General features: G+C 44.5%; 8 protein-coding genes, 1 long non-coding RNA gene, 1 other non-coding gene and 1 pseudogene across 21 annotated transcripts; 5 read left to right on the top strand and 6 right to left on the bottom strand.

The window, feature by feature from the left end:
- Nucleotides 1–3,582: 3,582 nt before the first annotated feature.
- Nucleotides 3,583–23,149, bottom strand: Arhgap1 (Rho GTPase activating protein 1). 4 transcript variants are annotated; one of them, XM_052182970.1, is made up of 14 exons: nt 23,017–23,100; nt 21,677–21,751; nt 19,104–19,261; nt 18,797–18,892; nt 13,217–13,304; nt 7,751–7,882; nt 7,505–7,591; nt 7,250–7,348; nt 6,618–6,725; nt 6,458–6,534; nt 6,227–6,304; nt 5,633–5,761; nt 5,346–5,449; nt 3,583–5,208 (listed from the first exon to the last, which is right to left on the bottom strand). In XM_052182970.1, the coding sequence occupies exons 3-14, from the start codon at nt 19,234–19,236 to the stop codon at nt 5,020–5,022; spliced, it is 1,320 nt and encodes a 439-aa protein (XP_052038930.1). In that variant the 5' UTR covers nt 19,237–19,261; nt 21,677–21,751; nt 23,017–23,100; the 3' UTR covers nt 3,583–5,019. The 4 variants fall into 4 exon arrangements, with proteins under 4 accessions (XP_052038930.1, XP_052038932.1, XP_052038929.1 ...); XM_052182972.1 differs by lacking the exon at nt 21,677–21,751 and having other exon boundaries at nt 19,104–19,238; nt 23,017–23,149; XM_052182969.1 differs by lacking the exon at nt 21,677–21,751 and having other exon boundaries at nt 23,017–23,120.
- Nucleotides 23,150–23,222: 73 nt separating this feature from the next.
- Znf408 (zinc finger protein 408) lies at nt 23,223–30,696 on the top strand. Of its 3 annotated transcripts, none has more exons than XM_052182962.1 (6): nt 23,223–23,331; nt 23,853–24,127; nt 24,530–24,597; nt 24,973–25,034; nt 25,199–25,452; nt 26,806–30,696. In XM_052182962.1, exons 2-6 carry the CDS (start codon nt 23,884–23,886, stop codon nt 28,245–28,247), a joined length of 2,070 nt encoding a protein of 689 aa, XP_052038922.1. In that variant the 5' UTR covers nt 23,223–23,331; nt 23,853–23,883; the 3' UTR covers nt 28,248–30,696. The 3 variants fall into 3 exon arrangements, with proteins under 3 accessions (XP_052038922.1, XP_052038921.1, XP_052038920.1); XM_052182961.1 differs by having other exon boundaries at nt 23,223–23,580; XM_052182960.1 differs by having other exon boundaries at nt 23,223–24,127.
- Nucleotides 30,697–34,650: 3,954 nt separating this feature from the next.
- F2 (coagulation factor II, thrombin) lies at nt 34,651–45,703 on the top strand. The gene is made up of 13 exons (XM_052181375.1): nt 34,651–34,896; nt 35,491–35,515; nt 35,710–35,760; nt 37,760–37,865; nt 37,941–38,077; nt 40,337–40,654; nt 40,901–41,014; nt 41,091–41,217; nt 41,761–41,928; nt 42,253–42,426; nt 42,581–42,762; nt 45,267–45,337; nt 45,450–45,703. Exons 1-13 carry the CDS (start codon nt 34,711–34,713, stop codon nt 45,588–45,590), a joined length of 1,800 nt encoding a protein of 599 aa, XP_052037335.1. The 5' UTR covers nt 34,651–34,710; the 3' UTR covers nt 45,591–45,703.
- Nucleotides 45,704–50,921: 5,218 nt separating this feature from the next.
- On the bottom strand, nt 50,922–140,841 carry Ckap5 (cytoskeleton associated protein 5). 2 transcript variants are annotated; one of them, XM_052182957.1, is made up of 44 exons: nt 140,750–140,841; nt 120,811–120,904; nt 118,676–118,869; nt 116,281–116,487; nt 111,431–111,602; nt 110,337–110,469; nt 109,313–109,413; nt 107,669–107,782; nt 103,299–103,403; nt 101,815–101,904; nt 101,545–101,709; nt 100,397–100,525; nt 99,069–99,251; nt 96,314–96,427; nt 95,976–96,086; nt 94,630–94,722; nt 92,010–92,195; nt 91,525–91,619; nt 89,108–89,165; nt 88,893–89,018; nt 87,494–87,633; nt 86,964–87,138; nt 85,477–85,590; nt 84,407–84,535; nt 79,280–79,474; nt 78,789–78,924; nt 77,409–77,497; nt 75,347–75,472; nt 72,660–72,809; nt 72,172–72,375; nt 71,850–71,985; nt 71,133–71,326; nt 68,528–68,700; nt 67,096–67,269; nt 66,752–66,872; nt 61,059–61,238; nt 59,595–59,782; nt 58,446–58,521; nt 55,989–56,177; nt 55,771–55,908; nt 55,256–55,339; nt 54,690–54,849; nt 51,757–51,908; nt 50,922–51,607 (listed from the first exon to the last, which is right to left on the bottom strand). In XM_052182957.1, exons 2-44 carry the CDS (start codon nt 120,865–120,867, stop codon nt 51,362–51,364), a joined length of 6,102 nt encoding a protein of 2,033 aa, XP_052038917.1. In that variant the 5' UTR covers nt 120,868–120,904; nt 140,750–140,841; the 3' UTR covers nt 50,922–51,361. The 2 variants fall into 2 exon arrangements, with proteins under 2 accessions (XP_052038917.1, XP_052038919.1); XM_052182959.1 differs by lacking the exon at nt 140,750–140,841 and adding an exon at nt 140,521–140,583.
- On the bottom strand, nt 71,505–71,616 carry LOC127686592 (small nucleolar RNA SNORD67). The gene has a single exon (XR_007978192.1). It is a non-coding gene; the product is annotated as a small nucleolar RNA SNORD67 (small nucleolar RNA).
- An 8,532-nt stretch (nt 140,842–149,373) lies between the features above and the next one.
- On the bottom strand, nt 149,374–202,167 carry Lrp4 (LDL receptor related protein 4). The gene is made up of 38 exons (XM_052182956.1): nt 201,910–202,167; nt 189,068–189,214; nt 187,152–187,268; nt 186,741–186,854; nt 186,395–186,511; nt 185,760–185,888; nt 185,399–185,518; nt 184,940–185,065; nt 183,838–183,963; nt 183,511–183,645; nt 182,918–183,043; nt 182,384–182,614; nt 181,489–181,645; nt 179,667–179,884; nt 179,332–179,508; nt 178,379–178,501; nt 174,377–174,585; nt 174,169–174,250; nt 173,183–173,288; nt 171,019–171,220; nt 169,625–169,814; nt 169,407–169,538; nt 167,941–168,081; nt 167,612–167,698; nt 167,335–167,506; nt 166,686–166,848; nt 166,344–166,569; nt 165,677–165,980; nt 164,060–164,278; nt 163,732–163,866; nt 162,883–162,991; nt 160,439–160,583; nt 160,052–160,165; nt 159,501–159,636; nt 156,361–156,428; nt 155,915–156,002; nt 153,775–153,916; nt 149,374–150,937 (listed from the first exon to the last, which is right to left on the bottom strand). The coding sequence occupies exons 1-38, from the start codon at nt 201,959–201,961 to the stop codon at nt 150,605–150,607; spliced, it is 5,718 nt and encodes a 1,905-aa protein (XP_052038916.1). The 5' UTR covers nt 201,962–202,167; the 3' UTR covers nt 149,374–150,604.
- Nucleotides 184,283–187,406, top strand: LOC127685618 (uncharacterized). Its single transcript, XR_007977896.1, has 3 exons — nt 184,283–184,412; nt 184,981–185,187; nt 187,115–187,406. It is a non-coding gene; the product is annotated as an uncharacterized LOC127685618 (long non-coding RNA).
- Nucleotides 202,168–215,732: 13,565 nt separating the features above from the next.
- On the top strand, nt 215,733–389,345 carry Cstpp1 (centriolar satellite-associated tubulin polyglutamylase complex regulator 1). The gene is made up of 9 exons (XM_052182955.1): nt 215,733–215,883; nt 241,254–241,356; nt 277,177–277,307; nt 352,314–352,398; nt 383,437–383,522; nt 385,248–385,443; nt 385,975–386,084; nt 388,347–388,410; nt 388,654–389,345. Exons 1-9 carry the CDS (start codon nt 215,838–215,840, stop codon nt 388,826–388,828), a joined length of 996 nt encoding a protein of 331 aa, XP_052038915.1. The 5' UTR covers nt 215,733–215,837; the 3' UTR covers nt 388,829–389,345.
- LOC127686545 (uncharacterized) lies at nt 329,036–329,189 on the top strand (annotated as a pseudogene).
- Nucleotides 389,346–390,721: 1,376 nt separating the features above from the next.
- Nucleotides 390,722–402,891, bottom strand: Arfgap2 (ADP ribosylation factor GTPase activating protein 2). 3 transcript variants are annotated; one of them, XM_052182952.1, is made up of 17 exons: nt 402,695–402,891; nt 402,407–402,525; nt 401,794–401,866; nt 400,960–401,091; nt 400,800–400,880; nt 399,798–399,879; nt 399,525–399,581; nt 398,966–399,007; nt 398,572–398,624; nt 398,043–398,179; nt 397,823–397,954; nt 394,136–394,264; nt 393,918–394,052; nt 392,762–392,888; nt 392,530–392,623; nt 392,303–392,421; nt 390,722–391,875 (listed from the first exon to the last, which is right to left on the bottom strand). In XM_052182952.1, exons 1-17 carry the CDS (start codon nt 402,764–402,766, stop codon nt 391,855–391,857), a joined length of 1,605 nt encoding a protein of 534 aa, XP_052038912.1. In that variant the 5' UTR covers nt 402,767–402,891; the 3' UTR covers nt 390,722–391,854. The 3 variants fall into 3 exon arrangements, with proteins under 3 accessions (XP_052038912.1, XP_052038914.1, XP_052038913.1); XM_052182954.1 differs by lacking the exon at nt 393,918–394,052; XM_052182953.1 differs by lacking the exon at nt 398,966–399,007.
- A 540-nt stretch (nt 402,892–403,431) lies between these two features.
- Pacsin3 (protein kinase C and casein kinase substrate in neurons 3) lies at nt 403,432–411,887 on the bottom strand. 4 transcript variants are annotated; one of them, XM_052182950.1, is made up of 11 exons: nt 411,740–411,887; nt 408,137–408,200; nt 407,803–407,893; nt 407,504–407,660; nt 406,662–406,897; nt 406,405–406,560; nt 405,179–405,354; nt 404,941–405,061; nt 404,697–404,833; nt 404,215–404,336; nt 403,432–403,922 (listed from the first exon to the last, which is right to left on the bottom strand). In XM_052182950.1, exons 3-11 carry the CDS (start codon nt 407,854–407,856, stop codon nt 403,807–403,809), a joined length of 1,275 nt encoding a protein of 424 aa, XP_052038910.1. In that variant the 5' UTR covers nt 407,857–407,893; nt 408,137–408,200; nt 411,740–411,887; the 3' UTR covers nt 403,432–403,806. The 4 variants fall into 4 exon arrangements, with proteins under 4 accessions (XP_052038910.1, XP_052038908.1, XP_052038911.1 ...); XM_052182948.1 differs by lacking the exon at nt 411,740–411,887 and adding an exon at nt 411,153–411,252; XM_052182951.1 differs by lacking the exon at nt 411,740–411,887 and adding an exon at nt 411,153–411,252 and having other exon boundaries at nt 404,215–404,333.
- Between the last annotated feature and the right edge of the window lie 13,334 nt (nt 411,888–425,221).

Here is a 425,221-nt window from a genome sequence, read left to right as displayed (position 1 = left end):
AACGGTGGCTGGGCAAATGAGGGAAGTGTAGAGAGGCATGGCCTGGGTAAATTTGTTCTGCTGAGAGTCCAGCAAGGGCAGTGGACTCAGAGGAGTGCCGAAGACCAGGAGAGCCCGACAATGATTAGGTCTGACGTACACATATGTACCCCAGTTATGGCTACACATCTACCTCCTAGTGCACACTGCAGAGCCAGTGTATAGATAGTTCTGGGTGCAAAAGTCAACTAGATACTTGTGTAGGCTCATTCCTCTGCACCAGAGTCAAGTCCAGCCCAAGGACAACAGTGGGACCATCAGAGAATTCTAAGTCAGCCTAAGAATAGAGCTGAAGAGATTGGAGTCAGCCTACTTTGCCAGTAAAAGCCTGGGTGCCTCTGATTCAGACCATAACACTTGAGCACACAGTCAAATAACACAGCTGTCCAATCTGGGTCATCCTTGGTGAGCCACCTTTGGCTGGAGTCTCCAGCTGCTCCACGACCAGCAATGTGTCTGATTCTTAAAACACCCTTTGCCCCAGAGACCTTGTTGCTAAGGGTGCGTTTACTAGCACCTGAGTAACTGCAGAGGCTCTGCCAGGATCTCAACACCAGTAAACAGCTCTCCCTGGCTCGGGCTCTGCTGTTTTCCTGGGTCACTGCCTCAAACAGTTCCCCAGTCTACAGCTGAGTATTGCTAACAAACCACCAAAGCCTTCTGTCTCAAGGCACCTGAATCAGGGTCAGTTGTGCAATGAAACTACTTCCTTGAACCCCTGCTTCCTTGAGCCAGTGTTTACAACCACTCTCAACACTGCTGGAAACAGTGGCTCTGGCTAGGCGGCCTCTAACCAAAGCAGGAAAAGCAAGCCCTGGGCCACCATAACCTGATGGCACCAGACAAGTATCTGGAACCTGCCCCTGACAACTGACATCTGGACCTCCCAGCTGCAAAACACATAAAAGTCAAATGGGATGGTTCACGCTTACAATCGCTATGTTCAAAAGAATCCCAAAAGAGATCATGGGGGCAGAGTGAGACTGTGGCTCAAAAAAACAGCCCACATAAGAGCTATCTTGGGTGTGGTGGTGCACACCTTTAATCCCAGCACTTGGGGGTGGGGGGTAAGAGTCAGGCAGATCTCTAAATTCCAGGCTCAAAACAAACCTTTTTCCAGTTTTGGGGATGAGATCTATCTTGCACTTAAACAGGTGTTCTGCCAGTCTGAAATTAACCCTTTTAAACCAAGCAAGGGAGCCTGGAGAAATGGCTCAGTGGTTAAGAGCACTGACTGCTCTTCTGAAGGCCCTGAGTTCAAATCTCAGCAACAACATGGTGGCTCACAAGCATCCGTAACAAGATCTGACACCTCTTCTGGGGTGTCTGAAGACAGCCACAATGTACTTACATATAATAATAATAATAATAAAGTTAAACCAAGCAAGGGCATGGTATCACAGAAGCAGGCAGATCTGAGTTCAAGACCAGCCTGGTCTACAGAGTTGCAGGACAGCCAAATGTCCCACCTTCACAAACACACAAAAGAAAAAAAAAAAAGCAAAATCTACAGAGAATAGGGAAGGAGAAGCAGATTTTTTTCACATCCTGTGACTTATCCTGGCAATAGTCTAGCCTCCTGAGCACGGAATTGGGGCTGGGGAGGAGACAGGAAGCAGATGAAAACTGAGCCCCAGCCGGCTGCCACACAAAGCTGGTCTTTTACCACAGACATTAAGACATTATGATCATCAGAAGAGTCTTTAAAAAAAAAAAAAAGACAAGGTTTTCTCTGTGTAGCTCTGTCTGTCCTGGAACTAGCTCTGTAGACCAGCTGGCCTCAAGCTCATAGAGACCCCTGGGTACAAGCCAGCACCATCCAGCATAGAGGAACATGCGTGTGTGTGTGTGTGTGTGTGTGTGTGTGTGTGTGTGTGTGTGTGTGATAAGTAGACATAGTCTTTTTTTTTTTTAAAGATTTATTATTATATGTAAGTACAATGTAGCTGACTTCAGACACTCCAGAAGAGGGAGTCTGATCTCATTACAGATGGTTGTGAGCCACCATGTTGGTCTTAAGAGATTCACAAGGCTCATTTGAACTCAGGACCTTCAGAAGAGCAGTCAGTGCTCTTAACCACTAAGCCATCTCTCCAGCCCCAGACATAGTCTTAATTGGGAACCAATCTGAATATTACTTGTTAGAGAGTCAAGATTACCTGTATGAGAGCCTAGGGATGAGCGCAGTGGCCAAGGCCTTTAATCCCAGCATTCAGGTGGGCAAATCTGTTGAGTTTTAGGCCAGCCTGATCTGCATAGTTTTAGGATGGATAGCTTGGGCAACATAACCAGACCCCATCTCAAAAACGCCAAGTTATAAAAACAAGCCCAACAGCTGGGCGGTGGTGGTGCAAGTCTGTAATCCCAGCACTCTGGGAGGCAGAGGCAGGGGGATTTTTCTGAGTTCGAGGCCAGCCTGTTCTACAGAGTTCCAGGACAGCCAGGGCTACACAGAGAAGCCCTGTCTCAAAAAAAAACCAAATCCAAAAAACAACAAAACAAAAATACTCAAACCCTAATATGACAAGACCCATCCCAGTGCCCTCTAGTCTCTTTAAAGTTCCCCATCACAGTCTGCTGGGAGAGGAGGCCCTGGTCTGGAAGCGCACAGGCAGGCATCTGGAAATGCTGCAGGTACGACTATGGTGACTTGGTATCTCCCTGACTTGAGGATGGTCAGCGAGCAGGACCCACTCAGGATAAGGAAAGGGAACAAACTGTATCATGCTATCTTCCAGGCAAAACATGGCTCTTATTTTTTTAATTTTACATTTATGGATGTATGTCTGTGTAGAATGTGTGTGCACTGCCTACAGAGGCCAGAAAAAAGTACTGGATTCCGGGAACCTGGAATTAAAAAAGCTGCCCTGTGGATGCTAGAAACTGAGCCCAGGTCCTCTGGAAGAGCACCAAGAAGTCTTAACTCCCAGCCCTTACTATTTGATTAGAGCAGCTGTTACCACAAGCGTGAGGTGTTCAACAAAGGAGAACTTTAGGAGTAGGTAGACAGGCTACAAAATAGTTCAATTTAAAGAGTTAGTGGTGCAGATCTGACAACCTGAGCTTGTTCCACTGGATCTACATAAATGGAAGGGAAAAACAATTCACACACACACACACACTTTTGAAGTAGGGGTACAGGGAATATGGGTAGGGTCATTAGACCTTCAACAGAGCCTACACCTGCACTATATATATATATTCTACCCCAGTTGCATGTGATTCTGGAAGGCAGTAGACAAGTGTATAGGAGATGAAGACTGACTCAAGGAGGGACCCCATCTCTGCAGTTCTGAGTCCTCTGTAATACAGCTTCTTGAGGTCACCATCCACCAGGAGGACTTGGGATTTTTTGTTTTGGTTTTTTTTTTTGACATTCATTGGTGCCTTATCTAGAGTACAGGTTTGTTCACATTTCTCCAAGAAAATTAAGCAGACAGCAGATGGACTGAGGAGGGGACTTCCTAAAGCTCTCTTTCTCAACTACACACTTCCCGTCTGGTTCTGAACTTCAGGGACTTACTTCCTAAACAGCCAGATGGGTATTTTTCATTTACATTTTTATTGAAATACAAAAAGTGCAAACAGTAAAATACATGATTGGTGCCAAGGAAATTGTGGTGTATGTGAACATTGGATTCCCAGTAAGAGCAGTCCCAGCCACAGACTGACAGGGCCATGGAAGGAGAAAAACAAGAGGTCCAAAAGGCTCCTCAGTTAATGGAGTGTAGCAACACTTGATAAAAAAAAAAAATGTGGGCAAAAGCAGAGTGGCTTAAGCTGGGTCAGGTGAGAGACCAGGGACTGACAGCAGCGCTTGAGGCACCAGAGACCTGAGACAACAGTGGTGCAGGAAAGAGCCAGTGAGGTCACACCCAGCCTCATCTACAAGAGCTCAGTACAGATCCCACAGTAGCCACCAGGACCATCTCTGGAGCTCTCATGCCTGGCCACACTAGTAGGACAGGGTCACTGCAGGTACCTCCCTGCCATTAGGGAGTGGACTTTGGGAAGAGGGTCACAAGGCTTCATTAGGAACAGAATGAAAGCTACCAATCCTCTCTGGGGCTCAGGATTTCTGAAAGACAGGAGGGCTGGGGCCACTATACTCCCCTAAGGGAGCTGCTAGAACCGACCCAGCTGGGCTGATCTATTAGTAAAACCTCTGTTGGTCTTAAGAGATTCTGCGCTCTAGCTCTCCAAGAGTTCCCAGGCAGAAGGTGAGATCTACCATGGGTCCTGAGGCATTAGTATCTCTGGCTAGAAAAGGGATCAAAGTAACTCCACACCAGAAAGACCTACTATGGCCTTTGGCTGAACATCTGTGCACATGAGAATGCAGGGAAGGCATGGAGGGCCAGGACTGCTGACACATCCTACTAGACACTACGGCTCTCCCTGGGACTGGACAGGGCCATTTCAATTGATGCTCAGATTCTGAGTCTTGTATCCAAGGTAACAAGTGTGGCAGAAATAAGGGACTAGGACACACTGGGGGCAGTACCACTTGGGGAAGGACAGACCCAGGAGGCAGAAATGACTGGCCAACTCTGGTCTTGTCATCCCTATGAGTAAGGAGGCACACAAGCCAACGCTCACTTCCTAGCAATCAGGAATGAGAGGACCAGCCCCAGCTACCAGCACAGCCGGCAGTGATGTAGCCTTCTACAGTTGCCAGGGAAACAGGACAAAGGAAAAGGTTTACTGTGGCTGAATCCTAGAAGAGCCAAGCCCAGCAACCAGAGAGGCAGTGAGAGGTATAAGGCAAAGAAAATGTCTTACGGTAACAGAGGCCTCCAGGGCCGGTAAGGTTGGATGGAGAGGGATAGGAGGGGCTTCCCAGTTAGTGGGTTCCGACTTCCATCTCCTGGGGTTCAGGGCCCCTTCCTAGGCAAGAGCCCGGGACTCCAGTAAGGTTAATGCCAGGAGGACATGTCCAACTCGGGCTGCCAGAGAAGGGGCTGGAGGTGGGGGCTGAGCTCAGACCCCCTGGGCATCTGTGCTGGGGAATAATTCCCCTTGGTGATCCAGGAGGAACTTAGTGAAGGTGTTGATGGGATTAATGGCCTTGAGGGTGATGGCAGCATCCTTAGCCCAGAGCAGGTTAGGGCCGAAGACTACAGCCAAGTTAGTGTTGGTCATCTTGTTCTGGTCACAGTGGGCAGAAATCTGTGGAAGGAAAGGGGCTACAGATAGACTCTATGGTCCCCGCCTCCTCCTCCCAGTCCCCACATCCAGGGCATCCGAGCAGTGACAGCATCTCCTCCCCCTCACCAGGTGGGCAGAGGAGGCCGAGGGCATCTCACCTGCACCAGGAAGGCAGTCAGGAAACGAAGCACCTGGTAGTTCTCCTCCGGCAGAGTTTGAAGAACCTGCTGTGTTAGCTCCACTCTCCGGCTTTCATCAATAGCTGTGAGGAATGGAGGACTAGGTTCCCATGCACAGCACCAGCCTTGGAAACCCTGTCTGAGCTTAGCGGGAGCCCCAAATGAAATTCCTGGGAGCTTCTTATGCCCACAAGCCTGTAGGGCAGGGTAAGAGGAAGCTCAGTTCCAAAGGATTTGCATAGCTGAGGAGGAAAGAGAGAACTCACTGAGGAAGCCCACAACGTGGGGGTAGAGGTCAAAAGTTAGCAAGGGTTCCGGAAGCTCCCGAAGGAATGTCTTGAGGATGACGGCCGGCAGGTGCAGCTCATTGTACTGGTCGAAGTCCACAGGCAGCCCTTCAGGGAGGAGAGCAAGATGGAGAGAGCACTGGACAAGCCAGAGGCCAGCAGGCCCCGGGCCTCAGCCTTGTCCACGGCACGAGCTGCCTTTTCCCAGGACCCCAGTACATCTGCCTCTCATCTTCTGTCACAAGGGACAACTCAGACCACCTAGAGCACGAGGTCACTGCCACACAGGACAATTACTCCTTTCCTCTAAATGAGCTTGAACCCAAGGCTACAGCCACCAAGCGGGAGGCAGCAAGCCTACAACATCCAGAGAGAAGCCAGGACCTATGTGGTCACACCAAAGGACGCAGAAACTTCTGACAAGAAGAAAATCTGGGACATGCTTACAGCCCTCACATTCACAACATGCCTCATCTTCACACACACACACACACACACACACACACACACACACACACACACAATCAATGTGCGCAGACAGTCTGGACTAGCTCTAGGGTCTGGTCCGCTCACCCATATTGTATTTCTGCTGCACTTCCCGTACAACCTGGGTGTTAGCAGACCTCCGGAAGATGCCCTCGGTGGTGAGAGCTGGAAAACAAGGGGCTGGTGAGTTTCAGCGCTCTGGGGAATGGATCCCTTCCCTACCACATCAATCTTGGAGTTCCAAGGGTCACTGGGAGTGCACTTTTCTATGCCCTGGCCAGTTTCTCAAGGGCAGCTGGGTGACAAGGTGGCACTCACCATGAGCCTGCAGGTAGGCGACTGTCTCCCTGAGCACAATGGGAATGGGCTCCTGGCCTGGGTTCTTCTCCTGGAGGCTGTGGGAGCAGAGGAGTGAGCCAGGATTCTGCATGCTGGTCCAGCCCCCCAGCCCAGGCCTGCCTGGCCTTAGCATACTCACTGCTGTAAGGAGACCCCAAACTGCTGATTTGGCAGGGGGGGCCGCGGTGGCATGGGCTTGGGAGCTGTTGCAGGGCTCTTTTGTGTGGATTTGAGGAAATCATCATACCTAGGGGAGCAGTGGAACAAGGGTCAGGCCTAGGCTCTGTCTTTTTTTTTTTTTTTTTTTTTTTTTTGGTTTTTTGGAACAGGATTTCTCTGTGTAGCTCTGGCTGTCCTGGAACTCACTCTGTAGACCAGGCTGGCCTCGAACTCAGAAATTCGCCTGCCTCTGCCTCCCAAGTGCTGGGATTAAAGGCGTGGGACACCCAGCTTAGGCTCTGTCTTGTAGCCAACTTTATCAAGCCTTTACTGCGGGACTTTACATGGGTTATTTCATATGTCCTCAAAATAGTTCCGCTTGATGAAACACAGTGAAAGACATTCTAAAGAGATTCAGTCAACACCTTGTGACAGAAATGGGGTTTGATCTGTCTGTAGATCATGACACTGCCTTTTTCCAGTTTCCCTGGGTTCTCCAGACTCCTGACTCCCACCCAGGTTACTCTGCCTCCCAAACAACAAACCACACAGCTGAGCCAGTGCACCCACAGGCACCCCCATGCCGGCCTCTGGGCCCGCCCGGCGTCTCACTTCAGCACTTGGCGAGGGATCCCCAACTGCTCCAGCTTCACGTGCTCACTCAGCTCACTCAGGTAATTCACGTAGAAGATCTTCCGTCCAAACTTGAAACTGGAGGTGGAAGGAAGGATCTGGGTCAGGCTGGGTCTCAGGGTAGGCCTTGGCCCTCCCTGTGGACAGGTTTCACCCCAAGCTGACCACCCTGGGAATTTGCTTGCTGTGTGAGGGGTGCATGAGAGACTCCATGGCCCATTGTGGCCTGCTCACCTGATGAGGGGCTTAAAGAGGATGAGCAAAGTTTTGATGAACATGGTCGGGTGCACGATGTACAGAGCCTTGATGTTCTTCTTGTACCTGCAGGCCAAGTGGGAATCTTGTAAACGGTGGAGCGAGGGGCGGGGCTGTTGGGGTCCTGCATCCATTGACATGGATGGAGCTCCCAACTAGGAGAGCCACCCAGAGCCCAGAGCTGGCCACCCTGGCTCAGGAGCCCATCCCTATGTCCCGACCCACTTGCGGTCAAACTCTCGGTAGGCATCCCGTAGCCAGCTGAGGGAGGGCTTGTTGTCACTGGTCAGGCCATGGTGCAGGTACAGGAGTGTGTAGTCACTCTCCACATACTGGTCCAGTGTGTGTTTCAAGTACCTTTAAGAGAAATGCCCAGGACTGGGGTTGTGGCTCCGTGGTAGAGCAGTTACCTAGCATATGTGAGCCACAGGTTTAATATCTAACATCATAAACACATAAAAGACCTGCTCAGACCTGTCCTCTGCACAACAGGTGTGGCCTGTTACCGTAGAAACCAGTGCTTGCATCATGGCTTCCTTCTCCACAGACCCTCCCTGCTACCGTCTGGCTATGTAACCCACAGCCACTGTCCTGGAAGGAGGTAGAGGGTGGGCCTGATGGAGGAGGACCTAGGCAAGCAGCCCTCACTTTGAGCCCTGAGCGGCAGGCTGGGCTGTATATCCACAGTAAAAAGGGGTTGACATAGTTTTCTCAGGATCTCCATGAGTCAGTGACAAGGACAGTCTGTTATTGGTAAAAGCTTTTAGTGTTTGCCAAGTACCTCCAATACCTCATTCTTTCCTCATAACAACTGAAGCGAACGCTAACACATTGTACCACTGAAGGCAATCAGAGGTCAAGTGCACACACACACCAAGCCACCCCCCCCACACACACACACACTCACACACGCTCTCACATTGAACATACTGGAAAGTTTGGAAGTAATGAACAATAGGGAGAAGGGGAAAAGCCTAGGGTAAGATGTTAGGAGACGGACAATCAGCTCCTTGGCTCTAGTAGAGAAGCCAGTCTATGCTGCACAGGCAGAATGCTAAGTACATCCAAGAGGAGGGAATGTCTGAGAGAGTGCCCAGTGGCTGGACTGAGTGCCCAGATGGACGACCTGACAGAGTCCAGGCCTGAGGATTAGTCCCAGGGTGCAGAGCTGGACCAACACAGGTACCTAGTACCAATGCTAGGTAACCACAGATTCTGATCACTATTAAACCAGGAATACTTGAGCCCTTATCCACACTTCCATAGTGAGCACTCTGTTGTTTACAAAGGGCTGTCCCATAAAAAGATGGCATTTGAAATTCGGAAAACAGCAAAGATGACACTAAAGTAGACACCCTCATCCATGGATCCCTGCCATGACCTTTGTGTGCAATAAAGAGATGCCTGTCAGAAGCTGGGCCGCGCTCGCCATCTCTGGTCACATGTTCAGGACTCTTTCCTGAGGAAACCGAGAGGAGCAGAAGCACTCTTGTAGGAGACTGTTCATTCCAGAGTTTTATTATGGAAAAAACAACAAATGAGCAGCCAGCAAATCCTCCAGTATCAGGAGACTGGCTCAAGAAATCATGGGACATCTATAAATAGACATCTCACAGGATGCGTCTACAGGCATCAGAACCATGGTCATCCCTGGGGCAGACTCTGCAAGAGCAAACTGGAAGCAGGGTGGGGTGGGGGACGCTGACAGGCATGGAGTTTCTGTTTTGTTTTATGTTTAGGTTTCTCTGAAACACGGTCCCGCTCTGTAGCCCAGGACATGCCTGGAACTCAGAATCCTCCTTCATAAGCTTCCCAAGCGCTGGCTCTGAAGCCATGCATCAGCAAATTCACAGGAAACTGGTGCCATGGCACTCGAGGCTGAAGCAGAGAGTCACTTAAGACCTGGTGTTTAAGGTCAGCTTGCAAAACAAAATGGGAGCTGCCTTTAAAAGAAAAAAAGTAGTACACAGTTTGTTTACTTTTCTATGTGCATATTAGTACAGAAGGTGAAAAAAAATAACATGTTCTGTGTGGGGTTTCTGTGTGGTAAGAAGAAAGACAGGGTTTCACTGTATGAAGAGTCTGGCCTGGAACTTCTTATGTAGACCAGGCTGGCCTAGAACTCATAGACATCTACTTGCTTCTGTTTCCCAAGTGCTGGGATTAAAGGTGTGCACCCACTATGCCCAGCTAAATAATGGGGGTTTTGTTCATGTTCTTGTTTTTTGAGACATGGTCTCTTTGTGCACCCTTGACTGTCCTAGAACTCTCTGTAGACCACGCTGGCCCTGAGCTTACAGAGATCCACCTGCCTCCGCCTCCCGAGTGTTGGGATTAGATTAAAAGCATGCACCATCACCACCCCGCTAAATAACATGTTTTTAAGGATGTCTTTGAGAATGCTGTAGACATAGAAGATGAAAAAATTATATAATAAAACTGAATACCCTGGTTTTCTTTCCAGGTAACAGGTCTGTGAGACTTCATAAATTTATATTTGTTGTTTTTCCTGAGTAACTACTTCTATATTTTTAACTTCCCAAAATTATAATACTCTAAAAGTATATAGGATGGATTTCACTATTACCCACAACAACTCTATGCGGAAAGCATCATGTATACAGTACTCGGAGAACTGCCTCTGAGCACACAGCTAGCTAAAATACAGAGCTCAAGTTCAACTGCTCTTTTGATTCCAAGTTTCATGAATTTTTCCATTTCAACCTCCTAGATCTGGGTGGGGAGTGGAGAAAGCCAAGTCTGATGTAATAGGACTGAAACCAGGGCAGACAGAGCCAGTGGAAGCACAGTCTGCTCTCAGCAGGGATGGTGACCAGGCAGGGTGTGTGTGTGTGTGTGTGTGTGTAGTACATGGTGTGTCTGTGTGGTGTGTGGTATGTGTGTGCTATATATGGTTTGTGAAAGTGTATGTGTGGAGGTGGTGGGGAAGTAGGAAATGGGATGGTGTGTGTGTGAGAGAAGTGTGTCTATATGTGTGTGTGGTGTGTATGTGGTATGTATGTGTAGTGTGTGTGGTATTTATGTGTGATGTGTGTATGTGTGTGGTGGGGAGGTAGGGAATAAGATGGTGTGTCTGTCTCTGTGTGTGTGTGGTATGTGTCTGTGTGGTATATGTCTGTATGTGCGTGGTATATGCCTGTGTGTCTTTGTGGGTGTGTGTGTGTGGGTGTATGTGTATATATATATATGTGTGTGTGTGTGTATATGGTATGTGTCTGTGAGATATGTGTCTGTGTGGTGTATATTTCTATGTGTCTATGTGTGTGATATGTGTCTGTGTATGGTGTGTTTGTGCCTGTGATATGTGTATGTCTATGTGGTATTGTGTGTCTCTATGTCTGTGTGGTGTGTGTGTGTGTGTGTGTATCCATGTGGTGTGTATGGTATATGTATGGTATATGTCTGTATGGTGTGTGTATGGTGTACGTCTGTGTAGTGTGTGTGTCTCTCAGTGGTGTGTGTGTGTGTGGTATGTATGATGTATGTCTGTGTCTGTGAATGGAAGGAGGACAGGCAGCAGCAAATTGCCCAGGGATTCTTGAAACTAAAGGAAAACCCCAGACAGGCGCAGCTTCCTCAGCAACTACCCCGAAAACTAGGTGCTTTCCAATTGCCTATGATTTCCCCTCATTGGACCTTTTTTTTTTATTATTTATTTTATTATATGTAAGTACACTGTAGCTGTCTCCAGACACACCAGAAGAGGGTATCAGATCTCATTACAGATGGTTGTGAACCACCATGTAGTTGCTGGGATTTGAACTCAGGACCTTGGAAGAGCAGTCAGTGCTCTTAACCACTGAGCCATCTCTCCAGCCCCTCCTCACTGGACCTTATACCTGGCCACAGAAACCAGGCAGGAGGGGGTTTGAAACTCATCCTTCTTAGGCTGAACTCTAGGGTGAATATTCCTGGCTGGACATGTGGTGGGCCTCCAAGACTCTGCCTGCTCCATCTAAGGAGCCAAGAAAAGAGAAGTCACAAGTGGGGAGAGAGAGAGAGAGGAAGGGAGGGAGGGAGGGAGAGAGGGAGGAACAGATGGATAGACAGCACCTGAGGCCTTATAGACACAGCACAAGGAATGAGCTTCTGCCTCACCAGCCCCCAGCTGAGCCTTTTTTCTGTGGTCCTCCAGCCTGTCCGAGGCCACTACAGCCACATGTGCACAACAGCCAGGAAGTCAAGGAGCTGTTGTAGGCGGTGTGTACACTTGACATTTTAGAGAACACTTTAATCTGGTCAGGGTAAAGTACACACCGGTCACGGTCACTCTGAGGCAGTTTCTGCTCCACTTGTTTGGATGACGCCACGTGCCTTGATGGGTCCCTGCTGCGGACCCAGTGCTGGCTCAGTAGCGACAGGCCAGATGAGGGCCTGCCACCGGCTGCATTTAAACACTGCCGGTTTGAAGGAGAATGCCCTACAGGTTCATGTATTTGAATCCTTAGTCACCCGAGAGTAAAAGTGTTTGAGGGTGATTAGAAGGATCAGAGGTGTGGCCTTGCTGGAGGAAGTATCTTTTTTTTAAGCTATTATTTTTATTTTATGTGTATGGGTGTTTTGCCTGCTGGAGTGTGTGTATCATATGCATGCAGGACTTGTGGAAGCCAGTAAAACCCATCAGATCCCCTGGAACTGGAGTCACAGGCTCTTGTTAGCAGCCACATGGTTGCCAGGATTGAAGCGGGGTCCTGTGGAAGAGCTGACTGTGCATGTCTGCATGTGTGTCTGTTTGCCTGCATGTCTGCATGTGTGTCTGCTTGCCTGCATGTCTGCATGTGTGTCTGCTTGCCTGCATGTCTGCATGTATGTCTGCTTGCCTGCATTCTGCATGTGTGTCTGCTTGCCTGCATGTCTGCATGTCTACATGTGTGCCTGCATGTCTGCATGTGTGTCTGCTTGCCTGCATGTCTGCATGTGTGTCTGCTTGCCTGCATGTCTGAGCATGTCTGCATGTGTGTCTGTTTGCCTGCATGTCTGCATGTCTGAGCATGTCTGCATGTGTGTCTGCTTGCCTGTCGCCAACAGATCAGAAGGTAACACTCAGCTACTTCTCCAGCCTGCCCTGTACGTGCTCATGCTCCCCACCATGATGACAACAGTCTAACCCTCTGAAACTCTAAGCAAGCCCCCAATTAAATGCTTTCTTTTCTAGGAGCTGCCTTGGTCATGGTGTCTGCGGACAGCAACAGAACGGTGAGTAACCCAAGCAGCCTTCGGCCTTGTGCTAGGAGAGATCCTAACATACACATATGGTAAGAAGACGCCCCACAGGTAAAAAACCATTGACAGCAAACTTGGCACAAAGTAAGATAATGCTACTTATGATGATAAATAGAAATGATTAAGAACCATGATTACATCAGAAATACCATAGCTTACATATTTGAATATATTTACTTTTCAAGATTATTTTCTGGTGCATTATCTCACTTCTGTCAGGACAGAGGCCACACAATTCATTATCTTCTTTGAATGATGAGAGATAATGCTCTGAGACACCTGCCAAGGTCAGGCTTGAGGACTCTGACGCCTTGTCAAGTGCTCGTGGGATGCGGGTGGCATTAAGGACGGAGACCTGGTGCCCAGGGTGAAGAAGAGATTCAGGAAAATGGCTCCAGGCTACTCAGGCTCTAGAGAGGTCCCAGTCCACTTCCCACAGGTACTCACCCCAGGAGCTTGCTGTGGTCCAACTGGTGGCTGGGGGGCATCCGGCAAGCACTAAATACAATGATCTTCCGCCCATACTTATCATCACCTGAGTGTGAAGAAAGATGGAGTGTCATGGGTGACAGGTGAACCAGAGTGGTGGGTGGAGCTTAGAAACCAACCAGGGGCCGTGCCAGCGAGGGTCGGGGCTTGAGAATCCATGTCCCTTCCTCAAGAGCATGCTGGGTACGGTTGCTTTCAGGGGCACTGAACTGGGACAACCTCCCAAAAACTTTATTTATTTTGTTTTTGATTTTTTTTTTTTATTTTTGTTTTCGAGACAGGGTTTCTCTGTGTAGCCCTGGCTGTCCTAGAACTCACTCTGTAGACCAGGCTGGCCTCGAACTCAGAAATCCACCTGTCTCTGCCTCCCAAGTGATGGGATTAAAGGCATGTGCCACCACCGCCTGGCTCCTCCCAAAACCTTTTAACCTTGCTTTTTTTCTCATTCTGATTTGTACTGATTTTTGAGAATTTTCTATCATGAAACCTGAACACACTCAATCCCCAGTCCTCCCAGGTCTTCCCCGCTGACCCTTCAGCCCTCCCCAACTCTCTTTCTCAACTGTGAGTCTGCCGTCATCAATACCATGGTAAAAGTAGCTTCCTTGTTCTTCACAGTCATCATCAGGAATACAGATCACAGACTTACACAGGGGCGGGTCCTTTTCTTACTCTTCTCTAGGCTGAGACAGGGCTGAGTGGGAGAGCAGGCGGTGGCTTCTCAAGTGTGGCTACAGTAGCCTGGCCCCTAATGGGTGAACGCCCTGATCCTAGCAGCCTCTCAGCCTTCAATGCTACTGGATAAGCCCTCAACCTCATGGCTCCACCAGAAGCAACATCAAGCTTTGTTGGCTCCGAAAGAGCCTGGTCAGGGGTCTCCAAAGAACTTCTCGTGTCAGCACCTCAGGTCCATCCCACTGAGCCCAGAAAGCTGTCCTCCTCCTCAATCTGCCCTACCATCCAACCCTGGAGGACTGTATGTGTTGCCCCCAATGCTACCTCCACACTTGAGGAACACTTGTCTGGGTGTTCCCCCTCACCCCCACCTCAAATAGAATCTGTGGACCTGGTCCTGTAAACATCCCTTAAACTGGAAGCCAGACATGGCAGCACACATGCGTAATCCCAGTGAGAGACTAGGAGTTAGACTCCTGGCAGCAATGAGATAGGGGGTCATGGGTAGATAATAAAGATGGCGAATTTCCAGGTCAGCCAGCTTCTTCCTCACCCTCCTTACTTGAGGTAAAAGCCTGGCAGCTTTAACTGAAGGCCTGGTAGGCTTTCCCCTTTAGTGGGAGGCTGATGGCCTGGTTCAGCAAGGTCAAGGTCTGATCAGGACATGTTATGTAACAGCTGTGGGCCAATCAACCCTCCTGTCTGCTTCAAACTGACCAACCCCAAATGAGGGGAAGAAAGCTCTTCAGAGCGTTACAAAGCCCAGCCTGGAGAAGAGCCTGGCGCTTTCAGCTTTCTGAGCACCCCCTCTGCTTCAGAGGGTCTTTTTCTCAGCGTGTCTTCTGCGGGTGTTTCCTCACCTCCAATAAACAAGCTTTTCCATCTGCGGATTCTGACTGCTGCTGCCTGCGGCGTGCAGTGGACATTTCTCCACGCCTACTTGTGAGATTTTTTTTCTACCTTTTAATTCTTTAGTTGGCAGAGAAAACAAATCCGATCAAGAGCCCTAGACTATATTCCTAGCACTGGAAGGTAGAAGCAGGGGAATCAGGAATTCAAAGCAAGGACCAGCTACATCATAAGTTCAAGGCCAGGGTGGGTTTCATGACATCCTATCTCAAAAAATGAAATTCCTTCAAATGGCGCACAGGCCTGAGTGCTGGCCTCATCTCTCGGGCTGCACCAAGCACACCTCTCACAGAAGCTCTGGAAACCCGGCACCCCAGACGTGTGTTGCTTCTGTCAGGCCTTTCTCCACACAGTTCTATTCCGAACTGGCCACTCTGGACCTGGGAGACTCAACACACACATCTGCCTTCACCTTCCCAACAGGAGAGCTGGCTTTTCCCATGGCTAAGCACTAACCGCCAGCCATCCCTGCCACTCTTCTGTGTAGCTGTTCACGCTCCGTTTCCCAATGAATCCTAACACGCACCGTGTCAGTGTCTCACGAGCAGCCCGGAGGCAGGGCTGCCTTAGATGTGCTCCCGGCAGGCACTGCACTCGGTGAGTCCTGACACCTGACAGACGTGTAGTGACATGCACCTATCATCCCAGCTGCTTAGAACACCGTGGTGGGAGAGTCACGGGTGCCTACAAGTTCAAGACCCCCCGGGTAACAGTCGTAAGTGTTGAGCCTTCACAAAGATGCGGCTCACATGGCGTGCAGTTTCATTTCTCAACTTGTATTTGATGGTTACGTGTGTTAGGCAGCGAGTTTCCTGAAGTTGGCGAGAAATTTTTCTAGACAGAATCCTTAACATGCACTTGTATCAGCAGGCTTTTGCTCATTTGCTTTGTCTTTGATACAGGTTGTTAGGCCAGGCAGCACTAGGAGGCAGAAGCAGGTGGATCTCTGTGAGTTTGACACCAGCCTGGTCTATAGAGCAAGTCCCAGGATAGCCAGGACTACACAGAGAAACCCTGTCTCAAAAAACCAAAAGAGAGGGGGCAGAGGGAAGGCTGTTGATATGTAGTTCCAGCTGGCCTAAATCTGTAGCTCCTCTGCCTTGGACTGCGTCAGGATTCCATGTGTATTACAGGTATGTGCTCACCACACCGGGACGGAGGCAGGTCTGTGTTGAAGGCCTGGGTGCGAGCAGCTCTGGGCCAGCTGCAGGGCTCAGAGCTAAGTTCCTACCCTCACTTACTTCCCTGGCTCTGTCAGGGGCAGGAAACGCAGCACAGCAGGGGCAGAGACACAGACTTAGACTGGCAGCTCAGCCACAAGTTCAGAAATCCTGGTCCTCCTGCCGGGCCTGCAGAGGGCGCATCACTTGCCTATCTGCATCTCCAAAGAGGAATGGCTGGAAGGCAGGTGTAAGGCTGAAGTGGAGGGCGGGGGGGGGGGGGGGGGGGGGGGGGGGGGGGGGACCTGACGCCATTCTTTGCAGCTCCTACCCCAAGAAAAAGGCCTACCCTAACTCTCCCTGGCTGGAAGAGTCAGGACTGAGCCGAGGCAGAGGGTCTGAGAGTTCTGGAATGTAAAGTGTCAACGCGACGTTAAGGCAGCGGGCCAGGAGCACGCTGTTCCACCTCTCAGCTGGCCACAGAAGTGGCAACACTCCATCCGTGCTTTTGTGAGTAACCATAATACACTCATCGAAAAAGAAAGGAAAATATATTCTATAAAATCTATTACAAAGGGAGGTGCATCTTTTCTACAGAAAAAATAACACCCTGGTGGCTCTAGAGGGGTCCAAGAAGCCTATAACTAGTATTAGGACCTATTCCACTCTACTTTTTTTTGTTTCCCAGTACTGAAATTGGAACCCAGAGCCATGCCCATTCTGGGTAAGAATTCTACCACCCACAGAGTTAACACCCCTGTGTTATAATGAGTGCTCCCAGGATGGAGGAGGGCTCTTCCTCACCAAGGCTTTAATACTGACTGAGAGGCTAATCTAGGAATGCACACCGAAAAAAGCCAGGACAGCAAGGGATCAAAGGAAACCAGCAGGAGTTGGACAGTGAGCTCGGGGTGAGGGCAGGAGCAGTAAGGTCTAGGCCCTGTCCTCTGACTTGCCACGGGGAGCTACAGTACCAAGTCTGCTAGCAAGCAGGTGGCTGCTACATCAAGCACACGGGAACTCTCTTACCTGCTATCAGACGAGATTGGAACTGTTCCTGCCCTGGAACCTTCAGAGAGAAGTGGGGCTGTCAGCCGTGCGTTCTCTAGGGCTCTGGGGGAGGGCCTACTGATCAGGGGTGGAGGACCGAGAGCCTGAGAGCCAGGCCTTTGCATTCCCCAGATACCAATCGGGGCAGCATGGGTATCTGGGTATCAGTCAGGACGGCAACTCTAGCAGGCTTTCTGGGTACTGCTGACTACAAACTGCAGAACAAGCCAAGGACATCTAAGGCGGGGGTGGGGGTGGGGGTGGGGGCTAGGACTGAAGCTCATGGTATGTGATGACAGCTCGGACATTTGTTCATTTTTTTTAATTAGGAATTTTGCAAGCCACTTGACATTATGTTGGAAGCTTGAAACCAGCCACTGTAAAACTGAAAATGTTATAAATAATGGTCTCTTTGCCTCCTTTCTGGAGAGTCTACAGTTACCAGAACAGCATGGGAAAGACCCTACCCGGACCAAGTTACAGTTGACTGAGGTTCATGACAAGCTCCAACTCTTTTGTCCAAACGAGCTTTCTCTGAATTCTGGTGCCAGAGAAATCACCCCTGGCTCTTCAAACAAGCCTCAGCAAGGCAGGCACAGAGGGACACCGCCACCAGGGCTGCCAGGGCACGTGCATCCAGGCCTCATCTACCCCAGGAGCTTCCTGAGGCTGCTTTCCCTGGATTTTAGGTGTGTCACCACGCAGCCTCCACCTTATCTCATCTCTCATTAAACTCTGCAATTTCCGGCTTCCAAAGCCACCACCAGCTCCCAACTCTCTAGAACAGGGCTAATTAAGGGGGTCCCGGCCTCCACCAAGAGCCCTTACTGATTCGTAGACCCAGAGGCCACAGCCAGGGGAGGCCAAGCAGCCAGCCTAAGCTGGCACCTACCTGGCTGGGCCCCCTCAGGCTCGCCACAGTCTGCAGAAATAAACAAACAAAAAAGCTGCACAGTGAAGGCTTGCTGCCAGACGGGCACACCCACAGAGGTCTCGGGACTGACCTCAGGATCACCAGGCTGTCTACTGGGGTAGGCATTAGACACCTAGGCCATGAAGGAACTCTGCCTAGCTTCTGCAGGGGAAGAGAGAGAGAGCATTCAACCCCTCCAACCCAGGCCAAGGTAAGCATCAGAAACACAGGCACCATGGAAATGCATTAGACATTATGGCCTCCTCTAGCCCTGACAGCTAGCGACAGCTCTCTGAAGCTCTGAGAGGCTCTGCCCTGCTCCAGGTCTCTTCTGGGGCTTGCCTTAGGAACAGGAGGCAGCTCCCTGAGGCAGAAACTCGAGGGTTCCTGCACCCATTCTCAGCAGGGCAGCACATCCACTAGAAGCCTGATGTTCCAGAGAGCCACTGCAAACCCCCAGAAGAGCTGGCATTATTCCCATCTCCAGGGCAGCTCCCAGGATGCTCTGACATACAAACACCACTACTCAGGATCCTCTTGACAACAGTGTGAGGACAGAGTTCAGAGAGCAGAGCTGGAGATCAAACTCAGCTTTCTAACTTCAACGCTAGTAGGCCAATGCCTCCCACATCACGCTGCAGTGGGAGACAATGGGACCAGAGGTCGAGGACGCAGTGGCAGGTGCGAGCCAATCAAACCCAGTCCATGCTCAATAAGGGGCGGTGCACATGCTCAAGAGCAGACCAGAGGCTACAAACCGTTCTTTCTTGAGGCTTCTCTAAGCCAGGGGCACGCACTATGAGGAAAGAGGCACAACCCCGGCACGCTTACCTGCTACTTCCACGATCTGGTGCCGGGCAATGTCGTAGTAAGGGTCATCCCACTTGAGGTGTGTGACAGGTTCTGGAGAGCTGCTTTTGGAGTCATCTGAGGAACATACCAATGTCAGTCACCCACGGGCTAGCCCAGCACTCTCCCTGTGACTCACCCTCTTTGGCCTGCCCCAGTGAGGCTTACATCCCTGGCTGTACCCTAGGACTGGACCCCTTACCCCAACCTTACCCCCTGGAATCACTTCCCGCGGGAAGGGGTCTCCCCTCTGTGGTGTCACAGCTGCTTGACACATTGGGCTGCCCACCTGACTTGGGAAAGTCCGGCATTTCATCGGAAGGCCAGTTCTTCTCATCGATAGAGGCCAGCTTCAACTGGTTCAGAGCTTGGCTGGTATCATCCAGGGTCAGGTCATCCTGCAGCTCTGACAGAGGGTCCATGACTAAGGAGAACCCGAAGAGAAGCCTGGGTGGGGGAGACGGGAAGTGGGAGGGGAGTGAGTGACCTTCCTTTTAACTTCTCTCATTCTTTCAGTGACCCCTCTCTCCCCCTCTGTCCCCTTCTGTCCTCTTCTGGCACCCCTGTTCCTATTCCTCAACAGTTCTCACCCTGCCAAGAGTTCCACAGAGCATGTTGCCAGGAAAGGCAGAGGGGGCAGTGGGAGGCACGGCTCAGCACCTCCCTTAGGTCCTCAGCTGGGCAGTAAGGGTCCCACGCTGCCTATCACCTGACTGACCAAGTAAGGCTGTAACAGCTGCCAGGGCATCTCCTCAGAGATTCTAGAGTGCAGAAGCCTCACGCCCCAAGGTGTTACAAGAGCTGAAGAATCTAAGGGCCTCTAAATACCATGTCTGAAAAGAGCCAGCTGGGGCCCTGGCTAGCACGAGTCTCTCTCTAGGCCAGAGGCAACAGGGTTCCAGAAAAAAGGCCCCGCTGAGGTGTTCAGTTGGGTTAGCACCCAAGGGCCAGCAGCAGGGGATGGAATCTACCTGCCAACCCAGCAGATTCCTTTCAGGTCCCTAAGGCTCCCAGGCCCTCTCTAAACCTGCAGGGACACCAGACGGCGGTTGCACTGTGGCAAGGTTAACAGAGTACCTTAAGGATTACTGGGCAGAGGGGAAAGAGGCACTCCTACCATCTAGAGCACAGAGGCCAGGCTTTGAAGGACAGGTCTGTCAGGAAGGGGAAGGAAGAGTCAGCACTGAAACCAGGTTCCAGGTCCTAGCCAAAGCAGGTGGCACTGTCTGCTCTCTGCCCCACGAAAAATACCTCCCTTGAGCTCACCAGAGGGGTGAGGGAGGAGGTTTCAGTCCAACCCATCTGCCCAACCCCAAAGAAGTGGCTGCATTCCTGACGCCAGAAAAAACTGACATATATGGTCAGAGACTCAGCAGGGCAGATAAGAGCAGAAAGGGCCTGGGGGCAGGAGGAACAGAGGAGCTGCGGGAGATCACTGTGGGCTAAGAGGATCGTGACAACCTCCACTCCTGCACACATCACAGCTTAGGGCTCTAAATGGTGAACCAGCTCCCAGGGCCTAAGGGGAAAAAAAAAAAAAACCTGCCATGTTACCATGGCAACATACTGAGTCAGTAGAAGAACTGTTTCAAGATTTCAAGGCAAAAGACCAAATCCTTCCCCCCCCCCCCACTTTTGCTTGCTCTTTCTTTTTTTTTTCCCTGTCCCTCAGCCTTATCCACCACCTCTGCTGACCACCAAAATATAGGTTCCTCCCTAGGGACACAAAGGACAGCCCTGTCATATCTGGGAATGCATTCATTCCTCTTGGTGAGTAATATTGGCCTTTGCCCAAAGCCGAGATCTTCACTCCCCCTTTAACCCTCTGTCCTCCAGCCAGACAATCTTCAGTTGTGAGGAATTTACCTCTGACCCATTCAACCAAGAGGTTATAGGGCAGCTTCAAACAGGAGCCTCTAACTCAAAGGTTCTCAACCTATCGGCCACAACCTTTTTTAGGGTCAACTGACCCTTTCACAGGGGTCGCCTAAGACCAGTGGAAAACACTGATATTTACAATTCATTACAGTGGCAAAATTACAATTATGATGCATCAACAAAAACAATTTTATAGTTGGGGGGATCATCATAGCATTGTATTAGCTGTATTAACTGTATTAACAACGTATCACAGCATTAAGAAGGTTGAGAGCCACTGGTTCTTTTTAGGACAGAATCCAGCAGCCTCTTCCTGCTTAAAAGCCTTCTCTCCATTCCTATCACTGCCCAGGTTCACGGAGTCCTGGATCTGCCCTCACACAGACACAAGAAAATTCTCTCCCTACACAGTAAGTACCTGGTATGATATAAAAAATGAGAAGCCAACCGGGCAGTGGTGGCGCACGCCTGTAACCCCAGAACTCTGGGAGGCAGAGGCAGAGGCAGGCGGATTTCCAAGTTCGAGGCCAGCCTGTTCTACAGAGTGAGTTCCAGGACTTCCAGGGCTATACAGAGAAACCCTGTCTCGAAAAAACCAAATACAAACAAATAAACAAACAAACACGAGAAGCCAAGAATGTGGAAAACTGGGTTAGAGTCCTGAATAAATCAGGGACTGCAAAGACCCCAGAGAAGCGCCTTTCCTGCCTGGGCCTCAGCTGTCCCTATGGACAGAAGCAAGCGGCTCCTGTGAGAAGCAGAACTCTCCAGTGTTCAGAAGCTGCCACTTCTCATCCTGTTCAGGTGCCGAGCTATGTGCGAGGGAGAAAGAGGCAGACCATGGGGAAGCAAGCTGGAGTTGACCCCCACCTCTGTCACAGGGAACTTCTCTCCTGACAGTTCTGCTCGGGCTGACCTCCAGCTCCCACACAGCCTCCTGCACTAGTGAAGTCACAGCAGTGCCAGCTTCCTGGCTGCTCTCACCTGCCTCTGCCACCTTCTCTGAGCCCGGATGTTTATCTGCTGGTCAATGGGTGGATGAAGCCTGGAAGGGAAATTCTAACACAAAATGGTGGGAATGAAATATACCAGCCACCTGTGAAACCATTTACCTTTAGAAGGTGTTTAAAAATCACTTCAGGCAAAAGCTTTGACTTTTGTAAAACAGGGACTCTGAAATTCTGATGTTTGTGGGTTTTTGCACTAAGAAAAATGAACAGATCCAGGAAACCCTGCATGCATTTTAAAGATTTCACAAACCCTCCATTATTGCTTAAGAACCTATTTCAAGGGCTAAGTCCATAGCTCTGTAGTAGAGCACTTTGCCTGCATACACAGAGCGCTTGGTTCCCTCTCCAGCACACACACACACACACACACACACATACCAAAGCAATTCGTTCAGAACAATGTTCAGCACATAGTAGACATTCTGTCATTAGTTGGATGAATGAATGAATGAATGAATGAATGAATTTCCTAATGGGAGAAGGAAACAGACATTTGTACCATGAAATGGGCACAAATTCACCTCACAACTGCACTAGTAGTTCAGCATATGCTATCAAAACCATTTTACAGTTTGAACCAGGAGGGGGTTGGTGAGCAAGCTGCTTTAGATCATAGAACCCAGAAGCAGGATCTTAATCCACAAGTACCAGTTTGATTGAGGAGGTCTCCTGGTTAAAGTCAATCCCCTCAACAATAATCTTAAGTGACTGTCAGTCACAAAGTTCACAGAGATCAAAGAGGCACCACACAAGGGCAGTCAGACTTCTAATCTCAGGGCAAAAAAGAGATAGCGACTGGAAGTCACAGTATTTGCTGGTGCTGGAATCAGACTATTTTGTGACTCCGGAAAAAACACAAATCCTACAAGACTCCAACTCTAAACTATAATCATGTATGCATAGAGTCAAAGAACCAAACAACGGATTGAATGTATTTCGTTTCACAAGAAAGTGAGATGAAAGCGTGGCCTATCAAGTGACAATGTGGATCACTTCCCTCTAATTTCTAGCTCTCCCTGCTATGCTAGATCCGATCAGGAAGACTTCCCCTTCTCACTGGTTTGCTCTGGCTTGGCCTACGCCTAGCGGAAGACAGGAAGAAGTCAGAGAAAGTGGCAGTCTTCTCTTTGCAGACGCCGAAGTGAGACAAAATCCTGGCAGCAAAGAGACCAAGGCCCTAGGGCCCAATTCCACCCTCGCGCCACTGCCTCGAATTTTCCCCTTTCCCCCCTAATTCAGATGACCAGAGCAGCTCTTCCCCACCGCTACCACCCCACCACCACGCCCAGCGAGACCCCGCGTTCTGCAGCTCACCGCGTTCAGGCAGTGCTCCCTTTGCCACGCCTGTCAATGCTCGGCAAACATCCGGCTCCGAGGTGGGAATGGGATCCGCCCCCTCGGGGGCCCGCAGCTCCCCAACCCCTTCCGCCATATCTTCTACCTACTTCCGGCTTGCTGCCCGTTCCAAACATGGCTTTCCTGGTGCTCCGCCTACTTCCGGCAATCACCTGCCAAAGTGATGCATTTGAGGCTAGACAGCTGAACGGTCCGACTTGTTGCTAACCAAAGTTTGTGGATTGGGTTCCGGTTTTCCAGATGCCGGAAACTAGCGGGCCTCTGAAATCCTAGGTTCGTATCGCCCTCGGATAGAGTTTTGTCTGATAATTACTTCCAAACTTCAAGTTCTATGTTTCAATGATGCTTAACCATCCGGATTCTTTCTTGAGTTTTAAATTTGGAATTCAAGTACTGTTTCCGGGAGGAACAGGGACAAAGGAAAAAAAATGCTAACTTCCGGGAAAGGGGAGTGGCTAGAGAATCTCTTTTCCACGATGACGGAGGTGGAGGAGGTGATCTTGGGGAAGACACTGCCGCACCGTGAGTGACCTCGATGTCTGCGACCCTCAGTCCTGGGCCACAGCGTTTTCTAGTCAACGCATTCCCCCACATTCCTTTTTCTCCTGAGCCAGGGATCCTGCTCCGGTGCCCTAAGAGCCTAGACTTCCTTCCAACCTTTCAACGGCCCCAGTAGAACCTTGCTAACCCCTCGGACTCCTGGGGCATAGCTAACCCTGTACATCATCTTGACTCTGTCCCCAGCCCCACGCCTTCGTGGGCCGCTCCTTTACTGCCTTCCCATCTCCCTGCAGCCCCAGAGCCACGCCTGGGCCAGGATTCAGGATGGAGCCCTTCTGGAGAAGACTTTGCTCAGGGCCTCGAAGCCTTCCCGCTGGGTACGAGCCCTGCCATACTTGCTCTAAGGAGCCTCCCCCAGGGCTTGGCCGTGGGCCCCTCACGATCCAGGAAACAGCACTTGGGGGTCTGGTGTGTCGGAGCAGCCCTGCAGCATGGACTGCATTGGGGACCTCTGGAAGAGGAGGCCGTCTTGGAGAAGGGCGAAGGAGTGAAGACACCGCACGAAGAGGTATTGAGGAATAGGACATCTGTCTGAAAGTTTGTGGGAGGTTCCCACATTTCCGGACAGCTCTTCCGGTTCGTTAGAAGCACAATATTTTCAAATTGCCCCTTCATTGCAGCACTGTCTTGTTCTACCTAAGCAGCAGTAACTAAAGCAGATGCAAAAAGTTGTGAGAAACTGGATTCCTACGGTGTTGCCGGTGGCAAAGGTTAGAAGCTAAGGTTACCAGGATCAGACTCAAGCCTTGTCAACTAGTTAGCTAAATTACACATCTAATATTCCTCACCTGTAAAAGAAAGTCGTGCCTGTTACCAAGATCCTTTGGAAGACCAGGGGAAACTATGCAAAGTACACCCATGCTTTTTAAGCACTAGTAAGAAATGTTTAAACATATTGGTGCTCTTGCAGAATTTTCTGTTTGGTACTTTGCTAGAAGGCCGTGCTGCTTGGAGTTTTCCCCACCTTTAAGGAGGGAGGTGAGTGGACTCTCTGGTCTTCACTAACTGAAGATTTAAAACAGCACCATACTGTGGAAGCACACCAGAAGCTGCTGCCTGCCTAAGAGTTTCATCTTATTAAAAAAAAAAAAAAAGGGAAGGCGGGAGGAGTGGCTCATGCCTTTAATCCTAGCACTAGGGAGGCAGAGGCAGGAAGATCTCGAGACCTGCCTGGTCTACAGAGTGAGTTCCGGGACAACCCTGTCTCAAAAACAAACAAACAAACAAAACCCAAGCGTGTTAGCTTAGCTTTGCCCCAGAAAGGTTTTGCCCAGATTTGATTTGGTTTGGTTTTGCTCTTTGCCCCTTGATGCTCACAGGCACAGGAAAGGGGATCTCATTGTTTTATTCCAGGACTTCTCCTTAGCCCCGTGTGGAGCCATATGTACGTGGAAGCAAAGTTCAGCTTGGACCAGGTAAGTGATACAAGTGCGCAGACTCACTTGGGATGGGACCAGAAGCCAATCCTAATTGCCTTCCCAGGGGTCTTTTCCAAAGTGTGTTGCAAAAGTATGGCGGAGGGGTCAGAGGAGGCCGTGTGAAGAGTTTTGGTTGAGCCAACTCTTGTTCTGTTTTGCAGTTTGGTGCAGCAAGGTCAGCTGCAGAGTGATGGAAATGTGTCCTTGGTTCGGATCAGCGAGCGGCTTCACCTGCAGGTGTACCAGATTATATTGCCAGGCTTTGAGTTGCTACTGTACCCACAGTCTCCCCAAAGGAGTCTAAGTGTCCTGCATCCCAAGCTAGAAGAAGAAGAAGTAGCTGTGGCAGAAGAGGAGTCTGCTACACAGGAAGAAGTAGCCACCCCACAAGAGGATTCAGCAGAGCCTTACACAGGTATGCACCAAATAACACTAGTTAGAGGTCATAGGGCTGTTTATAAGACTGGCCTTCTGGTCGACCCGAGACCCTGTCTCATAGCAAACAAACAAGGACCTGGGAACTGTCTCTGTTAGCAAAGTGCTGCACAAGCCTGAGGTCCGGACTTTGGAGTCCCAGCACTCACATAAAAGCTGACTGTGCTGCTGGGTGCTCCGCACACAGATGCTGACCCACACAGATCTGTGAACCCAGCTCTTAGGCAGAATCAGATGGTTCGTTGGAGCTCAATGGCGACAACCAGGTTCAGTGAGAGAGACATCGTTTAAGAAGACACCTGACGCCGGGCGGTGGTGGCGCATGCCTGTAATCCCAGCACTCTGGGAGGCAGAGGCAGGCAGATTTCTGAGTTCAAGGCCAGCCTGGTCTACAGAGTTGAGTTCCAGGACAGCCAGGGCTACACAGAGAAACCCTGTCTCGAAAAAACCAAAAATCAAAAAAAAAAAAAAGAAGAAGAAGAAGACACCTGACATTGTTATCTACACACAAAACCCATAAACTGAAAATATAAATGCCCACTCCCAGACTGTTACAAAGCAGTGTGTGATAAGAAAGGCAGTTTACCTGGGCCGTGCCTTAATCCCAGCATTCAAGAAAATAAAAATAAAATTAAAAAATGGATTTCATTAGGGCGTTTTTGTTTGTTTTGTTGCTTTTTCAATACAGACTTTCTCTACATAGCCTTGGCTGTCCTGGAACTCACTTTGTAGACCAGGCTGGTCTCAACTCAGAGATCTGCCTGCCTCTGCCTCCCAGTGCTGGGACATTATTTCATGTACAAGGGTCATTTGCTTAAAGTATTTGTGTACCACATTGTGCAGTGCCTGAAAAGTCCAGAAGAGGGCACTGAATCCTTTTGGAACCAGAGTTACAAGTGTTTTTTTTTTTCTTTTTTTCCGCCTCCATGTGGGTGATGGGAATTAAACCTTAGTTCCTGGAAGAGCCCTCCAGCCCCACCCCGCCCTCATTCTCCCCGGTCCTGGTCCCCTTCGTCCTGCAGACAGTTCCCTTCTGCTCTGTCTTATCTCTGGAATCAGGGCAGGGTTTTCCATTTTACAGATGAGCTCAGGCTAGGATAGATGAGGGTCCAATCCCATATGTGTTTCCAGTGGAGAACAAGAATGCCATTCTCTGGAGTGGCCTCACTCTAGGGATTGACCAGGTGACCACCCTGACGTGCTTCCCCAGAGGTATTTAACATTGGATGGGAAGGATGCATGTGTTTGTTTTCCTACTGGAGAACAGCAAGCGTGATTTGCCAGTGATACCATCTGCTTGGCTAACCCCGGTCCCCCATCTCTTTCTTTATAGATCGTGGTCACAAGTTATCCCACAGTATCCAAGGAGACAGTATGCTACTCTCTGAATCTGTGGCCCAAAGCATAGAGCAACCTTTCAAGGATATCATAGATAAACAGTGCCTACCACAGACACCGCCCGAACCTCAGGGCAGCTCGGCTGCCCAGAAAAGCCCAGAGAGCAGTGAAGCCGGTGTATTCCCTCCCGAGGATGCTCAGGTACAAACCTGCCCAGCCAAGAAGTTAGATGTCCCCAGCAGTCAATGCCTGTCTACGGCAAAGATCTCGGAGCCCAGAGCCCAGCTCCCTGACCTGCCTGTACTCTGCAGTCCTCTGGACCCTGCAGGAAGCTCCTCAGAGCAGGGCCGGCGGCACCGGTGTGAGGAGTGTGGCAAGGCGTTCCTTCAGCTCTGCCATCTTAAGAAGCACGCGTTTGTGCACACAGACCACAAGCCCTTCCTGTGCACCGAGTGCGGCAAAAGCTATAGCTCTGAGGAGAGCTTCAAAGCTCACATGCTGGCCCACCGTGGTGAGCGGCCCTTCCCTTGCTCTCAGTGTGACAAGGCTTACGGTACCCGTAGAGACCTCAGGGAGCATCAGGTGGTCCATTCAGGTGCCCGGCCCTTTGTGTGTGAGCAGTGTGGCAAAACCTTTGCCCGCCGACCTTCCCTGCGGCTACACCGAAAGACCCACCAGATCTCGGATGCCCCTTCAGCGTGCCCATGCCCAGTGTGTGGACGGCTCCTGGCCACTCAGGGTTCCCTGCGGAACCATATGAGGCTCCACACTGGAGAGAAACCCTACCTGTGCCCACACTGTGGTCGAGCATTCCGCCAGCGGGGCAACCTCCAAGGACACCTGCGGCTGCACACAGGGGAGCGCCCCTACCAGTGCCCACACTGTGCCAGTGCTTTCCCCCAGCTGCCTGAACTGCGGCGGCATCTCATCTCCCACACTGGAGAGGCCTACCTGTGCCCTGTGTGTGGGAAGGCCCTGAGAGACCCACATACGCTCCGTGCTCATGAGCGCCTACACTCAGGGGAGAGACCCTTTTGCTGCTCCCAGTGTGGCCGAGCTTACACACTGGCCACCAAGTTACGCCGCCACCTCAAGTCCCACATGACAGACAAACCGTACCGATGTCCCATCTGTGACATGGGCTATGCTCTCCCTCAAAGTCTTAAGCGACACCAGCTCAGTCACCAGCGTGGGGGTCCATCCAGCCCTTCTCTGCCTCCAGCTGCCTCTGAGCCCACTGTGGTGCTCCTACAGCGAGAGCCAGAACTGCTGGACACTTGTAACCGACGGGAAGTGCCCCTGGGTGCAGGGATTGTGGAGGTCACCATCTCTGAAAGCCAGGAGCAGCCAGCCCCCAGCCCCAGCCTGGTGCTGATCCACAAGGCCGTGGGCTTCAGCGGCTGGGCCCAGGTAGTAGAGGTAGAAACAGGCACCTGACACCGTCTTCACCCCTCCAAGAGCTCCCTGTATAGACTGTAATAGCAGATCACGTGTCGCCCATTCCCTTTGGGTCTCTGAGAGGTGTAGGAGCCCAGCTGACTGGCTTGTTAGGGTTGGATAGACTCAGCTGTCAATCCACACATCACACGCCCTCTGAAGTGCTGCTGCTTTCACATCTGTAGGTCTTGAAAGCTAAAGGAAGCCAGGCGGTGGTGGCGCACACCTGTGATCCCAGCACTCTGGGAGGCAGAGGCCGGTAGATTTCTGAATTCAAGGCCAGCCTGGTCTACAGAGTGAGTTCCAGGACAGCCAAGGCTACACAGAGAAACCCTGTCTCGAAAAAAACCAAATCCAAAAACCACACACACACAAAAAGAAAACTAAAGGAGATAGTGTGGGGAGATGGGTGGGGTGGGATTTGTGTGCTCCATAAACATGGCCACAGGGAAGCTATGAGGGGTTAACACAATTTGCATGTGCACTCTGTGAGCCTGGACGATGTAAGATGTTGGGGATGAACCCACAGGCTCACGGTGACACACCCTTGGAGTCCCAGCACTCAAGCAGGCAGAAGGAGTGCTTCAAGTCTAAGCCAGCATGGACTCTGTAAGGGGACCTGTCTCAGGGAGGGAGGGAGAAGAGGTAACAGCCTTTACAAAGCTTGTGATTCACTGAGCTGTGGGGATGGGTAGGCTGGGTGTGTTAGCTCACACTGGAATCCCTGCCTTAGAAACATGTTGACCTGCCTGGCCACCCTTAGGAAAAAGGAAAACCAGCGGCTCTGAGTACAGAGGGACATGTAAGTTGTTACATGATAGTGTGCTGTGATCTGCCATGGGCCTCCCCAGGGCTGACAACAGGAGCATACTTTGACCCAGGCTTTGAGTGAACGTGCAGGTGTTGGAGTACTATTGCTTTTTTAACCGATTAGGCAGTGTAAAGCACTTGAACTCCTCTGCCATGGCCTCTAGGGCTGCCCCGGGGCTGCGTTTAAAGTCGGCCTGCTCCGCCCAGGCTGAAGGAGGCTCCCCAGCGCTGGCGCTGCCCCATCTTGGTTTGCCTGTTCTTGGTGGGTGAATGGATGTTCAAGAGGTGAGAAGCAGGAATGCAGGTGTAATTCTAAAGAGGTGGGCAGGAGACAGACGCCTTAGTGGAGTGGAGGGCACACTGAGTAACAGTGGGCAGGGAGAGGTAGGTGCTGGGCGGAGTAAAGAAAAATCAGCATGGCCACCTGTAAAAGAAAGGACTTTCTTGGATGGTGGTTTCCTAAGTTAAACTAACAACGTCATGCTGGTTTTTGTTTTTTAGTAGATTCAGTCCTGGGGATCTATTATACAGAGAACGGGCTCTCCTGCCTGAGACATTCCCAGGCTAGCAGATGGAAGCTGACATCCCTTCTACTTCTTCCATACACAGAAGACCTTTAATAAGGCTGAGTGAGGTCAGAACATACTTCGGATGGCCTGGGGTTTGGGAGCGTGTTCTGCCACTTATGGCCGAATAGAGACCGGAGTTAAAGAGTGTCATCTAAGAGGAGGAGATGAGGCCTAGAAACGGTCAGGGTCACGAGGACAGTCAATAGCAGAGTGCGGACTGAACAGAGGCTTCTGATACCTGGCTTCATGTTCTCAGTTCACGTGAATGCCAATGTCCGTTCTTGGAAAGACTGATCGCTGGTCTTGGTTTTGATTTGTGACAGCGTGTCAGTGTGTATCTGTTGCCTGGAACTCACTGCGAGTCCAGGCTAGCCTTGAGTGTATACGGATCTCTTGCCTTAGCCCCACACCAGGTGTTGAGGTATAAGCCACACACCTACCAAGCGATTCTTAATAATTTGGTGTCTACTAAAATGGAGTTCTTGCCATAGGACCAATCCTGTGGAAGCATTGCTGGACACCTTATAGATTTCATACCTGTAGGGCTATGGAACTCCAAATTAAAAAGTGTAGGTTGGAGCTAGATATTGTGGCTTGCACCTATAACCCCAGCACCTGGTAGGCTGAGGCAGGAGAATCAAGAGTTTAAAATGAATTAGTATTGTGTATATGTATGATGTGTGTCAACGTGTGTGTGCCAGGGTACATGTGGACAACCTTGTGGAATCAGTTCTGTCTTTACACCTTTATGTGGGTCTGGGGATCAAAGTTAGGTTGACACAGTCACCTTGATAAAGAATCTCAATGGGGGATTGTCTAGAGAAGGCTGGTTTGTGGGCATGTTGAAGGAGAGGTTATCTCGACTGTGTTGAGGTTGAAAGGTGGGTGGCCCGATTGCCTAGATCGGATCCTGAACTGTGTCAGAGCAGATAAAGCGAACTGAAGACAAGTGCGAATTAGCCCGCTGCTGTTGCCCGATGATGCCATGTGGCCTCAAGCTCCTGAGGGGTGCCTCAGGGATTGGACTCTAACATGGAACTAGGAGGTAAATAAACCCTTTCTCTCCGAAATTACTTTTGTCAGGGTGCTTTATCGCAGCAACAGAAAGGGAGCTTGCATGCGGCAAGCGCCTTTGCCTGCTGGGCCTCCTAACTGACCCTTTATTATTTCATTTCTCAGCAGGGTCTCACTATGCAACTAGGGCTGAAAGACACCTACCTCTGCCTCCTAATAACAGGAATTCCTCCATACCCAACTTAGAAGCTTTTTTACCTCTTCACTAACCAGCACCACCAAAGGGGGGGTTGGAGAGGGAAAGGAAAATGATAGGCACAGTGTCATCAGTTAGCAGGGAATGTAAGTTAAGACATCAACACTCATCCATTAAAATGCTTCCTATAAAACTAAAGCTGGTAAGAATATAAACAGCTGGAACCCTCAAACTTGCTTAGAGTGCAAACTACTACAAGCACTTGGAACACATATCCCCTGTAGGTTCCTAGGTAAATCCTATGTCTGCTTTATGCCCAGAGAGTCCCATTCGCTGGGCATTTACCCAACGGGACTAAGTGCTGAATTACGCAAAAACATGTATTCAAGAATATTCCAAGGGGACCATTGAGGGGCACAGAGGTGAGAGCTTGCCGTGTAAGCTTCAGGAGGTGAGTTTGCTCCCCAGAAGCCACAGTGGGAGGAGAGAGTTGAGTCTCAAAGTTATCCTCTGACCTTCATAAACACTCTATGATATATGCCCCTGTCTTTTCTATACTTCATACACACACATACATAAATCAATAAAATTACAAAAAATTAACTTCATAGCATCCCAAAACTCTATGTTCATTCAAATACTCATTGACAGATGAATTAAAAAAATAAAGCTACGTGAGGTGGCACACATGACTGTCTTGGGTTCAAGGTCAGCAACAGCAAGATTCTGTCTCTAGAGCCACCAGGACGTCTTCAGACAGGACGGTTAAGCAATGTGTGATATCCACGCAAAGAGCGGAACGTGGCACAGAGCAGCTCTGGGAGACGCCAGGGGTGGTGGATCCGTGAGACCGTATGTGAGCCCAAGGAGACAGAGCAGATGCTGTTGGTTATGCCTCTGGAGTTCAAAGACAGACAAAGCTGCTCTGTGTCAGGGTGGTGGTTGTCATGGGCGTGGCTGCAAGCTGACAGGAAGGAGCTTTTGGGGACTGGTTTGGATAGGGGTGTTTGTGAAACGTGGAGTTAAATGACTATGATTTGCAAACACAAGCTTGGCTCCCGTGGTGACACACATTTAGGGCAGGTTAGACCAGATTCAGAATAGGTGAAGGCAGGTTTGTTAGGAGGCAGCTCTCAGGTGGGGTCCCCGATCTCACAGGTGGAGGTCGGTGAAGTCACATCTGGGCCAAAGCAAGGGGGTTTTATAGAGTTTAATCGAGGAATGATGATGTGCTAACTAGGAGCTGGATGGTGTCCACAAATGGTCAAAACCAGAGTCCATGGGCAGCTGATCTGGAGTTGTCTCTGTGCCAGCCAGGTTGGGAAAGGAGGACAGACAGATGGCGTTTTCCAGCTGTACAGGGTCAGTTAAGAAAGGTTCCAGCCTAACAAATATATGCAAGTTAAGCCTTATTTTTTAAAAATATTTATCATATTATATGTAAGTAAGTACACTGTAGCTGTCTTCCGACACCAGAAGAAGGAGTCAGATCTCTTTACGGATGGTTGTGAGCCACCATATGGGTGCTGGGATTTGAACTCATGACCTTCGGAAGAGCAGTCAGTGCTCTTACCTGCTGAGCCATTTCTCCAGCCTCCAAGTTAAGCCTTATTTTAAGAAGCCTATGTCATATGAAACTATTATATACATTATCTGTTGATGAGAAAGGCCATCAGCATGTACAGGCACCTGTTGTTTACCCTGACCTCCCACGTTCAGTTCCTGAGACTCATGGAGAGACCTGAGCACCACACGTGCACAGCGGCAGATGTGCACGTTCACAAATCAATACATACAACTGGCTTTCCTGAAAAGAGGTGCGTGATTGTTTTGTTTGTTTGACAGGGTCTCTCTGTGTAGTCCTGACTACACCCAGCTGCACGTGGTTTTTTTTTTTGAAAGGTATTTTTTTAGCCAAGCAGTGATGGCGCATGCCTTTAATCCCAGTACTCAAGAGGCATGAACAGGTGGATCTCTTGAGTTTTTGGCCAACCTGATCTACAGAGTTAGTTCCAAGACAACCAGGACTACACAGAGCAACCCTGTTTTTTTTTGTTTTGTTTTGCTTTGTTTTGTTTTTTATAATGGGGGGGGGGCTAGAGAGATGGCTCAGCAGTTAAGAGCATTGACTGCTCTTCCAGAGGTCCTGAGTTCAATTCCCAGCAACCACTTGATGGCTCACAACCATCTGTAATGAGATCTGATGCCCTCTTCTGGTGTGTCTGATGACAGTTACATAGAATAAATAAATAAATCTTTTATAAAAAATTGTTTTAAAAAAATTGAGATGGCTCAGTGGTTAGGAGCACTTCCCGCTCTCGCAGAGGATCCAGATTTGACTTCTAGCACCCACACTGGGTGGCTCATAACCGCCTGAGCTCCAACTCCACGGGATCTGGCCTCTGGCTGTCTCCGGCGCCAGCACTCACATATATTAACCATCCACAGACATATACACATAATTAAAAAAATAAAAAAACTATCCGTGATATGTTTTATATGTATACTATGAAAAACACATAGGAAGTGGGACACTCAGGAATTGCTGACTGTGGGAGCCCCAGTCCCCTGCCCTCTGTCCACCCTCTCCCTAGACTATACATAACCCCAAACAGACAGCCCTGGTAAGGCAGAGCATGAGTCCCTGCTTCCCGGGTGTGGGCGTACCTGCTCTTTGTCCCTCTGTTCTGTTTAGACCCAGGACTAATATTTACCTTGTAAACAGGAAATGGGGGAGGGTGAGAAGCAAGGCTAGGGCTGTCTGTCGTGTACAACTAGGAGCCTTCAGAGGCTGGTACAGTGCGGACGGGTTGGGAGGGAAGGAGCTGTGTCAGGGAGACAGGAGACTTTAGACAGAGCCCTGCTGGGGCAGGAGACTGAAGAAGACCACAGGCCCTGGGCTTGGCCCCTCCCACACAGCCTCTATTCAGAGCACCGGGAGAGGAGAAGAAAGAGGAGCCACCTCCTGGCTGAGTGTCTCATAGAACAGTGGGAGAGCTTTTGCCTGGCCACACCCATCTCTATTCCTCTGTACGCACGTCTGGTATTCAATAGGCACTGTGTTTTGTGTCTTCTACATTGGTAAACTCTTAGTTCTCAACACAAAATATTACGCCCCTCAACACAAAATGTTACGCCCACGGCACAATGAGAAAACTACCGTGTGGGGATGCGGAGAGGTTTGCACCATCTCTGTCCCGTGGCCTCCGGAAGGCCTGATTGATTCACGTTTACCCACATAATAAATGGAAGGGGTTGGATGATGGTCTTCTCTACAGGATTTTTCTCCCCAAGAATATCATCCACCCCTGGTTCCAGGAGAACCTGTCCTCTTGAATTTTCGGGGGTGGACATTTGTCCCCAAGGCCCTGATCTGCTGACCTCTCCCTTGCCACTGATTTCTTCACATTGGTTCAATATTAACCCAGAGAGAGTCAGGACAATCCCTCAGATCCCAGGAGCTGACACACTATGTCGCACGTCCGCGGCCTGGGCCTACCTGGCTGCCTGGCTCTGGCTGCCCTGGTTAGCCTGGTACACAGCCAGCATGGTAAGGGGCACTTGGAGGCCTCGGGCAGGACAGAGAATGTGCAAAAGGCCTGAGGGATGGGGTTTCCTGCCTAAGGACAGAGAACACAGGGACAGTCCCCAGGAAGGAGTCATGTGTGTGGTGCAGGGAGGAGGGCATGGCTTCTGTCTTCCAGAATGGGTAGTGGGCTAGGGCAACCAATGAAAGGCAGATGACTCACAGACTATGTCCAGGGGCCTTCTGGGTACTTTCCTCATCCCCTATGCTCCTTTTTGGAAGCCGGCAGGGAAGCCAGCTTCCTACTCCTAATGGCTAGGATAGCCAGGCTTCTAGAGGTGATTTCCCATGTCCATGCCCCCTGCTGCAGTGTTCCTGGCCCCTCAGCAAGCAAAGTCGCTGCTCCAGCGGGTCCGCAGAGCCAACAGCGGCTTCCTGGAGGAGCTCCGAAAGGGCAACCTGGAGCGTGAGTGCGTGGAAGAGCAGTGCAGTTATGAGGAGGCCTTTGAGGCCCTGGAGTCTCCCCAAGACACGGTGAGCCCTGTAACACTGCCTGCTGGGAGGCAGGGCAGGTAGGCTAGGAGTAGGCCTGGGCTCCCTCCGCCGGAGAGTGCTGGACCTCAGGTGACAGGAGCGGGAAGCACCCTGGCTCTTTCCGTTTTTTAGACTTTACTTCTGTTCGGACTCTTGTCTCCTTGGGCTGCAGGATGGGCACCCAACCCAAAATCTGTCTTGGGGACCGTGGGCCCGGGCTGTCACAGTGAGGCTCACGACATGAGGGGAGCCGCATACTGCGGCTCTGGGGTTTGTCTGGTGTTCTGCTTAAGCCTTTCCACCATTTTTGTGTTCCCTTGTTGTGAACCCACTGGTCCTGGGGCTCTGTTGCACCCCATTCCCTTCTGGGGGCAGGGGCAGGGGAGGGGAGGACGCACTTTTGTTGAATCCAGCACAGAGGAGATCCCGTTCAGTCAAGGGTGCCAGGGGCTCTCTCCCTTCATATATTTTCTCCGTTTAGAAGCCAAAGTAGGAGACTAAAGCCAGGCTCAGGAGGTAAGGGAAGGACATAGTGCCTTCTAACGAGTAGAACTCCATCCTGCCTGAGTCTCACCCCCAGCCCTTGCTTTGCAGGATGTGTTCTGGGCCAAGTACACAGGTGAGTGGCCGATAAGGTTTGCCCAAGGAAGGGTGGCTGTGGGTAGGGAGGGGTCCAGCTGGAGAATGTCCTCTCCTTCAGAACATGCCCCGCACCCACTCCGCCCTCCCCCGTCCCATCTTCATCATCCCATCACCTGTTCCCATCCTGTCCCCACAGCGATACCAAACAGTATTTCTGCTTTTTGTTGTCAGTGTGTGATTCAGTGAGGAAACCTCGGGAGACTTTCATGGACTGTCTGGAAGGTAGGGAGCAGACTCTGTGTGGGTGGTGGGGACGCCGGGAGAAAAGAATTGCTGACTGGTCAGGAGCCATGGCTCAAGGGGCATCTCCAGGGCCTGACATTTCCTCTTTGATCTTGGCCAAGGCTGTCTTTGCATGTGGCCTTGTGTCTGGCACTTAACCGGACTGTTGGAGGAACTGAGGAATGAATGGATAATTAATCTCAGGGCCAGGCTCTCAGGGCTTGACTGCACTTCTGTTCAGAGCTCTGTCGTATTAATTCATTCTCCAAAATGTTTTTGTTTTGTTTTTGAGACCGGGACTCCTACAGCCCAGGGTGGCCTTGAACTTGCTAGGTGCTGAGGATGGCCCTGAACTCTTTGTTGCCTGTCCGGCTTTTTCTTTGCTTTCTTTCTTCCTTTCTTTTTTTCATTCTTTCTTTCTTTTTGTATAGCCCTGGCTGTCCCAGAACTCACTCTGTAGACTAGGCTGGCCTCGAAATCAGAAATCTGTCCACCTCTACCTCCCAAGTGCTGGGATTAAAGGCATGCGCCACCACTGCCCAGCATTCCTGTTGGGCTTTGGTTTCTTCTTCTAGACCCCCCAAGAAGTGGGTCAGGACCAGTAAACATGTTAAGATGTCTCAGTCCTTGCCTACTTTGTTACTTTCTCAGGAGTAGTCAACAGTGTCCACGGAAAACTCTCCCCCACAGGGACTTGGCTGAGTTTTCAGGGACCAGTCACCCTCCACAGCATTCTGAATATATCTTTATTCTAGTGACAGGCTCCACTGTGGACAGGGAACTCCTTAAGGACTGTAGTTTCCTTCCTTCCTCCCTCCCTTCCTTCCTTCCTTGAGTCAGGGTCTCTTGTAGCTTAGGCTGGCTTTGAACTCCTGACTCCCCACCCTCCACCAGCAATTGAGTGTTGGGCCTACACACCTGCACACTGTGCTCAGCACACAGCTCCACTTCTTTCAATATTTGTTTATTTTTTTTTAGATGGTGACTTTTTTTTTTAAGACTGGGTTTTTCTATTCAGCCTTGGATGTCTTGTAACTTGCTGTGTAGACCGGGCTGGCCTAGAACTCACAGAGCTCTACCTGCCTCTGTCTCCTGAATGCTGGGACTAAAGGTGTGTACCACCACGCCTACACTTGTCTTTTTATTGTAATATGAGTGAGTGTTTGCCTGCATATACATATGTAAACCACTTCCCAGTCTAGAACTATAGAGGCCAGAAAAGGGCATTAGATCCCATGGAACTGAAGTTAGAGACCTTGTGAGCTGCCCATGTCGGTGCTGGGAATCAAACTCTGGTCCTCTAGAAAAGCAGCCAGTGCTCTTAACTGCTGAGCCATCTCTCTGGTACTTTACTTTACTTACTCAAAAGATATTATACTAAGCCTTCTGTGTGTGCCAGGCACTGTGCTGGTGTTGGGTGCTGGGGATTTCTTTCTGTGGATAGGGTCTAAGTGAGGACGAACTGGCCTTGAACTTTCCTTGCATCTCTGCTTGTGGAGAGCCTGAGTTACAGGAGGTTACAGGAGGTGCTACCAAACAGGTGCTGGGGGAGTTCAGAGCGTGGAAAAGTTCTGGGTTAAAGAACTCACAATCTTAGGGTGACAGAAATACCACAGGGATTCCTGGAAAGGCTGGGTGAGAACAGAAAGAGCAGCTGCCTTGTCGGCAGAATCAGAGATGGCTTCCCAGAAGCTCTGTTTACCTGGCCTTGTGGGATGAGCTGGTGAACAAACCTGAGAGAATTCCAAGCGTGGAAACTGTGTGCAAAGGCTCTAAGATAACAAGGGCAGGAGAGGGGTTTGGATTACAATTGTGCCTGCCACCGGGTTGTCACGTGGCTGTTGTGGAGTGGACAGAACAGCTGCAGAGGAGTGAAAGGCGTCTGGGGTGTAGATGGTGGACTGCAGCGAGCCTGGGGCTGGTGGGCAGACACAACGGCAATAGAAGCTGGAGAGGCGTCTCCAGGGTCCTGTGTAGACTCAGGTGTGTGTCTCTGTAGGTCGCTGTGCCATGGATCTGGGTCTGAACTACCATGGGACCGTGAATGTCACCCATACTGGTATCGAGTGCCAGCTGTGGCGGAGCCGTTACCCGCACAAGCCTGAGTGAGTGCCGCAGGCCAGGAGGGGAGCAAGGTCACACCAGGAGACACAGGATCCCTGAGCATCCTTCTCTTCCAGAATTAACTCCACCACCCACCCTGGGGCAGACCTGCAGGAAAACTTCTGCCGTAATCCAGACAGCAGCACCTCGGGACCCTGGTGCTACACCACAGACCCTACTGTGCGCAGAGAGGAATGCAGCGTCCCTGTCTGTGGTGAGCTGGGGCCAAGAAGCAGTCCATGGCCAAGGCCCAGGGGTCTTCAAGGCCTGGCAATCTTGAATGGGCATCACAATGCTGGCCACCTTCAGAGCAAGGGGAAGGAGTTACAAACTGAAAGGGCCTTGGGAGACTAGAGACCAAGGCTGCCTGTCACCTCTTCTCCCTCCCAGTCTTGGGCTCCTCATGCTTTGGGCTGTGGCTCTTTTCAAACAACTTTGTTGTGCCCTGCCAAGGTACTCTCTCCTCCAGGAAGTTCTTCTAGATCACCTCAGTCACATGCCTTTCCCAAACATGGCTGAGTAAGCATCTAAGGCTTGATTGCTGTGATTAGTTCCCATGGTTACCTAGCTGTAGCCACCACCATGCTACAGAACAAACATCCGTATCTTAAGGCCAAGTGTTTCTTTCTTATACCACGGAGGCCTGGCTAGAGGATGCTCTCGGGTGCTCTGGGCTGGGGACAGTGTTCCAGCCATGATATGTGTGATATGAATGGAGGCTCAGCTGAACCTGATTGCTCACTCCGCTCACTCACACTGTGGCTGAGTGGTTTCCTGAGGGAGTCCCTCCGCTCCTTGATGACAGCAGAAGTGTAGAACTGACACGCTTTTGGGGAGGCCTGTGTTCAGAGTTGACAGTCCTGCCTGCGTTCCATTGGCTGAATGAGCCATATGACCGAGGCCAAGTCAAGAAGTAAAATATTATCTGCTACAAAACCACAGAGGGAAGGATACAAAAGACGAATTCATGCCATGGGCTGGGGATGTGCTTTAGTGGGAGAGAGTTTGGCTAGAAAACAGGGTCCTAGGTTCAACTCCCCCCACCCCACACGCCTTCCACAAAAAAGACCCATTTGGTAGTGCAGACCTATGATCCCAGCTACTGGAGAGGCTGAGGCAGGAAGATTAACAGTTCAAGCCCTGGGTTGGAGACGAGGCTCGGCAGGTGAGAGTTTGCTTCCCTTGTAGAGATCAGATCTCAGCACTCACGATGGGTGGCTCGCGACTGCTTGTAACTTCAACTCCAGGGGATCCAACAGTCTTTTGGCAAGCATCTACACATGTGCAAACACACACACACACACCACAAATACACATACCTACAGCACAAGAGACATGAATAAAAACAAAAAAACCCCAATCTTTGTTTTAAAGTTCAAGGCCTGCCGGGCATGGTGACGCACGCCTGTAATCCCAGCATTTGGGAGGCAGAGACAGGCAGATTTCTGAGTTCGGGGCCAGCTTGGTCTACAGAGTGAGTTCCAGGACAGCCAGGGCTACACAGAGAAACCCTGTCTTGAAAAACCAAAAAAAAAAAAAAAAAAAAAAAAAAAAAAAAAAAAAAAAAGTTCAAGGCCTGCAGTGAATTCAAGGCCAGCCTAGGCAGCTTAGTGAAACCCTGTCTCAAAATAAAGAGAAAAGAGACCCAGGGGCTGTAAGTTAGTGGTGGAGAATGACCCTTCCCTATCTGCCAGGTTCCTTGCCAGCTATGTCCCATCTGAGACAGCCCTTAAAGCAAATCACCAGTGATCTTTAAAAACAACATCAACAACAAAAAGAAACAAAAACCCTAGCTGCCTATCTGGACTGCCTCTGTCCATGTTTGTGGGACATGTGTTGTAGACTTGCTGAAGCTGACCTTCAGGTTTACACCATGGTCCACATAGGCCTTTCTAGCAGACCCAACAGGCTTTCTGCTCTGTCCAGCCGGGGTGGTAGTGCACACCTTTAATCTCAGCACCTGGGAGGATGAGACGGGTGGAGCTCTTTGAGTTCCAGGACAACCTGGTCTACACAGTGAGTTCCCACATAGCCAGTGCTACAGAGAAACCCTGTCTCAAAAACCAAACAAAAAGCCTGCAAAAAAACAAAACAAAAAACAAAAACAAACAAAAAAACCCCAAAAACCCTTAAAAACCAAACAACCTCCCAAAAAAGCAACGTTTTACAGAAATTGACTGACTCAGGCAGCCACTACCAATAGACTGAAGATAGTCTAGGCACCCAGGAGGCCCTGGCTGCTTACTGTAGTGAGTTATTATGCACCAGATACTTCTGCTGTGTATATTGCGTTCTTCGGTCAACTGGTGGGTCAGACTGGCGCGTGCACTCTGAAGGGAGGTGGCTGAGGTGAGGGGATGTTTAGGCTGCCTGGAGTCACGCAGGTGTAAGCCACCAGGACAGGGATTCAAATCTCGCTCGGGGCTGCGTGTAGTTCCCCACCAACTTCACCTTCTGTATCCTTCTCCACCAGGCCAGGAGGGTCGTACTACTGTGGAGATGGTTCCTCGCTCTGGAGGTTCCAAGGGGAATCTGTCACCTCCACCGGGACAGTGCCTCACTGAGCGTGGCCGTCTATACCAGGGGAACTTGGCTGTGACAGCACTTGGGTCCCCATGCCTGGCCTGGGACAGCTTGCCAGCCAAGACCCTGAGCAAGTACCAAGACTTCGACCCCGAGGTGAAATTGGTGGAAAACTTCTGCCGTAACCCAGACTGGGATGAGGAGGGCGCATGGTGCTATGTCGCGGGGCAGCCTGGCGACTTCGAATACTGCAACCTCAACTACTGCGGTGAGCAGAACTCATAGAGCAGGGCAGGGGCAAGGACCGAAGACAAGTGGGTTCCTTACAGCCTTACAGAAACCTGGCTGGGGTAGGTCCTATTCTTGTTTCATAGATGAGTAAACGGAGGCCCTGAGAAATTGTTGGCTGGTCACCCGAGGTGTGCCTAGGCTCTTAACCTCGGAGTCAAACGCCCTCCAATGCCCCGGGGTCTTGGGAAGGTCTGAGGTCCCAGCCACTGCCGGGTCTCTACAGAGGAGGCGGTGGGAGAGGAGGACCATGATGTGGACGAGTCCATCGCAGGACGCACCACCGACGCGGAGTTCCACACCTTCTTCGATGAGAGGACCTTTGGCCTTGGGGAGGCAGGTGAGACACCCGAGTCTCAGTGGGACCCGGGGCTGGAGGCCAGGGTGCACCCCTCACCATCTGTCTTGCTCTGCAGACTGTGGCCTGCGGCCTTTGTTTGAGAAGAAGTCGTTGAAAGACAAAACGGAAAAGGAGCTTCTTGACTCTTACATAGACGGGCGCATCGTGGAGGGCTGGGACGCTGAGAAGGGTATCGCCCCCTGGTGCGTCCTGGTCTGATGTACAGGCTCACAGAGGGCCTGCCCCACCCACGACCGCTGCAGGACCCGGCTTCACAGATGACACTAGCACCCACCCTCTAATTTTCCCCAGAGCTACCTCAGTCAGCTTGGCCATGTCTCCCAAGTAGACGTCAGGGACGAGGCCCAGCTTAAGTGACTCGTCCTCAGGCACACTAACTACATAGTCAGGACTGTAGCCGATTCTCACTCTAGAGCTGTGCTCAACTCTATGAAGTCTACACTGGAAGAGTTCTGGTCCTGTAGGGCAGTCAAGTCAATCTGAGATTTGAGCCCTGGAGGCAACCCTGTGTCCCCCCCAACCCCCCCTCTTTTATTTTTAGTTTTTGAGGAAGGAGAGATTTTATATAGCAGAGACTGACCTTGACCTTCCCAGGTGCCAGGATTGCAGGCTTGCGACACGGACACCATCCTAGCCTAGAACTACTCTTCATCTAAGCTCTTTACCCATTTCTAAGGCTGCTAGGGCCTGGGCCCCAGCTCCTAATGCACTCTGCTTCCTGTTAGGCAGGTGATGCTTTTTCGGAAGAGTCCCCAAGAGCTGCTGTGTGGGGCCAGCCTTATCAGTGACCGGTGGGTCCTCACTGCTGCCCACTGCATCCTGTACCCACCCTGGGACAAGAACTTCACTGAGAATGACCTCCTGGTGCGCATTGGCAAGCATTCCCGAACCAGGTACAAAGCTAATGGCTGATGGGGATTGGCTGGGTTCTGAGTGCTCGTCAGGGGCTGGCTCGGGGGCTCTGGGGCACATAGGTCCCACATGCAGGATCTCTCAGCATCCCCACTGGGAAAACCCATATGGCCATGCCCTGGCCCACTCCAGACACCAGAACATGGTCCAGGTGGGAGTCTCTTTAAATTGTGACTATTGGAAAAGCACGTGTGGCCTGTGCTCAGCTCTGTCTGTGCGCCTCTGTGACTCAGAAGACTGTGTGTGACCATGCTCAGTTAGCTGAGGTTCTCATCAGTGGCCCTTCTCTGTTGGGGTGTACACAGATATGAGCGGAATGTTGAAAAGATCTCCATGCTGGAAAAGATCTTCGTCCACCCCAGATATAACTGGCGGGAGAACCTAGACCGTGACATCGCTCTGCTGAAGCTAAAGAAGCCCATACCCTTCAGTGACTATATTCACCCCGTGTGCTTGCCGGACAAGCAGACAGTAGCCAGGTCAGCACTAGGGCCTCAGCTGTGATTTGGCCTGCGCTCTGAACCTTGGGGCCTGACACACATTTGCAGGCCTCAGTTTCATGGTATGAATACACAAGTCATTTTCTAGAAGGCTGTCAGGGACAAGCCTCATCAGGTCTCTCTTTTCCTAAAGCTTGCTCCAGGCTGGTTATAAAGGGCGGGTGACAGGCTGGGGCAACCTTCGGGAGACATGGACAACCAACATCAACGAGATACAGCCCAGCGTCCTGCAAGTGGTGAACCTGCCCATTGTAGAGCGGCCAGTGTGCAAGGCCTCGACCCGGATACGCATTACTGACAACATGTTCTGTGCTGGTAAGGCTTTCTGTCTGTCATGGGCCAGGGAAACAGCTGGGACGGGGGTTGGCAGGCTTGGGATGTGGTATAGGCACACGCCTGGGCACTTACAAGTCAGAAGACTCCAAGTAAGTGGCTGAAACTTTTGTCTGAAGGTAAAAAGAACATAAAAGTTTTCATGCTGTTGAGGTCTGAGGTCTGAGGTGTGTGTGAGTGTGTGTGTGTGTGTGTGTGTGTGTGTGAGAGAGAGAGAGAGAGAGAGAGAGAGAGAGAGAGAGACAGACAGACAGACAGAGAGAGTGTGTGTGTTTGGCCAGTGGCCATTAATACCTGCTCAACCAATCTGACTCAGCAGAGGTCCTGGGCACGGAAAGAGCATTCATTTAGCCACTCAGCAGCACACATTTCTTGAATTCCTATTGTGTCCCAGACAGCACTTTGAGGGTACACAGAAGGAACCCAACAGGTGGTCCTGAGGAAGCTGCCTTGGGGTGGGGGGCATGCCAGAAAACATATCTAGAGCACCTGCTCTTGATAACAGCTCTGAGGAAGTGAGGGAGACTGTGAGGGACAAGTCAACTAACCGCAGTGGTCAGGGGGCTGGAGTCGGGCCTTCTCTCAAGCAGCTTGAGCAGAGGCAGGAAGAAGTGGATGAGGGGTCAGTGTGTTCCGTGGCCTTTCCCTCCTGCAGTCCTTACTTTATATATTGTGTTTCAGCTCATAGTCTTTTTGAGTTTGAGTAGTTTTCCTGACTGCCCCCGCCCAAAGACTAAGAATTTGACATGTTAAATACTTGGACCTATTATTTTTCTCTACTGTAACAATAATTCATAATTTATTCATATGTTATGTGGGTTTGAGAGAGTGTATGGAATGTGTATGTGCTGATGTGGGTTCACACATATGTGTGAATACATGTGGAGCACAGAGGTTGAAGTTGGGTGTCTTCCTCAGTCATTCTCCATAGTTATTTATTTGTTGGGAAACAGTCTCACTATGTCATCTTGGCTGGCCTGGCATTTGCTGTGTAGTTTGGACTGGCGCTGACCTCAGAAATTTGCCTGTGCTTGTGTTAAAGGCATGCATGGCTCTGAGTTGTTTAGTAGCTTTTTTTTTGTTTTGTTTTCTTGAGATAGGGTTTCACTGCATAGCTCAGGCTGGTTCACAGTTTACAATTCCCCTGCCTCAGCTCCTGAAGTGTGCTTGACTTAAGACAAAACAAAATCCCAACTTTATCATTACTGTGACGTTGAAGATTGAACGCAGGACCTTGACCTAGGCAACTGATCTAACACTAAACTATATCTCAATCACAACTACGTCTTAAGAGCTTTGGATTTAGGGTCCCTTTGTATTTGGGTTTGTTAATAATTGTGATCAAGACTGTGGTTTTATGGAGTTGTTATTAACTCATTATTTTGAAGTTATTGTTTCATTTGCCATGTTATTTTCCCTGTGTTGTCTGCTTTTAAAAGGCTCTGTATTTAGGAGTTTGCATCTTGCTCTCCTGCTTTTCTTTTGGGCTCACTTTTTCAAGATGCCTGTTCTTTCCTTCCTCTCTCCTCTTTCCCTCTACTGTGTGGCTTTTTTTTTTAAAGACGCAGTCTCATGTAATCCAGGCTTGAAGCCACTATGTAGCTGATAACCTTGAACTTGTGATGCTCTGCCCTCCCCAATCCTGCCCACCCAGTGCTGGGTTACAGGCATGCGCCATCATGCCCAGCGTAAGGAGTTTGTGAGGTACTGGGGATCCGAATGGCTTCATGCACGCTAGGCAAGCACTCTACCACTGTTCAGCAAGGTTAGTCTTGGGATGTGACAGTGCCACATCAGCCTCCTGATTACAGGCGGGCACAGCCAGACTTTGCACTTTCTCCCACTCTCTGTTCATTTATTTTAGATCTTTTGGGAAAGTCTTATGGATCCCAGGCTAGCCCCAAACTCATCATGTAACCAAGGATGATCTTAAATGAATCTTCCCGGCTCCAACCTTTAAATTGTTGATTGTTACAAGCACATACCATGACATCTAAGTCTTAAGATTTACTTTTTACTTTTAGATTTGTGAGCCAAGCTTTTTTTCTGAATGCACCAGTTTGCTTGAAAATATTTCATTTGGATAGTTTTGTAGTTGACTGCAGGTGTCTTACTAAGGTCTTTTCTTCCTGTTTCTTCCTGTGGTCTAGTTAGTCCCCGTGTTTCTGGGTAGGAGTGTTTCTACTGATTTGCCGTGTCTTGTTATGTTTCCATCTTCAACCTTATGTGTTTTAGATTATATATACAACGTAGTACACTGAACTGAGGTTTGGGTGTCCTGTATTATTTGAAGGTGTGGTTTGGGGTACAGGAGAGGGCTGTGACTTGGCCAGAGTGGAAATGGTAAGAAGGGGCTGGTTGGGCATCTTGACAGGGAAAGCCGACAAGCTTGCTAAAGGACTAGATACATAAGGTGAGGAAAGAAGGTCACACGGCTGTAGTTCCTTTAAGGGAGGTGACTCTGAACTCTCCTGCTCTTTCTCAAGGCTTCAAGGTGAATGACACCAAGAGAGGAGATGCTTGTGAAGGTGACAGTGGGGGACCTTTTGTTATGAAGGTAAGCCAGGGGTTGGTGGATAATCTTCCAAAGGCAGAGATGGGGTCCAGGAATTTGTTCTCAGGATCAGCACCCGGACCTGACTATTGGCAACCCCACTTTTCTCCCTCAGAGCCCCTATAACCACCGCTGGTATCAAATGGGTATTGTCTCCTGGGGTGAAGGCTGCGACCGGAACGGGAAGTACGGCTTCTACACACATGTGTTCCGTCTGAAAAGGTGGATGCAGAAAGTTATTGATCAATTTGGATAGGCAAGTGGGTGGGTGAGGGGCCTACAATATGGGATCCTCATTGCAAAATCACAGAAACCAGTCAAAATATTTTTATGGTTTGTTTCTGTTCTCAATAAAAGTGATTGTCAGTAGGTCTCACTGTGGCCAGTTGTTGATGGACAACTCTCTGCACTAGGCTCTGGAAGAGGCGGTAATGTTGCTAGACACACAGGTCTGCAAACAATCCAGTCTCCAGCTGAGAGGGGAGGCAGAAGCTGAATTTGTGAATTTATTGATTTTTTTAAAATAAGAATGTTTTATATCCTAACCTTGATGCATTATCCCATTTATTCCTCACAAAAGGAAGGTGTTGATCCTTACAGGAGGTAGGTAGGTGAGTAAATAGATTTGGAAAAGTAACTTGTCCTGTTACACATTTAGAATTCAAAACTGTGGGGCTGAGGACATGGCTCAGTAAATAAAGCCCTGTGCATTCCTGATGATCTGACTTTGGATAGCCAGAACCCACCAAGTAAAAGCTGGATGTAGAGCCAGGCGGTGGTGGCGCACACCTTTAATCCCAGCACTCAGGAGGCAGAAGCAGGTGGATCTCTGAGTTCCAGGCCAGCCTGGTCTTCAGAGTGAGTTCCAGGATGGCTGAGTTACCCATGTAAATGTTGTCTTTTTTTTTTTTTTAAAGCTGATTATCTGAATATGATAGTACACTGGTCTGCATCCCAGCATCTGTGTATAACATATACTATATATATAGGGTTTATTAGAGTGGTGTGCAGGCTGTGGTCCAGCTAGTCCAACAATAGGTATCTCTGAACAGAAAGGCTAAGAATTGCTGGGCGGTGGTGGCATACGCCTTCAATCCCAGCACTTGGGAGGCAGAGGCAGGCAAATTTCTGAGTTCGAGGCCAGCCTGGTCTACAAAGTGAGTTCCAGGACAGCCAGAGCTATACAGAGAAACCCTGTCTTGAAAAAAACAAAAAAGAAAGGCAGGCTAAGAATCTGTAATTGTTTACTCCACGGGGCTACGTCTGTCTCAGCAGCAGGTTCTGATGCCTTAGGAGCAGGAGCAGTGAGCTTGCCAGAGGAAGTAAGGGCAAGCAGGCTAGAAGCTTCCTCCAGTCTTTATGCAGGCTGGACCAGAAGGTGTGGCTCAGATTTAGGGTGAACTTACCCACCCCAAAATGACCCAACTGAGAAATGTTCTTTCAGGCATGCCCATCTGCTTGTGTTGATTCCAGATGACAACCAACATTTTAGTCATAACACCCTACATTTTCCATCATGTCATCAAATGGTATATGTTATGCCCCCAAGAGGCTTACTGTTTAAAGCACTTTTGATTACAGTATGATGGTATATGGGCACAGGCTTCTGCGGTGACCTGAGTTGATGTTCTGTCTCTACTCTGATGTGTGTGGTCTCACTACATAGCTCTGGCTGTCCTGAAACTCACTATATAGATCAGGCTGGTCTTGAACTCAAGAGATCTGCCTACTTCTATTTTTCTGGGCTGGGATTAAAATCATGCACAATGCCGCTGTGTCCAGCTTCTGTCTTCAATCTTTTTTTTTTTGGATTTGGTTTTTTTTTGGATTTGGTTTTTTTCGAGACAGGGTTTTTCTGTGTAGCCCTGGCTGTCCTGGAGCTCACCCTGTAGACCACCAGGCGGGCCTCAAACTCAGAAATTCACCTGCCTCTGCCTCTCAGAGTGCTGGGATTACAGGCGTGCGCCACCCCCCCACCCCCCTCCCGGCTTCTGTCTCCAATCTTAATTTGCCTTTTTTCTTTTTGGGCATTAACACATTTAATACATTTCAAACGTTATCCCCTTTCCTGGTTTCCCCTCCACCTCCCACCTACCCTCCCCCTGCTTCCATGAGGGCAATACCCCACCCACTCCCACCTCCCCACCCTTGAATTCCCCTACACTGGGGCATCACAAGGACCAAGGGCTTCTCTCCTCATTGATACCTGACAAGGCCATTCTCTGCTGGAGCCATGGGTCCCTCCATGTGTGTGTATTCTCTGGCTGCTGGTTTAGTTCCTGGGAGCTCTGAGGGTTCTGGTTGTTTGAGGTTGTTGTTCTTCCTATGGGGTTGCAAACCCCTTCAGCTCCTTAGGTCCTTTCCCTAACTCACTCCTCCATTGCAGAACCCAAGCTCAGTCCAATGTTGGCTGCAAGCATCCACCTGTCTGTCTCCAATCTTAAAAGGGCTAATTATATTCAAATCACTGACCTGTCTAAGCCTGTTTACATTTTAAAAGACACATATGACACAAAGTTTATAAGGACTAAACTTAAAACACGTGTAAGGGCTATAGCGATGGCTCAGTGGTTAAGAGCACTGTCTGCTCTTCCAGAGGTCCTGAGTTCAAATCCCAATAACCACATGGTAGCTTACAATCATCTGTAATGAGATTTGATATGATACCTTCTTCTGGTGTGTCTGAAGTCAGCTACAGTGTACTTATATATAATAAATAAATAATCTTAAAAACAAAATCACTTGTAAGGACTAAGTCTTTTTTGTTGTGTACTGAGCACAGGACTAACAACATCTAACAACAGGACTGGCATCCTGTCTGGCATGTTTAAAGTTCCTTTTCTGGTCACTGTCTCTCTCCTTTGGTCACCCCCCAGAAATCATTTAATGGTGTTTGTATTGTGTTGGAGAGAGGGAGTTTTTCATAGATTTCTCCTTATTCAGCATTTACCAGATTAGCACAATTTGTAGGAAACAGGTAGAGGATATTTGAATAAATTTATAAACATTGGATAAATTTACAAATTGTGAAGATGTCCTGTCACAGTACGTTCAAGGTTACTGTTAACAGGTCACTGGTATGTGATAGAACAAGTTCCTATCGATATAGCATTAAAGCAGTATTCCTGTCCGGGACATTTATGATTAAGTGGGCACCACAGCCTCTTAACATGTGAAGTGAATTTCAGCAGGCGTGAAACTTGTCGACACTGCAGAACTGTGTTGAGGAGATGCAGCCCTGAGCTCCAAGGCAGGAGGAATGGAGACTGCAGGTTTGCTTGCTTTAGATGTAGGATAGGAGGAGGGCACCAGGTCAGACCCTTGCAGTTTCAGCTTTAGAGCCTCAACCAATATGTGTTTAAAAGTGGGAGGGCCAAGGACAGTGACAGGTAGATGGATCTCTGTGAGGCCGGCCTGGTGTACACAATAGTTTCGGCCAGTCAGGGCTACATGGTGAGATCCTGTCCTGACAAACAACAACCTCAACTCCCAGCCCTTCTTCCTTCTCTGTCCGCTGAGTTTTCTTGTATACCTTAGGCTAGTCTCCAATTTGAGATCCTCCTGAATTAGCCTTCCAAGTGCTAGGATTAGGATTATAGGTATTTGTCACCACTGTACTGGTTTTCATAAAGGAACAGAAAATTAGGACAAAGTTTCTTGCTTATTTCTGTGGCTGACTTATTCCTGTTGACTGAAAATAAATAAATAAATAAATAAATAAATAAATAAATAAATAAATAAATGGATAAAAATGGGGGCACATTCTCAGTGACATTACACTCTGGGGGGAGGTGGATCTCAGCAGAGCACAGCAAACCCCGCTGTCTGGGCTCGGTACCCAGCTTTCCTTAAATAGTTAACAGAAATGGCTGCCTAGCACTCCAAGACAGGGAGCATCTGGGAAAATGGATACAGTTAATGTACATTTTACTTCAGGACACTAGGGGGAAGAGATTAAGAATATATTGTAGTTTGGGCTGCTGGTGATGTATTCTCTTTTTTTTTTTTTTTTTTTAAAGATTTATTATTTATATGAGTACACTGTCTTTAGTCAGATCGCATTACAGATGGATGTGAGCCACCATGTGGTTGCTGGGAGTTGAACTCAGGACCTTCAGAAGAGCAGTCAGTGCTCTTAACCTCTGAGCCATCTCTCCAGCCCCGGTGATGCATTCTCTTAATACCATCACTGAACAGGCAGAGGCAGGGCGATTTTACAGTTCTAGGGTAGCCTGGTCTACACAATGAGTTCTAGGCCAGGGAGCCCACACAGTGAGACTCGGTCTCAAAAACAAAAGGCAGACAGTGTTGGCACTCACCTTTAATCCCAGCACTAGGGAGGCAAGGCAGGCAATCTCTATGAGTTTAAGGCCAGCCTGGTCTACACAGTGAGTTTCAGGTCAGCCAAAGCTACACCTTGTGTTGAAAAACAAAACAAGGCTGGAGAGATGGCTCAGCAATTGAGAGCACTGACTGCTCTTCCAAAGGTCCTGAGTTCAAGTCCTAGCAACCACATGGTAGCTCACAACCATCAGTAATGAGATCTGACGCCCTCTTCTGGGGTGTCTGAAGACAGTTACAGTGTATTTACATATAATAAAGAAATCTTTAGAAAAAAAAGAAAAAGAAAAACAAAACAAAACAAAAAACCAAATCAAGAATGCACTGTAATATTCAGGCCACTCTCAACATCACGGTCAGAACTATAAACTTTGAACACTTAGGTTTTCAGACAAACAGTGCCCACTCTAGAGCCCACTTTACAAATATGTCCTCCCACAGTAGTGAACTCCACCCTTCCTGCTATGAATACTTACCACTTCCTGTTCCCCTACAACAAGCAGGATTAAGTAAGGTCAGGCAGCCTCGAGCTCACTGGAAAATGGTGACTGGAACCAATAGAGAGTTCACTTAATGGAAAATCAAGATTAATTTTCTTTCTATCTTTTAGCACTTGGAATGGCAGCTGAGTAGAGGGACTTGAACAGACAGTTCCTTTGAGATGTCCTGGAGCTTGCCTGGTGTCTCCCCTAGAACCCAGAACCTTGTCTCATGAAGCAGTTTTCTAACTATGGAGGAAGATCCTCCATTTTTCCGGAAGTGAATCTTCATTTCACATTTTGTACCCACTCAACCCAAAGTATGAAGCAATTAGTCTGGACCAAAAGAGACTTATATATGGAGGCAGGAAAGCAGCAAGCTCTCCCGATGCACCAGTGAACCCAATTCACTTGTGGTGTGGGAACTGCTGGCCAACACTTGAAAACAATCTCGTGTCATTGGTACAGCAAAGCAGTAGGATGCATAAATGTCCCTCCAAACAACTAGAGATGACCAGAGGAAGGTCATAAACAAGGAGGGTCCAGCTTTCTCTGCTCCTTGGGTCTGCATGTGGACAGCAGGCCAACAAGTCTCTCCTGTTTCAGTGGAACTAAAACCTAATCTGTGAATTTAGAGAAGGCAGACAGACTTCAGCAGGCCATTAACAAACCCATCTCTACGTGGGCTCAAATAATTGACCAAGCTTTCCTTAGACAGGTGACAGAAAATAGTTGTCCAGAACTCCCAGAGCATTTTGGGAAATGGGTATAGTTAATGCAAACTTTATTTATAAAAGACTCTTAAATTAGTTGTCTCATGCCATGCATTCATACAGAATACAGTGTCCCTTCAGGGCTACAGGAGAGCTCACAACTCAAAAGGAACTATTAAAAGAGTTTCTAATGGCTGAAAGCTAGGAAAAATTAGGACAATTTTACAAATGAGCCATTAAAGAAAACAAAAAAAGATATGGAACCTACTCTGAGCTGAGGGAGCAGCTGTTTAGAAGTCTGTACACTAACCTAACCCACAGTCCGTCTTCTAGAAGCAGAGCATGTGCAAACTTGAGCCTTCACTGCTCTTCCCCATCTGCAGTCTGATACATACAACCAGTTTGTGTACAATGAGGCCTGCAGGGGCCGCTTCACACTACAGGACTTCTAGATTAGTAAACTAAAGCTGCGGAGTGCTGAGGGAGGGGCAGCTTCATTTGCGACTGCTCTTTATTCTCTCCAGTCTCTTTTTCAAGTCATCGATGTTAGTCGTGGAGGAGGAGGAGGAGGTCATGGTTCCCGCAGAGTGGGACTGGTTGGAATCCAGGTCTGAGTGCTGGTGCTGTTCCCGGGACTCCCGAAGCTGTGAGAGCTTGCTATGGAGCATGTCTGTGGAAGAGGCAACTGGAGGAATTGATGGTTTGGAGAGCAAAGAGGTCAGTGGAGGCCGGTCATCTTGCTGTTGAGAGAGGACAGAGAGACACTGGCTAAGTTCAGGGGAAGCAGTCAAGATACGACTCTTTAGCAGTGTGCACCAAAGGCAGGCCGCTCTGCTGTGGGTGAACCTGTGGCTCCGCTCCACCCCACACAGAAAGAAAGGAACAATACCTTTGTGTTGTCAAGACCACACCGCTGCCGGAGAATTTTTAGCCTTTCCAGGTAGACAGATGGCCCCACTTCTTCTCCATTTGTGTTACCTAGAGAGGACACTGTGCTTGTGGGAGTGGGCACACACGTGACCTCCATCTGAGGGGAAATGCCTATAGGAAAATGAAGGAAGCATATGAACAATCCACACATCCCAACTTCCAGAATGCAATGGTCAATCTATTACCAAAGACAACCAATAATTTCTAGGGCTCAGTGGCACAACATATGTATATCATACACAATCCTAGCATAACCCTAGCAACAACAACAAAATTTAAATGTCTGAATGTCTCCACTGTACTTGAAAACTCAAAAACACTCCAAGGATCTACCTGGACTTAGTGATGCAGGCTGCTCTCAAATACACAACCTACACTTAGAACTTTAAGAGTTGACACAAAAGGGCTGCCTGCTTCACCTTGGTTATATGAAGGATTATATACCGACAATCACGGGGCTGACAGGCAATCCAAAGTCCCTAAGCTATTTCTAAGTATGTGGTAACTGCCCAACTTAGAAAATGAGAGTATTTGGCAGAATCAATTATGGTTGGGTTGGATGATATAACAGACACAAGTTTTTCAAATCTACAGGAAAGAACAAGGGATAGGACTATCCATCAATATTCTTGGAGAAGAACAACACAAATTCATCTCAATTCCTAAATTTCCAACAGGGAACAGTTATAAAGTACAACATTTAAAAGGTCTAACTTATAGAGCTGAAAAGATGACTTAAATGGATAAAATGTAAAGACAGGAGTCTGAATCGCTAGAATTTAAATAAATGCTAGGTAGGCATAGCATAGCATAGCAGCTGATCCAAAATCCCAGCATGCAGTAGGAGAGTCACAGAGCAAGCTGGTTCCAGGTAAAATAGCTGAACCAGTGAGCTCTAGGTCTGAGCAAGAGACCCTCCCTCAATTTATAAAACAGAGAACAAGGAGAAACGCAAGACTACATTCACCATCATTTCTGGGCTTCCACAGGCTCCTTCAGCTGTACACATGCCCATATACATATAGACATGCCTGCATACACGTGCAAATTAAGAGAAAAACACAAACAAACCTAACTTAGGGCAAGGAGATGGCTTAGTGCTAGAGATAAGAAAGTTTAGTTTGTCTAAGGGCTGGCAAAATGGCTCAGCAGTTAAGACCACTGACTGTTTTTCTAGAGGTCTGACTTCTAGCATCCACATAGTAGCTCACATCTGTGACTCCAGTTCCAGGGCTCTGATGCTTGTTTTCTTTTGGCCCCCGAGAGCACTGCACAGATTTGGTGCACAGACACTCAGTAGAAAAAACACCCATACATGAAATAAAAATAATTTAAAAAAGAACACTACAACAAAGAACTCTGGAAACGGGAAAAAGAGGGCTACTTGTGGCTACGCCAACCACGGGTCTGCTGTCACTTGGTGTTTGTTTACCACCCTTGTGCAACCTTTGATGGGTTGGAGAGTGGTCATTTATGGTGTCAAAACTCAACCAACCAGGAAAGCAAACCTTTAAGTGAGTCAGACAGATGCAGAAAGAGAAGCTAAACTACACAAGGTGCACACTACTTTTGACAGGCATCAAGCATCTGAGAGGTCACATTCTGGCTGCTCTGCCCTGAGGACAAGAACTTCTGTAGCTGGGGCTGCCTTTGGTTTAAATATTTTTTAAAACTGAAACCTCCTTTGTCTTCCTTTGTTTCAGTGAGCAGCAACTTTCACAGGAGCCTTTTGGTTGTGGGGACAGTACTATTTTAGCCTGAACTAACTTTGGCTATGCATTCATGCTAACCATCCCTAAAATAACTGCAGAGTGCCAATTTTGTTCTAGGCAACTAAACAGATAAAATCCTTTTCCAGCAGATCTTTTCTTTCCTTCTCTTCTTTATAACAGGGTCTCATGCAACTCAGGATGGTCTCTACGTAGCCAAGGATAGACATGAACTTCTGATCCTCCTAGGATTATAGGCATGTATTACCATGCCCAGTTATTGGGTGCTAAGTATTGAACCCAATTCTTTTTACATACTAAACAAGTACTCTACAAACTGAACTACAGTACTTCAGTACCCCCCATGTGGATTTTGAATTTTAGCTGAGAGTGACAGACACAAAACAAACAGATATTATTATCATATATGTTAGAAGTGGGAAATGTGCTGGGGGTAGTGGCATATCCCTTTTAAACTCAGAACCTAGGTGCAGAGGCAGGCAGATCTTTGTGAACAAGAGCTTAACAAGGCTAGGGAATTGGCCAATAGGCTCTCTTAGAAGCAACAGCAGTATGTGTGTGTGTGTATATGTATGTGTATATAAACATACATACAAACAAACAAACAAAAATCAAATCGCCAATGCAGGAGCTACAAATGTACTAGTTGCCGAGTGTATCTGGAGCATGCACAAGTCCCTTGTTTCAATCCCACAGAAGAACAAAGAATGACAGAGTCAGCACAAAGGTGCCAAGGCCTATGCATCTGTGTTTCAGAAACAATGTGGGGAGTTGGTGGGGCCGGGGAGCAGTAGACAGGGTCCGAGAAGGTTTTGCCTTCTAGAAAATAGTTGGAAACTCCTTCTGATGCTCTGTGTGGAAATATGCACAAAGAGTGAAGGTGAGAGAGAGTAGGGAGAACCAACAGGTGGGCACTCTGGTGTAGTTCAGGGAAGAGAGAACACTGTTTCCCCCAAGGTGTCAAGGTGAAGGTAGGGAGAGGTGGGAGTGCATCCTGTGCATGGTTTGCAGGTAGGGCCAAAAGGTTTCCTGGCAGGAAGAGAAGACCAGAAGCTTTAGTTGTCACCAAACTAAGATAAGGCTAGTATCAACAAGAATGCCAATGGAGTGGGTGGCTGCAACTATTTTAGTCTATTTCTAGAGCTGTAACAGGAAACCACACCTGCTGAAGTGGGAATGCGGCCTTTGCTTTCTCTCTCCATCTCAATCACCCGAAGGCCTCTTTCAACATAACTCTGAAAGAACTGCGAGGAATTTTTCAGAAACGGTTCAATGTCAGTATCTGAATATTTCTTCTTATACTCATATAACTCTGCTAGACCCTGGTTAAAAAGAAAGAAAGAGGATGGGTATTAAGTTAGTGTTTCACAAAGAAAACCGTACCTATTTAACCCCTTCCACTCCTCTGCTTCCTTCCAGCCTTACTCCCTCCACCCCTCCTTCAGGTTTTTCACAGATAAGGACTTATTATATAACTTTGACTGGCCCAGAACGTCCTATGTAGATCAGATTGGCCTCAAACTTACAGCAATCATCTGCCTCAGCCTCCTGATGGCTAAGATTACAATTGTGTACCACAACACCTGCCTTTTTGTTATGTTTCCCTTTTTGGGACAGTCTCACTATGAATATAGTTCAGTCTAGTCTCAAACTTGCAATTTTCTACTTTGGCTTTCCAAGTACTCTAACTACTGTGCTACCATACCAGTCTTGGGCTTTCGTTCTCACCTCCTTAGTGTTCTCTTTAGAGCCAATCTTCTTAAAAATCTCAGCTAAGAAATCATTTACTTTGGCCTTTGATGATTTTTCATCCTAATAAATTGAAAAATACAAAGGAATGGTTAGAGTTGAACAAATGAAAGGATGGATGCTAACAGACCATATTTCAAAAATATAGGCCTTATAGGTGTGGTTCTGCTGGTTTAGGAAGCTTGGAGCTAAAAAGCTTAGAGGAGCAATACTAGTATTCTGGTTATGAGAGTCTCTAGTCTAAGGATTTCACCTCAACTTTGAGGACTAGCCGGTCCGTTCTCCAGTTAAGTAGAGCTCACAGTGGACTTACCTAGTGATCTATTGATGCTCTGGGCTCAGACACAGAACTCTTTTTTGGAGATCAAAAAATCATGTGTTCACTCAAGTGTTTTAAAACTGTTAGGCAGAAATGGTCATAGCAGCAAACCAAGATACCGATGACTCTGAGTGCTAAGATCCTCCTCTCCTCCCCTGGAATTCGGGCTACTCACTGTTCTTGAAGCCCCCTTCTCTGTCTCCTTATCAGCCTTGCTCCCAGTCTGGTCCATACTGTGCTTCATCATCCGGCACAGGTGGGCCTCCAGTTCTGACTCGTTCTTATTATCAATCATTGTAAGGTGGTCCAGGATCTGAAGGAGACAGTACATTCAAACACTAGTAATGATTCCCAGGAAATTTACTCAAGAGACCCATTGTTGTTCTCACTCACCTTAGGTCCTTTTAATTTGCATAAAGTATGCAGAAGGGTCTTCAGAGTCCTTATAGGAAATTCACTTTTGCATTGCTTCAATTTCTCTTTGGGAAAGACCTTCATGAAAATGTGGATGTCCAGAAGAATTCTGTCTAGGTTAATGCTGTTGATGGTGTCAGGCAATAGTCGAACCATTCTCCATAGACACTATTAAAATAAGAAACCAGAGGGTAAAAGATGGCTCTGCAGTTAAGAGCACTGGCTGCAGCTGGGTGGTGGTGGCCCATGCCTTTTTTCCCAGTACTTGAGAGGCAGAAGTAAGGGGATCTCTTGAGTTCACGCCAGTCTGGTCTACAGAGTATCAGGAAAGCCAGGGCTACAATAGAGAAACCCTTAATAAAAAAAGCAAAAACCAACCAAACCAAACAAAAAACACTGGCTGCTCTTCCAGAAGACCCAGTCAGTCTGTAACTCCAGTTGCAAGGGATCCAATTATTTTACATAGGCATCCAAGAAGGTAAAACACCAATGCATTTAAAAAGTAACAAACCATTAAGAAATAAGAAACAAAAGGAGTGACTAAAAAGATGAAGATAACTGCAAGGCTACACAGGGAAATCCCGTCTCAAAAAAACCAAAAACTAAAAAAATTAAAAAAAAAAAAAAAGATAATTTATCATTTTTCCAAATTCAAGACTCTATTTTTAGATGAGTGTGTTTTCTATGTGTACAATACTGATTTACTATGTGTGTGCATATGTATGTGGAGATCAGATCTATTACTTTCCATTATGAGACAGTCTCATGTTTAACCTGGATCTTGCTGAATCAGCTAGACAGGTTGGCCAATCCTAGTGATCCATCCTCCTCTACTGTCTCTGCCTCCCCAGGGCTGGGGCCACAAATCCAGATCTTTTCACCCAGATTACATAACAAGCACTTTACAGACAAAGCCATTTCCCTAGGCCTCAAGACTCTGTTTTGATATAAGGGGTCCTTAAGTAGACTGATTGACTTCAAACTTCATTTTCTTGCTTCAGCCTTCTAAATACTGTGATTATAGGTATGTAAGATGTAAGATATAAATGTTGGTCACATCCTTCCAGTTTGGCCACTAAAACTTAAAGACATGAATCTGCTCACCCATGTCCCCCACTGAAGTGTGACAAGTCATCCCTGTGACCATCCATCTCAACTCAACTCTCCCATTTTCACTCCCACTCTCCTCAGACAAGGACATTTTAAATATTGGAAAAAACAAAAAAATCCAAAGAAATGTTTAAATTCTTAGTTTCCTTAGTACCTAAGTATAAAATAGCTTAGATAATTTAACCAAATCTAATCTAATGAAGCAAAGTATCCTATACTACTACTATAGTAGTAGTACTATGTTACACTTATATTCATCTGGAGAGTTTTATGAAAGACTAAACATTATAGACCTGTATATACCTCTCCCTCATAATGAAAATCCCTTATCAAACTTCTTGCCTTCTGGTTTGGTTGGCCATGAACTTTACTATGTACAAGAAGCCTGTGATTTTGTTTCACTTTCCAAGTGCTGGGATTACAGGTATAAGCCACTGTAGTAGCTTGTTCCTCTTTGCAAAGATTTTTAGGGAGCCAGGCTTGGTGGTGTACAGCTTTAATTCCAGCACTAGGAAGCGGAAGCAGGTGAATCCTTCCCTGCCTCATCAGGATGAAGGTATATATACATCACAGCTTGTAGACTGACACTGAGAATGGTAGACTTGGATTTAGCGATAAGTTGAAATAAAAAAAAAGTCCAATTATATATGTGTGTGTGTATGTGTGTGTGTGTGTGTGTATGTGTGTATTTTTGAGAGCCAGTCTCACTGTTTCTTTTGTTTGTTTGTTTTGGATTTGGTTTGTTTGTTTGTTTGTTTTTTTGTTTTTTTTTTTTTGATACAGGGTTTCTCTGTGTAGCCTTGGCTGTCCTGGAGCTCACTCTGTAGACCAGGCTGGCCTCGAACTCAGAAATCCACCTGCCTCTGCCTCCCAGAGTGCTGGGATTAAAGGCATGTGCCACCACCGCCCGGCTCCTCACTGTCTCAATAATACTACATTAGGTATCTCAGGCTGGTTTTGACTCCTATCTTCCTTCCTTAGCCTCTTGTTTTCTGGAATTACAATTGTTACCCTGCCTGACTTAACAATTATATGTTTTGTCTATACTTGGTTGATTTGAGTCAATATCATAATTCAAATTTCTTTCCCTCTACATTTTAAAAATGTGATTATAGGTGGATGGTGATAGCACACGCCTTCAATCTCAGTACTCTGGAGGCAGAGGCATGTGGATTTCTGAATTTGGGGCTAGCATGGTCTACTGATTGAGTTCCAGGACAGCCAAGACCACACAGAGAAACACTATCTTGAATGCCACTCCCACCTCCGTGCAAAAAAGGTGATTATATCTTTGAAAGAAAAGAGATGAAATCATTTCAACTTTACCTTCATAACAAGCTCTGAGAATTTGGGAGAACTAGCTGTTGCTAGTAAGCTGTCCTGAAGTAAAACAAGCAGGGCACTGGAAAAACAAATAGCATTAATAAATTTTAAAACTTCATTCTTAAAATCAGTAACTGGGGCAGTGGTGGGGTACGCCTTTAATCCCAGCACTTGGGAGGCAGAGGCAGGCGGATCTCTGAGTTTGGGGCCAGCCTGGTCTACAGAGTAAGTTCCAGGTCAACCAGGGCTACACAGAGAAAACCTGTCTCGAACCCCCCCCCAAAAAAAACCAAAAAAGAAAAAAAAAATCAATAACTGAAGTGTAAATATTCTCTATCTACCTAATAAGTAATTCACAGATCATGATAATTACTAAAAGTAAGATCAATCATTAAGATCTTGTTATTTGGGCTAGAGAGTTGACTCAGAGGTTAAGAGCACTGACTGCTTTACCAGAGGTTCTGAGTTCAATTTCCAGCAACCACATGGTGGCTCACAACCATCTTAATGGGATCTGATGCCCTCTTCTGGTGTGTTTGAGAACAGCAACAGTGTACTCATATTCATAAAATAAATAAATAAATCTTTAAAAAAAAGATTTTATTTGAAAATTGGTAAATCTTGTCATTGTTTTCTTTTTTTCATGGTCATCAGTAGCTGAGAGACAAGCATAATGCTAGAGATATAACCAGTATATTTTACTGTCTTATTAAAAAATTAATTATATTGATGGTTACTAGTTTTAGCCTGAAATAGATGATTCACTTAGAAGAAAGTAATAAATCATCTTATTAGGCAAATCTGAAAGTTACGATTGACCTGATGATGACTTTGATCCTCTTGCCTCAGCCAAGGGGAACCCTCCTCAGTGATGGAATTACAGCCAAGGGGAACCCTCCTCAGTGATGGAATTACAGCCAAAGGGAACCCTCCTCAGTGATGGAATTACAGCCAAGGGGAACCCCTCCTCAGTGACGGAATTACAGGAGAGCGCCACTATGCTGGGGTTTTACAGGTGCTTGGAGCAAACTCAGGACTCTGAATGCTAGGCAAGTACTCTACTGACTGAGTACACTCTCAGCTCTGGCTACCTGATTTTTATGTGTAGATAAGAGACTATCCCAAGCTTTACTGATAAGGGTATAAATATACCTGAGGATATTGGTCTGGTCTGATTTCTCCAAAACCTTCACCACCAAGAGGTTCACAGAACGAATCACCTGTTGTCCTTCCTCCAGATCTTCAATCCGAGAATCCAGCATTAAGGTGATCAGTCCATGCATCAGGTCTTTCAGGACTCCAGTGGAGGCCTCCCGGGCCAAGCTCTCTATCTGAAATAGCTATCCAGTTCTAACTGTGTTAGGGAGGTTAACACTCAATATGTGAGACAAAGAAGAAAAACATAGTTGGTATATTCTAGTCAATATTGAGCTACATATATTGACAAAGGTTTTACTCTGTGGCCTAGCTGGCCAATACTTTAAACTTCTAAGTGCTGGGACTGCATGCTTTTATCGACATACTTGACATAATTACATTGCATTTTTAAAACCTCAGAATGGTAAAAAGAAAAAAGTCCAAATTAATTGGTATGCTTCCTTTCTACTTTATTTTTGATCCACAATTATCCATGAAAAGCTAAATAGGACCTGCTTTGCCTGTAGAAGAAACTGGTAGGAAGCAGAACACTAGGAAGAACTAAGCAGTCTACTCTATATCCTAACTCTGGAGAGGGGAGGAGGAAGCCCTGAATAAAGGAATTCCTGAATAAATGTGGGCTAACATGGTCTGTATCAAGGACCCTAGTCTTGGGGCTGGAGAGATGGCTCAGTGGTTAAGACTTCCAGAGGTCCTGAGATCAAATCCCTGCAACCACATGGTGGCTCACAACCATCTGTAATAAGATCTGATGCCCTCTTCTGGTGTGTCTAAAGACAGCTACAATGTTCTTATATATAATAAATAAATAAATCTAAAAAAATATATAGATTCTTAAAAATAAATAAATAAATAAACAAACAAACAAATAAATAAAACGACACTAGTCTCAGCCCTAAGGAAATGGCAATGCCTTCTCAGTGTGAGACATAGAGGACTTTCTTCCTCGGGGGTCCAAGAGTAGGATATTCTAGGTGTCTATAGAAATGTCCTTCACAGCTCCCCAACAACCATGTTCACTGGCCTGAAGGCTACTCACCTACAGACTGCTCCTGTAGAGATTAGCTAAACCTACGTCCTTTATCCAGTCATATTACATAACCCTCCTCCTTGTTTCTCAACATGCAACAACCCTGCCTTTCTGTTTGATTCTACATAAATTTGTTGAGTTTCTGGGGTGCTGAGATTTCCCCATCTCAAAGTTCAGACCACATGATCCCAGCTTTTCTGTGGTTCTATTTCTGTCTATTCTTCATTCCTTCTCTGCTCCAGCTGTGCTAGATGAAACACCTAACAGGTAACATTCAATGCAAAAAGTCAACAACTGGCTCCATGACTCATGATAATTCTAGCAAGTGGACACAGGTCTCACTGGAACATCAGCATTGACTCTGGCCTGAGAAACTGGGTGGGATGACAGATCTTAAGAGACTCTCCAGTTCTGCAGAAATCTCTTACCGAAATCATGTTGCCAATGATACAGCTATACAACTTGATGATTTCTTCCTTGTCCAACTTTTCATCTGCCATGTGTGTGCTGTAGATGAGTCTTAGCTGCATGAATGTTGCTATCAGAAACTGATCAATATGGCCCGACATAGCTTCAGCTTTGTCTTCCTGCCTTAGGACCTCGTCAATCTGACAAGAAAAATTCCAAGCTTTGTGAGTAGCAGAAAGACATTATTATAAGGCACATTTCTATAGGAGAATTCATTAGCAAAGCACTTATTTTACTTCAAAAAAAAAAACTTTAGAAATAACTATCCTTAGGAATTAAATCATTACACACACACACACTTACTGAGCAGGATAGTATTAAATGAATTAGCCAGAGATTCTATTCTAAGAACCTTATAGTCTAGTTTGAGAATAATTTCTTTGCTTGAATGTTCAATTAATGAACATGAATGGCAGGGGGGTAGTGGCGTGCCTTTAATCCCAGCACTTGGGAGGCAGAGGCAGGCGGATCTCTGAGTTCAAGGCCAGCCTGGTCTACAGAGTGAGTTCCAGGATAGCCAGGGCTACACAGAGAAACCCTGTCTCGAAAAAACCAAAAACCAAAAACCAAAAAAAAAAAAAAAAAAAAAAAAAAACCCAAAACCAAAACCAAACCAAAACAAAAAAGAATACTTTTTTTAGACAGTGTTACTACTAAACCTTCAAGAGTGAAACATACCTATAATCAGCACTTTGAAGGCTGAGGAAGCAGGAGGATTTTACATTTGAGTTCAGCCTCGGCTACCAGCCAAATTCCAGGATATCCTGGGCTACAAAATGAGAACCTGTCTTCGAACAAATAAAGATAACAGCAACAATAATAAAAACCCCAAACAAACAATCTTATCTATATGTATATAGTTTGTTTCATATATAATCTCTATGAATGAAGAGCTCAGTGGTAGATCATATCCTGGGGTTTGATTTATAATACTGTCAAAACGTAAAAAGACAAATAATTTTTTTTTTTCCGAGACAGGGTTTCTCTATAGCCCTGGCTGTCCTGGAACTCACTCTGTATACCAGCTAGCCTTGAACTCAGAAATCCACCTGCCTCTGCCTCCCAAGTGCTGGGATTAAAGGCAGGCACCACCACTGCCTGGCTAAGACAAATAATCTTAATAACAAAAAGTAACAAGAAAAGATCTACATTTATCAGATGAGACTCAAAAAGTTCAGATTATTTATTCAGTCTAAACTAAAAACTCAATTTTCTCATGTCCACTGTTTTTCCTAGTTTAGTACTTGATTGATTGTAGTGGTGGTAAAATGTTCTGCAGAAAAATATTTATCTTGTATACACTAATATAAAAGTATCTTCCAATGGCCTTGTGTATTCTAGGCATATTAAGCAGATTTATACTGTATATACTATATGTTGACATTCAGTAAACTTCATTTTCAGCAGGACTGCCAAGCTGCACAACTCCATTTATATGTGAACAGTGCCTCCTGGTGTGTAGGCCTTCCTGTCAGTATCTCTTCATGTATGCCTACTTCACAAACATAGTATTCAGTGGGAAAGTTTAATGTTTCCATATGCACATCATAAAAAACTGCATTTCCAAGGAGGATTATTTTCCTTCTTTCTATAAATTACATTAATAAGTAGACATACATTCTTTCATATTTATGGTGTTATTGTCTTCTATTTAATATTGTTATTATATAAATAATTATAGTACACATAATCTGAAGGCTTTAGGAACACATTTATTATACAAAGATTACATGTACTTTTCTGCATCTAGCTTTGTTTTTTGTGTCAGGGTCTCACTATTTAGACCTGGCCGTCCTGGAACTCACTATGTAGATCTTGAGCTCAGAGAGATCCGCCTGCCTGCACCTCTGAGTGCATGAACCTCCTTACTCTGGTTGGCATCTAGCTTTCTAATTCAGTGGAAAATTTTGAAAATCCTCTAAAGTCAAAAGAACAACTCTATTTGTGAAAGCAGTGCAAGATGCTGGAGAGATATCTGGCTCTGCTATTATGGGAACACTTGCTGTTCTTGCAGTGGACTAGAATTTGGTTTCCAGCCTTATCATGGACCCTCAAAACTGTCTTTAACTCCAGTTCCAAGGAATCTAATGCCCTCTTCTGGATTCTGTAGGAATCAATCAGATATACACATATGTTGTGCATACATGCATGCAAAATACTCATAAAAACAAAATCTTGTAATACTAGTTTCTCAACCTTTCCAATGCTATGATCCTTTAATACAATTCTTCATGTTGTGGTGACGCCCTGCAGTCATAAAATTATTTTGTTGCTTCTTTATAACTATAATTTTTCTGTTATGAATCATAATATAAATATCTGATATGTAGAATATCTGATATATGGGGATCGACCACAGGTTGAGATCATTGACTTAAAACAAACGAAGAAAACCAACAATAATGGCTTATGCATTTACCAAAATTTTCAATCATTTCTTTACTGAGACTTTGCAGTGTTTCTAGTTTAGTACATTACAATAAACAAAATCTTTGAGTATATATATCCTTATATGCCTACATTTTTATGTCTGAGAGAACATTTTTTTTTTAAAGATTTACTTATTATTGTAAGCACACTGTAGCTGCCTTTAGACACACCAGAAGTGGGCATCAGATCTCATTATGGATGGTTGTGAGCCATCATGTGGTTGCTGGGATTTGAATTCAGGACCTTCGGAAGAGCAGTCAGTGCTCTTAACCACTGAGCCATTTCTCTAGCCCCAACATTCCTCCACTTTTTCTTTTTTTTTGCCCTGAGACAGGGTTTCTCTGTGTAGCCCTGGCTGTGCTAGAACTTACTCTGTAGACCAGGCTGGCCTCGAACTCAGAAATCTACTTGCCTCTGCTTCCCAAGTGCTGGGATTAAAGGCATGCACCACCACTGCCCAGCCAACATTCCCCTTTCTTAATAGAACACATGGGGCTGGAGAGATGGCTCAATGGGTAAGAGCAATGACTGTTCTTCTGAAGGTCATGAGTTCAAATCCCAGTACCCACATGATACCCTCTTCTGGTGTCTGAAGACAGCTATACTGTACTTACATATAATAATTAAATAAATCTTTAAAAGAGGACGCATACTGTTTGTTTTCTTTTGGTGGAGACTGACCTTAGGCCTTGCACATTCTAAGCTTGTACTAGACAGATGAGCCACACTTCTAGTCTTCACAGCACTTTATTTTTGTTTTTTCTTTTATTTTTTCTTTTTTGAGACAGGGTTTCTCTATATAGTCCTGGCTGTCCTAGAACTCACTCTGTAGACCAGGCTGGCCTCAAACTCAGAAATCCACCTGCTTCTGCCTCCCAAGTGCTGGGATTAAAGGCATGCACCTCTAGTGCCTAGCTTCACACAACTTTAAAAATGCACTAATGTGATTGGCATGATGGTACATGCCTTAAATATCAGTACTCAGGAGGCAGAGGCATTCAGATGGCTGAGTTCAAGGCCAGCCTGGTCCACATGGCATTCCAGAACAGCCAGAGACCTTGTTTCAAAAAAAAAAAAAAACAAAGAAAGATGCAGTATCGACTTATGTCTCGGACACCCCCCTATCCCAAAACCCCCACCCCCCTGCCATTTCTCTGTGTAATAGCCCTGGCTGATTGTCCTAGAACTCACATTGTGGACCAGGCTTTCATAGAACTCACAGAGATCCACCTGCCTCCTCAATTCTGGGATTAAAGGTATATGCCACCACTATGCCTGTTTTTTTTTTTTCCTTGTTGTTATTGTTATTTTCCATCTTAGATTAGACAGTCTCATGTAGCCCAGGCTGGCTGCAAACTTGATATGTAGCAAAGAATAACCATGGAGTTTTGATCCTCCTGCCTCCTGAGTGCTGGGATTGCAGGCATGCACCACCATGGTCCGTTTATACAGAGCAGAAAATAAACATGTCTTCCTTCTGTTACTCTGAGCCTCCAGCATTCTTATTATGAAGTAAAGATTGTCATAGGACCCACTGGACAGAATAACTCTCACAAGTTGTTCTCTCACTTCTGCACATGTGCTGTAAGTCTCTCAGCGTTTCAAATTTAGACAGTTGTTAATTTTGAATGGAAATATACTTAATTTGCCAGGAAGTGGTGGCACATGTCTTTAATTCCAGCACTTGTAAGTTTGACACCAGTCTGAGCTATAGGAGTAAGTTAGAGGATAGCCAAGGCTACACAGAGACCCTGTCTCAACAAACAAACAAACAAACAAACAAACAAACAAACAAACAAACAAACAAACAGGGCTAGAAAGATGGCCCAGTGGTTAAGAGCATTGTCTGTTTGTCCAGGAGTTCTAAGTTTAATTCCCAGCAACTCTCAGCAATAACACTGTGGCACACAAACCAGCTATACCGGAATCTGTTGCCCTCTTTTGGTAAGAAATACACTTAAATTATGTACTAGGTAACTAGCATCTTTCTAATTCTGAATCACATAAACATTACATATATGTATGGTTGTCTCTGTCTCTGTCTCTCTCCCCCCTCCCACCCTCCTTCCTTCTCTTTGAGACAGTATTTGTGTGTCCTCCTGGATGTCCTGGAACTCATACCGTAAAACTGTCTGGCCTCAAACTCAAAGAGATTTACCTGCCTCTGCTTTACTAAGGTTTGTGGTGCCACCACTGCCCAGCAAGCAGTGTATTTTAAATGTCATTCACTAATACTTCTTTTTTTTCTTTTTGGTTTTTTCGAGACAGGGTTTCTCTGTGTAGCCCTGGCTGTCCTGGAACTCACTCTGTAGACCAGGCTGGCCTCGAACTCAGAAATCTGCCTGCCTCTGCCTCCCAGAGTGCTGGAATTACAGGCGTGCACCACTACCACCCAGCACTTCATTATTTTTTTATGTAAATGTCTTAAATATATTGCTAAATTTTTTACTAACATCACTGTTGATGACAGTTTAAAAATTAATTTTTTTTTTTCATTTGGTTTGTTCAAGACAGGGTTTCTCTGTGCAGCCCTGGCTGTCCTGGCACTCACTCTGTAGACCAGGCTGGCCTTGAACTCAGAAATCCGCCTGCCTCTGCCTCCCAAGTGCTGGGATTACAGGCATGCGCCACCATCACCCGGCTTCTTTTCTAGTTTGGATGATCCTCATTCTGAGCCACTCTGTGTGTTACTTGCTTTGCTTGGAGCCTTAACACCCCTGCATAGACATCCTTTCCTTGGGGATAGATGCTCAATTACATGGCAATGTTCTTTTATGAACACTTTCCTTGTAATCTACCTGTAATCTAGACTTTTATCTCCTGGCTCTGAGCTAATGTGGTTCCCCACTAACAACCACTGTCACACAGCAAACACAAACCTAGTTCTTCCCTACTTATATATACTTAAAACTGAACTGTTAGGGAAGAAAACAGAAAATGATTAAAACAAATAGCTTCCGGGGAATGAATAAACGGCTCATGAATAAGAACACTGGCTGCTCTTCCAGTGGACCTGGGTTTGATTCCCGGCACTCATATGGTAGCTCACAATTGTTTATAACTCTAGCACTCCAGGGGATTTGACACAAATGATAACTGAGTGGTCCCTGTGTCCTTTTTTTAAAAATCAGGATAATACTGGAAATTGCCTATGTGCTTCAATTCTGTTATTATACTAGTACATAATCCATTATTCTTACAAGTCTCTACATAGACCAATTACCTGTGTCAGAGCTTGGATACTTGTGTTGATGTCACCACTGGCTACTTGGGAGATAATGAAATTGATTGTGGATGCTGTATTACTGTGCATGTCATCAAAATGTGGAGAAACTGCCCGGATCCTAGACAAAAGATCAAAAGGAAACATTCAATATGAATTATAAAACATTTTAATGAGTGGGAATTATGCAATTCTCTACTAGATCCAGGTTTTAGTAAAGATGTCACTATCAGGCAGTAATCAACTCTAGGAATTTTCAATGGCACTTCCAAAGTGGGCTCTTTTCAGGTATGTACTCTAATGATCACGAGCTGTTTGTATTTAAATAAAAAGGCTGAACTTACTTAGGTTCAGGAATGAGGACAGGTTCAAAAATGTCATCAAGTTTGTGCTGGACAAGCTCTGGCATTTCACAGCGGACTGTACCATTATCATTTTCAATCTCATCTAAATCCAGCTGGAACTCTCGGCGAACCATCTGGGCTGCTTCAGGATGCCCACTCATGCTTCGAGCTTGACTAAAGGAAGCAGAAAGAGGCTCCTGAACTAAGAGGGATTTCTTCACACAGGATAACATTAGCACTGCTGGCTGCCTCAAAGCTTCAAGACAGATGTTCAACTTCTGGTTTCAGCCCCTCTGAAGGATTTGAGTACAGCAAAGTGCCTGAAGTGACAACACTGGTTTGGGGTTATCCTAAGAGAGAGCAGGCAACTTTAATTTGTGCTTAGATTATTGGTTAAATGTATTATCTCTAATGTGCAAAAGCCTTGACAATAATCTTGAACTTCTATTGAACTTGGAGCAGAAAATATTTAATAAAGACTGAAAATCTACTATTAATAGCCAAAGTATTAATAATAGTATAGATTAGGTATTCCTTTCTCTCTCCATGAAATTAACTCGTGTTTAAGACCTGATTATAGGCATCTTTTGCAGTTTTCAGTACATTTTATACTTGGAAAGATAGTTATTGCTTTTTGAAGAAGTCACTCTTGATAGGACCAGGCCAGTATTATATAGTTATACAAAATTTCCAAATTCAAATTGGTTAAAATTATACTTGCAGCACACACAGCCCCAAACAGTGCTGTCTTGTTTGAAAGGAAGTATTTTGAGCCCATAAGCCAGTTCTGGGATGTATGCATCTCATTAGCCTTATCTTAAAAACAGGAAACTGGATCTGCTGTGGTAGTACACCCCTTTAATACCAGGACTTTGGGAAGCAGAGACAGCTAAAAGTTTATGAATTCAAGGGTAGCCTGGTCTACATGGTGTGCTCCAAGACAGTTAGGGCTATGAGACCCTCTTTCAAAAAAACCCAAGTAATAACGACAAAAAAACCCAAAAACCACCAAAAGCAAAACCAGGAACATGAATAGGAGACTTTCATGGGAGGCCTGATATTTATGCCACCCTCTGCTGCCCTGTTGTAAAAGCTGGTCACTCTCCAGAGGGGATGAAACCATGTCAGAAGTTAGAAAGATATAAGAGCCCTGCTAATGAGAAATTAGCAGGCAGTACTTACATCCTATAAGTGCGATACATAATTCTGTCCACGGAAAAGCAGTGAAAGAAGGCACAAGACCATTTAGAAGTGGTTTTGAGACAAAGACAATGAAGAATGAAAGATTAAACATTTGGTCATAAGACATTACCCTAGACACTCTGTCATGCATGATAGTGACAAAAACTCAAGGTTATGTTACAGACAAGCTCTGAGCACACAAAGCTAAATCCACAGACATGCTAGCAGGTAACTAACTATAGTGACATACTTAAGTCTGGAGGACATGTCCTCAGCCGGCCCCTTGCGTAGCATGTTGGCATTAGAGTTTATATTCTGTGTGCGCTGAGGCTTCTCTTCTGCCTGTTTCACAGGTGCAGCAGAGGGTCTCTTTGCTGACCGCTTTATCCTCTCCTCAAGCATGCTCATGTCCTTCTCAGAAAGCTGTAAAAATTCAAGCTATTAGCACACCCATTTACTAAAATATAAATCCTACTTGGAGAATAATAATCCAGAATTATCCACTGCAAGCCTGGCATGATGGTACATGCTTTTAATCCCAGTATTGGGAGGCAAAGGCAGACAGTTTCTCTAAGTTCAAGGACACCTGGTCTACAAAACAGTCTGGACTACAAATGGAATTCTAGGACAGTCAGGGCGGTTATACAGAGAAACCCTGTCTCAAAAAATTACCCATGGGGCTGGAGAGATGGCTCAGCGGGTAAGAGCACCGACTGCTCTTCCAAAGGTCATGAGTTCAAATCCCAGCATCCACATGGTGGCTCACAACCATCCGTAAAGAGATCTGACACCCTATTCTGGTGTCTGAAGACAGCTACAGTGTACTTACATATAATAAATAAATAAATATTAAAAAAAAAATTACCCATTCCAGCTTAGAAGAAGCCATGCAGTGATAGACCAGGCAAAGGTGACACGGACACCTTTGATCCTAATGGGTGGATCTCTGAGTTCAAGGCCAGCATGGACTACAGAGTGAGTCAGGGCTACACACAGACAAATCCAGTCTTTTAAAAACAAAATAGCGCGCGCGCGTACACACACACACACACACACACACACACACACACACACACACGTACACACACATTTTGCTCTATGTTAAAAAGTATGTGTTACTCTTGCAAAGGACTAGGTTCAGTTACCAGTACCCACATGGTGCCCAAAATCATGTAACTCCAGTTTTTGTTTATTTTTGCCATTCGGGAGACAGGGTTGCTCTGTATCTCTGGCTGTCCTGGAACTCAGAGACCTATCTGCCTTTGCCTCCTGAGTGCTTGGATTAAAAGCATGTATGCCAGCTGGGCAATGGTGGTGTACGCCTTTAATCCCAGCACTTGAGAGGCAGAGGCAGGAGAATTTCTGAGTTTGAGGCAAGTCTGGTCTACAGAGTGAGTTCCAGAACATCCAGGGCTACATAGAGAAACCCTGTCTCGAACCCCCTCCCTAAAAAAAAGTGTGTATGACACCACAGACCCCCCCTTCTTTTAAAAAAGACATGGCTTCTCTGTGTAATAGCTTTGGGTGTCATGGAACTCAGAGAGGTCCTTCTACCTCTGCCTCCTGAATATATACCATTGGGTCCAGCTATAACTCCAGTTCTAGGGGTTCCATGTCTAATTCTATATATTCTGTAGACACCAGGAACACATGTGGTACAAATATGCACATATGTACATGTAACCAAAACACTCATTCATATAAAAAATAAATATAATCATTTTTTTGGGGGGGGGATTTGGATTTTTCGAGACAGGGTTTCTCTGTATACCCCTGGCTGTCCTGGCACTCACTCTGTAGACAAGGCTGACCTCGAACTCAGAAATCCACCTGCCTCTGCCTCCCAGAGTGCTGGGATTACAGGCGTGCGCCACCACCGCCAGGCAAATAAATATAATCTCAAAAATAAACAAAACAAACCTACTACATTATTTCTAAAAAATGCTTCTTTGCATTTATTTGGGGTGTGTGTGTGTGTGTGTATGTTGTACATATGTGTTCATATAAGCACTACAACACTCACATAAAAGTTATAGAAAAACTTGTGGGAGTTGATTCTTTCTTTTTACCATGCAGTTCCAGGGACGAAACTCAGGTATTCAGGCTTGGTTACAAAAGAACTTTATCCATTAAATTATCTTGCTAACCTTCATATCACTATATTATTAAGTAAACTGCCATTAAAATCTACACAGCTATAATAACAACATATGAAAGACAGCCAGGTGGTCTTAAATTTTTTTCTTTTTTAAAAGGAAGAAAAAAGAAGAAAACGTAAAAAAATTAATGAAGTTTTTGTTTTATAGATAAAAACAAATTGTGTCTATGAGCACGATTTTTTACTTTTGGCCATTTGATATAACAACTTCTACTTGTTTTATGTTCTTCTTCACTTGTGATAGTATTTTATTAGATAATGGAAATACAATGATTTAAGTATTGTGCATGAAAATGGTGCTATTATAACTTTATCAGAGTAAAGAACTGAAGGTCAAGACACAATAATGATTGGCTCACAAGGAAGCAAGGAATCAAGAAGCAGAACTAATGTGCCTGGAAAAGTAGCACACGGCTGAGGATTGCTCCCTGTATCCAACATTGTCCCCAAAAGGGTACTTGTTAACTAATAACCAAAAGTACCAAAAACCACAGAGCAGTATCTCAAATCCAGACTAGCTCAACATCAGTGAAAATACCTGAAGTACATACATACCTGGATGTAGAATATCTTAATGGTTAAACGTAATAACCAATGAAACTCCAGTAGAGGGAGATGGCAGGCAACCCAACAACCAAGAAACCATGGAATTCTTTTTACAACATATCCACAAGGCATACAGAGAAATAGCACTTACATTTCCAATCAGTTTGAACACCTGATCTCCATGCACGTTGTACACTGTTACAATGGTGTTGAGGGCAGCATTCCGTACAGCATTGTCTCGGTCTCCTATGTGAATAGCTATCTCTTTTAAGGCTTTTCCTGGGGTTGGCTGACAAACATTCATACCATAGGACTCAATTAAGCAACCTAGCTCTTCCAGGCACTCTATGGGGGAAGAATGAACAGATTAATGAAACCCAAAATATGGTATAGAAGTTTCTGCAACTTTTCTTTGGCACACAGGAAGTGCCAAATCTTATTCTGGGTCCTTTTAGGTTTTTCTTTCTTTTACACTGTCATATATGAATCACTGGTGTCATAAGTGTTCATGACAAAGTATGCCTGTGAGTCAGATGGCCCCTGTGCACTTGATTTTGTCACCAGGGTGGTACTGAGTGGTGCCTGTATCACCTGGATACTATGGCTCCACTAGTGTGCAACTCATCACTCTCACAGTTTGAATAAGGAAAATTGGAATCAACTACACAGACACTGAAGAAATGTCATTGCTCATTTATAAATGAGTTCTTGAGACTCACTTGTGCAAAGACTTGCAACTTAACTTCAATTCTGGGGGTTGAGACACATAACTCAGTGCAGAGAACTTGCCTAGCACGTATGGGGCTCGGAGCTTAGCTCTCATCAACTCTAGAAAGATAGACGGGCACACATAGATGTTTTGCTTTACCTGCTCTCTGCTTAGAGTTTTTGGACTTGGTCCCTTCCATGATGAAGGGGAACATTTTGCTGGCTGGGTAGACAAGGCACATCCGGTTCAGGATAGCACGGACATCTTTACGAATGACATCCTTTGGTTCTCCAACCTGGTCAACAAGAAATGACAGAGACCTTTGCTGAGTGCAATGGTTATTTCATGCATTATTGTATCTTGAAAGGATCTTGAGAATGAATGAAAGGAGATACCATCACGCCATAGATGAGGGAATAAAAGTATAAGAACCCAGGTTAGCTCAGAACCCAAGCAGCCTCCCAGGATGAGAGCACAGTACCTTGAGGATCAGATAGGGAATAAAGGAGGATGCTTCACTCTCAGTAAGATGATATTCTTCCTCACTCAGCAGGGTGAAAAGCAACTTTAAATATTCCAGTGCTTTCATTAGGACGCTTGTATTGGTGTCGAAAAACCGGAGGGTAAGCCATTTTAAGATAAGATCTAAGCAACTGATGACACCGTCTTTTTCACTTTCCAAGTGCTTAAAATAAAAGTAAAAACCCCACAGGTAAGACTGTATATAAATGTAAATTTCTACTAGGCATACATTTCTTAAGTTGTAATGGTGCCCAAAAGAAAATGTAAGTTTTTAAACATTGACCAGGATCCCCAAAATACACCATCATTTATTCTATCAAATGAAACATGTTTACAGAGAACACGGTGTATCCTACTTCTTCCTCAAAATATTCAAAGTTGTGACCAATTCTCAGCATTCCATATTTCATATTCCTGAGGCAGATATTTATCTATTTGAAGACTTACATCAACCATGACAGCCAGGGCCTTATTGTGATGTTGAAAATCTGAGTGAAACATTTCATCCTGTAACCATTTAGCCACGCAGCTAGACATCTGAGTCTTCAGCTGTTCAATGTATTCATCACGTGGGGTAGTAAAATTCCACTTTAGTACCTGAGGGGGGGAAATAGAAAGGTACTGAATGCAGGCACTCAAACCGAAGCAAAGTTGAGAGTCACCTGGTACAGTTGAAAGGCTCAACTTAATGTGATATCTTTGTGCTCTTGTTCTTTTTTGTGAGACAGGTTCATGTTATTTAGTACTCACTGGATTGAATATGGAGAGCAGACTGGCCTTGAATTCAAAGTAATCTTTGTGTCTTAACCTGCTCAGTCCTGTTTTTTTGTCTTCCTAAAGTTTTCTTTTATTCTTCATTTTTGTGTATGAGTGTTTTAATTGCATGTATGTTTGTGTATTATTTTCATGCCTGGTACCTTTGAAGGCTAAAAGAAGGTACTGGATTCCTTGGAGCTGGAGTTACAGCCACAGTTGTGAGCCACCATGTAGATGACAGGAATCAAATCCTAGTGCGCTGTATGAACAGCCAGTGCTCTCAACTGTTGAGCCACCTTCCTAGCTCCTTAGTTCTTACATTTCTTGAGACAATATATTGCTCTATAGACCAGGCTGTACTCAGAGTTGAGCTCTTGCTGATTACGCCACCCAAATGCTGGGGCTATAAGCATGTACTATCATGCTTGGCTCTAAGTATGTTAAATAAGATTCATTAGAGCCGGGTAGGGGTGTCACATGCCTTTAATCCCAGCACTTGGAAAGCTGAAGCAGGCGGATTTCTGAGTTCTAAGCCAGCCTGGTCTACAGAGTGAGTTCCAGGACAGCCAGCCAGGGCTATACAGAGAAACCCTGTCTCAAAAAACCAAAACCAAAAAGATTCATTATTAATTATGAATACACGATATAAAATATAGCTCAAGGTGTTACACTTCCAAAATCCTATAAGAAAACAATTTTGAGCAAATATTAATATAAAAAAAATGCTGATGACCATTTATTTATTTACTTTTAATCTTAGCACCATAGGAAGCAGTCAGGGCTATATAATAAAATGTGTCACTAGAAATAATAAAAACAAAAAAAAAGCATATAAATGCTATAATTGTGTGACATGGCATAAATTTTTAGAGGAAAAATGTACCAAATTAAAACATAATACAATTTTAGGAATTTAGCAGATATAATTACTTATGTACATAAAGACCTATATTTAAAGGTACTTTTAAAAAACCTGATTTGATTTTTTAAAATTATATGTATGCACATCTGTGTGTGGGTTTGTGTAAGTATCCATGGACCTAGAATTACATGAGTTTGTGATCCACCTGACATATTCCTAGAAATCAAACTTAGGTCCCGTGCAAGAGAAGTATGTAATCTTAAACTACTAAGCTATCTTTTCAGACTTTGAAACATGTTTGTGACAGCACAATTTGTAATTCTATGACTGTAATATAGTGATTTGATTATAAGTAATCAAAATATGTATGAGTAATGTGCAAGTGTGTATTTGCAAACACATGCCCACAAATAAATAATTTGTTTTGTTTTTGAGAAAGGGTCTATATGGAGACCAGTAACTTACTATGTAGACTAGAAAGATCTGCCCGATGAGATTAAAAGAGGGAGTAAGATCAAAATACACTGCATGAAAAAATTCAAAGAACCAATAAAAACAATTTCAAGAAGAATCTGTTTAGGGCCAGCAAGATGCCAGCGGCGCTTGCCTTCAGTTCTGGAACTCATACAAAGAAAGAATGGACTGACTCCCATAAATTACATAGCAGCGCATACCTCTAATATCAGCACTCAGGAGGCAGAGGTCGGAGGATCTCTGTGAGTTCAAGGACAACTTGATCTACACAGTGAGTTACAGAATAAGTCAGAGCTACACAGAAAGACCCTGTCTCAAACAAAGGACTATTAAATCATCCTCCTACTTAGAGAAGACAGAAGCAATTAGGTCTATTCTTTAATCCATTTTGTAAGAATTGCTTTTCCTTGCCCAGCATGTAGTACACCCCTTTATTCTCAGCACTAAGGGGGCAAAGGCAGGAGGATCTCCTAGCCAGGGCTATAGACATCCAGAGATGAAAAAAGGAACAAAAGAAAAACAAACAAACAAACACCATCACAAACCAAAACTGTAACAACTACAACAAAAAAGAATTACTTTTCTTTTAAATAATCCCAGAGAAAGAATAAGATAATTTATAAGGGAAGAGACTCAATTATTAGCTACAACTTAAATTTCAAACTAAACATTTTTTCTTTTGAGATAGGGTCTAGCTTTAAGATGGTCTTAAAATTTAGAATTTTGCTGTTTCATATTCTTCAGTGTTAGGATTATAGACATGTGCTAAAAAAGCCCACATCGAAGAAACAAAAAACAAATAAACAAAAATACCAACAACTTTAAAAAATTTTTTTAAAGACAGCATCTCACTATATAATTCCCTGGATGGACTGCTATGTAGACCAGGCTGGCCTCAAACTCAAGAGCTCAGCATTCAAATTAATAGATATCTGCCTGCCTCTGCTGGGATTAAAGGCTTTTTCCATACTCCTGGTTTGAAAAACTTTTCTGATTAACAAAAACAAGCAAAAACTCCTAAAGATTCTCATCACTTCCTTACCTTTAATCCTTTTTCATCTCTCATCCTTTGCTCCTTTCCATTTGGAACAACAATAAAAATGGGCCCAGATTTGTCATCATCTTCCTTTAAAGTGGTTTTGCTTGGCACTTTCTTCCCTTGTGCACTCTACAACCAGAATTAAAAGAATGTTGATTAGTTAGGCCACTTCTAGATAGATATATGCTGCTGTCTAGCAAAAGAGCTTTATCAGAGAAATCACTGTTCAGAGACCTGCTGATGGCATTTTTGTTATGATTCCAACATATAATTAAATAAAACCATTGCCCAGGGAGTATTAAAATGGGACATGTGTTTAAGTCATACAACTCCACATGGATATTGAAATGGCTAGTGGTTCAAGCTCCACTATTGGAGAGACAAAAGGTATTGCTGTTTAGACAAATCAGAGTGGGGCTGGACTATGGCTCAGCAATTAAGCTCACTGACTGATCTTCCAGAGGAGCCTAGTTGGATCCCAACACCCATACATGGTGGCTCAGATTCTGTGGTTCCCATTTCAGGGGACATCCTCTTCAGAACTTGACCAGCAATGCATGCATGTGGTACAGAAACACACATACAAGCAAAAAACCCACACACAAAATAAGTCAATTTTTAAGATTCAATTTTTATTATTTTATTATTAATTATTTTTAATTATTAATTATTTTATTATTAATCTGTATGAATGTTTTGCTTGCATTTATTTACGTGCATGTGCATCACATGCATCTGGTACCAGTCAACATCAGTAGAAGGCACTGGACAGTTATGAGCCAACAAATTTGTGCTGGAAATTGAAGTCAGGTTCTTTGCATCATGAGTGACAAGTGCTCTGAATTGTTTTTTGTATTTTTTTTTTGTTTTTTTTATTTTAAAGTTTTATTATAGAGAAATAAAGTGAGAAAGGGGAGATAGAGAGGTAAAGGCCTTCCATGACCACATGGAAAGAGGGGGAAGAGAATAGAGAAAGAGAAAGATAAGGAAAGGGAGAGAGAGAAGAGGGTAAGAGAGAAGGATAAGAGAGAGGGCAAGAGAGAGCTCTGAACTGCTGATCAAATGATCTAATTCTTTAGCCTCTGATAAATGTAAAACAAAACAACAAAAACCAAAAAAACACCCAACCACTTGGAGTCCCTTTATGCCTGAAGACCTAACTGAGGCATGTGAAGGAAGGTGGTTATCTTCAATACAGACCATTCTCAAGTGTTGATTTTCCCAGAGCTGACGGTATGAGAGCTGACGGTATGTATGCTTTTTTTTTCATTTATTTTTGAGACAGGTCTCACCATGTAGACCAGGCTGGCCTCAAACAAACTTGCAGAGATCTGTCTACCTCTGTGTACCCAGTGCTAGGATTAAAGGTGTTTGTTACCAGGCTGGAGAGATGGCTCAGCAGTTAAGAGCACTGACTGCTGTTCCGAAGGTCCTGAGCTCAAATCCCAGCAACCACATGGTGGCTCACAACCATCCTTAACAAGATCTGACACCCTCTTCTGGAGTGTATGAAGACAGCTACAGTGTACTTATATATAATAAATAAATCTTTAAAAAAAAAAAAAGGTGTTTGTTACCATGTTAGACTCCTTTTTTTTTTGTTTGTTTTTTTTTGGATTTTTGGATTTGGTTTTTTTCGAGACAGGGTTTCTCTGTGTAGCCCTGGCTGTCCTGGAACTCACTCTGTAGACCAGGCTGGCCTCGAACTCAGAAATCCGCCTGCCTCTGCCTCCCAGAGTGCTGGGATTACAGGCGTGCACCACCACCGCCCGGCCTTTTTTTTTCATGAGGGAAAATACTCAAGATTTCTATGACAGCATCTTGTCGAAACAAAATGTTTGGGGATCTGATAAATAACAAGCTTTGTGTCTCAGCACATTAAGTTTTATTGTGTATGAAAAAATGAAACCAATCAAACAAAAGCCCCAGAAACCTCAATGAATAGTTAATTTGATATATCAAGAGCAGTGATATTCTCTCACACATCTATGGCCTTTTCTAACTGAGTGACTCAGTGCATAAAAGGAAGACAAAAGAACTACATAAATATACAGCATTAACAAACCTTTGCTTTGGAAGAAACTCCTGGAGCTTTAGCCTTTTTCAGATCAGGCTTAGCGTCTATGGTGCTGGAAACAGAATCTTCAACAGGTGCTTTGAGGGAGGGAAAAAGCATTTACTGTGTTAAATTAATATTATTTATCCTAGATACATTAAACACATAATGATGATTAAAAAAAGACTTTCAATCTCTAAGGCATTTAAAGATTTTTTTTTCCTACTCTCATTTTCTCTTCAAGTTTCTCTTTAAAGTCTGGGTAGAATGGCACATGGCTACTGTTCTACCACTTAGGTAGAGCCAGGGAGAGTGCTATACACTGGAAGATATGATCTACAAATTAAGAGAATAGCGGATCAAAACAAATGCTATATGGGAAAATATAAAGAAACTTCCTACTTTGTAAGCTAATTAAACTAAAACCAAAAGCAAACAATGCAAGACTGAGTATTCTGCATTGGTGAACAATGATTTTTTTTTAATTTTTATTTTTTTAAGATTTATTTATTATCATATGTAAGTACACTGTAGATGTCTTCAGACACACCAGAAGAGGGCGTCTGATCTCATTACAGATGGTTGAGAGCCACCATCTGGTTGCTGGGATTTGAACTCAGGGCATTCGGAAGAGCAGTCAGTGCTCTTAACCGCTGAGCCATCTCACCAGCCCCTGGTGAATAAAGCTAATCAGAAGAAAATTGCTTTGATAAAGCAAGAAGTCTAGAAATCAAATGGGTATAGATTATATATTATTGCCCCCCCCCCAATCTCCGCCCTAGGCAGGGTCTCTCTGTGTAGCCCTGGCTGTCCTGGAATTCACTCTGTAGACCAGGCTGGCCTTACACTTAGAGATCCTTCAGCCTTTGCCTCCCAAGTACTGAGTGCACAACCACTGCCTTGCTATTACTGACTTTTATTATCAGAATTATCAGATAGTTAAAAATGTAGGGGTTCAGATATAGGTCAGTGGTGGGTTAAGAGCTCAGCATGAGACCTAAGTATTATCAGTGTTATGCAGCCACATGCTACTAAGCAGAATTTCAGGCAGGTTCAAGTACTGGCTATTTGACCTTGTGAAAATCACTAACCTCCCTGGTTTTATGTTGTTAAAGTAGATTAAGCTAGATGTTACCAACTCCTCTTCTAACTAGAATGTCTAATGATAGAAAATAGCCGTGGAAACCTTAAAAACAGTATGGAAAAATTATTGAAAGCAGTATTTGAATTACTACATCCTTTTGGCATAAAAAAATAATGATGACATTTTTAGTACATACTCTGACATGAGTACTTGGCAAATGTTTGGAGGAGGTGAGGAAATGAAATGAAGAGGTTATCAGGCTGGCTGTACTATGAGTTCCTTCGGATCACTGTCAAAGCTGTTACCTGGTACAGGCTGGGCTTTGGCTGGAGCAGAGCCTCCCATTGGTTTGGACATTGCCTTAGCAGGTGCAGCTGGCTTGGACGGCATGTTAGCTTTCGCCTTTTCTAGCATGGCCAGTACTTGATCTTTAGAAGTTGGCTATAAGGACAAAGCAAATCAACACTGACATAAACAATACATTCATTCTGAGATTACTACAAGTCTGCTACTAAAAACGCTTGAGCTCCTACTTTTGATTCACCAATGAAGTAAAGGAGGCAGCACAAAGCACAAAAGAAGTAATCACATTATGAAATCACATTTGAGTAACTACCATTCTAGAAGGTAATAATCTGCACTACTGTATGTCATCAGACTACACTGCTAAACTTTTTGCTTTCATTAGAATTGCAGATTGTGTCTCATGGTAGGTGGCATCTTTTGTCTACAATAAATTAATGTTTAAGTATTTTCCTAATACCTTTTAACACTTCATCTCAAGAAGAACTAGTACCTTTAGTTTCCCAGTAGCCTTAGCCATTTTTTCATATCCTAAATGCATCATAAAGAATGGCAAAGCATCTTGAGCCTTCTTCCGTACATCTCCATTTCGATCTTCTAGACAGGAATACAGATGAGGAACACAAAGGATAAGATCTGTGGGAGTGGAACGAAGCGTAGGTAGCTTCTCTGCCAGCCATCCCAGAAGCTGCCAAAAGAAAAAAGACTAGTCAAATATTTTAAGTGAGTAATTACTATTACTGATGTGAGGCTTAACTTTTTATTAGTCCCAAACACTGAGTTGTTTTTTTTCTTCAGCATTAGGAATAGAACCCAGAGTCTGTGCACACAAATGCACATATTCTACCCTGGGCTATACTCCTATACTTGAACAATTACTTATTGGAGGTGGGTGTGTCTATGTGGTTAGAAGATGATTTGTGGAGTCCCTTCTTTCCTTCAAGTTATGGAAACCAGGGATCAAACTCCAGCCATCAGATTTTGAGAGTAAGCGTTCTATTCACTGAGCCATCTTTCTGGTTCTGGTTTTTAGCCTTGTTTCCTTGAGATGAAGGCCCAGCTTGGCCTCTAATTCCTAAGTAGCCAATAATGACCTAGCATTGTTTCTAATTATTACTTTTTCTTTCTTTTTTGGGGGGGTATAGAATAGTGTTTATTCAGAGTAGGGGATGGGAGTTAGTGGAAGAGAGGGGTAGAGAGAGAGAGAGGGAGAAAGAGAGAGAATAGAGAGAGTGGAGGCCGGCCATGACCGCGTGGAGGGGGGGAGAGCCCCAGGGGCAGAGAGGTGAGAGAGTGTTGGAGAGCGGAGAGCAAAGAGCCTAATTATTAATTTTTAAGTTGTGAGACAGTATCTCTACATAGTCTTCCCTGTCCTGAAACTATGTACACTGACCTCTGACAGACCTGCCTCTGCCTCCCTTGCAATGGTTATATAGATGTGTCCCCCTTGAACACATGATTTAAAAAGGCATAATTTCAGCTGGGTGGTGGTGGCACATGCCTGTAATCCCAGCACTCTGGGAGGCAGAGGCAGGCGGATCTCTGAGTTCGAGGCCAGCTTGGTCTACAGAGGGAGTTCCAGGACAGCCAGGGCTACACAGAGAAACCCTGTCTCAAAAAAACCAAATCCAAAAAAGAAAAAAAAAAAAAAAAAAAGAAAAAAAAAGAAAAAAAAAGGCATAATTTCTTTGTGGCCATGGCTGTCCTGAAACTTCCTCTGTAGAAGGTTTCTTTGTGGCCATGGCTGTCCTGAAACTTCCTCTGTAGAAGGTTTTCCCTTCTATAGAGTTCTGGGATTAAAGACACAAACCACCAATGCCTGGAAATTATGACTATTTTTTACGTAAACAAGTCTGATTCTTGTATAAGGATACCCTATTGTAGTTTTTCTATTTTTTTCTTTTTTCTTTTAAGTAGCCCAGGTTCCCTCAAGCTCCTAGCAACCCTCTGAATCCTGGCCTGTGTATATCACCAAGCTCAATCCGAGATCAATTTTAACGTAACATTTCTATGACAAGTAATAATGTTATTCTCAAAAGCTTATTTGCTTAAGAAAAATGTCTATTCATGTGTTTTGTCATTTTCAAATTAGGTGTTCTTTTACTGTTCAGAATCTGTTGGCCTTAGGGGCTCCATATGTAACTGAGGCTGATTTCTTAACTCATAACTTTTCTGCCTCTTGAATGTTGGGATTATAGAAATGTATAATCACACTCAGTTTGCTATTTAGTTTTGAGTTCTTTATATATTCTAGATACTCTTTATTGGAGTTTGCAAATATTTTCCCAAATCTCTTGACTGTTCTTTGAGTGTCTTTTGCAGAGTAAGGTTATTTACAAGCATTTTCTGCAGTATAGACAAACATGTTGACTTTTTATCTTTCAAATTTAGAGAACTCATTGATTATTCTAGGAAATTATTTGTAGATTTCTTGGTTTTATAACTGAAAAGAGTTATTTTATCTGTATACTGCATATAGAATGGTATTATTACTCTTTTTCTTTTTTAGAGACAAAGTTTCTCTTTGTATCCCTCACTGTCCTGGAACTCACTCTGCAGGCTGGCTGGGAACTCAGAGGTTTAAAGGATGTATGCAACCACATCCAGCCTTATGTAGCTAATTCTTAATTACTAACAAGCCAAGAATTTTCATCATGAGTATTATATTTTAACAAATGTCTATTTAAAATCAGTTGACATGATCACATGACTTTTCTTCTATATTCTGTTGGCATGAAGGATTATACTGATTTCTGAATGCTGAACTCTTTTTATAATTCGATTAAAGCTGATTTTTTGCCATTGAAGGGCTCAACAAAACAAAAAACTATGCAAACACACAAAAAGGGGACTCCTTTAAGAAGTTTTTTGTTTACTATTTCCTTAAAAGGGAAATACTTTGTTTCACAGTGTAAGAGAACAGTCAATTATAGTGGAGACATTCTGGTAGCTTGAGACAAATGATCACATTTTATCCTAAGTAAGAAAGCAGAGGGCCATGAAGTGTTTAGCTCCCTTTCTAACTTGTATTCAGTCCAGGATTCCCCCATCTGTAAAGCCACTGGCTACAGTTCAAGTGTGTCTTCACCATCTTCAAACTAATGTAGATAATAATGCCCCAAGGATGTAGCCAAAGGCTTCACTACTAGAGCGATTCTGGATCCTTTGAAGAAGCCAATTTTGTTTTTATCTTCCAATTATAATTAGTTCACAACTTACCCTTCTTTAGAGATAAGAGGACAAAAAAAAAACAAACAAAAAAAACCCCTAGCTTTCAGAAGAACTGAGAATCTACTCATTAAAAAAACAAAACAAAACATATCTAATAGGAGCAAAGTAAAATCTTTCCTCTAACCAAATCAAGAACACTTATTTCATAATTTTACATTTAAGGAGAATTTAACCGTTACTGACCATATCATTCTTAAATTAGGTATTCCTTTAATCCCAACACTTGGGAAGCACAGGCCGGTAGAGTTTGAAGCCAGCCTGGTCTACGCAGTGAGTTCCAGGACAGCCAGAGCTACACAAAGAAACTCTATCTCCAAAGGGGGAATATCTCATTTACGTCGTTTGTGCTAAAATTAAATTCAAGACCAGTTTACATACTATATTAATATTTATACATGTCTTATAATTGATCATTACTCACTTTCTTAAACAAAGCAGGTTTTAAAGATTAAGGGCTTCTCTACCTGGTTACTCAAAATTTTGTGTCTCTAGCTTATCTTCTACTTAACATTTTTTTAATGTTATATTTTGTGATATTATAATTTCATGATTTCTCTCTTCTCATTCTTCCCTCCAAGTCTTCCCATGTTCCTTTCCTTCATGGCATTTTTTCCATTAAAATTATTGTTACACACACACACACACACACACACACACACACACACACACACACACGTATGCATGCACCTATGTTTGTACATATACAGAGGAATTTTAATTTACAACATGACTGCTCTAGCAAGAGATCACATCCAAAGACCTCCTAGGAATCCCAGCAGAGAGAGAAAAGCTAGTTTGAGTCAGTCAGCTTGGAGAGGAATTTGAATCAGAACAGCTGAGCTGAACCAGCCAACCAGAGCTCAGAAAAAACTAAGATGGGGTGAGCCCATTTAGCAGTAAGTCTTGGAGTAAGCAGTAAGTCTCAGAGATGAGGGATGACAATTAATACAGGCGAGTAAAAGTTACAGTTACACATATATAATGCCTAAATGTACAATGATTCTATTTTAATAAGCAAGCAAACATATACGGCTAGCCTTAAATTTCCTGTGAAGTCAATGACGTCCTCCAACTCCTGACCCTTCTGCTTTTATTTCTCAAATGCCAAGCTTAGAAGCATGAGCTACCACGCTCAGTTTTACAAAGTACTAGGTTCCACCTTAGGCTTTGTTTAGACAGACACTAACAACTAAGTTTTATTACCAGCCCAAAGTGTTACTGTTAATGAAACAAGAAGCTGGGTTGAATCTGAGAGGTAGAGGCTGGCATCCGAGTTTAAAAAAAAAAAAAAAAAAGGTAACAAAAAGAAGCAGGGTAGAGAGATGGCTTACAGTCATCAGTAAAGAGCTTATGATACGGGCTGGAAAGATGGCTCAGCGGTTTAGAGCACTGACTGCTCTTCCGAAGGTCCTGAGTTCAAATCCCAGCAACCACATGGTGGCTCACAACCATCCATAACAAGATCTGACTCCCTCTTCTGGGGTGTCTGGGGACAGCTACAGTGTACTTACATGTAATAAATAAATAAATCTTAAAAAAAAAAAAAAGAAAAGAAAAGAAAAAAAGGTTTAAAAAAAAAAAAAAAGAGCTTATGATACAAACACTAAGACCCAAGTTTAGATCCCTAGCAGCCATCTAGAAGCTATGCACTGTGGTCCATATTTATAACACAGAGCTGGAAGCAGACAGGAATATCCCTGGAATAGCTAGTCTGGCTGAATCTGAATACCAATTCAGAAAGGACCTGTCTTAAAAAACAAGATGGAAGGCCAGTTGTGGTGTATTTCTTCAACCCTAGCATTCAGGGCTCAGAGCACAAAGCTCTCTGTGGTCTCAATCCCAGGGTGGAGTGGAGATGTTAAGATGGGAAAGTGATTGCTGGTCTCCATATGCTCGTGTACTCACAAAGAAAATGAATTAAAAACAAACAAACAAAACACAAAAATAGAAAGTTCTAGAAATTTTGTATAATTTTATTTATTTTTCTAAGTTTATGTTTCAGTTTTCTTTCTTTTTTTGGGAGACAGATTCTCATTATGTAGAACAAGTTGGCTTCAAACCACTGCTGATCCTCCTTGCCTTAGCCTTAGAACCAGGATTCAGAAGTAACCCACCAGGTTTGTTAAACTGGGCATGGTGGAACACACCTTTAATTCTAGCAGGGTAGAGATTGACAAAACTCTTAAGGTTTGAGGCTAGTCTGGTCTACACGGTGAGTACCAGGACAAGCCAGGGCTATATAGAGAGGTGCTGTCTCAACTACTACCCCCCTTCCATCAAAAGCTTGTTTTAACCATGCATATATAACCATGCATACCACAGTTACTATCGAGGCCACCTCTGGGAGTAAAAGGTGTGAGTAAAACAGATGGTTCTTTATGGTACGAACCTCTTGCCTCAGGAAGGGATTTTCCTTTTTAAGTTCTTCAGAAAGATCTTCTCCCTCGAGCCATTCTTTCATGCCAGTTTGTTCAGCCCAAGCATTTACAGTTGCTAGGGCAGCAGCTCGAACATTGTTCTGAATGGAGAAGAAAATTGGCAAAATTATCAAGTACAGTTTGGAGGGAGAGGTGAGTGTGAACAAAAGAGGCTTCATTTGCTAAGGCCCCATGAACATATGTAAACCATCTTCTCTGGAACAGAAACTGGTGCTGTGGTTCTTCTAAAGACTACAAAAGAAGGTGGAAATATAAAACACTAAATTAGGGAAAAAGTCCTGTACTTGATTATGTCAAACAATAATCTGGGTAAATATTATCAAAGAATAATAAACAGATTTTACTTTCTGAATCTATGGGAGCTTTTATGAATGAAATTCTATGTTAGAGGCTCAAATTGTTAAGAATTAAGCCAACAACTTGAATATGTTTAAATATTGACTTGTATTTATAGAACATAAAGATTTATGAACTGAAAGACTCAATTTCTCAAATTAAGTCAATAACACAAAAGTAAAGAAACAAAACATTTAGCTAGCCGGGTGGTGGTGGCACACGCCTGTAATCCCAGTACTCTTGGGAGGCAGAGGCAGGTGGATTTCTGAGTTCGAGGCCAGCCTGGTCTACAGAGTGAGTTCCAGGACAGCCAGGGCTAAACAGAGAAACCCCGTCTTGCAAAAACTAAATCCAAAAAACCAACCAAACCAAACCAAACCAAACCAAACCAAACCAAACCAAACCAAACCAAACAAAACAAAAACAAAAAACCCAAAACCCCAAAACAAAAACATTTAGCCTAGGGAAAACATTTAAATAAAAACTTGCAGCCTTCAATGATACTTCAATGAATTCTGAGATGATCAAATTATTAGTACCTAACTGAAGTACTAGAAAAGTTATGTTGTAGTAGGTAATTCAGGGTGGGAAGAATATATATAGAATATCATTTCAAGATCTCAAGTTTATATCTAATGATGTGTGCCTGCCTTAGTAGAATGGAATATATTGGAAAGAGATTTACCTTGCTGTCTCCAAGAACAGTAATAATAGGGATGCCTAGGTTCTTTACATGCTGCTTGATGTTTGGACCCATGGCTACTGCCAATTGCTGAAGGATATTCAATGTCTGCTGCACCTGAGTAGAAAGAGCCAACACAGGTTCAAACTGTGATCAAACTTGTTCAAAGTTTTACAAATGCTATTATGTGTGGTCAGTATTATGGACTATTTAAATAGTATCATAGTATTGTAATACCAGATTATAAATAATTTTTAGCCTCTTATTGGGTATTACACTTGTGTGCATATACCCACATTCAAAACACATATACACATTCAAAATTCTTTCTTTTCTTTTTGAAATAGGGTTTTACTATGCAACCCTGGCTGGCCAGGATGGCCTGGAACTCACAGAGATCTACCTGCTTGTCTCCTGAGTGCTGGGACTAAAGGCATGCTCTACTATTCCTGACACCCCTCCCCCGCAAAAAAAAAAAACTTTCAAAAAACTAGAGTACTAGAATTTTATTTTATAGTTTAAAAAAATATCAACATAAAAATAAATTAAAATATAAAAATTAGAGCCAGATAGATGGCATCGTAGGCAAAGGTGCTTGTGGTCAAGGTTGGCGGTCTGAGCTTAATCCCAGAACCTTGGTGTGGTGGAAGGGGAGAACTGACCTAATGAACTGTTCTCTTCTATATTCACACTCTTCCTCTCAAATATACCCAAACAAATAAACTTATGCTTTTAAAAAAAATCTAAAAGCCGGGCGTGGTGGCGCACGCCTTTAATCCTAGCACTTGGGAGGCAGAGGCAGGCAGATTTCTGAGTTCGAGGCCAGCCTGGTCTACAGAGTGAGTTCCAGGACAGCCAGGGCTACACAGAGAAACCCTGTCTCGAAAAACCAAAAAAAAAAAAAAAAAAAAAAAAAAAAAAAAAAATCTAAAAATTAGAAAACAGAGCACTTCTATGATCCCAGCACTGGGGAGGATGATAAAAAACTGCTTTGTGTATGAGAGTAGCTTGGGTGGCATTAGTAAGTTTAAGGCCAGCCTGCACTACACAATGGATCTCTATCTTAAAATATAACGAAAACAATAGAAATCAGGCATATATACATATAAAATAGCTCCACACAAATATATTTAGTATGGGACCCCTACAAGAAATAAACTTTTACGATATGCATAGTGGAGCACACCTCTGATCTTAGTGCCTGGGAGGCTGAGACAGGTGGATCTCAGTGAGTTTGAGGGCAGCCTGGTCTACAGACCACCAATGCTATGCAGAGAAAGCCTGTCTTGAACCCTCCCCCCTTGGCCCCCAAACCCCTGACATTTATAAATCTTGTATCTTGAAACACATATAAGAAACATACGGATTCTTTTTGTAGTTGAAAACAAGTAACATGAACACTCCTTTTTGCTAGCAAAAGCCACAATGAAATGAACCTTCTATAGCAGCAGGGAAAGGGAAGAAAAAGAAAAGGCACATGGGCCACATACCAAGATTTTGTTTGAATCATTCAGTCGACCCTTCAAGGCAGTTGGAAGTTCACCTATATTTGGTTGGATAAATTTTGCTTCATTGATAATACCTGCCACTTCATCTAGGCCTTCTTTCCTGATCTTCCAATTCTTGTCACCAATCTTAGACACCAACTCTGAAGTAATTTTGTCACTGAAAAACAGAAGGCATATTTCTAATTCTATATTCCTAAAAGATAATGGCACCAAAATTCCCTTTACTGAATTAATAAAAGGTCAGGTATATACTACTGCACAATTGCTACTTGGCAATCAGGAAGCTAAGGCAGGGAGACAGTGGGTTCAAGGCCAGCCTATTCTATATATTAAAACCCTAGTCTCAAAAAAAAAAAAAAAAAAAAATCCCAGAAAAGCCGAAACAAACAGCTGGCCATGGTGCTACATGCCTTTAATCCTTGCATAGGCACCTTGTCACAAACAAACAAATACCTAAACCCAAATACCCAAATAATATAAAGAATAAAATAATTTCTTAGGGTAAAACCTACCTGATCTCAATCCTTGGCAGAAGATCAACAACATCATTGCCCCCGTCACCCGGCTCCTCTCCTTCGTCCCCTTCATCCGTACCACTTGTGCTGTGCTTACAAAGTCCTCTGGTTGGAGCGGGAGGGCTTTGTCCCTGCATCTACACACACATGAATGAAGCTAATGAAGCTGAAGAATAACTGCAAGGAGTCTGGAGAAGGTGCCCATGGAAATGGTTCTCATTCTTTCATAATACTTATTTGTTTATTTTGGCTATCCTGGGGATAGAACCCAGGACCTTATGCATGCTAGCAAGTGTTCAATCACTGAATTTCATTCCTAACTCATAAAATATTTAGATAATATTGTAATATGTACTTTAGTTACTAGCTAGATTCTAATTTTGTGACAAAATAGCAAATTATTTTTTTATAAAGATAATTAGAATTTGACTTCTCAGTCACTAAGTTGTCTTTGGACTAATATTTTCAAAACAAAAGAAAGAAAGCTATGAACACTTAGCATATTCAGTCAGAGCTTTTCAAGAAGACCTACCCTTTTTGCTTTTATTCATAATTTAAAAAGAAAAAAAACTAACAAAAAACCCCCAGTAAAATTATATTTCAGTCAAGTGTAATAGTAAACGTCTCTAATCCCAGCATGCAGGGGCAGGGGGCAGGGGGCAGAGGGCAGGGGGCAGGGGGCCTGCTGCAATTGATGCCTGCCTAGTCTATATGGCAATTTCAGGACCAGCTAAGGTTGCCCAAAAATTTTTAAGTTGTTTTTTTCAGTTTAATATAATTTTTTAATAAATAGTAGATCCATATTGTCTGACATTACAAATGCATTAAAAAAACACAAGAAAATAGATCTCTTGTTCTAAGCCATAATCACTCAGTGTTCTTCACAACGTCAATTTCAAATTTCTTAGGAATTCTTCTAGGAACATTTTATGTACATAAAACCAAACATATATGTTCTTTATTCCAAGAGTTTAAAAATAGTCATTTTGCCTTTAAGAAAAAAAAATTGCCTTTAATTATATCTGTACTTTGTGGTATGTGCACACATGAGTACAAGTATCTGCAGAGGCCAGAAGAAGGCATTAGATTCCCTGGAGTTAGAATAGTTGCAGGCCATTCCACATGACTGGTGCTAAGAAATGAATCTGGGTCTTCTGGAAAAGCACTTAACTCGTAGTTCTCTCTTCAGGCTATTTTTGATGTTAGTTTTTTGGAGAGGCTCACTCTGAAGCCCAACTAACCCTGATCTCTAATACGGTCTAGGCTGACTCATGGTCTTCCATGATCAGAGTGCTGGAATTACAAATGAATGTATACCATTAGACTTGGTCAAAAATTTAGTCTTATGTGAAATTCTCAAACCACCCACAGATTGGATCATTTTTAGAAGCTTTACCTTTTGAAATTCTGCATCTATCTGGGATAGGAGGGCGGGCTTCTCATCCTCAAAGATCATTCTCAAAGAAGGACCAACATAGAGATACATTACGCCAAGTAGGGTGATGGCAGAAGTTCTCACAGCCTGCCAGAGAAAACAGTAAGACCTTTCCAAACTAGAGCAGAAACACAAAAGTGGATACAATGTTTACACACACACTGAAGCACACTCACTGGATTTGTTGCAGCAAGAGCAGTCTTCACATTGCTAATGAAAGCTTTGACATTCAATCTAGAAAAAAACAAAGCATTTAGAATTGATAATGAAATCTTCAAAACATCCAAGAGCGTATAAAATTAGACATTAGCATAGACTCCCACTGGAGGACTGCTCAGGTATCCTGTTTCCTTAACTTAAAATGAGCTTTAAATACTATCTGTACACTGATTAATCATGTTATGTTCAATTAAGATTCCAAAATCTACTCTTAAAACTTAAAAAAAAAAAAAAAGATTTATTGCTAGTGTATGTGCATGCATTAGAGACACAGGACAGAGAGGTCTGATAACAACTCTGTTGGATCCCCTGGAACTGGAATTACAAATAGTTGTGAGTCACCTAACACTGGTGCTAAGAACTGAATTCAATTCAGGTCCCAAAGATCAAAGTTAAAGATGTTCTTTAAAGGCTGAATCCTCTCTCTAAGCTGGAGGACAGCTATGGAGTTTTTCACTCTACCTTTTGGTGGGTTCAAAGGACTGACCTCCAGCCCCCAGCTTGTAACCTAGCTTGTACTGGCACCGTGTGTACATGTGCCTTTGTCACAGTTCTAGGTCAATGTCTGTGTATGTGTCCTACACCAACTCCCAAACTTGTGGCTTCCAGTCTTTTGTAACTCATTTCAGAAGCAATTTATTCTCCCAGTTCTTCAGGCCACCTTTGACTCCAGAATCATTCTGGCTCAATATCCTATACAGTTCTACTTTCATACCATATGCTAAGTAGAATACTTTCACATCTATAATTTATATGCACATATCTATTACTTTTTTTGTTTTCTGTTTTTTCTTTCCCCAAGACAGGGTTTGTGTACCCTTGGCTGTCCTGGAACTTGAAGATGCCCTAGAACTCAGAGATCTGTCTGCCTCTGCCTCCTGAGTGCTGAGATTAAAGGTGTGTGCTATAATCACCAGGCTCATGAACAACTACTTCCTGACAGCATTTATTTGAATAACATATTAATAATTCTCCCTAGTCTTACTATCTCACTCTGGTCAGATACTCTTGTGCCAAAGCTTTCTGCATCCAAATCATTGCAATGCTCGGAAATAAACCCAGAACCTCACATATTCTATGTAACTGTTGCAGCACAAAATTATGGTCTATCCCTGCTTAAAATGCTTTTGTTTTCTCAACTAATTCAAGTTGTTCAGGCCTTAGATGACTTGTTCTCATTTTTATTCCAGTCTTATTTCTTACCACTCTCTAATCACATTTCACTGAAGCTATACCCTGAAAGCATATACTAGTCACTATTTTTATTTATTTTTTGAGACAGGGTCTTACTAAATATGCCTGGTTGGTCTTGAACTCACAGTGATCTGCCTGCCTCTGCTTCTTTTACTTGTGTAGCTGACTAAAGATGCCACTATCGCTGGTCCTTATCAGAGTTAATAGGTAGTAGTTACATGAAAACAAACAAACAAACAAAACCCACACATAAAACAAGGCACAAAGAAAGAAACACAATATAGCAGCTACACCCTTTTCCTAAAACAAGAATGCCTGAATTCCAGCCTTGGTATTGGCACTTTCTTAGCTATGATATTAAATTTTCTGAGCCTTAATTTCTTCATCTATAAAAGTAGAGACAACATGACATATGCTCTAAAAAGGGCCTGGATAAATAGCATATACTAACAGTTTCAGCACATGAAGCTACAGCATGAGGGCTTAAATAATTCCAGGAATCTGAGAATATACACAGTAACCAAAATCCCAGAAAGCTAAGAGTCCAGTGAGGTAGTTCAGAGGGTAAAGGTATTTGCCATCAAGTCGGTGACATGTATTTAACACATGGTAGCCACATGGTGGAAGGAAAGAACCAATTTCTACAAGTTGGTAGGCCTAAATGTAATATAAAAATAATTAACAACTATGCTCATACAAAACTCAATTTGGCAAAGAGTGTGTAAATGGTTAAAATTTTTTATTGTAGGAATCCTGACAGCATTTAATCAAAGAAGAGCCCTTTCAGGCACTAAACAATTAAGGAAAAAAAATTACTTCATACAAGATCTTGGGGGAAAACTTCAGAACCTCCAGAAAGGCAGGGACAGAGGAGAGCTAAATGGCATAGTAGGTATAGGCACCTGCCACCTACACCTCCTACAAGACTGATAACACACACACACACACACACACACACACACACACACACACACACACGTGTGTATTATAAAATGTTAAAAACCCTAGATGTCAAAATGTAGAATACAAGTCAACAGACACCTTCCAGAACAAATGTATCTTTTATGTAAGTTAGACAACCTAACCCCAGTTCTGCAGAAGCAAGCACAGACAGTAAAAACAAATCAAGACCAGAAACTTGGCAAAATATTTAATTATATTTCACTTTTTTTAGACTTACTCAGAAAATCCAAATTCTTTTATTGCATTTGATAGCCAATTTAGAGTTTCTGACTGATTCTTAGGATTCTTTTGTGAGAAGGCCATTGACATCACCTGAAACAACAGCATCAGAAAACATAGCATCAGATCTCCACTTTTTCTTATATTTCTCATAGAAATAAATTATGACTTTAAGGCATACATGTATTAAATATGAGTTTTTAGGTGTTAAGTAGAAGGGTCTATTAACAAAAGACTTATTTTATCCTAAAAAGAAATGAGGTGACAGAGTTTCTTGGTTGAAACTTTTCAATGACTGATCATTTTGAATTACAGTGTCTTAAGAGAAAATTAATGTTATTTGCTATAGTAAGTTGCAGGTAACCAGGGCATACATATACACAAAACCCTCACAGTATAAAAAACTTTACTCAAGAATTAAGTGTAATTGGTAGGCCCATGTTAAAGTTGGGGAAAGCACAGGAAAGCACTTCAGGAACTCACCTGCTCAGCTGTCCAGGGCAGCGCGCAGGCTTCGGCGATCGCTGTCATGGCTTCTTTTGCATTGTTCCCACATTTCACATCTCCAATCTTGTCTACAAGGCCATCTAATACAATCTGAGCAGACGTTTTAGAAAAATTTCCCTTCTGGGCAATCAAAGCAACAATGTGAAGCTTCATCTGCATCACCTGAACAAGAATCAACATCAGAACATTGTGAGGAGCCAATGACACTCAGTTACCTACACAGAACCTGAAAGTGTAGTACTTACAAGGATAATTAGATAAAAATCAAAATTCTGAACAACCAAATAATTTTTATTTTTATCTATTAAAATAGCTGACAATAAATACAAGAAGAAAAACATGTACCACTCAATGTTTAACTTATGAGGTAAAAAATATTTTCAAACATATTTCATTGATTTTGTATATATGTGGGGACTCATGAAACAGGAGGAGTGTGCAGGTCAGATCAGGGTGTGAAGGAGCTGGTTCTCGCGTTTTACCATGTAGGTCACAAAGAGTGAGCTTAAGGTTGTGAGGCTAAGTCGTAAGTATCTTTATTTGCTGAGCCATTTCACTGGTACACAAAATTTTGATTTTTATGTTTTCATTTTTATTTTTTGCATTGATCTCAATATATGTAATCCTTAATACATCTGGGTAGATCATACTGAATGCATAAAGCCCCCCAAATTACTATAATATTACAGCTGCCTACATAATACAACTTCTACAGACTTTACACATAACAAAGAACTTGTAAAAATAATTAATTTTTTTTAAAAGATTTATTATTTATATGAGTACACTGTCTTCAGATCTGTCTTCAGTCAGATCTCATTAGGGATGGTTGTGAGCTACCATGTGGTTGCTGGGAGTTGAACTCAGGACCTTCAGAAGAGCAGTCAGTGCCCTTAACCTCTGAGCCATCTCTCCAGCCCCAATAATTAATATTTTAAGACAGGGTCTCATCCTATAGCCAAGGCTGGCCTCTAGCTCATGGTATGATGGTTTGAATAGTGCCCACAGACTCATGTGTTTGAATGCTTGGCCATACGGAGTGGCATCATTAGGTGGTGTGGCCTTGTTGGAGGAAGTGTGTCACTGTGGAGGTGGTGCATGCTCAAGCTATGCCTCGTATGGCAAACAGTCTCCTTGTGTTGCCTGCAGATCAAGATGTAAAACTCTTGGCTCTTTGAGCAATATGTCTGTCTGCATGCTTCCATGCTTCCCACCATGATTATAATGGACTAAACCACTAAAATTGTAAGATAGCCCCAATTAAGTATTTTCCATTATAAGAGTTGCCCTGATCATAGTATTTTTTCACAGCAATTAAACCCTAACTAAGACACATGATAATCTTCCTGTCTCAACCTCCTGAGTTCTAGGATCTACAGGTGCAAGCCACCATAGCTGGCTCTCAAGGAAATTTAAAACGTAACTAAATATTCCCAAGAATCCAGAAGGCTATGAACATAATATTGAAAGCTATGTATATACCAAGAAAAATCATGAGATAGTCTCTTACCTCTAGCATACCTTTACACCCTGTATAGGCAAAAAGTAATAGCTAAGGTGAAGTTATAGTGCAAATGAATGAACATGTGTGCCAATACACACCTACACACACACAAAATGGATCTAATATAGAATATTGGCTATAATCAGATGTTCTTTCACCTAGCCAGAGGCTGTATAAAAGATGGTTTAAACATCACAGACAACAAAGGTTAGCATGAGTTGAAGTATAAAGGACCAAAAGTTTTTGGAACATTTAGCTTTTGTGAAGATACCAAGGTGATAAAAGAAAGGGTTGGAATTATGGAACACACAAAAAAAGGAGGGTGTAGAGTAGCAAAAATGGGACTCACAGGATGCCAAAATAAAACAAATATTCTATGTACAGCTAATGATAAAATCTGCATCACTTTATATTTTTTTTTATTATTCGACATAATTTATTTACATTTCAAATGATTTCCCCTCTTCTAGCCCCCCCACTCCCCGAAAGTCCCGCAAGCCCCCTTCTCTTCCCCTGTCCTCCCACCCACCCCTTCCCACTTCCCCGTTCTGGTTTTGCTGAATACTGTTTCACTGAGTCTTTCCAGAACCAGGGGCCACTTTATATTTTTTAATTTATGATGTATCTAAGTATAGGTATGGTGTATGTGTGGAGCTGGGAAGACATCTTTTAGGATCAGTTCTCTTCTTCTACCAAAGGTTCCAAGGTCATCAGGTAATGGCAAGTTGTAACCCACTGGTCATTTCTTGCTAGTCTCTGTATCATTTTTCTTTTCTTTTTTTCCCTCCATGATTTTTTTCAAGACAAGAGTTTCACTATGTAGCCCTGGCTGTTCCGGAACTCACTATGTAGACCAAGATGGTCTCCAACTCACAGAAATCAGCCTGCCTCTGCCACCAAGTGTTAGGACTGAAGGGTGTGCCAAGACACACACACACACACACTCAGCCTGCCTCTGCTGCCAAGTGCTAGGACTGAAGGGTGTGCCACTATGCTTGGCCTGTCTTAATCTTCTGAGTGTCTCTCTACACTCATTTTTATTTAAAAAACAAAATAAAACAAAACAAAACACTAAATGTACAACTTAAATACCTGAAAATTAGTTTCTTTCCATCCAGGTTTTTTTGCTAGCATTTTCACCAATGCCTGGCATGGCATTTCAGTTCGCTCCATTAGTTCAACAGACTATAAATAAAATAAGACAAGAAAGTTAAAGGGTTAAAGGTAAAAGTTAAAATAGTTCCAAGTGAAGGTAAATCCTAAAGTCAAGCCAAGCCAATAGTTATTTCTGCAGATGGAAGGGAGCTAGAGCTAGGAGAGTTACATCACCTTTTCTCTCTCATAGTATCATATCACAGCACATGCTAAAATGAGTTATAGAGCATCACTCCTGTGATGGCTATTCTTGATTGTCAACTTGACAACATCTAGAATGAACCCAAAACCAATCGGCTGCATACATCTGAGAGATTGTGTGTGTGTGTGTGTGTGTGTGTGTTTTGAGACAAAGCCTCTCTACATACCCATGGCTACCCTGGAACATACAATGTAGATCAGGCTGGCCTCAAACACAAAGAGTTCTACCTTCTTCTGATTTCCCCCCAACCATGGCTTAGAAAAAATTTTTTGTTGTTTGTTTGTTTTGTTCTGATTTAAAGAGAGGCTCTTACTACGTAGTGTGAGGGGTTTTTTTCTTCGTGGGAAGATCCCCATTAATCCTTATATTTTGAGTGGGAAGATCTACCTTCAATCTGGGCCATATCTTCTGCTGACTGCTTTTGCTCTTGACCTGCTTATGCTCTGTCTCATTGCCAAGTTCATTCCTTCACTACCCTGAGTGAAGAGCCCACTTTGTGATCCTAGCATATCGTGAAGACCAGCGGAGACATCCAGCTCTGTGGACTAAAGAACTAATAGCCACTGTTGGACTAGCTGGACCACAGCTGGTAAGCCACTCTAGTAAATTCCGTGTGTGTGTGTGTCCACAGAAATTCTATCATTTCTGTTCCTCTGAAAAACCCTAATAAAATTTAAAAAGTTTGGACAGTTTCTCATACCAATATATAATGTATTTTCTATCAATAAATCATGATGGTAAGGAGAAGTACAGAAATAGACAAAGATCATCTATTTACCATGGCAAGATCTGTTTATTTTATTTATTTATTTACAACTTAAAAAATTCTTCTAAGCTTTATAATTCACAGTAAGAATTTAATTTTCTTGAAAAGAAACTAACTTTTATGCTTAGAGAAATCAGAATGAGGATGCTAAAAGATAAGCACTAAATAGCTACAAAACAAAAACAGAGAGGTCAACCTCATCTTAAGTTTATATTATGAAACATTTACTAATTATAAAACTTAGCAATGAAGACAAATGTTAATTTGGTACTTTTATTGTGTCTACATAATCTAATTTTATACTCTGTTTTGTACCTTTTGGAATTCTTCCATACAGGCCAACCTTTCCTTCCAGTTGCTACTGTCTAGAAGTTGGATACAGGTTGGGGGAAGAACAGCTGAAGCTTTTTCTTCACATACTTCAATCTGCAAGATACAGCAACATCAAAATTAGAGACGGTTTTAAAAAACAACATAAAAGCAACCCAGCTAAAACTAAAATACCCCTACAGGTAACTATGACATTTGAGTCTTCTGCAGTAAAAGGAATTCTTTTCAAGGAAGCTAAAAGATAAGAATTTACTGTATGTCAAAGAACTCAGGAGGACCTCTGATCTCCTCGGGGCCTTAACCTTCTCATGTGTAATACTCACTGAGAGTTCTGGCTCTGCTATTTCTTTAGTCTCCAATCCTTTCTTATTCTTTGTTCCAGCACTTGCTGAACCACCTGGTGCGGTTGTTTTGCCTTTCTTAGGTGGTCCACCAGCCTAAATGAAAAAGTTAAAAGCACAAACTACTTAAAATTTCATAAAAGCAGTTTTTGTTTTGTTTTTACATATTCTGACTCAAAAATTTTATTAAAATGAGATCACCTTAAAAGTTAACAAACTTTTTTTTTGAATTACCACATCAACATACAGAGACCCAAAGACCATCCATGGAATACTTGGTTAATTTGCAGGCTGCATATTAAAAGCTTCTACTTCAAAATTAGTTAACGAAAAATACAAAAACATGCAGCTGGGAAGGTACTAGGCAGAGGCAGAGAGTCAGAGGATCTGTGAATTTGAGGCCGGCCTGGTCTACAGAGAGAGTTCCAGAACAGCCAGGACTATCTAGAGAAACCCAGTCTCAAAAAAGCAAACCAACTCCCTCTCAACCAACAACCCAACAACAAAACAAAAACAAAAACTTTGGGGTTGGGGTTGAAGAGATAGCTCAGTCATTTAAAGTGCATGGGCTAGCCAGGCGTGGTGGTGCACGCCTGTAATCCCAGCACTTGGAAGGTAGATGCAGAGTTCAAGGTCAGCCTGGTCTACAGAGTGAGTTCCAGAACAGCCAGGGCTATACAGAGAAACCCTGTCTCAAAAAACCAAAAAGTGCACAGGCTGCTGTCACAGAGGACCTGCGTGCAATTCCCAGCAACATAATGGTCACTCACAACCATCTCTCATAACATCTGATCCCCCTTTCAGGAAGGCAGGTGTACATGAAGACAGAGCACTTGTACATATATAAAATTCATAAAAAATAAAACAAATGAAATAAAATGATGAACTGGGGTTCAGCTGGAGAGATGGCTCAGTGGTTAAAAGCATTTGCTCCTCTTGAAGAGTACTGTTGCTCAGTTCCAAACAACCATATGAGAAGGTTAACTGTCTCAAACTCTAGCTCCAAGGGTTCTGAATGCCATTCTGGCCTCTATAGACAGTAAGTACCTCACATACATAAATAAAGTCTTAATAAAAATTAAACTGGGAGCCGGGCAGTAGTGGCGCACGCCTGTAATCCCAGTACTCTGGGAGGCAGAGGCAGGATTTCTGAGTTGGAGGCCAGCCTGGTCCTCAGAGTGAGTTCCAGGACAGAGAAACCCTGTCTCGAAAAAACCAAATCCAAAAATAAAAACCAATAAAATAAAATAAACTGGGGCCCAGCAGTAGTGACACATTCCTTTAATCCCAGCACTCATGAAGCAAAAGCAGGTGGATTTGAGTTTTAGGGTTGTCTAGTGTTTAGATTCAGGACATCCAACACTGCTAGACTAAGAAGCCCTATCTTGAAAAACAAACAAAAATCTGGAGGGCCAGGCACAGAAATACATGCTTTAATCCCAGCATTCAGGAGGATGAGGCAGAGAAAAGTCGGCTGGATCTCTGTAAGTTCTAGGTCAGCCTAGTCTACATAGTTAGTTCCAGGACACTCAGGACTATATAAAGAGACCCTGTCTCACCCAACAAGAACAAAAAAAAAAATAACTGGAATTATACTATAATTACAGATTAATTTGATATTAACAATTGGGTCTTTAATGCCTTTAATACTACTATTTTTAAATTTTGCTACTTATTGCTATTGCTAGTATGGGTGGACATCCACTTCATAGCACAACGTGTGGAAGTCAGGCAACAACCTTTTAGGACCTGGTTCTCTCCTTTCACCCTGGGATTGAAGAACTGACCTCAGGTTGTCAATACTGATGGCACACATCTCTGATCATTTGGCCAGCCCTATTTATTTATTCTAGGGGCTGAGGGATCATGGGATGGAACGATGGACACACACTATTTGAAGGTCAGATGAAGACTGCAGAATCAAGTTTTCCTTCCTTGGAGAGAGTGAGTCTCTCCTTCCATCATATAGGTCCTGGTTATCATCAGGTCATCAGCCTTGGCTATGTAAATGAGTTATCTCTATAGCCTAAACTGTAAACTTTAAAAAAAAGATTAAAATGTTTACCATTAAAAAAAAAAAGGCATGTTATTACTATTTTTATTCCTAGTTAGATTTTTACTTTTCTTGTTTTTGTTTACGTTTTGGTTCTTTTTGAGACTCAGTTTCTCTTATGTAGCCTTGGCTGTTCTGGAACTTACCCCATAGTCCAGGCTGGTTCCCAAGGGCTGGGATTAATGGCATGTACCACCACTACCTTGCTCCTAGTCATAGTTTTAAAGAAAAAAAAATTACATTATTTACTTAGAGTGTATCCTTGTTCATCAATTTTTTTTCCTCCTCCCATTATGTGGATATGAGAGACTGAATTCTGGTTATAAGATTTGGAAGCAAGCTCCTTTATCCACTTAGTCAATGAGCCAGCTTCCAGGCAGGTTATAAAGAAAAAAATGTAGTTATAATACTATGTCTTTATTAAGATCTGTTCTATTTGCAATGTGGCCAAGGAATCTATTTCTCAAATTAAGACATATCGGAAGACTAACCATGAATATGAAACCCAGTGTCTTATCTTACTAAATTCTAATTTTTAAGCCATCTTTTAAGCCAAGCGTGGTAGTACACATCAGTAATTCCAGCACTCAGGAGACTAAGTATAAGGAGTAATCCTAGGCTATATAGCAAGCTTCAGACCAACATGGATTACAAAATAAGGCCTTGTTACAAAAGTCTATTAACCTTTGCAGTAGGTGCTTTTTTTACTGGTCCTGGTTTGGGTCCCGAAACATCTTTTGTGTCTTTGTCCCCTGCTGCTCCTGATGCAGCAGCCCGTCCTGGCAGAGGCTTGGATTCCTTCTTTTCAGTTGCAAGTCCAGATTTTTTACCATGAACCAGTTCTACTTTTTCTGAACATTCTTTGATCTAGAGAAAGCAGTATGAACATCATTATGTTCTAATAACTTCAAAACACAGCTATTACATTATTATTTAGAAGTCATTAAACTACAGTTAAACAAAAAAAAATTCAGAAAATATTAAGGGTTTTTTTGTAATTCTGTAATTCTGTAATTTTCTTGGTAGTGCATATGACGTATGTTTTATTTCTTCATAAACTAAAATTATAAAAATACCTAAACAGCCATGATTTTGATCAAATATATTTTCTTAAAAGTACATTTTTGTATTACATCTTCTACAGATTATTCAGCTTTGGTTAGGTTATAATTTGAAAGATATTTTTACTATTGTACCACTATAGCCTGGATTAAAATTTCAACAAACTTGTTCTGAAATATTATTAGAGAATAAACTGAAGAACATGGAGTCAATTAGCAATGTTTTCTTTTTTGGCAATACAGAAAAGACAAAATTAGTAACAAAAAATGCCCAGAGAGCACCCTCCAAAACTGATTTCAAATACATGTGCATATCTGCAACATAAGTTTTTTTTCCCTTAAGAAACTGGCAAGTTTCAACCAAGGTTGGTGGCGCATGCCTTTAATTCTAGCACTTGGGAGGGAGGCAGAGATCTCTGAGTTTGAGGCTAGCCTCATATACAGAGTGAATTCTAGGATAGTCAGGGCTACTTGAGAAACCCTGTCTTGAAAAACTAAGAAACTTTAGCAAACAAAAAAGCTCACAACAACAAAAAAGAAACTGGCAGTGAACAAACAAAATTTACAAAATCATGTAAATACTCTGAAATATTTTTATCTTTTATTTTTTGATGGATTCATATATAAATACACACACTCACACATATACAGTATATTGTAATTACTGGCATACCTATCTACTCATAACTTTCTCTCATCCATATTACTGACACCCTCCTCCATACAATTCCCTTTTCAACATTCAAACCTTTCTGTACTGTTCTGTGACATACTGAATTTAACCAGGGTCATGAAACTGCCCACTAGAGCATGGTAGGCTCACCACTGAGTACACAACTGAACGCAACATCTGTTCCCACTTCAGAACCTATCATTAGACAACAGTTCAACAGAGAGGGATAGGATAGGTTTGCAAACTGCAATGCAAAGAGAAAACCACTACTAACTTACCCTATCAAGTTTGAGTTTGTCAACATCAGCTAAAAATGGGTTTACTGTTTTCTCACCAACCACTTTCAAAGCAGTACCCAGTGCTTCAAATGCAGCATCTCTGACTTCAGGAGCAGAATCATTGATGTGCTACACAGAAATAAATGATGTTTAATACAATGAACTCTAGTTACTACAAATAGTTGCTGGATAAGAATTTTCCCTTTATAATTTACTGAAGTTTACTGCAAGCTTTTCTTTTGTCAATTAACAGTTAATCTTCCTCATTTTTTTCTGGATTTCAGAAATCTTTAGTTAATTTACCTAGTTAACTAATTCAAATAATAATTTAGTTATTCACCAAGTAAATGTCATTTTTTCCCCTTCCCTTTTTCCTCTTGCTCCAGCCCACTTCTCACTCTGGCCCAAAGGTTTTTTATTTGTTTCTCATCACGGATGGTTGTGAGCCACCATGTGGTTGCTGGGATTTGAACTCATGACCTCTGGAAGAGCAATCAGTGCTCTTAATCACTGAGCCATCTCATCAGCCCGTAAATGTCATTTTTGAAATATAATTTATTTTCCTTGATGTGTATGAGTGCTTTGTCTGCATGTATGCAAGTGTACCATGTGCATGCCTGGTCCCCAAAGAGATCAGAAGAGGGAGTTGGAGCCCTGAGAACTAAAGTCACAGATGGTTGTAAACCACCATAGAGGTGCCAGGAACCATGCCTGGATTCTTTACAAGAACAGCTCTTAACCGCTGAGCCATTTCACAGTGCTTTAAATACTGTGTACATACATACACATATACACACTCTATGTGTATATTTATGTATATGTGAATGTCTCTCCCTTCACCTTTAAAGGGGATCTGGGGAGTTAACTTAGGTTACTGTGTGGCTAGTCTTTACTCTTTGAGCCATCTTGCCAGTCCCCCATGCTTTCCATTCCCTTTTATCTAAAATGCCCTATTCACAATGACCTTCACACACTCTAGTTTGATGCTTATTCTTGGCTAACTTGTCGTCCTTCAAAAGTTGAACATGACAGTTACAAAACTTGGGGTCAAAGTGTTTGATCCTTTAAAGATCACAATCTACAGTATTAAAGTCATACAGTAATTATATATAATTAGTAGGAAAAATATATACAGTACTCCCAATTACCTTAAGTAGAGCAGCACAAAAGGGCTTTAGCAGACTCTTCGGCAATGTAGAGGAAGTGCAGTGACGAAAGCTTCTTGCAATAAAAAGTGATGTCTGCTGCTTGATGGTGGGATTTTTATTATCCATTACTGCTAAAACATCCTCACTGATGTTCTGTAGTGTGGTCTTTAGAAGAAAATGGCAATGAGCTTTTTCAACTATAAATTATCAAATTTTTATAGTGACAACATGTATTAAGACAAAAGCGTAAGTTCCACGCCATCAACTTACAGTGAGGAAGATTGCATCAATTGCCTCCTGTAGGGCTTGCACCACTTGAGGCTTCTTTTCTTTGAATTTTTCCAAAATTGTTGGCACAACCTGTAAAGATGAACAGCTATAGTAATGCTTTAACAAATAGGAATGAAGTACTGCAGGGGACAGAGAGATGGCTCAGCAGTTTAAGAACACATGCTGTTCATGTGTTTGGTTCCCAGCACCCACATCATAGCTCACAACCATCCACAATTCCAATTCCAGAAATTACAATGCTCTTTGACCTCCACAGGCACCAGCTACACATCTGGTGCACAGACATACACGCAGTCAAATCACTCATACTCATAGTATGGCTGACTCAAAGATTTTAAGCTAAGTGAAAGGAAACCAGTCATGAATGACCAACCACACATTCTTAGACCATTTATATGGAATATTCCCCACAGGAATAGGACATGTTCTTAACTGCCCTGCCATTTGTCTGACAGCATATTAAGTATAATTTTAAAGAAGAAAAAAAATCTCAAATTAAGCAGATGGAACCATCTTAGCTAAACAGCAGTTAAATAGAACCAGTAACAACTCAAATTAGAAGGTAAGGCAATCAATCACTCATTCATTGCTTAGCAAATTAATGTCAATTTTAAAAGTAGTTTTCAGGCAGGAGCCAGGGATACAGAGACCCACACCCCAACCCTGCCTCCCCAAAAGTAGTTTTCTTCATTTGTTTGTTTTTTTTTTTTTTTTAAGACAGGGATTCTCTATGTAGCCCTGGCTGTTCTGAAACTTACTCTATAAATTAGGCTGGCTTGAACCCCAGAGATCTGCCTCAGAATTCCAACTGGCATTAAAGATGTGCAGCACCACACACAGCTAGGCTCTATCTTTATTTCCATAATAACAGGCAGCACAATTCACTTTTATTTGTTAGTTCTCAGAATGATCTTTATCACACAAGTTACCAGCCTCCGGTAAGGCTACATATTAACAAAACAATAAAACTGACAATTGCCAAAATTTCAGAATGATAACTCATTCCAAGTAATTCAGATCAAATGTAGAAGCTACTAATACCTGCCAGAGTTAAGGAAAACATCTCATGTATTAACTCTATTACTAAACTTGACTGCTACCTAACTCATGGTTTACTAAAAACATTTTCCCTATGGCCAGAGTAGTTGTAAAGACAACCCAGGACTTTATGCATGATAAGGAGATGTTTCCACTAGTGAACAATAATGCACAATCCTACATGTTTTACAATTTTAATTCAAACACAAGTTGGCTGTATCAAGTAAATAATGGGCAAACAAATCAAGTGTATGATTTTTACATGAGTCTTGTGAAGAGCTAGACTGAATATATATGAAACCAGTGAAATGTTTACTTTGTCCAACATAAAGATCTATGTCAAGAGCTGTTTTAAAATATAAAAGAAACTACCCTACCATTTCTGATAATTTTTTAGATTTACATCTAAATAGAATACTACTTACATGTCCTGCATATTGTCCAAATCTCTTTCTTAGCCCAACAGCTAATCCAGTAAGACATTTTGCTGCCAAAGCTACCAACATGACATTGGTGTCCTTTCCAACAACCTGTAAAGGTAAAAAACAAAACAAAGCAAAAGTCATAACCCTGTAAAAGGGGTACTAGAATAGGTAACCAATTTTATTTCTTACAAAAGAGGAAAATCTTAATAATAATGAATTTATAAGCCTCCACTATGTGGTATTCTTGTCGAACGGAGAGAAGGAAAAGAAAGAAACAAAAAAAGAATGAGATAGGCATTGAATGGGGATGTAGCTCAGTGGTAAAGTGTTTGCCCAGCACATACTGAGGCTCTGGTATCAAACACTAACATCAAGAAACACGAAAGCAAAAACCAACATACCAAATCCCTGACCCTCCATAAGGGCACCTGGCTGCCTGTACTGCACAAGTGTACAGAGAAGTTGGAGGGATGCTGTCCTTACTTTGGAACAGGAAAACCAAGCAAATATATTTCCAAAAGACACAGGGCAACAGCTCTATTATAAATTTATACCCATACAACCATTAGTACAAACTGCTGTGGTTATCGCAAATCCCACTGTAAACATTTCTGTAAAAGCCATTTAGTTACACAGGAGACTGAGTTTTTCTTACATTTCTCCTAAGAGACTCTCCTTTAGTAAAATCTCTACAGCCTTGTTAGAACCCCAAAGCCCAACACTTATCTAAATTCATAGATATGCATCAATTCAGCAACAAAGTAATGACTGGGTTTCTCCCTGGTAACAGTTTACCACAGTAAACTGCCCATCTTAGTGTTAAAATAATGTTGTTTTATTAAAGTACCCACAAGTCCTTGTTTTATTTATTTTTTTCATTCTCTTTTTCAGTAGAAGCAATTGCTTTGATTTTATGTAGTCCTTAGTTCCATAAACAGAAATGCTAAACTCTTTGGTCTCTGAATTAAACAACCTCTCATATACATATCATATTAAGAGTTAGCAATTATCTTCCCTAAGGAATAAAAAATTTAAATATTTCATTAAAATTAAAATGTTAATATTTCTTAAAAACAAACTAGGCACCACAATTTTGAAGATGCTTTGTAATGCTTTTTAAATTTAATTTCACCCAAATTGTATAAAGTAGGTATTATTACCTCAACTTTGGAAAATTTTAAAAATGAAAGAGATTGATTTGCTTCAGGTGATAAGCCAGCAATAAGTAGGGATTCACCAATCTATGTCTATACAAACTTCATAGCCTTTGATTATCATTATTGAATATAATCTATCACTCTACCTCTAAACCAGTATCATATGGCAACTCCATTTTCTTTATAAGAGATGGAATCACAGGCCAGGTGGTGGTGGTGGATGCCTTTTATCCCAAACATGTCTCAAAAAGAAAAGAAAAAAACCCAAACAAACAAAAACCAAAACCAAACCCACAACAACAAACAAACAAAAAAGACTGTTGACGAGCTGGCTTGGTGGCTAAGACCATTTGCTGCAGAGAATCCAGATAGGAGGTTGGTTTAGTTCCCAGTATCTATGTGGTGGTTCACAAACATTTGTAACTCCACTTCTAGAGGTTTTGACAGCTTCTTTTAACTTCTACAGGCACCAGGCACACAAGATGTATATATTTACATATCTAGGGCAAAACAGCCATACACATGAATCTAAAAACAAGAAAGAGAGACAGAGAGAGAAAGAGAGAGAGAGAGAAGAGAGAGAGAGAGAGAGAGAGAGAGAGAGAGAGAGAGAGAGAGAGAGAGAGCGCTAATTGTGTTCAAGCCAGCTCACATATCTTGGGTTGCATAGTGAGACTCTGGGAAAAAAAATCTTCTGAGTCTATTTATTTCAAAGACTGAATTAATGTACTACATGCCTCTCACACTCATTGTCACTTTGCCTAAACAAACTACTCTCGCAACTGAAAAAGTGGAAGTGAATGGGACTCAGAAACCTGCATGCCTCTGCCTCCTGATTTAGGATTAAAGGCATGTGCCACCACCATCTGGTTTTGTTTTTTGCTTTTTAAAGTATTTATGAAGGACCTTTACTTGACAGAATAGGAAAATTCAGCCAAGTGGTGGTGGCGCACGCCTGTAATCCCAGCACCCTGAGAGGCAGAGGCAGGCGGATTTCTGAGTTCGAGGCCAGCCTGGTCTACAGAGTGAGTTCCAGGACAGCCAGGGCTATACAGAGAAACCCTGTCTTGAAAAAACCAAATTAAAAAAAAAACAATAAACAAACAAACAAACAAACAAATAAATAGAAAATAAAATTCAAGTGATTAGTTTTCTCAGTGGCTTCTGTCCTGACACAGGGAAAAAAAGATTAGCTTAAAACTACAAGTTAATATAACCTTATTCTTTAATTCAAAGTGATAGCCAGGTGTGCCCAGAGTCCCAACTACTCAGGAGGTTGAGGTTGCAGAATTACTTGAGTCAATATATTCTATCTAGACTAGCTTTGGTAACATAGCAAGAACATGATCCCCCAAAATAGTGTTATGGCTTTTCTTACTATCTGGACTTAAAACATTAAAATTCAACTTTCTTGTAAACAATTATTAATTAGTCTTACTTATTTTTGAGACACAGTCTCATTATGTGAGGTTGCTGTAGAACTCACTATACAGACGAGGCTAGTCTTAAAATCATAGAAATCTACCTGCTTTACCATGTCCAGCCAATCAGTATCTATCTTCAACTGGTAATATAGGATACTCGTTAACAATAGTTGAAACAAAAATATGCTATTAAAAGAGGGGAAGAAAATCAATGAATGAAATTAACCAGTAAATATGTCAAAAAATGAGTAAGACCAAACTTGTTGGTATGTATTTATCCTAGCACTAGGGAAATTTAGGCAGAAGGAGATGGATTATCTCTGAGCTCTGGGCCAAGTCTACATAGAGAGACCCTATCTCAGGCAGACAGAGATGGGGTGAGGTGTTAGGCAGACTTGGAAGTATATGCCTGTAACTGCAGCACACAGATGAAGGTAGTAGCTCTAGGTTATCCTCCATGACAGCGTAAGCTGGAAGCCAGATCAGGCTGCATGTGATTAAAAAAAAGAAAACTTGCAACAAAATCAGGAATATATAAAATCTGAAGAATAATATAAATCCAAATATTAATACAAAGGGTTATAAGTGTATTCATAAATTATGCTAAGTCATTTGTTCTAGTAACAACTAGAAAATTATTTCAGTTAAGGTATGGTGTCTCATACACATAATAATGTTAGTGTTCAGGGGGCTAAGCCAGCCTGGACTACACAGTCAGCTCCTGGGACCTTATTTTAAAATAGAAAGAAGGGGGTGGTGAAGAGAACCACTTGTTTTTAGAAATACCATAAGGAATTCAAAAGGCATAATTCTTCCCATTTGCATTAAAGAAAATGAGAAATTTAATGAGATTATTTGATTTAGGAAGCAACAAGAAAAGGAATTATCAACGGAGGGAAGAGAAATCAGTATGCACCTCATTCTTCAATGCAAGTTTCCTTCTATTTTACCACTTCTCCATTTTGTTACTGTAAAGTTAATATATAGGTTCAAATTTGTATAATTGAAGGTATACATAAAGTCAAACATAAAAATGAAAATGTCATAAATATCCTAAGAACAATGTGATTTTCCTTTGTTTGCAGCCTTTTACTATTCTTCCTACTACCTTCATCTGAAGAAAACGTAGTTTTCTTGATTTTTATGATTTTTCAAGAAATCAGAAAAAGGTGTTTTTATGATTTTTCAAGAAAGGGTTTCTTTGTGTAGCCCTGTCTGTCTGGACCCCTTTCTATAGACTAGGCTGGCCTGGAACTCAAGAGATCTGCCTGCCTCTGACTCCCAATCATGAGTGCTGAGATTAAAGCTTGTGATACCATACCTCACTATTTTTTTCATTTTAAATTCTTCTCTCATTTATTTTATCCCAAGCAGTTTTCCCTTCCTCCACTCCTCCCCGTCCCTTTTCCAGCATCCCCTCTCCCTAAGATCCAATCCTCCCTCCATTTCCCTTCAGAAAACTTTGCTTGGCTTTCTGATATACTACAATCTGGTATCATTTGCTATAAAACAAAAGACTTCATACTTAATACTTGCATAATTCAACTTACCTCATTTAAATAGCTGATCTTATAAAATATAGAACTATACAACTTGGCTCTAGATCAGCGACCCTAAGCTATGAGTGACTTACTAAATTGAAAATGTTAAGACAAAACCAATCCCTAACATAAGACTGCAAGTGTTTGAAAATTACGGAAATCTCTGATTGAAATATTATTATAGTGTTTCTTAAATGTCAATATGAAGAGAATTTCAGTGGCCTGTCAGCTGAAACCACGCCCATTACCTTCTTTAATGCTTTTACTAAATCTGCATAATCGCCTGCTTCCAGCTTCGGGTTTTTCACTAGCACTTCTACAGCCTCCAGAGCTTCCTTTCGCTCTTGCCATTTTTTTGCCTCCTGCAAACAGAATACAAATCATTGTAGAACATAAAATAGAGGAGAATAAATTCCATTTCATATACTCAACCAATTTAAAGACCGGGAAGTTTTGTTGTTGTTTCTGAAAATTTTTCTAAAGTGAGATTAAAAAAACCAAAGTTAATGAGGGCTATTTTGTTCATAAAATGCTTTTGCTGTGTTGTTTTTGAGACAGGGTTTCTCTGTGTAGCCATGGCTGTCCTAGAACTCTCTCTGTAGACCAGGCTGCCTCAGCAATCCACCTGCGTTAGCCTCCTAAGTGCTAGGAGAAGGGGTGTGTGCCATTACTGCCCAGCTTGTTCATAGAATTTTTATTCATATATATTCATACATCTGTAATGAGAGCCAATGCCTTTTTCTGGTGTGCCCAAAGAGAGAGACAGTACACTCACATACATAAAACAAATCTAAACGAACAAAAAATAATTATGCTTAAGGTGATATCTAAAAGTTAAAAATGTATTATTAGCTAAATGTCAAGAGAATAACCTTGTAGAAAGAAAGAATAGCACAGGTTAAAGCACAGAGTTAAAAATAATAAACCAGTGGCCTATTTACTACCTAGAGAAATACAGCATATTGGAAACAGAAAGTGCCAACTGTTAGAGATGTAGATGAGTTAGCCAGGTGGTGGCGGCGCACACCTTTAATCCCAGTACTTGGAAGGCAGAGGCAGGCGAATTTCTGAGTTTGAGGCCAGCCTGGTCTACAGAGTGAGTTCCAGGACAGCCAGGGCTACACAGAGAAACCCTGTCTCGAGGGGGAAAAAAAACAAACAAAAAACCCAGATGTAGACGAAAGGTAGGTTGAGGTTTCAGGGTGAGAAGGCATGGCTATAGGATGGTTTTAGACACTGTCTTCAGACTCATGGAAGCTACTGGAAAATTTAGATTATGTTTCAACATGGGAAAATTTTCCTTTTCAAAGATGAACACATGTAGTGATTAGGGTAGGGCTATATTTCTCAAATGGGGATACTTTTTTCTCTCTTAGGAAATAAATAGCAAAGTTTGGAGACATGCCTGCTACGATATTGCTGACTCTAATGATGTCTAGTGGGTAAGAGCCGCATATGCTTCTGAACATCCTATGATGCCCAGGCCCACCAAGACAGTTATCTGGAACAAACAAAAAGTCAAGAAATCTTAGTCAAAGGTGAACCTGCAGGAGTCGCTTCTCTCTTCCCATTCAGGTTACCAAGCTTGAAAGCAAGTACCTTTATGTGCTCAGCCATGCTGCCATTCCTAAACGTGATGAGTGTAAGAGAAATGTAAAAGATAAAACAACAGAATAAATGAGGAAAAAGTTGAAAACGTTCTGATTTTTGGTAAGATATTTTGTTTGGCTCTAGTTTTTCAATTCTGGAATATGGTTATACATAGTAAAGAAAGAGAGAGAAGATATGTAGGGAGTGGGGAGGCACACCAAGCAAGGGCTCTGCAGAACATCCTTTGACTTTAACCTAAGTTATTATTTAAAATAAATCAAAGAAGCTTAACCAGTACTTACAATTTTGTCATAAAAGTCTTTGGGAAGTTTGGAAAGGATCTCTACTGCCTCTAAAAGCTCATAAGCATCTATCTGTGGTACCTCATCACCATCATCACCACCTTTGAAGAAAAAAAATAAAACAAATCTTAAAAGCTTTTTTAAAAAACTGATTTTAGGTCCTCAAACCCAGGAAAAAGCCAGACTCAGTAGTGCAGGCATCTGCAATCTCAGTACCTACAGGAGAGAGGAGGCTGACCAGGAGGAACTCGTGGGCCAGCAAGCCAAGCAGAAATGACTGGGCCCTAAAACCGGTGCTGGTCAGATGGCTTAGCAGCTCTTGCAGAGGACCCATGTTCAATTCCCCAAATCCACAACGGGCAGATCATAATTAACTTTTAAGTCCAGTTTCATGGGTTCTGATGTGCATTTCTGGTACCAGCACATGTAGCACACACTTTCAGAGACCAACACACACTAAACTTAAACTAAAAAATTAAAGTAATTTAAAAAATAATAAAACATTTTTTAAAAGGGAAAGATGAGGACCAACACCCGAACGAAGGCTGTCCTCCAGCCTCTATAAATGTGCTGTGACCTGTGTGCCTACCCATCTTACATAAACACGTCCAAAATGAAGGTTTTACTTATCAGTTATCTATCTTTTCACAGCCCTTATAGTTTTTAAAAGTTTGTTTTATATGTATGGGTGTTTTGTCTGAATGTACATCTATGTACTATGTGCAAGTTATGCCCAAGGAGGACAAGAGAGGGTTGGATTCGCTGGAACTGGGATTACAGATGGTTGTGAGGTGCTGGGGAATTAAACCTGGGTCAGTAAAGGACCCAGTAAACCTGGAGCAGTAAAGGCTCTTGACCACTGGCTGAAGCACCTCTCCAGTTCCCAGGATGAGATTTTAATAGAAAAGAGATCAGTTATTTAGTAGCACATATGACTCAGGTTTTATTAAAAGAAGTTCTCCAAAATATGCTCACTGAAATTCACTAATGTTTCATTGAAACTATTGTTTAAACACTGGCTTACCCCCTTCTGCATCTCCACCAGCAGACTGTTGCTGCTCCAGTTTAGCTTCTAGTTCTTGTTGGGAACGCAGAAACCGACTTGGCTTAGGAGCGGATGTTGGCAGCTTGACCCACTCTTCTTCTAATTCTTTCAACTGCAAGTGTTAACAAAATATTTAAAAATGAATAACCCACTATTATAAAATATAAAACTTGTATTTATTGATATTTTGGAACTCACTTTCTGTTTATATGGTACTAATCGGAAATCAACTAAAGACAAATTTAAACTGTATTTTGTCACACAAGTCAAATCAACTTATTACTTTACCACACTGAAGGTTTATGTCTAAGAACAAAATTCTTTAAGAAAGATTTATTGCTGGGCGGTGGTGGCGCACGCCTGTAATCCCAGCACTCTGGGAGGCAGAGGCAGGCAGATTTCTGAATTCGAGGCCAGCCTGAGCTACAGAGTGAGCTCCAGGACAGTCACGGCTATACTGAGAAACCCTGTCTCGAAAAAAAAAACAAATCCAAAAAAAAAAAAAAAAAAAAAAGACAGATTTATTTTCTTTTATGTGTATGGTGAAGTGTACTTCATGTATGCAGAGGCTATATGAAGGCTGTTTCTGCAAGAGCTGCAAAGACATTTCCCAAATTCATTATTTTAAGACAGTATTACTAGTTTATGAATTCAAATATGCTATATTATAAAAAAAAAAAGCTCCAAAAATAACTATATGATAGAATTGTTTCATCCAAGCAAGTCCTCCTACTCAACAGAATTATATAGGGACATTTTAGGTTGATAGATTTAATACTACCAGGGCTGGGGATACAAAAGATAGAGATGTTCTACAGACACCTGAACAAAACAAAACCTACCTTTGTGTAACATGTACAAGATACAAGACTTGCTCCCTACTTGGGGGTGTAGGTGGGGGCAGAAAGAGAGTGACACAGTAATAGCAAAAAGTCTATGCTCAGAAATTCAACCCATTTAAATCTTCAAAATAAAAAATAATTATGTGTAAGGATATTAACAATTACAAGTAGGAAATATATCTATATTAATCTTATACAAAAAACGAGCAAAGATATCTATCTGTGTCTTACCTGGACAGAATTTATATTTTGTAATGTGTGTTTCACAGCATCCCGATTCCATCGATAAATCTCTATAGCAAATAGTTTGGCTTCATCCCGAACAGCCTTGTCTCGAGATTCAAATAGTTTTGGCAACACTTTAATAATTGGCTTAAGTGAGATGATTTTGGAACCAAATTCACTGTAAATGAAAGATTTGAGGGGAAGGCTGTTAGCATGTCACACTTCATTAAACATGTAGAGCTCCAAATCCTGTCTTGCACATGGGTGTGGTGGGGCACGTGGGTGTGATGGGGCATGTGGGTATGGCACATGGGTGTGGTGGGGTGCACCTTAACTCCCAGCACTTAAGAGGTAGAGAAAGGAGGATCTCTCTGAGTTCAAGGCCAGTCTGGTATACACAGTGAATTCCAGGACAGCCAGGGCTAGGTAAAGAGATACTGTCTCAAAACAAACAAGTCAATCATAATATGAACATGTTAAATGTTTCTTAAGGTATCAAATGGAGTTCAAAATCATCTACCTATATATCTATCCATTCATATCCATATATAAAAAATATTTATGTTTAATAATTGGCTGTTATTCCTTTTTTTTGTTGTTTTAATTTGGTTTTTTTCGAGACAGGGTTTCTCTGTATAGTCCTGGCTGTCCTGGAACTCACTCTATAGACCAGGCTGGCCTCAAACTCAGAAATCTGCCTGCCTCTGCCTCCTAAAATGCTGGGATTACAGATGTGCACCACCACCACGGCCTGCCCGGCTATTAGCTTTCATTCTTAGACAGGTAAATATTTGTCTAGAGCCCAAAATAATGTTAACATTTAAAAATGAACCGTTCTACTAACCAAAGAAAAATTACTCAATCTGACAGATTGAGTTATGACAATGCATATTTCATTTTTGATTTTCCAACTATCATAATATATCTCTGTGGTGGCTTGAATAAGAATGGTTCTACAGAAGGTGTGTCACTGGGGGGTGGGCTTTGAGGTTTAAAAAGCAAGGTCTCCTCCCCCTAATCTCTCTCCATGCCTGCCTACTGCCCTGCTCCCCACCATGATGATCATGGGTTCACCATTTAAAACTATAAGCAAGTCCCCATTTAATGTTTTCTTCTATCAGGTGCCTTGGTCATGGTGTCTCCTCACGATGACAGCAAAGTAACTCAGACAGCCCCTTACCAATTTAGCTCTTTTTGATTCAGTGGCTTTTTTTCCCAAAGTGAAAACCTCTGCATTCTCAGTTGTTATTTTGTAAAATAGGATATTTAACAGTTTATACAGTTCCTAATTGACCAATATTAGTGTTGAGATACAGTGTTGCTACATAGTGCAGGCTAGCCTCAATTTCATGATCTTCCAATCTTAGCTTCCCAAGTAATATGATGACAGACATGAACCAACATGTTTACACTAGTTTTAGTATTATAAAACTAGATTTAGTATTATAAAACTTTCTGGTCTTATTTTTAACATTTCTGAACAGCAAATTCTGGAACAGCAAGGATTCAGTTATAAAGTACTGAATTTCAGAATTAATAGGACTCAAATACATTTAGGGGCTTTAGCTTTTTTAGTTTATAAGATAAACAGTCTCATTTTGAAGCCTAGGGAACTTTTGATGATTTTCCTGTCACAGTATCCCAAGTGCTAGAACTTCAGGTGATTGTACTTACTATAACCAGTTAAAATATACTATTAACTCGTGTGTAAATTTATTTCACTTGCACAAATGTAACAAAATCGCTCAACAATAGCTATAAAAGAGAATAAAGAGATGAATCGAGTCCACATGGAAAAAAGATACATAAACAAAACCAATTCCAATTTTGATAGTAAACATGATAGAAAAGTTAGGTATCTTAGCACACACTTGTAAATTTAGAACTTGAGGAGGATCAGCAGTTCATGGTCATCCTCAGCTACATAAGAAGTTTCAAGACAGAAGTTACCTGAGTCCTTGATCAAAAGACTAAAAATGAATGAATGAATGAATGAATGAATGAGAAGTTTAAAAGGAAGATAGTTTCTTCTGTTTTAGGAATGACAAAATGTTTTTTGCCTCTTAAAGTTGTCACCAATAGTTACTTTAGGAGGCTATAGCACTTAAAATTGAGCAGTTTACCTCTAAGTCCTAAAGAGCTACTTTACATTATGAAATGTTTTAGCAAATAAGAATCACCAAGGTAAACTAGAGACCATCATGAGTGAGGACAAGGCTGGAGGGGAGACAGTCCACGGTAGAATGCTTTCCTAGCACACTAGAGGCCTTGGATTTCTTTCCTAGGCTCTGAAAATAAATAATGACTATATAGACATCACAGATAATGACTGCATAAAAAAGATAAATGTAACTTTTTCCTATCCTTATTCTCCTAGTCAGTTTAAAAGTAAAATTTTTACAGTATATAACAGTCTGAAGTAGAAATTCTTAATTTAAAGGCAGAAAAATTCCAGTATGATGTAAATTTAATTTTATTAAGAATAGACTAGGGGCCAGGCAGTTGTGGTGTACGCCTTTAATCCCAGCACTTGGGAGGCAGAGGCAGGTGGATTTCTAAGTACAAAGCTAGCCTGATCTACAGAGTGAGTTCCAGGATAGCCAGGGCTATACAGAGAAACCCTGTCTCAAAAAACCAGAAAAAAATAAAGCCAATAGAATGGGGGGAGCTGGAGAGATGGCTGAGCGGTCCTGAGTTCAATTCCCAGCAACCACATGGTGGCTCACAGGCATCTGTAATAGGGTCTGATGCCCTCTTCTGGGGTGTCTGAAGACAGCCACAATGTACTCATATATACACGAAATAAATAAAATAAATCTTAAAAAAAAAAGAGAGAGAGAGAAAGAATAGAATAAGGGGACTAAAGATATAGCTCAGCAATTAAGAGCCCTTGCTATCTTGAAGAGGATCTGGGTTCCTATGTTAAATTCTCAGTAACCATATAGTGGTTCACAACCACCAATAACTCCAGTTCTGGAATATCTGATCTTTTCTTCTGACCTTTGTAGGCACTAGGCACGCACACAGCACATATACATGCAGGCAAACACATAAAAAAATTAGAACAGAATATATCTACTGATACAAGCAGAATATGTAAATTTATTAAATTTCTTTTTCTATTTATTTATTTAAAAGAATATTTTATTGAACACACTGTGGAGTAGGCTGGCGATATCTAGAGTAGTGCTCGTAGTATAATCTGATACATTTCTAAATGGCAAACATGAGACAGTTTTTACTATGAAGACACCTGCTGCCAGGTATGGTGGTGCATGCCCATCCTATCTAGAGACAGAGGTAGAAGGAATGCCATGAGTCTGAGACAAGCTTGACCTACAGGGAGAGACCCTGTCTCAAAAACAAAACAAAGCTAAAGGAAAAAACTCCATGTACTTATTATACCTCAAAGATTAGAAATAAAGCAACTTTGACTGGAACAGCAATCTGGCTTGAAGCACTAGCCTGACCTGAGCACTGACTCCTTAAGGGTATCCACTGAGCTCTGGCCAGGTGTGCCCTGGTGCTCCCATATCACAACTTCACTTATGCATCATATACACATGCAGTAATAAAACAATTAAACAGGACACTTTTATCACACAAAAATCTAGATAAAAGTCAAGCTTTATAAAAGAATATTAGAAATCAGACAAAGGAAAACAAAAATCAAGGATAGCTCCACAAAATTCAAGAATGATGATACTTTCACATAAAATATGTTAAGACATTGTGTCCAAGATGTGAGTCATAAACCAAAGGAATAATTTTCCTCTAAGGTTTCATTAATGCTTCTTTCTTTCCCCCTTTCTGTATTTTTTTTAATATGTAGGAATTCTGTTTGCACATACACCTACATGCTAGAAGAGGGCATCAGATCCCTGTTTAGGAGATGGACATGTTGCTGGGAATTGAACTGAGGACGTCTGGAAGAGCAGCCAGTATTCTTAACCATGGAGTCATCTCACAAGCCCTTATTAGTGCCTACTTCCTTACTTTTTTTTAAAAAAAATAATCTTTTTTTTGTAAAGATTTGTTTATTATATGTAAGTACATTGTAACTGTCTTCAGACACACCAGAAGAGGGCATCCGATCTCACTGCAGATGGTTGTGAGTCATCATGTGGTTGCTGGGAATTGAACTCAGGACCTCCAGAAGAGCAGTCAGTGCTCTTAACCGCTGAGCCATCTCTCCAGCCCTAGTGCCTACTTCCTAAGGTAGCTAACAATGGACAACTAGAGATAGGAGATGAGATTTAAGAATTAACTAGATTTGGGATGTAGCTAAGCAGTAGAATGTTTGCCCTCCAACTGGAAGGAGGATCTAGATCTACTTAATCATTACTACTGATTTAACAAAGTCAGTGCTCTCTACCAAATCTTAGCAACTTGTCCCTCAAGGACAGTACATATATAAAGAACTTCAATGTTCAGTAAGAATTCTAGGATTGAAGACATAGCATATACAAGTTATTATATTTTCTATAACAAACCAAGTTTAGAACAAGTTATTTTTGACATTTACCAAAAGACTCCAAACAAAGGTTTGCTCTACCCAAAATACTGTGCCTTTATAGCTAACATAAATCTACTATTGAAGCTAGGAAGAGAAGACTGCATATATTATACACACACACACTCACACATAGACATAATAATTTTACAAAAAATAGCTATTTCCCATATAGAACAGAAATGTTCCCTGCTCAACTTCAATAGAAAGGAATTTAGAGAAAATAACCAAACAACAAACTTAAAGAATAACATCAGAAGTTTAACAGTCTCCATTTCTGTTTAAACCTAGAACCCAAATTCAGTCATCATACTTCAGAGAACTAAAATACAAAAAGTCTCACCTTAAGGCTTTCCTCAGTGTTTCTATACAGGCCACTATGATCTTGGGGTTCTTATTATCCAGGCCTTTTAGAAGCTCTTCTTGTACAGCCTCTCCTTTTTCAATCTCTATGTACATGAGGCAAATCTCTATGCCCAGCTCCTTGGCTTTGGCTTTAGGTTGATTGAAGACTTTACTTACAACACCTGATACAACTTCTCCTGTTGTTCTGTAAACACATACACATAAACGGATATGTAAGTAAAAAGAGATAAACCCTAGACATACTTCACTACAATTTCACTTTATAAGTGCAGAAAATTCAAATAGGGAATTGTCCTTGAACATTCTTTGCAGACCCTTTTTAAGGTGTGTGTAGGTGTGCCTGTCTTACATGTGGGTATGCAAACATACCCTTTATAAAGGATTGTAGAGCCGGGCAGTGGTGGTGCACGCCTGTAATCCCAGCACTCTGGGAGGCAGAGGCAGGCGGATTTCTGAGTTCGAGGCCAGCCTGGTCTACAGAGTGAGTTCCAGGACAGCCACGGCTATACCGAGAAACCCTGTCTCGAAAAAAAACAAATCAAAAAAATAAAATAAAATAAAGGATTGTAGAATGGATACTTTTTTAAATAAGTTATTTTAGACAAGAAAAATTATTCACACAATGGGGGAGTATATCTTTAATAAGGAAAGACTCAACTTCTTAGCAGAACCTTGTAGTAACTTTATCACACTGAGTGCCTTCTAAATTAAATAAAACTTGCAATTATGAGAGCTAGAAGAACCAAAAAAGTTAGGGCTATAGGTATTATTTTCAAAAAAAAAAAAAAAAGTTTCTAATACAAGAAGAATTTTGTCAAAATTCTTTTTTTTAATCAAAATATGTCCGAAGTTTCTGATATGCAAAGAAAAATGAAATAAAAAACAATCCTTTCATTAATATTGGTTATAACTAATCAAACTGTCAAATAGAAGATGCTAACTTGCATGATCTTTGAAGTAAAACATCTTTCTTCAACTTTTTGCGTGTAGAAGTTCTTTTTCATCAAAGACATAAAGACTAAGAAAAATCAAGTTAATAAAGTAGAGGAAAGTGAGTGAATGGAAACTTCTATCACATATAGTTGGAGTCAAATAAGCTAGAATTCACTACCCCATGAGACAAAACGCCTTAGAAGTTAAATGGTTATTATATGGGTTTTGTTTTTGTTTTATTTTTGAATTTGTTTATTTTCGAGACAGGGTATAGCCCTGGCTGTCCTGGAACTCACTCTGTAGACCAGGCTGGCCTCGAACTCAGAAATCTGCCTGCCTCTGCCTCCAGAGTGCTGGGATTACAGGCGTGCACCACTACTGCCTAGCTATATAGAGCTTTTGTTTGTTTGTTTGTTTGTTTGTGGGGGGCGGATTATATGTCTTAAGAGAAGTTTTTCCAGGCTGGAGAGATGGTTCAGCAGTTAAGAACACTGACTGCTTGCTCTTCCAGAGGTCCTGAGTTCAAATGCCAGCAACCACATAGTGGCTCACAACCATCTATAATGAAATCTGATGCCCTCTTTCCTGGTGTGTCTGAAGACAGCTATAGTGTGCTTATATATCATAAATAAATAAATCTTTTTTAAAAAGTTATTTCATAATGCCCACTTGTTTTCAGTGAGGCTCTTATCCTTCCTTTGTGATGACCTCACAGTAACTACTTCTATAAGCATGGTAGTTTATATATGCTTGGCTCATGGTAAGTGGCACTATTAGGAGGTGTGGCCTGCCTGTTGGAGGAAATGTGTCACTGTGTAGGTGGGCTTTGAGGTCCGATGTTCAGTCTCCAACCAGTATGGAATAAGAGACAGACTACTTCTGGCTTTAGAGCAAGAAGTAGACTCTCAGTCTCTCCAGCACCATGCCTGCCTGATGCCATGCTTCCCACCATGATTGTTAATGGACTGAACCTCTGAAACTGTAAGCCAGCCCCAATTAAATGTTTACTTTTATATGAGTTGCCTTGGTCGTGGTGTCTCTTTGCAGAAATGAAACTCTACCTAGGACACTAAATACCTTAAGTTTTGAATAATTCTCATCTAAAATACTCAAAAGGAAAGAGGGCCAGCTAGAAGCCTCAGCATGGAAAGATACCTGTTGCCAAGCTGGAGGACAGAAGTCCAACCTATGGGACTTCCAGAATGGAGAGAAAGAACTAATTCCCACAAGTCATTCTGACTTTCACAAGTACCCAAACACACGGAAAAAGACAATTAGTCCACTTTAGAGATTTCATGTACCATTCAGACTAATTAAAGACAATGAAAGACTATTAGTATGCTCTAAAACTGTAACAGAGGTTCTATAAATACACACAAATTTATCTATGGAGCATTACACAGCGATATTTATAGAATTCTAGGAAAGAAACTACTCACTTTCCTGCAACATGAGCATTTTCAACATAGACGAGCGCAGCTTCTAGTCCTTTCAATTGAACCACTGCGTTGGAATCAGTGACAAATTTTTTGATTAATCCTAAGTATTTGGACCATTCTGGACTCTTTTCATCCTTTATTTTCTGGAAGATCTTCAGGGCTTCTTCATACCCACTTAATCTTGCTTTCCATAGCTAAAAGAAAATTAGTATTTTGAAACTAAGTTAATGATATTATTCAGTAATAATCTGTAGAAATAAAAGAATATCCCATATCAGAAAATTTGAAGAAAAAACTCCATAATAGGAAAAAAGAAATTTTTAAGAATTTCTTAAGAAATTCTGACAATTTTCAAAAAATAGGTAGTCAACAAACAATTTATTTTGTTGGTTTGAAACAGGGACTCTCTCTGTCCTGAAACTCACTATGTAGATCAAGCTGTCCTTCAACTCAGTGACCCATATGCCTCCCTTGTGCCTGGAATCAAAGACTTGTGCCACCCATACCTAGCTTCAATAAACAAAAAAATGTTTTTCCAAAGCTACCTAAAAATTCACAGCAGAGCCAGAGGCAGCTCAGTGGGTAGGGAAGCTTGCTAGGTAAGCCTGATAATCTTGGTTTGACTCTTGCATTCATCTCACAGTTAACAGAACCTTCTTAAAGTTGTCCTGACTTCCATATATAGAGAAATTCTGTCTCAAATAAAACAAAACAAAAACCCAAACAAAAATGGGAAAATAGCTAACCTGTGAATTGTAAGTAGACATTTGTAAGAAAGGAAATGGAATTCTCAACTCTACTACCTGGTAGACATTGGCTTTAAAATGGATAGGGGTGGTAAATTATGCCTACTTATAATTCTAGCACTAGGAAACTTGGGCTAGAAGACTGTCTTAGCTACATAAACAGACCCTGTCTCTAAATTAAATAAATAAGTCTAAATTTAAAAAAACCCCACAGCTATAGTTAGGAAAAATGAAACCAATTGAAAAAGATAACCAGTAAATAATGGTATGAATCAGAAATTAACTATTAGCTTAAAATTATCCATAATTAATAGATGGCTAGTCTAAGAGGAGAGATATGGAATACATATCATATAAACCCGAGAATCTAAAAATGCTGGACATCAAGAGCCAAACCATAATATAATTGCAAATGCACTTCCATAAATAATGAATTTGCTAATGAAAAAGCTACATAACTTGTCATTTTAAAGGTACCCTTTTCTTCTTCAATAATACACTTTTTTCTTTCTTTAAGTTGTTTCCAGAATATGTGTGTGTATATGTATATGTGTGTGTGTGTGTGTGTGGTTTTGTTTGTTTTTGAGATAGAGTTTGTGTAGCTGGCTGTCCTAACACTCACTCTGTAGACAAGGTTGGTTTCAAACTCAAAGATCCACTCTGCTTCCACTCTCCCTCTTGAGTGCTGGGATTAGAGGGAAAACATTTTAATCAAGCTAAAGACACCTAATTTGTGTTTGTGGGGTATGTGTGGTATGTGAGTATCTGTGTGACTAAAGGTGTACATATGCCAGAGTGTATGTATGTGCAGAAGTCACAAGACAACTTTTTATAGTAGTTTCTCTTCTTCTACCCTTCTTTTGAAGCAGTGTCTCCCTCATTTTTGCATTACATACTCCAGGCTAGCTTCTGGGAGATTTACCTGTCTCCTTCTCCCATCTAACCCCAGGGTGCTGGGATTACAAATGCAAGCCAAGCCATTGAACTGAGCCTTTTGCATAGATTTGGGTTTAGAATTTAGGTCATTAGGCTGAAGCAGCAAGTGTTTTTATTACTAAATTATCTCCCTGGGGTTTTTGCTTGTTTGTTTGTTTTGGGTTTTTTTTTTTTTTTTTTTTTGAGACAGGGTCACTCAGCCCAGACTGGCCTAGAATTTGCTATGTAAACTGCCAATGTTTTTCATATTATAAGTAAGGTATACTATAAATAGTGCAAGTATAAGTAAACAGAATAAGGATAAATAGTATAAGTATATAATATTAAATATATTAAATATACTAATAGACATTAAATATAAGTACAAATAGTATAAATAAGGTATACTATAAATATTATAACTGCTGATAAGACAAGTTAATGACAATAACATTTAAGTTCTAGAAGACTTACCTTGTGTTCACATTTCTGATCAACTGGTAGTTTCAACCACTCACTGTCATCTCCCATTGTGCTTCTAGTTTTTTCTTGTAGTTAAAAGTAGTTCCTAGTCAGATAAAGTAGATAGTAGATACTCATTAACTTGAGTAACCAGATAGTCTCTTATGACAAAAATGACTTTTCTTTAGTTATTTCATCATGCATGTATAAGAGTTAAAAAGTCCATTCTTTGATCAAATGCCTACTACTTAATCCTATTAACAGATCATTTTTCTTTCTTTTCTTCTTTTTTTTAAGACAGAGTCTCACTATGTTTCTGGCTGTCCTCAAATTCACAGAGACTTGCCTGCCTTTGCCTAGGTGCTAAAAATTAAAGGTGTATGCCACAACTAGCTAATTGTACATCTTAATCAGAAAAAAATGGGAGATGGAGGCACAAAGATCAATACTTCAATATCAGTTTTACCTATATTTAGTGAGTTTGAAGGTAGCCTGGGTTATGTAAAACACTGTCTCAAAAAACATTTTATTTTTTAAAATGAGAAATATGATACATAACAAATAAAACAAAGAAATGAGGTACTTGGCCCTTAAAAGAATATTGGAAATGAAAACCTCTCCCTGCAATATCAACACCTTTGGCACATTTTTATTTGGTTACTAGAAAACAAAAATAAAACAAAACTTCTGATAAAATAAATAGCTCTGAAATGAGATCTTTTTACAATAGAAATCTCCATCCACGAAAGAAGTCTACATTAGCAAATAAAGGACTTTGGTTTTCTCCACAGGTCCTCTTCTCTGCCCTAAACCAGGATACTGGATTTTCTCATAGATCAGGCTAGAGCTCCATACTTGGACCATGCACAGATGTCATCTCTTCTTTAGGACAGTTTATCTGAATGAAACAGAAAGCCTTACCAGACTAGACTGTTTTTCAAAAACTACTCAATAAAAGTCTTGAAAATATTCTCTAAAAGAAAGTGAATAATTTCATTATCTTTTTGAGTTCACTCCTTGCTCTTTATTCCTTACTCCTACTCTTCCCTTAAGAAACATGAAGGAAAAGGCTACCCAACTGCCTCTGTAAAACTGGTTATGCTACATACTCTTGAGTGGCACCTGTTACTTTGTAGCCCAGATTTTTAAAATTATTATTGCTTTCTTGTATTAAAAAAAAGAAGCCTGCTTCATAATAAACCAACTACAAAAATAGTGAGCACAAACCTTTCTTTATATATGTGCTCTTTGTGTTGGTCTTCTTTCATAGCTGCTACAGATGGTGTACAGTAAAAGAGAATGGTACTCATTTTTCTCAGTAATTTTAACTTAAAATTTTTTGGTTTTTTTTTTCTTTTGATGTTTGCAGAGTCAGTTCTTTCCTGCTACCTTTAGACTCAAACTCCAGGTTGTTGGGCATGTGGTGGGTGCCAAGAATTTTACCCACTGTGTCAGCTTATTTTTTTCTTTCCTTTTCTTCCCATCTGTCTGTTCTGTCTGTCCTGTCTGTTCTGTCTGTCTGTCTGTCTCTCTGAGACAGGGACTTGCTATGTGTAATAGCTCAAGAAGAGTTTGAACTCACGATTTCTTCTGCTTTAGCCTCCTAAGAGTAGTCATTATAGGTATGAGCTACCAATTAAGATTCAAGTTCTAGAATTTCTAACTAATACAACAAAAATACACATGCATTGTGTATGAGTTATGAAGCATCACAGTATAATTAACAAAAATGACAAATTGTATGCTGGAGAGATGATTCAGTAACTGAAGGTACTTATTGCTCTTCCAAAGGACTCAAGTTTTCTTTCCAGCACCCACATGGTAGTTTACAACTATCTGTTCCAGGGGATCTGACACTTTCTGATGCACAAATTCACATAGGTAAATTAATATCTAACAACAACAACAACAACAAACCTGGTATGTTAGCTAGGCACAGTGGTATACTTCTGTATTCCAGCATGTGGGAAGCTGAGGCAAGACATGCCAATTTGAGGCCAACTAGTGAGTTAACCTTAGCTCTATGTCAAGACCCTCAAAAAAGTAAGCAAACACACAAAAACTTTGATGTGAATCTACCATGCAACCAACAAATTACAATACTATTGGCATTTCCACCCTCTTCTTTTGCCCACAAAAACACTTCCTTAAAGAATGCTGAAATCTGTCTTTTGTTTGTCTGAGACAGGATCTCTCGGTCCTGAAACTTATTATCTAGAGTGTTTAAAGGTATGAACCACCATGCCCAGCTTAAATCTATGTCATAATCAGATTTTCTTCTTTTGAGAGACAGTCTCATAAATCATGTAGCTCTGATTGGCCTGGAACTCAGATGTAGAATAGGCAGGCCTTGAACTCACAGAGATCCTCCTGCCTGTTTCCCAAGTGCTGGCATTAAAGGCATACACCACCATGTCGTGGCATGGTCATCTGAATAAAGGTTATCACACAGAGTGTAGTTTTACTATGAGTCACTATGTCACTCACCATTTTGTTTATAAAATGTATATATGCTAATTAAGCTGTGATTCAAAGGTTAGGGGTATAGCTCAGTATTGGAGTGCTTGTCTAGTCTGTATGAGCACTGTGTTCTTCTCAGTATAGCTCAGAGTCATGTGCTTGTCTACAAACTGAACTCTCAGAAATAAACAGAAATGTAAATAAACATTTAGAAACTTGTGTAGCATCAACTCTAACTTCTTTTATTGTAGTAGTTTTACTTAACAAGGCTTAAGTATAAATTCAACAAGGAAAGTAAGATCTAGAATGAGGCTGAAGTAATCAAGGTCAGACTTTGAATGGCTCTAAGTAAACATTAAACAATTTAGCTATCAGTTCAAAAGTAACAGGAGACTTTGAAGGATTGTTAGAAAATTACATTTGCTATCAAATTTGTATGTTTCTTTTTCTTAGCCAGTTGTTTGTTTTTCAACTTATTGATTACCTGACTGATGACTGATTGCAATGCTAGAGACTAAACTCAGGGCCCCTAGGTCAGTACTCTGCTAAGCCCCAGTCCCAATCAAACTTGTATTTTTCAAAGAGGGTGTGAGATGTGACTTGGTGGGTAGAAAGTTTGCACAGTACACATAAATTCTTGGGGTCTGTCCCTGCATTGCACAATTCAGAAGGTAGAGGCAGGTAGATAAGGATATCAAGGTCATCCTCAGGCATACACGCAGTTGCAAGACAGCCTAGGATGAATGAACTCCTGACGCAAAAACAAAAGTAATCAAACACCATATAACACATATGTAAATCCATGCACAGAATGACTTGAAAAACAGAAAAGCAATCAGAAGGCCATGAAGAATTTAAATTAAAGATAGTGGTTCCCTGGCCCTAAGAGCAAAGTCAGCTTGTAAAGTGCCCAAATATTCCTGTGCTGAGTTAAAGGAACGGAAGAGGGATTGTAGACAAGCTGAGTTAGGATGCACATTAGACAAGTGTTGATGAAGGCAGCAGTTGGGAACTCAAGTCTGGAGCATCAAAGAGACATATGACCAGAGAGTTAAAAGTAGGAGTGTCAATAGGCATATGTAATTAAACCCAAGAGAACAGTTGATGGCACTGAAGGAGAGCAGTGCATGTGAGAAGACCAAGGACAGAGTTTAGAATAAGTTAGCATGTACTAGAACAGGCAGAGCTTGGGTAGTATTGCATGCCTATACTTTCAGGACTCAGAAGGCAGAAGCAGGGGAGTAAGCTGAGGCTATAATACTCTATTTTAACAAACAAAAAGAGTAACACTCCAGTTCCAACAACAACAAGAAGCTACAGTTCACCATGCATAGTGCCTGCCTAGTACACACACAAAAAATAAACACTAGCTAGGGAAAAAAAATATACTCATCCAAAAGTAGTAATTCATGAAATTTTAGTTTTAGTTCCTGAGAAAATTTTTATGATTTTCTATTTTATCTTGGAATCTACATTGTTTAAACAATGTTTTTATTCAAAGTCACTACAGACTTGGAGAAAGGCCAGGGAAAAGTTAGTTAGCAATAAATGTAGAAAAGTAGGAATAATACTCTTGCAATTATTGAGTGGATTGTATGAGTTAGTTTAAATAAAACTCTTGGAGATAGATACTCAGAATCTACTAAGGGTTCCATGTGCTCAAAAAGGCAACTAGTTATCATCCGAAAGCAGAGTATCTATTTCACTCTTAATTTTATTTGACATTAATTTATAATTTTTTAGAACTCAAACATTCAAAATAAATTTAGTATCTAAAAATTTTTGTTTGTGATATTACACACAACATACAGGACCCTTTAATAGTTTTATAGTCATTTTCTTTTAATTTTATTGGTACATTGACCAAGAAAAGAACTGAAACCAGTCTTATCTCCCCTTTTTAGATAGCTTCACTAGACAGCTCAGGTGAGCCTCCAAATTCGTAACTTTCCTGACTCAGCTTCACATTTACTGGGATAATAGGTGTGTCAACTTAAAGGCCAAAATACATACATGTTCGAGCATAAAATCCTATCACAAAATGCAAACCTTAGTAATTTAGTACTCTTAGCTCTTCAACCACCTAAAAAATAAGTCACAGAGATATGTGATGTTAGATCTGAGCTTAGAAATTTTTCCTACTTTACATCCACGACTCTTTCCCAACTACCCAAATGCTAAATGTGGTATGCTTTTATTTATTTATCTGTTTGTTTGTTTGTTTGTTTTTTGGATTTGGTTTTTTTTTTTTTTTCTGAGACAGGGTTTCTCTGTATAGCCCTGGATGTCCTGGAATTCACTCTGTAGACCAGGCTGGCCTTGATCTCAGAAATCCACCTGCCTCTGCCTCCCAGAGTGCTGGGATTACAGGCGTGCGCCACTACCGCCCGGCTGTATGCTTTTATTCTAAATTTCTACATTCTGATCGTCTATAATAACCAGAAAACTAATAAGCAGTTTGGTTTTGCCTTTTACTTGAAAAGAATCATTGGCAGTTCAACTCTTCTATGGCAGATTCCCAAGCTCTTGACCTACAAAGTTATTCACTATCACAATACAAGAGCTCTGAATTTGATTACCATTCCTGGACTCTCACTTTGGCTAAGAAAATGCTACTGCAGAATTACAGGATGAGCCTAAGAAGCTTGAAGAAAGATTTTTTTCCACTCAAAGCACAATTCCTAACTTTTATTCCAGCTATCTGGAAGGTTAAGACAAGAGGATGACTCGATTCTAAAGGTTTGGGAGCCAGTCCCGGTAACATACCACTATCACCAATATCACAGACAGACAAACAAACAAAAACCAATAAACCAGACCAGCAAGATGGTTCAGTTTGTAAAAGTACTTGCTGTCAAGCCTGATGACCTGAGCTCAATACCGGGGATCCACATGATGCAGAGAGAGAGAGAGAGAGAGAGAGAGAGAGAGAGAGAGAGAGAGAGAGAGAGAGAGAGAGAGAGAGAGACAGAGAGAGACAGAGAGAGAGAACTCCTTTAAGTTGTCCTCTAAGAGTCATGCTCATCATGACTACAACCCCAAAGAAATAAAGTTCTAAAAATTTAAACCTTTTAAATGATTGCTGACATGCAATGATGCTCACTTGAAAAAAAAAGACAATCGTAAAACAAAATAATGAACCTACGTGCTTACAGAACCTTACTTAAAACACATCTAGGAAGGACACATGGACTAAAAAACGTCAAAAAAATATATAACTGTCATAAAATATTTAAGATTATTATAACTTGTCCAAGACCAAAAAGAATCTCACCTCTAATTAGAGGAAGCAAAACCGATTAACACTTTCCTTCTAACAAATACCTTCACAGCCTCCAGATATTTCCATTAACAAGAATAAGAACAGAAGTTAATCATCTGCATTATTGAAGGTAATAATTTGAATGGCTTCTCTAGCAACATATCTCACCAAATGTCAGGTGCTTTCCTTATTCTGGGATCATGACCTCCCAAACATTCCCTCAGAAACTGAGACAGGTAAAGTGATGTATCATTTACATTGTGCCGTTTTATTAGCAGGAAAGAATGTTAGCTTAACTCTCTCTAATTGATGATCATTGTCAATGTCTCCAAAATGGGTACTGTATACCAACACAGGCCTCTGGGGAGATGGAAAGCTAAACCTGCTGCGAATTAGGTCAACTTTGGAAGTTACTGTTCAACACTACCAAGGTGACTGAAAATCTAGAGCTTACTCATGCGAGAGGCTAGCCAAGTCTCTAAATACCAAGCTAAACCCAAGGCCCAGAGCCTAGATTCAGCTGCATCCCCATCCTGCCTCACCAGGTTAAACTCTGGTAAAATCAATCTTCTCTTCACCCCAAGCAGGAACTAGGCTGAGAAACCACTAAATACAACACATTCAAACACGGTAGCGCCTCTGTCACCGTCCACAATTACAGCCGATGCCCTGACTTTAGCACACTGCAGAGGGCATTTTTTTCACTCCTTCACGGACTTATACTCTGAAAGGCCGGTTAAGTCCCATGTGTACTGTTCTCTAGGACTTCCGGACCAGAACGGGATGCTTGCCCCCTTTTTGTAGTCTATCACTTACGCTACCCTAGCAGGGTGAGGTCAGCCCTAATGTCCGTGCAGGATCAGCAGGAATACCTGGTAGCAGGCGGGAGGCAGCGGCATTGGCAAGTCAGCTGCTGGGAACCGCCTCCTACGGGGGCGGGGACAGGAGCACCACTGTCAAGAGTGCCCACCCCCACCCTCAATGCTCCTCTGCACGCAGGCAGAACGCTTAAAGGGGCCACAGCGACCTTTACCCAGAGGTCTGCAAGCCCAGGGTACTGCCTTTAGCCCAAAGGTTTTCCAAAATAGGAGGTAAATAATGGAACAACTTGGAAGTGGATCTCTGGTTTGATAGTAATAAAGGTAATATCACAGAAATAAAGTAGACTAGTTTCCAATACCACAATTCTAAAGTTTTTGAAGGGTGTAAAAAAATTACTGCAGACAATAGTTAAACCATCAGAGTAAATCCCGGAAGCTGCTTCCTCCCCCCCCCCTTAACTTCTCTTAGAAGTAGCAATTTTCAAACTGTAACATAAAGATACAGAAATTCTTCCCCTTGTCCTTTAACAGACTTCTTTCACAGCAAAATGAGGGTTCCTAGGTAATATCAGATAGGAAGGATGGTAGAAGCAAAAATGTAAGACAACTTTCCCCCTCTTGTGATTAAAAGATGGCCTTTCAAAAATTCGCCAATAATTTACAAGTCTACATAAGCAAAGGAATAGTGTATACAAATACAACTGGTTTATATAATTATGTAATTTAAAAGGAAGTTCTTGAAAAGTTTGTAGGGAAATTGCATTAATATCTCAGGGAATAAGTAGTACTTTTTCTTGACCCATCATCAGGTAAGGGTATTTACTGAACAAGCCTAGCAACCTTAGTTCAATCTCTGGAATCCACACAGAGATGCAAGGAGAGAACTCTACAAAGTTCTCTTATCTCCATACAATTAAAATTTTATAAAAACAAAACAAAACCCCCAAAACTCAAGGAGTAAATACATGGCCTTTGATATCTTTAAAGATTATCATTGAGTATCAATCTTTTCATTGAATAGTGTCTCTCTAACTTGTTCATCATTAGACTCCCTGGGTTCTATACCCAAAAATACTAAAACCAAAAATAACAGATCATTAATGCAGATGCATATAAGTGATTTTTTTCCTTTTTATTACTTGATTTCAAGATATAAATATTATGTACCTGTTTACCAAGTCAAGACAATTGAGTTGTTAACATGTTTTGAAAAGAAATTGCTAACAGCCTTCTCATACACAGGTTTTTGTATATATATTCAGTTTTATTTCTCTTAGGTAAATACCCACATGCTTTGATTATCTTACAAGTAAATAGTCATTTTCCAAAGTAGCTGTATAAACCATTTTATATGTCCCTTCCAACAATTTTGGAAGTTCAAGGGTAGGTGAAATACTAGTTTTAACTTCCTGTCTGTATCTGGTTTTATACCCAAGAAATACAGTCTGAAATACAGTAATCATTAATGATTTGTAACATGTTTTTTTAACATCAACTAGTCTCTGACCATTTAGTATGAATCATAAATGTCTTTTTTGGTTTGCTTTTTTTTAAACAGCCCTGGCCATCCTGGAACTGAATCTGTAGACAGGCTGGCCCACATGCCTCTCTGCCTCCTGAATGCTGGGAATAAAGGTGTATGCTGCTACCACCACTCTAGGCCCACTCTTTCAAATTTCATCTGGGAATAGTCAAATTAAGTTACCTTTTTTTTACTAACAATATGGATGAAGACAAAGTACCACTTGTCAGAACAACGGAAAAAATATCATTCAAATCCAGTCAGATTTTTCTTTTCTTTAAAAAGATTATTTTTAATTATGTGGAAGTATTTGTGTGTCTGTGCTAGACATGTAAATATGCATGCAGATGTCCAGGGAAGCCATTAGAGAATGGTGGCTCTTCTGAAGCTAGAGTTACTAGCATCTATGAGCTACTTGATGTGGGCGACTGGAATTGAACTGCAGATTGAATCCTCCAGATTGAAACATTCCATCTCCCAGGGAAACTCCTAACACAAAAGGTAAAACAACTCAAAATAGCTTCAGGGAAGTCCCTAAAACTGTTCAGATTGACCCTCTCTCCCCAAGATAATATAAGAAAAGTTTGTTGAGAGTCACTCTCAGACAAGCCTAGCTGGAAAGACTCTTGAGACCAGGCAAGCTTGAAGAGGTTTAGATCAGCTGAGTCATTTGGAAAGGATACTCCCCAATCTTGTACTTGAGGTTTCCAGCTTCAGAGAGCAGACAACAGTTGAAGGGTGGTTTAGTGAACTGTTTATCAGATGTTAATTATTGAGCCCAGAGATACTGTTGCATCTGAATGTTGGCATTGGTCAAGCATCTCCAGTCTCAATGTTGTTGTGAAAATTGTTTTCAATCACCTCTGATTGGTTAATAAGGAGCTAATCAGCAATAGCTAGGCAAAAGAGGTGGAACATCCAATCCCAGTGAGGGATACCAGGTGGAAAGAGAAGAAAGGGAGAGATGAGTTATCATGAAGAAAGAAAGGATGGAGCAGAAGAAACTAGAGCAAGACTAAGATGGCAGCCAAACATACAGCAGGGAAGTTGCTGCCAGGTAGGCCGGTACAGTGCAGTTAGAATAGCTCAGTATTTGCCCAGCTCCAGTGCAAGCAGCTCATTAACAAAATTATCAGGGGTCAAGCCGGGCAGTGGTGGCACACACCTTTAATCCCAGCATTTGGGAGGCAGATTTCTGAGTTCGAGGCCAGCCTGGTCTACGTTCCAGGACAGCCAGGGCTATACAGAGAAACCCCATGGGGGGTGGGAGGAATCAGGGGTCTTAGTCTCATTATTTCAGAGCTAGGGTGGGCACAGAAAAGCTCCTTACATTAACAATTACCTGTGGCGGGATGAGCGCTGATGGTGCATCTATTGGCCTTTGAGTTGTTTCTGCGCCTTTTTTTGGGTTTTTTTTTTTTTTTTTTTTTTTGCTTGGGGTTTTTTTTTTGTCTTTTGTTTTTTTTGTTTTTTTCATGACAGGGTTTCTCTGTGTAGCCCTGGCTGTCCTGGAACTCACTCTGTAGACCAGGCTGGCCGCGAACTCAAAAATCCACCTGCCTCTGCCTCCCAAGTGCTGGGATTAAAGGTGTGGGCTACCACTGCTTTTCTGCTCCTTTTAAGTAACTCCCCACCCATATTCCTGTAAGTAACCCTAATAAAATCCATTGTTTCACCAAGTTGAACTTTGGTGTTATCCAGTCTTTGGTCTGTCATGGGCTCATTATCTGGGGTGAACCCGCATGTATATGAATCTCCCCAGGCAAAGTGTTGTCACACAACATAAACTCAGGTGCTCTCAAAGAAGCAAGGAGTGCTCTTAATTAACCCCAGAGTCAACACTCCAACCTGATTTTTTTCAATATTCAGATGGGCTTTTCTATGACTTAAATAAAATTCTAGGGCTCAGCAGTTAAGAACACTGCTCTTCCGAAGGTCCTGTCCTGAGTTCAAATCCCAGCAACCACATGGTGGCTCACAAACATCCATAATGAGATTTGATGCCCTCTTCTGGTGTGTCTGAAGACAGCTACAATGTACTTCCGTATAATAATAAATCTTTGGAAAAGTCTAAAATAATATCTTCATATAGCAAGTCACATTAAACGCCTTTATTTTCAAAACATAATTCTCTAGAAGACAAAAAGAAACCATTAAAAATATGTCCCATGTTACAAATACCAAAACCTTTAAGAGAAAGAGGACATTAATTGCTTAATTTATAGTGCATCAATACAAGCTGATATAAGCACATATATCTATAAGCACATATACCTGTGGTTAAATAAAAAACTAAGAAGATGATATTCTAAAAGCTCAGCATGGAGGAGACAGGAAAAGGACTAGAGAAATGGCTTAGCACAGGACCCAGGTTCAGTTCCCAGTACCCATATGGCAGCTCATTACCTTCTGTAACTCCAGTCCCAGGGAATCTGACACTCTATTCTGTACTCACAGGTATCATGCATTCACATGGTATAGTCACATTCAGGCAAAACACACATACAAATAAGTAATAATTTTGTTTTGAAACAGAGTCTATTCCTAGCTGTCCTAGAACTCATCATGTAGACCATGCTGGTCTTGAACTCACAGAGATCTGCCTGCTTCTGCCAAGTGCTGGAAGAAAACCATGCTATTATTATTATTGTTACTATTATTATTATTATAGCACTGGGTGCTCTTCCAGAGGGCCCAGGTTTGATTCCTAGCACCTAAGTGGTAGCTAAAAACTGCTTGTAACTCCAGTTTCTGGAATCGTCTGGCATCTGCAGAGACTGCAAGCATGTATTCAAGCATGTATTATACATACATACATGCATATACAAAAAGAAAAATTAAAAGGAAGAGATAAGGAATATAATCAGCAATGCAAGAGAGGAGGGTTGTCTGAACAATGGTAATGATTTAGTTCTTTAGTTGAGAATAGGGAATAGATGCTCTTTTTTAAGAAATTGTAGCATAATTATTTTTAACATATAAGACACAGTGAGAGTTTAAAATGAGAGACTTTGCCTCTGACTAAAAGGATCTCAGAATGTAAAAACGTACTCTGGAGTGTTAAAGCACAGTGTAAAGCAAACGTATTTTTTAACTTAAAAGGTATAGTGGGAGAAAGAGACAGGGAGGGAGGGAAAAAATATTCCACAACTTCTTCCTGACATTAACTACCTATAAACACTTCAGAGAAGTCACCTCATCTTTGGGACTTTGGTATTCTCATGTACAGAACTGTAAGTTTGTATTGACAAGTTTTCCACGTTTAAAATATTATGAAATGGCACTTCTCTAGTTACCCAATGAATAAGGTGTTTTCAATGTCATGTTTCTCAGTAATAAAATAACTGTAGCACTGACAAATATTACAACCCTATTTTCTACCCCTTGATTAAACCATTATGAAGGAATAGTGGTTTGCCTTATTCTAGTATTATAGAAATAGTAATAATCCAAAAGGCTCGCTGAAACTCCAACTCTGAGAATCTATATTCATGTGTTCCCACCACCACACAATTAAAATAAGAAAAGTTATTTTAGCCGGGCGGTGGTGGCACATGCCTTTAATCCCAGCACTTGGGAGGCAGAGGCAGGCGGATTTCTGAGTTCGAGGCCAGCCTGGTTTACAGAGTAAGTTCCAGGACAGCCAGGGCTAAACAGAGAAACCTTGTCTGGGGGGGGGGGGGGGACAAACAAACAAACAAACAAACAAAAACCCAAAAGTTATTTTAATTAGTAACAAACACCTAAAAAATAAATATAATCAAGATGTTAAGGTTCTATAACCTTTCATAAAATAATAAAGATCATGTTTAAAAAGATAGAAAGGTGCCAAGTGGTGGCACACACCTTTACACCTTTAGATCCAGTACTCAGGAGGTAGAGACAGGCAGATCTCTGACTGTGAGGCCAGTCTGGTCTACAAAGCAAGTTCCAAGACAGCCAGAGCTATACAGAAAAGCCCTGTGTAGAAAAAAACAAAACCAAAACAAAATACAAGGTTATTTATTATGGTTCATTTGTAATCATTTCTATAACAAAACTGTAATGTTTTGAATGCACCTCTAGACCAAGGCCTGTAACAAGAACAAATACTGTTGCCAAATTAGAAAAACAATGTTTGACCAGGGACCAGATGGGAGGTGGGTAGGGCCCTATCTCAATGAAAAGCAAATTACAAAGAGGACTTCTAGGGGATGGCTCACCCACTGCTCTTCTGAAGGTCTGAGTTCAAATCCCAGCAACCACTTGGTGACTCACAACCATCCATAACAAGATCTGATGCACTCTTCTGTAGTGTCTGAAGACAGCTACAGTGTACTTACATAAATACATCTTAGGGGGAAAAAAACAACAACAAAAAAATAGGACATCTAAATTTCCTCTGAATGTCAAGAGGAATGTCTATTTATCTATAGAAACTGCATGTTTATCTTAATGTAAACATAGATGGAAAGATACAGAAACAATTATATATACCTACATGCCATGGAGGACACTAGCATAAAGATATATACTACCTAATTCTTTCAGTTGAGAGGACATACCAATGATACTCTTGTAGTAGAAAGTATACTGTGTATCTGCATCTTGATTTCTAAATACCCACTAAAAGGAACCAGAGCTCAAGGAAGAAGTCTAACTCTAATTCTGGAGTTGAATTAGGGAAAGAGGAGGCAAAGGAGGAGCCCAGTATATCTTGTAGTGCCAGAAAATAAGACAGTACTTAAAACAACAATAAACAAACAAACAAAAAGGGAGCTAAGAGATGGCTCAGTGAATGAATAAAGTGCTTGCTGAGTAAGCATGAGGACCTTAGTTCTATCCCAGAATCTATATAAAAAGAGACAGGACAGAGTAGATCCTGGGGGCTCACTGGCCAGTTTAGCTGAAATGGCCAAAGTTAGGTTCAGCAACTATGATTGACTCAAAAGATAAGACAGAGGAGAGGAGAAGGTTCGTGGGTAAAAGCAATTGTATATTCCTGATGACCTGAATTAGGATCCTAGGAATTCACATAAAAAGCTCAATGTGGTAGCATGTACCTGTAATCTCAGTATTCCTACAATGAGATGGAAGGTGGAGACAGAATTGTCTAAAAGCTCATTGGTTGGGCCAGCTAGCCTGGAGTACCGTGGCAATGCAATAGAAACAGAGACCCTGCCTCAAAAAACAACAACAACAACAACAAAACAAAGTAGAAGGTAAGGACTACCAAAACTGTCTTCTAACCTCCATGTGATACACACACACACACACACACACACCACAAAGAATAAAAAAAATAAACAATGGGTGATACAGGGACTCATGGCACAGACTCATAAATCCAGCTCCTAGTGAAATAGAGACTGGAGAATCACAAATTCAAACTACATAAAAAATTAAAAAAAATTTTTTTAAGGAAAGCTGTGGGATATAGCTCAGTGGTATAGCACTTGTCTAGCATGTGTAAAGCCTAGGTATAATTCCCAGTACCTCATAGTAAAATGAAACAAGAGAAATAAATCTTCGTTACAGAAGTCCAAATAATATATGGATACTTATTCCTCCAGGAAATGCACCTAAACCCTTTACCAACTTTCAGGATGATCTAGACTTGAAGATATGTCTAACCTATGACCAAAGGGCATCATGCAGGTGAAAACTTAATTAAAACACCATAAATTTATTTTTGAAAAAAAAAATCCATTCTTGTGTTATTTATTCATGTGTGTGTGTTCTTGATACGGAGTCTCTAACCATAAACTTTATAGATTATAATACCACCACAAAAATTTGAACACATATGGCAGTTGTTAGCAACTCACTTCTAAACAGGTATAGAAAAGGAGAAACAGTAATTTTATTACTTAACCTGGCTAATACTGCCAGTGATGCTGAAGACAAACGGGGGTGGGGGGGGGGTGGGGGGGGGTGTAACCTAACTCTCTAGGGATTTGGGGAAGTGTAAAGTATTCTTAAAGCACTGTTAAAAATCACATTAATGCTAAGCCTAGTAGTAGTATGTGCCTTTAATACCAGCACTTGGGAGGCAGAGGCAGACTGATCTGAGTTCGAGGTCAACCTGGTCTATAGAACAAGTTCCAGGACAGCCAAGGCCACAAAGAAAAACAAAACAAAACAAAAATCACATTAACAGGGTCAGGGAAATGGCTCAATGTGTAAAAGCAGCTGCCACCAAGCGTGATGGTCCAAGTTCAATCCTTGGAACTTGGAATGTTGAAGGAGAGACCCAACTCTAATAAGTTGTCCTCTGGCCTTCCACACATGTACAAGGGCAATACGTATGTGCTCCTGCCCGCGCGCTCGCGGTCGCAGTCTCTCTCTCTCTCTCTCTCTCTCTCTCTCTCTCTCTCACACACACACACACACACACACACACACACACAAAATCACTCTCAAAATGTTTTTAAAGGTAGGAGCACTATATTCCTACTAGAATGGTTAGAAAATTGAAAAAAACAAAATAAACAAACTTGTTAAAACTAAGTGGTTTGCCTTATTCTAGTATTATAGAAATAATAATAATCCAAAAGGCTCGCTGAAACTCCAACTCAGAGAATCTATATTCATGTATTCCCACCACTACACAATTAAAATAAGAAAAGTTATTTTAGCCGGGCGGTGGTGGCACATGCCTTTAATCCCAGCACTTGGGAGGCAGAGGCAGGCGGATTTCTAAGTTCGAGGCCAGCCTGGTCTACAGAGTGAGTTCCAGGACAGCCAGGGCTATATAGAGAAACCCTGTCTCAAAAAAACAAACAACAACAACAACAACAACAAAAACTAAGCGCAGTCAAGAATGGAGCAATAGTGGTAATGCATGCCTTTAATCCCAGCAGTTGGGAGACAGAGACAGGTGGATTTCTGAGTTTGAGGCCAGCCTGATCAACAGAGTGAGTTCCAGGACAGCCGGGGCTACACAGAGAAACCCTGTCTTGAAAAACCAAAAAAAAAAAAAAGAATTTGGAAACCTCATTCACTGCTGCTGAGACTGCAAATCAGTAGTCACTTTGGAAAACAGTTTGACGACTAAACATAATCTAAGCGTATGATCCAACAAATTTATTTACACAAATGAAGTAAAAATTGGTCCATGAGTTCCTATGGCCCGGTATGATGTTGAACACCTGTAATCCTAGCACTTCAGAGGTAGAGGCAGGAGCATCAAGAATTGAAGGTCAGTTTCAGCTACATAGTAAATTCAGTGCCAGCCTAGATTACGTCAGACTGGGTTTCAAAAAATGAACAAAAAGATCTCTATGAACCTAATCTTTCAGTGAAGTGAAAGAAGTCAGTCTGAGCACAGCATAAGGTAGAATGATTGCAGTTATGTATGACATTCTAGAAGAGAAAAACTACAAGGACAGTAAAAAGATGAATGGTTGCCAGAGTATGAGAAAAGAATAAGTGAAATGCTGAGAATTTTTAAGAGCGTAAAACTCTTTATTTTTATTTTTAATCCTGACTCAAGTGTCTATGTATCACAGCACAAGAGAACACAGGCCCACGCAGACAGGAGTCCAGGGCTGTACCAGTCCTGCTGTGCTCACAGTAAAGTGAAGGAAGGCCTTTATGAGGGTCTAGGCACTTCCACACAAGCAACAGGAACATAAACCTAAGAATTTTATAGTTTTCTTAGTGGAAGACTTTTGAGTTATCTGTTGAGATAGTTTATATCAAAAGATACCAAACACTGACACATAGTTATACAGTGTCTTTGTTTAGCTTCATCACATACAGACTATGTCAGTTTAGACTACTTTTGTTCAAGACTTTTCTACCATTTACTTTCGTTGCTTTAAAAAAAAAAAAAGAACACAAACACACACCAAAACCCCATCTATTTAGTGTGTGTGTGTGTGTGTGTGTGTGTGTGTGTGTGTACAAGTACACCACTTCAGCATGCATGTGGAGATTAGATATAGGAGTCCGGAGGGATAGAACTCAGGTCCTAAGTGGGCACACAGTCCAGGCTATCTTCACATTTCCTAAGAGCCAAGAATAACCTTGAGCTCCCGTTCCTCCTGCTTCTACCACCTAATACTCGAAGGTGTGCTCCATCATGCCACACTGACTGACCTACTTCGTTCCTGGCATTGTGTAACGTACTAACATAACCTCACAGAGGAAAAACACGTACACTCTGCTTTCACTTCTGTAAGGAATTCTGACACAAGCAAACAAATAAAAAAAAAAATCAAATAACAATACATGAAGCAGAGAAAAATGAGGTAAAAGGCACCAAGACAGCTATTCTAATTGGGACCTTAGAAAACTGTTTCTTTAAGGAGTTGGCATTTAAGTTGAAATGTGTAGTAAGCTAAGCCTGTTAACATAGGTTTGAGATAAAGGCAAAGTGGGTTGGGTCATTCTAGGCAGAAAACAGGAAAAGTGAAGGCCAGAAGAAAGAAACTTAGTGTTTTGAAAGTGTATTACGTTGTCAGGATAAGTGCACTGCTAACAACCAAAGTAGGGCTGGAGAGACCGTTCAATTGAGAGCACTTGCTGCCCTTGCATGGGACCCAGGTTCTGTTCACAGCACCCACATGGTGGCTCACAACCACCTGCAAGTCCAGTTCCAGGGAACCCAACACTACCTTCTAGGAACCTCTGTGGACACTAGACACCATGTGGTACACATACATATACGCAGGCAAAGCACACACATAAAATATAAAATTAAAAAAAAAAAAACAAAACCTAAGCAACATCTTTGAACTCGATGTAAGAGTATGAGAATGATTCAAACCTTCAAACCTCTCTAAAACTAACCACCAAGAAACAATCACAATTAGGTTAACATCTCAGTTTTAAAGCTGGCAGAGTAGCAGAGAGATGGCAAAGGCAGGACCCCAAGTTCAAGACCAACCTTATCTACATAGGGGGTTTCAGGCCAGTCAGGGTTATATAGCAAGATTCCTTTATCTCAAAGCTATACACAACTGCCAATTTTTAAGCTTCCCCCTTGTCTTACTACACTCACAGCTGCCTATAAAGTAAACTCTGTACTTTCAACTAACTCCCTAAAATAAAACCATGCCTGTTATCCACAGTTCATATCGCTCTGGTAGATGCTTCAAGTAAGGGGAGTGTGATCTGTTCTAAATCTGTTCAATTTTTTTTAAAAAAAAAAAGCCATTACTTTATATATGATGACCCTAAGAGCATAGACCCTGGCTACCTAACTTGTATTTAAATTCGGGTTCTGTAAGTCATATGATTCTGAGCAAGCTGCATAATCTTTCTCAGAACTCAAGCTGCTGAGTTCTGCTGCTTGCTGAGGCTGGAACCTGGGCCCCTTTATTCTACTACCAGCTTTCTATTTTCCAAGTACCTCACTGCCTGAGCTTGGCTGTCCTGAAACTTGCTCTGTAGATTGACCTTGAACTCTGAGATCTGTATGGCTTCATTTCTTGAATGCTGGCATTAAAAACAAGTATCACCCTGCCTGGACTTTAGCTTTCCTTCTCCTAGTACTTGCTCTGTTCCAGGCTGGCCTTGAACTCAAGAGATCTTTGTCTCCTGGAATTAAAGGTGTATACTACCATGCCTGTTACCTAAACTTAGCTGGGTGGGATCTTTCCCCAAAATCCCACTCCCTTAATCAGTTATCTCCTAGAACATAGGATTCTGTTCCATTTCACTTCCTGGTGCCCCTTTAATACTTGAACCATATATTTTACCCACACAATAGAATTAATACCAGGCCATTTTCAGACTTCTTCAAAGCAATGAATCTAAATATCTTCACCTGAGCCTTAGGCAGACTCTTCAGACAATAGAAAAAGCAGCCACATTATTCACCAAAATACCAGTCTCTACACCACATACTGAAATTCTTCTTCACTGAACTTCTTAGGCCAGGTCTGCACAATTCAAATCAGCAACAAAGTCCTACTATTCCTACTAGGAGAGCCCATTACACCCCACCTAAAGGATTCCACTGCTATCTAAATCTAAAGTCCCAAAATCCACATTCTTCCAAACAACAGTATGGTCAGGCCTATCACAGCATCACCCCAGTCCCTGGTACCAACTTCTGTCTTAGGGTTTTACTGTTGTAAACAGATACCATGACCAAGGCAACTCTTATAAGGCCAACATTTAATTGGTGCTAGCTTACAGGTTCAGAGGTTCAGTTCATTATCACCAAGCTGGAGCATGGCAGCATCCAGGCAGGCATGGTGCAGGAGGAGCTGAGAGTTCTCCATCTTCATCTGAAGGCCACTAGGAAAAGACTGGCTTTCAGGCAGCTAGGATGAGGGTCTTAAAGCCCAAGGACCCCCTCTAACAAGGCCACACCTACTCAAACAGGGCCACACCTAATAGTGCCACTTCCTAGGCCAAGCATATGCAAAATATCACAATTAGCTACACATTTAAGAATTTACTTTGTTCAAGGCCCCAGACTAAACTAGAGGGATTATAGAAACTATAATGTACTATTGTAAATTGTTCAAAAGATAAATCTGTCAAACTCCCTTAGGTGCTTTTTTTTCTTGGCTCCCAAGTGTGTTCCTTGAATCTAGAATACTGTTTAACATCCAACAGCCATCAATCTCAGTAGAGTACAGACAGCCTTGCTTTACTAGAATATAAAGTTTCCATATGCTTTTGTTGCTGCTGTTTTTGAGACAGTCTCACTCTATAATCCATTCTGGCCAGAAACTAATCATGTAGCCCACAGTTATATAGCCAAAGCTCAAAGCAATCCTCCTGCTTCAGCCTCCCACATATTAAAATTAACTTTGATTTTCTCTTTATTAAATCTTACTTGTCCAGTCACTTTAGAAAAGTCTCATATGACCATTAACTTGATCCATATTCTCTCTCTTTAGGTCATAGAAGGTGTTTTCAGGGTGATGAAAATGGAGAAAAAAGGATTTCACCTTTCTAAAAATGAGTTTTCAGTTCTATAATTACGCATAATGTAAGACAAGCATCCTATCTGGGCCAAGATTTAATGCCTTGGTTCCTAGGAGAATCAAGAGTCGTGCATAAATTTGGGACAAGTTCTGCAAAACCTCTATTGGTGCTGAATCAGAAACTCATTGTTAAGATTCATCAACAGAATACTCTAAAACCCAGCAGCCACTATGGCAACATCTCTTTCATCATGCCCTACGCAAGAAACAAAATGGGATACATTCAATCTTGCATAGCAATTACCACGACTTTAGGCGGCTCGTCTCAACAGCGACTTGCTAAGAGCTAAAAAGTGAGGATCTCATTCATCTAGCCTTAAAGTGGCAAGGCCTGGCTAACCTACACTGCTGGCTATTGTACTGAGCCCGGAAACCTTCACAGCTGCAAAATACCTGAACTCTGCTGACACTTTCCGAGGGGAAAACCAAGGGCGGGGCGGTGAATGAACAGAATCCTTACAAAATCATCGCAGGTAGTGGACGCAGGTATGGAGGCAGGCCCGGGCACCGGGCTCTGGTCCCGCTCAGAGACAACTAGGCCCTTCACACCCACCACAGCCCTCCCGTGCTCTTGTTCATTCATTTAACAATTCCGCGAGGCGCACTCCACCAAGGGCCTGCTGGCAGGGCCCCCGCCTCAACCTCGGACATCTCAGCCTTCAGGCGCAGCCCGGTGCCGCCCGCGAACCTCTGAAGCTGCAGTAACTCCCCGCCGCGTGCTCTGCTCACCTGAACCCCAGCCCGGGTCACCAACACAAGCGAGCGCCCACGCCCCCCGCCCTGCCGGCCGCGGGCTCCCAGGCCTCCGCCCCGCTTCGCCGCCTCAGACCCGCCGGGTTCGCGAGAACGCGGAGGCGCGCGTCCGCGAGGGCCCCGCCCGCGGCCGTGGGTCCCCTAGCGCGCGCGACGCCGGGTCCTCGGGGTCCAGGCCAGCAGGTGAGGCCCACTGCCCACTCACCTCTGCCGGGTCAGAACCGAGGGGCCTGCTCTAAGCCGTTTAAAACCGCTTGGGCCGCCGCACACCCCGCAGTGTCCTCGTTGTTTATTGGTCCTCGGAGAACCGCCTATCGCCCCTCTATTGGTCCGTTTGAAAGGGCTGTGGGCACGCGCCGCCTGCGGCCTTAAAGGGACAGCGCGCAGCTGCGTGTCCTAGGGCTGCCTGTCAGGTGCTTGTCAGCCAGGGGGCTGGAGGAATGGCTACCAAGGCTTCAGATAGAAGAGCGAAAGGTGTGTGGAAAACTAAGCATTTACCGCCATGATCACGTTGCCTTTCCCTAACTACAGATGTTTAAACTGCTGTCAACATCTCCGCCTTTTTATTTTTTTGAGAGCTTACAATCGTGGATATTGATTGTACCGCTCTGTGCTGAGAGGGAAGCAAGAAGCGACTGGGACGTAGTGGGAAAAGCCTCGAATGGAAGCAAGATGCTAAATTATAATCTTGGACTAATTTTGAACAGATCACTTTTCTCGGTTAATCTGGACCTCAGTTTCTTTGTGTAGGAAATGGAAGAATTATGTTTTCCTTACAAATTTAATATAAATATTTTAAATTTCCTTACAAGCTTAAATTAAAGGTTGTGGTGGCACACACCTTTGATCCCAGCTGAGGCAAGCAGATCTCCGAATTTGAGGCCAACATGGTCTACAGAGCTAGTATACTGTTCCAGGATAGCCAGAAAACCCCTCTCTCAAAAAACCCAAAACCCAAAACAAACAAACAAACAAAACCTCAAATTTAATGTAAAGATTTAATACAACAAGCTGAGTGTCTAGGAGTGGCCTTTATGAACTACATTACCATCACAAATGCTTATTCTTATGAAAAGGAGAGGCCTCATTTGATGAAATATGATTGTCAAAATTTGATTTTACTACATTTTACTTATTTGCCTTATGGAGGGGTAGTGGTGCAAGGACGTCAAAGGACAACTTGCTAGGTATTGGTTCTCTCCTTCCAACATATGGGTTCAGGAAGTCAAATTCAGGTCGCCAGACTTGACAGCAAACACCTCTACCCATTGAGCCATCTTGCCTGCACTGTTTTTGAGACAGGATTCCACTCTGTAGTCCAGGCTAACCTGGAACTGGCACTATAGACCAGGATGCCTCAAATTTGTAGCACCATTCCACCCACACCTTCCAAGTACTGGGATTACAGGCACTTATGTGAAGCACCATATCCAGCCAAAATTCTTTCTTGAATCAGTATCCAACATTTCTATAAATATGAGGCTATTGTATAATAATGATATTTTTTAAAAATTTAATGTGAGGATTTAATATAGCAAGGCAGAGATCACACAACACAGATCTTTGAGTTCAAGGTCAGCCTGGTCTACAAATCAAGTTCCAGGACTACACAGGGCTACACAGAGAAACCTTATCTTGAAAAACCAAAACCAAACAAAGAACCAAGAGTTATAGAAGAAAGATGTGAGTATGGTGGTTCACAACTGTAACTTTAGCACTCTAGGGGTCGAGGCAAGAATGTGGAATTCAAGGCAAGCCTCAGCTATGTAGTGCATTGGAAGCCAGACAGGGATGCGGGATGCTATCCCAGAACAAAGAACAAATGCTCAACTTCACTGTTAGATTTGAGTGCAAATTTTTAGGAGGACAATTTTGAGATCTACAGATTCTCTAACCCAGTAATGCTACTAAGAGTCATTTTATGCACAGATACAAAGAAAAGGTATAAGAATGTTACTGAGCCACTGGGATATTAGAAACAGAAATCTGGAAATCACATGGCCATCAAAAGGAAACCTTTTACATAAATTATGGGATATCAATAGAACACTGCACTCTAGGTACCAACTTCTGTATTAGTCAGGGTTCTCTAGAGTCCCAGTCTCCTGGAATTAAATGGCGTACTACTTTGCCTGGGCCTAAGCTTTTCATGGTCACTATGCCTCAAGATCTCCATGCCAAGATCCAGGTCAGAAGCCTGTGTCTTCCAGCCTCAAATTCTAGATCACAGATGTATCCTCCATTTCTGGATTGTGGTTCATTCCAGATGTAGTCAAGTTGACAACCAGGAAGAGCCATCACAGCAGAGGTGGGCCCTATTTTGAAAAAACGAGTCCAAGAAAGTGTCAGGATTAGAGCCCAGAGCCTGGGAGGGCTGTTACTGCTCAAATGGAAGTGGAAAATCAGGAGAGGCCTGTCTCAAGGGAAGGCAGGAGAGGTCAGTTTTAAGTTTGTTTACTCTCAGGTACCAATGAGACATTTAAATGGAATCATCTAAGTAGGCTTACGAAAGAAGCTGGAAGACTAGATTAAGTCTTAAGTGGTATTGATTTGGGAATTGCTTTCTGTAGAGTGAGACTACAGGGACAAGAGAGAGAGGAAGGAGTGAAAGAGAGATGGGAAGAACAGAGTTACATGTAAGGAAGGAGAGGAACTAGTCAATCCAACAGTGATCTTTGAACAATGGAGAAGGAATATAGAGAAACATCTTCTCTAGGTACTTTGTCATTGGTATATATAGTTTATTTAAATATTGTCAGACATAATAGGAAGAATGCACTTAAAGGAGAGGCTGATGATTACCTCAGATTTGCTCAATAATGGATGTGCATTGTCTTGGTTCTGATGAGCTTTAGAAGATGGCAAATGTTTTTGTCTTCAACCTTATTAGGAGGTATGCATTAGAGGTCTGAATCCACTCACTCTTTTGAAAAAGATTTATTGAATACCTAGTTTTTGGAGGGATTGTTTTAAACATTTAGACTAGTCAGTGAACAAAACAGACATACAAAAATTCCCTCCAATCAAGGAGCTCAATGCTATAGTGAGGAGATAGAGATAATCAACACGTAAATTATGTAGTATATTCTTAGACTTCGACTGTAATTTTGTATATACATGTGTGTGTATATGCATGTAGAGGCCAGAAGTAGACATCAACTGTCCGCCTCAATTGTTCCCCACCTTTTTTTCTTTTTAAATACAGGGCTCTTATTGAACCTGGAGACCACCAATGTAGCCAGACTGGCTTGCTAGGAAATCCCAGGGCTCCTCCCGTCTCCACATCTCCAACACTGAGATTTGAGATTACAAGCATAAATTACCGTATCCAGCTTTTTACGTGGCTGTTGGTATTAGCGATTGAACTCGGGTCTTCCTGCTTGAACAGCAAGCACTTAACTGTCTGGGTCATTTCCTCAGCTACCCTAAAAGACTGTGCAGCCTGGAGCCTGCTGCATAGATCAGGCTGGCCTTGAATTTACAGATCCATCTGCCTGCCCCTGCTGGCTGGGTGCTGGGATTAAAGGCATGCACCACCACCACCTGCCCAAGAGTGGTCAGTGCAGGTCTTATTGAGATGATATTAAAGCTGACTTGAAGGTGAAGGTCATGATTTTATGTAGAAGTGTCAGGCAGAAGCCCCTTTGTTTGGAGCATATCAGGCAGGTTTGAGATACAGGAAGGCTATGAATAGGAGGGAGATGAATCTGAGAGATAGTGGAGGAAAAGGGGTGGCAGGACCTACCTGTTAAGGTCTTGCAGAAACCTATATATAGTACCTTGTTCATAGTAGGTGCTCAGTAAGCATTTGGTCAAAGTTCCCTGTTACAGTCCAGGTAATCTTGGGTACTTTGAGAGTTATTTGTGACTTCATCCCAGGGGCCTCCCAATGGTTCTACACAAGTGTAGCACGGCACGGTACGTAGCAGGGATCAAAGCAAACACGGTATTCTTGGAACCAGAGAGAGGAAACTCATGTCAGCACTGTGGCTGCTGGATAACTCTTAGGCCTTTTTAAAAGTCCATGAGGGTCAGAGCAGGTGCTCATTCCATATATACTCATAAACTGCATCCCTGTCAAAAACTCCCAACCCTGGGATGTAGATCCTTATTTTCAGCCTAAGAGGAACAGCTTAAATGATTCAATTCCTTCTGCCTTCAGCTGAAGTGCTCTGAATTATCCTCTGGAGATAATGCTGACACTTGTACACACCTCAAGTGGCTATGGGGTTTGCACTTTAACTGGTCTCCAAGGTCACCACCTTCCCTAGCCTACACTTGATTGCAGTTGATAGGTACCAGTTAAATGAAGGAATAAATAACCTTTTTTTTTTTTAAACAATTTCTTTTCTTACAGTCCATTTTCCCAGCCTCCAAAATGCAGACTCTTCTAGGGAATTTTGACCACAGAAACATTAGCCTCTTAAAAGAGGAAGGAGGCAGAGGGAAAGATAGAAACCTCATTAGCCATCAACAAGCTCTTAAGGCACAGAGGAGAAAAACCGCAGGGAAGGCCAGGCTATGTGAGTCGTTGACTCTTTAGGGCCAACACAGTGAAGCAAGCCGATTACCTAGGGTTTAAACTTAGACTCTTGGGCTGTCTGAATCTGTTTTAACTCTAGGTTAAGGAGTTCAAAGTTTGGAGCTGGAGTCTTAACTAGAAATAGAGCAATACCCTATGTGGAGCAGAATGATCTAGAAGACAAATGAAAAGGCAAAGAAGGGAATGCTTGGAAACAGAGACTGACTGAACACTAGCATCATCTCTCCATAAGGAAAGCTGCAGACTTAGACAAACAGAAAAGGGACTCAATTGTTTGGTGGCAGTGCTGAGGGGGCAGGTCAGGCCTTTCTGCACATGTGAGGCAAGAGGTCTATCAGTAAGCTACATCCCCAGAGCCTTCACCACATTTCCTTTATAATTATGTCCATAAATAGAAATCTGGGAATTCTTCAAGTGTTAGTTACCCTTTTGGCACTCAGCTCCTGCAAACACTTCTAAGCTTCTAATTGTCACTGCTTTCCGGCTTTCTTTATGCCTACGTTCAGATACGTGTCAGTTCGTGTTGCAAAGACCTTCCTATCAGGGTCCGAGAGATGGCTCAATGGGGGCAGTCATGCTGGCTCCCATGACTGATGCCTGAGCTCACAGGTCACAGAACTAACTCCAGTAGGTTGTCTCTGACATGCCATATACATGTGCTTAGTGTCATGTTTACTCACATGTGTGTGTGTGTGTGCATGTATGTGTGCATGCACACACACACACAAACACATGCATACACACTAAATCAATATAAAAACTCTCTTCATAAGATCGTCCTATAGACCACAGTCCTTTTTACCTTAAGTTCCCCTGTTTGCTTTTACAATACTGAAAGGCAGTGACCTCATTTTGAATGTAATTTGCAAAAATATAGTTTGTTTCGCTGGTTATTCTAATATATACATGTGTAACTGTGTCTGTATGCGCACTCCATGCTTTCAAGACCCATGGAGATCAGAAGGTGTTAGAGTCCCTGGGACTGGAGGAACAGCAGCTGTAAGCTGCCATGAGGATGCGGAGGACTGAACCTCGGTCCTCTGCAAAAGCAATAAACACTCCTAACTGCTGGGCTGCTTCCCCAACCAATTTTGGTGATTTTAAAAATATATGTATGAACACATACAGATGCACACACACCCATTTTATACATAGGAGGTTTTGCCTGCCTACACCATGAGTATGCCTGCCCTCATAGAGACTTGAGAGCGACAGATTCCCTATAACCGGAGTTCCAGGGGGTTGTGAGCTAAGACGTAGGTATTGGGAACAGAACCTAGATCCTCTACCAGAGCACCAAGTGCTCATAATGGCAGAGGCATCTCTCCAGCCTGTTTTATTCATTTTTAAAAAAGATTTATTTTATGTATGTGAGTGGCTCTCTTTAGACACACCAGAACAAGGCATTGGATCCCGTTACAGACGGTTGTGAGTAATCATGTGGTTAATGGGAATTAAACTTGGGACCTCTAGAAGAGCTGATGTGCTTTTAACCTCTGAGCCATCTCTCCAGCCCATTTTATTCACTTTTTACAAAGAGTCTCACTAGCACAGGCTTGACTCAAACTCACGATATTTGTGCCCCAGCCCTCAGAGTGCTGGGATTATAGGCATGTGCCACCATTAGTCTAGTTTATTAGAATTCTGTTGTGCTGTGTGTTTGTGTGTATACCCAGAGTTTTTGTTTTGTTTTGATTTTCTGAGACAGGGTGTCTCTCTGTAGGCTGTCCTGGAACTCACTCTGTAGAGCAGGCTGGCCTGGAACTCAGAAATGCATCTGCCTCTTCCTCCCAAGTGCTGGGATTAAAGGCATGCGCCACCACTGCCTGGCTGAGATAGAGGTTCTTGCTAGCCTGCAACTTACCAACTAGGCTAAGCTGCTGGCCAATAAGCCCCAGGGACCACCTGTCAGCGTCTGTCCAGTGGTAGCATTTCAAGTGCATTTCATCCTCATCTCTCTCTCTCTCTCTCTCTCTCTCTCTCTCTCTCTCTCCCTCCCTCTCTTTCTCCCTCTCTCCCTCTCCCTCTCTCTCCCTCTCCCTCTCTCTCTCTCTCTCTCTCTCTCTCTCTCTCTCTCTCTCTCTCTCTCTCTCTCTCTCTCTCGGTAGGTTCCATGGGCTCTGGGAATCAAACTAGGTCCCTGTATTTGCAAAGCAAGGCCTTTACTGACTGATCTATCTCCCTAGTCCCAGTTTGTTAGACTCTGACTCGTGTTTTTCAGTCTGGGGTTCAGGTTTTACATCCGGAGAAATGGATGAGGAATCCTCAACCCTCCCCTCAGAGTCAAGATTCTTCTTTGTAAATGAGATTTTGTTTTCATTTAAAGAATGTTGGGGGAGAAAGGGTTTAGTTGACCTTGAACCATTCCATTGAGTTTTGTTTCTGGTATACCAGATCACTTGTCAATCGAACCCAAGTCTTTCTTGCTTTTTTTTTTTCTTCATTTTTCTTGATCTTATTTTGGGGTGGTGAGGGCACAGCTGCTAGACTCCAGGCGCTGTGAGACCATGCATTGTTTAGGTATGGGCGGTACTTTGAGTGGGGACTTTATTCTAGCAACAGTTTAGGATTTAGAAAAATCAACCATTGAGAAACTTGAAGTTAAACTCTACACGCAGCACAGTATTAGGACTAGAACATTTGCTATTTTCACTGGAATGACACACCCAGAGGACCTGAGAAGGGCTCCTTAGTATCTTATTCCAGCCTCGAGATTCAGTGAGCAAATTAGGAGAATGTAGCTTTTTGTATTTGTTTTTGGAGACTATTTCTCCCTTGTAGCCTTGTCTGTCATGGAACTCACTCTGTAGGCCAGGCTGGTCTTGAACTCAGAAATCTGCCTGCCTCTGCCTTTAGTCCTGGGACTTAAGATGTGTACCACCGCAGCCTGGCAGAATGTAGCTTTTTAAAAAATGGCTCCAAATGTGTGTAGTGCTGGAGATATAACCCAATTCCCATTGCAGGATTTTTTTGTATCGTGTTAAACAATTTTGCTGGTCACCATCATTGTGAGGCGAAGTCAAGCTCTGTGACATGGGAGCCCTCGATGAATGAAAACAGAAGTAGAAGCTTCATGGTATATACGCCATGACACTAGCTTTTGGAACCTGGAGATGTCGCTAACGATCATGATTGTGGTCCTGTCCTGACAGGGCCTCAGGCTGCTTCCATCAACCCAGCGAGCTGACATCATCCTCTCAAGGAAACCAGGATGACATATTCGTCAACTCTCTCACCATGATCTGCGTTCTCAGGATGAGTTGAAACTCCAACACCAACCTCACACCCCTTATTTCCCTTCATGGATCACACATCTCTGAAGACATTAGAGGTGATGTCCCCAAGTAGGTTTTCCACAGCATGGGTCTTCCAGATAGTGCAGGTGCAATTAGTCATGACTCCAAGCCAGCCAAAATAATTAAGAAAGCTAAATTTATATTAAATTATCATAAAGCCCTAAAATACTGAACATAGTGGTTAAATAACACAAGAAAGTCCAATCTCTCCAGTGAGTAATGTTAAAATCATTACACATGAGCATGGGAAAATCACTTCCATTAGTTTAGGACAGAGAGATTTTGCCCTTTTTTACAGAGTAAATCAGTGCTCAAATAGATATTTCCTCAAATGCATCCTTTCTACATTCTGACAGCCCAAGTGCAATAAGATCCTTGCCCCTCTCCACTCGGGGGACCCCACGCTTCTGTTTTCTTCCTCCTCCCTTACTATGGATTTAAAGGCTCAGATGCTGCCTCATTCTGTGCGAAATGTCCGCCCCTTTCATCTTAGAGCTGGCCCTGTACTTTTCTCAGTTGGTGTCTTGGAAAAGGCCTCTGGCCTGCCCTGGCTCTATGTGTAGACATAGATCTGGGCCTAGCTAATGACAACAAGACTAATGGTTTGACATCTGTCTCCTACTCTTAATAACTGACCAGAAAAGATTTGATCTTGTCCTGTTTTTTTTTTTCATGCATATGCCTGGTTGCTGATCTCTGAATAGTAATAACCATGAAAGGTATCTTAAGTCAGGAAACTTCCCCCTGAAGTCCCTCCCCTCCATTCTCAGCTCCTGTCAATCTCTCCTGTGCTTCGGTTTCTATGGAGAAGTGGACTTGCTCTGGTTCTCACCACCTCTCCACTCCTTGCTCACCACGTTACATCTTCACTGACCCTCCTCCTCACTGGACATCAGAGACCGAAGTGATACAGGATCGGCTAGAAAAAGCAAGCCTAGACTCCCCTCTCTCAGAAGGGAGACACAAGGATGAGATTCTAGGGCAGTACTAAAAAAAAAAAAAAAAAAAAAAACCCTCAGCTCCCCTGAGAGAAGCCCTCGGCCTAAAGGAGCCTGATGCTAATGGTGGCACTTTAGTGTGGACAGGGGCCAAGAAGAGTTGCCACATGACCTTTACCACCCTAGAGCCACAGGCTGTGTCCATGAACACGGATCCCTGAGTACTTGAGAATGAACTCAAGAGGTTCAACCTCACAATACTCCTCCTGAGCCCCTGGGCGTCTTGTGTCTCTCTAGTTGCTCTTCCTGACCATTTAGGGAAATGTCTAGTCATTCTTTGAAAGGCTGTGACAGAATTGCTTCCCTTAGAATCCTAGAGAATGGAGAGAGCCAGGCAGGAGAGCAAAGCTCAGGAAAACCCTATGCCTGATCTCTGCAGAGCTTCTTACACATTCTAGAAGCCTACTCTCCAAGGCCCACCCAATGTTCACTGAAGCTCACAGCACAGGTAAGAAAAGTACTGGCCAGGAGCAGCGCCAGGAGGGAATTCCTAGTAGTGAGTTGCCATGACAGGGGCCTCCAGTTATCCAAGGGAGAAGTGGCCCCAGACATTGTAGCAGGAGGAAGAAGAGCTTAAGCCAGACCCACACTTCACCTGCATCTCAACGGACAAAGCCGTGACTCGTGGATGAGAATGCCCACTGCCAGCAATGGACAGGATCCCAGGGCTCAAGTGCCCCCCACCAAAGGCTTTTGATAATTACCAACACTTGATTGGAGGCTGGAGGTTTCCCAAACACCCAGACCAGCTGGGCTGCTTCTTCCTCCTCTCCACCTCTCTCCATTACCTTTTACCTGTGACCTCCAGTCCCAGCCCCTGGTAGGCCAGTCCCCAGAAAAGCCATCATGTCAGCTGTGATGGGGAAGACCAGAGTCTTATATCATCAATTGTATCGGTGCTGTGGGGCAGGCACATAGAGCGCCAGGGCAAAGGGAGACGGAGCTCTGTGCTGACAAGTAATCACGCTGAGCCCAGCTTCAGGGGGCCCAAGATAGAGTGCAAGAGGTGAAGTTCATGGTAAAATCCAGTCTAAATTCTTGAGATGTGACCTCACTTCTTGTCCCCAGGTAGTTTGGGACTCAGATGAGTAATAGGTTCTATGGGGGCTTGGGAACACTTTGGGGTGGAAGGATGCGCGGGTGGGAAAGGGCCCTCGTTGTTATGTGAGCACAAGGATCAGAAGTCCACAGAGGAGAACGAACAGGCAGGCAGGGAAGAGAACTTAGACCTGGCTTTCTGAGGAGAGCTTGCGTTCGTGTTTCCAGCCTGTGTCTGGCAGAGAGCCCCGCCTCTCTGGAGTGGCTGCAGTGTGAACACTGCTACACTCAGACTGCTCTTCCTGCAGCAGCTGCTCTGTCTCCGTGTCATCGAGGGAGCCAGAGCTGGCCTGGATGGACACTGTGTCTGTCTTCATGCATACGTGATCCCGCAGAAGGCCCCCCCTGGAGCTGCGCAGCTGCTTGAGGTCACCCCATTCAGCGTCATCCCCAGCCAGGAGGCGAATTCCCTCTACAATCTTGATCTTCTCCTTGGTGTAGCTGTGGTCAGGTCCACCCTGGGGTAGAAAATGGAGACACATGGTTGGTTGGCATTCTATAAAGGATCTCACAGTGAGCTGAAAATGGAAGCAGAACTGAACAGAAGTGGCTGTGGAGGACAAAAGCCCCACAGACTGCTGGCCAATGTGGCCAAAGCAAATATGAGGTCTCACCTAAGGGCAACTGTGATTAGATAATTACATCATCACAGAGGAGAGGGAAAACCATGGCTTCTAGCCCGACACCAGGCATTTACGAGTTATGTTATCTTGAGCAAATTACTTAACACTTCTAAAACCCAGCCTCCCCATCTGCAGCGTGGGAGAACAGCACCTACCAGTTCCCCCAGTTGTTGTAAGGGTTAAGTGAGGGAATGCATTGGCTGCAATCATTAGAGCACTGGACACAGAACACACTACAACATGCTAGCTGATGTTATAGCATCACCATGAGTGATTAATGGGGCATCATGCCGATATAAGAAATCCAAAGCAATCCAGTATGAATTTACATCATGTGTAAATTCCTTATCATGTCCTGTGGTTTATTAATGGAACGTCATGCAGATATAAGTAATCAAAAACAACCGGCAGAGGCAATTCGGTGTGCGTGTATTCAAAATTTTTATGTACAGGTTTGCTTTGATCTTTTTAATTGTGTTAAAATTTGGGAGGTAAGGTTTGGGGAGTGGGGCTTGGGAAATCATTGTATTTGTGTTCTTAATAAGTCTGTAACCTGTAACTCTTTGGGGGAGGATGCTGTGGAAATGCTTCCACAGAGACCATCCCTGAGTGATCTGCATCACTCTAAGGATAGCTCTAATTTTGGCTTAAGTCCTTTATGTACTCTTCAAGGGCAGCCTCATTCCTGACTTGTGGGGTACTCCCATTATCATCCTGCCACCGCTAGGAGCAAAAGGGCATCGTCGTAGCTTGGGTTCTGTCCCTGGGGTAGTCTCACTCCGAGTTTCCAGCCTTTTCTTTCTGTTAGTAACAGTTTCTTTCCACAGACAGTTATTAAGGCCCTCCGTTAACCAGATGCTATGCTAGGTTCTTGATGATAGGCTCTGCCTTGTCAGAGTCCCTCAGTCACACAGAGATAAAGGTGGTCGTTGCAAGCACACCTACAAACTCCCATTCACCCAGCAACCCTCCATGCTGAAGTGAGTTTGAGATAACATGCAGGCCCCTTAAGAGTCCTCATCACAGAAATGCACTAGGTAAGTTAGGGAGAAGTGGAGTACACAGCAGAGGTAGTTCTGGAAACACCACTTTCTCTACACACACAGAGCAACAGGTACCTGAACTCAAGAGGAAATCAGAAGAGAAAGGGTGAAAGGCTGTCAGAGGGATGGAAGAGCTGCTGAGGAAGAAGAAAACAAAAGAAAGAGGTCAAAGGGTTTTCTTATTCTCTTTTCGCTGTAGTGGGGACGGATCCAGGGCCTTGCACAGGTTGCGCGTGCGCTGAACTGCTGCTGAGTCAGGTCTTCAGACCTATTTTTCAGTTCTAATGGACAGCCTTCGTTGCGATTCTTTTCTGGGACACCCCACATTCTAGGAACTCAAGAATCCTCAAGATACCATCGCAGAAATAGAGAGGTTTCCCATTCCCAGGACTGTAGGTAGTCTTGTGAATTATAGTTGCAGCTTTTTAAAACACAGGAATCCCTCAATCCAGAGAGTATAGGATTCTGTGAAGAGCTAGGGTCCTGCTTAGTTGACTGCTAACAGTCAGAGCATGCTGAGTCTTTTTAGGGAAAACTCTATGAAGGTTAAAGGATTTTAGAAGAAACCAGGTTCTACCAGATTAGGAAACTCTGACATCTCAGACTTCAGATCCCCTGTAGAAAGATGACTATTTTTCATGCCTGAATATGCAGTAAATAATTTTGCATCGACTTTCCAAGAGGAACGGATGAGTGGCCCCTGGTTCTGGAAAGGCTCAGTGCAGCAGTATAGGGGAATACCAGAACAGGGAATTGGGAAGGGGTGGGTGGGGGAATAGGGGGAGGGAAGAGGGCTTATGGGACTTTCGGGGAGTGGGGAGCCAGAAAAGGGGAAATCATGTGAAATGTAACTAAAAAAATATATTGAATAAATAAAAAAATACAAAATGGGGGCTGGAGAGGTGGCTCAGCGGGTAAGAGCACTTGACTGCTCTTCTACAGGTCCTGAGTTCAAATCCCAGCAACCACATGGTGGCTCTCAACCATCTGTAATGAGATCAGATGCCCTCTTCTGGGGTGTCTGAACACAGCTACAGTGTATTACATATAATAAATAAATAAATCTTTAAAAAAAAAAAGGGAGGGAGGAGGGGGCAAGCAGCCCCTTTTTAAAAAAATACAAAATGTTTTAAAAAATAAAAACATGTAAATATTCAGGTTTCTAGAAAAATCTTTTAAAACCTTAAGAACGAAGATAAAGAAAAACTAGCCATTCCCAACAATAGGTACTATTTTGCTAATTCAGAGATTACAGAAAGAAAGAGTCCAGGAGCTCTTGGGTTTGTGGGTGTTGTCTCAAAGAGTCCCTTTGCTTCAAAGGGGTACAGCACAGAGGAATGACAACCTCTATGAGGAAAAGTATCCATAAACCTGGAAACTCCCCAGGGAAATAGACACTTACTACTTTCAGACCTGAATCTTCTAGCCTTCCTTTTACCAGGGTCTCCCAAAGATTCTAGATCTCTGCAAAAACCCAAACTACACTTAGTTTTCTGTCCACTATTGTCTCCAAAATGGTAGAAAGGACACCACATGGCCCCTACTCATCCACTCAGGCAATTTGGTCATAGGTCCTCCAACCCTCTCTCCAAATCCCAGAAAAACCCAAGTAGAACTTGCCATTGTTACCTCTTTCTTATAGCACAGCTGGTTATACATGGCTGGCTTGGGAGCTGCTTCAAGTTTCACTTCCTGAGTGGAAGTTCGGTAGGAGGGGTTGCTGTAGGTCAGGTTTCCCATTCCGGGATCCGTGAATTTGGATTTTCTGTGTCTTCAAGAGGAAAAATCGGGCTGAAATCAGTTGAGAACTTTATAGGTATGATACTGGGGGAAGATGTAACCTACGCGTGGGAAGCACTTCTCTGTAGGTCCCCGTGACCTGTCCCCGGGCACCCACACTCTTCTGAATTCCGGCCCTTGAGTGTGGGCCAGAGCTGGTGACTCACTTCTAGTGAACCCATTATGCAAAAGTATTAAAGACGAGATCAGCTTCTGTCTTGAGTGGTGCATCATCCTCCCTCCCTCCCTCTCTTTAAAAAGAGCACACTGCCATGTTGGAAGTTGGCTTTTAGAAAGGTCCACAGGCAAGCAACACATGAGGGAGACCTCCAACCAACAGCCAGTAAAGAACAGAAGTCTGCCAACAATAATTATTCCAGTACATTTAGAAGGATTTCTTTTTTTATTCCCAGTCTAGCCTTGAGATGAGGTCATAACTCTTGCTGTCACCCAGAGTACAACCTGCAAGAGACCTCAAAGCTGAACATACAGTGAAGCTCTCTCCAGATTTCTGATCCACAAGAACTCACTACTTTTTAGGTGACGTGTTATGCAGGAGATGGACCTAACCCTACCCCTGGTTTACTGACTGGAATACTGGAATACTGCTGCTGGCTAGGTTTATAGACAAGTTTTGGTTGTAGGAGGGGAAGGAACGTAACTGAGAAAATGCATCTATAGCAGTGGATCTCAACCTGTGGCCCACAACTCATTGGGGAGGGGGGTCATATATCAGATATCCGTCATATCAGATTTTTACGTTAAGATTCATAACAGAAATAATAGCAAAATAGCAACAATATAATTGTATGGATGGGGTCTCCACAACATGAGAAACTGCATTAAAGGGTCTCAGCATTAGAAAGGTCTATAGGATTGATCTGTAAGCAGGCAAGCCTGTAAGGTATTTCCTTAATCAGTGATTGATATAGGAGGCCCAGCCCACCGAGGGTGGGGACACCCCTAGACTGGTGATCTGGCATTTTATAGAAAATATGCTGAAAGCTGGGTACAGTGGCAGACATCTTTAACCCAGCACTTAGGAGGCAGAGACAGATGGGTCCTTGAGTTTGATGCCAGCCTGCTCTACAGAGAGAGTTCTAGGACAGCCAGGAATACAGAGAAGCCATTTCTCAGAAAAAAAAAAAAATACAGGCAGTGGTGGTGCATGCCTTTAATCCCAGCACTTGGGAAGCAGAGGCAGGCGGATTTCTGAGTTCGAGGCCAGCCTGGTCTACAGAGTGAGTTCCAGGACAGCCAGGGCTACACAGAGAAATCCTGTCTCAATAAACCAAAAAGAAGAAGAAAAAAGAAAGAAAGCAAGAAAGAAAGCAAGAAAGCCATGAGGAGCAAGCCAGTAAGCAGCACCCCTGCATGGCCTCTGCAGTGGTTCTTGCCCCCAGGTTCCTGCCCTGACTTTCTTTGATGATAACAGTAATGTGGAATCAAAAATAAACCCTTTCCTCCCCAAGATTTTGGTCATGGTGTTTCATTACAGCAGGAAACTCTAAGATATACCAGGTTAGGGCATTTATATTTTCCCATTAAAAGAAAGTGGTATTATTATTATTATTATATTTTCAGGTTTTGTTGTTGTTGTTTGCAATGTTTAACGTACTGGGAAGAAAAAGGCAATTTAAAAAGATCCTAAATTGAAATGACACATTGTGTCTTCTCAAAGAGATTTCTAGGGAGCAATGCTATATCAGCCACATTGAGGTAAAAGGTTGTGTTGGGGTGATGGGAAGACCATTTCCCATTTGAGGGAGAGAGGGGTATGGAACAAGTCAGTCATCCAATAAGGAAACTGCTGACCTTACCACAGGAGAGGAATTAGGCTTCCACTCCATCCTGCTGTCCCAGCCAGGGGCCTAGCGGTGACACTAGGCTGTGTGCAAGTGTATTCAGCACACGGTGAAGCTTCAAAAGAACCCAGACAGGCTATCAGCGACCAGAGAACATGTCACCCCTGCTGCAGAGCTGAGGTTACCTGTATAGCATCAAAGCTGCAATCACCAACAAAATCAGCAGGATACTGAGGAGTCCACCGACGGCATAGCTGATGTGCAGGCCTTCACCTAGGAGAAGGGAGGAACACCAGGAGGGGACTAAGGCACCATCTAGCTGCCACCTAAGTGGTGACTCTTAGGATTATTATTTCTATGGACTTAGTCAATGAAAAGATGAAAAGAGTTTGCCAACCCTGTAAGACTCCACGCAAAAACTAGGAAAGAAATAAGTGGAGACTTAGTCCATTAGAAACCCCATATACACTAGCGGCATATCCATAGCTTACTCTTCAGTACTTGGAAGACAAGGGATAAGAAATTAAAGAATTTGAGTTAGTGTGGCCTACGTGCTAATAAATAGCCTGTTTCAAATACAGATTAACAGAAGAGTCTTCTTTTCTACAACAGCTCTATTCTTAGAACCCACCTGGAGCAGCAGGCACAGCGTCATTGGAATGTGCACAGAGGCCCAGCTGGGCATCCCTTTCAGAGCATCTGTGGGCATGAGAAAGACACATGAAGCCTTCTTGGACTCAAAGTGGTCCTCGCCCCCTTCCAGGAAGGAACGGGCTGTGAATATGCCTTTCAGACCTGAAAGACTCCATCAAGGGTCAGGGAAAGGGCTCAGTAAGTAAGGTCACCTGCTGCCAAGCCTGATGACCTGAGTTGGATCCCTGGAATCCATAGGGTAGAGGAAGAAAACCAACTCCTACGTCTTATCCTATGACCTCTACATGTGCTGGAATATGTGCCTCCAAAAGAGATTATGTATTAAACCAGGCAGTGGTGCAGGCCTTTAATCCCGGCACTTGGAAGGCAGAAACAGATGGATCTCTGTGAGTTCGAGGCCAGTCTAGTCTATGGAATGAGTTCTGGGATAGTGAGACCCTGTTTTAAAAAGAGAGAGAGAGAGACAGAGAGAGACAGAGACAGAGAGAGACAGAGAGAGACACAGAGAGAGACAGAGAGAATGGCGAAAGAAACCAGTGTTTTCCAGCTGCTATGCCATGTTTAAATATGTTTTCAGTTATATACCTTTAAAAGTAGCAGTTTTAGAGTGAGCGAGACAGAGTCCTAAGGATGCCAATTCAAACATTCCTTCTACTACAAGAGTGAGTAGGAAGCAGCTGCCAACCACACAAATCTGATTGGTCATCACAAGGTTAAAAAAATTGTTTTTCTTCTCTCCATTCTTTCACAAGGGACTAAGCAAGACACCCGAAGGGACTGTGCAGCTGGCACACTGGCACTGGCAATGCTCAGGAGGTGGCTGGCAAGCAAGAGAAGGCACTGCCTGACGATCTGAAGAAAAGCCATAGAGACAGCAGAAGAGCATCTGAAACCAAGGTCCCAGAACCAATCTAATTAGAACTCCACTGGGAAAGGTCTGAGAAAAGTGGGCGTGGTGAACAGCTGATATCCCAGCACTTGGAGGACACCCTAAGCCACATAGTGTCACTATTTGAAAAAAAAAAAATCCCAGGTGGAAGTCTGAGAGGTGGGGTGGATAGGATCTATGTATATGTTATGGATTTGTCAGAGAATAAGTAAGAAATGAAAGAAACGATAATTAGGATTGTTACTTTTGTTTCTTTAGGTGTAGGACATAAGCACATCAAAATGTCATATTAACTAGTAAAAAGAATAGAGGAGGCCTTTTTTTTTTTTTTAGCACCAATGTTCTGCTTAGCTATGCAGGATTGTTTTTTAAATTATATTCCAGCTAACACACTTAAAAAGTCAAACATGTATTACCACAGGCTTTAAGGAACTAATGAGGGCCAGGCAGTGGTGGCGCGTGCCTTTAATCCCAGCACTTGGGAGGCAGAGGCAGGCAGATTTCTGAGTTCGAGGCCAGCCTGGTCTACAGAGTGAGTTCCAAGACACCCAGGATTATACAGAGAAACCAAGTCTCGGGAAAAAAAAAATATATATATATATGTATGTATGTATGTATTATATATATATATGTATGTATGTATGTATTATATACATATATATATATATATATGTATTATATATATATAAGCATTTAAAAGATTGGAGGGCCCAAAGCAATGATTCACTTGCCATCTGGGTTCGGAGCCCCAGCACCCACATGAAAATCTGGTTGCAGCAGCAAACACCTTAATGCCTGTGCTGGAGAGGTGGAGACAGGAGCCTTCATGGAGTTAGTCAGCTTAGACAACTGGTGAGCTCTAAGGTTAGGGGAGAGACCGTGTCTCAAAAAAAAAAAAAAAAAATAACACGGGAAGCCACTGAGGAAGCCACTGAGGAAGCCACTGAGGAAGCCACTGAGGAAGCCACTCCACACTGAGCTCTGGCCTCCACATGCACGGAGGGATGTGTATATACACACCCAGGAGAAAATGTCTGACAAGGGTCCAGATGTTTCCCAAATCAAACTAGGGGCTAGGAGCACAGCTCAGCAGTAGACTGCCTGCCTGGCATGTGTGGAGTTCACACGTCAGCACTGTGAAAACAACCAAAGTTCTAAAGGAAAGTAAGATTAAAGACGAAGGCTATCATTTCCGAGTTCCTTAGAAAGGCACATGCTTACACATGGGTGTTTGCTTTCTTTACAAACTACACAGAATGCAGAGCCCAGAGTGCAAATCTTGGCACTTTGGAGACCCTGAGCGAGTGAGTACTTATTTTGGAGTCATTGTTTCTGCTTTCAGCTCAATGGCCTTTTAAACTATAGTTGCCATCAAATTTAATGAAATATATTTTATGCTTGCTTTGAAGACTGTATATGGTTATATTTGCTTATTTGATGATGACATGTGTATCTGTTTGTGTGTATTGTGTGCATATGCACATATATGTATTTTATTTGAGTCCTGGGATCATTATAAGCTAAGGCTATCACACTTAGGTTATAAAGTTATAATGCAGATACTACTTTAATGTTGTATTAAATATTTAATCTCAGTCAAGGGTTTCTACTAGGACAAAACCCTAATACTACGTTGGAGACATGACAGCAAAGACAGATAGTCAGACGGGAACGCAGGAAGAAACCTCCTCCCTACCAGTTTCTGTAGAAAGCTGTTTTCAAGTTTCTTGCTCTCAGAAATGAAAAGAGCATCAGGACCCAGGAGATGGTTCAGTGATTAAGAGCACCTGATGTGCAAGTGTGAAGACCCAAGTGCGGATCTCCAGCACCCAGGTAAAAAGCTGGGCATAGCTGCACATGCCTATGACCCTACCAATGGGGCGCACTGACAGGAGAATCACTGGGCACCAGCCTAGCCAAAAATACAGTGAGCTCCAGGTCAGTGACCTGTTATCCTCCTCTGTCTTCTACATGTGTGTGCTCTCGAGAACACACGCACATGCCCACCTGCACACACACACACACACACACACTTAAAAAAGTAAGAGGGATTCATTTGCAGCAATCTACATTTAAAGAGCACCCTGTGTTCCACATAATAGCAACTGGTGTTTAATGATGTGACATATCTCCCATCTGCCAGATTATGAAGCTGGGACAATGCTTTTCTACCAGGAGGGCATGGTGACCTGAATCCAGACCCTCAATCCTGTACTGACCCTACTTACCTTCCTTCCGCCCCCTCCAGAGATGTGCGGGTCTTGGTGGTAGAAGAATGTAAGGTGGTGGGCAACGTGTTGGGTAGCACGGGGCTCTTTTCGTTCATGCTGGTAGCTCTGGGAGCAGGGGGCACGAGGCCAGGTACTGGAGGGAAAAGAGGATTGAAATGGACTGCTAAAAACCTATATATAGTTCAAGAGTAGCAGTTAGAAGTCGTGACAGACTCTTTCAGATGCCCTAACCTCAGGCACTTGCATTTATTGCTCTAAATTCAAAAGGGATTTGGATTTACTATTAGTGATTCTAGAAAAAATGGTGGCTCATAAATATTAGGAATATGGATGATGATCTGGTGGTACCCAGTGAGACATCAGGAACCTAGACTTCTGTTCTAGGAAATGAAGCCAGACAGAGCCAGGCCCGAGCGTCATGAAGCCCAAGACTACTGCTCATTTACATGATGCCACTATGATGCTCCCTAAAAGGGCAGTGTTGAGGTTGCTATCCCCTCCCTTTCCAAGGACTCTGTTGTTCCAGGAAGCCAGTCTATCCAACTCACCAAGGGAGCAGGGATGACTGTCTGGTTCATCAGGACAGGCACACACAAAGTCAGAGGCTCTGGCAAAGCAGAGGTGGGTACAGCCGCCATTGTTCACACCACAGGCATTGGTCCCTGGAGGCAAAGCAGATGTGTCTGGTCTAAGACAGAACAGGGTCTCATACTTCTCAAAAGGGAGGAAATCTCCGGGGGACAGGGCATCTCATTCCCAGGTCCATAGGGCAGGAAGGAGATAATCATAAAGGATGCAAAGATCTAAAAGACGTGAAACACAAGCTCAAAAGGTTTTCTTGTGGCTCTAATTATGTTGGTCGCTTACAGCCCTTGGGCTAACCAGAGCCAGCCCCACCAACTGAGAGGAAAGGGGCTCAGTTCCTAGGGTCCCACCTGTCTGCCGCTGAGGGGACACCACAATGATATCCATGAGTCCCTCCACATTGGCCAGCACTGTCTCCTTGTTGCGACCTGAGTACTTGTCAACACGCTGGATGGATTTGGTCTGCCAGTCTGTCCAGTAGATCCACCTGTCCTGCTACTCGATAAGGAACCCAAAAGAAGAAGTATTCAGCAGTCAGACCCCGGTGACACTTGTGTGCCTCAGTGTGTGCTAGCCCACTCCTGAAATGCTGTGACTGATTTCCTAAACGAATGCTATGCACCCCCAGATATCACTCAGGAAACCACTCCAGACTCAGAGCACATCAGTCAACTCCTCCGTGTGGTTCTGCTCCATGCAGCTACTTCCACACGTAGTTTTGACACCGGTAGTAACTTGCTTGTATTTCTATCTGTCCCACCCTACTCGGGAACTTGCTGTCGCTGTTGTTTTGTTTGGTTGTTTATCTTCTTTGTTTTTGTTTATTGAGTTCTCATGTAGCCTAGATTGCTGTAAGATTAACTATGTAGCTGACACTAGCTCTGAACTCCTAATCCTTCTGTCTCCACCTCCCAAGAGCTAGAATTATAGCCACACCTCCCAATGCCTAACTTTCTTTCTTTTTTTATTTTTTTTTGAGACAGTCTTGCTATGCAGCCCAAGTTAGCCGGAAACTCACTGTGTAGCTCAGGTAGGCCACACACTCAATAATCTATTGTCTCTTCCTCCCAAGTGCTAGAGCTACAGCCATGTGCCTCCAGTCCAAGAATGTGTGTGGCTGTGACACACTACAGATCTTTTTCCTCTTTTGCAGGAAAGGCTGCAAAGGTGTAGGACAGGTATGAGGAGATGGGGAGACAAGCAGGATTGGGGTGCATGATGCGAAATTCACAGAGAACCAATAAAAAGATTTTAAAAATTAAAATTTTAAAGAAATTTAAAAAATAAGAATGTGCTTAGTTCATCTCCGAGTCTGTAGCACCTACACTCAGTCCTCAGTCAAATGAGCGAGTAGCTCGCTACCCAGCAAACAGGAGTCCAACCCTGACTCAAATCTTCTGCTTATTTACAGGGACAGCCTCCTGACAATGCACTGGAAGTGACATTCTCAGCCAAGGGTGAGAGGGGAAATGAAAGTATTATTCTCTTCCTCCTCCATCATAGAATGCTAGAAATTCTGGAAGGCATTTGTAGATTGAGAAAATATAGTCAGTGTTAGCCTATTTCCAGTTAAATTCAGACAAGCCCTTTGCAGTGGGTAAACATTGAATAAACAATACAGGGTTGGGGATGTAGCTCTGTGGCAGAGTGCTACAGGTTCAATCCCCAGCATAACAAAAAAAGGATGATGCTTGTCTCAGATAGCCCAGGCTAGCTTTGTAGCTGAGGATATCCTTGAATATCTGCCTCAACCTCCAAATTGCAGGAATTATAACCATATGCTGCCACATGGTTCCCTTGGGTTATTTTGTTGTGTCGAACTATCCCAAACAAGGCTAAGAATAATCAAACTAGTTACATGTAATCTCTGTTTTAATATGAGACAGAGTCTTATTAAAGATCCTCTGCTAGCACGGATCAGCCTGTCCTTGAACTCAGAGATCTATAAGCCACTTCACCCAACTTGATGGTTAATTGTGATTGTCAAGTTGGGATTTAGAGATCATCATGGAGACAAACTTCAAGGCACGCCAGAGAGGTTGCTAGAGGAAGTTAATTAAGGTGAGAAGACTCACTCTAAATTCCAGCAGGCCAGGGGACCTGGGCTGGATCAAAAGGAGAGAGGTGGCTGGGCACAGCCCGCACCAACATCTGTCTCCTGACTGCAGGTACAGTGTGACCGGCTGCCTCCTGCTCCTGCCATCATGTCTTCTCTGTTACGATGAACTGAACCTTTGAACCGTGAGTCAGACTAAACCTTCCCTCCCTTAATTTGCTCTTGTCAATAAGCAAGTAATACAGTGCATCTGGTGCTTATAGAGTGCCATGTCCTATGCTGACACTAGTGCATACTTCAAGTGGATGCTATTATTAAACCAACTTGTTTTATAGGTAACTACAGCCTACACGGTTCTGTGTCCTGTTATTTAACCAGGTAGGCTTAGGCTCATTGTGAAAGCATGCAAACACTTACCAAATGGCTAGCCACCAGATCTCTCTCCTTTAGCCATTCTAACCAACTTGAACTAAGTGAGCTAAAAGCACAGCAGTAGATTCAAATTCCTTGTTCCTGGGCTCAGTCATCACAAAGCAACTTCTCTTGAGCCGGGGCCCTGGCCCTTATGTTCTAACAAGCTCCACAGCTAATTCTGCGCGCACCTCTGTTTGAGAAGCAGGCCTTCAAATGGTAGAACATGGAAGTGCTGGGCCAGGATAGCAGGGTGCTTAGTGGCTTAGACTCCCCAGGACACACCCTAGTCAGGGAGGTCTAGTCACCTCTCTCCTGAGCCAGTACCTGTGTGAGGGCAAAGGGGTGGGACACACGGCTGACCAAGACCTGCCTCAGCTTCCCATTCAGGTCAGCACTCTCGATCCGATCCAGATGCGCATCTACCCAGTAGATCCTGCGAAGAGAAAGAGAAGGGGTGCAGAGGGTTCTTCCCCATAAGGCGCTTCCTGTTCCTCCCTGAGCTGAACCGGCAGGTGCCTGCCGCACCGTCGGGAAACACTCCTGATGAGGTGCCACCGTGAACCCCACAGCTAAAGAATGAAACCTAACTCCTAAGCAGGGAGGCTGGAGCTGCTCTGTGGAGACAGAACACCTAGGACCACCCGAAGGCATTTCCATGGCACCTTGATCACCTTTTGATGTAAGCCCAAAGTTTTATAAATGGCCTTCAAAAAGGGATCAGGTCATGTGGCCTTAACCAAGGTTAAAGAAAGAGGTCACCCTACCAACTGTCCAGGTGACCTGACCTTAATTCTTTTCCTCTGGGGACAAGAAGGGGAAGTTACCCTCCTCTGTCTTTCTCTTTTTTCCCCTCTAATCTAGAGGAGAAATTGCCAATCCCAGCACCCGTTGCTTCCACAGGTAAGCCACAAATCTAAGACCCTAGATGGATGTGGAAAATTGGACACATTCTGTCTACTAACAGTCCCTCAGAACTTGTAAACCAAAGCCATGGAAAGCCCAGGGCTGGGTTCGGCAAGCCCGGTGCTAACAGCATTGTCTTACCCTCCTCACTGTTTCCTCTTCCTCATCTGTCCAGGAGTTTTCCATCTTTTCTTTTCCCCCATGTCAACCTCTGTCTTCTCCTTGGCCCACCCTCCATTTCCAGGGGGCTGTTTGGGACAGGGTCCTCACCTGCGGGTATCATAGTCCAAGGTAAGGCCATTGGGCCAGCCTAGGTCTGTGTTGATGAGGACCTTCCTCTCAGAACCATCCAGGTTTGCCCGTTCAATCTTGGCAATGTGGCCCCAGTCTGTCCAGAAGAGGTACCTAGGATACAATAGCGCCATTGTCACAAGGCACAGGGAGATGGTGAAAAGAGGTTGGCAGAATATAGCAGCCAACCCATTACCACCAACCCATTAATTACCACCAACCCATTAATCTGTGAGGACCTTCTGGGAACTTCTTTTCTACCAATCCCTTCTAGCCCAGATCTCTTTCCCACTAGACACAAACTTACCCCTTTCTGGGGAAAACAGCAATGGCCCGGGGCTCGTCTAGACTGTTGTTGATTAGCACTTTGCGACAGGAACCATCTAGCCGAGATGCTTCGATGGTATTTCGGCCTGTATCTGTCCAGTACAGGTTTCTGGCAACCCAGTCCACTGCCAGCCCATCGGTGGTCTTCAGCCCGTGACCAATAACAGTCTCCATGTTGCTTCCATTCAGATCCGCTCGCCTTGGGGACAATGCAGGGTTGCTTGAGTAACCAGACTAACCAGAAAACATACTCTGAGACTCACCATAAGCTCTACAGAGACAGATACAGTAGATCCTCAGGACCCAGCAATGGTAGGTGCTCAATGCAGGCAGAATGAATGAGAAAGTAAATTCTTAAGAGTGTTTCCTGCAAGAGGGTTTGGACGCATGTCTTGCCAGAGGATAAATTAAAACATTCCTGATATATCCTGTGAGGACACAAGGATTGCTGCCTGGGGTGGTTATGGAACAGGTAGACTTGGGCTGAGAGTATAAGTCAGTGGTAGAACACTGGCCCTGTGTTCAGTCTCTAGAACAGAGCAAAGCAAAGATAGAAAGGAAAGGTCTGCTAAAACCAATCTGTGCTTTTAAACAGAAATTAAATCACCAGCGATAAGGATCGCGTTGTAGTCACCTGGGGGATTTCTCTAAACTGTACACACACCACATGAGATCTGAATGCCCAGGAGAACAAAGGCAAAAGATCTCTATATCCCATCTAAGCATTTCTGCCATGGTAAGTCTCTTGTATTGGCATGCATCATATTCTTGAGTTGTGTTGAAATAAGAAATATAAAGAACAATAAAAATAACCTTGTAAAGCAATATAAAACTTAATGTTGGGCCAAGGCCCCTATGTGGCAATATAGATTCTAACTTTTCTCCTGCCTTAGGGGATTCTTAGAGTCCCCTCAGGACCTGACACTAAATATGGAAGCTCCAGGTTCCTGACTTAGCATCATGCTTGTTTGTTTAATATACCAAGCTTCTGTGACACACACACACACACACACACACACGCACACGCACACGCACACGCACACGCGCACACACACACACACACACACACACGTTTTTGAGATGGAGTCTCATGCAGTCCAGGCCTTGAGCTAGCACATTATATAGCCAAAGATGGCCTTGAACTTGTGATCTTTCTGCCTCAAGTGCCCACTTGAGGCTCTGCTGAGAATCCAGTGCTTTGCACATAGTGCACAAGCACTCCGAGCTGCATCCTTTTATTGTTTTTTGAGACAGGAAGTTGCTACATTGTCCAGGCTGATCTTCTACTCACCGCCTTCCTGCCTCGGCCCCTTGAGTGCTGAGATTATAGGTGGGGAACCACTATAACCTGCTCTGCTCTGAGTTTTTAAGACTGGACCTTGCACACGTTGGCCTTCAACTAGGCTCCTGAGTAGTTTCACACTCATCAAACCAACAAACAAGCAATGGAAGTGTGGACTAGTGTGACGTGCTCAGAAATCTAACTCCACATCTGCTAAGCCATCTGCCCACTTATTTGTCAACAGAGCATGTAACCTCACACATGACTACTCAAGATCAGGTCTGTGTCCCCTGCTGGTTTCAGTGCCACTCATACCTGATAACATCCAGGAACACGTCTGTGTAATAGACCTTTCCATCTACACTGTCATAGTCTAGGGAGATGACATTGTTGAGCCCAGGAACGGGAACGTGCACGTCTGTGTGGTCATCGGTGTCCAGTGAGATACGGCGAATGGAGCCTCGGCTAGAGAAAAGCAGGTAGGTCTCTGGAGAGGGGTCACAGGTCTTCCCGTCTCCCTTCAGCTGAATGCCAGTGGGGCAGGCACAGGAGAAACCAGAAGGCCGAGGTAGACAGAGGTGGGAGCAGCCGCCATTTCTTGAGCCACACTTATTAAAACCTGGTGAGAGAAGAGCATCCAGTGTTCACACTCAGCCTGGGAGGCTGAGCTTTCACACCCAGCCTGGGAGGCCAGCAGTGGCTCATAAAGGACCTAGTCTCTCATGGTTAACTACTTGCTACTCTTAGAGACAAGATTCAGGGTTTGGCAGAAATGAGGTAGAGCAAGTGCCACCAAGAGCTCTTTGGAGGTAGCAGCATCATAGACCTGTGGTACCAGCTATATCTAGAGGGACAAAAGTCTTATCCCGGAAGTGGAGCTTTAGGAAGTCTCTCTGATTGTAAGCAGTTCTGTGCCCTGGCTATATTCTGCTGTTGTGATAACCCCAGAGGCCCTGACTCAAGAATCCTAGAATCTTCTCACCCAGTGGCTGTGCCCGGTCAACAGCTTGGATGTCCATGAGGCCTGGCAGGTTGGACCTCACAAGGATGACATTGCTGCCAGTACTCTTGTCAGCCCGGTGGATACTACGGGTCTGCCAGTCGGTCCAGTAGATATAAGAGTCGAGCAGAGTGAGGCCATACGGGTGCTGGACTGGTGACACCAGTGTGTGCCGATTGGCACCATTCAGGTCCGCCACCTCAATTCTCTGTGGAGGAGATTGTGCAGAGGTATCTATTAGTCCACCAAGGGCCTTCACTGAACATCCTGAACAGCTCTCTTCCATCTTCCCAGGCTTCTGGGAAGCAGGGGCAGGGCTCTCACCTCGGTATGGGCATCAGCCCACAGCAGTTGGGAGCTGGTCTTGTCCACGGTCAGTCCATTAGGCCACCCCAGGTTGTTGTTAATGAGCACAGTGCGGTCTGAGCCATCCATTCCGGAACGCTCTAGTTTGGCATTCTCGCCCCAGTCCGTCCAGTACATGAACCTGGTGGAGGAAGTAGAGCATCTGGTTATTCTAATAGCCCCCACAGTCTGTGAATGCCTGCTGAGCCTGGAGCCCACGGGTTCAGCGAGCCTAGCTGGGCAGCAAGCTCCGGGGCTCCTCCTCTTTCTACCTCTCCAGCACTGGGATCACAGGCGCATATCACTCACGGTACCTAGCTTTTTATTTGGGCACTGGGATTCCAAACTCAGATCTTCGTGCTTGTGTGGCAAGCACTTTACTAAGTGATGGATCCCCAGCCCTTGCATCCTGTCTGCGGATGGCAAGGCTTTAAAGATGTACACTACACTGACACAACGAGAAAAGCTGCAAGGGAGTCCAACAGTCCCGGGTCAGGGGTTAGTCGATGTGACCTCCAGGGATCACAGTGCTCCTGTAACACATTTCCCACTGCATACCTTCACCTATCCATGGTCTCAGCTAAGCTTGGTGCACTCAGCCACCCAGAGTGATAAAGCCAGCTCTCACCCCATTTCATGGTACAGTACAATGGCCCGGGGACTGTCAAGGTTCTGCCACACCAACACTTTCCGCATAGACCCATCTAGGTTGCCAACTTCAATCCTATTCGTTCCCGTGTCTGTCCAGTACACCTTCCGGCCAACGGCATCCACTGCAAGTCCATCTGTGGTCTGCAGACCTGCAGGGTGTCGGAAGAGCATACTGACTCCGGCCTTAAGGCAGATGGGCTATTTCCCAGCTCTTTAGCCAGACAGGTGGCCCTCGGGGTGGGAGGGAGGTTCACCTGTAGTGATGATGTCCTCATGCTGTGAGCCATCCAGGCTGGCACGGCTGATCCTGTGCAGTGTGCTGTCAGACCAGTACACTTTTCCTGAAAGGAAAGGCTTGACTCAACCCAGGTCCTGCCTGCCCACAGCGGCAGAGCCTGATTCAGAGCCTGAGACACCAGGACAGTCAAAGAGCCCTATAGACCCTAACAGGGGAAAGGGATGTCACAGCAGAGCAGCTCTTGGCAAAGACAGCAAGAACAGAAGGTAAAGGCGGAGGAAGAAAGGACAGGGATGGCTTCTGATCAGGCACAGACATGCGGATGAGAACAAGAGTCACACAGACCTTCCAGCGGGTCCACCCCGATGGCGATGGTGTTCTTCATGGTCATGTTGATGGGTACCACCACATCGGCAAAATAAGGGATGTCCAAGGAGACCATGCGAACATCAATCCTCCTGGCGAAGATGAGGAAACTGTTCATGCCTGCCCAGGTGGAGAGAGAAGGAGGGAGGACAGTCACACTAGCAGAGACACTAAGAGGATTTGGGGGCAGACAAACTGAAGTCCAAGGCCTGAGCCTAGGCAAATTACTGAAATTATTTAAGCCTCTTCTATACAACGGGCATCGTAACAGGATAGCTATGAGAATAAAAAGAAATCGTGTACATACATAAAGCACTGAGCATTAGGCTTCGCACATATGTATAAATGGTACTTCCTTTTTGGGTGTTAGGAGAGCTTAAAAAAGGGCCTCATTGGGCTGGAGAGTTGTCTCAGTGGTTAAGAGCACTGATTGCTCTTCGGAAGGTCATGAGTTCAAATCCCAGCAACCACATGATGGCTCACAACCACCCATAATGATATCTGAAACCCTCTTCTGGGGTGTCTGAAGACAGCTACAGTGAGCAAGTGAGCAGGGACCATGGGTCCAGAGCAAGAAGAAAAAGTGTCTGAAGCTACAGTGTACTTACATATGATAAATAAATAAATCTTTTTTTTTTTAAAGGGCTCATATGGCCTAGGTTGGCTTTGACCTCACTGTGGGAAGGAGGAGGGTCTTCAACTCCTAATTCCCCCAAGCGCTGGGCTTACAGGTGTATAGCAGCTGCTTGGCTCACCTCTTCATTTAGTCTATGGAAGGAGGCATAGCCAGATGGCTCAGTGGGTGGAGGTGCTTGCTACTAGCCTGATGACCTCCAGGACCCATGTGATGGAAGGAGAAAACAGACTACCTCATGTTATCCTCAGACAGACAGACAGACACACACACACACACACACAGCCTAAGAAAAGGAGTAATAGGGTCCCAGAAAGCTTCATTCACCAGTTGAGAGGCATTCTGATTCTTTACGAGATGAGAATTCAAGCCTTCCACAGTAGCCCTAGGAGAAACCTTGACTCCTAAGATCTGAGTAGCCAGGCCCTGCTTCTGGGATCTTCCCGTAAGAATGGCACACAGGTCCTGTGCTTGCAAAAGGGGCACATCGAAGGACTAGAGGGCACCAGTCCATTGTAGATAGAACACAGTTTTACATTTATTTTTTAACCAAGTTTCTCCAAAGGAGTATCTTGTTCTAAGCAAAGTATCATATTGCAACTTTGCAACAGGTGAGACTGTTGAGACAGGACAGACAGCCTCTCTAATGTCCAAGAAGACCACGAGAAACAATGGGACCTGGTCTCCATCCTGTCCACCTGCTGCTTCTCCTAACAGCCCTCACTGCTGCACAGATTCTCGGACCATATGGAGGATTCCTGCAGAGGAGGGACAGCCCCATTCCACCCAAACAGGCCACGGGCAAACTCACCTGGTGAGCACGTCCTGCCGTCCAGAAGCAGGTTGATGCCTGTGGGGCAGGTGCAGCTGAAGCCGCTCGGATTGGGGGACCTGAGACATAGATGGCTGCAGCCGCCATTCTCCACAGCACACGGTGTTGTCACTGTGGAGGGAGAGGGAGCGGTCAACGTGGCAGCTAGGGGATGAGAAGGCTGAGGGAGATGCCAACAGCTGCTGATGGCGGCTTACCTGGAGGCCTCTGGCGGTGGAAGACATGGATGTCCATAAGATTCTCCAGGTTCTCCTGGAGAGTCTCCCTGTCTAGCCCGGTCAGCCGGTCAGCGCTTTGTATACTTTTGGTTTGCCAGTCAGTCCAATAGATGCGCTGTCCATAGAGAGTCAGCCCAAAAGGGTGGGGGAGTTGACTTCCAATCAGTACCTGAAAGACCCAATACTTGTATCATCAAACAGTACAGGGAACAGGCAAGAGTTTAGCAAAGTGCTAGGAAGGAACTTCCTGTGACCTAGAGGTTATCTCTCTCAGCTTGTGTCTGCCAGCTCATGTTAACACCCATCTAAGTGCAGTGTGACTACTGGAAGAAGTCATTTACATATCTCCATTGTGTCTTGGCTCAAATCACAAAAGGAAAGAAAATTAGCAGCTTTGTAGTGAATACCATCTTAACCAAGCAATCAAAATAGATACCACAAGAAAGCGATTGCTCTGCTTTGAAAATGGAAAGGTCAGCAGATGGTTCAGTGGGTAAAGGTGCTTGCCCTCAACTATGGTGACCTGAGTTCCCAGGAGGGAAGGAAGAAGAGAAAGGAAGAGAGAGAATGTGGACTTCATGTGGCGGAAGGAGAGAACCAGCTCCGACAAGCTGTCTTCTGAGCTTGCACTGTAATACACACAAACTAATACGTGGTTTTCTTTTAAATAGAAAGGTTAAGAAAGTCTGAGGAAGAAGCAAGATTAGAGGATGAAGAGATGTGATTATGAGCTGGGCATGTTGGTACAGGCCTGTCGTCCCAGAACTGAGAAGGATCAGACAGGAGGGTCACCCAAGTTTAAGGCCAGCTTGGGCTACACAGCAAGGCCCCGGGGATGCTGGAGTGGGAGCAGAGTCACTCAATGCAATGAGTGATTCTGGATTAGATATAGAGTGAAAGAGAAAAAATTAAGATTATTAAAAGGAGAGAGAAGAGGGGAAAAGAGAGGGGAGGACGGAGGGAAGAAGAGGGAGGAAGAGAGAGAATGGTACAGGAAATGTGGCAAGATATTATTCCTCTTATATTCTTTCAATTTTCCTGAAAGTTGGAAATTATAACAAAGTAAACAACAGCAAAAGAGAGGCAGCTCAGTCATTGGCCAGGTGAAAAATAGGTGATTGATTGCCATCAGTTGCAATGGAGAGTAGCAAAGCCTCTGTGTGTGTCCAGCCCACTGTCCCACTCCGGCTCCTAGTAGGCCTGAGGCACCAGCCAGCAGCCCTGTGTCCTCTGGACCTACATTCTTAGAGAAGTAGCATCCGTCACATGCTGGTCCCATAAGCTCTGGGTCCCTCAGCTCCTGTCAGCTGCCAGCCAGAGCATGCTGTCCTGGCGGCTTCAGAGCAGGGGGAGATTCTTAGTGACACCTTTACCTTCCTCTTGCTGCCATCCAGCCCAGCAAATTCAATCGTCTTCATGCCGGCATCCGCCCAGTACAGCCGCTGGGACCCGTAGTCAATAGCTAATCCATTAGGCCACGTCAGATTCGAAGAGATGATGACTTCTCGGCTGGAGGCATCCATGCCAGCTCGTTCAATCTTGGGACTCGCACCCCAGTCAGTCCAATACATGTACCTGGATGTAAAAGAGAAGACATGTAAGCAGGGGGGGTCCTTAGACTTCCAGTTAGTATCCAGTGTGGGGTGTCAGTGTGCTTCACTGAGAGTGCTTCGAAGCCCACGTGAGGTCGAGGGCTCAGTCTACAGCATGGAAGAAATACCGAGGATGCAGGGTCCTCAAAGGCTTTCAGGGGTTCTGCTCCAAGAGTTACCCAAGCTCGAACTTAGAGCTGTTCCTGAAGGCCTTATATCTTCCATCACTATCAAAAGGTACCTCAGAGTCTTGATGGATGAGTGGCCCAGGCTTAAAGAGTATGCAGCAGAGGAGGCCGCCTTAGGAGTGAAGGAAGAAGAGGGAGCCCGAACTCCGCGTGAACTGCCATGCCCAGCAAACACGTTCTCTTGACTACACACATTAACAATTAGGACACGTAAGTTCACAAAATTCCATGAAACTATGAAGAAGAGCAAGGCAGGACGGTAGACTCTGTGAGGAAGCTATGGAGGATATATGGCTAAACTGAAGTATAGCTTTTTGGGGGGTGGGAAAGTTGGGGTTTTTTTTGGTCAATTTTGTGAGGTAAGATATAGCCCAGGCTAGTCTTGAACTTGCTAAGTAGCCAACGATAGCCTTGCATTCCTGATCCTCTTGCTTCCACCTCCCATGTGCTAGGATTACAGGTACTTATCTGGTTCCAAAACGATGTCACTTTTATAAAACCCAGACTGCTGCCACCGTCACCACCAATATTTGTGGGCACTTACAGCAAAATATACTTCAGAGAAATATGCTCTAAAGTGTTAACAATGATTATGCTGAAGGTAAAAATTTTGCTTTCTACAAATTTAAAATTCATTTTATTTATTTATTTGTTTGTTTGTTTGTTTTTTGGATTTTGGTTTTTTCGAGACAGGGTTTCTTCTCTGTGTAGCCCTGGCTGTCCTGGGTATTGCGTTGAATCTGTATATTGCTTTTGGCAAAATGGCCATTTTAACCATATCAATCCTGCGATCCATGAGCGTGGGAGGTTTTTCCATTTTCTGAGGTCTTCTTCCATTTCCTTCTTCAGAGTCTTGAAGTTCTTATCATACAGATCTTTCACATGTTTGGTAAGAGTCACCCCAAGGTACTTTATACTGTTTGTGGCTATTGTGAAGGGTGTCATTTCCCTAATTTCTTTCTCAGCCTGCTTATCCGTCGAGTATAGGAAGGCTACTGATTTGCTTGAGTTGATTTTATAACCTGCCACTTTGCTGAAGCTGTTTATCAGATGTAGGAGTTCTCTAGTGGAGCTGAAAACATCCAATGGAAAAAAGATAGCCTTTTCAAGAAATGGTGCTAGTTCAACTGGAGGTCAGCATACAGACGAATGCGAATTGACCCATCCTTGTCTCCTTGTACTAAGCTCAAATCCAAATGGATCAAGGACCTCCACATAAAGCCAGACACTCTGAAGCTAATAGAAAAGAAACTGGGGAAGACCCTTGAGGACATCGGTACAGGGGGAAAGTTCCTGAACAGAACACCAATAGCGTATGCTCTAAGATCAAGAATTGACAAATGGGACCTCATAAAATTACAAAGTTTCTGTAAGGCAAAGGACACCATCTAAAGGACAAATCGGCAACCAACAAATAAGGAAAAGATCTTCACCAATCCTACATCAGAAGAACTCAAGAAGTTAGACCCCAGAAAGTTAGATCTCTGGAAAAGCAGGCAGTGCTCTTAATCTCTGAGCCTTATTTCCAGTCCCTACAAATGTAATATTCTTTAATAATGAAATCACTTTTATAAGCAAACAACAATCTTTTTAGAGAAAATTTAAAGTTTAAAAGGTTCTCCGCTAGAGAGACCCCACTGCCCCTCAACTGCCTGTCCTTAGCACATTCACAGATCTGGCCCCTCTGCCTCATCTCCAGATTCCCATGTTGTACCCAGTTCTTGGGGGAGGTGGGGCTCAGAAGGGACAGCACGCACCCGCCCATGGGCTCTACCACAATGTCCCGGGGGCGGTCAAGGTTCTCCCAGATGAGCACCGTCCTCATGCTGCCGTCCGTGTTGGCCACTTCAATCCGGTCTGTGCCTACCAAGGAATAAGGGAAACAAATTAATTCCAGGCTTGCTCTTTCCTTCTCCTCTAAGCCCTGCCTAGCACGGAGCTCTGTATGCAGTCAACACTTGGCAAAGATTTTGTGGCGAGTACGCAATGGATATTTACTAACTGAAACTATGAGAAAAATTCAAGGCAGCGATTAGTTTCACTCTTTGGAAGAGCACAAGTTTCTAAACCTAGGAAGCCCACTCCAGCCTATGATTTGAGGTGAGGATTCTCAGATTTCAGTGCGCACAAAAATGAGAGGAGCTCGTTAAAATACAGGTTCCTGTGGCTGGACTGATGGCTCAGCGGGGAAGAGTGCTTGCTGCTCTTGCAAAGGACACAGGCTCAGTTCCCCCGACAGCCACAGTGGGTAGTTCAAGACTGCCTGGAACTCCAGTTCCAGGGCCTTGACACCCTCGTCTGGCTTCCATGGGCACCTGTATATACCTGGTCTACATACACACACTCAGGCACACACGTACACATAAACAATCTTTAAAGATTCTTCCAATTAACTCTGCCTGATTTTGAGTGAGTTGGGGGTCCAGGACCTGAGTTTCTTACAACTTGTTAGGACATGCTGATGTTGTTCCAGAAGCCATACTTTGAAGAATGCTAATTTAGAGGTATTCCTTTTATCTCCCAAGTCACTACCCTACTGAGACCCATAGCAAAATGCCTATTTTATCTGGACATTCACGGAACAAAAAAAAAAAATCATAAGCTCACTGTCTAAGATGCCCCAAAATTTTTACAAGTACCAAGTAGAGCACAAAAGAAGTTGCAATTTAGATAAGTTAAAGACTTATTTTATACGTATACTCAGAAAACTCAAGACAGCCAGGTCATGGTTCCCTGTACACACCTGCATCTGTCCAGTAGAGCTTGTTGGTGACCCAATCAATTGCCAGGCCAGCAGGGCTCTCCAAACTGGTATCCACTACCACCTGGGCAGGAAGCAAAGCTGTGTCACTCTCCGCACTCCTAGTCCAGCTCCGGAGCCCAAACTCCACCAACTGCAAGGAATGGGAAACACTTCCCCTCCTGGAGCGACCGGGTCTGGGTGGCCCTACCTCCTGTCCTGTTCCATCCCACTTGGCCCTGCTGATGGCATCAGTGCTGACATCTGTCCAGTACACGTGGTCATCCCGGGAGTCCCAGTCAAGGGCCACCGCACTGCGCACGTCAGCCAGTGGGATGACATCGTCGGACAGGTCCTCTGTGTCGAAGCTGATCCGACGGATGTCCATCCTTCGGGCAAAAAGCAGGAACTTGTCAAGACCTGATCAAAGGCCGAGAGGGGTCTCCTTTTAATGCTCTAAATCCAGTAACGGTGACAGACACAGATGCTCACCTGTGTGACACCGGCTCAATCACACCTCCTGGGACCTGCCACCCTTTGCCCCCTACTCTTCATACTACAGGTGCCCTGAAGCCCCGCCCACTTGTCCTTGTGTGATTAGACTTCAGGGTCCGGTGGCAAGGGTTTACCCCTGCTTAGGCCTCTCTCAGATTCAAATTGAACTGTTCTCTCCTCAGACTTCCCTTGACTGTTCCCAGCGCCATGGCTGGGCCACTGCCAACTCCCGGCTTACTTCTGAGACTTTTATCCTATTTTAGGTCTTCTGGATTTTTGTATCCCTGAGACAGGGTCTTACCACATAGCCTGTGCTCTTCTCAAACTCCATCCTCCTGCCTCAGCCTCCTAAGTGCTGGAATTTCAGGCATGCTACTGGGCTAAAGTGTCTGTTTCGATTCTATCGTCTAGAATGATCATTCCATCTGCTGTTCTTGTCACACATTAGCCACTAATGGCTGCTACACTAGATTCCTTCCTTGCCAGGCCCTGGCCTTTGTGGTTAGAAAGACTCAAGGCTTGGTTCAGACACACAGTGTTGTTCTACTCAGCCATAAAGGTAAATAAAATTATGAGCCCCACAAGACAGTGGGTGGATCTGAATGTATTGTTATTAAGTGAAGTGAGGCAGATTCAAAGTGAAAACAAGAAAAACCATTCTTTCTCCTATGTGGATCCTAACTGGCAATGCTTATACGTATGTGTAAGTGGCTATGAATGAGGGCATAGGCTATGAAATTAGATAGGAGGTCACAAGGGGGAAATGCTGTGGAGAAAAGGGGGAAGACAAAGGACATATGACCTCAGAGCAGAAAGGAGGCCAAGAGAAGTACAAGGGTATGAGGGGTGGAGTTTTTGCAGGGGAATGGGTGAGAAGACGGAAGGAGAAAGAGAAAAAAAAATGTTTCCAAATGCCATAATAAAGCCTAATTCTTTTGTATAGGAGAGAAAGAGAGAGAGAGAGTGAGAGAGAGAGTGAGAGAGAGAGAGAAAGCAAGAAAGCAAGCAAGAAGAAACAAAGAAACAGAGAAAGAAGACAAAGAAAAAACAAGGTCAATGCTGCATAAACAAGGTCAACACTGCATACCAATGCTTTGTGGCGCATGCTATTCTTGCTCCCATTTTCAGAAGAGCATCTGAGCTAACAGAGATCAGGGAACACGCTCAGGTTCAATGACTGTGTACCAGAACCGGGCTCAAGCCTGCTCCAGACTGTGTACCAGAACTGGGCTCAGGCCTGCTCCAGACTGTGTACCAGAACCGGGCTCAGGCCTGCTCCAGACTGTGTACCAGAACCGGGCTCAGGCCTGCTCCAGACTGTGTACCAGAACCGGGCTCAGGCCTGCTCCAGACTGTGTACCAGAACCGGGCTCAGGCCTGCTCCAGAAGGAGCTTTGGTCAGTGAACTCCTCTGTAGCTTTTCCATCCTCCAGGCCTCCTCTGGCTTGTCTGAATACTTTTTCCAGTACTGTTAGCCTTTGCTATGTGCAGGGAATTATTTCTAAGACCCCTGCAGATACTCAATTCATAGATACTCCAGGCCCTTATATAAAACAGGGTAGTATTTTCATATAACTTGTGCATATCCTATATAATCTAAGTAATCTCTGGATTACTTGTACTCTATATCCATATATCTAATGTAATGTATTTGCTTAACACTGAGGATTCAATATGTAATTCCCATTTAGACGACTCTTGCACTCTATCCTTCCCCTTTTCAGAAATACATATGTAAGCCTTTAATCCCAGCACTTGGGAGGCAGAGGCAGGCAGATCTCTACATTCAAAACCAGCCTGGGCTACTGAGCAAGTTCCAAGACAAACGAGGCTACACTTGTTCACAGGTCACAGAGAAACCCTGTCTCGAGAAAACAGAGTGTTTTGCCTGCATGCATACATGTGTACCAAGTGTGTGCCTCAGGCCCTTGAAGACAAGAGAACACCATCAGAGCCCCTGGAACCAGTTACAGGCAGTTGTGAGCCACTGTGTGGGAATTGGAAACTGAATGTGGATTCTCTGAAAGAGCAGTTGAGCCATCTCTTCAGAGACTCTGATTTATTATTGAGACAAGAGTGACCAAAACAGCCCATCAGGCCAACAAGATGCCTCACTTGCCACCACACCTAGCCATCTGAGTTCCAGCTTTGGGACCCACAGGATAAAAGGAGAAAACTCTCATAAGTTGTCCTCTGATCTCATATACATACATATCTATGTAGTGGATCTTTTCAAAGGGTATTATTACATCTTTAGCGCAGACACGATTTTAAAATTTCCATCCACAGTTGATTAAATCCACAGACAAGAAACCCACAAATATGAAAACCTATGCATCTCACTGCTCAGAAAGGAGCTTTCTGCCTGAGCTCACCAAATCCCTCCTCCAAGCTTTGGTAAATCTTTGGGAGAACGTGCCCGGAAGCATTTTGCATCTAAAATAGCAGAAGCAGACAGGCACAGGAAGGCAGGCAGTGCTGGTCATGCCTGTAATCCCAGCACTCAGGAGGCAGATGTAAGCTGAGCTCTGAGTTCGAGGCCAGCCTGGTCTACAGAGTGAGTTCCAGGACAGCCAGGGCTACACAGAGAAACCCTGTCTCAAAACAAAAAAACAAAAAACAAAAACAAAAACAAAAAACTCCAAAAACCAAAACCCCCCAAAAAACCACCAAAAAACCACCCCCCCCCAAAAAAAACAAACCAACCAACCAACCAACCAACCACCCAAAAAGGATGCCCAGGAAAAACCACACTGTATGAAATTGGTTCTCAGTGTGTATCTGAACCCAAACTTCAGAATGTTTTCCCCAAGCACTGTTTAGATAGGGCCAAGAGAATCTGACTCTTGCCTCTGTGTATGTCTGTGTGTTTGTGGAATTGTATACGGGTGTGTGTAAACATGTGTACGTGTAGAAGTTGGGCATCTTCTTCTACATCTTCACCTTATTATTCATTTCGAGACAAGTTTTTTCAGTGAATTCAAACCTCACTGATTGGCTGGCTTGACTGGCCTGTGAGCTTCAGGGATCTGCCTGTCTCCACATGCACCTAGCTCTGGGGTTACACAGACACCACCACACCCTAGCCTCCGAAATTCGATTTTAATTACATTTAAGAGAGCCGGTGGATTATACAGCATGAATCCATACATATTGAATTCGTTATTAAGGATACATATGAATTAATCCTGCCTCCTTGCTGGTCATGCCCTAGGCCTGATCAACTCCTCCCTGGACTAGCCTTAGATAAAGTCACACATGCTGAGAGTTTCAGGGCTGACTTTGCAAGGTAAAATTGTCTTGTGGGATCTCTAAGGAACCAAAGTAGAAGTTGTGGAAGAGACCAGGGAATCTTATCATCTTTTACCTGGTGGTCACAGATCATCACCTGGGATCCCAGTTGCTCTCTGTTCTAACAACACAAACTCTTCTATGGATCAGGATAAAGGTATAGAAGTTGGAAACTATTGCCCTGCTTTTTAGAGGAATTGGGCCTTCTTTCTGTCTAGACAGAAGGCATCCTGCCTGGTGAGATGAAAGCTAATCCCCGCTGCAGGTGTTTGCTTTGATTAGGAAGCCCTCAGTCTCTAAAGTCTGTCATGGGCTCCTTGAGGAATCTGGCTGTCCCCACCTGACAAGCGACCCAACTCCTCTCGCCTTCCTTCTAACTGTCCTCACAAGGTGCCTCCCCTGAGGCTGGTGTCCCAAACCCACTTACTCTGGGCACAGGCGTGGCTGTTGATCTTGCGGAAGCCAGTGGGGCAGGCACAGGTGTAGTTCTGGCCACTGGGTAGACACAGGTGAGTGCAACCTCCATTGTTGTCCCCACAGCGGTTTTTCCCTGATCAGAAGCAAGATGATCAGGAAAAATGTAAACTTTACAAAGGTAGACTCCACCAGGTCAAAGGGATGGAGGGAAGGCTGGGTTTTCTTCAAATAAGAACTCTGTGGGATGCAGACACCAAACCCAGACACTATTGCTGATGCCAAGAAGTGCATGCTGACATGACACATGCATGACACATGCATGACAAAGCTGTCTCCTGTGTGGTTCTGCTAGTTCCTGATCAATACAGAGGCAGATGCTCACAGCCAACCATCAGACTGGGCACAGGGACCCCAATGGAGGAGTTAGGGGAAAGACTGAAGGAGCTGAAGGGCCTTATCTGGCATGAATGGGGGGGGGGGACCCTTGGTCCTGTGAAGGCTTGATGCTCCAGTGTAGAGGAATGCTAGGACGGTGAGGTGGGAGTGGGTGGGTGGGTGGGTGGATGAGCACTCTCATAGAAGCAGGGTAAGGGGGGATGGGATAGGGGGTTTGCAGAGGGGAAACCGGGAAAGGGGATAACATTTGAAATGTAAATAAATACAATATCCAATTTTAAAAAAACTCTGTGGGATTAACTTCGATATCTGTTCCAGATGAGAGTACAAGTAGCTGACACATTTTATAAAATGTTTGCATTTTATAAAAAAAGCCAGATGAGTCCTGATGTTGTACTACCCTAAACGTCCAGCAGAGGATGCAAGCAGCATGTTAATGCCGGCTCTGGACTTACCTGACTAGAATTAATACTATCTATAACAAGTGCAAGGTGGATTCTCAAGAGGCACTGGCAGTCGCATCACCAGTGACAAATCTAGCTCACTTGATCTTTTATTTTTTTTTACCTGCAGGCTGTCGCTGGGGGTGCAAGGTATGAATGTCCATAGGAAAGTGGAGCTTGTTGCGAATGATCTCTTGGTTCTTCCCAGTAAACTTGTTGGCACTGTTGATGCTCTTGGTGTGCCAGTCTGTCCAATACAAGCTGTCTTCAAACACTGTGATGGCAAAGGGATGTGGGAGGCCTGGAGACAGTCCAAAAAGACCTTAGTCCAGACATGGCCTGCCATGGCCCCTGAGCCCAGACCTGGCAGCCACACAAATCTCACCCTCTGCCAAGGCTCCTGGGGGCAGGATTGGGGAAGGAGCAGAGAGATGAAAGACAGCGCATCAAAGACCTCACCCTGGCTAATGACAGCCTTGCGGTGACTCCCATCTAGATTGGCCCTCTCGATGACGTGGTGTTTAGCATCCACCCAGTACATGCGGCGTCCGGCGTAGTCAATGGTGAGGCCGTTGGGCCAGAAAAGATGAGTGTCAGCAATGATTCGACGCCCAGAGCCATCCATGCTGGAGGCCTCGATGCGGGGAGTGTTGCCCCAGTCTGTCCAATAAATGGTTCTAGGAAGAAAGAAAGTCAAGAGGTGGATGGTGGAGGACCGACGAATGGCATCCAGGGTGACAGCCAGAGAAGGCTTCACACGTCGGGTGTCACTGTTTGCCTAGAAGCATTTTGTTCGTTTATTTGTTTGTATTTGTTAGTTTATTATCTATCTATCTATCTATCTATCTATCTATCTATCTATCTATCTACATATCTATGTATCTATCTATTTACCTACCTACCTGCCTACCTAATTTTGAAGCAGGGTCTTACTATATAGCCTTGGCTGGCCTGGCACTCACTATGTAGACCAGGTTGGCCTCAAACTCAGAGATCCATCTGTTTCAGTGAGTCCTGGGGTTAAAGGCATGTGCCACCACTCCCGGCTTTGAAAGATGCTTTTCTTAAAAATTTACTTATTTTAAATGCTCCTCCTCCCCCCATAGCATTTGAAGACTGAATCCAATGAGTTAAACCCTAACTTGAGGCAACTGTTTTATCACAGAGCTATATTGCGCGCTCTATAGAATATTTTTGTCTTGAGACAGGACATTTGTTCATCAAATTTTTTTAAGTGCCTGCTATGGGACAGGTACAACTGGCCCTAGAAACGGAGCAGTAGACAGAACAGACAATGATCCTGGCACCTGTGAAGATGAGGAGACAGTGCGGTGTATACATTAGGACACACAGGTTCTTCTTTCTCCATCTCTTCTGCTGCCTGACATGTTTTACGCCCCTCTCCCACACACCACATTTCTCAGACAATTGACATCTAATTGCAGGATCTTATAAGTCACCCCTCAATTGGTAGCATGCAATGTATACAAGCCAGAGGCTAAGAATTTCCACTTCAAGAGACTTCAATGCAGGAGACTTGTCTATTAATTTTTAAATTATTTCAAATTAATGATATTAATTACCTCAACTACTGGCTGCTTTAAATTAATAATAATTCTTAATTAGCTCCACTCTATGGGCTAATAAAAAACACTAGACAGTTCAAACTTACTTAATTTGTATATTTTATTCCATCTAAAATGCTTCATTATTTTACCTTAGAACACCTATAGGAGCAGTTGTATTTTTATTTAGATCAGGGTCTCAGTAGCTTAGGTTGATCCTTCTGCTGTCACCTCCCAAATATGTATACGTTTGCTTTACATATGTGTTTGTTTTTAATTTGTCAATTAAGAAATAAATGAAGGGGTAGTTAGAGAGATGGCTCAGTGAGTAAGAGCACTGACTGCTCTCCCAGAGGTCCTGAGTTCAATTCCCAGCAACCATATGGTGACTCACAGCCATCTGTCATGGGATCTGATGCCCTCTTCTGGTGTCTGAAGGGTTTACTCACATATAAGCAAAAGGAAAAAGAAAGGAAGAGAAAAAGAAAAGAAAAGAAAGGAAAAGGAAGGAAGGAAGGAAGGAAGGAAGGAAGATGGAGAGGTTGAATAAGTCAAGGATCCTTGGCCACATACTACAGACCCAGGACGCAAGGGCTTCTGGGTACAGAGTTCATATTGTCAGCATTGCTCTGTGGAAGACCCACAAAGCCTGGCTCAGAGGCTGGAGAACAGTCCCTGCCCACTGCGGGAGGGACTTAGATTTGACCCCTACTCACCCCTCCATGGGGTGCAGGGCGATAGCCCTGGGCTTTTCCAGGCTCTGCCACAGCAGCACCTTCCGGTGGGCCCCATCCAGATTAGCCACCTCAATCCTGGATGTCCCCGAGTCAGTCCAGTAGAGCTTGTCATGGACCCAATCCACAGCCAGGCCCCCTGGTGAGAAGAGGAAAGGGAAGCGTGTAGGGCTTCAACCCGGGGAGTTCTCTCGGCAGTCTCTCATAAGTCAGAGATTCTGAGGCCAGGACCCTGTTGTAACTATTTTACACACATTACCTCTATGAGCTCAGTACTGAGCTTCCCACAGGGTCAGAAGAGAAGTCAAGCGGTTGACGGGGTCATGCACTTTTACCTACACTTAGCTGAGGATGGTCTTGAGCTCCTGATGTCCTGGTGCTGGGGACGGAACTCAGTGCCTTTTACAAGAAGGCAAGAGCTGTACTACTGAGTTTTAACTCCAGCCCTGGATACTAACTTCTTAGTCACGTAATAACCTGCTTGTACGATAGCCTGAGGCCACTAAATTAGCTATTGCTTTTTGTTCGTTGAGATGGGGGGGGTCTCATGATTCTCGGCCTGCCTTTAAACTGGAATGACCTTGAACTTCTGATCTTTCTGCTTCTACCTCTTTGGATTGCAGGTGTCATCATGTCCGGTTTATACAGTGCTTGGGGATCAAACTCAGAGCTTCGTGTTCATGCGAAGCTAGCGCTCTACCCACTGAGCAGCACTGTCAACTCTACGGTTGGCTCCTATATGAGAGTTCCACACAGGATGTCATGGGAAGAGGTCTTCTGCTTTGTGCACTTTGTAAACACTGGCCCCATCCCTTCCTTTCTACTTTGTTTTGCACATTGTGGTCCTGGCTCTCCACTCAGGGCCTTGTTTTCCTACCTGGGCTCTCTAGCCCAGTAGACACCACCTCCTCCACATTGCTGCCATTAAGGTTGGCACGGAGGATGCGGTCCAGGGTGACGTCAGACCAGAAGACCAGCTCCTGCCGGTGATGAAAGTCAAGGGCAATGGCGTTCTCCAGGTTGTTCAGCAGCAGTGTGTACTCGGAGCGGTGCGGGAGCACCTGCCGGATGTCGATACGATTGGCAAACAGTAGCACAGGTTCTGGCCCTGGACACAGCATAGAAACAGGACCCCGCTGGGCTTCAGAGCCACTAGATACCCATCCATCAGCATGCACCCTGAGGCCCTCGGCCAATAGCTGGGGCCCTTTGCCCACGAGAGCATGATCCAAGCTGCTGACATTTGTGCTAGAAGACTAGAATCCTTTCTAACCACAACCCAATCGCCTTTCATTTGGAGCCCAGATTGCAACTTGCAAAAGATAAATCTACTTCTTAGCAAATCTCTCGGCTTTGGAACACCTGGCCTCTGTCTGTTCAGCCCAGCCAGCCAAGCGCCAACACTCCTTACCCAGAGCCTTGCAGCTGCGCCGGTCGGGCCGTAGCTCATAACCTGCTTCACACCAGCACTGGAAAGCCCCTTCACTGTTTGTGCAGCCCTGGCTGCAGTATCCCTCCTCGGCACATTCATTCACATCTGTGGATAGCAGGCAGGGTCAGGAAGCCTGCCTACGTCCGTCCGTCTTCCCACTCACTCCTAAGGTACCCTGCCGTTTTCCTGGTCATATCTCCAGATCCCCACTCACTGCCTCGACCTGGTGGGAAACTGTGTAACAAGTGGTTCGGAGCTTTGAGGTCATGGAGTCTCAGGTTTCAAATCCCAACTCAGCTGCTTACTAGCTGTGTGGCTTTGGGTAAACTGTCTATACTCTCTGAGCTTCCGTTTCCCGGAAAAGAAATTTTCATTTCTGCAAAAAGAGAGAAGCGATCCCCACTTCCCAGGGTTACTGCGATGGTGAGGTCACACAGATCTGATACGGTCACCCGGCTTCCTATATGCTGCACCCACCTGGTGTCCTGGCTCCTCCCACCTGGCATCCTGGCTCCTCCCACCTGGCATCCTGGCTCCTCCCCACTCCCTCCCGCTGTCAGGCCCCAGCTCACCCTGGCACGTTCTCCCATCCTCTGTGAGCCGGTAGCCTGTGTGGCAGGTACACTGCACTGCCCCTCGCACCATCTGACACTTCTGGGCACAGCCACCGTTGTTAACATTGCAGTTCTCCTCGCCCGTCCGGGGCCCTGTGCCAGCCAAACCAGAGTTGGGAGCCAAGCCCAGAATCCACCCCCGTCCAGCCAACTTGGCATTCCACCTGGACCACGAAGAACAGCTCCCAAAAACTGCGAGAGTCCCAAGGGAGGCCTCCCTTTGAACCCTACGGGTGGGGCTCAGCCACAAACCACAGGCCAGGCCCACACACTAGAGACACTCACGACAGTTCTGTTGTGGACTTTCGTCACTGCTGTCACCACAGTCATTGACCCCATTGCACAGCTTCCTCTGCCCAATACAACGCCCGTTCCAACACAGGAACTGGTCAGAGGCACACTGGGGGCTTCCTAGAAAGAAAGGGAGGAGGAGAGGGTCAGGTCACAGGAGGGCAAGGCTTGAGTCCACAAGGGACCGGAGCCTGTCATTTTCTAGGGTACACTGGAGCCAGCTGAGAGTCAGGGTGGGAGGGATGGGGTCCACGGCAGGAAACGGCTCAGACAAGGCTGGTCGAGTGTCTGAGTTTGTTTTCTCCCTGGGATTCCACAATGGATGAGTGATTGGGACAGAGTCAAAGAGTGTACGGACCCTCACAGTCAGAACCAGGTTTAGGGAGTTGGGGAAGGGAGGGGACAGATGAGGAGACTGCCAATCCTTCCTGCAGAGCGGAAGTAGACACAAGGGCTGCTGGCTGGAGAACAGCCCTTCCTCCCAAGCAGCTGCGGAGACTCACAGCCTTGACTCTTGTGTTTAAGAACCGTACAGAGCTCAACAATGCATCTGGATTGTGCACGTGTGTGTAAGTATGTGATGTGTTGTGTGGATGTGTGACGCATGCATGTGACTATGTATTTGGGTATGTGTGCCTGTACATGTGTGTGCAGAGGCCAGAGGACGGTATCTGTTAACTTTACTGTTCATTCTCTGTCTTACTGCCTTGAGACAAGGTTTTTCACTGAATCGGGAGCTGGCCATTTTGGTGAGGCTGGCTGGTTAGTGAGCTTCTGGGATCTGACTTTCTCTTCCTCCCATAGTTGGTGTTACAGGAGCTCACAGCCATGCCTAACATTTTTAACTTGGATACTAGGGATTTGAACTTGGGTCTTTGTGTCTGCATAGCGAGTGCTTTTGCCCACTGAGCTGTCTCCCCAGCTCCCACAGCTGGATCTGCCCCCACCCACTGGGAAGGGCAGGGAAAGCCCAGGCCATTGAGTGGAGCATCACCTTTGGCCTGCTGAGAAAGCAAGGGGGCTGTTCCCTTTGCCTCTCTGCCTCCCACTCCCCGACAGACATTAGGGCAGGCGGGGATGCTGCTGGGGACTCCACCTGTGTTCTCACAGTTTTCTTCATCACTGTTGTCTGCACAGTCATCCTCCCCATCACAGCGCCAGGACAGACGGACGCAGCGGCCTGACCGACAGCGAAACTGTTCAGCTGTGCACATGGAGGTGGCTGGACAGAGTAAAGACCTAATGAAAGGCTGGTCCTCCCACCCCAGCCTGAAACCCTGCCACCCGAAGCACACAGGCTACTCTTCTAGACAGTGGTGTCGCAAGTTTCTCTTTATGAACCAGGTGACCCTTCCTCAGAGTCCCTTACTGGGCCCTGCTAGAATAACTGCCACAATGTGTCTATAAGCCTACAGACTACTAGACGACTGGTATCTTTTTGGATATAGTGCCTCTGTGCAGCACACAACTGTATGTGTTCAGTGTCTTCACGCTCTATCTGCACACAAACCCTTCTCTTTAGTCTCCCATGCCTTTGCTGCTAGCCCCAACTCACTGCAGTTGCGTTCATCAGACTGGTCATCACAGTCCGCATCACCATCACAGCGCCAGCCTGCGTTGATGCACAGGCCACTGTCACACATGAATTCCCCAGAGCGGCAGGGCTGGTGGGAGGCTGGGGAAACAAAGGTCTTCTGTCTCTAGCCAGCCTTTGCACACAGCACCTCATGGAAGAGCAGAAAGTCCCAAGTCCCATCTCCTGCCCCTCCCAACACTGCAGCTCCTCCCCAGGGGGACCGTGGAATTCAGACACCGCCATTCCCCTAAGCGCCTGCCCCAGCTGGCACCTGTGCCCTGCCGCCAGAGGAGCTCCTCCAGCCTGGCTGCCCCGCCTCCCAGCTAGCCAGGGCACTCACAGCAGTCAGACTCGTCTGACCAGTCTCCACAGTCGTCATCTCCGTCACAGTGGTAGATGTCAAGGATGCAGCGGCCATAGGCACACTGGAACTCTTCCAGGTTGCAAGGAGGAGAGGGCACTGCTGAGGCTGGAAAGGAAAGCCACCCTCAGAGCCCAGTGACTAGGGACTGGGGCCTGATTCCCAACAGGGGCAAGGTGTCTTCCCCCAGAAGGCTACAGCCGGGTTTCATTTGTGGTGGCACTACAGACTTCCACACGCTAGCGGACCAGAAGGAGTCAACCTTCTATAACTGCCGCTACCTGAGCTCGGGGCTCATGTATCTCAGGCTGGCCTCAAACTCGATTCATAGCCAGAGAGAATCTTGAAATCTTGATCCTTCTGCTTCTCCCTCCTGTGTGTAGGATTACATGTGGATGTTTACCACAATTTCTGCCTGGTTTGGGCAGTACTAAGGATGGAAACCGAGGCTTCGCACATGCTAAGCAAGCATGTATATATTACATCCTGACATCGCTCCTTTAGAATACCCACTTCCTTTGCCTGGATGCAACCCTCTCTGCCAACTCTTATCCAGGAGCCGGAGCCCTTGGTCACCAGCCCAGCCCAGCAGCCTCAGGGGTAGGGGCACTCACGGCAGCTCTCCTCATCGGAGCCATCTTTGCAGTCTGTGTCCCCGTCGCAGTACCAATGCTCAGCAATGCAGCTTCCATCGCTGCAGCGGAATTCCTTGTCTGAGCACTTGCGCATGTCTAGGGGGGCAAGGAGACAGGAGTCCCATAGGATCTCACTGTTGTCCAGGGGAGGGAGAGGGCCATGCTTCTGACAGGATACACTGCTCTGCCCGCCTGCCTGCCTTCTTTCAGCTGCACCAGATCCCCGGGAGCAGTTTCAGGTCAGGTAGCACCAGCCTTTTGCTCCCATTTCCTCCCACAGGCGCTCCAACCCTGGACCCCTTCCTGACCCCAGAGCACAGCTCACCGCATTGCTCGTCACTATTGTCGCCACAGTCGTTGTCCCCATCACAGTGCCACAGACTCCGGATGCAGTAGCCATTCTGGCATGGGAACTCGTCCTCCTCACATTCCCGGGGCGCTGTGGGCACAGATGAGTCAGGCTGCTGTGCGTGGAGAGCACATTGCCTCCAAACCCCCTCAGTAAAGCCTTCTGGGTGGCCAACAGTCCCAGTGCTGGCCCAGCCCTCCTGAGGAGGTGCCCACTTCTTGCAGGCTTAGCTCACCAACAGACGAGGGCAAAAGACAGAACAAGAGCTGAAGACCCTAGAGCTCAAATAGACCAGGGGTTGGGGGGGGGCGCAGAGCATCATTTTCTGACAGAAAGCCCTTTCCCAACAGAGCCCGTGGAAGTCGCCTGGCCCCTCCTAACACTCACGACAGTCCTGCTCATCAGAGTCATCTTCACAGTCATTGTCTCCGTCACACACCCAGGAGCGTCGGATGCACTTGCCGTTGTCACAGTGGAAGTCCAGAGGGGAGCATGTAGGCAGTGCTGGGTCCAAGAGAAGGGAAAAGTCAGGCAGGAAGGCTACACTGGGCCAGAGACCCTTGCTCCAAATCCCACTGTCCTCATAATCATCCCTGGTCCCCTGGTTGATAGAGCCGCTAGGGAACTGCAGCTGGGAAGAGGGATCAGCTGAAGGGAATTGGGGCGGGGGGGGGGCAGCAGAAACCCTGACTCTAAGACACCCGAGGAAGCAGTGCCTAATTTGTATCAGGCCCTGGGGTTAGTCACCAGCGCCTCATAAAACTAGGTGTGGAGGTGAACACTTGTAATTCTGGCACTTGGGAGGTAGGGGCAGGAAGACGGAAAGTCCAAGGTCATCCTCAGCTACACACCAAGCTTGAGGTCAGCCAGAACTGTATGAGACCTGCCTCAAGAGATCCCAGGAGGGACACGATTCCCTCCTATCCTCTTATTAAAGGATGATTGACACATCTGGGTTTCACTTCTCGAAGTCATTACTATGATGTTACCTGCCCTCCTTGGACTACGCAAGGGGATGATTGCACTCAACTCACAAGAGGTCTTTTGAGATAATGCATATGAAAGTGCTACATGAAAGGGAAGCACTTATTATGATCATAATTAGCTGAGCTGGTTAGGGTTAATGAGGTCCAGGTTGTAGCTTCGTTCCCATTAGACTAATTAGTTACCATCAGACAGAGATGCTGCGGGCCAGACATGTATCCCTAAATCCAGACAATTGGCTTAACAGAGATTTATATATATCCAAGACAGGACGTCCTGGCCCATTGTCTGTCTGTGACTATGCTGGAGGAAAGGCAAGCTTAAATAGAATACAAGGTGGTTTGTTTTTTTCCCCTTTCAGTGTGAGGAGGTTCAGGGTTGAACCTAGAGCCTCGTGCGTGCAAGGCAAGTAGCTCCACTCCTGAGGTCCAGCCTCAGCCCGTCAGGCACACATGCCTGTGTCGGGCACATGCCTGTGTGTCAGTCTCGGGTGGCTTCTTCAATAGCTTTGTACCATTTTTAAAGTGTATTATTATTGCAGGAGAGAGGGCACAAGAGGCCCAGCATCCGTGGAGAGATCAGAGAACAATTTCCTAGGGTTGGTTCTGTCCACCATGTGGGTCCTGGGGATCAAACTGTCACTGGTCTTGGTGGCAAGCAACTTTACCTGCTAAGCAACCTCACCAGCCACCCAAATATAAGATTTCTTACAAAGCTTATCTTATTTAATATTTTTGACTATACAGAGTATTAAAATAACAATCATGAAAACAATCTGCATCTATGTATACCATATAAAAATTTAAATGTATGCACACACAATTTACAAATACAAAGAGAGCTATTTAATAATGACTATTTATGTCTTTAAGGGTATTTTCTTCTATACCTTTTCCAAGTTTGCTTTTTCTTTCATTTTCTTTTTTCTTTTTCATTTCTCTCTCTCTCTCTCTCTCTCTCTCTCTCTCTCTGACAGGGTTTCTCTGTTTAGTTCCAGCTGTCCTGGAACTCATTATAGACCAGGCTGGGTGGGAACTCGAGATCTGCCCGCCTCTGCCTCCCAAGTGCTAGCATTAAAGGTGTGAGCCACCATGCTGGCCCTTTTGCAACATTTGAAAGTGTGTTTTATTGGGGTTAGAGGCATGGACCACACAATAGAAATACAGGTTTTTAAAGGTATGCACGTAGAGAAGCCATGTCTCTCTCCACATCCGGTCACCCTTGCAAGAGTCCACCTCTAAATCGGACAGAAGGTAGGCAGGCAGAGAACATTCCTTGGTTCATCCTTGATCTTCTGCTAGCCCTGGGATGCTACTTACTACAGCCATCCTCGTCGCTGTGGTCTCCACAGTCATTGTCTCCGTCACACTGCCACTGGGCGGGGATGCAGGTGCATTCGCCGAGCGCGCTCACTGCACACGTGAAGTGGCTCCGACCACACGCACACTCCAGATTGCTGGCTATGCCTGAGCAGTAAGAATAGGAAGCAGAGGGCATCAGTGCCTGCCCGCCCAGAGCCGACAGGGGCTGGGAGGAGAGAAACCCAGGGGAATTGTCTCTCTGATTTCCTTCCTCTGCCAGGGCAGATTTGATCCCAAAGACAGCTTCGGACTTCGGGTTCACAGATAGCCCAGTTGCCCGTCTACGCCATCTTTACACAGCATCCCCGAAGGCCAGGAGACAAATAAAGCCACCAAGGGGTGCTGTGCTCAGAAGAAGAGTTGGGGACAGACGGATGCTACCAAGACACCTCTATATGTTCTCTTCTAAAATTAGGAAACTGAGACACAAAGACACTTGCCTCCATCTTGAAACCCAAGCATGGATTGGATGCAAGCTAGAACAGTGAGAGCGGAGCACAGTGCCTCTTGATGTCAAGGAATCCACATGGGGAGGCACGAAGGAGTTTGAGAGTCCTATCATCAGATTTTACTTTTGGGGGCAGGAGGGGTGACAAGATCAAGCCACCTCAGGACAGAGTAACCATGGCCCAGTCAGTGCCTTCCTGTCTGTGAGACAGACCAAGGCCTGCAGGAAGGCTGGCGGACGCAGCCCCTCCCCCAGCCTCAGCAGCGTGCAGCTGGCTTCCCTATTGAGCATCAAGCTATCTGCCTGGCCAAGTCCCATGACTGGCTGCAGTGCCCCCTCCCCAGAGTACCCAGCAGGATGCCCTGGGATGGCGTGTGAATGGCTCGGTGCCCCTGCTCCAGCCTCAGCTGGGACAAAGGGTTCTTCCAGGGTCACTCTCCCCCTCAGATTATTCATCGAACCCGCTGAGCTGCTGCAGCTGTGGAAGGAGGGGGCCTGCCTTGTGGCTCATCTCGCCTCTAGCTTTCCCTTCTTCCTCCCATTAGCTGGGTCCTGCCTTCATCGGGCTGGAACCGGGAAGGGTCAGCTTTACATTGAGACTTCCGTTCCTTTACTATTCTTACTATTCGTCTCTACGCCTCTCCGGTCTTCCTACTTCTCCCCCAAAGGTGTGAGGTTAAGGGGGAGCCTCCTCACCTGCAATCAATGGCTCAACAGATGGATGCCTTTGGCATCTGTGAGCCTCTCAATCTATGGGCAAATGTATATTTCTAGAGTGAGGGACCACGGATCCCTACTGGGTTCTCAACAGGAAGGCCTAGCCTTCCCTTAACTGTCTACATGTAAAAGATTTAGTTACCCCAGGAAAGATGCAGGTAGAGTCCTTTTAGAAGGGTAACAGCTCTGCATCCCTCAAAGGAAGACCTCACTTCAAGACCCATGTCTATCTTAATACAAATGCAGACCAGAGGGTTCTTCCCCAGACAAGAGCCAGTTGCCCAGGGCAACTGCTCAGTTGCCTGCTCCTGGCTGTTCCTAGAGAACTGAAGACTAAGGGCATCTCTCACTTAGACCTTAGACAGCAGAGCCTGAGAAAGGCTGGCTCAGTGCAGTACTAGCACTTCTTTATGGAAGCAACGTGGACTATTCCACGCAAGGATACTTCTCGCACACAACTCTCCTTCGTGGAGAAGCTGCAGGGAGAACATAAGGCTTAATTAGTAAACTTCAGCAGGAGAAGAGGAAAAGACTTGTCCTTTAGGGGGCCAGTGGTTCTCCGGGATGTGTGAGTAGACACCAGGGATACAGTTAAATATCCCAGCAGTGCACGGGAGGATCCCTGTCCCTGTGAACTGACCCACAAGTCAACAAAGGTGGAGAAATACAGATAGTACCATACAGCAAGAACAGAGGTAGACCTGGAGGGAGATCCAGAAAGAAAGATAGGTAGCAAGAAGGGACAAAATGGCAGAATGCAAAGGGATAGAGGCTAGATCTGGAGCAGACAAGCAGACCTTGGGTTCCACCTATCAGGTGCATGACTTTGTGCAATTAGTTCTTTTTTTTTTTTTTCCTAAGTAGTACTGGGATTAATCCTACTAAACCACATCCCAGACCTCATTTTACTTTTTATTTTAATACAAGGTTCAGGGTTTCATTAAGTCACTGGCCTGGAACTTACTCTGTAGGCCAGGCAGGTCTTAAAGTTGAAAGCCTTCTACTTGGGCCTCCCAAGTAGCTGGGATCGACAGCTGCATGGCCAAGCTCAACTGAGTTTCTTAGTATGTTACAGAAAATAAAAAAAGTAAAATAAAATAAAAGCCACAGTTAGACAAGAAAGTAAACAATGGAATAAACAAATTTTATGCCGTGGCACACTGAAAATTATCATTAAGTAGCTATGGGGAGATTGGAGGTATGGAATGGTGACCATGTTTCCCCTAAAGGCCCTCACTTAGGAATTGTTGACTACTAGGAATGGGAAAGCAAGATGCGCAGAATGCTGGGAACTATGCAAGGGAAACATGTACAGAGGCTGAAGAGATAGCTCAGCTAAAAGCACCAGCTGCTCTTCTAGGGTCCCGGGTTCGATTCCAGCACCCACACGGCTCTCAGCCATATGTGGCTCCAGTTCCAGGGGGATCGACACCCCCTTCTGATGTTCTTGGGTACTGCACATAGGGTGTACACATCCGCAGGCAAAATCTTCATATACGTAAAATAAAAATAAATATTAAAAAAAAAAACAGTATAGAGAGCAAAGGGGAGCTGTCATCCCTTCTCCAGCTCCTGCCCCTGTGGTTGGCTGCGTGAGTGTGACACCCAGTTCTAATTTCCTGGGGCTGACTGCAGGGACGAAGCATTCTGTCAGCTGGCCATCAAGTTGCAGGTGGCTAAAGACACACAACTTCCTGCATGTCAGAGAAATGGCTGAAATCAGCTGTGGTGGAGTCCAGGCAGTCACCAGTCCGACAAGCTCTTGACTTGGGCACTCATACAGGAAGCAGACACATTATACTCCAAAGGCAGACTTCTGGACAACCGCTTCCCCTTTCAGAGTCCCCAGAGATGGAATTCTGTCTGTTCACTCCAGTCCTGGCTGCGATCATAAAGGGCGGCTTTTAACCCTTTTTACATAAAAGAAAGAAAGGAAACAAATGGTGGCGGTGCGGACGCAGCCTTCCGTGTAAGCGCTGAATCGGAAGAGTCAGCTCCGCTCCTGAAGGCCGTCTGCCAGCGACACTGCAGGCAGTGCTCCTGGATGCCAGGGCCGGAGCTGCCAGGGCTTCGGCATGGCCTTTCCATCTTACACATTTCAACAAGGAACAGGCCTGAGCCCCAGGTGCTCATGCACTCTCGGAAAGCCATTATTCTTGGGACTCCCGTCAAGAGGCTCATAGAACCTTCTTTTTTAAAGATAGGTCTTACTAAGTAGTCCTCCCTGATTGGCTTGGAACTTGTTGTGTAGACCAGGTTGGCCTCAAACTCACAGAACTCTGCCCGCCTCTGCCCCAGTTGTGCCTTCCTTTAAAGGTGTGTGCCTCCACATCTGGCTTCATGGAATCTGTCTGAGAGGCTAACCAAAATCTCACCATTTACACCTCAGCTCTCTCAACCCAGTTACCTGGAAGGGGAGAAGCCAAACACTGACCAGTGGTACCAGTCAGACCCTGTAACATCGAGCTTCCACATTTTTGAGAAGTTATTCAAAAGTCTCTGTAAGCACATCCGCAAAATGGAGATGGAAGCGATTCTGTATCCAGGAGTCTGGATACAGAGTCTCTCGCCTCTGACTCTCAAGTGGTGAGATTACAGGTGTCTGCCACTATGCATGACGTAGGAGGCGCTGGGATCGAACCCAGGGCTTCAAAGATGCTAACAACCAGTTTACCAACTGGACCGCACCCCCAGCCTCTCCTCCCCTCCTTTTCTTTCTGCTTTTCGAGTGACAGGGAATGAACCCAAGGTTTCCAACATGCTAAATATATACACCTCTGCAGCTGAGTCACACCCTCAGGCCTGTTCTTTCTGTAAGATGGCAAAGGCTTCTTTTCCTGTCCACTGTCGGGAATGATGAGGCTACAACCCTTATTTAATGAGAATGAGTTATTTGGAAGTCTATAGCTACATGCAGAGGGAGGAGCAACCCCACCAACTCTTGAAGTAGCATAGGCAGTAATAGCACAGCACACTTCAAAGGACATCCATGTGGCAAACGAAACAGACTAAGTTGAAAGGAATGGCAGCAAGGAGCCACATGGACAAGCCCCATCTACCCAGAGTCTGGAGAGACCTCTACAGGTCTGTGCTCAGGGGGTGCAGCTTGCCTAGCAAGCATTAGTGGTAGTAGCAGGAATCATCATCATCACCATCATCACCATCATCATCACCACCACCACCACCACCACAGAGCTAAGTAGGGGGCAGCTGGCAGCAGGAGGTCAGGAAATGGAGCTTTTCTTAACACTGCCCTACCTGGACATATTTGGCCCAAACTGAGCTGGAAGTCCCTTCCCTTTGTCCCTTTGTAGGCCCACTCACTAGGCCTTAGCTTCTTGGATGCTGAGATTGTGTACCACACAGTTCTTATGTTCACATTCACGGTGCATGCCCCGTGCTGAGTGTATCAGATGAGCGGGACACGTTTGTTAAATGGATGGGCAATGCATGCTTGAGTCTTGCAAGAGCTGGGGGGGTCAACACAGGACAGAGGCCCAGAAAGGTAGCAATTTCCAACATAACCAGGCTCAAGAGAACTCTGCTCCTCTCTCCCAGGCACTTCCTGGTTCTGCTCAGGTGACGATTGCTCCCTCTGGCCTCCTCTCCTCAGTCTATCTCAGGCTGTGGAGCTGACATGCCATGACAGGCTTCTTTCTGTCCAGCGGTGAGCCTTGCCTGTCTGAGACCTTGGCAGCTCACTCAGAAGGGACACACTGGGTACACAGTTACAGGTCAGAGTTCGGGCACCCCCCCCCCAAAAAAAAAACACTTTTAAAAATAAAAAAAACAGTTATCTATCTATCTATCTATCTATCTATCTATCTATCTATCTAGTGTGTGTGTGTGTGCATTTGTGTCTCTGTGTGTGTGTCTGTGTGTGCATGAGTATGCACTGAGGAGGCCAAAGGAGGGCATTGGTTCTTCTGGAACTAGAGTTATCAACAGTTGTGAGTGCTGGGAATCGAACCCCAGTCGTCTACAAGAACAATAAAAGATCTCCGAGCCAAGTCTCCATCCCCATAAAATAAAATTTTAATATTCAGCACCCAAAGTTTAAGGCAGAAATATGTAACATTAAGACCATGGGAACAACACTTCCCAGAATACAAATCCTGTTCCTTCTGGTTCCCGAACCGTTCGTCTATTTATATTTTAGCTTTCATCAGGAAAAATGGAACAAAACTCATAACACATATGTTTTGAGAAATACGTAATTTCTGAGAGAAACTTGGCATAATGCCTTCTGCCTGCTGTGTGTCTTCTTGTTTTTGTTTTCAAGACAGGGTCTTGAACTTGTGATCCCCCTGGCTCAGCCTCGCAAATGTTAGGATTACAGGTGACACCACCACATGTACGACATGTTAAGTGTCCATAATTGATAGAGCTAAGCTATGCAGGACAGTGGCAGAGGGAGTGCTTAGCACACTCAAGACCCTGGGCTTGGTCCCCAGTCCTCACACAAATAAATAATAAAATAAGGCAGGCGATGCACCTGTAACCACAGCTACTAAGAAAACAGAGGCAGCAAGATCCCGTGAGTCTAGGATGCTGGGGCCAGGCTGGGTGATACGTGAGATCTGGCCCTTAAAATCAGTAAGTTGGATGAGATGAGCCGGTGGGTTAAATGCTTGCCAGCAAAGTTTGTCTGGATCTGTACGTGAGTTTGGATCTGTAGCATTCATAGTAAAAGCCAGGCACAGTGTTGTGTACTTGTATGTGCTAAGTGGGCAGAGTGAGTTTGATCCCTGGGACACCACGTGGTGGAAGGAATGAACCAACTTCATTTCATCCCATGCACACCACACAAATGTAAAAAACAAAACAAAACAAAAAAACCAAAACTCAAAGAGGTCAATCCAATTGTAAATTTTTCCAATCTAGATCTTCTGGGACAAGTGAGACTTAAAATATTCTGTTCTGGGGACTGGAGAGAAGGTTCAGTCATTAAGAACGTTGGCTGTTCTTTCAGAGAACCAGTGCTGTGTTCTCAGCATCTTCATGGAAGTTAGCAACCTCTGTAACTCCAGTACTCACCCCCTCAGACATCTGCATTCATGTGGTCCATAGACCCACACATAGAAAGGTTTATAAAGACTCCGAATTCTGTTCTGAGAGACAGTATGTGTCGGGGTATAGGATTCCCATCTTAGACTCTAGGTTCAAATCCTAAAGCAGCTGCTCAGTGACTGTGTCACAGCAAACTGCTCTAAGCTTCTTTTCCCATATGTAAAACAGGCCTGACAACAGTACCTACCTCCTAGCTGCTTGTGACCATATCAGCAATGCATTGAAGCTCTCTAGAGTGCATCTGCATTTCTTAGAGCACGAGCCCCAGGTTTGCAGAACAGAAACAGTCAGGAGAGACAAGTAGAACGTCTCTTTTGAGGAGGACCATTTCAAGTAGTGGTTTGGAACCCGTGGGTCATGACCCCTTTGAGGGGCCTAAGGACCCTTTCACAGGGGTCGCCTCAGACCATTGGGAAACACTGATATTTTGTAGCAATGAGATAATTTTATGGTGGAGGGGTCACCACCGCATGAGGAACTGTATTAAAGGGTTGCAGCATCAGGGTGGTGGGGAACCGCTGATTTAAAGCCTTTGACTTTTACTGTCTCACTCAGTCTCTTAAAGTAGAAACTTCTTGCTTCCACTACCGGGTGTGGGGAAAATGAAAGGAAGAGGGACTTTCCCCTTTCTTGTCTAAGTCCGGCTTCTTCATTAGTTCCTAAGATGTTATAGTCAAACCAACATAAAATTTCTCTTGTCCTCACCCATGCCCGCAAGATCGTAGCAGTTGCACTCCATAGGCTGGGGCCATGAGAAGGGATCCAAGCACCCCCGCCCCTCCCCCCCCCCCCGCAGCGGCCCCACCCCCATCCCCCGCTGGCCCGACAGGAAGTGGAGCTGTGGGCTGTGATCCCAGGAGACACTGACAACTTCGGGAGCAGCTTTACTCCACGTGCTAATCAGGTGTCTCTCCTAATACCCTATTCTATACCCGCCTGGCCTTACATCCACCCGGAGAGGGGGAGAAGATCCCGCCCAGTCCCGTGCAAAGGCGCTGCCTAGAGTCTGGAGCTCCCTGGCTGCAGAAAACCTCCGGTGACAAATTATGCCGCAGCACCTTTGTGTCGCTGCCCTTCAGCCAGATGGAAGGTTCGCTCCTAGTCTTTTGTTTCCTGGCTCGGCTCGACGCTCCTGCCCGGATCCTTAGCTCTGTACAGAGGTGAGGGAGAGCTCCCATAGGCCAAGTCAGGGCTTGCTTCAGTCCCAGGCAGGCTCTCCTTTCCCCAGCTGGGGCGCAGGCGGCGTCCCCTCCCTCCTCGCTATCACCTGAAGGGTGGGGGAGCAGGCGTCAGAAAAAGCTGACAGTCCATCCACTCATCTGCGGGACGCAGAGGGGGATGCCTACGTGTACTGAAAGAATGAAGTCTGCTCCGATGGGCGGAAGAGGTGCCCAGAGGCACCTGGCATGTTTGCTTCTTGCTAAATCAAAAAGACACAACAGAAAATAGACCTCCAGGAAGCTAAAAGAATCCGCTCTTCTTGATGGCTGCTCTGGGTTACGGTTAACTTTCTGCAGTTCCCAGAAACATCACAACACTGGCACCAACTTAAAGGAAGAAACAAAGAGACAACAGGGGTCAAACTTTGGGGTGGAGGAGCTGGGGGCTGGGGGAATGAGTCTGGGGCTGGAGACCCACATCAATTATCGTGCACACTGACAGGACTCCTGATTGAAGACTGTGGCTGTGAAGGAAGCAGGCTCCCAACAGCCCAGCCCCCAAATTGAGGCAATTACTACCTCTAGTGCTCTGGGGCCCCTGAGTCCCTCCCCAGGCCAGTGGGAGGGACAGGTTGGAATTCTAAACTGTTCCAACTACAAGAGACCTTGGCAACCCCTTTCACCCTGGGTCACAGCAGTCTTAGGGTAAGAAACTGTAAGGCATGTTCCCAAGGCAGTTTCTCTCTCTCCCTTGGCCCTCTCTCCTTTCCTTCATAATGTAATAAAACTCCTTTCTGGAAGTGTGGACGGGAGGGAACTATGATTAGGTTTCACTAGGTTTTCAAGAAGGAAAAAGAAAGGACAAGGTGTTTCACAGAGAAAAAGAAACCAGTTAAAAAATAAAGGACCAAGCCTCCTTTATCGTATGAAACACTGCAGTATAACTTATCTGCCTCCCGTATTCCAAACCCCAGAACCATCTCTCACCCACACAGGCAATCTGACTAACGAACAGCTGACATTTATCTAGGTCTGTAGCTACATAGCAGCTGTCAGGCTCTGGGCTGGATGGTTTGAACATTCGATCATAGTCTCTCTTAATTTTCACAGCATGAAAATGTCACAGGTGAAAATACGCCCCTCCCCTCCCCAGTGCTAGCCCCATTTGCAGAGAAGAGCCCCGAAGTAAAAGCCAGTGTGTTTTCATGGATTCACCTAGAAGTATCAAAGCCAGGTGCCAAACCCAAGTCTGCCCGTGCATGCGTTCTCAAATACTGAGCTAGGTATGCATGACTAGAGCGTGACAGGATGTTTGCTGAGTGGATGAACAGGAGCCTGTGTGCAACAGTCAGCTTAGGCAGTGCTCCTGAGTGTCCTGGGGAGAATGAGCTTGGTCACACCAGCTCTAAGCTCCAGGGACAGGGACAAGCATAGGTGATCATCAGTGCTATTTTTAGGGCCAAACCCAGGCTCTGCCAAGTAAATCTCAACACCTCGTCTTTCCTTGGGACACTCACTAGGCTAAGGAGAGAAAGACATTCACTGTTGGAGAGAAGATGTCCACCAGGATTCATACATCCTGGAACTCGCATGTCCCACGTCTAGGCATCTGTGACAAAACATGGTTACACTCTACCAAAGACTAGAGATGGTGGCTAGCAGCTGAACAAACATGTGGAACTTTACTTTAGATTTCAGATCCGGCCATGCAATAAAACAGGATTCATGTTTAGTCTCTGAAATTCTTCTGTTCTCATTCGCAGGCCCCCTTGTTGTCTCTCTGAGCAGCAGCAGCACCCGTCACCCTTTGTCATTTTAGGAATCAACACCAGCAGTCAGTCTGTAGGAGGCATTCGCCAAGAGCTACAAAGCCGCTTGTCCTCTGTGACCTCCTGTGTCCTTGGCTGGCGCAGAGGATGAGCATGTCCAACGTGCTTTGTGTCAGACGGGGCCTGACTAAGTTCCCTTGCACCTGTTATTCTTAATACTAGGTGCCAGTCCCAAAGATGTCATCTGATATCCAACAGGGGACAGGAGAGGAAATCCAGAATCAGTGAGAAGCCAAGCATCGTGTATGAGTCCCGAGAGATCAAGGGCAATGTCACTCAAGTACTATGACAACCACGGTCACAACAACAACTACATGGAAATAAGACCAGTCGCAAGTTAAACTGTTTTGAACTCATCTTCAGAAACTTTTTTTTTATCTCCCCAAGCAAGCACTGCCGGGCAGAATGGTCAGTGTTCATTTCCCTAGAAAAGACTTCCAAGTGAAGTGGTTTATGTACAGTCCAGCCATGACCCGCCGGATGAAAATACCCAGGCTAGTACTAGCCATTCCGACTCCTTACAAATGTCTTAAAATTTAAAACACAGGAGCAGTTGTTGTTGTCATTGTTGTTGCTGTTGTTATTATTGTTGTTGTTGTTGTTAGCTTTAGTTTTTGAGACAGAGTCTTATGAAACTCAAGCTAGCCTTGAATTCACAAGGTATCTGAGGATAACCTTGAACTTCTAAACCTCTTGCTTACACCTCCTAAGTACTGAGCAGTGAAATAGGTTTTTGCGTGTTTTGTTTGTTTGTTTGCTTTTTAAAAAGAGTCTTGCTGTTTAGTCTGGAATCACTTCCATCTACGAAGGCCAGACTGGCCTCATCCTTGCTTAATTCTTTTTTTGTTTTGTTTTGTTTTGTTTTGTTTTGTTTTTTTGAAACAGGGTTTCTCTGTATAGCCCTGGCTGTCCTGGAACTCACTCTGTAGACCAGGCTGGCCTCAAACTCAGAAATCCGCCTGCCTCTGCCTCCCAAGTTCTGGGAGTAAAGGCGTGCGCCACTACAGCCACTACTTGCTTAATTCTTAATTCTTCTTGCCTCAGTCTCCTAAGTGCTAGCATACAGGCATAAGCCACCATGCTTAGCTTTACCTCCACTCTTTTGTGTGTGTACCACATGTGTGGAGTACCTGAAGAAGCCAGAAGAGGGCGTCAGATTCCAAGGAACCAAAGTTACACAGAAGCAAGTTGCTAAGTAGGAGGTGGGAATGAAACCCAGGTCTGGAGGAACAGGCAGTCCTTTAACTGCTGAACCATGTCTCTAGCCACATCCATCTAAATTCTGAACAATGGATTGTGATCTAGGCCAATAAGGGGAGAGGCTCTATGGAAATCCTGTGAGGACCAATAAAATCTAAACTAACATCTTGGTCAGGTGTTGAATTTACTCCTGGCTGTGGTTGTCTGTGTAAGTAACACACAGCAGCTTTTCAGAAGCACCTCTTTGGGGACCTGAACTTAGTACTAGGGATCTTACTGGGATTTGTGGGTGGCGGTGGTTACAGACTCTGCCACTGCTCTATCTCATTGGGGCTCTGCCTTCTATAGGTCTCCAGGGGTGGCACAGCATTAAGCCCTGCAAAGTGCAAATTTTTCTACCTCTGCCTACTCCGATTGCACAGGAAGTCTCAACTTAGAAATGTCTATTAAACCTTTTCCTTTAAAAATGAACCTAAACTAGCCACCAAGAACCCTCTAATGCTTTCCCCCCTGCAAAACATTAAGAATACACAATTCTCTGTCCCTGTTCTCTCCCCCATCCTCCGTTGCATGTGTAATGTACGCAATTTTGACAGCAGCTCTGGAGCAGTGAATTCCTCTTGGCCAGTCTCAGTCCGGAACCTTCCAGCTCTCCCCTCCCTGGGGCAGAAGGCGACAATCTCCTTTTTGGCTTTGTTGGTATCCGTTTTAGCCCCCACCCCACCCCCTCTTTTCCTAGTGCCTAGCTATTTCCCTTGATCTTTTTCAAAACTTCCTCCAGGGGGCCGAGAGGAAAGTTCCATCCTCTTCCCTTGAAACCCGAAGGGGGGGAAACCCCCCCCAAAAGCATAGCTGTCCCTTTAAGGGGCCCATGTGGTGGGAAGAACAGTTACATTCCTACCCCAGTAGGGCTGCTGTCCCAACACGCCGAAGAGGCTACAAATAACCTTCGAGGAGAGAGCCCTGGAGGGGGAGAACGAGGCGCGAAGAGGAACGTGGGTCGGCCAGGCTACTCCTGGGAGAGAAAGGACTCGATCGGCTCTAGATACCACATGGAAAAAGCCTTTGAAACCCACGAGCGGTTTAAATAACAGACACCAGAACTCTGTTTTGGATTCGGGAGCTAAAACAATCTTTAAAACAAGTGCCCAGACAGCTCCACACCCTGCCAGGCAAGTTCCGAAATCTGCACTTTCCACACGAGCTCCTTCTTGTGAAAGAAAGAACCCGTGAATCGCCAGGGTCTGCAGTCCGCTCTTTCTGAACCCCACCCCCTCGTCCCCGCAGCCCGGGGAATCGAAGAACTGGATCTCCCCCACGTGGAAAAGCCGGCGGCGGGTGAATACGGTTGGGAGTTCAAAGATCGATCTTTGATCTTTGGGCACAAACTCAGAGGCAGCTGCTAAATCTCAGGGTGCACCCACGTTCCCAAGCGGCTGCAGAGACGCAGAGTCCACTGCAGTCCTAAGTAGACACAACAGTTGCGTCCGGGCACCGAACACGTTATTAATAAGGAGCAGATGAAGCAGCAGTGCCGCTGCCACCCGCCCAGCTCCCCGGAGGCCAAGGCCCCACTGCTCGGGCCGAGAGGCTGCCTTTGGAAGTTCCCTAAGAACGCGCCCCTGCGCTTTACCAGGGCCAGGACCGATCTGAGGGAGCCTTCCAGCAGTTTCCCAAAGTTCCTCCCCAACCTCTTTTCCACCGCCGTTCCCCACCCCTCCCTTGGGGAGGATCTGGGGCAGGAAGCTGATTGGCCGCAGCCAGGAGAGGGAACCCAAAACTCCACTTAGGGGAGATGCTGCAAGCAAATATGAACCAAGGACCCTCAGAGAGAACAGGGTTTAAAGTCCGAGGAATTGCTTCCCAAGTCCATGAATCCCGGATGCTCAAGTAACTCAGACTCAGCTGGGCCCCTCTCTGCAATCCACCCAATATCCCCCAGACCCTGGAAAGAGAACTGTTTACAATTTATGGGTTTAGCGACCATCCTCCCCGCCTTCCTTTCTTTGCACACATTCAATCGCACGCACCAGGGACACAGAAGCCCTGCCTTAACCTGAAAGGGAATCAGCCCCTGGCTCGTTAAAGAGCAGCGATGGAAGCTGAGCGTCTTGGGTCTTCTTCCACCCGGCCCAGGCTACAGAGCGGACGAGTCCCTCCACCGCTGTCCCCTCTCGTGCTGGAAGAGCTGCGGGGGCTCCTATTGCTTTCCTCCGCACGCTCTGCCAGAGTTACAGCTCGAAGTGAGCTCGAGGGTGGGACTTCAGGCCCCAGCCTGCGCGGTCCCACTCCCAGGAGGCGAGTCCTGCAGCGACCAGTCTCAGGGACAAACTTTCCCGGTGGCCCGGTCGGCGCGGGCGCTGCGACGCCGCTTACCGTGTGCGCAGAGCAGGGCGCCAAGCAGCAGCGCGCCCCACCACCTCCTCATGGTGCTGCGGCCGCCGCCGGCGCTCCCTGTCCGCCCGGGGGTCCCGCGGGCTCCCAAGGGACGCCGGGGCCGAGAGAATCAGCGGAAGGTTCCCCCGGGGTGAAAAGCGTCCCGGGTCCAGCTCGGTCGGCGCGCCCTGCAAGCCGCCCTCCGGGCTGCTGCTGCCTCCAGTACTGCCGGAGTTGAAGCCGCCCCGCCAGGGGACCGGGAGGGGGTGTCCCGAGCCTGGCCGCCCCGCCTCCCGCGCCTCGGCCCCCGCCACCACCACCGTGCCTGGTCCCGCCCCCAACTCTGGCCCGGCCCCTTCCCGCCCTCTGCCCTCGCCCCCCAGTCCCAGGACCCCACCCGCCAGTGCCTCCTGCGCTCGCCCTAGCTCACTCTGCCCTAACATTCCTAGCCTTCCGGAGAGAGCCCCTTATCTGTCCCCATTACTGCGACTCAAATATCCCCAGCTTAAACAGAAAATTATCCTAGTAGCAACTCGCAGCCTGGGTCCATTCTCGTTCCACACCAGGGAGGAGCACCCGTACTGACCCAAGTCGCCTGGGCGTGACCCCGGCCCCCCTACCAGCTCCAACTCCAGACTTTATTGTAATGTTTCAAAAATATGCAAGGCTTGCTGGAGCATAATTCTCTCGGCCTTTATTGACATCAAACAAGGGACATCAGGGGGTCTACAGTGCTGTGTCTCAACTAGTGTTCTCACTGTCAAAAATCCCTACTCTGAAGTTTTTCTTCTTGCATCCCGGCCCCTCCCCCTGTCTAGGCAGTGTTGTTCTAGGGCTAAATAATTCGGCCGCCTCTCCTTTTCATTTACTCATTTCCTGAGGTAAGGTTGTCTGGGTCCAGCCATTCCAGTTGAAATGTCCAGATTTGGCCCAGACAGACTCAGTTCCTCCTTGCTGGCTGTAAATCAGCATTGGTAGCCTCTTCACCAGCCTTGACTTTCTGATCTGTCAAGAAAGGGGTAGCGGGTAAGGAAATAAGTCCGAACTTAGAGTTGCACTCCCAAGATCTCGGCCTCCCTTTGGCTTCTGTTTGTAGGGCTTTCCAGCAATATGAAATGTTTGGATTACTACACAAACTTCTTTTTTTATTATTTTATTTTTATTTTTTTGGCTTTTTGGATTTGGTTTTTTTGAGACGGGGTTTCTCTGTGTAGCCCTGGCTGTCCTGGAACTCACTCTGTAGACCAGGCTGGCCTCGAACTTAGAAATCCGCCTGCCTCTGCCTCCCAGAGTGCTGGGATTACAGTGTGCCACCACCACCCAGCCACTATACAAACTTCTAATCCATTCTCCATGTAATCTCTGTGGCTGCTCCTCTCCCCCCGGAAAACTAGTAGGTATTCGTTGATGTTGCTGCTTTTCCCTTATAGCCCCCAGCTTTCTTAGGGCCTGATCTATTACTTTACTCTCCGACCTGGCCTGCCAACATTGTTTGGCTTTCAATCATCTTATCCTGGACTTAGCTGGGAGAGAAGTAATTTGGTTTAGTGCAAAGTGGATATTAGGCAATTTCTCCAAATGGATAGGTTGACATTTCATCCCTGCTTGTTTTCCATTTTTCAAAATTTTCGTTTTAAATTGCCATCTTTGACCAAAGCTAACATTAAGCATACTTTGTGAAAGCTACAATAACAGAAAAATGTGATATTAATTTAGGCCGTGCTTTATGCTGTCCCTCCCTTCCCCTTGCCCCTGAAATGTTTGCCTATCTATAGAAGGCAACTCGGTTGAACCAAGTTCGAGCCTCATCATGATAACTAATGTCTAGATGTCTCTGGCTGTGTAATTCTTCCTGGAACCTGAAGGTGGCGGTAGAATCAGATGAGGTTTATATAGTTTGGGAGCTTGGGAAAGTGGATTTGTCTGGCTTGTGTGCCAAGGTGGATGAAGAGAAACGTGAAGGCCGATTGATTCCCCAGCTGCCCCTCCCTTTCTGATTCAATTCCCCATTGGTCTCAGGATTTCAGTACATGCTTCTTAGGAAGACCGGCTTTTTAAACCTATGAGAGAGATCTTGTGATTCTGGAGACCATATTTTGTTCCAAGTGACTACCAGGGTGTAATATAATGAATACATTTGTCCCCCCCCAAAAAAAATTCAGGACAGACATTTCACATACTTTCAATGTCATTTTCAATGAGAGGATTAAAAATGTATGAACAGTTTCCACTCTGTATGCAAAGGACAGATTCCTTTCCAGAGGAATGGTTTGTGTCGTTTTCCTGGGATTGGAAAGGAAGCAGGGGACTGGCAGTCACTGTCTGACTGGGAGGGAGGGGGAGAGAGACAGAGACAGAGAGAGAGAGAGACTACATTTTCAGTGTGCATCCCAAGACCTTCACTACGGTACTACGAGCCAGAGCCATCCTTAGCCTCTGTGCATCCCTGGGAATATCAATGGGTAGAAACTAACTTTGCATAGTCCCTGCCTGGGTCACCCCCTAGGGTGAGTTAAGTCTTGGCTGTCAGAAACAGTTCTTATGCCAGGAGGAGTACGCCATATTTATTTTTACCAGGCCTCTCAGACTTTCTTGTTTGGAGTGAGAGATCCTGAAAACCATGCCAGAATGGGCTGTTTGTCTCCCTTTATTGTCCTTTGGGACATGCCCCTAGAAAACTGGTAGGGAACTGCCAATTCCCGAGGGGTCTCAGAGGCGCTGGTTTCCTCAGAAACACCAGCCCCTTTCCTTCATCCTTCCAGGACAATCCAGGGAGCTGAATTTCCATGATCACAATATTGCCTTGCACCACACCATCACTAATGACCCTTTCAAAGGAAACACAGGGGGGAGGGGTGCTAGGGAAACAAGCTAGAAGGGGGCAAGGTTTTGATCCAACTGGGAGAGTTCTTGTAACCCAGGCATCACTCAGCAATTTAATTTCTAAGTACAATTCTTCTAAAAGTGATAAAAGCTTGAAGCTTCACATCTTAAGATGTTAAATCAGGAGTGACTTTGTAAGCATGGGGTAGCAGCTGTAGACGTTTTTGAAAGTGAGTAGCATTGGCATCTTGTGGGTTAAGTGAAGCCAAGTTTGTTGGTGAACATCCTATAATGAACAAGATACTCCCTAATAAGAAAGAATTGCCAGCTTAACTAGTAAGTGGTGCTGAGCTTGGGAAACTCCTTTATAAGATCAAATGTGCAAATGAGCCTCCTCTTCTTTGTGAACTCACTATCTTATTGAAAGCAATACAAATGGAGGGGGAAAGTCCTGGATTTTTTCCCCAGGTGCTCTGGGTGTGATGGCTTATGCCTGTTATCTTGGCACTAGGGAGGCTGAAGCCAGAGGACTTGCAAATTGATGGCTGATCTGTGCTACACGGCAAGTTCTTAGGCTAGCCTGGACTCCAGTGTGAAAGGCTAAAAGGCTGGTTCTTGCTGGGCAGTGGTGGCGCGCACGCCTTTAATCCCAGCACTTGGGAGGCAGAGGCAGGCGGATTCTGAGTTCACGGCTAGCCTGGTCTACAGCCAGGGCTATACAGAGAAACCCTGTCTCAAAACAAACAAACAAACAAACAAAATAAAACAAATAAAAGGCTGATCCTATAACTATCTACCTTAGGCCTATTTCATATTCATTCCCACAGTAATCTATTCAGTAAGGATGGCTTTTGTCAGGCACTGTGGAGACAGTGGTGAGCAAATATACTGGGATCTCTGGAATTTATAATATAATGGTCCCAAGGGGCTTTGTTTTCAATAAAAGAATGATCCCAGTGATGAATTTAAAGTTAAAGAATAGAGGGATCAAAGGGAAAACACAGGGTCCTATGACACAGAGACCTGGTTTAGATCTGGAGATTTAAGGAAGGCCTGTTAAAAGTATTAACACCTAAGGGGTCATCGGAGAGGCTGAGCATGTAGCTCATGGTAGAGCACTTGCCTGGCATTCATGATGCAGTGGATCAGACCACAACCATGAGGAGGAAAAGGACGGAGAAGTCATTGGGTTATGAGTAGCTGAGCTTGGTCTTCTGGGGCAGAAGAAATGATATGTGCAGAGGCCCAGAGCTAAAGAAAGAGCCAGAGAACTTATGGAACATAAGTATCACAGGCTTCGGAAATGGCTCAGGGGCTAAGAATACTGGCTGCTCTTTTAAGGGTCTAGGTTTAATTCCCAGCACCTATGTGGCAGTTCATAAACATCTATAACTCCAGTCCTAGGAGATCCAAGGCCCTCCTCCGGCTTCCATGTGCACCAGGCATGCACTTAGCACATGGACTTACATGCAGGCAAAACACTCATACACATAGAGATAATTTTTGAAAAAAAATGGAAAAAAGAATCATAAACGAAAAATGGCAGTGCTTTTATTTATGTTTGGGGGAGGGGTTTTCAAGGATTTTTTTTTTTAAATCAATTTGACACAAACTAGAGATACTTGGGAAGAGGGAACCTTTTTTTTTCTTTTTTCTTTTTTAGTTAATGATTGATGAGGAGGGCCCAGCCTCTTCTGGTAGCGGCACTCTGGACAGGTAGTCCGGAGTTATATAAGAAAGCAGTGAGCCGGCCCAGAAGCAGTGTTCTGTGTTTCTGTGGGCTCAGCTTTAGTTCCTGTTTTGGCTTCCTTCAATGGTTGCCTGTAATCTGTAAGCCTAAAAACCTCTTTGGTCACCAAATAGGTTTTGGTCAGAGTTTTATTTCAGCAACAGAAAACAAACTAGGCAGAGGCATCTGCTAGAAACTGGGAACAGTGGACTTGTCAGAGGACAGTATTTCTGCAGCCCTCTACTACTCCTATGTTAGTTTGGCTTTGGGTTAGTAGGGGTCTCGTAGGGCACCTACTAGTTGAATTCATCATGAGACTGAAGATGACTTTGAACTCCTAATTCTTCTGCCTCCAGCCTCCTGAGAGTGCTAAGATTACAGACATGTGCCACCATGTCCAATTTCAGTTTCTGTGCTCTCTGGCATCATTTCCAGAGCCCGCATTTTTTCCCCCTAGCTCAGCAGTGAAACTTGAGCCAGGACCTGGGGCATACGGCTGATTTTATACCCTGGTCTAACTTGGGGCACACCCTGAAAGGTGGGGCCTTGCAGAACATTTTTATCTCCTGCAAGCCTGATACTCACACACCTGACACAGATAGCTAGAGTCTTTGCATTGTGGAGCTTGCTTATCGTAGCTACAAAGATAGATTTCTAGTCGTGGGTAGCTAGACTGATAAAGTGCTTGTTCAATAGCAAGTCAAACATTCATGTCAACGGTCTCCGTTTCCACGCATGGCCCTTTAGAATTTGTGCTCCGCGAAGCAACCATAGAGATTTCCTTAAAAAGATAACTGTCATCCTGCCACATCCTGAAGGCCTTCCTTTTCTCCTGCCCTTCAAGGTTCTCCTCCAGCCTCTTCCTGTGCTTTCCCTCGTTCATTGCGCTCTGGCCGATGCCTTTCCTTCAGCACGGAAGCAGGCCATCATTGCTGCCATAGAAACGTTGCATGTGCCGTGTCTTCTACTTCACATGCTGTCTCCCTACATGCATCCTCTGGCTGGTCTTAGTTCAATGCCACAAACTCAGAGATGTCTCCGGTGACCGCCATAGTTGTCTGGGCCCCGCCCACTTGGCACCCTCACCCTGCAGTGTCTCTGCAGCACAGTGGTCTTGGGGATAGGGCTTGTTTGTCGGTTCCTGCTCAGGGCCTCCTGCCACGCCTCTGAATAGTTAGCCTTGATGGTGTTCACTCTTACTGATTTTATTCTGTACTACCTTAAAATTGTGCCCGCCGCATATGGCTCAACACTTCTTTTTGGATAAATGAATAAAAATCTGATGGCCTGCCAAGTATGGGGAAAGGTAAAGCAGAGTAAGGCAGGATTCCTAACTTCATAGATGCTCAGACCCTGATGGAGAGGAAGATCTTGTGGTGGAAGCATATATATAGGTCATAAAAAAGAGAGGAGGCTGTCCGTGAGTATGAGGTAGCTGGACACGGAACGTCAGCGATGTTTTTGCTCGGTAGAGAAAGGAGATATAATTGAAAGAGACGGCATAAACAGAACCAAAAAGAACCCAAAGTGTCTGCCACATTTGAAGATTGATCAACAGTCTTTTGTGGCTAGGGAAAAAACCAAAGCTGAGATCTTAATCAGCTATTGCTAAGAAATAATTGTTTCTCAATTAAATATCCCCCAGATATTTTTACAGGTTTGTTTAATGAACATTTACTAAGCTCTTCCAAAATATAAAGTGAGGGTTTTGTGTGTGTGTGTGTGTGTGTTTAAGACTTAAATGTGTGTTTAAAGACACGCACGGCTGGAGGAGACCAGAAGACGATGGCGTCAAATTTCCATGGGACTGGAGTTGCAAGTAGCCACATGGGCAATATAAGCACTTGGAATCAAACTCCAGTCCTCTGGAAAAGCATCCTAGCTATCTCTCCAGCCCCAAAGTCTTAGTGTGGAAATTCATTTTTTTCTGACATGTGTGTGTGTGTGTGTGTGTGTGTGTGAAAGAGAGAGAGACAGACAGACTGACAGAGACAGGGACAGAGACAGAGACAGAGACAGAAACAGAGAAGGAAAGAGAAAGGGAGGGAAAGAGAGAGAGAGACACAGGAGGTTGACAGAGTCTTGTTATGTAGGCCAGACTGGCCTAGAACTTGTGGCCATCCTGCCTGAAGCTTCCATCTGCTGGGACTACACGTGTGCCACCACCCTCAGCCGCCCATTTACTTGTTTACGCCTCTGACTCTACACAGTCGGGACACTTTCCCAGACTAAGAGAAGAGCTAGGTGAGTGGGTTAACGGCAGGCTTCCTTTAACTGACGCTGAAATTTCACTCCTCTATGAAAATCTTAATAGGCTAATGTAATTAATTTCAGAAAATATTCTTGGCCAGACCTGGTAGTACTTTTAATTCTAGCACGAGTAGGAGAATGGGGTGGGGGTGGGGTAGGCAGGCAAGTCTCTGTGAGTTCAAGGCCAGCCTAGTCATATGGTGAGGTTCTGGTGTGTGTGTGTGTGTGTGTGAGAGAGAGAGAGAGTGTGTGTGTGTGTGTGTGTGTGTGTGTGAGAGAGAGAGAGAGAGAGAGAGATATGATTCTTATAAAATCAGAAGAGTTACAGATTTAGGGTCAGGGCAGAATCTAAATCTTATTCGGCATAGGTTTATTCTCTAGTAAGGTATACCACAGAAAGTAGAGTTGCCCTTCAAACTATGAGACTATAACATACCATTCTGGTTTCCTTTAACGGTTACATGGGTCTATTGTTCATGTATTTCCTAACTAATTTTGAAGCTGTATGGTTATTCACACTTTTGACAAATATCTTAGCTTTACTAAGTATATTATATATGCACACAAACAAGTGTGTGTGTGTGTGTGTGTGTGTGTGGTTTTGTGGGGTTTGCTTGTTTTGGATGAGATCTCAAGCAGCTCATCTGGCCTTGGACTCTCCGTGATTCCAGGCGAGACTTTGAACTCCTGACCCTTCTGCTTTCTCTTCAGAAGTGCTAGGATTCTGTGACTATCCTGGTTACCTCTCTTTGTGTCTCTGTGTCAGTCTCTATGTGTTTCTCTGTCTATTCCTCCATATGTGTGTGTGTGTATTTGGGATTGGATGCTATGGATAGAATCTAGGGCCTTGTGCATGCTTCACCACTGAGATAACATTTTTTTACACTTGATCTTAGCCAAAAGGCCGAGAAGCGATAACATTTTTTTTTTAGTTAAAAATTTGTGTTACAGTTGCAGATTTTAAGTTTAAATCACTCATTTTTATCCTGAATATCTGACTTGTCTTTCCAGGCAGGGAATATTTATAAGAGTAGGGGAAACATGTTTGCTGAACTTAATTCACTCTACAAAGAGAGTGTACAAACAAACAGTTCAGCGAACACGGGAATACAGGTATGTGGCAAGGGGTAGCTGACCTCTGCGGAAACTGGCAGTGAGGATGTTTAGCCAAGATCTAGTAGAATGAACGTATAGTTAACAGACAGAAAACATGGAGGTGAGGTGTGTGTATGGTGTAATAGAGAGATGTAGTGCTTACTTAGCATTCATACCTTAGGTTGCAGTCTTAGCACTGGAGAGAGAGACAGAAGGGAGAGGAAGGGGAGGGGGGAGGGAGGAGGGGGGGGAGGGAGAGGGAGGGACAGAGGCAGAGGGAGGGGGAGAGGGAGAAACAGGCAGAGGGAGAGGGAGAGGGAGAGGGAGAGGGAGAGGGAGAGGGGGAGGGAGAGGGAGGAGGAGAGGCAGGGGCAGAGGGAAGGGGAAGGGGAGAGGAAGGGGGGAGGGGAGGGGAAGGAAGAATATCCAGGGCTTCCCACATACTAGGCAACACACTTTACCAATTGACTACATCCCTAGCCTGCTAGTTGGGGTTTTAATGTTTTCTATCTTTAATTTTATTATTTATTTAGAGGTGGAATTTCACCATGTTGCCCAGGCTGGTTTTGAACTCTTGACCTCAAGGCTTTCTCTGGCCCCAGGCTTCTAAGTAGCTGTGACTATAGGCATGTGCCACCACCATCAGTTAGCACCTTCCATTTTGGGGCCATTTTTATTAAATCAATTTGTCTTACAAACTGTTTGCTATGAGGCAACCATAAATCCTATGGACTGAATGGCCTTTGCTTTCCAGTCCTATAATCTATAAGGAAGCTAATGCATTTATCAGGGATTTATTGTACACCTGCCTTCTGGCAGATGCTGTGAACAGCTCTTGATGTTTAGAGATGAAGACAGACAGCCTCCACCTTTAAGGAATGTACATTCTAGCAGAGGACTTTACGAATAACAACAACAATAATAACTTTGAGGTGACACATATCTGTAATTCCAGGTCTGAGACAGAGGCTAGGACAATCTGAGTTCAAGGTCAGCCAGAGCTATACAACTAAACCCTGTCTAGAAAATGGAGAATCAGAAATTCCTTTCCCTTACAAGGGATTTGACAATATAATTATCAAATTTTTGTAGCCTTTGAAAATATGAAAGAACAAGAAGGTAAAAGTCTCTAACTACCTTTAGCTCCAGTTAAATTTAAGCAATGTTCTTTTAACTATGTATAAAGAATTAGTGATTATTAAATACCCAAGAGTTTAAGGACATTTCTTTCTTCTCTCTCTCTCTCTCTCTCTCTCTCTCTCTCTCTCTCTCTCTCTCTCTCTCTTTCGGCAGTCTCAGTATGTAGTTCAGGCTGGCCTCAAACTCAGAGACTCCCCTGCCTCTGCCTTCTGAGGACTGGGATTAAAGGCATGTGCCAATACTCCTAGCATGAAGTTTTCTTTTTATTTGAAATTTCCCCAGAATTCTGCTCTGTTGACTTGTGTGGCAATTCAAAATGATTAGATAGCATTTTAAAAATGTCAGCATGCTGCATCTCAGGAAGTGGCATAACCCTTCCCTCCACCTTGCTTTGTGAAAGCTTTATGTCTTTCAAGAACTGCCCAGTGGCTCAGCACTCATTTCATGACCTGAATTTCTTAGTGGCTGTTTTGCCTTTAGCGTCTTTCTGCCTGATGAACTGACAAAGCGCATCCCAGCTTCTGGAACCTGTTTTGTAGCACAATAATCCAACTTTCATCTTTCTTTGCTGTTTCCCTGAGGTGAAAAACCATATGTTTACTTTTCTGTAGTCTTCACATTTTTGTCTTTATCAGTCCCTTACTAGGTCATTTGCGGATCCAAACATATCTATTAATTTTCTCTTTATGTGATCAGACATTATAGCGTAGTAAGTTGACAAATCAGTATGTCCCAACATAGGTGTGTCTTTGATTTGGGCTTAGTGTCTTCATTCCACCCTAGGGGAAGAGCCCGTTCTAGTGTTTGCTTTTTTTTTTTTTTTTTTTAATACATGTATACAATGTATCTTGATCCCATCCACCCCCAATCCTTCCCCTCAGACGTCCCAGGTGTGTCCTCTTCCCTGTTCTTATCTCTTGTATCCTTTAGTTTTGTAAGCCACTGAGTCTCATTTAGTGTTGCCTGACTGACAGGCGTCGATCAGGGACCAGAGCTTCAGTGAGTTCGCGAAGGCACAGCCGTGCCACGTCCCGAAACCTTTATTTCACCACATTCTTTGCCACCCTTTGGCTTACATGCTTTCTGCCCCCTCTTTAGAAGGCAGTTTTGCCACATGTCCATTTAGCAGAACAACAGTAGTTAGAACTGTTCCCAGGGTCTGTGACCTCCCAAGCCACGGGACAAGACTTGAACTCCCTCCTTTGCAGCAAGTCTTAACCCAGTCAGTGAGTCATTGGTTGTCCCCACAGTCTTTGTGCCACTTTCACAGCAGTGGACACGTCTTGCCCGTCTTGCCTGGTAGGTTGGTATTGTATGTACCTCTGTTTATGGAGGCCAGAGGAGGACAAAAAGCATCCACTTGACACAGACTTTCTCACCGAACCTAGAGTGTGCTTGTTCTTCATTTCTGCTTGTAATAAATAAGCCCCAGCGATCCTGTTGTCTCCACTTCTGCCTACCCAGTGCTCGGATTACAAGCACATGTAGCCACGCCCATTTTTGAAAACATGGGTGTTAGGAATCTGAAGTCAGCAAGGACTCTTATGGAGCCATTTTGACCCAGTCCTGCCATGTGTTTTTGTTTGTTTGTTTGTTTGTTGTTTTTTTCCCCGGAGTGTGGAGTCATCTTTTGATCAATTGGTTTGTTTAAGGCATTATTTGTTTTGGTTAATTTTTAGAAATATGTTATGATAATATAGGGACCTGAAAATCCACCTAAATTGAAGGCTGATATTTTTTTCACTAACACTCAACTGGATCACAAAATATATACTGCTAGAATTCTTTTATATATTTATTTTAAAAATTAATATTTTTATTTGTGTGTGTGTGTGTGTGAATGCAGATGCACGCAGAGTCTAGAATAGAGTGCTGGATCACTTGGTGTGGAGTTATACAAGGTTATGAGTCTCCCAATGTGAGTGCTGGGAACTGAACTCTGTTCCTCTGCAAGAGCAGAAATACCCATAACTACTGAACCGTCTCCCTAGCTCTCATTTTTATTCTGAAGACTAATGTGCATGCTTCACTGAAAAATCAGTCTACCATGTATGTGTTGACAAAATCTATTATGTAATCTGTGACCAAAGAGAAATCCTAAAATCAGTGGCTTCTTCTTGGGAACATGAACATTATTGGAAAGGTCATCATACTTACCATTGTTTGCTTTCAGTTCTTAATAGATGGATAATCTGAAGGATATAGAAAAAATATAAAGAAAGAAGACATAGCCAGTAATTCCACCACTAGGAATAGCCAATATATTTCTATGAACCCCCTGATATTTAAAGCTCTAGACTAGAAACCCTCTGTCCTTTCTAGGCTTTCTTACCAATGTAGTGCTTAGAACACTCAGAGTGGAAGACTAGCTTTTAGCATAAGGATCCTTGGGACTTTAACAGAAGGGATGGAACTGTAGAAAAGACCTACACATCTTTCCAGCGATGACATCTTGTTCTTATTTAGCTTTCTTTGAGTCATTAACAGTCAGGCGCCACTGGTGCTGAAACTTATCATTATTATAACCGCAAATGGGTTAATGCCCAAACAAAGCTCTATTCTTGGGGCTGGTTCCCAGCTTCACCACACAGACCCCAATAGCAGCACCCTCCAAGTCCCAGGATAATGTTCCACAAATAAGAGGATGTCAAGTGTGTAGCCCGAATTCAAAACTTTCTGCTTTTATCTGGGAGCTCTCAGTTGCTAGCAAGACAGAACAAAAAGAAAAACAAATAAATAAACACCAACCCAGCAATCCCTAAAAAAGCTTGTGTGGTTTGGTGGTTTGGTGGCTGGATGTTGATATAGTGGAGATCTACTTCTAGCCCTCCCACTGACTAGATGGACGATATTAAGCAAGTCCCATTTTTATGACTCATGCCTCAGTTCTCCTACTTAGAAAAAGGGTAATTGCCTCAGTTTTCACGAAGACACATGAAAATATGTGAAAATCATCTGAAAATCAGATTGCTTGGAAGATACAGTGGCCATCATTAACAATTACCGCCCTGGAGCTAGGGCAGCAGCCGTCGATAGAGTGCTTGTCTAGCATGGCCACACTCCATACCAGCTCCAAGTAGAACGGACTTGGTGGTACATGCTTAGAATCTTAGCGATCCAGAGATAGAGGCAGGGAGATCAGAAGTTCAAGGTCATCTTTGGCTACCTAGTGAGTGACAGGCCAGCCTGAGATATGTAAGACTCTATCTCAATTTAAAAAATTTTATTATTACTTTATTTACATTACAGTAATAAGCCCAAGTATGAAAAATCATTAAATTTCTATCCCCTCAAGCTGCATGGAGGAGTGGTGGAGGAAAGAGAAGGCAATTATTTTTAACACAATTTACGGGACTTCATATCAACTGCCAACCTGGTAAATTCATTACCTCAGAAGACCGAACACTGCCCCTTACCTGGCTCTGTCCCTTTCTCTTTACCACATCCAAATTCAGAGTGACTCACGGGAGCCTAGAATTGAGACATGTATACAAATTTAAGGGAAAGGGAGAATTACAAGGTCTGGGTAGCTCCTTGTTGGAGGAGGCTAAGAATAGGCCCCTCAGGACTTAAGAGTCTCCTCCTTACTTCTTCCAGTGTAGGTGGTCTGTGGGATTCCCAGTGGGACTCCTTTGATGACATAAATTTTGTTTTCTTTCTTTGTCACAAAACCTCTCTTCTTGCAAAAACTTCTCCTCGTTGAAGGGGAGGGGACTTACTTAAAAAAGCAAAAGCAAAAACAAAAACAAGTGAGGAGTGAGTGACTTTTCCTGATAGGCTTGGACTGTGACAACTGCTACAGGTCTCTTTCCTGTTCTTGTGCAGAGGGAGGAGCAAAAATAAATAAATAAACAAAATTAAATAAAAGTAAAAATAAAAATAAAAATCTGGTTATTTGAAAAGAAAGGAATAATCTTTCTTCTTCAAAAAGGGTCCAGCTGAGATATTTCATACATGTTCTAGTTTCTGATCCATTTCCTTTGAGATGTGTCTTTGTCTGAAAAAGGAAAGCCACTTGGACAAGATGTTAAATAATAAGAAGTAGAAGCAGGCTCTAATGTCTAAAAGGAATTTGAGAGGAATGGTCATTAACTTAGAGAGGACTTGGTGAGTAGTTTTTAAAATTACATTTTACTGGGTGTAGGGGCACACATCTTTAAAACATTAAAAACTCTGGGATATTCAGGGGCAGGTAGATCTCTTAAATTCAAAGCTAGACTGGTCTACAAATCAAGTTCTGAGCCTGCCTAAGCAATACAGTGAGACCCTGTTGAGATACGTATTTGGGGCAGGGGACATGTGGAGGTCAGAGGACAACTTGAAGGAGTTGGTACTCTGTTTTCACCATATGTGGTCCCTTGGATTGTACTCAGAGGCCTTTAGTGTGTGCCTCTATTTATCTAACCCTGTTAGAAGCTAAAGACACGTCCCTGACCTCAAGAAGCTGCCAAGATACAAAGAACATTTTGTACCACCTTGAGAGAGTAAATCCTAAAAGCAATTAATAATAGATAATGAGATCTCAGTGTTATGCAAGGCTATACATAATCATTATCATTAGGATAAACAGAAATTATGAAATCCAGAAATTGTGGATAGGAGTCGCTGATAGTAATTCTTCAGCATCACAATATACGACACATTCAGAGGATTTACTTCAGAGCTTCTAAAACCAAGTCCCAAAAATAGGAGTTAAAGAAAAACAGGCTCTAAGTGACTGCTTCCGGAACTGGTGTGATAGGCTCCGCGTTGCCAGTCGGAGACTCTTTACGTGACACCCTCTCAGCCTTTTAGTTCTCCTCTGGCCGCATGGTGCCATGGCAACAGAGACAGGCTGTAACCTGGGTTCCGGAAGAAGAAAGCTGGAGCGTGGAAACTGCCCGGTCAAAGGATGCTGAGTCCCGAGCGCCTAGCTCTACCGGATTACGAGTATCTGGGTAGGGGCTTCTTTCAGCTTCGGGAAAAGAAAGGAGTGATGAGTTAGGGGAAAGAGTGGGGAGGAGACAGGGCGGAGCCTGAATGGTAGCGGATCTGGATGGGACCGGAGGGACAGAAAGAAGGGGTTCTAGGGCCTGAGCCTGTAATGTAGGGCCAAACCGGGATGAAAAATAACATTTATGAAGTAAAGAATGACTGAATTCTATGGACTGGCTCTGAGGCAATGAGGGTTGCATTCTAAGTAACACAATTAAGAATCTGAGGCCCTGAACAAGGCTATTATTGATAGGTTAGTGTTGAAGCAAACTTGACATCTGAAGTGACTTCAATCATTTTGTGAATAATAATTTTGCCTTCATAGTGCGCTGTTATTTCGAGCTTTTCATTTTCATTAGGCGCTTTGCACGCGATAAGGATTTTGCATGCAGCATTTTCTTAGACGGGATTGTGGTGTTTTCTACTTTACAGAGAAACTAAGGCTAAAGAGACCACTTGCGAAAGACCCTACAGTTAGATAGTATTAGGATAAGATTTCCCCACTGCAGAACTTGACACAGCTAAGGCTGTGTGGTAGTAAATGCTGTACTTCGTTAAGCACCCCGCAGTGAGGGGGTAAGGCATTTACTCACACATTTGTGTATACACTTATTTTTTAAAACATTTTTATGATATTTATGTTTTATTTATATGAGTGCACTACAGCTATCTTCGGACACACCAGAAGAGTGCCTGAGATCTCATTACAGATGGTTATGAGCCACCATGTGGTTGCTGGGAATTGAACTCAGGACCTGTAGCAGTCAGTGCTCTTAACTGCTGAGCCATCTCTCCAGTCCTTGTGTATACACTTACAGGCACGCATACACATTTAAAAATTCATAGACTTAAACATTTAGAGGAATTTTAAACTTATAGAAGACTGAGCTATCTTCTATTTAGATTTTATTCTCAATTTCTTGTATTAGTGTGGTACATTTCTTGCAACTGAATATTACCTCAGTGTGATTACCAACAGCCTGTAGTTTACATTAGGGTCCACTCTTATATGCTTATATAGTCACATCAATATGTAAAACAATCATTTCATTGTCCTAAAAATCCTGTGTGTCACCCATTCATTCATCTCTCTCGTTGCCCCTTTCCTTTCCACGACTGATCTTACTGACTTGTAAAGCTTTGCACCTTTGAGAATACTGGGCGTCATCCAGCTTCTGAGCTCTTCAGATGAGTCTCCTTCGTGTTGTAGCAGGTGTTTATGTCCCTCCTTGTCATTTTGTGACCTGATAACTCATTTTTTTACATGGACGAATAACATTTTTTATATGAATGCACCATCCACATTTTTAAATAAAATACAACTCTGGATACATATTTTGTTTATGTTTTAAGAATTGATCTCACTCTGTGGCCTTGGTTGGCCTTGAACTCACAGAGATCGTCCTGTCTCTCTGGCTACCCAGTGTTGGAATCAAAGGCATGAGTTACCAGACCAGGCAGACAGTTAAATTTTCTTAATCATATGAAAAGTTGATTCAAAATTATTTTTTAAATAGGAAGATGTTTATCTTGGGGGATGGAGTGATAGCTTAGCAGTTAAGAGCTCTTGCTATTTTTCCAGAGGCCCTAAGTTTGGGGTGCAGCACCCACAGCATTCATCCTAGAGTGTCTGTAACTCCAGCTACAGGGGACCCAAGGGCCGCTCTGACCTCTGTGTGTGTGTGTGTGTGTGTGTACATACATATAACAAAAGCTAGAAATAAAAAAGAAGAAATTTATAGTAAAAAAGATACTTCCCTCTTCCCCACCAAGTGTGGCATATTTCACAGAGATAGCTGCTATTGCTGGTTTTGTAAACGTCCTTCCAGAGTTTATTTTTTACATAAAGGGACACACAGTACATAGTTTTGTTTGTTCTCATTTAAAGTACATTAAGAATAACTTTTGTGATACTAGGGAGTTTTGTCTTTTTGTTTTCTTTTGGGGTTTTGTTTGTTTGATTTTTGTTTTTGTTTTTTGCTTTTTTCCTTGTTTTTTTAGTATTATCGACTCAGTCTGCGCTGGCCTTGAACTCACTATGTGACTTCTGATCCTCTTGCTGGCCCCAGGTAGAAACCTCTCAGAGGCGGCGAACTCTCAGGTTGTGGGATGGTAGGTGTATACCACCAACCCTAAACTGTCATTTTTTTTATTTCTTTTTTTAAATCTTTTTTTTTTTTTAAGATTTATTTATTTACTTCATGTATGTCAGGTACACTGTTGCTGTCTTCAGACACTCCAGAAGACAACATTGGATCCCTTTACAGATGGTTGGTTGTGAGTCACCATGTGGTTGCTGGGAATTGAACTCAGGACCTCTGGAAGAGCAGCTCTTAACTGCTGAGCCACCTCTCCAGCCCCTGTCATTTCTTTTAAACCTTATTTTTCAGCCATATGATACTTAGAGAATTTATTTAATCAATTCCATGTTGATAGACAGTGAATTATTTTTTAACTTTTTATGATTATTAAATATATCTCAGTGAATAACCTGTTCCTTTGCATGTATTTCTACAAGGGTAAATTCCACAAAGTAAAGGAAAATGTGTTTAAAACATTAATAGATACGCCCCATAGTACGTCACAAGAGTTTCTGTTTGTTTTCTTTTTCTGTGCAGCCCTGGCTGTCCTGGGTTTTGCTCTGTAGACCAGGCTGGCCTTGAACTCACAGAGATCCAACCTGCCTCTGCATCCCAAGTGCTGGAATCAAAGGTGTGTATCACTACCACCTGGCCACAAGGGTATGACATCAGCAATATAAGAAAATGCCTGTTTCTGCACAATCTTGTAACAAAACAGACCGCATTTAATATTTTTTAAATCTGTTAAGCAACAGTTTTAAAGTATACTTATTTTGCATTTTTTTATTTTTTCATTTCATTTGATATATTTTTTATTTACATTTCAAATGATTTCCCCTTTTCTGGTTCCCCACTCCCCGAAAGTCACATAAGCCCTCTCCCCCTATTCTCCTACCCCTTCCCACTTTCCTGTTCTGGTTTTGCCTTATACTGCTACACTGAGTCTTTCCAGAACCAGGGGCCACTCCTCCGTTCTTCTTGTACCTCTTTTGATGTGTGGATTATGTTTTGGGTATTCCAGTTTTCCAGGCTAATATCCACTTATCAGTGAGTACATACAGTGAGTACATTGATCTTTTTTTTTTTTTTTTTTTTTGGATTTGGTTTTTTGAGACAGGGTTTCTCTGTATAGCCCTGGCTGTCCTGGAACTCACTTTGTAGACCAGTCTGGCCTCTAACTCAGAAATCCGCCTGCCTCTGCCTCCCAGAGTGCTGGGATTACAGGCGTGCGCCACCACTGCCCGGCTATGGTTGATCTTTTGAGACTGGGTTACCTCACTTAGTATGATGTTCTCCAGCTCCATCCATTTGCCTAAGAATTTCATGAATTCATTGTTTCTAATGGCTGAATAGTACTCCATTGTGTATATATACCACAGTTTTTGCATCCATTCTTCTGTTGAGGGATACCTGGGTTCTTTCCAGCTTCTGGCTATTATAAATAGGGCTGCTATGAACATAGTGGAGCATATATCCTTATTACATGCTGGGGAATCCTCTGGGTATATGCCCAGGAGTGGTATAGCAGGATCTTTCAGAAGTGACGTGCCCAGTTTTCTGAGGAACTGCCAGACTGATTTCCAGAGTGGTTGTACCAATTTGCAACCCCACCAGCAGTGGAGGAGTGTTCCTCTTTCTCCACATCCTCTATTTTGCATTTTTTTATTGACAATTTAAAAAAAAATTGTTGCTCTCTTCAGACACACCAGAAGAGGGCATAAAATCTCATTACAAATGGTTGTGAGCCACCATGTGGTTGTTGGGAATTGAACTCAGGACCTCTGGAAGAGCAGTTTTTGATCTTAACTGCTGAGCCAACTCTCCAGCCTTTAATTTGCATTTTTAATTAAGTCAAAAGTTTTTTCTTCAAACTTAAGGGTTGCTTGGTAAAAGATGTGTGAGCACATGCACACTCGTGTGTATACACACACACACACACACACACACACACCCTTACCCTTATATAGAAAGAGGATTTAGGAAAAAGATAATTTAAAAGAGGCTACTTGTCATAAGAACAGCTGGAATTTCAAATGAGACATGATAGATAAACTTTTAAAAGGTATTTTCTTTTAATTATGTATACATGTGTGGGTGTGTGTGCAGATGTGTGCAAATGTGTGCAGGCACCTGTACAGGCCAGAGGCATCAGATTCTCCTGGAACTAGTTATAGGTTGTTGTGAGCTGTTTGAGTGGGTCTTAGGAACAGAACTTGTGTCCTCTGCATTTCTCTAGTCCCATAAACTATTTAGAAAAGTAACAACGTGGCACTCAATTTTACAAATATTGTCATTGAAAACTCAAAGTGGTTATAGATGGGGGAGATGGTTATAGGAGTAACCCTATAGATATATAGGGTTACTAGATGTGACCATAAATATTACCTCAGACAATGAGCTGGTGAGATGGTTCAAAAGTAATGGCACTTGCCTTCAAGCTTGGTGACCTTCCACGTGTGTCTTGATATACCCTTGAGTACACATGCACACAAATAAAATGTAAAATCAAAGTTTTCAGACTTCCTGATAGACAAGGGGAATGAGAATTAATGTTATCATTATGCCTGTATTAAATTAAAGGGGGAAAGCAAGCCAGGTGACTTAAGTTTGATCTCTAGGGGCAGTGTTAAGAGTGAGGAGAGAAGCATCTTGCCAACATAGTTGTTCTTTGGATTCCACGCATGTCCTGTGGCATAGAAACACTGTGGCATGTGTGCACATCTCCCCACCCCCACACACACACAAATAAAAAAAATAAATCTTGTAAAAAAAGATTTATTTATTTTATTTATATGAGCACACTGTAGCTGTCTTCAGACACACCAGAAGAGGGCATCGTATCCCATTGTGTGTCACCATGTGGTTGCTGGGAATTGAATTCAGGACCTCTGGAAGAGCAGTCAGAACTCTTCACCACTGAGCCATCTCTCCAGCCCCCAAGAAAATAAGTCTTGAGAAAATCAAGCTCTGTGGGTAAATGTGCTTGCTGCCAAATCTGCCAACCTGAGTTTGAGACTTGGCGTCCCAAACGATGGAAGGGGAGGATTACTCCCACAAGTTGTCCCTTTCCTTCTACATGTATATTGTGTCCAATGTGTGCTCTAATTTAAAAAAAGGCACACAAAAGAACAAATACATTTATTAACCAGTTGAAAGGGCATAGTTCTTGTCTTAGTAGGGTTACTATTGCTGTGATGAAACACCATGACCAAAGCAGCGTGGGGAGGAAAGGGCTTAGTTCACTTACTGTTCTATGTAACAGTTCATCAAAAGCAGTGAGGACAGGAATTCAAGTGGGACAGGAGCCTGGAGGCAGGAGCTGAGAAAGGCCAAGGAAGGGGTGCTGCTTATTGGCTTACTCTCCCTGAATTGCTTAGTTTGCTTTTGTGTGGACCCCAGGACCACCAGCCCAGGTGTAGCACCACCCATAATGGTCTGAGCCCTCCCCCATCAATCTCTCATTCAGAAAATGTGCTGCAGGCTTTCCTACAGCTTCCTATGGAAGCATTTTCTTAAATGAGGTTCCTCTTGTCAGATGACCTTAGCTGGTGTCAAGTTGACATAAAACTACTCAGCAGAGTAATAGCACATATAACTTTATATCTAATGCATAACAATGTCATCACCTATACTTTGGCTAAAGATTTTATGTATTTTGTTCACTTACTCATGAGCTTATGAAATATTTGAACATCCTAACTCCTTGTTCAGTTCCTTGGATTTTTGCCAATTATAGTACATATCTCAGAGGCATGGTATATTGGTAGACTGCTGCTTGGGGCACAGAAGTTGGTCTTCTTCTAAGAGGCATAAGTGCAAGCTAATTTAGTGGCAGTGTTGACAGTCTGGGTATAGATTCATTGTCTCAGGGCACTTGAAAAGTTTCAGTGTTCATGGAATTCAACTAGTCCTTGAACCCCGGACCAAAGGTCCTCTGCTCTGGTGTGTGGTTAACAGTCTAACCTGAGTCTGCACACTCCTGCTGCCCTAAGCAGAGCCAGCTGCTCACTGACTTCCTCCTTGTTCAGCAAGCTGTGTAACTGCTAAAACGCATTCGTTTATACCTAAGGACTAAGCACGCCTATTACAACTTGGTCTCTAATAGAGACATGCTATTCTGAAGCATTCACTTTCAATGAAACAACCATTAAAGCCACTCCCTAGAAGCTGGGCATGGTGGCACATGCCTAGAATTCCAGCACTGGAGCTGCTGAAGCAAGAGGATCCTGAGTTTGAGGTCAGTTTGGGATACATAGTGAATCCTTGTCTCAAAGACAAATAGCATTTGAAAGCCATTCTTTATACATTAGACTATACTGCCTGATTTAAGATTTAAAAACCTGTTTATCTTTCTTAATTCACTTTGAGTAACTTTTACAATTTATAAATTCACTTGATGTATAGGCCTAGAGAAAAATAGAGAACAAAATATTATAGACAGGGAAGTTCATGTGGTGTACACACACACACACACACACACACACACCAAAAAAAAAAAAAATCTAAAAAAATGGAAGCTGCAGCTGAGCACTACTGGGAGCCGCCCAGCGCCTCTCTTTAGGTTTTTAGTTTAGGCTACAGGGACACCTGTAAGTGTCTAGGCATTTTTCTACCTGCTATCTAAGGATTCCATTTGAGTTTTTGATTATTTCAGAAGAAAACAACTTTCCGTCATAGTGGATGAACTGAGTTCATTTCTACATTGACTTGATGAATTTGGAACCTATAGTCCTGGGCTGGCGTAGGGTCTTAATATCATCAGGAAAGAAGACATCCACACTGGCAGTCCAGTGTGGCAACAGAAATTGTCTTGACATCCAACTTGAAGGCATAACCTGGTAAGGAGATGAAGAAGGATAGAAATGTCTATGTAGATCTGTGAGGTATTTCCAGCCATGTAAAAGCTACTTGTTGGAGGCCCATGCCAGCTGCTGAGGTGTGTCTGTATATCTGTTGGGTGTGGAGAACTCTAGAGACGAAGGGAGCCTGTTTTGGACCTAGACTTACACAACCACCTATGTGCTGACCCGAGTCTGAGCGTGTGAGGTTTACCTCTTACTCCATCTAATCTGTGGATGTGCATGCTTTCACTTGTGCTTCAAGTTGGCTCTTCTGCTCTGTAGAACCTGCTTACCAGCTGAGGTTGGTAAAGGTTGCATGATAGCCACCTGTAGGAAATGAGCAATCAGGTTATAGTCTTCCATTGAGGTCTATGCATTTAGAAGAATTATAATAAATAATAACATTTTTCTTTAATCTGTCATTAAAATTTTTTTGTTAATTTTTTTCATGTGTCTGTGAAGGAGGTGGGTGGATGTGTAGGTGTCCTAGTGTACACATGTGGGGTCAGAGGTCAGCTTACAAGACTCAGTTTACTTCTTTCACCAAGTGGGCTCTGGACATGCATGCACATATGTGTGTGCAAGTGAATACACACAGAGACAGATATCAAATGGCTAGTTAGTAAGTGTTGGAAATGGGACATAATTGAGCCATCTCATTCCTGCCTACATGGCTAAACTGCTATAAATACATTCAATGACTCTAAAAAATGGCATCTTCAATTATTGTATAGGCTCATACAACAAGGATCCTTGGAGTGAGTTCAGTGGACTCCAAAGGTTTCTTTTAATATTTCCCTTGCTTCTCTTTTGGTGACTGCTTCTTGGGGGACTTGAACTAAGGCAATGCCAGTCACTGACACAGTCCTTTCCAGCTGTCAAGCCTATGCAGTCTCTCTGAGTCTTGGCAAAGGTTCTGACATAGCAGCTGTTCAACCTGGAAGACGTCTAAGAGTCTTCTTTTTGTATTTGTTGATGCTATAACATGAGATACTTGAATGACTGCCAAACATGGCATTAGTTTTTGCTATTGGAGGATTCTTGGTAAATTTATTTTGTTTCAAATGTAATTAGTGAGCCTTTCAAACCCAGTACTATACTACAAAACATTAGTACTTAATTAGCTGAAATTGTCTTCAGAACTCAGTGTTTATGTTTTTGAGAAAAGAAATGAATAAAATATAGGTGTTACAATGACTGTAAATCTTAAGAACCAAATTAATATAAAATGAATCACTTTAGAAGAGCTACAGAGCTGTTCAGTCACCTCCCACCCTCTTACTGCCCTTCCCTTCCCGGTCATCTAAAGCAAAAAACCAACACGGGAACATCCTCTTAAATGACCAGAACAGAGTGAGAGAAATGAGCGTGTGTTGGAGAGCAATGGAGCCGATGGCTCTCTCAGATAAGGTTAGCAGCTTCTCAGTCCAGAAGGGCAGCAGGCTGTTCCCTGGGTGGGGTAGTTCAGGAATTGCCCTTGGAAGTGGTTCCTGGAAGTTCAGCCCACGCCCTCTTTCCCACCTTCTCAAGGACTCTGCAAACTCTGTAAGCTTATTGTTGGGGGAGTGGGAGGAGTGGATGAATTCCAAGGCTTGTGGTTTCTGACCCTTGGTCACTTCCATTTCTCCAAAATAAGTTGCAGAGTGATTTCATTGTTGTTCTAGACAGAGTTCTTTAAAAAGTTTTGACCTTGTTTATCATTTATATATTCAAGTAATAATAAAGTCTTTCAATTCTGTCCAAAAGTTGGCAGTCTTTTTTTTTTTCATACGTACAGCATTTGCCTAGGGAATTTGAGTAGGTAACTGGTGTTTGAGAAGAGACATTCATGAGCCTGTCTTTCGGTGCTCATCACAGTGACCTTGGTTTCCCTGTGGATCCTTGGATGTCTGTTTCTGATTAGAATGTAAGCTGTGAGGCAGGCTTTTCTCAATATCTCTAGCTTTAGTAGAGTGGTTGGCCAAGTGAAGTGTTCTGTTGTTGAATGAATGGTTTGCTGTAAGCAGCAGAATACATTTAAAAATAAATGGGAGAAAGGAATGTAGTTTAACAAACAGTTACTGAACTCCCACCATGTGGAGACACCATGTCCCCACCCCTTTTTGATGGATGGAAAAAAAAGGGACGAGAGATTAAAATCTGCCCTGGATGCTTTTGGCTTTAAACTCTGATTACCCTGAGCTTCATTTCTTGGTTGATAACAGTTTCTACATCTTGGTTACTCAACAGTAAGATTTAATCAGTATTTTAAAGCTGTTTTAAGAAGGAAAGAAATTTGCACAGTTTTGGGGCATGTCCGTGAGATCCTGTCCCTATGTTGTGTGCTGAGTGCCGGGCTTTGATTGGCAGGAGACTCACTTGTCCAGTAACCCTGGGTCCTCTTTCTGGCTCCAGGATCACCCTGGTTCTATTTCCCTAGCAGCGTTAGGAAATAGCTCATTCTACGATTGGAATTGCAAGTCAAAACACATTTATCTGAACAGAATTTTAATGATTTATCAAAGAGAGGAGGGATTTTCCCAAACTCATCTGCATTTACCCAATTACTGATACCATTAAATATGTTTTTCTTAAGCACCTTTCTTTAAACAAAGCAATTACTGTGAAATCATCAAATATATTTTTCATAAAACCTTTTTGAATAACTTTTGTTTGATTAGCAGGAGCTCACTAAAAGTAAATATTGTTTTAAAAGGTACTTCTTCAGGACCTTTCTTTTTCTTTATTGAATTAGCGTTTAAAAGCTCTATTCTTTGGAGAGAGTAGGAGCCTTTTTCTGGCTGTCCTGTTGTATAGCTCAAGGCCTTGTTAATGCTATTTTCTGGCCCTGAGATTACAGATGATTGTGATAACACAGATTCAGCTCCTGTAATCGAAAACAAATTTGCTTGTGCTGCAGGATGTCACCAGGTGTTAATTAATCTCAAACTTCTCTCACCTGGACACCTCTCTAGGCCTCAGTAACAGACACCTGGCAGGGAGGGACAGACCTGTGTCACATCATTGGCTTGCAGGTTTGTTTTTCTGGAAAGCACCTTTCGGTCGGCCTTGCATTGGATCCATGGTTGATCCTTCTGCCTCTGCCTCCCAAGTGCTTGGGTGCTCTGCTCCCCGTTGCCTCAGGAAAAAAGAATCTTGTGGCAGAATTCCTCCTGTGGCCAACTTACATACAACGTGCTCTAAATGGGAAAATTATATATTTTAAAATAGGCATGTTTGAAACAATAACACTTTTGAATGTGAAATGTACCAAAGGCCACATGTCTTTGGCTTTGCCTGTCAAATGGAGAGGCTGCTGCCAGAACCACTGGGCTCCACGGTTCTCATGCCCCAAAGTCCTGCAAATTGACAAATAGGCAGACAACAACACAAAGAAGTTGGGCCCATGAGAAAGTGAGTCTGGGCACTTGGGCTGGCCTCTTTTTCTCTGTGTGGAGTTCTTCCCAGCTTTGCCCCTTGTGTCTCATCTTAGATTTCCAAAAAGGAGAGATTAACTGTGTCTAGTATTTCAGTGTGTTAACTGCATGGACAACATGAGGCCAGCACTCAGGCCACTGTCCGGCCTGTCATATGGAAGGAATTGCTTTTCAGAGGAGATTATAATTGTGTACGTAGCCACACAAATGCACATTCTGCCTGGAGAAAAATGCAGAGAAGAGGAGGCCGTGTGCTGCCACTCGGGTCTCTTTGTAGAAGGCCGCATAAGAAGCCCTTACATGCATGCCACAGTCACCTCTTTGGGGCTTAATGAGTCATCTTTGTGTGTTAGCTACTTAAAAGAAGAAAGAAAAAAGGGAAGAAGAAATACACTCTCCCCCAAGTGAATTGCCTTTATTGGCCCTGCAGCTTTGTCTTAGAGGCGCTTGAATATTCCTGACAACAGCATTTACAAGGCTAGTGCACAGACAGGACACAAAAAATAATTCAGCTTCTGAATGGCCAGACGAAACTTAGAGACAAATTTAGAAAAATGATAACAATCCTCTTTATAAATAGTAGATGCACAAGCTTAAATAACATGCACAACCCTAGTCTTAGGGAATGCACTGTGTTGAAAGTTGGCCATAGAGAAAACTAGAAGCTCGGTGGTCTTGAGTTATACACAGTCCAGACTTGAGTCTGCGGTCTTGAGCGGTATGTTGTAGCTAATGCAGAGAATACAGCTTTATCCAGTGCACATGTTACTATGCTCCTTGAGCTGTAGTTGTACCTGCGAAAACGACAGGAGGAAGACTGACTGGCCTCCTGCCTTGCATGAATGTGAAAAGACTGAGGAGGTAATCATGGGGAGGTCTTCAGAGAGATGATGGTTTGTAATAAAAATTTCTGTTATCATTTTCTTAGATCAAATTTCCTCCAACAAATGGAGTCAGCAAGGGCTACCTCACAAAGCAGAGAAGATGAATTAATATAAGGCAGGGAATCTCAATAGTAAACCATTGAATGGGGACCAAGTTGTCATTCTTTTTTTTTTTTTTTAAGATTTATTTATTTATTATATGTAAGTACACTGTTGCTGTCTTCAGACACCCCAGAAGAGGGGGGTCAGAGCTTGTTACGGATGCCTGTGAGCCACCATGTAGTTGCTGGGATTTGAACTCAGGACCTTCCAAAGAACAGTCAGTGCTCTTAACCGCTGAGCCATCTCTCCAGCCCCCAAGTTGTCATTCTTAATAGACCTGCTGGTTGAACATGATTGCCTTATAGATAAAATGATTACCCTACAGATAAAATGAATACAAGGCCATCATGCAGAGAAGGGTGAGCATATAGGTAAATGAAAATGAGCTAGACCTGCATGGGGAGTGGCTCAGCTCTTACCTCTTCAAGGTTATAATGCAAATGTTCTCTGTAGTCTTGTTAATCTCTTCCTTGTCTGGACATTGGGACCATTTTGGCCTTTGCTATGTAAGTGTGAGCCTGAGGACAAGAGTTCAGATTCTCAGAACCTGTGTAAATGCTAGGTGAGCCTGGTAGCCCTCCTGCAATCCCAGCCTTGGGAAGGCCATGATATGGGATCCCTAGAGCAAGCTTGCTAGTTAGACCAGCTGGAACAAGAGCTCCAGGTTCAATGAGAGACCCTGCCTCAATGAATAAGGTGGAGAGCTCCTAAGAAAACTTTCCAATGTTAGCCTCAGGCATCCATAGACATGCACATGTGCTTGTGCATCTGAACACAAACATGCCTGCACAATGCATGTATCCATGCACACTGCATACACTTGTAAGAAAACTATATCCCCAGCCCTCTGTCATTTTTTATCGAGACAATTGATGTATCGTAAGATTTGTCCTTTTAAATTCAATGTAATATAGAAGTCAATGGTTTTTTTTTTTTACTATATTCACAAATTTGTACTACCAGTATCATGATATAATTCCAGAACTTGTGTATGTGTGTGTGTTGTATGTATGTATATGTGCATGGCTGTGTACATGTTCCCACAGGTTCACATGAGCATCTGTGTATACCTGTGTGTGAAGCCTAGAGGTTCGTTCTGGGTATCTTTTATCATTCCTCACCTTATTTGTGTGTGTCCGTGTGTGTGTGTTTGTGCGTGTTTGTCTATGTGCCAGGGGCATATGTGTATGCCGTGCATATGTACATTAGTACATGTGTGTAGTATGTGTGTATATGCTGTGTATTTGTGTATGTGCATGAGCACATGTGTATGCTCCGTGTGTTGATACATGCTGATTTATACATGAGGTAACAACTGTTCTCTCCTTCTACCATGTCGTGTCTCAATAGGGATCAAACTCAGGTTGTCAGGGTTAGTGGTAAGTGCCTTTACCTACCGAGTCATCCCATCAGCCTTATTTATCTACCTTATCCTTTGAGACAGAGTCTCTTACTGAACCCAGAGCACATCAGTTTGCTAGCTTCTCTGGCAGGTGAGTTCTGGGCATGTTATAATCATGTTTTTATCACTTAACTAGGATTAGTCCAGACTGTCTTAAGCTTTCTTCATGAATTATCCTAATACTGTGATTCAGTGGAAATAGTTATATCATGAGATTGAGGTTGAGTTTTGTCCTACCATACAAACTTTGTGACTTTGGGCAATTGCATTTGTAAAATGGAGTTAATTCAGTCTTATCCGACACCTAGGAAATGTATATGAGAGTATTTGGTAGTAAATGTTTGGAGCAATTAAAATGTTAAGTTGTGAACGTCATTATTCTGCCATCAGACAGTGAGACTGAGTCCAGCAGTGCTTGTCTTCTGGGTAGTGTCTGCACATGCACCATCTTATTTATCCTCCATGTCCACATAGCAGTAGGTCAAAGGGCTCTCTGATTGGATACTTGCATCCCTATTAATCTGATCCTTTCATCTATACTTTCTAGAAAAAGTATGTGGTTCAAACAAAGTAGGAAGCTGTGCATGGTGCCTTACATCTGTAACTAAGCACTCAAGAAGTGGAGCAGGCGCGTGGCTACAAACTCCAGAATGAGTTCCAGACTAAGATACTGTCTTCAAGCATATAAAATGGGGGCTGGAGAGAGCTTGGTAGGTAAGAGAGTTTACTGCACTTTCAGAGGACCCATGATCAGGTTTTAGCACTCATGTCATGATTCACAATCTCCTTAACTCCAGTTCCAGGGGATATTAGGACTTCTCTGACCTCCTTGGGTTCCTGCACACATATGTAGTCCACTTGTACAGGCATACACATACACACAAAAAACTGTAAATCTTAAAAAAATACTAAGTAAATGCAAGCCAGAAGGTTATTTTCTTCTGGAATAGACAGGGAGGGTGGCATAACCTTTGGTGCCATGGAAGACTTGGGTCTCTGTCACCCTGTTTATCCTAGCCATAAACATGAGTCCCTTCCTTGGAATCCATGGGGACTGAAGGAACTTCTTTTATTTTTTTAAAGATTTATTTATTTATTTATTTATTTAATGTATGTGAATACATTGTCACTGTCTTCAGACATACTGGAAGAGAGCATCGGATCCCATTATAGATGGTTGTGAGCTACCATGTGGTTGCTGGATATTTAAGTCAAGACCCCTAGAAGAGCAGTCAGTGCCCTTAACCACTGAGCCATCTCTCTAGCCCCACTGAAGGACCTTTTTATCTCTTCTGGTAAATAAGGGACATTTCTTATCTTAGTTCTATTTAAGTACTTTCTAGAAGACTTAAAAGATTTTGTTAACTTAATTTAGTTACATGACCAAAGCAGCTACGAGAGAAGCTAAAAAATGTGATCTTTACATGGACCTGTGTGTGTGTGTGTATGTATGTGTGTATGCGTGTGTGTATGTGTGTGTTGAGAATGATTTATGAAAGAAAATATCACTAAGTATGGTGGTACATACCTTTATGTGTACTGGGAGACAGAGGCCAGCCTGTTCCAGGCCAGCAGGGCAATAAAACCCTGACATCAACAATCATGATAAAATAAGAGAAAACAGTCATAGACTTAGATAATTTGTGATAGAGAATGCTATTCAAAAATTCTAGAAATGTCTTTATTCATACATTCTAATTTGTACCTGGAGATTTGTAGAATAAGATAAAATAAAAGAGAAATATATATCCATAGAGAGATAGCAAATTATTTTGATAAAAATGTAAGGTTTCTAGCACAAAACAAGATATTTATAAAAAATATTTATTACGATAAGAGGATACTTAATAAAATTTTGAAAACCATAGTACCAAGTAAAGTTTTAAAAGGCAGAAAATGAGAAAGCTGTGGGAAATGGAGAGGTAGTGGGCTCAGTTTGACCCTCAGCATGCACGGTTTTAGTTCATTTTTCTTTAGCTTTTTTTTGCTCTCCAAGGAATTACAAAATTCAGTTTTTGTCATGATTTGTTTCCTTTATACAAAGAAAAACTTCAGCATTATGATTATAGATGGAAATATAGAAAACTTCAAAGTCACATTTATGTAAGCCAAGAATTCTGCACCCTTGAATCAAGGGAGGCAGAAAGTCAGGACTCTGGTTTATTTAATGTAAAATGATAGGAGCTGAACAACATGGACGGAGAGCCTTCTGCCTCTTGGGCTTCTGTAGCTTAGGAGCAGTGATGAAGCAGTAATGAGCTGCCTGCCTTGCTGCATCCCAGCTCTCCATGCTCAGCCTCATGAAGCCTGTACTTACCGTATTCCTGACTGCAGTAACTGAGACCATGGAAAGCAAAATTGTGGGAATGGAAGGAGTACTGTGCAATCCAGAGGCCAATGGGCCAGAGTCTGTGGTGAGGCTTAATTGACTTCCTGGTAGAGAGGAACAGTGTGTTGGAGGACGGGGAGTTTGCAGGTTGGGCTTTCAGTGGGCCATCATTATGTTGCCGAACATAATGGTAGGGAACAGAACAGGGTGTGGGGAAAGATAAAAAGAAAACAGACCAAGTGTGTCTTGGGAAGGAGATATGTGTGCCAGTGCCAGTGCTCCTTTTCTTCTTCATATAGGTGGTGCAATCTCTAAGGATCTATAGATGACCTTTAGGAGAGCCTTGGATGCTGTGTACTGCACATTAAATTATAGCTCCCTTTTCAAGATAGAGCATCTGCATCTCAAGGCAGATTTTTATCACAACCTAAAAAGCCTCCTTTTTTTGATGCGTGTGTGTCTGTGTGTTTGTGTGTGTGTGTATGTGCATGTATATAGTGTCTGTATGTAGTGTATGTGTGTGCATGTGTATAGTGTGTATAGTGAATGTGTGTATGTATGTGCATGTATATAGTATCCGTATGTAGTGTATGTGTGTGCATGTGTATAGTGTGTGTAGTGTGTATAGTGTGTGTGTAGTGTGTGTGTTTGTAGTGTATGTATGTGCATGTGTATAGTATGTGTATGTAGTATATGTGTGTGGATGTGTATAGTGTGTGTGTGTGTGTGTGTGTAGTGTTTGGGAATAGTATTTCTCATAGCTAACTGTGCTAGAGCTTATTGTGTAGTCCAGACTGGCCTCAAACTCTTGATGATTCTCCTACCTCAGCCTCCTGAGTATTGAAATTATGGGCATAAGTCACTGTGCCCAGCTCTGAAGCCTGTCACTCTTAAAAATGGATAATAAATTATCCAGATGATTAGAACAGGGAGCAGGGGCCATGCCAGTGGTTCTGCAGTAACATGTATGGGCTGGGAGTTGAGCTTGGCACTGTGGTGCTTTCCAACCATAGAACAGGCTCTGGTCCATTCTCTTTCCCCTCAGGGAAAAAAAGGTTAATTGTATGTTATTTTAAAAAAATGTGTGAAGTGGCAGGGAATTTGACACCCTATCGTTTTGAGCCTTGACTTGCCATTGGACGTGTATATGTATATGTATATGTATATGTATATGTATAACCTTCTCAAGCCCAGTTTACTCAGTATCAAGTAGGATATCTGCCTGAATTTGTGGTGCTAAAGATGAAACAAGGCAAGGTTGGCTAGGCACATGGTGCATGGCTTTGGTGTGCAGTAGCTACCCTCCCTACCTCAAGCTGTTTTTTTCCTGGTCCTGACTGTATACTTTGAAGGACTGAGCTTCACAAATCCACGTCTTCTCAAGTGGCTTGTTAAAGGCTCTTTCCCATGCAGATTTGCAAGCCAGAGTGTGTAAAAATCACATGCTGCACTTGTTGCCTGGCAGCACGTGCCCCTGAGTGGTGGAACATGGCTTGCATTGTGATGTTATCAGTGCTGAAGCCCGCCGGCTGGACGTGGACAGCCACTTGGGCCAGGGACTCCCTCCTCAGCAGAATACAGTCAGCACTAGGGTTAACAGAAAATGACACACCAGGCATGGGTAAGGGAGGCGCCAGCAGAGCAGCGGGACAGCCTTTGATTTGTTCCTGTTATTTGCATGTCTTTCTTGTGATGTCTGTGAAATGTTCAGAATGACAAAGTTTTTAAAAGACCTGCTGACTTCGCCTGGAAAACGTGAAAAACCTCCCGTCTAGAGACCTATTATGCCCAGCTAGCCTGCATTTTCTATATCGTTTTCTTCATTTTTTATTAATGCAAACATTAGCATGAAGACAGAACCCTTGTTTCTTAAAGAGTTCATCTGCCCCTGCTGCTCACTGGCCCTGCCACGCAAGAGCACAACAGAACCTTTGTTACGCTCTCAGTAAAGCTGTTTATGAACGGTGGCTTACTGAAGACTGCTTCCTGTGCTGTGGACTTCCATTCTCTCAAAAGAGAAAATCGTTTTTAGGAGTGAAAAGAATTTGGACTTTCTTTTATTTAAGCTCTGGATGTCCAAATGACAAGTAGTCCCCAGATTTGTGAGGAATTGGTAAATTGCATCGAATGCAGTTTTTCCCTTCACCTTGAACATAATGAGGCTCTTAGGAACAACAGAAGGAACGTGTGTGCATTCTCCCTGGAATAGAGAGAAAGGCACTAAAAAGGCAATGTGAAGAGTGGCCGAGATAAGGACAAAAGGAGCTTCCTGCAAGACCCGCAGTACTGTAGCAGAGTGTTTTGGTCTGGTGTTTCCCACCTGGGAAGTACAGGCCTGCAGCGGCTGCACTGACTAAAGACTAGCACCACAGTTTATAGAGGGCACAGTTTACATAGTCAGTCAGTAAACATTTGAATGACTGTTGTGTGGAGGATGCTGAGTGATCCTTAGTGTTAAAGGGGAAAGAGAGAAATGAGTCATGATGTCTGTCCATCCTTAAAAGCATGAGGTGTAACAGAAGGTGCGGCATATGGGTAGCAGGGATAAGGCAGGAGAAGGTGCCAGGGATATATCTAGAATAGGTGTTAGTGGGGTTAGAAAATGAGAAGATTGTTCCTAGTCAGAGCAGAGTTAGGGAACACTTCCTGAGGACGATAGATTATATTTGATCAGGGCCTGGTGGAAAATGTAGGATTGATTGCCTATTAGAACATTCCTAAAAGCAGTGAGTCACAGATTATTGGTTTGGTAAAATAGATCCAAAGTATGTTTTCATGGGGTATTTTAGACGTGCTTTATACCATTACTGTAGATGAATGCTAAATGTTAGCCTGAGTCTCGTGAGTAAACCGGGGCCTCCCGGTCTGGCCTGCGCTCTCCAGTCACTCGTCCCATGCAGTCCCTATGCACTTTGGCCTGGGCCCCTGGGGCATCTGTAAATATCTACAATGGCCTCCTTTGCTTTTGTAACAAATAGAAATGACCAGGATTACCAAGCATTGTTACAGCCGTCCATGAACAGGCTGTGGACAGCCCTTGTGGGCATTTGACCGCTGCGCCTGCCATCTGAAAAGCAATCTCCATCTTAAGACAGTAGCCATCTCCTCACAAGGCAAAAGGGCAGGGATCCTGAGACCATGAGTGTTTAGCAAACATAGCTGAGAACTCGTCTGTGGTGCTGAGACTGAGAAGCTCTTACTGTTTTATAAGTGCCAGCTAATTTTTAAAAGCACTTTAAATTAAAGTAATTTATCATAAAAGTAAATGATAAAGGATTATATTGTATCTTATTGACATTATCACTAACTTGAATTAAATCCCACATTGCCTAGGTAAAAACTTGTGAACTTAATCATGATGTGTAAATTGCACCCCAGGAGTTACAACTTGAGGTAACTGTATAGAACAGTTAAATTTTGCCTGTGACTTCACTGTTCTCTGCCTGACAGAACATTGTAAGTGGCACGTGACCAACCCCAGGAGTTCCAGTTTACAGGGTTGTGTTTGAGTTTGAAACTAAAATCTATCAGGTTTCTGGAAAATAGATTTATGCAGGTTGACTTGATTAACTGTATTGTTTCTTTGATAACTATCTACAAACTTTTTGTCATGACAGTTATAACTTGGTTCTTCGTGGGTTCCTTAGTTATAACTGTGGAAATGTAAATGTCACACTGGAGTTTTCTGTCCAGGAAGTACCTTCTGTTAGGATCAGCTAACTGACCACTCCAAGTGCAAATTGCTAGGGATGGTTCTGTAGTTTCTGGTATGTGGAACTGCTGGACTCTAATCTACTAATTCTGTATTATGAGAGTTCATTTGGAAACGATTTGGCTTTGGAAGTCAAGCATTTAGGCCTTAATTGGCATCCCCAAAATATATCACCAGTTCTAGAGAAGGAGAAGAGAGGGGAGGGTTGATGGTTGACTGGAGACCGTTTGAATGTTGGGACTCTCCGTTTTGCCATGGGTTAAGTGGTACGGCGCCTCTCTGGGCTGAGTGAAATAGACCTGAGTTCTTTATCCTCTACTTTAGTCACTTCTTGCTTTGTTCGTCAGAGATAACCATAGCTTGTGTGTTGTGCTTGTGCTTTGTCTGTTTCTAGTGTGCCTTTGGGTAGATGAGTGTGACTAGCTGTGCAGCTGCATTCTGGTGGTTTAGCTGCACAGAAGTGAAGATTTTTTTTATAATTAACTTACAAAGTTATAAGTAACTTACAGAGTTTCTCTGTGTTGCCCTGGCTCTCCCAGAACTTACTTTGTAGGCTGGTCTCAAACTCAGAGATTTTCCTGCCTCTGCCTCCCAAGGGCTGGGATTAAAGTCATGGGCCACCAGGTTAGGCAATTAACTATTAATGTAAAAGATTGCTCTTTGCAATGGGAAATATGTACCTTTGGGTAGTACCAAAGGGTACATTGATTTTATATTGTTTTATGAAAGTTAACCAGACATTGAGTGAAAATAACAATGTACTTTCATATTTTTGTCATTTAGATAAAAACAAAGCAAAACCAGAATGTGAATTTCTAAATATTTAGAAAATATTTTATTAATGCTGGGCAGTAATGACATGCCTTTACACCCAGCACTTGGGAGGCAGAGGCAGATGGATCTCTGAGGTTAGACTGGTCTACACAGTGAGTTCCAGGACAGGAAAGGCTACACAGAGAAACCTGGTCTGGAAAAAAACAAACAGACACGAAGATTTTAAAATTTATTTTCTTATTTATCTATCTGTCTATCTATTTATGTAGTGTGTATATGGGGCAGAGGTGTGAACATGCTACATTGTACATGTGTAGAGGTCAGACAATAACCTTTCGAAGTTGTCACACTCAGTTACTCAAAGGCACCATTTTCCCAGAGGTCCATTTTTCCCTTCTACCACGTGGAAACTGCACTAGGAAGGCCAAGCTTGGTGGCAGCACCCTGCCTGAGCCATCCTGCCAGCCGAATCTGTTCCTGCAAGTGCTGTTCTTAGGGTCAGGAGTGCAGCTTGGTAGGAATGTTTGTCTCCCATGTCCAAAGCCCCGACACTAAACTGCCTGTAGTGCTGCTGTACACAGACAGGCTGACGTGGAGGCAGGAGGATCAGAAGTTCAAGGTCATCCTATTTAGTGAGTTCAAGGCCGGCCTGGAGTCCCCGCCTCAAGAAGAAAAGTTAAAAAAGGAATTAAGGAAGTCTGCCTCTTAAACTGCGGAGCTGCTATTCATTGGCTAGTTAGTATGTAGCTTTTCTGTGTCATCTGAACCCCTAAGCGAAGTTAGAGTGTGTGATTCGAAAGCCAATCCGTGTTTATTAAAGGGTAAAGGCCCGCAAATAACTCAACTGTCTAGTTTATCACACGAGCTTCTTTTCTAACGTCCTCAGTGAAGAGCTAATAATTCATGTGAGAAGGGACACATGGAAGATTTGGGGTCTTTCTGATTTTTTTTCTCCTTCTCCCTCCTTGTTTTGTTGAGACAGAGTTGCTTGTAGCCCTGGTTGGTTTTTAATTTGTAACAGTTCTCTTGCCTCAGCCTCCTGAGTGCTGGAATTACAGGAGTAAACTAACTTTCTCTTTGCCTTTGAGAAGTGGGGAAGTCGTTTGTGTGGAAGAACTTCAGCTTTGGAGTCAAATCCCAGTGTGAATCCTAGCTCTGCCTGGCACACAGGCTTCAGCCGGCTCCTTGGCCTCTCTCTGCTGCAAAAGAAACTGCTGCCTATGTCGCTGAGCTGTGTGGGAATCAAATGTGCTCATTTTTCTCATTTCCTCATCCCCTTTGGTCAAGGGCAGTTGGTTAAGTGTGGGCTAAGATCAAAGATGTTCCTATAGATGATGAAATAGCAGAACTCACTGTTTCCTAGGACTAAGATAATACCAAGAAAGATGGAAGAAACAGATAATAAATGTAGAAACCTGGTAACTTGTTAATCCACTTGGCTATTTCTTTATACTTCACAGGATCATATATTGTATGATGTTAGTAATTTATAATAAATCCTAATCTTGAGACTTATAAGCAGTTTACAGCACAGGCTAGTGCCTAATCGGACTTAGTTTCCTCATCCTTAAGAACAGTTTGAATTTAGTTCAGCAGATATTTATTTGTTTTGGTTTTTTTTGTTTTTTGTTTTTTGTGTTTTGTTTTGTTTTGTTTTTCCGAGACAAGGTTTCTCTTTGTAGCCCTGGCTGTCCTGGAACTCACTTTGTAGACAAGGCTGGCCTCAAACTCAAAAATCTGCCTGCCTCTGCCTCCCAAGTGCTGGGGTTAAAGGCGTGGCCACCACCGCCTGGCATCTGATATTTGTGTTAGTCAGCATTTGAGCCTTGAGAACTCATAGAACAAAGGGTGCTTCCAAACAGGGTTGGTGTGAAAGGAAAGTCGGGGTTAAGATACATATGTATACATTCTGCCTTTTCTTATAGCATTATTTCCTTATGTTTATTGATAGCACGTGTAGTAACTCATTAATATATTCCTGGTAAGACTTGTTTGCTCAAGTGTTGAGACTGTTTTAAATGATAATTTAAAAATGAAAATGGTGTAACTGATGTAGGTGGAAATTCTAGACCCCCTCAAGCAAGAATTTCCAAATGGGCTCCCTTATCATTTAATTGTGAAATTAACAGCTAGTACTTTGATGGTATTTATGTTTGGGAAGAGGGTAAAAGGAAACCATTTTGGACTTTCCCATGTAAATTAGGGCTTTCTGAGTAATTAGCAGCTAATAAGTGAATGCTTCCCACAAGTTTAAAAGCTGCAGCTAAAATGGCTATATGATTATATAAAGAATTATAGATACAAGAATCTTTTTTGGTGTTCATTTTTTTTTTGAGACAGTGTCTCTCTCTATTGCCTTGACTGTCCTGGAACTCACAATGTAGATCAGGCTGGCCTCAGACTCACAGAGATAGATCCACATGCCTCTTTCAAGTTGCTGGGATTAAAGGCGTGTGCTACCATGCCCAGTTGGTATAATCTTGGATATAAAATCTTATGTAGCCCCTAAATCTTTGAACATTTTTCTTGAATGGATAAACAGAACTTTATATAAGTGGTCAGGGAGCTAATGTTTATTACATGCAGATGCTATACTGAGATTATTATATTATTGAATCTTTACTATAATGCCAGCAGTAGGTACTGTTTTTGGAGATTAATTTTCCAGAAAGAGCTGTGAAGTTAGGTATGTGCACAGATAGGTGGTCTGACTCATGTATTCTGCTTTAATCTGTAAAGTCAGTATGTAGTAACAATGGTATCATCAAGATGTGTTACTTTTTGCATACTTCAAGTATTTTCTAATGCAGTAGTTTATTATCATTTTTAGTCTTAATCATTTTAAAGCAGGAGCTACTGTAGTATAAAGAGGGAAGGTGATCAGCATAGTCTAAGTCAACAGACCCAAGACGGTTCTGGCCCAGTTTCCATCATTCCTTTGGTTCCTGTAAGGATCAGGCAATGTTAACTTGCACTTTGGTTTTCATTTTAGCATGACGAAGGTATAAGTGCCTCTCTCAGACAATGCTACCTGATCATGACATGTGCAGCTAGGCATTCGTTAATGGGGATTTCAGGACAGTGAAGCCTTAGTGGTACAGGTTGGAAGACTTAATCCTGATCATGTTGTGGAAGTCACAGCAAAGCAGAAGAGGAAAAGCCAGTCTGAAATGTTTCCTTCTCCAAAAAGGCAGCTCAGGTGCCCAGCTATCTTTCCCCTCCGGGGGTGCAGGTGCGCTGTTTGAATTCTTTAATCACTCACATAAATTAAAGCTTATTCCTTTGCCTTTACAAAGAAGTACAAAGGAGCGCTCTCCATGTTTACTGCCAGGCCTTGGACTTACTAAGTCTCATTGAAGTTTGATCAACTGTAAGGATTTTCCGGGGTTGGGTGGTACACTTAACCACAGAGAACACCAGACTGATAAGAGTGCAGGTGAGGACCAGGAAGTGCAATTAGACAGAGCGTCACCCTTGCTCTACAGCCGGGTGGAATTCCCTCACAGCGGAGGTTCTTGCTCCTGTCTCTATGGCTTTTTAACTCCTACCCTTCACCCAGATTAAAGAAAGAGCCAGCATTTTCTAGTTGTACTTTGTGACCTGCGAGGGATGGGGTGAATACTTTGTAGTAGAGTGCTTCTTGGTTAGACACTCAGAAATCCATAGACAAGTCCTGACTTCACATAGGTGCTGATTGGTATGTAGGCAGGGACAGGACAGAGAGGTGTTCACACACGTGACACCCATGTGTGTACACGTATGCCCACAGTTAACATAGACAGGACTGGAACACACCCCTCAGGTGATTTTGCTACACTCAAGCCTTATGTTCTGTATAAAATAAATGTGACTTCTGTGGCTGACCATAACGTATTAGTGATGAGGCGTTTTGAGACAAGCATGGATGTTTAAACAAGACAGTCCTTGATTTTTTTAAACCTCAGGTTCTCTTACTACTGTGAAATCTTCAGCTGTGAAATCTTCAGTGAGTTGCTTTAATTTGTCAAGTCTCAGCTATCCTAACTGTAAAGTAGAAGTCTGCAAATACCTATCATAGGATTGTTGCTAATATTAAATAAAATGATGCATTAGCATGATCAGTACATTATCTGGCATATTGTTCAATAAGTTGGATAGGAGCTCAAAAATGGTAGGTGTTATTTGTAATATAGTAGACTAAGTGTCTGACTGGAAGATATGTATCTGGTATTATTAAGCTAGTAGGATCCCACTCCCCTCTAGTCTATTTTCAAAAAACAAAATTTTTCCCATTCTCCCAGCCCTCAAGATGAGAATACTTTGATTCTAACTACTATGAAAACACTCCCCTGACTTTTAGTCCCTGGAGCTAAGGAGGAGAAGCACCAGGATTAGCTTCTAAGTAGAAGCTCTTTTCTTTTTGCTATCAAAGGGTTGGGGGAGGATACTGGGTTCTCGTACTAGCCTTAGGTGCAGGTAAGTCATCAAAACCCACAGAGCGGAGGAAGGAAGGGTTTGTAAGATCAGTGTTAAATGGGTAGAAGAAAGGAAGGGCAAGCAGCGGTGGGAAGGTGGCTGCACTTTAATATTAGCCTGGCTATATTTCTCTTCTCAGTTTAGTATACTTGATTATGATGATTAATATTTTGAAAACAGAGCTAGAGTTTGATGTAGATTATCTCACAGCTTTGTTCTCATGACCACCTTACAAACATCTTTTTTTTTGTCTTTACATAGAACTATATTATACAGCTTTGTACATTTAATAAAGCTTAAATCAAGTATAAATTAAGTAACTATTCAAAATTAAGCTTCAAAGAGCAACCACTCAAATCCAGGTTCTTCTAACATTAATAGGCTTCTAACATAACTAGGCTCAGAGGCAACATGTCTTTAATCTCAATATTCAGGAGATTATTGAGGCAGAGGCAGGCAGATCTCTATGAGTTCTAGGCCAGTCTAGACTAGACTCCTGCTTCAAAAAGCCAAATAAACAACAAATCTATCTTTCTTTCTATCTATCTATCAATCAATCTATCTATCTATCTATCTCTAAGACCAGGTTTTTTTTTAATTATTAACATATGTCAATTATGGTACAAATTAATGGACTTTACTGTGACTTTTCTATATATGTATTCATAATGTATTGATCATATTCATACTCTGTTTTTCTACTCTCTGTGTCCCAGTCCCTTTTGACTCTCTTCCCATTCCCTAATAGACTCTTTGATACTTTGTTTTTCTGAGTTGAGCTTATTTTGACAAGTCTGTGATTAATTCACACATTTCCTAGTCACAACAAATGCAGGTTGTGTGTACACCTAATAATAAGTGTGTCTCATAAGTTCTTGCTGTTTCCCAAGGTTGATGTTGTATACCTGTAACAGCACTGAAATTTTCATGGTCCCTAACCTTTTCCAGTGATGTTTTAAAATTAAATCTGAATTTTCCCTAGAATTGGATCATCCATTTCCTGAGATACGTTTTGACCTTGCACAGATGGGCAAAGATGGAAGATGTAGAGAAAACAGCTTGCAGGAAAGAGTGGAGCTGAAGCTCATAGTTACTGAAAACAAGAATGGAAGGTGGGGCTGCCAGCCAGTCAGGTCTCAGTGGGTCATGTTCTGCACTCATTTCTTTCGCCCTTTAGGATCATAGCTCAGTTATGGCCATCAAGTTTTGTCTCTCTATTCTAGTCTACTCCCCCAGGGCAGAAATAACACCTTGACTTACATGGCCTTTCATTGGGATTGAGAGGACTTTTTGTTTTTTTAATCTCTTCCATTTTCTTTCTTTCTTTCTATTTGCAGCTCAAAGGCATGTCCTCACCTACATGGAGGATGCAGTGTGCCAGCTGCTGGAGAACAGGGAGGATATTAACCAGTATGGCATTGCCCGGTTCTTCACTGAATAGTAAGTACATGAATGCTTTACTAATTGGGCAGGCACAAAGGAGGTACTTGGAAGCAGGCAGGATATAACAACGTGGTGGTTTGAATAGGTTTGGCCCCTGGAGATTCATGTGTCTGAATGGTCCACAGAGAGTGGCACACTACTTGGGGGTATGGCATTGTTTAAGTAGTTGTGGCCTTGTTGGAGGAAGTGTGCATTGTGGGGGTGGGCTTTAAGCTTTCTATGCTGAAGCTTTTCCCAGTGTGGAATCCAATTTCTGCTTGGCTATCTTCTGATCAAGATGTAGAACTCTCAGCTCCTCCAGCACCATGTCTGCCTGCTCACTGTCTTGCTTCCCACCTTGAGGATATTGGACTAAACCCCTGAAACTGTAAGCCAGCTCTAATTAAATGTTAGCCTTTATAAGACTTGCTTTGGTCAGAGTTTCTACACAGCAATAAAACTCTAACAAAGTTGGTACCAGGAATGGAGTATTGCTGTGATAGGCCTGACAATGCTTTTGTTTGGAGGAATGTGGATTTTGGAACTTTGAATTAGGAAAGTAGTGGAATGTTTTAAGTGGGGCTTAATAGGCCACACTATTAAAAGCATGGAAGACAGTGGTGCTGAGGGTGATTTAAACTGTGGGAGCCTGGCTCAAGAGGTTTCAGAAGAGAAGAATTTTAGTATGTTGCCTAGAGATCTTTCTTGTGTTATTTTGGTGACGAATGTGTCTGCTTTTTGCCCTTGTCTGAAGAGTCTGCCTAAGGCTAAAGTGAAAAGATTTAGACTACTTGTATTGACAAATTTCAAAACAGCCTAGCATAGACTCTGACCTGTAGTTCACTCTTATAAAGAACATTTTGATCGAACGTTGCAAGCTGAAAAAGGAAAAATATAAAATTTATGATTCAAGGGTTAAAGGGTTACCAAGAAGTAGAATGAAACCAAATCCTGTGCTCAAGGAGATAAACTGATTAAAGATATTAATTGGAATTAAGGGAATGGTGACCTAAGGGTAAGATCCCACCCAGCTAAGCTTCTATTTTGTGAATATTCCCCAAGGGACATTGCCACTTATTCTAAATAAGCAATGTGTTTTTACATGTTAGGCATTATTATGACCTGGTTATTGTCTTTTTCTTTTTAAAATATTATTTATTTATTTTTCTTTATGTGAGTACACTATAGCTGTCTTTAGACACATACCAGAAGAGTGTATCAGATCCCATTACAGATGGTTGTGAGCCACTATGTGGTTGCTGGGAATTGAACTAAGGACTGCTGGAAGAGCAGTCAGTGCTCTTAACCACTAAGCCGTCTCTCAAGCCCTGACCTGGTTATTTTCATTTGAACTTAAGGAACATATGATTGTGTGTTAAGTTGACAAGGTGTATTGACTGGTTTTGTGTGTCAACTTGACACAAGCTGGAGTTATCACAGAGAAAGGAGCCTCAGTTGAGGAAATGCCTCCATGAGATCCAGCTGTGGGGCATTTTCTCAATTAGTGATCCATGAGGGAGGGCCCAACCCATTGTGGGTAGTGGCATCCCTGGGCTGGTAGTCCTGAGTTCTATAAGACAATGACTTGAGTTGCCAGGGTGGGTTGGTTCCCTAGGAGGGACTTCCCTCCTCTTCTTAGAGGTGAAGGGGAGGGACCATGTGAGGGGGCCCTGAGAGGAGGGAGTGGCTGTGATTGGGATGTAAAGTGAATAAATGAATAAATTAATAGAGTTAAAAAAAAAAAAGCAGGCTGAGCAAGCCAGGGGAAGCAAGCCAGTAAGCAGCACCCTCCATGGCCTTTGTATCAGCTTCGCCTCCAGGTCCCATCCCTGCTTGAGTTTCTCTCTTGATGTCCTCCAATGATGGATTGTGATCTGGAAGTATAGGCCCAATAAACCCTTTCCCTCCCAACTTGCTTTTTGGTCATGGCATTTCATTGCATCAGTAAAAGCCCAACTAAGACAATGATCAGTAGATTTGGCTGGTGGTGATGGTGTAGCAGCAATGAGTCTTGGTTGGGCAGGTTTGTTGAGAGCTGCTCAACGTTTAGGAGCAAGAGCATGCCTTTGGTGCCACTCCTTTGTGTGTCTCGTGACCGGTCAAGGCTATAGCAATTTTTTGATCCATTAGGTACATTTCTTTAGGTTCTTTATGACTTTTGTTTGTTGGTTTTCCCTTTTAAGGTTAACAATCTGTTTTTAAATTTTATGTGTATGAGTGTTTTGTCTACATGACTATCTGTGCACCATATGCATGCCTGATGCCCACTGAGGACAGAAAGTGTCAGACTTCGTAGAACTGGAATTATAGATGATTGTGAGTCACCATGTGATGCTGAGAATTGATCCAGGGTCTTCTGCAGTGGTGGCTGGTGCTCTTAATCCCAGAGCCAGCTCACTGGTCCCATCCCTCTTAGGATTTTTAACTTTGCCCTTTATTCACAACACTCACTCTGATTTCCTTTATTTGGTGATTGTGTTCATGGCTACCTTTTCTCTTGGACTTGATTTGGTTGCTACGCCTGTGCACTTTTCTTTTCACAGGATGTTGTACTAATTGTTTAATGATCATATATTTTTGAAAGATCATATTTCGTTGAAAAGGACACATTAAATGTTTGAAAGGGAACATGATTACCATTTTGTGAATATCACCATACTGGTTTTGTTTTGTGGATTTGGTTTTTTTTTGTTGTTGTTTTTTTTTGTTTTTTGTTTTTTTGTTTGTTTGTTTGTTTTGTTTTGTTTTGTTTTGTTTTGTTTTTGAGGTAAGGTTTCTCTGTATAGCCCTGGCTATCCTGGAACTCATTCTGTAGACCAGGCTGGCCTCAAACTCAGAAATCCGCCTGCCTCTGCCTCCCAGAGTTCTGGGATTACAGGTGTACGCCACCACTGCCTGGCTACCATACAATTTTTAAGCTAATTTAAAATACTTTAATATTCATGAAAGGTTATGCTAAAGAAACACAGGTGGGGTTAATTTTATCAGTTATTTTATATTTATTAGTATTATTACTAATATACCCTTTCTCTTGTGTTTTTGGGATATTCTAAAAAAGGGGGTGTTAACCTCTGACAGCTTCCATCTTCCTTGAATATAAAGGTGTCTTTTCCACTCTCAGGTCTCCAGAGGTTCTTTGGACATCAGGCAGCTGTTCTAATGGCCTAAACAACGCGGGTTGTCATTAAAGGAGTGGTTGGCTCTGCCTCGCTCTTTTGCTGTGTTAGAGTTCTCAGAAATAAAATTGATGAAATATAGATTTCTTTTTCTTCTCCTTTCTTCATCTTCCTCCTTCCTTCCCTCCCTCCTTCCCCTCCCTCTTCCCTCCTTTCCTCCCTTCCCCCCTCCTTCTTGCCCCCCCCCCCCCCATGGTCCTGTGGATGTGGATGGAACCTGGTGTCTTGCTTGTATTAAACAAGCATTCTACCATTGAACCACTTTCCCAGCCTTAAAAACTAGATGTTTTTGTACACTGGAATTTTAAACAAGGCATAGCCATGTTTGCCTTTACTGACCTGACAAGGTTGAGTTTCTAGGCCGTTTCATCTGTACCAGCTCTTTGGCAAGTCTTTGCCAAGTAAAATAAGAGTCACCTGGGGAATGTTCTTCCTGGGCTCCTTCCATTCAGCACCCCCCCCCCATCTCCTTTATATAGCTTTCCACTGTGCTGCAGGAGCCTTGTGGGTCAGCATCCTTGCTTTCATCTTTGTTTGTCCAGCATCGGTATGGTGTGCACTAGCTTGTAAAGATGTTGGTAAGAGTGTTTTAAGCCAGGTGGTGGTGGTGCACACCTTTAATCCCAGCACTCTGGGAGGCAGAGGCAGGCAGATTTCTGAGTTTGAGGCCAGCTTGGTCTACAGAGTGAGTTCCAGGACAGCCAGAGCTACACAGAGAAACCCTGTCTCGAAAAACCAAAATCCCCCCCCCCCCAAAAAAAGAGCGTTTTTAAATACGTTTGAATTGGTAACAATCAGTCTGCATTTTATGGTCTGGTATACTGGTCTACTACTCTTATTCTTGGTCCTCTTATACTATTCTCTCCCCAACCCTCATCTGTTGTTGATTTCAGAGGGTAAAGCTCTATATTCTTCTCTTCAAAAATTGTATACAGCGTACTGTAATATTTCAAAATCAGACTTCGCTCACCTGTGTAAATGACACTGAACTCTAGAGAGCCAGTGTGCTGTTGGCTCCTGGTAGGTTTTGACTTTGTTTGTTTGTTTTTTAATTAATATACTAATTCACTGTTTAAAAATAACCTCAAGATTTTTTTTCATAATATTGATGGAAACCTAGTTGCCAATCAAGTTGTTTCTTTTTCTCAGAAAACTAAAATTTATATAAGGTATGTGAACAGCACTCACTGACACTTGTACAACTCTGTCTCAAGGGAAGTTATTTTGATATGTGAAAAGTGAGCCAGCAGTAAAGCAGTGAAGACATTTAAAAAAAAGAAAAAAGGCTTGAAGCTCTGTGCCGGATGGGAAGTCGTAGTGGTGGTACTCACCAAATGATGGGAGCTGAGGTCTTCCTTTGTGAATGTGATTCATCTAGTGACAATGCCCACGTTCAGGGACAGGTTCATAGTGATTCATTCGTAAGAGAAGATGACTACTGTATGGAGAAGCTGCTCTCTCCTGGCTAACCTGGGCAGACTTCTGAACTCCAGGCTGAACCCCTCACAGTCAGGTGAGATGAACAAAGCTGGACGCACTCAGCACTAATGATGCCGACAGCGTCAGTTTTTAAACCCCGACTGTGCCTCCTCTGCTGCAGTTCTTTGAACTAGGCATCATTATTACCCCTATTTTATTGATGGAGGCTTCTCAGTTTAAAAGTAAAAGAGCTTTAAGTTAAGAAGCTCTTTGTCAGCGTTTGTCAGAGTTAAGAAATGAAATATCACCTACAGTATTAGAAAGTCTGCTGCTCTCTCCTGCCTCCAGGTGACCTTCCCCCCAATGTTACAGGAAGCCTATACATTAATTTTTTTTTAAGTCTCTTATTGTTTGGACAACTCTTGAATTCTGCCTGAGAGCTATGTCATCCAAGCTTATCATGTAGCCTTGTCTGGTAACCTTTGGGAGATCAATTAGAGCTTTGAATAACAGTAAGCATGACTTTGTAAAAAGCACATAATTATGTATACTTCTGTCTCGTCAAGCCCATGCCTTTCTATACGTTGATAGGCATTTCTCAGAGGCCTTTCTGCTGGTTTGACCTTTCACCTGTAATGTCACTTTGATTGCTCATGTTTGCAAACAAGTCCCTAAGTGAAAGGTCTCAAATGAGGGGTTCAAGAGGGACACTGAGATAGATTGTTGGGGATGTGGGTTTTTTTTTTCCATTTTAGATAGAGATACGGTAGTATTCCTTGTGTTAGCTTCTGTGGTTTTTGTTTATTTGTTTTGTTTTTTAAAGATTTATTTATTATTATATGTAAGTACACTGTAGCTGTCTTCAGACACACCAGAAGAGGGCATCAGATCTCATTTCAGATAGTTGTGAGCCACCATGTGGTTGCTGGGGTTTGAACTCAAGGACCTTTGGAAGAGCAGTCAGTGCTCCTAACCACTGAGCCATCTCTCCAGCCTGGACATGGGTTTTATTAAAAAAGTTAACTCCATGGACATACAGAGAACAGCACAGCAGGGGTTCTAAGGAGAGGAGGTCAGGGACCACATGGCAGAAGTGGTCTTACCCCTTTCTAAAGATGGTATGGTCTTATAGCACAAGCCTGTAGCCTGGTGCTCTGATACCCAGGCAGGAGGCAGGGGAATTGTTGGGGAACAGGGTGAGTAGCAACAGTACTCCCTTTGATGAAACTCATTCCCCCAGGTGAGAGATCTTGGCTCTTGGAAGTCTGTTAGCTAGGGAGTCAGGACATTGTGTCAAAAGGAGGCCCTGTTGGTCTCTGAATGAGAAGGGCTGCTGAACGTATTGTGGCCTGAGCAGCAGCTAGATTCGGTCCCTGCATTCTTACAGTATACATCCCAGCAAATCCTAATAAGCTGTAAAACAGTGGCTGGCCAGCACTGTGTCTGTCTCTAAGACTGAGCACTAGAGAACTTGCAAGCAGGAAGGTACCCCAGAGGATTTGCCTCTGGGCTGTGTCCAGTGTCTACCTTTGAATGTTGTCCTCCAAACAGGAAGGTAAAGGGAATTCATATTTGAAGTACGTCTATAAGAATGGACCGGGTCAGCACTGGGCCAGTGTCTCTGAGGATAAGTGTCCAAAGAAATGGGGCGAAGTTGCTGTGATTTAGAGCCCTCAGCATAGTGTGGCCAGGTTCTTGTGGTAAGGGTAACAGGAGAACTGTGGCTTTTTAAGACATTGGAAAGTAATGATGAGAGAGAAAGAAAAAGGCTGGAATTTGAGAATGGCTATCAGGATTGGGGGACCATTCCTCACAGTTAATTGATAGTTACAGCCCTGTGGCATCAGGGAGCTTGACCTCCACATCCTAATATAGAAGAGAGCAGTGCTGTGGTCTTGGTCCCTGGGCCAGAGGTCTTTTTGTCTTTGTTTTCATTTTCGTTTTCAACTCAGTTTACATGATGGCAGCTTTGGTTGCAAGGGGAAGAAGTACATAGACTTCTTCATTGGTAGAAGTTTATTAAAGTCATTTTTAGATTTATTTTTACTTTTATGTATGAATGAATGTTTTGCCTACATGTATATGTGTACTGTGTATGTTCCTGGTACCTACAAAAGTCAGAGGAGGACACTGGATCCCTTGGAACAAGAACTATGGATGTAGCCGGGCCGTGGTGGCACACACCTGTAATCCCAGCACTCTGGGAGGCAGAGGCAGGCGGATTTCTGAGTTCAAGGCCAGCCTGGTCTACAGAGTGAGTTCCAGAATGGCCACGGCTATTCAGAGAAACACTGTCTCAAAAAACCAAAAAAAAAAAAAAAAAAGAACTATAGATGTTGTGAGCCACCATGTGGGGACTGGGAAGAGAACCCGGATCCTCTGCAATCTGCAAGAGCAGCAAGTGCTTTTCACTGCCGAGCCATCTCTCCAGCCCTGAGAGAGCTTTATTTTAAGGATAAAATCATAAGCCAATATTTACTTCAATGCCCACTTTGTTTTTCCAAAATAGGGTCTTGGTCTCATGTAGCCCAGGCTAGCCTTGAACTCACTATAAAACCAACTGTGGCCTTGAACTTTTATTTTAAAAAATATGTATTTATTTCATTATTTTATGTGCACGAGTGTTTTCCCAGCATGTATGCCTGTGGCCCACATGCATGCCTGCATGAAAAGAGGATCAGATCCCCCGAGACTGAAGTTATGGATGGTTGTGAGCCATCAATGTGGGTGTTAGGAATTGAACTTGCATCCTCTGCAAGAGCAACAAGTGCTCTTAAGCACCAAGCCCAACCCTGACCTTCTGATACTCCTTCCTCCGCCTGAGTTCTGGGATCACAGGCATGTGTGCTGCCTAGGATTACTGTGTATGCTAGACAAACACTCTACCAACTGAGCTACATCACGCTACAATCGGCCCCTCAGTAGCCATGTTGGAGTACTTGCTATGTGCCTCTGTGTACTTGGCAATGGCCTCTCTCAGGAGAGATGACAAGGTATACACCCTTGCAGACACAGTGTGAGCAGATCAGTGCTCTAAGAGCCGTGTTTGGTGGACACTGGGCTAAGAAAGCACTGTTCTCAGCATACACTGTCATTTAATTTCCACGCACTTAGAAGGTAGGGTATCAGGGTTAGTCTCATTTCACACATTTGGGAAGTCAGACACATAAAAGTAACCTTCCGAAGGTTATACAGCTGGTACCTTAATGAGATAAATAACAAGACATAACCAGAGTTCTATGATTTATAGGATGCTTTGAAAACTCTTGGAGAAGACATTGAGAGCTAGCGCAGCAAGAGACAGTAACATTTCACAGGCGATCTCCTTCTCTTTGTCTGCCTTGATTACCTACTCAGCCTGTGGAAGGAAAGGTAATTGTGTTTTACTTCATGTGCTACTGTGTTCTTGGCAGTGGCTCTTAGGGAACATGCCAAGGTGTGTGCCCTTGTGGACTTAACGTCCTAACAAAAGAGCAGCTCTGTAAACAGTGGCCTCCCTCATGCCTTGCTCAGATTCCATAAGAAAAGTAATAAGACAGTCAGAAAAATTATTTGTGCTATCTTCTATGTAGTATAAGAAATGGGAGGCTTTAATTATCAGGTTTTAGGAAAGAAATAACAATTTCATTCTAAGACATAGTAATTATCAGAATTCAATTGAGAAGGTGAATGCCTTTTTGGATTACTATAAAAAGTTTCAGCATCAAATTCCTTCTTTATTGTCCTGATTAGAATAAATCCATGAAATGTGAATCTTATTAATTTACTCATAGAAGAAAAAGTCCCAGTAGTACTACAGAACACAGGGGCTGCGGAGCACTCACTGCTCCCACAGAGGATCTGGGTCCAGTTCCCTGAATCCTCGTAGCAGCTCACAACAGAAGCTCACAACTGCCTCTTTCTCCAGTCCAACAGGACCCAAGTCCTCTAAGCCTCTGTGGGCACCGCTGGGCACCATACACATGACATAGTAAACACAGATTGTTTCTTCTTTTACAAGACAGGTACTCCCAAGGTCTATGAGCAGTCTAGAACAATCAGGGCAAAGACATTTCTTTTTATTTTTGTATTTTTTTGGTTTTTTGCTTTTTTTGAGACAGGGTTTCTCTGTATAGCCCTGGCTGTCCTGGAACTCACTCTGTAGACCAGGCTGGCCTGGAACTCAGAAATCCACCTGCCTCTGCCTCCCAGAGTGCTAGGATTACAGGCGTGTGCCACCATTGCCCAGCTCAAGGGCAAAGACATTTCTAAAGTTGTCAGATTTGTCAGACTGACTCACCATCTCCCATGTAAGTTCTGCTGTTTTGATTTGTCCAGTGCCCATGGCAACAGAGGGGCAGAGAACTGGGGCCCAAGAAACACAGCAGAGACTTCCAAGCAGGGCTTTGCATCAAGGATGGGCGTAAGACTTCCCTGGGCCATGTCTGCCCCATGTTTTCTCTACTTATTGTTGTTAAATTAAGTCAAAATGTGGTGCAGTGAAGTAGTAGTGACTGATGCTGTTACAGGCTTCTGGGAGCCCGCCTCCATGCCTTTTTCCATAGTTCAGCCTTTAGATAGAGTTGAAACATTGTAACAGAAAATTACCCTTTTCTCATGTCAGCAGCAGGATTCTCAGAGACTCAGAATTGCCAGGAATAGATTTTACCTTTAGTTAAAGTGGTACTGTCCTGTTACTGGTCCAGATACTTGTGTTAAACTGCCATTTGTGAAATGTCTAGAGAGTTTTTGTTCTTTTCTGTATTAAGAGAGGGTTGCTATACAGATACACTCCAGGGAGCCATGGCAGGGAGTTAAGAGTCACCAGAATCTATTTGATGCTGAAAGATCCAGAGTCTCTGAGGATCCTAGAACTGCCCATTTGTGTAAAGCCCATCTTTCCTCTTCAGGCCCTTCATGTCACCATCACAGGAAACCATCCAGCAAGCAGCACTTGACCTGATGACCCAGGAAGTGATTTCACAGCCTACTGGTCCCCAACTCCTTGAGAATGTAGAGTCAAAGGTTAGAGAAGTAGTTATTGGTTCTACTTCCCTCTGTCAAGAAACACATGATTACCTCCTCCCCCTCTCCCAAGTTAAGAGGAACTCAGCTGTTAGGAAACCAGTAAGAGGAAATGAAGGCTGAAGGACTCCTAAGGCCCACCAATAATAACTCTGTTTTCATAGGAACTGCTTTTGCAAATAACTAGGATAAAATTTAGGTATAATTCTTCACACTGTAATATTTCTCCTTAGATAAATAACATGATTTATTACAATCTATAAATAATGTAAAGGACCTTTCCTCAGTCTGAGCCCTCATACTCTAGTCTCTATCACAACTCTGCAAATTCCCTGAATACCCCATGGCAATCAAGTAGACTCACACAGATCTGAGTCAACAAATGTGCTATACTGTTAATAACATAAAACAGCCTGTCAGAAGTTAATACATGTGACCTTATCAACAGTGCAATTTAAATTCTTTTGTGCTTTTAATTGTCTCCATAATTTTCCCAGAACTCCCGAAGCTCTTTCTTTGGTGGTGGAGGCAGCCTGGCACAAGAACAGGAAGGAACAGCCTGGTGCTTGAGATGAACAGCAGTTCATCTTTAAATTGAATTGGGATGGGGTGGCGGAGACAGGGAGGATGAAGGACAGTTCTGATTGTGGTTGGCACACAGCAGCGGCTCTTCCCTGAGAAAAGGGAAAAGGAAGGGAAACGAAGGCCCCTGTTTGTCCCGTCACAGTACATGCATCTTTGTAGCTGAGGACCTGCCCCAAACAAACTTTTTCTCAGGATCTGTCAGAAGGGGTCAGGGTCAACCAATTTCCTACCTGAGGCCAGATGTGTGGTTCCTTTCTTTGACCATCAGATGTGGATGCTGTCTTATCAGAGCATGCCTGTGAATTTATTTGGAGCAGAAGATTCTAAAGACTCTGAGTTCTGGGCTGTGACAATAGAGAGTGCTGTGACTACAGTTCCTTCGCGATTACAGAAACAGCCTTCAAGTCCTCCTTTTGTCTTTTTTAGTTTTATTTTTTCTTCCTGAGTTAGGGTCTCACTACAGGGCCCTGGCTTTTTATGTAGACCAAGCTAGCCCAGAACTTTCAGCAGTCTTTCTGCCTCTGCCTCCCAAGTGCTGGGAGCTGCTAGGAGCCTCCTGTGCATCGTGCTTGGGTTACTTGCCCTGCCCTTAGGGGCCGTTCATAGGAAATGCCGTAGTTAATGTCTCTGGTGTGATTTTTTTTTTCCAGCTCTAGATTTTTACCATAAAGTATCTAGCCATGTTCAGTTAGCTTTCATTATGTGCAGTTTGTTTCTGGTCTAGCTGCAATTTGCTTCTTCTGACTTGTTATTTCTTAAAAAGTAATAATCTTCAGCATCTTCCTCTTTGAAACTGAAGTGGTCTCAAAGTTGAGGACTCTCCATCACCTCCTGTTTTATGATAGTTCTTCCTCATCCTACATTTTGTGTACTTTTGAGATCCAAACAGCTAATGATTTGCCATGTGACTATTAGCCACTTAGAGTCAGCCACTTGATTGCTCTTCAGATAACTGTCTAACAGAGCGTCTAGCTCACTAAATGATGTACTTAGTTGTATTTTTTTTTCTGTGCATTGTTGTGTCTGTGTGAGGGTGTCAGTTCTCCGGAACTGAAGTTACAGACAGTTGTGATCTGCCATGTGGGTCCTGGAATTAAACCTGGGTCCTGTGGAAGAGCAGACAATGCTCTTAACTGTAGAGCCATCTCTCCAGTCCTTTTCTTTCCTTTTCCTTTTCTTTTCTTTTCCTTGCCTTTCCTTTTCTTTTCTCTTTTTCTTTTCTTTCCTTCCTTCTCTTTCTCCTTTCTCTCCTTTCCTCTCTTCCTCTCCCTCCCTCCCTTTGTCCCTCCTTCCCTCCCCCATCTCTCCCTCCCCCCCTTCACCCTTGTTCTTCACTTATCCTCAATGTCTACACCCAGCTTCCTCTGCCTCTTAAGATTAAAAACTGTCAAGGTGTAATGGGAGACCGGAGGTCCAGCCCTGTGGTCTATGCTCTTCATTCTGGCTGTGCTGTGCACAGGGTAATGGGAAGCAGACCTTCTCTCCTGAGGTCCTTGCTCCACATGCTGGCAGCCAGACTCAGCCTCTGAGCAGTTGGAATGTATTGAGAAACCACAGAGCCCAGAGAGAGCATTATGCAGGCAGCTCCACACAGGGAATCTCTTTACACCACACAAGTTGCCGTTTACATGTGTGGGTAATTGTTTATCTGCACACTCTCATACTTCACCTAATATGTAATACACATGCCCTGGCACGAGAGTTTAACTAAGAACTGTTATCTCCAGATTGCCCTGAACATCCAGGGGATACTATGGAAATTTTGATGTAAAAACCACCTTTTAAAGAGAGTGTTTTTCTTAGTCCAATGTGATGTTTAGAATTTTAAACCATACAAGTCTGATCCCTAAACACTGTTTCTTGCATATTTTCCTGACTAAATGTTTTTCTTCATTCCTTTGCCATACAGTAAGTATTGTGACAAAGCATCATGTATCAGTAGGAGTTTGCCTGTAAAGAACTGGACTCTGGCTGAGGATAACATTTACAGAGGAGCAGACAATGGGAGCACATGCTCAGATCTTCTGCACTAGCATTAAGTTATGTAGACCAGTTAGCTAAGGGTGGAGAGCAAGGAGAATGAATGGGTATTAGTTAAATAAGAGAGTTAAGTAGGGCAACACACCAAGGAGCTTTTCTTCATTGGGAAGACAATTGGAGTTTGCATGGGGGAAAGGGGGCCTTTAATATGGCATGAAAGCACAATAGCATAATGGTTAGGAATAGAGCCTTTGATCTTTGCTTGAGGGCCTGCCAGTGTGGTTTGGGCAGGTTGCTTAGCTTCTTCTGTCAAACAGTGAGATTCATACATAAAAATATGTTTGTTTCCAAATTGTTGGGGAAGGATTAAATTAGATAATGGATGAGAAGGGCTTGTTGTTGTGCTTAAGGTCTAATGAGTGTTGGATAAGCTCTGGCTCATCACTGCCGACATCACTCCTCATGCATTTACTGCGTGAATGCCTGTACCGCACCCAGTGTTGTAGATACTACGGAAGGAGCAGTGAACAGAACAGGAGGAATCCCAGCCTCGTGGAGATTCTTTCTGAGATTGTCATTTTTAATTTTTTAAGCTTCATTTTATGTGTTTTACGTCATATATGTTTGTACATACCTGGTGCCTGACAATGTCAGAGGATGGCTTTGGACCCCTAGACCTGGAGTTAGGGTTGCTAGGGAGCCCCCGAGTGGGTCTGCATCCTCCAAAGAGCAGTCACGTGCTTTTAACCACTAAGCCATCTCCACAGCTCCTGAATATTGTTTTGATCCCGACTGTTTTCGTGTGTATATAATAATGTTAGGGCTATAAACATATGGAACTATTGAGCTGATCTCAGCCCCTCTATTCAGCTGCATCGGTAATACATCTTCCAGAAGCAGGGTGACGCTATCAGTGCCAGTAACCTCCTAGTGGGGAGCTCAGCCTGCTGCAGTCTGGGTGGATCAGCAGCACTGTCAGACAGCCTCCGCCACAGGGGCTCTCACGGCCAGGTGTGCAGGGCAGGGCTGCTTACTCTAATACAGCTAGACACAGTTCTTACCTGTTTCTGTGGAGGGCTGCACCTTACGTTTGCCTCTTAGAGCAAAGGTTTGTTTTGTTTTGATTTGTTTTGTTTTGTTTTGTTTTTAATCTTTGCCTATGTTTCAGGTATCTCTTCTTAGTCTTTGGGTTTTTGGCAGTTTTGACATTCTTTGAATAGTTTGATTTTAAAAGTATATTTAAACAATGTGCTGTTTAGTGCTTCTTGAACCTGTAGCTTGGTGTCTTACATTTTTTTTACATTTATTTGTTTTGTGTGTATGTGTGTGAACTCCCACAGGTCACATGTCCACACTGCATGTGTGGGGTCAGAGGACAAGCTGGGGGAGTCAGTCTCCTCTTTCCCCGTGAAAGCTCTGCGGCTTCAGTTCAGATCATCAGGCCGGCAGCAAACCTTTGCCCGCTGCATCATCCTGCTGGCCACAGCTCGGTGATTTAATTGTTTTGTTTTGTTTTAAAATCAGTTTTGGTACAATTTCAATTAAGAGCTATTCAGATATACTTCTGTTTTTCTCTTTCTTCTTTCTTCCTTGGGGATTCCAATTGTATACTCGTTAGACCTCCTCAGAGTATCTGTGTCTTCTGTACTTTTTTTTGCATTTTCCTTCATTTTGTCTTTTAGGTTTTATTTTGCATATTTTATTTTCTAGTCCATCAATTCTTTCCTCATTTGTGTCTAAATGCTATTATGCCCACCTACCAGGTTCTGAATTCTGTTATTGCGTTCTTCGGTCAGGAATGCCCACGTAGGCTAGGACATGGCGGCAGTTCATGTTTGGATTCCTGCCATGCAGGGATCTGAGGCAGGATGTTCAAAGCCAGCCTAGGCCCAATCTTGAGACAATCTCAAGACCTCATTTTTTTTTCCTACTTTGTATGTTTCATTGCTAGTTTCTTTATTTATTCTTGGGTGTTTTTTGTTTGTTTGTTTTTTGGTTTGTTTATTTTTAAATTTGCTCAAACCCAGTAAAGCATGGGTATTATAGAATCCATATCTGGATTTGCTTTGGGCTTATTTATTTTATCTCTAGTATATCTTGTTTAATTCTATTGTTTTACTTTGAAGTCTACTTTTCCCTTTAGTTGAGTGGTACTTAGTTGGATATGAAAAAACTGTAGAGACGATGACACTGAATGATGTTTGTTATCTTCCTCAGAAGATTTCCATCTGTCTGCTTTGGCAGATCCCTGGGTGCTAGCACTCCTGGCTTACCTCAGTCCCATCAGGTGCTGGAATGATTTGAAGCTAGGCAAAACTATATAGGAGAGGTGGTTTCTAAGTAGCTCTCTGGAGAGCAGAAGAGCAGTATGGCTTTACCCAGCCTCAGTGCATCCTGGACCCCACTGCTTTGCCCTCCAAAATTAAAAATCATCTGAAAACTCAGAAACTTAAACTTTAATTTAAAAGCATTAAGTACAGAGTATACCAGCTGCACCCTCTACAACTAGCAGAGGCTCCTGGCACTATCAAAAGACATAGTGATTGATAGATCTTGTGAAGTGACAGCAAGCGTGTGTGATATTGTGAAATGTCTTATAGAGTTGTAACATGGTAGGAACTGAGATTTCTACCGTTGACAAAGTCACAAGTACAACAGGAATCTGTGCTGACATTCAAAGTTAAAGGAAATGCTACATCTGAACTAGAAGGTAGTAAAAAATAGAAAAATTTACCTTTTCAAGTTTGTGGAGTCCTTGAATTCAACCCACGAACCTTTGTCTTTGAAAGCCCTGCCCATAGGGATAAATGGCCACAAATGCTTGACTCACTTCTCTGGATTTGATTTTTTTGATAACCTGGCCTTGTCATCCTTTATTGCCTTGAAGACGGCCCTCTGACAACTTCAAACATATGCCTCTTAAAAGTAGAAGGGAGCCGGGCGTGGTGGCGCACGCCTGTAATCCCAGCACTTGGGAGGCAGAGGCAGGCAGATTTCTGAGTTCGAGGCCAGCCTGGTCTACAGAGTGAGATCCAGGACAGACAGGGCTACACAGAGAAACCCTGTCTCTAAAAATCATCAACAAAAACAAAAACAAAACCAACAAAACAAAGCAAAACAAAAAAGTAGAAGGGAGACCAGGACAGGGTGGGATGGCCAGATAGGGGGAACTAGAGAGGGTATTGAGGGAGGAGGAGACAATATTTGGGAATCTAGATTTAAACACACACACACACACACACACACCATGAAAGCAAAAGGGGGGCTATTTAGAGACAAGGGGAACAGTTCAGGGGAAGGCAGGATGGATGAGCAAGGTACAATGATATATGTGTATGATAACATGAAACGTATTATCTTGTATACTAACTGTGCTGGCTAGTTTTATGTGAACATGATATACATATACATGTGCATGTGCATGTACATATACGTATACATATATCCTGAGAGGAAGGAACTTTGAGAAAATGCCTTCATAAGATCAGTCTATAGGCAATCCTGTAGAACATTTTCCTAATTAGTAATGGATGAGGATAGCCCAGATATCATGGGTGGGTGGTGGTCCTGGGTTCTGTAAGAAATCAGGTTGAGGGCTGCAGAGATGGCTCAGCAGTTAAAAGCACTGACTGCTCTACTAGAGGTTCTGAGTTCAATTCCCAGCAACCACATGGTGGCTCACAACCATCTGTAAAGGGATCCAATGCATTCTCCTGGTATGTGTCTGAAGACAGCTACAGTGTACTCATATAAATAAAAATAAATAAATCTTTAGAAAGAAAAAAAAATCAGGTGAACAAGCGATCAGGAGCGAGCCAGTAAGCAGCACTCCTCCATGGCTCCCAGCAGCTCCTGCCTGCAGGTTCCTGCCCTGGTGAGTTTCTGTGCTGACTTCCTCGGCTGGTAAACAGTGGTGATAAACCAAATAAACCCTTTCCACCCACCCCAAGTAGCTTTATCACAGAATAGTAACCCTGACTAGGACACTAGCTTTAAAGGTTAATAAAAATGTGGGGAAGAGAAGAACCATCTGCTTTTAATGATTTATTTACTCTTTCTCAGCCAGGAGGGTTAGTTTGAATTACCTCGTCTCTCTTTACTGGAAGAAGAATTCCGTTAGAGTTTGCATCTTAGTGGAATATAATTATATTAGCAGAAATAGGAACTATTCATTATAAAGGGTTATTAAGGAGTCTAATTTGATTTATGAAGGCCTAGTACAAGCTGAAAAGCAAAAGACAGGAAGTGCATGATTACAATATGATAAGGCTAGCTGGTGAAAGGTTCGTTTATATTGGAGAAAAAACAATAGTAAAAGCCGGTATCTTGTAAATGCCAAGAAATAAATTTCCCATCTGGTCTTCTTTTCATTTTTAAAAATTGGTAGCTAAGCCTATACTGAATGTCAGACGCTGTGCCAGGCATGGACCTCAAGAGACCCTCTGTTGTATAACGATGCTAGAGATACAAAATCCAGTTCAACTGAAGGGTCAGAGGTTCTGGAGTGCTAAATAAATATAGCCCAGAAACGATGAATTGTCCAAAGCTAGAGAGTGATCCATAGAGGATAACATTTTTCTCAGGACTGCAAGAGTATGTGGAGAATATCAGAAAAGGAACAGCATATCTGAACTACCTTTCTCTCCTTTCTTCCCTCCCTCCTCCTCTCCCTCCGTTTTGTTTTCCGATATGATCATGTATAGCCCAGGCTGGTCTTGAGCTCACTGAGGGTGAATGTCTGATCCTCCTTCCTCAGCTGTGCAAGTGCTGGGTGTTGAGGACATTAGCTACATCCCTAGCCTGGATCCAAGGTCTCAGTGACAAACAGTGTTTAGGCTTTAAAATTGCTATTATCACATTTATCTATTGGGAGGAGGGTGTACTCCACCCACTCCACAACACGAATATGGTGAGCAGAGGGCAGACTTGCCATAGTCTACTCTTTCCCACCACTGTGTGTCCTCCAAGGATTGAACTTGGGTTATCTGGATTAGCAGCAAGCATCTGTACTTGATAAACCATCTCACCTTCCCCAGCATTTAGATTTTGACTGCTGAACAGAAGCAAGAGTTGGAGTTAAGAGGGTGAAGATCACATTAGGGATGAGATTTCCTTAAGAGCAGGACTGGCTTTCTGCCTCCATTACTTTTCCTTTTTTCTTTTTTGTTTGGTTGTCTTATTTGAGAGTGTTTTAGGTAGCCCTTTCTGGCCCTGAGGATGGCCTTGAACTCCTGATCCTTTTGCCTCCACCTTCCATTGCTTGCAACTAAGAATCCTGACTGTTACACATCATTGTTAGTTGTTGTAGTAAAGGGTTTTTGTTTGTTTTTTGCTTATTTGTATTCTGAGACAAAATCTTACATAGTAGCCCCTTGGGTGGCCTGGAATTCATTGAAATCCACCTGCCTCAGCCTCCAAAGTACTGGGATTAAAGGCATGTATCACCATGCCTGTCTCATTCATTCATGACTCTTTCAGGAGTTTATTAGTTAGCATACGGAACTGAATCCTCATAAACTTATTGTAGTAACGACTTTCATTTTGTTGGGGAAAGGAAGAGGGATTATTGGATTATTGCTCTTATATACATATAATGTTTGGAATTTGATCGCTGGCTAGTGCCTTCTCCGGTAAAATTCTGTCTTCTTTCAAGCTTTGTGTGATTCCTAGGATCTTGAGAATTGCCAACAAAGAAACACTATTAAGTATCAGAAGTTTTAAGTCTTCTGGAAAAGGCATCTGATTTCCTTAGACGGGATTCTACCCCTGTCATGGTTGTGAGAGTGCTGGTAAAGCCCCAGACCCCAAAGCTTTGTAAGATAACATTGAGGCATCTGTGACAGGGAGAAGCTGACAGCAAAGCTAGCTCTTAGGGCAGCAGATGTGAGGCCGAAGCGCATTTAGGCATTCGAGTCATTTATCAGTCACAGTCTTTACCAAAATAGACAGTTTCGAAAGTTTGTCAAGTTGATTTTGTAAAACAAACAGAAAAACAAATACCTCCTCCAAAACCACTAGCTTGTGAGTGATCAGTGACTTATTTAAACTGTTTCGTTACGTTTTCCTTATGAGTCTGAGAACTGTGCCAGATGGTAGACACTGCAGAGCAGAGGTCTGTGTGGATGGAAAGATGAATGGACGGAAGAGAACTGGAGCATTTAGATAAGGAGGACATTTAGAAACGTTGATTTCTCACTCTCGCTTGCTGGTTTGAACGTCAGGAGAACTAAGTGGAGTTCAGCGATGAGATGGTTCTTGCAGCCCTGCTGCAGTTAGTGTTAGTAGTGGCAATGGACAGCTGGTTTTAGGTGTGGGCCTGGCTCCAGAGATGAGTGTCTACTCTTGCACTTCCTCAGAGTGGTGGGGAGGAGAGACTGCGCACTGGATCCCAGGGGCAGAAGCTTAAACAGCCCAGTATCCATCCTCACTGCTTTCTTCTGTTTTCTTTAAGAATTGTGTGTTTCTGGAATTGTTTTCTCTAACGATTGTTTTTATATGACAGAGACTCTCTCTGTAGCCCAGGCTGGTCTTGCACTCAAGTAGACCTCCTGTCTACTGAGCTATACATCACAAGTCCCACAACTTGGGCTACAGTATGAGACTCTGTCTCAAAAAAATGTGTATAGCATTTAGCTAGTACAGTCGTATGGTGCACTTTTCTAATCCCAAGGCTAAGAAAGAAGGAGGCTAAATTTGAGGATAGCCTGGGCTATGTAGGGGTTTTCTACATTGAGACCCTATCTGAAATAAGTAAGTATGGAAAGATAGGAAGGAAGGAAGGAAGGAAGGAAGGAAGGAAGGAAGGAAGGAAGGAAGCCAGCTGTGATGATTATAGGAGTTGGTTGACAGATAAGCCTAGATTTGCTGCGAAAGATATATCTTTGCACTATGAGATGACACTCTCGTGTCTAAGCACCCCCCCTGTTTAAATCATGTTGATAAGAGGGGGTAGACCCAACTGTGTTCCCTCTGTCCCTTCTAGGAATAGGAAGGAAGGAGTAGATCTAATGCTAAGTTGGCTTCCCTTAGCCCTAATATTAAAGTTCAAACAAAATGTTTCAAAAGAACTCTTTTATATCTCATAAATTAGAAAGTTTGTGGTTTCCTGTTCCCCTTTTAATAATTGTTGTGGGGTATTCACCAAAGACACAGGTTTAAGCCAGTAGAAAGTCTTTATTAGCTGGCAGCTGACTATACTGGGTGTTTGGGACCCCAGGGTAGCCTGGGCCTTTCTCAAGGGGAACTTTTAAGCACAAAACCATGTTCTGCATTGACATACTTCAGCTAACAAGAACAGTTAGCCAGAGGCAGAACTATAGAAGCCAAAAAGCAAAGTTAGTACATTAGAACTTTGATGGATTAGGCCTTTGTTTTATTGTCAGGTGGTGCTGTCTGCATGCTGCATTTTACAGCCTGAATGGTACTTCCATCATGGAGTCAGTCATACTAAATAAGTTTGGAGGCCTGATAAGGGCTGGTGCCCTTTTATAATTTTGTTGCCAATTGGACAGAATACTAATTGTTATTATATTTTTATCCTATATTTCATGTTTGTTGAACATTTACTTTGTTTTTAACCTCTGTACTTAGTACTGGGATGGATTTTTAAAAAATGTCAAGTGCTTTGTCCTCAGAGAGAATGCAACTAATGGGAAGACATTTTGGCTATGAGTACCAGAATCCCAACTGAAAATGATTTGAAGGAAAAGACAGGGAGATAACAATAGATAGGATTTACCTAGTTTATATACCAAAACAGCCTATGGTAGACATAGTCTTGATTCAGACGGTCAGTAGAGCTACTAATGTGGAATCACACAAAATCTGCATCTGCTTCTCTTCCATTTTCCTGTTTCTATCCTGAGGCTGGCCACTAGGGATTTGGGGCTGTATAGTATAGTAATGATGATAGAAAAAGAGACTCTTTCCTAGTAGCTCTAGCAACATCAACCTGGGATTGACACTTACTGGGCTGTCTTGTGTCACGTACTCAAAGTTGAACCAGTGAAGAGACCAGGAAAAGAAATACACTAGTCACACTTGCCTGCCCACCCATGCCTGTCTTTGATTATTTTATAATCAATATTCAAATACCTGAATGTTTCCTACTTGAAGCCAAACTACTTAAACATTTGTTGTTGTTGGTACTCTTTGGATGTCTTTTAAAAAAAAGATTTATTTATTTTGTTTATGAGTACACTGTAGTTGTCTTCAGACACACCAGAAGGGGGCATCATATCCCACTATAGATGGTTGTGAGCCAACATGTGGTTGCTGGGAATTGAACTCAGTACCACTTGAAGAGCAGTCAGCGCTCTTAGCCACTGAGCCATCTCTCCAGCATCTCTTGTTTCGAAACAGGATTGTATGTAACCCTGGTTAGCCTTACATTTACATGTTCAACACACACACACATACACACACACACACACACACACACTTTTTTTTAACATGTTAGAGAGCTACTCTACCATCAGGCTATATCCTGAGTTCTTCCCTTTCTTTATGAAGGGAAATCATTTGTAGTCATCATTTCCAGATATTATTATATATGCTATTGTGGTGGGCTGGCAACTTGTCTCTTTTGTTTTGTCATTATTCACAATGGAGAAATGTATTTGAACCGTATTTCAGAAGCTATAGCAAAAACTGTTCTAGAGGAACTTCATCTAAACTAGGACTTGATTTTTGTTAGTTTTTTAAAAAGTAAATTTACACATGATATTTGTCTTCTTTCTAACACACACACACACACACACACACACACACACACACACACACACACCAAGCTCCCCCTATGAGAGAGAACACATGATATTTGTCTTCTTTCTTTCCTGTTTTCCTCACCCTCCCAACGCAGTTCCAGGCTTGATTTGTGTGACACGATTACTGAATTGGGGTTGAAGCAGACTGGAATCAGACTTCAGGGGTGACTTACAGTTTGCTTTGGGGAACAATGTAACCTATGGCCTGAGGGCCACTGTGGGAGATGGTACATTACGGACAGCAGTGCCAGTATTCCTGATGCTTTCCTCTCTACATACTCACTTTATGACATTCACAGTACAAAGGATGTTTAGTTCCTGTCCTTTTGGATCTAGGATGGATACATTTTGTCCCCTTAGAAATCCAGACCCTCTCTTTAATCCACAAAACCTTTATTTGCCCTTTGTACTCTCCTGGACATTTGGTGGGCCAAGCCCTGAAGATCCTGCATTTGTCTTTGGTTGTGATCCCACCAAGATAGCCGGTTAAGTGCAATGGATGGCAAGGGAAGTCCTTTTACTTGGCAAAGGATAGAGGAGGGAAGAAAATACCTTTCTGATATTTTCACAGAGGAATTTGAGGATTCAGAGTTTAGTTATAAATAACCAAATTAATGTGTTTAAATGCCTTAAATCACTTGAAAATTTTTCCTTGTTTTTGCATCATGTTAATAAGATTTTAGAGACAGCTAAAGCAGTAGATGGGAAATTCTTTTGGGGATTAAAGATCCTTCAAAAGTTTCACCCACTAATGGAAAGAGTGTTTCAGGCAATGTACAGGCAAACAGGGGCCAGCTAACAGAGTGTGGGACTCTGTCCTGTGGTAACCATTCTCTCTTAGGAGGGGTATCATTTCCAGGCAACTCTGTGGGGCATGCATCTTTGTTTTGCAGGGTTTCTGTGAAAAATGGCATCCAAGAAGTACCAAGTGGCACTAGGTGGTAATCAGGGTTTAGCATGGTGCCATGTTAGGTTCGCCAACAGTAAAGGTTGCTTTTGACCAGCAGCTCCATTTCTGGTAAGAGATTACTGCTTTATTCATTGGGGTTTTGTTGTTGCTGCCTCATTACAAATACTGACTGGTTCTAGCCAAATTCTTTTTTTTTAATTGGATATTTTCTTTATATATATTTCAAATGTTATCCCCTTTCCAAATTTCCTACCTCAGAAACCCCCTATCCCACCCCCCTCCTCCTGCTTCTATGAGGGTGTTCCCCCACCCACCCACCTACCCACTCTTGCCTCCTGCCCTTGAATTCCCCTACGCTGGGGCATTGAGCCTTCACAGAACCAAGGGCCTCTTCTCCCATTGATGCCCAACAAGGCCATTCTCTGCTACATATGAGGCTGGAGCCGTGGGTTCCTCCATGTGTATTCCTTGGTTGGTGGTTTAGACCCTCGGAGCTCTGGTTAGTTCATATTGTTGTTCTTCCTTTGGGGTTGCAAAGTCCTTCACTTCCTTCAGTCCTTTCTCTAGCTCCTTTCTTGTCATCTTTGGTGCCAAAGGCTCTTGTGACCAAACAGCACCTGTTCTGAAAGGCTCTATGCTCAGTGACTGATGCTCCTCTCTTTCAAAGCACTCTTTTGGTTTGTTCTTTATTTTTCTGAAGTACCTTTAAGCATCTCTGCATGGTGACTCACTCTCTTCTATCCTACCTCCTCCTGCCTTGCAGAACGCTAGATTTCCCAGCTCACAACTGTAAGAAGGAGCTTTATTTCAGAGTAGAAAGGGGCCCCCATATGTGGCCTATTATATCCATATCAACTTGCTTACCCTTTTCAAACAGCTATTGTCTTTTAATAGGGTCCTGCCTGGCAGGGGGAGTCCGTAATTCCTGCCATATAAGAATGGACAGCTTGAGTTACAGCGGGCTGCAGTTCAGTACTCTGATCAAAAGGCCTCTGTTGTTTTTAGAGGGTTTTTTCTCCCTCTCTCTCTTTCTTTTTCTATATCCTGGACTAATAATTCAGCACAGCAAGGTCATTACAGGCTTTGAATTGAGAGCTGAGAGTGTTAAATTACTGACCTAGAATAAAAGAGATCTGGGGGGCTCTCAAGAAAGATAAAGGGATCCCAGCTAGAAAACTGCAAAGCCAAGCAACCTCACTTCTTAACAATATTATTTTTTTAATCCTCTCTGTCTCCACAAGTCTTTTCTGGGACAAGAAAAGATCTCCTGCCAGAGAAACTAGGTCAGAAACTCAGTGACATCTCCTGAGAGATGGGGCCTAGGTGCGGCAGCCCCCGGGTGCCTCTGGCTTTGCATTGTGTCAGTCTTTCCTTCTCTCCCGCCTGGCCCACTCTGTCCTCATCTGTTTCTGCTGCCCTGTCACAATGATGATGACTGGGGAAGTGATAACTGAAGAGTAGGAGTTGATATGGCTTCTAGCTCTGGCTGGTCAGTTTAAGACTATGGGCTCTATCCACCCTGGCTTTCGCAGCATTGTAACAAGGGACGATGACACAGCGGGGAGATAAGGACAGTGAGGATGGCCTGGATCCATTCATGAGAGCTGAGTCCTCATGACCTAATTGTCTCCTTCACTTTCCACCTCTCTATGGTGTTACATGGTAATTAGACTTCAACATAAGCATTGGGGGGGGGGGGCAACATACTGAAACTATAGCACTCCTTAGCCAGCAAGTTAGCTTCTGCTAATACAGTACAACATTCCAGGGGAAAGAGTATCCCATGAAGGGATTTGAAGTATGTAAAACATATGCCATTTAGTCCCCCCAAATTTAAAATTTTTATTACATTTATTCATTTGAATGAGGGCATGCATATGTGGCATATGTATGTGCAGAGGTCAGAAGAGAATTGTGGAAGTCAGTTCTCTCTACAGTGTGACCCTGGGAATTACCCTTGGTCATGAGGCTTGGTGGCCTGTACCTTTACTCAGAGTTGTATCAATGCCCTGCCCACTTCAGCAAACACAAGTTCACATCTATAATCTCTGCATATAGGAGGCTAAGGCAGAAAAATTACCATGCATTCAAGGCCAGTCTAGGGAATATCATGTGACCCTGCCTCAGAAATTAAAAAATTAAAATATGAAAAGATATTTTCATATTATATATATATAAACACATACATACATATATATATATATATACACACACACACACACACACACACATATATATATATATATATATATATAAACTGTGTAATGATAGCTCTGTACTGGGTCTACTGAAGAAAATTGCTCCCATTTTTTTTATACCTTGCTAAAACTATTATTACTTATGCATCCATTTTTAAGTTATCTCCTAAAGCCAGACACCATGTAGATTCTTTGGGAAAGTATTCATTTCTTAACACTAATAGTTTTAGAAAAGTCAAAATTTAGATTTTATGCACAGCAAACTAATAATTCAAAATCTTACAAATTAAAAAATAATTGAGCCCAACATGGAGAAGAGGAAGTGTGCTCTCCAAGTTCCCCAAACCCAAGAACCAGTTGCTGCTTCTGGGAGAGGAACAGTTAGTTTCTCAGTAGAGTGACACTGGGTTTGTCAATGACATTACAGGGCAGGCCCATGCTTAGGAGTTGATGGCCAACACAAAATGGACTGCCTGTTTTTGGTGTGTGTTTGTCTTTTTGGTTTAAATTTGTTTGCTTGCTTGCTTTTTAGAGAGACAAAGAATATAAATTTTGCTGGTTAGGAAGGTGAGGAGGATCTGGAGGTATGGTCAAAATATAGTATATGAGAAAGATTTTTTAAAAAACCAATAATAAAAATGTAATTGAAGGCTGGGTGGTGGTGTCTCGTACCCTTAATCCCAGCACTTGTGAGGCAGAGGCAGGGGGATCCCTGTGAGTTTAAGACCAGCCAGGTCTACAGAACAAGTTCCAGGACAGCTAGAGCTGCACAGAGAAAATCAATCTCATAGGCTGGAGGTGGGGGGTGGGGAATTGAGGCCCAAAGTACACATCTGGCCTGAAATCATACAGATTAGCCTGGCTATGGCTCCCTAACATGTGAATGTGAGCATTTCATCCTCCTGCCTTTACTTCCTAAGCGCTGAGAGTTAGAGCCATGAACACCACCCTCTGTTTTATATGATGGGGGAGATCAGACCCAGGGCTTTTTGCACACTAAGCAATCACTCTACCAACAGCGTTACCTCCCCAGCCTGGCATAGTCACTGCCATTCCAGATCTACTATAAAATGTGCTCTGGTTGGGACTAAGGGGATGACTCAGTTGGTAGAGTGCCACCCCTGTGAGCCTGAGGACCTGGACCTATGTGTAGGCTTAGACTTTTCACAACCAAAAGAAAGTAGCAAGGTAGGAAAGGGGATTGTGGACCTGCTTAGAAGTAGTTCCTTGGGGCGACTCCACTCTTCCTCGTCATGATACCAGCAGTGCCGTTCAGCAGCAGACACCAAACATAAGCAGCAGGACCCCTGCCGGATCTGTGCGAGTCAGCAGAAGCAGCCAGACGCAGCTGGAACACCATAAGTTCTTTTATGCATATTTCTCTACAAAGTGAAGACCAGTGAAGACCAGAGAAGAAGGGAAGCGTTGTGTGGTGTAGCGATGCAAGGGCCTCTGATTATGTGAGGGGGTCCATTTCTATTCTTTCTAAACATCACACACCCTCTCAAGTGTCTGTCTTTAGCAAAATATCACATGCCCTCTTACAAGACAGCTTCCAGAAAAACATCATGTAACACAACTGAGTTATTAAGAAACCAGAAATTTCTACTTCATCTATGTTTAAAAATTAAAAAAAAAAAAAAAAAAAAAAAAGCTCAGAATGGTGCCCAGCTGAAAGCCTAGCACTGAAAAGGCAGCACCCAGGAACCCTGCAGAGCCTGCTGGCCAGTCAGTCTCACCGGATCATGGAACTCCAGGTTCAGCCAAAGGCCCTGTCTCAAAAAGGAAAGATGGAGGATGGTAAAACAGACACCCAACATCAAACTTCGATCTTTACAAGCATACATGTGTACATGTACCTGAACATACATAAGCATGCATGCACTAAGCATACACATACAAAAATATTTTGGTTATAATTTCCATGTAATTTTATCAAGCAGTTATAACTATGCATACTGGGTATTTGACATCAATATCTTCTTTTTTTAATGTAAAAATATATTAATTTTTCCACTAAAATTTACCACTTTCACTACTTTTAAGTGTACAATTGTATGGCATTATATGTATTCAGAGTGTCCTGAAACAATTATCACTAAAGCTTTTTCATCTTCTGGACCTGCCAATCCACACCCGTTCCACACTAACTCCTTAGTCCTTCCTATCCTTTAACTGCTGGCAGTGATCATACTACTATTATGTCCCTTAGCTTAACCATTCTAAGAACCTCATGTAACTGGACTCATTAATATTTATTACTTTGTAACTGACTTACTTCATTTAGAATAATGTCTTCCAGGTCACCTATATTGTATACAATAGTTTTCTGTTTCCCTAAAATGTATAAAGAGTGAAGGATTTCTGTGGGCTCAGTGTTTGGAAGTTTCAGTCCATGTCTCATTATCCCGATTGGGTGGTGGCAAGGCAGAGCAGCAGGGACCGTGGCAGAGAGTTGCTCACCTATGGCCTCGATGCAGAAAGAAAAAGAAGAGATCAAGTCTCTATCCTCCTGCTCAAGGAGATCTCACATCTTGTTTTTCCATTTTCCCATCAGGGGACTCTGGGCTTACATCTGCTTTTGGGCTGCAGTGTATTATACTGCCAAGAGCATGGGTGTACATGTACGGGTCATGTCCCTCTTCATTCCTGCTGACTGTGTCCTCAGGAGTGGAACTGCTAGTTTACTCAGTGCTTCTGTCGATGTTTTGTTTTCTTAGACATGTTTATGTGCAGTTTTATTTGCATGTCTCTCCTGCCACTTATCTTTTAATTCCTTACTTAAGGAAATCTTTTTGTTAAGGTTGGCAGGAAAATGCTTTTCTTTTCTTTTCTGTGCTGTCAATTAAACTCTGGACATTGTATATGCTAGAAGTGTGTTCTACCAATGAGCTCTTTGCATTAACCATGCTGTCAGTATGGTTAGAGAAGTAGCTGTCAGTATGGATTTCATGAGATTTAGTGTCTGTATGTGCTTCATTGTTGTTACTGAGGCAGGGTCTTGCAGCCCAGGCTGGTCCTGAACATCTTAAATAGCTGAGAGTGACTCCACACCTCATCCTTCTCCTACATGCATGCCTTGAATGCTTGTCACAGTCACAGTAGAGCATTGAGAAGTGTCCCGGCTGCAGACATGGTCAGTGGATAAAGGTACTGCTTCAAGCCTGACAGTCCCAGTTTAATCCGCTGAACCTGCTAGTCAGTTTAGTGCAGTGTTTGTCAACTTGTATGTTGCGACCCCTTTGGAGGTTGAATAACCCTTTCATAGGGGTTGCCTAAGACCATCAGAACACACAGATATTTACATTATGATTAAGAACAGTAGCAAAATTAGAGGTATGAAGGAGCAACAAAAGTAATTTTATGGTTAGAGGTTAGCACATGAGGAGCTGTGTTAAAGCATCATGGCATTAGGAAGGTTGAGAAGCACTGGCTTAGTGGGTAAAGTGTCTGCTGCCAAGCTTGGTCTGATTCTAATCTCTGGAACCAACAGGGTAAAAGGAGAGAACTGACTTCAAAAAGTTGTCTTCTGACTTTTTACAGTGCACTATGGTGTGCGCGCAAACACATACACACACACACACACACACACCACAATACACAAATACATGTAGTATTGAATTTTCAGTGAAAGTTTTAGATGATACTAATGGAAATAATGGGAACCTTTTAGGGGTTTATAGTAAGAACAAAACAATAATCTAAAAGCTATAGCTACAGACAGAAAAGAAATAAAATGAAATTTACCTTAAGATACTCAGGAAGTGAACTGTAATGATCCCAGCTCTCAGGAGACTGAAGCAATACACTCTTAGGTTTCGGTGTGCCTGGGCTGTGTAACAAAAACCTGTCTCAGAGCAATTGTGTCCAGGAGCGGGGATGCAGCTTAGTATTAGAGTGCTTCTCTGGCATGTGTGAGGGGTGCTCTGGTTAATTTCTAGCACATCCTAAGACAGGAAAAGGGTTTTAGCACAGCACAGAACAGATGTGCAGCGTCGGAGCAGAAGCGAAGACCAATGTTAGCAGAGAGCTGAAGAAGCTGAAGACAGAACAGAGAAGACAAGGAAATTAGATGCAAAGTAGGTGCTCTGGTAGGAAACCAGAGAAAAGCTGCCGGGAGGGCTGGCTGAGAAGAATCCCATTAGAGGGAAATGGAGGATTTGCAGATGTCTGAGGAGATCCTCACCTGCAGCACTAAACATGGACAGGGAGAGCTGGCAACAAGGGAGTTGTGTGTGTTAAGGACAGAGTGCAGTGAAGAAGTGACAGGATTAGAAGGTGCTTGAGACTTGCACAGCACAGAGTGTGGTGAGGCAGAGCCCTGGAAAACATGCCAAGGAGAAGCAGCCTTTGTCCAAGCACTTCTGCACAGTTAGAGGACGTTTCCTTTCCCCAGAGAAAATAGAAACACAATTACTTTGGATTTTGAGTGAAACTAGGCAAAGTCCTGGAAGCACCATTATCAAGAGCTCTTTTAGAAGCCTTGGGTAAAAAGATCAAAGACCTTGTAAGAAGACAAAGAACACTGTAGCAACCTGATTTTAAAATACAGCATGTGAAGAGCATTTTAATTACCATGATATTTATACTTTAAATTTTCTTTTGCTATTGAGTATAGAGTCCGTAATATCCAATGCTTTTTGGTTTCCCATCCTGAGGTGCATGCTTTCCCTGTTCCTGCTTGCACCGAGTGACCAACCTTAGCAGAGCTGCTGATACTCTAGCTGATACATAGTGGACTTGCTTCTTTCTTTGCTAATACTCAGCAGGAAAGGAGCTGAATTGGTATGCAGACAGGCAGCAGTGAACACAGCATGCCAGGCTTTAAGAAATGTGTTTGGAAGTCTGAGGACTTCAGAAGGAAGTTTGAAACTCTAGCAGGTGGGTGTGTGGTGCACACTTGTAATCCCAGCACTCAGAAGACTAAACTAGGAGGATTTGTGAACTCAAGAATATTACGGAGGCAGCAAGATGGGTTAGTAGGTAAAAGTGTGTGTGTGAGCTGATGACCTGAGTTCAGCCTCAGCACCTCTCTAAGACAGGATAATCACCCTGAAGTTTGTGGCTGACCGGCCTCGAATATGCAGTGTAACAGAAACAACAAAAGAGACTCTGCCTTGGCCCAATGGAAGGCGAGAACCAACTCTTGAAGTTGCCTTCTGACCTCCACGTGTGTGTCATGCACTCATGTGTTCACACTCGATTGCAGAGAGAGAGAGAGAGAGAGAGAGAGAGAGAGAGAGAGAGAGAGAGTTCTGACATTCTGGCCTATATAGTGAGAGTGTCTTAAAGAAGAAAGAAGAGGCTGGAGAGATGGCTTAGCCTTTAAGAGCATACACTGCACTTGAAGAGAATCATGGTTTGGCTCCCGGCACCCACACTGAGCAGTTTACAACCACCTATAACCCTAGCTCCATGGGATGCAAGGCCTACCCTCCTGCCTCCAAAGATATTTTCACTCATGGTCACACCCACACCCATAATTACATAATGACAAAAATAAAAAATAAAATCAAGCTCTGGCAGGAATTTGATATTATAAACAAAGGTCCTAAACTGGTGAACTGGCCAGTGGATCCAGGTTCCTGCTGCCCAGCCTGCGAGCCTGGACAGAGCTCACTGCTGCCCAGCCTGCGAGCCTGGACGGAGCTCACTGCTGCCCAGCCTGCGAGCCTGGACGGAGCTCACTGCTGCCCAGCCTGCGAGCCTGGACGGAGCTCACTGCTGCCCAGCCTGCGAGCCTGGACGGAGCACACTGCTGCCCAGCCTGCGAGCCTGGACGGAGCTCACTGCTGCCCAGCCTGCGAGCCTGGACGGAGCTCACTGCTGCCCAGCCTGCGATCCTGGACGGAGCACACTGCTGCCCAGCCTGCGAGCCTGGACGGAGCACACTGCTGCCCAGCCTGCGAGCCTGGAAGGAGCTCACTGCTACCCAGCCTGCGAGCCTGGACGGAGCACACTAGCAGTAGCCTGAGTTCTATTCCCTGGATCTTCATGGTGAAGGAGAAAATCCACTCTTACAGGGTATTCTCATGGCACACAGTGGCACACAGAAACACACCCACACACATACAAAATAATCAGCATAGAACTACTGTAAGCCATGATCCTGCCAGGGAGAGCTTACTGTTGGAGAGAAGAGCATGTGAGAACTACGTCTCTTGGCGTAGCCTCTCTGCAGAGTCAGCCGGTATGGAAACAGGCTCCTCCCTTAGCAGCAGAACTATTTGTGACAAGTGCTTTATTCCACTTCTATTTTAGGAAGATTCTTTGTAGATCTGGTGACCGCATTTGAAGTGATCAGGGAAAGAAACTCGGGCTTTATCTTCCTCGTACAGAGACTTTCTATAGCTCTTAAGACCTGTGAGATGTCATAAGTTTTTCTCTTCTTAATGCAGTAAAATATATCACTAATATCACAGTCTGAGAATGAACTCTGCTATGGTAGTTACTTTGGCAGAAAAAAAAATCTTGGTTTGAAATGCCAGTGCTTTAAGCTATTGCAAGAGAGACCTGATAGGCTGGCTCATCTGGGTCTTTCACTGTTTCAGAAATTATGAATTGCATCTGCTTCTAACAGCTCGGTTTCCTGGATTGGTTCACCTATGCCTATACAGTGAGACAGTGATGGAAGACTGATTTGCCTTTGCAGTGGTGAATTAGTTAATCTGTGTTGGCTCCAGGTGGGTTGCATGTGAGTGCTGCACCTGCCCAAGAGATCTGGATTTGAGAATGAAAGATATAAAAAACACGTGTGTGTGTGTGTGTGTGCGTGCACACACACACACACACACACACACACACACACACAGAGAGAGAGAGAGAGAGAGAGAGAGAGAGAGCTAATTTTGATATTCCTTGATTGGCTCAATGGCTGGACACTTCTAAACCTCCCTGTGGCTAGCAAACACTCCCCTCTGGTATTCCTAGCTTAATACCTTCTAATTTTATATTTTATCTCTGCTGCCCTGTTACCTTCTGGACAGCCCCCCATCCTGTTCCCCCCCACCCAGGCTGCTTTCCCTTTCCACCTACATTGCTGGATGATTTCTCTCCTACAGCTCTTAAATCTGATCCTTCTACCTCCAGTCATGGCAATTTTCCAATCCTTCCCCTCTCCCTCCATCCCTTGTTTGCACAACCTAAAAGTTCCACCTCTGTCTCCCTGCCCAACCTTTGGCTATAAGACAGTTCTTTATTACGAGTCTGAAGACAGCTGGGGGTAGGGACCCTCAAGTCTGGAAGTGTGACTTTGGGGAGTTAAATTAAGTCAAAGCATTAGAACCAATTCCCAACAAGCCCCTACTAAATTTCTTCCAAAATTTCTTGTTTTACATTTACTTTTTTGTGTATGACACATAGAGGTCAGAAAAATGTTTTTTGGTTTGAGTTTTTTTCCCTTTGTTTTGTTTGTTTTGTTTTGTTTTTCTGAGACAAGGTCTATGTAAGGTCTTGTAGCTCACTATGTAGACAAGGCTGGCCTCAAACTCACAAAGATCTTACTGCCTCTGCCTTTCAAATATTGGGATTAAAGATGTGCACTACTATGCCTGGCCTAGAAGACAACATTCAAGAGTTCTCTCTTTCCAGTGCGTAGATCCTAGGGATTAAATTCAGGTCATCAGACAGAGCTCCTTACCTGCTGAGTCAGAGTACTCCTCTCCATAGCCCAGTTGGGAATTATTTTAGAAGCCAAAGATCTTGGATATTCCATTTGTAATTAAGCTACTGTTGACAATGTGAAGACAAAGTCTCAACAGGCACCTGCAGTGTGGCAGGCTTTGGATTTGGATTTTTTTTCTAAATCACATTATTGATCGTTTTGGAGTATGTGTGAGCATTCATGTGTGTATGGGCATGTGCTTGTGTCCTCACCTTGTGTGTGTGTGTGTGTTTGTGTGTGTGAGTACATACATACAAGTGCCATGGAGGCCAGAGGACAGCTAGCCAGAGTCAGTTCTCTCCACATAGCATGTGGATCCTAGGTTGATGACAGTCTTGAAGGCAGATGCTTTTACCTGATGAGCCATCTAGCTGGCTGGGTCTCTGTGTTCTAGTCCAGTTATACTTCTCTATTGTTTCAGAGAATACACAGTCAATGAGCCCAGCAGCTTTCCTGATTCATATCTGTGTACAAAAAGCTCATTCCAAGAGCACTACATGTTAACACCACCTTGTCAAAATCCTGTACACAGGACCATCGCACACTTTCTCCCACAGTAGGCACACTGCATGTTCAAATAGCAGAATGGCAGGTGGCCATAGGACAGTGAAGCAGTTGGGAACACCGTGTCAGGGAAGGGCTTTGGAGCTCTGTAGAAGGAAGGAGCAGCGGGGTGAGGCAGCTTGTGCTCAAGTGCATTGTCTAAGCTGCTTCAGGGTTCTGCAACACAGGCTGAGTGGTCACGCTCCACTGACATCTCTCATCAAGTTACTGTTGCCAAATTCTGCAGTAGATAGGCAGTGCAAAGAAAACATTTAAGAGCTTTAGGCCTAGTCTGAGCTTCACAAGGAAGGAAAGAACAAATCCAGGAATTGTTACTTCAGGGACCAATTTGTACAGAGGAACATATCTTTAGGGTTTGCCAACTTTTTGAAGAACAAAACTCCAGTCTTTGAGCAAAGCCCCAACAACTGAAGAAATGAGTTTGCATAGTGAAATTTGAATACCCAGGGGTTCATGCTATGCAGGAACTCAGCAGCAGGGTCTGTGACATCATCATAGTATCATGGAGGATAAAGTCATCCTCTGTAAGACCTGGGTGACAGGGAAAACCTCCCGTTCAAGATGTGCCTGTGTACTGACATCCCAGCCTATACAAGGAAACCTGATGGAAGGAGGCTAGCCAGTAAGCATGGCTAGGCGCCTCAGTGAAACAAAGACAGCAGTGGGAATGGTCTTTAAACAATAAAAGATTGGCAAGAAAAACACAAAATTAAAAAAAAAATCATGTCTCTTCCTTAAAGTGTGTTTCTAGACACAGCTTCATTTTGCCTAAGAATTTCCTCCTCCTTCTTGTGTTTATTGTGTGCATTTGTGTGTATGAATGTGGCCACTTATGTGCAACAGAGTATATGCGAAAGACAGTCTTGGGTGTTGGTCCTCATCCCCACCTTGTTTGAGACAGTCTCTTTGTTGTTTTTCTACTGCATAGCCAGGCTGGGTCGCCCACAATCTCTTAGGCATTCTCCTGTCTCTGTATCTCTCGTCTCCTTGTAGAAGCACCAGAGTGGCAGAGGTTCCAGTTACATGCTCTGATGTACATATGGTTCTTCTATTCTTTGTTTTGGGATATGTGACTAGTACTGGAATTATGGAGAAAGCATAAAATTGTTTTCCAGAAAGGTTACCATGTATTTTCTCAACAACATATAAGGACCCAGGTGCTCCAAATCTTTGCCATCATGTCTCTCTCTCCTTCTTTCCTAATAGACAGTCTAGGAGATAGAAAGTGGTGCTTGATTTGTATTCCCCAAAGATTAGTAATGGTTTCCATGTTGATTCTTCCATTTTATTTTATTCAAACCTTATTACAAAAACCCTCCTAATAAAAGATACCATTATCTTTTATTAACGAGACCCAAAGTATCCATCTCAGTAAACTTGTATACAGTGAGAGCAGCCATCCTGAAGTTAGCTTCATGCTGAATTTTGTGGCCTGAGTCTGTGCCTGGAACCCATATGTTAGAGGAGAACAGGCTCATACAGTTATCCTGTGACTTCCACATGGAGGCCATGGCACATGCATCTCCCTCCATCCCAAATAAATATAAGTAAGTAAGTAAGGAGTTAATTAAAAAATTAAAATAGAGCCAGGCGGTAGTGGCTCACGCCTTTAATCCCAGCACTCTGGGAGGCAGAGGCAGGCAGATTTCTGAGTTCGAGGCCAGCCTGGTCTACAGAGTGAGTTCCAGGACAGCCAAGGCTATACAGAGAAACCCTGTCTTGAAGAAACCAAATCAAAAAAAAAAAAAATTAAAATAGAGAAAGCATATTGTATTAGAGAGTGATAAGTGAGAGATGATGGGCCTGCATTGCATTGGGAATAGAATCACAAAAAGACACAATATTTGAGAACATTGCATTTGAAGTAGTATTTCAAACTACACTGAGGGGCTGGAGAGATGGCTCAGCGGTTAAGAGCACATACTTGCTGAGGGCCCAATGTTTATTTCTTAGCATTCATATTAGGTGACTTGTAACTGCCTTGTAACTCTACCTCAAAAACCTTTGACTCTGTAGGCACCTGAAGTCTCATGTACACACTCACACACACACACACACACACACACACACACACTTAAAGAAAATTCCTTTACTAAGGATATGATTTCACCATCATTAGTTCCTTCACAGTGTATTCCATGACCTAGACACTAACTTTCTGCTCTGAATATAAAACACACATTGGGCCAAGTTTTGCAGGACAGCTTATGAGTCTACAAAGCAGCAGCAGCATTTTAGACTTTAGTTGCTGTAAATGCAGTCTGCCCCATTTCCCTGTGTTGCCTTGCTTGCTATGTTTTTCACTCTCCTTCTGTAAGATGACAATGGCATTGCTATAAACTTCATGGCCAGATTAACCCTTTCGTAACTTTCAAGGCCTCTAACACCACATCTTGCTAGATGTTCCCAGCTGACCCTGGAGTGTATTAAAACTTGATTTCTGCGGTAGTTTTCTATGAGAATAGTATTTAATCTGCTGTTTCATTACAGCACTGTTAACATTAGGAAGGCTGACTTTATCCTAAATGGTAACATATTCTGTTAAAGACGATGGACAGTCCCTTGAGTGGGCTCATCTGTGAGGAGGGAAATGTACTAGATGATTCTTGAGATGTTTACTTTTCAGTTCAGTGATCCGTACCCTTCTTTTATATGGTCACCAAATGAAAACTGGAATTTGGAATTACTCATGTCCCCTCATTGCTTGCCACCTTCAGTTTAGTGTCTATGTTGCTACAAAAATGGACGTTTTATACTTGACATTTTCTTGTCAGGGAATTTAGGAGTTTTCTGGTGTCTGAAAGCTGCCCTTGGTGGCGACGATTACTGGATAATTGCCTATACTCCTATGGAATTTCCATCTTCAGATCACACTAGGCTGTACAGCCTTTATTTCTTTGGCAGGAAAACCCAAAGGCAACAGAATACATTTTTTCCTCCTGTCTCTGGCCTCGTTTAAACAGTGACTCACATGGGCCCTGGGGCTTTGTTTCGTATTCTCATCTGGGGGCCACTTTCTACCCTTGTTTTAATTTGTCTCTAGTGTTTCTTCAGAATTCTTTATATCCTATGATACATAGGCTGTGTCTCTGAGTTATAGTTGTGGTGTACACGGTGTAGTAGCAGCCCTAAAGAAGACAACAATCCAGGTCTGTCCTTGCTGTGTCAGCCTTGCAACAGTCAGGATAGGTTGGGCTAGTACTCAGGATGTCTTTAGGGAATCAAGGCCTGCTCAGGGCGTTTGCAGAGCCAGGTGGAGTGGGGGGAAAGTATTCCCCAGAAAACTCAAGTAGTGGTTTCATCGAAGTAATGACAAGGATGCTCTATTAACCTTAAAATGTCCCTGGGAGGCACACTCAGAAGAGGTGGACATGACTTTCCAGAGGGCTGTGGTTTTATGAAGGCTTTCTCATAGAAGGGCTTGATCTAATCTGTAGTTCAGAGTTTTGTTAGTGGAAAAACAAGACAGCCCTCCCGTGTTCATAAAGTGGTTCTGCCTGATTTTACCTTTCTCTTCTGGATCCAGCTTCCTGAGTCTCATCTAATGAGAAATTCCTCATTTTTCTCTTTCTAGTTTTAACAGTGTATGCCAAGGAACTCACATTCTCTTCCGGGAATTCAGCTTTATACAAGCCACACCTCATAATAGAGCATCATTCCTTCGGGCCTTCTGGAGATGCTTCCGAACTGTAGGCAAAAATGGCGGTAAGTATGCTCAACTCCATTTTGCCCCATTTCTAACCACCCCGTTACTATTCCTTCCAAACATTTTCCTTTAAAAAATTACATTTATATATTGGGTATGTGTTTATGTGTGTGTAGGTTGCAAAGTGCCTATTCAGGCCGTTTAGAATGTTTGCAAGTAATGGTGCACACTCAAAGTTCAGAGGACAACGTTGAGGGGTTGTTTCTCTTTCCACCTTGTGGGTTCTTGGGATTAAACTCATGCCATCAGGCTTGATAGCAAGTGCCTTTCTTCCTATTGATCCATCTTGCCAGCCCCCATTTGTTTTTATTATTGTCCTATAAATACAGTTTGACTGTAGGCTTTGGAATACTTTATTCTGAGAAGATAACTCTGCTGGGTCAGAAATGTTGTTAGCCGTCATCACAATGATACCCTTTATGATGGTATCCATATATCCATATACCATTGTACACCAATGATACCAGGGATCGTTCTGAGGACATGAAGTATAATAACTCGCTTAACCTTCATAGGAGCTCTCCCTGCGGGCTACTGTAGTCTCCATCTTACAAATAATGAAGCAGGACTAGAGAGCTAAGCAGTGTGGGAGATTACGTAGCATAACAGACCCTCTTTAATACCCTTGCAGCCTGACTCCAAATTCCTTGCTCTTGGCAAATAGTAGGAACAGTGTGAGTGTTGTACAGTAAATAAAAGGCACAGTGTGACTGCAGGCAGACTCCGTTTACAGTGTCTCACTGCCTTTGTGTTCGTTACAGTTTCAAACTTTGTGGCAGGGCCTTATCATGCAAGGGTATCAATCAGCATCATTTCTTCAACAGCCTGTGCATGCTCTCTCTCTCTCTCTCTCTCTCTCTCTCTCTCTCTCTCTCTCTCTCTCAAATATTTCAGACTAGTTCATCATCACTGCATGTTTTGTGGTGATGCTGGTGAGTGGTCTTTGATCTTACCGTGGTCTTTGTTTGGTGCCACAGCTGACGCCCGTACCAGACAGCGAGCCTCACATGTGAGCGCTATACATGCTCTCAATGTTCCGCAGTGAGTCACATCCCCATCTCACTCCCTCTCCTCAGGCCTCCTTGCTCTCCAAGACACAAACTACAAACATTGTAATTGGGCATTTACTAACCCTATAGTGTCCTCTAAGCATGTAAGGACAAAAAAAGGGGAGATTGTGTTGTATCACTTGAAATCAGAACTTTAAAATGTTCAAACCCTGAGAAAAGCCAAAGCAAAGTCTTGTGAGTGTAAAGGAAAAAATCCTGAAGGAAATATTTTTGGGATGCTACTTAATGAGAGGAAAAAGCAACTGTTGAGCAGGATATGGTGGCACATTCATGTTGATCCTAGTACTTGGGAGGCTGAGGTAGAAGGATCATGTAGCCTGTGCTACATAGCAAGACTGCAAACATATGGGGAGAGGAGGCTGAGAGTAAACTCTGGGACTGAGAGCACTTGTTGCTCTTGTAAAGGACCTGAGTTCAGTTCCCAGCACTGACACACAGTGGCTCCCAACCCTCTGTAACTTGAGTTTCAGGAGATCTAATGCTGTCTTCTGACCTCTGTGGGCACCAGTCATAACATGGTATACATATATTCATGAAAGCAAAACACTCATACACATTAAATAAATCTAAAAAAATTAAGATGCATATCGGAAGAAAGGAAAATCGTAGTAAGGAGGGAGGGGAAAGAGGGAAGGAAGAAGGGGTAGAAGAGAAGAAGGGCAGGAGAGAGAGAGAGAGAGAGAGAGAGAGAGAGAGAGAGAGAGAGAGAGAGAGAGAGAGAGAGAGAGAGAGAGAACAAGCAGCTTATTGCTAATATGAAGTTTTAGTGGTCAGAATAGAAGATTGAACTAACCACAGTAATTCCCTTGAACCAAAGCTGGTCCAGAGCAAGGCCCCAACTATCTTCAGCTTTGGTGGCTCAGAGAAACTGCAGATGTCTGATTCTAGCAAAGGGTCTAAGGAAAGACACTACCTCTGTATCATAGAAGGACAGCTGACAAAAGGTGACTCGAAACAGCAGATTCTTAGGTAGAAGAAACAGCTTTCTATTGGAAGGAGATGCCATTGAGGGCTTTCATAGATCAAGAGAAGTCAGTGCACAGGCTCAAAGGTTTGGAGGACAGACTGCCTCTCTTGTAAGGACTGATGAGCTGTGACTTTAGTTGAAGCCAGTGCTCATTCTGAAAATCCTAGGGTCCCTGAGAAGCACACTAACTCACCTCTGCCCATGCTCTACACATGAGGCACACCTGCCTGTGCATTTGCCCATGATCTGCACATGAAGCACACTTGCCCATGATCTGCACATGAAGCACACTTGCCCATGATCTGCACATGAAGCACATCTGCCTATGCTCTGTACATGAAGCACGTCTGCCCATGCTCCACACATGAGGCACATCTGCCCATGCTCTGCACATGAAGCACATCTGCCTATGCTCTGCACATGAAGCACATCTGCCCATGCTCTGCACATGAAGCACATCTGCCTATGCTCTGCACATGAAGCACATCTGCCTATGTTCTGTACATGAAGCACATCTGCCCATGCTCTGCACATGAAGCACATCTGCCTATGCTCTGTACATGAAGCACATCTGCCCATGCTCCACACATGAGGCACATCTGCCCATGCTCTGCACATGAAGCACATCTGCCCATGCTCTGCACATGAAGCACATCTGCCTATGCTCTGTACATGAAGCACATCTGCCCATGCTCCACACATGAGGCACATCTGCCCATGCTCTGCACATGAAGCACATCTGCCCATGCTCTGCACATGAAGCACATCTGCCCATGCTCTGCACATGAAGCACATCTGCCCATGCTCTGCACATGAGGCACATCTGCCTGTGCTCTGTACATGAAGCACATCTGCCCATGCTCTGCACATGAGGCACATCTGCCTATGCTCTGTACATGAAGCACATCTGCCCATGCTCTGTACATGAAGCACATCTGCCCATGCTCTGTACATGAAGCACATCTGCCCATGCTCTGCACATGAGGCACATCTGCCTGTGCTCTGCACATGAGGCACATCTGCCTGTGTTCTGTACATGAAGCACATCTGCCTGTGCTCTGAACATGAAGCACACAGCATGGACAACTGCACATCTGTTTACAGTGGTTTATGAACACTGTAAGCCCACTCTAGGTCTTACAGCTCAGATAGATCATTTTCTTTGATCATAAGCTGCTAACTAGACCTGTCCTTTTAGGTCCTATATATGTATACAGTGTTCCAGTTATGATTATTATGCCACACTTTTTCATACACTGTGACTGTTCACCAATTCAAAAATTCCAAAGCCACATGACTGTTAAGTAAAATATACCATATCAGTATGTTAGATCAAAACTGTAATCCTACCTTTCCTGGAGACAAAACCACCAAAGAGCAACCTCAAGATAGAAGTGTTTTCAGTCATAATTAAAATACCATCTTTTCCAAGTGCTCCAGTTAAAATGATTCATAGCACAGCAAAATGCACTAGTATGGTGTTTCTCTGAGAGTTTATCAGACTTGTGCTATTAAAGTATCAGCATATTCGTATAGTCCAGCCGGACATGCTGGACACTGAGCTGAGCACACCGGGACACATCTCCCCACAGACTGCCTTTTGCCCTGCTGCTGCTAGCCTAATGAACTCATCCTGACTCACGCTGTGCAAAGGTGATCTAACAGAGCAATGGCTAAGATGCATCTTTTCTATTGAATATAACAGGTATTTGCAAGATGACTAATGCAGTCACTCGCAGGACATCTATAAAGCATGAACATAAAATAACATAAGCCTTGTATACTATAGGCACAAATGCTTTACCACAACGTACAATAGATCTGTGGTTACAATGAAACCCATCTTCTAGATGGAGAAACACTAGCAAGAGACCTGTCCACCACCTTCTTCTCTTGACCATTTCAAGGAGTATTTTCAGTTAACATCTTAATACATCGAATACATTTGTAGCACAGTTGCTATCATAAAAGAGTGCATACTTTGATGGATCTGGGCAAAGTAAATTGAAACTTTCTGAAAGGATTTGTCCTGCCATTTTAGTTTCATTTAAAAACATTCATGAGGAACTGGCTATGGTGGCACACACCTTTAGTTCCAGCCCTCAGAAGGCAGAAGCAGGCAGATATCTGAGTTCAAGGCCAATCTTGTCTACAGAGTGAGTTCCAGGACAGCACTTGGAAGGAGGACAGGAAGGTCAGGAGTTCAGGCTTGTCCTGAACTCATATCAAGTTCAAGAACTACATATCAAGTTCAAGGCAAACCTGAGCTATGTGAGACCCTGTTTCAAAAACCAAATCAACAAAAATATCACTCATGATTCATGGAAGGAGGTTCAAATATCAACAGTAACAACAGTTTGGAAGGAGTTGATTCCAATGTGCTTGAATGATTATGAGAAGTTCTAGTCTTGAGGAGAGAAGGTTACTGCAGAAGTGGAGAAAAGGCAAGAGACCTAGAATTGGACATGGAACCTGAAGGTGGAAGGCAGCTGAGGTGACCTCATTCCAAATGCTGGCAAGAAGCTGCTGCTGCTCTTCATGAGTGAGCAGAGAAACTGTCTAACAGTGAGTCCTCTCTGCCAGAGACAGGCAAACACATCATATGGGAAATACAGAAGGGGATTTAGAATCTGCTGCATACTTGACACAGTGCCAGTTCTTGAGAGGGTTCAGTCCAGTTTGAAAGATTCTCCATTGTGTGTACAGTGCTGTCAAACAGCATCCCAAGGGACAGAGAGATCTTCCACGAAAAGAAGAGCTGATACATGTGACAGATCTCTCTGTTGTCTTATTTTAAGAACTTGCCTCAGCCATCTGGCCTCATCCACCACCTTCCTGGCAGGTCAGCAGCCATCAACACTGAGGCAGGACCTTTCAACAACAAAAACAAAAACCTCACCAAAGGCTCAGATGGTGGTTAGCATGTTTTTTTAGTGATAAAGTATTTTTAAGCTAAGTATGTATGTGTGTATATATATATATATATATATATATATATATATATATATATATATATATATATATATATAATATAGTAGTTTTAGATATTATGCTTGTACACTTAGTAGACCATAGTATAGTATAAAAGTAGGTAGTGTCCCTGAGGATGGAAGGGCACTTTCTGTTATCAGCTTTGGTTGGTGATCAGACTTGGGTTTTAAAATAAATTAAAAGTAAGGTTCCAGGCTCCTGACCTGGACCACTGCGGTGGAATACTGAACTTGAATGGGGTCCATTGGCACAGGCCTGGGACTCTAGCTCTCTGGAGGCTGCCATAGAAGAATCAGTTTCAAAGTAGGCCTGAGCTACAGAATAAGCAGAGGCCAGCCTAGGCAACTTGGGCTAAATTCTTTCTCAAAATAAGGGAGATTAGGGTTTAGCTCAGTGGGAGTTTACTTGCATAGAAGGTGGTTGGTCATAGGTTTAGTCACCAAATATTGTGGGTGAGCAACAGATTTATTAAAGAAAATACTGTTTGACTTTAAAAAAAAGATTTATGTATGTATGTATGTATGTATGTATGTATTTCATGTATATGAGTACACTATAGCTGTCTTCACACACACCAGAAGAGGGCATCAGATCCCATTACAGATGGTTGTGAGCCACCATGTGGTTGCTGGGAATTAAACTCAGGACCTCTGGAAGAGCAGTCAGTGCTCTTAACCGCTGAGCCATCTCTCCAGCCCTGTTTGACTTTTTAAAAGTTGTGATAGACTCTACATAGGAAAACTCTCATTTTAGCTGTTCTAATGTACAGTTTTATGATACTCATTATATCTTTTCATAGCCATTACCACCTCCAGACTCTAGCACGTTTGCACCTTGCAGAACTGAAATTCTGTACCCATTGGAGAGAACTCCCCCATTCTCTCTCAGGTCTGTTTCATATAAGGAATTATACAAAGTCACAGTGTTGTCCTTTGTTCACCAAGTCTAATGTCCTCAAAGTTTCTAGAGCTGAGGATGCACTTCAGGTTATAGAATGCTTGCCCAGCAGGCATAGAATCCTCAGCACTGCTTAAAATAGGGCATGGTGGTGCATGCCTGTGACCCTATCACTGAGGGGCAGAGGCAGAAGGGTCATAAACTCAAGGCTATCCTTGGCTGCCTACTGATGGCCAGCTGAGCTACAAGAGATCCTTTCTCAAAAAACAACCAATTAAACTCAGTTTAATAAATTGAGATCCTATCTTAAGGAAAGGGAATGTCTAAGTCATTTCCTCAGTCAGTGAATCCTTTTGGAGGCTCGCTGTATTAGGTAAGTGGTGGGCATAGTGTTCAGTTGTTCTCATTGAGTTTACGAGCTCTCCGATGCTGCTGTCAGCAGTATACTGCTTCTTTATGAGTGGCACTCAAACTTTTAAAGAATGGTCCAGGATCTTATTAGATCATTCCAACTATCCTAACAGACAGACAATATGGGTATTATTTTGCTCATTTTGTAACTAATCAAACCGTCTAACTTGGATGACTCCCTGTTAGAGAGGTTCACACCCATAGTCTCACACGTGCTCTACTTCCTGAGCACCTTTTCTCTTATATCTCATGCTTTGACTTAGAATTATTAATAAAAATCTGGGCTCTGTGGAAGAAAAGGAATGAAATAAAAATGGGAATTGTTTAACTTGGAGGAGGGCTGCACAGTTGGCTGGCTCGCATGCTGTGGTAGATCTGGATTCACTGATGTGCTCAGCAAGTATTTCTACTTTGATTGCTGCTTCCTTGACTTGTAATCCCAGAGATCACTCATATCTGAGGCAGAAGTATCTGGTGTACTAGCAAGAACATCCTTCTGCTTACAGAATGAAATGTGGACTCAACTTTTACATGAACCAGCCCCCTGGTCATTATGTGTACATAGACACCCATACACTGTGAGTGTTTAAATGAAGTCTATCCTTTCACCAGACTCTGTCTTTGTCAATCCTTTCTTAGTCCCTTGGTCAGTCATAAGACTGTAATGCTGAAGAATGTTGGATTGGTTTTGGTGATACGGCATATGGAGATAACTAAGGAAAACAGTCCAAATAGCCTTATTTTTTTCCTAATTTAGAAATCTTACCTCTTCAGGAATTTATTTACTTTCACAGGGGAATCATATAGCACTTGAACTCTAAGCAGATGTGGATTTCTTTATCTTTCTAATCGCAGCTGCCTGTGGTGCATACAGCTGCTGAGGGAAAGCAACTCCCAAATTCTCTCTGATTCTCTCAGGCCATAAATAAGACCTAGATTTCAGCCTGGACACTCATTTCTAGGCTTCTCAGTTATTCAGCTTTTGATTTCTTAAAGACCAGTTGCAAAATTTGTATCTAGATATGCCTCAAATCTTTCCTTAAACACTTTTGATACTCTATTTTTTCCAGGAAACTTTGAAACACCTTCCAGAGTGTCAGTTCCCAGTTTACTCTGGAATGAACAAAAGCTCTTGGAGGCAGAGCCTGCAAGGAAAAGATTTATTACCCCCCACCTCAGTTAGATGCCAGCACAGACTCAGCCAAGCTGCACCATGCTGTTCTTCTGCAGATAATTTCCTTAAAGCATCATTTTCATATTTCAGCATTAGCAGGAAGAGGCCAAACCTTCTGGGAGGTAGCAAAGGAAGCTGGCTTCCAGCGCCACATCTCTAAAATGAAGCCACCTGTAGAAACTTAGGGTGCTGACCCCGCCAGCAAGAAACATTTTCTTCCAGTTTTTAGCAAGTTCAGGGATGTGATGTCATTTCTGCACGACTGAGTTCTAAATGATGTTGATTTCCCTAGGTCTGAGTTTCAGATAATCTCATGAACACTACAGTAAGCCTCTTGCTGTCTGGGCAACTTTAGACTTTTGGAAGCAGAAAGATCTATTCAAATGTAAAAGACCTTTAAAATTCATCTCCCTGCTTTGGTATTTCTTTCAGTGTGGAGAGATTAATCTGAATTTTCTGAGCCCAGAAAAGACTGAAATTCTTTTGAAGTAAATCTTTACTTCTGTTAGGGAGTAGAAGCCCCAAAGAGCTTTTTGTTCTGTTTCTTTCCAGTAAGGATGTAGCTAAGGGTTTTGGTTTTTTACCAACAGAAAAACATATTTGATATATATTTTCATTGAATAATCATAGGTGCTTCTGCTGTGAAGAAGTATTTACCAAGAGGATTGTCATATTATAAACAATTAGAAAAGCAGATGTTATCTGAAACAACTGTTTACCCAGCAGTGGTGACAGTGGGAGCTAAAAAGCAATGGTAGTTTCCTTCCCTTCTCCCCTCCTCTCCCCTCTGCTCCCCTCGGCTCCCTTCCCTTCCCCTCCCTTCCTCCATCTCTCTCTCTCTCTCTCTCTCTCTCTCTCTCTCTCTCTCTCTCTCTCTCTCTCTCTCTCTCTCTCTGTTGTTTCTTGAGGAAGAGTCTCTCTGTGCTGTCCTGGAACTCACTCTGTCATATAGGCTGGTCTCAAAACTCAAAAGATCCACCTACCTCTGCACCCCAAGTGCTGGGATAAAAGGTGAGCACCACCACCTCCTGGCATTTCCTTTCCTCTTCTTTCTGTCTTTTCTTTTATTATTTATCTATTTACTTATTTTGTGACTGGGCCTCACTTTGTAACCTTTGTTGTTTGTTTTGAGATAGGGTCTCAAGAATCTCAGGCTGGCTTCAAAGTTCCTATGTAGCCAAAGATGACCATGAACTCCAGTCCTCCTGCCTCTACCTCACAAGGGCTGGGATTACAGGCTTCCCATCTGAGAGTAATAGTGTAAGGCAAGAGACGTGCAACCAGCAGGACAGTTTTCTTGAGTTATACAGGTATATAGATTGGGTTTTAGGGAGGATGAGGTGGCCAGACTTTGCGGGCTCAACTATCATCGAGAAAGGTTATTCAGGGATATGTGAATCTCTAGCTACAAACATCGTACATTTTATGGGTTTAAAGAACCACCAGAAAACAGAAAGCCAGACATTCCAGTCAGAGGGAAAGACCTTGAAATATGCTTGGTGTTTACTGGGTAAAAATCAGAACAGCTTAAAAGTACACTATTAAGGGGTAAGGTGTAGCTCGGGTTTACTACATGCCTAGCATGCACATGGCCCTGGGTTCACTTCCAGCTTGGAAAACCAAAGCACAGCAGAGCATTAATCTGGTCTATAAGTAACTTGACCACAATGTACTATGTGTAATAGTTGAAGGTAATGACCTTTTAACGTTACCATGTGTGGAAATGGTATACTATACGTAGAAGCTATTTTGAGGCATTGCTTGGGAGGTGGTACAGTGCTTAAGAGCACAGAGAGTGTTACTCCAGGAGAGGATCTGAGTTCACTTATCAGTGCCCATGTTGGCAGCTCACAGCTGCCTGTAAGTCCAGCTCCATTGCAATCCAGTGCTCCCTAGGGCACCTTGTACTCAAGTGCACAACTTCTCCCCCACACATAAACATAAAAATAAAAACAGCTTCTAAAAAATGACTGGAAGTGGTGTTAATCCACCTTTTATCTCTTTCTTTAAGTTAGGATCACTATTCATTTGGGTTTTGTTCTTCCTTTAAAGAATGGATCTCTTATAGCTCAGCTGGCCATCAGTAGGCAGCCAAGGATAGCCTTGAGTTTATGACCCTTCTGCCTCTGCCCCTCAGTGATAGGGTCACAGGCATGCACCACCATGCCCTATTTTAAGCAGTGCTGAGGATTCTATGCCTGCTGGGCAAGCATTCTATAACCTGAAGTGCATCCTCAGCCCTAGAAACTTTGAGGACATTAGACTTGGTGAACAAAGGAAAACACTGTGACTCTGTATAATTCTATATGAAGCATCAGCAAATAAGATTTTTGAAAGCATGAGAACATGAAATTATTCCTTTGGAAAATGATAGAAAGTTCATCCTGGATGGGATTTAATGTGTAAGAGAAAGCCTTCATTGCAGATTAAAAGGGAACAATGCTAAGTGCTTAGTGTGTGTCAGCCAGAGAAAACTGTTTTACACATACTCGTGTAATCATCACGGCAAGCATGAATCAGAACGACTGCTACCCCTTTCCACATTAAGAAATAGAAAGCAAGAGTCTTAAAGGAACATGTCACAAAGACTATAAAAATTAGCTAATTAATAATAATGATAATGATGTGTATGTGTGCCTGAGCATGTGTGTGCATGCAGTGCACACATGTGTTCTAGGGTGGAGATCAAAAGAAAACTCCTTACCCCTCTGTGTAGATTCCAGGGATCCATCTCCGGCAGTGCTAATGCCCCATCTTGCTAGCCGGCCATGAAGCTTTCTAAGCAGCACAACTCATATCCATAAAGGCTGTGTTTGTAACACTCTGCTGGACTGTCTGAATGCATATGACCCAGTTATGAGGGCTTCATCATCCTAAAAAGAAGTGCACGCTTTCTCCTGGTGTTAGTGGAACCCTGTCACTGACAAGTACGGGGAAGAGTGCCAGGCAGCAAAGACTGAAGGCAGGAACCAGTTAGGAAACAGACGCGCAATAGCTACAGATCCAGAGCGCTGTTCAAGGTGAAGCTTTGATAAAATACGATGATTGGTGTGGGGTGGGGGTGGCAAAAAGATACAGTGCATGCCAGGAGCTTGAGAGAGGGCTCTAACGGTAGAGAATTGCTGCTCTTCCAGAGGACAGAGTTCAGTTCCTGGCAGCCATGTCAGGTTGTTACATCCACCTATAACTGCAGCCCAAGGATCTGATGCCTCCCTGAGCCTGCACAGGCTCTGCACCTGCTTGTTTGAACTCACACAGACATATGCATACACACATACAACAAAATGAATCTTTCTTTAAAAAGAATGAATGCCCCAATCTACAATATTGTCAGTTACTTCTTAGGAGGTAGCAGCAAAAGGTTAGACGTTCAAGGCTAGCCTGGACTACATAGAACCCAGTCTCAAATAAGACATAAAATATACAATTTTATTTCTTCTTTCCTTTTACCTTTCTCTTCCCACCCTCACCTCTGCATTTCATCCTGAGCTGTGGCTTTGTCTTCATAGTCTGGGCTGATTCATTTCCGTACACATTGTGAATTTGGCGGAATTTAGGCGGAATTGTTTTTTACTTTTTAATTAGATTTGCATCACGTACCCCATCCTACTCATCTCCCCTTCCCTTATACCCACTCTGCCCTCGCAACCTCCCTCCCAAAACAAAAAGATTCTTGTGGTGCACTCTGCAGTGTGTCACAGTGTGCCCCAGTGTACTCCTCTGTCCACACATCTTTACTTGCAGGTGCAAACTGCAGTGAGTCACTGGTCTGGTTCAAGACCTCTGGCTTCTGGAACATCATCAATACTGGATCCTCGTTGGGACTCCTCCTAGATATCCTATTGTGTAGGCTGAAATTCTTATTCATTGTTGTGGGGTCTGTAGTCTTGTAATCAGAGAACTGACAAAAAAAATCCCTACTTTTAGCATTTAAATTCTAGGAATCAGAATCCTTGACATCTAATTACATGGTTTTTAAAAATTCTAATTTTTCTAAAATATTCAACATCAGGTTGGGTGACTTCAAGAGGATGTGCAAACAGGTAAGGTTCAGCTAAGGCTCCATCCAGACTCTTCTTAACTGCTCCATCCAGAGCCACCCTTCCCTTGTCCCCCTCAGAATGTGGGTAAACAGCAGACACAGGCAGTAGACATGTCCCTGAATTCCTACTCCCTATTGTCCCTTTTATTTGAGTTTCCCTTTTCATTTTCATTTCTTCAGAAAACTTTCTCTAGAAAAAAAAATGACAATGTCCCTTGCCTTAAATTTTTTACCTCCAGACCCTCAATAACTTAGTCTTTTCCTCTATTTAATTTTTCCTCATTTCAATTATTTGGGACTGTCACATGTCAGACAAATATTCCTGGAATGCTTTTGTGACCTTCTCCTCTCCCACTCAAACCTCCTCACCCTCAGTCCCCAGGACCCTAACCTCCTTTATCCTTTCAGGTCTGGGTTTAAAGGTCAGCTCTTTGAGGGGGGCCTTCTCTTTAACACCCTTCCCCATCTAAATTAGGACCCTCCAGGACTCCTTTTCTGATATACATGTGTGTGTGTGTGTGTGTATACATAGGTATAGATATAGATATAGAGATAGAGATAGATACAGATACAGATAAATGGTTTTTTGAAATAGTTTTCTCTGTATAGCCCTGGCTTTCTGGGAACTCTCTTTGTAGAAGACCAGGCTATCTATGAACTCAGAGATCTCCCTGACTCTGCTGGGATTAAAGTCATGAGTCGCCACACCTGGCATTTTACATATTTTAAAAGTATTTATTTTATTTTATATATATGCATACACAGTATGCTGTCTTCAGACACACCAGAAGAGAGCATTGGATCCCATTACAGATGGTTGTGAGCCACCATGTGGTTGCTGGGAATTGAACTCAGGACCTTTGGAAGAGCAGTCAGCGCTCTTAACCACTAAGCCATCTCTCCAGCCCCATTTTACATATTTTTAAATTTTCTATATTTATTTGTTTGGATATTTATGGTGTGTGTATATGTACTTGTGTGTGTGTGTGTGTGTGTGTGTGTTCATACCCTTGGAGGCCAGAAAGTTGTCAGCTCCTCTGGAGCTGGAGTGGCTGGAAGTTATTAGCTACCCATATGGGTGATAGGAACCAAACTCTAGAAGAACAGGAAGTGCTCTTAGCCTATGGACCATCTCTCTGGCTTTCCTTCATGTATTTTTTTAAGTCTTATCATTTTCTATGGTTCCTTACAAGGTGTTTATTTAGATGACACCATTTAGTGTCTATCTCCCTTATGAAACTGTAAGATTTATGAGGTCATGACCCTTACTTATTTTACCAGTAATTATATCTCTACATCCCAATGTAGGTAAATGGTTTCTTATTTAACATGAAGGCTCACTGTTTTGCCTCTCACATCCAGAGGACGTATTCTTGAATAGATTAGATTATCATCCCTTTTATTTGAGGGTAGGATTGGCTATGAAAATCTGTTTTTCTTTAACTTTTCTATATCTTGTAGGAGCTTTGTGCTTTTATAATTTTTTAAGACAGGGTCTTACTGTGTATCCTTGTCTGTCATGGTGATTTGCAACTATAGTCCTAAGTACTTGGGAGACTGAGGCAAGGTGATCATTTGAGCCCAAGAGTTCAAGGCCAGTTGAGGCAAGATAGTGAGTCTCAGAATAAAATAATGTAACCATGACTGCTAGTTATGTACCAGCTGTATAGAGGCACTGACATTCATGCTCTAAGAGCTTCACTAGCAAGCAGGATTATACTTAATTTTGAATTATACTGTAATTGTAATTAAGTACTACTGAATTAATTTACATACATCTAAATGAATGATTTGAATGATTTAGTTCATTAACTGTATGCAAACCTTAAAAATTAGTGAGAAGAAACTCCTCTTTTTTGTAGGGCCTTTCTGTGTATCCCTGGGTGTCCTAGGACTCTACCTGTGTAGATCAGAAAGCCTCCACTTGTAAAGACCCTCCTGCCACTTCCTTCCAAGTACTGGGATTAAAGATGCACACTTTTTGTATTCTAGACATTCTGAAAGACACCACAAACTAGTGGTTGTCCAACTGTACATGTCTTGGCCTGCAGATATCTTCCTTTGGCCCGCAGTACTAAAAATGCTTTTAAAAAACTTAGATGCCAACATTACACATAAAAATCTCAAGAGTAACTTCACTTGAAGAATGGAAAATCCTCCCAACACCGTGCCCACATTCCTGCAGGGAGACAGCTCTTCGGGGTGGAGCTGCAGCTGCTCTGGTTAGACAGGGCATGTGGCCTCAGATTCACCACACCCAGCGGCCCAGCTTCACCTGCTCAGGCTTCCTGCCTGGCCTCTCTGAGTTTGCTGCTGTTGCTAGAGCTTTTTGCTTCCTACAGGATCATCTAAGAGGCAGAGTTACACTCTTGATTCAGAAGATGGGGCCCCACAAGCTTGTTTCTCAAACTAGATTCTTATTTCCTTTTCTCCTTGTTGTTATGTTCCTATAAAACATTATCATTAAATGAGATCTTAGAAATAATTGCATCTTGAAACTGGTGCTGGTCCTTTGTAAACACTAAAGGAGGGTGTGGTGAGCATGTGTGTGAGAAGGTGTGCATGTGTGCTTGTGCAGGTCAGAGGACAATATTAAGAGTTGTTGCTCACACACCTTTTGTTTCAACTGGAGTCTCTCATTGGTCTGGAAATTACCCAGGTGGAGGCTAAAGCAGCTGGGTAGTGAGGTCTAGCTAGCATCAGCTGTCTCCATCTCCTACCTCAAGGTGTGCCCAGCTGGGCAGTGAGGTCTAGGATCAGCTGTCTCCATCTCCTACCTCAGCGTGCCATATGTCTTTTTTTAAATGTGGGCTTTGGGGATTCAGACTCAAGTCCTCACACTTGCAAGGCCAGTGCTTTACCTACTGAACTGTCCCAACACCTATTTTTCTTCTTCTTAAGATTTTTGTCTTTGTTTATGTGTGTGTATGTGTCTGTATGTTACATGTATGTGAGTGCATGTGCACCAGATCTTCAAGAGCAGCAGTTAGAGGAGGTTGTGAGCCACCGACCTGTGTGCTGGGAACATAACCCCAGGGTCCTCTGGAAGAGCAGCAAGTACTCTTGACACTGAGCCATCTCTCCAGGCCATGTTCTTATTTTCACTCTGGCAAAATATGTCTACTGTTTAGCATTTGTGTCCTGTTTTTATCTCTGGTGCTGTGACAGTGAGGACATTTGCACTGTTGTACCACTGTCCAACACTAGCACCTGTTCCATCTACAAACCTGAGACTGCACTCGTTATAGGTACTTGTTTCCCCAGTCTGTCCCCAGCACCCACCTTTATTCTTCAGTCCTAACCTACTTGACTGTCCTGGGTACATCACATAAATGTCACTGTACAATAATTACCCTTTTGTGGCTATTTATTTTCCATTTAGCCTTATGGTTTCAGATTCACTTATGTTGTAATGTGTTTCGGAATTCAGTTTTCTTCATGACTGAACAAAATTCCACAGTGGACAGATACCACGTTTTGTTTATCCATGGTTTCTTGATAGCTGACACTTAGATTACCTCTGTATTTTCACTAATATGGATAATACTACTAAGAACATAAGTATATGAGTATTCTGTTTGAATCCTTGCCTTCAGTTACTTTGGGCATGTAACTAGAAGCTAGGTCACTGCTAATTCAGGTGATCATCATTATTTTGAGTATCTGCTTTACTGGTTTCTGTGGTGGCTGCACCAGCAGTGCAAGAGGCTCCAGCTTGTTCTCATCCTCACTAATGCTTATTTTCTGTTCTGTTTTTAAGTGTGATGTGTGCATGTGGTGTGCACATGTACACCTATGTGTAGAGGCCAGAGGTCTCCTTGATATTATTTTATTTTTAGTGTTTCACTCACATGTGTGTCTAGCTTGCATCAGATTCACTGGTCTGATTGAAATGTCATCTACTATGCTGAATAAAAGAGGCAGAGGCAGCTACACCCCTAGCCTTTGCTTACATTCCTTAAAAAAATTAACTCTGGCCAGGTATGGTTGTGCACGCCTTTAATTCCAGCACTCAGAGTTAAAGGAAGCCAGCCTGGTTTATAAAGTGACTTATAGGTCAGCCAGGAGTACACAGAGAAACCCTGCCTCAGAAAAAACAAAAACAAAGCAAAACAAAATCCCCAACCATAGAAGAAAAGCTACCCAGGATCTGCTTCCAGGGTAAAAGTGCATCGTGCGTACAAACAGCCCCAGACATCGACAGATTTGTCCTTAACATTCAGGTTTCTATTCCAGTCTTTGTTTAATTACTTGATAATTCAGATGTTAAAAAAAAAAAAGAAGTGGTAATACATTTATTTGTGTCCCATAGCTGAATTGTTCATATTCCTCAGTGACAAATGATCACTTTGGAAAAAACCCCCGGCCTCTACACTCATACACACATACATATGCATGCATCTATACACACCTGCACACGGACATGGGTTTTCCTGTTTTTTCTCTTCCTCTTCCTCTTCCTCTTCTTCTTCTCTCCTCCTCCTCTTCCTCCTTTTCCTCCTCCTCCTCTTCTTCCTCCTCCTCCTCCTCCTCCTCTTCTTCCTCCTCCTCCTCCTCCATTATCATCATCAGATGATGTTCAGGATTGACATCAGGACTATTCACATGCCAGGCAAGAAATTTAACCTTGAACTACATTCACTGCCAGCCAAAACATCAAAATATCATACAGGATTATGTATGAGTGCTCAATAGTGTAACTTTTTTTTTAAAGATCATATATTCCAAAGACTGTTATAGACTGAGTTGTGTCCTTTAAAACTCCTAATTTAAAGTCCTGACCTCTTTATATTTGGAGTTATAGCCTAATAGCAAGCAGTATAGTTAACTGAGGTCATGCTTGTAGATCTGATCTGATAGGACCCAGTACCTTTATTAGCTCCCTGTCCACTCCTCTCCTCTCTTTGCTGTGAGGACAGAAAAATCTACAAACTAGAGAGAGAGAGAGAGAGAGAGAGAGAGAGAGAGCCTTTTCCAACACCAGCTCTTCTGGCACTTGGATCTTAGATTTCTGGTCCACATAGAACTGGAGGAAAATGTGTTGCCAGTTTTTTTGTTTGTTTTTTTGTTTGTTTGTTTGTTTTTATTCGATATATTTTTTATTTATATTTCAAATTATTTCCCCTTTTCTAGACCTCCACTCCCCGAAAGTCCCATCAACTCCCTTCCCTCCCCCTGTTTTCCCACCCAACCCTTCCCACTTCCCTGTTCTGGTATAGGGCAAAGCCAGTTTTAAGCCTATTCTCTAGGATTGACTAGTTAGCTGCACCCACTAATCAGCATGACATGTGCTTTCCCTCGGTTTCAGAAAGTAATTTTGTTTTCCATATACAGTCCAAACCCTGTTTTGATATATCACCAACATTTTATCCAAGGTTATTATTATGACAACATGTGTCCCTGCCTTAAAAATCGTACTTGGTAAGCCTATATTTGATAAGTTTACTTTAATATAGAAATATAGCCAGGTATGATAGCACATGCCTGTAATACCAGCACATGAGAGGCAGAAGAAAAAACTGTGAGTTCACAGCCATCCTGGTTGACATAGAACTTCCAGTTCACCCAGGGTACAGAGTGAGACTGGCAAATTGGTACAACCACTCTGGAAATCAGTCTGGCGGTTCCTCCGAAAACTGGGCACCTCACTTCCAGAAGATCCTGCTATACCACTCCTGGGCATATACCCAGAGGATTCCCCACCATGTAATAAGGATACATGCTCTACTATGTTCATAGCAGCCCTATTTATAATTGCCAGATGCTGGAAAGAACCCAGGTATCCCTCAACAGAAGAGTAGATGCAAAAAATGTGGTATATCTACACAATGGAGTACTATTCAGCCATTAGAAACAATGAATTCATGAAATTCTTAGGCAAATGGATGGAGCTAGAGAACATCATACTAAGTGAGGTAACCCAGACTCAAAAGGTGAATCATGGTATGCACTCACTAATAAGTGGATATTAACCTAGAAAACTGGAATACCCAAAACATAATCCACACATCAAATGAGGTACAAGAAGAAAGGAAGAGTGGCCCCCTGTTCTAGAAAGACTCAGTGAAGCAGTATAGGGCAAAACCAGAACGGGGAAGTGGGAAGGGGTGGGTGGGAGGACAGGGGGAGAGAAGGGGGCTTGCGGGACTTTCGGGGAGTGGGGGGCTAGAAAAGGGGAAATCATTTGAAATGTAAATAAAAAATATATCGAATAAAAAAATGTAAAAAAAATTAAAAAAAATAAATGAATAGATAAAAGTTTTAAAAAAGAAGAGGAGGAGAAGGAGAGAAAGACAGACAGAAATAATACTAACTTCCTGCTTGTAGGCTTAGATTCTACTAAACCCACTTTTTTAGGGTTCTTAAATGTTTCAACTTCTCACCACCAACCACAGGTAGGGGAGAAAGATGGTTGATAGGACAGGGGGGATATGGCCCTGTTTAGAAGTAGTTTGTTGGTGGCAATTCCACTCTTCATTGTCAGGTTAGCAGCAGTCCAGTCCAAAACATCAAACATGAATCAGTAACAGTGGCTCGATCTCAGAAGAAACTGCAAGACTTCACCAAATTTGCATGAGTCCCACAGAAACAGAAAAAAGCAGCCTGAGTACCATGCGAAATTATTTAGCAAGTATCTCTCTATGAAGTTACACGTGAAAATCAGTGAAGACCAGCAAAGTGTTGCAAGGTGAACCAATGCAAGAGTGTCAGTCACTGTCTATGGGTTCTACTTATACTCTTTGCAAACATCATGTGTCTCAAGTGTCTGCCTCAGCAAAACAACCCCTCCATAAGTTAGCTTCCATCAAACATCACATGATATAACTGAGTCTCCAAAGAAACTAGAAATTTCCATGTCACCTACTGCATTTCATTCCTGTTCTCCCCCTGACATGTGTCACTCAGGAAACTTGAGTAAGAACAGGGTGAATTCTGGGAAGTGAGGATGCCGCTCAGTGTCTTAGTGTTTGCCCAACTGTGAAAGGACGTTGGTTGCTGGGGAGTGGAGACCCACCAAACCAAAATTTATTATAAGGATATTATTGTCATGGTGACTTATGCCCTCCTAGCTCTCGGGAGGCAGAGGTAGGAGGATCTACTGCAAATTCAAGGCCAGTGTGGGCTACATATTCAGGCCAACCAAGACTAATTAATGGGATCTTGTCTCAATAAGAGGAAGGGAGGGAGAAAGGAAGGAAGGGAGGGAGGGAGGGAAGGAGGAAGGGAGGGAGGGAGGGAGGGAAACTCTAATGCAATTACTGATATAAATCTACTGCACATAACTCTGGAAGGTCTGTAGCCTAAAGACTTCAGCCTAATAGAGTGCAGTCTCTATCAATTAGGGCAACATCATCTGATCGTATTTGAGAAATTCTTGTGCAGTGTTAACTGGTCATGCCAACAACCTACTTGACTTTGTAAGTTCTGTGTTTAATATAATCCTTTATTAGCTTTTTAAAAACCATTGCATTTCTAGTCACAAATGTGACTACATTTTTACTACTTCAGTTATTATCTTGACACTTAGATAATTCTATTTTGTAATTTCCATGCATTTATATAATAATGTCTCCTTTGTGTTTGCTTTCTTACCAGAAACAAGATATAGCTACTTACAAAGGTTTTGTGTAATCATATATTTTATGCCATTATAGTCCTGGATTAAAAAGAAGTTAGCTTGGGATGTGACTCAGTGGTAGAACACTTGCCTAATGCTCTAGCCAAGAGGTTCTGGATTTGATCCTACCAAAGCAAACAAGTGAAACCTAGAGCCATCAAAAGCTTTCTAGTCTGAGACATATTTACAATTTCAAATATGTGTATTTGTAGCTCAGGAGAAGGCCATAGCCAGTTTCCGGGTGAGCACTGGTTGGTAGTGCCTAGAGATTAAAATTTTCTATGCACTCTACTTAGTATGCATTTGTACTTTACACTGTTGTTTATTCTGTTTTGTGACATGGTCTTGTTATATTGCTCAGGCTACCCTCCAATTCCCACCTTGGCCTTTTGACTCACTGGGACTGTAGTTGCTACTACACTACAGCAAGCTAAGGTGAGGCTTATTTATTAAGTCTCACACACTTAGGCAAGTGCTCTCCCACTGATCCATATTTTCAGCCATGTAGAATTTAAAGATTTTAAAGAAAATTGTGGTTGCTTGTTTGTTTGAGACAGGGTCTCTCTCCATAGTCCTGGCTCTCTTGGAACTTACCGTGTAGACCTGATGTCCTCTAACTCACAGAGTATTTCCTGCCTCTGCCTCAGCTTCATCAATGTGGAATTAAAAGCCTACACAACCAAACCTGGCTGAGAAAGGTATGTTTGTTTTTGTCTTGTTTTTTAGACAGGGTTTTTCTATATAGCCCTAGCTGTTCTGGAACTCACTTTGTAGATCAGGCTGGCCTCAATCTCAGATATTTGACTGCCTCTGCCTCCCAAGTGATGGGATCAAAGGTATGTACCACCACCACCTCCACCACCTGGCAAGAAAGAAAGGTATGTTTTAAATAAGAATTGAAATTAAACCTTCATAAAACCTTAAAAGTGCCTTTAAGAAATTTGGGCTTCTGTGGATGGAACATAGTGTGAAAATTAATCTACTTCAACCCTAAGTACAGATATTAAAAATTGAAGGTAAGTTCTTCCAGTTAGCTAGCAGTAGACTAGGCTTTAAATTTGGTCTTTCTGACTCCCATTCCAGTCCCTTTATGAGTATCATGCTTGCTGCTAAGTGAACCTCAGTACAATTTGTGCCTTTTAGTCTGTGAGATGACTATCATTTTCTAGTCCAACATGTAATCACAAACATTAAGGCATAAGAATGCATTTCAACTGCTTGTGATTGTCACTGTTACACGGATAAAGGGAGAGAGAGCAGTAGCTACTACTACAGACTACTCTAGAGCTTATGTTTATTTATTTTTAAAGACAGAGTCTTGGGAATCCTAGGCTAGACTCAGACTTGTTATGTAGCTGAGGCTAGCTACATAGAGGCTAGCCTTGACCTCCTGATCCCTCTGTCTCTACCTTCGCTCTTTAGAGTTCTGTTTTCCCTGTCTTCAAGAGAAACAAACAAGCAAACAAACAAATCATTACTCTGTTTACTTTAATCTTGATTCTCGGTGTAGAAGGGGAGTCAGTACTTGCTTTACTGCACATTGCCTGTTGCAGTTAAAGAAAATGAAATGTAGGATTTTTAAAATATTATGTTCAAGTGTCCATTTTAACATGTGACGATATTTAAACCCACCTGTACAGTAGAGTGGTCACCCTGAAGTTGAGAGGTCCCTTTAGGCTTCTGAAGTTTGTTACTTCCTCTCTCATGGGTCTGTTAGAAAGAAAAGTAAATGACTAATTTGAGTTTATCCGCTATGAATCAAAATAAAATCAATTTAGGTTAAAGTTGTCAATTTAATAAACCATACTCAAATCTGGTTGTTTTGGTGGGTTTTAAGCTGGAAGTATAAAAAAGCAGATATAAATAGTGTTGAAAATTTAATCTTTTCCAGTTTTATTTACTTGGCATTAAAGCATGTTCTTCATGCCCACTGCCACCACCTGACCCTAATTTACAGCCCTTCTTTGGAACTCTAATTACACATCTTAGGTTGTTAAAAAGACAGATTCCTTGATCCAGTCTCAAACCTACCCGATGATAGCCAGCAGGCAACGGGCCTGGGGTGTTATTTAACAAGTGTTTCAGGTGGTAGTCAGGGTCTCTGGGGTTTGGGACATGAAGTGGCTTTCACCCTGTTTTCTTTGCCTCAGTCCTAACACTGAGAACTGTTTTCAACCATGGTTGTGTATTCAGATCACTTAGGGAGAATTTTAAAATACTGACGCCCAGGCCCTGCCCTACACCAAATTACTCAGAAACCTTTGAGCTGGGGCCCAGGCATTTCCAGCACTTTGCAGGCAGCTGTGCTGCTCATTAAAGTTTGAGAACTGGGCTGTAGACACAGTGCATCTTGCTGCCCTTGCAGAGGACTAAGGTTCAGTTTCCAGCACCCACACAGTGGTACAGTGCCAGGGGTCCAAGACACCCTCTTACGACCTCTGTAGGCACCGGATACACACAGTACAGGCAGAATGGCCATACACATAATAAATAAATAAACGCTAAAAATTTAATGAGCCTGTAAACTACTGAAAGAAGTTAATTTTAACTTTTTATTATTCTGCTCTTTGTTTGTTTGTTCATTTTTGATACAGGATGTCACTCTGTATCCCAGTCTGGTCTCAAACTCAAACTCTCTACCTGCCTTCCTCTGATTATGAACATGTCCATGTAGCAAAATCAGCTTATTTTCTCTGTTTTTGTTTGTTTGAGACAAGGTCTCTGTCTATAGCCCTGGCTAATTTGGACCTCACTGTGTAGACCAGACTGACCTTGAACTCAAGAATTTTTCTGCCTCTGCCTGACAGTGAGTGCTGGGATTGAAGGCATGTACCGCTATGCCTGGGTTTATTTGTGGGTTTTAGACAGGGTTTAGACTTTTAGTTTAGACTGGCTTTGCACTGATGGTCTCCCGGCCTCTGTTGCCCGTATGATGGGAATGTGATGTTTACCCGCTGCCCTGACCTCCGTGAGAACTCTTCTAAGAATAATCCTCGCTAGCCCAGCTCTACCTTGCCACTCCAGAACATCAGTAGTTATGTACTGCCTGCTAAAGAAATAGGGATCCTGTAACTACCCAGTGGTCTCTCATGATCCCAACAGTCTTTCCAGCCACAAGAGGTCACAGACTCTCCTCACACACCTTTGAAAATCCTATTCTCCTAGGGGGAAGTTCACCCCACTCTGCCCCGCTCCTGCTCAGCTAGTCTCAGCTCAAGACTGCCTTTTAAAAGTTCTTCGGAGTCTCCATTCCCTCCGTGGCCTCCCCCCTACCCATTGAAAGGTGGCCCCTCCTTTGACACTTGTTCCACCATGCATATTACATTTAATGACAGACAGCAGATATCACTGTTCTAGAAGGTGAGATTGAAAAGTGAAGAGTTTTGATGTCTCTCCTACATCCTCATCTAGACTATGAATTTGACTTTTTATTTGTTTGTTTTACAAACTTTTATTACATTTTAAAGACATTTTGTATATAGGGCTCAGGGTGAATGTGCAGCATGCATGTGGAGGTCAAAGGGCAACTTGGAGAAGTAAAGTTTCCCTTGTACCGTGTGGATCTCAGGAACTGAACTCAGGTCCTCGGCTGGGCAGCAAGTGTCTTTACTCACTGAGCCCTCTCCCTGCTCACTGCACTGTAGCTTTGTAACATCAAGCCCCACTAACTAACCTGTGGGAGGCACTAAAGAGAACGTGAGAGTCAGGGGGCCCAGTGTTCAAGTGCCTTTTTATTAAATACAACAGTTAGACTGTGATCAAACCTTGGTTTTTCCATCCATAAAATAGAGAAGAGACTACTTCAGCATTGGGGAAAATTTATTTGGATAATGGACTATCACACTTAGTAATGCCAGCACATAATTCTGCTCCATCAAATTCTGTTGCTTCTGTCATTGTGATAACATCCACTGTTAGCTCCCTTGCGCTCTGAGACTGCGTATTTATTTCTGAATCCCCCATTCTGTGCCCTGCTTATTGTCTGTGCTCGGTGGATGCCGGGCGCATGGGCGCAGAAATGAGTGAATGCCTGCTGCGCTGCACTGATTTAGAGTGCATTTCCAATTAGCTCAGTTTATCTTAGAAGCAGCAGTTCAAATTTTAATTTAACCATCAAATATAGACAAAAAGTGGGGTTTCTACCAGAACCATTTACTATCATCATTAAGTGGCCAAATCCCCAGTCTAACCAGAAGGCAGCTCCTCTCCTCTCTTGCCAGGAAATGGGGAAGAGCCTCCTGAGCTGCTTGCTGTTTGTTTGTTCCTGTGATAAACATGCCGTGACTTGGAGAAAGCACACACTTCCCCTTCAGGCAGGCCTGGGTGGGAGAGTCGCTCAGAGCTGCAGACAGGGAGAGAACCCTTACATCTGGGGAGAGGTTCATTCCTGCAGGGACTCATTTGGAGTTTTGCTGAGTTATTTACCGGGACGAAGGGACTGGGTGTGGCTGGACTGAGGTTCCTCCTGGGAAGTCACTTGAAGAATCTCCTCCACATCCTCGCCTCCTTCAGCTTTGTTCCCTGGCTTTGGTGCAGGGCTGGCTGGGTGCGACTCGCTGCACCCACTTGGCTGCTGTTCCTAGCACACTGAATTCTTTGAAGCCGGCTGTTGAAGCCAAGGATTCCTGCCCTGTTCTTCCCCTCCTCCCCCAATTTTAAAGACATTTCTGGAAACTCTCGACTGTGGTAGGAATGGGAAAGAAACAAGTTGGCGGGTCGCAAGCGGCTTTTCCGGACTTAAAGCACCCAAAGGGCTTCAGATCACCATTTCTCAAAAACCTGATTTATTGACTAAAGCGCACAGAGTAGGCCCTGCCATCACCATTGGCCCTTAAGAGGCTTTGTGCATGGGGACCCCTGGGTGTTTGGACTTGCTTGTCTCTAGCAGCAGGAACTAAGCCTGGCTTAGGGGATAGAACACTCAGGGCAATTCTCCCAGGATGCAGTTGCTGGGAGGGTTAGTGCCTACCTGATGACAGACTGGGGACAGCCAGCTCAATGGGAGAGCACAAACTTCCCCTATGCATGACCCCAGGTTTGACCCCTCAAAAACAAACCAAAACACTACCAGGTGACTAAAATCTTTCCAAATAGATGGATAAACAAATGTTCTTAACCACTTTGTAACTATAATGGGTTTAGTAGTCTAGAGAAGAAATAATTCCAGTTTTTAGAGCCTCATTTGTCAGGTTGATTGGTTAATAATTCCTCAGAACACACCTTTGCCCTTTGCTTCCTTCCCTTCCTTCTTTCCTTCCTTCTCCTCTCCTCCCTTTAGCCTGCCACAGCCTGATGTGTAACCTGTGTTCACCTTAACTCCAGTCAGCCTCCCAACTACCCCGGTGACAGACATTGCCGGTACGCATGGCTCTACTCGCAGACTAAACCCAGCTCAGGAAATGTGCAGTGGGAGAGGACAAATGCTGATAACTTTCTAGGCACACACTATGATACCTACATTTATTGTTTGAATTGCAGAATACTATAGTGATAAAATACCATTTGTAACAATGTATATATCTTTGCCCCTGATAGGTTTATATACATACAAAAGTATATGTAACAAAGTTTACAAAATGTTATTAATGGTTTAATGACGTCAGGTGACAGACATTAGAATTTTTTGCTCTTTGTAATAAAGTTACATTTTGATAATCACTATAAAATAAATCGATATCTGAGAGCAATAATATTTTTGAGACAGGCTCTCATGTATTCTAGCATGACCTGATTCTTCCTTCCTGATTCCTTTGTTTCTGCCTCCTTAGTGCCAGAATCACAGGTGTGTACCACTGTGTCATACTTACGTGGTGCTAGAGAGTTTAAAAAAAAGAGACGAAGAAGAAATGTTTTGAGTATATGCTATCTACTCCATATGATATAATGAATTGAAAAGTATAGGAAAAGAAGACAGCATAAACTATACATGGTAGTCCATGCCTATAATCCCAGCACTTAGGAAATGGAGGCAAGACGGTCACAAGCTCAAGGATAACCTGGGCTACAGAATGAGTACCAGCCTAGGTCTATGAGACCCTGTATCAGGAGACCATAAAAGAAAGGAAGATGGGGGGCGGGGAGGGTGTTGATGGCTTAGTCTCCAAGATTCTTACAACCAGGACATGGCACGGTCTGAAGTAAGCCAGTGCCATGCTGCATGGTTGAGAGGTACAGGAAGAGGAAAGATTCTGTGTGGACTCCCTCTGAAGAATTTGTGTCTAGCCTGGGCTAGACAAGGCTCAGTCTCAAAACAAAACAAGCTCTAAAAGTAGAATTAGCATCTGATTCAGGTGTAGTATTCCTGGTACACATGAAGGGACTGAAAACAGAACACATGGATTGCTGCACACCATGCTTATTCACAGGGGCCAAGGGAAGGGATTAGTACAGGTGTGCCAGCTTAGGACTCAGGAAAGAAAACTGGTGTGCATACACAATGGAGCGAGCTCTGCTGTAAAAGATGAGGCCAATTCTTGTGCAACTGGAGCCACAAGGGTGAGTGAAATAAACTCGAATGGGCATAGCCGGGATCAGCGTGTGACTTAGACATGCATGAAAGCATCACAGTAAAGCCCATTATTTTGTATTATTAATGTGGACTAATAACAAAAGAGGAAGCTCAGGTTAGACCATGGAAGATGGGCAGTACTTATCTAAGAGAGAAGGCATTTGGGGCAGCCTGAGCACTGAAGTTTTAATTGTTTGAAAAGACAGAGAGGAATTTTACAGTTTACATTTTGTAAATTATTGTAAATTTACATTTATAGTAATAAGCAAATGTGGTTTATGGTGGAGAAATTTTCTGTAATACAACATTGATTCATAAGATATCTTTTTTTGATGCACTTCAAAAATTAAGTTTTTCTGCATATCAACTCTGAGGTGATGTAAGAACTGTATCTGCTTTCATATTTCATTGTTTTAGTCTATTGAGGATGGATGCCTTTGTTCATATGGGCTGTCAGTTCTGCCATCTTAAATCAGCCAGTGGTTCGTTTTTTTAATGGTGTCTTGACTTGTGGTTAATATGTATGCTTTTTGCCTATTAGAGCAATCAAAACAAAATTTTTATAATTTTTATTTAAGGAAAATGCTGGATGTTGTAACACAGACCTTTAATCCCAGTGCACAGATGAATATGAGTTTGAGGCAAGCCTGGTCTACATTGTGAATTCCAGCCCAGCTAGGGGCTATATAGTGAGATCCTGTCTCAAAACTAAATGACAACTAATTTTTTTTTTTTTTTTTTTTTTTTTTTGGTTTTTTGGATTTGGTTTTTTTCAAGACAGGGTTTCTCTCGATAGCCCTAGCTGTCCTGGAACTCACTCTGTAGACCAGGATGGCCTCGAACTCAGAAATCCAGCTACCTCTGCCTCCCAGAGTGCTGGGATTACAGGCGTGTGCCACCACTGCCTGGCAGTGATAACTAATTTAAATTGAGACTTTTCAAGCAACAGATTCAGGTTTCGCTTTTCCTAGTACATTTATAGTACATATGCTATATGTACTGAAGTAAAGTGTTGGGCAAACTAGTCCTTCAGAGAACCTTGTTTCATAGTCATAAAGCTTTTGGTTTTGAGTTTGTGTGCTTCTTAAGTTCTTTAATGTTCAAGCACTGTGCTGAGAGGCATGCAAGGAACCCGTTCACTCGTCTGTTCCTTCAGGATGTGATGGACTGCGTGCGCCCTCGGGCCAGGTCGTGCTGTATGTAGGTGCTGATGTCAAAAAGGATATGGAGAATATAATTTTGTTTACAACGAGTTCACAGTCTAGTTGAAAAGAAAGCACCGTGTAAATAATTACAGACCACTGATAAAAGTAAAAAACGTGTGTTTGCTTGTTCTTCCTGTAGACCACAATAAAATTATTACAAAGGAGAAAAATGGATATAAAGGCAAAAGGAAAAGAAAGTGAGAGAGGAAGTGCTGTTAACTAGGTCGCAGGTGAGCAGTGGTGTCGAGGGGCTGATGGGACTGGCTTCAGAACTACGAGAGGGGCTGAGACTCTGTTGAGAATGCCTGCTGCTCTTGTAGAGGACTGGGGTTCAGTTCCAGCTCCAGGGAATCCCAACACCCTCTTCTGAACACACACACACACACACACACACACATTCACACACACTTTTAAAAAAATCTTTAAAAAGAAAGAGAAAGGAAGGAAGGAAAGAAGGAAAGAAGGAAGGAAGGGAGGGAGAGAGGGAGGGAGGGAGGGAGGGAGGAAGGAAGGAAGGAAGGAAGGAAGGAAGGAAGGAAGGAAGGAAGGAAGGAAGGAATTAGATGGCTTTAGCCCTCCCATAAAGTCAGAGTGTCTGCTGAGAGTTAGGGTTGGGAGCAGTGGGTTAGTGTGGAGATCTGAGAATAGGAAATCCCTGGGCATCTTTCATAAGGAGTCTGGCACAAAGCCTGGATGGGCAAGGGAATGACCTGGCTACCTAAGTAGGCCCAAGCCTGCAGTGGATTTTAGGAGGTACAGGGTGTGATCCAACTGGTCAGTGTGATTTGAGGACTCACTTCAGGACTGGCTGCAGTGCCTCCAGAATGCACACTCATGTCCTGACAGGGACAGCATTCCGTGGAGATCTTGAGAGACAGCCCAGCAGCCACAAACTCACGGGAAGCTTTACTCACGGAAAGCTAGTGCTCAAGAGTACTAGAGAACAGTTTTATCATGGTGCACTGTAGTCCAGGTCAGTCCAGGGAGTCGTGGGAGAAGCCTGGGCCAGGAAAAAGACATATGTACTTAAGAGATTTGAGAGAATCAAAAAGATGTATGGCTGCCTGGTTATCTAGACACAGATCTGACGGTGGGAACTGTAGTTAGAGAACATCTGGATTCAGAGGAAAGAGGAGCAGAAGAGCAGTGTCGTCATCTAGGATAACACTGGAGGCTGCGCAGCCGGATGGAAGATGTAGATATAGCATTTCTGAAGTAGGCCACAGAGATCGCTTGAGTCTGGCAAGTGTGGCCAGAGGGACTTGAAGCCCCAAGACCCAAGTTCAGCACCACGTCCTTCCTGCATTCCTTTCCCCCTATTTGCTGGCATCCAAGTGACATCTGCTTGTTGTAGAAAAGGAGCAGTGCAGAGAATGAAATGAACAGAGCCAGGTCGGCTCCTGCACACTCGCCACTCCTGCCTGGTGCCGCCCACCATGGCTAGGATTTCCATAGATTATTCTCATTGCGTACTAGAGAGTATGCTGAATATACCTCGAATATACCTCTCTCTCTCTCTCTCTCTCTCTCTCTCTCTCCCTCTCCCTCTCCCTCTCCCTCTCCCTCTCCCTCTCTCTCTCTCTCTCTCTCTCTCTCTCTCTCTCTCTCTCTCTCTCTCTGTCTCTCTCTGTGTGTGTGTGTGACAACATGCACGTGAAGGTCAGAGGACTATCTTAGATGGTGGTCACCTGCCACCGTGTTTCATCAGGGTCTGTTGTTCACAACTGTGTGTGCCAGCAGCAAGCTCCCGGGGACTCTCCTGTCCCCGTCTCTCTCTTGCAGCCTAGAGTTACAGATGCCTGAGCCCCCACATGCAGCTTTATACAGGTTCCGAGGACCCACACATGGGTGGTTCTGCTTTCATAGCATGCCGTTAGTTCACACACACACGTTTTTGTAGAATCATTTTTTCATGTATTTTTTCTTATGTATCAAAAATACATTGATATGTAACTTAAATTGATCTTAAAACTTAAATCTTTATCATGTTTTTCTTTCAGACGGAAGAAATGAGATGGATATCTCAATATACTTATAAAAACAATTCCAGTGTTTCCTATTTGCTTCCGTTAGATTTCATCTTCTGAAAGTAACAATGATTAGGCAGCAGAAATAAATGAGGCATAAAAAATTTGAAAGGAAAAAGAGGAAATTACATAACTGAAGGTGATGTGATTGATAACTACCCTGGAATCAAACTGAAATCTATTAGAAATATTAAAACCTACAGGGTAGGTGGTCAAAGTGTACTAAAGCCAACACATTATTTTCTTTTTAAAGAAAATAGCATTCAGGTCAACAAACAAGAAAAGACTTTGTTTTCAACAGCAAAACTGAGTACAACAGCCAAGCACACCTCTCATCCCAGCTGTTGGCAAGGCTGGCACAGGGGTATCAGAAGGGAAAGACTGGCCTGGGTGACTTTAAAAGAAGTAAGAGGACAAAATGGCTAGGGATAAAGCTATCAAGGAGTTCCGAGAAGGGAGTGGGGGGGGGGGGGGAGTACAGACAGCCCTGAGGAATCGGAGGACAGCCTGAGGACAGCCTGGGCAGGTGAAGGGATGTTGTGACCCAGAGAGCGGCTTCAGAACAGCATCAGCATTTTTTCACTCATCCTGTAAGAGTGCGCTTGGAGATGGGCATTCAAGTATTTGTTTGCTTGTTTAGCCAAGTAAAACTAGGCTAACTGGAAATACCTTGAGATATGCAGGAATTAGGATCTGTTATTAAGCCATAATAATTATTATATAATAATTAGCAAATCACTGCTAACTCCAAAATCATGCTTCTGAGAACATTTATTTACTCACTCAATCCTCACAACAGTCGGTTTGGATTAGCTTTCTCAAGCTCAGATTGCTAGGAAGTGCAGTTTGAATTAAACTCAGGGGCATTTGTGTGTGTGTGTGTGTGTGTGTGTGTGTGTGTGTTGAAAGCTAGAGGTTCATATCGGGTGTCTTTCTCCATCATCCTTAGCATTTCAGGCAGGGTCCCTCACTGGACCTGAAGCTCACGCATACAGCCGTGATGGCTGGCAGTGAACCCACAGGGACCCCAGTCTCTACATCCCCAGTGCGGGGATTCTAGACACAGGCAGCTGTGGTAGCTTCTTACCTGGGAGTTGGGGTCTGCTCAGGTCTTTATGCTTACACAGCAAGCATCTGCAGCATTTGCCAGCTCAGGCATCTCCTGATCTCCTGATGAGCTGTCAATTTAGTGAATTTTTTTTTAAAACTGTTCGGGGAACAAAACTCATATATATTTCAGTAACACATTTTTCTCCCTACCTACTAACTCCCAGATTTATATAAGTACTGACCTTCTGCCCATACAGCTAATGTCTATTGTGGATACTTCCTATTGATGGAGTCATGTAGTGCAGAGACTCCTGCGGCTGACGTCCTTTACTTAGTATTTTATTTTTTTTTTGTTTTGTTTTGTTTGTTTTGGGGGGGGGTTCAAGACAGTGTTTCTCTGTGTAGCTCCGGCTGCCCTGGAACTCACTCTGTAGACCAGGCTGGCCTCAAACTCAGAAATCCACCTGCCTCTGCCTCCCAAGTGCTGGGATTAAAGGCGTGTGCCACCACAGCCCGGCTGTTTAGTATTTTAAAGATGTTATCAATGTCATAACACAGATCAATACTGTGTTCCTTTTTATGGCCAAATAATATTTCATTGAATGATTATACCATTCATCTAAACACTAGGTTGTTTCCACTTTTTGGCTACCATAAATAATGCTATTATGAACATTGGCAAACAGGTTTCTGTGTGCATGCATGTTTTTATTTTTCTTGGTTATGTATGTAGGAGTGGAATGCTGGGCCATGAAAGTTTTATGTTTCACAGAATTGCTAGACTGTGGCTGTATTATTTTACATTCCCATTAACTACATGTATAAAAGCTCCAATTTCTTGATGTTTGTAGTAAAGTGTGATATCTTAAAAAAGTTTTCGCTTAATAAGATCATTAAATAAAATACAAAGGCTGGAGATGCAGCTCAGGTGGTAGAGTGCTTGCCACTCTACCACACATAGGATCATGACTTTGATCCACAGCAACACAAAAACCAGTCCTGGTGCCCAATCCCAGCACTCCAGAAATAGAGGCAGAATTGACAGTTCAGTCCTCAAATACATACCAAGTTTCAGTTCACTCTGGAACACATGACACTTGGTTGAACTTTTTTGAAGGAAAAGGGACAGAGGAAGAAGAGAAAGAAAGAAATCAAGAAATGTCAGATGGGAGAAAATATGTGCCATACACACATCTTAATATATCAGCATATGTAAAGAGCATCTACCAGTCAATAATATAAAAACAAAAGCCACCTATTAGGAGCTGAGCAAGACTGTGAGTCACTTCACAGAGGAATATATTTAAAAGATTACAATGCAATTCAAAAAGTGCACAGTATATTAATTAGTCATCAAGGATACAAACTTAAACCACCATGAGCTATATCACTTTACATCTACTTGAATGCCCAAGTAAGGACTGATAATACCAAATGCCAACCAAGATGTGAGACAGCTGCATTCTCAGTTGCTGTTGGTGGGAAGAGAGAGGTTACCCTTACTTTGGAAAACAGGCAACAATTCAACTTTAGGAATTTACCTAAAATTATTTAGGAGAAATAAAAGCATAGTCACAAAAGAAATATAAGTGTTTCTAAAGCTTTATTCTCAATAGCAAAAAGTGCATACTGTGGAACTGGAGAGATGGCTCAGCAGTTAAGAGCAATGGCTGCTCTTGCAGAGGACCCAGGCTCACATCACAGCACCCACAGGACAGCTTATAGCTCTCTGCAACTCCAGTTCCAGGCAATCTGACGCCCTCTTCTGGCCTACATGGGTACCAAGGGTGCATGTGGTGCACAGACAGACAAGCAGTCAAAACACCCATACATAAAATAGAAACAAAAATAAACTTGCTTAAGAATCAGGGAGCTAGAAATGGAGCTCAGTTTTGGAGTAATCGCCCACTGTGTACATGGCACCAGGTTAGACCCTGATCCACGGCCAGAAGGAAACAAAGCAAGCTGACCAGACAGGCAGGCATGCGCCTGCTTCCAGATCCTGGGCCTTCTGTTAGTGTAAGGTGGGTTGTGTGCTTCAGGGTTTTCCATCAGTATTGTCTGTATCTGGGCATGGGAGCACATGCCTAAAACCCCAGCATGCAGGAGATCAGTGCAGCGTATTTACCATGAGTTCTAGACCAGCCAAGGCTATACACTAAGATTATCTCAAAAAGAAAAAGAGAAAGAAGAAAAAGAAGAAAACAAAAGAAAGGAAGGAAAATAAAATTAAAACAGAATGTTATTAGAACAGGCTTGAGAGTTTCCACAAGAAGACTGACAAACATTTGCTTGAAATTGAAATTATGAAGACACATGTTGATTCTCCTAGTCTGTGAACATAGGGCATGCCCCCTGGAGTCTTCTCTAGCCCCTCACTGTTTATAGTGGTTAGTGTACAGAAGGGAAGCTTTGTATCAGGTTTACTTGTAAATACGTCATGTTTGCTGTTCCTTTTCTAAATAGCATTGTTTTATTTTTCTGTCTCTATTGTTGTCTTTTTGGTTCTTTGAGCCACGGTTTCACAGAGCTCAGGCTACATGAAAACTCTGTGTGCAGGCAAGATGGCACTAAATGTTTGCCCTCCAGCCTCTCCCCGGGATGGCGGGCGTGTGCCAGGGCACCCTGGTTTCATGGCATTGCTGTTCTTCTAATTACTTTCACCAACTTTCCATTATAAGAGCACAGAAGTCGATGCTGGTGTAATAATTCATACCTGTCATTTTAGTCCTTGGGATGCTGAGGCAGAGGATCATGAGTCTGAAGCTAACCTGGATTACTTAGCAATGTTGAGGCTACTCTGTCTTATACAGTGCGGCCCTGTCTCAAAAAGAAATTGTCTTTATCATGGGCTAGTGCAGGCTCACTTATTAGTGCTACAAGTTTCTTTGTAGATCGGTATTTTTAAGTATTTTATTAAGATAATTATTGATTTATTAGGATAATTGAAGGAGCCAGGCATAGTAACACAGAGTTATAACACTTGCAAGATTGAGACAGGATTACGGGTTCCAGGTGAGCCTGGTCAACACAGCAACACCTTGTCTCAAAAGAAAGCAAGCTGCTGCCCAGGTGGGTAGTGTAATATTAACCGAGTGAAGGAAGGAAACAGACGCTCACCCCTATTGCAACTTAGGGTTTTTTTTTTTTTTCTCTGTCAAAAAAAAAAATGTTCTTTGGACTGGAAGGTAAAATAAACACTCGGTCCAGGGACTGAGACCAAGAGCGCTGCGGTTGGAGGAGGCCACCTCCCTCCGTCCAGTTCTTTCTCTTGATTTACATTCCAAGGTGCTGAGCACTTGGGGCTAGGCTTAGAGAAACTGAACAAGGCAGCAGAGCTGGGCTCTGTGTGGGGTTCAGACCTCGCAGAAGCCAAGGAGCCAAGCCATAGTCACACCAGAGACTGAGGCGGACAGTGCTGACCTCCCTCTTAGCTGACTTCCCTCAGCTGAACAGCAGCAACAGTTGTGCTTGTTGCAGTCACTGCTAGCTTGTCAGGGCAAACAGAGGAGGAGGAGGAAGTAGGTAGAGACTTGAGATCCCAGCTCTTTTATTTCTTAGTAAAAATCACACTGGCAAGTGATTTGCCTCAGTAAGCCAAGTAGAAATAACAAGAGCCTACTTCATAGGGTTGTCCTAAGCAAATATGGGTGACTGTTTGTCAGCTAAGTGGTTACTGGGGCTTGAGAGACAATTCCACTGTCAAGAGTGCATAGTGCCTGCCGCCCACATCAGGCCGCCCAGCACTGTGACTCTGGCTCCAGGAGACCCATTGCCTCCCTCAGGCATCTGCACTCACATACATGTACCCACATGCACACACATACATACAATACAAAAATAAAGGAAAATCTTTAAAATGTGCTTATTTAAGAAAATTAATCAGTGATAAGTGGATGATGATGATAAAACATAGGTCTCACTATCTAGCCCTTGCTGGCCTGGACCTTGCTCTGTAGACCAGGCCGATGCTACATCAGGTATAAAGACTAACTGAACAAGGAGGAAGAGAGAGAGTATAAATACCCTCTGTGTGTGTGTGTGTGTGTGTGTGTGTGTGGTATGTATATGTGTGTGTGTGTGTTCGTGCATACATGCATGTATGCGTATATGTGTGTATGTGAAAGTACATGTGGAGGTCAGAGTTCCTCCCCAGGAGTTGTTTTGCAGAAGCTGTCCACCTTGGTTTTGAGGCAGGGCCTCTCTGGCCTGGAGCTCACCCTTAGGCTGGGCTAGGCTGGCCGGCCAGTGAGCTCTGGAAGTCTGGCTATCTCTGCCTCCTGAGTCCCCACAACCCGGGCCTCGTGCTTGCTCAGGAAGCACTTCACTGATTGAGATAGTGCCTACTCCAGAATTCCTTTGTCTAAAGAAATGACTAGACTAAAATGGAGGTATCATCTTCAGTGTAGCAGTGCTTGGTATGTTTTCTAGTTTAATTGGATTTCAATAATTCATGGTATCCTTATAGACAAGCAGAAGGAACACGGGCTGAATGAATGTCATCTGTTCAGATCCAACAGTTGCCTTCAGTATGTGTAGATGGATGGCATCTCGCCATGCTGTAGGACTAGAAATGGAATTCTGGACTATGCCTTTTAGCTGAGTTCCTTGTTTCTTAGCCCATTATTTACACAGTAATATCATCAGTGGCAGGCAAATTAAATTTTGGGTCAGTAGCTAATAAAGTGATTGACAGGACAGAATGGAAGTAGCATAACACAGAGCAAACAGTGGGGTCCTTGTGCCAGGGCTCTGCCGCTGTAAGCAGCACGGCTGTGAGAACTTGCTCAGTCACCTGAGCCTTCGCTTCGTCTTTGGCAGAGAGGTGGACGCATTTATGCTTTAGAGTGTGTGCTAGTTATCTCTTGCTGTTTTATCATTTGCTGTACCACCTGGGAGTAAAGCAGTGAGTATTTATTCTAGTTTCTAGTTTCTGAGGGGTGGGGCTCCAGGAACAGCTTTGTAGGGTGGTTTTCTCTCAGAGTCTCAGAGGTTGAAATGAGCGGCTCATAATGCCTGTGTTGGTTTTTAAAAATTATATGTCTTTGTTTGTGTCTGGGTGTCCATGTGTGGAGATGATAGGACAACCTGCAGGTGTAGGTTGCCTCCTTCTCTCCTGCAGTTTCCAAGTTCAAGCTCACATCCTCAAGCTTGGCCGTAGGTGCCTTTACCTGCTGAGCCATCTTGAAGAGCCCCTACTTGTCTTTCTGAGTGCCCCTCTTTCATGTTCAGTTAAAAAAATGCCACAGTTGGGGTTAAAGAGATGGCTCAGTAGTTAAGGTTGCACACTGCTCTTGCAGAAAACCTAAGTTCTGCTCCCAGTGCGTAGGTCAGACAGTTCACAACTGCTTTTAACTCCAACCTCAGGGGAGTCAAGTCCTGGACTCTGTCTGTGCTCTCTGCACTCTAGTTAGTATACATACACAAAGATGTGTACACACACACATACACACACATATACACACAGAGAATGAATATTATTCAAAGATTTTTAAAATGCCACAACTAAGTCTTACTAATTCCTGTACCTTCCCTAAGAATAAAGACATCTTAGCAGAAGTAAGTAAGCAAAGAAGTTTTATATCAACCGAAGACTCAGCTAAGTAGGGAAGATAATATTGACAGCAAACATTTAGAAACAAGAATTAATATAGCTAAATCCATGCATAATTTAGATTACTTTTATTTATGTTACAGTTGTATCCATATGCATATATAAAGTCCTTGCTGGCCGGGCAGTGGTGGTTCGCACCTTTAATTCCAGCACTTGGGAGGCAGAGGCAGGTGGATTTCTAAATTCCAGGCCAGCCTGGTCTAGAGAGTGAGTTCCAGGATAGCCAGGGCTACACAGAGAAAACCCTGTTTCAACAAACCAAATAAAGTCATTCGCTAACCACAGGGACTTTTTAATGCTTTGTTTTGAGAGTGTTTTGTTTGGGTTTTGTTGTGGTTGTTGCGTTTTTGTTTTTTGAGATATGGTTTCTCTGTGTTAGCCCTGGAACTCATTCCGTAAATCAGACTGGCCTCGAACTCAGATATCTGCCTGCCTCTGCCTCCCAGGTGATGGGATTAAAGCCGTGCACCACCACCAGCTGGGTACTCTGTCTAGTGCTTTGTAAATAAAGACATAAGACTTTTCCCACTCCAGGTGGACGGGGTAATTTCCTGGGCCACTTTGATAAGATCACTGAATTAAAAATATCCTTACACCTCAAACTGGCTAATTTGCGAGTGCCTTGATTTGCACTAAACACTGGGCAGACCCTAGGCTAGTGTCTGACGCTGGTGAGCTCTCCTTAGTATCTCAGCAGTAGAGCAGATGTACAAATGTAGTCAATAATTTGAAAGGGAGTGAAAAAAGCTTCTAAGCAGGCAATATTTACAGATTAGCATGCTTCACTAGAGGCAAGACAGGACGTTTCCCAGGAGTTTCACCAGGGGCCTTGACGTATAAATAAATAAGCCACAGTGCTGGGCTGGGGAAGTGGTCAGCAGATAAAGTGCTTGCTATACAAGTGTGAGGAGCAAAGAAGGCTCCCAGCACACATGGAAGGGCTGGCCATGGCAGCACTCACCTGGAATCCCAGCACCAGGAGACGGAGACTGGTGGTCAGAAGCTAGGGACTCAAAAGATGCCTCAGCAGTTAAGAGCACACATTGCTTTTCCAGAGGACCCAAGTTCAGTTCTAAGAACCTAAACAATGGCTTATAGGCGCCTGTAACTCTAGCTTCAGGGGGATCAGACATACTCAAATGTACATGCACAAATGCTCACACACATGGTGTGCACACAATTTAAAAATAAGAAAATAAAACAGCAGGAACAAATAAGCGGCTTCATAAGTCCTTGCTCCTGGAGATTATCTGCTGGTCCTCGACACTGATTCATAATGTAGAGCCCAAGATGATATGCAAAAGCTAATTTATGCTTAGAATCCATCTTTATAATAAGTTCAGAACATTTCTGATACACTTTGGAGAAACTCAGCACATGGAAGGCCAGCCAGAGTTGTCTAGCAATACCTTATCTCAAAAACAGTGAAGTTTTATATGAAAAGCAAATTTGGGCCCTTAGGCAAGGTTTCCCTGTCTATTTTTTTTTTAAGTGAACATAGTAAGTCAAAGTTTTGTGGCCTGCCTCTTAGGACTCAAAGACCCTGCCTTACCTTTTTCCGTAAGAAAAAGACATTCTCCTGTTCTCCTTCATAGCCCAGCCTATGAACACTGACAATAACCTTATAATGTCAACTAATGTCCAGCACAAATTGCAATTTCTTCTGTTGTCCCAAATATCTTTCTTTAATACTGTCAGTCTTCAGGATTCAATCAAGGTTTGCACATTACAATTGTTGATATCTCTTAGGTCTATTTTCATCTGGGACGGACACTGCGATTTTGTTTTCCATGACCCTGACAACTTGGGTGTGTGCTTTGCCTGGTTCTTCTGCACCACTGCACCTACAGCAACAAGGACTTGGGTCTTCGGTTTATCGCTACAGTCTTGCCATTGAGAATGGCTCCTGTCACGTGGGACCTAGTAAAGATTTGTTGACTAAACAGATGAGCGGTTAATAAGGAGTACTGATCTACTAAGGATCCTGAAAAGTGATAGTGCAGGAGGCTGCCTCCAGTTGTATGCAGCTCTTACCTCTGTGTTACAGGGGAACATTTTCTGGCCTTGAGAAAAAGGCTCATTTTACAGATCAAATTAGAATATATAAATGTAATATATTGTGTAAATGAGTTAAGGAACTAGGGATATAGCTGAGGTAGAGTGCTTTCTTGTTTGGTCCCCAGCACTACAGACAGACAGACAGACAGACAGACAGATGAGAGTATAGAGAGACCGAGATAGATGATAATACATAGATAGATGATAGAAAGAAAGAAAAATAGATACTTATATATACACATACATACATACACAGACAGACAGACATAGATTGCTAAAAAAGTTGGTCAAGAAAAATACTGTGGCTGGCAGGGGGATGGCTCAGGGGAGTTAGAATACCTGCCACCACATAAGCAGGGCATGGGTTTCATACTCATGGGAAAACCTAGGAATAAATATTATAATCCCCACACTGGGAAGGCGTCCCTAGCCTGGCTTCCTAGCCAGCCAGTCCAGCTGAGGAGAACAACTCCAGCCTCAGTGGGAGACCTGTCTTGGAAGATAATGTGGAAGAAGACTGGGGAGACAGCTCAGTGGGTCAAGTGCTTGCCACACACATGTGAGGACATGAGTTTGAATCTCCAGCACCAATAAAGCTGAGTACAGTGATAGCTATTATCTATCATCCCAGTGCCTCTGTAGCAAAATGGTATATGAACTTTGGAGAATCACTAAAAGAGCACAGGCCTGCCAGCCTGGCATGTGCAGCAGTAAAGGACAGAGAGACCTGCCTAAGCAAGATGGGAGATAAGAACTACCAGTGTTAATATCCACGGGAGGCTTCCCCTTTTCTGAAGAGAAAAGGGGGGGGGGTGCCAAGAGAAGGGGGAGGGGAAACTGCAGTCAGGATGTAAAGTTAATTAACTAATTAATTACTTAAAATAATAAAAAAAGAACTCTACCAGCCGAAGTTGTCCTCTGACCTCAACAGGCATGGAATGGCGTTCACACACACACACACACGTACACACATCACACATATGACCTCAACAGGCATGGAATGGCGTTCACACACACACACATACACACACACACACGTACACACACGTACACACATCACACATACACTCAAGATATTTTTAATTGTCTAAACATCTTAAAATTGATCTCCAGGCTACATACACATATACAAAAGAACATGCATCTACACATGTGTACATGCACACACACCCAGACACATACACTTAAAAGAAAAAGGTATGACAACATGCACCTTTATAGCGCAGCTCCAAGTCCAAGAGACATAAATTGAGTATTAGTATTCAGTAAAAAGCTAAATTAACTTCAGACTTAGGTTGAAGTGGAAACTTAGGGGTTCTTTGGAAAGTCAGTTGTGTTGGAAGGTGTTTGCTAGGGCAAACACATGAAGAAGTGTTTTTCTGAAGTGGACACAGGTAAAGACTGAGGCAGACTCATGAAGGAACATTTTGTTGATGCAGGCATGAGTGAAAGGATGTTCTGCTAAAACAAGCACGCGAAGCTGGGTGGTGGTGGTGCACACCTGTAATCCCAGCACTTGGGAGGCAGATGCAGGCGGATTTCTGAGTTTGAGGCCAGCCTGGTCTACAAAATGAGTTCCAGGACAGCCAGGGCTATACAGAGAAACCCTGTCTCAAAAAAAAAAAAAAACTAAATCCAAGACACCAAACCAAACCAAACAAAACAAAACAAAAACAAAAACAAAAAAAAACAAACAAGCACTTGAGGGGCTAGAGAGATGGCTCAGTAGTTAAGAGCACTGACTGCTCTTCCAGAGGTCCTGAGTCCAAATCCCAGCAACCACATGATGGCTCACAACCATCTTTAAGGAGATCTGATGCTCTCTTCTGATGTGTCTGAAGACAGCTACAGTGTACTTACATATAATAAATCTAAAAATAAAAAACCAACCAAGTACTTGAAAAGACACAGGAAAAAGGATTCTTCGCTAAGGATACACATATGTTGATCTGCCTTACACTGCATAGTTGACACACATGTGTTGATCTGCCTTACACTGCATAGTTGAGCTACATTTGTCAAAACTCCATAGAAAGAAATGCACCAAAAACCTTCTGGTGGTGTGCTGCGATCTCTTGCCACTTCCTTGGAGCAGGCAGATTGCAGAGTGATGTCAGCTGAGACAGATGCATGTGCTGAGGTGCGACCGTGGAGGACATGTTTGGAGGGAAGATCAAAGGACTCCGTGGCAGGGATAGGGGCTAGGCTTGGTTTGCTGGGACAGATAGCTGTATAACTCTCGGTCTCGAAGCTTCGCTGATCTTAGCTTCGCTGAGAGAGGCATAGCAGAGAACTCCTGGAGTTCTGCTCTCCCTTTTACTGACTAGTGTCGAGGCTGAGGTCTGGCTGTCTCTGCTAGGTAGTGCTACCACTGCTGATTTGTCACACTATGGAACTGGACTGCTGATATGTCCATGAAGTGTTTTCGAGCTGCTGCTGCTGCTGCTGCTGCTGCTGCTGCTGCTGCTGCTGCTGACCTGTGAGCTACTGATTTCCTGACAGTGCAGTTAGGATTTGCTCCAAAGAACCATTTCTAAACAGGTCCACTACCCCATATCCTTTCTTTCCCACTACCTCTGGTGGATGGTGGGCTAGAATGGAGGTTAAAGTATTTAAGAACCATCATTAAAAATAGGATTTTAAAAAGTTAAAGTTAGGAAAGGTCATTGCTAAATTTATTCATTCTTCATCCTCCAAATCTTATTTTGTGCTTGCTTATGCCAAACACTGTTTGGGTGCCAGATACGGAGAACTTAACAAAGTCCCAACTACATCCTACAGTAATCAATCGATCCCAGACAGCAAGTGTTTGGGGCACTATGTTTTTATAGGGAGGCAAGGTAACAATAGTAGAGAGCAGGAGTTTTGAAATACAGAGCTAGCTTTAGTCCTGGTTGTCTACAACGTTGCTGAGTGATCTTGGGTAAGCCTGTCAGTAAGATCAGGGCAAATCCGTTTAACCACAGTGGTGGGATGGGGCTGGAAGGAGATGCTGGGTGAGAATTGCCTCACCCAGTGCCGAGCACTCACTGGTCTTGATAAATGTCCGCTGTTTGCACATCACTAACATTGGCTCACTGAAGGATGTCCTGTTGTTAGTGACTTGAAACCAAATAATCAGGAACATTTCTTGGAACCAGGAACATTAAACTCAGAGAGAGAGAGAGAGAGAGAGAGAGAGAGAGAGAGAGAGAGAGAGAGAGAGAGAGAGAGAAGGAGAGAGGAAGAAAAAGAAGAAGAGGAGGGGGAGGAAGAGAAGAAGGAGGAGGAAGAAGAGGAGGAGGAGGAAGAGACATAATTACTGATTTCAAATGGTTAATGATTTGGCCTGTAACCAGGGCTGCCTTGTTCCATGTGGTTTTGAAACACAGAATCATATCCAAAAGGTGGAAGTTACCAGGAAAAGTGATTTCACAATATACAATTTTTTGGTTTTGTTTTGTTTTGTTTGAGACAAGGACACACTGTGTAGATCTGGCCGCCATGGAACTCACTAGACTGGGCCTCAAACTTAGAGACTGGCCTGCCCCTGCCTCTGCCTCCACCATGCTGGCATTAAAAATGTGGCCTCTATGCCCAGCTGTAGGATATTATCCAAGAGTTTCTTGGAAAGCAATGACTTTACCATTATTCAGAGTAACAATCCAACTCAGCTCTGTATGGTGGCTTTTGGCTGAGGCAGGAGAATTTTAGGTAGGGTCACCTAGTAAGTCCCAAGCCAGCCTAAGCTACATGGTGAGCCCCACCACAGACAGTGAATGACAAAACAAAGCAGTGTAGACCACAAAGAATGTGCTGCATGTTTGCTCGGTACCTCATGAAGTCATTTAGGCATAAACTGAGTTACTAAAGGAATGAAGTCAGATGAGAGGCCGGTTGGAGAGGCTGGGAATGTGAGGAGTTATTGCTCAGTTAGTGTGAAGTTACCGTTTGGCCCAGCAATTTAGTTCTAGTGACTGCCCGTGTCGTCCACAGACATGCATGCTGTGTTTTTTAGAAGGCTGGATCCCATAATCATATCAGGTATTCTTGCCGCACACCCCAAGGAAGGAGGCAAGGAGCCTCTTCAGAAGGGTAGATGTGTCTTATCCTGATGGTAGTGATAGGAGTTCCACAGACTGTCCAGGAGCATCAGATTGTACATATTCATACGTGTGTGGATTTTTGTATGTCAACTGTATCTCAAGAAGATTGACTTTTTAATTAAATATGCTTAAGATTTCTTAATTATTTTAGCTAAGCCCTTACAAGCTCTGTATGGCTATTGGCTTTTACCATATTAGGCAGTGCCGAAAATTCTTTTGGACAGTGCTTTTCTAGATGGTGCTGAATGGTGTTCAGAAGGAAATCCAGGAACAGAACTAGAAAAGAGTCGGACGGATAAGGTGACTTATAATGCCAATTCTAAACTGGGAGAGTATGCAGTCTTGAAGTTTATGTTTTTTATCTGTTTTATTTTATGTGTATAGGTATTTTGCCTGCTTATTTGTAAAAGAGGACATTACATTCTTTAGAACTAGAGTTATAGACAGTTATGAACTGTCTTATGGGTGCTGGGAATTGAGCCCATATTCTCTGAAAGAGCAGCCAGTGTTTTTAACCTGAGACATCTCTTCAGTCCTAAAGGTCAAATTTTTTAACATCTTGTAATAGCAGATAGCTTAGTTAACAACTAGTAATAGGAGATAGTTTCACTGTGAAATAAAAGAAGTATAATTCTCAAAATATCATGTATTATTTGGCGATATCTTTATTTTATTGATACAACTTTTAAATTGCTTTTCCTCTGCTCACCATTCAAATTAGAGACAGTTCTGAGGAGAAGTGGCCAAGACTATATGTTAGTCACCACATCCTCTCTTCTAACTTTCCTATGATTTGTTTAGTTCAGCCTGAAGAGCCTTTGTGAGGCTTTACCATCACTGAGGAGAAAATGGGCTGAGCTGGATACACTGGGTAAAGGCCGTGAGAGCGGAGTCTGCCGCACCGCAGTGCTTGTCCCCATGCCCAGCTCGGTCCAGGCTCCCTCTTCTCCCTTTGCTTTCTGATGCAAAGGAAAGGGGTTTGCAGGATGTTTGATACTTCAGAGCAGTAACCGGTTTGGAGGACTTGAAACTCCTTTCCCCACTTCAAGCCTTAGGATGTTCTTGCCTCATGAAGTTTACAGATCATTAAAAGTAGTCCTTCCCCACAGTCTGAGAGGCAGAGAGGCAGAGGCAGGCAGATCTCTGTGAGTGAGTCTGAGGCCAGTTTGGGCTACAGTGAATTCCAGGACAGCTAGAGCTGCCACACAGAGAAAACCTGTCTTCAAAACAAAACAAACAGTCCTGCCAGGTGATATGATTTGTATTTTGGTTCCTGACTAAAAGAAGTATCACTGGGTGTGGTGACCTTTAATTCCAGCATTTCAGAGGTAGAGACAGCAGATCTCTAAGTTTGAGGTTAGACTGATCCAAAGAGTGAGTTCTAGGACAGCTAGGGACCCAAACACACACACACACACACACACACACAGAGAGAGAGAGAGAGAGAGAGAGAGAGAGAGAGAGAGAGAGAGAGAGAGAGAGAGGAGAGAAAGAGAGAGAGGAGAGAAAGAGAGAGAGTGTGTGTGTGTGTTTGGAACTGTTATTTTCCTTTACACTAACTGTTCCATAGGCAACTACTGCTTAACAACTATGGATACTCTCCTTTTGTTGCTTAGAAGGGTTCAAAGAAAACAAAGAGCCTGTCTGGGCTGTGGTCAAAGAAGCTGCAGCTGAAATGAGTACTGTGATGCTGATGAGCGGGAGGTTTATAGACCTGCCTTAGTCATGGTGTTTATGAATGAATGATTAAAGAACCCCCTTTCTGGGTTACTTAAGATACATTACTTTTCTTTATTGTAAAATATATGTATTAAATTCAGTGGTATTAAGTGCACTGTCATCCCACTCATTTGCAGGACCTGTGCCTCACCCCAGCTGAAACTCTCCACCCACTGCATTATGACTCTTTGTTCTCCCTCGCCCAGCCCATGCCCAGGGAGCATCTGTCCTATCCAGATATCCACTTACCCATACACATAGATAGATAGATAGATAGATAGATAGATAGATAGATAGATAGATAGATAGATAGATAGATAGATAGATAGATAGAGGATAGATAGAGGACAGATAGGCAGGCAGGCAGGCAGACAGACAGACCAATAGATATTCTAGAAAGTAAACAAAATAGACAATTCCTTTGCTTTTTTTCAAGGCCTCTCCAAGATCAAAACAAAAGAGACTTTCCCTAGAGAGACTACCTGCACAAGACAAGACTTTTATAACACGGACAGGCATGGTAGTTTATGCCTTTTAGCATTCAGGAGGCTGAGGCAGGCAGACCTCTGTTTGAGTTCTAGGCCAGCCTAGTCTACATAGTGAGTTCCAGGTCAGCTAGGGTTATATAGTGTGACCATATCTTCCTATGAAGAGCTACAGACACGTAATGGCTGCTGAGAAAGGGAAAGAATCAGTCTTCCCCAGGGACCAGCTCCTAAGTAGTTCATTAATATCAAATAGTCAGCTCTAAAAACATAATACAAGCAACACTAAGTGGACTCAGCATGTATATATTTATATGTAATAAGAAAGCAGTAGAGTTAATTAATGAAAGGAGGGCCTGGAGGTAGAGGAAGAGGCACCATGATATAATGATAGGGAATTAAAGATGATCAAAGTATATTATACACAAGTATAAAATGTCATAATGAAACCCATTATTTTGTACAATTAATAAATGCTAATAAAATGAAAAATAGAAGAAAGGAATCCTTATGACTCCACAGAATCAAAATTTATGAACAATAACATTTTCTGGTGCTTGAGATAAATTAGTGTAACTTCTCAAGGCATCTAATTCTAGTTTGCTTTCCTTCACCCAGATCTGTGCCTCTTCTCCAGAAAGCAGTCTCTCCTTAAATCAGTTGGTATTCTCTTGTGTGAGTTATCCAGAAAAGGCACATCTGGATTGAACAGATGCTCCCTGGGCATGGGCTGGGCGAGGGAGAACAAAGAGTCATAATGCAGTGGGTGGAGAGTTCCAGTTGGGGTGAGGCACAGGTCCTGAAAGTGAGTGTGATGACAGTGCACTTAATACCACTGAATTTAATGCATATATTTTACAATAAAGAAAAGTAATGTATCTTAAGTAACCCAGAAAAGCGGTTCATTAATCTGTTTGTGTGTGACATGTACATATACAGAGACCAGAAGAGAACGTTGGATTCTTCAGAACTGAAGTTACTGTGGGATTAGAACTCTGGGCCTTATGGATGCATAACAAACACTTTTAATCACTGCACCCTATTTTGTTTAATTTAAACAATATTCCTTAGCTTTTAAAGCCATGACATGCCTCTTTGTCTCAATGTGTAGAACTGCTCCTTCAGTAATACAACCTGGCAGCACCCAATTGTGTTTTGTGCACAACAGTGGAACAAAAAGTACCACCTGTTCCTTAAACTTCTAATTGTAAAGTTATTTCCTGTGTAACTGTTAGAGGTTTGTTTTATGTATCGGTGCTTCTGAGGTTGGGCTACAGTATTGTAACGAGCCATGGGTCTCATGGGTCTTTTTCTACCTGTTCCTCCACCCCCACTTCTCTGACTAGGTTTCAGATGTCCCAGACTATCCTTGAACTCACTAAGTAGGAGATAATTACCTAGAACACCCCTATCTTCCTGCCTCCTGAACACTGGAATTACAGGCATGCATCATCACACCCAGTTTACCAGATGCTGGAATCCAATCCTTTGTGTGCACGAGGCACCAGTCTACCCACTGAACCACATCTCCAGCCCTCTTCCTTTTCTCCTATTTAAGCAATGGTGGCACAGTGGTAGATAATGTGCCTAACATATGCAAGGCCCTCAGTTCAATGGCCATTCTGAAAAATAACTTAACGAGAAAACAGTTTCTACCATAAACCTCTCCCAGCACTCTGATAACTGAGTCATCTGTGTTTCCAGTGGAGCCCTGGGTCCCATGACTAACTTACCAAGCAAGCATCCATTGTGTGTCTTGAGCAAGTCATTTACTATTTTACTATTTCCCACAGCTGTTGAGTGAACCAGGACAAGACCACCAGTGGACTCTGTAGGTCCACATCTCTCCTTATTTTGGAAAGGGAGAAAGCCGTTTTACTCTTCTGCATTTCTCCCCTGGCCTGGAGAACAAGCTTCAGCATCCAGGCCTATCACAGGGGAACTTTGCTGAACTACCTTTGAAGTGACAGCATGGGGCCTATGCCAGAAGGCTTGGAGGATTTGGAGCCCCACCCATGCCTCTCTGGAGAGTTGTTCTCCTCAAGTTGTGATCAGAGAGAGACTGAGATGCAGTACAGCCATCCTTCCCTAAGTTCACTCTTCTTCCCCAATCTATGTGAAGTGGGTATTAATGGTGGCTATTTTGAGCACTTCAGATAAAAACATTCGTAGGTACAGTTCTACTTCTTATTGGCTTCCTGACTTATAGAAAGGTGTTTTCTTTGTCTACTGCCTGTGGAGAAGATTGGTCTTTTCCTGGATTTAAGGTTTTCCTTTTGTCAGTACTGGGGGTTGAACAGGGCCTCACAGAAGCACAAGACAAGCACCCTGGCACGGAGTGCACCCTCAGCCTGCTTCTTTTTGTTTTGAAACAGGGTCTTACTACATTTACTTGAGTAGCTTTGAACTCATTCTGTAGCTAATGCTGAACTTTAAATTCTTCTGCCTCCGCCTTCAAGCAGCTAGAGTACCAGGCCTTTGCTAGCAGGATCTGACAAGATCACCTCTCGACATAGTTGTGTTGGCAGAACAAGGTGAACAAAAGCTGCTGGGATGTATAATCAGTAGTGGGCGTGGCCGGTGCAGGAAGCACACAGCTGTAGTCGGTAGCATCAGGAGCAAGTGGCCAGAGAGTCCCTGCAAGACCCAGGCCAGCTGGGGCTGCCTAGGGAGGCCTTGTCTTAAAAGGGAGGAGGAGGCGCATGGTGCCACCCCTTTCTCTTCTGCGAGTCCCAGGTGACTGGCAGTGCTCAGTCCCTGGGATTCAGCAGGTGCTCCTCCTCTCCGTGCTTCAGTCCTTCCTCACACAGCCCGGACTTCAAAGGGTTTATTCCCATTGTAACAGCCAGTAGGAGATATTTTCTTCTCAAACATTCCCTTTTACAAACTTCCATACATTTATTTGTGTGTGCATATGGGGCGGGGGATCACATGTGGAAGTCAGAGGACTTTCTACCATGTGGGTCCTTGGGGCATTCAGCTTGGTTCATTAGTCTTGGCAGCAGAGTTTTTATATACTGAGCTGTCTCTACCCACTGAGCTGCCTCACAAGTCCCACTTTCTTTTCAAGGCAAACTATGAAGTTTGGAGCTCTTTCTGGTTTTGCTTTTGCCTTAAGATTTGATTGCTATTTACAAAACAGTGAACTCCTGGCTAACACACTCTGGCATCCCCTTGGTTTCCTTTGAGAGATCCACGGTGCACCTTTTGGATCTTGGCAAAATGTTAAAGCCTTTAACACATCCCTAACTCTCTCCATTTCTTCAGATAGGAAGGCGTTCTGCTCCAGTGTGGATTAAATCACACGAGGCCACGTGTGTGGGAGATGACACTGCTCAGTGCTGGCCACACCAGCCGCATTTCCCAATGCCCTTCCTTTCTCCTGCTTCTCTGCTCATGAATAGGTAGTCAGCATGAGGAGTGGATTAGGTACAGACATATTTGACAGATGACACATTATCACTCTCTAGAAGAAATACATAGCATTTTATTTTGTGTGAATCCTCACACTAATTTACTTGGGAGAACTAAAGGACCCCAAGCCTAGTTTACAGAGAAGAGCCCTTCTAGATCACATTTTTTATTTGGCTCACTAACCTCATTCCTACTCACTTATGACTAACTTTGTAAGATGTAGTCAGTTCTCATGACTGCTAAATATCTCTCATGTTGCTTGAAGGGTGTTTGTGGGAGGCTTGACTCAGGTTTTTGCATTTCCTGAGGAGCACCACATTCTGGTTTAATGCTTCTCATCCAGTTGTGGAGAGGTGGTAGTGGTTGTCTTAGAGAAGGGGGTACATTCCTTGTTACATGGTCCTCCTGTTATAGTGACCTTGGAACAGTGGCCTGACTTCTTCCTTTCTCTTCACCATGTCTTTTGCTTTTTTTTTTTTTTTTAACAGATCTCACTCTGCAGCTGGCCTGCAACTCACTATGTAGACCAGGCTGGCCCTGAACTCACAGAGATCCATATCCACCTGCTTTCATGAGTGCTGATGTTATAGACATGCAGCATAGTGTCTATTCTTAGAGGCCCACTTAACTTTCTCCTGGCAGATGGAGAGAAAAAGGTGTCAGCAGAGGCAGCACAACTATTAAAAATACATTTCTGACAGATAGTGATCATCCTGTATTAAAGTAAGAACCAGAGACATGGGTTTAGACACCCCCAGAGCAACCTTGCGGGGTCAAAAAGGCGTTTGATTGAAGTTCCATCACCCTGTGGCCTATGTGAGCTGCCTGTGCCCAGGCTCTATGTCTCTGCCTGTGGAAGGGAACAGCCACAGTGTCACTGCCTTCCTCTGAGGTTAGGGAGAAATCTAATGAGATAATGAACTCCATCCTACTTAATTCTCTTACAAGGGAGCATATTGTTGACTTTGAGGGGAAAAAGTATCTGGGGGACTTTGAGGGGTCTGGCAATCTATTACCTCCTCCAGTGTGCAAATAGGGCTATTGTAAAAAGCTAACCCACTGCCAAGAAGGAAGCCATTTAGTCTGTGCCTAGATCAGGTCCAGGGTAGGGAGGGGGAAGGATTTTGATCTCTCTCTTGGAAGAACTATCGTTAACTAAATAGAAACAAAGATGCTCTCTCTCTAAAATCAGAACAGAATGTCATTGTTTAATATGTTCATTTTAAGAGAATATTAGGTTCAGTCTTAGTACATAGTGAGATGATCTCTCCCCCCCACCCCCACCCCCGCCCCTCTCTCTCAGATAACAGGACCTTACTTGTTAGTCCAGGATGGCATTGAACTCACCGCAGTTTTCCTGCCTTAGGCTCCTATGGTTTTTTTTGTTTGTTTTTGCTGTTTTAATTTATTTTTTATGTTCATTGGTGCTTTGCCTGTGTATATGTCTATGTGTGGGTGCCAGATAACCCAGGACTGAAGTAAGAGGCAGTTGTGAGCCACCATAAAGGTGCTCAAAGTTGAACCAGGGTCCTCTAGAAGAGAAGCCAGTGCTCTTAAGCACTGAGCCAGCTCTCCAGCCTGGGCTTAGACTCCTGAAAGCCAGGATTATAGGCACGAGTCACCATCCCAGCTCTTCTCTTCTCAAGTCTCCTCTCCTCCCTGCTCCTTCTCAGCTTCTTTTAATTTTTGGACATAGGATCTCATGCAACTCAGGCTGGCCTCAGATTGACTATTTTGCTAAGTATGGCCGTGAACTCCTGATTCTAATTCCCAAGTACTGGGATCTCAGCCTGCGCCATGCTCAGCTGGAACATGCACTGACAATGGGGCACTATTACCTCCAGCAGAACAACAGGTTGATTCTTTAATGATTAAGAAGGGCAGGCCATTAAGACTTCATATGGGCTTGTAGCCAGGAAGCACATATCCGATGGGGTTGAAGGTAAAGAAGATAGAGCAAGGCCGAAGAGCGAGCATCACTGTGGTCTGGAACAAGCATGTCGTGTCAGTTCCTCCTTCTGAGGTGTTTTTCCCTGTGCCTGGGCAAGCTGCAGATCGGCAGACCTAGTGCAAATTGCTATTGATTATTACGTCCTTATTAAAGGAACTGAGTTCAGAGAGAACTTAAAAGAAGATGAAATTTCTCCCCTAAGGGGTAAAGATTTCAGACAAATAACTTAAACATAAAACCTACTGGTTAGAACCAATACTTCATGCTTAAATAAAATGTGGTTAAATCTTTAATGTAGGAGGTTTCTTTCTTCTCTTGCCTCTTCAGCCTTATACAGCACATCAAGGGTAGAGATGATCTTCAAAGTGCTTCAAAGAAGAAGCCAGATCTGGAGAAAGAAGAGGGTGTGGTCCCCAAAGGCAGGGCAGGCATAATTGTCTAAACAGTGACAAGATGGGCAGCCTGTGAGGAGAGCGGGAGTGGACGTTTAGGAAATGTTGCTGTTGTTGCTCATGTTACACACATTTGCACATCAGAAGTAGGTCCCCTCCTGTCCCTACCATTTGTCTTCTGTAGTTTCAAACACTCAGAATCCAGGAGGCAACTCAAGACTCACCCAGCACTGTCAAACTTGGGAGACACCTGTAGCCCGTTAGGCTTCGCAACCCTGGAACAACAGGATATTACAAATAGTTTCCCTACCCTCTGACCGTCCTTGCCAGTTTAGCCTGCTGTCTCTGTTCACCTGGGTAACTCTGAGGAGAGGAACCACAGTGGCGCCCGGTATCTGCTCGCTTCACGAACTTGTTTGGGAATGTCTTTCTCCGACCTAGATGTGGCAAGCATTACCACAGACACGGGGCTGCTGTGCAGAGATTCAGCAGTTCCCCATCTGCTGATGTCTTAGGTCCTAGTTGGAGATGGGATGACTTTTAGCAAGGCCTTCAGTCCTTGACACATTTGGGCTCCCTCACCTTCACTCCTCTCCCTAACTCCCAGGTCGGCCATATTGTCCGTTGCAGTGGTCTCGGGTCTCACCAGCTTCTCTTTGCTACCCATGGGTGGCTGTAACCCAACCTCCTCACATCGTGGCGAGCAGCTGGGCTTCTCTCTGCCCCATTACATTGCAGACATTCTTTTCACATCATTTTGTCCTCTCTGCTGCATTCTCTCCACTTGGCCTCATTCCCTCTGTGCAAACTTCAGTTTCAAGGGACAGGAGTTTGCCAAGGAGATGCTGGCAGAGGGAGTCCCATTCCCCACTTTCTATCTGAAGAGCCCAGTGTCACTCATTAGCATATGAGAAGAATGGTTGTAAATAAACATCAAATGAGGTTAACGAGCTACAGCACATCAATATTAATGAAGTCCATCTCACAGACTCAGGAGGTACCAAGGGCAATCACAAGAAGCGGTTTCATAAAGCCCCTATTGCAGGGCAAGAAGGGTTAGATTCAGCCCGTTTGGAATGTTTGTCATTTCATGACCCCAGGAATGCTGCAGAGGAAGGCTGTCTGATATCAGATCTCTGCTTGCAAGTCCTCCTTGCCTTCAGATGGCATTTGTTTGTCTCAACAGGTGGCAGCCCAGATGGAAAGGGCTGGGCCTGCGAGGCCAGAATCTGGGGTGAGAATGTTCCAAGCCCAAAAGTGAGGTCTCAAGAATTCCAACCATTGAGCTCGAATTATTCCAACCATATGAGCTCACATTTAGTCAGTAGCTCATGGAACCCAAACTTTTGTTTCTAAAGTCCTAAAGGGACACCTATGAACCTGGTCACCTCAGCTCAATAAAGACGTTCCCATGTCATGCAGTTTATGTGCCAACCACTACTAGGATTCCCCCACAGATTCGTGTTTGGTCGCTGTACTCATAATTAGAAGTCAAAACGTTAAGCACAGTGATGTTTAGTGGAGCACTTACTGTGTTCCAGGCAATATCCTGACTGACTTGGGTGTATTTATAGACTCCTCACAGGAAAATCCCATGAGGATATTCTCATTTTGCAAATGAGTTTGAAGCTCCCTGATTTCAAGGGTCTAAGACCACACATCTGACAAATGGCCTAGGAGGACCTCGGACATCAGTCTGTGTGATCTCTGAGCTCATGTGTAGTCACTAGCCTCTGAAGCAGCTTGGTCTGAGTCAGTCACAGGAACAGTGTTTGCTTTCATACCTCTCTCCTCTTTCTTAAGATGCAGCATCTTCACTGGCCACAGAGTCAGAAGACCCCTTTGGAAAACCTCTGTCTCCAGAATTATTTATATTACAATTCATAACAGTAGCCAAATTACAGCTATAAAGTAGCTATGAAGATAATTTTTATGGCTGGGGTCACCACAACATGTATTAAAGGGTCATTAGGAAGGTTGAGAACTGCTACTATAGAAGCATATCTTTGAAATTTTTGGTTTTGTTTTGCCTTTCAAGACAGAGTTTCTGTACTTACCTGGCAGGGAGATGCCATGATCATGAAGATGGTTTTCCCGGGGTGAGGCTTATCCATTGCACTCCTAACGTGCTGACCTCTGTGATTTCCCCAAATGCAGGAAACTAATTTGCAGTAGTGGGGGACTGCTTTAGAGCTCTCCTCTAAAAAAGAAAAAAAAAAGACAGGGTTTCTTTGTAACCTGGAACTCATTCTATAGATCAGGCTGGCCTTGAACTCACCCTGCCTCTGTCCCCCAAGTGCTGGATTAAAGGCGTGCACCACCAATGCAGCCTGACTGAAAACAAAAATAAGAGGAAGACTTTATTAAATATGGTTTTATTAGTAATATAAATTTAGAGTCAGAAAGATATGCATTTTAAAAGTGTGGTGCATGTGCACACGTGTATGTGTGTGTGTGTGTGTGTGTGTGTGTGTGTGTGTGTGCATGCTGGGTAACACTGATACTGGTTTATCCACCTGCCACACCACTTCCCTTATGACTAGGCATATACCGTGTATGAAGGTATGAACAGCAATGAGAGAGGCCACCTGCTCTGCCAACCCCCGGAGACTCTTAGCCTGTAATTGTAGTCTCCATCATAATACATGAGCAACTGAGAGCCTGCTCTGTCACATCAGGTTCATGCTGCAGCCTCTTTGTGACTCCCCTCAAAACAGGAAAAAGAACCTGGTGCTTCCTCCCTGTTTATTTTTTTTAAAGATTTATTTATTTATTATATGTAAGTACACTGTAGCTGTCTTCAGTACCCCAGAAGAGGGCATCAGATCTCATTACAGATGGTTGTGAGCCAGCATGTGGTTGCTGGGATTTGAACTCAGGACCTCTGGAAGAGCAGTCAGTGTTCTTAACTGCTGAGCCATCTCACCAGCCCCTCTCCCTGGTTATTTTTAAAGAGGAACTCATAGTGAAAGGATGAGGGCAAAGGTTGCCCTGTCCTGTGCTACACTTCTCCAGACCTCAGGGCCCTTGCTTGCTAATGTCCACTTCAGCAGGACTTCCAGAACTGTTTCCACAGACTGGCCCCCAGAGCTCACCCGGACAGGAACCCTTCCTGCCACCAAGGTAACCAAGCCTAAGAAGCAATTGAAACTGTGCCTTCCTTTCCCAGGCCTGTGGCTGTCAGCTTGGCTCAGAATGAGGCAGACTGATGACTCTGTCTCCTTACCCAGTCACACTACCGCACAGTTCTCATTTGAGCCTGGTCACATGGCTGTGCCTGCTGGTGGCCAAACAAGGATACGCTGTTTCCATTCTTTGCACCCCGGGTTTGGCCTGGCCATCCTTAGATGAAACCGTTGGGACCCCCAAACCTTGAAGCTTTTCCAAGGACAAATTGCATGCAGAGGTGGAGGAGGAGCCGAGCTGTGCAGTGGAGCAGCAGTGGTGTGCAGTCGGGATGCCTGGAAGAGCCAGGGCCAGTTCATTGACGCTGTGAATACCCAGGCGCACCAGCAACCTCAGATTAATAGGCTGTTTATTCTTCAGCATGTTCCTTGAATCAAAGGCTCTGGATGGGATTATTAAAGAGTGTTTGAGAGAGCGCCCTGGAACCCTCCTCCTGGGCTCCGCTCACTGAAGAGGAACGATTGAGGTCTTTCATTTCCTGGGCAGCACCCTCGCTCAGTGCTCACTGCAGCGGAAAGGTCCGCAGCAGCTTTGTTAGAAGCAGGTCTTTGTTCCGTCCTTAGGAAGTCCATTACCTACAGCACCTTGGTCCACTGACTCTAATCATTTAGTGTTCTCGCCTCGGGTTGCCTAACCCTGATGAATGCAGTCCGTGCTCGCTCAGCAAGTGGCTTTGCTTTAGCGTTTGGCTCTATTGGACACCAGTTCCATGTTTGGACAATATTTTTATTTTTTAAATTATTGTTTAAATGAAATTTTCCAGGAGAAAGACATATTCATCTGTACTGTATTTTGTGAAGCAATGGAGGCAGAAGGTGTATATATATATATTTTTTTTAATTCCTCTGGAATTAAAATTTCTTTAGACCTTGGGGTTGAAGTATGTTAAATTATGAAAGTAAATTGAATAGTGAATTTTTCCCTCTAATCCCACCCCTGCAGCAGAGGATTATATTGATTATGAAAATGGGGAAGGGGTTTGCTTCTCCACAACCCCTCCTATTCCCCTTCAGCAACAGCAGGCTGGCCCTGAGTGCTCATTATGTCTGCATCTCTCTAACAATTATGCTTGCCCATAATCTGGGAGATAATCATCCTTCAAGACTCCTACACACACACACACACACACACACACACACGGCATGGATCACAAGTTTCCAGGGTCCTGTGAAGGTGCACAGTCTCCCCTTCATCACTGTGGCTGGTGTAACTGGACCACGGACATTCAGGAAACCGAACAGACCCAGTGCAAGTGACGAGCAGGCGTTCCAAGCCTGGCACGGCCCTTAATGGCTCAGCCAGAGGCCAGTAAATGAAATTGGCTCCTACGTCAGAGGGCTCTAGAGATGTTATGGCATGCTGTGTCCACCAGGGAGATACACCTTCGGGACAGTGGCGTCCAGTAGACACTGTCCCTGCTCTTCTCTCCCAAACCAGCACAGCTGCTTGGATGAAGACTGTTTGCCACATACATACAAAGATATATACACACACCCTGGCGTTCAGCCTGACTCCTTCCGGGAAGTCCATCTGTTTATCCAGTTCTAAATCCCAGGAGGCAGTCACCAAAAAGTAAATAGTGAGAAGGGACAGGACTTTTTTCTTTCTTTCTTGATAAACATGTTCCAATGAACAAAACAGATTTTGCAAACACATTCCATCTAGTAAATCTTACACTCACAGCTGTGTGAGAAGTGATTGAGGAAAACCAGGAGGAACTCAGGACTTGATTAGGAGAATTTAGAAGTTCAGCACCGCACAAGATAGAGACACTAAAGTTCTTTTCCCTCTCCCTCTCCCTCCCCTCCCCCTTCTCTCCCTCTCCCTCCCTCCCCTTCTCCTCTCCCCTTCCCCTCTTCCCTTCCCCCCTCTCCCTTCTCTCCCTCCCTCCCCTTCCCCTCCCTTCTCCCCCTCTCTTCTCCCCTCCCCCCTCCCTGTCTCCCAATCTTCTACCCCCACCCCTTTATCTCAAACCTATGACCTGATAGGCTTTCCACAGGTAGATCTCTGGCTGTGAGTATAAGCATCTTCAATTGCAAAACCTGTCTCTCTAATGAGATCTTTAAACTAGCAAAGAGGGGACCAGGCCTGCGGCACAAGCATAAGGACAGAAAGCAGCCCCCCCCCAACAACCACAGAAAAGCCTGGCATGGTGTTATATGTATCGAAACATAGCCTTGGGGGAAGCAGAGACTGGCAGGCAGATCCCTGGAGTTCTCTGGCCAACTACTCTAACCAATTAGTGAACTTCAGGCCTAGTGAAAGACCTTCTCTCGAAAAACTTAAAAAGATAGAGTGACCAAGGAAAGATACCTAAAGTCTAACCCTGGTTTCCACAGGCATGTATGCAAACCAACCCATACTAAAAGTATAAACACCCCTTTATCTCAAACCTATGACCTGATAGGCTTTCCACAGGTAGATCTCTGGCTGTGAGTATAAGCATCTTCAATTGCAAAACCTGTCTCTCTAATGAGATCTTTAAACTAGCAAAGAGGGGACCAGGCCTGCGGCACAAGCATAAGGACAGAAAGCAGCCCCCCTCAACAACCACAGAAAAGCCTGGCATGGTGTTATATGTATCGAAACATAGCCTTGGGGGAAGCAGAGACTGGCAGGCAGATCCCTGGAGTTCTCTGGCCAACTACTCTAACCAATTAGTGAACTTCAGGCCTAGTGAAAGACCTTCTCTCGAAAAACTTAAGATAGAGTGACCAAGGAAAGATACCTAAAGTCTAACCCTGGTTTCCACAGGCATGTATGCAAACCAACCCATACTAAAAGTATAAACACACACACACACACACACACACACACACACCAAAAAGGTAGAGAGTACTAGAGGGAGACACTAGATACTAGTGGTCAACCTCGGCATCCGTATGCAGGCATCCAACACACACACACACAAACACAAACACTTACCCAAACACATAATTAAACTTAAAGCTGGGTGTGGTGGCCCAGTCCTTTAATCCCAGCACTTGGGGAAAGGAGCAGACATCTTTGTGAGTTTGAGACTAGCCTGTTCTATATAACAAATTCTAGGACAGCCAGAGCTACATAGAGAGATCCTATCTCCTTGTCTCAAGCAAAACAATACAAAAAAAAAATTAAATGTTTAAGAAAAAATAGAAAAGTCCTTTAATCTCAGTACTCTAAAGGCAGAGGCAGGCAGATCTCTGAGTTGAGGCCAGCCTGGTCTACAGAGTGAGTTCCAAGACAGCTAAAGCTATACAGAGAAACCCTGTTTCAGAGAGAGAGAGAGAGAGAGAGAGAGAGAGAGAGAAGAAGAAGAAGAAGAAGAAGAAGAAGAAGAAGAAGAAGAAGAAATGAAAAGGCCAATGCTGTAGGCGACAAGAAGTCATCAGGAGGCAGGAATGGTCACTGCTTTGGCTTGGTCACTGCGTACTGCATATGTACACCAAACCATCACACTGTGTCCACAAATACCCACAACTAAAAGGAAAAAAAAGAGGCTGTTGTGACAGAGTATACCTGTAATCTCTCCACTCGGAGCCCAGAGTGGGAGGATCGCAGGTTCAAGGGCAGCCTGGGCTACACAGTGAAAGCTTGTCTCTAAATAAAACCAATACAACAAATAAGGATCTTGTGTACGCCTTCCTCTCTGGCAGGCCTGCTCCCAGCCCTCTCCCTTTCCTGTGGCTCCTGTTCTCAGCCACTCGTACGGCTGTGCCTCTCTGGAGTTAGACCATGGGGAGCAGTCCATCTGGCCTGTCTCTGTTTCACATCTATCCATTTGGCTAAGAAAATGAGGGACTGCGTTCAGATGAAGAAATTGGATTCCGAGGACCAGGAACAAGCACAAGAAAGTGACCTTGTGCCTCAGAGGCGGCTGGATGTTTGTGTGTCTCTGTTCAGCATCGAATTGGCTCACTCAACCATTCAGAAGTTGTTTTTTAAAAATGTCCTCCTCACTCCTCGTTTTCGGGTCAGATGCTTTGGATAATCCAGTGGAATTCTCTGCTTCGCTGCTGGCTGCTGCCAGACACAGAGTGCTAAATCCTGTCAGTCGGAGACTTCAAATGCTGATGTGTGAAACCGTGCTGCAAAGGCGCCCGAAGCTCATTCAGGCTGACTGCTTTGCCAATTAACCATGGCGCTGGAAGGTGACAGCACCGAGGAGAAGCGTGCTTCCACTGCCCATGCCGTGTCTTCACTGTGGGAACAGTGTGCCTGGCCACGGCCCCATCCTTCCCCAGGGCCGTAGGCCTCTCTAGTCATTGGTAAGCATCAATTCTGTTTCTTTCCCAAGCCTGATAGAGCAATTTCTTTAACAGCTCACAACACGCCAGGGACAGAACTAGCATTAATGTGCAGAATGGAAAAGCGGAGAGCAAGCACTCCTGCGCTGGTTCCTGCCCTCTGCCCACTTCCACCGCAGCGTGTGCTGCCTCTCTGGCTCAGTGACGTCTCCTCCAACAGGTTACCCGCCACTCCCCTGTTTCATGTACTCCCACATTCTTCTACCATACACCACACCGCTCTTCACATCTCATCACACTACCACTTCTTAAAAGTATTTTGACTTTGCTGGCTGTGTGCCCCTCCCCCCATTAGAATATAAGCACCCCCAAAATGGGAATTTTAATGCAGTGGGGTGGCACACACATGCACTCCTAGCGCCTTGGAGGCAGAGGAAGCAGAATCAAGAGACCAAGGTATGTCAGACGTGGTGCACACCTTTAATCCCAGTATTTGGGAGGCTGAGGCAGGTGGATTTCTATGAGTTTGAGGTTGACCTGGTTTATGTAGTAAATTTCAGGGCTGCTAGAACCACAGAATGAGACCCTGTCTTGGGGGCAGAAAACTGAAAAAGAAAGAAATAAAAGAAAGAGTTCAAGGCCAGCTTCAGCTGCATAGAAATTCTAGGGCCATCCTGTACTACCTAAGACTCTTTCTCAAAAAAGAGGTAGGGGAGCTGGGCATGATCACATATGCCTTTAATCCCGGAAGGCAGAGGTAGGAGGATCTCAGTGAGTTTGGGGAAATAGTAATGCATTAGATAAACCAATATTTCCCTAGCTTTTGTTTATTTGTTTGTTTTGTTTGTTTTTTGAGGCAGGGTTTCTCACTGTTGCTCCTGGCTATCCTGGAACTCTATATGGACCAGGCTGTCCTTGAACTCAGATTCTTCTGCCTCTTTCCCTCCCCAGTGTCGGGATTAAAGTACTGTGTCTCTATCCCCCCCAAAATGGTAATTGTTACTATCAAGAAATGGGAAGGGTAAGCAGATACATTGTTTAAGGAGTGGAATACAATAACAGTGTTTCTTAAATGGATTTTAATAATTCCTTTTAATTAAAATTTGAATGTATTGAGTCAGGAGCTGCCTACATTGAATCACTTTTCATGTCTTCTAACTCAGAGCAAACTGCTCCTGTTGAGCAGGTTAAGTCAGGGTTACAGAGTGAGTGCCATCCAATTCCTTGCCAAGTTGGCATAATTGAGACCAAGAAGGGTGCCCACTTCCAGATTTCCACTGGGCAGTGCCGGGCTTTGCCTTCTCTCAAGACAGAGCCAGAAGAAACTGGCACAATCTAGAGCAGCTTCCAGCCCAGCCTGGGTGTCTCCATCCACCCTTCATTAGGTTCCAGACTGTCCCCAGTTTCCAAAGAAACTACATTCCTCTCCATAGGTTGGGAGCCCTGCAGTTCCCTCTGTAGTGAAGGCCATGGAGATGCTGTGGAGATGCTCATGCCTTAGTGCTGCTCACTGAGAGGCAGAACAACCAAAGGAACTTCCTATTCGGCTGGCAGACATGGAGCTGGTCTCTTCAGAAGTCCTTCCACAAAGAAGTCTTCTGAGAAGTTATCCCTTTGTCCTCATATGGCATGGTCTTCGAGATATCAAAGATTAAAGAGCCCCCATAGGGGAAGGGGATCCTTTTGCCCGAATATCTTAATTTGCCCCCTCGGTGCAAGTGCATTCATGTTGCTGGGCTGGCTGGCATACTCCCTGGCAGTTTGTACACTTTATTGTCATGACTTTGTGGTCTCGTTGACATTAGGATGGGTTTCAACCACCGGAGGGGATACTTCCACGCTCCACTGCTGCTTCTCTTGCAGGCTAACAACTCTTCTGTTGGTTTCAGCTTTTAGACACACCCACCCAGTCCACACCCTGTGCACCCTGGTCTTTTATTGCTGCAGTGTTGACTTTGCATGCTGCTGGTAGTTCAGTTTTCGGAGCACCTGCAGAGAATTAACCATCTCTCTTTGCTGCTGGGGATCACCGGGGCCTTTGATCTGTTGGATTTCTGTACTTCTGGAAATGTTGGAGGACTCTCTAACTCCACCAAAGTACACAAAGGTGCTATAATAACCCCTGCAGCCTGACCTTGTAAACTAGCCCTGCTTAGAGACCAGATGCTGTTCACATAAATACATGTGGAGAGAATGCTTGTTACCTATTTTCTGTGTACCAAATACTGTTCCAAGCTCCTAACGTAAATATCTCATTTAATCTTTGCCAAAGGCCATCCAGGAGCTGGCCCTATTTATTTCTATACCCTTATCTCTTATTCCTTTCATCCAAAGAGCTTGCCTGTTTGTTCCTAAACACTTACAAAAACAATGTCTGTTACATAGTAGATGCTTTATGATAGCTATCAAATTAATGAAACTTGGCATTTTAAATACCAGTGAGAAGGGACTGGGAATTTAACCTAGTTGTAGAGCAGTTACCTAGCATGTATGAGTCCCAGGGTTAAACTACCGATATGGTATGCATTCAGACACATGTACACATGTGAGAGGGGGTGAGAGGCTGTGAAGTAGTTGCTTTTATTGTCCCATTTTTAAAATTGCTTAGATTTACTAATTTTTATAGGGATTAGTATCTTTCTGAGTGTGAAATAAATTCTCTGGGATTGGAGTTCCAAGAGCCCCCGTGTGGCTGCCGGGGAGACAGGCTCTGTCTACATAGATACTAATCTGCTGTCACTTCCCCAAGGCTCAGGATGGAGATGTACCAGGAAGCATGCTCTGGGCTGCCTAGGGGTAGACTCTATTGCCTTTAGGATTTGACATCTACACAGAGATAACAGAGACAGAAGTCACTGTATATTGCCAGCTTGGTACCAGTCCTTGTGGTGTAGAAAAACAAGTAGTGGTCATCCATACCCTCGAGACTTGGTCTAATAGAATCTTAGAGCCTTCCCTGACTCTTCCAGACTATGTCTATCATTTTTGAAAACCTTGTTTTGTGTAGGCTTTAGTTTTTCCACCAATAAAATGAAGGTAGCAATCAACTGCGCTTGGGAGCAGAAGTCCAGACCTGTGATGTTTTGATTTCCCAGGCTCTTTGAAATCATCAAGTCACAAAGTCTAGAAACCTCCAATGCTGAGAACAATATTGTAGTGATGACAGGACATGCAGACAGGTGAGTTGGTGCTTCAGCCAGACAAATAACAGAATGCTCAAAAGTATGTGCTTTAGACTTAGGCAACCACAGTTCAAAGCCTGCTGTGTTGTTTGCCAGCTCCGCCACCCTGCAGATTACATCACTTTCTTATAGCTGCAAGTGCTGTGAGGACGAGAGTACTTACCTCACAAACTGCTGCAGTAAGGCAGATGGGAAGAGTCTCACAGTACTACCAATGGAGCATGGAGACAGACAGCAGAACTTGCTAGAGGACAGCACCCTCAAGGAGAGCACCTCGAAGCATAGTGATAAGAAAGGGCCTCAGAGACATGAGAGCTCTGAGACGGCCTCATCTTTAACTCAGTTAGAATTAGATATGTGTTGTACACACATCTGTTGAGAGACGTCGTGCATGGGGTTGAAAGATCAAAGCTTGGAGTACCTTAAGCAGCCCCTTGAGAAGCACAGTATCATCGTTGATGAAGCAACAAGAGCCTTCTCCTCTCACCTTTAGCTGATGGTGACTGTACAGGAATGCTAACTGCATGGCAGGGCTTCTGTTTTGTACCAAGAGATAACTGAAATACTGGGTGTGGTGGCCCAGACCCAGACTCCCAGAAATCAGGGCACAGAAACAGAGGAGCAGGAGTGGGGCCGCCACACAGTAAGACTGGGCCATTGAGTGCGGGCGTTCTTCACCGTCCATGCTTTGCTTATTCATTGCTGTTTATTTACCTTGTGATGTCGGGCCAGGGCCCTGAGCATGGGAGACAGTGTCTGCCACCTCAGCTCTATCTCCAGACCCACCCACCCCCCTTTTTTTGGTTTTGCTTTTTTTGAGCTGGTCTCGTGTAGACCAGGCTTCCCTTGGAATAACTTTATGTCTAAGATGGCCTTGAACCCGTGATCATCCTGCCTCCACCTCCCAAGAGCTAGGGTTGTAGGCATGCACCACAAACCCAGCTTCAAATTTGTTTTGTTTTGTTTTTTGTTTTTTGTTTATCAAGATAGGGTTTCTCTATGTAGCCCTGGCTGTCCTGGAACTCCCTCTATAAACCATGCTGGCCTCGAACTCAGAAATCTACCTGCCTCTGCTTCCCAAGTGCTGGGATTAAAGGCATTAATAATTTAAATGAGTTATACATTTACCACTCAGAAAGACAGAGGGTATACAATCATGTATACTTTAAAATGGACTTAATGGGACTAGATAAATGTCTCAGTGGTCAAACACCAAAGATACTCCTAGAGGACCCAGGGTTCGATTCGCAGCACTCACAAGGTAGCTGTTAACTCCAGTTTTAGAGAAGTTGATGCCTTCTTGTGGCTGGCCTCCAAGGGCATTATGCAAACATGGTACACAAACATCTTGTAGGTTATAGGCAAAACATCCATACACATTAAATAATTCTAGAGGCTGGAGAGATGGAGAGATAGCACTTACCACTCGTGCAGAGGACCCAGGCTCAGTTCCCAGAACACATATGGTGGCTCATAACTATCTGTAAGTCCAGTTTCAGAGGACCCAAGACACCTTCTTCTAACTTCCACAGCCGTCAGGCACACACATATATATATTTATGTGTTTATAGACATACATACATACATATATATGTATACATACACAGATAAGGTGAGAGAGTAAATCTAAATTTTTTTAGTAAATAATTATATTTTTAATTAAGAAGTGTATTATACTTAGTCTAATAAGTCCTGACATGATACAGGAAGAAGCTGAGGTGCAGACCGAGTAGCTAATTAGAAGCCCTTCATCAATGGGGAACCTGACCCAAAACTCAGTGACGGAACAAGACGTTTGGTTTATAATATTTTTTTCATCAAACAAATAATTGAGTGGGCTCATCCTTTGATATCATTAGGGTATTTTTTCATCTTCCTTTTTTCTTTTTGTGTGCCTGCCAGACCCAGTGAGCGATAAAGATCAAGGCTCAGAGCCTGTCAGCTCAGGTCCTAAGATGGGCGCTCCCTGATTCTGCTCACATTTTTATTAAAATAAGGCAAGTGGTTCCGTCTCGTTACAGGTGAGGGATCATTTACTAGGAAAACCACACTTCAGAATAAAGTGAGGCCTTGAGGACTGGAACTGCTAACTTCAGTTTCTTTCCCATCCTGACCCCAAAACCAGACACTCTTCCCTGACTTAGCTGCCTCTGCTCTTAGCCACACACATAATTATAGGAGAGAGCATGGCCTGTGCCCACAAGAGACAGGAAACAGCAGCAAATACAAAGGTGGATTCGGAATCTGAAGAGATGTGCTCACCCATATCCAGCCCTCTTCCTGGATCTTTCTGATTCTAAGTCTGGTTTTCTGGGGATGGGTAGCTATAAACCCATCATTGTACATGGAGGTTAGCAGATTCTGACAGGAGAGCAGGCGTCGCTCTTCATCCGTACACCTACCAGCTGGCGAGGACCTCCCTACTGACTGTGCCAGTGTCTGTCTCGGTCCAACTGCCCTCAGTGAGTAAGCCCACTAGCCACTGCTTCTGTTTATATTTATTTAGAAAAAGAGAAAGCATTTTTAAGCAAATCAAATGCATAATTTGGCTCACATCTTGTTTATTCTATGGCTGCCTTCAACAGTGAATGGCTCAGGAAAATAACTTATTTAGATTTTGTTCTCTGCAGCTTTCTTAAATTCTCATCAGACAGTTTTGCTGATAAAAAAAAAAAAAGTTCATTCTGAAGCACTCTGACAGAAGAAACAAATCTCTGTGAGTTCAAGGCCAACCTGGTCTACATAGTGAATTCCAGAACAGCCAGGTCTACATAGTGAGACCCTGTCTCAAAAATACAAAAAAAAAAAAAAAAAAAAAAAAAGGAAGTTCATTCTTCCAGCTCGATTTTAAATTGGAAAGGCAAAAGAGGTTGAAAACCCATGTGTATCTGAGCTACAGAGATGACTCATTCGTTAAGAGCACTGGCTGCTCCTCCAGGGAACCTAGGTTCAGTTCCCAGCATCCACATGGTTGCTCACACTGTCTGTAACTCCAGTCCCAGGAGATCTGACACCCTCACACAGGCATACATGCAGGCAAAACACCGATTCACATAAGATAAGTCACTTCTAAAAATATATTTGTGTATATACTGGTATGCCAGTATATAGCCCTATTAAAATTGCAGACACAAGTTTTTAATGGCTCTTAAATGTTTATTTTTATTTTATTTCTTGTTTTGTTTTTTATTAAAAAAAAAAAAAAAAGATTTGTTTATTATACCTAGTAAGTCTGCCGTAGCTGTCTTCAGACACTCCAGAAGAGGGCATCAGATCTCACGGACGGTTGTGAGTCAGTGCTCTCAACTGCTGAGCCATCTCTCCAGCCCTGTTTCGTTTTTTTTTTCAAAAGAGAATTTTTCTGTATAGCCTTGACTGTCTTGGAACTCACTCTGTAGATCAGGCTGGCCTCATACTCACAGAGATCTGTCTGGCTCTGCCTCAAAAGTGCTGGGATCAAAGGCTTCGTCACCGCCCAGCTTAAAATGTTTGCTAATACTATTATTCCATCTCTGTTTTCTTATTGGCAATCAAAGGGAGATGGCCTAGGCCAAAGATGGCAGAAAGATGGAACAGTCTGTGGTAAATTTAAACACTAACAGCAGAAGTAGCATTTAAGGAGTATCTACCCAACTCCCTCATGTGTTAGGCTATTTTTCATCCAAAGAAAGAAAGAAAGAGAGGGGGAGGGGAGAAGAGAAGAGGGAAAGAAAAGAAAGAGAAGGAAGAAGGAAGGAGGAAAGGCAGGAAGGAAAGAAGAGCTCTCAAGGACCTGGACGAGAAGCCAGGCTGTGTTTTGGGAAGAGGCTGCTCCCAGTTCAAGTGTTCAACTTCACCCTGGCACTACCCCTTTCTTGGCGATGTTGTCCCTTGCTATTGCTTGTCTATAAAATGGGGGGTGGTGGGGGTGGAACTGGAGCTTGGTGGTAGAATGTTTGCCTAGCATGTGCAAGGCTGTAGTTTAGATCCCTAGAAGGTGGAACTAGTACCATGGTCCACAGGGTTGTTGGGTTTTTTCCCTGAAAATGTCACGCACAAATACAAAGTATCTCAGTCATGTTCATCTTCCACTCCCTCTATCCCTCCAGCTCCCCACACACCCCTCCAGCACGCCTTCCATCTCTCTCCCAGGTTCATGCCTTTCCCCCCAGGGCCCACTAAGTGCTATTAGTGCCACCACATGCACCTGTGTGGCATCATCACTGATGCATGGGCATTCTACCCACTCTTCCCCTAAGAAAAGTGATTCCCCTCCCCCAGCAGCCAACAACTGCCAATAGCCCGTCTATGGGATGGGATATCAGGGGCCTTCCCAGAAACCATGCTGGAATGTTTAGCCCTCCTGATCTTGTGGAGATCTCCACAAATGACTTCATGGGCTGGATCAAAAGTGATGCTGCCTGTGGAAATAGGCGTAATTATTCAGTCTGTAGCTGAGCCATCAGCACTAGTGAATGGTGTGACAGAGGACGGGCAGTGGTTAGCTGTCTAGGAAATGCTGTGCGCCTGCCTCAGGCGAGAAGCCCGTAAAGTCAGTAAAGGGGGGCATGATTAAATAGCCACGAGATAAGGAGTGTGATTGCTTCTGCCCCCACAGGCTCGAGCTCAACAACTTCAGTGAACTGTGTCTTTTGGGAGGCAACACCCTCCCACCTGTCTTAGTTAATGTTTCCATTGCTCGGAAGAGACACCATAACCAAAGCAACTCTTATAAAGGACAGCATGTAACAGGAGCTGGCCTCCAGGTCAGAGGTTCAGTCTACCATCATCGTGGCAGGAAGCATGGCAGCATTCAGGCAGGCATGGTGCTGTAAAGAGACACCATGACCATAGCAACTCTTTTTTTTTAAAGATTTATTTATTTAATGTATATGAGTACACTATAGCTGTCTTCAGACACACCAGAAGAGGGCATCAGATCCCATTACAGATAGTTGTGAGCCACCGTGTGGTTGCTGGGAATTGAACTCAGGACATCTGGAAGTGCAGTCAGTGCTCTTAACCACTGAGCCACCTCTCCAGCTCCTCTCCAGCTCCCATAGCAACTCTTGTAATGGAAAGCATTTAATTGGAGACTTACATTCAGAGGTCTAGTCCATGATGGGGCGTGCGGGCAGACATGGTGCTGCAGAGCTGGCTGAGAGTGCTACTTCTGGATCCACCGGCAGCAGAAAGACAGACACTGGGCTTGACTTGAGCATTTGAAACCCCAAAACTCCCCCCAGTGTGGCACACTTCCTCCACCAAGGCCTAGTCCCTATCAAGTGTCACCACTCCCTAGTGACCAGACATTCTCTAATTTTTGTTTTTTTGGGGTTTTTTTTTTTTTTGTTTTGTTTTTCTGGTTTGGTTTTTTTTGTTTTTGTTGTTTTTTGTTTTTTCGAGACAGGGTTTCTCTGTGTAGCCCTGGCTGTCTTGGAACTCACTCTGTAGACCAGGCTGGCCTTGAACTCAGAAATCCACCTGCCTCTGCCTCCCAGAGTGCTGGGATTACAGGTGGCCACCACTGCCCAGCGACATTCTCTACAAGTGGAAAGCTGAGACACTGTCAGGTTGTACCCAGAGGGATGCTCCTCACAGGACTCAGACCAGGGCAGGGCCTCTGTATCAGGATGTGTTTCTGAAACAGAACAGACTCTTTCTTTTCTAAAACAAGCTGGATCCCGTCTTTCTGACTAAATGCCCCCCCCCCCCCCACATAAAGGCTTTTTACACTTCCTCATTTTTCAAAGGCAGATCCATTGCAGATACATCAGCCATCAAGGGCAGGAGAGGTATCCTCTCACCTTCAGTCACCGTGAGGAAGGGCTCAAGTTCATTCTCTGTGTCAGCTCTTGGCCTGTTAAGCCATTTCCGTCTGCTTGAGAGCAGGAGTGCTGTAGCATTCAGAAGCACGTGCTTGCTGTGCCTTGGCTTGGCTTTTCTATATTGGTTTTGAAAGGGGAAACCCTGTCCTCTTTGACTTAAAGCAAGATGGCTAGGAATCAAGGCACATCCTTTAATCCCTGCACTTGGGAGGCAGAGGCGGGCAATCTCTGTGACTTTGAGGCCAGTCTGATCTTCAAACTGAGTTCCAGGATAGCCAAGGCTACATAGAGAAACCCTATCTTGAAAAAACAAACAAACCTTCCTTAGTCCACCCAACCTCAACAGTTCTATCTGAGGGCCGGAAAACAGGGCTCAACTCAATAGAGGGGTCTTATGTGGCAGGTCAGGCCTCTGTTTTAAGCCCCCAGAGGTGGGTAGGGATGGTCATGGTTAGCCCACAGACCTGACCAAATTGCTAGGATGTAGATAAATAATCTTCTATTGAAAATGCCCACATTTCTTTTTTTTAAAAAAAAAAATACTTACTTATTATATATAAATAAGTACACTGTAGCTGTCTTCAGCCACCAGAATCTCTTGATGGTTGTGAGCCACCATGTGGATGCGGGGATTTGAACTCATGACCTTCGGAAGGGCAGTCAGTGCTCTTAACCACTGAGCTATCTCTCCAGCCCTGAACATAATCTTTGGTATTTTGGGACAAGGTTTCTCTATATAACCCTGGCTGTCCTGGAACTCACTCTGTAGACCAGGATGGCCTCAAACTCAGAAATCTGCTTGCCTCAACCTCCCAAGTACTAGAATTAAAGGAATGCACCACCGCTGCCCGGCCCACATTTCATTTGTATCTGATACCACAGTTCCTAGGCAGTTCTTGTTCATCTTAAACATTGCCACAAGATCATTGTCTTGTCTGATTTAATAGTTTTCATAGAATCCCACTAGCCAAACAAAAATAGGCAAGATATAGTTCTCACTTGGTGCTGTGCTTGGCCATAATAAAATGTGAAAATAAAGAGTTTGGCTTCTTGCTCCTCTTTGAACACACTAAATAGAGCTCTGGGGAGTGGTGATGTGGCAGAGGCCAGAGTTTATAATGGCTCAAGCGTTAGACCCCACAAGTTATTGGAAGCCACTCTGTCTCATTCCTTTTGTGGGGTCATCTCCCTTTCAGTAAATTATTATTATTTCCCTCTATTTATAATATAAAATGAATGTTGCCAAAGAAGATAGCATTTAGGAACACAGACTGTTCTTCTGGGCTTTGCTTGACAGCTACACGGCCCTTAGGATGTTGGCAGTTTTCCTGTGACTGTGGTACAAGTGTTCCAAGGAGAGGGGAGCTGTCAGTGTCCTGCTCCCCACCCTGCCCCCATCCTCATTCTCCCTCAGTTCTCTTTCCCTCTACAGAGTAGCACTGAGAAGTATTTACTCAGCTGCGGCCTGGTAACAAAGCCTCCATACCCTGGGGATGAGAAGGGCGTTGTGGTCATGCCCTGAGCTATCCGTGGCCTTCCGGGCACCTCTTGGCAGAGCGTGCTCGCCAAGGGTGAGTGTCATTTAGAATGAGCCTTCAGAGCTCCTGCAAAAAACAAACATCAAAACAATTGTAACTGAAAATTGAAGAGTCCACTCGTGGTCTGTGCTGTTATCTGGCCTCTGTGGCAGTTTCTATTGAAATCAAGCAGCTAACCAGCCTGAGGTCATCCAGGCCTCTGGGTTTCCCGTGGCTTTGCAAGGTTTCATTATCTCTAGCCCTGATCCAGCATCAGCTCATGCAGCTGACACACAGATGAGTTTAGACTAAACCCTATTGTACTGGAACCCCACACTTTGAGGGATAAAAGTCCTAGATTTGGGGCAGGCTCCCTGAGGCAGAGCTGTGCCCCAAGTCCTTCCATCTGGTACTATTCCACGGCTCTGTGGTCGTGGCTCTCTGGCTATGGTACAGGCATCATTTCCCAGGCCTCTGAGCACAGCCGCATGCCACCACAGTTCTTGTGAGAAAATGGTGTGGAGACACATGGTGGTCTGCAAAGAGGATGCAGAAGTGACCAAGCTGCCTCCACAGAGCTTCAGAGGCAGGAATTCCACAGCAAAAAGGCAGGCCAGATGTAAAACAAAACAAACAAACAAACAAAACAGAACAAAAAAAAAGCTTTCTTTCTTTTCCTACAAATGAGGCCACGTTAGCTTTTAAGTACATTGAGTATCAGTCGTTTCTGACTAAACTGATTTTCTTGTCTAAATGAACCTTGTCTCAGTCTCTAGGATTGGAGATAACCAGCAGGAATGCTCTGAGTCTGGGGTGCTTATCTGGTGCTCACACTGAATCTGTGCTGATGGTGAAACACATTTCTGTGAGGCAATCCCTCAGCTTCCTTTGGTTTTCATGGTAAAAGTAGTCATTCATCCCAGTACAAAAGCATTCAAGCTGACCAAACTGAGCCCTGGGTGAGAAGATTCTGGGACTCAACCAGCCTCTGCACAGCGGCATAGTAACCGTGCTTTACTGTGTTTGCTGACAGTTGTAATGTCTGCCAAATAGAACATTCACCATTTTTAGTTCTTTGCAGCTTCTGGATTCCCTCAAATATCCATTTCCAGAGTAGTTCTTATGCCTAGAGATCCCCCTTCTCTGAATTCACATATTAACTTCATTTCTTTTCTTTTGCTGTGATAAAGATACTCTGAAAGGGGGGCTGGAGAGATGACTCTCTGGTTAAGAGCACTGGCTACTCTTCTAGAGGATCCAGGTTCAATTCCCAGCACCCACATGGCAGCTCACAACTGTCTGTAGCTCTGTTCCAGAGGACCAGACACCCTCACACAGATATAAATTCAGGCAAAATACCAATGTACGTGAACTATAATAAATAAATAAATAAATAAATAAATAAATAAATAAACAAACAAACAAACAAAATACTCTGAAAAGGGACCTTAAAAGTTAAAGGGTCATTCGGGTTCACAGTTCTGGGAGGAATTCAGTGCAACATAATGAAGCAAGCAGGTGTGGTGTCAGGAGCAGGAAGCTGAGGGGACAGGAAGTGGAACGAGGCTATAAAACTTCAGAGCCTGCCCCCCCCCCCCCCATGACACAGTCCCTTCAGCAAGGGTCTGCCTCCTAAAGGTTCCATAACCTTTCCAAACAATGCCACCAGTTGCAAATGATGTATGCAAACACAGGGAGCACACTCAGAGCACAACACACGATGACCGTAACACTGCCCCTGAGAGCTGTGACTTCGGGTCCCTCTGTGATAGGTGGGTTAATTCATCCATTTCTTCCACATGTACTCACTGTGCTAATGTCAGAAGTTATCTGGGTGGTGTAGTTAAGCCTACATTCCAGGAAGTATGTTTGTTTATTTGTTTAGATTTATTTATTAGGTATACAATGTTCTCCCTGCATGTATGTCTGCACACCAGAAGAGAGTGCCAGATCTCATTATACATGGTTGTGGACTACCACGTGGTTGCTAAGAATTGAACTCAGGACCTTTGGAAAAGCAGCCAGTGCTTTTAACCTCTGAGCCATCTCTCCAGCCCCCTCAAGTTTATTTTTTTATTTTTATTTTCTGGTTTTTTGAGGGGTAAACAGAGGATAGTCTCTCTATGAAACTCTGGCTGCCCTGGAGCTCACTATGTAGACCAGACAGGCCTTGAACTCACAGAGATCCCTCTGCCTCCCAAGTGCTGGGAATAAAGGTGTGCACTACCACACCTGGCTTGGGACTTCAAGTTTAAATTAATTAATTTAAAAACAGTAGTACAGTTTTAAATAGATCAGTTACTTTGCTGACTTTTCTGATAAAGATATCACATATATAATATATATGGCTTTTTGTGTGTGTGATTTGCTTACAGCAATCTCACCAGGTAGTGCTGTGCTGTGCACACTTTTAAACAAGGAAGTCAAAGTGCAGAGAGGTTGTATAACTTGTCTGCTGCTAAGTTGTCTAATTTGTTCTGATGCTAGGTCATCTGGTTTCAGAATCTGAGCTCTTCACCAACACAGCTGCCCTGCCTGACAAGCCACCCTGCCCTGTTGAATTGGCCCACCTGAGGGGAGTCTGTATTTTAACTTAGTCTGTCAGTCACCTGGCATGAATAATCCTATCATCAGAAGTCAAGCCTCCATAAACCAGCTGGGTCCCACCTGCGAGGTTGAAACTCTATGGCCTTTGGAGCCAGGATAGGTTTCTGTCTAAAGAGCAGTTTTGTAAACCAGCTGTGTCTTTGAGAAAAAAAATTGATTTACCAGAGAAGAGTTTTTTTATTTCTAAAATAGTCAAGCAAATACTAACACTCATGATGGGCCAGATGTGTGTCCATACACTTACATTCACTGACAACTCTGCAACACTCATACAAATACTTTATGGGTGGAAACTGGGGCATGGAGTTATCAGTTAAGTTTCTTTTTTTTTCTTTTTTCTTTCTTTTTTTCTTCTTGCTCTGGCCCTGTTCTATCCAGCCCAAAGATTTATTTATTATATGTAAGTACACTGTAGCTGTTTTCAGATAAACCAGAAGAGGGCATCATATCTCATTATATATGGTTGTGAGCCACCATGTGGTTGCTGGGATTTGAACTCAGGACCTCCAGAAGTCAGTGCCCTTGACTGCTGAGCCATCTCCCAGCCCCCTTAGTTAAGATCTTAAAGTCAATGAGAAAGCTGAAGTTTAGTCCTGACTACTAAATGTTTGAGCTACAGCACTGCACAGCCTCTGGAGATGGTAGCATTAAGGTGGCAAACCCTTGGTCTAGGGCCAGGTACTGGTTGGTAAGTCCAAGTAGATTGTCAAGAGACTTCACCTCTGGCCACCCACACGAAGAGAAACACCGATTTGTGGAGAGGACTCTGATTTCAATCTTAGACAAAAGTCTCTGACTTTGAACTTGGAGGGCCTGCTGGCTGAGCTCTGCTAATTGTGGGGGATCCGCGGGTACACAGCACATCACTAACCTTCCTGCCCGCACCTGTGTGATGCTCACTCGCAGGTGGCTGGGGTGAGCACGGAGCCAGCCAGCCGTGCAGGTGTGCTGCTGCTGTCCTCCCCTGCTGGGGCTCAGCCTGGCCAGCCCAGCTGCTGAGCCCAGCAAGCAGTGTCAGTATTTCCTGTTTACAGTAATTAGAACCTTTCAGTCTCCGTTTCTTACAAGAAAGATTCCAATTCATGAGGGCTGTCTCCTTGATCCAGTTCACCTGAGGCTGGTTACTGTTGCAGTTTGTGTGGAGGGAAGCTGGTGTCTAAGCCTTCCCATATCAGATTGATAAGATCCTGGTGCTGAAGTGGTAGCTGCGTAAACACAGTATCTACCTCCCGGATTTGGATTCTAGTTCTGTCTTTGTGCACACACAGTCTGAATTGGTTTGTTTGTGAAATGGGGATGAAGATAGTAACATTTGGGCCTGCGAGATGACTCAGGGGGAGGCTTTGAGAGCCCGGCATCCCAGGTTCAGTTCCAAAAGATGGAAGGAAAGAAATTGTTCTGGGACCTTCAAATAAGTTCCGTAGGGTATACACACACACACAGAGAGAGAGAGAGAGAGAGAGAGAGAGAGAGAGAGAGAGAGAGAGAGAGGGAGAGAGAGACTTAAAACCGTGAAGATTAACCAGTAATCTCAGTACTCAGGACACACAGGCAAGAAAGACATTTGCTGGCAGTTCTAGGCAAGCCTGGGCTAAGTATGAAAGACTTTGCTTTAAAAAAAAAAGGTGAAAATCAGAAAAGATAATGCATGTAATCCATAAACCTTAGAGAAAGCAGAGCCTGACTTTAGTAAACACCCTACTCAAAGCACCAGTAAATAGTGTTTTCATTAAGCGCCTCTTGCCTTAGAAGCCTTCCTGTTGCCCTGACCCTCAGCCTCGGGCCCCCCTCTCCCTGATCATAGGTTAAGTCTTCCAAGCTTCCATGTGCTTACCTGTGGCTTGGGGGATAGAAACAATGGCGCCATGAGATCGCTGTGAAGTGCACTGGGCACAGAGCTAGTACCAGTGAAAAGCACTCGTTACTCTTTTTATTATTGCACTCATAGTACAAAAAGGCTGCCAGGAGACTCTTTGAGATCTTGAAGAGAATGCCAGAAGCCAAAGAGCCTGGTGTGCAGAGCCACATCTGGAGTTAGGGGCTCCCGGGCCTCAGGGGCTTCACTGATGCTGGGCCTGGGACGCGGGAGAACAGCGGCTGAAGGAGTGGATAGATAGGAGTGGAAGTGAGTTTGCCCAGGCAGCCTGACAGAAACCCTCCAAGACAGAACACTGTAGATTAAAGGATTTAAATGCAGCAAGCAAAAAACTACCTCCTAAGGTGGTTTCCTCTTCTCTCCCGTGTTTAACCCCCAGGATTTAAAAACAAAACCAAAACAACTCCAAGTGTTTGATGTTGCTAAGGTCCAGACATTCTGCTGTGCACTTTATAGATAGCATCTCTTTTGACTTCAACCCTGCAAAGTGAGGCTGCCATCCCCGCTTACAGCGGAGAACCTGAGATGAAGAGATTACGCGTTTGCCTGGGGTTCCATACCTGAATTAAGGAGCCGGTTTGATGCCTAGCCAGTGGGGCAGTGGCTGGGTTCTGGAACCAGTCTCTCCACTTGCAGTACCCATCTCCAGAGGTACAGGGTGGCTTTGCCTGGCAATCTCTGGCCTTGATATTATCTGGCCACTGCCCTAATAGAATTTGAATTGCTCTCTCACACTTCAAAGCTGTTTACTGGTATTTTCCTGTATCTCTTTCTGTAATGACTTTCCTCACTGAGCACTGGAGTCAGTCCCAGAAGTGGTAGGCAGGATGTAGTAACACCCTTTTGTTACTTTTGTTACTTTACAGAGGCAAAAAGTAATTTGTATAAATTTTTCCCCACCCTTAGGAGGGAAATGGTATTTGAATGTGTGAGTTAGAACACCATCAGGAACCTAAAAGGGAGCTGGGGAGATAAGGCTGGAGATAAGGCCTCTCAAGCCGGAGACCTGTGATTAAATTAAAGGGCTGGAGAGATGGCTCAGTGGTTAAGAGCACTGACTGCTCTTCCAAAGGTCCTGAGTTCAATTCCCAGCAACCACATGGTGGTTCACAATCATCAGTAATGGGATCTGATGCCCTCTTTCAGTGTGTCTCAAGACAGTCTATTCTCATACACAAAATAAATAAATTAACTAAAAAAAAAAAAAAAAAACTCTTCAGCACAGACTGTTTAAAAAAACAAAATTTAAAAAGGACTCAGCGCTGGAAACCAGGAGCCAGAGACTGATTCTTCTCCTCCCTTAGTTTTTTCTACCTTGTTATTCCTCATATATCTTCCTAGGGTGATTTCCTTGGTGATTTGGAGAATATACTAATCCCTGTGCAGTTTTTGGCATCCACCCCCCAATAATAGTGTCAACGTGTAGCATAAAAAAAAAAAAATCTCTTGATTCAAAGATAGTACTCTCTGTCCTCCATACCTAGAGTTGTGGAGCAAGAAGGAGGACTTTTCTCCTATCCCAAATTACTCCTGCTCCTCACTGCTCGCGAGCAGTGACGCCGAGTGGCTGAGTATAACCATTCCTGGCTTCAAACGAGAGAGAAGACAGTGTGGCACATGAGGCCAAGCTCAAGGCAGAGAAGCACTCTTGGTCCCTTGACCGACACTGACACTCAGTCTGGTCTTCTGGTGCCCGGCCTTTGGCACTGTGGTTAGTTTAACTCTGTGCCCCAACCTTGCGGTGTGCTTTGATGAAAAAGTGGTCTGGGCCTGACCCTTGGAGATTTGGGGGTTTTGTCTTAGAAAAGTATCAACCAAACTAGCAGGGGCAGAAGGTCTGGATTCCTGTGGCTTGGGCTAACTTAGGTCCAAAGAAACCAAGGGCCGACGATTGTCTCCGTGGTTGCTCAGCACAGCCATAGCCTCTGGCTCCCTGCCTCCCACTTAGGTGGGTGGTTCCTGCTTCACTGTGAGCATGGCCTTCCGCACCTCGCCAGAAAGCCGGAAAGCTTGCTCCTTGGGAGATCTCAAAGCCTGCTGCCAGGCTGCTCCGGAGCCTTTCTTTGTAGCCCAGGCTCCAGCAAAGAACAGGGAAGCTCAACTGTGATTCCTCTCTGAGATTCGCCACTTTGGCAAATCTGGACCACAAAACTCCTGGCTCCTGGCTCCCACAGCACTGCTTCTGTAGGTCGGGGAGTCTTTGTTTGCCACGACTGTATATCTTGGACCTTTGTCTTGGCTTCCTGTAATAGTAGGATGACCAGATTTGTGAGTAAGCATCCCGAAGAAGTCAGTCTGCCTTGGGAGGCAGAGCAGTTAGGTCTGTGGGTTCTTGTGCTGTGTGTTTCTCTCCCCACATGCAGCGTGCTTGCCGAGCTGCCTGCTGATGGTTCCTAGGTGGTTGGGGGCACGCAGTGGTAAACACTGCCATGCCAGAGACGTCCAGAGACTCACCAACTTTGGCATGACTTGTCACCCACATTGTTTGGAGTCAGGGAAAGCCAGGGTAAGAAGGCTGATGTAGGTGCTTTTCTTGTTTTCCTCTCTTCACCAGGCTAGTTCTCAGACCAATGACGCCCCTTTAGTCAAAATGTAACCAGTACCTCACCCAGGGTGGTTTGGTAGAGATTCCAGTCTTAAAATCTCATCTCTTTGGCCAACTGCAGTGTATGCCTTTAATCCCAGTACTCAGGAGGCAAAGGCAGGCGTTTAAGGCCAGCCTGATGTACACAGTTGCAGACAAGCTAGAGCTGCATAGTGAGACCCTGTGTCAAAAAGAAAAGAAGAGAAAAGCAACGCCTCACCCTGCACACTGACTGGCCTTCAAACCGTAGCAGCATTCTGACAAGACTGGGCCCAGAACCCATGAAGTGAGCACACGGCCTGACCCGCAGCCTACCTAACAGCCCTTTCCCTTGCCCTGCAGACCTGCTGACCATGAGGGAGTACCACTGTCTGCTGCAGTTATTGTGCCCAGATTTCCCGCTGGAGCTCACTCAGAAAGCGGCCAGGTATGTTTGCCCAAGACTGAGTTTTCTTTTTCTTTTTTACTGTGATTGTATTTTTTATTAATCATTTTATTTGTCTACATTTCAAATGATATCCCCCTTCCCTTACTCCTCCACAACCCCCCATCCCATCTGCCCTCTCCCCCATGACCTTTGCTTCTATGAGGGTGCTCTTCCCCACACCAACTCCCGCCTCACCTCTCTAGCATCCCCTACACTGGGGCATCAGACTTCCACAGAACCAAAGGCCTTTCCTCACATTGATGTCAGATAAGTCCATCCTCTGCTACACATGTATCTAGAGCCATGGGTCACTCCAGGTGTACTCTTTGGTTGGTGCTTTAGTTCCTGGGAGCTCAGGTTAGTTGATACTGTTGTTCTTCCTGTGGGGTTGCAAACCCCTTCAGCTCCTTCAGTCCTTCCCCTAGCTATTTTATTGGTGTCCCTGATCAGAGTCCGGTGGTTGGCTGTGGGTATCTGCATTTGTATTGGTCAGGATAGAGAAATACTCCAAATTTAAGAGCTGAGCAAAGGGCTAGTGAGATGGCTCAGTGGTTAAGAGCACTGACTGCTCTTCCAAAGGTCCTGAGTTCAAATCCCAGCAACCACATGTTGACTCACAACCATCCTTAATGAGATCTGACTCCCTCTTCTGGTGTGTCTTACATATAAAAATAAATAAATCTTAAAAAAAAAAAAAAAAAAGAGCTGAGGAAAGGCGCAGGCCCCTTGGTTTGTCCAGCCCCAGCATCCAGTCCATCCATCTCTGAGAGTTTGTGGACGCCAGCTCTCATACATGGTGGATTGCCTCTTTTTTTTTTTTATTAGATATTTGCTTTATTTACATTTCCTCATTACCCTTTCAAAAACCCCTTATCCCATCCCTCTTCTCTCTGCTTACCAACCCCTCCCCCCACTTTCCTGACTGGCATTCCCCTACACTGGAGCATTAAGCCTTCACAGGACCAATAGCCTCTCCTCGCATAGATGTCTGAAATGGCCATCTTCTACTACATATGTAGCTGGAGCCATGGGTCCCTCCATGTGGACTCTTTGGTTGATGGTTTAGTTCCTGGGAGCTCTGGGGATACTGGTTGGTACACATTATTGTTCCTCCTATGGGGCTGCAAACCTCTTCAGCTCCTTGGGTCCTTTCTCTAGCTACTCCTCTGGGAACCCTATGCTCGGTCTATTGGTTAGCTGTGAGCCATGGGTATTTTGGTCCACTTTCCAATAAGGATCAACGTATCCACATGTTGGTCTTCCTTCTTCTTGAGCTTCATGTGCTCTGTGAGTTGTATCTTGGGTAGTCCGAGCTTTTGGGCTAATATCCATGTGCATACGGTGTGTGTTCCTTGGTGATTGGGTTACTTCACTCAAGATGATATTTTCTAGCTCCATCCATTTGCCTAAGACTTTCATGAATTAATTGTTTTTAATAGCTGAGTAGTACTCCATTGTGTAAATGTACTACATTTTCTGTATCTGTTCCTCTGTTGAGGGACATCTAGGTTCTTTCAAGCTTCTGGCTATTATAAATAAGGCTGCTATGAACATAGTGGAGCATGTGTCCTTATTACATGTTGGAGCATCTTCTGGGTATATGCCAGGAGTGGTATAGCTGAGTCCTCAGGAAGTACTATGTCCAACTGTCTGAGAAACCACCAAACTGATTTCCAGAGTGGTGTAACGCTTGCAATCCCACCAGCAATGAAAGAGTATTCCTCTTTCTCCACATCCTGCTGTCCCCTGAGTTTTTGATCTTAGCCATTCTGACTGGTGTGAGCTGAAATCTCAGGGTTGTTTTGATTTGCATTTCCCGGATGATTAAGGATGTTGAGCAGTTCTTTAGGTGTTTCCCAGCCATCTGATATTCCTCAGTTGAGAATTCGTTGTTTAGCTCTGTACCCCATTTTTAATGGGGTTATTTGGTTCTCTAGAGTCTAACTTTTTGCGTTCTTTGTATATATTGGATATTAGCCCTCTATCAGATGTAAGATTGATAAAGATCTTTTACCATTCTGTTGGTTGTCATTTTGTCCTATTGACAGTGTCCTTTGCCTTACAGAAGCTTTGCAATTTTAAGAGGTCTCATTTGTCAATTCTTGATTTTAGAGCATAAGCTATTGGTTCAGGAAATTTTCCCCTGTGCCCATGTGCTCCAGGTTCTTCCCCACTTTCTCTTCTATTAGATTCAGTGCATCTGGTTTTATGTGGAGGTCCTTGATCCACTTGGACTTGAGCTTTGTACAGGGAGATAAAAATGGATCAATTTGCATTCTTCTACATGTTGACTGCCAGTTGACCCAGCACCATTTGTTGAAAATGTTGTCTTTTTTTCCACTGGATAGTTTAGCTCCTTTGTCAAAGACCAAGTGACCATAGGTGTGTGGGTTCATTTCTGGGTCTTCAGTTCTATTCCATTGATCTGCCTGCCTCTCATTGTACCAATACCAAGCAGTTTTTATCACTATTGCTCTGTATTATAGCTTGAAGTTAGGGATGGTGATTCCGCCAGAGGTTCTTTTACTTTGAGAATAGTTTTCACTATCCTGGGTTTTTTGTAATTCCAGATAAATTTGGAAATTGCTCTTTCTAACTCTATGAAGAATTGAATTGGAATTTTGATGGGGATTGCATTGAGTCTATAGATTACTTTAGGCAAGATAGTCACTTTTACTATATTTACTCTGCCAATCCATGAGCGTGGGAGATCTTTCCATCTTCTGAGATCTTCTTCAGCTTCTTTCTTCAGAGACTTGAAGTTGTCATACAGATCTTTCACTTGCTTGGTTAGAGTCACACTAAAGTATTTTATAATGTTTGTAGCTATTGTGAAGGGTGTAGTGTCCCTAATTTCTTTCTCAGCCTCTTAATCCTTTGAGTATAGGAAGGCTACTGATTTGTTTAAGTTAATTTTATATTCAGCCATTTTGCTGAAATTGTTTATCAGGTTTAGGAGTTCTCTGGTGAAATTTTTGGGGTCACTTAAGTATACTATCATATCATCTGCAAATAGTGATACTTCAACTTCTTCCATTCCAATCTGTATCCCTTTGATCTCCTTTTGTTGTCTAATTGCTCTGGCTATGACTTCAAGTGCTATATTGAACAGGTAGGGAGAGAGGGGACAGCCATGTCTAGTCCCTGATTTCAGTGGGATTGCTTCAAGTTTCCATCCATTTAGATTGATGTTGGCTACTGATTTGCTGTATATTGCTTTTACTGTGTTTAGGTATGGAATACTGATCTTTCCAAGACTTTTATCATAAAGGGGTGTTGGATTTTGTCAAATGCTTTCTCAGCATCTAATGAAATGATCATGTGGGTTTTTTTTTTCTTTGAGTTTGTTTATATAGTGGATTACATTGATGGATTTCCGTATATTGAACAATCCCTGCAACCCTGGGATGAAGCCTACATGATCATGGGGGATGATCGTTTTGATGTGTTCTTGGCTTTGGTTGGGAAGAATTTTATTGAGTATTTTTACATCAATATTCAAAATGGAAATTGGTCTAGAGTTCTCTTTCTTTGTTGGGTCTTTGTTTGGTTTAGGTATCAGAGTAATTGTGGTTTCATAGAACGAGTTGGGTAGTGTTCCTTCTGTTTCAATAGTTTGAAGAGTATTGGTATTAGGTCTTCTTTGAAGGTCTGATAGAATTCTGCACTAAAAACCCGTCTGGTCCTGGACTTTTTTTTCATTGGGAGACTATTAATGACTGCTTCTATTTCTTTAGGGGTTATGGGATTGTTTAGATTATTTATCTGATCCTGATTTAACTTTAGTACCTGGTATCTGTCTAGAAAATTGTCCATTTCATCTAGATTTTACAGTTTTGTTGAGTATAGGCTTGTGTAGTTGGATCTGATGATTTTTTTGGATTTCATCAGTATCTGTTGTTATGTCTCCCTTTTCATTTCTGATTTTGTTGATTTGGATACTGTCTCGGTGCCCTCTGGTTAGTTTGGCTAAGGGTTTATCTATCCTGTTGGTTTTTTTCAAAGAACCAGTTCCTGGTTTAGTTGATTCCTTTTTTTTGGGGGGGGGGGGTCCAGACAGGGTTTCTCTGTGTAGCTCTGGCTGTCCTGGAACTCACTCTGTAGACCAGGCTGGCCTCAAACTCAGAAATCCACCTGCCTCTGCCTCCCAAGTGCTGGGACTAAAGGAGTGCGCCACCACTGCCCGGCCTGGTTGATTCTTTGTATAGTTATTTTTGTTTCTACTTGGTTGATTTCAGCTCTCAGTTTGATGATTTCCTGCCATCTACTCTTCTTGGGTATATTTGCTTCTTTTTGTTCTAGAGCCTTTAGATGTGCTGTCAAGCTGTTAGTATATGTTCTTTCCAGTTTCTTTTTGGAGGCACTCAAAGCTATGAGTTTTCCTCTTAGCACTGCTTTCTTTTTTTTTTTTTAAGATTTATTTATTTATTTTATGTGAGTACACTGTAATTGTCTTCAGACACCAGAAGAAAGCATCAGATGCCTTTTCTCTTTTCGGATGGTTACGAGCCACCATGTGGGTGCTAGGATTTGAACTCATGACCTATTGGAAGAACAGTTGGTGCTCTTAGCCACTGAGCCATCTCTCCAGCCCCTTAGCACTGCTTTCATTGTGTCCCATAAGTTTGGTATGTTGTGCCTTCATTTTCATTAAATTCTAAAAGTCTTTAATTTCTTTATTTCTTCCTTGACCAAGTTATTGTTGAATAGAAAGTTGTTCAGTTTCCATGTGAATGTGGGCTTTCTGTTGTTTTTGTTGTTATTGAAGACCAGCCTTTGTCCCTCGTGATCTGATAGGGTGTCTGAAATGGACAATTTTCTAGACAGATACCAGGTACTAAAGTTAAATCAGGATCAGATAAATAATCTAAACAATTTTAATTTTCTTATATCTGCTGAGGTCTGTTTTGTTGACAGGGTATATGGTCATTTTTGGAGAAGGTACTGTGAGGTGCTGAGAAGAAGGTATATTTTGTTTTAGGATAAAATGTTCTATAGATATCTGTTAAATCCATTTGGTTCATAACTTCTGTTAGTTTTACTGTTTCTTTGTTTAGTTTGTGTTTTTTCCCTGATCTGTCCATTGATGAGAATGGGGTGTTGAAGTCTCCCACTATTACTGTGTAGCGTGCAATGTGCTCTTTGAGCTTTATTTAGTAAAGTTTCTTTTATGAATGTGGGTGCCCTTGCATTTGGAGCATAGGTGTTCAAAATGGAGAGGTCATCTTGATAGTTTTTTCCTTTGATGAGCATGAAGTGTCCTTCCTTATATTTTTTTATTACTTTAGGTTGCAAGTCGATTTTATTTGCTATTAGAATGGCTACTCCAGCTTGTTTCTTGAGACCATTTGCTTGGAAAATTGTTTTCTAGCCTTTTACTCTGAGGTACTGACTATCTTTGTGCCTGAGGTGGGTTTCCTGTATGCAGCAAAATGTTGGGTCCTGCTTGTGTATCCAGTCTGTTAGTCTATGTCTTTTTATTGGGGAACTGAGTCCATTGATATCAAGAGATATTAAGGAGAAGTGATTGTTGCTTCCTGTTATTTTGTTATTAGAGGTGGAGTTATATTTGCGTGGCTCTCTTCTTTCTGGTTTGTTAAAAAGAAGATCAATTTCTTGCTTTTTCTAGTGTGTAGTTTCCCTCCTTTTGTTTTCCATTAATTATCCTTTGAAGGGCTGGATTTGTGGAAAGATAGTGCGTAAATTTGTTTTTGTTATGGAATAACTTGGTTTCTCCACCTATGGTAGTTGAGAGTTTTGCTGGATATAGTAGCCTCGGTTGGCATTTGTGTTCCCTTGGGGTCTAGATGACATTTGCCCAGGATCTTCTTGCCTTTCATAGTCTCTGTTGAGAAGTCTAGTGTAATTCTGATAGGTCTGCCTTTATATGTTACTTGATCTTTTTCCCTTACTGCTTTTAAAATTCTTTCTTTGTTTAGTGCATTTGGTGTTTTAATCATTATGTGATGGGAGGAATTTCTTTTCTGGTCCAATCTATTTGAAGTTCTATAGGCTTCTTGTATGTTCATGGGCATCTCTTTCTTTAGGTTAGGAAGTTTTCTTCTATAATTTTGTTGAACATTTACTGGCCCTTTAAGCTGGAAATCTTTGCTCTCTTCTATATTTATAATCCTTAGGTTTGGTATTCTCCTTGTGTTCTGGATTTCCTGGATGTTTTGGGTTAGGAAGTTTTTGCATTTTGCATTTTCATTCACTGTTGTGTCAATGTTTTCTATGGTATCTTCTGCACCTGAGATACTCTCTTCTCTGTCTTGTATTATGTTGTTGATGACACAACATAATACAAGACATAATACAATACATCTATGACTCCTGACTTCTTTCCTAGGTTTTCTATCTCCAGAGTTGTTTCCCTTTGTGATTTCTTTATTATTTATATTTCCATTTTTAGATCCTGGATGGTATTGTTCAATTCCTTCACCTGTTTTGTTGTGTTTACCAGTATTTATTTAAGGGAGTTATTTGTGTCCTTCTCGAAGTCCTCTATCAGCATCATGAGCTGTGATTTAAAATCCAAATCTTGCTTTTCTGGTGTGTTAGGACTTGCTGTCATGGGAGAGCTGGATTCAGATGGTACCATATCACATTGGTTTCTGTTGGCAATGTTTCTGTGTGTGCCTTTCACCATCTGGTTATCTCTGGTGTTAGTTGGTCCTACTGTCTCTGGCAGGAGCTTGTCCCTCCTGTGTGCCTGCAAGCCTGTCTCAGCACTCCTGGGAGATCAGCTTTCCCCTGGCACAGAGAGCTGTGTCTCAGCACAGTTCCTGGGTGCAGACAGAGCCTGGAAGAACCCTGTTCCAGCTGCTCTGTCACTCCTATGTTCCCTGTGCTCCTGGCTGTACCCGCCTGCAGTCACGGAAGAGAAAAATCAAGACTGAGTTTTCAAGTTCCTGCACTCTGGGGGCAGAGCTTCTTTGAGAAACCAGAACTGGGGGTCTCAGAAAAGGCATTAAGAGAGAAACTGGCCTTGGTGGGGAGTTTCCTCTTGGGGGAGAGATCTGTTGTCAGTTCCCCTGAGATTTAACACTTTCTGTTCCCTAAGGGAAATCAATGATCCTTTGTGGGTTTTCCCAGGGAGCCTCAGGGTCTGAAAAGAGTGGAAAAAAGACATAGGGCCACAGAAATGTACATGTGCGCGCGCGCGCGCACACACACACACACACACACACACACACATATTCTGAAGAAAGAGGAGCAAGCATGGAAGACTAAGAGGGGACTGGAAAGGCGTGGAAGGGCTAAAAACCCATCTGAGGGGAGAGCAGCTAGTCCTGTGTGTGCTAAAATAAAGCTTCTGAGGTTAGCCAGACCTGTGGCGTAGCAGAGTGTTAGGAGCCCCTAAGTCCTGGGTTTGGTTTTGCCATCACTCAGGTATTTTTAACTAAATGAAGTAGTTAAATTACACCTAAGTTAACTTTTAATTGTTTAACACAGATATGAGGTGGGGTTGCATATTCAAGCAGACCAAGAGATCTTATTTCTGAAAAGCTTCTGTAAGGCAAAGGACATAGTCAGAAGGACAAAATGGCAACCAACAAATTGGGAAAAGATTTTTACTAACCCTACATCCGATAGAGGGCTAATATCCAACGTATATAAAGAACTCAAGAAGTTAGTCTTCAGAGAATCAAATAACCCTATCAAAAAATGGGTTACAGAGCTAAACAGGGAATTCTCAACTGAGGAAACGCAAATGGCTCTAAAGCACCTAAAGAAATGTTCAGCATCCTTAGTTATCAGGGAAATGCAAATCAAAACAACACTGAGATTCCATTTTCCAAAATAAGTTATATTGAAGTCACTTATACCCCTTGCTTCACTTCCGTTTACTTCCACAGTTGTTAGTCCTCATGAGGAGACACTTTTCTGACCTCCCTACCATGTCCTACCTTACTAAGAGGAAACTGGAGGGCAAAGAGGTTAACTGTGTTATGCATACTGACAAGTTGTAAGTAGCAGAGGTGTGAGCGGCCGCTGGCCAGAGTCAAGAGACTGCCTGCGGCTTCCTCACTGGCCTCCTCAGTGTGGGCGCCAGCTCTGCCTACAGGGTCAGCTCCTTCAAGGAAGGCCCAGCGCCTCTGCTACACCAAGAATCACCATTCCCTCCCAAAGATCCCAGCTCATTCTCTCCTCAACCTTGGAGGATGGAAAAGTCCATGGTCCCAAGCTGCAGGCAGCAGCCTCTTCTACATTTTGTATTCAAGGCTTATGAGCTAATTTCACTGATAATGTGCAAAGTTTACAAAAAAATGTTGCAGCTCCCTGACCCTTATTGTGTACTGGGCGCTCATCCTTTCCAGAGACTACAAGTAGCAGCTCTAGTGCAGGCTTATTGTTTTCATTAATCTGCAACCCAAAGGGAGGTTGGATTTTTGCTTGGATTTGGCTTTGTGTTTTTTGAGTCAGACTTTTTCTATGTATCCTCCTGCCTCAGCCATCTCTGTCCTGGCATACACTGTCAGACCTTCTTTTCTTAGTTGAAAGGACAAAAGGAGGAGGAGGAGGAGGCAGAAGGTGATGATGACCACAGGAGATTATTTATGTAATTTAAAAGCGGCCAGTTGAGTTAACATCAGAATCCCATGCTAGTTTCCCTTTGGGTTCGGCTCATTTTAAGAACGATTCAGTCCAAGAGATTGGGAGCTGATTCATCCTTTTAAGTCAGGACTTAAGAATAGAAATATGACTTTTGGGGAATTCTGATAAGGAGAAGGATCTGGGCCTGGTGGTCTCACCTGTCCTAGCACTCCAGTGGAGACTAAATTAGGAAGATCATGGTGACCTCACCTGTCCTAGCACTCCAGTGGAGACTAAATTAGGAAGATCATGGGGCCTCACCTGTCCTAGCACTCCAGTGGAGACTAAATTAGGAAGATCATAGGGCCTCACCTGTCCTAGCACTCCAGTGGAGACTAAATTAGGAAGATCATGGGGCCTCACCTGTCCTAGCACTCCAGTGGAGACTAAATTAGGAAGATCATGGGGCCAAGGCCAGCCTTGTTTACATAGCAAGGCCGTGTCTCAAAAAGAGTTGGAGGAGCCGGGCGTGGTGGCGCACGCCTGTAGTCCCAGCACGTGGGAGGAAGAGGCAGGTGGATTTCTGAGTTCGAGGCCAGCCTGGTCTACAGAGTGAGTTCCAGTATAGCCAGGATTACACAGAGAAACCCCGTCTCAAACCCCCCCCCCAAAAAAAATAAAGAGTTGGAGGGAGATGGAGAGAAGAAAAGAGAAAAGGAAAGAAGCCACCCATCTAAGTGTGTGTGCTCCTCCAGGACAGCAGGCAGGATCCACAGCAGCCTCCACTGCTGCTGAGTCCTTGCCAGGGAGCATCATTCTGCTCAGCATCCTACTTGGCACTGTGCACGACTGCTAGGTGGGTGGGTGGATGGGTAAAGGGGGGGTGGGGGGGTGGGGGGTGGATAGATGGTAAAGCAGGGGTGGGTGGATGGATGGAGGGTAAAGGAGGAGTGAGTGGATAGATGGATGGATGGAGGGAGGGAGGATAAAGAGTGGGTGGATGGAGGGTAAAGGAGGAGTGAGTGGATAGATGAATGGATGGAGGGAGGGAGGATAAAGGAGGGGTGGGTGGATGGAGGGTAAAGGGAGGGGAGGGGAATCCTCACCACTGGACATGGCTCTAAGTGACAGTAAGACAAGAGCCACCACCTCTCATTTATCCATTTACATATTCATCAACCGTTTCTCTTCTGATGGTTTTCTTGAGGGCAGAGATACAATTCACAAATTCACAGCTTACTAACTTGCGTGTAATTCCATGGCTTTTAGAATATTGCCAAAGTCATGTACACTCATATTGACAGTCCATTTTAGAACATTCTTACCTTTAAAGGAAGTCCTGTTCTCCAGTGTCTCCCATTCCCAGAGCTAGCTGATCACTGCCCTGCTTTCTGTCTCTGAATTTGCCTGCTCTGGGCATTTCAACTAAATGGAAGTTGCCACTTGATGATGGCACACACCTGTAGTCCCATCACTTGGAAGCTGCGACAAATGGATCATTGTGAGACCGAGGCCAGCCTGGGGTACAAGTAGAACCGTGTCTAAATGAAATGCACTTCATTGACAGAATTGCAGTGTAATATATGATTGGTTGGTGGGTGGGTTGGTTGGTTGGTTTTTTGAGATAGGGTTTCTCTATGTAGCCCCTCCCTGTCCTAGAACTTGCTCTGTAGTCATGGCTGACATAGACTCACAAAGATCTGCCTGCCTCTGCCTCCCAAAAGCTGGGATTAAAGGTGTGTGCCCTTGAACCACTGAGCCCTGCAAATTTCTTTTTTATTGTTTATCTGTTTATTAATTTATTTAATGGATGGGATGTTCGTGCATGCCACCATTGCACATGTGGAGAAGTTCAAGGACCGTGGACGGGTTCTGCCCTTCTGCCGTGTGGGTCCCAGAGATGAACTCAGGTCATCAGGCTTGGCAGCAGGTGTCTGAGCCATTCTTCACGCCTCACCAGATCTCTCTCTCTCTCTCTCTCTCTCTCTCTCTCTCCCTCTCCCTCTTCCTCTCCCTCTCCCTCTGTCCCCCTCTCTCCCTCTCCCTCTCCCTCTCCCTCTCTCTCTCTCTCTCTCTCTCTCCTTTTTCTCTCCTCTAAAGAGTTACTTATTAGCCATATGTAGTGTTACATGCCTTTAATCCCCCTGAGAGACCTTGCCCTCTAGGACAGGAAGAGGCTACACAGAGAAACTCTATATCAAACATAAAACAAAAACAACAACAACCAAAAAACCCAAAAACAAAACAAAAAAAAAAAAACCCCGAAAAATGTAATTTTATATGTGTATGTGTGCCTGTGTGAGTTTGTGTGCAACATACCCACCAGGAGCCAAGAAAAGGACATTAGACCCTCCAGACCTGGAGAAGGAGCCCATTGAGAGCCACTGGGGGTGCTGGAAAACAAGCCCAGGTCTTCTGCAAGAGCAGCAAAGTGCTTGTGACCACTGAGTCATCTATCCAGCCCCATCAAATAGTTCTCGAGGGGCAGTTTCATGCAAAGAGCTCCTCTGAGCACTGAGGCTACAGTCATTAATAAAATGTGTCCCTGCCCTCGCAGGACAATGTGGAATTCTGACGTGCACCCCTTGAGGACTTGTACTTGTCATGTGTCACCATGATGGTCTCCACCCCAGAAGAGCGGTGGCCTTCCCTTCCCATTCTGTTAGTTAGTTTATATCTTTATAGAATTAGAGTATGGATGTTTTGTGTACCACTTATGTACCTAGTGCCCACAGAGGCAGAAGAGAGTGTCGGATCCTATAGAAGTATAATCCGGGATGTGAGCACTGGGAATTGAACCTAGGTCTCCTGGAAGAACAGCTCGTGAGCACTGAGCTGTCTTTTTAGCCCCTTTCCCTGCCCATTCATGACGGTATGTGGTAAATTTATAAGATTGAGCCAAAGATCTGCATTTGCCCATTTCCCCAGATCCTTCTAAACAATCTGATTTGTGTAAAGATTATAAATAATAGTTTGCTCTAAAACCACAATTCCTGGTCTAGAGACATTACTCAGCAGTTAGGGGCACTTGCTGCATAGGCAAGAGGACTGGAATTCAGACCCCAGGACCCATGGAGCAAGCCAGCATCCTACAAACACATGTCACTCCCGGGGAGCCATGGCCCCCTTGTGTCCCTCATGTATGCACAGATACATGCACTGCACACTTATGTACTAGATATCCCATGTATGTGTGCTGAATGAATTAATACATAAATAAATAGATACATAAATATTTCCTGTATGGCATTGTACGCACACATACAAACAAGATTTTTATTTATTTATTTATTTGGTTTTTCAAGGCAGGGTTTCTCTGTGTACCCCTGGCTGTCCTAGAACTCACTCTGTAGACCAGGCTGTCCTGGAACTCAGAAATCTGCTTGTCTCTGCCTCCCAAGTGCTGGGATTAAAGGCGCCACCACTGCCTGACTTCACAAACAAGATTTTTTTTTCTTTTTTTTTTTTGTGTGTTTTGGGGTTTTTTTGGTTTTGTTGTTGTTGTTGTTGTTGTTGTTTCTGAGACAGGGTTTCTCTATGTAGCCCTGACTGTCCTGGAACTCACTTTGTAGACCAGGCTGGCCTCAAACTCAGAAATCCGCCCGCCTCTGCCTCCCAAGTGCTGGGATTAAAGGTGTGCGCCACCACCGCCCAGCCTACAAACAAGATTTTTATTTTAAAAGTTTAAGAACATGCCCAGTGATGGTGGCTCATTGTGCTTTTAGACCCAGAACTCAGGAGGCAGGAGGTAGAAGCAGGTGGATCTCTGTGGATTTGAGGCCAGCCTGGTCTACAAAGCTAGTTCCAGGTCAAGCAGGGCTATCCTGTCTCAAAAAACATAAAATGATCTGAAGGAGGGGAAGAACAGGAGCATGGGGAGGAGGTCAGGAGGAGAGGCGGGAGGGGAGACCAGAAGGAGGTGAGAGGCTGTGATCTAGATGTAAATAAATTAATTTAAAAAATAGAAATAAAAAATGCAAGAAAAGGGCTGGTGAAATGGCTCAGCGGTTAAGAGCACTGACTGTTCTTCCAGAGGTCTTGAGTTTAAATCCCAGCAACCACATTGTGGTTCACAACCATCCATAATGAGATCTAACACCTTCTTCTGGTGTGTCTGAAGACAGCTACAGTGTACTTACATATAATAATAAATACATCTTTAAAACACATGCAATAAAAAGATAAAGTAAAATTAAATTTTTTAATTCGATATATTTTTAATTTACATTTCCAATGGTTTCCCCTTTTCTAGCCCCCCACTTCCTGAAAGTCCCATAAGCCCCCTTCTCTCCCCCTGTCCTCCCACCCACCCCTTCCCATTTCCCTTTTCTGGTTTTGCCCTATACTGCTTCACTGAGTCTTTCCAGAACAAGGGGCCACTCCTCAGTTCTTCTTGTACCTCATTTGATGTGTGGATTATGTTTTGGTTATTCCAGATTTCTAGGTTAATATCCACTTATTAGTGAGTGCATACCATGATTCATCTTTTGAGTCTTGGTTACCTCACTTAGTATGATGTTCTCCAGCTCCATCCATTTGCCTAAGAATTTCATGAATTCATTGTTTCTAATGGCTGAATAGTACTCCGTTATGTATATATACCACATTTTTTGCATCCACTCTTCTGTTGAGGGATACCTGGGTTCTTCCCAGCTTCTGGCAATTATAAATAGGGCTGCTATGAACATAGTGGAGCATGTATCCTTATTACATGGTGGGGAATCCTCTGGGTATATGCCCAGGAGTGGTATAGCAGGATCTTCTGGAAATGAGGTGCCCAGTTTTCGGAGGAACCGCCAGACTCATTTCCAGAGTGGTTGTACCAATTTGCAACCCCACCAGCAGTGGAGGAGTGTTCCTCTTTCTCCACATCCTCGCCAACACCTGCTGTCTCCTGAATTTTTAATCTTAGCCATTCTGACTGGTGTAAGGTGAAATCTCAGGGTTGTTTTGATTTGCATTTCCCTAATGACTAATGAAGTTGAGCATTTTTTAAGATGTTTCTCCGCCATCCGAAGTTCTTCAGGTGAGAATTCTTTGTTTAACTCTGTACCCCATTTTTAATAGGGTTGTTTGGTTTTCTGGAGTCTAACTTCTTGAGTTCTTTATATATATTGGATATTAACCCTCTATCTGATGTAGGATTGGTGAAGATCTTTTCCCAATTTGTTGGTTGCCGATTTGTCCTTTTGATGGTGTCCTTTGCCTTACAGAAACTTTGTCATTTTATGAGGTCCCATTTGTCAATTCTTGCTCTTAGAGCATACGCTATTGGTGTTCTGTTCAGAAACTTTCTCCCTGTACCGATGTCCTCAAGGGTCTTCCCCAGTTTCTTTTCTATTAGCTTCAGAGTGTCTGGCTTTATGTGGAGGTCCTTGATCCATTTGGATTTGAGCTTAGTACAAGGAGACAAGGATGGATCAATTCGCGTTCTTCTGCATGCTGACCTCCAGTTGAACCAGCACCATTTGTTGAAAAGGCTATCTTTTTTCCATTGGATGTTTTCAGCCCCTTTGTCGAGGAATTTCAGACCAATTTCCTTTATGAACATCGATGCAAAAATACTCAATAAAATTCTTGCCAACCGAATCCAAGAACACATCAAAACGATCATCCACCATGATCAAGTAGGCTTTATCCCAGGGATGCAGGGTTGGTTCAATATACGGAAATCCATCAATGCAATCCACTACATAAACAAACTCAAAGAAAAAAACCACATGGTCATTTCATTGGATGCTGAAAAAGCATTTGACAAAATTCAGCATCCTTTTATGCTTAAAGTCTTGGAAAGAACAGGAATTCAAGGCCCATACCTAAACATAGTAAAAGCAATATACAGCAAACCGGTAGCCAACATCAAACTAAATGGAGAGAAACTTGAAGCAATCCTACTAAAATCAGGGACTAGACAGGGCTGCCCCCTTTCTCCTTATCTTTTTAATATTGTACTTGAGGTACTAGCTCGGGCAATTCGACAACATAAGGAGGTCAAAGGGATACAAATTGGAAAGGAAGAAGTTAAACTATCATTATTTGCAGATGACATGATAGTCTACCTAAGTGACCCAAAAAACTCCACTAAAGAACTCCTACAGCTGATAAACAACTTCAACAAAATGGCAGGTTATAAAATCAACTCAAGCAAATCAGTGGCCTTCCTATACTCAAAGGATAAGCAGGCTGAGAAAGAAATTAGGGAAATGACCCCCTTCACAATAGCCACAAACAGTATAAAGTACCTTGGGGTGACTCTTACCAAACATGTGAAAGATCTGTATGACAAGAACTTCAAGACTCTGAAGAAGGAAATGGAAGAAGACCTCAAAAAATGGGAAAACCTCCCATGCTCATGGATTGGCAGGATCATTATAGTTAAAATGGCCATTTTGCCAAAAGCAATATACAGATTCAATGCAATACCCATCAAAATCCCAACTCAATTCTTCACAAAGTAAAATTAAGTTAAAAAGCAAAAGTTTAAAAGTAGGGACTGGAGAGATGGGTCAGTGGTTAAGAACACTTTTTCTTATAGAGTATTTCCCAAGCACCCACATGGTAGCTCACTACTGTCTGTAAGTCCAGTTTCAGAGAATCCAATGCCCTCTCTGATCTCCATAGGCACCAGGCATGTATATGGTACACAGATATACATGCAGGCAAAATATTCATTTTTTTTCATTTCCAATCTTTTTTTTTAAATTGTCTATATTCTATGTTTACATTCCAAATGATTTTCCCTTTCCTGGTTCCCCCCCCTCCCCATAAGTTCCCTAAGCCCTCTTCCCTCCACCCATTCTCCTATCAACCCCCTCCTACTTCTCTGTCCTGGTGCTCCCCTACAATGCTGGAACAAACCTTTTCAGGATCCAGGACCTCTCATTCCTTCTTCTTGGGTATTATTTGATATGCTAATTATGTCTTGAGAATTCAGAACTTCTGGGCTAATTAATATCCACTTATCAGTGACTGTATTCCATGTGTGTTCTTTTGTGACTGGGTTACCTCACTTAGGATGATATTTTCTAGATCCAACCATTTGTCTAAGAATTTTGTGTATTCATTGTTTTTAATTGCTGCGTAGTATTCCATTGTGTAAATATACCACATTTTCTGTATCCAGTCCTCCATTGAGGGACATCTGGGTTCTTTCCAGCTTCTGGCTATTATAAATAGGGCTTCTATGAACATAGTGGAGCATGTGTCCTTATTGCATGCCAGGGAATCCTCTGGGTATAGGCCCAGGAGTGGTATTGCAGGGTCATCCAGAAGTGTTATGCCCAGTTTTCTGAGGAACAGCCAGACTGATTTCCAAAGTAGTTGTACCAACTTGCATTCCCACCAGCAGTGGAGGAGTGTTCCTCTTTCTCCACATCCTTGCCAATACCTACTATCTCCTGAGTTTTTAATCTTAGCCATTCTAACTGGTGTGAGATGAAGTCTCAGGGTTGTTTTGATTTGCATTTCCCTAATGACTAATGATGTTGAACATTTCTTAAGGTGCTTCTCAGCCATTCGAAGTTCTTCATGTGAAAATTCTTTGTTTAGCTCTGTACTCCATTTTTTAATGGGGTTATTTGGCTCTCTAGCGTCTAACTTCTTGAGTTTTTTGTATATATTGGATATTAGCCCTCTGTTGGATGTAGGGTTGGTGAAGATCCTTTCCCAATTTGTTGGTTGCCATTTTGTCTGCTTGACAGTGTCCTTTGCCTTACAGAAACTTTGTAATTTTATGAGGTCCCATTTGTCAATTCTTGATCTTAGAACATAAACTGTTGGTATTCTATTCAGGAACTTTTCCCCTTGCCCATGTCCTCAAGGGTCTTCCCCAGTTTAAATCGAAGAAGACCTCAGAAAATGGAAAAATCTTCTATGCTTGTAGATTGGCAGGATTAATATAGTAAAAATGACCATCTTGCCAAAAGCAATCTACAGATTCAATGCAATCCCCATCAAAATCCCAACTCAGTTCTTCATAGAGTTAGAAAGAGCAATTCTCAAATTCATCTGGAATAACAAAAAAACACAGGATAGCTAAAACTATTCTCAACAACAAAAGAACTTCCGGGGGCATCAGTATACTGAACCTCAAGCAATACTACAGAGCAATAGTGTTAAAAACTGCATAGTATTGCTACAGTGACAGGCAGGTGGATCAATGGAATAGGATTGAAGACCCAGAAATGAACCCACACACCTATGGCCACTTGAACTTTGACAAAGGAGCTGAAACCATCCAGTGGAAAAAAAAAGACAGCCTTTTCAACAAACGGTGCTGGCTCAACTGGAGGTCAGCATGCCAAATAATGTGAATTGATCCATTCTTATCTCCTTGTACTAAGCTCAACTCCAAGTGGATCAAGGACCTCCACATAAAACCAGACACACTGAAACTAATAGGCAAAATATTCATAAGCACTAATAAATCAATCAATCAATCAATCAATAAATAAATGTTTACGAACAAAAACGAATTCTTGTTTGTTGATTTAGGGTCTCAGGTAGCCCATGCTAGCCTGGAGTTCACTACGTAGCCCAAGGTGACCTTAAATTTCTGATCTCCAACCTTTACCCCTCAAGTGTCAGAAGCAACCAGGTTTCTTCATGCCGCAGCGTGGATGTATACTAGATAACATTATCACTACAAAAGCCTTCTAAAGTGCTGGTCCTCTCTGGTAAGAGGCCTATGTGCTATTTAACAGAAACTCACCTCTCATTATGAGGAATGAACTCACCATAACCAGCAATACCAATGGCGAAAGCTTGCATGTACAAATAGAAGATCCCTGGGAAATCCACAGGAGGGCAGCTGCAGGATAGAGGTGGACTCAGGGGAGGCCTGGTTCCTTCCTAAGTGTGAGTGCCTGGCTTCTCTGTCACTCTCGGCTCCTCCTGGTCCTTCGTTCCCTGTCCACTCTGGTTGCTGTGTGCACTGCAGGCCTGCAGCTCCCCAGCAAATGCCTCTAAGCACTGGCTCTTCTCACTTTGTCCTGAAAGTCAGCAGGCCAGCTCCCACCAGCCCAGGCATCCAACCAGAGTTATAGATGTGGCTGGCTAGGCCCGTAAGGCCGGTTCTTTCAAAAAGATGAATTGCCCCCACCCACCCACTGCCCCCCCCCATCCACTGCCCACCCAGCCACTGCCCCTACCCACCCACTGCCCCCACCTTCCCACTACTCCCCCATCCACTGCCCACCACCCACCCACTGCCCACCCACTGCCCCTACCCACCCACTGCCCCCACTCACCCACTAACCCCCATCCACTGCCCCCCACCCACCCACTGCCCCCACCCTCCCACTACTCCCCCCATCCACTGCCCCCCACCTACTGCCCCCCACCCACCCACTGCCCCCACCCACCCACTGCCCCCACCCACTACCCCCCACCCACCCACTGCCCACCCACTGCCCCCACCCACCCACTGCCCACCCACCCACTGCCCCCACCCACCCACTAACCCCCCATCCACTGCCCCCACCCACCCACTGCCCCCCACCCACCCACTGCCCCCACTCACCCACTAACCCCCCATCCACTGCCCCCACCCACCCACTGCCCCCACCCACCCACTGCCCCCACCCACCCACTAACCCCCCATCCACTGCCCCCACCCACCCACTGCCCCCACTCACCCACTAACCCCCCATCCACTGCCCCCACCCACCCACTGCCCCCACCCACCCACTGCCCCCACCCACCCACTGCCCCCACTCACCCACTCACCCCCATCCACTGCCCCCACCCACCCACTGCCCCCACCCACTACCCCCACCCACCCACTACCCCCCCATCCACTGCCCATACCCACCCACTGCCCCCACCCACCCACTGTCCACCCACTGCCCCCACCTACCCACTGCCAGTTTTCTTCCTCAGGGCCCTGGGGAAGGCTGCAGGAGGCTCCAGTCTGTGATGTGCACATGAAAAAGAATGTAATCCATGGGCAGCTGCAAGGCAGAGCTTTCCGTGACAGCTTCTCCACAGCGCCTGCCCTAAGGGCTACAAGCATTCCAGCCAGGCCACGGGCAGCAGGTGGGAGCTGGGAACACAGGAAGGAGCTAACAAGCTCTACCACAGCAGCCCAGTCAGAGACCCTTGTACCTCCTCATCCTTTCCTGATCGGCCTCCAGAGCATCCCCGTCTCATCACCCTCTAAGCTAGAGAGCTCTCCTGACACCTAGGAGCCTGTGCCTGGGACCTGGGCGTGCGGAGCACTTGCTTAGCATGTGTGAGGCCCTGCGAGAACAAGAGCATGTGATGGGAACCAGACTGTGGATTTGTTAGCTTGTGCTCTTAGGAAGGGTATTTCTCTGAGCCTCACTGTCTTTATTTGTAAGGTGGCAACAATAATTGTAATATGCTTAAAGTAATGTCCTGCACAGAGAAAACTTGCAATACAATTAAAAGCAGTAGCATTAAAACTGACCTACAGGAGCACAGGTGTTAGAAAGGTGGCTGTGGGAGCTGCAAAGATGTCTCAGTAGTCCCGGGTGCTTCTTGCAGAGAACCATGTCAGACAGCCCTCAGTTGTAGGTGACTGTAAGTCTAGACGATGCTACACCCTCTTCTGGCCTCCTTGAGCACCACCCTCTTGTGTGCATACAGGCACACCAACACACACATAGATAAAAATAACATAATAAACCTATGAAGAAGGCGAATATCCAATCCTCCAGAGCCCAGTAACTGGACGGCCATAAGGATGCCCTTAACTTTGCTGGGCTGTTTCCATGTCTATGGGTGTTCAGAGGTTAAGAGCACTGGCTGCTCTTCCAGAGGTCCTGGTGGCTCACAACCATCTATAATGGGATCCAATGCCTCTTCTGGCATGCAGGTATACATGCAGATAGAGCACTCATATATAAAATAGCTAAATCTTTAAATAAATAAATTATTAAAAAATAAAATGGGAATAATAATAACCGTAGAATTTTTGTGAGATTTCAGTAATCAGTAACAAATATGTGAACTGTTTAGCAAAGTCAATTAATGGTCATTTAAGTTCAGCACATGGGAGACAGGGACAGGCAGACTTCTGACTTCAAGACTAGGGTCTACAGAGTGAGTTCCCAGACAGCTAGGGCTGCATGGAAACCCTGGCTTGAAAAAACAAACAATAATATTAACAGTGATAAATAATAATTAAATGAAACATAGTGATGCATGCCTGCCCCCCTAGTGCTCAGAAGGTAAGGCAGGAGGGTCACAAGCTCAAAGGATACACAACATCTTATCTCAAACCAAAAATAAAACAAAATAGGAGTATATAAGTAAACTAGTAAGTAAATAATTTACTGTTATGATGATGATGTTGGTGTTATTGTTAATGCTGTTATTATTTTTTATTGTTATTATTTTGTTTTTTCAAGACAGGGTCCCTCTGTGTAGCCATGGCTGTTCTGGAACTCACTCCATAGTTCAGGCTGGCCTCAAACTTACAGAGATCCACCTGCCCTGCCTTCCAAGAGCTAGGATTAAAGATGTGCATCACTACTGCCCAGCAATGCTATTATTATTACCAGATTTTTAAAAAGTAAAACCTGGAGAGGCAGCTCAGTAGTTAGGACACTGGCTGCTCTTCCAGAGAACCTAGGTTCAATTCCCAGCAGCTACAATGGTGACTCACAACCATCTAAAATTCCAGTTCCAGATCTGATGAACTATTCTGACCTTTCAGATGTGGTGCCCAGAAATGCATACAGGCAAAACATCAATAATGATAATAGTAATAGCAACAACCACAAATGACAACAATAAGGTAGGTTTTTTATTTACAAAATAAAATAAATGAAAGTGCTTCCCAGCCTTTTTCTCTTCACAACGCTCAGAAGATGATACCTAATGAAGCATCATGATGAGATGACCTGTGGTTAGCCTCTGACAAGATTTGGAAGCTCCAACCCAAGGGTAGATTAAAAGCAGCATGCCTCTCTTGGACTAGCGTCAGAATCACCTAAGGGGCCTCTTAACCCCAGATAGCAGCTCCACCCCAAAGTTCAAGAGTTCTAGGGCAGGGCCCCAAAAAGTCATATTTCTAAAACTTTCCCAAATGATGTGGATGGTCTGGGACCACACTGGAGACTGCTGGTTTAAAGTGGTAGCCACAGGCTCCCTCTGGCTTCTGAGCCCCGCGTGGATTAAATCGCTGGCATTCCCTTGTCTGATGTGTCTGAATACTGTTTAACATCTCCCTTACCAAAGACCACACCTCTAGTCAGGGCCCTGCCCAGAACAGGAAACGTTCTTGCATCGTTTTGTTAGAACAGTGGGCAGAACGCCCCCTGGCAGCAAGCCCACAGAGGTCCAGTTTCAGACAGTCACTGCCACTCAGGTAAGTCACCTTTACCTGGTCTCTGTGTCCCAAAAGCACATCATACCTTGATGGGGAAGAGCAGGTGCTAGAACCTGGTCCTGGATTCAGATGTCGGGCCATCACCAACAAGCCTACATGATCTTACTTGAGTTAATTAACTTTGCCAGAGATGGTGGGTGGTTCTCGGCTAGAATCACAATAATCTCTCTCTCTTTTTTTTTTTTTTTTTGGTTTTTTTTTTTTTTTTTTTTTTGGATTTGTTTTTTTGTTGTTGAGACAGGGTTTCTCTGTGTAGCCCTGGCTGTCCTGGAACTCACTCTGTAGACCAGGCTGGCCTCGAACTCAGAAATCCACCTGCCTCTGCCTCCCAGAGTGCTGGGATTACAGGCATGCGCCACCACCGCCCGGTTTACAATAATCTCTTAAGGAAAGAGAATTACTATGAGTTCCAGGCAAGCCCAGGCTACACAGTGAGTTCCAGGCCAGCCTGAGCTACATAGTAAGGCCTTGTCTCAAAAACAATTATTCAACTTCTCTAAGCATCAATTTTCCCATCTATAAAACAGGAATAATGTTAGCTAATATGGTTGTTTTAAAGCTTTAATGAGATAATCCATGTAAAATCCATGTCTTAATGCCCCAACAAATTACCTAATTTGTATACTTGATTTTAACTCAAAGGCTGAAAATGAACAAATTGTCCAATTTTTTTTGTTGTTGTTGTTTTGTCTTTTGTTTTTGTTGTTGGTGGTGGTGGTGGTTTTTTTTTTTTGTTTTTTTGTTTTTTTTCTGAGACAGGGTTTCTCTATGTAGCCCTGGCTGTCCTGGAACTCACTTTGTAGACCAGGCTGGCCTCAAACTCAGAAATACGCCTGCCTCTGTCTCCCAAGTGCTGGGATTACAGGCGTGCACCACCACACCTGGCTAAATTGTCCGATTTTTAAATTATAATGTAGAAGCCGAGTATGGCTGGCACTACACATCTTTAATTCCAGATTGAGGAGGCAGAGACAGCCCCTGGGTGCTCCTTGAAAATGCAGGTACAGCTATTACAGCTCAGACACCCTTTAACTCAATCAGCTCCAAGGGTACTGGAGAAGTTGATGTAAGATCAGGGCCCATTAGAGGGAAATGTAGAGGAGCACAAGCTACAGATAGAAAGGGGAGTTCCTGAGTAGAACTCCAGTCACTCAGAAAATAATGCCAACAGCTGACAGATGGAAGCCAGGCGCGGTGGCACATGCCTTTGATTCTATCACTCTGAAGGTAAAAACAAGCATATTTTTGTGAGTTTGAAGCCAGTCTAGCCTCTATAGTGAGTTCCAGGCCAGCCACAGCTACATTGTGATACCCAGTCTCAAGAATATTGCCTTTAATTTAAAATGAATAAATACATATGTAGTATAGTGAATGAAAATTGGTATCTCACACCTGTATTCATCCTTCAAGTGTTTGTTGAGTGTCTGGTATGAAGTGGCAAAAGAATTCTGTTGGGTTTTTTTGTGTGTGATTTTTTTGTTGTTTTGTTTTGTTGACACAGGTCTCTCTGTGTAGCCTTGACTATCCTGGAACTTCCTCTGTAAGCCAGGTTGGCCTCAAATTCATGGAGATCTGCTTGCCTCTGCCTCCCATATGCTGGCTTTAAAGGATTGTGCCATCACCACTTGGCCGGCAAAAGAATTCTTCAGCAGGCTGCCAAAGCTCAAGCCCAGATAGACAAACACAACTGTCCACAAACAAACTTTCCCTGGGTAGCCGCCGTTCACGGAGTAAGCGTGTCTTTGCTGCTAGGCACTCTTTGAGGTACTGCAGCTAGAGCAGTGAGCAAAAGCCCTTGCCTTAGTGGAGCTGACATCCCAGAGAGAGGGAGGAGGTACCTATGTCCAGGAAGCAGGAGTTCCCCAATGGCAAGTTAACTCTGGCCACAAATGCCAAATTCCAGCTTCTAGTCCAGTACACCTCAGCCTTCCTAAGGCTGTGACCCTGCAGTGCAGTTCCTCATGTTGTGCTGACCTCAACCATAAAATTATTTCATTGTTCCTTCATAACTGTAATTTTTCTACTGTTATGGATGGTAATGTAAACATCTGATATGGAGGATATCTGGTATGTGGCCTCCAAAGGGGTCTCACCCCATAGGTTGAGAGTCACTGTACTGGACCAAGGAATTTAAATGTAAATGTTCTATTTAACAAAAGATGCCATCAGCAAAATTGAGGGGTTGGGCGTGGCCTAGTGACAGAGCACATGCTTTGCAAGGTCATGAGTTCAATCTCTGGTACCACGGTCACAAAAATGCTGAAGTTGGTATCACACTTGAAGTCTTAGCTACTAGGAAAGCTATGAAAGGGACATCACTTGGACTTGGAAGTTTGAGTCCAGTCTGGACAAAAGGCCAAGACCCTAAGACCTAAGATTAAAACCCTTCTCAAAAGTAGGCAACCAAGGAAAAGCTGACCTGATGGCATAGGCCTGGAATCCTAACTACTGAGGTTAGGTCCAAGGCCTGCTGGACTAGGTAAGCGAGGACACTTAGTGAAACTCTATCTCAAATTAAAAACTAGGAAGAGGGCAGGATGTAGCTCACGAGAAAAAGGCCCTGGGTTCAATCCCTAGTACTGTGGTGGTGGTGGTGGTGGTGGTGGTGGTGGTGGTGGTGGTGGTAGTGGTTTTGGATTCTTGGTTTTGGTTTTTCAGTTCAGCTAGGCAATGTAGAATGAATGTTTAATTCCCGCACTGGGGAGGCTCAAGCAAGCAGAGCTCTGTGAGTTGAAGGACAGCTTGGTGTACTTCGTGAGTTCCAGACTAGCCAGGGCTACATAATGAGACTCTGTCTCAAAAAAGATTTAAAAAATGTTTAAAGAATAGAAGATATTTGTTGTGTTTACTCTAGAAGTTCCAGAACTTTTAAGTTCTAAGAATGCTTTACTTGGGTATGGTGGGAGATGCCCTCATGATCCCACTTGGGATGCACCTGGATAGTAGAGGACTCCAAGGCCAGCCTGAGCTACTTGAGATTTTGTGTCAAACAAACAAACAAACAAACAACAACAAAAACCATTTAAAAGTTGAATTGAAAAGTATGGGTGTCAGGCTGTTCTCTGTAGTAATCTGAGAGCTTACATACTTCTTTGAAATCAAAAGAGAATTCAGTAGATGGCAGAGCAGTAAGGGGGCCAAAGAATTCCAGGCAAAGCGTGCAGAATGGCTGGGCTCTGTGCTGGTGGTGCCTGCAGAGAGACGTGTCTGGGCCTGAGGGAGGGATGCACATTAGATTCAGGCCTTTACCTTCCCACACCTGTGCAGCAGTGCAAGGGGACTTCAGGCCTTTCTGTGGTTCCAGAACTGTGAGGATGTAAGCTGTCTTCAGGGAAGCAGCAGTGTTGGGGGAGGGGGGTCAGGTCCTAGATTGGGGTAGCACATTTCCTACCCAGACCAGGATGGGTTGAGGAAGAGGGGGGCAGGGAGATAGACAGACAGACACACACACACACACACACACACACACACACACACACACACGCACAGGCAGAAGACCTTCCCAGCAGCACACTCCCTGACCTTGAGCATGGCCCCTACATGGATTTATCACTGCCCTAGTCTCACGGCCCTGACATTAAAACAGTGTGAGCACAAACCAACTTGGGGACATGCTTCAGCTGTCCCAATAAAGGACACTAGTCATATGGCCTCAACAGTCATGCAAAGTGACTGAGAGCTAGCTCTCCCAAAAGTGGGCTAGAAACTAAATAGCTAGCTTCCGGCTGGCGGCCTCTGCCTGGCTTGGGAGCTGGAGGCATTTCCTTCCACTGAGCTGCTTTCATTTGCTATTTTAGGCTCTTCCAGCCTTAACGCAGAGAGGCTCCTCCAGTTGCTAGCACCTCACTCTACTTGTGGATGCCCGAGGCCCTGGACAAAGGCCTCCTCTCACAGCATCTCTGTCCTCACACTAGTGGATCCTGAGACAAGGGCGTCCTCACGTTACATCTCCGTCCTTTGCTGGAGGCGCCATGCTCATCCCTTCTGTGCATATGAGGAAACTCAGACACAGAACTGAGGCCAGCTGTAGGACAACTGCAACTTGATCCCAAAGCCTTCAGACCCAGAATTGCAGGAAAAATGGCCCAGTTCATGCCACTAGACCAGGGGTGCACAGGAGGTTGGCACTTCGGTGAGCTTGGGCTGGAAGCTCTCCTTCCTTGGCACCTCCTTACCGCGCAGTCAGCCAGCTTGTCCCAGCTGTTGGAAGTTAGCAAGGAAGAGAGCAGCCAACCCCCTGGGACTAGCTCGGACCCTGCCCACTCCACTTTCTTCATCCCAGTTGCTGGCCCTGAACTCCACCCTCCACATGGTTCTGCTCAGAGCCAGCCTGACCCAGAGTACCCGTCTCTCTCCCCAGAGGCCTTCTTTCTAGCCCAGAGGCATTGCTTGCGAGGATCCCTCCATGATCCAATAGATTTGTACAGACTCTTGTTGGCAGCAGTTCCTGGCTGGCTCCACTTCAAAGCCAGGGTGGCCAGGCCCCTCCAGGTGTCAGAGGCAGCTGGCATGTTAGCAAAAGGCCTCTGGCAGGGAGGGGCGCTACGCTGACTGCTCTCCACTGGGACACAACATGTGGGCATCCTGTCTCAAGGAGGGCTCTGGAGACCTCTGGGGAGATGAATTTGAGGAGTTATCTGTAGGGATGTCTGACCTCAGGTTGTTCCTGTCTCGGAAGACAAAGGCGGGGCCATAACTGCCTGCCTGCCTTCCTCTTCCCCCCCTTCCCCCCCATTCTGCTGCAGTTCAGAGCACCAGAGCTTTCATTGGATCAGAGCAGTTGTTTGGAGATAGGCAATAGGCAATACTGCATGTGGGGTTTGTGTCTGTTTTATTTTGTTTGAGATAGACTCAGTATGTAGAGGAGGCTGGCCTTGAACTGATGATCCTGTTGTCTCTAGAGTGCTGTGACTGCAGACACGAGTCACCACAGTTGGCTCTATGGGGTGGGCTTTGGTTTTTATTTATTTAGTTTTAATTGTATTTGCTTTACTTTAGGTGAATGAGTGTTTTGCCCACATGTGCGTGTGTGCACCACATGCTTACGTGGCGGCAGTAGAAGTCAGAAGAGGGTGATGGAGGCCCTGGACTGGAGTCACAGAGGGCTGTGAGCCACCACGTGGGTGCGGGAACCAAACCAGGCCTTCCGCAAGAGCAACACGTGCTCTTAGCCATTGAGCTGTCTGTCTAATCTCTTCATTTTAAAAATAAAAACTATCTTTTTATTTTTAAAATTAATGGCTAAAGAGATGGCTCAGCAGTTAAAAGCACATACTGTTCTTGCAGAGGACCCAAGTACAGTTTCCAGAACCCATATCAGATTGCTAATAACCGACATGTAACTCCCGCACCAAGCGATCTGTGTCATCCATAGGTACCTAATCACATCCATCCATCCCCCCCCCACACACACACACACGTAAAATTAGGAAAAACTGAATGTATTTACTTGCTGGGGTGGTGGCATGCTCTCTGTGATGCACATGTGACGGTCAGAGAACAACCTGTGACAGGCCAGGTGCCTCCTTCATTGTGTGCATCTGGGTTACTGAACTCCAGTCCTCAGGCTTGGTAGCAGGTGCCTTTAACCAATGCAGCGCCACCCCATATATGGTGCTATTAAAGATCAAATCTCTTTCCCGTCAGTCCTCTAGACAACCAGCTTTTCCCTCCAGTTCTAGTAAGAAAAGCCAGTAATCCGGCCCATGGTTGGGACCACTGACACTCTGACAGGGCCAGAGGACGCTCTGGGAAGTGCAAGCTTCCCGACTTTTGGGTGACTCCCTCATATACAATCCCAGCTTGGAAAAAAATCTCCTAGTGCTCAGTCTTAGGTACACTGATGTCCTCAGAGGCAGTCCTACAAAGATGGATCTGACCTTGACTTCCTCCTAGCTTCTCAACCAAGACAAAAGGTCTCAATGCAGCCACCTCTCTGGTCCCCATCATTCTGACCTGCTTCTCCAAGACTCTGCTTTCTTCCTATTGGACTTCCACAGCTGAATGTAGTGTGTAGGTTTCTCCTGGCCAGGGGCAAAGAATAGGGTAAAAATGGCCTTTTCTCCTTATTCATACCTACTATACTCAACAGTATTTCCTGAGTGAGTGTCTGAACTGTGGCAGGAGCCATGCTAGACCAGCGTCAAATAACAAGCAGGAAAGAAAGGTGTTGTCTGGCAGATCTTCCAGCCCTCGGGCAAAGATCCCCTTACCGCAGCTCCTAATCCTCTGTGGTCTCACACCTGCACATCCTCCTTCCTACTGCTACCCGCTTAGTCTAGTCCACACCTCCAGCTGTGGACAGAGAACAGCCTCCCTAGCCTGGTGGATGTGTGGCACCAGTGCCACTGCTTGCACCAAAGAAAACCTCTCACCTCTTCCCATGTGCTGCTGTCACACAGCGTCATGTCCCTGGCCCCCTGCTTGCCACGGGCATTTCTGACAATGTCTCAGCCCCAGCCGAGTAAATAGCAGGGAGAAAAGTGCGGCAGGCTACCCTGCCCCATTGAGACTTCACTCTGCCATCTTCAGAGAGGGATTGGTCTCTCTCCTCAGCAGTGGCCATGCCTCCTCCACCTGTGCATCATGGCCACCCTGAAGTCTCATGTTGTCCAGAGGAAGAATCAAGAAGTGTTTCTGGCACAAGTATGACCAGTAACTCTAAGCTTAATTCTTGGAATCCCAGAGGTCCTGACAACAGCTTGTAGAAGATTCAAGGCTCAGCTCTTTGTGCCCAGTACTAACTGATTCTGTGAGCAGCGGGCAAATAAGCTCGTACTCCCAGTGGCTTTGCCCCTGGCCAGGTGAGGGACGGGCACACAGTCCTGGTCCACAAAGTCTAAAGCGCAGCTCTTGGCCACAAATTCTACTGTGCTAAAACTGTCGGAGGTGTTTCCTCCTAGAACAGCAAAGCCACCCTAGAAACAGCAGCAAATTCCTGGAGTAGATAAGAACTGTTATCTTTCTGGCTGTCAGGTCAGTCAGGTCAACCGTCCAGCAGCTAGCTGCACAGCAGGGCGGGTGTGGGATTACTGCACACCATGTGTGCATAGTCTATTTGTACTTTAACAAAGCCCAAAACCAAATACAACAAAAGGAAACTAATGTTCTAATTAAGAATGACCTCAGGCTAGAGGGATGGTTCAGTGGTTAGGAAGGAGTGTTTGGGCTTTTCTAGAAGACCCAACTTTGGTTCTCGGCACCCACAGCTCCCAAGTGCCACACAACTGACACCTGCACTCACGCACATACCGACACACAGACACATACCTAAAAATAAAATAAATCTTTTAAAAAGCCTCTGACAGAAAGCTGGAGCCAGTTCTGAGGTGGGGACACCTCACCCAGAAAGAGTTAGAGAGGGCATTTCCTAACATTCCAGAGAGGTGCTGTCAGGATCTGCTGGGAGCCTCGAGGAAACAGAACGTGCCTCAGGAGCATGCTGGTGGGGGAGAAACAGAGTAGCTTCTAGAATCATCAGAGTTGTGATGATGACCGCACAGTGCTGTAGATGAAAACACTGTCTTAGATGTTTAATGGGTTCGCTGTATGGTATTTTAATTACATCACAGCACAACGATCAATACAGACACAAACCGACTGTGGCTATCAGCACGAGCTGGAGGGTCCAGGTTAGTGACCGAAGCATTTGTCTTTGAAAGCTTCAAGGCTTTGACCACGGTTCCCTGAGGGTGAGGCTCAGCCCAGTTAACTAACTGGAGCTAACTGCAGCTGCAGTTAGCCGTGATGGAGGGACTTGAGCGCTCTCCTGTGCCATTTGCTTTTGACCACTAGGGTGCTTGGCCATTACAGGAGTAGAGCAGGAAGGACAGGCATGTCTTTTCTCTCCTCCCAAGGTATCCCCTCCTGCCTAGGTATCCCTGTGGGGCACCCTCTCCCTCCCTCCGCAGTGCATCTTCACTAACCTCAGACCCTTTGTCTGCTCCCTACCCAGTCAGATGTCTGAAGGGCATCCACTCAGTGCGGGCTCTCTCTGTCTCTCTCTCTCTCTCTCTCTCTCTCTCTCTCTCTCTCTCTCTCTCTCTCTCAGTTTTTGTTTTTGTTTTTCTTTGGATTTGTTTGTTTCTTTACTTTTCCCTTGGATATGAGAACTCTGGGAACTGAACCCCCAACCAAAGTGTACACATGGAGGGATGGAGGGACCCATGGCTCTGGCCACATATGTGGCAGAGGATGGCCTTGTTGGACACCAGTGGGAGGAGCTGCCCTTGGGCCTGAGGGGATTCAATGCCCCAGTGTAGGGGAATGCCAGGGCGGGAAGGCTGGAGTTGAGGGGTGGGGGTGAAGCACCCTCATAGAGGCAGGGGGAAGGGGGATAGGATAGGGGGTTTCTGGAGGGGAGACCTAGAAAGGGGTAAACATTTGAAATTTAAATAAAGAAAATATCCAAAACCTTAAGAAGACAGACAGAGAGAGAGAGAGAGAGAGAGAGAGAGAGAGAGAGAGAGAGAGAGAGAGAGAGAGAGAGAGAGAGAGAGAGAGAGAGAGAGAGAGAGAAAGAGATAAAAGGAAGAAACCCCTTTGAACTCTGGAGCTGCAGTGAGCCTCGCAGCCCTTGATGGAGGGACTTGAGCGCCCTCTTGTGGCCTTGCAGCATTGCTGCTTCCCACTTTGACCTCAATTTTTTTCCAGCGTGATAGCAGAGGGCAGCTTTTCTTCTCCCCAAGAGACAAATAATTAAAGCTCTAAGATATATATGGCAAAGAATATAAATTAGCCTAGAATCTAATTTATGCGCTAATGCTAGTGTTTCTATTGTGTGTTCCTTGTTTATTTTTAGAAAGGGTCTTTCTAAATAGCTCTAGTTGTCTTGGACCTCTCTATGTAAACCAGGCTGGCATTGGCTTTAAACTCAGAGCTCTGTCTACCTGCCTCTGCCTCCCCAGTGCTGGGATATAAAGCATGAACTTGATTTCTTTCTTCTTAAAAAAAAATAGTGCAGCCTAATGGAAGCACACGGCCTGAGAAGTCATTCAAACTCACACATTGACTCCTTCAGGATCAAAAGTCCCTCACGTGCAAAAGGAAGTAACCAGTCCAAACTCTTATAGTGCCATCGGTGAGATTTGATGAAGGCAGCTAAATGCTAGATGCAGTGCCCACTGAGGAACAGGGTGCTCAGTACATGGTACCTGTCACTACTATTATTCCAGCTACCTAGGACCCTTTCTGTATTTGGGAATATATCCCAAGCCCTGACCCCTCTGATTCAAGTAAGTAGAGAGTTAGAAAAATAGCCCAAAGCAAAAGAAAGTTTAAAATTTTAAAAAGAAAGATAAAGCCAGAAGGGCTTGTCAGAAACATACCAGAGGCCCCGCCTCACTCCGTCCAGGACAGGAGGCTGGCGCTGCCTGGCACACATGGAGCCCAGCGAGCGCGGGCTTCTCTTCCTTCCCTCCTCAGCTCCATCCCTGAGCAGAGTACAGATTTGGCCTTAGTGTGATCTCTTTACTAACCAAGTGCTTCTCCTGAGGGTGCTCTGTTGGGAGAGCAGGGGCAGGCGCCTGCAGTGGCAGCCACAGTTCCACCAGCTGATGTGCATTCTCTGGGCACGGCTGTCCACGCCCCACCTCCCGCTCCCAGTCTACCTCTGTGTCCCATAGTAGAGGTGCCTGTTGCTGTTCTGGCCATTTGGTAGCTTATTAAATCCCAGCGCTACTTGCCAAGACCCCTTTAAACCTCTTGGCTGTTCTTTTTGCCTTTTCTGATGGGCAGTATTTATTCGGAACTAAATGGTCCTCACTGCAGAATGAAAGGATTTACGGCTTTAAGTATATGAAAGGAGATCTTGGCTGCATTACAATTGCACCCTCTCTTTGCTGCCTCCACTCCACTCTGCCCATGCTCCATTGACTGGTGCCACCAAGGCTGACCTGGGAGCAGAGTGCTCATTGCAGATCAGTGACAGAGCTGGATTGGCGGGATGACATGACTAGAAGACTTGTTTTGGGGACCCTTTCCCCAAATATGCTGCAGCCCCAAGGGAGACGGGGACCTGGACAAAAAACTTGTTGGTGAATAATCTTTGTCAGTCTGGCTTTCTCTCCCTTCTCCCAGGCGAGCATGTAACGTCTGCTCTGTCTCTCTCGGGCTCCTCCCTCCCCCTCCCCCTCCCCCTCCCCCAGGATTGTGCTCATGGACGATGCCATGGACTGCCTGATGTCTTTCTCGGATTTCCTTTTCGCCTTCCAGATCCAGTTTTATTACTCAGGTGAGAATGTTCCAGGGCCCATGTGGCTTTTGTCAGGGACCATGTCTCCCTTTGTCATCCTGTTGTCTCTTCCATCTGTGTGCCTGGAACACACAGTTCCCATCCCCACCTCCTTTCGAGGCATGCTTCATCATGGCCCACCAACGGGATGGCTGATTTGCACTGGAGGTCACAAATGCAATCTGCCTAGATACTGAAAAAGCACATGGCTTCCAGTCAGCAGCACAAAAAGATCCACTTAAGTGACAGCAGCAGTAAGGACACCAATAGCATCCACTCATTAGAAACTTACTAGCTCCCAGCTGCAGCACTAAGGCCTTTAGTCTGTTCACTAGTCCTAAGAGATAAGCGTGTAGAGGTTAGAACCCAGACCTGTGCTTTTAGCCACTCCCTTGGTCCTTGATCACCAGTGGCCTGTTTTTTACCATACTTATAGCTTTTAATAAACACAGACACCATGGCACATGATTGTAATCAAAGACACACACACACATATACACATACATATCTCACACTTCCATTCTGTTTCCCAATTCATTCTAGTTGCACCTTTAAGGCCCTTCTGACTTAATGGAATAAAAACAGATGAATAAATATATATGTACACGCCTCAAATATGAGTGAGTACAATTTAAAATTTGTTACATCTTTAAAGACAGGCATAAAGAAAACTATCTTTGGAGCTTGGAGATCACTTTCTTGCCAACCAGTGCTGCAGCCAGCTTTGACCACACTCAGGCGCCACATTGTTGCTTGATGGCAGCCCAAGAGCTGGGGGGGGGGGGGCAAGCCTGAGCTCACACCACCTGCTCCTAGCAGCATCAACAGCTATGTCTAATTTCTCTGGAGCTCTTAGACCTTAGGGAAAGAGCAGGCATGTTCAGGAGAATTCCCCCCTCTAACATACAGGGGTAGGGGTGAGAACAGGCAGGAAAGTCGTTGTTTACCAGCGATAACGTGCCTACAAAGCTTGGAAAACAAATTCAACTTCAAATGATTAATAAATTGGCAGTTTTTAAGGTCCTTTCCTCAATGATTTTTTTCTTTTCTTTTTTTGTCTTTTTTGAGACAGGGTTTCTCTGTGTAGCCCTGGCTGTCCTGAATTCACTTTGTAGATCAGGCTGGCCTCGAACTCAGAAATCCGCCTGCCTCTGCCTCCCAAGTGCTGGGACTAAAGGCGTGCGCTGCCGCCACCACCACCGCCACCACCACCACCCGGCCACTTTTTAAATTTTCTTTCAAGGTATATCGATTACACTAAGAGACCCAGTCTGGGCAGGGACAAGGATTCTTTGTGCAGCCTCCAGTACACTTTTATGAAGCAGACGGCCTCATGAAATGAACTGACAGTGAGAATGAGCTTGTATTCACTGAAAGAAACACCTTACAGCATTTAACAAGGACCAGGACAGTGTCAGGCACTGGGACAGGGGCCGTCCTCAGGGCCAGCGTGACCCCTGCCTTTATTCAAGGATCTTACATTCCAGCAGGGAAACAGATAAGCTAATTGTCCCTGAGTAAGGTGCCTCACTAGTATGTAGGGCCCTACCTAGCCCAGGAACTGTCCCAGGTAAAAGCCCTCGGGAGGGCCCGGAGGGCTACGGTCACTCTGGGCACTTCGGCATCTACACTGAGGCTAGACAGACTGAGCCTCAGAGAAAGGAGGATGTGGTGAAGAAGTGGCCTCCTCACCTGAACCATTCCTTCCAATCCCTGTGGTACCAGAATTCCTGGAGAGTGTGGCTGCCATCTATCAGGACTTGCTGTCGGGGAAAAACCCCAATACAGTGATTGTGCCAACATCATCCAGTGGGCAGCACCGCCAGCGACCTGCCTTGGGTGATGCCGGTATGCTGGATGGAGTGGAAGCATCACTGTTCTATCAGCGCCTGGAAAACCTGTGTGACCGGCACAAGTACAGGTAAGTGGGCATGGGCAGGGGCCACCTCAGCCCTGGAGGCCAGGCTGCTGCTGAGAGCAAGTCCCTAGCAGAATATTTTGATTGGTTCAGGGTTTCTATGTCCCAGGATGGTCATCATTTTCAAACATGCCCATGTGTGCCCAAAGCAAGCAGCTCACTTTCACCCACGACAGGCTAGGTAGAGTGACTAGCTTAGGCTACTTGAAAAAGAAACATTCACAGAAAGGGAAGGTCAAACTGCCCTGCATGGCACAGAGGTGGGAGAGACATAGCCTCCAGGCAAGAAGCCTACAGGTAGCTATGTCCTCTTCCCTGTTCCTCTAGCTTCCCTGTAAGAGAGAGAGTTATGGGATGGGTGTGGCAGAGCATGGTCCATCTCCAGGTCCACCAGCTAAACAGCAGTAGGCATACCAGCCTTGTCTGCAGTCTGGCCCTGCTTCTGCAGGGTCTCCTGGCCTTGAGTGCCCTGCAGGTGTGGCTGAAAAAGTAGCACTTAAGAGCTGACTCTGGCCTCCGCATTCTCCCTCCTAGCTGCCCTCCACCAGCGCTTGTCAAAGAGATCCTGAGCAACGTCCAGAGGCTGACTTTCTATGGATTCCTTGTGGCCCTCTCAAAGCATCATGGGATCAACCAAGCCCTGGGTAAGCAGAGCTCACTGTGATCACCTGTGCTCCTCCCAACACCACAAGGTAACAGCTGGCCTGTCAGCATGGCCCCACAGGAGCCGGATAACAGGCTCTGATTTCTCCAGCCTAGAAGCTGCGGTGTGCAAAATCTGCCTGTGCCTAGGAGGTCCCTCACATTCCCACGTGACTGATGTGACTGACAACCTTCTGCCCTGCCCCAACATGAATGAGTCCCTGCTCTGTTCCCTGGCATAGGCCTCCTGCCCAGTCCCTCCCTACAGAATCCCTGGTTGTTCTAGGGAGTGGCCTGCAGGTTGGGCAGACACAAAGCTATTTACCCAGTGACTCTGGAGATTATGTATCAAAGCAACCTGGATCCCATTTAGAAACAGGGCAAAGGTGTGTCTGGGAGGTGGTTTTTCCCAGCTGGGGGGAGGGGGGAGAAATCTGATAAATCTGAAAAACAGAAACAAAAAAGTAGAGACTTAGAGACGGGCTATTTTAATACCTATCATTTTTCTTCTCACTGGCTGGCCTCCTACGCCCACTGCTCCCCCCCACCATGCACAGCCACTCCTCTCCCAGTTAGGGACCAGCCTGCACTCTTGCTCTGAAGGTTTGTTGATTTTTGTTGTTTTGAGGCAAGGTCTCATTGTATATATAGCTTTGTGTAGCCCGGAAAGTACTGGGTAGACCAGACAGGTGAGCTAAGTAATCAATCAGAAGCCTGGTTCCCCTGAGTCAGAGACCTGAGTCTGAGTCAGTCATCTAAGTTAGACTCGTAACCAAGATTTCTGGACTAGGGCCAGAGAATGGGCCAACTGGGAATCAGAGTCAAGAGCCAGTGAGGACTCACTGGCTGCTCTTTTGACAATCCAAGGAACTGACCACTTCTCTACGTGTGACTTCTGCAAGCTAGAAAAGAAAAGGCTATTAGCAATGCTCACAGCCCGTGTTAGCCTCACTCCCAGTTCAGGCAGTGCTGGTCACACCTTTAATACCAGCACTCAGGCAGTAGAGGCAGAGGAAGGCAGATCTCTATGAATCTCTGTGAGGCCAGCCTGGTCTACAGAGTTTCAGGATAGCCAAGAATGCTGTTTCAACAACGAAGGAAGGAAAACAGAAAAGGAAAGACCCTTGTGCGGGGAATGAAGAGGAGCCCGTGCAGTGCTTCCTACAGACTGGTTAAAGGCTAGTGTGGAGGATAAGCAGTGACAGAGGCAGCACGTTAGAAATAGGAATATGGAAATAGCTTGCTTCAAACAGTTTGTGGAAGATTGGGGTATCCCTGAAAAACCCCACAAAATCATAAGCGACTCACCCGATGCCTCTGAGAAGAGTCAGTGCTGGACACTCTTGAGTCTTTCTGAAGCTCAACACTACTGACTGTCCAGTCTAGGGACTAAACTACCATTAAACCCTGTTCTTTTGACAATTTACTGGTGACAATCTTCCTCTCTGCAAATTTCAATCCCTCAAACAAATTTCAATTGTATTTGTCCCCAGCTACCAACAAAAGAAAAAAAATTAAAGAATCTAATTAATCTAAAAAAGAGCAAAACAAAGAAAATTTATTTAAAGGGGGAAGCACTCCAGACTCTTCATACACTTCCCTATAGTTATCTCCAAACTATGCCTTCATGGCTACGGAAAGCAATCCAGACCAATGTTAGTGTAAGACCTCAGGATGGGACTGCTTTCCTTCCCACCAGAAGCTGCAACTTTAACATGTCTCCACCTATCCCCTGACTTGGGGACATACAATTGGCTATTTTCTGCCCCTGGAGCCAGCTTAGGCCATCATCAGCCAGCTCAGCACCGGGAGCCGCAAGAACTGGACATCCATTGCTGGTCACAAACCACCTCCAATCTTGGAAGGGGATTGATCACCTGTTTGCAGATATCTCCTTGGCTGTCACTCTTGTCCCAAATGAGGAAGGGAAAATAGTGAGACTCAGTACATTTATAAAATGATACTCTCAGCACTCTGGGAAGCAGAGGCAGGCGGATTTCTGAGTTCGAGGCCAGCTTGGTCTACAGAGTGAGTTCCAGGACAGCCAGGGCTACACAGAGAAACCCTGTCTCGAAAAAACAAAAAATAAATAAATAAATTCAAAAAACAAACAAAAAAGTGGTACTCAAGACTTCTTATTCCACATAAACTAACTTTCCCTGTCAACCAGTTGTCAGACATGAAAGCAAAGGGCCAGTCTCTGCTGCCTGGCTGGAGGGTCCTCGTGCTGGCTTATGACTTCACACCAAATCCCTGTCTTCTAGGAGCTTTGCCTGACAAAGGAGACCTGATGCATGACCCAGCCATGGATGAAGAGCTGGAACGGCTGTAAGTGTCAAGTGGGAAGATGCTGCCCTCTTGTGGAAGCCAGATCTGTCAGATGTTTCTGTGTCCCACTGTGGGCAACACAGCACTTTTTAACACCCCTTACTGGTCAGGGAAAGGCTTGGGGCCAGGAGAGAAGAGAGGTACTATAAGTCCTTGGGGCTCTGCTCAAGTCTAAGTGTAGAAGGCCTGATCTCTGAACAGGAGACTCATCACATCACCCTCTGGGCTTCTTTCCTTCTTCAGGCTGGTCCAGGTCCCAGGCCTGGTCAACTCCATCACTGCCACTTCTGAGGCCAGCTGCCTGCCTTCCCGAACCCCTCCCCGGGTTGGTTCCCCATGGAAACCCCTCCATCGCTCCCGCAAATTGGATGCAGAGAGCGATGGCTCCACTGAAGAGACAGATGAGTCTGAGACTTGAATCTGAAGGGTCCCACCCTGCTTTTGCTGCCCTCACCAGACTTCTCCAGCATCACTGTGCCGCCCTCTGCTGGAGAGAAGGGTGAATAACAACCCTAGTAAGACCAGCCCAGTTCAATGCTCCTCAAAATTCCCTAGCTCATGCTCTCAGCAACCCGCTGGGCCCTTAGCTTACTGTCCCAACCACAGAAGGTATTGGCTTTAGTCTCCTGCCAGCAGGGATGCTTATGCTTTAGGCAGTGTCATCTCAGCCAGCCCATGATCCTCCTAGGAAGGGTAATTTTTCACAGCAGCTCTTATAAGGGAAACATGGATTAGTAATGCAGGGTCTTCATGGTGGAGGGTGATTCCTGAGAGCATTTGCTGGGAAGACGAACCAACTGGCCTTCTGCTGGAGAGATCAGCCACTAGCTGGGATAAGAGGGAGGATGGGCAAGAATTTCATTTTCAAAATCTGCCTCAAGTTTGTATGAAATAGTCAAAAATGTGAAATGAATAAAGTCCCTTGTGTCTGGTAAGCGATGAGTCTAAAGCCAGTGGGCTCCGGGGAGGGAAAGGGAAAGTGTAACTGGGTGCTTTTCGGACTGGATGGGAGGTGGAACCTGGGGCCATTCCAGGATGGAGACCTGCCTCAGCTGACAGAGGACCTGGCGTCCTACAGATGAGGACAGCCATTCAAAGCAGGTGTTCTGAATATGGCTGAGTGTTGGGTCAGGTTCTCTCCACCTATGAGACCCTGGCCACAAGCACTAGACAGAGCTGTGCAGCCTTTTTCAGAGTTCCATTAGATGTCTGTGAAGAGCATCTGTGAAGGCCCCAGGCTAGGGCAGTGGTACACATCTGCACAAACGGGGCCTAAGGTTTTGGAGCAGAGACTGGAGAAGGTCAGAGGCTTTCTTGGAAAGGAGCCTCGCCTTTCTTGAATGAGGTAGATCTCCACAAAATAAAATTCCCTATGGAGTCATGGCAGAACAGGCTGCCTGCTCCAGGGCCAATGTCACCACTTACTGGACACAATTTCCCTGCATTCTTCCCTGCCAATGGATGACTGCAAGTGGCTTCCAAAAGCCCTGTGGTACCAAACCTACCTCCAGGCATCTGGGTTAGCCCGCAAAGGTCCCTCAAGCTCTGGTGTGCACCAGAACCACAAAGAAGCTTGTAACAGTGCCACTACACCAAGCCAGAGCCCTACCGCCCAAGCTGGCGCTAGAAACAGAAGTCATGCATTTCAAACACTCCAGATGATTCCAAGGTACTAGAAACCGCTTTGATCTTAGCTCCTTGTACCTGCCTTTCTAACCCTCCACTTCCCAAAGTGCCTTATCACTGTGCAGTGCTGAGGAGTGCCAAGGACAGAGTGGCCCTGTAAAGAAAGGGGTGATGCACACATCTCTAACTCTTCCAAAACATATTTATATATAAAAAGTCTGAATCTTTAAAATGCTTTTCCAAGCTAGGCATTTTATAGTACATGCCTGTCACTCAGCACCAGGGCTGAGACAGGAGGATTTCAAGTACAAAGCCAGTCTGGGCTTTGGGAACAGTCTCGAACAAAAACTAAAACAAAAACAAACCCAGAGCTCCGATGACAAACAGGTCCCTGTCTGCCTCCTGTGGTGAGGTGTTGAGCCGCTGAGGCTGCAGACAAACCAAAGGGCCAACTAACACCACCTCTTTCCTCCACGTGCAACAGGGTGGTGAGGTCGAGGCTGTACCGGACCCCGCGGCAGCAAAGGGGCAAGGAGCCAGGGGCCTTTGGCTTTCAGAGAAGAGACAAGCTGGAGGCCCCGGAGAGAGTGCCCTCAGCTTTGGCACCAACGCCCAATCCATATCGGTGGGAGCCCAGAGAGTGAGCGAAGGGCCGCACTGGGCAGAGGCAGGACGGAGAGCACACTGACCCACAGGGCCCCGTGGGGGCTTTATTTTGACACCACTTTGTTTCAATACAAACAGTGCTGAAAGAAAGTCATGTCCCTCTGGGGAGGGATGAGGGAAGAGTGGTCTGTGTTGTTTGGGAGCCCAACCTGCAATCCACAGGTAGAGGTTGGGCCAGACTGCCAGCGTGGCAGGGTGAGATGGCACCAAGATGACACAGTGCGTGGCCCAGCTGCCAGTGGCTGGAGCCTGCAGCTGCAGGTCCTCACACTCTCACTGGATGATGGGGTGCTGTCCAGGACCCTTAAACCAGGATGATGCAGAGGATAAAAGCTGAGCTCCAGGGCTGCTTTCTCTCAGTCTTAGCTTCCTCAGCTTATAGGTTCACAGCATCCAGGCAGGACACACAGATGAGACTCACCATGGGGCCAAGCAGGACACAAAAAGAGGATCTCAAGCATAGACAAGAGGGTGCTGTGACCCACAGTAATGGTAGATAAAGGCTCTCAAACACCTAGGCAGAAGTTGGCCTCCAAGGGAAGCTGTGACAGTGGAACATTGCTCAGGGCTCCGGGCTGATCTCAAAGAAAACCTTCGGGTACCAAGCAAGTTCTAGCTCTTAGTGAGCTGCCTGGGTCCTTCTCCTAGCCCATCTTTCCCTGGAACCCAGAGGAGGCCCACGGACAGGAAGTGCAGTGGCCAGTCCAGAACTTCTGCCTGAGGGCTAATACAGCACAACTCCAGAAGATGGAGGTCAAGCCCCCGACCACCTCCCAGGATCCTAGAGCCTGCAGAAGCCTTGTGCCTTCCTCCTGGGGGAAGACCTAGACCCACAAAGCCATCCTGACGGAACTCCTCCCCTGACCCCCAGTGTAGTAGGCCTAGCAGCAGCAGCAGCAGCTTTGGTGCAGGGCGGGCAGGACGGACACTAGCATGGAGGGAGAGTGTGGGGGACGACGAGAACAAGGACTCGAGCACAGGCTGAGGACAAGGGCTGAAGCCGACCATTCCCCTCTCCAGATCCTCCCAAGTCATCCAACTCACACACCACACACAAAGTCAACAAATCCCCAGATCCATAAGACAGGCATCTCTGCCTGGGAGTCAGGGTTCTTGCTGTCACCACCACAGGCCTGAGACATGGAGCCTGGATCAGTAGGAACCATAGCGATCCTAAGTGAGGAGAATGAAAACACAAAGTCAGAGCCTATAATCTGCAGGAGGCTCCCCAGTATGCAGTGCCTGCCCAGCACAGCCACAGTAGGACGAGGGCTGGCTGCCGCAGAGGGCTGGGAACCCCATGTTGGAAGTATGTGTTGGGAGCCGGGGTAAAAGCCACCTGGATACTAAAGGAAAGGGAAGTCCTGCCTAACAGAACCTGGGAGGGGGAGAGCAGCAGAAGTGTCAAGCTTAGCCAAATCAGTGCAGACATATTATCACCTGAGGCAGGGAGAGGCTTAGCCCAAACCAGGGATGGAGAGTAGCTCCCTGCCGAGAAAAAGAGCTCTCTAGAGCTGCCCATGGCTACTCAGCTGTATCTAGACACAGTAGAAGGCAAACCTCTTTTCACTTCTTCCCAGGTCCAGTAGCCCAGCCTTACCTGTAAAGAATTCATCACACCATTGGCCAGCACAGCCATCTTGCCAGCCACAGACTTGACACCCTGCTTAAACTGGGCAATGTCAGCTGTAGGAAGTACATTCCCCAGAGATACAGTGCCTGTAAAATTAAGGGAAGGGGTGATCAAGAGCTCTGCAAGAAGCCCTTCCCAGCAACGGGCACTCCAGCTGTGCTCATTCGATGCCTATGACAACACCGAGGCCCTACCTCCTCCATGAGCTCCATCCATGTCCCCAAAAAGGTCTGAAGAGCTGATGGCACTGCTGCCCGAAAGCTGCTGTAACCGAGACCTGGCTTCATACTGTGTTGGAGAAAAGACAAGGTCTAGGCAGTGATAAAAGAACTGATTTATGCAAAATAGGCCATGCTAACGCTAAAGTCCAAGGAGAGCCAGGGAAGCCAGGCTTCTACCTGCTGCCACCAAGCAGACTTCACTAACCTCAGAATCCACCTCTCGACCAAAGAACATGTCAGATGAGATGGCTTTGGCTCCCGCAAACTTCTGACGTGCTTCACTGGACTCGAGACCTGAGCTCCGACTTTCCACTTCCCTCCGACTTGCAGTTCTGTGGACATGTGCAGAATATCTCGGTCCCCTCTCATTACCACCAGGGAAAGTAGAGTTCAAGACAAAAAACTGTACCTGCAGCTTTCTGGCTATGGTTTATCTCAGCTATCCTGTGACTCTGAGATTCAAGAACTTCCCCCTAACCAGGCAGTGGTGGTGCATATCTGAGCTCGAGGCCAGTCTGGTCTACAGAGTGAGTTCTAGGACAGCCAGGACTACACAGAGAAACCCTGTCTCGAAAAAAACCAAAAAAATAAAAAAATACCTTCCCCCTAGTGAGTACCCTCCAAAAGAATGCCCTTGGCATTCTCCCTTTTCTTCACTGAAGTCAAGGCACAAAGAGCCTTAATTAGCTACATTAGACAAGTGAGGGCCTAAGCTCACTGTGGTCTCACTAAGGCGCAGAAAGAAGGTCCTATCATCACTGCTGCTGTCTCTGTCCTACTCAGAATCTGAAGTGCAAGTCTGTGTGCCTGGCTTACCCCACTCTCCTGCCCTAACTACTCAGTGGCATGATGACATCATGGTCTCAGAACCATGCTGACGTGGATAAGAGGGCCATTCCCGTCACTGATGACATACGGGCTCTAGGCTGGGGCTTTACCACTTTTCCTTCCAACAATCCTGTGAAGTGATTTATGTCCTATTTTACAAATGGATAGTCTGTAGTAACAAAATATTGTTCACAGTAAAAAGAGTAAGATTTTCAAACAGTGAAACAGGGGCCTACCAGGTGGGAACATGGGTCTGATTCCTAACACTGCAGTCAATCAGAAGTAGAAGCACAAAGCCTCTAGAATGGACATCAGAACTGAATGAACAGACTCCTCCCACCATAAAACATATCCCAAGCTAAAAGCTTCCCATCTGTCTAATGAATGGTCACTAGCTATATGTGGCTATTTACAATGGCTAAAATTACATTTGAAAACATTAAAAATTCAGTTCCTCAGCTGTAGCTAGGACACGCTGTCACCCACTTCCATCACTGCATCAAGTTCTGCACAGTGCTGCCTGACCACAATACCTTTCTGAAATAGGCCGGATGCTGGAGATGGTAACTTCAGGTTCCTTCTCTTCTACCCTGTCCATACCCCAAGCTGCATCTGAATCCCAACGGGAACCAAAAGTTTCTCCCAAGGAAAAGGGGTTATCCTTGTACCTAGGAAGGTAGCGGAGTAAGCAGCTCAGAGAAACCTGTGACGGAACAAAACAGCCAAGTCTATGCCCCAGCAAGAGCCTTACTTTGGGGGTCCAGATGCGAATGTTCCAACGTCATCAAACAAGTCAAGCTGTGAACGGGAGGATTTTGCACTCAGCGGGGTTTCCTGCTCAATCGTCTGCATCTCAGACAGCACAGAGTGGGAGATGGAGCTGTGGAGAAAGCACAGCAGGCCAAAGGCTGGTAATGAGCATCAGCTGTTGAGGGATCAAGAGCAGCACCACCCACCACCCACCACCCACCACCCACCACCCACAGTGTAGCTCCCTGCCTGTGCACTGCACTGGGCTCGTCCAGGCAGAGCTGTGCTCTGAACTATGTGTAACGACCTGGGAACATACTCAGAAATGTTAACATACAAACTTTGTTCTCTCAAAAGGCTTTTCCCTAGACAACAGCTATTGGTTGTTCTCTTAATAATGTACGCCAAATGATGAGTGTTCAGTCTCTATGTCTCCCTTTTTGGCTTTTGGTTTGCATTTTCTAAGGAGCCTGGCAATGGGACCCAGATCCTCCTCCTTCAGCCTTTCCAGTGCTGGGATCACAGGCCTAAGCCACCACCATGCCCAGCTCCATCTCCATCCTTCCTCAGAACCTCACTGTACCTCAGACTCTATCCTTCCTGAGGTCCTGACAGATGTGCACATGCGCAAAGCAGCATGGAACACCAGCTGACCATTATGGGATCACGGTGTGCCCTTAATCATTCCATCTCTTAGAAAAGAAAAGAGGAAGAAAAGAACATCTCCTAGCCCAGGGTCTGGCCATAACCAAGACCTGGGTCTGCCAGTGCTCCTAGAGTGGGCAGCAGCACAGGCAGTGCCCCACTCCTGTCAGGACCCACTGTGCTCATACATTCACCAAGATTCCCAACTGAAACCCCCAAGGAATGAATATTGCAACTGGATTTTAAATAAGGTAGACTAGATTTAAGTAAGAGATTCTGTTGTACTGTAAAAAAGAGAAAGGAAAAAAAAAAGAAAACAAAATACAGGGGCTAGAGAAGGCTCTGAGGTTAAGAGCACTGGCGGCTCCCCAGAGGACACACGTTTAACTCCTAGCGCCCACAAGCAGGTCACAACCATCTCTAACTGCAGCCCCAGGTGCCAGTACTCTCTTTGACCATGAGTCATCCTTGGCTATGTAGCTACTTTGAGGCTAACCTAAGCTACATAATACTGTCCAAAAAACAAAAACAAAAACAAATGGCCTGTGTTGGGCCAGCCAGGACTAATGAGACATTGTCTCAAACTAACAAACAACTAACAAAAACAAGAAAACCAGGGCTCACTCCCTACCGCATGGCAAAGGAGAAATGACCTCCACATGTGTTCCATAGGACACGTAGGTCCCATATATACATACATACAAATAAGATAAGTAAATAAGAATGTAATTTTAAAAGATTTAGTAAATGTTGGTAAGAGTGCTCAATGGAGTGAAAGCATTTACCACCAAGCCCAGTGGCCTGAGTTAACCCCTGGGGCCCCGACGGTGAAGGAAAAGACTCCCATAAACTGCCTTCTGACATCCATCATCCATACTGACACACACACAAACACACCAGAAAAAAAAATGAAATGTAATAATTAAAAAAAAAACTTACATACTAATTTCTTTTATAAATAAATTAAAAAACCCTGCTATGGGAGCACATTAGAAGCAGAGACAGAGTCGGGCAGTGGTGGCACACACCTTTAATCCCAGCACTTAGGAGGCAGGTGGATTTCTGAGTTCAAGGCCAGCCTGGTCTACAGAGTGAATCCCAGGACAGCCAGGGCTACACAGAGAAACCCTGTCTCAAAAAAAAAAGGAACAGAGACAGGAGGATCAGAATCCTCAGCTATATACCATTTTGGAAGCCAGCTTAAGACACAGGAAACAAGAAACAAACAAAACACACACACTTACACCACACATTCACACACAGACATTCACACACTCCTGCACCTCACTCGTGACACTAGTACTCACACTACTAGCAGCACATAGAGGGAAGAAGGTGATACCAAGTATGTCTGAAAGCTTAAGTTACATCAGTCAGCCCTGCCTTGCGGGGACGGAGGTGCACTTTACCCTTTAATCCCAGAGCTCGCTCAGCAGAGGCAGGCTGGTCTCTGGGTTAGAGGCCAGCATGGTTTACACAGTGATTGTAGGACACTGCTACATAGAGTGTTAAAGAAAACAAAAACAAACAAAACTACAAATGAATTTAGAATTAAAAAGTCAACTCATTTGCCAGTTGCCAGGTTTGGAGCTTTGAGGGAGCTGCTTAGCATTCCAGTTTCCTCATCTGTACAGAGGTACCAAGGCCTCTCCCTGGGACTAGGATGTGTAAGATATTTCTCATAATGAGCCCATGCCTCCTAACAAGAGCCATGGCCCAGGCTAACTGCAGCCAGGACCTTGTGAATGGCACCAGTAGATGATGATCTATCTTCTTCTCCTCCTCCTCCTTCCTCTTCTTCCTCCTCCTCCATCATCATCATCATTTCTCTTTGAGACAGTCTCCCAGAACCCAGTCTGACTTTGAATTCCTATGTAGCCAAGATCACTCTGAACTCCTGCTTCTACTGCTTCCTCATCCCAAGTGCTAGGATCACTGGTGCATTCCACCATTCCTCGCAGATACATTTTAGCCCAGGCTAGCCTCAAACTTGCTATATAGCAAAGAATGACCTTGTACCTCTGATCTTCCTGCCTCCGGAGTGCCGAAATTACAGAGATTACACCAACACACTCATTTTATATAGTCCTGAGGATTGAACTCAGAACTTCATGCATGCAAGACAAACACACTACCAACCAACCAAGCTACATCCCCAGGCCCCAGATACTGTAATTTTTTAAAAGATAAAAAAAATCTATTACTGGGCTGCAGAGATGGCTCAGTGGTTAAGAGCACTGACTGCTCTTCTGAAGGTCCTGAGTTCAAATCCCAGCAACCACATGGTGGTGGCTCACAACCATCTGTAATGATATCTGATGCCCTCTTCTGTTGTCTAAAGACAGTTACAGTGTACTTACATATAATAATAAATACATCTTTAAAAAAAAATCTATTACTGTCTCTTAATTCCAGCAACTGGAAGGTAAAGGCAAAAGAATTTCTGAGAGTTTGAGGCCAGCCCAGACTACACACTAAGACCATCTTAAAAAAAAAAAAAAACAACACTATTACTGAGGTCTCTATTAACTCAGAATGCTCCAGAGAGCAGCTCTGCTTTTGTTAAGCAAAGCACAGAACACAAACCAAGTAGCTCTGGAACAGACTCCCAGCTAGGCAGTGGTGCCCTCCCCCATAAACAAACGCACGCACGCACGCACGCACACAGAACTCCCCAACCCAGAGGCATCTGAAATGTGGGATGGTTTGAGGTATTATAGTGTCTGGAAGGTCGAATGGCATTTAGTGGACAAGGGCTAAGAAAGCAGAAAGCCCTCAGGTCTTGGGGGAAAAGATCTGTCCAGTCACAAAGCAGCCATATTAATAAGGTGCCATCCTACCCTGGAGTGAAACAGCACCTGACCCTGCCCACTTAAGCAGCTGACACGTGTGGGCCAACCACTGCCCTAGGTACTTTAACACAACAAAATATCCTCTCTAGCCTCAGAGGAAGATTAAGCAAGAAACCCTGACGGGCTGGGTAGAGCCTGTCCTGGCTCCCAGAAAAGCATGGCACGTTTCTAACAGCAGGCCCGAGCCTCACCTTCGCGACACCAAGCCCATGCCCAGCCTTTCAGCCTGCTCTCGCTTCTTCCCTTCAAGATTCTGTAGCTTTTTCTCCTCCTTCTTGCGATCAATCTGGAGCTCCTGGTAGGCCAGACGCATGGAGGCAACCCTGGAGGGAACGAACACTCAGAGGCTGCCATCCACACCACCTGCCACCAACCCCCACACAGGCCACAGGCACCACAGCCGTCACGCACATGGACTCTTCTGCCTGCTTCTTGGCATCAGCTGCCTGCTGCTCTCGGAGCTTCTCTGCCACCTGGGCCTGCCGCTCAATCTCAGTAAAGCTCTGGTTGCTCACCTTCTGAGCTCCCAGGCCTTTCTTGGCACCCAGCTGAAGAGAAAACCATGTGATGTGGGGTCTGGCCAGCCAGTCTCCTCAGCCCTCTCCCCAGTGTGGCCACTGTAGTCACATTCACAATGAAGAGGGTCGTCTTTCTTAGGGTCCCATGAGCATTCTAAGACAGCAGTGGTTCTGCTAGAGCTGGGAGGAGGAACTTGGCCCAGTCACGCACAGGTCTCAGGAGTGAGGACACAGTTAACGCTGACTGGGGCCTGCTATGTGCCAAGCTCTCTAAGGACTAGGTGAGGTCGCGATTACTGCCCAGGAGCACCCTTTCAGACAAGGTTCAGGTAAGTTTAGTACCTTTGCCAGTACATGGGAAGAACCGAAGGAGCTCACCTCCAGCTCACACCCACCCTAGGACACTGCCTCAGCCCACCTACCCCCTTCTTAGCTGCAGCTGGCTTCTTCTTGCCAATAATGGAGCTTTTCAGTTCTGTGTGAAGAAGAAGGTGAGTATGAGCTAGGACAAAGGATGGTCAGAGAATGTGGCTCAGGCCACACCAAGCAGCTTCACAACAAGAGCATGTAAAGAGAATTCCTGCAGATGCAAAGGCAAAACTGCCACCGCCACTTCCAACCAAGACTGTTCCAGCCAAAGACAGACAGGGTTAGAGGAGCTCGCTGATGCCCAAAAGAAAGAGCCTATTCCCGAGGCACCAAAGGCAAAGTACTCATCCAAAGTGGCAACTGTTAGGCAGGGGAGCTGCCAGCAGCCTCAGCTGCTACAGCAGGTAGCTGGCAAGCAGGGGACAGGCTTCCCAAAGCCCTGGTTACCTCTGGTAGAAGAGGGCCCTTTAGCTGACAGATACATGGACTCTGGAGGAAAAACAGACGTGTGGCTAACAAGGGCCAGTCCCAGAAGCTTCATAAAGCCTATGCAGAGCCTGCTTCAAAGTCTGCCTTCTCACAGAATCAACGAGATAGTCACTGGCTTCCGCCCCAACCCCCAAGAGTCAACAGAACAAACCAAGGTCAGCAAAGGAATTGTTTACCACAACCAAGTCTGAAGGCCACAAAGGAGAGGGAAAGGCTGAACTTTGAAAGGATAGTATTGCCTCTAGCCACGCGCAGCTCAAAGCTATCCCCACACCTCATGAAATGGACAAAACAGGCCAGTCCTGACACCAGTCCCATTCCAGCCTCCCATTCTTTGGCTAGATCTACCCCCACACTCAAAATGACAGACAGACAGCTCAAAGGCCCTGAGGCAGGCAGAGCAGGTTCAGTTGCTCAGGGTCCTATGGTTACTTCACATGAGTAGGCAGCAGAGATCTGGAACAAATACTTGAGGCCCACTTTCTCCCAGCCTCCCCACACCTGCCAGCCGTCATACCCAGAGAGGCTTGGGGTGAGGTTCCAAGCAGATCAGTGTTAGGGCCATGTTCAGGTTCTGTGAATGCAATTGACAGGAGTTACGTTAAGGAGGTGATGATACAGGAGCCACTGGCTTTCCTCAGCATGCCATCAAAAGATGTATGCCCACCCCTTCCTCCAAGGACCAAAGTGAAGCCCTCTCTGAACCCATGTCCCTGGCCAAGTGTCCACTTCCTATGCCCTAGTCCTTTTCCAGGCCCAGGCACTTGGTTGAGACCTGGGCTGAACTCACGTGCCAGGTTACTACTCTCTGAAGGTAGGGTTGGTTGCTGGCTTCCGGAAGGATCAATGGCTGCTGTATCCCAAGCAGGGGCCTAAAAAGGAAGCCAGATCACGCAAGCCTCAGTGAGCCCTCCAGAAAAACCACAGCTACCCGTGGATAGGAGGCACTGCTCCAGGCTATAAGATTTGAGATTAGCAATCACACTCACCAGTTACTAAGGAAGATAAAAGTAGGAAAACAGCCTCTTCAGCTAGCCCAGCCTGTTCCCCTAACAGATAAAGCACTAACAACTCTTACTTACTGACCATGCACCAGGCACAAATCCACCAGCAAATACAGCAGGTTCAGTTGAAGTAACTATGTTCAGGCCCTATGAAGTAACTATGTCTCCTTTTGAGAAACTGAGCTTTTGCCAGGTGACTTGGCCACTTCACAGAAATACTTGCAGAGAAGCTGGGATGTGACCTGAGGCTCTAACTTCAAAACCCATTGCCCACACAAGAGAGGCCTTTCTTGCAGGTGGGTCACAGGACAGGCAAACCTCATTGTCTCCAACTTCTGTTCCTTTTTGGAAAATCTAGAAGTTTAGGGTCCCCAAGACTTCTGGAGCTTCCAAACTGTTCTCTACTCCAGGACACATTTCTTTTCTTTTCTTTTTTTGGGGGGCGGGTTGGATTTGGTTTTTTCGAGACAGGGTTTCTCTGTATAGCCCTGGGTGTCCAGGAACTCACTCTGTAGACCAGGCTGGCCTCGAACTCAGAAATCCACCTGCCTCTGCCTCCCAGAGTGCTGGGATTATAGGTGTGTGCCACCACCGCCCAGCTCAGGACCCAATTCTAAGGAGGATTCCACTGCACTCCCATAAGAAGCAGGCAGAAATTACCCATTCTGAACTACAGACACTGAGTGTTTTGTACCTAAACACAAGAATTCATGTCATGATCACAAAAGGGTATATACAGTCTTGTTAAGTAAAGCACTTATCAGAGGAAGAATCCCTGTGGTACTCACCTGAGTATGTTCTGTGAAGAAATCAGAGTCTTTCTTCTCTGGAGAGTGACTAGGAGCACTGTTCACGTTGTCTATCCAAAGCTGGAAGGGAGGAGACACTGAAACTCAGGGCTGTTACCATCTCTTATCCCAGCACCCTAGCCCCTGGACCAGCACTCACATCAGTACCGTGCCTAGCCAGAGCCGCACTCCCTAGCTGCCGGATCTTCTCCCGGTACATCTGGGCAGCTCGGCTGTTATATTTGGTGTTAGCATCATTGGCCATACATCCATGTTGGCGGAAAAAAGCAGTCTGGAGAGCGAAGAGAAGTAATACAAATGTGCAAATACTCTCACCAAAGAAAACTGTATTCACACTACAGGAGACACTTTACTAAACAATCCGGTTATTATTTATACAGGATGACACACTACTGACACCAGCAGATTTTCATGGAGGTAAAGATCTTCCAAAATTTCTTTTCAAAACAAGACAGAACAACAACAAAAACCTTAATTTATATTACTATATGTGCACCACAGCATGTGTACAGAGGTCAAAGGACAACTCCATGGAGTCAGTTCTCTCCTTCTACCTTTATATGGTTCCCTGAAGTGAGCTCAGGTTACCAGCAATCACCTTCACTCACTAACTGACCTCACTCTTCCCTCCTCCAAAATTCCTCAAAAACAAAAAACCCACCATGCCATCCCCTCCCCTGTGAGACCAGGGAAGGACATCTAGGGGACTGAGGACTGTGTGTACTTCTCCCTCCAGGAGCCCACAACACCAAACCCCAATGACTGTGGAGACGCACCTGTCTAGTTAAGATTATATTTAATTAAGCCTCTTTGAAAGGAGCTGTTTAAAATGTTCTGAACTTAGAAAACAGTGTGTGGCATGTTCCAGAGCTGCAAACTCTCTGAACAGAATAACCAAACTCACTTCTAAGAAATCAAAAAGTGAAGTACCCAGGCAGAAGGATAGGGATGGAAGGAGATTAAGGAACTTTACCGCATTGGCATTCCCGCCGACCTGCATACACCTCAACTGCAACCAGCTCCAGTTCGAATCCAACTCCGTGGACCTGTGGGCAAAGGCTGAGTGTCACCAAAGCATGCTTCCCTATCAAGACTAAACCTGTCATTTGGCCTCAGGCGTCTGTGGGTGTCCAGGAACCATCAGTCACTGTCCCATTTCCTCCTCTCTTCCCTGTATTTGAAATCATTGCTCTTCACCTAACCCAAAGGGTACTAATTATTTCTGAAAAGGAGATCCGAAAGGAGGTCGACATCTAAGGAACGCAGGCACGGGCTTGGCTCTTCTCTAAGAGTGGTCAAAGTCGCACTGGAGACCTATTGGGCCAAACTTTCTGCAATAACAAGGTCAATTCATCGAACTTCTCCTCCAAACTGAAGCTGAGTATCACGTTAACTGTGAGGAGAGAAGCCTACAGAGGCGGATTCCCCCGACTCCGCCCGCAAGCCCCCGCTGTAGGCTACCAGAACTCCCTCCAGGAGGTATCCAAACACCGAATTCAGAAAGGTCCAAGTCCAGGCGTCCTCTCCCCGTCGCTGACCAAACATACAGCTCCTGTGGAGGCACAGCACCCTCATACAGAACCTACCTGATAAAACTGAGATGGACACCCAAGGAGCGATGCACTCCGGAGCAGTCAATACACAAAAAGACACCATAAGTGATGCTGGCCCAACTAGGACTCTTGGCGCCACAATCGAAACAGGCCTAAAGAAGAGGCGACAAGGGAATGGTTAGGGCCCAGAGTCGAGGCCCGGCCGGCGCTAGAAACCACAAGAAAGCCTCCAACCTCCGTCCCCGCCCTCCCTCAGACCCCAAGGGACAGGGGACGCCTTCTCCGCCGGCGTCAGGACCCGTGCCCCGCCCGCTCAAGCACCTTGTTGGTGGGAATTGCGCGAAGCCTCTTAAAAAGAGTTTGGATTTCGGTCTTGCTCGGGTCGGCCGCCATTTTCTCTCCTTCCCAGACACAACCGCGACCGACAGGTCGCGGCGCGGGCCAATCCTCGGCGGCGAAGGCAGGCTAACCGCGCCGGTCACGACAGGGCCCTAACCCGCCTACGAGTGGAGTGATTCGACCAGATCTGGGCCAATAAAGGGCGGGCGGGACTGAAACATGACGTCAGCAGCCGGGAGCTCCACAATGGGCCTGAGCGCGAACGCCGCGCTGCGCCTGGCCAATCCGCAGCCGGAGCGGGCGACGGCTCGGGGACTGGCCCAAACTTCCTTAAGAGTGCCTGCTGGACGCCGGCACCCTACGGACCGCTCGACCACTGGCTGTGGGCGACAGGCAGATAGTCATGGCAACACTCTATGATGAATAACTGATGGATGAGTAATGATTAACAATCTCCCAAGTGCTCCTAGTCCCATCAGGAAGACATTGGCAGGACTCCAGCTCAGCTCACAATCCAGCAACCCGCCAGGAACAGAGGCCGGCACCCAACAAGCTTGATCTCAAGTGTCTTCCAGTCAACTGTCCTGAAATTCCGGGGCAGATACCAGGAGGCAACTGCCTGCCCAATCCCAGTTCCATACCGCATGTTGCGCCCACGGACCCCCTCCCCGCCATGCCTCCCACCAGCAAGAGTGGGGTATCAAAAGATGTTCACAACACTTGATGGGGTTTTTATTCTTGATCAAATTTAATACACGCTACAACAAGTCACAAAAGAGGGTGCTGCTGGCGCCAAACTACATTCTCCCTAACTTCACCCCAGGAACTCCTAAACAGTTTAGGAACTGGATCCCCCTATTTCTGGGATATCCCAAATGTTCCCGGGGAGGCTCAAGCACCTCTCAACCCTCTTGTCACTCCAACCTCCAACTCTAGACACAGACCCGTCCCTTCTTGGGCCCTAGGACTTCCTCCTGTGGGGAGAGAGAGGGACAGCAGCAGTACATGGGTCGGGGCCTTCAGGTCCAGCAGTCCAGGAAGGGCTGAGCTCTGGCCCAGGTCGGAGAGACGCCGTGGTTGGGCCGTCAGGGCACTCAGGCGCCCACACACTCTACGTAATTGGCAGGGTACAGACCGATACGGCCACTCTGCAGCTGGCCCTGGCACCAGCCCTGCTCGTCCTCCTCACTCATCTTCAGCAGCTCTTCCCCTGAAGAAGGAAAAAACGGTCACTGCCAAAGGCACCGGCTTCACTGGTCTCAAAACTAGGTCATGGACTGGGGGATGGGATAGCACTGGGCCTACAGACTGGAGGATACCCAACTCAGACCAGGATAGGACACAGCCAGGAAAAACCACCCCAACCTTAGATCCCAGGGAAGCAACTGTCAGGCTGCAGCTGGACCCTGTGCAGCCCTTGAGAACGGAGTCTCTGGCTTTCCTTTGCTACAGCCCTGCTCTAGCAGGTAGGACAGGGGCTGAAATGAAAGGGCCCAGCATACCTGCTCGGAAACTCAGTTCATCCGCTTCCTGGCCAGCATAGTCATAAAGCGCCCGCACCCTCACCCCAGTGGCAGCTTTCTGGGGACTCCCCTCATCTGACCAGTCCTCGTCCTGCCCGCTGCTAGAGAGGGGAGCACAAGGGGACAACTTAGGGCACAAGACCGACTGTATCCAGTACTCAAGACAAAGGGCTTTGCCGCTTGGAGGATCGCTGAAGAGGCGGGCGGGCGGGCGGGCGGGAAGGAGCGGGATGAACAGTCACACTGCTGCCACTTGCTTCGTGAACGAGGGTCCGACTCTGTGCCCAGGGCTATTATACAGCCAAACTGCGAGGGACACTGGACCATGGGGCAAATCTAAACCTCTGTGAAATTAACTCTCCCAAGATGGCCCTTGGGTGCTGAGGTGATGGGAAAGAAGGAAGAGGTGGGAACTGGCAAGCGAAGGAGCTGCCTCGTTTTGACCAGGGTCCAGCTCTCACCCTGGAGATGACGGGGACTGGGGTGGGGGTGCGGTGCCATCTCTTGTAGGTACAATGCTGGTCAGAGTGACCTCCTCTGGGCTCCGGCCACCCTTCTCCTTGCGGCTGATGGCTCTCTGTGTGTCTAAGGACCATTCCTGTGGAGAGATTTTGGCCCGCCTTCACTGACGGCATCGCAAACCTCATCATCCTTTTGGAGCCCACGCTGAGCCCAACCCAATCCCACCCAGCCTCCAACACCTGCCTCGAACTGTGGCCAGTTCATGGCCATGCCGGGCCCGTGTGTGCTGCGCCACCAGCGCAGATCTTCTTCCTCACTGGCTGCCTCGATGCCCTGCTGCAGGTCTCGATGGAGTTCCTGGAACCTATGAGGCCCCCAGTCAGACAGGGAAGGACAGCCAAAGCCCAGAGCTCCAGGTCATGCCGCCCAACCAGAACCCAGAGGAGGTGAGGGGCGCCTCTATCCAGCCTGCCGGCCGTACTTGTCACTACTGGAGAGGTCGAGGTGTTGATGCAGGGTGAGCAGCACATCCTTGAAGAAGAGAAGTCGCTGGCGCTCCGCGGCCTGGCAGCTCTCAAAGGCCTGCTCCATGTCCTCCATGTAGCGCGGGGTATAGCGATTTAGCTCTGCCAGGCTCTGCTCGTACTGCGTTTTCGTCTGGGTGAGAGAGAAGAGAGGCAGTGATGACAGACAGACTGTCTGCACCAGTATTCACTGAGTATAGCCACAGGCTAGACCTGAAGCTAGCCACCGGGGTGTCCGGCCTGAAGCTCACTTCCTACCCTCAGGGACTGACAGAAGCAGCCTAATAAGGGAAGTGACATGCACAAATAAACACCTAAAAGAATCTGCATGGACACAAGACAGGGGTCAATCTAGATGATAAGGTGAGATTAATCCAAGTAGGCTTCCTGGAGGAGGTGTTATAGATAGAAATGACACCCCTCAGGGAGGATGAAATGCCAGAGAGAAGGGCACTCGGGGCAGAGGACAGAGTATGCAAGGTGAGAACTGATTCCAGGTAACTAAGTCCCCAACTGCCTGAAACCCAGCCATTTCTCTCTTGGGCAAAAAAAAAAAAAAAAAAAAAAAAAAAAAAAAAAAAATGCCATTCTTCAAAATCCCATTGCTTTCCTAGGTAAAACACCATGTTTCCTCATGCTTCTCTGTGCATGTGCATACCTGCATTGCATGCATGCATGTGTGGTGGAGACAGAATGTCAACATGGAGTGCCTTCCTCAGTTGCTCACAGCTTTTAGACAAGCTGGCCATGCAGGTGCAGGGGTCGCCTGTCCTGTCCACGCCCAACGCACACCCACTCTGATGCACACCCACTCTGTCAGCTCCCCTTTACCCTTGCTGAGCTTTTACCTTCACACGCAGCGCTTCACCAACTAAACTATCTCCTCAGGCCCCAGTTCCTCCTGTTTGTTTGTTTGTTTGTTTGTTTGTTTGTTTGTTGAGACAGGGTCTCACTACAGTAACCTTTGTTGGCCTGGAATTCTATGTAGACACGGTTAGCCTCTATGTAAACCAGGCTTGCCTTGATGAGCCTATAGAAATGCGCCTGCTTCTGCTTCCCGAGTGCTGATATTAAAGTGTGCACCCTGGTGCCCAGCCCAAATTCCGGTAGCCTCGGGGATTAGAGCAAGAAGAGCCTAGGGTCCGAAAGGCACCCAGGAAGCTGTGGGGGTGGGGGGACCTACCTTCTCTGCCTCTTTGGTGCAGCGTCCCACCCGCTCCTGTAATTTTCGGAGCTGCTCCTGGGACATGGAGCTGTCCGCCTTCGCATGGCTCTCCCGGGTCTGGGCGGTCTTCTCGTCCTTGCGGGCTGTATGGTAGCTCTTCTTAGAAGCCTCAACCTAACGAGCACGAGAACAAGTCAGCTTCCTAGACGCCACACCCTGGAGCCGTGCAGCCCCGGAAGGTGCCTGCCTCCAGAGAGCACTGCCCCTGGCCTCACCTCCTTCAGCCTCTTTAGCCAAGGCTTCTGGGCCTTACGGAAACCATCCTCTGCAGCCCGGCTCTCCCGAAAGCCCCCCAGCACTGGCCGGTGGAAAGCCCCGCGCTGCCAGGTCCGCACTCGCTCGCTGTCTGGACCGTGCAACTTCTCCCTCACCTCCAAGTGCAGCTCGCTCAGCCTCTCGGCCGCAGTGAAGAAGGCGTGCCAGGCCTTCTCCAGAGTGCCGTACTGTGGGCCTGCAGAGGGATGGGCTTGGGCCAGGCGGGTTTGCTATCTTAAATACGCCCTTCCCCTCCCGGCATCCTGCTCTGGGTGCCAGACAGGGGCACGGTAGGATGAGGGGCAAAGCTGACCAGCAGCGGTGGTGTCAAGGGCTGCGACATTGCCCCCTGCTCCGCCCTGACACCAGCAATCTCATGAATCCTTGCCTTCACTGTCACCACGGGGTCACCACCACTGCCCAAACGGAACGGGCAAAAAACAAGCAAACAAAAGAAAGCAAACAAAAAAAAAAACTAAACCTGGAGAAGTCAGGTTAACTCGGCAGTGCAGAGTAAAGCCAAGCCTGCTGCACGAGCTCTGTGTGCCTGGGATCTCTCTACCCAGATAGGAGGCCTGCCCTCCACTTTCAGCTTTTCCTAGCTGTGACTTCAGGCAAGTCCCTTCTCTGACCTTCATTTCTGTTCTAGAAAACGGGTGAAGTAGGAATACTGATCCCTCTTGCCATGCATGCTTGAGGTCTTAAACCCCATCCCCAGGACCCACAAAACCTCAAGAAGCAGGCCTGCGGGCCCCACCCCCCACAGCTGGGAGGCCTTCGGTAGGCCTGCGTACTGCCTCACCCTTCTCCACCGTGCCCCTCCACTTGCGGGCCCAGTCAGCCAGCTGCTGGGCATAGGCCTTCTCAATGCGGGCACGTTCTTGGAAGCAGCTAACCAGGTCCCCACACAGCCTGTGCCCATCCTCAACCCTCTGCACAGTCCGTCTGTAGTTGCCAGCCTGCAGCACAGAAGAGAGACGGCTTTAGGAGCCCCCTTCCCAGCTGGGGCTGATGGCTACGCTACTCCCCTGTACAGGTGGCCGAGCCCAAACAGAAAGGGACAGTTGACTGCCACTCCAAACCCAGTCCCCAGCCGCTTACCTCCCAGAAACTGCCCCCTAAGACCTCCCCTCCAGCGTCCTCTTCTGGGGCCATGGTATCCCTGCAGCACGGAATGGTGGCAGATGTGTTGCTGGGGAGGGCGAGGAATTAAGCAGAAAACTGAGACTTGCAGTTTGGGGGCTGGGAAAAGGCCTTCTACTAGTCCAAAGCTTTGTCCTTCTGCCATCCCCACCACCCAAGGACCAAGCAGAGGAATGGCCAAGCAGCAAAGGGCTAGACATCGCCAGGAGGGGCCAGGGGAGGGGCAAAGATGGCAGCTCCCGAGTTCCCTTCTCCCTCTGAATCCACCCGTCTCGGTCCATCCTCTACATACCTGGGGTCTCCAGATCACTTCAAGGACCTGTGGCCAAGTCTCCAAGCTGCCTCTGTGAGTCTGTCTTGATGTTAAGAGCATAGACGGGAATAAAGAGTGGGAACCTCCAGTGTCCAGGGCGGTGCCCAGTACCCCCAATATAGCAACTGCTGTCAGAAGTGCCAGATTCCAGGCCGAGAATGCCAGACCGGTCACACAATCCAGCAAGGGATTAGGTGACAGACAGGGGTGGGTGGTGGGCAGAAAGCCCCACACTCCTACTTTAGAAGACAACTCTTGCCTAACGAGGCCCCTTGGATGACAAGACGACCCCATGAACAAACCAGTCCAAGGAAAGGAGGTCCCCTGTCACAGACCCAGCAACTGTCCCTGCTGAGCAGAGTGGAAAGAGAACCTGAAGGCCTGGGCCCTATCACGACCAGGAAGTTTTTGGACAACTGTGCTTTACTGTCCTAAGAGAGCCTCAGCTCACTCTAAAGTGGAAATTCCCCCACCTGGTCAGTGTCCATACTATGGCTGATGTAAAAGTCAAAACTCAGCAATGAACCAGAAACACTTGAAAGATCCATCATTCCTAAGGACACACTCGCCTGCCCCCTGCCACCACCACACAACATCGGGAGTGTCTCAGAGGGTCCTGAGATAACAATTCCATTTTGCCTTCAAAAAGTCTAGGGTAATTTTACCCCCAAAGTCAGTCTCCCTCCCCCCTCTCTGTTCCCACCCCACCCCCACTAGAGGACACAGTGACATGCAGCCTCCTGCCTCCAGGCAAGGTCTCAGCTCTCCCCAGCACCAATTGACTCTCAGTCCATAGAAGGAATTACTTTCTTCCATGAGATAGCCCAAGGCTGCAGGGACAGTTGGGTCAAGGGGACAAGAGTATGAGATTGCAGCAACCAAAGCAGGATTCTGACACAGTGCTCTCTAAACTGGTAAACCTCTACTCACTCTCAAAACTCCAGACTTCACTCAGCCTTCCTCAGGGCTCCCCATAGGCCCTGTGTTCACAGTCCCACTATACATTCCATAGGTTGTGACTGTGACTGGATCTGTCCAAAGTCATTGACAGACTTTTGCAGTTCCGGTTCACATTACCCCCTCCCCCCCCCGGGGGTACTAGAATTGGTAACAACTAAATCAGAAAACAAGGGACTGGAGGCTTAGCTCAGAGATAGGACGTACTACATACTTGACACCAGAGGTTAGGTCCATCATTAGCACCAAAAGGGAAAAAAAGAATGTCCTTCCATCTGAAGAGCGGACAAACTGCTGGCTACAGCAGCCCTGAGGAAAGCCTAGGCTAAGCTGGCTTCCTGCTTCTGCTGACAGGAGGGAGACCAGCCTCTCCCTGGGACCCCATTAGCCTGTAGGCAATGAAGATCCCTGGACACAAGCAAACTGCCCCCCAACCTCAACTAGCCCCCCCTTGTTTCCTCTTGAGTCAGCCCCACTTGTTCAGAATGGCTTGCCAGCCAGATCGGGGTGGGGGTGGGGAAAGTAGTAATTATAAATCATTGGGCCTTCGGAGCTGCCCCAGTGAACCATCCAGGACCTGGGGCCCCTGCCTACTCCAGTCTCCCTGCTCCTGGCTCCCATGAGAGCTGCCCCCAACCCGTTCCTTCTCCCTGGCCCCAGAACAGAGCAGGCTGTGTGTGTGGTGCTGGCACAGTTCCCTCAGGCCTCACAGAGCAAACACAAGCTGAAGCCCCAGGCACAGCCAGGCCTGCCACCCCAGCTTCATCTAGTTCTGGGGGTGGACCTGGCACCTTGGTCCCTGCTGAAGAGGATTGGCATCTTGTGCCTCCTGACATTAGCAGAGACCCACATCTGAGTAAACACATCCTACCACAGCAAGAGCTCAGAGAGCAAGAACAGGTAGTTAAAATCTTTCCAGCCCAGGCCAGAGGAGGCTTCTGGGACATTGGCAGGGTCTCTCCTCAGCCACTAGTACTGAACTGCAAGTGCTGGGCTTCAGGACAGAGCCCGCTCTCCCCACCTGAGCTCCAAAAGCTTCTGCCTTGCTCCTCTCTTACACATAAGTCAGCCCCCACCCTTTTCCAGTAGCTGGGACACAGGCCTGAAAGAGAGCAAAGCTACCCTGCCCAGCCCAGTTCTGTGTCCTGAGTCACAGGCTGCGCCCAAGGGCTTCCCAGCAGTCTCTCCCAGACAGCCTGTAGACCTAGCATTTGGAGGTGCAGGAGGGGCTGCTTGCTGATCCAGAGAGGGCCATTTAAAAAGAGACTGGCACAGTCTTTTGGAAGGCTGGGGGAGGGGGTGGCTCAGGGAAAGGGGGAGGAGGCAGAGCCAGGGAGGGGCATAACAAAGGGGCACTTTTGGAAACCCGACCTGCCGGCTGAGGTGCCTGCTCACTGGTGACGCACACCTAACCTCGAGCCTCCACACCAAATCACAGAACCCAAGGGCTGCCCGGTCTTTGGCCTCCTCCCTTATAGACAGCGCCACCCTACAAACCACCTCCGGATCCCTGAAGGCTCGGTGTTGAACAACTCCAAGCCGGTGGAGCCAGCCACTCGGATAGACATAGCCAGGCCTAGACATGGAGGCTCTAGGACTTCTTGGACAAACTTGTTGAACTTGGTCTCGGTGGGGAGGTGGGGCCAGCTGGTTACTGCAGCGGGGAAGGGGCGCTGCCTACTAGGGTTAGCCATACAGATGGTGGCGCGAAGTGGGGGGGGGGGGGGGGACGGGCTTTTTACAGAGGCCCCTTCTAGGGCTTCAGAACCGGCGCGAGGAGAGCAGTTTGGGACCCTCTAGGGGGTCTCAAAATGATTTGCTCCTCTAGCGTGGACGCCCCATTTCCCTTGGCTGGCCTGAAGAAACGCCTAATTAGCGTAGGAGATGAGATGGCCTTGCGCTCCGTGGCAGCCAATGGCCGGGGTCTCCCGCGCGGGAGTCCGTCCCATTGCCAACTTCAGGAGTCGGAGGACCAAAGAGCGATCTAGAGCCACCACGCCGCTGCTGTGTCCCCCAGCATCCCCTCCAAAGCACTCACCGTGTCCTCTCAGGGGCCTTCGGTGGATTAGGGGGATCTGGCCACGCTCAGTCCTGAGTCCTAGCACTCCCGGGTCCCGGCCACCGCCTCCTGGAGCGCTTCGGTCCCTCCCCCGGGAAGCCCGGCCCCCGGGCCCGCCCTCTCCGCGGAGCCGCCGCCCCAACCCCACCGACAGCATCCTCAAGCCAGGGACTGCAGGCATCCCTGCGCCAGGTGGCTCGGGATGCGAGCCATAGGATCTGCTCCCCGGTGCAGAGAGAGCCGAAGCTAAATAGTCTAAGGTGGCGTAGCGAGGCTACCAGAGAGCTAGATTTGAGCTTTGTCGCTCTCCGACCTTTCTAGAGCTTGGGAGGCCGGTGGGAGTGAGCGGGAACTTGCACACTAATCATTGGGGTGGGATTCCGGGACAATGCTGCATTACATTCTTTGCTGAGAGCACCTTTCTTAGAAGTTAGCTACAGGGAGACAGGTTCACAACCACCCACTCCTTGTAAACGTTACGATTCACACTGACGTGAACGAGAGTTAGAGATACCTTCAGCTGCTTGCCCAAGATCTCTAGTCCAGACTAGAGAAGTCTTGCCTACCTAGAGCCGCTCTGCTTGCAACTCCAGCGTGCATTCTGAGACCTGAGACAAACACGCGGTGGGTGGGGATGGGAAAAAAACACGAACTCCTCCTCTTCCTTCTCCTCCGTGTTCATGGTTTCAGATTTTATATCTCATCTTTAAATTCCCTGGTCTCACCTCCTAGTCCAATGTAGACTTTCCGAATCGTCACTATGCCACCCCACCCATAATAGATCCCTTCTTCACTGCCCCACCCCCAGCCTCTCGGGATTTCAGAGCCTGTGGGTCTTGTTATTTATATCCACTGGAGCGGTCCAAGAATGTTCTGACGCTGACCTAATCGCCACCTGCTCGGCTTCCCCGCCCCTCCTGCTCTCTCCTGAGCCGGGTGACCCAGCAGCGGTGCCCCGGACCGAGAGAGAGGAGGGAGAGCGGGCCAGCGGGATCCCAGGCAGGCCTCTGGTGCTCAGGGGTCCTGGAGTCACAGTTCAACCCGGGTTGGAGGGCCCAAGGGACCGCCTCTTAGGGGACCGTACGCGCTCTGGGAAGCAACTGGCCTAGCTGCTCTCTTTCCAGCACGCACATTTCCAACCCAGCCCCCTCCACGCTCTTAGAAGTGTGAGTACGTGCGCGCGCGGATTTTAAAAAGACAACTTTAAAAATAGCAAAATCGTGTTGTATCTAAATCTGGAAGGAATCACTGACGTGTCCTTTACTCCGTAGAGTCCACTCCCAAAATGGGAAGAGGGGCTGCGCAGGACAGCGGTGACTTAGGAGTGACACCAGCTGCTGGGGGTTGACTTAGGAGCGTGAAACTGTCTCCTTTAGTTGCCTGTGTTGTCACAAAGACGCGCGTCACCCGTGGCATGTGGCAAATCTCAAATAGATTTGAAACCTGAGGATGTGGTTTCTGAAACCAATTTCAACACCCACTCTCTCAAGGCTTGGGCAAATCTTTTCTCTTTATCTGTTTCTGCCTCTACAAAACCTGACAGGTAACCCAGCTGACCTACCACTGGGCCGCGTGCCCCAGTTAATTAATGATTGTTAGACAACTGCAAATGAGAGGGGCTTGGGAAATGTCTAATCACAGCCAGCTTTGGTGCTTTGCATTATTTGGAATCTGCATCTCACCTAGCGCCTGGGGGCGGTTAGGCACCTAGACAGAAAGTGTGAAAATACAAGAATGAAATTAATTACAGAAGCAGCCTATTAAAACCTCATTAAAAATAAAGTTGGCAGCCAGGCTCTGGGATGTGGGGAAGGCAGGATATAGAGGCTCAGGAAACAAGGCTGTTCATCAGACCACAGGGAAAAGAGGATGTGCAGTGGAAAACATCTGGCTTCCCTTGGGTTCAGACCTGGAGTCAGAAAGAAATGTTGCAGCTGATCTTAATTGTCCCCAAGGTACTGGGAGGGGGCAAAGGACAGAACGTTTTGAGCTGTAGGTGAAAGGAAACAGACATTGTTCAGGGTCCCAGCTCCTGCTCCCCAGGGGCTCAGATTTCCACGCTCTAGGAACAGACCCCTTAATTACACAGTGCTTCAACAGTGTCGCCCCTCAACCTGATCAGATCAAGATGAGATGCCCAGGCCCACAGGGCCAAAGACAGAAACCCAGCAAGAAGCCACTTGGCTCACAGTACCAGGTGACAGGGCTTTGCAGCCAGCTTTCAGGACACTGGGCCTCACCCAAATTTCTGGAATGTCCTACCCACTGAGCCTTCATTTGCTTATTCACCCGAGGAAACATCTGGATTTTTGCTTTGTGCTAAACCCTATCCCAGGTTTTGGGAATATATAGAGAAATAAGGCTGAGCCCTATGTATTCAACAATAAGATTGGGGGGGCAGTCCCACAAGTAAACTGAGGCAGGTAGGACCACCTGCCTCAAAAGCATGATACTTGGTTGAGCTTGATGAGCAGGAGTTAGTCATGGAGAGAGGTATTCTAGGCGGGAACAATAGGGTGTGCCGAGCCCCAGTATTGGTCTGTGATTCTATGACCCGGCAATTCTGCTACGTGGTATCTACCATAGACAAATGTGCACAAATACAGACAGAAGTGGCAGGATGTTAGTATATAGCACTATTCAAAATGAGATACAAATGCCCATCATTGCTGAAGAGATTGCTCTTCAATTCCAGAACAGAGGAAACATTTTTTTAAATTAAGCATTTTATTTGCAGTGCTGAAGTTCAGACTCAGAGCCCTGTTTCTGCTATGCAAATGCTCTGCTCCTCCGCTCCTCTGCAACCTCAGCCTGAGGTACACACATGGCTTCTGAACACTTGGATTGTAGCTAGTGTTTCCAAAGAATTGAATTTTATTCTTTTTCTTTAGTCGGGGGTGGGTCACCTTATGTTACCAAGGCTATTCTCAAACTCCTGGTCTCAAACAATTTTCCTGCCTCAGCTGTTTTTTTCTTGAGGGGTTGGAACCCAGGCCTCACACATACTAAACACACACTCTACCAGTGAACTGTATCCCCACCCAGATTCATCCTTCCCAATCATAGCTCTGGAAGGAGTGAGCAGGGAAAAGCACAGACAGCACACGGAGGACCCGAGGGAGGGCCAGGTCCCTCTGAAGGCTGCCTTGTTTCTCAAGTTTCTCTCTGCCTCTGGGTATCACCCCAGAATTCCTGAAAAGGCAGCTGAGTAATGCATCTGATTTAACTGCTATGCCTTTAAGATCCCAGGCAACGCCGGGTGGAAAAACTGGTTAGAGTTATGAGAGTGAGGGGTTACCCTCATCAGAGAGGCTGATTCACAGGAAGAACGGCAGAGGAAGGGCAGCAGAGAGGAAATGCAAAGCAGGTTACAGAGCACAAAGTGTTTCCCAAGTGCAGGGATTCACTCCGGGCAGAACCTTTGGTTAGTACCACAGACAGGCAGGAGGTGGGCAGGAGCTACCATAACATCTTCAGCTCCCAGCCTGTGCATGTCAGGGAGGCTTCTGCTGAGAAGGGCTGACCAGTGACACTCAATGACCCTTTCACTGAGCACTTCTTCTGGGAACACCCACAGTGTGCCAGACACCCTCTGGGTGTTCAGCCTTCAACTTGAAGAAAGCAGACAAAATCTCTAACTTCCCAAAAAACTCCAGTAAAATCAAATAACATGTGATTCCCGGTTGGGGTAAACATTTTTAAATGGGTGAGGGTGCTGGGCTGGAGGTGAGGCTCAGTAGTGATAAAAAGAGTGCTTAGCACAAGCACGCTAGGGCCGGGGGCGGGATTGTATGTTAATAATAGAGGGAGTATAATTTCCATTAGGAAACTGTGAGAAAAGTCTCTAGAAGAGAGAGTCCACTCCTCTCTTCCCCCCAGATACCCAAATACCAAACGACAGCCAGGTGAAGGGAAGATGTACCCAAGAGCACTCCAGGAGAAGAACTGGTGGCTGATGAGGACGCTGACCCTGAAATGGGACCTTGACCTTCCGGGAAGGACTGTGGCATTAGTGGGTCATGGTGGCTGCTCATGGGGAAGGCCACACCCACATACTGCCAGGCTCCGTGCATTTCTTCCCAGGGGAGGAACCTTGGGAGCAGCATAGGGGAGGAGCAAGCTGACTGCTGGCGGAGGAAGGGATTAAGGAATCAGCAGACAGTGGCTTAGTATGGTCCACAGGCCAAAGAATGCTTTTAACATTTTTAAAGGATGCCTGAAAAATACCCCCCCCAAATATTCCGCATGAAATTAAAATTTTAGTGTTCAAAAATAAAGTGAGCCTTGCCCACTTAGACACTAAGTGTCTCTTGTCATTTTCTCACTACGTTGACCAAGGTGAAGCAGAGATTGTGTGGTCTTCAGAGCCTAAAATATTAACTACTTGGCGATGGTGGAGCTGAGACGTGGACAGACTGAAGAAGCAATTTAAGGAAAGAGCTTCCAGAACTTGCTAATAGCATGTGGGAGACTGAGGCAGGGGGATCATCTTGAGTTGGAGGCCAGCCTGGGCTATGCAGAGTGAGACCCTGTTAAAAAAACAAAACCAAACAAACAAACAAAATAAAACAAAAAACAAGCAAACAAAGCTAGCACTGGCGACTCATGCCTGCACTACCAAGATGTGTAAGTCAGAAGCAGGAAGCCTTTCCATACAAGTCTGAGGCTAGCCTCTTCCACATAGCAACAAGACCCTTTCTGATTGGGGAAGGGACTGAGAGAGAGAGAGGGAAGTAGAGAGGTGAGAGGAAGAGAAGAAAAAGGGAAAGAAGAGTCGAGGATGGATTGAAGTGATGAGATACATTTCAAAGTGACCCAGAACTTGTGATCCCGGAGTAGGACCTTAGTAACACTTGCAGACATGTGATAAGGTTTGTGGCTTAGCTAGTACTTTTTTAGTGTTAACTTCTGCATCCTTGACCACACAGTGATTTTGAGATCAGCATGGGCTACAATGAGACCCTGTCCCAAAAATATAACCACAATGGGCTGGTAAGCTGAAAAGATTTCTAGTACTTGAAAGCTCTTTACAGCCGGGCAGTGGTGGCGCACGCCTGTAATCCCAGCACTCTGGGAGGCAGAGGCAGGAGGATTTCTGAGTTTGGGGCCAGCCTGGTCTACAGAGTAAGTTCCAGGACAGCCAGGGCTAGACAGGGAAACCCTGCCTTGGGGGGGGGGGGATTAAAAAAAAGGAAAGAAAGAAAAAGAAAGCTCTTCACAGCTCTCACAGAGGCCTGGAGTTTGGTTCCCAGCAGCTCTGCAGGGCAGCTCCTCTGTGACCTCAGCTTCAGGGGATCTGACGCCGTCATCTGGCTCTGAGGTCACTTTATTCACATGTACATGTACATACCTACATGTATATTTTAAAAATAATAAAATAAATCTAAAAATAATAATGGGAGTGTGTGTTATAATTTCAAGCTGGACCACTGCTGCCGGCTTTCGCTGTCTCATTTTACAATCCTTAGTTCCATCTACAAGACGCTTTTTCCAAATGAGTTAGCACTCACAGACTCTGGGGAATACGATGTACACACATCTTCCCAGAAACTAACCAGTTAACTGTGCGAGGCTCGTTAGGAAGCCAAGACTGTTAACCTTGGAAAGCTCATCAAGTTCTTGAGCTGTAAAGATAGGCAGCTTTCACAGGTTTTCTTCACGAGGTTTCATAAATGCGTCTCTTTGCATAATGGATCAGAAACACTTAAGCTGCCAGCTCGGAGGTGGCTCGGCTGTCTAGACTGCCTGTAATCATAACGAAACTCCAGCTCTGAGCCCGTAGGAAATAGGCATAGTTATGAATGGAGGGAAAAGAAGGAACAATAACTGTGTCTGAGCCAGATGGGTGATACATGTCTGCAATCCCAGGGTGTGAGAGGTAGAGGTGGGAGCGTCGAGGAGTCAAGGTTAGGCTTGGCTATGTAGCAAGTTCAAAGCCCACCGGGGCCACATCAGACCCCGTTTCAAAACTGAAACTAAACAGAGGTAGAGAAATGGCTTAGTAGTTAAAAGTAGCTCTTGATCTTCCAGGGGACCCAGATTCAATTCTCAGCACCCATGTAGCAGCTAGCAACCATCTCTAACTCCAGTTCCAGGGAATCCCCTGCCCTTTTGTGCCTCCCTTGAACTGCATGCGTATAATGCCCGGACACGTGAAAGCAAACCACACACAGATAAAATAAAAATCAAATAAATCTGAATAGTGTCTGTGAACCCACTCAGAAATTGACATTTCAGGAGGTCTACACAGGGATTCTCTGTGTAGACCAGGCTGTCCTGGAACTCTCTGTGCAGCCCTGGCTGTCCTGGAACTCTCTGTGCAGCCCTGGCTGTCCTGGAACTCTCTGTGTAGACCAGGCTGGCCTGGAACAATCTGTGTAGACCAGGCTGTCCTGGAACTCTCTGTGTAGACCAGGCTGGCCTGGAACTCAGAGATCCTCCTGCCATTGCCTCCCAAGTGCTAGGATTCCACCACCCAGACCTTAATTTCTTTCTTGAAAAGATTTCTTTAAAAAAAATAATTTACATGCATATGTGTATAATTTTGAGAATGTATGCCATGTGTAGAGAAGGCTGCAGAGGCCAGAAGAGGGACATCTCAGAGCTGGAGCTACAGGTGGCTGAGCTGCAGCTACAGGTGGTTGTGAGGCACCAAGGGAGAGGTGAAGTATTGATTTCAGGTCCTCTGGAAGAGCAGGAAGTGATCTCAACTGCCGAGCTATCTTTTCAACTCCAGTTTCTTCTCTCATGCTGTGATAAAAATAGGAGGAGGTCAAGGCATCGTGACCTGGACCCCAGCTCTCAGGTGATTCTAGATTCTGTGAAATTTACAACATCGGCCATCACTCTGCAGCACCAGGCTAAAGGCTTTCACCAGTAAGAACCACAGCTAACAAATCCAATCACACTTTGCTCTGCATTAAGAAACTTACCTTGGGAAAGTTTTATTGTCACATGCTCTTGGAGTTACAATGTCATAGTAGGGACTGGAGCCAAAGCAGGGCAGTGGAAAGAGAACGTGAAGGAATGTAAACACAGTTCTCCCAGCCCCACATGCATGTGACTCATCTCCCATAGGAAACTGGCTCTCTGCTGTTCCACAGAGGAGCATTTTCCTTTCTGTCATTTGGGATTTCTACAGTCCTTAGAAGAGAACTTTGGGTCAGAAGAGTAGAAGGCACTGCCAGAATTCAACCCCTGTCATGAGTGCTATCCTACCAGTGAGTATTGGATGGTTTTATGTCAACTTGACACAAACTAATCTGTGAAGAGGGAATCTCAAGTAGGAAGACATCTCCATAAGACTGACCTATAGGCCAGGGCAGTGGTGGCACAAACCTTTAATCCCAACCCTTGGGAGGCAGAGGCAGGTGGGTCTTTGAGTTCGAGGCCAGTCTGGTCTACAGAGCAAGTTCTAGGGCAAAGCTGTTTTTGTAGCTGTTTTTTTCCAAGATTGAAACAGTCCCATCTTGCAGGGAGACTCCTTAAGACAGAACAACTCAAAATAGTTTCAGGGCTGGTCATGGTGCCATGAGCCTTTAATCCTAGCAGAGACAAAGGGATTTCTGAGTTTCAGAACAGCCTGGTTTACAATGTGCATTCCAGAGTTACACAGAGAAACTCTGTCACAAAACAAACAATGCATAGCTTCAGTCCCTGCAACTGACCAGATTCACCAGGTCCCCTCCCTCTCAGAGTAGGTAAAAAAGAAACTGAGATCATCCCAGATGTCAGGAGACCACTTAGATCAACTGTTTCACTTGGAAGGGACACTCTCCCCCCCTGTTAATCTGCCTACAGGTTGTACAGTGTGCCCCCAGTCCCCAGCTTCTGTGAGCTTTCACCGATGCTGGATGGTAGGCTTTGATAATAGAGATGTCTTTTAATCATTTCTGTTTGTAAGTAACCCTTCACCCACATTCCTATAAGAATCCCAGTGAAACTCATTGGCTTTTGTCAGTATCTGTACTTTGGTCTGTCGTGGGCTGCCTAGGGTGTGCTGCATCTTCCCAGAAATAGTCTTGTCACACAATATCATGTTTTATCACAGTAATAGAAACTCTAAGACAAATCTAAACTTGCTATAAAGACCAAAAAGTTCAGATACACCAGAGGAGGATATCAGATCCCATTACCAAAGGTTGTGAGCCACCATGTGGTTGCTGGGAATTGAACTCAGGACCTCTTGAAGATCAGTGCTCTTAACCAAGGAGCTCCATCTCTCCAGCACCAAGACCCGAACTCTTAATCCTCTTGCCTATACTGTCCAGGTATGCACCACCACAACCAGTTTATGAGATACTGGGGATCAGACTCAGAGCTTCACACACACTAGGTAAACAATTTACCAACTAAACTATACTTCTATCCCCTGATGAGGTTCTTTCTGGTTTTGTTTTTGTTTATTTTTTGGATTTGGTTTTTTCGAGACAGGGTTTCTCTGTATAGCCCTGGCTGTCTTGGAACTCACTCTGTAGACCAGGCTGGCCTCAAACTCAGAAATACTCCTGTCTCTGCCTCCCATTACAGGTGTGCGCCCCACCACCAGCCCTGATGAGGTTCTTAAAGTCCAGTCCCCTACTCCACTAAAACAAAATTACATGTACACAATTTGGCATAGCTTTGGAAATGTTAGAGCACTATGTAAAAACCAAAGCAAAAGGATAAATGAACACTTTCAGTGTTTGCTGTGGGGACTAAGCACTGTTCACATACTAACTTAATATCCTGTCATGAAATAGCATGGCAGCTGGAGAGATGGCTCAGTGGTTAAGAGCACTGACTACTCTTCCAAAGGTCCTGAGTTCAAATCCCAGCAACCACATGGTGGCTCACAACCATCCGTAATGAAATCTGATGCTCTCTTCTGGGGTGTCTGATGACAGCTACAGTGTACTTACATATAATAAATAAATAAATAAATAAATAAATAAATAAATCTTAAAAAAAAAAAAGCCAGGCAGTGGTGGTGCATACCTTTAATCCAAGCACTTGGGAGGCAGAGGCAAGCGTATTTCTGAGTTCAAGGCCAGCTTGGTCTACAGAGTGAGTTCCAGGACAGCCAGGGCTACACAGAGAAACCCTGTCTCAAAAAACCAAAAAAAAAAAAAAAAAAAAAAAAAAAAAAAAAAAAAGCAATTTAAAATAGTTGAGAAAAGATGAAGGAAATAATATGCAATAATTTTTATTGTTACTTAAATGCACCAACTATTTTAGGAGGGCTATTTAAGTAGAGAAACTCTTGTTTCAGTTTGGGCTTTTTGTTTGTTTGTTTGTTTGTTATTTTTTGTGGGTTTTGAAACTCACAGTGCAGCCGAAGATTCCTGGAGCTCCTGAACCTTCTGCCTTCCATTTCCCAAGTGGAGAGGTCAGAGCAGGACTTCACGTGGTTTTTCTCTGTGCTTTCTGCCTTATCACTTGAGACCAGGTCTCTAAGAGCTGGAAACTCACTGCTTCTGCTAGGCTGCTGCCATTGGCTCTCAGGACTGCTGGAGCTGACAGCAGCATGTTCGGTGAGTTGCAGTTTCTAAAATGTGGATGCTGTAGATCTGGACTCTGCCCCAGGGCCTTGTGCTTGTGCCGTGAGCACCAGCTGAGCTGTGAGCACCAGCTGAGCCAGCCGTCTTCCCAGTGGTTTGCAGTCTCCCTTCCCTTTCTTTTTTCTTTTGATCTTCCTCCTCCTTGTCTTTTTTCCCTTCCCCACACCTCTTACTGTCTCAAACTCACTATCCCCCTGCATCAGCCTCTTCTAAACACTAGGATTATAGATAGAAAAATAACTTTTTAAATCTAGATCTAACTTTTGTGATAAAATAATGTAACGTCTACCTGAGTCTAAGAACATATTTTGATACTTGATACCTGCTATTAACTAGAAAAACTTATGCAGATCCAAACTGAAAATCATCATTAGATTTTTTTTAAAAGAATTATTTATTTTATGTATATGAGCACACTGTAGCTGTCCTCGGGCACACCAGAAGAGGGCACTGGATCCCATTACAGATGGTTGTGAGTCACCATGTGGTTTCTAGGAATTGAACTCAGGAGAGCAGTCCGTGCTCTTACCAGCTGCACCATCTCTCCAACTCTTGATGTTCTTAATATATTTGTTGTTGTTTTTGTTTGTTTGTATGTTTTTTTTGAGACAGGGTTTCTTTGTGTAGCCCTGGCTGTCCAGAGTGTCCTACTCATTCTGTAGACCAGGCTGGTCTTAAGTTCACAGAAATCTGCCTGCCTCTGCCTCATGAGTGCTGGAATTAAAGGCATGCATCACCACATTTAGCTTATAGTGTTCTTTTCTTCCTTCTTTCCTTCTTCTTTCCTTATTTCCTTCCTTATGTTGGGCTGGAGCTATGGCTTAGCAGTTAAAAGCATTTGTTGCCCTTGCAGAGGACTATTTCCTCCACAACCAGATGGCCTCTTCAGACCTATAAAGGCACCAGACATGCATGCGGTACACATACATGTATGCAGGTAAAGTTCTAAACCTATAAAGAAAAATTTAAAAATTGTGTGTACACGTGTGTGTGTGTGTGTGTGTGTGTGTGTGTACAATGACCTCAGTTATCCTTCCTCGGGAGCTGCTCAGCTGGTGTTAAGAGACAGTGAGTCTATCCTTCGGATCTGCAGTTTACTAGTTAGGTGAGGCTGGCCGGTCAGGGAGATTTCTGTCTCTGCTCCTCCATACTGGGACTACAAGTGAGTGCCAATATACCTAGTATTTCATATGGGTGTTGAAGATCCTCAGGCATTCACAGTTAGTACTTCACTGATGAGATGTCTGTCTGGCCCCAATTAAAAATATTTTCAACAGTCAGATGGTGGCAGTGAATACCTTTTGTCCACACCTTAGGAGACAGAGGCAGGCAGATCTCTGAGTTCAAGGCCAGCCTGGTCTACAGAGTGAGTTCCAGGATAGTCAGGGTTACACAACGACACCCTGTCTGGGGAAAAAGAAAAATCAATAAGACTGGACATGTTATACTAGAACATGCTTTAGTCCCAGCACTTGGGAAGCAGAGGCAGGTGAGTGTAAGGCCAGCCTTCTATGCAGCAAATCCTAAGACAAAGCTACATACTAAGAGTCTCAAAAAAATAAAACATTCCAACAATGAATTATTCAAAGTAATTTTTAGTAAGATGGCTAGCTGATTTTTTTGGCTTTAACATTTGACAACCCCCCCCCCCCGCCAAAAAATCTATAGTGTTAAATTTAATATTCAATATTCCCTGGGGGGGGGTCTAGGATCTCATTTAAATATTGCTATGAATTTGTTCATAGCTGGACATTTAAACATGAATTGGAGACACCAAACAACAACTCTGGATACTTGAGTTCTACTTTGTCTGTTTCCAATTCTTTAGGAAGAATTTGAGTTCTCTGCAAGCTTTGCGGAAACCCCAAGCCTGTCATTTACAAACCACTGGCTGCAGTCAGTGTGTGTGGGAAGCCTACACCAGCATCTGTGTGAATCAGAGAAGGGTTTGCGGATTCAGCAGGGTCTGCTTTCATAGACAGCTCGAGCAGAGCTGGAGTCATGTATCAGCCTGCACCACGACAGCAATTCCTACCAGCTGAGTGCTTCCCACAGGCAATCTGAAATCTCACTGTTTGCTGCCTGCAGAGCAACTCACAGGATCACAGATCCTAACCTCGGGAGGGAGCCAACAGCCCTCCTCCTTACCCTGCTAACTCCTGACTAAAGCATGGAGAACGGAACCCCAACAGTGGGAGTGCACACCTTGAATCCCAGCACCTGGGAGGCAGAAGCAGGCAGATCTCTGAGTTTGAGGCCAGTATGGTGTACAGAGAGAATTCCAGAACAGCCAGGGATATTCAGAAATACCCTGTCTCAAAAACAAAAACAGAAACAAACAAAAACCTGTAAACAAACAAAAGAGAGAAAATATGAGTTCCGGTCATAGTCTAAGTGCAACTTTCATCCCACTGTGATTTATTATCTGTTCTAGAAAAGACTCCAAAGAAGCCACAGATTGTTTTGCAGATCAAAGAAACTGGTATTATTTAGGGTCATACCCATGGTCTGCCCCGGTTTCTAATGTGAACAAACACGAGACCACGATTTACTGCAATCAGCAGCTTTTTGATAGAGTTGCTTTGTGGTACCCTTTAGTAAAAGAAGTCTCTCTCTCTCTCTCTCTCTCTCTCTCTCTCTCTCTCACACACACACACACACACACACACACAACCCAAACCCAAACAAAACAAAACAAAACCAAGAAAAACCCAAGTATCTATATAAATGAGATTTCATGGCCACAGCCTGAAACTGGAGCAATAATATACCTTGTACCCCTTTGTCAGATTAGCACCTTGAAAATACCCATATGAAATACCCTTGACCATCCCACACCTGGTGGCTCACCAGCTGGGAATGAATGATGTTAGCTACTGGGCAGAGGCTTTATTGTGAAATCAGGAAACAAGCAAACTCTGGGTTAAAGGTGCCTCAAAACCAAAACCTGAAACCAAGTGTTTTGTTGGTGTGTGCAAGGCAGGTCACCACTGCTCTCAATCAGTTCTACCCATCATGGAAAAATTCCCTGGTCTAAGGAACAGATTCTGGGGAAACCTGGCAGCAAGCAGAATGTTTCTTTTGCTCATGAGTCCCGCACAGCCCACTGTTCCCTTCTGGTCTTTGCATTTCCTGCTTCCTCTGCCTGAAGCATTCTCCCCATTTCCTCTACAGAGTCAAGAGTCATCTTCTGCTGGGCAGTGGTGGTGCATGCCTGTAATCCCAGCACTTGGGAGGAAGAGGCAGGCAGATTTCTGAGTTTGAGGCCAGCCTGGTCTATAGAATGAGTTCCAGGACAGCCAGGGAGGGCTACACAGAGAAACCCTGTCTCAAAAATCTGAAAAGAAAAAAAAAAGAAAAAGAAAAAGAAGAGTCATCTTCTTTTACAGGCTTTTATTGTGTGGCGGGTCTTTCGTGTGTATGTCTGTGTACCACAGGTGCAGAGTGCCTGAGGAGGCCAGAACTAGTGTTACAGATGCTGTGCTAATGTGGGTGCTAGAAAATGAATCCAAATCCTGTGGAAGAACAATTACTTGCTTTTTTTTTTTTAAGATTTATTTATTTATTATATATGTGTAAGTATATATACTGTAGCTGTCTTCAGACACCCCAGAAGAGGGCATCAGAGCTCATTACGGATGGTTGTGAGCCACCATGTGGTTGCTGGGATTTGAACTCAGGACCTTTGGAAGAGCAGTCAGTGCCTTAACCACTGAGCCATCTCTCCAGCCCCAATTACTTGCTCTTAATCCAGGCTAGCCTACAATTTACTGTGTCATAGAAGATAGCCTTGAACTCCTGGTCTTCCTGACTCTATATTCCAAATGCCAAGATTACAAGATAGACAGTAAGTTCAAGGCCAGGCTAGGTGACAAGAGAACCTGTCTCAAAAAAGGGTGGCAGTGATGGTGGCAAGCAAGATAGCTTAGTGGGTGAAGAACCCAAGTTCAAACCCCAGAGCCCATGTAAACATGGAAGGAGAGACTTAACTCCACAGCTTTGTCTTCTGACCTCTGCACATGCGCTGTGTAGCACATTCACTCACATACTGCACAATTATAATGGAAAATTTTGTATTTGGGCTGGAGAGAGAGCTCAGCAGTAAAGAGCACCGACTGCTCTTCCGAAGGCTCTGAGTTCAAATCCCAGCAACCACATGGTGGCTCACAACCATCTGTGACAAGATCTGGCGCCCTCTTCTGGAGTGTCTGAAGACAGCTACAGTGTACTTACAATAAATCTTAAAAAAAAGAAAAATTTGTATTTAAAAAAAAATGTTACTTTATGTGTATCAGTGTTGCTCGCATGTGTTTGTGCAGCATTAGTGTGCCTGGTGACCTTGAAGGCCAGAAGAGAGGATCAGATGCCCTAGACCCAGAGCTTCAGAAAGCTGTGAGCTCTCATGTGAGTGCTGGGAGTCAAACCCGGGTCCTTTGGAAAAGCATCCAGTTCTCTTACTTGCAGAGTCAAGTCTCTGGCCCCAATAACACATTTTTAGAAATATCCCTT

This window comes from Apodemus sylvaticus, chromosome 5 (genome assembly GCF_947179515.1).
Source record: "Apodemus sylvaticus chromosome 5, mApoSyl1.1, whole genome shotgun sequence".
NCBI classification, from domain to species: Eukaryota; Metazoa; Chordata; class Mammalia; order Rodentia; family Muridae; genus Apodemus; species Apodemus sylvaticus.
The sequence above is the reverse complement of the archived record's forward strand: the minus strand, read 5'-3'. Positions and strand labels throughout refer to the sequence as shown.

What these genes read in the sequence shown, in the direction of transcription:
- F2 (XM_052181375.1), top strand. Translation starts at nt 34,711, where the DNA reads ATGTCCATGCCCCCTGCTGCAGTGTTCCTGGCCCCTCAGCAAGCAAAG. An exon ending in TGGAGTCTCCCCAAGACACG is followed by an intron (nt 34,897 to 35,490) that starts GTGAGCCCTGTA and finishes CTTGCTTTGCAG; the next exon opens with GATGTGTTCTGGGCCAAGTA. An exon ending in GACAAGCAGACAGTAGCCAG is followed by an intron (nt 42,427 to 42,580) that starts GTCAGCACTAGG and finishes CTTTTCCTAAAG; the next exon opens with CTTGCTCCAGGCTGGTTATA.
- Arfgap2 (XM_052182952.1), bottom strand. Translation starts at nt 402,766, where the DNA reads ATGGCGGCCGACCCGAGCAAGACCGAAATCCAAACTCTTTTTAAGAGG. An exon ending in TCGGCGGGAATGCCAATGCG is followed by an intron (nt 401,092 to 401,793) that starts GTAAAGTTCCTT and finishes TTCGCTCTCCAG; the next exon opens with ACTGCTTTTTTCCGCCAACA. An exon ending in CAGCTGCAGCTAAGAAGGGG is followed by an intron (nt 398,180 to 398,571) that starts GTAGGTGGGCTG and finishes TTTTCTCTTCAG; the next exon opens with CTGGGTGCCAAGAAAGGCCT.
- Znf408 (XM_052182962.1), top strand. Translation starts at nt 23,884, where the DNA reads ATGGAGCCCTTCTGGAGAAGACTTTGCTCAGGGCCTCGAAGCCTTCCC. An exon ending in CAAAGTTCAGCTTGGACCAG is followed by an intron (nt 25,035 to 25,198) that starts GTAAGTGATACA and finishes TCTGTTTTGCAG; the next exon opens with TTTGGTGCAGCAAGGTCAGC. An exon ending in TTCAGCAGAGCCTTACACAG is followed by an intron (nt 25,453 to 26,805) that starts GTATGCACCAAA and finishes CTTTCTTTATAG; the next exon opens with ATCGTGGTCACAAGTTATCC.
- Pacsin3 (XM_052182950.1), bottom strand. Translation starts at nt 407,856, where the DNA reads ATGGCCCCAGAAGAGGACGCTGGAGGGGAGGTCTTAGGGGGCAGTTTC. An exon ending in GGCTAAAGAGGCTGAAGGAG is followed by an intron (nt 406,561 to 406,661) that starts GTGAGGCCAGGG and finishes CGTGCTCGTTAG; the next exon opens with GTTGAGGCTTCTAAGAAGAG. An exon ending in CAGTCCCCGTCATCTCCAGG is followed by an intron (nt 404,337 to 404,696) that starts GTGAGAGCTGGA and finishes TCCCCTCTCTAG; the next exon opens with CAGCGGGCAGGACGAGGACT.
- Cstpp1 (XM_052182955.1), top strand. Translation starts at nt 215,838, where the DNA reads ATGCTGAGTCCCGAGCGCCTAGCTCTACCGGATTACGAGTATCTGG. An exon ending in GCCCGGTTCTTCACTGAATA is followed by an intron (nt 241,357 to 277,176) that starts GTAAGTACATGA and finishes TTCTCTTTCTAG; the next exon opens with TTTTAACAGTGTATGCCAAG. An exon ending in TGGGATCAACCAAGCCCTGG is followed by an intron (nt 386,085 to 388,346) that starts GTAAGCAGAGCT and finishes CCTGTCTTCTAG; the next exon opens with GAGCTTTGCCTGACAAAGGA.
- Arhgap1 (XM_052182972.1), bottom strand. Translation starts at nt 23,134, where the DNA reads ATGGCGGAAGGGGTTGGGGAGCTGCGGGCCCCCGAGGGGGCGGATCCC. An exon ending in GACCACAGCAAGCTCCTGGG is followed by an intron (nt 7,883 to 13,216) that starts GTGAGTACCTGT and finishes TTTCTCTTAAAG; the next exon opens with GTACTTGAAACACACACTGG. An exon ending in CCACGTTGTGGGCTTCCTCA is followed by an intron (nt 5,450 to 5,632) that starts GTGAGTTCTCTC and finishes CATTCCTCACAG; the next exon opens with CTATTGATGAAAGCCGGAGA.
- Lrp4 (XM_052182956.1), bottom strand. Translation starts at nt 201,961, where the DNA reads ATGAGGAGGTGGTGGGGCGCGCTGCTGCTTGGCGCCCTGCTCTGCGCA. An exon ending in CAGCGACGAGGATGGCTGTA is followed by an intron (nt 187,269 to 189,067) that starts GTAAGTAGCATC and finishes TCTTGGACCCAG; the next exon opens with CACTGCCTACATGCTCCCCT. An exon ending in CAATAGTGACGAGCAATGCG is followed by an intron (nt 186,512 to 186,740) that starts GTGAGCTGTGCT and finishes TTGCCCCCCTAG; the next exon opens with ACATGCGCAAGTGCTCAGAC.
- Ckap5 (XM_052182957.1), bottom strand. Translation starts at nt 120,867, where the DNA reads ATGGGAGATGACAGTGAGTGGTTGAAACTACCAGTTGATCAGAAATGT. An exon ending in TTGATGCAATCTTCCTCACT is followed by an intron (nt 101,710 to 101,814) that starts GTAAGTTGATGG and finishes TTTCTTCTAAAG; the next exon opens with ACCACACTACAGAACATCAG. An exon ending in TCTCAGAGCTTGTTATGAAG is followed by an intron (nt 56,178 to 58,445) that starts GTAAAGTTGAAA and finishes TTATTTTAATAG; the next exon opens with TGTCTATGGAGAATGGTTCG.